Source organism: Bos indicus x Bos taurus, chromosome 10 (genome assembly GCF_003369695.1).
Source record: "Bos indicus x Bos taurus breed Angus x Brahman F1 hybrid chromosome 10, Bos_hybrid_MaternalHap_v2.0, whole genome shotgun sequence".
Lineage (NCBI taxonomy): Eukaryota > Metazoa > Chordata > Mammalia > Artiodactyla > Bovidae > Bos > Bos indicus x Bos taurus.
Window position 1 is genome coordinate 8082244 of NC_040085.1, and position 565464 is coordinate 8647707.

The 565464-nt window shown below is 42.0% G+C and overlaps 3 protein-coding genes, 2 non-coding genes and 2 pseudogenes across 6 annotated transcripts; 5 read left to right on the forward strand and 2 right to left on the reverse strand.

Moving 5' to 3' along the window:
- The first annotated feature begins 14387 nt into the window (after positions 1 to 14387).
- Positions 14388 to 14723, forward strand: LOC113899296 (annotated as a pseudogene).
- Positions 14724 to 18244: 3521 nt separating this feature from the next.
- On the forward strand, positions 18245 to 23434 carry C10H15orf61 (chromosome 10 C15orf61 homolog). Its single transcript, XM_027553049.1, has 2 exons — positions 18245 to 18708; positions 23208 to 23434. The coding sequence occupies exons 1-2, from the start codon at positions 18363 to 18365 to the stop codon at positions 23333 to 23335; spliced, it is 474 nt and encodes a 157-aa protein (XP_027408850.1). The 5' UTR covers positions 18245 to 18362; the 3' UTR covers positions 23336 to 23434.
- A 19079-nt stretch (positions 23435 to 42513) lies between these two features.
- On the forward strand, positions 42514 to 313439 carry MAP2K5 (mitogen-activated protein kinase kinase 5). Of its 2 annotated transcripts, XM_027553050.1 has the most exons (23): positions 42514 to 43324; positions 49670 to 49718; positions 66184 to 66251; positions 81950 to 82019; positions 86363 to 86403; positions 87438 to 87505; positions 96092 to 96140; positions 103271 to 103335; positions 128748 to 128787; positions 142695 to 142763; positions 142860 to 142941; positions 154067 to 154128; positions 159895 to 159943; positions 193120 to 193193; positions 194156 to 194206; positions 204416 to 204487; positions 225779 to 225808; positions 245670 to 245714; positions 246247 to 246273; positions 246585 to 246617; positions 266951 to 267012; positions 269954 to 269999; positions 312979 to 313439. In XM_027553050.1, the coding sequence occupies exons 1-23, from the start codon at positions 43190 to 43192 to the stop codon at positions 313081 to 313083; spliced, it is 1392 nt and encodes a 463-aa protein (XP_027408851.1). In that variant the 5' UTR covers positions 42514 to 43189; the 3' UTR covers positions 313084 to 313439. The 2 variants fall into 2 exon arrangements, with proteins under 2 accessions (XP_027408851.1, XP_027408852.1); XM_027553051.1 differs by lacking the exon at positions 245670 to 245714.
- LOC113899785 lies at positions 249675 to 250773 on the forward strand (annotated as a pseudogene).
- Positions 313440 to 332117: 18678 nt separating the features above from the next.
- Positions 332118 to 340719, forward strand: SKOR1 (SKI family transcriptional corepressor 1). The gene is made up of 8 exons (XM_027553052.1): positions 332118 to 334307; positions 335397 to 335487; positions 336363 to 336470; positions 337040 to 337111; positions 338439 to 338513; positions 338768 to 338842; positions 339355 to 339420; positions 339899 to 340719. Exons 1-8 carry the CDS (start codon positions 332118 to 332120, stop codon positions 339991 to 339993), a joined length of 2772 nt encoding a protein of 923 aa, XP_027408853.1. The 3' UTR covers positions 339994 to 340719.
- A 5528-nt stretch (positions 340720 to 346247) lies between these two features.
- Positions 346248 to 346354, reverse strand: LOC113900567. The gene has a single exon (XR_003513198.1). It is a non-coding gene; the product is annotated as a U6 spliceosomal RNA (small nuclear RNA).
- Positions 346355 to 360655: 14301 nt separating this feature from the next.
- LOC113900533 lies at positions 360656 to 360790 on the reverse strand. Its single transcript, XR_003513172.1, has one exon. It is a non-coding gene; the product is annotated as a small nucleolar RNA SNORA70 (small nucleolar RNA).
- Positions 360791 to 565464: the final 204674 nt, after the last annotated feature.

Consider the following 565464-nt stretch of genomic DNA (forward strand, 5'->3'; position numbering starts at 1 on the left):
GAGCCTGGTAGGCTGCAGTCCATGCGGTCGAAAAGAGTTGGACACGATTGAGCGACTTCCCTTTCACTTTCATGCATTGGAGAAGGAAATGGCAACCCACTCCAGTGTTCTTGCCTGGAGAATCCCAGGGACGGGGCAGCCTGGTGGGCTGCCATCTATGGGGTCGCACAGAGTCAGACACGACTGAAGCGACTTAGCAGCAGCAGCAGCTAGCACCATGGTAGGGTATTCTAAGCTTAATACCCTAAGTCTGAGTATTCAAAAATTCATGACTTTTTGGTGATACCTACTCATGTAAAGAGAGATGCATAAAAGGACGAATTCTTCTGGCACCTGCACCTGCAAACGTTTGGAGGAACAGATAGTGATTAGGAGGCATTTGTAGTTTCTAAATGGGTATGGAATATATATGGGCTTCCAGGTGATGCCAGTGGTAAAGATCCCGCCTTCCAATGCAGGAAACGTAAGAGACTCTGGTCAGGAAGATCCCCTGGAGGAGGGCACAGCAACCAACTGCAGTATTCTTGCCTAGAGAATCCCATGGACAGAGAAGCCTGGAAGGCATGGTCCTTGGGGTCACAAAGAGTCGGATACAATTGAAGCGACTTAGCACAGCACAAACATCTGCTGTAGATTTAAATGTCTTAATGGATGTTAGTTCCAATTCTTTCTTTAACGGACAAGTAATTTCTCCTATTTCTGGCACGTAAAATAAGAAAGTAGAATTGACATCTAAGCTTCCTCCTAGTTCCAATGTCCTATGCCACCATCGTTAAACTATCAAGAGGACTATGTTTTATGTATCACACAAGGAGGTGATTTTTTCTTCCAGTTTTCTCTTCCATCTACTGGAAATAATGGATGAAAAATATTTTGCAACTTAGTACAGCCTCTTAAGTGCCCTCATCAACTATTCAAAAGAGACGTGATTTTATTTTCTTTAATTTTTATTTATTTATTTTAGGCTGCACTGGGTCTTCCTTACAGTGTTCAGGCTTCTCATTGCACTGCCTTCTCTTGTTGTGGAGCACAAGCTTCAGAGCACAGGCTCAGTAGTAGTGGCATAGTTGCTGAGTTGCTTAGCAGCATGTAGGATCTTCCCAGGCCAAGGATCAGACCTGTGCCTCCTGCATTGGTAGATGAATTCTTAACTACCGCACCACCAGAGAAGTCCAAGTGATGTGACATTAAGTGTTTATAAAATATTTTATAATTTAAAATGGTTCATTGAAATGCTAATGATTTTCTCTTGGAAGGAATTTTTTGACTAAAAATTGTAGCACGCCAAATATGTGCTTGAGACCAGGATAATGTCTTTCATTTTGGGGGAAAACCATCCCCAAGAAAAAAATGCAAAAAAGGCAAAATGGTTGTCTGAGGAAGCCTTACATTAAATAGCTGAGAAAATAAGAGAAGCGAAAGGCAAAGGAAAAAGGGAAAGATATACCTATCTGAATGCAGAGCTCCAAAGAATAGCAAAGAGATATAAGAAAGCCTTCCTTAGTGATCAATGCAAAGAAATAGAGAAAAACAATACAATGGGAAAGACTAGAGATCTCTTCAAGAAAGTTAGAGATACCAAGGGAACATTTCATGCAAAGATGGGCATAATAAAGGACAGAAACGGTATGGACCTAATAGAAGCAGAAGATATTAAGAAGAGGTGGCAAGAATACACAGAAGAACTATAAAAAAAGAGATCTTAACCCAAATAACTGTGATTAACTGTCATTAACCCAAATAACTGTGATGGTGTGATCACTTACCTAGAGCCAGACATCTTGGAGTGTGAAGTTAAGTGGGCCTTAGGAAGCATCACTACAAACAGAACTAGTGGAGGTGATGGAATTCCAGCTGAGCTATTTCAAATCCTAAAAGATGCTGCTATTAAAGTGCTGCACTCAATATGCCAGCAAATTTGGAAAACTTAGCAGAGGCCACAGGACTGGAAAAGGTGAGTTTTCATTGCAATCTCAAAGAAAAGCAATGCCAAATAATGTTCAAACTACCAAACAATTGCACTCTTTTCACATGCTAGCAAGGTAATTTTCAAAATCCTTCAAGCTAGATATCAACAGTAGATGAACCAAGAACTTCTAGATTACAAGCTGGATTTAGAAAAGGCAGAGGAACCAAAGATCAAATTGCCAACATGCATTGGATCATAGAAAAAGCTAGAGAATTCCCAAAAACATCTGCTTTGTACTAAAGCCTTTGACTGTGTGGATCACAACAAACTGGAAAATTTTTCAAAAGATGGAAATACCAGACCACCTGACCTACCTCCTAGAAACCTGTATTCAGGTCAAAAAGCAACAGTTATAACAGGACATAGAACAACAGACTGGTTCCAAATTGGGAAAGGAGTACGTCAAGGCTGTATATTGTCACCCTGCTTATTACCTTATATGCAGAGTACATCATGCAAAATGCTGGGCTGAATGAAGTTCAAGCTGGAATTGCCGGGAGAAGTATCAATAACCTCAGATATGCAGATGATACTACCCTTACAGCAGAAAGCGAAGAGGAACTAAAGAGCCTCTTGATGAAGGTGAAAGAGGAGAGTGAAAAAGCTGGCTTAAAATTCAACATTCAAAAAATGAAGATCATGGCATCTGGTCCTATCACTTCATGGGAAATAGATGGGGAAACAATGGAAACAGTGACAGACTTTATTTTCTTGGGATGTGGACGGTGACTGCAGGTATAAAATTAAAAGATGCCTGCTTCTTGGAAGAAAAGCCATGATGAAGCTAGACAGTGTATTAAGGAGAAGAGACATTACTTTGCCTACAAAGTTAAAGCTATGGTTTTTCCAGTAGTCATGTATGAATGAGAGAGAGATGAGTGAGAGTTGGACCATAAAGAAAGGTGAGTGCCGAAGAACTGATGCTTTTCAAACTGTGGTGTTGGAGAAAACTCTTGAGAGTCCCTGGGACTGCAAGGAGATGAAACCAGTCAATCCTGAAGAATATCAACCCTGAATATTCATTGGAAGGACTGATGCTGAAGCTGAAGCTCTAATACTTTTGCCATTTGATGTGAAGAGCCAACTCACTGGAAAAGACCCTGATGCTAGGAAAGACTGAAGAAAGGAGGAGAAGGGGACAACAGAGGACAAGATGGTTGGATGGCATCTCTGATTCAATGGACGTGAGTTTGAGCAAGCTCCCAGAGCTGGTGAAGGACAGGGAAACCTGGCGTGCTGCAGTCCATAGGGTCTCAAAGAGTCGGACACAACTGATTGACTGAACAACAACACTTTCTTGCACTAAGCTCTTAGATATTGCAAATTACCTAAAGTAATGAAAACATTTTATTCTGAAAACATTTTTATCTAAACTGATGTAATGAGTACCTCCTGTATCAGATCTTAGTGCAAATAGGTGGGATAGAAATGTGAATAAAAGCTTTAAATGTCCCTGTATAAACCAGAGCATATCTTCTTTACATATCTACTTTGCATCACTGGTGGCTCAGATGGTAAAGAATCTGCCTGCAATGCAGGAGACCCGGGATCAATTCCTGAATCAGGAAGATCCCCTAGAGAAAGGAATGGCAGCCCCCTCCAGTGTTCTGGCCTGGGAAATCCTATGAACAGAGGAGCCTAACATGCTACAGTCCATGGAGTTGCAAAGAGTCAGACACGACTGAGCGACTAACACTTTCACTTTTGCAACAGCGAGACAAATAACTAGAGTACTATCTCTGAACTTTTCTTTAACTTGTATCTTGACTTGAAAAGAGGTGGAAGATGTATTTTATATCATTTTTCTACAAAGCAGATGTCCTCCCTAGGGTTGCATGAATGCTTTGATACCATATTTTAAAAGATTTCCTAAAATGCACTATTTCCTGGGCCACATCCATAAGCAGGCATGCACTGCCTTTCTCAGAAGTCTTCTGACATCCTGGTAGCAAGGCCTGAATAGGGAGCTGAATGTAGGATGATTCTATATCCCTCTATAAAGCCCACTCTAACTGTCATGGCTAAAACATTTCCTTAAATATCATTGCCAGGACGGAAATCCCTTTGCTTCCTTCATTCTCATTCATTCATTCATTCCTTCATTCTACTACCAACTCATAGATTCTTGACACTAAAACCATGAAAACCAAAACTTATAGATGATGTAAGCTTTTAAAACTACCTATGAGCATTTTTCATAAGATTTCTTTGTCTTTCAATATACCTGTATTTTAATTTTTCAATTTACCTATGTTTCTAATTACAGAAACCTATACTCAGGATATGGAGAAGGCAATGGCAACCCACTCCAGTACTCTTGCCTGAAAAGTCCCATGGATGGAGGAGCCTGGTGGGCTGCAGTCCATGGGGTCGCTAGGAGTTGGACACGACTGAGCGACTTCACTTTCACTTTTCACTTTCATGCATTGGAGAAGGAAATGGCAACCCACTCCAGTGTTCTTGCCTGGAGAATCCCAGGGACAGGGGAGCCTGGTGGGCTGCCGTCTATGGGGTCGCGCAGAGTCGGACACGACTGAAGTGACTTAGCAGCAGCAGCGGCAGCACACTCAGGATAAAACAATCAAATAGGATCATATAGCTTCAAAAAACAAGTAAAAAAAACAAACACAGAACACCTTTTGAAAAACAGAAAAGAACAGGGAAGAAATTTAAAAATCAACAATTATTTCACCACCTGGAGATTAGCAACTGTTAAAGCTTTGGTGTGCATGTGCTGTTACTCCTGCCTGGGCTGCTATCTTTCCCATTTCTTCTGCCTGACGCTCTCCTCTCCCAGAAATTTCTGGGGGCTCACTCACTGCATTCAGTCTCTGTTCATCTGTCACTAGACCAGAGGAGACCTCCCTGACCACCCTTCCTGATTGGCACTCCCTGACTCTCTATCACCTTACTCTCCTTTATTTTTTTCAGATAACAATATATGGTATTCAATAAAAAACCTGCCTATTTTTAAAGTATCTGTCTCACCCAAAAGACTGTAAGTATAAAGATACAGCCCAGCTCCTGGAACAGTACCTATCAGTAGAAAGAGTTGCTCAATTTATATATATTGATATATACATGAAAAGTGAAAGCATTAGTCGCTTGATTGTATTCAACTCTTTGCAACCTCAGGTACTGCTGCCCACCAGGCTCCTCTGTCCATGGAATTTTCCAGGGAAGAATGCTGGAATGGGTAGCCAATCCCTTCTTCAGGGGATTTTCCCAACCCAGGGATTGAACTCGGATCTCCTGCATTACAGGCAGATTCTTTTACTGTATGAGCCACCAGGGAAACCCATTGATATACACACACATAACTTAATCTTTTATCACATACATATTGAGTTCCTAGGGCTTCCCTGGTAGCTCGGCTGGTAAAGAAGCTGCCTGCAATGTAGGAAACCTTGTTTTGATTCATAGGTCAGGAAGATCCCCTGGAGAAGGGATAGGCTACCACTCCAGTATTCTTGGGCTTCCCTGGTGGCTCCAGTTGGTAAAGAATCTGCCTGCAATGTGGGAGACCTGGGTTCGATCCCTGAGTTGGGAAGATCCCCTGGAGGAGGGCATGGCAACCCACTCCGGTATTCTTGCCTGGAGAATCCCCATGGACAGAGGGGCCTGGCGGGCTACAGTCCATGCGGTCACAAAGAGTCGCGACACAACTAAGCACTGCACAGCATCGAGTTCCTATTATACAGTCTTTTATCTTTGTATATAATTTTTAAAATAGGTTATATCAGGCATACTATATTGCAGACTGTGTTTTTCACTTAGCAATAAATTACGATGACACATCAGAAATTCTTAGTGTGTGTTAGTTGCTCAGTCATGTCTGACTCTTTGTGAGTGCATGGACTGTAGCCCAACAGGCACCCCTGCCCATGAAAGTCTCCAAGCAAGAATACTGGAGTGGGTTGCCATTTCCTTCTCCAGGCGATCTTCCTGACCCAGGGATTGAACCTAGGTCTCCCACACTGCAAGTAGATTCTTTACCATCTGAGTCACCAAAAATTCTTACCCAGTGCTATTCTAATAATGGTTTAAGGATGTTACTAATTCTCTATTGTTAGACCATCAAGCACATGGGCATTTCAGCACATCCTTCCAGTACACATCATGTTACTCTCAACCAGTTAAGATAGTTATAAGTAATATTAACAATGCCTTATATTCACACAGTACTTTACAGTTCACAATATATTTTTATATGCCATTTGGTCCTTACAATAAACTCAAGCAAACAGAGCAGAAACTCAGAAAGGTTACATTATTTCCCTAAAATCATAAAAAAAGAACAGTAATAGGGAGTCTAGATTCAAACCTAGCTCTATCTATCTCTGCAGCCTGGGCTCCTCACTTTAAGTCATCACCCCTGGTTGAAGCCTTCATTTTACAGATGAGTGATCCATGCTTAGAGAAGGGAGTAATGATGTGCCCAGAGTTACAAAGCTTCTTTAAGAAAGAATACAGGTAAAGTAGAACCCAGGTCTCCTGATTCCTTGTCCAAAGCTCTCTCAACTACATGCTGGGTCAACAAATTAGGGAAAAAAAACCCAAATTGCTCCATAGCTACAACGGTAACCAACACATGCTGTTACACTTCTCTGAAGATTACTCTGTATATTTGCTCAGTGCTGCGAAGTGCCAACCCGATGACACTTGCAATCCTGAGCTTATTTGATGTGGTTGGGAAGCAAATGAGATTCCAGCACCCCTGTTGCGCATAGGTGCTCAATGAGCATTTCCTGCATAGTGGGAAAGTGCCCTATATTTACAGTATTTGATCCAGTTTAACAGCAAGATCTAATGTTAAAATTAGCCTTGTAAAAGTTTTCACCCTAGTTCACACAAAAACAAGATTCTGAGATTATGACTAGCAATTTTTCATGAGTTGATTTATCTGAATAAAACCTATAAGGTTTTGAACCATTAAACATTCGATTTAGAAAAAAAATCTCAGCACACAGAAGAATAAACTGAGAAATGGAACAGATCTGTTTCTTTTAATAATTATGAGCAATATCTCAAACTCAGCATCCTTAGACCATTGAGCTGTGTAGGATGAATGTGCTAATTAATCAATTACTACCCAACAATGTACCCTGTTTATTTACTGAAATGCACCAGAAATGTGTGCAGAACTGGTAATTATTAATCATCTTCAGTAACAAATATGACTCAAGTTCACCTTCATATAATTAATAGAGCATGTAGTTAGTTTTAACATCTTGCTTTATTAGAAACAGCAAGAAGGAATAAAAAGAAAGAGCTGAACTACAGTTGTGGTTCACTGAAGTGCTAGCTTGGACTAAATGTGCCTCTGACTCACAGCAGCAGCATTATTCATGCCTGTCCAAACTATGGCTAGATGTTCTCTCCATTAAAAACTAAGTTTGTAAAAACCAAACTTTTTAATGTGAATAAAATTTTAGATGTACAAAAAAGTTGTAAAAGCAGTCCAAAGAATTCCTACATATTCTCTATCCAGGATCCCCTAATAAAATCCAAGTGTTAGAGCTTGATAACTTGCTTAGAGTTGGGATCTTTGCTTATGGTAGGCAAATGCCTTATTGCATGCCTTTCAATTTTAAAGATATTTCAAAAGTACTGTGATATGCATAGAAATAGTTGTTTAACAACAAATTTTGCAAGTGATTCCATTATGAAAAATAATTCTTTTTTTTTTCTTGAGGATCATAATGTGTGCCCTCAAATTTCCTTTTGAGTCAGACTGATTCCTGGGTATAGACAGGCCATATTTTAGTTCTATAATGTATTTCCTGTTTACTTACAAATTGTAACATCTAAAGTGTGTTAGTAACTTTTACATCTGAGTCTAGCATCAGATGATTCTTTTTAATCGAAGTCAAACATGAGGTTTTGAATTCTATCAATGTAGGTACAGGTCCCAGCTCTACTACCTGCCTGCCCTGTGACTGGAGCAGCTTATTGTAACCTCTAACTTTGGACACTCGGTTTCTTCAGTGTGAAGATGAGGAAAATGGAACCCTGATTTGGAATGTTGTTTCAATGAAACAATAAGTAGAAACTTGAATGTATGCTCAGTTGCTCAGTAACGTCCGACTCTTTGCAACCCCATGAACTGTAGCCTGCCAGGCTCCTCTGTCCTTGGAATTCTCCAGGCAAGAATTTCTGGAGTGGGTTGCCATTCTTTTCTCCAGAGGAATCTTCCTGACCCAGGGAGTCGAACCTGAGTGTCTTGTATCCCCTGCGTTGACAGGTGGATTCCTTACCACTGTGCTGAGAAGCCCAGTTGGAAAATACTTAGCATGAAATAAATACTCAGTAACTGGCTAAGTATTATTACACTGACATTATGGCCCTCTGCAGCCACTTTTAGCTTAAAAAAATGAAATATGCACAAGTATGCATACACAAATCAAAAGGTATTTCATATAATGGAAACTGAAAACGTAGATTCACATTTTTTAAGTTTTCCTGAAGGGAAAAACTGATAAAATTTAATGCTGTTGAACTCCAGTATTCTAGCCTGGAAAATTCCATGAACAGGGGAGCCTGGTGGCTACAATCCATGGAGCTGCAGAGTTGGACATGACAGAGCAACTGAGCACATGCACACAGTAAATCAAAGGGCTTACCAGGTGGCTCAGCGGTAAAGAATCCTCTGGCCAATGCAGGAGCCCTGGGATCAAACCCTGGGTTGGGCAGATTCCCTGGAGAGGGAAATGGCGACCCACCCCAGTATTCCTGCCTGGAAAATCACATAGAGAGAGGAGCCTGAAGGGCTACATTCCATGGGGTCACAAAAGAGTCAGACACGACTTAATGACTAAACAACAACAGTAAATCAAAAACCTGTCCCATGTGAAAATACCAGTGGAATGCCACTTCCAAAACCTAAACTGACAAATCATAAATCAGTGGTAGACTACTGTATTTCTATAATAAAATGATTCAAGGCCCCTTTAAATGGAGAGCCCCCTCAGGGCATCTCAGTATTTGTTTATAGATCATTAACTACTTGACAGTGAGTCTGGAGAGGGGGCATAAAGACTCACAGCTAAAGTGCTAAGAGTCACTGTCGGTTGAAGATCAGCAATAAAGCCAAAATATCTTAGGAATTTGATATGAAAATCTGATTTCTACTACAAAAACGCTCTATGCTATTCGTGAATAAATCTGTTAGTAGGACGAGGCTCACTTTACAAAGCTGAGACTAATATGGGTTTTATGACAAAGTGAATTTACTGGGTCATGTTTTCAAATGCTTCCCCAAACACTGACTACATATTATAAAGACTGTAACATTGAAAACATGCCCATAAAGTGGACTGTGTTATCTACCAGCATAAATCATACTTGGTTTCAAAAAGTCACAAATATGTCTCCTTGCTACTGGATTCTGGCATCCACAGGACAGGAGAATAGCATAGAAATGTTTCCTAATGAGCAGCTTACTGAAAGCTGAGTGACCAGAATTTTGATTCATGTTTCTCGTGTATGATCTTAGATAAGTTTCTTTCCTAGTCTGCAGCTTAATTTCTCCGAATATCAAAATTAAAATTAAAACCACTGACTCTGAATACTATGATTTCCTTTCTCCAACATCCTTCAAACATACTAATTGTATTCACTTTACCCACTTTCAACCCCCGCCCCCGACTTGTTCAACAAATAAGAGTGCCTACCATATGCCAAGTTACTAGGTTCTGGGGTCACAACCGTTAACAAAACACACAAAACCCTCTGGCCTTATAACGTTTACATTCCAGTGGGGTGGGGAAGGCAGGGAGAACTTGAAAGTAGCTTAGACATAGATACTTTTGGAAGAGATCCCTGTACCCACTTTGTTCACAATAAAATGTCTGACCAGAGTAATTCTTCTTGTCACTCTTTGTAATAGCAGCCCCAGCTGCCAGCCAACTCCTTGGAGGCTTTCAGAACATCAATCAATTCCACAGAAGGACTCAAAAAGATCTAGAAAAAATATAGCAGTTCTTTCCTTTCCTAATGACTCCTGCCATAACTCAGTACCTCCAAGAGAATGATTTTGCATAACACCAATGTATATTGTCCTTCCCAGGGAAGACACAACCATATAGGAATGGAGCAGCAAGCACCACTTGCCACTGATAGAAATGGGAAAAATGAATGAGCATCCTTCCTGTTGTAGAGATAACTCATGCACTTCCTCTGGTGCTGAGCTTGGCTTAGAGGGCACTGAACTGTTAGGCAAATTTGGTTCCTAGGAGACTCAGGACGGTGGCTCTTTGGAGTATGTTTTTAAATTCCACAACATGCTGGAATATGACCTGGGGCAGCAACAATTCCATGGTCCTCCTTTTCTTAAACCAAAAGTCCTAAAGCTTCAAACTGGAAACTGTAAATGAAATTCTAATACGAAATATTTCTATCCCTTTTAAATAATTCCTTTATCTTTTACCAACTCGTTAACATATGCACTTAATATCTTGCTTTTAATTCTCCTTCTGAGAACAGCAGTGAATTAAAATCTACATGCCTACCCTACTTTCTTTTCAATCACATTATAAGCGTGCACACACACAGAAATATAGTGATCAGAATCTCACAGTATGGTGGCAAAAACAATACAAGGATAAAGATTCTACAAATGTATGAGGTCACACTTGGCTCATGTTCACTATATACGGTTTCTGTTCATATTTGTTAATAAATACTAATAGGATGTGTTAATAGGTATATTATATATTACAGACCTCATTGTTTTCAAGCTATTTATTGAAGTATAAGATACATGCAGAAAAGGGCACACATCATATGTGTTTAGTAGTTCACAAACTGAATATACCCATTTAACAAGAATCAGATCAAGGAAGAGAATAACTCATAGGTTCATCAACTATAACAAATGTATTGCTCTGCTGCTGGTGGTGGTAGTTTAGTCAATAAGTCATGTCCAACTCTTGCAATCCCATGAACTGTAGCCTGCCAGGCTCCGTTCATGGGATTCTCCAGGCAAGAATACTGGAGTGGGTTGCCATTTCCTTCTCTAGGGGATCTTCCCAACCCAGGGATCAAACCCAGGTATCCTACATTGCAGATTCTTTACCAACTGAGCTAACAGGGCAGCCCATTTACTCTGGTGGGGGATGCTAATAATGCGGAAGGCTATGCATGTGAGGCACAGGGAATTTATGAGAAAGATCTGTACCTTCCTCTTAATTTTGTAGTGAGTCTAAAACCACTCTTAAAAATTTGTCTTAAAAAAAGAACTATAAAAATCAAAGACTGTTTTTCAAAAGACAGAATAATTCCAGTCCTCCAGAAGTCACCTCATACTCCTAGTAGTAACTGTCTCTGCCAACCAGTAGTGATCACTATTCTGTCTTCTAACAGAACAGATGAGTTTAGGCCAGTTTTTATACTTCATAGAAATGAAATGAAATAGTAAATACTTTGACACCTGAATTCTTTCACTATTCCCTATGTTTATGAGATTCATGTGCGCTGCGTGTGACTGTAGGTCATTCTTGTTGCTGTGTAGTAGTCTGTGGTGTGAATGTGCCATAATTTGTAATCCACTCTACTATTGATACAAATTTGAGTACTTTCCTGGTTGAGTACTACAAATATAAATAGTGCTGCTATGAATATTCTAGTATATGTCTTATGAAGAACATATGCACACAATTTCTGTTGGGAATTGCCATGGACTGTTTGTGACCCCATAAACAGTTTTGAAAATGTTGAAGCCCTAATACTCAATGTTATGGTATTTGGAGATAAGTCCTCATGTGTGAAGAGAGGATAAAGGTTATGTGAAGTCATAAAGGTGTGACCCTAAAATAGGCCTGGTACCCTAACTGGAAAAGAGTCAGACACAGAGTTAGCTCTGCCTACCATGTGAGGATTTACAGCAAGAGGGAAACATAAGCCAAGAGGAGAACTCTCACAGGGGACCCAACTGGCTGGCACCTGATCCTGGACTTCCCAGTCCCCAGAACTGTGAGAAATAAATTTGTTGTTGGCTAAATCTAGTCTGTGGTATTTTGTTATGGCAGCCTGAGCACACCACCTAGGAGTGGTATGGCTGGGTCATAGGTGTGCACTTATTTAGCGTTAATCAATAAACTGCCAAAAAAATTTCCAAAGTGGTTGCCAACCATGTATAAACGTTCTAACTGCTGCATATCCTTAGTACTTTCTATCTTTTCTACCTTAGCCCACTCCAATGGGTATGTAATATATAAGGTAATATATATTTTATTAATAGTTCCATTTCTCATATGATTAGAGAAACTAAGCAGTTTTTTACATTATTGAACATCTAGATGTTCTTCTTTGGGAAGAGTCCACGAAATATTTTGGCCAGGTTTCTATTAGATTGTCTTTTTTTTTTTTTTTTTTAGATTGTCTTTTTTAAATGATTTGTTCTGGATACCAAATGCTTTGTCAGATATATATATACTGTAAATACTTCTCTCACTCTTTTGATTACCTTTTTATTTACTCTCTCAATAATGCCTTTTAATGAACAGAAATTCTTAATTTTAATATATTCCAAACTATCAACTTTGTAGAACTTATTTTTAACATGTTCTGAACATTTGCAATGTCGTAAGTGCCTTTAAAACAAAACCAAAACAAAATCCCTTCTTTCCAGGAGTGGCATGATACACCCATGCACATGTTAAAAGCTGTACAGGAAGCACTATTTATAGATATTTTTAAGGGATTCTGTCTAAGGCATAGGTCATCTCTCCATACTTTGTGGAAAACTAAATATTTGTGCATTTAATGCACTTAATTACTGGACACTAAGCAATGAACACTGACTTAGGCTTTTGAATAACAACTTCTAAGTCCCTTTGGGGGCACTTGAAGAATTAGAACTGAAAATTCATTGCTATGAAGAATTAGAACGGAAAAGAAAATCAAGCATCTGATCTGAATTGTAGTTTTTTGAGAGATTATTTTATTTCAAGTATGGAAGGAGTACTATATAAAGTTAGAAAAGATATCTAGATGTCATGTTCTTCGGCTCTGTATCTTTAGGCTGGGGTAATATTTCATTAAAACACTCTTGAAAACCTAGGTGTGGTACACCATCTATCAGAAATCTTTGGACGAGCTTCCTCTCTTACAATAGAAAAGAGAGATAATCAAAGAGCCTTGGATCAGAGAAACCTTTACCACTGATGAGGTTTTTCCAGGACAGCGTCTTCCAACAGAAATCCTTCAGCTCCCTAGCTGTTTTACAAGCCTCCAGTGGCTCAGACGGTAAAGCGTCTGCCTGCAACGCAGGAGACCTGGGTTTGATTCCTGGGTGGAGAAGATCCCCTGGAGAAGGAAATGGCAATCCACTCCAGCACTCTTGCCTGGAAAATCCCATGGACGGAGGAGCCTGATAGGTTATAGTCCAGGGGGTCACAAAGAGTCGGACACGACTGAGCGACTTCACTTCACTTCACTTCATGAGACAATGCAGTGCTACCTATACAAATTTCTGGTTCTCTTTATCGGTGGTTTTTGCCTTATATACTACAGAATGTAGGATTTCTCAGACTGAATTCAGAGGTTCCCCAAATGTTTGATTCAAATTTTATTTTTTTAATAGATTTTTATATTGTCAAAAGGGAGATGTCAGAATTTTTTTTAACATATTACAAACTCCCCATGCTTTAATTTGAGGTTAAGCCATTTCAGCATAGATCTCAAAATTCATCTCCAGTTGTCATCTTTAGTTGAAGCACATGCCCAAGATTTCAAGGTGAATCACTTAAAAACCACTCTTACTTATATCTACTTCTCCCAAGAGATCAGGATTTTCTTGATAGTAAACAACCAAAACAAAGGAGTAAGAAATAAACTGTTATTTTAAAAAAAGAAGAAAAAAAGAAACTATCCTCAGGCTACTATAACTGCAACTATTGTCCATAGCCCACAACTTCAAAAAATTTTCAGCATAAAACAGCAGGGTCAAGAGTCCATTGGCAGTGGGCGAGCCATGGCATCCCAACCATACTAATTCCTGTTGGTCTTACCTATGTCTCTGCCGGCCAGTCTCCCTTGATTCCTTCCAATTTCTAAGCTTGGGTCTTCAGACTTCCTATTTATTATTTTGTCTATCCAACTGCCTTCCAACAAATTCCTTTTCTGCTAAAAGCAAAACAAAACAAAGTAAAAACCCAAGACAACAACAAACTAGTCTCATTTTAAAATTTTACCTTTAATATTAAAATTTTGCACTTTATAAATGTTTACTAATAAAACACAAGTTTTCATCTACTTTATAGGCTGGGGTTCTATGACAGATTTTGTTTCAAAAGGAACTCCATCTTTTTAAAATTTAATTTGAATTTCTGTAATGGTTACTGCCTTGAAGGCACTGCCATGTGTAGCCGCTTAGCCTCAGCATCCGGAGCTCCTGGAAGGAAGTTAGAATTAAACAAATACCACTTTCTTTGTAAGCTTCGGCCTTCAAGAACCAGTCACCTCAAGATCTCAACATCTGATACCAGTTTCAACAAAACTGTTTCTAATCATTCTTTTCATTGCCTTTGGTGCTGCCTGTTGTCGAAGCAGTAGAAACTAGAGATACAACAGCTCTCTTGTCAGGTGTGGTTCTCAGCATTATAGGGATCTGTGCTTGTTTAGGGGGTGTGTATATGCATGAAGAAGAAATGGACAGATATGACTTTAAAGGGTCTCCTGAATCAAGCCATCCGGTCCCACCACTTCATGGGAAATAGATGGGAAAACAGTGGAAACAGTGTCAGACTTTATTTTTCTGGGCTCCAAAATCACTACAGATGGTGACTGCAGCCATGAAATTAAAAGACTCTTACTCCTTGGAAGGAAAGTTATGACCAACCTAGATAGCATATTGAAAGGCAGAGACATTACTTTGCCAACAAAGGTTCGTCTAGTCAAGGCTATGGTTTTTCCTGTGGTCATGTATGGATGTGAGAGTTGGACTGTGAAGAAGGCTGAGTGCCGAAGAATTGATGCTTTTGAACTGTGGTGTTGGAGAAGACTCTTGAGAGTCCCTTGGACTGCAAGGAGATCCAACCAGTCCATTCTGAAGGAGATCAGTCCTGGGATTTCTTTGGAAGGAATGATGCTAAAGCTGAAACTCCAGTACTTTGGCCACCTCATGCGAAGAGTTGACTCATTGGAAAAGACTCTGATGCTGGGAGGGATTGGGGGCAGGAGGAGAAGGGGACGACAGAGGATGAGATGGCTGGATGGCATCACTGACTTGATGGACGTGAGTTTGAGTAAACTCCGGGAGTTGGTGATGGACAGGGAGGCCTGGCGTGCTGCGATTCATGGGGTCGCAAAGAGTCAGACACGACTGAGCGACTGATCTGATCTGATCTGATCTGAATCAAGCCTTGCCCTGAAAACCTTTGTGCTATTGAGGTTCAGAACTGAGCTTTGGTGTCTGAAAGTTCCCAAGAAAGAGTAAACTGGGTAGTTTCACATTCTTGGTTATTGACTGCACAAACCAATATAATGGAAAAATTGATATATTTGAACAATTGGTATACTGAACAAATTGATAATATTGTGTTAAATGGAAAACAAAATGTTTTCTTCACAACAAATAATGCACTGAAAAACATCATCTATAGTTCGCATTTGCTAGTTAGAAAGAAGGTCAAAGAAGTGAGATGGCTGAAATTTGCATATGTAATATTTCATAGTTTCAGAATTCTCAATAGGAAGAAGGAAACTTGCTCAAAATCCTAGGAAACTGTTACGGCTCAGTTATAATCAGTACCTCTTGTATCACTAAGGTGTCTTTACTCCATTATTTTTATTGGATTTTTGTTACCTCCCAAGTTAATATTGTACCTAGATATTAAATATAGTTGATTAAAAATTAAAACTTGTCTTTTGTGGGGGGAAAAGTTCAGAGAACATATTCAATGTATTTAACATTGAAATGGAGAAGAGATTTAATGTTTAACAAAGACAAAAATATCTCTATATGAACTGAGCAACATCTCCATGGTGAGAAGTACTATATTAAATGTAAACCCATTATGTAAAAAGTGTTAAAAATCATGGTACTGAATTTTAAAATGTTAAGTATAAACCCATTATAAAAAAAGTTTAAAACATTTAATTTGAAATCATAGTATTGAATAACTTCCCAGATTCTTGTCTTAGCCTCCTTTCAACCATTTCTGTGCAAATCTAACTATATCATGCCTCCCCATAAAATATTTTAAAAACTTTTATCTAAAAGGGAATCCTATAAAGGTAAGGTTTAAATTATTTGCTTGACTACAAGGCCCCTGAAATTACTTATCCTACAAGATTTGGTACATGGTTGTGAGTGTTCAATCACTGTTTGTTGAAGGAATCAAAAACTGGAGAATATAAGAGTCGCCACACTATCCTCCACTCCCCTTGAGTTTTCAGCAACAATATTAACAGCAGTGGTTATATGGTGCTTACACATAATTATCTCATTTACATCCAGCACTTTCCAGACACATTTTGTATGGTTTTTTCCCAAACATGAATTTAAGACATGTAAGAGGAAATGCCTCTCTAGAAAACAGATGTATACAAGTTCTTACCCCAAGAAGAACTGCTGCAAAACTTGAGAAAAAGTTTTCCTAAAGAGTTTTGCAGCAATGAAATTAAAAAGACGCTTACTCCTTGGAAGGAAAGTTATGACCAACCTAGATAGCATATTAAAAAGCAGAGACATTACTTTGCCAACAAAGGTCCGTCTAGTCAGTTCAGTTCAGTCGCTCAGTCATGTCTGATTGTTTGCGACCCCATGAATCGCAGCATGCCAGGCCTCCCTGTCCACCACCAGCTCCCGGAGTTCACGGAGACTCACGTCCATCGAGTCAGTGATGCCATCCAGCCATCTCATCCTCTGTCATCCCCTTCTCCTCCTGCCCCCAATCCCTCCCAGCATCAGAGTCTTTTCCAATGAGTCAACTCTTCGCATGAGGTGGCCAAAGTACTGGAGTTTCAGCTTCAGCATCATTCCTTCCAAAGAAATCCCAGGACTGATCTCCTTGCAGTCCAAGGGACTCTCAAGAGTCTTCTTCAACACCACAGTTCAAAAGCATCAATTCTTTGGCGCTCAGCTTTGTTCACAGTCCAATTCTCACATCCATACAGGACCACTGGAAAAACCATAGCCTTGACTAGACGTTCCTTTGTTGGCAAAGTAATGTCTCTGCTTTTTAACATGCTATCTAGGTTGGTCATAACTTTCCTTCCAAGGAGTAAGCGTCTTTTAATTTCATGGCTGCAGTCACCATCTAGTCAAGGCTATGGTTTTTCCAGTGGTGATGTATGGATGTGAAGAAAGCTGAACGCCGAAGAACTTATGTTGAACTGTGGTGCTGGAGAAGACTCTTGAGAGTCCCTTGGACTGCAAGGAGATCCAACCAGTCCATTCTAAAGAAGATCAGTCCTGGGTGTTCATTGAAGGACTGATGCTAAAGCTGAAACTCCAATACTTTGGCCACCTCATGCGAGGAGAAGACTCATTGGAAAAGACTCTGACGCTGGGAGGGATTGGGGGCAGGAGAAGGGGACGAGAGAGGATGAGATGGCTGCATGGCATCACCGACTCGATGGACGTGAGTTTGAGTGAACTCCGGGAGTTGGTGATGGACAGGGAGGCCTGGCGTGCTGCGATTCATGGGGTCGCAAAGAGTCGGACACGACTGAGAGACTGAACTGAACTGACTGAAAACTAAAAGACTCCCGGTCTGGCCGTTTTCCAGCCTCTGAGGGAGATGGTGGTGCACACTGCATGGAGAGATTTAAGGCTTTCTAAAAAACAATTTTTTTTTTCTGTTGAAATATCTGGGGCGTATTATAAAAAACACGAAAGAGGGAACCTAAATGGAAAAGTGCTCTCCGGCTTTACTAGCCAATGCAAATCTCGGGACTTGGCTTTTAACTCACTTCCCTGAGGACAACTTCTTCAAATGTTTCCTCAACAGCACCAATGAAGGATTTCTTCAGTCCACGACTTGGAAAAGAGACGCGGGCTTGAGTTCTGCCACTCTATTGGGTACAGTTATTTAATTTTAAAGCTTAATTTCCCTCATACCTGACCTAGTAAAACTCACGAATACCCTCTCACTCCCTCCCTAGGGTTATTAACGACTTTATGAGGTCTTTGGTGACGATTTAACTACCTCAGCTAGCTCACTCCGCCCGGCCCTCCTCGCTGCTCCACTCTCTCCCCAGGAAGCCGCGAGACCTTTGTGCGCACGCGCCGCCGCGCCCCGGGGGCTCTCGCGCACTTGCGCGGCGCCCGTTGGGCGTCCCGCTACCAGCCCCGGGGAGCGGACGCGCGCGCGCCCCTTCGGCCCCGCCCCCAGGGGCGCGCGCCCGTAAGGCGGCCGAGGGGTGGGGGACGCGGGCGAGGCCGGTCATGGAGGCCCTACGGAGGGCCCACGAGGCTGTGCTTCGTCTGCTGCTGTGCCGGCCCTGGGCCGCGGGCGCCGCCTCCCGCCCGAAGCCCCGAGCCTCGGAGGTGCTGACGCGGCACCTGCTGCAGCGGCGCCTGCCTCACTGGACCTCCTTCTGCGTGCCCTACAGCGCCGTCCGGAACGACCAGTTCGGCCTCTCGCACTTCAACTGGCCGGTGCAAGGCGCCAACTACCACGTCCTGCGCACCGGCTGCTTCCCCTTCATCAAGTACCACTGCTCCAAGGCTCCCTGGCAGGACTTGGCCGGGCAGGACCGATTCTTCACGGCGCTCAAGGTCGTCAACCTCGGTGAGTGGCCCCGGGCCGGTAAAACACGTCCCGCCGCCGACGGCCCCACTGTTTGCAAAGCACGCTGACGTTCTGCCTCCGAGGCCGCGACCCCGTCCCGAGATCGGACCGCGCCGGCGCGGCGTTACCCTGCCCCGGCCCGGCGCAGGCTCGCCCGGGCGCACGCGCTCGCCACGCTTCGCCCAGTGTTGGGGCGTTTCCCAGACTGCCTCCGCGTCCCACCCACTCTGCAGCCTTGCAGGACTGACCCTGGTCCTGGGCTTCGTATTCCCCGCCCAGCAGGTGCTTGTCAGAGCTAAGTTGTTGCTCGCGAATGGTACCCCGGGAAAGTGGGGCTTATTGACAGGCCTGTACAGTGGGACCCCCCTGCATCCGCTCCCGGCGAGAGGGCATTTTATTCTTACTTCCAGCCACTCGTTAACTAGAAAGAGCCTTCCACTGGGCAGTAAGAAGGAAGGTGTAGAGCGCTGAAAATGGCTCTGAAGTTTTTATAAAATGCCTGATTATATGGCAGGATTCATTCTCATGAACATCACTTTGTTGGTGCGTTCAGAGTATAAAATCGGAAACTACTTTTTTAAGTTTCTTTGTTCTCTTTACATGAAGTCCCAGCAAGTTCGTTTTTCTAAAACCACCGAAGGTTTTCACCGGTGGTATTGGCTTCTTAAGATATTAGGCCTAAAAGATATTTAAAAGATTGCCTCTTTACTGGTATGTTTTCATGGGAGTATTCTAAGTCAGAGTATTTACTCTTGCTGAATGTTTATTATGTTTCGGTTAATGTCAGAAGAGGCGTGAACATTCACATGGGTGCATCTTTCCTGTTTTATAGGTAAATGAAAGGCCTCAGGATGTTTGAACCTATTAATAACTGATAATCCAATTAATCCGTAATTCAGAATGTAGATGTGCAAGCTAACTTACATTATCCAACCAGTTTTTTGAACCAGAATTAAAGCTGAATACGCGGCCACACTTTTACTATATAGTCTTGACAGTTTCTTGAATTTAAATACATTAGGTGTGTTTTTGCTTATAATTACTCACATGTGTAAATCAGGGGGTCTGGAGCCATTGCTCCACTAGTACTGTCCTGAGTCCATCCCATTAAGGAGAAGATTATTTAGCGTTGTGTAATCTTTTAAAAGTATGCCTTATTATTTGGCTGATGAACTATATAGAGCACGCCCACTAATTCTGAGGTTGATGTAAAGAAGTTGAAGAGTGTAGTGATTTAGAAAATTCAATCCAAAATTATTTGGAGAGACTAGAGTGATGACTAGATTCAGGAAGAATACGTTAGTTTTATTGAATAGCATCTTCAGAAACAGAAAAAAGTCATTCTTCCCAAATGTACAGTTAATACACTTTAATGGGTTAGGAAAAGCATAACTGGAGAGTTGTGGGTAAACTATGTACCCAATGCCTTTTTCTAAAGAAGTTTTCACCATTTAAGAGCACCTTACTGATTAAGGGCCTAATCTTTTTAGGTAGAAAGAAATCCAGAGGAAATAGGATGCCCAGAACATGCTCACATAGAAAAGTAGTGAAAGTAGTAAAATCTTTTGAAGAAAGAAACAACAGCTGTAGTTTTTTTTTAATGTGTATGGAAGAGAAAGCTGAATCGTGATTTAATGGTCTTTTTGACCTCTTCAAAAATTTAAAAATTCTGTTTAAAAGAGAATAAGAATTTTAAATTAAACTGAAAGGGAAACTTTCTGCTCAGGTATTTGCTTCCATACAAATTGGCTTATACTAATAAAAGGAGATTTTTTTTTTCTGGACTTTTTATTCACCAATTTGGTAATGTTTATTTTGTATTATTGTCTTAGGGGAGGGAATTAGATAATAGGATTCTTTCTTATTCTGTGTTGTGCTATTGCGCCTCTGCATCATCAAGTATGTATTCTATTTAAAAATACTTAGGATTTTATTCCTCCTCTTCCCTTTCAAATTAGTAATTATCAAAGTAATTCATTTTTCCATTTTGTAAATAATAAAGATTTCTCTTTTACCCATTTGTTCCCTTTCTTGCCTGCCTTCCTTTCAATGGAAGTGACATTTTACTGATGGTTTATCAGTCTGGGTATCCTGCTGGGAAGTAGATTGAGATTTAAAAAAATCAACTTACCATTGGAATGAATGGGTAATTGGAGACTTGCTACAAAGTTCTAATTTTTTTTAAGTGCTTAATTTGACAGTGGTTTACCTACTGTTCAGCTGACTCAAAATGAATTATTATGCAAAGAACTGGGTTTCACATTCATTTTGATGTTATGATATGTTTCAGACAGTCTAGAAAAAATTTGATTTTTCATCAAACCTTACAAATTTTATAGCATATGTGCTATAAAGAAAATTATGGGGTTTTTTAACTGTGTTAATTATGTATGTGGCTAATCTTCACATTTAGTGTATTAGCCTGACTGCATTAAATAAGTAGACTGCAGGATAAAAAAAAATAGAGAATTTCTGACTCTCATATCACATCTCAACCCTCTGTCAAACAGCATTAACAGTTCCTAGTTGTTAGTTATTAGTAATCCTTGGTCAGTCCTCCATTTTAGCTGAAAAAATACTGACCATTTGTGTGATTTTTTTTTAAAATCAATATTTTACAGGAAACTGATAAATACTGTAAAAACAAACAAAATTTTCAGTGTCACCAGCTATTTCTTAACTGAATGTCCTTATCATTGGTTTAAAAGTCATATTTTATTTATTTTACTATCAATATATTTGGAAGTGAGTGAAGTTGCTCAGTCGTGTCTGACCCGTTGCGACCCCATGGACTGTAGCCTACCAGGCTCCTCCCTCCATGGGATTCTCCAGGCAGGAGTATTGGAGTGGGTTGCCATTTAAAATTAGTAATTATTTCTAGAACCTGTTTTTCTCTCACTCTATTGATTTTCACCTTTTGAAGTTGTGATAACATATATTAAAGTTTATTTTTTATTTCATCTGCTCCTTCTTCACTCACTTCTACCTGTCTTATGCTTCACTCACTTCTGCCTGCCTTACTTTTGTTCTCTTGTCCACTCCCCCATTCTACACCCCCACTTGCCCCCCCTTTTTTTTGGTTGAATGATTAATAAATAGCTCTATGATGCTAGTTTTTGTGGCTTTTTTGTGACATTCCCTTGAGGCTTTCAGAGATTTGCAGGGAGGTGTTCACAAGGCAAAGAAGGCAATATACTGTGAAAGGTTTCACAGGAGTTCCAGGAAGCCCTGTGATTGTAAAAAACAGTGACCCAGTATACTCCTAAAAATAGAGAGGTGCCAGTCTGAATGGGGTTTTTGCCTTTTCTCATTGCCAACTAGTGATGCTTCCCCTAATTAATCTTTGGCATCAAAGTGGCTGGAATGCAGCTTCAGGGAATAAGCACAAAGTAGTCCAGTGAACTTATACAATCAAAAAAGAGCATAACACAGCAAAGATACTCTTGCAGAAAAAATAAGAAAACAATTTAGCAATATGATTAGTTCTGAGCATGTGTTGATTTCCCTAGGAACTAGAAAGAAAGTGATTTTCCAAATTACAGCTCTTCTTTTAAATTGACATTTTCTGTCCATTTCTGTCCTATGTATGTTCCACTCATACACAGGAACAGTAAAACTAATATTTGTGCAAAGCATACAATATTTTTATCGATTTCATGTGCCTTTGGTTCTATACATATGTTTTTAATGTTATTAATAGTCATTGATTTTACATAAGTGCCTTACAAAAAATAAGAATTGTAAAAGATTTTTTTTTTTGGTCCAGCTTAGTCTCATGTGCCTATGAGGGCTTAATGCAATGTCTGACTAGTATATGTTTAGTTTCATGTATCACAAATGGCAGCTTATCACAAATGGAAATATTTCAAAGAAGAAATATATTCTTGGAGTCTACTATTAACCTATTTCAAGTAGGTTGAAACAAGATTTTCAAATCAGTTGTAAAACTATGAATGGGATTCTTTCTTTCTCATGCTTGTTATTATACCAAAATCTTCCTTAGAATTAGGTTTTGCCTTTGATTTTGAAGACAGCTTTTTGACCTAGTTTCTTTTAAATTGTACAAAAATTATTTTAGCCATCAGTATTACTGTCCAACTTATAGCACAATAAAGATGACCTAGTAATTTAAGTTCAAGGCCAATAATGAAGAGCCTCTACAATGAAATAAATTAATATTCTCTGCTTATTTGTGAAAAGACTATAAAATTACTTCATAATTACTCAGAGGTAATGAATTAATGTTTGTAAAGTGCTTGAGGTTTACACCAGTCTTTATCTATAGTTGTAAAAATCTCTAGGCTCATACAGTTGTTACTGTGTTTCACAATCATAGATGAAATTGACCTCTTAGGTAGAGTCAATGTTTACTCATATTTTTATAACTTTATAATTTATTGATGTTGCTAAAGAGTGCTATGTGATTTATACTATGACAAATATGAGTACATGATTAATCAATGTTTATTTCACAAATAACATATTTATTTGTTTTTTAGGTATTCCAACTTTATTATATGGACTTGGCTCCTGGTTATTTGCTAGAGTCACAGAGACTGTGCACACCAGTTATGGACCGATAACAGTTTATTTTCTAAATAAAGAAGATGAAGGTGCCATGTACTGAAAGTGTGCGTTGAAGGACGTAAATATCAATAGATTTTTTTTCTCGTGTATGTGCAATATTTATTTTTGATCCTTTAAAATAAAACTTTGCAAACACCTTTTTCTTCCTACAGTGTCTGGTTCTTTAAGATGAATCATTGCCCTCAAGAGGCAAAGCTTTTCATACATTGTGATATATTGCGTACTCTGTTTAGCCAATGGGAACCACAAACACATAACATTATACCAATTTTTTCCTATAACTAGGTTGAACTAGAGATAAAAAGTGATTGTAATTTATAGATTCTGTAGTTATATATCAACTCTTTGAAAATATAGATACCCACACAAAGAAGGAAGGAAAAAAAAGTCTATAACATTGGAAAAAGTAGAGAATTTTAGAATATATGATGGAGAATAAAGATAACATCATTGGCAAATCTAAAATTGATAAGAATTCTAATTGCAATCTGAAATTTAAACCATTCAGCTGCCAGGATTTCAAATGGAAATGTGTTAAAAGCCCTTGTGCCATTTTCCTGTACTAGAGGTGTGGGTGGAATGTTGAACCTTCCCATTACCTAAAGAATCCAATACCACACTAATTTTTTTAATGTGATAACAACTCCATTTAATGCAAATGCAGCAAAATAAATGAAATTAAGACTTATTAAAAGTTAAAATAGCATGCTGATAAAGCTGTAAGAACAATTAAGATCTAGAAAGACCCAGAAAAAATAAATTTGGTAACTGCTTAAAAAAGCAATTAGCTGAAACGGTCCGTATCCATAGACTTATTGGCCATGGGAAGTGGGCTGAAATTTTAAAGACCTGATGGCAGTTTTGCGTTAGAATTTTATTAAGTTAATTGCATTTTTGAAAGCAAAGTCATTAAAAAAATTTTATCCTTGGGGGTAGTTACAAAATACCCAGACGAATGGTAAATTTCAGAAATTTGGAGTAATTTAGGGAGAACTAAGTAGAACTATTTAATTTCTAAACCAATGAGTGTTTAAGATTTATGATCTCTCCCATAATTACAAACATGCATTATATATCATTTTATGTTAATGTGTTGCTGATGCTCTGCAAGGTTTACACATTTTTGTAGCAAAATATTTTATAAAATTCAATCTAGCCAACATTGGGGTGCGTGCTTCTAACAAATCAGGGAAAGAGAGTGGAAGTAATTGAGGTGAAGGTACCAGAATAATGGAAGTAACACAAACTGGCTTTGTTAAAGGTAGTCATTTTAAATGAGCTACAGAGAGTGAACTGTTCTTCTAATATATGTAGTGTTCACTTGTCTAAAAGCAATTCTAAATAATGCCTTAATCAAAGAAGTACTTATAGTCCAGAAAAATATACTTGACACTAGTTAACGGCTTACACAAAGGAGATAGTGTTACATTAAGCTTCATTAATAATAAAACTGACTATTAGCATTTTGCAAGGAAGGCTAGAACTGATTTCCTCTGTAATGGGCAAAGTTAAATAACTATAGCTCATAAGTTTTAAGTCAAATACTGGTCATTCATTGCTGTTGGTCTTGTCAATACTTGCTGTAAAGGTTTGGTCCCCACACAAGGCTGATAAAATGGTTTTTAATTACTAGACTATAAATACAGCTTTTCAGTAAAGTTGCACTTCTTTTCACACTGGCCTGTTTGATTTCTGATAATTTGTACTGCTGACTCTGCTTACCTGTTTTTCAATAGCTACAATCACAGTGACTTCTTGTCCATATGGTGATAGGTAAGTCTCCTTGGAGAACATCTTTGACAAACTACCCTATTGATCTCTGTAATTCTCTGCTGTTTGCAGCATTAAATAGAGCCTTGATTTCTTGCCTGATGTGCTCACTGTGTAACAATTAAGCAAATGTAATATTTTCTTGTATTACATGAAAATCAATAGACCTCTTGCTCTCATGGAGTTGATCATGGTGAAGGATGAACTCAACAATGGCTAAGGGCATGGTTCAGATATTTAAAATATCATTCCTTGGATTTATGAAGCCTTATAGTGAACCATTTAGCCTGAAAAATGCTTCTCATTGAACAGCAATGGTTTAAGTTTTTTCTTTGAAGTTGGATATTACATCAAAGTATTGTGGCCTAAAAGGGATAAAATATAAATGCTGGAAGTCAGGAGACTGATGCTATTTTTAGTCATAGTGCTGCCTTACTTTTTGACTTCAGGCTAATAACTCCTCCTTTGTGTCTTAAGTTTTTTCTACCTGTAATCTGAGAAGGGCAAAATAAGAAACCCTTCTACCTTAAAAGTGTATCTTGCATGTGCTCATAAGCAAATGTCAGTTTTATTTCAGAAACGCTGGTTTTGTAATCCTCATTCTTGTTTTCCATTTATGTTTAAAAGGCTTCATCAGTAAAAGGAGTTTTAAAATAAGGTGAGAGGAAGGGAGAAGGAGACACACTGAAGGCAGTTTGTGTGAGCCTGTCTGCACATGCTGGCTATGCCTGAGATGGCAAGCAGGATTCAAATGGACGCTGCCCTTCTGGATAGCAGTTTTCTTAGGAGGAATTGTGGAAACAGAGAGTTTTTCTGCATCTACTACTTTAATGGGATTTTAGTCTTTAATCCAGGCAAAAGTGTTTTTTAAATGAAGATTAATTTCAGTTTAAAATCTTGCATCTCTTCTGTTGTTACTTCTATACAAATCAATGATCAAATGTTGGAAAAAATTTCTAGTCAAAATTTGTGGTTCCTGTGTAAGTGGTGAACCACCATAAAGATTCTGTAACAGAAAAGAAAAGATGCAGTAACAGAGTTGGGGGCAAGAAAGAGGTTACTAGTTTCTCAGTGCTAATGTCTTGACACACCAAATTGTAAAAATAGTTACAAATTCTTTCATCATATACATGTGTTGTGTTTAGTTGCTCAGTCGTGTCCAACTCTGTGATCCCGCGGACTGTAGCCCACCAGGCTCCTCTGTCCATAGGATTCTCTAGGTAAGAATATTGAAGTGGGTTGCCATTTCCTTCTCCAGGGGATCTTCCCAACCCAGGGATAGAATCCAGGTCTCCCACATTGGAGGCGGATTCTTTACTACCTGAGCTACCAGGGAAGTCCATATTCATCACACATTTGGTTACTAATATTTTGCTTATTGTTGGCTTCAGTAGAAATGGAAACATTTTTAATTATTAAAAGCCATATATATTTCTTTTAAAATATACATTTTATCTTGTGTCACTTATATTCACACAAAACTATAATCACAAAACATCTATAATTTTCTTGAAGTAATGTCTTTTAATTCCATTAAAGAATGAATGTCATTTGAATGAATGGAGTGACCTACTAAAGACAAGGATCTGGATTTCATTTCATTTAAAAGCTAATACAGGTAACAGAAACCTTATCCTAAAGCTAGTGGATTGGGTATCTTCTTTTTCTCAGCACTTAGCATTCAGACAGTAATAATGTTTGGGGCATCTTAACCTAAACCAGTACTTAGCATTACATCTCACCTGGGTCAACAGTCTAGGGTATCAGAGTTAAACTGTGTTACTGTAAATTAATGGAAAATGTAACTGCACTTTGCTGAAAGATCAATGTCCAATAAAGGCTGCACAATCAAATCTTGTTGCAATGATTGAGGTCTTTAATTGCCTTTCAAAGATAAGGTGGTAATCAACACAGCTTTAACTGATCTTTTTTACTAGTTCAATTACATGCTAATGACTAGTGCCAAGTCAGAATCTTTAACTACTTATACTTATTAAATCTTATGTTAGTAATGAAAAATTACTTTAGCTTACCCAATCGATAGAACACACATCTTAATTACTATATTTCACTTTTATACTATTTTGTGTGCTTGACAAATGTTTCACGAGTTTTCCCAACAATAAGCAGTGTTGTCAGTAGGGAGCACAGGCCATAAGAGTCTTTTTCTAACAAAAACTAGAGATCAGATACTAAGGAAAAAATTCTGCTTTAAACGAAAATGTGGATAAAATAGTTCCTAATGGTGCAAGCTTAGTCATCCAGTGACTTCTGAAAACTGTCTTGCTAATTGAAAGTACACTTAATACAACTGGGACGAAATAAATCTAGATTATTTTTACTAAGTGTATTTCTAAGTTCTGTTAGGTTTCTAGTAAGGAAACTGATTTCATATACAGCCTACTCTAAAAATGTGTTTGGGGGAAGGATAAATGTTAGAAAAGGCAAATGACTAAATAAATAAGTTGAGGATCATCAAAATTAAAAACTTTTGTGTTTTAAAGGACACTATCAAAATGAAAAGACAGCTGACATGGGAGAAAATATTTGCAAATCATATATATGATAAAAGGACTTGTAGCCAGAATATATAAAGAACTTTACTAACTCAACAACCAAATTGAAAAATATGGACAGACATTCCTCCAAAGAAATTATATAAATAGTTACTAAGCACGTGAAAAACATTTAACATTAACTGTTAGAGAAATGGGAGTCAAAACCACAGCGAGATACCACTTCATAGCCACTGGGATGGCTATCAGTTAGTTCAGTCACTCAGTCGTGTCCAACTCTTTGCGACCCCATGAATCTCAGCATGCCAGGCCTCCCTGTCCATCACCAACTCCCGGGGTTCACTCAAACTCATGTCCATCGAGTCAGTGATGCCATCCAGCCATTTCATCCTCTGTTATCCCCTTCACCTCCTGCCCCCAATCTTTGCCAACATCACGGTCTTTTCCAATGAGTCAACTCTTCGCATGAGGTGGCCAAAGTATTGTAGTTTCAGCTTTAACATCAGTCGTTCCAATGAACACCCAGGACTGATCTTTAGGATAGACTGGTTGGATCTCCTTGCAGTCCAAGGGGCTCTCAAGAGTTTTCTCCAACACCATAGTTCAAAATCATCAATTCTTCAGCACTCAGTTTTCTTTATAGTCCAACTCTCACATCCATACATGACCACAGGAAAAACCATAGCTTTTACTAAGCAGACCTTTGTTGGCAAAGTAATGTCTCTGCTTTTGAATATGCTATCTAGGTTGGTTATAACTTTCCGTCCAAGGAGTAAGCGTCTTTTAATTTCATGGCTGCAGTCACCATCTGTAGTGATTTTGGAGCCAAAAAAAGTCTGACGCTGTTTCCACTGTTTCCCCATTTATTACCCATAAAGTGATGGGGCCAGATGCCATGACCTTAGTTTTCTGAATGTTGAGATTTAAGCCAACTTTTTCACTCTCCTCTTTCACTTTCATCAAGAGGCTTTTTAAAAGTTCCTCTTCACTTTCTGCCATAAGGGTGGTGTCGTCTGCATATCTGAGGTTATTGATATTTCTCCCGGCAGTCTTGATTCCAGCTTGTGCTTCTTCCAGCCCAGTGTTTCTCATGATGTACTCTGCATAGAAGTTAAATAAGCAGGGTGATAATATACAGCCTTGACGTACTCCTTTTCCTATTTGGAACCAGTCTGTTGTTCCATGTCCAGTTCTAACTATTGCTTTCTGACCTGCATATAGGTTTCTCAAGAGGCAGGTCAGGTGGTCTGGTATTCCCATCTCTTTCAGAATTTTCCACAGTTTATTGTGATCCACACAGTCAAAGGCTTTGGTATAGTGAATAAAGCAGAAATAGATGCTTTTCTGGAACTGTCTTGCTTTTTCTATGATCCAGTGGATGTTGGCAATTTGATCTCTGGTTCCTCTGCCTTTTCTAAAACCAGCTTGAACATCTGGAAGTTCATGGTTCACGTATTGCTGAAGCCTGGCTTGGAGAATTTTGAGCATTACTTGACTAGCGTGTGAGATGAGTGCAATTGTGCGGTAGTTTGAGCATTCTTTGGCATTGCCTTTCTTTGGGATTGGAATGAAAACTGACCTTTTCCAGTCCTGTGGCCACTGCTGAGTTTTCCAAATTTGCTGGCATATTGCGTGCAGCACTTTGACAGCATCATCTTTCAGGATTTGGAATAGCTCAACTGGAATTCCATCACCTCCACTAGCTTTGTTCGTAGTGATCCTTTCTAAGGCCCACTTGACTTCACGTTCTAGGATGTCTGGCTCTAGGTGAGTGATCACACCATCGTGATTATCTTGGTTGTGAAGCTCTTTTTTGTACAGTTCTTCTGTGTATTCTTGCCACCTCTTCTTAATATCTTCTGCTTCTGTTAGGTCTATACCATTTCTGTCCTTTATCGAGCCCATCTTCGCATGAAATGTTCCCTTGGTATCTCTAATTTTCTTGAAGAGACCTCTAGGAATCAGTGAACTAAAATGGACTGGAATGGGTGACTTTAACTCAGATGACCATTATATCTACTATGTGGGCAGGAATCCCTTAGAAGAAATGGAGTAGCCATCATGGTGGCTCAGATCATGAACTCCTTATTGCCAAATTCAGACTTAAATTGAAGAAAGTAGGGAAAACCACTAGACCATTCAGGTATGACCTAAATCACATCCCTTATGAATATACAGTGGACGTGAGAAATAGATTTAAGGTACTAGATCTGATAGAGTGCCTGATGAACTATGGATGGAGGTTTGTGACATTGTACAGGAGACAAGGATCAAGACCATCCCCATGGAAAAGAAATGCAAAAAAGCAAAGTGGCTGTCTGGGGAGGCCTTACAAATAGCTGTGAAAAGAAGAAGGATGGCTATAATAGATAATAAAAAGTGTTGGCAAGAAATGTGGAGAATATGGAACCCTCATAACTAGTTAGTGGGAAGGTAAAATAGTGTAGTCACTTTGGAAAAGTTCGGCCATTCCTGAAAATATCAAATATGAAGTTATCATATTACCCAGTAATTCTGTTCCTAGGATATATACTCTACAGAGTTGAAAATATGTTCACAGAAAAACTTGTACACAAGGGTTCATAGCATTATTCACTAGCAAAGAACTGGAAACAATTCAAATATCAATAAGTGGATAAAAATAAAATTTGGCATATTCACACAATAGAATATTACATATTCAACCAAAAAAAGGAAAGAAGTACTGATTCATGCTATAGCACTGACAAAGCTTCCTTGAAAACATTACACTAAGTGAAAGAAGCCAACCATGAAAGACCATATATTGTATGATTTCATTTATATGAAATGTCCAGAATTGGCAAATCTGTAGAGACAGAAATTGATTGCCTAGGACTGGGGAGATTGGGAGGAAATGGGGAGTAAGTGATAGTGGGCATGGGGATTCTTGGGGGTAATGAAACTCTTCTAATGGCCACACAATTCTGTGACCATACTTAAAACATTGAATTGTACACTTTCAAAGGAAGAACTGTACAGCATCTGAATTAGCTTTCAATAAAGCCATTAAAAACTAATAAAGTGGGGAGGGGAAATGGGTAGTTAGTGTTTAATAGGTATAGAGTTTTAATTTTGTAAGATAAAAAGAGTTCTAGACTTGGTGGTAATGATGGTTGCACAGTGATGTGAATGTACTTAACACTATATGCTAAAAATGGCTAGTGTGATAAATTCCATAATGCATATTTCACCATAAATAAAAATAATGTTTAAAAATTCGTAGTTCAGTTCAGTCATTTAGTCGTGTCCTACTCTTTGTGACCTCATGGACTGCAGCATGCCAGCCTTCCCTGTCCATCCCGAAGCTTGCTCAAACTCGTGTCCATCGAGTCGGTGATGCCATCCAACCATCTTATCCTCTGTCGTCCCCTTCTCCTCCCGCCTTCAATCTTTCCCAGCACCAGGTCTGGGTCTTTTCTAAGGAGTCAGTTCTTCACATCAGGTGGCCAAAGTATTGGAATTTCACCTTCAGCATCAGTCCTTCCAATGAATATATTCAGGACTGATTTCCTTTAGGATTGACTGGTTTGATCTTGCAGTCCCAGGGACTCTCAAGAGTCTTCTCCAACACCACAGTTCAATTCCTTGGCACTCATCTTTCTTTATAGTCCAGCTCTCACATCCATGCATGACTACTAGAAAAACCATAGCCTTGACTAGACGGACCTTTGTTGGCAAAGTAATGTCTCTGCTTTTGAATATGCTGTCTAGGTTGGTCATAACATTCCTTCCAAGGAGTAAGCGTCTTTTAATTTCATGGCTGCAATCACCATCTGCAGTGACTTTGGAGCCCAAGAAAATAAATTAGAAAAGGATTCAATTAAATTTTGAAAGATTAGTAAAGGATTCAATATTACTATGATAAACTGTGACCGCATAATTTCTATAGAAAATAACTGTATTTAGAAAAATGTTAGAAATAAAAAGAGGGAAAAAAAACATTTTATATGTTGTATTCTTGGAATTTTAAAAATTTTAGTATGAAACCTAGTTTGAATTAAATAGATGAAATTTCATTTGGGATCATTTTTAGTAGCATTAAAGGTATACTTGGTTTGAGTTAATTTAAGAAAAAGTCAGGGAGTTCCCTGGTGGTCCATTGGTTAAGACCCCATGCTTCCACTGCAGGGGGCACAGGTTCCGTCTCTGGTCTGGGAACTAAGATCCTGCATGCCTCATGACATGGCCAAAAAATTTTTTTAAAAAGATAAGACCAAAGAAAAGTACATAAAATGTTGGTAAATGATCTTTTAAATCCTAGTTGCTGGATAAAGAATATCAGCTACTACCAGAATGAGGTTTTATATAGTATTGCTTATAGCTATTTTAGTTGCACTTATATCATTTTAAATACAGTTTATGAACATTGTACTACTCCATTATATTATTAATTTATCTTCAGTGATATTTATAGTATCAATTTAAAAGCTGTAAAACTTCATGAAAAGTAGCCTAAACAAGGATTTTGATAAACCAAAGCTTTCAGATTTAGAAGCAAATCATGTACTTCTTAAGGAAGATTTGAAGTTTTTTGATGTTGATGATGATAGAATTATGAACCTTATAAACTCAGTATTTTTTAGTTAACCTAAATACATAAATCTATTTGAATTCATCTTATGAAAAGAGATATGTCATTAGATATATGATCATTATATGCTTTAGTGATTCATGGACCTTGTTACATACATGCTTTGTAATGTATGAATTATTTAGCAAGAAAAATCACAATAATTTTGTTGTTACTCAAAAATTTATAGGTTGGCAGAAACAATTATGCAGCCCCTGAAGCTGGTATGTTAAGGTAACATCATTAATGCTACATATGATGATTTTTTTAGTAGTTATTTGACATAACCTTTACTGCTTTCGCTAGAATATATCAGTAATTTTATAACAATCTGTCTGTAAGCAGAACATTGAATTTATTAACCACAGAGTGATTCATTTAATTCTATTTTCATGTAAGTGTACAACTTAAGTGAGATCTAAAATGTTGTCTACCCAAACTCTAAAGCAAAAACAAAAATGTACAAAATAAAAATCAGTATTCTAATAAATACATGTGAATTTAAAACTCCATTTAATGAAAATAGATATTTTTATTTCAAAAATGTATGTGTTTATGAATTGGATTAAAATAATTCATAAATGTAGGAGATTATCTTGCAACCTTTCTTTACACATAGTACTAAGGCTCTGACTATGAGATAAAGGCAAAATTTAGTTTCTTATGCTTTCAAATATCCAAATTTAAGAAATGTAGGGACCAAGAATTTCAAAGTTTGAATTAAAATCTAAATAGTGTCACTCATTTTTAGATTACATTAAAAATCAACACTCATTCATTCATCCTACAAGTCCTTTGCATTGATCAGTTGAAGGCAAACTTTACTGATTTTACCTATCAACAAAATCTAGTAGTTCTGAATCTACACACAGGGTTCAGTCAAGCTATACTGAACAAGATGACTTCTGTATACAACTGGATGAGAACAATGTGTTACTAAGTTTTGTGTTTCCAGTATTTTTCATATAATGAAGGCTGTATGTCAAATGAACGTGTGATGATTCAAAATCAAAAAGAAAACTTGTCTTCTTTTTTAAAAGCTTTAAGAAAAGGATACTTCAATTGGAAATCGTATGGAGTTTTTTACAAGAATAGTCAACAAGTCTGAAATATTATCTCAGGTGTAATGAACTTACACTGTTGTATGCCTCCTGAAAAATAAAAGATTGGACTCGCATTTAGTTTTGAGGCATCTCAAAAGGCGTCATTGTTTCCTTGCACAGGAATTTTGCTATTTGAAAGTCAATGAAACATTAAGCAGAAACTACTAGGATGAGTTAGACTTACTCTTTTTAAGCAGAACTAGAAGTAGTGTTAGTAATAAGGAGACAAGAAGAATATTTTGATTGATTTGGAAAAAAAAAAAAAAGGAATGGTTTACCTCTTAAGGCAGTGAATCCTGTTATTGTGGATGTTCAGAGGGGCTGTATGACAATTCATTAGGTGAATGTAGAGAGAATTCTTGAATTGGGCAGAAGATTAGATTGGTGATTTTTTAAGTTTCCCTTATCTCTGAGATTTTATTATCATTTTTTCAGGCCTGGGTCTGGTTTAGCTTGGTTTTATTGCTTTTCCACTATGTATATAATACAAAGAACCTTGTCTTGAAGATGATAAATATGGTTTAAGTTCCTGCTGTACCATTACTGGTTGAGTAACACTGAGAAAGGAGAGTGAAAAAGCTGGCTTAAAACTCAACATTCAAAAAATGAAGATTATGATGTGGCAAATAGATGTGGAAACAATGGAAACAGTGATGGACTTTATTTTCTTGGGCTCCAAAATCACTGAGTCAGTGACAGCAGCCACGGAGTTAAAAGATGCTTGCTCCTTAGAAGAAAAGCTATGACCAACCTAAACAGTGTATTAAAAAGCAGAGACATTACTTTGTCTACAAAGTTCCGTACAGTCAAAGCTATGGTTTTTTTTAGTACTTATGTGTGGATGTGAGCATTGGACCATAAAAAGGCTAAGAGCTGAAGAACTGATATTTTTGAACTATGGTGTTGGAGAAGATTCCTGAGAGTCCCCTGGACCGCAAAGAGATCAAACCAGTCAGTCTGAAAGGAAATCAACTCTAAATATTCATCGGAAGGACTGATGCTAAAGCTGAAGCTCCAATACTTCACCCACCTGATGTGAAGAGCCAACTCACTGAAAAGACCCTGATACTGGGAGAGATAGAAGGCAGTAGGAGAAGGGGATGACAGAGGATGAGATGGTTACATGGCATCACTGACTCAATGGACATGAGTTTGAGCCACCTCCGGGTGATGGTGAAGGACAGGGAAGCCTGGCTTGTTGCAGTCCATGGGGTCCCAAAGTCAGACATGACTGAGCGACTGAACAACAATACTGAGAAAAATAGAGCCTTCTTGGTATATACAATATACAATATGGAGTTTATCTAAAACTTACATATTGTTCATTTGTGCTGGGTCCCAGATAAAGCACTTTACACATATGAACTCCTTTAATCCTCTCATAACAAATCTATGAATTAGGCACTATTTTTATTCCCATTTTTTAAACTCTGGAAATCAAGAAGTCTTACTCAAGACTTACATCAACACACATGATGAGTGTTATTCCAGTTTCTGTAATCTGTCTACAGAATCCAAGTTCTTAAGCAATACTCTATACTTTCCTATGCTGCTGCTACTGCTGCTGCTAAGTTGCTTCAGTTGTGTCCGACTCTGTGCGACCCCATTGATGGCAGCCCACCAGGCTCCCCCGTCCCTGGGATTCTCCAGGCAAGAACACTGGAGTGGGTTGCCATTTCCTTCTCCAATGCATGAAAGTGGAAAGTGAAAGTGAAGTCGCTCCTATGATGCACAGGATAACAAAGGGAGATGTTTTAGACCTTTGCAAGCTCTAAAGCCTCACAAAAATGTGAGATATTTTATTCATTAATACAAAGAAAAAAATATAGATGCCTTTAAATGATCAAAAGAAGGAAATAATAAAACTTACATGATTTTCAGGAACATCAGCCTACTCTCCCTTAGGGAAAATGTATTGGGTAGAAATTCAATCCAATGACATCATAAATTAATAAATTTAATTCATGTTAGAGCATCTAAAATCCATAGTACAGGGACTTCCTTGGTGGTCCAATGGTTATGAATCCACCTACCAATGCAGTATCTTCCCTGGTGGTGCAGAGGGTAAAGAGTCTGCCTGCAATGCTGGAGACCCAAGTTTGATCCTTGGGTCAGGAAGATCCCGTGGAGAAGGAAATGGCAACCCACTCCAGTATTCTTGCCTGGAGGATCCCCATGGACAGAGAAGCCTGGCAGGCTACAGTCCATGGGGTGTCGAAAAGTCAGACATGACTGAGCGACTTCACGTTTACATCACGTTTACCAATGCAAGGGACACGAGTTTGATCCCTGGTCCGGGAAGATTCCACATGCCAGTAGAGCAACTAACCCCCTGCATCACAACTACTGAGCCTGCGCACCTAGAGCTTGTGCTCCGCAATGGGAGAGTAGCCCCAGCTTGTTGTGACTAAAGAAAGCCCGCTTGCAGTAATGAAGACCCAGTGCAGCTAAAAATAAAATAAATAATTTAAAAATACAAAATCCATAGCACATACTTGGTGTTCTACGAATATCTGTTGAACTGTTGTTTCTGCTTCTGCATGGTGCTGAAATTGCTCTCACTGTTCTTTTTCCATTCCTGCCACAACACAAATGTGTAGACTTTCCCATCACACTTTGGGGTTTGTCTCTTACCACTTTTGTCCATGCTTCTGCATATTCTTTTTCTAAATTAATGGATATTAGCCCTATGAGGCAGAGAAGGCAATGGCACCCCACTCCAGTACTCTTACCTGGAAAATCCCATGGACAGAGGAGCCTGGTAGGCTGCAGTCCATGGGGTCGCTAAGAGTCAGACACGACTGAGCAACTTCACTTTCACTTTTCACTTTCATGCATTGGAGAAGGAAATGGCAGCCCACTCCAGTGTTCTTGCCTGGAGAATCCCAGGGATGGGGGAGCCTGATGGGCTGCCATCTATGGGGTCGCACAGAGTCGGACACGACTGAAGTGACTTAGCAGCAGCAGCAGCCCTATGAGGAAAATTTTATTTTTTAATTGTTATTGTAAATTATATCTTTTTAAAATTAAAATTTCTAAGATATTATTGCAGGTGTGTAGAAATGCAACTTACTTTAAAAAAACATTTTATTTTGGGAAAACTTCAGGTTTACTGAAAAATTGCACTATAGTACAGAGAGTTTCCATATACCTTCGCACAGATCACCCTAATATTGTTGTTCAGTTGCTCAGTTGTGTCTGACTCTTTGCAACCCCAAGGACTGCAATGCACCAGGCTTCCCTGTCCTTCACTATTTCCCAGAGTTTGCTCAAACTCATGTCCATTGAGTTGGTGATGCCATCCAACCATCTCACCCTCTGTCGTCCCCTTTTCCTCCTGCCTTCAACCTTTCCCATTATCAGGGTCTCTTCCAATGAGTCAGTTCTTCGCATCAAGTGGCCAAAGGGTTGGAGCTTCCAGCTTTAGTATCAGTCCTTCCAATGAACATTCAGGGTTGATTTCCTTTAGGATTAATGGGTTTGATCATCTTGCAGTCCAAGGGACTCTCAATAGTTTGCTCCAGCACCACAGTTTGAAGACATCAGTTCTTCAGCGCTCAGCCTTTTTTATTGTCCAGCTCTCACATCCATATATGACTACTGAAAAAACCATAGCTTTGACTACATGGACCTTTCTAGGCAAAGTAATGTCTCTGCTTTTTAATATATTGTCCAAGTTTGTCATTGTTTTTCTTCCAAGGATCAAGCATCTTTTAATTTCAAAAGCATCTTTTAATTTCACCAACTGCAGTTATTTTGGAGCCTAAGAAAATAAAGTCTGTCACTGTTTCCATAGTTTTCCCATCTAATTGCCATGAAGCGATGGGACCAGATGCCATGATCTTACTTTTTTGAAAGTTGAGGTTTAAGCCTGCTTTTTCACTCTCCTCTTTCATCTTCAACAAGAGGGTCTTTAATTCCTCTTCCCTTTCTGCCATAAAGGAGGTGTCATCTGCATATCTAAGGTGATTGATATTTCTCCCAGCAATCTTGATTCCAGCTTGTGCCTCATCCAGCCCAGTATTTCATATGATGTACTCTGGATATAAGTTAAAGAAGCAAGGTGACAATATACAGCCTTGATGTACTCCTTTTCCAATTTGGAACCAGTCCTTTGTTCCATGTCCCATTCTAAATGTTGCTTCTTGACCTGCATATGTATTTCCCAGGAGGCAGGTAAGGTGGTCTGGTATTTCCATTTTTTTAAATAATTTTTTAGTTTGTTGTGATCTACACAGTCAAAGGCTTTAGTGTAGTCAATGAAGCAGAAGTAGATGTTTTTCTGAAATTCTCTAGCTTTTTCTATGATCCAACAGATGTTGGCAATTTGATCTCTGGTTCCTCTGCCTTTTCTAAATCCAGCTTGTACATTTGGAAGTTCTCAGTTCACATACTGTTGAAGCCTAGCTTGAAGGATTTTGAGAATTACCTTGCTAGCATGTGAAATGAGTGCAATTGTGCGGTAGTTTGAACATTCTTTGGCATTGCCCTTCTTTGAGATTGGAATGAAAACTCACCTTTTCCAGTCCTGTGGCCTCTGCTGAGTTTTCCAAATTTGCTGGCATATTGAATGCAGCACGTTAACAGCATCATCTTTTAGGATTTGAAATAGCTCTGCTGAAATTCCATCACCTCCACTAGCTTTGTTGGTAGTGATGCTTCCTAAGGCCCACTTAACTTCACACTCCAGGATGTCTGGCTCTAAGTGAGTGATCAGACTGTTGTGGTTCTCTGGGTCATTAAGACATTAAAACTTTTTTGTAAAATTGTTGTATGTATTCTTGCCACCTCTTCTTAATATCTTCTGCTTCTGTTAGGTCCATACCATATCAGTTAGGTCCATACCCCTGATGTAAGCATTTTGCATAATCAATGTACAGTACTGAAAAGTCAACATTGGTATATTACTGTATTATTAACTAAACTCCAAACTTGATTCCACATCACTGTTTTTTTATTACTCTCTTTTTTTTCTGTTCCAGGATTCCACTGAGGATCCCACAATACATTTAATCATCATATCTCCTTAGTCTCCTCAGGTCTGTGACACATCCTCTGTTTTTTATGACCTTGACAGTTTTGAGGATTATTTGTCGAATATTTTGTAGAATGTCCCTCAATTTGTTTTTGTCTGATGGTTTTCTCATGATGAGATTGATGTAATGGGTTTTGGGAAGAAGATCCCACAGGTCAAATGCCCTATTCATTGCATCATATCAGAGAGTACATGACATCAAAGATGATGTTAACCTTGATCAATTGGTTTGGATGGTATCTGCCAGGTTTTCCACTAGAAAGTTACTCTTTCCATCCTCTATTCTTATCATATTCCTTTAAATGAAAATCAACAAGTATTGGGAATTCCCTGGTGATCCACTAGTTAGCACTTGGTGCTGTCACTGCTGGGACTGGGTTTGATCTCTGATCGGGGAACTAAGATCCTGCCAGCTCAGTGGTGTGGCTGAGGGAAGGGGAGGGGAGGAGAAAAGAAAAAGAAAAAAGAATCCCCAAATCAAGTATTTGAATGTTATATGCCTTGGACAGCAAGGACCAGTCAGTCCTAAAGGACTGGTCAGTCCTTAAGGAAATCAACCCTGAATATTCATTGGCAGGACTGATGCTGAAGCTGAAGCTCCAATACTCTGGCCACCAGACGCGGAGAGCTGACTCATTGGAAAAGACCCTGATGTTGGGAAAGAGTGAAGGCAGGAGGAGAAGGGGATGACAGAGGATGAGATAGTTGGATGGCATCACCGACTCACTGGACATGAGTTTGAGCAAGCTCTGGGAGATGGTGAAGGACAGGGAGGCCTGGTGTGCTGCAGTCCGTGGGGTCACAAAGAGTCGGACACGACTGAGTGACTGAACAATGCAGGGACACTAGGCACTGAAGGAGGCAAGAGATTCCTGAACATAGGAGGCAATCGACATGTTATGAAGTTTGTGGTTCAATGGGAGTCTATAATGTTTGTTGTCTCAGCCTCAGCGATGGTGGTGGTAATGGCAGTGGGAAGGCAAAGGAACAACTGAGGCTCAAGACAGGCAGAAGATACGCATGGTAGTTGCATTTGTATTAGTCAATCTACTTTGCCTTCAAATCCTACTTATTCATTCATTCATTCAGCAGATATTAAAGTGCCCACCGTATGCCAGGTACTGTTTAGTTACCAGAGATACAGCAGTGATTAAAACACGTACCATTCCCTCCTCTTGCCAAGCTATAGATTAGTGTGGAGACAAACACAGGAGTGAAACGTGTGTCATGGTAGATTGTGATGAGTGTTAGGAGAAAAGTAAACTAGGGAAGGGGACCAGGCATCATGCACACCTGTATGATTGCATCCATGGATGGGGTGGGCTTTTAATAGTGAGCTAAAGGAATACCTCAACAAGAAGTTGATTTTTTTTTTAAATTATATATTTATTTGGCTGCACCTGGTCTCAGTTGTAGCACGCAGGATCTTTGATTCTTGCTGCGGCATGTGGGTTCCTTTAGCTGTGACATGCAGGATCTTTAGCTGAGGCATGCAGAATCTTGTTTTTTTCAGTTGTGACATATGGGATCTTTAAGTGCTGGCTTGAGGAACCCCTAGTTGCAGCATGTGGGATCCAGTTCTCCAACCAAGAATCCAATCTGGGCCCCCTCCCCTCTACGTCCCCCACACTGGGAGCACAGAGTCCCAGCCACTGGACCACCAGGGAAGTCTCCAAGAAGGTGATTTTTAAGTCAAGATCTGCAAAAGGTGAGGGAATGAGCCATGTGGATATCTGGATAAAAGCAATCCAGGGAGAGAAAAAGGAAAATGCAAAGGGCCTGAGGTGGGATGCCTGATGTATTCAAGGAACAGTAAGAAGGAGGATGGTGTGAATGAAGTTTGAGAGCTCTTAAAGCCAGGAGGTGTGGAGGGCAGAATAGAGTTTTGCAGTTCAAGGAAAGGACTTTAGTTTTTATTCTGTACAAGTTAGGAGGCGATCAGGAGAGTTTTAACCAAAGGAGTGACTTGATCTAATCCTGGTAATTGGGTTGAGAATAGACTGTTGTTAGCATTGGCAAGAATGGAGACAGAAGTTTAAAAGAGAAATATAGTATGAATATAATACTGGGATAGTATCTATGAAGCATTCAGAAGGGATCAGATTCTGGGTTAAGGATTTGTGATGGGTAGCAAGGTAAAAAGAGATGAAAGAAAACCTCTATGAATCAATGTAGTAGTAAAATGTTAATTTTCTTCATTTAAGAAATACTTTATAACAAAAAGAATAAATAACCCAATTAAAAAATGGGCAAAGGACTTGAATAGACACTTCTCCAAAGAAGATATACAAATGGCCAACAAGTATATGAAAACATGAACATCCCTAGTCACTGCTACTGCTGCTGCTAAGTGGCTTCAGTCGTGTCTGACTCTGTACGACCCCATAGACGGCAGTCCACCAGGCTCCCCTGTCCCTGGGATTCTTCAGGCAAGAACACTGGAGTGGGTTGCCATTTCCTTCTCCAATGCATGAAAGTGAAAGTGAAGTCGCTCAGTCGTGTCGGACTCCTAGCGACCCCATGGACTGCAGCCTACTAGGCTCCTCCGTTCATGGGATTTTCCAGGCAAGAGTACTGGAGTGGGGTGTCATTGCCTTCTGCGTCACTAGGGAAATGCAAATCACCCTAGTGAGATATCACCTCATATGCATGAGAACATGGCTTTTAACAAAAATACAGAAAACAGCAAGTGTTGGTGAAGATGTGAAGAAATTAGAACCCTTGGGCTACTGGTGGGAATGTAAAATAGTGCAGCCATTGTGGAATATGGCAGCTGCACAAAAAATTAAAAATAGAATTATCATATGATCCAGCAATTCTACTCGTGGGTATATATCCAAAAGAATTGAAAGTACAAATTGAGTTGGTTTTCCCCATAGTACTATGAATAAAAAAGCCATTTTAACAAATTATGAGTTCATAGAAAATCTCTGGTTTTGGGGTCTATTTTTTCAAATAATAGGAAATGAACTTTCAATAAAAAGTGTATGGGGACCTTGAACAAACGATTTATTTTTCACAGACTGATGTGTAGGTGGAAAGGGGCAATTCTTTCACTATCTGGAGGATCTGACTAAATGAATTTCCTCCTAAGCTATTAATTTACAATAACTGAAAAGGGATAATTTATCTCCTACAATGGACTTTCAAGTTAAATATAGAAGGAACGTAGGTAGAGAAAATATGCAGAAAATTTGGTATTATATCAAAACTGATAAATAATTTTAATGATTTTTTGGGTTGCATTCATCAACTGACTGTTAGGGAAATAACACTCCTCACCCGAATTTATACAAAATTCAGTCCCCCGATATAAAGCGATATGTAGGTTTTTCTTAGAGATAAAGGACGAAACAATTTGTAAACGAACTTCCATATAGGCGTCACAGATCAACAAAATTGTGCATTTAAAAATCTGAAGTTAACAAGTTATTTAAAAATAATCAAGAGTTATTGCTACTGCCTGTGATATCACCGATTGTGTAAACATTGCTGTCTAGGTGAAAATTTATGGACTGTCTAGGATATTTTTTGCAACGGTTTAATAGGAAAAGATGATGCCACAACTCCAAATGTCCCTAGGCAGTTTAACCTCTTCACTGAATTTCTTGCCTGTCGCTTTTCAATAGGGGGCTGTTTGCTATTTTAGGGCAACCGTGGGGTAAAGAACCTCATTGAAAAATCCACAGTCACATTACTCATTTGGGAGACAGATAATCTCTAGATCTGTATCTTGGAAGAAGGAAAAAAGGCAACCTTGTTGATCGTTTGATGCACAAACTCCGCGAATATTTAAGTACACGGGCTGATAGAGCAGGAATTAACGAGAGCTGCAGTTCTATTTTTCTAGGCTTCTGTACAGGCACACAGTACTCATTTGAAGTCATCAATCGGCTTTTGGCGGACCTCTGCCCTAGTTCACTTTCCTCCTTCTTTTGTTAGATGCTTTTACCTCGACGACTTTAATCAGGATCGGGAAAGGAAAGGGCAGTCTCCGTGGATGGTCGCTTCGCAACCTCTCGGGTCTCCGGACAGAGTATTCCACTTGATTCTCTCACTCCAGACTCGGCACCAAGCACTTGCTCCTGTGGTCCCGCCCTGCGACGGGCGGGGGCGGGGACGGCCGGGAGCTGCCCTCTTCCAACATGGCGCCGTGGGAGGCGGGTCCGCTCTCCGGCTCCCGGGGTTCCGGCGCCGCGCGTTTTGGTTCCGGAGTAACAGTGCCCTCGCCGCTGCCTTCCCCCTCCTGCTGCCGTCTTCCCCCTCCTGCAGCTGCAGCTGCCGCCGCCGCCGCCGCCGCCGCCGCCAAGACGCTGGCCTCGGATGGCCGCAGCTGAGTCGCGCGCCCCGCGCACTTTGGCTGAGGTGGGGCAGAGGACTCGTCTCCGGCCTTCCCGGGGACGGTCCGCTCGGCTTTCTTTTGGTCCGGCGGCCCTGGGACTCCTTCCTAACAGCCCCGAACTGAGTCCCCCCAAGTCGGGGACCCTCCGCTCCTCTTAAGGAGGAGTGGACACCTGCCGCTGTATCTCCTTAAAACGGGGTCCTCTCTTTGCCGTCCTCTCACACCCACACAGACGGCAGAGAGCTTCACGATCCCTTTTGCCATCTTCTCCAACTCCAGAACCTTCTGACCTCCGCTAGTTCCTTCTGGCTTCTGCCCCTTATACCCCGTCCACTCTAAGCAGGAGACGTCCCTCAACCCCCTACAGCCTGGGCCTGGCTGCGAGCCTGCGGGCTGCTTCCGGACCACCTCCTCTCTTCAACCCTCTACCCACTTCGTGCTCTGACCCACGGTCCTCCTGTCACCTCTTGGCGCCCCCCACGTCTAACCAGGGGGAAGGGGGCCCCCCTACCAGGATGTGAGCCCCTTTAACCTGTAATGCTGTGGCTGCTCCTTGGCCCCTTCCATGCCATGGAGAACCAAGTGCTGGTGATTCGCATCAAGATTCCCAATAGTGGAGCAGTGGACTGGACAGTGCACTCTGGGCCGCAGCTACTCTTCAGGGATGTGCTGGTGAGTGCTAATTTCAGTGTGTCGGTCCTAAAGAGTGGGGCGAGGCATTTGTGGGGTAGTCAGCACTGTGATCACTGAATCTTAGCCTGGTGGCCTAAGCTAGTGACCATTGCTGGCCTCCATGTGGGGGCGGTTTTATTGCTTCCACAAGCATTGATTAATTGCATGGACTGAAATCTGACAAGTGTTGAAGTCTGTGGGGAAGTAGAGATGAATCAGATTGGACCCCTGCCCTCAAGGAACTCAGCCTGGACTGGGATAAAATTTTTTACACAGAAGCAACCAACTGAGATACACAAAGCTGAATCTAGAAGAGAGTTTTGTGGAATGTCCCTGGCCGGATTCCAGGTCTTTCTACTGAGTTCTCTAAACTTGGTAACTAGTGGAAAAGAGAAAGAAGACAAGCCTAACCAATCACGTTTTAGCAAACTTAAAGTGTCCTAAGTTTTAAGATAGTATTTTATGTAAAGAAAGAAAGAGAGGTAAAACGAAGAAAAAATGCAGCCCATTAAACTATGACATGCCATACATTGTACAAAACCCAATTTCAGAGATGTTAAAATAGAGGTGTTATTTCAGAGATGTTAAAATGTACTTTTAAGACTCAGCGAAGCCTTACTTTCATAATATTCAAACTGTATTTCAAATAAAATGGAATGTTAGACTTGGCACTCAGCTTTCTTTATAGTCCAACTCTAACATTCATACATGACTACTGGAAAAACCGTAGCTTTGACTAGATGGACGTTTGTAGGCAAAGTGATGTCTCTGCTTTTTAATATTCTATCTAGGTTGGTCATAGCTTTTCTTTAAAGCAAGCATCCTTTAATTTCATGGCTGCAGTCACCATCTGCAGTGATTTTGGAGCCCAAACGAATAAAGTCTGTCACTGTTTCCATTGTTTTCTCATCTGATTTCCATGAAGTGATGGGACCAGATGCCATGATCTTTGTTTTTTGAATGTTGAGTTTTAAGCCAACTTTTTCACCCTCCTCTTTCATCAAGAGGCTCTTTAGTTCTTCTTTGCTTTCTGTTGTAAGGGTGGTATCTTCTGCGTATCTGAGGTTATTGATATTTCTCCTGGCAATCTTGATTCTAGCTTCTGCTTCATCCATCCCAGCATTTCATATGATGTACTCTGCATATAAGTTAAATAAGCAGGGTGACAATATACAGCCTTGACATACTCCTTTCCCAATTTGAAATCAGCCTGTTATTCCACGTCCAGTTCTGACTGTTGATTCTTGACCTCTTCCTTGATGGTAAGGCCCAAGCTCCTTGGCATGGTCCTCTGGACCCGTCTTGATTGGCTCATGCCTGCCTGGCACCAGCTTCATCTCTCACTACACCCACATGAGCATCCTGTCCTCCAGATATATAGAATTAACCTTGAGTTCTCCAAGGTGCCCAGGCCATGTCTACTTGGCCTCTTTCTTTAGCTAGCCCGCTCCTACCTGTCCTTCAGAGTCGAGCTTCACTTTTCCTCTGTGCTGGTCTTGGTCACATGCCCCTCCTCTGTGTGCCCACAACTTTGTCCTGGCAAAGTACATGGGTTTTGTGCTAATTTTGTTGGTCCGCTCCGGTAGATGATAAAATTCTGAGGAGATGGACATCTTTGTTTCTGGTGCTACCTAGGACCCTGAGAGATTTGTTTATGAGGGAGCTTCAAAGAAGATGCACACCATTATGGTTTTGTGGACAGCACACTAGGTTTTGAATCAAGAACTTTGGATTTAACTATAACTAGGCAAGTCACTGTTCTTCTCCAAGCCTAAATTTTCTTGCTTGTAAATTAGGAGTAATGATACCTGCCTCAAAGACTTCTAAAGATTAACTGAGATTGTGTCTTTGATGAGAAAGACATGAGATTTCTTTGACTTTACTCATTTGAGACAGCAGAAGGTATTTTTTTAAGTAGAATGGCTGTTGTCGTTTAGTCACTCAGTGGTGTTCGACCCTTTGCGAACCCATGGACTGTAGTCCTCCAGGCTCCTCTGTCCATGGGATTTCCCAGGCAAGAATACCGGAGTGGGTTGGCCTGTCTTCTCCAAGGGATCATCCCGACCCAGGGATTTAACCCACATTTTCTCCTGCGCTGGCAGGCGGATTCTTTACCAGTGAGCCACCAGTAGAATGAGCCCAAGTAGAACGGTACAGTGTTTGAAACAGATTCTTGAGCCAGGCTGCCTGGGTTAAAATTGGAAGCCTTACCATACTCACTCGAGCAAGTGTCTTCTGTATCTCTGTTTCTTCATTGGTAAAAAGAAAACAAAATAGGGTTGGGGGATAAAAATAGTGCCAACCTCATAGAGTTCTGAGTTCTAGGGCAGTTGATACCTGTAAAGTACTTACAACAACCTAGAGCTTACTAAGTTCTAAGTGTTTTTGTAGCAATGGAAGAGACAGGGCCTGGGCATCTCTTATTTGTACATTGGCTCAAGGATGACTGGCCTAAAAGTAAGCCTTGCACAAACAGTTCCATGATTGAGAGCTGAATGCAAGGTGCCTTTACACGTGCTTACTCAGATAAGCTCAAGTGGAGCATATTATGTTGGGAAGGCCTGATGCAGGGCTTGTGACAGAGGGTGTTATGCGGTATATCAAGTTATTTGAACTGCAAGCTCAAATCTTGCAGGACCCCTGAGCTCTCTTTTCCAAGATTTCCTTCAGCAAGAAACCAATAGTCCACATCAGCATTTTTGGCTGGGAACCTTAAAGTTTTAAGCCAAATGAAACCTTCACTGTTCCCCTTCATCTGATGTAACTGTCCTCAACATCATTTTTCAAATGAGGACTCATGAAACCCAGATGAGGAAAATGATAAAGCCACACGGCTAGTTTGTGCAGAACCAGACATGGAAGCCAGAAGCAGTTTGTAGTGACTGAGTCAGCTGGAGCTGAGGGTGTTTTGGACTCGGAGTCGGTAGTTGAGGGTACCACTCATAGCTCTACCGAAAGGCTGGGACTCCTTGGGCAAGTCACGGGGCCTCTCTGGTGGCTGTGTCCTCCGTCTGAAATAGGGACTGGCTGCCGTGTGAAACAGGCCCAGCTGGTCCTCTCAGGCAGAGGCATGTGGGTTATCCGTTTTTCAGCTTTCTGTGTTTCATGTCGTTTTTGGTGACACAGTCCCCAGTTTGGGGAAAATTGTGTAGGAGGTCGGGATTAGTGAGTGGTAGGAGAGAACGTTCCCCCTTTCCTCTGAATCCTCTCTCCCAAGTTCCAGCCCACATTTCCTCCTATCTGTGAAGTGTCTGTCATAACTGAGCCTGTGATTTCTCCTGCCTTCTAACTTAACTATTTGCAAGTTTATGTCTCTTGTTTGGCCGTTTTATCATACTCTGTGTGCTTGGTTGCTCAGTCGTGTCCGGCTCTTTGCGACCCCGTGGACTGTAGCCTGCTAAGCTCCTCTGTCCATGGGATTTCCCAGGCCAGAATGAAAGTAGGTTGCCATTTCCTTCTCCAGGGGCTCTTTCCTGACCCAGGGGTTGAACCCGCATCTCCTGCATTGCAGGCAGATTCTTTACAAGCTGAGCCATCGGGGAACTGTAGTGCTCTGAATTGTTAGTTTTTTAGCTTTGTCTCTATTTTTGTGACAGATTATAATCTTCCTGACGTCAAGGAGTAAGTCTTATTCTTCTGTTACCTACAGATTTTTGTTGTCTTTGTGCTCCTGGCATGTTGTGGATGCTCCCTTATATTTTTGGTTTGCCATTGGTTTGACTGAAGGGAAGAAGAAGAAAAGGATCAAGAAATGATCACCATCCCATGTGTAAACCCATGTGCTCTTTTGAAACATTGTTTAGGTTGGGTAAAATGTTGAGAATAAGGGTCATTTTGAAATTAATCACTTAAAATACAACTGGAAAATATGCATAAAGTTGGATGTGCCTGCTTAGAAAAGACCAGGAGATAGTGTTTTATTTTCCAACTTTTTACCCCTTTGTCATCACGATAGCTCCACATTATTTGCCTTAACAGGACAAGGTGGCTGGTTATGCTCATGTGATTCTCATGATTCCCTCACGATTCTTGCTTTTTCTGTCTCTGTTTCTCCATGTTAGATGTAAAGTTTGTGTGGCTCCTTGTTTATGTTGATGGGCTAAGGAGGCCATTGCTGCCCAGCAGTGTGTTCAAATAGTTGTTAGAAATTTGTCATTTGATGGGGATCTGCTATTCATAAGTAGGAAGGATCCTAAGTTAGTTTGCTAATTCTGTAGGGTTCACACCTTGAGACTGGTTGTCTGAAAGTAAGCAGTCACGACCTAGACTTGGAGAGCTGGGAAGGTGGAGGGTGTTCGCCCTTCTCTCCCCTCTTTTAAACCGATACTGGCTCGTGTCGTCCTCGGTAAATGCGTAGAAGGATTAAGTGAACAGAGATCATCCTCCATTAATTGCTGGGTGCTGAAATTTAGGGTTTTGTTATGAGCTAAGATTTGTAACGTTCCAGTCATCAGTGACTGTTTTATTTATTTAACAGACACTAATACTGAGCTTAACATGTGCTAGACACTGTTGGAAGCGCTTTATAAATATTAACTTATGAGTCCTACAAGGCAGGTACAAGTATGACCTCATCTTACACAGAAGGGAGTGGAGGCCCAGAGAGATCCAGTCACGCAGGGCCTGAACAGCAGAGCCGAGGTCCAGGCCTAGCAGTTTGGCTGTCCTCCACACTCTCAGGCTTTGCGCCGGTTGCCTGTGTATTCCATATGAACTCAGCAGTTTCCATTTACCTGTCAATAGATACTTTCTACCTACAAATATCTAGAAAGAATTTTTTCTTCAATACTAAAATCTTTTACAGATACTTCCTCAAAAAATTGTTTCATTTGCTAAGACTAAAGGAAAAAAAAATCTCTTTTGGCTCTAATGAGTGAGGACTGCCTCAGATAGTTCCTTTTGATCAATTTCATATGCACAGATTGACTTAAAGCACACACACACACACAGAATAGAGGCAGGGCTATTATGCAGATTGCCACTGCAGCAAAAGCTTCTAAAGAACTGCCTTTAGAAGGAAGTTGCAGCCACCACACTGCTAAGTGCCCTGCTTGGAAGGGCTGTGGGCGCCCTGCTGAGAAATACTGCAAGCAGCTTTGTCAGCTGGCGCCTGGTGCCAGTTGTGGCACGGCCCGGGAGGGACGTTGCGGCAGAGCTCCCCGAGAGCAATGGAGTGTGTAGACCGTGTGGGTTGGACTGGACATCATGGAGGGTCACTTTTCCCAGAGCTGTTTCTCAAAGGTGTTCTGTACCCTTTTAAATACACTGTCTCTGTAGACTATTTTTCAAGTGTTTTTAACTTTACAGGTTCATTTAAACATTGATACCAAGTTATACGCACTTCTTTTGTAGGCTAGATTAACTACATAATAGATTAACTCTGTTTTGATGTCATTAAATATGTTTCTCAGTTGCACAGAGTAGAGGTTGATAATTCTTTGTATTAAATGTAGTATTATAGATTTACATCATCATGATGGAAACTTATTTTTTGAACTCCTCCCACTATGAGTGCAAGGCATGGTATTATTAGTTACATATCAACAACTACATTTGTTGAAGATCTATGGTGTATTAGGTTAGTTCATGTTTATTACATTATTTTATACTTTTTACGTTACCTCCATAAGCATTGGGCTTCCCAAGTGGTTCAGTGGTAAAGAATCTGCCTGCCGTGCGGGAGGTGCAGGAGACATTGGTTCGATCTGTGGGTCAGGAAGATCCCCTGGAGGAAGAAATGGCAACCCACTCCAGTATTCTTGCCTAGAAAATCCCATGAACAGAAGAGCCTGATGGGCTGTAGTTCATGGGGTTGTAAAGAGTAGGATATGACTTAGTGACTGAGCATGTACCAATAGCATTATAGATCCATATTGGAGGATAATCAAATTCAGGCTCAGAGAGGATGAGTAATTTGTTCCCGGTCACACAGCTTGTTTAGTGCAGAGCTGAGATTCAGATCCAGGCCAGTCTGACTCCTGAAACCTCTTTTTCTACTAACAGTACATTAGCTTCCCATAGAAGAAACCTATTTTTTTTTTGGAAAATGCACAACAGTGTACTTGTCTATGCTACTGAATCCAGGGTAAAAACTTACATTATTAATACAGAGTGGGAAGGATGTTTTAATGGTCCTCTCCCCTAGAAAAGATTTAAACTCTAAAATAGAGATTTAAACTCTGGACCTAGATTGCTGGGCTAAGTGTGATTATGTGCTAATGTTTTTATAGTTTATGCCAACATTTCAAAAATCTTTTCCAGGTTCACATATTTCCTCTAGGATTTGCCACATGTTGGCAGTAAAGAAGATGGCTAATTGTGTTTCTTTATTCTTTCTTTGTTTAGGATGTGATAGGCCAGGTTCTGCCTGAAGCAACAACCACAGCATTTGAATGTAAGTCTGGGTTATATACTTTGACTGTTTCTGCAGTAATTTTTCAAAGGGTTTATGGGTTGCGTTACTTTAGAAACTGACAAAAACAGATTATTTATGATCATCATATGGTACATTTAAATATTTATAAATTAATGCAAGTTTAATGATGATACTGAACCAAGTAATATTTTCTTATTTAATCATATCTTGGGTGTACATATTTCTGTAATATAGCTTTAATTACCAACATGACCTTTATCTGCTCTTGCTCCTCACTGTAATAATATTGTAGGACAAAATGAAACGTGTAAACTACCTGTAGGCCGATGATTATTGATGAAAAGATTTTAATCCTTTGCTACCTTAAAACAGCAACAGAGTAGAGCAATTAAGTGAATGTTGCGTGGAATAATTCTGCTTTAATGGGTCTTGGCAAGGCTTTTGGATGGGGACAACAACACTTCAGGTCTTGAGTCATTCCCCCCACCCCACCCCACCCCCGCCCCGCACCAAACCAGTTGGCTTGGGGCCTGGGGTGGGGGCAGGGTGTACTAGAAAACTGGTTTGACGTAAGCCAGGGGGATGTGAAGGGCTAAGTAGGATGAGAGTTTAGTCAGTAGCACAGGGCCTCTGGTGTTGGGAAGGATAAAGAAAGGTTTATAACTGTGGCCCCAACTTTTATTGAAGATGTGGTCTGCTTTTCCCTGTGGAAAAATGTACAGTTTCTCCACATGATTGTATCTTTTTTGTTTTTTAAGCAGATGGTTAATGACAGAGAGTACAAGGTCCTCTCTTTTATTTATGTTCTCTTGGAGACAAATTTGACAATATTTAAAATATAGAATGTTCAAAACCTTTGTCTGGACAGATCCACTTTTAGGAAACTGTCCAACAGAAATACCTACACATGTGTTGAATGCCCTTCAAACAAAGCGTACATTGTGGAATTTTTTTTTTTTTTCTTTAATTTTGGCTGCTCTGTAAGGCTTGTGGGATCTCAGTTCCCTGACCAGGGATTGAACTTGGGCCGCAGCAGTGAAAGCATCAAACCCTAACCATTATGCCACAGGGAATTCCCTGTAATTATTTTTAAAAGCAAAAAATTTAGAGGTAAGCTAAATGCCCAGAATAATTAACTAAGAATTTTAAACATTGACATGGAAATATATTTGGGATATACTGTTAATAGGTAAAATATGTATGGTATGATCCCATTTTGATTAAATATAGTATGATCCCATATTTATTCCCTACTTCCACCTCCCAACTTCGTGTACATATTGAGACAAAGATCTGAAGAGGTGCCCTCTGCAGTGCTTTCCAGTCATTTCTTCTGAAAAGCAGACTTGGGGCTGTAGTAGGGGAAGAATTGACTGAATGAATATACTTCCTGCTTTATCTCTCTCTCTATTGCTATTTCAGTATTCTCTATTGAATATTTTTCAACAATCACTTCATGGTTTTAAAAGCTACTTGAGTAGAACTAAAATAATTAATAAAGAAGAGTATTGTATTAACCACACTGAACTTCATATACTACTGAAAAATAGTATGTATATCTGAAATACATGTTAGTGTTGCAAGCTCTTCAGACGTCTTGCGGTAACTACTTGGGGGTGCCAAGGATTTTATGGGTGGTCTGGTAATTAACATTTGGGGTACTTAACTGCTGCTAGATGCTGTGTTAAGAGTGTTCCATTGGTTATCTCATTTAATTTAACCTTCACAAGACCCCCATGAAGTACTTTGAAGGACTGTTATTTGCTCTGTGCTACTTGAGGACATCTCCTCTAAGTAACTTAAGTCTCACAGCTAGTAGGTGATAAAGTGGAATTTCTCATGTGTATATTCTCAGCCACTGTCGAGACTTGTTCTCAGAGCTGTCATAATTTTTGATGTTGTGCATTCTGATTGTTTATAGGTGAGGCAAAAAAGAATCTTATCTTGCTTTTTCTACTTCTGCCTTTCTGTATCCCTCCAAGTGGCTTGATGAACCTGTGCCTTTTTGGCTTTCAGAGTCAGGGTTCACAGTAGTAATGCTGATTATTTTACCTATCATTTATTGAATGCATGTCAGGAAGCAACAATTAGAACTGGGCATGGAACAACAGACTGGTTCCAAATAGGAAAAGGAGTATGTCAAGGCTGTATACTGTCACCCTGCTTATTTAACTTATATGCAGAGTACATCATGAGAAATGCTGGGCTGGAAGAAGCACAAGCTGGAATCAAGACTGCCGGGAGAAATATCAATAACCTCAGATATGCAGATGATACCACCCTTATGGCAGAAAGCGAAGAACTAAAGAGCCTCTTGATGAAAGTGAGAGTGAAAAAGTTGGCTTAAAGCTCAACATTCAGAAAACTAAGATCATGGCATCTGGTCCCATCACTTCATGGCAACAGATGGGGAAACAGTGGAAATAGTGGCAGACTTTATTTTGGGGGGCTCCAAAATCACTGCAGATGGTGACTGCAGCCATGAAATTAAAAGATGCTTACTCCTTGGAAGGAAAGTTATGACCAACCTAGACAGAATATTAAAAAGCAGAGACATTACTTTGCCAACAAACATCTGTCTAGTCAAGGCTAGGGTTTTTCCAGTAGTCATGTATGGATGTGACAGTTGGACTATAAAGTAAGCTGAGCACCAAAGAATTGATGCTTTTGAACTGTGGTGTTGGAGAAGACTCTTGAGAGTCCCTTGGACTGCAAGGAGATCCAACCAGTCCTGAGTATTCATTGGAAAGACTGATGTTGAAGCTGAAACTCCAGTACTTTGGCCACCTGATGCGAAGAGCTGACTCATTTGAAAAGACCCTGATGCTGGGAAAGACTGAGGGCGGGAGAAGAAGGGGACGACAAAGGATAAGATGGTTGGATGGCATCACCGACTCAATGGGCATGAGTTTGGGTAAATTCCGGGATTGGTGATGGTTAGGGAGGCCGGGTGTGCTGCAGTCCTTGGGGTCGCAAAGAGTCGGACACGACTGAGCTACTGAATTGAACTGAACTAATTGATGGGCTGCTGTGTGCCAGTGTTCTTGATGATGTACCTGGATTGTTGCTAATCTTTGCAATAATTGTGTAAGGTAGGAAAATTACACTTGTGAGGAAACTGAAACTCAGAGACATAAAGAAATTGTTGAAAGTGATCAGCTAGGAAGTGGTAGAGTCCATATGTAAATACAGTTCTGTTTTGAGCGTGAAACTTGCAGCCTTTTTAACCAAGCACGTTGAAAGCCTGTGAAGGGTGTTAAGTGTGGTTTATGAGTGTGATGGAACAGTAAGTTCCATCTTGAATAAGTAAAACTTTGATCAAAGAAATATTTTTGGTAATATATATAACACTGAAAAGTATACTTAACACTAACAGAAGAAATGTTTAAATTTCTAGGTTTAACTTCTTAGAGTCTTTACTTTCCTTCCCCCGCCCCACAACAAGGGCAGTGGCGCTATACCCATCAGCTTCTGAAGAACAAATGGACACAGAGACAAAGTAATGATAGTTCTTCATTTTATTGTGTTCAGATTGTTGTGAACTTTCCATTATAGACTTAAAATCCTATGCGAGCTTCTTTCATTAGTGTTCTAGGGTGACCTTATTTTCTGTAACAAAGATCCATACTAATGAATGAAATTTATGTGCAAAAAATACTGATAGTTGGAAAGATGTAGTTTATATGCTAATTTGCTGAAATGTTAGAGCTCTTTCAGTAGTTTATGGTATGATGGAACAAATCTTGAATAAATAAAACTTTAAGATATTTATGGTAATATATATTATTATATATATTTAATATATATATTAACATAATATATATTATTTATGGTAATATATATATATGGCTGCTAAGTGTGGTGGTTTAGTTACTCACTTGTGTCTAACTCTTTGGGACCCCATGGGCTGTAGTCTGGCAGGCTCCTTTGTCCACGGGACTTACCAGGTGAGAATACTGGAATGGGTTGCCAGTTCCTTCTCCAGGGGATCTTCCTGACACAGGGATCAAACCTAGGTCTCCTGCATTGCAGGCGGATTCTTTACCAACTGAGCCACCAGGGAAGCCCTGCAAAGTATACCCAACACTAACCTATACAAAAGAGGTGGTATTATATTTAATGATATAATTGACAAGAGAAAGGACAATGTCAAATTTACCTGTTCTGTATAAATGTAGAGAAAAAGAGTAAGTGGAAAAGAGGGGAAGGGTTAAGGTTCTCTTACCGGAAGTTCAGTTCTGAGAAATGCCATCTTGCTGGTGAAACCCCCAGTCCCCACCGGTGTGGCTCATCCCTCTGGGCACGTCACTGGAGCAGGTGACCTGTTGGGCCTGCCCTCCAGTTGGTTGTGTGCCTGTTTCCCATCCTCCCTAGATTTTGATGACTTGGTGACAGGGGCCATGTTTTACTTCACTCTGGCTCTCTTCTTAGTACAGTGGGCCCTGTATACCCACAGGTTCCACATCTGCCACTTGTATGACACCATTTTATGTAAGTTCATAAAATGTACTTTATGGACTTGATGGTCCACCGATCTCGGTCTCCTGTTCGTGATGGAGCGGGAGGGATGTGGTTCTGGAACTAATACCCTGTGCATACTGAGCAACAAGTATACTTTGTGCCTCATAGAAACACTTTGTTGAGTAAGATGGAATGTTATATATGTCCATATTCAGAAGAGAATTGTAAAATGCATGTAACCTAAAGTTAAGTAAAAAATTTGCTTTTTTGGGGGGATTATTTGTACAGTTATTCAGCCATGGGATATAACTAGTTGGTGGTGGACAATTCAGGATCCAAAATCAAATTCCCACACTTGTCCTGAGAGGGCAGAGGGTCTGTAAGTGGTTATATTCTTTCTGATTTCTGTTCCTGGGGATAGCGTTTCCAAGGGGATTTAGAAGTGAATGAGGGGAAGGAGTCCCATTCGGGCCAGACTTAACCTTTTGGACTAATGACCTCAAACCTCTTTTTCTTTTTACCACTTTTAGGTGAAAGTACTACTTTTCAATATATAGTGTCTAGTTTTTTGTTGTTTTAAGTTAAGAAGATGATCTTAAAAAAATTTCAGTCAGTATCAAAATAAAGCAAAAAGTCCCCAGCCCCAATTCCCTAGTTAATAGTTTCTTCTGTATCCTTCCAGATATTTCCTCATACATAATATATACAATATTGCAGCTAGTTGCCCCTGCCATTACTTAATAGTATATATTGGGTCTCTTTCTAATGCAAGTGTATATAAATCAGCTTCATTCTTTTGGATACTCTTATGGCTATGACTTAATTTATTTAACCTGTTGGTGGACCAGTTTTAAGTTTAAGACGTTATCAGGTTTTTTTAGTAGCATTAGAAAAGAAAAATGCTGCAGTCAACAACAGCATTGTCTCTTATGACTTTCCACGGTGTAGAAATGGATTTGGAACTACTGAAACAAAGAGTACCGTATTTTATGTTTTAATAGCTATTTCCACGTTGTTCTTTACAAGGTAGAGCCGATTTGCACTCCCACCAGCAGTGTTCAAGAATGCCCATTTCTCTCTACCCTCACCAAATCAACTTTTTAGTTGATGTCAATTTGATATGTGAAAAAGATTATTATATTATAATTTTATTTTGTATTTCTTCAATTATAAATGAGCTTGAGCATCTTTTCATTTATATTTTGGTCATCTGTATTTAATTTCTGTGAACTATTTATCACCTTTGCCCATTTTTCTATTTAGGTTATTTGTGTTTTTCTAGTTGACTGAAGAGCTTTCCAATATTAAGAAAATTGGTCCTTTGTCTTAGATGTTATATTTTTGTTTAGTTTATTGCATTCATTTCAGCTTGTCTTGGTCTTTTTTTTCCTCTCTCTTTTTTTTTCCCATGGAGAAATTTAAAATTTTTGCATGGTCTGGTTTGTCATATTTTGACTTCTGGATTTATGTCATGCTTCGAAAGGTCTTCCACATTCCAAGATGTTGGAGAAACATTAATTCAGATTCTTTTTTCTTTCTACTTTAATGAGGTTAAATACACACTTTTAGGTATGTACGTAAATATGTATGTTTGTATGTGTATTCATGTGGGTTCTTTTTCTTCAATAAAACAACATGTATTTTATTACAAAGGCAGAGGATTTTTTAAAAAATTTTTGTACCATTTTCAGTTTATTTTGGTGCAAGGAGTCAGGTGGAGATCCAACTTGATTTTTCAAGAAGACAGACAGTTGATTCCATGCTGGCTATTGAATAATTTGTCTTTCCCCAGATATGAGAACACTTCTGAGATGAAGCTAAATTCCATAACCATAAAACATCTTGTATGTTTGCGTGTGTGGGCCCTATGTATGCTATAGGAGCTTGACATTCACATAGGTCCAAAGAGCCCTGCTGATTTTCACAGTGTCATTAACAGATTAATGAGCACACCAACACATGAGGTGAGAAAAGTCAACTGTGCCCGCTAAGGAGTTTCCTGTGCATATCGTTACATGTGTTCCTCTCTCTGGGTTTTCTCTAGACAAGTTACTAGTATAAAATTACAGTTGGGCTGGTGTTGCTGGATAGTAAAAATCTTACTGTTGACTTGATAGATGCATTTTAAGTCTATGTAGACAAATGCTGACTTCAGTTCAGCTCAGTTCAGTTCAGTCGCTCAGTCGTGTCTGACTCTTTGCGACCCCACGAATTGCAGCACGCCAGGCCTTCCTGTCCATCACCAACTCCCGGAGATTGCTCAAACTCACATCCATCGAGTCGGTGATGCCATCCAGCCATCTCATCCTCTGTCGTCCCCTTCTCCTCCTGCCCCCAATCCCTCCCAGCATCAGAGTCTTTTCCAATGAGTCAACTCTTCTCATTGGAATGAGAATGCTGACTTATACCTATAAATACCGTAAGGTCCCACTTTTCTGGGATACTCTGACATCATATATTCTGATCTATAGCCCTCATATGGGTATCTTCACACTGCTTAAGCCAGGTTTCTGAGTTTTGGTTTGGAAAATATGACTTTAGGATAAATCTTTGTTTTGTTTTTCTTTAACTGTGACTATTTTATACTCACTCTTCATTGAATAGAATCCTTTTCAGTTGTTTTATGAATTTCTGGGAAAAATGAAGCATTATTTTCTTACACTGTACCATATCTAAAAGCTAACTGTTTGCTTGTAAGTAAAACTGGGTAGGTTAATGAAAAATTGTAATTTCATATTAGACATACACTGAGTCTAAAAATTAACATGTAAGCTATATACAATGGAATATTTGTTGTCTTTGTTGAGTCACTAAGTTGTGTCCAACTCTTTTGCGACCCCATGGACTATAGCCTGCCAGACTCCTCTATCCTGGATTTCCCAGGCAAGAATACTAGAGCGGGTTGCCATTTCCTTCGCCAGGGGATTCTTCCTGACCCTGGGATCAAACTCATGTCTCTTGCATTGGCAGGCAGATTCTTTACCACTGAGCCACCAAAGAAGCCCACAGTGGAATATTACTTAGCCATAAAAAGGAGCAAAATAATGCCATTTGCAACAACATGGATAGATGTAGAGATTGTCATACTGAGTGAAGTAAGTCAGACACAGAAAGACAAATATATACTATCACTTACGTGTGGACTCTAAAAAAGGGGGATACAAGTGAGCTTATTTACAAAACAGAAGTAGAGTCACAGATGTAGAAAACAAATTTATGGTTATCAGGAGCAAAGGTGGGTGGTGAGAGGGATAAACTGGAAGATTGAGATTGACATATATACACTACTATATATAAAATAGGTAACTAATAAGAATCCACTGTATAGCACAGAGAACTCTACTCCATACTCTGTAGTGGCCTATATGGGAGAAGAATCTAAAAAAGGAGTGGGTATGTATATATGTATAACTGGTCACTTTGCTGTGTACCTGTAACTAACACAACATTGTAAATCAACTATACTCTGATTAAAAAAAGAAAAAGAAACCCAGGGGAAAAGACTATCCTGGATGTGGCCTAGAGATGCCTTTTAGTGATCCATCAAAATATCTAATAAATGTTTCCCCATTGCTGGTGGAAAAAAATTAACATTTAAGAGCTAATTGTGTATTCTTAGAATTTGGAAGGGTGTAAAGGGGGCTTTAATTTATTGAAATTTTATTTTGAAATATCACTGATGCAAAAAGTCCAAAACATTTTTAGTCTTATGAGAGTAGTTGTTAGTGGTAGTAGTAGTTAGTAGTAGTAGTAGTAGTAAGTATTGGTAGTCTGGCTGTTTTACATGAGAATTTAGAAGTTTAAGTCCTTTTCCCAAGCACCAGGTTAGTTCCTTAAGGGCAGTAGATAGTGATGCTTGTTTTTCAGGTTTTTTTTTTTTTTTTTTGGCTGCACCCCATGGCTTGCAGGACTTTAGTTCCCATCCGGGAATTGAACTTGTGCCCCCTACAGTGAAAGCACAGAGTATTAATCACTGGACCGCCAGGGAAGTTCCAGTACCACTCACTTTTGAGTCACTAGAAACCCAGCGTAGCACCTGGCACATGGTAAACTCTCAATTTGTGCTTCTGGAATGTATGAATGGTTGAAGGAGTGAAGTAGTAAGGACACGCCTTCTGTCTCTCACCCATCAGCAAATCCTTTTGGCTGTATCTTTAAAATATATCCAGCATGTAATGACTGGTTTAGGCCACCGTCACCTCTTACCTGGACTAGGACTGTGGCCCCCTGACTTGTCTCCTGTTTCTGCTTTGCCTCCACATAGCCTCTTCCTCAGACTGTAGCCAAAGTGATCCTTTTAGAAGTTAAGTGAGATCACTGCACTCAAGACCCTCCAGGGTTTCTTTCTCACTCAGGAGTGAAAGCCAAGTCGTGCAAGGCCCTGCCCTTTCTCATCTGCCCCCAGCTCTACACAGTCATTACTCCTGTGAACTCGTCTCTCTCTCCTTCATCTTGTTCTCAGTCTGTTCCAGCTACTCTGGCTTTCTTTTAGTCTCTCAGGCATGTCAGGTATTCTTCTGCTTCTCTGCCTGAAGCGTTCTTTCCCCAGATATCTGTACGGTTCATCCCCTCATCCCTTTCAAGTCTTTCTCAAGTAGGGTATAACCTCCGTGAGGGCAGGCGTTTTCCTTTTTCCACTGTTATTATCCCCAGTGTCCAGAACATTACCTGTGACAAATAGTGGGCACTTAGATATTTTATTTGAAAAGAAAGAGGAAGCGAAGAAGGATTCAGGAGGTGGGAGGCATGGAGCTAAATTAAAACTCATGGATATGAAGATTTAGCCTTAGAAACTATGGCCTCCAGTCCTGTCCAGATCTTAAACCCTGAGAAGGGTTCTAAACTTGGCAGGTCTTCTGATCACTTCCTGTTGATGTCTTTTTTAACCTCTACAACTCTGTTTTCATTTCTTTCCTCTTGCCCTAGAAAAATGCCTTTGCTGTAGTTCCAATGGACCCTCTTACCCGGCACTGAAGCAATATGACACATGACAAATAAACCACAGTATTGTCTTAAGTTTCTGTGTGGCTCTTGGCAGAAGCTAAATTATTTCTCTCGAAAGCTGACTTGAGCCCTGCCACTGCAGTGGGTGTAGTGTGCCTGAGAGCTCCCCAGAATCTGCTGTTTGTCTGCTGTTTACTCGGCGGGAACTCTGCTTGCCGTTCTGACCGCCCCTCACCTGAGGCTGCCTCTCCTCCACTGGGCCTTTATGTTCCTCCTCTTGGTTTCTCTTTTGGATTGCATGTTGCTTCGAAGGAAATCGCTACCAACATATGGCCTGTTATGATTCTCTTTTCCCAAACTCTGCCATTTTGTATATTTGTGACACACTGCAGATTTTGTGAAGATTGCTTCATAATATTTGTTTACCATCTGCTGCACTCTATTTGGTATCTTGCTAGGATTTTTTTCCTCCATTTTAAGTGACATTAACAGAATCCAGCCAGTACATAGACTTTCTGGTTCTACTTTTGCTTCCCTAATGTGCTGGAAAATCATATTACTATGCTCCAGGCAACTAGAGAAGGCTGGAATTCTCATTGTGAACCAGTGTATCAGAGCGCTTCCCTGCCCCCCTTCTTGGTCATATCTAGTAATGCTTTTTTGGTCAGATGGCAAAGAACCTCCATGTGTAAGGCAAAAAGAGTTCAAATTATTTTTTTCTACTTCTCTTAGTGCATTGGCTTCCTAGTGTTCTTCAGTGTATTTATACCTTTGACACTTTCTGCCATTTTAGTAAGTTTTTTATGATTTATGTTTCCAGCTAGTGTACATTTATAGCTAATCTAGTTTGATAGGCCCAGCCAGAGTCTTTGATAGATGGACTATGTATATCCTACTTTTTATTCAGAAAAGTATTTTAAGTTATTGTCATACTAAATTGCTTGGTATGTAGATCTACTTTCTTATCCTTTATTAACTTGTCATTACTCTCAATTCATTGTCTACTTAAAATTTTTTTTCCAGCTTTATTGAGATATAATTGACAGATAATGTTGTGAAACTTTAGGGTGTATAATATGCTGATTTGATCATTATATAGTGCAAAATGATTACCACTGTAGTGTAGCTAACATGTTCATCCTGATACATAATTAGCGTTTCTTTTTTGTGGTCAGAATATTTAAGATCTGTTAGCAGTGTTCAAGTATGTAATAAAATATTGTTAGCAATAATCACCGTACTGTACATTGGGTCCTCACACTTTGTTAGTCTTACAACTGTAAGTATATACCCTTTGACAAGTATCTCCCTGTTTCCCTGCTCTACAACCGCTGGTAACTCTGAATTTCAGTTGTTTAGATTCCACATATAAGTGATATCATACAGTATTTGTCTTTCTCTAACTTATTTCACTTAGCATAATGCCCTCAGGGTTCATCCATGTTGTCAGAAATGGAAGAACACCCATCTTTTTTCATGGCTGAGTAATATTCATGTTTTTGTATCTGTGTCTGTGTGTCTGTGTGTGTGTGTGTGTGTGTACGTATGTGTACACATCTTCTTTATCCATCGATCCATTGATGGATACTTGAGTTGTTTACAGTTCAGTTCAGTCGCTTAGTTGTGTCCGACTCTGCGACACCATGAATTGCAGCACGCCAGGCCTCCCTGTCCATCACCAACTCCTGGAGTTCACTCAGACTTATGTCCATTGAGTCAGTAATGCCATCCAACCATCTCATCTTTGTTGTCCCCTTCTCCTCCTGCCCTCAATCTTTCTCAGCATCATGGTCTTTTCAACTGAGTCAGCTCTTTGCATCAGGTGGTCAAAGTATTGGAGTTTCAGCTTCAACATCAGTCCTTCCAATGAACACCCAGGACTGATCTCCTTTAGGATGGACTGGTTGGATCTCCTTGCAGTCCAAGGGACTCTCAAGAGTCTTCTCCAACACCACAGTTCTAAAACATCAATTCTTCGGCGCTCAACTTTATAGTCCAACTCTCACATGCATACGTGACTACTGGAAAAACCATAGCCTTAACTAGGTGGACCTATGTTGGGAAAGTAATGTCTCTGCTTTTTAATATGCTGTCTAGGTTGGTCATAACTTTCCTTCCAAGGAATAAGCGTCTTTTAATTTCATGGCTACAATCATCATCTGCAGTGATTTTGGAGCCCCTAAAAATAAAGTCAGCCACTGTTTCCACTGTTTCCTCATCTATTTGCCATGAAGTGATGGGACCAGATGCCATGATCTTACTTTTCTGAATGTTGAGCTTTAAGCCAACTTTTTCACTCTTATGTTTCACTTTCATCAAGAGACTCTTTAGTTCCTCTTCACTTTCTGCCATAAGGGTGGTGTCATCTGCATATCTGAGGTTATTGCTATTTCTCCCGGCAGTCTTGATTTCAGCTTATGCTTCTTCCAGTCCAGCATTTCTCATGATGTACTCTGCATAGAAGTTAAATAAGCAGGGTGACAATATACAGCCTTGATGTACTCGTTTTCCTATTTGGAACCAGTCTGTTGTTCCATGTCCAGTTCTAACGTTGCTTCCTGACTTGCATACAGGTTTCTCAAGAAGCAGGTCAGGTGGTCTGCTATTCCTATCTCTTTCAGAATTGTCCATAGTTTATTGTGATCCACACAGTCAAAGGCTTTGGCATAGTCAATAAAGCAGAAATAGATGTTTTTCTGAAACTCTCTTGCTTTTTTGATGATCTAGCAGATGTTGGCAATTTAATCTCTGGTTCCTCTGCCTTTTTTAAAACCCAAGAAAAAGAAATGCAAAAAGGCAAAATGGCTGTCTGAGGAGGCCTTACAAATAGCTGTCAAAAGAAGAGAAGCGAAAAGCAAAGGAGGAAAGGAAAGATACAAGCATCTGAATGCAGAGTTGTGAAGAATAGCAAGGAGAGATAAGAAGGCCTTCCTTAGCGATCAATGCAAAGAAATAGAGGAAACAATAGAATGGGAAAGACTAGAGATCTCTTCAAGAAAATTAGATACACCAAGGGAACATTTCATGCAAAGATGGGCTCGATAAAGGACAGAAATGGTATGGACCTAACAGAAGCAGAAAATGTTAAGAAGAGGTGGCAAGAGTACACAGAAGAACTATACAAAAAAGATCTTAATAACCCAGGTAATCACGATGGTGTGATCACTGACCTAGAGCCAGACATCCTGGAATGTGAAGTCAAGTGGGCCTTAGGAAGCATCACTGCAAACAAAGCTAGTGGAGGTGATGGAATTCCAGTTGAGCTATTTCAAATCCTAAGATGATGCTGTGAAAGTGCTGCACTCAATATGCCAGCAAATTTGGAAAACTCAGCAGGGGCCCAGGAGTGGAAAAGGTCAGTTTTCATTCCAGTCCCAAAGAAGGGCAATGCCAAAGAATGCTCAAATACAATGAGTACAGATATTTCCGTAAACTTCTGATTTCAGTTCCTTTGGATACAGACCCAGCAGTACAATTGCTGGATCATGTATTAGTTGTAATTTTAATTCTTTGAGGAACCACATCCTATTTCCCACAGTGGTTGTTTCAGTTTACGTTCCTTCCTACCTACAGTACACGAGGGTTCTCTTTTCTCCGCGTTCTCACCAACACTTGTTCTCGCTCGTCTTTTTAGTGATAGTGTAACAAGTGTCAGGGGATGCCTCATCTCGGTTTTGATTTGCATATCCCTGATGGTTAGAGATGTGGAGCACCTTTCTGTGTACCCATTGGCCCTTCGTGTATCTTTCTCGAAATTGCTTGTCTTTAGAGAGAAGTGTATTCTCATTTTAAATTTCAAAGCCAGTGATCTGCTCTTGGGTTGCCGTCATGGCTTGGATTTTGCCTTTGGGCCAGAATCATTTGTCTTCTCTTAGTGCAATTTCTTTTTCAACTCAGTCTCCTTTCTGACAAGAACAAGGAGTCTTCATTAAAACTACTAATTGCAATTATTAAAGACTGAAGCAGACAGTCCTTCAAAGAGCAATCTGTAAGGGAAAGTAGTTCCTACATAAAATGAAGCTTCTCATTAATCCATGAGAACTACTAGTCACTATGTCTTATAAACCTGATTCTGTCCTCAGGCTTTATTAGAATGCCTCTTTCAAGTTCCCTTGTCTCCTTATGAGACAGCACTTCAGGTTTGCATCGAAGTTGCTCTGGCGTTTTGTCTTAAGTTTTTTCTGTCCACTTAAAGCGGAGTGCCCTTTAGTGTTTCATCGCTGCTTTCTATGGAACTGCTAAGTAAGAGATTATTCTGGTAACTGACTTCCCTCACAGTTACCAGATTATTTATGTCAACTGAAATAATCCTTCAGTGATTTCATAGAATTTTAGAATTATACAATCTTTGGTTTTCAGTAGCCTTAAAGGTTCAAGCCCAAGCTTGAGAGCTTAGAGAATTATTTTTGTTGTTATTGTTACTGATTTAAAGAGACTGTGATTGAAACAATTTTTTTCTGAAATCTGTGCCTTCTCTTTAAAAATTATAAAAAGATTCTTCACCTGTTTTATTAAACTCCAAGTACTTCTTCATTCCATGTGGACAGTACCTTATTGAGGTCTAGTGTGTATTGGGATTTGAAGATCATCTGTCCCTTTGTAGCCACCATCTCTACAGCTAGCTGTGGTGTAGCGATGAGGTTTACATAAAGCTACTTTGTTCAGACTGAAAATTTTACCAAGTTCAGGACTTCATCAAGAGCAAATCATTTTAGTCCACATCCAAACTGAGAATTTAACTTGCTTTTAAAACAAAAAATGTAAAGTGCTTTCATATGTGGTGATATGTAACATTATATTCCTTTATACAGTGTCTGTTTTTTTCTCCTTTGTTTCCTGCATTTATGTGACAGCTTTTTGACTTAACCTTGAAAATACTAGTTTCTGGAACCTACGTAGAAACTATCTCTGTTTCCAAAATTAGAACAGCATTTTTCTCCCAGTTTGACTCTAGCCTATAGCTTAAAGAAAGAAAGAGAGGGAAGGAAAATGCTGGATTTCTGTGTAGTTCTTTATATACGTAACCTCCGTAGGAATATGCCTTCTTTGTTACTGAAGGTGACCACTGTGTGCCGTTTATACTTGAGAGGCAGCTCTTGGTAGGTAATACCAGTGGTGATTGTTGCAGCTCCTGGCTATGTGAATATTCAGTGTGACTTGATGATACTGATTTACATCCAGTTGGGGAACTCTGCAGGAGTGAACCTGTATCTAGGATCCAGAACAGTTACTCTGGAGGGAAAACCCCAGTGAGAGCTGTTGGCCTGGTCACTGAACAGGACAAATTCAGATGCTGCTTTCCCTCGTACTGTCAGATTGCTGTTGGCTGTGAGGGAGAAAAAGAAGGTAGCATTGTGCTCTGAAATAGGCTAAGTAGGAGAGAAAACAGTCTCCCTCTTAGGGTTCCCGTGGCCTGGTCACCAAACAGTGGGCTATCTTAAAAAAAGCAGCTAGACAGGAGGGAGGGCCTGCTCAGGTGTGGTGGGCTAAGATCCAGGTGCTAAACTGAACTCCCCCTATATTTTCAGTAAGAGTTCTCAGAGCATGTCATGCTAGCTTATTCTCTTTATGATGAGAGATTTGTCTTTTTCTCCAGGCCTGGGATCAGGGTCTCTGCCTCTGATCGAATCAGCAATTAGATGCCCAAGAGTGACCAAAATAAATAAATAAATAAATCCTAGCTCGGTTTCGGAAATGCACACCAGTGGAGGCACCCGTTTGAGAGCCAGCCTATCCCTTCCACGCTGTCCCCATGGGAGGCTGTGTACGGCTTCCATCAGTGTTGCCCTTGCTCAAAATGTTTTTGGCATTTTTCAATCAACTGTACATTTAGAGTCTACTAAGTATGCCGTTTTCCTGTTGACAGATCTTTATCCTCAGAAGGATGAAATAGCTAGCTAAATATTTAGAAATAACCAGAAGTCATTCTGCCTGGCAGATAGTATGGATGAATGAGTGATCAGATGTGGACAGTTTCGTTAGGGACTAAAAACAAGATCTGGTATTTTTGCTTGACTTATTTCAGGTTCAGAAAGCAGTTTTGGAGACATATTTCACGACTGTTTTAATAAAGGGAAGGATCAGTGAGGTCATTGCACTGTTCTGGATGTGGCTCCTTTGATGATCCACTTACTCAGATTTACCCATTCTTGTTCAGTATTTTGTGAAGTCTTATTATCCTCTAGTTTTAAGAGAGTTTAAATGATTTCACAGTAGTGCAAATCACTATTTGAAGCTTTCTGTGGTCATAAAGTACTCAGTATAAGTGAAACAGTTCAGAAAACGAGAGATCAAGTGGGTTATGAGGAGAACTGTATTAGAGTTGCTTTGTAAGTTAACCTTACACTGGGCTCTCAGTTCTGTAAAAAAGGGAATGATAATAATCAAGTCATATTGTCCACATCATAGAATCGTTATGAGGCTTTTAAGGGTGTATGGAGCATAAATCACAGTGCCTTGTGTTATAGTAGTGTTCAGTAAATGATAGCCATTTTTATTATGCTATTAGGACATGACAGATTGCCGGGAGAGAAGAAGAATGGAGAAATAGAGGGATAGGGTGCCGTGCAGGAAAGCAAAAAGTACTCATAGTTGAATAAGACTGGCCTTTCTTCAGTTTTTAAAGTTTTTCAAGCCAAACCTGTTCATACTCCAGTTGTATGTACTTTATTTTTAAAATATTTATTTACTTATTTGGCTGTTCCATGCAACATGTGTGATTTCAGTTCCCTGACCAGGGATTGAACCCATGCTCCCTGCAGTGGAAGCCCAGAGTCTTAACCACTAGACTGCCAGGGAAATCCCTGTATTTACTTTAACTTAGGTTCCTGTCATAAATGACATGAGCAATATTTTAATTTTCAGCTGTCCCTAAAATTTATAGTTCTTTATTGAGATTCTGTTGTATTCTGAATGAAAAAACCAAACCAGCAAACTAATAACGTCAACATCTGCAACATACAGTGTTGAGGGTGTGGACATCAAGTTTGTATAAACCAATTGTATTATGTTTCCAGCTGACATGGTTTTCGTATATTAAAAAAATCTTACCACTTACATTATGTTGCTTTTTAAACAGATGAAGATGAAGATGGTGATCGAATTACAGTGAGAAGTGATGAAGAAATGAAGGCAATGCTGTCATATGTAAGTCTACTGCTAATGAGGACTTTTCTAAAAATCTTGTTGTAATTGAGGATGCAGTTTCTTGATGTAGTGAAGATATGAAAGTAAATCACAGTTGCTCTTAACATTTTTCTATACAATATGTAAAATTTTTAAAGATCTCCTTACGTGAAAGTTAAGGGCATTCTTTTCAAAAGACACTTACTGATCATATCATGAACATTAAGAATAATGCATCTTAATGACTTTTGCATTAGGTATGGTGCAGACTAAATGGACTATCAATTTCCTGTATTTTTTATGCAGTACTTAAAGTAACGGCTCATTAAAAATGAACCCCTGGGCTCTAAAAAATTTTTCAAAATCTACTTTCAACTGGAGATCCCTTTCACCCCTTCCAAACAGACTGTAGTTATAATGTAGCTGCTGGCTTAATGTGGATACCTGACTTACAAATGTACTCTCAGTGATTTTATATACTAACCACCCCACCCTAAAAGGAACTGCAGGGTTACGTACTGAATCTAAGTGATTTGAATATATCCCCAAATGACTTTTCTTTTGTGTTTCAAATTTCAGTGAAAATTTGCATTAGCATTTGTCTCAGGGCCAAGGTAGATAGACAAGAAAAAAGGATACATTTCTAAAACTTTAATACTAAGCTTGAATAATTTAGCTACTCTGGAGAGAAGTAGCTTCCCTGAACCCTGGTTTGTTCTTTTCTCTTATTTCATTTTTTCTTAATTCATTTTGTTTTTTCTGAGCTTGCAGTCTGTGTACAAAACCTTCTCTAGTGGTCTGGTGAAGAGAGCATTAGACTGGAAGTCAGGAGACCACTGCCCTTCTCTGGCTTCCTGGCCTTAGGCAAAACATTTAACCTTTCTGTGCAGTAGTTGCCTCATCTGTCAATTGTGGATAATAATACTTGTCCTTTCTTCTGCACAGGGTCATTGTAATGGTCAAATGGGATAATAGATGTGAAACCCTTTGAAAAGTTAAAAATTCTATACAAATGCAAAGTGGTATTATGGTAGAAATGATGGAACTGGCACCCTGGCTTTTCAGTGAGTCTCTAATCTTAGCAAATGATTAGGTTGTAGGTTTTTAACCAGGATATTGTTTCATTGTAATGAAAACTGTAAAATATCTGTATGGGTTTCCACCAATAGTTTTAATTTAGGGTAGGAGGAAAGAGAACAAGAAGGATGGCATGGTTAACAGACCATGCATTCAGACTAGCACAGAGTAAAAAAGTCAATTTCCCATTGACTTCACATTAACTTATTTGAGAGTCTTCGTGCCCTGAGAATTTAGAGCAGGGCTCATCAGTACCTTGAAAGGCAGAGTCGGATTGTCTGCTGAAAGGTCTAGCACTAGTATTGATAGATCAACTACCTCTCCTGAGAATGTGACATGCTTATTTTTAGAAAACACACACACACAGATGGGTTCCAGTTTTTTCACATGGATCCACTGCAGAGAGAACACTGCTGACATCCATGTACTTTCATTATGTCTTGGACATGACCTCACACAAAATCGTGCTTTCAAAAATGTACTTTTGGGAAGATCTAACAAACTGTGCTCTTTGAGAAGTGTTACTACATGTGATCCTAGTGGTAGTCATAATTATTTCCACTGCTAAGTGCCCATTTTACACTAGATGCTTAAGGTATTTAGTTTCCTTTAGCTTTAATCATCACTCTGTAAAGTAGATAGTATCATCCCTACCTTTCAGATGAGGAAGCTACGGTTAAGAGACATTCCCAAGGTCTTACAGCTATATGAGTATGAATATGGACTATACATTCAGCTTCTCCTTGTGCCAAGGCCCGTGCTCCATCGCTGTTTCATACTGCTGCTCTCCCACCCACCTTCTTGCACATTAGTACTGGGAGCTTTCTATGTGTTAAAAAATGAGCTTTTTTTTTTTTTAATTTTGAAAATTAAAAAACAAAGTTTTAAAAATTGTAAAAAACAGAGTACATTTTGTAAGATCTTATTGGCTTTATATAATGATTCATGAATTGGGCAACATCCCATCCAGCAGATAGAAAGGCACTCTAAAGACGTGGCAGGAGACAGGACAAGGAAGTCACTTTAGCCAAGAGCTGATGGTTTCAGGCAAGGTCACCTTCCTCTGGGGGACAGCAGGGGTCTGTCAGGTGGATGACGTCCCTAGCAATGACCAGGAAATTCCAGACTGGTTAAAGTTATATTCCTCAGAGAGTTTTATGTAAAACTCACTACATTTTTCTTATGTTCGTTCATTTGCTCTGGATGGTGAAAACTTTTTTCTGTAAACTGGCAGTGGTTCATAGAATGGGGTCTAGATGATCAGGTCTGAGTTTTCTCTTTAATTCACTTGATATTCATAGATAAGAACCTGAGGCCCCAAGACAGAGCTCCACTCCCCAGATTGTGAATGTTGGAGCAGATTATTTTAAAATGAAAATGAAAATAACCCTGAGAGAGATAACAGGTTTTAAGTTATTTAAAGCCTAACTGGATTTCCTTTTGCTCTTATCTGTTGAGGCAGCCTCTACCATCAGATACTCTTTATTTATGTAGAGTCAGGCTCTGAATAAACAATTAAATAGTAAAGAGTAGAGGAAGCTCTGTCTCAGAAAGCACAAACAGGTTTGGTTGGCTGCCATTTTGATCTGTTTTGGTTTTTATGGTTGAAATTCCTTTGGGTTACAGTTTTGCCATAAAGAGAACGATTTGGACTTAACCTCCCAATAGATTTTGGTTGATAGTCTTCAGTTGCCAACCTGGTATTAAAAACCTGTATTGGCCTTTTATTTTTTAAGTTCGGTTTGGCTCTGAAAAATCTTGATTCCAAGGACTTGGGACCACATATTTACTGTTAAAAAAAAAAAAAAAAAAGCTATGCTTTTCATGTGGAATTCAATAAATTTGCAGTCACTTTAGTATTTCTTTAAAAACCATATGGGGAAAGCAAAACTAGACATGTTTTTGCCATAAATCCTTTAATCATTCTTTAAAAAAAAACTACGGTGTCTGAGTTGAAACTTGCAGAATTCCCCCCCCCCACCCTTGGATGTAAGCATTTTCTGGCTTTGGGCCAACAGAAGCATAAGTTTGTATCAGTAATTTAAATAGATTTTTGTATTAGACCTGAAAATGTTGCCTTTTTAATTGAAAACTTATCAATTATTTAAATTGCTAGCAGCCCGAGGCTGTTAATTTTATGTGTGCCGTGATAACGGCATACAGTGGTTTTGATGCATGAGACACACAGAATGTCGCGTTGTGGTGAGGACTTGTCATGACAGTAGGTTGTGCGCTGTTAAATAATAACTAGCACATTAACCAAAGTCTGTTGTCACACATTAGTACCATTTTATGTGTTATTTAGAAGTTGTATTCTTTTCTTCATTAGATATATTTTTAAGAGATAATGAGAAGAAAACAAAGCTATAATAAATTGTCTTTTAAGAAAATGTAAAGTAATTTGGTCTCCAAGGAGATATTTAATGTATTGAGAGAATTCAGCAGCCAAGTGTTATTACAGCACCATTGTGATCGCTCTCTGCGTTTTGTTATGAGTTTGTGTTAATCAACAATCTGTTTTTATAGCGTAGTTTCTTGTAAGTTATGTTGTTAGAATATTCCACTTCTGGGATTGTGGCTTTTCCTCTGACACTATTGTATCTTTTTAATTTCTCCATAAAGTATTTTTTTAATTAGAATTTGAAATGCTTTATTAGAAAAAAAAAAATACACCCAACCTACATATCCTGAAAACTAAATACCTGATCATTGCTAATTATTTAAAGGACCCTGTTAAATACTCCCTTAAAGTAGTTTAAATTGTTTTGTTGTTCTTGTTTTCCTCTCTCATCTTCTAGAAGGATAGACAATAGTCTGCTGCTTTTCTCCTTCCATCTTTTTGTATTTGTTGTCTGGTAGTGCTGACCTCATTTCCTTACAGCATGAAACAGCAGTGCTGGGCCTTATTTTTGATTCATCGTAAGCGTTATTTATCATTGAGACTCAGTTACAGGAGGGGGTTATTTTAATGTTAACCTCTGCTTTTAGGTGACCTTTCTTCAAGGATCCCAGCAGTGCATCTTACTTTTGTAAATGGGCTCGTGTTTGTTTCTGCTAAATCCTGTGGCTAGTAAAGGGTTTATTACACCTAGTTCTCTTGATACTGAGAGGCTTGTATGAGTGGAAAACAGTATTAATAAGAATTATTTTCTTCGTTTTGCCTAATCTCTCTATTTACACCATTTCTCCACATTGCCAGAAGAATGTGGGATGGGTTTAATGTAACACCTCCCATCATGGCAGACACTGTGTATTATTGGAGTGTAAGTATTCCCTTTGACATATGTGACTGTAGTGTACCTTGTTGGATGTTGGGTACCATGAGGGAGAATACTCTTTGACTTCTGTAGCACCTTGTAAATTGGGATATGATTGACTTTATCCTAGTTTTATGCATAACTTGGAGATTGCCTCAGAAATCATAGTTGCTCAATAGATAGCCAGTGGAAATTTGCTGCATGACTCGGAACTCAAACCGGGACTCTGCAGTAGCCTAGAGGGATGGGATGGAGAGGGAGGTGGGAGGGAGATTTGAGAAGGAGGGGACATATGTATACCTATGGCTGATTCATGTTGATGTATGGCAGAAACCAACACAATTCTGTAAAGCAATATCCTTCAATTAAAAAATAAATTTTTTAAAAAAAGGAAAAAATCATAGTTGCTCAAGTAGAGTTGGAAGAAACCCTTAGAGGGTTCGTCTCAACTGTTTGAGACCGTTGTCCAACTGTCTCATTTTACAGATAAGGAAACTGAGGCCCAGCAAGATCAGATTCAGTTTGAGGTTATATTGCTAATAAATGGGAAGGCCTGGACACAGACCTAGGTCCTGGAATCCCAGTCTTCACTCCTGGTTAAGTGATGTTTTTGTTTTGGCATTTATTGAGATCCTACAGAAGAAGCTTTGCAAATACCACTGTTTTCCTGATAACAAAAAAATAATGCTACTTAGTAGCATGTTAGTGTACCTGAGTTTGAAAAGGACTGTAAAGAAATACTCTGGGCTTTTGAAGTTTCCTTCCTACAGGGCTGAATTTTACCTTAGGATGTGTTGCCCAGTTAGCTGTTAAACTTTTAATAGCCTTAGGGCCTTTACGATTAGGAAGTTTTCTACATAGAGCAGAGATTGGAAGCTCTTTTCCACATGGTGCTTTTAAACATGCTCCACATTAAGTCAGTCCAGCTTACTTTGTATGCAGCAAAATAGCTTGGTCTTCAGTGAATGGTTAGTCCCATCGTTTGTCATGATCCATCCAAACAACTGGTAATACTCGATACTGTCCTGGCAGGGTAGGGAAATGGTGAAAAGAACAAGACAGGAAAACTGAATGCAATAAATAAATGGTGTTGGAAATTATTTAGCTTTTTTTTTTTTTAATTGGAATAGTATCATGCTTTAAGGTATAGAGCATGGCACTTTACGATCCCATGGACTTTACAGTCCATAGAGTTCTCCAGGCCAGAATACTGAAGGGGGTAGGTAGCCTTTCCCTTCTCCAGGGGATCTTCCCAACCCAGGGATCAAACCCAGGTCTACTGCATTGCAGGCAGATTCTTTACCAGCTGAGTCACCAGGGGAGCCTAAGAATACTGGAGTGGGTAGCCTATCCCTTCTCCAGCAGATCTTCCCGACCCAGGAATCAAGCTAGGGTCTCCTGCATTGCAGATGGATTCTTTACCAACTGAGCTATCCAGGAAGCCCAAATAAATGGTGTTGTAAATTATTACTCCAAGCTATAAGTAAGATTTTTGTATTTTTTTTATCATCCTAGTCAAAGAATGAAACTTCTTTTCAGAGGCAGATTATTTTAGCTTTCTTCTCTATGTTATCTGGGACATATGGATGTCCTTGAAATAGTGATAAGAATGTAGTGGCCCCTTATTTAGCCCCTCTTTGAAATACCTCAGGACATTTTTGCTAACAAGAAGCAGAAGCAGATGGCAGTTTGCATCAGATTATTAGGTAGCTCGTGGAAGCAAAGGAAGAGAGCATAAGCAGGCCTCAGTCAGGGTGGCACCAGAGTATTCTGGGGCTTCGAACCACCAATATTTTGTCATTAATATGTCCACGCTCTTAGTTCAGCTCCCTCTCTATGGAGGGCTCAGGATGACCTACAGTTTGGGTCCTCTGGGGTCCTATGTTGAGGCAGCTGACATGAGGGGACAGAAAAATGCAAGACATCAATTAAGCTCTTAGGGGCTATCATAGGAGCTTCTCTTCTAGAGAGATGTGGACTGGATGGAGATGATGGACGTCTAGCAGTCAGGTTGCTCTGGGGCATAACCAAGGCATTAGGCTCTTGTTCGCACCTCCAAATGAATCCATTCTCTTAGGGCCAGTTTTACTGGAAACAAGAAGGGCTATCCAAACTTCAATTCCTATTAAGACCATCTGGAGTTCCCTAACATCCTTTATAGTTTTACTGTCCAAAACAAATAGTGTTATCATTAAACTTGGCCAACTTACTGTCTGTTTCATTTTCAAATCACTAATAAATACATTTGTCTGGTAACGTTGATCCATAACGAGGCCCCAGAGTTGTTCCCTGTTGACCTTTCATTGGAAGACTTTTCATTGTGATTTTCTTTCTCTTCATCTAATCAGTCCATGGCCATATGTGGACCCTTGGTCTAGAGTCATCTAAGAAAGAACATGTGTGCCTTGTAGTCACCTCAAGGCAGAGGAAATGAGTTTTCAGGGATTGAAGCCAGATAATAAAGATAGTTATTGTTTGGTAATCAAAATAGATTAGCTTCATATGTTATTTTTGACTAAGGAGCTGCTGTGTGCTTTTTAAGAGGTGAGCATCATAGAAGGGATATGTCTTAAATGTAAAGTATAAGAAATAATTCAAAGAAAGTATAATTGATGACATAGCTGAGTGTAATTGTTGTAACTGAATTTGTAGCCATCTGACAGAGTTAAGGTTGTTGAGTTCTTTACCAGGAAAACTAAATGATATAACCATGGACTGCAAATAGTTTGTTAGTTTATTGATTATTGCTGTAATTACTGACTCAGCTACATATAATGGGGTATGCTTGGAGTATTGACAAAACAGGAATTTAAGAATTTTATCATTAATAGGAAAAGCCAGCATGCTTATTTTTTTATAAGTATATCCTCATACTGTACTGTTTATATTGTCTGCTAGAAGGCATGCTAAGGAGAGATTAGAGACCTTTCTGTTATATATGTATAGAAGAATGATAAATTTGATTTGAGTTGACATGTAAGACTTGCCACTAAGTTAGAGATCTAACCAATGAGAATACGTAGTCGTCATGTCTGTATTATTTCCTGTTGGCCTCTCCCCTTGGACATATGCAGAGTGGCCATTATGCATATGCTATGGTGCTGTACACTCTATGGCTACATACTCTACTAGCTTCTTAGATTTTTTGGAGACAGGTCTTTTTGAAAATGTGAGGAAAGGTGTTTGTTCTTTTCCCAGAAAATTCACACAGTGTAGCATTTCACCTAGGAGTTCAGGAATTTCAAGGATCTCCCAAGGCCCGTATAGACACCAGATTAACACCTCTGGCATAAGACATAATAAAATACATGAGACATGGTCCATGCCCTTGATGAACTTCCAGATGGAGAAACACTGTTCCTTATAGTACCTTTCCACTTGTATTATTATTTATAGTCCTGTACTAATTGAGGGGAGTTGAGGGCATACTGACTCAGCCTTGATGAACATTACTTAAATGCTGCCTCTGTACTTGGTCTGAAGATTTCGGCAGTCTTGTTTAGTGGTTTCTGTGTCACCCTATTGTATGGCCGTTTTTCTTGTAAGTACTGTTGCTTGGAAGTGGGAGATTCATAGTAACACGGTGCCCTATTTTAAGATATCTGTCAAGTACTTTATAAAAATGTTTCTTATATACCAGCTCCTCTGACTGTGATGTTCCTGACACCTCTATGAGGTGAGCAAGGCAGGTATTTTTTTCATATTTACAGCTGAGAATACTGAGGCACAAACAAGTTGCCTGCCTTTCTCAAGGTCATATGGCTGGTAAATGTCGAGATGGGACCTGAGATCACTCACTGATTTGCCCATTTATTCATAGAGCCAGTTTTTGTGTGTGTGTGTTTTGTTTTGGCTGTTCTGGGTGTTTGTTGCTCCACGTGGACTTTCTCTAGTTGCAGAGAATAGGGGCTACTCTTCATTGCAGTGTGAGACTTACTGTGGTGGCTTCTCTTGTTGCAGAGCACAGGCTCTCGGGTGCGTGAACTTCAGGAACTGCAGCACGTGGAGCTTAGTAGTTGTGGCTCCTGGGCTCTAGAGCACGGGCTCAATAGTGTGGCATATGGGCTTAGTTGCTCTGTGGCATGTGGGATCCTCTCAGATCAGGCATCGAACCTGTCTCCTGCATTGGCAGGCAGGCTCTACCACTGAGCCATCAGGGAAGCCTCCAGCCAGCTTTTTCATACAGTAAATATTTATGGGATGGCAAGAATCTAGCCAAGCCCTATGCTAGGTGGTAAAGATGCAGTGAACATATAGTTCACTCCTTCAGGGAGCTCATGGTTCAGTCAGGGAAGTTAACAAAAAAGGAAAGAGTATTTTATGTGGGAGGACAGGAAAGACTCAGAAATACCAGGCAGAGTGATCAGTGCTCTCATATACCTAAGCACTTGGTATTCTGTGAGCTCAGAGAAGGAGCTCCGCATCTAGCTTTGGAGACAGATAAGACTTCCTGAAGAGAGTAGTGTCTAGGTGGAGTAGCAAGGACAAGGGGACTGGAAAGGGTGTTTGAAGAGAGAGAATAGTGTGTTTAAAGGCCCAGGTGAAAGGATGCCTGATGTATTTAGGAGGCACTGCCTGTGATCAGTGTGGTATGGACAGTGCGGGAGGGTTGAGATGAGGTTGCAAAGGCAGGTAGGCTCGATCATGGAGGGCCCTAGCTTGAGGATATGAGCAGTGGGGAGAATGTAGAGTTAGTAAGAAGGTGATGGATTAGATGTGGGGAAGAAGGAAAGGAGTGGTCTGGAGGGCTCCCAGATAGCCGGTTTGGGAGGCTAGGTCATGGTGATGTCATTCATTCGGATGGTGAGCCCATCTGTTGGAAGACAGGCCTAGGGCATGAGGGAGGGTGGGAGAGGTGGGGACCTGTTGAATTTGAGGGGGCCTCTGGACAACCAGTTGGGTATGTTCCGAATCTTAGGAGAGAAATCTGGGCTGGAAATAAAGGTTTGTGATTCATCAGCTCCTAATTAGTCTCAATGACTCCTCTGGTAATTGAAACCTTCGAAGTGGCTGAAGTTAACTCAAGGAGAGGATAAAATAAAAAAAGGAAGGTTGATGAAAAGCCATGGGAAACTTGAGTATTTAAAGGAGGAATGGGGAAAGAATCACTTACAGGAAACTGAGCAGTGTGGCAAGAAAGGCAGAAGGAAAATGTGGAGGGGTGGCGGAGCCCCTGAAGAAAGAAGTCACCAGCCAGCACAGGATCTGCAGTATATTAATACCTTCCCACCACCCCCGGCCTCCGAAAGGCCAGGCGACATGGCTTCACTCACACAGGTGACAGTGGAGAGGCCAGGCTCTCCACCAGCTCAGCAGTCCACCCACTAGCCTGCTTTAGTTCAATCTTTTGAGGTATGAGAAATAGGAGATAGCTGATCTTTTTTAAAAAAAAAAGAAATGATTATATTTTAATACACAACCAAAATATGAAACACCATAGTAAAGTGATGGCAATAAAATATGGTATTTCATTTGCATTGCATGACAAACAGTTAGCATCCTTAGTCATAAATGAGAATAACTTACCTTTTGACTCTCAACTAGCAAACAAACATTTTATGTTCTGAGTGCATGGACTAGAATGAAAGGAGTGTTTTTCTTGGTTGACTGATAAATGGTTTACGACATTTGTCAAATAGGTGTGAATAAATGTAAATATCTAGTATTGTTACCAAGCAAGGACTCATGTGAATGAGGTGCAGAACGCTCTTGGCAGTGGGTGTTTGTAGTGAAGTGGAGGTTTATTTGCTGGGCACCAAGCCAGGAGAACAGGTAGCTCACGGTCCAAAGACCTAAACTCCTCCATGGCTTTCAGGTTGGGGTTTTTAAAGACAGTGTGAGGGATGGGGGTCATAGGAAGTTGATCAGCTCATGGACCTTCTGATTGCTTGGAGGTGAGGTTACAGGGTAAGGTTTCAGGAATCTCAACCTTCTGGTTCCAACCAGTCTGGGTCAGTTCCAACCAGTTCCAACCAGTGCTTGTGGTTAGCAGGTAGTCACCATCCTCCACCTGTTCCCTTTTAACTCTCTGAACCACTAATCATTACAGTTTACAAATGCCTTCACTAATCTATTGCTGCAGTTTAATTCAGAGCTTCACAGTAACCCTATATAACAGTTTCTGTAGAACACAGACATGCATCATATTGTTAACAATATCCCTTCAGGAGGAACTAAGCAGGCCTGTGATTCTGTTGTCCTAATAGTTTACTCCTTGCATCCGCTCTTTGGAACTCAGGGAAGCCTAGGAGAATAAAGTCTTTTTCTACAACAAGAAACAGAGGACACGGAGGGGCTTTTGAACCCAGGAGGGCCCTGAAGGGTCTTACTTAAGTTTCAGTCCCTCCTGTTTTTTTGATACTCCTTAATACTGAGGGGAGCAGAGGTGGAACAAGAAAGGGAATAAAGGTTTGGATGGAGAAATTAATCATAAACTTGGCAGGGGGGTTGAGGGGCTCTGTCTCAGTATTGAGCCTAACACACAGTAGGTATCCAGTGGGTGGGAGTTATTTCTAGGTGTATCTCTCTCGTTGTCTCTTTGTTTTCTCTCCTTTCAACAGAGGACTTGTGCCTTGTAAAATTAAACTGTGCTGTATTGGAACTCAGTTTTATGTGGCAGATTTCCATGAAGAAAAAAGTGTTGTAATTATTGATTGGATTGCGCTGTTAGAATTAGAATTAGGTCCATAACAGATAGGAATACTGTATGATAAACTTGCAAACAGAACAAAGCCAAAAATTGTACTTGTTATCCCCTTGTTGAATCTGGCCCTCTGTTTCAAATTAATTAGATTTTTGGATAACTATGCTAAACTTTGTCACATCCTTATTAAAATTGTTTAAGGATTTTGAAGAACATCTCAGAGGGACTTTGAAACTAATCTGAGTCTGGTACTGGAGATTCCATTAGCAATCACAAAACTGATTAATCTTTTACTCAGTTAGCTTATTGATTATTGCTGCAATTACTGCATGTAACAGATTCTACAGGGGATACCAGAGAAAACAACGTTTTATAACTGCCGCTGACGTGTTCAGAATGAATGCAGTCTTTTGTACTTTTCAAACATACCGTTTTTGTGTCTTTAAATCCTGGAACACTTCTACTTAGAAAGTGCTGTGCTTAATGTTGTTTCACTGTTAGGAGGTTCACTTTTAAATCTCTCAACTATTAATCATTACTGTTTACAAATGCCTTCACTAATTCTATTGCTGCAGTTTAATTTTGAGCTTCACAGTAACCCTATATAATAGAGAAGCTATCTTTATTCTTATTCAGAGGAAACTAAGGTTCAATGAGGTTAAATGACCTCCTGAAGGCTGTGCAGATTAATAAATGGCAGAATTGGTATCAGGCTCCATTTCAGTCAGTATGTATCAGACACCTACTATGTGCCAGGCTTTGTGTTAGGGGTAATGAAAGCTGGATAGGATAATAGAGGTTGAGCTAAGAAAGCCTTTTGGATAACTTCTAATTATAGCTCTATTAATGTTATCATGATCACTTTGTTACTTTTCTGTCTAAAACATATCATTAATAAATACCTTGGTGTAAAAGATTTAGATTTTTGTCTAGTTTGGTTGGTTGTCTTTTCATTTTGTTTTTATCTAGTATAAACCTAGTCTTTGTCATTATTGCTTATTTTATCACTATTTAGAACAAAATTGGAAAGAATCCCTCTAAAGGGAAAATACATAAAACCCTGAGAGAGGATGAAGATCTAAAAGGAATTTGCTTTATAACTTGTTAAATGCTCTCATATTTTCTCGTGTGAGTCTTACAATAATCCTGTGGGTACATACCACCTTCATTTTACAGCTGAGTAAGCTGAGACACCGTGAGCATTTCTTCACTGAGGTCATCAGTTGAAAGTGGCCAGTCCTGAATCCCAGGGCTCGAGTCTCTAACTCGTCTCAGTGCCTTGCTCGTCTCTCTGGGCAGCACAGGCCTTGCGGTTCATCAGGACTGCTGCATGCCAGGAGCTACTGTGCATGGCCCACGTTTTATCCTTGTCCATTGAGGAATGCCATGTGAGCAGTGGCCTAAGGTCCGAGCCCCCTTGGCAGCCACTCAGCTGTCACCAGGCTTGCTCCTGAGGGGTCATTTGCCTAGGGTGGGCCCATGCCATGGGTTTACTTACTACCCTTTATAGTTTGCCCTTGAGGGTGAGTTACTTTGGAGTGTGGAACACAAGATTCTGTGTTAATATGAACACAGATCAAACCCTGTATTTTAGCGGGAGAAAACGTTCCTTGGATTTGGAAGAATTGTAGAAAACAAAAAACAAATCCTAACCACTTGCTTTGAAGAAATTGTCAAGTGGCATGCTTAATATCATTACTGTGACTATGTTAATCAGCGTACAAAGAGATGTTTATAGATTGCTAAAAAAATTCCTGCAATGGTTATAAAAGTATGTATGGCTTGCCAGTTGATTTGGTGCAGCTCAGAAATGAAAGGGAAACCATTTTTATTTATATATTTTGTGAGGTAAATAAATAAAGTTGGAAAACAGGTCAATTTCATGCATGCAAGGTTTTATAGTAGGAAAAAAATACCTTGCACCTGTTCTGACCCTTTACATGTGAGGTTATTTGTTTTCAAACTTGACCCCAAGCACCAGTTTCAGACAACTGTAATTAATTTGTTAGATAAAGCATAAGGATATTTTATTTGTTTTGATTTCTAGGACTGTGGTCAAGTAGTAACTGAAATTACTAACCTATTGTACATAGCAGTTAATTAAAGAAAAGCATTAGGTATAGGAGAACACCACCACTGCTGTTGTCTTGTATCAGTATAAAAAGGCAGTAATTTTTTTGACAGCTACTGATTGGAAAGTTGCTTGCAGCCTTCCAGAAGCAAGAGGGTACATGCCGTGGATCAATAACCAGCAAATTTCCCATTAAAAAGAATACCTGAGCAATGTTTCAAATAGCCACTGGCATCTTAATTTTCCATGGAAACCTCAAATACTTGTGTGCTGAGGACAAGTCATTTTCGGACAATTTTTCCAGACTACTTGTTAACAGTTATTGCTGTCCCATAAGGTTGACAGCCTACAAGATTGATATTTCATTTACTTGTCATCACTGTTTGAGTAATGGCGAGCACTATATTTCTGTGATTTTAAGGAATATAGTTTCCTGAAAGACATTTGCTTTAGTATGTATTCCAGAGAGTGTATCACATGCTTATGCTGTGTATATATACTTTTACATCATAGAGGGAAAGGATCAGTTTCCTTTATGGTTTGAAAGCTCTCAGAAGGCAGGGTATCCTTCTATTAGCCCATAGCCATCAAAAATCCACTTTCACTTTGTTTTTAGGGTGAGGATTCTTAGACTTGTTAACTTGTGATTCTAAAGATGATATGGAATTTTGTAACTCCCTTTTATTTCTAAGGGAAGAATAAACTCAATCTTGTGATAATTTTAATGTACATAAAAGCAATAAGAAGATATATGTACATGTTTTTTAAAAAGAAACTTTTAAGAATGTCAACAAATAATGATTATCAAAGAGAAATTTTCTGGAAATGTGATAGTTAAAAAGGAAATATGCATGTGTTTTTAAAAAATATTATTTACTTATTTTTGGCTGCATCAAGTCTTGGTTGCAGCATGTGGGCTCTCCACGGCAACACTCAGGCTTCTCTCTAGTTGAGGTGCATGGATTCAGTAGTTGCCCTGTGGGCTTAGTTGCCCCACAGCATGTTCTTAGTTCCCGACCTGGGATTGAACCTGCGTCCCTTGCACTGGAAGGCGGATGGACCACCAGGGAAGTCCCTGCATTTGTTTTTAATACAGAAACAAGTACAGAAGGGGAGTTCTGCTCTTTGACAGTCCCTTGAAACACAAAACCAGTGGTTTTCCTTGTTGATATTTTCCACCAAGAACATCATTTTGTTGTTTGTCAAGTGTTGAAAGAAGTCAGGGCACAGAAGCCATTTCCAGGTTAGGTGGAAATATGCTCATCAATTAACATATTAAGGAAAATAGGAGCAGACTGTAATACAGCCTACTGAATGAACGTGTTTATGATGCTGTATGAAAGCTTTTTGAATTTGGAACTTTATTTTTCATGCTCAAATTTTTAAAGTGAAATTTGATCTATACTAAAGTATTTCAGAAAACTAAGATCATGGCATCTGGTCCCATCACTTCATGGGAAATAGATGGGGAAACAGTGGAAACAGTGTCAGACTTTTTTGGGGGGGGCTCCAAAATCACTGCAGATGGTGACTGCAGCCATGAAATTAAGACACTTACTCCTTGGAAGAAAAGTTATGACCAACCTAGATACCATATTGAAAAGCAGAGACATTTCTTTTTCAACAAAGGTCCATCTAGTCAAGGCTATGGTTTTTCCAGTGGTCATGTATGGATGTGAGAGTTGGACTGTGAAGAAAGCTGAGCGCCAAAGAATTGATGCTTTTGAACTATGGTGTTGAAGACTCTTGTGAGTCCTTTGGACTGCAAGGAGATCCAACCAGTCCATTCTGAAGGAGATCAGCCCTGGGATTTCTTTGGAAGGAATGATACTGAAGCTGAAACTCCAGTACTTTGGCCACGTCATGCGAAGAGTTGACTCATTGGAAAAGACTCTGATGCTGGGAGGGATTGAGGGCAGGAGGAGAAGGGGACGACAGAGGATGAGATGGCTGGATGGCATCACTGACTTGATGGACGTGACTCTGAGTGAACTCCGGGAGATGGTGATGGACAGGGAGGACTGGCGTGCTGTGATTCATGGGGTCGTAAAGAGTCGGACACGACTGAGCTACTGAACTGAACTGAAAGTATTTTAGAAGATTAAAGCATGAAAGTTATGCATGCTTGAAACTGGGCTACCTTTTTATCATGTTAATCCTATTATCTTTGGATGGGTCATATCTTGTTTGTTTGTTACACAGTCTCTGTGATTTTGATTTCCATTGTCTGTACATTTTATATACAAATATGAATAATGTTTGATTAACTAACTGGCATATAGGTCCAAACTGAATATGAGGCATCTCCATTTTGCTTTGTAAAGTCCAGGGAAAAAGAACAAAAGGCAATTTGAGAAATTTCTACTAAAATACTTTGTGTCATTTTTAATATATATTATTTTCAAAACATTTCTAGAGATCAGATACTAACCTAAAGTCTTAATCAGCCATTTTTACTCTTAAAGACAGTGTGAAGGATAACACTATACTGGACTTTCAGTTCTGAGTATCCACCATAGTCAGTTTGATGTGCAAATAGAGTAAAAGAATTCTCTAGGCTGATATGTATGTACCAGCAATTTACAAAAGTACTGTGAATTAAACAACCCATAAGTGTCTGTTCCAGTGTTCATACATTACTGAGTAATCTCTTTCTATAATCTCTTTGCAGTATTATTCTACAATAATGGAACAGCAAGTAAATGGACAGTTAATAGAGCCTCTGCAGATATTTCCAAGAGGTAATGTTGAACAAATTCTAATCAACAATGATTATTTCAGCAAACTGTTTCATCAACAGTTATGTTTTCCAAAGGTTTAAATGCACATAACATGATGTTTAGCTCTTAATTTGAAAAAACAAAAGAAGTATTCATTACCATGGGATTGCAGGCTATATTATAGTTATGGCAGATAAAATATCTAATTTAGTAGAGTAAATTAAACTAACTAGATTGTTTTTTGTTTTTGAAGTGCATACTTACATTCGCTTAAAGAACTCTTTGGGGGTCCACATGGTTTCTAAACCAAGGAAAATGAATGACTTTAATTTTGGATATTTATAAATTGTGGCTCATGATGGTAGCCAGAGCTGCTATTAAGGAGAAAGCTCTCAGCTAGTGTAGAAGCCATGATTTACTAGAGGGTTTTAGGAGAGATATTTTGGTGGAATGTTTGGTGCTGGATTTTTGGGGGGATACATCTTCTAAATAATTGAAAATCCTCCTAAATAGGAATTTGATTGTTAAGTCTCAAAAAATATGAGCTGGTGAGAGTGAGTCTTGGTGAGTCATATCATTTGTTTTTCCCTTTAGGTTTGATAGTACTAGCCTTGTAACAGATATGATTGCTCAACTGGATATAAATGTTGCCTCAAAGTTTGAATAATGGTGAAAAAGAACAGTTTAATTATATAAACCATTAAGTCTTTCACCCATTATACGTTGCCCTACTTGGAAGTCTGTGTTTTCTAACTGATGAAACAGATAAGAAAATTTCTGAGTCTTCTAGAAATAGCTTAATTAAAATAATTAGAAGTTAAACTTCCCTTCGTTAACTGATACTGTACAAATAATCATGGTATGAGTTTTCCAGTTAGGCATTCTAGACTTTCATTACCTGTAACTCTCTGAAGTTTAAATGGCTCAGTTAACCAGTAGACTGCTGTTTGCACTGATGAAGTCTCCAAAGGCAGCTGGCTCGGGGCCAGCCCATGAGAAGGTCTGGGTTCAAGAGTAATGCTCTTCTTTTAGCATTAAGGTGGGCAGCCAGCTTAGGAGTATTTAGTAAAGTATTGATAATAACTTATTAAAGAGCTAAGTAAGTAAATAAAACTTGGCCATTGATAACATGTCTGAAACAATTATAATTCAGTTCTGTTGTACCTGAAGACTAAAACTTGAAAAAAAAGAGAAAAAAAAAGTTGCCATTTCTATGTATCAGGCCAATAACAGGATGCAAATTATTTCTTAACAAGACAAGAGAATTTGGGGAAATTTCAGAACTGTTTTTCCATGAGGAATATTTTTTTTTTTACTGGCTGAAATCATTTCCATAAATTGCTTTCCTGCTTTATAACTTTATAGCTCTCTTGTAGCAAACCCTAGTACAGTACCCTGGATTATTGTAATTCCAATGCCTTGGGTCTTCATTTCTTTTCTCCCATAATATTTACTTCTCTTTGTCCAGAATCTTTCCAGGTTCTCTTTGTTTTCTTTTATCTTGTGAACAGTCCCTGTCAGTCTCCCTGTCCATACCATTGTGCCCCTCCCATGATAATAACAGCCATTTTTAGATATCTTCTCTGTTCAAGCACTAATATTGCTTTTTGTGTTACCATTTATAGTTCTCTCAAAAGTCCTGCCTATTATTGCTTTATGTTATAGTTGAGAATATTTAGGTCCAGAGACATTAATTAACTCTAGTGTTAGTCGCCCAATCATGTCCGACTCTTTCCGATTCCATGGACTGTAGCCTGCCAAGCTCTGTCCATGGAATTCTCCAGGCAAGAATCCTGGAGCGGGTTGCTATTCCCTTCTCCAGGGGATCTTCCCAAACCAGGAATTGAACCCTGGTCTCTTGCATTGCAGGCAAATTGTTTCCCATCTGAGCCACCAGGGAAGCCCACTAAGTAGCTCTAGAGACACACAGTTTTTAAGTGGTTAATGTACACTTTGAATAAGAATTTTGTTCAAGTTGTAATTTGCTTAAAGTAGGAGGGCTATTTGCTCTTATACAGGTTAAGCTATTAGTAGAGTGTGTATCGGAGAAGGCAATGGCACCCCACTCCAGTACTCTTGCCTGGAAAATCCCATGGATGGAGGAGCCTGGTGGGCTGCCGTCTATGGGGTTGCACAGAGTCAGACACGACTGAGCAACTTCACTTTCACTTTTCACTTTCATGCATTGGAGAAGGAAATGGCAACCCACTCCAGTGTTCTTGCCTGGAGAATTCCAGGGACGGTGGAGCCTGGTGGGCTGCCGTCTATGGGGTCGCACAGAGTCGGACACGACTGAAGCGACTTAGCAGTACCAGCAGAGTGTGTATGGGGGTAGTTTGGAGGACTTGATAGGAGTGTGGAGAAAAGTATGTTGTAGGGAGGAGATTCTTAAATGAAAATATGTTAGACATGAGTGTTACATGTAGTCCTAGCACAGAATCTGCTGTTGTTGTTGTATATCTTAGTCTATTAGTCTCCAGTTAACAGAATTAGCCTTCAAAGAGAAGAATCTATTACCTTCCAGTACATTATTAAATATAGTTCTTCCATGACACATTTAAGTTTTTTAAAGTGAGACTCAGTCTCCCTGTCTCTGTGGTTTTGTAGATACTGTTGTATAACTCTTCTTAGTTTTCTACTTTTTTTGCATATTTATCTACATAAAGTATAGACTTTATACAATTTTATTTTTATATAATTTAATATATATAAAAGTTTATATTAGATTTATATGAATTTGGAGTTTATGGAAATTTTTACAGTTAAGAGTGTAGACATTAGGTATGTTACCTGGGTCTACTGAGTTGATGAGAGGCTCTCAGGCCCCATGTTATAAAGAATCTCTAGACTGAGCAAATCATAAAGACAGGAGAAAATGATTCTGTTCTAACAACAGGTCTTCTCATTCCAAGTGGCACAGTTGTGTTGGATAGTAACTTCCCTGCTCAGGACTGAGTGCTCTTTGTAGTTAAAAGATATGTTAACTATTAATAAGCATGAAAATTCCCTGGCTTTACAGTAACTTCTGACTCTACAATTTTAGAAAATTAAGGTTACTGTATTTTTTGAATACTGCTTAGATTTCCAGTTATAAAGATTTAAGAAGCCAATTGAGGAGCAAGGCAGATTTTAAGGTACCAGATAAGAGTTGATGCCTGTCTCTAATCCCTTAGTTAGTCACTTCCTTACTAAATGAAGTTTATAAATGCACTGGTACTTCGGAGGAAATGCTCTGAAGCGTTTTCTTAGGAAGTATTAATGGTCCCTAAAGGACCAGGCATCAAGTGTATGTGACTGTTGTTTTGTTCAAAAAGTTAATTTCCATTTTAAGGAAAGAGAATTTGGAGTCTTAATTTTAATGTATTTTAGAAAAACAAATAAAAATGCTTTATTGAGGTGTAGATTTTTTTAAGGAAAATAACATAATAAATTTGAATATGCTTGAAATACACAAAACTAAAGCAACCGATGTGCTTTGTAATTATTACCTACATCATCTTCTTATTTAACAGCTCTATTTCTTGTCAGAAACAGAGGGAAATACATGTACATCTGAGAAAGGAGCAAAAAAAAAAAAAAATCAGATTCATCCTTCCCCAATCAATCAAAATTGACGGCCCCTTAACATATAATACATAGGACACCGTAGTTTTCAGATGGAAGCAGCCTATAACATGGGCATGAAGCTCTTTATTTTTTTAACATCTGATGAAGAAGCGTTTACTGAATTGGAAAAGTGTTGTACTAATCTGTAACTCAAGATGATGTAGAGAAATTAATGTTATTTTTCCTGGTACTGCTTTATCTTTAGACTTAAATATTAATAAATGTCAAGATTTGTAAGAAATGTGACAAAATTAATGATATCTCTGTATTTTAGCAAATTTGACTACTTATTGCTTTGCAAATTAATATTCAAACTTGACTATATCATAGAATCTCTAGCAATCTTTTTGGCATTAAAAGACCCTCCTCCCTCTCCTCTCCAAAAACCCTAGCTATTTTCATTGTAGAGTAAGCGATAGCAGATATACGATGTAATAGAGTGAGGAAAGATTGCAGAAATTTGAATTATGAAAGGAATCTAATCATTTTAGCTCAGTTAACTTGATTTTTATATGTTTTAAGCAGAAATTGGAATTTATATGAGGTGGTGTCAGAAAGCTCTTTGCATTTATAAATGCTCACTCCTGCAAGTTAAAAACCCTGGTTCATAATTCCCACTCTGGGTCTTGGGAGCCACTTTTCAATCATTTCTCTCTGCTAATTTTGGTGTCACCCTCATTTCTTTTTAAACGATTCATTTTGAGCAAATTTGTAAATGGCCCTGATGTGTTCTACAATTTAGTCAATTACTGTTTCAGCCTGCAAGCCTCCTGGGGAACGGAACATACATGGCCTGAAGGTACGAATTTCAATAATTGTTTCAGTAAAGTTAGATGGATTTGTAATGCTGTGTTCCACTTATTGAAATGTCAAATAAAACTGCACTTTCTCAAGCTCTGACAAGCGATCCCTTTTTTTTTTTTTTAAAATGGGATGTGGAGGGGGAGTCATCTGTAGTATTTGTTCAATATGTGTGTGTGTGTGTATGTGTATGTGTGTGTGTGTATATATATATATGTGTATATATATATATATATATATATGGGATTTGATCCCAAATTTTTAAAAACCTTTTTATTTTTGGAATTGTTTTGTTGGTCTGTTTTTTCAGGATGATCCTGGCTACTGATCTCCACAAAGATTTATTTGAGTGAAAATATAGACTTCATTTCAGTGATTAATTAAGCACATAAGCATATTGCACACAGAATACCCCCCTCTTCTTTTGACATGTTTATGCTGGAAACATATATCTATTTAATGTCCTTTCATTGTTCTGTGTATTTTAAATTCTAGATTTCTGCTTAAGGCTTTACATTTAAAAGAAAAACTGGCTATTGTATTAGACTCAAGTGTTTTATAATTAATTACTTGGACCTCATTTTTCAGTGAATAAGAGACATTCTGCAATATTCTGCCTAGTTTTAGAGCTGGAGGGATATAATAATGTGAGATTCGCTATTGGCCCTTGGATGTATTCTTAATATACTTTTTTGAACACATTGTTTTTTATATAAAACAAAAAGAAACAGTGAACCGAATTTCTTCTCTAGAATTGAATTCAGTTCTAGACAGTGAATGAAAATTTCCCATTTATCTCTTTTTTTCCAGCACTATTTAAATATTTGAATAATGGCAGAAGCAAAGTATTATGTAATATACAGGTTGTACATTTTTTGTAACCTATATACTGAATAGACTCCAACCATGGGTTGGTCTAGCAACAAGCTAATTAACCTTCATAGTGAAATGAGAAATTTGTGGCAAATTATAGGTTAATTAGAACTGTGTCCTCAGAACACAGACTGATCAAGATTCTTTCTTTACTTGTAGGTGAATACCCGGGCTGGACCCTCTCAACACAGCAGCCCAGCCGTCTCAGATTCACTTCCAAGCAATAGGTGAGAGCACGCAAGTAAAATGTGCCCGTAAGCATGAGTATCTACAGAGCTGAGGGTGGGGAAGAGGCTTGTGGGATGACACCTCTTTTCCATGAGACCACAAAAGTGTGTATGTGGCTAAGAAGAAATCTGACTGGTTAAGTAACCCCAGCTTTGGTATTGACTGAAAAGAAAGGACCTCATAGAGAAAGATAAAATTAAACAAGTTGAACTGTTAATTTTGGTCTGTGGAGTGGTTTTCCTTCAGTCTCCAGATTATACAGAACCAGAAAATTCGGTGTCTTTGGCTGTTTCATGCTCTGATGATCTGGTTTTTAGGTTGTATAATACTTATTATTTCTGTCTTCCTTGTCCATCTTTTGGCAGTATGATGTTCCACTGATGCTTCCCCAGAAAGAGACAAGAAAAGAGTAAGGTAGTGAAATTTAAATTGGCCAGCCATGTTGTTCATTTTCGTACCTTTGGTTATATAAGAAATTGAGGTATTTTAGAAGGAAGACAGTTTTCATTAATTCATTCTGATGTTGTCCCAGACTGGGATGGATACTCAAGACTTGAGCCTCTTCAAAGTGTTCTTCTGACAGGCCTGAGAACTTACTTCTAGAAGATGAATGTCCTCAAGTAGACTGACCTGCTTAAGCTGAAAGAAATCTAGGTCATGTTTGTTATACATCCAGTTATTCTGCTAGTAGACATCTTATTTCTATTCCTCTGGTAGATGTCTTATTATTGTGCTTGAAGATGCCACTTGAAGTGGTTGTTCTGTGTGTTTGTGTTCACACTGGTGACTGAAGAGCCATCACAGAGCCAGATCACCCTTCCACTGTGTGCCCTGGTCTTCCTGGGTTTAGGGCAGTACTCAGTGCTGGCAGAGCCCTCATCTGCTGAGATGTAGCTTAGGCTTCTACTTTCCCTTCCATGCCCCTCCTTACCCCCTCCACTCAGATCTTGGTTCTTTTGCAGCTGGGCTTTACTGCAGGTAGAGTCTGTCCTCTTGACTCTTTCTTTGCTCTCCTGTCCCCTCCTCAAAAGTCACTTCCTTAGTTGTTTTTTTTATAGCGTCAGTAGATCTTATCCACAGCTTTCCTGCTGTGAACACACTACTCTTAAAGTGTGTTTCCTCTTTAAACAATTTATTCTGTGTTAAAATACATCAACTGGTTTTTCACCAGTGGATCATCTGTCTCCTGGTCCTGAGGGGCAGGTCTTTTAGTCCTCATCCAAGAGCTCGGCCCTGCTCAGCAATGCTCTGAAGCCTCTCTCTTCATGCCTGTTGGGTACGTGAGCCATGGCCCACTGGGTAGAGGCGTGGGGACTGAGGGTCACTTGTTACAGTCCACTCAAAGAGGGCAGGGCCTTTAATCATTACCACTACTTCTTGAAAAAATGATGTTCAGACGGACTATGAGCCTTGAGTGAAAGCAAGGATTTTTCCTCGTGTTTTAGGTCAAAGTTCATCATGGTGTAAAAAGCTGGATGAAGCTGAGAAAGATGGTAAGACAGAAAAGCAGTAGGATAAATTTTCAGTTCTCTCGGGTTTGGTTTTAACCAAAACCGAAGTGAATTAGCTTGGCTTTTAAAAGACTATCATTTATATTCGTGAAGTATTATATAATCTTTGAGATTATTATATAATCTTTGATTATATTATATAATCTTTGAGTACTATATAATCTTTGAAGTATTATATCATCTCTTATATAATAAGAGACTGTCTGATTTAGTGGTTCTCAGCCCTTTATTGCAGCATCTTCCTTTAGGGATATGACAGCTTCCCAGATAGTAATGGTAGTTTGCTCCAAGAGATTTTTGTTATGGGAGGAGTGTTGTTGGAGAAGTCCTACAGGTGATTTTAATGTACCACCCTAGGTTGGCCATTTTCTGTGCCCGTGTTGGTAACTAATCAGAAATATTTATTGAGTGCCTCCTAGTTATTTGGTGGTGTCCTACCCACTAAGAATACATTGTGGTCCTTGTCCTCTGAAGTATGCTAATAGGAATATAAGACCACCCTACAGTATGCAAATAATTATACTTTACAATCATTGTTAGGAAGAAAACAAGCAGATTTTAAAGTGAAAGAATTCTGGGCAGGCATGTGTTTAGATTTGAACTGGGTGTCAGAAGTGGAAGGAGAAAAAAAAAAAAAAAGAAGTGGGAGGAGGCAGTGACATTCCATTTCGGCCTGAAGGATGAGAAGGACCTAGCCACATCCAGAGCCAGAGAAGGGCATTTCAGAGGGGTGGGAGAGCATCAGTGAAGGCCCGGGGGTGGTAAAGGAACTCCATGTGTTTGGAAGGAGGCCAGTTAGGCTGGAACACAGGGAGGGCTGCTGGGCTGGGGGAGGGCATGAAGAGGTGGGAGAGCAGTAGGAGTGACAGGAGAAAAGGATGTGACAGGAGCCAGATCAGGTGTGGCCTGGTGCTGGAGTTTTCCTCTCAGTGTATTGGCAAGCTGTTAGATGACTTTCAGCAGAAGACCACCATGGCCAGCACTGTGTTTACAGAAGACTCTTGCCTGTGGTGTGGAGCAGGAGAAGGAGAGGCCCCCACCTAATCCAGCCCTCCTTGGGTTCCTGACTCCCCTCTCCTTGCCAAATGGTCGTCCAGGCGCTTCCTAAACATCCCTGTGGCAATACGCCCTTTACTGGCTGAAGTACCTGTTTTATGTTCATGTAGCCAAGTCTCAGCGGAGAAGGCAATGGCACCCCACTCCAGTACTTTTGCCTGGAAAATCCCATGGACGGAGGAGCCTGGTAGGCTGCAGTCCATGGGGTCGCTAGGAGTCGGACATGACTGAGCGACTTCACTTTCACTTTTCACTTTCATGCATTGGAGAAGGAAATGGCAACCCACTCCAGTGTTCTTGCCTGGAGAATCCCAGGGACGGTGGAGCCTGGTGGGCTGCCGTCTATGGGGTCGCATAGAGTCGGACACGGCTGAAGCGACTTAGCAGCAGCAGCAGCAACAGCCATGTCTCAGAACATTCCTTTTCATGAGCTGAGCTTTGTGTCCTTTTAGCACCCACTTGTAAAGACTGAAGGAAAGTTATGACCAACCTAGACAGCATATTAAAAAGCAGAGATATTACTTTGCCAACAAAGGTCCATCTAGTCAAGGCTATGGTTTTTCCAGCAGTCACGTACGGATGAGAGAATTGGACTATAAAGAAAGCTGAGCACCGAAGAATTGATGCTTTTGAACTGTGGTGTTGGAGAAGACTCTTGAGAGTCCCTTGGACTGCAAGGAGATCCAACCAGTCCATTTTGAAGGAGATCAGTCCTGGATTTCTTTGGAAGGAATGATGCTAAAGCTGAAACTCCAGTACTTTGGCCACCTCATGACAAGAGTTGACTCACTGGAAAAGACTCTGATGCTGGAGGGATTGGGGGCAGGAGGAGAAGGGGACGACAAAGGATGAGATGGTTGGATGGCATCACCGACTCGATGGACCTGAGTCTGAGTGAACTCTGGGAGTTGGTGATGGACAGGGAGGCCTGGCGTGCTGTGATTCATGGGCTCACAAAGAGTTAGACATGACTGAGCGACTGAACTGAATTGAACTGTAAAGACTGAGTTTAGCCCTCAGAACAGGGCTGTTCCCTCTTCTAGGTGATGCATCCACCAGTCATCTTCCCGCCAGTCATCTTCCTGCCAAACAATCCTGCCTAGATTTCCTGTCTCAGTAAATTCTCCCACATCCACCTGGATGCAAACTCCAGATGACCTGCCAGGCATCCTTCACTGCTTCCTGGGTCTCCCTTAGCCCCACATCCAGTCAGTCCCTACATTTGTAGGTTCTGCCTTCTGAATCACTGTGAAGCCTGTCTGCTTGCCAGCATCTCTGTTTCTGCAAAGGTGGATCATGCTCCCTCAACTGTTGCTCCAGCCTCCTGACAGCTCCCCACTGCAGCACCTCCTCCACGGTGCAGCCAGCGTGACCTTGCTGATGGGTGTTTTGAGCCCCTCATTCCCCACTTTACTGATCCATGTAGCCTTTAGTACGAACTGTAGCTTCCACAGCAGGTAAGCCGTGGACTCCCACACTTGGGTCCTCTGCCCACTCTAGCCCCCTGGCCTGCCGCTCCCCATGCCCCTTCCAGTTGATGCTCCAGCTTTGCTAATGAATACATGGTACCCTTGATGGATCACATTCCCTCTTACTACTGGGTCTTCACATCTGCTGCTGTCTCTTTCCTGTTTTCTTCTTCTTTTAATCCACTCCCTCCTTTGCCTTCATCCTGGCTAACCTTGGTTATCTTTCAGGAACAAAGCTGTTGTCTTCTTCTGAAAACTGTCCCTCATTATTGCCCACCTCCTTGTCTATGCCAGGTACCCCTTCTATGAATTCCCATTATCTCCCTGAGCTTGCTTTTACTATAGTGGTTAGCACATTGTATTGTAATCACTTCTGTCCCCCAATAAATTCTGTACTCTTTGAGGGCAGTGATGGTAGCATATTCATTATTTTTTTAAAAAAGATTATTGACATTGATTTACAGTGTTGTATTAATTTCTGTATAGTAAAGTGTTAAGGTATATATATATATATACACACACATATAGATACTCTTTTTCATATTCTTTTCCATTATGGTTTCAGTAGATAAAGAACATGCGGTACATGTATACAGTGGAATACTACTCAGCCGTTGTTGAACCCTAGTTCCCAGCATGATGTTTCACACATAGGTGATAGTTAGTCAGTGCTGCTTGAATAAATGAGTAGACAGATTCATTTATATTCCCTCTAGGTTTTGTCTCTGAATCAAATTCTCCCAACTCATTCAGCTTTTCTGCTATGTTATTTCTAACATAGCAGAAAGAGTGAAAGACCCTTTCACTCTTCTTTGAATATCTCAGTGTCCCCTTAAAGTGCCATACCCAAGTGACAGTTGTATCACACTTGCGTTTTAAAGGCAAAACTAATACAATTATGTAAAGTTTAAAAATAAAATTTAATAAATAAATAAATAAAAGAAAAGGAAAAAAATAAATAAATAAAGGATCTTTTTAAAGTGATTTTTAGATAGCTCAAGTCACAGTTACCAGATAAATCACTGAGTCAACTGCGGCACAAAGAAATTGCCAGGATATATAAATGTAATTTTTTACCAGATCAAGTTGGTAGCCAGATATTGGCCTAATGAATGAAATAAGTTTTTTCCTCTGTCACTCTTAAAGCATGAATTGGTCTTTGCCTTAGGTGGTTGACTGTTTATTAAATTGAGCTTACGGGACTTCCCTGGTGGTCCAGTGGCTAAGACTCTGAGCTCCCAGTGCAGGGGGTCTGGGTTCAATCTCTGGTCAGGGAACTAGAGATCCCATATGCTACACCTAAGAGTTTGCATGTTGCAACTGAAAGATCCGACATGCTGCAACGAATACCTGGCATAGCCAAATAATTTTTTTTTTAATTGAGCTTACTCATTCACATGATGTTCCTAGGCCATAATTACTGAGTTCAAGTCCCACTGCCAAGCATGGCCTTTCCTGAACATCTTGGCTTTCTCCTATAAAATTAGGATGATTAAATTTTCCATCTATCTACTGCTGGTGTTTAGAAGATTGATGAAGTTGTATTAAGGAATCACTTTTTGTTTCTTGGATGAAAGGTGTTGTGTAAATGCAATGAATCAAAATGTTATTATTTCAGGTTGCATGACATAATGGAATATCTGTGGAGAAACATTGCCTGGGCATTGTTTGGTTATTTCTGTTTTTATAATAATTGCACATATTAAATTGGGACTATTTATGGGAATATAAGGATCCAAATGTTTTCAAGAAAAAAAAAAAGTGTACTTATGTTAGAGAGATAGACTAGAGTGATCTTGAGCAAGGTCTGTACCTTGGGTTTCTCTCTCTATATATAAGAAGTAACTCCCCCCTACAGGGTATAGCCACAGGGGTGTAGTTATTGGGAGCATTAGATCAGAATACTAAGTAATACCATTTAGCACAATGCATGGCACATGCTCATCACTCAGGAAATAGTAGAGTCTGTTGTTTTGTTTTCAGCTGGTCTCATTTTAGGCAGTTATTTTATTTTTAAAATATATTTCAGATTTAGTCCTATTCTGCAGAATTCTTAACTGCTGCTTAGTGCATGAATTCTTAGACTTGGGAGGATGTTATTAAAGTTTAGAATCATTGGTTGAAGACATACTTTATAAAGTCTGGGGAATATAGAGACTAGGGGCCCATAGTTTTCATTTAAGAAATTTAAGAAGTATTTATTTATTTATTTTTAATTTTATTTTATTTTTAAACTTTACAGTATTGTATTGGTTTTGCCAAACATCGAAATGAATCCGCCACAGGTATACATGTGTTCCCCATCCTGAACTCTCCTCCCTCCTCCCTCCCCATACCATCCCTCTGGGTCGTCCCAGTGCACCAGCCCCAAGCATCCAGTATTGTGCATCGAACCTGGACTGGCGACTCATTCCATATATGATATTATACGTATTTCAATGCCATTCTCCCAAATCATCCCACCCTCTCCCTCTCCCACAGAGTCCAAAAGACTGTTCTATGCATCAGTGTCTCTTTTGCTGTCTCGTATAAGGGTTATTCAAAAAATGGGCCAAAGAACTAAATAGACATTTCTCCAAAGAAGACATACAGATGGCTAACAAATACATGAAAAGATGCTCGTCGCTCATTATCAGAGAAATGCAAATCAAAACCACTATGAGGTACCATTTCACGCCAGTCAGAATGGCTGCAATCCAAAAGTCTATAAGCAATAAATGCTGGAGAGGGTGCGGAGAAAAGGGAACCCTCTTACACTGTTGGTGGGAATGCAAACTAGTACAGCCACTATGGAGAACAGTGTGGAGATTCCTTAAAAAACTGGAAATAGAACTGCCTTATGATCCAGCAATCCCACTGCTGGGCATACACACTGAGGAAACCAGAATTGAAAGAGACATGTGTATCCCAATGTTCATCGCAGCACTGTTTATAATAGCCAGGACATGGAAGCAGCCTAGATGTCCATCAGCAGATGAATGGCTAAGAAAGTTGTGGTACATATACACAATGGAGTATTACTCAGCCATTAAAAAGAATACATTTGAATCAGTTCTAATGAGGTGGATGAAACTGGAGCCTATTATACAGAGTGAAGTAAGCCAGAAAGAAAAACACCAATACAGTATACTAACGCATATGTAAGAAGTATTTATTAAGAAAAGTAATTATAACTTGGAATGGTGAGTGTGGCCAAACTTGAAGTCTGAGGTTTTCTCTAATATAACTTATTAAGGGTAACAAATGAATGTGTGTGTGTGTGTGTGTGTGTGTACTACTGCTGCTGCTGCTAAGTCACTTCAGTTGTGTATGACTCTCTGTGACACCCTAGATGGCAGCCCACCAGGCTCCCCCGTCCCTGGGATTCTCCAGGCAAGAACACTGGAGTCAGTTGGCATTTACAACTAGAGTAATGACCACCATTTATCAAACACTTAGTATGTGTCAAGTCACTGGGCTAGGCTCAAGGGTGGGAAGGAAATGGAATATGTAGAGACGTGAGTAAGATGCGGTCTCTGTTCTCAGAGAGCTTCCAGTCTTGGGAAAGGGTGTGGAGGAAAGAAAGACATCTACAGATAACTACCAAAGGGAAGAGTTAATTTGGCAGATGGGGAGAGGGTTAGAGTAGATAGATTAAGGATAGAGTTAACAAGCTTTAAATTTCAATTAAAACATTGATGGGAAAAGGTACCATTTTATACACCACTCTACTAATTGAGTGAATGTGTACAGGTGTAACTCAGTGTGAGGCTAGAAGGAATTCTTAGCATCCTTTGGCCACTTTCCCTCATATAAATTTTTACATAGTCATATATGTCCAGAGAAGAACATTTCCATATTTCTTACGTAATTCTGGAAACTGACACTCATACCTGTGGGAGAAGAAAGGAAAGAGAAAGCAGCTAAAATTGATTTGATGCCTACTGTGTACAGAACCCAGTGCTAGGCTTTTTGTCATATTTAATCTTCTTGGTTGCACTATGACATTGATATTTCCCCCACTTTATAGAAAGAGGAAATTGAGATTTAGAGAGGCTAAGTATCTTGTTCCAGAGCACACAGTGAGTAAATACTGCGATTATTTCTGCCACACATTTGCTTCTCAGGAAGCTGCATTGTAACTCTTAACTATAATAAAAAATCAGAACTTAAATTATTTTATCTTTTTGAAGTTCTGTAATCTTTGGTGTGAACATTCTAAGAGTGCATTCTCAAGTGCTTGGTAGTGCTCAGCATTAAATAGCCACTGGAAGGCTACCCCGAAACAGCAGAACTAATAGCAAGGAGAGGTCTCTGAAGTAGTCTGTGCCGCAGTCTAGCTTCATTATTATAGCAGACTTCTGTATTGCTTTAGATTACTGACGGGCTTCAGTCTCTTACTGATGCCTTTGGCTAGTTACTTTAGAAAATATTTTACGTAGGGATAAGGATGTAAAAAGTGTAGTCTATGTCTGCACCTAAAGCAAAAGTGTATTTTAGTCTAGAACATTCAGTGTTGTTCAGAGTTGTTAATGAATTTGCTATTAAAAACTATGCCTTTTCTTTTCAGCTTAAAGAAGTCTTCTGCCGAACTGAAAAAAATATTAGCCAATGGCCAGGTAGGTTTCATTACAGATTAAGATTTTTTGATAGTAGTAACTTAGTGCTGTCCAGGTTTTTTTTTTAATCCATAAACTTAATAAACAGATAAAGGGTCTGTATATTTCTTCTTGTCATAAATGAATTACATGGCTTAATTTGATTGGCAGAACAATTTGCAGCACGTTTTTCAAACTGTGCTAATGGGTTTCACTCCCAGCAGATTGAAGTACCATGCACACACCCTGCTGCCAGCTCAGGGTAAAAAAAGTTAATCAGTTCTGAACAAGTGTGTCAACCCATGGGTTGTTGAAATGGCCCTGCGTCCTGAGGTGACTGTTTCTTTCATTATCTTTAGGGAGAAAAAGAAAAACTGTTAACTTTCTCACCTTAGTTCCTTCTTTTGTCCTGAAACTAACACTGGCTTTTTAGAGGAACAGAGTCACAACAGACCTTTGCCATTTAAAATTCCTGGCCTTCAGGAACCCTCAGTTTGTCCAGTTGACTGGTCATCGAAAGCAGAATGACCTCCTCCCGTCAGTGAGGGACAAACGGGCCTGCAGGCCAGTTATTTCTCACTAATTTTGATCCAAGTAAATGGACACATCTGAAATAGTATAGTGCTTTTAAACATACACTGGTAAATTAAGCTACCTACAGGGTCCTCGATTCTTCAATAGCAACATAAATGCGCTTTAATGTTTGTTATAGAGGAAGCCCTTTGATAGCCTTGGAGGCAGGCGCCTGTCCATTGCGATCAAGCCTGCCTATTAGGCTCTATTGACTGAGACATCTGTGTCACCGCAAATAAAAGACTCTTATTGATTTTCTTAACTGCTGTTCACTTCCCGTCCATGTTTCGAAGGCTGAAATCTTAATTATCTCAGATGCTTATTCAGTGCCTTCACATGCTGACCTCTCCAAGCCTCATTGGCATTTCATGAATCAAGTGCTTGTAGTGGAGGATGTCAAGAAGACAAAGCTGGGTCCCCATGCTTGTCCTTTAATATCACCTGTAACTTGGTGGCCTGATAGATGTGTGTGCCTTAACGTGATGCCTGTATGGTGGTACTTCTGGAAACCTTACTTATTTAGCATGTAATCTCTTGAATGTAGTTAGAAAAAGTAAATTGATTTGGTTTTGACATCTCATTGTCATCCAGAGTGTGTGAATTCTAGTCCTTAACTATTCAGTGTACAGCTACGGAGAATCTGGTGGTATATGTATAATCTTATTGGTGCCCAAATTTTAGATCATGTTTATCTAATAGTACTTTTAACTTGAAGCAGCCAAAGTCTTTGTTTCGGTTGAGGTCCACATATATATCCCTCTAGTGCCCTGCACGTTTTCAGACACACAAAACAAAACCTGACTAAAAGCTGAAATACTGAACCTAGGGTCTTTATGTATCTCCAACATGTTTGCATTCTAGTTACTAACTGTAACTTATGAGTTACTTGTGTTCTTCAGCTGGAAAATATATTTCAAAATTGACATAAATTAAGAAGCTTTAACTACATTTGTTCAACCCAGGCAATGGAAAATAACCTGTCATAGATTCTTTCAAAAATGAAAAACAGTTTATTTCCAGGGCAAAAAAAAAAAAACATTCTGAAATGTTCCTAGTATTCTGAATCTAATGCCATAAATATCTTAGTGCCCTCAGTTAGGAGATTCTCTTTGGTGGAGAATTGTCACGGCAATGATTTTTGACACTTAAAGATTGTTTATTGCTTTCCCTGGGGAATGTGATAGCCCCATGTTAAACAGCATGGCATTTCCTTACTTTTAAGGATTAGCCATTTTACATTTACTTTTATTCACAAAACAAAACAAAGAACTCCCACCTTTGGAAGTCTTCGAAATATCTCCTCCTCCTTTTAATTCCTCAGTCCTTGGTACTATCAGGTAAGTAAAGAATGAGCGAGATTGCATTGCAGTGAGGTAACATGTTCCATTGTGGCGTCAATAAATTTCTGGGCTGAACACTGACACCACTTGCTATGGAAGATGTAAGTCACATTTAACGATACTTTAACACTTAAGCATAGTTTTTTATTTTAGTGGTTTATGCTCTCAAGCATTAATAATGATTTGCCTTTCCACTAGCCTCCACTTAGATTTAATAAGGAATTCATATTAATCATTAAAAGAAAGGGACATGATTCTTCAAGATAATCAAATATTGACAGGTTAGAAATAGCTTTCTGCCTGGGTTCATTGATATAGGTTATGTGATATAAATATTTATTTCTTTTCTGTCACTCAGAGTAAATGCCACCAATTGATTCAGCATTGATATAGTGTCAACAGTTCATAAGAAACATTTGACTGGCTTGTGTTTTCCGATTAGTCTCTGCTGTATAAAGTGGGATTTACTAAATCTCTCCAATTGTCTGCTCATAGAGTGTGACTGCTTTCTGAAACCATTATTGCTTCGATTTGTGAAGCGAAGGTCTGGTGATAGGACTGGTTTCTGTCAGACCTTTACATATAAAAGTAGGATTAATTGAGCATTTTTGTTTTAATGATTTATAAGCGATAGGTACTGATTCTTCTTAATACAGGCAGACAGTAAACAAAGAATATTTTCTTTGTTGATCCATAATTGAATTCCATTTCATTTTCCTCATTAATTTCATTAATATTATATTAAATCAAACATTTTTTAGGAAGTTTAACATTTAGTCATTGGAATGAAGGCATTGTTTTTCTGTAATCACTTTATGATGGAGGGTTCCTTTTTTTTCCTGCTTGAAAAAAATTCATAAGGTATTTTTGGCATGTTTTATTGAGTGCTATAAGTCAGTACCACTGATGTGTTTTCTGGATGTGTTTCTCCCACTTCAGTTGTAGTGCAGTATCATCTGTTTAACATTGGCCCTTGATTTGAAACTGATTAGAAATGGCCCAGTGGGTCAATTTAAAGGATTAAAAAAGTGCAGTTACCCCAGGGATGTATGACTTTGACCTTTGCATCTCTAAAGTTGTCTTTCCTCGGTTTTTTTAAAATTTGTAGGAGAGAGTGACAGTGTTTTCTGTTCCTAATTACTCAAGTATAAATGTACTGTGAAGTCAGAAATCTAGAAATAATTCTAATCCTGCTACATGTTTGACTGTTTTGTGGACTTCAGATACCTTTAAAAAACTTCCTGTGTTTAGGAGAAAAAAAAAAAAAAAAGGAGGAAGAAAAATAGTATTCAACATAAAATTAGCTTTAAAAACTGTCCTATTACCAATATATAAAACACTTAGATTCTTCCAGTTCATCTTAGGTCTGACCTAAATGTGGATGAGAGTGTGTGTGTCCAGACGGCAGGACCGCTCATCTCCCCACACCAGCAAAACCTTCCCGAAGCCCTTCCTGGCGCCCCCCACCCCCCGCCTCTCTTTCAGCAGCAGCAGAGCCCAGTGCCACTCATGTCTCTCAGGTCATTTCAGCATGGCAGTTGACACATAATTGTAACTCTCAGGATTTTTTTTTCTTCTTCCTCCCTCACATCTGTTATTCTGCCCTTTATTTGCCTTTTTTTTTTTTTTTTTTTAGTTGAAACAAGGAAACTGACTAATACTGAAAAGTTATTTGGTATCTTTAATTGTATAAAAACTTTCTTTTACCTCTTATTTAAAGAGCTATGCGATTTCTCTTCTTAAAAACAAACATTGTAGTTGATGAAATTGCTTTTAACTTTTGAGTGCCCTTCAGTTGATTATTTTCCTTTCTATGGGCCAGTGACCATTGATGGAGAGGCTGTCCCTCCATACTTACCCATGAGATCACCTGAGATCGCAGAGCAGAGTATCCTGAAAGACTCAGTTCTCACCTTGACTAGTTACGTGACACAAATGAATTGGGTTATAAACTTAAAATGTTGTAAAAATATGTGATTTTTATGTTACCTGATCTCAACTATAATATTTAAATACTGTACTTTGTAGGCTTATAAATCCCACTTTTGTATCATGAGCACTGTGCCTAAGTTTCATTTTAGAAAAGTTGAATTAATATGCTTTTCTAAACTAAAAAAGCAGATATGTTGTTAGCTATTTGTTTATTCCTTTAATGATTGTTTCATATTTAAGATCAATTAAAGTAACCCATTTTGATCAGAGATACACAATTCTTAAATTTTGTTGTAATCAGTTCATAAGCTTGACCCTAATAGTTTTCCTTTTTAAAACTTTTCTGACATGATTAATACTTACATAATTATAAAAATTAGAAGGTTCCCATAGGCAAAAAGTGGAGAAGGCAATGGCACCCCACTCCAGTACTCTTGCCTGGAAAATCCCATGGACGGAGGAGCCTGGTGGGCTGCAGTCCATGAGGTCGCTAAGAGTTGGACACGACTGAGCGACTTCACTTTCACTTTTCACTTTCATGCATTGGAGAAGGAAATGGCAACCCACTCCAGTGTTCTTGCGTGGAGAATCCCAGGGACAGGGGAGCCTGGTGGGCTGCCGTCCATGGAGTCGCACAGAGTCAGACACGACTGAAGCGACTTAGCAGCAGCAGGATAGGCAAAAAGATCTGATATTTTTAAATAGAAAAATCTACCAGTCTATTTACAGTCTAGGCAGATTTCTATATAAAACTTTAAAACATTGTAGAAACACTTAATTTTTTATGGATACTGTTTTTTGAGTGACATCGTTCTAGAACTTATTCTTTAAAACCATTTTTATCTTTATGATACTCTTACAGTCTTACTCATTATCTGAGGGACTCCAAATTTCCACCCTTGAATTTGCCTAAACATTGTATTGGCACGCTCATAACACTTGTCTGTGCACACACACCCCTACACCCTGTATAGCATCCATAACATCCCCATATCGCTGAAGCTTTCAGCTTAGCCCCTGCCTTTTTTCTGTCTACCACTCCTGGTTAAGTTAGAGTGCTAGGTGGGTGACTGCTCTACTTTTCTTTTCAGCCTAAGGGTTTTAGGTAAATAAAGACTGATGTTGGGATTATAATGGCTGAAGCTACTTAGAGACCTACGCCTTTGCCTTTTCTGCCTCCAGCAAAATATCACAAAATCAAGCCCCCTCTAAAGTCCTAGGTCTCTCACAGTATGTTATTGGAATGTGTAATATCACTGAGTCTTGATATTTATATTTTTCTAAGAGGAAACTACTGTTCCTTTTACCTGGAAAGTTCTGATGGTGTGGTGTAGATGGAGGGGATGTAATCGGACTGTGACCTCTCTAGGGCCCAGATCCTATAGCTGCATCCAGCTTACCCTTAAACCTCATTGCTACCAATTCAGAATTTGTGGATGTTGAATGAACTTTCTCCTAGAAATTTACTTCAGGCCATGATGAGGATACAGATTGTTCAGCAAGTTACTAGTACAAATTAGGTTGTTGCAGTCATGTTTAGGAAGTTGCAGTCACGTTTGAGGAATGTTTTCAAGGAAGTAGCCTATTTGTACCCACCAATATATACTGATATTTACATATATAAATATTACATATTTTATACTGTTTGATCAAGGTAAACCCAGTAGCAACTCTGCTAGTTTGTTTAGCATCTCAAGTTACTTTATGTGCAATTGCATGCTGCTTTGAAATTTGTCATTTGGTCCAGAATAATGAGATTTTCTTTTCTTCATGCCACATTTTATATAGGTTGAAATAGGTTTTATTTTCTGTGTTAGTGGTTTAAAGGAAATGAAGAAAAGAATTTCTCTCAAATAGAAAAATTTTTGCCAATTTTTATGACTCATCTGTCATTTTGCCTCTGATCCTAAATGTAGTAATTAACTGGTTGCAAATTACATCAGTTAGGTTGTACTACAATTAAATCAGGTGCTTAGATTGGCCTTTATACATTAATCTGTCAATATTCTTTTACAGTGTGGCAGAATGGCTTGGAAAGGAAGCTGTTTCTATTACTTCCACTGTATTCCTAATTATCACAGCTCTCTGAAGCTTCAACCTCAGAAATGTATAGAAGAAAAATATTTCCCTTGATAAATGGAGCCTTGTTTTATTCCACTGGTGAAAGTTTAGAGTAGAGCAAAATATTTAAAGCTTTACTATAATGGTCTGAAAGCAAACTATTTTTTTTCCAGGTGATACTGAATTAAAAACTCCATCTATTTTTTGCCCATGCAAGGCAGTGCAATTCCCTGGAAATTGATTTTTTTTTCAGGGCTTACTATGGCTTTTCCCAAGCTTTAGCTATATGGAAAATAACACTTTATTGAATCCACTTAGTGAATAAAGTTGGCAGTTAATTTTTAAGCAACTGGACCAGTGTGTAGAAAATTACTGAATTCCTTAAATAGAATCTGACTAGTCTTAAAGTCATTTGATAAATAATTACTTAGGGAGTTGTTTCAAACTCTAAAACATTATATTGTGGGTACTAAAATAATTTCACTTCTATTCACTATACAAATGAGAGTAGTATTTGTGGTATAACACTTTTACAGAATCTGGGAAAATGTACGTGTTGCTTTATATAATGGATTAGAAAAATGACTTTAGTTTATACTAATCACATGCTTACTTGCTTTCCTTTTATGCATTATAACATTTTACTATATGTGCCTTTTAAAGTGCATCGATTTGGCACTTTTCCATAAGATTTCTACCCAGCTATTGCTGGGTACTAATTTATCATTTCCCCCCAAAAAAGCAGTGTCAACTCTAGGAAAATCATTAGCATTATTCAGTTAGTTTGTTTAATGTTAATTAGAGGGTCACTTGAGTTTTCAGGGGCTGATGTATTTACAGATTGTGCATTGGATTACTAGGGGGGTGTGTGTGTGTCTTGCCAAGTCTGACTTTGGTTATGTGCAGTGCTGTTTGGCAGCGGTTATTGTAGTGCTGGAGACCGTTCTTATCGGTATCTCTGACCTGACCCTTTTGAGCTATGTTATATCATTCCATTTTGACACCTTTTATCAAACTTTAATGAAATGACCCAGGCAAACAAATTGTCATTAAACTTTCCATCACTTTGTCCCTTGGTATCGTCTTTTATAAATTGGACAGCAAATGTTGTATTGATCTTCTCGTTCTTGCAGCTGAACTTGAAATGACCCAGACTGCTTGTTGTTTATGGCCCAGAGCTGCTTTTCCTTGACATTTCCATCCACAGCATGACACCCTTTTTGTTTTTCTTTCTTTCTTGTGGAGATGAATGAACAAGACATACGGTATCGAGACACTCTTGGTCATGGCAACGGCGGCACAGTCTACAAGTGAGTAGTCAATTTTGTTTAAACTTTCTCTCCACTTTTGCCAAATGTGGGTATCCAAGTTCTCCATGGCAAAGATTTTTAAATGACTACCAGCACTTAGATTTTATTTCCACATGTGACTCCAAAATTCTGTAAGGCATCTATTTTCTCAGAAATTGCTTGGAAAAGTGCATTTATATTGCCTTTTTAGTATTTCTGAGTCTGCATCTCTCCTGGGTGAGCATTTAATAGTCCACATTAGCAAATATACCTTTAACTGGCCTGAAGTTTAATGCATTTTTTTTTCACTCTTTTAACACCATTATTTTTTTTTAACTTGCTAGCACCCTATGCTAGTCCCCTGCCTGTTTACACCTATGCCCAGTGGAAGACAACCCTTATAAATACCATTGCTTTGCCCTGTGTCGACACTTAGTTATTAAAAAGCCTCTTCCTGTTGTGTTTCCTTCTCTCCTCGCCCTACACCCCTGAGAGAATTTCTACACATTGATGAATATGTTAAGTTATAAAATTCTCCCAAATTCTGGTTGCAGTGATCTTAGCCTAAAGGAGTGTTCATTTTCATATTAAAAAATGCTAACCGTAAAAAATACTTCTCTCGACAGGGAAGTCTTTCTCATGCAGTAGTGCAAAGTTTAAACTACATAATGTAATATCTGGTACTTAATAGTCTGCAATGATGTATGAAAAATATTCCACTAGGAATTAAAAAATCCATATTCTGTAAGAAAGCCCTGAGGGAGTAATAAAGCTTTCCTCCAGAGAGCTGTTTTCCATATATACACTACCCCTGCATCACATTATAATTGTGTTTTTACCTTAGATATTTTACTATTGATATTAATATATATTTTCAAAGTTGTAAAATAATTAATTTATGTTCTTATTGGTTACTGATTTTCTTAGAATTTTGAGTTCTTACTAACCATGTGTGAATATAGCTAAAAATTTCCCTGTTGCCCTTGAACATGAAAGGTCACATCCTAAAATTCCAGAATATCCTCAACTCAGATGCCGCCTTGGCATAGAATTAGATTTCTCAGGTTAGAAGCTCCTTCAAAGTTATCTGATCCAGTTCCCTCCCTAGGGCTTTGATCCTCTCTGTAGGTGGAGCCAGGAAATGTCCTTTCTCCTGAAGTCCTTGGACATAGTCCTTTAAGAATATATGTTTACATATTTGGATGGTTTTTTGCTATAGATAACTGAGTATGGCAAGTAGTTGGTCTGAATGTTAATTGCTTCCACTAGGCTAATTCAGATAATTAAATAATAACACATTTCTTTCACAATCCTTGGGTCTTACCCTCTTGCCCTTAAAATGTGTGATGCCTAATTTGTCTCAAGAATTTGAGGCTACCATTGTCCTTTCCTGGATCTGTACTATCATTCCTTCCCATGCAACCCCTAGTACTACATAAATAGCATTTCTTCGTCCTGGTCTTCTCACTCTTATCTGACTTGACTTTTTACCCTGTCCTGAAGGTTCTTGGGTTCAGGTACCATTAGAAATAAGAAGGAACATGTATACTCAAATTGCTTCTCTTGAGTTCCCTAAAGGGAGCAGTTTTCAAAGTCTCAGCCTTTCTTCTTCTTAATGCTTTTATGCTAACGTTCAGGTGTAATAAAACAGAAAAGTTTTCTAGCAACTCTTTGAATGCCTTTTATCAGCTTCGAATAGAATCCAAACACATTTCTTTAGACGTCTAACCTACTTACTTGTGCTGTTTCACCAAATGTTTGACTCTTGAGCGTGTTAATATTTTTAAATTGAAGGCCTGTTGTGAATTTACTGTCCTGGTTTATTCTAGAGAGGAGAAAACATAAGACCAAACCCCAGCAGGTAATTTCTATTGGAAATAATATTCTGTGTGTTAAAATTTTAATCTTTTATCTTAAAACAGGTTTATAAAAAAAGGGGAGAGGGCATACAGGGAAGTAGAAATAGCATGCTCATCCAGCAAGGGAAAATTACAGCATAAAATTATGTTAGTGTTGTTTTTCTTTAACTGTTATCCTTAATTGTAGTAAAAACATAAAAATTACCATCTCAACCATTTGTAAGTCTACAGTTCAGTGGCATTAAGTACGTTCACATTATTGTGTAACCATCAACACTGTCCATCTGCACAACTTTTTTGTCTTGCAAATAATTTCCCATTTGCCTGGCTAATGTTTTTAGCTAAGAAGCATGGCTAGAAGTTTTCTTTTTATTAGAGTCACAGTATCCAAGGGAGGGTCCTTAGCACGAGTTCTTTAATTTGCTAGGATGCCACAGTGACATTAGCAACTTCTCCTGGGTTTATTTAGTTGGCTTTCATTGCTTATGCTCAAAACACTTTGTAAGATTCAGTATGTTTTTGACAGTGGTTGTCATTATGGAGGGTGAGTGGCGGTGTCATGATCATTTCAGTACTTTATGTCGTAGATTTCTTATGAAAAGAAGACATTTCACTTATTGCCTAGGTGATTCTTAAGGAGAGAGAACATGAAGATATAAAATTACATAACCACTTGTCGTTGATCAGTTCAGTTCAGTCATGTCCAACTCTTTGCCACCCCATGGACTGTAGCATGCCAGGCTTCCCTGTCCGTCTCAAGCTCATGTCCATTGCGTCATTGATCATTGATCATTGTCATTGATCATTGGTCTTCATTTCTGTCTGGACTTCAATTTGTGGTGTTCTCCTATTTCTGGCTTTTAGTTCAGCACAAAGAAATGGTATAATCATCACGAAATGAAAAGCCACTTTACTAAAGTCTCTATAAAACTGAGTGTTTGATGTGTTATGATTGACTTTCTCCTATACTAAGTTTACCTTAATGGTGTTGACTATAAAAACTGTGATTTTTCAAACAAAAATGATTACATTACAGGCTATGCTACATAAACTAGATGAAGAAAATATTGGAAAATCCACTCATTGGTAACAAAACTGCCTAATGGGCCTATTTATTTTTTTTCTTATAAAGAATAATAAAGCTAATAAATGTGAAGCAAAAGTTGATATTTCAGTCTTATTTGCTCCACTTGAGATGTTGTGAATTTTAAGGGATACGATGTTGTGTAACTACAATATATGTTATTTAATAGTTGATCACATTTTCATCCTTTAAGTTTGGGTATTCTCCTCAGTTATACAGCATGAAATTCTGGGCCTATATATTTGAACCAAATGCGGATTCTGTGTATAGCCCCCTGCTGAACTCATGATAGCAATCCAGCCAGGTAATTGTAAATTGTGGTATCTCTTGGATTATTAGTTTGGATGAAATGGATCAATTCTAAGAGAAAGAATTATTTAGGAAAAGTAAATGAATGTACTTTAACTGCTTCATTTCCAAAAGTACAAGTTGCTCCAAAAAATAAATCAGGAAGCACATATGTACTATTCCCTTCTGACAGATTCACAATAAATTCTGAAAGCTTAGAGGAAGTAGAAAACAGTATGTGTTGTGGTTAAGTATAGGGACTCTGAGTTTGAATTCTGCATCTGCCACTAACCAGCTTGTGTGATGTTGGGAAAGTTACATAGTGTCTTCTATCTCAGTTTCCCTATGCTTAAAATGGGGATAATACTAATACCTGTCTTACAAAAGTGGGCTTCCCAGGTGGCTCAGTGGTAAAGATTCTGCCTGCCAATGCAGGAGACGCAGGAGACATGGATTCAATCCTTGGGTTGGGAAGATTCCCTGGAGGAGGAAATGGCAACCCACTCCAGTACTCTTGCCTGGAGAATCCCCATGGACAGAGGAGTCTGGTGGACTATAGTCCATGGGGTCACAAGGAGTTGGACAGGACTTAGCAACTGAGTACACGTCGTACAAAATTACTGTGAGGTTAAATCAGATGTTCCATAAAAAAGGCTAAGTACTGTGTCTGACACTGAATGTTCATGATTCTTACATGAACTTACTACTGTTCATGATAGAAATGAACAATGATAGAAAGAGCATTAATCCCTGGGCTTTCTATGCTTACTTGGCCATGGGATTCTTTTCTTGAGAAAGATCTGTAAATATCTCACAGAATTAAAGTTGTATTGAATTAACTTTGAGAAATTCTGCAATATGATACCTAATATATTTCGATGTTTCCTTTGGTTCTTTAGTTCCTTTATGAGTATGGTTTATTTTTATATCGTATATTATTTTAAATAGAATGATTTTTCAAAGTTTCAAGGTATATTCTCATTTATTGTAGTTTACTTTCAAATTGCTATAAGACAGCTGGTATAATGGCAAGCCTGTTTAACCGCTGGTAAAAGCTGGGGCTCACATTCATGTAACAGAACCAGCACTCTACACAGCATCTCTTCCTTCCACTCTGTTTCTCCCTGAGGCAGTGTTTTCTCAAGGTCAGGCAGAGTCCATTGCATTTACTTGTATTTTCTAGTGTACCCAGCACAGTCCTAAGGATAGAAGAGATGCTCTATACATGCTGGCTGGAATAAGAATGAGGCCAGTGGAGGTTTTTTCCAAGCAGGTTTTAGCAGGGTTCTTTAATTGGATCCTCCCCATATCTAGCTAGTTTTAGAGGCTGCATAATTTTGAGCCTGAATAATTGTTTTAGAACATTCACCAAGAAGCATAGGGATTTCTAAACTAAAAGCATATGTTTGAATGATTAATTTTCTTTCACATATTAAAAACTTAGTATTTGGTATCCACTAACTCAACATTCTAGTTACTGTCCTTTTTTCTTGGATAGTAAGTCACATGGAAATGAAAGTAATTCATAGGACCAGTTACTTTGAAAACGTTCTATGATAATGAGCCAGGCACTCAGATTTTTTGCTCCTTCAGTGCATTGTTTGAAGGAGTCGCAAAAGCTCTGGGTCCAAAAATGAAGTAGTATCTACCTCTTAGGACTTAGGCCATGCTGAGTCAGTTAGCCAACACACACTTAAGGATCATCTGTTCTCTTTTTCTTTAATGCAATTATTTAGGCTAAGACTCTTGCTGTCAGCTTTCTGGCCATGTATTCTAATCTCAAGGTATTTTCTAGTGAATTTTCTAAATCTAGCTGCTTCTTATGGTACAGTTAAGAGGTGTAACCTGGGTTTGAGGTAGAATTTTCTCAGCGGTATAATCGGTAGCATGTATGCTAACTACATGGTGTTTCAAAGATTGGATATATACCATTATTTAACAATTAATTTGACCATATCTAGAGATAAGAGAGGAGGGAAGGGTTAACAGTTCTCAAAGGTGTTGGTCTTGCCTTCTTTCTGTTGTCTTACCTATATTATGAAATATTTGTTGGGCAGTAGGGTGGGGATGGTTCTTGGAGACGGTAACTCAGATCATGTGAACTATTAAACTGTATTCTACCCTTGTGATATGACTTACAGGCCAACTAAAATATTTTTGTTTCAGGACTGGAATTATATCAGCCCATTGCAGTGAACATGATTTATTTCATGAAAATTAGAAGCTGTGGTGGTCAGTTATAGAAAATGAAAAAAATACATGAATCGTTGCCTAATTAAATGCTATTTAGTAAACAAAATATTTTAAAACATAGGATTCCTGAAGGGAAAGTGCAACCAAGAGGGTCCTTGATGTAAATATTGGGAACCACATAATACCGAGAAAAACTCTGATTTCCTTTTTCACCAAACAACCCAAAGGTGCCAAACCGGAAGCAGTCACAGGCCTGGCCCCAGTTTCTCTAACAGCTGCATCAGTGGCCCCACTTCTTTTTGTTTTTCTCCCTGAAGTGCATCTGGTAAATTAAGAGTAGTTTTTAAATGGTTTTGATATTGACCCAAGAGCTAGGGTGATTGTTTGATTTATTTTAACTTTAAATTTCCAATCAAATGAAGTGCCTTTTCCTTGTAGCCAGGATCGTATTTTAAACAAGCAAATAAGACATCATCTTAATGTAAAATTAAATACTTGTATATGGCTGGATTGTATTGTAGTATCATGTGACAAGCAAGGATATTAAATATTTTCAGAAAATCAATGAACATTTGTCAAATAAAATTAATTATGTCCACTTCCCTCTCGCAGCATTCGCTGTTACAGGTTGGTTTCATACAGTGATGTGCATTGTATTGATTAGAACCTGAAGAATGAACCTGAGCTCCAGACTCTCTGCACCTTTCCCACCTTTGCTGCCCCATCTCCACATCCCCATAACTTCACACATGCTCACATTCATTACAGCAATGATGGATTATTGGCATCCAGCCAACATGACAGGATGTCACAGGTCGCTGAGCAGAGATTTTCAGACTCTGTTTCCACCCGAATTAACTATTATTGAAATAGTTTATTGAGATTGAAGTATTGATCATTTTCTGCTAACCTTGGCTTAAGGGAAGGAAGAAGAGGCGGGGGTGTTTCTGAAAGACACTAAATTTCATTTTAAAAAATCTCATTTATTTAGCCTTTTCTTCTTCCTTTTTTATAGCCCTTATTGTTTTATTGCTTGGAAAAGGGTATCTTGGCTTTATTTTTATGACAGTATAATTATACTTCAGAAATGCACTTGATTACTATGGGTAACAAAATTGTTCTAGTATATTGGTTTGGCCAATATTGCTATACAAACAACTTTTCAGTCAATTGAGTCTGGTAAAAATCAATACATTATGGTAATATTTCAAGTAAGAATTTGCTGAATCGAAGTATTTCAACTCTATCTCCTTTTAGGGAAAAATAGTTTTGAAGTAGCAAGACTTCTTTCTAATATTTTATTTTAATAAAAGTGCTTTCTTTATAGAGAAATATAACGTCCTCAGCAGAAGTGGTTAAGAACAGATAAGCATTAGCACACTTCTATTTTTATAGGGTGGAAGAGGTCTAGTTTCCATTAAAATCTATTTTCTGGCTGCATTAAGAATGTATAGCATCCAGGTTTGACTTTGTCTCGCAGGGTGTAACTTTTGGATTTTTGTGTCTAGTTCTGGGTGCTGACTTTCTAGAGAGATATGGACAGTTCAGAGAGCACCCAGAGGAGCATGGGGAGAAAAAACAGGGGTCTGGGACATTGTGCCGTCCAGTCCTCCTTCGTTCATTAGTGGGCACCTTCTGAGCATGTGCTGTGTGGAGGGCACTGTGTCAGCTGTTGGGGAGAGCAGGCTCTCATTGGCCTGTGTCCAGATGGAGGGAGACGTCTTGTCGATAGGTAAGTACAGGGCCTCACGGTCTAGGCCATGTGTCTCTGTGGTACACAGGACCTTGTGGGCCGAGGAGGGAGTGACAACTTTTAGCTCTTTCCTCAGGAGGATTCAGAAAGGGCCTCATGGAGGAACTGTTATTTGAGTTGAAAAGTGATCAGAGGAGTTGGCTGCCTTTTATCTGAATAAGAAAAAATCAAGAGGTCCCCTGACAACTGACATAAAGTCTGAAGGGCATTCCTGTAGACAGAGGAGCAGGTTTTTCTGAAGGCCCACCTCAGATTGCTTGTCTTGAATGTCTGTGTGACAATGCCTTTGGTTAGAGTGAGCCCTGTACTCTTTCTGCTACTTTACGCACCGGCCTGTCCTCCCTAGAGGTCATTTGAATGATGTCTTTCCAGGGCCCAGTACCACTCGTTACCTACTGTAGACACTTAGTGTTTTAGGAATTAACCTGTAGAGTCTGTTCACAGTCTCAGGATGGATGCAAAGTATTCATGGATGTATCGCTGGGTGGCTCTGGCTTCTACCTTAAGCAGAATGATACGGCTTAGTGTTCAGGACTGCTGAGAAAAGAATTCCCACCTAGACTGGACATGAAAAGACTGCAAAGATTACTCCTGAGTGTAAAGTTCCAAAATGAAATTTAGCATTCAGCTACCATAAAAATGTTAATGTCAAGTATTGTTTGGTTTTGTTCTTTTAGATTTTGTCTTACTGTATATTCGTTGAATGTATACTCACCGACAGTCACTCTGTGCCAAAGCCATCCAGTAGTGAATAACACAGGTGGCCAGTGCTCCTGGAGCTTGTTCTAGGGGTGCAGATAGACAGCAATCAAGGAAATGAATACCGAAGTAAGATGATATCAGACCTTACAAGTGCTGTAAAGAATGCTCAGCAAGGCTTATCTGAGGAGGGGATATTGGAGCTGAGACCTGAAGGACAGGAAGGAGCCAAGTCATGGGAGAATCTGGGAATCCAGAATCCAGGCAGAAGGAACTGCTGTGGAGAATGCCCTGAGATGAGTGTGAAGGTGTTGTGTCTAGGAGTGTGGTTGGAATTGGAGTAGAGTAAGCTCAGGGGATGGTGGAGAAATGGGAAGGAGCCTGATCATGTGGGATCTTTGAGATCTCGCTAAATCTTTGCCAAGAAGCATGGTCGATATACTTAGCCCCTTTTTACTAGTGAGAAAGATAAAGCTTGGAAGGGTTAAGTGGCATGCCCATGGTCAAATCAAGATTAGAACTCAGTATCAAAACATCGAGTTGTCCACCTCAAATTCCTTCTGACACTACATCAGTACTTGGGCCTACTTCTCAAGCCACGGTTTTCCTTTTTGTCATCTGCACTCTTTTAAGTTTCTCAATTTTTAACCGAAATTATTTTTCAGTGTGAGATCTAAATTAATATATGATCTTGAAAGTCAGTGATGCACCATCTCTAGTTGTTAATTTTAGAGGCTTTTTAGTAGATGTTAAAACAACCATTACTTCGCTGACAGAATTATGGCGACATAACTTGTTATTTGGTCTATCCTTTGGGTCTCTTTACTTATCAAAAGCTTTGAATTTAATAATTGGATCCTGAGATTAATTCTGTGTTTGTGCTAGAGGAGTTGGAGCATTTCTTGATTTATAAGACACATTAAATTTTTCTAAACTATTTTACAGTGTCTGATGTGTTAGAAAATTAACGGCTCTTGGTTGGCATATAGCACAAGCAAATATTTGTATGCCACAGCATCTAGGGTATTTACTTAAATTGCTTTTTTGGAAAATAATTCACTGGAAAGTACAAACCACATTTACTGTGTATAACTTTCTGCCACAGTTTTTTGTTTTTTTTTTTCATTGCTCTGTCTTTGGTTACCTTGCTATAAGAGACCGTGTTCCTGTTAAATTGCTGCCTTACTGGAGTCGAATACACTTAGGTTCTGATTTGTGCATTAAAACTGAATTGGAGGAGCAGGTTACTAACTGAGAGGGGGAAACAGCAATAGAGACTTAAGCTCTGGGTATTAAGCATCAAGTTTTTTTAAACATTACTTTGATTTTTAAGTGTAACTTTGTATTGTTATCCTCTTGACCCTAAAATTTCCATATTTTTCCTAGTCAGTACTACAAAAGAAGGAAAGAAAAAGAATGTACAGTATTATTGCTCAAAGCAGAACTATGGTTTTTGTTTTGTGAATTCAAATAATGAAGTGAAGTGAAGAATGTTCAGACAAAATCAGAACTTGCTTTAGGGCACAATCAATATAGTATTTTAACAAGCTTAGTGTACTTGGAAAATATACATTGTGTAAGATTCTCAAGCATACTGATTCTATTACGACTACTAACTTTAGAAACAAAATGTAATAATATACTGTAGTCAATAAACAAAGCTCTGATTAAATTATAATTAAGTTTTCTGAAAAGGTATCTAAAAACTATGAATAAAATGTATTTTTATGTTGTCTGAGTAACAAAATATATAGCCAATGAAATTTTATAGTTGTAGAGAAAATGACAGGTGGGATAAAATTACAGAGTGAATTTTTACTACCACACATGTGCCGAGTTTAGTTTCTGTACACCATTTGTTTTTTCTTCCTTTTAACTTTTTTTGAAAGTTAATTTTTTAGTGTTGCAGAGTGTAAGTCTTGGGCAACTGACTGAAAAGGCAAATGCGAAGTTTCTCTGCTTCCCTGGAAGCCTAGTAAAATGTGTTAAGGCCTTGCCTTCATGTCCCCAGCATGCAGTGGATACTCAGAATCGTATGGCTGCATTTGTTTCCACCCTGGGCCACCGTTGCATGCTAAGGGTTAACGTCAGCAACGCTGGAATGTAGCTGGGTAGAGTAGGTGTCACCAACATTGTGTAACCTGTGATGAAATCCTGAAATCAAGGGATTTCTCTGAGGAGTTAAAGCAGACAAGGGCTAGAACCACCGTTGAAAGTCATGCTTTCTTATTTCTTGATGCTTTCCCAGTGCCCTTTTTAGTAAACAACTGCATTTTGATTCAGTGAGGAGCTAGCGTAAGCATACTATGTGCAAGTCTAAAATCTTCTGATGGCATTTTCTAGCACATAGACTACAGCTGTATTTTTTTTTAATTTTACTTTATTTTTAAACTTTACAGTATTGTATTAGTTTTGCCAAATATCGAAATGAATCCGCCACAGGTATACCTATGTTCCCCATCCTGAACCCTCCTCCCTCCTCCCTCCCCATACCCTCCCTCTGGGTTGTCCCAGTGCACCAGCCCCAAGCATCCAGTATTGTGCATCGAACCTGGACTGGCGACTCGTTTCATACATGATATTATACATGTTTCAATGCCATTCTCCCAAATCTCTCCACCCTCTCCCTCTCCCACAGAGTCCATAAGACTGATCTATTTTGTATTTGTATTTTTTGCATCAGGCACATGTACCTTACAGATGACTTATGGGAACAAACAGCTGTCTTCTTTCTTCTCACCTTCCCTGAAATTTGTAATCTTTGAACTAAGTGATTAACCCAGTATTTAAAACATTAATTCCTGTCTCCAGACTTCAGTCAGTTCCACATATAGTTCTGCAGAAATTGCATCTTTGGGTTTTTTTCATTGCTCATGATTTTGTGAGTGCTTTTGTGTATGTATTTAAATCGTTGGAGTCTTACAGATGTTTTGACCTCTGATCTTTACAAACAAGTCTGGTTTCTTCCTCCCATGCAGACCCCTCTCCCTTTCTCCTCTCGTTAATCTTACTTTAAAAATATATGTGAGGTCTTTAAGCCTTAATCTCCTGAATAGATTGGAGAATCAGCTCCTCTTGACTAATCTCAAAGGACTTTGTAAAACAAAATGTTACTTAATTTTTGGAGAGAATGTTCTAATGCAGTTTATATATTTTTGGAAATCGCTACAGATATCTCAAAAAGAAGAGCAAGATGGAATTTGGTTTAGAATCCAAATACTTTCTCCTGTTGTCCAAAACATAGAGGCAAAGATTTTTCTTTGCTTAAAGATGACTCTCCCTGGATGGTGTAAGGTATGATGGTAGTTTGAGTGTTGTTCATTTTTTAGGTTAAAGGGAAAAGTTCCTCCTGGTTTGTTTTAACCCTAGTAATGATATGCCAGTGTCGTGAAGTCTGTTATGCACAAAAGTGCACAAAATGAAGATAAAGTGCCTCTCTTCAGCCTGACAAAAGCCATTCCTTTGCAGAATGGTAGCTGCAGCGAAAGTAAATAAGTGAATGGACAGCAATCACAGCCTAGTTGATGAAACTGTTCAATTAAAGCACAGGCATTTACATGGTGTAATTTCCCTAAATTGCCAATGAGCCCCTTTAGACACAACCAGTGTTCAAATTGATTTCAGCATTGATTTTGGCTGAAGCTGATAAATTTCTGCTTGTTAGTTAAAGTAATTTTGCAGAAGACTTTGTACTGCAGTATTGAAGTGTTCATTTAGCTGATGGTTAAAAGAGGAGTTATTTACAGAGGCCTCTACTGTTGTTCTGAGATGGGACAATTCCCCAATCATCTTTTACTTTTAATTTTTTAGGCTTCAGTATACCAATCAATAGGTGATTGAAACTGATTAAAACTTATCCAACCAGCTGCCTATGGCAGTTTAATTAGAAGCTGGATGATTCTTAAATTAAAGTTGTCTTATTTTCATTGCATAGCCATCTTCCAGAAGAGTAAAAGACTAACAGTGCTGAAAACTTAAAGTTTGGCTTTATTAAAGTATCTAGCAACTGTTAAATCACTCAATAGCTATTCCTGAGGCAACTCAGAAATGTATTCAGAGGCTTTTGCCTTTATACAGATTAAAAGTAATAATGTGCTTATTTGCTAGCCAAGAAGATTTTTTTGTGTCAAAGGGATAATCTCTGGGATAGTGAGATATGTGAAAGAACCACGATCTGTGATATATATCGTATTACACACGCAAGATGAATGTTTGAGCTTTACTTTTTAAATACTGCAGTACAGGATGAAACTAGCCATCATGATGTCCTGTGCATCTCCCTGCTGAAAACCATCAGCTTTGAATTTGTGTTTTTTTGTTGTGTTTTGAGGCCTTGATTAAAATCAATCCCCAGTGAATGAAAGCCCACTATTTTCATATAAATACATGCTGACTTTTCACCAGTATTGTGAGCAAGGTTATAGAAGAGAGATTTTTGTTTGTTTTGTTTTCCTCTCCCAGGGAAGCTTCCCCATACTCATTTTCTCTAGTGTGGGACAATTTCTTGAGTTTTTAATGGAAATGGGTTAATATTTCTGTCATAGGGGACAGATTACATCTGGTACTACAGGGAAGAAGGGGATAAATGGCTCACTTTTCAGAGGTGCATTTACTCTTTGACCCACTAGGGTACTATTTAGTGTGCTAGGAGAGGTAATTTAGTAAATTGTACCCCAGTGGCCTGAAAAAGTTAATGCAACTCTGAAAAGTGAGTCATTCAATCGATTTTCCCTATTGCTTTTTAAAAACCAGCACTGACCCTATCCAGAGAACCTTGAAGACAACTGGAATTAGAGGATCTAGAAGCAGCCCATTTATGTTCACACAGGCTTGTTTGGGACAAGCATTGGATTTGGCTGCAGAGGAATTTGAATCCACAGCCCAGTCCAAAGCTTCAGTCAGTTCAGTTCAGTTCAGTCACTCAGTCGTGTCCGACTCTTTGTGACCCATGGACTGCATCACTCCAGGCTTCCCTGTCCATCACCAACTCCTGGAACTTACTCAAACTCATGTCCATCGAGTTGGTGATGCCATCCAACCATCTCATCCTGTGTCGTTCCCTTCTGTTTCCACCTTCAATCTTTCCCAGCCTCAGGGTCTTTTCTAATGAGTCAGTTCTTCACATCAGGTGGCCAAAGTATTGGAGCTTCAGCTTCAACATCAGTCCTTCCAAAGAATATTCAGGACTGATTTCCTTTAGGATTGACTGGTTGGATCTCTTTGCAGTCCAAGGGACTCTCAAGAGTCTTCTCCAGCACCACAGTTCAAAAGCATCAATTCTTCAGTGCTCAGCCTTCTTTATAGTCCAACTCTTACATCTATACACGACTACTGGAAAAACCATAGCTTTGACTAGATGGGCCTTTGTTGGCAAAGTAATGTCACTGCTTTTTAATACGCTGTCTAGGTTGGTCATACCTTTTCTGCCAAGGAACAAGCGTCTTTTAATTTCATGGCTGCAGTCACCATCTGCAGTGATTTTGCAGCCCGCAAAAATAAAGTCTCTCACTGTTTCCATTGTTTTCCCATCTATTTGCCATGAAATAATGGGACTGAATATCATGATCTTTGCTTTTGAATGTTGAGTTTTAAGCCAACTTTTTTCAGAAAAAGTTCTCCAAAGCTTAGGAGATAAGAATCTTGAAGCAGTCGTTAACCTCACCAAGCCTTGGTTTCCTTATCTGTAAAATGGGGCTAATAAAAATATCTGCACATTTTTGCACAACTTAAATAGCTTCCTTATATAAAAAACATTTTATAAACCATAAAGCACAATTGAATGTTACTTATGAGTAGAAGGAGGTTTTCTGAAATAGCCATTTTTATATCTCATTTTGGAAAGTGACTTATTGTTAGCTTTCCACTATGAGCAGAGATGATATTGTAATCAAGCCATTTCAGAAAGAAGTTTCCTAACTAGTTAATCGTCAAGATACTCTTGTTTCCCTCCCACATGTGTTGCCTCATTTTTTTCCTATCCTCATCATTAGGCTTTCTCTTGCCTCTGTTTTGGCCATTAACATTCTTTCAGAAGCTTTGATCAAGAGATCACTATGACTATAGCTTCCTTAATCTCAAAGGTACTTGGGCCATGTATTAAAAGACATTACTGTAGTTGATGTTAAAGGCTTGAATAAGGCTATATCACCTTATGAAAGAAATATGGAGGAAGTGATGACCACATTAACTTTGAGACAGATGTGGGAGTAAAAAGGAGAACCAAAGTAAATAGAAAGAAGAAGAAATCATAAAATGTAGAGTTAAAGTAGCTCTGGTTGGAACTCTTTCTAACCCTGCCAAGTTCTCTATATTAAACATTAGGTTGGTTTGTGAGCCCTGTGTATGATCAGCATCTTGAAAGAGTTGTTAATATATGTGACCTAATAACATATTTGATTTGATACTTAAACAGTCTGGGGGGCCCTGTTGCTTAACCATAAATCATTTTACAATCAGTAGTCAGCATTTGTAATGGGTTTTTAGGCAGAAGGAACGTTGGCATAGACTGCTATTTGAACTAGTACAGTTTATATAAAAGCTTTTTACAACTGCTGTTTACTTTGGATTTCCTATTTTAACAGCTAGAGCCTGGCTAATGTGTTTATCTATTATGGGAGACAACAACTGTCAGTGTTGATTTCCCTGAAACTATTTGAATTTTTTTTTTTCTGTAGATGGCTATTTTGTTACGTGACATATTGGTAAAATCCACCCCCAAAGAAACCTACCAAGAGAATAAATCTCTAAAATGATCAAGCAATAAAACAAAATTTTCATTAACTGAACCATACATAGCTAGTTTACATTTGGTTCCTGATTTTAATTTTAATTGCATTAAAAAACAACATCCAGGGTTTTTTAGAAAAAATTAATCTCACAAAATAACAAAATATGTTTGTTTTGTTTGTGTATGTATGTCTTTCTTAAGCCAGAACTTAACGACTGGTTTCACCATTTTAGTGACTGGCTTGTTTTCTTAAGTTTCCCATTCATTTGGAGAGTTTCCAACAATTGATAGTGCTCTATAAATAATTCACAGTAATTGCATCCCGCTTTTCACTAACCTTTTATGCAGTATGCTCTGTGAGAGTGGAACTTAAGTCAATGGCATTTATTCCACGTGGTATGTGAAAGAATTGCCCTGCCCCCTCCACAGGGCAGTGGCATTTCAGTGTTCTTGTGTTGCTGTCATGATTAAAAGTCATCATATGTGCAATTACTCTTGAAATCCTGGTTCCACGAGGCAGAAAAAAGGGAGGAGGCGTATTTCCCTAGTCATTTTGATGACTGTTATTACTAACAGAGTGACACTTATCACATGTCATATTACAATTTATGCTGAAACATGAAATATTTGCAGTCAGATCATAGGTCAGTCCCCCATTCTTAAATTATATCCTACCTCACCATTAGAGAAGCACAAATATTCCCTATTATAATTCTTCTCATAATTGAAAATAATTTGATTAGAAAGTATTTAGAAATTGATATGCAGAATAGTGTTATAGAAATTAGATGCCTACTTTAATTGTATGAGATTGTACAAGCTTTATCAGAAAATATATGATCAGCTCTAGGTTATTTATTTTGTGAACAGGAGTCATCTGGGCCGATTCATATTTTTTCGGTTCTCCTAGAATTTGAAATTCTAAGCATAAATAATTTCAGTAAACATTGTAAAATACAGATGCAATTGATCTTATGCATGACATAAATTTGTGTGGGAGTCCAGATGTTGAAATGTGAACACAGGTTGCTTCTCCCTTATGTCCTATGTGAATCTAGGACTTTTTAACATTTCATTTTCAAATTTCTCCTTTTCCTTACACACTTTTAAAAATTCTTATAGAAATTCTGTTTAGTTTTTTGGGTTGATGTATCTTTTAATAAAATCTTATTAGGAACTAGATGGAAGTTAACACACCTCTAACCTTGTGTGTATTGTACTAGACCCATCTTCATATAGAAAATTATAAGATTAGTTGCATTTGTCCCCAAATATCGCTTTTGAAGTCAGTCACGTGTTCTTTTGGATACCTGCCCTGAGCAAGGTACTGCACTTGGCAGTGTCAGAGGTGTAACACCAACATTCCGGGCCTTGGGAGTACTGTTCTGTGGGTTCTGTTGCTGGCATACGTTCTGTACCTTCTCATCTCCTTTACTGGTTTCTTCTCAGCTCCCTGATTTCTGGATTTGGAGTTGTTCGGGTCCATTCCTCGTACCTCATCTCTATTTATTTCAATTCCTAATTGAGGCACTTCCATGGTAGTCTACTGGCTATGACTCTGTGCTCCCAGTGCAAGGGGCCTGGATTTGATCCCTGGTTAGGGAACTAGAGCCCATATGCTGTAACTGAGAGTTTGCATACACAACTGAGAATCCCATGTGCCTTACTGAAGATTCCACATGTCACAACAAAGATTGTAGATCCCCATGTGCTTTAACCAAGACACACGCAGCCAAATGTGTATGTGTGTGTTAGTTGCTTAGTCATGTCCGACTCTGCAACCCCATAGACTGTAGCCCACCAGGCCCCTCTGTCCATGGGATTCTCCAGGCAAGAACACTGGAGTGGGCTGCCATTTCCTTCTCCAAAAGGAACTGTAGAAAGAAAGAAAATGAAGTCGCTCAGTTGTGTCTGACTCTTTGCAACCCCATGGACTGTAGCCTACCAGGCTCCTCCATCTGTGGAATTTTCCAGGCAAGAGTACTGGAGTGGGTTGCCATTTCCTTCTCCAATGTAGCCAAATAAATAAATTAAAATATTTTTTTAAAATTCCCAAGTGAGATTTTGTAGTTTCATGGCTTTACATACCATCTATATGTTGATGAAGCCCAAATGTATATCTCCAGTCCTGTCCTCTGCCCTGAACTTCAGACTCATATCTAATTACCAGTTGAATGTCTTAGGCATTTCAAAGTTACCCAAAGCGGACATTTCCTCTAAAATCTGTTCCTTCTTAGTTTTTCTAATCTTTGTAAATGGAAACTTCATCCTACAAGCTGCTCATGACAGAGAGTTTCCAGTCATTCTTCTTTCTTCTTTTTCTCCCAGACCATCCATTATATTAACCCACAAATCTTGTTGGCATTTCTTCAAAGCTGTTTGAGCAAGCGGACCACCTCTGACCTACCACCATATTCTAAGCATCTATTATCTCTTGCCTCCCAGCTACTGTTCTAGTTTCTGTCCTTAATTTCCTACAAAGAATTCTCTTTACCCAATAGCCAAAATGATCTTTCTGAATATAAACTCTCCACATGTTTTTTTTACTGTGACTTTTTATAGCATTCAGAATAATAGCCAAAGACCTCACCATGGTCTAAATGGTACTAAACAATCTGTCTTCCCATTACCTTTCTGACTTGTCTCCCACACCTAGTCTTTCTTATTCCAGTTCCACACACATGTCAAATACACACTTCCACCTTAAGGCCTTGAACTCAACATTTCCTCTGCCCACAGTCCTCTTTTTCTGTCTAAATGGTATGCTCCTTTACTGTTCACATATAACTGAATGAGAGGTGCATTCCTTAATTTCCTCCTACCTATAATATTTTTTTTAAATGCCCCTAATCTTGATCACTGTCTATATCCCTACCTTTAGTCTTTTTTATTGCAGTTCTGCTACGTGACATATTGTGTATTTATTTGATTATTGTCAGTCTTGGCCCCACTAGAAAGTAAGCTCCAGGAAAGCAAGAACCTTGTCTGATTTGTTCTCTACCCCAGCCACAATGCCCACCATTGTTCTTGGCAGTTGGAGGTATGCATTATTTATTAAATACGAAAACTAGGTATCTAAGTGGAGAGTGTGTCATATACTCTGGTAGAATTTGGGGATATAGCAGGGAAGACAATGGAGCTTGACCCTGACTTGAAACTTGCAATAAAATAGGATAAGATACAGACCCTATATTAAGAATTCACAGATTGTTTGGTAATTAGTGTTTACAGTATAGTTAAACAAAGCATTTACTAGTGAAGTTATATAACACTTTTGAAGAAAAATAGTATTAGCAGCAACATGTGACATATCATAAAACATCAGAGTAGTTGATGCCAATGGATGAACTGGCATCAACCACAAGATAGGGAAACATAATCCATCGGATAGGGAATATAATATGTGAAATTTTAGTACATTCTTCTTCTGAATTCCACGTTCAACATTCACAGCATCCTGAAGTAAACTTATTTCAAATCATTCCCTGTGTATACTCTGTCTGTACTGGAAAGAACACAAGCATTAAATTGAAATAGACCTGAATTTGAATCTTATACCTGCCATTCATAAATTCTTATTACCTTAATATCCTCACATCTGTTTCTATTATTATCTGTGAAATGTGGCTTATGTTATATACAACATATAGAAATTAGAATAATTCTGTGGACTGTTAGAAATTGTTAGTTCCCCGTTTCATTTTTCTTTCTCCCCTTTCCTGACTACACCATTTAATTATTATCTCACAAATATTTGAGTATCTATGATGTGCTAAGTATTTTGCTAGATACTATATATACATTGTTGAATGAAGTTGATGTGGTCTCTGCTCTCATGAAGCTAAAAAGTATAGGATTATATATTTAAGGATGACTAGATAAGAGTCTTCTCTTTCTGCTAATAAACACCATAATTCTATGATCTTTGCTTGAAATTTTAGGTTTAGCCTCCTCATCCCATGTGTCATAGATTATATCTGGCCAAAGTCTTCTATCTATGTCCCTTTTCCACATCTGGTAATACTACCTAGATTCCTACTACCCCCTCTTGCCTAGCCTGTGGTAACACCATTCTAAGTGCTCCTTGCTCTTTCACGTAGTGCTGTGGTGATCTGCAGCCAGAGTAAGAATTTTAAAGTCTGATCATAGCACTCTTCTGTCCAAGAACCTTCAGTGGCATTTATCGGCCAGCAAATTGTGGGTAGCAGGTTTGCACCAATAATACTGAAAGCTGAAAGACAATGGTATCCTCACAAGATAAAAAGGAAATAACCGTCTCAATTAAACTGTCATTCAAGAGTGAGGGCAGGGGACTAACCTGGTAGTCCAGTGGCTAAACTCTGTAATGTCAATTTTGGGGTGTCCAAGTTCAGTCTCTGGTCAGGGAACTAGATCTCACATGCTGCAGCTCAAAAGATCCGGCATACCTCAACTAAGGCTTGGCACAGCCAAATAAATAAATAGTTTTTTAAATGCTTTGTGGTGACCTAAATAGGAAGGAAATCCAAAAGAGAGGGGATATGTGTACATGTATTAGGCCTTTCCAGGCGGCACAGTGCAGGGGACTTCAGAGATATGGGTTCAGTGATTAAGTCGAGAAGATCCCCTGGAGGAGGAAATAGCAACCCACTCCAGTGTTCTTGCCAGGATAATTCCAGGGACAGAGGAGCCTGGCAGGCTATACTCTGTAGGGTCGCTAAGAAGTCGGACAACTTAGCAACTAAACAGCAATAACAATCCAGGATAGTAGACAAAGAGAGGTGAAAAGTAAATGAATAAGGTGGTAGAAATAAATCTATATGTATCAATAATTATAGATATATGTTGCCAGTTAGTAGATTGGTCAAGTGGAACTTAAAAAAATACAGCTATCTACTATTTTTAACTATTTTAGAATATATTCGTAAAACATGAAGACAGAAAAAGGTTGAAAGGAAAGGGTTGGGGAAAAGATATTAGGCAAAAACTAATCAATAGAAAGCTAGTGAGGTTATATTAACATAAGACAAAGCAGACTTTAAGCCAAAAAGTTTTGTGGGTTTTTTTTTTTAATTTTAGGGATGAAGATAGAAAGGACTACTATATGATGATAGAAGAAAAGAATATATAATAGTCTTAAGCTTGTATATAGCTAATGCTGCTGCTACTGCTAAGTCACTTCAGTCATGTCCGACTCTATGCGACCCCATAGACGGCAGCCCACCAGGCTCCCCCGTCCCTGGGATTCTCCAGGAAAGAACACTGGAGTGGGTTGCCATTTCCTTCCGCAATGCATGAAAGTGAAAAGTGAAAGTGAAGTCCCTCAGTCGTGTCCGACTCTTAGCGACCTCATGGACTGCAGCCCACCAGGCTCCTCCGTCGATGGGATTTTCCAGGCAAGAGTACTGGAGTGGGGTGCCATTGCCTACATAACCTTAAAATGCATAGAGCAAAAAAAAAAAAAAAAGCTTGACAAGGAAAAGTTAATAAATCCACAATCATAGTAGGAGAATTGTCTTTCAGTAATCAATAGATGAAACAAATAAAAATTAAAGATATAGAAGACTTTAACATCATCATTAACAAGCTGATCACATGATCATATAACACTCTTTATCAATCATATTGAGAGGATATAGAGGTATAGAAAACTTAAGAATTGATTATATACTAGGGGACAAAGCAAGTCTCACTTAAGTTTGCAACTTACAGATCACTTTTTCTGACTATAATACAATTAGTTTAGAAATTAATAATAATAATCTTAAACCTCTTATTCATTTGAGAATTAAAATGAACATATCTGAATAATTTATGGGTTGTATAGCACATTATAATGGGACGAAAATATTTGCAACTGAGCAGGGAAAAATAGCATATGTGAAAACTCATGAGCCCAAGTCATACTTAAAGGATAGTTTTTTATATGTGTGTTAGAAAAGAAAAATTGGATATTAATAGGTTTAGAATCTAAACCAATAATTTTTTAAAAGAGCAATTTATTCATTCTTTCAACAAATATTTATAAAATTTGCCCAGTACAGGGTTAGGCACTGGAGATACCATATAGAGCAACAACAACAAAATGTCCCTGTTTTTACAGAGCTTGCTTTCTAGTGGTTGGAAACAAATAATAAATTGTGTAGAGTGTTGATGAATTCTATGAAGAATAAAGAAAGAGAGAATGAGCTGTTCTACGTAGGATAGTCAGAGAAGTAACATTGGACCTGAAGGAAGTGATGGAACAAGTCAAGTGGATATTGAAGGAAGAGTGGTCCAGGCTGAGATGTAGGTAGAAAGGGCCTGAGGCAGAAAGATGTTTTGTGGAACAGAGTGAGTATTGTGCATAAGAGAGATTTGCAGAAGCAGAAAACTGAGCTTTTCCAGTCTGTTTTAGTGGTTTTACTCTTAAAACACCCATCTACCCTGGAAACTTTCTAGCTTCCTAACGTGTAACACCCACTTACTCTGTGCCAGGCCTTGTCCTCTGTGCTTTACTTATCTCACTAAACCTCACAAGTCTATAACATTAGGACCAATTTCCCCTTTTCAGACATAAGGCACGAGAGACAAGGTGAGGTTTGATAACAGTCCATGTTCACATTAAGTGTCAGAGCTAGCATCAGAACCCAGGCAGCGTCTCAGAGCATACAGCCTTCCCTCCTCTCCCTCCCCTGGCAGGTTGGCAGTGGTTGCAGAATGCTTCCTTGCTGGGAAAGATTTAGTGTGATGGTCTTAGCCTGATTGAAATAGGGCGGCACCTTTGTAAGTTTTGAATTATGAGTTTCCCTGCTCTAGAATGCAGTTAAGAGAACTTAAACATTACCACGTATTTTTTTAGTTCCTAGAATACATGTGTTCTGCCTCAGTTCCAGTCTTGTCTTTGCCATTGACTGTGTATGCTTGAACACGTTTTTTAACCTTGCTTTTAGATATTTCTCCCTTAAAAGGGAGGGATTAGATAAGACAGTACTCAATATTATTGACTTGCTCAATACATTGTCTGAATTTGTACTACCAAAATTAAAGGTTGGTACCAACTTTTTTGTTTATTTATATGGAACCTATTGTTCCAAATGGAAAGAGAAAGTAAAGAAAGTATGAAAAGTATAGATGTTCTCTTTGCTTGTCTTCTTGTTATTTTAATACTCAAAAAATTTATACCAGGCTACTTAGCTTTTACTTAGCCTAAAGTGTGTATAGATTGTGTGCTCAATTTTAAGGGCTGGGACTATTCCCAGAAGTTCTGTGCTGGTCACAAAGTGGAATGCTCAAGGACTCAGCACTAAAAGTAACTTATAAAAGTGCTTCCTTCATGCACTCATTGGAACAGGTAATTACTGTGGCAACAGCAAACTAATTTGAAGTGTTAGCTGTTAATTAAAACAATGCAGAGGTGTATAGTTGTCTTTTGGTGTAACCAGAGCCTCCATTCAAACTTCATTAATCACTTTACAGTTAATGTGTTGAGGAAGGTCAAGGCAATTGAGATGCAGTATCCACTGAAAGTAAACAAATTCCCTGTCTCTGGGTAGAATGCCATTTGCAAAGTTAAGGGATGCACTTGACTCCTACCTGGCGTTGCCTTTGTCTTCCACTTCTTGAAAATTAAATGTTAATTTGGTACTGTCATTGCACTGTAAACCAAACCACACAGCATTTTTAGTGCTCGAAATCGAACCCAAACTTCCACAGATGAATAAACGTGCATCATAATTAAATCATCAAGTTTCCCCTTTTAATTCACTTGGAAATAGGAGACCCTTCTTTTGGAATAGATCAGCTTTCTTGATAAGCTAATTGAGTTGCCAAACTGTCCAGTATGGTATCTAGTATGTACTAGATTATTTGCTAATCATTTCCCTATCACTCCTATCAGTCTCATATATCCAGGTGTTGCTCACTGTCCAGTGTAACAACACTGTTTTGAGTCCTTGTGTATGCATTCAATTATATATCTTTACATTTCAGTGTTTGTAATATAGAATGTTTTAAATGTTGACATTGGAAGACAGTATGATACTTTGAGAAGAAAAATGGTATATGATTGTTAAGTGTTACATATTATATTGCCTGGAATAAAGTTGCTAAATGCCTTCAAATCACACTTCATATTGGCTTAGACCAACAACTTCTCTGTCATACATTGAGAAAAAACACAGTGTAAGCTTTTATATATTAATTTATGGCATGAGTTCAGACATATCATGAATTAAATCATGACATGTAGTTTCATACATTGTAAAAGTCTGATGTTAACACAGATAGTAAAGTAAGTGGTAATTTGTTGTAAAACCAGTATAATACAGGGGTTCCACTTTTGAAAATGTGTATCACTTTATACAAAGTATAAAATTTTTTTAAGTTATTTAAGTTATTTTATAATTGAATAGTATTTATGTATAATAGGGAGGTTGGTGTTTAGAAAAAGTCTTTAGACACTGTATAGATTAAAGTATTCTCTGGTAAAGTGAACAATTGATGATTTTTATAAGCTTGCCTTTCCTTTAATTATATGTATCTGAATTTCTGTACAATTAATTGATAAAATTGCCACCCTACTCCAGTACTCTTGCCTGGAAAATCCCATGGATGGAGGAGCCTGGAAGGCTGCAGTCCATGGGGTCGCTGAGGGTCAGACACGACTGAGCGACTTCACTTTCACTTTTCACTTTCATGCATTGGAGGAGGAAATGGCAACCCACTCCAGTGTTCTTGCCTGGAGAATCCCAGGGACAGGGGAGCCTGGCGGGCTTCTGTCTGTGGGGTCGCACAGAGTCGGACACGACTGAAGTGACTTAGCAGCAAAGGCTAAGTTTACCTTCCATAATTGTCTTGACCTTTGTCTACTCAAGTAGGAGAAGCAGAATGAATTGTTGAATGAACAGTCCTAAATATGGATATATATACATATTGATATATGTTTCTTCTTAGTCGTACCTGAATTTGTAACATTTTATATGTGAAAAATTACAAATACTTAAACCATTTCTATAAGTCAGTCACTTTAAAAACACTTGTCAATGACCTCACAACTCTGTAAACATACTAAAAATCTTGAATTGTACGTTTAAAACAAGTGAGTTTTATCATATATAGTCACACCTTAATAAAGCTGTTAAAAAATTTCAGAGCAACCACATGATTACTTCCACCAAAATAACAGAAAATGGTGTTTTCATTTTTAATAATGATGGAATATATGTTTTGTTTTTATTGTATGAAATAAGCAATTTTTGTAATAATTCTGTGTGGTAATAGATGTAAACTAGATTTGCTGTGGTGATCATTTCAAAGTATACACAAATATTGAATCATAATGTTGTACACCTGAAAGTAATATAATACTGCATGTCAATTAAATCTCGATTAAAACAATAAAAGAAATGAGAAATGTTTACTGCTAGGTCATTACCCAGTAAAATTTGGGAGCCTGGAAAATGTAGTTTGCGGCTTAGCATGTAAAAATGGGAAATTCCTGAGAAGCTAAATTTCTTTCACCCACATCTGTCCTACCCCAGTTACACCTTAACATTACTTGGATTAAGAGAAGACCAATTTGATCTTGGCTAATATGTAAAATCTTTTGTGGAGCAAGATTTTAGTTCTTCCAAACTAATTTGTTTCTTTATACTTACATGAACGTGCCATAAAAAGTGCTTGTTTATGTTACGCGGTTGGTTTTGACATCTTTATTTAAAGCGTACTGTTTCTGGATGGTGGTCAGAACGTGCCGTCAGTGCAGTCCATGGGCACACATTTCATTTCACACGAAAAGTCTTGATGAGATGTAATGGTATTTTATTTCTGCAAACATAATTCCCTTAGTATTTTTCACAAATGAATGTATTCATATTGCTTGATTTAAATTGTAATTATTTCACTGTATCTGATCACTTGAACTGGGCTCTGAAGGTTTTTTAGAGTGTAATTTTATTTATTTTATTTTTGGTTGCGCTGGGTCTTTTTGCTGAGTCGGCTTTTCTCTAGTTGTGGCAAGCAGGGGCTACTCTCTGGTTTCAGGGTGTGGGCTTCTCTTGTTGCAGAGCATGGGCTCTAGAGTGCGCAGGCTTCAACAGCTGCAGCACCTGTGTCCGTGGTTGCGACTCCCAGGCTCTAGAGCACAGGCTGAATAGTTGTGGCACATGGGTTTAGTTGCTTCATGGCATGTGAGATCTTCTTAGATCAGGGATCGAACCCATGTCTCCTGCACTGGCAGGCAGATTCTTTACCACTGAGCCACCAGGGAAGCCTTGTTCTGTAGCTTTCTGAAAAATACTGAGAGATGCTAGCTTTAAGAAAAAGATAACTGTCATACTTGATCCTTGTGACTCTATGACTTCTTACATAAATTTATATCTTAAGCCAATGTGTTTTGAGATTATTTTAATGAAATGTAGGGATGCAGTTTATCTGTATATATAATTGAGACAAACAAAAGGGAAACCTCCCATTTTATGTGGCTCTGTACCGTGCTTAGCAGAGAACACACCACCACATACCATGACAGTATGCTATAAGGGATCTGGAGCCAGAAGACTTGGGTTTGATGTCTAGTTCTGCCTCTTATTAACTTGTACCATTGATAAACTGCTTAGCCTTCTCTATGCTTCAGAGTTCTGGGCTCTAAAAAGTGGATAATAATATCAGAATTAACTCAGAGTTATTTTAAGGTAGTACATAATGAATCACTGTGTAAACCATGAACCTCAATAGAAATGTAAATTACCACTGTTATTAGTGTTCTCTGAAAGTATCATATTTCTCTTACTGAGGATGTATTCAGATTTATATTATGTCCTTAGCCATTTTGTTTAGTAATCCCAAGTGATTTTTTTTTTCTTTCCACAGAGCATATCATGTCCCAAGTGGGAAAATACTAGCTGTAAAGGTGAGTGCTAGATAAGTTTTATGAAATTCATGAATCTTTTGATGCTTACTGCTTTCTCTCCCACCGTGACCCCTGTTAGCTTGAATCATAGGTATTGTCAAAGAGGAAATGAAGCGGTTTAAGGTTTGGGTGGTGGCCCTGTTGTGACCTTCAGGATCCCCGCACTGTGATTTGACTCATCGTCTCCTACGCTTCTTTCCATGTTCCCCTCTCAGTGCACCACTGCCTTCCTCATCTTACAGTTCAGAAACTTGGTAGATGTTCACTTCTTTCTTTCTTTCATCTGCCACATCCTGTAAGTCACCATGTCCTGTCAGAAATTTCCCCTGAAATGGGTCCATGTGCCACTTTCTTTCTGTTCTCATCCTCATTGCCTTTGCCTTGTATCAGGCTCACATACCTCGTACTCAGACTTTTATAACATCTCCACTGTACCTTTCACCTGGCCCCTGGAGTTGAGAAGTTGAACCCCAGACCTGATGCATCACTGTCTTGGCATCCCTCTTCCCTCAGCCCCAGTAGTGTAGAACGGAAAGCCTATGATGCCTGTCTCCCTTCTTACGGCATTCTGAGAGACCCTAACACCGCACCATCGAATAGAGTCAAGCTGCACCTAACTCAGGCATGTTCTAGGCCGTTACCTTAGATGCTTCTCGCTTGTTCCCCTCGTGTCCACAATCCACACTCCATCCCTGCTGTTCTCCAAGATCCCAATCCTGCCCGTGCTGCTTTGCGTTTAATTTCTGACCTTGGCTGTTGGTGCTTGATTTTCTCATCATTTTATCTCAGATTTCCCTATGGAGTCTCTCGAATTGCACCTCTGAACCCTTATCACCTCAAATTCAAGTCCATAGAACTCCACTTCCAAACTGGGCTTTTAGCTAACAAACTTCATCCCTCACTCCCCTAAAGATGAGTTAGGCCATCTACAGACAGACCCCTACACACCTTCCAGCTGCACCTTCTGCTTTACCTGCCCGTTGCTCTCTGCAGTGCCCATTATCCTCAGTCTCTTAATAATGAGAGCTTTTATTTTTTGAATGACTGCTATATGACCGGTATAATGCTTGATTCTATGTAGCTCTTATCTTTAATTTTTAAATGTATAAAGTAAGCCTATTATTTTAGATTTGAGGACACTGAGACTCAGAAAGCTGAACTGTCCAAGGTCACCCAGATTGAAGAGCCAAGACCAAGATTTAAAACAAAATGCATCAACTCCAAAGCACATGTCTTCTCCTACACCATGCAGCCCGTATACATGTTATTAGCACTGCCCATGCCTTTGATTTTTATCTGTCCTTTCAAGGTCCATCTCCTCCAAGATGCCTTCTTAGCTGTCCATAGTGATCATGTATTTCTGCATCTTTTATCTAACCTAGGAAACTAAGAATAAGAGTGATTAAACTGCGTGTGTTGTATCTTTTAGTAAACTCAGACCAAAACAGACTCAAGCCTCCTGACTGCTGTGCAATCCAGAGTTGTTCTTCAATACCACACTTAATACAGCACTGAGGATGTGCTATGTGTATTATCAAGTCTAGTTTTAATAATTCAAATAGCTTTTGGTGGAGCGCTCCAACAGAGCTCCTTCTCGGGATGTTTACTTTGATATTCCAGCCAAACTAGGTTCACAGAATTGTAGAACTGAAAGAGACCTTAGAGATCATCTACCGTGGCCCCACATTTTAAAAAGGAGGAACCTTGAGTCCAGCCAGTTGCCAGGGTAAGTGCTATAGAGATCAGGCTCCACCTCAGTCCTCATGAGTTCACTTGAGTGCAGCTCTGTGGCACCAGCTTAGCATTAGTTGTCCTTTCTGTGTCTTCTGAGCTCCATCTTCAAAGAATGCCTCCACCAACTCAGCACTGTTTTCCTTTGTATCTAGTTATTTGTTTATTCCTTTGATGTCAAAACTTTTAGACTGTTGCCAGTGATGTTTTAAAGGTAATCAACTTTAGTTTGTTTATTCCAGGAGAGGGGAGCACTGCTATAAATCACCCCCCAAAGCCCCACTATTTGGCCTTGCTACTGTATTATAATTTTTCATAATTTCATACATTTTCATTTATGTTTAACCTAGGTTGATATTAAACTTCTTCTGCATGATTATTTAGCTGGGTGTGGCAAGGGGCCAACAGTTATCTCTGGAAAGGATTAAAAGCAATTTAAAAGAAAAGACACATTTTTAAAAGGCTGTTAAAATAGAGACCTTCAATAAAGGAAAACAGTAGGGCTTTACAAATATGCTGTTTGCTAGACCTAAGCGTAAAACTGACCTACAGGACAGGGACTGTATCATATTCGCTTTGTATCCGTTGATTTTATAGAATTAAATGTTAGAAGCTCACATTGAATGAATGAATGATTTGAGTAGATATAATTATTGTGTTTAAACTTTTGGTTAGCCCCGAGCTTCTTGGCAGTGAAGGCAAAAACCATTTTGTCTATATATTAGTCATTGTTGTTCAGTCGCTCAGTCATATTTGACTCTTTGCGACCCCATGGACAGCAGCATGCCAGGCTTCCCTGTCCTTCACCATCTCCCAGAGTTTGCTCAAACTCATGTCCACTGAATCAGTGATGCCATTCAACCATCTCATCCGCTGTCACCCACTTCTCCTCCTGCCTTCAATCTTTCCTAACATCAGTCTTTTCCAGGGAGTTGACTCTTCACATCAGGTGGCCAAAGTATTGGAGCTTCAGCTTCAGCATCAGTCCTTCCAAAGAATATTCAGGGTTGATTTCCTTTAGGACTGACTGGTTTGATCTCCAGGCAGTCCTAAAGGACTAGTCATAATCTAAGAGGAAAAAAAAAGTGTCATTATTTGCTTTAAAACAGGCTGAGTTTTTTCATTAAATATTAGGAGTGTTATTTAGTTTCCAGATATTTGGGGATATTCCATATATCTTTCTGTTATTAATTTATAATTTGAATCTATATGGTCAGGTAACATACTTCATATAATTGAAATTATTTTAAGTTTATTGATATTTATTTTTTGGCCCAGAGTGTGAACTGTCTTCGTAAGGGTTCCCTGTGTACATGAAAAGAATGTGTAGTCTGCTGTGTAGGATATGGGATAAATATCAATTAGATTAAGTTGGCTGATAGTGTTTTTCCAAATTTCTGTATCTTTACTGACTTTTTATCTATTTGTCCTATCAATAAAAAAACAGGGTGTTGAAATCTATAGCAACAATTGTATACTTGTCTATTTTTTCCTTGCAGTTCTATCATTTTTTTTACTTCATATTTTTTTGTAGATCTGTTAGGTTATTTAGGATTTTATGGCCCCTTTATCATTACAAAGTGATCTTCTTTTTCTGTGGTAGTATTGTTTACTCTAAAACCTATATTGTCTGATATTAATGTAGTTACATCAGCTTTATTTTGACTGGTGTTCGCGTGATATAGTCTTTTATTTTTAACCTGTTTTATCTTTATATTTTGGCCAGTCTGATTATCTTTGCTTTTTAATTGAGGCATTTATATCATTTACATTTCATGTGATTATCAATACGGTTGGATTCGAGTATATCAATTTGCTGTTTGTTTTCTATTATTTGTCTATGTCCTTTTTAGAAAAAACAGTTGCTTTAAAGTTTATAGTATACATGGTTAACTTACTGAGGTCCACCCTCAGGTAATATCGTCCCACTTGACCTGTAGTACGAGCGCTCTACATGCTGTACTTTCATTTCCCTCATCCTGACCTTTGTTGTTGTTATTGTACATTTTACTCATGTTAAAACCCCCAAAATACATTGTTACTGATTTTGCTTTAGATAGTCATTTTTAAAGGCATTTTACATGTAAGAATAGGTTTATTTTATATTTGCTCACATTTTTACCATTTCCAGTGCTCCGTATTCCCTTGTACAAACCCAGATTTCCATCTGGTATCGTCTCGCTTCTGTCTGAACGATTCCCTTCCTTTACCTTCCTTACAGTGCACGAGTCTCCTGGCAATGAATGCTTTCAGCTGCTGCATGTCTGAGAAGTGTACATTGACTTTAATTTTTGGAAAACATTTTCACCAGATAGAGAATTCTAGTTTAATTGTGCTTTACTTTCAGTATTTTAGAGACTTTGCTCTACTGTTTTCTGGCTGACATTGTTTCCAGTGAAAACCTTACTGTACTGTCATTTAGAAATCTATATTCCTCTGTACATTAGAATTGACGTCTTCTCTGACTGCTTTTAAGATTTTTTTTAATCACTGTGCATGCTCAGTCACTTCAGACGTGTCCAGCTCTTTGCAACCCCATGGACTGTAGCTCTCCAAGCTCCTCTGTCCATGGGATTCTGCAGGGAAGAATACTGTAGTCGGTCACCACGTCCTCCTCCAGGGGGTCATCCCTACTCAGGGATCTAACCAACATCTCATACATCTCCTGCATTGGCAGGCGAGTTCTTTACCACTAGTGCCGCCAGGGAAGTCCCTCTTATTGCAATTTGATTATGGTGAGTTTTTGTGTCATTTTCTTCATGATTCATGTACTTACGATTTGTTGAGAGATTTGGATGTGTGTATTTTTAACTTCCATTAAACTTGGAAAAATTTTAGCCATTATTTTCTTCACATATTCCCTCACCTTTGGGAACTTCAGTTCAGTTCAGTCACTCAGTCGTGTCCGACTCTTTGCGACCCCATGAATTGCAGCACTCCAGGCCTCCCTGTCTATCACCAGCTCCCGGAGTTCACTCAGACTCACGTCCATCGAGTCAGTGATGCCATCCAGCCATCTCATCCTCTGTCGTCCCCTTCTCCTCCTGCCCCCAATCCCTCCCAGCATCAGAGTCTTTTCCAATCAGTCAACTTCACATGAGGTGGCCAAAGTACTGGAGTCTCAGCTTTAGCATCATTCCTTCCAAAGAAATCCCAGGGCTGACCTCCTTCAGAATGGACTGGTTGGATCTCCTTGCAGTCCAAAGGACTCTCAAGAGTCTTCTCCAACACCACAGTTCAAAAGCATCAATTCTTCAGCACTCAGCTTTCTTCACAGTCCAACTCTCACATCCATACATGACCACTGGAAAACCCATAGCTTTGACCAGACGGACCTTTGTTGGCAAAGTACTGTCTCTGCTTTTGAATATGCTATCTAGGTTGGTCATAACTTTCCTTAATTGCATATATATTAGGTCACTTGAAGTTGTTGTTCAACAACAACTCTTTGCAAACCCCATGGACTACAGCACGCCAGGCTTCCTTGTCCTTCACCATCTCCCAGAGTCTGCTCAAACGTGTCCATTGAGTTGGTGATGCCATCCATCCATCTCATCCTCTGTCATCCCCTTCTCCTCCTGCCTTCAGTCTTTCCCAGCATCAAGGTCTTTTACAAAGAATTGGCTCTTCGCATCAGGTAACCAGAGTATTGGAGCTTCAGCTTCAGCATCAGTCCGTCCAGTGAATGTTCAGGGTTGATTTCCTTTAGGATTGACTGGTTTGATCTTCTTGCAGTCCCAGGGATTCTCAAGAGTCTTCTCCAGCACCACAGTTCAAAAGCATCAATTCTTCAGTGCTCAGCCTTCTTTATGGTCCAACTCTAACACAAAGTTATCTCAGTTGAAGGTTTCCCACAGCAAAATGATACTCTGTTGTTTATTTGTTCTAGCCTTTTTTTCTGTCTGGTGTTTCAGTTTGGGATAGTTTCTATTGTCAAATGTTCAGGTTTGTATTCTTTCATATGCATCGTCTAATCTGTTATTAATTTTGCTCAGTATATTTTTTCATTTCAGATGTACTTTTTATCCCTATCAGTTTAAATGGGTCTTTTTTACATCCTCCATATCTCTAGTTAACGTGCTCTTTCTTCTGACTTCTTGCATATGTGGAATATAGTTATGATAACTCAATTAATGGTATTGTCTCTTAAATCTACCATAACTATCATCTCGGGGTCACTCACTTTTGACTTGCTTTTGCTCTCTATTTTGCGCTGTATTTTTTATTTTTTTAAATACCTTTTAATTTTTTATTGGATACCAGTTATATGGCATAGGTACATTCCTGTAAATATCCCTGATCTTTATTCTGAGGAGCTGCCTATTGAATCTGAAACACTTTGATCCTTTCAAGACTTGCTTTTAAGCTTTATTAGATAGGACCAGTCCAGTTGTTCAGTTCAGTTCACTCAGCCGTGTCCGACTCTTTGCGACCCCATGGACCGCAGCACGCCAGGCCTTCCTGTCAATCACCAACTCCTGGAGTTCACTCAAACTCATGTCCATTGAGTCAGTGATGCCATCCAGCCATCTCATCCTCTGTCGTCCCCTTCTCCTCCTGCCCCCAATCCCTCCCAGCATCAGAGTCTTTTCCAATGAGTCAACTCTTCGCATGAGGTGGCCAAAGTACTGGAGTTTCAGCTTTAGCATCATTCCTTCCAAAGAACACCCAGGGCTGATCTCCTTTAGGATGGACTGGTTGGATCTCCTTGCAGTCCAAGGGACTCTCAAGAGTCTTCTCCAACACCACAGTTCAAAAGCATCAATTCTTTGGCACTCAGCTTTCTTTATAGTCCAGCTCTCACATCCATACATGACTACTGGAAGAACCATAGCCTTGACTAGATGGACCTTTGTTGGGAAAGTAATGTCTCTGCTTTTTAATATGCTGCCTAGGTTGGTCATAACGTTCCTTCCAAGGAGTAAGCGTCTTATAATTTCATGGCTGCAGTCACCATCTGCAGTGATTTTGGAGCCCCCAGAATAAAGTCTCTCACTGTTTCCATGTTTCTTCATCTATTTGCCATGAAGTGATGTTGCAGAAAGTGAAGAAGAACTAAAGAGCCTCTTGATGAAAGTGAAAGAGGAGAGTGAAAAAGTTGGCTTAAAGCTCAACATTCAGAAAACTAAGATCATGGTATCTGGTCCCTGGAAGGACTGATGTTGAAGCTGAAACTCCAGTACTTTGGCCACCTCATGTGAAGAGCTGACTCATTTGAAAAGACCCTGATGCTGGGAAAGATTGAAGGCAGGAGGAGAAGGGGACGATAGAGGATGAGATGGTTGAAGGGCATAACCAACTCAATGGACATGGGTTTGGGTGGACCCTGGGAGTTGGTGATGGACAGGGAGGCCTGGCGTGCTGCAGTCCATGGGGTCACAAAGAGTTGGACACGACTGAGCAACTGAACTGAAGTGAACTGATGCAACCACATGCCATGATCTTCGTTTTCTGAATGTTGAGTTTTAAGCCAACTTTTTCACTCTCCTCTTTCACTTTCATCAAGAGGCTTTTTAGTTCCTCTTCAGTTTCTGCCTTAAGGGTGGTGTCATCTGCATATCTGAGGTTGTTGATATTTCTCCCGGCAATCTTGATTCCAGCTTGTGCTTCTTCCAGCCCAGTGTTTTCTCATGATGTACCCTAGATATAAGTTAAATAAGCAAGGTGACAATATACAGCCTTAATCCTATTTGGAACCAGTCTGTTGTTCCGTGTCCATTTCTAACTGTTGCTTCCTGACCTGCATACAGGTTTCTCAAGAGGCAGGTCAGGTGGTCTGGTATTCCCATCTCTTTCAGAATTTTCCAGTGTTTAGTCGAGAGCTAACTTTCCCGGGTCAACTGAAGCAGTAGTCTTCTGAATACTCTGTCCTGATGCCTTGGCAAATATAGGGTTTTCATCCTTCCTGGTGTGAACACAAACTCTGCCTAGTGTAAGGTCTGGAGATCGTTTCTTCTGGTCTTTCTTGGGGTTCTTTCCCTGGCCTCATGTAGTTTCCTGACATCCATGTGCAAATCATTACTCACCTAAAGACTCCAGGTGCCCTCTGCAGTTTTCTGCAGCTGTCTCCTTTTGCTCTTCTGCCAGTGAATTCTAGCTGCCTTGGCCTCCTCAACTCCCAGTTCTCTCAGCTTAGGGAGGTGGTTGAGCTCCCCTAGCTTCCCCTCCCTGCATGGGTACTAAAAACTCTTGTCTAGTCACTAAGCTGGTCATAGGACTCATCTCATTGGTTTTCCATCTCTCAGAGATCACTGTCCTATTTTAGCTGATGTCTAATTTCTGGAAGCCTGTTGATTTTTTCTGTTTTGTTGTTATTTATTTTTTTTTTTAGTATCTTTTCCATTCTTATCACTGTGCTAATCCATACACTTATTTTTGCCTCTTGGCAGACATGTCTCTTGACCGGCTTTTAAATTGTTCTCTAAAATAGAAGCTACAGAAGTCCAGTAGATAGTACTATCCAATAGTACTATATTAAGCAGGTGTCTGGGCTTCCCAGGTGGTATGGTGGTAAATAATCTGCAGGAGATGCATTGGGTAGGTAAGATCCCCTGGAGTATGAAATGGAAACCTGTTCCAATATTCTTGCCTGGAGAATTCCATGGACAGAGGAACCTAGCAGGCTACAGTCCATGGAGTTGCAAAGAGTTGGACACAAATGAGCATCTGAGCACACACTCACACACAAGAAGGTGTCTACTCTGCTGACTCACTGATAAAGAATCCACTTGCCAATGCAGGAGACCCAGGCTCAATTCCTGGGTCAGGAAGACCCCAACCCCCACTCCCAGGCAAGGAAATGGCAGCGCACTCTAGTGTTCTTGCCTGGAGAATCCTGTGGACAGAGGAGCCTGGTCAGCTACAGTCCATGGAGTCAGAGTCAGACAAGACTTAGGAGCTAAACAACAAAAAACTCTGCTAAGCACTGTACGTGTATTTTCCATGTTTAAAGCTCACCGTGACCTTTTGCATTTACTACTGTTATGGATCTTCATTTTACAGATGCAGAAGCTGAGGCACAGAATACGTAAATAGCTTAGTCCCATGCCTAATAAGTAATGGAAGCAAGCTTTGAACCCAGGGAAGTCTTGCCTCAATCAAGTCCATGTTGTCAACCTCTGTTCTGTATTCCTGTCCACTACTTTGGGATTTGGCTTCTTAAAGCATAGCGCTGGTCACATTTCTTCCCTTCTCAAAAGTCTTCAAAGACTCTGCATGACTTCCAAGTGAACTAAAAGCTCTATGGGAGGGAACTCAAGACCTTGCACAACACATCCTCAGCCTACTTCTAAAGCATTCTCTTATGTGTCTGAATTCTGTGCTGCTTTTAAGTTGAACTCATTGCCTTATCTGAACCCAAGTACTTTCTTACTTCAATACTTTTATTCATGTATTTCTTTCTAATTAGAATGCCTTCACCGTCTCCAACCTGTCCAAATCCTCAACACCCGTCACGGGTCAGCTCCGAAGCTTGCTCCTCCTTGAGCTGACTTGAATAGATCCTGTCACATCTGGTAGATCTATCACTTACCACCTTCTCCTTCAGACCTCTCTAGGATTCTCTGAATGTGTCCCTTATGGGTGTCATCACAGGGTGACTTCTGGTGTTCTGATAGTATACATGTTACATTTCCCCTAGTACATTGAAATCTCTTTGAAAGTGGTGAACAGGTCTTGTTATCTTGTCTTAGTCACTGATTTATGTAGAATCTTGCATATGGAGTGTAATACAGAGCACTATGTGTCATGACTTGGGGTTCAACACATAATTTGTTGAACAACTAACTGAGTAAATAAACTTTAGCCTCTCATTTGTTCTTTCGTTCATTCATGTTTTAACGTAATATCCTAAAAGCAAGTTCAGTTCACAAGCAAAATATCGCATAGTGTTCTTTGTGTTCATTGCTCTCACCCAGAGTATTTCTTAGCATTTTTTATATTAAGGGCTGAAATGAAAGGTTAAGAGTTAGAAGCACATTTGATCTTTTCCTGAACCCCTCCTGACTTTTGTGTGACTTCAAGCATGTCACTTGAACCTCTTAGTGACCTCAGCTGTGAAACCAGGCTGCCTAGTGTCATAGAGGGATTGCGAAGAGCAGCAAATCACAGTCCTTGTCCGAACAGAATCACCTGCAGGGCTCTGATGCCTGCATAGAATGATGAGGGAAATTTAATTTCCCAAGTCAAATGATCATTTTCACCCATACTTTAAATGTCGTGTGGGATCAATTAGATGAGAGTCCTTGAAAATCTGTTACTTTTCTCTTCCTACTCAAAATATTTCTAATTTTTGCTCTTGTAAATGTTCTTATTTTTTAGACTTTTTTGCCCAAAGGTTATTGCAGTGTCTAAGCATATTAGTGTTTACCGCTTCAGACTTCAGAGGTGGAAAATATCACTTCAGATATTATAAAAAGCAAGTTGAACTTTGGGAATAATAGAAGTACCCTGAACTTTTAATTTATATCACTGAATTTAGTAAAAAAAAATGCCTCAAAGAGAGTACTTTGAAAATGTCACTAGTGCTATTTTAAAGATAACTATTTGATGACTGTATCTAAATACGTGTTTCTAACTAGCTTTTGGGGGGTGACAGTGGTGGGAGAAATGTAGTTAAGCAAGACGATTGCAAACAAGTAGAGCAGAAAACAAATAAAAATACTATTAGCCATTTTGCAAATAGAACCTTTTTATACTGTTAATGTATTGTGTAAAATCTTTGAAAGAGTAGAGCTTAAAAGATTCCCTTGTACTACATATTTTCTAATTGGGAAAAACCCACTGTACAGGAAATTTAGCCTTGTATGTAGCACATGCTGATTATCATTCTTTGACTGCTTTGGGTTTCTGCTGCTTTTAAAGTAGCATTTAAATGGACCATTTGATTAATCATTTGTATACTGACTGTAATCCTCCCAAATTTCCTTTCTGAGTTGTACATACTGTAAAAGACAATTATGTCGCCACAGATTAAATAAGCGAATTAAAACAGAATAGCAGCTTAATTTGACCTGTGATTTTGCTCTCCTTCCCTTTAGTGGAGCGTGTGCCACTCCAGCAAATAAATGAAGTCATCCATGACAGCTTGTGATGAATTGCCGTATTTATACTGTATATTTTAATAGCCTCACACTAATTTAAATTGAGCACAGAGTAAATTATAATTCAGTCACTTGACTGCTTATATTTAACTTGACAACTCATCCTTACTTGTCCTGGAGGTGTAGTGGAGAGCCGCGGAAATGCGCTCAGGTATTTCAGTTTCTCGCTTAACCCTTTCTCCAGGAAGTGCTTCATGTTCAAATTCTCTCCAGTTTGAAAAATTGAGCTCTTCCTAAAGAGAAGAGAAAATAATCATGAAGACTCAGGGAGTTCATACTTTCCTTGTTCTTCCAAAAAAATTTAGTATTTGTCATGCTTTTTTCCCAGGTTTTCCATTTTAGGGTAGATTTTACTTTCCTTCTCAAGTTCCCAGAAATTACTTTATTCACTTTTTTACCATTATGGAATCTCCACTATCCTGGATTAAAGCAAATTTCAAGAATGATCAAGACCTTTTAGAGTGCAATGGATCAGTCCCACGAGTACACTATTACTCGCTACAGTTTAGGCCAGTGTGGCAATTTTATTTATTTTGGTATTTATGTCTTTGATTTTAAGTTCAATTATAGAAATCAAACAGTTCATTTCCTTCCTGTCTAGAAGTAGCTTCTTATTTAGAGAATTATGGTTGTAAGGTGTGGTATAATTAAGTACCACATCACTCAGTGGGCACCACTTGTTTAAGACCGTGTGCTGGGTGCTGGGTATGGAGGGAGGGAACCAGAGAAAAAATGCACAAGGCTTAGTTGTTGCCCTTCGTGGGCTTACAACCACTGTACTCTCTAGGCTTCAGTTTTTAGGAGCCACGGCATTAATGCGAAAGGCAGCATGTGATGGGAGAAAGATAGAGGGTCTGATAGAAGGCTTTAGTGCCGGCCTGATGGAGGTGGTGGTGGCATTCAAGCTATGTTTAAAGCATAGAAAAGGTATTATGGCCAGTGACTATGGAATGGAGTGAGAAAGCACACCTCACGTGGAGGGAACACCTGGACTAAAGACGGAAAGTGGGGGAAAGCACGGGACATGTGGACTGGTAGCAGTCATCTGGTTCTACATGTAGATTGGATTTGTGATAAGGAGTGGTGGGAGAAGGAACTGGAATAACAAATTGGAGGTAGATTGTGGAAAAATTCCTTGAATATCATGCTAGAATTTCAACTTTATTCCAGACTATGGAAGCCTAATTAAGATTCTCTGTGAAAAGAATATGTTCTTGGCTGGTAATTTTAGGTTATTCCAAGATTTTGGTTAGCCATGTGGAATCATGTTGTTTCTTGATTGGGGGCCTGGAGATGCAGGTCTTTGGTAGTGATACTACACACTGAATAAACAGCATTTTTTTTGAAACTTTAAATAAGGGATTCTCAGCCTTACTGTGGGCTACAAAATCAGCTGGCAAGTTTTTAAAAATGCAAAGATATGGGCCCAACCCCAGAGATTCTGATTCCTTTATTCTGGGTAAAGACTGTGCATCATCAGGCTTTTTTTAAAGTGTCCTTATTGTATATAAATACCTTGATATAAAGGTAATTATAATGTGAGGCGAGAGTTGAGCACCATTGCTTTAAATGATGCTTTATTCCTTTTAGCAGAATTTTTCAGGCTGGAAGAGTCCCTGCACTTGACACAGAGGGTCAATGTTAGCTCTAATATTATATGGTATAGAATTGAAACAACACTAGATGAATTAATTTTGTTGCTAACTTTTGTACAGGAGCAAAAATGTAAGTGAATATTGTAACAAATGACTATTGATTGAGAGAAATGTTTAAATGTTTTCTTGGCAGTTTTGCCTTACACTTACAATCTAGTTTAGTGAGAGCTTTTATAAATAACCCTAAAGCAAACTCTTGATAGAAACTGCTGTGCCTTCTTGTACTCATTCTACCCTCCCCCAGTGGATGTCAGTACTAGAAAATTTGTGTTTTTGGAGATTATCCTTTTCTTTCCTTGCTCTGTCATCAGTTTACAATTGAAAATTTATGTTTTTTCCTCCAGTATGATTATATATATGTGTGTGTGTGTGTTTATATATATATTCTGCAATTGTAATACAGAATGTAGATCAGTGTTGGATGGTGTATAATTACTGTCCTTGGTAATCCTGAATAAGTTTTTATTTAGAAATGTCTGGAATCAGAAACTCTGTCACAAATCTTTAAAACTATTGTCTAGTTATTTTATTATTATCATTGTTCTTTTTAAGTAAAAAACAATTCCCTTTGAATTGACTTCACAGTAAATGCTAAGTGAAATTTGAATGGTTGATGGTCTTCTTTCTTAAAATAAGTGTTCAAAATAAACTAGTATTATATGTATGTTTATAAATTATTGTACATTTCTTTGTTATGAATTTGACTCAGTGGTTGATATTTTAAGGGAAACCATAAAGCCTTGGAACATACTGGAAATTGTGTGGTCCTTGGAATCAGGGAGAGGCCCTGATGTTGCCGGGCCTCATGACTCCTCAGAGCTTTGGTTTCTTCCTTTTTAGAAAGAAAGGAATTAGGTGAAATAATTTCTGAGGTTCCTTCAAGCTCAGTTTTATGACAGTTGTGGCAAAGAAAGATTACCCAATTGGAAGAGTATAAAAACCTGATATATTTTTAAAACTCCTTATTTCTCTCATAACTAAAAATCTACTTTAAATGTTATTTTTACTTATCATTCTCTTCTGCTTTGCCCAGTATCTGAATTACAAGACAATTAATTTTTAATGGTTTCAGGGTCACTCCGGTCTTCCTCGTCTCAAAATAACCAATGTGGCCAAAATAGGGTGTGTAAATTAAGGGTGTTATAACGTAACTGACTTTTGAAGCCATTAATACTGACCTTTGAGACCTGGCTTTTTCCTTGATCCCATCAATCACTTCTATACCACCTCCCCCAGTGCAAAGTGTTAGACAGATGTGGACACAGTTTGTATTACCAGAGGTTATGGTGGTGGAGAGGAGAAAAGTGGAATGAATAGAGGAAACACCATATTTTTTAGTTTTTATATTTCATAGTGAATGTGGCTAGATTTAATTTAAAGGTGAATAAATGTGTGAATGTTGATTTCCTTGTATGTTTAGGTCATACTACTAGATATTACACTGGAACTTCAGAAGCAAATTATGTCTGAATTGGAAATTCTTTATAAGGTAATTTTTTTTCTTGGTTATTTTTCCTTATAAAGTATGCCTGTGACAGTATTGGCTTGCAGGCTTTTAACTGCTTTTGTCTTATTTTTGTTACAGTGTGATTCATCATATATCATAGGCTTTTATGGTGCATTTTTCGTGGAGAACAGGATTTCAATATGTACTGAATTTATGGATGGTGAGTCTTCCCTTTTATAATACTTTAAAAGTGATTTTGAGAGTAGAATACTTTAAAACCTGATGTTGATACAGGTATCAAGTAGAATTAAAAATAATTAAAATATACTAATAAGTACCTCCTTTATGCTCTAAAACATCTTAAGGGTTCCCAGTGTTAAATATTTATAGTTGAGCTATAATTTCAAGAATGTAGTTTCATTTACTTTTATTGAAAATTTAAATAGAACAGATTAAATGCTAGTCTAATCAGTGGTTTGATATTTGATTCTTCTATACAATCTGTCTTCACTTGTGAAACAGATGTTCTGTTCTTTTAATGTTTCAATAGCCAAAACAGATTTTCTTTTAAAGAAATCTATTAACCCAATGTCCTACGTCTTTTAGAAAGAAATCGGTTCTTAATTGCAAGATAAGAAATCGTTTTCTAGCACAGCTGTTTAGCCAAGATGTGTTTAGTTTTCTTTGGACTCTAGCCCTTTCCTTCCTTCATTTTTTATTCATTTCTACTTTGGTAAATCTTTTTTGATCTGAATATTATGGCAAAAATGCAGATTTCTTGGTTCCCTGTCAGTGAAATGATGTCACCACTGTTATTGTTTATCCATTTGAAATCAGAGCAGTCTTTACATTTCACATATTCAATTTTTTAATGTCCAGCTCATTAAAACTCAACATTTGGAGTTCCCTGGTGGTCCAGTGGTTAGGACTCCATGCTTTCACTGCTATGACCTGGGTTCAATCCCTGGTCAGGGAACTCAGATCCCTCAAGCCAAGGGATGCAGCCAAATATATATACATATATATATAGTTCATTTGGGGCATTCTCAGTATATTAATAATACAGTTAGTTCATTCCCTATAAGACTTTTTAATGAGCCTACATTGATACCTTGATACTATAAGAATGTGTTCTAAATTTGTTATAGTAGATGTCAAGAATTAAAAGTCTTACAAACATATTAGTATGACAATTACTCTTCAAGGAGACCAGCTAGAAAAAGTGAGTTCACAGAGCCAGTGAGTGTGTGCATGCTCACTCACTCTGTCGATTCTGACCATTGCAACCCCGTGGACTATATGTAGCCTGCCAGACTCCTCTGTCCATGGAAGTTTCCAGGCAAGAATACTGGAGCAGATTGCCATTTCTTCCTTCAGGGGCTCTTCCTGACCCAGGGATCAAACCCACATCTCCTGCATCTCCTTGCATTGGCATGTGGGTTCTTTACCACTGAACCAGCTGGGGAGCCCTTCATAGAGCCAGTACATGTCATTGTTTTATGGCTTTCCATCATCCTTTTTTGACTCCTCAATTTGTGTTACATTAAAAAAATTATTTATTAAGATGGTAGGATGTGCATTTATGCAGTTCAGTGGTTTTCAGTACATTCATAGGATTGTATAACCATTACCATTAATTCCAAAACGTTTTTATCACCCCAGAAATAAATTCCCCACCCATTAGTAGTCACTTCCTATATTCTCTTCCCTCTAGTCCCTGGCAACCATTAATCTACTTTCTATCTGTATGAATTTCCCTATTTTGGACATTTCAGATAAGTGAAATCATACAGTATGTGGCCATTGCATCTGGCTGCTTTCACTTAGCATAATGTTCTCAAGGTTCACGCATGTTGCAGCATTTATCAGCACTTGATTCCCTTTTTTATGACTGCATAATAGTCCATTATGTGGATGTACCATATTTTGTTTACTCTCATCCGTGATGAGCACTGATGCTCCTTAGAGGGGAAGCTTTCAGTCTTTCATCATCAAGTGTGATTTAGCTGTGGGTTTTTGGTAGGTGTCATTTATCAAGTTGTAGAAGTCCCCTTCTCTTCCAAGTTTGTTGTATATTTTTTATCATAAATCAGCATTAGATTTTGTCAAGTGCTTTTTCTATTGAAATGATCATGTGTTTTTTGTCCTTTATCCCATAGTTATAGTGTATTAATAGATTTTTGCATATTGAACCAATCTTGTATAATCTATTTTATATGTTGCTGGATTTAGTTTATTAGTATTTTGCTAAGGATTTTTACATTCATATTCTTAAGTGATATTGATTTGTAGTTTTTCTTGTAATGTCATTGTGTGAGTTTGATACCCAGATATTTCTGTCCTCAAAGGATGAGTGTACAGTGTTCTGTCCTCTTCCATTTTTTGGAAGAGTTTGCTGGAAAGATTGATGTTAATTTTTCTTAAAACATTTGGTGTAATCCACTGGTGAAGCCATCTGGTCCTGGGGTTTTGTTTGTGAGTAGTTCTTATGGTCAGGTGGCATCTGTTGTCTATTATTAGGAGAAGTCCAGTACTTCTCTGTTGCATCTTGTACTGGAGTTGCCAAGAAAAACACAATCCAGGCAAGCACTGGACTGAACAATTTTTTTTTTTTTAACTTTACAATATTGTATTGGTTTTGCCATATATCAACATGAATCTGCCACACAGAGCAAGATCAGCTTCAATAGTGGGTGTCAGTTTCCCATGGCCAGCAGCAGGTCCCTCCTGGCAGTCTGTGGAGGGCAGTTGGCCTGCACATACCCATCTCTGTTGCAGCAAAAATAGCCCCCACTCCACCTCACTCCCTTGGAGTCAGAAATGCTAAAAACTGAAGGTATGCCTAAGGTCCATTGAGGCACATGCTTAAACAGGACAAAGAAGTACATATTGAGCCTAAAACAGGGAAAGGGTCCAAAACAAGGAGATAAACCCACCACAGGCTATATGGCCTCTTTATCTCTTAGTAAGCAACTGTTCTGGCCCCAAGGCCCATTGTTATGTGGCCAAGTAGGATTTGCAAGACTGTGTGCATAAGACTCTCTTTTCCAAAAGTTTTGTTTTTTTTAATTGTGGTATAATATGTATATAATTTACCATATTAGCCATTTTAAAGTGTGTAGTTCAGCAGTATTAAGTATATTCACATTACTGTGCAACCACTGCCACTATATATCTCTTCAACTCCTTTCCTTTTGCAAAACTGAAGCTCTATACCCATGAAAGTATGACTCTCTACATCCTGTTCCCAGCCCCTGGCAGCAAACATTCTACATTTGTCTCTATGAATTGGGCTACTCTGGATGCCTCATCTGAGTGGAATCTCACAGCATTTGTCTTCTGGGGACTGGCTTGTTTCACTTTTCATAATGTCCTCAAGATTCACCCAAGTTGGGACATATGTCAAAATTTGCTTCTGGTAATACTGAATAGTATTGTGATGTAGTTTTTAAAATTACCAACCAATATCTTTACTAGTTACAGGTTTATTCATCATTTCTATTTCTTCCTGAGACAGTTTTGGTAGTTTGTGGCTTTCTGAAAGTTTCTTCATTTTATCTAGATTATCTAATTTGTTGGTAAACAATTAGTATTCCTTTATAATCATTTTTATATCTGTAAAGTCAGTATTAATGTTCTCTCTTTCATTTCAGATTTTAGTAATTTGAGTCATATCCCTTTTTTCTTCAGGGTAGCTAAAAGTTGGTCAGTTACTTTGTCTTTTTCAAAGAACAAACTCTTGATTTCTTTGCTTTTCTCTATTTTTTTTCTGTTGTGATTTACCTTTGGTCTAATATTTATTCATTTTTTTCTACTAGCTCTGTTTTTAGTATGCTCTTTTTCTGTATTTTTTAGCCGTGAAGTTAGGATATTGATTTGAAATCTTTCTTATTTAATGTAGATGTTTATAGCTATACGTTTCCCTCTAAGCACTGCTTTAGCTGCCCTCTAGAAGTTTTCATATGTTGGTTTTGTTTTTTTCATTTTCGTTTACCTCAAAGTATTTTCTAATTCCCCACAAAGATAATCCCTTGTGATTTCTTTCTTAGGAGTGTGTCATTTTCCATGTTGAATTTGTCCTTCTGTTGTTGATTTCCAATATTCCACTGAGGTCAGAGAACATACTTTGTGTGATTTCAGTCCTTTGAAACATACTGAGATTTGTTTTACGCTCTAAAACATTGTCCCGGAGAATGTTCAGTGTGCACCTGAAAAATACATTCTGCTGTTGTTGGGTAGAGTGTTCTTCAGATGTCTGTCAGGACTAGTTGGTTTATGGTGTTAAGTATTTTATTTCCATGTTAATCTTTAGTGCAGTTGTTCTGTCTGTTGTTGAAAGTGTGGGGTATTGAGGTGGGGTATTTTGTTGCCTGTTTCTCCCTTCAGTTTTGTCAGTTTATGCATCAACTATTTTGGCATTCTGTTGTTAGATGCATTATGTTTTAATTGTTGAAGGAGCACCAACTGAACTCCGCCTGTGCAGTGACCATCAGGCAGCTGGTGTTTGCTGTACTGGCAGGCTGCTGACTTTCAAAACTGTACTGAAGGTGGGCAGCAGGCGAGTTAAAATGCCACAAAGCTTGCTGTTCTTACCAAGATTCAAGCCTAGTCCTGAACAAATAATTTTGGGGTGGCTACAATCCTTTGACTAATTTCCAGAGTCCTGAAAAGGTTGATTCTGACAAATTTTGTCTGTTCTTTCATTGCTTTTGCAGAGAAGGGAATTTTCAGAGGACCTTATTATACTCTGCCATTTTCAGTGACATCACCTTTTAATACATTTTAATGCTTTAAATCCTTAACTTAAAATATTCACTTTGTTCAGTTCAGTTCAGTTGCTCAGTCATGTCCGACTCTTTGCAACCCCGTGAATCGCAGCACTCCAGGCCTCCCTGTCCATCACCATCTCCCAGAGTTCACTCAAACTCATGTCCATTGAGTCGGCGATGCCATCCAGCCATCTCATCCTCTGTCGTCCCCTTTTCCTCCTGCCCCCAATCCCTCCCAGCATCAGAGTCTTTTCCAATGAGCCAACTCTTTGCATGAGGTGGCCAAAGTACTGGAGTTTCAACTTTAGCATCATTCCTTCCAAAGAACACCCAGGGCTGATCTCCTTTAGAATGGACTGGTTGGATCTCCTTGCAGTCCAAGGGACTCTCAAGAGTCTTCTCCAACACCACAGTTCAAAAGCATCAATTCTTCAGTGCTCAGCTTTCTTCACAGTCCAACTCTCGCATCCATACATGACCACTGGAAAAACCATAGCCTTGACTAGACAGACCTTTGTTGGCAAAGTAATGTCTCTACAAAGTAATTCACTTTGTAGTCTATATTTAATACTGTTTCTGAGACTCATCGCTCTCTAGGCTCTAAAACCCTTCTCCTACTGCTTTTGGCAACTCCTTTTACTCCACACTAACTGGTCCCTGAACAATTAAATCTCTCACTTAAGTTTTTCCCATATCCTCATCAACTCTTCTAAAACTTGATTCCCCTCCCCCAGATTTTACCTGCCTCTTTCTCATTCAGAGACAATAGTGAGCTCTCACAGGTCCTCACTCTTCCACCTGTAACTTAGTCACAACTGCACTCACCTGATTCACCTCTCACATGAAGAGCTGCTTAAGGTAAATCTCTTTACATGTGCATCCCCTTGGTAGAGTTTCTCCATTAGCCACCCTCTCTTTTTTGGACTTTCATTCTCTCTGTAATACAATAAAACAGTCCTCAAAAATATGTGGACCAAAAACTGTGTACCGTCAATCCTTCTCTTCCTATTGCAGTAAAACTTCACAACTTTCTCTCAACCTAGATCTCTCATTTCAGTGTAGAGTTTCATTGTTTATTTTAATCATATATTGTTTATTTCCAGATGTCAATTGGGCATTTTCTTTCAGACACTATTCTAAACCTGGGGGTACAACATTGAACAAGACTTAATCCCTGTTGGTACAGGACTTAAATTCTAGAAGGGGAGACAGACAAGAAACATACAGTATGTTCTCAGAGGGAGTAAGTGTAGTTAGAACGTAAAGCAGATAGATGATGACAATGAGGAGAGGAGGTGCTCACCTTTGACAGTCAGGGATGGCTTCTTTATGGGAGTGGCATTTTCACAGAGACTGAGTCAGTGAGCCAGCTTAGGGAGGATCTTTAAGGCAGAGGGAATATCAAGTATAAATGCACTAAGATGGGAAGCAAGGTGTCATCGGGCCCCACAAGAAAGTCTTGGTGATTTGGGAGGACCTGGGGCCAGACAGGAGGACAGAGAAGTAGGCAGAAGCTAAATTGTATAGGCCTTATAGGTCCTGGTGAGGAATTTATGTCTCAGCCTGAATTTGTTAGGATGTATTAAAAGGTTTCAAGTAGGGAAGTGATATGATATGCCTTTCCATTAAGTCAAAATTAAGTTCACTCAGAAATACCCAAATACAGCATGTGAGACTTTATGTACATGTATTTGAATTACCATCATGGAAGTAAATTGTTTCCCCCACAACCCATGTTGCAAAGAAAGAAAGGACTGTTAATTTTTTTCAACAGGAAGAGGCTAAGAGAGCTTCTGAATTTCTTGCTTGTGGCTTCAGATTTACATTTTTTACTATTAATAATTGTTGTTCAGTCACCCTGTCATGTCCGACTCTTTGCAGCCCCATGGACTGCAGCACGTTAGGCCTCACTGTCCCTCACCATCTCCTGAAGTTTGCCCAAGTTCATGTCCCTTGCATCAGTGATGCCATCCAGCCATCTTATCCTCTGATGCCCCCTTTTCCTTCTGCCCTCAATCTTTCCCAGCATCAGGGACTTTTCCAGTGAGTCAGCTGTTCACATCAAATGACCAAAATATTGGAGCTTCAGCTTTACCATCAGCTCTTCTGATGAGTTTTCAGAATTGATTTCCCTTAAAATTGATTGATCTCCTTGCTGTCCAAGGGACTTTAGGACTCTTCTCCAACACCACAGTTCAAAGGCATCAATTCTTTAGTGTTCTGCCTTCTTTATGGTCCAGCTCTCACAACCATATGTGACCAGTGGGAAGATCATAGCCTTGACTGTAAGGACCTTTGTCAGCAGAGTAATGTTTTTAACACACTGTCTAGGTTTATCATAGCTTGCCTGCCAAGAAGCAATCCTCTTCTGATTTCATGGCTGTGGTCACCATCCACAGTGGTCTTAGACCCCAAGAAGAGGAAATCTGTCACTACTTCCACCTTTTCCCCTTCTATTTGCCATGAAGTAATGGGGCCGGATGCCATGATCTTAGTTTTCTTAAGATATAGTTCTAAACCAGCTATTTCACTCTCCTCATTCACCCTCATCAAGACCCTCTTTAGTTCCTATTTGCTTTCTGCCTTTAGAGTGGTATTATCTGCATATCTGAGGTGGTTGTCGTTTCTTCTGCCTGTCTTAATTCCAGCTTGTAACTCGTCCAGCCCGGCATTTCTCATGATGTGCTCAGCATACAGGTTAAACAAACATGGTGACAGCAGACAGCCCTGTCATACTCCTTTCTCAATCTTGAACTAATCAGTTGTTCCATACAGGGTTCTACCTGTTGCTTCTTGACCCACATACAGGTTTCTCAGGTGACAGGTAAGATGGTCAGGTATTCCCATCTTTTTAAGAGCTTTCCACAGTTTGTTATGATCCACACAGTCAAAGGCTTTAGCATAGTCAATGAAACAGAGGTAGATGTTTTTCTGAAATTCCCATGCTTTCTCTATGATCCAGTGAATGTTGGCAATTTGATCTCTGGTTCCTTTTCCTTTTCTAAACCCAACTTGGACATCTGGAAATTCTTACAAGATTTTAAGCAAGACCTTACTAGCATGGGAGATGAGTGCAGTTGTTCAATGGCTAGCACATTCTTTGGTATTACCCTTCTTGGGAATTGGGATGAAAATTGATCTTTTCCAAACCTATGGCCACTGCTGGGTCTTCCAGATTTGTTGACATATTGAATACAACATCTTGATGGCATCATTCTTTCGGGTTTTGAATAGTTCTACAGGAATTCTATTTTAATATTTCCAAATTAATAATTAGTAATAATCATCATTTTAAGGAAAATGTTGAGATGAATATCACAGTAATGTTGCTTTGTTCATTTGCCACATATCTGTGTTTATTCCACATGCAAGATACTACTTTGTATTGTAGCCCTGTATTAGGATAAGCAGAGCCCTTACCCCATGAGTTCTTTTGACTTAATTTCATGAAGATGATAGCCCCACTTCATCAACAGAACTGTGTAGTTGTTTGGCAGTTGAGTGAGTTTTTTGCTATTCTATTAGCATTCTTCCTCCTAGTTCTCATGGTAGATAGTAGCATGCAAGGAAATGACTGACTAAGGCTAGGGAATGCAAGAAAGTGACAGATCTCAGTGACCTGGACCAATGATCTTGGAGTCGTGAGGAAAAGGATCAAACCAAACATGCAACAGATAAATGAGTCTCTACATGCCTTGCATACCAATATCACAGCTAAGATTAAACTGTCTCTCTGAGTGTGTGTCATATAGTCTCATTTCAGTGAGACTAAAAAGTTCACATGTGATTCTCAAGCTGTGTGTTATGGGGAAACCTTTTAGATCTTTGGAGTTCAAAGACTCCAGTCTTTCCTGGGTTCTGGCCTCAACTGACTCATGGCTGTGACTAGAACACCCCACTCTCTAGGACTCAGTTTCTCTCCTCTGTCAAATAAAGTTATTGGACTGATCTTTAATGTCCCTCCAGCACTAATGTGCTGAGATTTGATGAGTCTAAGGATTGCCTTTTGGGAATAGGCCTATACGATAGAAATGATAGTAAAACTCAGTAAAAATTCAACTGAAAATCCTCTGCCGTTTTTAGCCTGATAAGAATTATTTAATATCACGAGAACTCATCTGACTTAGTAGGAGCTCTTGAGTGTCTTTTTAAAAATATATATATGTATGCATGCATTTGGCTGTGCCAGGTCTTAGTTACGGCATACGAGATCTCCAGTGTTTGCTGTAGCATTCAAACTCTTAGTTGCGGCCTGTGGGATCTAATTTCCTGACCTCGAACACAGGGCCCCCTGCATGGGGAGTGTGAAGTCTTAGCCACTGGACCACTAGGGAAGTCCCAGAACTCTTAATTCTAAGTGGATCTAATGATTGTGTCAAAGACAAGATGAATCTGTGATGACAACAAAGCCAGCTATGTAAAGATTTCCCCATATGGATGGCTAAGGAGAGTGGAATATAACTGAGATTAAATAGATATTTACAAAGACCAGTGAATTACCTCAAAATGGGATTTCTTTTTGGCTTGTTCTACTAATAATGGTAATAACCTAATCTTTGCCTTTTTTGATTTAGCTTGTTGACTATTGTCCTGTTAGCTAATTAGGCCCTGATTTACAGCCTATGTAAAAGTAAATCTCCTCTTAGGACTTCTTAGTAGTATAGTAGTATATGTGAATAGATTTGCACCTCCTAGTTTTGAGCCACTCGAGCTGTTCACGTCATAGGGGATTGGCTGCTAAACTCTATTTCTGAGCATTCCAAATACCAACATGTAAAGCTTGGTATTCTTGAGATTTTTTATCCTTACAACTGCCAGTTCATCTGAAAGATCAATGAGAACATGAAATGTTTTCTCTACCATGTTTTCACTTTTATTGCATATATAATAAAAATGACATTTTAGTAAATAAATATGGTTCACCTCGTTGCAGAAGTGTCTTTTTCTTTTTCTTTTTTTTTTTTTAGAAGTGTCTTTTTCATTCTCTTCCCAGTAACACCCAGAGACAAAGCATAAGGCTTAGTCATACTGTGGCTTTCTAGCTTCTCATCAGAATCTGAAAAATATAAGCCAAAGCTGCTGCAAGAAGTGATCATTTTCCTCCTTTAAACAGGATAAATACAAAGCCAGTTTCTTTATATATTGAATATATGTAATATTTTTTACAGGGAAAAATAATTTTTTCTCTGATGTTCAGCTTTAGGAAAACTTCACATAAAAAATTTTGTATTTGCCAAATAGAGTTAACTGCATTTGAAGAGGATAATATGCTCCATGTTATTATCTTATGAGGCATACTTACAAATTATCTAGTGGTAAATTGTTAAATATGAATTTTTAGCCTATAATAGAAACAAAAATTGTTTCTCAGATATCTTGGGTAATTCCTTCATGGAGCTGAAAGACTGTAAGTCTCACCCTTGACTCAAAGAAATGTTATTGCATGTGGTTAAAATAGTTCTCATATAATCATATCATTAGTAGGAGTAAAGTAGTGTTTCTTTGCATAACTTCCTGAAATTCTTATACTACTTGTGTAAGATTAAATATTTAATAAGCATACTCAAATTTATACTTCCAAATGAATATTGGTTCCTTTGAAATAGTTTCCTGGGAAAGTTATGCAGTTATTTTAATCATGTTATTGTTGCCGCAAATGGTTTGTGATCCCTTCTTTTGAAAATGTTTTCAGAGCAACTTAACCTATCTGATAAACTTCATGTTGATTTAAATTCACTTATTTATGCATCTGACAGATACAGAATATGTCCTCTCTGCTAGTTGTGCTAATTTCTAGGTTGATAAAAAATCAAAACAACATGACTCCTGTCTTTATCATGTTTATAATCTAATGATTTTATTTTTTGGAAACCGCCAAAAGCTCAATTTGGTAAAGGTGAAGCATATTAGTGAATACCATTTTAGTGAAAAATATTATGACTAAAGAGATTTTTTTTTAACCTCATAAAGTAGTTTTCAAAATAGTATCAGAGAATTTCCAAAAAAACAAAAAACTATTTTGTTCTAAGATAGCTTCTTTGGAATATGTTGATTGCTTGTCATGATACGTAATTTGAAGGTTAACATACATTTAGGTAGATGTTAACATTGCCATTTTACTTTATTAATTTTTATATGTATTTTGAACATTATACTCACCAGCTTCTGTTTGGTTAATGTGAAAATTCTAAGATAAGGTCTTGGTTTACCTTTGAGAAAACTGTTAACACAAGTGAGATACCTAGATATGATCATCCTGTCGATCTTTAGTTTTGTGTATGTATTTAAGTTTATGTAAAGTATGGATACTTAGCTGGTCCTTCACTGCTTTCCTTCAGTTTTTACATGTGTATGATTATACACTTGAGAATAAGATGAAAGTGTCTAGTTATGCTTCATCTGGAATTACGATTGTATCATAAATAAAATTGGACTAGAAAGCTAATTTTACCCTAGACATCCAATTCATGTTGTAAGTAGAGGAAAAAAAAAGTCTCACAGTAGCTGTCAGAGGAGGGGCCCAGTGCACTGTTCTGGTGGTTTCATTGTTGTAATACAACATATTTGTCTCCACAGGAGGCTCTTTGGATGTATATAGAAAAATTCCAGAGCATGTCCTTGGAAGAATTGCAGTGGCGGTGAGTCTATGGCTTCCACTCTATGACATGCGGGTGATTTATTTGTGTTAGTCAGGCATTATTCTCCTTATAGCCTTAGGATTTTTTGCTTTTCTATTTCTTCAATCCCTACTGACTGCCAGGGTCTTCTTAACTCTCTCATCGTTTTTGTCCTTTCTTCCTCTTGTAGACCAACCTATAATAATGACATAGAAACATGACAGTTTTCAGGCTTATGGATTTTTTTTTTTTTTTTTTTTTGGCCACACCATGCGGCTTGCAGGATTTTAGTTTCTGGACCAGGGATTGAACCTGGGCCTCATCAGTGAAAGAGCTGACTCCTTACCACTGGACCGCTGGGGAATTTCTTGCATATTCTGACTTGTGCTAGTTCATGTGTTTGCAGCGATCTTACTACTCTTATTAATCAGTAAAATTTCCACATTCTTCAAAAAGAAAGCTGTTTTATTGACATTTTGTAGTTACAGGCACACAATTAGAAAATACATTTAAAGCCTAAATTATTAAAGTAAAACTGTCTGCAAGGAAATACTACTTTGGTCTTAAAGATTTTTGTATATGTTTTATGTACTTGGTTTTTAATTGTTTCACCATCTGTATCTAGGAATTTATTCCTTTGTAATTAAAAGAAGTTTTCCATTTTTCTATATTCACTAATAAACTGACAAAATATATCAACTAAATTAACATTATTATTTAAACTCCAGATTTCAAATTTGGAATAACATAGGCTAAACAGTGTCTAAGAGAAGTCATGGGTGGTGTAATAGTAAACAGTTGCTAACCTAAAGGCACTCTGATAACTTAAGCAGTTTAATGCAGAACAAAGTGATTATACCATGTACCATTTAATTAAATGGCTGATTTTCACATTCATTATACATCAAACTGACAACTCAAATCCTTTAATCCAACATGGACCCTTATTTAGTCTTAGTTCATTGTAATTCACAGCTTTCCTTTTTTCTTTCCAATTATTAGTGTGAACTGCCCAGGGTGATGAGAACTTTCTTTTCTGATGCTATTGCTGCTAAGTAGCTTCTAATCTACATGTTTAGGTAGATGAGTATGAAATTCGAGTACTTAAATCACCATTTTAGATGAAAATAAAAATGTTTCATTTCCTCTTTTAATCTCAGGGGGAATGAATGCTTTGTGGCTTTTGGCAGTTCTTGGCTCTAAAGTTTAATAACACGTATAATAAAGGGCAAAAAAAAAAAAGAGGGATACCAATTGAAAAAGAAAAAAGTATATGAGTTCTCTATACTCAATTATCTATCAAACTTGGCTAAAATAGGAGCCTGCCTTCTTCAGAAGAGAAGCTTGTTCTTCCTGGAGTTCATAAATCTTGCCTCCCTCTTGTGTAGGGCAGCCACACAAGGCCATTGGTATTTTCAATTCTCCTGAAGTGGGAAGCCTGTGAAGTGAATGGAGTCAAGAAAAAAAAAAAAAAAATCCAACTCTAATACAGAGCTTACCTATTGAGTAATCGAAAATATGACAATGGTTTTAGTGAAAAGCATTTGAAATAAATGCCAGTTAACCTTCACGGTAACTATAGATTATTGTACATATTTTAAACATGTGCGAGATGAGGTACAGCAGAGTTAAATAGCTTGCCTAGAGTTCTGTAATTAATCAGTAATAATCAGAACCCAGGGCAGTTTAACTCTGGGCCCCATACTCTTTCCCTCTGCTTTCCTAAGAGAATGAGAAAAAAAGAGGAGGAAATGAAAGGAAGAACAACGTTTGAAAGTAAAAGAGAAAAGTACAAATGAAAGAATACGAGAGTAACAAAATACACTGCTTCAGATTCTTTTCATGTCTTAGAACCTCATCTTGGCATCTCTTCCTCCCCACAGTAACTTTATTTTCTGAATTCTAATAGTCTGGCATGCTGTACAGGCCCACAGATCCAAGGTTCATTACAGAATAGACCCCTGTCAGCCTTTATAATATGTTGTTCACATTTTCTCTTGATGGATGTATGGCAAGAGAGTATTTTCCCAGGAAAAGAAGTCCATATAAACTGGTTGATTTCAGCCTTCCAACTTGCTCAGTGATTTTTTCCCACTTTGTTTGAATCTGGCCTTCCTATAAAGAAGAATGCCTTTCTGCCTTTCCCTGCCACCTAACACATTTTATTTTTCCTCTAATTTCTGAAGCAGTGACACTGTGCACTGTGAGTGCTCATGTTGATGGAAGTCGTCCCTGAAACGATGTGCACTTGACGTGTCAAGCAGTGAGTGATTGACAGCAGATATGAGCACTTTTAGTGTCAAGGCTTCGTCAAGCCATTGTTGTGAAACCTGGCTTACTGAATACCAATAATACCCTCTAGGTTTTCAATGAACAGATTGCTAGCTCCCTGTACACTTATTTTTCTTCTAAAGGAAAATGTAGTCTATTTTGGCAAAGTTGGAAGAATATTTTCTTTTTTGAATCTCCAATAAAACTTTTAATTTTAGCAAGTATCATAAAATCAGTATTTGTTTTACTTTTTTCTGCCCAGTAATCTGAATATGGTGGATTGACTTCACCTTGTATGTTTTCTGATTATTCATTTTCTGTGGGACTAATTTTTAGTGGTGAGCTATGTTTAATGGGAAAGCTTTATAATATTCAACTAAGCTTATGTTGAGAAATTTAACCTTGTTTCCAGAACTCAGAGGGTGATTACTAAATAAGATGACCTTGTCCTTTGCTCAAAGAAGATATTGTTTTTATTGTTGATGTTATTTTTTTACAAGCATTTAAGGAAATATTTTTGTCCTGTTTATTCCTTCTGTGTTAGTTATTGCTATTTTAATATTTTCTTTTTTTAATTATCTTACTGTTCAGAGTACATGTGTTTTATTGTAATGCCACTTAGTCTGAATTCTGGAAGAAATCATTTGCTATAGATATGTATTCCGTTCTCTTAAAATAGACAAATATATCATAGAATTGATTATAATGCATTAGCAAATTTTTCAGGAGTACATTCCACTCAGAATAATTAAATATGTTAACTTCTGCTCAGCATTAATTGATATAGATTTTATCTTCTGCATTTTTCGTATTTATAAATTGTTTTCCCCTTTATATTTCTATTTTTAATATTGCTCTTAATCTTTTTTGATCAACTAAAATCCTTGCATATTTAGCCCCAACCCTCTTTTCATCATTCTCAAGATATGTAAATTGCCAATTACTTCTCATAATGGTAGTTTTTCTTATATTCCTGACTCACCTAAAAATGTCTATTATGATGGACGTTTACAAATTCTTGCCGCAAATCTTTAATAATAGTGGTGTGTCCTTTGTATCTGATACCTAGTTATGAATGGTCAGCCTTCAGGTTGTGAAGTTCACACTCATGTGCATACAGGACCAGTGGGTATGAACAAAAACATATGCATCTCCTTTTATAACACCTTCTATATAAAGACTTTTGAGACTTTTAATGATTAAATTTCCCACATAGAAGGTAGCACTGTCCCCCATGTACTTAAGGTCTCAGAAACATCTTCTTTTCAGTATCTTACTCAACTAATTATTCTTAATTCGGGCTATTAAATTTTAAAAATCCAAAATCTAACCCAGACGGTTTTATTTTCTCTCTTTATTTCTTTTACGTGCCCTTTTGATATTATGCTTCCACACACAGGCTTGCAGCAGCTGGTCAGAATGGCTTGTGAGGATCATCATCTTGACACACTTTGTTGTTTTCTACCCTAATGTCATTTAAAATGTTTTAGGGGAAAGTTTTTATTTTGGAATAATTTTAAACTTCCAGAAAACTACTATTTGGAAATACTAAGAATTCCCAAAGATGCTTCACCCAAACCCCCCAACTGTTAACAATTAACCACATTTGCTTAAACATATGTATGTTTGTGTGTGTGTTAGTTGTTCAGTCGTGTCCAACTCTGTGCAACCCCATGGACTACAGCCCACCAGACTTCTCTGTCCATGCTATTCTCCAGGCAAGAATATTGGAGTGAATTGCGATGCCCATGTCCAGGGGATCTTCCCGATCCAGGGATCAAACCCAGGTCTCCTGCCTTGCAGGCGGATCCTTGGTAGTCTGAGCCACAACATGGGCTTCCCAGGTGGCTCAGTGGACAAAGTATCTGCCTGCAAGACAGGAGACACAGGTGGATGCAAGTTCGATCCCCAGGTTGGAAAGAGCCCCTGGAGAAGAGCATGGCAGCCCACTGCAGTATTCTTGCCTGGAGAATGCCTTGACCGAGAAGCCTGGCAGGCTATAGTCCATGGAGTCACAAAGAGTCAGACACGACTGAAGTGACTGAGCACGCACTAAGCCTGTGCACCACAACTACTAAACACACACACGCACGCGCACACACACACACACACACATTTAAAATTTTTTAATTTTATCATTTACTTTTATTTTTGGCTATGCTAGGTCTTTGTTGCTGTGCTCAGACTTTCTCTAGTTTCATCAGGTGGGGGCTACTCTCTAGTTGTGGCGCACAGGCTTCCCATCGCGGTGGCTGTCTTTTCATGGAGCACAGGCTCTAGGGTGCACGGGCTTCAGTAGTTGTGACACATGGGCTCAGCAGCTTGGCACACAGGCTTACTTGTCTTGCAGCACGTGGGATCTTCCAAGACCAGGCATTAAATCTGTGTCCCCTGCATTGATAGGTGAATTCTTAACCACTGGACCACCAGGGAGGTCCCTATATAGTTTTCCTGAAACATTTGAGAATAAGTTGTAAGTGTCATGACCTTTTACTCCTAAATATTCCAGGTGTATTTTTCTTAAGAACAAGTATATTCTTTTAAATCACCTCTATATACTGATCAAAATCAGAAAATTAGCACTGATACATCATTATTACCTAATCAACCGTCCTTATTCAGGTTTTGCCAGTTGTCTAATAATACCCTTTATAGACCACAAGAAAAAGTTTTCTTGTCCAGCATCCAGTCTAGGATTATACATTATAATAGTTGTCATGTCTCTTTAGTCTCTGTTAATCTAGAACAGTGTCTCAGTGTTTCTTTGTCGTTCATGACCTTGATGTTTTTGAAAACTACACTGCCCCAACACTCTGATCATATGTTTTTACCTTGGCCTGAATGCTTTTTCCACTTTTCCTCACATCAGTGGGATCTGCTGCTCAGAGCCTGGCACTTCAATAAAGCCCTCCTGACTGTTGTTAGGGGAAGCAGCCTTTACTCCATCCATTGCCTTCATTAGTTAAGTTTTTAAAAATGTCTCTCCTTGGTGGGAGGGAGATTCAAGAGAGAGGGGACATAGGTATACCTATGGCTGATTCATGTTGATATTTGGCAGAAATCCCAACACAATACTGTAAAAGCAATTATCCTTCAGTTAAAAGTAAATATGAAAAGGAATGTCTCTCCTTGGTCATAAATGTCATGACTTAACTTTTTTTTCATATGCAGAAGTATAGAAAATAAGTGAGAATCTGTGTCCCTTTTCCCTGTCCTCCCCCCGTACACTAGCACTGAGAACTTTGGTGTGACTGGACTCCCGAGTCGCTCTGTGTGCGCACATACTCGTTTCTTTCGTACCTTATCCTCAGAACATTGTGAGTTTATTAAGTGAAGGAGCCTGTAGCTTGTACATTCAGTATCCCTACAGTGCCCGGCACGGAAGGTGTTCAGTAAATGCTTGTTGGTTAACAGACTTTTGAAGGAAGAAATTATGGTGGATATGATTGTGTGTTTAAATGTGGAAAATTCCTCATAAAAACCATCATTGACCCGTTTTCTCTTTCTTAAATTTAGGTTGTTAAAGGCCTTACTTATTTGTGGAGTTTAAAGATTTTACATAGAGGTATGTACTGAGCTTATGAGCTCTGACTTATTTGGGGGTAGGGTGGGGGGCTCTCTGGAAACCTTGATTTTTAAAGTGAATTAGATGATCTCATATTTAAGCCAGGTGATATATTTGATAGTAAGATGGCGCCTTCATAAATGTTATTTTTAAAAAATTTTATTCCTTAACAGCTCTGATATAGATTATATACTTGGTATTATATTTTTTTGTGAATGATGTTTACGAAACACATAAAATGGTATTTCACAGTATTTGGAAATGACAGGATCTTATTTTTCTTAACTCTAGTTAATGAAAAGCCTTCACTTTCTAGCAGTTGTATCCCTTCCTTTTGTTAACATTTCAATTATCCTCATGCACTGTTTCTTAAGAGGCAGCTTCACAGACCTTGAAAGTGAAACTTGAAGGAATTGGTGAATGCATCAGCAATTAGTCTCCTAAGTCTATTAACAGAATGCATGAAAAGAATTACCAGGTAACTGTTGAATGTTGCAAAAGGAACCTCCTTTCGCACTTTTTAATATTCCCAAAATGTCTGAATCCATTTGGAGCAAATTATTAAGTGAGAAACAGACTATAAAAAAGCAACTGCAAGTTGGCCTAATGTTAGTAACTACTGTTTAAGTTTACACATCTGTTCAGCCTAGCTTTATGCACATTTGGAGAATGCAACAGCATACACATTAGATGTGATTAAGGGAAAGTTTTGTTTGTTTTTAAGGTATAAGCTATGAGAGAGAAAACAACCGATGCCTGCAGTTGTAGCATCACATCTGTCACTAAGGGTTTTTTGTTGTGATTGTGGTTGTAGTTTTAATATCCTAGTGATTGCAAATTTTTGTTTAAATTCTCCTTCCTCTTTTGGAGAGGGTATGTAGATATTGACATGCAAAACTTTCAGTTCAGTTCTTGAAGGTGTTTATGCTGATTAAATGGAATTGTAAACCAAGTTTTTCTTTAAAGCCAGTCCACTCTATTTCTGAGTATATAGTTGGTACAAAAGTTACATGTAGAGAGAGTGAACTAACTGTGTCAGAATTATTCTTCCTGAGAATAAATAAACATGTTAGTACATCTGGTGGGTGAGAAAAAGTGGAGCATTTTCTCCCCAGGATTAAAAGAGAACAGTCTTTAATGTAATATGACTTATATTCCTCCCCTGTACTCCAACTGCCCCACACTTGCAAACCCATAAAGTGGTTATAGCCATTTTAATAGGAGTTAGCACAGTGGTCAGTTCTTGTCATTTTATTGATTTTTATGAACATCTGCTATCCTTTTGACAAAGGAACTCAAGGAAGTCATCAGTGCTCAGCAGCAGAACCTTAATTTAAAGGCCTTTGCCATGGAAATGCAAATGTTATTATTAAAGTGACCCTTAGGCTCATCCTGTACTCTGGGCATACAACATAATTCTGGCTCATAGGGAATTCTCACTTATAATAACTTTCTATGCGGACTCTTAGTAGCACTAAGAACTATAGTAGATAGGGAAATGCTATTCAGTTATTCTGCAGTCATCTTTGTTTTTCTTCTTTAAAACCATTGGTTTTAGCTTCACTTTTTGTCTGGAAGAATAATGGAATTTTTCATTTGAAATGGTGTCTTGATAGACATGTCTAATGGATTTATGTCTGCATCTAAAAATAAAGACTGAAGAGTTGGTTAGAGTCCTGTGCAACCACCCTGTGTCCCTGTGGGCAAGTGTGGCTGAGCAAAGCCTCTCAGAGGCAGGTAGGTCCTTCTCCCCAGCTCTGGATGCAGTTTGGGCTGAGAAGGGTTCTTTGATCAGTGATGTATGAGGGCGTTAGTGGTTTGACTGATTAAGGTCATAGAAGTTTCAAAAAGGAATCCTAAGCCTGCACTTCTCTTTTCAGTCTGTGCTAGCCAGTCCAGTTCCCACAGAGAGTAACCACTATAAGATGCCACTGGTTATGGGTCAAGGTTATCGGTGAGAGGCTAAGTGGGGATTCTGGTAGTGGGCCCACTAACCCTCTCAAGGAGTTTCCATTTTTTTAATTTATTTGTTTAACTGAAGTACAGTTGATTTACGATGTTGTGTTCAGGTATTCAGTGTGTTGTGTTCAATGTTCAGGTATACGATGTTGTGTAGGATACAGCAAGATGATTCATTCATACACAGATTTTACACAAATATACACAGATTTGTACAAAGATATACAGATTCTTTTCCCTTATAGGTTATTACAAAATATTGAGTATAGTTCCCTGTACTATAGAGTAGTTCCTTGTTGGTTATCTATTTTATGTATAGTAATGGGTATATATTCAGTGTTAAGTAAGTATCAATAAGTGAATGTGTGTCTGTGTCTCTCTCAATGCAAAGACTGATGAATTACGGTGCAGATGGACAGTTATTCCCCAGTAATTATGGGTCCTCAGCTATAGAAACAGTGTGCTGTCGTAGTTTACCTTATTAAATATGTATGTTTAGCTTTTGAGTTTCATTGTTATTTGTGGAAATTTTACCTTCTGGATTTAAAAGTACATGTTTTTTACTGGAAAGTGGAAGAAGCCACGTGTCCCAGGAGACTTTTGTAAAGCTTTGTAATGAGAAATTTACTCTAGATTGAGTAGTTGTTAACTTAATATTTTAGAGGTTTTGTCCATATTTAATAACTTGGATTTCATAAAAATAAGATTAAAGATGCCTTTATATTTACCAAAAGCTATTTAATTTTCTCCTTGATTAAAAAATTGTAGCTTTCTAGATCAGTTCAATCAGGCAATTAAAGATCAGAGCTTTTAAGTTCAGCTAAGGCAATTAAATAGGTAATATACTTTTTTTATACACTTATGCTGTATAGGCTTATTGCTGTACCTTCATAAAAGCACATATCCTTGTTTTTGCTTTCTCGAAATGAATGGTGAGGGGAGTTCTAGCTGAATATGTTTCATGCTGTCAAATCAAAGACAGTGGTTCTTCTCTGGCAGGGCCTGCGGGGAGCCTGGTACAAGCGCTGTGAGAAGACAGAGCGAAATGAAGACAGGGAAAGGCAAACACTCATGAGCGGGCTAAGCCTCCTTTCCTTTGTCTTGTCTAAGTACCTGTATTCTCCTCTGACAGTTGGCTTCTTCCTCACCAACCGCTGTCCCTAAAAGCCAGGATCCTTATACTCAGGAACACAAATTTCAGAAGACTAAGAAATGGATATGTATTCAGTAAAGAGGACAAACTGTCTCTCACATTTCAGTGGCTTCCCTGAAGTACAGTGGTCCTGGATTTGTGACTGTTAAAAAAAATTATGCATATAGAAGTATATAATATATTGTGGAGTTTATATTGTAAAAGATAGTTAATGGCTTCCAGACAAGCTGTTGAAAATTGAGCCTTTCCTATAGAGCAAAACCCCATGAGGACTGTAGAGCAGGACAAAGCCTGAGCAGCAGCAGTGACGGGCCACCCGTCCGTCCTGTGGGCCTTGTTAGTCTGGTGCAGGTCAGTTTATTTGTGTATTGTGTAAAGTGGAAATTTTTTTAGGAATTGAAGTGTACAAGATCCCACCAACCCATAGGGGATCATCATATATTATATTCAATCAGGTTTTACTGATGTTTATTTTGTTCTTTTAACAATCTAGTTGATGTGATATATACGAAAGTTTTTATAAACTATCAGATATTACTAGTGCAGGTATGTTTTAATTATATAATAACTATTATTAGAATTATTGGAGAAGGAAATGGCAACCCACTCCAGTGTTCTTGCCTGGAGAATCCCAGGGATGGGGGAGCCTGGTGGGCTGCCGTCTATGGGATCACACAGAGTTGGACACGACTGAAGAGACTTAGCAGCAGTAGCAGCAGCATTATTAGAATTAACCACTTTATTCTGTTAATAAGCTTATCTCATTTCCAAATCAATCCAGGGAGAGAGTTTATTCTACTTTGTATTACTAGGTCAAAAATTATGAAAATCTTTTCTTCAAGAAAAGCATGTGATATCACATGAAGACATAATTATTAAAACTGTTTGAAACATCCACCAAGATTAACTACTGTGGAAAAAAATTGTCTTTATTAAAAAGCATTTGTGTGAGCCCTGTAAGCATAGCATGTACTGACTGAGTAAAAACAAAGAAAATGAACAGTGAGAAAGTCTGTTAGGCCAGATCCAACATTATAGCAAATATTGCAGCTTAACTTCAAAACATACATCGCCACTAATGAGGTGAGAGCCCTGCATATTAATAAACCTACAGCTCCAGTCACAGCCATCATTACCCACATCAAACATAAATACAAGATTAACACCTATGCCATTTCTTTGGAAGATGTGAGAATGCCCTGGCAGTAACTGCTCTGTGTTTCCCTGAGGATAAAAAATAGAAATGGAACGGTAATGAGAATAGAACTTGGATTAAGAAAATAAAATTGGCAGTCAGGCTGGGGCAGTCTTACACAGATGGAGAAGTTTATAGAAAGAAAAAAGCCTAGATAGTTGGTGTCCCAGGATATTTTTTGCATATACAATCCTGGTTAGTTTCATTAATTTTCTCTAATAGGAGAGCTGTCTCATATAATATATATATATATATATATATATATATATATAGTTGTATTACTCTGAATGTGAATGCTGCCCAAATAGATTTATGTTTGGAGAAACTAAGTCTCGTGGTTTCAATATACATGTTAGAAATTTTATTTTCTACTCCTCTTATTATTTTTTTATAACTCCAGCCTCAATACTTATCTTCCAGTTGGTGTTGTCATAGACACCAAAGCCAGTTTTTTAAAATTATTTTTAATTGAAGGATAATTGCTTTACAGAATTTTGCTGTTTTCTGTCAAACCTTAACATGACTCAGCCATAGATGTACATATGTCCTCTCCCTCTTGAGCCTCCCTCCCATCTCCCTCCCCGTCCCACCCCTCTAGGTCGATGCAGACCCCCGTTTGAGTTTCCTGAGCCATACAGCAAATTCCCGTTGGCTATCTATTTTACATATGGTAATATATGTTTCCATGTTCCTCTCCATACATCTCACCCTCTCCTTCCCTTTCCCCATGTCCATAAGTCTGTATTCTGTGTCTGTTTCTCCAAAGCCAATGTTTTTAGTTTTTTCATTGAGCAACTTTTTATCTCAACTGTGTTCTAGGCACTTGTCTATCTAGTTGGAATATATTGATTTACATAAAACAAAAGATTCTGACACTCGTGGAACTTATATTCTAGGTTGGGAAGCCATCCATAAATAATGAACATAATAAAAATAAGTAAGTATAGAGTATGTTAGAGGGTAGTCATTAATATAAAGAAAAGAAAACGTAGATTAAACTTAGGGGAGGCAAAAGACGGGTTGCAGTGTTCAGCAGGTAGGCCTCACAGAGATGAGATTGAAGAGAAGGCTTAAAGGAAGAGAGTTACTAGCCAGGAAGGTATATGGGAGAACAGAGCAGAAGATACCAGTGGGATGTGCATAATGTGCTCATGGAACAGCGGGGAGGTCAGTGTGTCACACTGAGGACATGAGAGAGGGTGCTGTCAGCTGTTAGGCAGTGTCACGGTAACCAGGTGGGTTATAGAGGCTCAGTTGTGAAGATGTGGAGAAGTGGTCAGGTTCTGAATATATATATAAATGTAGAGTTAGAATTTCTGGGTGGGTTACTTAGGGATTTTAAGAGGAAGAGAGGAGCTAAAATTGCTTCAACTTTCAACAATAGCTCAATGTGATAAAAATGTTTCCTGCCACATTTTTTTCCTGCTAAAAGAGAGACTTTCTTTAAAATTAAGGAAAAAACTGGTAATGCCAAGTGCTGACAAAGAATACGGAGCAACTGGACTCTCATACATTGCTGGTAGAAATATGAAGTGGTCCAGCCACTTTGTTTTTTTGTGTGTGTGTGTGTGTGTTTAACTTTTTTTTTTTTCTAATTTTATTTTATTTTTAAACTTTACATTATGTATTAGTTTTGCCAAATATCAAAATGAATCCACCACAGGTATACATGTGTTCCCCATCCCGAACCCTCCTCCCTCCTCCCTCCCCATACCATCCCTCTGGGCCGTCCCAGTGCACCAGCCCCAAGCATCCAGCATCGTGCATCGAACCTGGACTGGCAACTCGTTTCCTACATGATATTTTACATGTTTCAATGCCATTCTCCCAAATCTTCCCACCCTCTCCCTCTCCCACAGAGTCCATAAGACTGTTCTATACATCAGTGTCTCTTTTGCTGTCTCGTACACAGGGTTATTGTTACCATCTTTCTAAATTCCATATATATGCGTTAGTGTACTGTATTTATGTTTTTCCTTCTGGCTTACTTCACTCTGTACAATAGGCTCCAGTTTCATCCACCTCATTAGAACTGATTCAAATGTATTCTTTTTAATGGCTGAGTAATACTCCATTGTGTATATGTACCACAGCTTTCTTATCCATTCATCTGCTGATGGACATCTAGGTTGTTTCCATGTCTTGGCTATTATAAACAGTGCTGCGATGAACACTGGGGTACACGTGTCTCTTTCCCTTCTGGTTTCCTCAGTGTGTATGCCCAGCAGTGGGATTGCTGGATCATAAGGCAGTTCTATTTCCAGTTTTTTAAGGAATCTCCACACTGTTCTCCATAGTGGCTGTACTAGTTTGCATTCCCACCAACAGTGTAAGAGGGTTCCCTTTTCTCCACACCCTCTCCAGCATTTATTATTTGTAGACTTTTGGATCGCAGCCATTCTGACTGGTGTGAAATGGTACCTCATAGTGGTTTTGATTTGCATTTCTCTGATAATGAGTGATGTTGAGCATCTTTTCATGTGTTTGTTAGCCATCTGTATGTCTTCTTTGGAGAAATGTCTATTTAGTTCTTTGGCCCATTTTTTGATTGGGTCGTTTATTTTTCTGGAGTTGAGCTGTAGGAGTTGCTTGTATATTTTTGAGATTAGTTGTTTGTCAGTTGTTTCATTTGCTATTATTTTCTCCCATTCTGAAGGCTGTCTTTTCACCTTGCTAATAGTTTCCTTTGATGTGCAGAAGCTTTTAAGGTTAATTAGGTCCCATTTGTTTATTTTTGCTTTTATTTCCAATATTCTGGGAGGTGGGTCATAGAGGATCCTGCTGTGATGTATGTCGGAGAGTGTTTTGCCTATGTTCTCCTCTAGGAGTTTTATAGTTTCTGGTCTTACGTTTAGATCTTTAATCCATTTTGAGTTTGTTTTTGTGTATGGTGTTAGAAAGTGGTCTAGTTTCATTCTTTTACAAGTGGTTGACCAGATTTCCCAGCACCACTTGTTAAAGAGATTGTCTTTAATCCATTGTATATTCTTGCCTCCTTTGTCAAGTTTGATACTGTCCTCCGAAGTGATTTGGCAGTCCCATGCCATATGGCTTTATGTGTAATAGCTCCAAACTGGAAATGACTTAAGTGTCTTTTAGCTGGTGAATAAATAGACTGTAGTACATCCCTACATGGAATACTACTCAACAATAATAGGGAAGAAACTGCTGATTCATGCAGTGACACAGATGCATCCCGCTTCCTTATGCTCAGTGGAAGAAGCCAGACTCAAAGGGCTACCTATTGTGTCATTCCACTTCCATGACATTCTGGAAAAGGCAAAGCTATAAGGATGGAAAACACATTGGTGGTTGCCCAAGGTAGAGGAAGAGTTGACTGTAGAGCTGTGAGGGACTTTGGGGAGATGTTGCAAATGTTCTATATCTTGATTTTGGTGATGGTTATATGACTGTACATGTTTGTTAGAACACTTAAACTTACACATCTAGAGAGGATGAATTTTACTGTAAATTATATTGGACCAACCCAATACCTCAGTAAATCAAACTTTCTTTAAAAAAGGAAGAGAAAAAAGGCAATCTCTTAGTTCTTAGCAGTGCAGTGGAATTTCTACTTTAGAAAGAGATTTCCCTGCCTAAAGAGACAGACCATTCTTTCAAGGGGTCTGGTTGATTCTGTCTTTATTACCATATCTTGTAACGCCTGAAAAATCCTACCTAAGTTTGGTCTAGCAACTCACTAGCTTGAAAGACAAAAAAAGGAAACCCTCAAGGTTTGCAATGTCAGAAAGAGAGGGGGTGGCAAAAGAAAGGGAGCAGGGGGAAAAGGAAGGAAAAGAGAAGAAAGTTGCTGTTGTCCTTGGTCAACAATTTAGAGCATCTAGAAATTGGACAGATTTTTCTTTCCTTAGTTAACCCATTTTTTCCCCCTCAGATATTATTTAAGAACTGCAAATGTGCACCACTGAATTGGCCTGACTTGGGCAGTTTTAAAAGTTCAATTTCTAAGAGGGAATAGGTTTTATGTGATGGCCGGATGATCATTCAGGTTCTGACAAGCACCAGGATTCTGGATTCTTTGCTTTGTAACAGAAGGAAATATGATATCTTAACAAGGTACAAAGCAAGTGAGGTATGGAGAAGAAAGAAAACAAATGAAAATCCCTGAGAGTAGCTTTTCTATGAAAATTGTAATAATAGTAATAATAACAGTAGTGAATATTAATTAGGTGCTTACTGTGTACTAGGCCCTGTTCTAAGTACTTAATGTGTACAGACTATTTTGTGTTCCTTCAAAATGGGGAACTCTAGGAAATAAATATTTTAGAACTAAAGAGGCTTAAATGCAGACAAATAATTGAGAATTAAAGCAGTGTGGCTTATCTAAGAATATGGTTGCTTTCTAAAGCAAACTGATGGAATCAAATCAAAAGATAAACTCTTTATGGGGAAAAAGTTTTTAAATTGTAAAGTATATTGAAAATAAAATATTATCATGAACAGAAAGTTACAGAAAGGACATATAGAGTCACAACTTAGGTGGAAAACAAAGGAATTAAAAAAAAAATTTCTATTTTGAAATAATTGTAGCTCCACAAGAAGTTGCCACCAGAATGTACAAGAAGGTCCCCCTGAAGGGCACCCTTTTTAAGGAAGGAATGTGTAAGAGAATTGGAGGCTGATAACATAGAAGAGTGTAGGCAGGTGAATGTTATGTATATTTGCTAATACCTTTTAAGTGAGATCAGTGTAAATTTTAAAACTTAGAGTGTTATAAGAATATTTATGTTATATTCCAAGTTATGTTTCATTTATTAAATGAAAGAAAAGGAATGAACTTGTAGAAGTAAAACCTCTGAATTCCTTAGGAAATGAGCTTTGATATCAAGGTGGTAGTGTTAAAAGAATACCTTAGTGTATTTAAAAGTTGGAAATTGTGATGGGGAAAAGTTAGGAATGATCATTTGCTGGATTCTTTAGGGAAAGGATTGTTGGAAAACATTTCTATCAATAGGAAACTCACCTGGTTAACTTGAAGTATTGTATGAAGAAATGTAACATACACAGACTTTCATAACCTCTTTTGCAGAGTTTTACATAGTTGGTGCTTACCCATACGTGAGTTTTATTTTTGCTATCTAGAGGACCAAACACAGGTTTTAAAAAGACTGGTTTGAGCAACCCAAGACGTTTTAAAAGAAACCATCCCCAGTTGGTTTTATGTTGTATTATGTGATGATGAGAGGACTGGCATGCACAGGCTCCTTCCCTGGGCTTTGTGACTGCTTAATCAAATGTGTCTGGAAGGAGGCGTTTATGTTAAGCATATGTTAAGTGCTCATGGTGGAAGCACAGTTATAGCTAGGCTCCTGTTCAAATCCTTTAAATAGTATCCTTTAGATGTATACATTAATCATATGCCAGTGATGTAGTAGATTGTAACTTATGAGCACTTGTGTTTTTGGAGGGGGAAAAAAAAAAGGTTTAGCCCATTAACTGAAGCAAACAAACTAGTTCAATGACTCTGGGTTGTTGATTTTATGTTGGATATACATAACCTGGCAAGTATCTGTTACTTGCCACACAAATGAGCATCTCTAAAAATTAAGCCTCCTTCCCCACTTTGCTCATTCATTCTCTTTCCCTTGAGTAATCACTAGAAATTTCTGTATTTCTGGTAATGATTTTCAAGACAGGAAACCCCATATAGCATTGCTTAAAAGTGTTTTTTTTAAGATTGTATGTCTAGGGTATATAAACAACTATCAAAACTCAACAGCACGCCCCCAAACAATCCCAATATAAAATAAAATATTAGAAGAAACATTCCACTGAAGAGGATATACAAATGGCAGATAAGCACAGGAGAGGATTTCAGCATCATTAGCTGTTAAGATAATGCAAATTAAAGCCACAGCAAGGTACTACTACACACCTGCCAGAATTTTAAAAATAGCGATAACATCAAATGCTGGCAAGGATGCAGAGAAATTAGATCACTAATACACTGCTGATAGGAATGTATAACGATGCAGCCCTGCTGGAAAACAATTTGACATTTCTTAAAAATCTAAACATGCAACTATCATATGACCCAGCACTTGCACTCCTGGGCATTTATCCCAGAGAAATGAAGACTTACGTTCACACAAAAAGCTGTACACAAGTATTTATAGTAGCTTTGTTCATAACAGCCAAAAACTGGAAACAGCCCTGACATCATTTATGAGTGAATGGTTAAACAAGCTGTACTCCATTCACACCATGTACTACTACTCAGCAGTAAAAACGAATGAGCTTTGGATATACACAGCCTGGATGAATCTCCAGAGAATTATGAGTTAAAAAGAAAACCTAGTCACAAAAGATTACATACTGTGTGACTCCATTTTTATAAAATTCTTGAAATGACAATTACAAAAATGGAGAGTAGATTAGTGGTTTCCAGAGGCTAATGAGAGGATGCAGGTGTAGGAAGGAGGTGGTGTGGCTGTAAAAGATGTGGTGATGGGCACATTCTCTGTCCTGATGGTATCAGTGTCAATATCTCATTTGTGATATTGTACCAGAGATTTTTAAGATGTCACCATTGGGAGGAAATGGGTAGAGGGTATACAGAATGTATTCTTTTATTTATAACTGTATACGAGTCTACAATTATCTCAAATTAAAAAGCTTAATAAAGAAAGAATATGTGGTTGTTCTATGATTGTCTGTGTTGAGGTGGTATACTTAATCAGAGAGGACTGATATTGTGGACTTAGTTTCTCTTTCACCCATGCATCTGTGATGGGATTTATCATAGACAGAGCCATCCCTTTTAGGACATTTCTAAGAAGGTGAGGACCCAGGGAGATTGTCATGCAAGCCACTTTCCCTTCTCTCTGAAAATGAGTATCAGTGAAAATCTTAGGCAAGAGAAGTCATGTTCAATACAGGGAGGGATTACAAATAGTCTGAGAGGGTATTTGCTGCTGCTGCTAAGTCGCTTCAGTCGTGTCCAACTCTGCAACCCCATAGACAGCAGCCCACCAGGCTCCCCCATCCCTGGGATCCTCTAGGCAGGAACACTGGAGCGGGTTGCCATTTCCTTCTCCAGTGCATGAAAGTGAAAAGTGAGAGTGAATTTAGTCCCCTGTAAATACCTATCCTAAGATGCTTCTGCCTAGCTGGGGATTGGGATTTAAAGAGGGTTATGTTGTCATTGTGTGTTTGACTCACAGTTCTTTATGGCATCCAAATATATGCCCCTCACCTTAATGGTGAGCCGCTGTCCAACAAGCCAACATGAGGCCTCTGTGGTCTGTTGCGTGTTGGAGTGACTAAGCCCTGCTCACAGCTTTGTCTTTTAATCTAACTATGAAGTTTTAGGGTTTCTTCAGACGGAGAGGGAGAGCAGCTGTGTGCCAGGTGGTTCCTGTTGGTAGAGGGTTGGAGGCCACAGTATGTTTGTAACACTGATTGTGTGCCAATGTATATTTGTTAGGTGAATACACTGAATCACTGTTTTCTGGGAATAATTTTTTTCTCCTGGAGTTTTTTGTAGTGTAGCTGAATTGGAAGTCATCCTTTGTTCCTCTCTCTATTATTAAAGTAAGATATTTATCTTCAGATAGAATATTCTGCCAAGAATGTTTAGCAAGCAGTTAAACCTCCATGGCTGTCCCTTTCTCTAAAGGCATGATTTAAGGTGATCAGCACCATGGAAATGAAATCCATTCTTTTGCTGTTGGGGAATTAAATTTCTTCTCCATTGGATGCGGTAATTATTACTGTTACTGTTATTATTTTTTTTTTTTTCTTTTTTTTTTTTTTTTTTGGGTTTGTATTCTGTTTTTTTTTTTTTTTTTTTTAATTTTATTTTATTTTTAGACTCCACATAATCGTATCAGTTCTGCCAAACATCAAAACGAATCCACCACAGGTATACATGCGTTCCCCATCCTGAACCCTCCTCCCTCCTCCCTCCCCATATCATCCCTCTGGGTCGTCCCAGTGCATTAGCCCCAAGCATGAGTGCCTTATTTGTACTGTTGTATTAGATCTTTTGTGTGTATCATTTTATTTAAGCTTCTTTATAACCCTGCACGGAAGGTGTCATTGTCTTCCCATTATCAGATGAAGAAACTGAAGCTTAAAAAGGATAAATAACTGAATCAGGAGAAAAGTGATAACTGGTTGGTAGCTCTAGATTTCGGAGAAGGCAATGGCACCCCACTCCAGTACTCTTGCCTGGAAAATCCCATGGACTGAGGAGCCTGGTAGGCTGCAGTCCATGGGGTCGCTAGGAGTCGGACACAACTGAGTGACTTCACTTTGACTTTTCACTTTCATGCATTGGAGAAGGAAATGGCAACCCACTCCAGTGTTCTTGCCTGGAGAATCCCAGAGACAGAGAAGCCTAGTAGGCTGCCATCTATGGGGTCGCACAGAGTCGGGCATGACTGAAGCTACTTAGCAGCAGCAGCAGCAGCAGCTCTAGATTTAGGGTCAGATCAAGATTTAAGTTCTGCTTCAGCTTCTTAATACAACTCAACTATGTGACTTTGGATCAGTTTTAACCTCTTTGAGATCATAACACTCTGGCACATAATAGCTATGTTATAGTTCAAATTACTGCTTATCAAGATGAGCAGCAAGAGGTTAAGTGAGAGAATAGTTAGAACCTTCCTCAATCTTCTCTCCTGTATCTACTTTATGTGATAAGTGAAAAAAATCTAAAGTAAGCATATGATAAAGATCAACACAGCTATTCAAGGCCAAAACTGGGATAGTAACCTAGCCCACAAATTCAGATGATATTTATCTCATAAACATAATGCTCTTTGCTAGGGTTTAAGAGTTAGGATTGTAAACTCTAGTTGTATGGCTTTGAGCGAGTAATTTCACTAACTTGAGTCTCAATTTACTCACCTATAAAATGGGGTTAATAATAGACCTATCTCAAGGGTTATGATGAGAATTAAATAAGCTACAGAACACATATGATGATAAATGCATTTAGCTTGGCATATAGCAAGTGCCAGAGAAGTATCAGAGAAGGCGATGGCACCCCACTCCAGTACTCTTGCCTGGAAAATACCATGGACGGAGGAGCATGGTAGGCTGCAGTCCATGGGGTTGCTAAGAGTCGGACACAACTGAGTGACTTCACTTTGACTTTTCACTTTCATGCATTGGAGAAGGAAATGGCAACCCACTCCAGTGTTCTTGCCTGGAGAATCCCAGGGACAGGGGAGCCTGGTGGGCTGCCGTCTATGGGGTCGCACAGAGTCGGACACGACTGAAGCGACTTAGCAGCAGCAGCAGAGAAGTATAATCTGCCCTAATTTTTGTTATGCTTTAGAATAATTTACCATAGTTGGTCTTCTGGACATGCTGCTGTTGCTGCTGCTGCTGCTAAGTCACTTCAGTCGTGTCCGACCCTCTGCGACCCCATAGACGGCAGCCCACCAGGCTCCCCTGTCCCTGAGATTCTCCAGGCAAGAATACTGGAGTGGGTTGCCATTTCCTTCTCCAACGCATGGAAGTGAAAAGCAAAAGTGAAGTCACTCAGTTGTGTCCGACTCTTAGCGACCCCATGGACTGCAGCCCACCAGGCTCCTCTATCCATGGGATTTTCCAGGCAAGAGTACTGGAGTGGGGTGCCATTGCCTTCTCCGTCTGGACATGCTACTTCAAGTCAAGTCTATAATCAAAATATATCTTATAATTTATTTATGTGGTATTCTGTTGCTTCCTTTCCTTCTTCAAAGAAAAGATTTTGTAATCATAGGAATCTTATGTCTTGGAGTATCTTAGATTCATGGGAAGTAGGTAGTTAAGAGCTGGGGGCAGAATATAGTTCCCTTCTGACTCCCAGGAACCTCTTCCTCCATACATGGTATTTCCCATGCATCAACCAGAGAATGTTGCTGGGTAGGATCTAAGATCCACTGTGTTAGAAGGGAACCTGTTTTACTTACTACTAAAAGGAAGGCAGAATTGAGAGGCCTAAGCCTTTTTGTCTCTGGTATTAGTCTTATAAATGCCACGTGTCTCCTGCCTTTATCATATATAAAGAGAGAAAACCAATGTTTGTTGCTTCTATTCAGAACCTAATCATGAGACTCTAGACAATATCTTCCATTTAGGATGGCTAATTATGCTGCTTAATTTTATTTAAGGCTTTTCCAAGAATATTTGTATGGCCTACCCTTTACTGTGTGATGGAATGATTAGAATACCTTTTATATCGCATTGTGGTTTTCTCTTAAGTGTGTTCCTGTTGTGCACAGATGCATTTGTAACACAGAGTGTCATCATAGTCTATATTTAATTGTACCTGCTGTTCTCATTCATTAGGATGCAGTCCCCAAGAAATAACTAGATAGATATATTAGTTGTCTTTTCATAAGACAATTAAACATAATAACATAATGAAAGAAGGTTGCTGAAGCACACTGGCATAGTGTTAGGAGAGCTTACCAGGAGTGAAGACCTGTAATGTGTCCTCCAGCTCCTGGTAAACTGAGTGGTTTTGTGGCATTCAAGCAAAATATTGTAATTGCTTTATAGAGGGAAAAAATTGAAGAGAAGTTTATTTCTGCTTCCATTATCATCCCACAAGAGAACCACATGCTGTATTTTAAAAACTGAGCTCATGTTTTCTTAAGGATTACATGGTGCCTGTTTCTAAAAGCGTTCAGTGAGACTTCCACTCGAAAGCACAGAGCAAACTAAACATTTTAACTATAAGACACAATGGAGACCAGAAGGGAGCAGAAGTCAGACGCATCACCAGAACCTGATATGAATAGACCACAGCAAAAACAGAATCCTCAGTTTGCATGAATTTCCTTTTCTGAAAAGAGAAAGCATAGAGTCACGTATGCAAAGTGATTTTCTTTGGAACTAAACTTAAAATTGATGTATAGAGCCCTATATAAAGTGCATTGGATTACTCCAGTCGTAGTTCTGTGAAAGGGATTTTATTTATCTGTTTTGAACAGCCCCCTCGGTACCCAGTCATTTCCTGTGGAGGGTTGTCTCCCGCTCTGACCCCTGCTTGTGCTGGGGGTGGGGGCTGGGCAGTGGGCGGAGGAGCCTTTTGTGAAGAGCTGCAGAAAGCACATGCTCCTGTGGGCCTTTATTATCGAGCTTCAGCTTGATGCTGTTTGTGTGGGTTGTTTAATGGCTAATTGATGCAGCATGGATAGGATATAGTTTCCTGCATGAGGCAGTTATGGGTGGCAACATGGGTTTGTCTCAACATGATACCAATTTCCACAGTCAATTTGGTCAATTCAGTGAAGGGGAAAGAAAAAAGAGTCAGTCCAGCCTGAAAATCAGTCAAAGGAGTACTAGAGGTTATTGAGGCAACTATGGTTGGTTGATCAAAATTTTCATGTTTGGCCCATTTGTTTTCACATTTTGTATACATAGCCTTAGTCATTTTGGGAAATAATCTTACACACAGAAAAGTAACATTTAAAATTTAGTATCTTTTAAAAAATACTTATAATCACAATCAGGTCTTCTAGAATGTGTTAGTTTTGAGAGGGAATAACCATTTTAACCATTGATATGCAGTGTATGATTAGTGTAAAAAACTCATGTTTTATAATTTGTTATAAATAGAGTAAGAAGGTGACCACAGGGATCACAAAGCACCGGAGAAACTATGGAGAAGTTAAATAATTGTGTTTGGGCTGATTTTTAAAACTGCTTTATTGTTATGTAACTTATATATCATAAAACTCACCCATTTTAAGTGTGAGGGGTTTTTAATAAGTTAGAGAATTGTGTTGCCATCACTGTAATCCGTTTGAGAACATCTCCCATCATCCCAAAGAGGAAGCCACATGCCCACTTGCGTTCAGTTCCTGTTCCTAGCCCCAACCTCCAGAAACCACTAATCTGTTTTCTGAACTTATAGATTTGCCTTTTTTAGACATTTTACATAAATAGATTTATATAACATGAAGTCTTTTCTGTCTCACTTCTTTGATTTAGCATAATCGTTTTGTGGTTTATCCATTTAGTAACATGGATATGTCAGCAGTTCATTCCTTTTTTAAAAATGTCTTTTTAAAATTGAGGTATAATTGACATACAACATTATATTAGTTTCAGGTGTACAACATAATGATTTAATATTTGTATATATTATGAAGTGATCGCCAAAATAAGCCTAGTTAACATCTGTTACCATACAGACATAGAGAATTTTTTTCTTGTGATGAGAACTTTTATGGTTTATTCTCTTAGCAAATTTAAAATGTGTAATACAGTATTATTAAATGTAATCTCTGTGTATTAAATTGCATCCCTGTGACACACTTATTTTAAAAACAGATGTTTGTACGTTAGACTCCTTCACTCATTTTGCCCCCCCTTGCAAATCCCTCCTGCCTCAGCAAATACCAGTCTGTTCTCTGTATCTATCAGTTTGTTTTGCTGCTCTTGTTGTTGCTGTTAGATTCTGAAAAGTGAGATCACATGGTATTTGTCTTTTTTTGATTATTTCAGTTAGCATAGTGCCCTTGAGGTCCATTTGTGTGGTCTCAAATGACAAGATACCATTTTTTTATGGCCAAAAAGTATCTCATTATATATACCACATTGTATATAGTACATATGTATACACCACACTGTATGTGCCACATTTTCTTTATTCATGAACATTCAGGTTGTTTCCCTGTTCAGTTATTACAGATAATGGTGCAGTGGACATGGGGGTGCAGATAACCTTTTGGAGTGAGTGTTTTATGTCCTTTGAATGAATACCCAGAGGTAGAATTGGTGGATCTTATGGTGGCTCTGTTTGTCATACTTTGAGGAATCTCCGTTCTGTTTCCCATAGTAAAAGTGAAAGTGTTAGTTACTCAGTTGTGTCCAACGCTTTGCGACCCCACGGACTGTAGCCCGCCAGGCTCCTCTGTCCATGGGATTTCCCAGAAAGACTACTAGGAGCGGGTAGCCATTCCTTTCTCCAGGGGATCTTCCTGACCCAGGTATCCAACCCACGTCTCCTGCACTTCAGGCAGATTCTTTACCATCTGAGCCACCATGGAAGCCCATTTTCCATGTACCAGTTTACATTTCTATCAGCTGTGACCAGGGTCCCTTTTCTCCACATCCTTGCCAGCAGTTGTTATTTCTTGTCTTTTTGATAACAGCCATCCGAACAGATGTGAGGTGGTATCTTTTTTTTTTTTTTCTTTTCTTTTTTTTTTTTTTAATTGTATTTTATTTTTAAACTTTACAGTATTGTATTAGTTTTGCCAAATATTGAAATGAATCCGCCACAGGTATACCTGTGTTCCCCATCCCGAACCCTCCTCCCTCCTCCCTCCCCATACCCTCCCTCTGGGTCGTCCCAGTGCACCAGCCCCAAGCATCCAGTATCGTGCATCGAACCTGGACTGGCGACTCGTTTCCTACATGATATTATACATGTTTCAATGCCATTCTCCCAAATCTCCCCACCCTCTCCCTCTCCCACAGAGTCCATAAGACTGATCTATACATCAGTGTCTCTTTTGCTGTCTCGTACACAGGGTTATTGTTGCCATCTTTCTAAATTCCATATATATGCGTTAGTATACTGTATTGGTGTTTTTCTTTCTGGCTTACTTCACTCTGTATAATAGGTTCCAGTTTCATCCACCTCATTAGAACTGATTCAAATGAATTCTTTTTAATGGCTGAGTAATACTCCATTGTGTATATGTACCATAGCTTTCTTATCCATTCATCTGCTGATGGACATCTAGGTTGCTTCCATGTCCTGGCTATTATAAACAGTGCTGCGATGAACATTGGGGTACATGAGTCTCTTTCCCTTCTGGTTTCCTCAGTGTGTATGCCCAGCAGTGGGATTGCTGGATCATAAGGCAGTTCTATTTCCAGTTTTTTAAGGAATCTCCACACTGTTCTCCATAGTGGCTGTACTAGTTTGCATTCCCACCAACAGTGTAAGAGAGTTCCCTTTTCTCCACACCCTCTCCAGCATTTATTACTTGTAGACTTATGGATCGCAGCCATTCTGACTGGGGTGAAATGGTACCTCATAGTGGTTTAGATTTGCATTTCTCTGATAATGAGTGATGTTGAGCATCTTTTCATGTGTTTGTTAGCCATCTGTATGTCTTCTTTGGAGAAATGTCTATTTAGTTCTTTGGCCCATTTTTTGTGGTTTAGATTTGCTTTTCTCTGATGATTAGAGATGTGGAGCACCTTTTCATGTACCTGTTGGCCATCTGTATGTCTTGTTTAGAAAAATGTCTGTTCAGACCCTTTGTTCATTTTTCAATCACGTTGACTTTTTTTTTTTTTTTCCTGTTAGGTTGTCTGAACTTTTTATATATTTTAGATGTTAACCCTTAATCAAACAGGGCTTCCCCAATGGCTCAGAGAGTAAAGAATCCACCTGCAATCCAAGAGACAGGAGATAGGAGTTCGATCCCTGGATCAGAAAGATCACCTAGAGGAAGCATTGGCAACCCATTCCAGTGTTCTTTTCTGAAAAATTCCATGGACAGAGGAGTCTGGTAGACTCCATGGTCCAAAGGATCACAAACGGTTGGACACGACTGAGCACACATGCAGACAGACAGACAGACAGACTTTAATCAGATACATGATTTGCAAATATTTTCTCTTATTCATTTGGTTGCTTTTCCAATTTGTTGATGGTTTCCCTTGCTCTGCAAAGCTTTTAAGTTTGATATAGTCCCACTTGTGTGTGTTTTGTTTTTGTTTTTGTTTTGCTTTTGTTGCCTCTGCTTTTTTATTTTTACTTAATTTTTTGTTTGCTATGGGTCTTCGTTGCAGCACATGGCTTTTCCTCTAGTTGCAATGAGCAAGGACTGCTCTCTGTTTGCAGTGCACAGGCTTCTCCTTGTGGTGGCTGCTCTTGTTCTGGAGCACAGGCTCTAGGGTGTGCAGGCTTCAGCAGTTGTGTACACAGGCTTAGTTGCACCACAGCATGTGGAATCTTCCCAGACCAAGGGTTGAACCCATGTCCCCTGCATTCCAAGATGTTTTGTTTACCATGAAACTACCAGGGAAGTCCCTGTTACCTTTGCTTTTGATGTCAAATCCAAAAAAAAATCATTGTCAAGACTGATGTCAAGGAACTAACCCTTCTGTTTTCTTCAGGGGCTTTTATGCCTTCAGGTTCTATATGCAAGTCTTTAGTCCATTTTGAGTGAAATTCTGTGTATGTTGTAAGATAGTGGTCCAGTTTCATTTTTTAAAGTGTGGCTGTGCATTTTTTTCAAACACCATTTATTTAAGAGACTCTCTTTTATCTCTCCTTTGAAGAGTCAGATATTTTTGTCTGGTTTTGGCATCAGGGTAATGCTGGCCTCACAAAATGAGTTTGGAAGTGTCCCTCTTATGCTATTTTTCTGAACAGTTTGAGAAGAATTGGTATTCTTTATTCTTTGACTGTTTGGTATAGAATTCACTAGTGAAGCCAGCTGGTTCTGGTCTTTTGTTTGTAGGAAGTTTTAACATTACTGATTCAATCTCCTTACTAGTGTTTGGTCTCTTTCAGTTTTCTGTTTCTTCATGATTCAATCTTGGAAGTTTGTATGTTTCTAGAAATTTATCCATTTACTAGTAGAGGGATATTTGGATTGTATCCAGTTTGGGATTATTACGAATAATGATACTGTTCATACACAAGTCTTTATTTGGTTGTATGTTGTATGTATCTTTCTTGAAATATTTGTAATCACAATGAATCAGATCACATAATACACATCAATTTTGAAAAGAAATAACCATTTTCCATTGATACATACTGTATGATCAGTGTCAATAATTAACTGATATTTCATACTTTATTAAAATAGGAATGCAACCACAGAGATTATATGGTAAGTTTACATTTAATTTTAAAAGACACTTTGAGGCTGATTTTTATTTAGTTACAGGCTCCTCTAGAAAACCACCTGTTGCATGACACTGATATCCTATTTGTAAGTTCTGCCATTTTTCCAACTTCCCAATAGTTTTCTAATAATCCTCTACATGCGTGTATGCTCAGTCGCCTCAGTCATGTCTGACTCTTTGCCACTCAATGGACTGTAGCCTGCCAGGCTCCTCTGTCCATGGGGTTCTCCAGGCAAGAATACTAGAATGGGTTGCCATGTCCTCCTCCAGGGAATCTTTCTGACTCAGAGATCAAACCTGAGTCTCTAGACTGCTGGATTGGCAAGTGGATTCTTTTCCATTAGTGGCACCTGGGAAGCCCCTAATAATCCTCTAAGCACTGCCTTGGAGGTAATCAAGAAGACTGAAATGGCTGAAATTTATAGAGCAGAGTCCTAGAGAGGAAGGAACTGTGCAGAGAAAGAGCTCAGGAAGTTACGTGGAAGTCTCCTTGAGTTTTTGGCCAAGTATCAGCCTCTGCTTTTATAGGGTGAAATCTTACAAAGCTAGTAGAACTCATATAGTGAAATTTGCATCTGATCTAATATATCAGATGATTCACATCTTGACTTTCTAGGGTAAGAGTCATTGTCATTACTGATTCTACAGAGCAGTAGCTTCCAGTATATATAGTATATGTTTCTCCCATTTATTGTGTTTATTCGATAAGTCATTGAGCACCATTTCTTTGACAGGCACTGCTAAGCACACAGTCTCAGTTAATTTTTGTAACAACTTTTGTCAATATAGGAAGATCAGATATCACCTTTAATCTTATATATCATACACTTACACATACATATTCACTCTCTCATACACATGTGCCCTCAAATCCTTTTTTGAAATAAATAAGCTATAATAATTAAGAATTTATTTAGTTAGCCTAAATCTGAATTCATGTAATGGAATTTGAAGCAAATGGAATCTTTTTATGTTGGAATTTGCTTCAAATTCCATCACATGAATTCAGATTTAGGCTAACTAAATCCTCTGATTTAAGTTTCACTTTATCTGAATAAAATAATCCACCTTATATCTGAGTCATCAACAAACCTAGTATATAGTCAATGAATTTATCTCTTCCATGTTTGGAAGAGATGGAAAAATTATAGAATTTTGATAACAACTTCTATAATTCTATAGAATTCTATAATTCTCAAGAATAGTTCCAGGAATACTAAAATAATTTTTGTTGTTGTTTTGGCTTGTTTTCAACTTCATTCCAAGCCATGAACAAGAGCACAACAGATTAGGCCAGAAACATTACTTTTAAGAAGACAGTTGTAACTATGCTTATTTTAATGCAATTTCATGTTATGGAAAACAAACAACTGAGAGCATACAGCTTTTCATTCAGCTCGCTTAAAAACATCATAGCCTTTCTTCTGTAAGCAAAGCACAAAAAAGATGAGTCTTTAAAGTGACTGATTATAAATGGCAATCATCAGGGCAGCTGTAAGTCATTTTGGTTTAATCAGGCCATTAATTATTAGGGTTTATCAATTAGTTTTATTGAAGGCAAAGGAGCTTAAATGAATAGTGGAGCATTGATTTTAACTGAGACATTTTCTAAAAGAAAATACAAATGAGATGTGTAGAATCTGAAATTATATACAGGTCCTTTTCATACCACTAAAAAGTAACAAGCTGCATCTAATGTAAACCGTAAACCTTTAGTGAAAAACCAAATTAACTCTAATTCCTTTGCATTATACATAAAATAACACATTTTAGTGTTTCCTAATTTGAGGTTTGTTTTGTGTTGGCCACAAAGTCAACATTATGTCAGATAAAGTGAAATGAAGGTTCAATGTAAAGTTATCCATTTGTGATATCAGGTATTTCCTATCCTCTTTCACTTTAGAAGAATCTTAGTTGTTTTATACAGATAAGGCTGTATAGGAGTCACTGTAGATTCCTGTTGGCCAGATCCTCTCAGGAAAAGCAGAGGTAACACAGAAAGTGTGTGTATTTGCCCACGTGGGCACATGTGTGTGACAGAGTGAGTATGTGTGTGTGAGTGTATGATATATAGATTAAAGGTGACATCTGATCTTCCTATATTGACAAAAGTTGTTATAAAAATTAACTGAGACTGTGTGCTTAGCAGTGCCTGTCAAAGAAACAGTGCTCAATGAATCAACAAATAAATACAATAAATGGCAGAAACATATACTATATATACTGGAAGCTACTGCTCTGTAGAATCAGTAATGACAATGACTCTTATCCTAGAAAGTCAAGATGTGAATCATCTGATATATTAGATCAGATGCAAATTTCATTATATGAGTTCTACCTGAAGGCAGGCTTCTTGCCGAAAGACTAGCACTGTTCACGGAAGAACTAACAATGATTCCATCACATGTGTCTCCTGTCACAATATTTTCCCACTTCTTCAGTGAGATTTCACAGTAAGATGGGCTTTTTAATGATGATGTGACAAATATTTAAGTTGCAGCAGTTGTCAACCTATGTAGATTATCAGTAGTTATGATGCAGTTCTGTTTAACAATTTGGAGTGAAAAGTGAAAGTCACTCAGTCATGTCTGACTCTTCGCAGCCCATGGACTGTAGCCCACCAGGCTTCTCTGTCCATGGAATTCTCTAGGCAAGAATAGTAGAGTGGGCTGCCATTTCCTTCTCCAGGGGATCTTCTCGATCCAGAGATCAAACCCAGTTCTCCTACATTGGTTCTCTGCAAGTAAGTTAACTACCTGCCAGTATCAAGTTTCACAGTCTTTAAAGGATTACAATAAAGTCACTCAACAACATAATGCAAATATCTGGCATCTAATAAAAATCAGCACATGAAAAACATTTTTTTTTCTTGTGACAGTGAATGAAAGACCATAACCAGAAAAATAATCAATCAGTAGAAATGAGACTCTCATGAGGTGGATGAACCTAAAGCCAGAGTTATACAGAGTGAAATAAGTCAGAAAAAGAAAACAAATATAGTATATTAATACATATATTAATATATGGAATCTAGAAAAATGGCATTGATGAGCCTATTTGCAGGGAAGGACTGGAGATGCAGATATAGAGAATGGACTTGTGGACACAGTGGGGGAAGGAGAGAGTGGAATAGATGGGGAAGGTAGTGTCAACGTGTATACATTATCAGGTATAAGATGGATAGCTGGTGCGAAGCTGCTGTGTAGCACAGGGAACCCAGTCTGGTGCTCTGTGATGACCTGGAGGGGTGGAAAGAGGGGAAGGGAGGCTATGGAGGGAGGAATGTATGTATAATTATGACTGATTTGTGTTGCTGTATGGCAGAAATCAACACAACATTGTAAAAAAACTTTTTTTACTTAAATTTTAAAAATAGGCAAAAAAATAAATTACTAAGGAAGAAAAAGCCAATCAAATCTAGAAGGAAGATCCTAGACAGACGTCCAAATATCAAAGCTTGGAGCCTGTTTTGTGTGCAGAGTCCAGATCTACTGTGTAAGAGACTTGCTAGTTGTCTATCTGCAGTAATTCAACCCGCATCCACTTTTCTTTCCACACACTCATCTGTGATGCAGAGGCTGCTGCTGCTGCTAAGTTGCTTCAGTCATGTCCGACTCTGTGCGACCCCATAGACGGCAGCCCACTAGGCTCCTCTATCCCTGGGATTCTCCAGGCAAGAATACTGGGTCTCTGCAAATCACATTTCAGAGTACCTTTGGACTGGTGACCCTTTGTTAGGTGCTGCCAGTAGGGGGCAGTAGAGAGAGACTGAGGTGGGAATCAGAGCCAGTGGTTTCTGTACCTACCTGGTTTCTGCACCTCTTGCAGCATCACCTCAGCATTGGGTCCTAATCCAAGCACCCAGCTTCTGTTAGCACATGGAGAACCAGCCCCATATGCTCCTTCACAAATATGACCTGCATCTGGGCAGTGACCTCTTCTTGGAGGTCTGAACACTTGACTCTTTAAAGCTTCTCTTCTGAGTTCTTGGACCTTCCTGGTGGCAAAATGGTAAAAAAAAATCCACCCGCAATGCAGGAGACGTGGGTTCAATCCCTGAGTTAGGAAGATCCCCTGGAGAAGAAAATGGCAACCCACTCCAGTATTCTTGCTTAGGAAATCCCTTTGACATAGAAGCAGAAATCTCTCTGAGGACGCAATAGCTGCTTCCTAAAATTATTACCCTAGTTTCATTTTTCTAGCCTTCCAATTCCTATGTAGCAAATTTCCTACATTAAATTCTTTCTGTTAAAAAAGAAATAGGACTCTCCCATTAGGAGACAAGGACTTTAGAACAGTTATTATATTAATAAATATACTCAAGGATTTCAAGGAAAACATGAGCATTATGAGGAGAGAAATGGGAGACAAAATCGAAGGGAACTTACTAGATATGAAAAATAAAACACCTGAAGTAAAAATTTCACTTAGTGTAATTAACAATAGGTTAGAAATTGCAGAAGAAACAGTTTGTAATCTCAATGTTAGAAACATAGAAATTATCTAAAATTACTGCAAAGAAAAAAAAGACTTTAAAAAAAATGAGCACCAACTCATTTGACCTTTGAGACAGTATAACAAAGTCTAGGATATATGCGTAAGTGAAGTCTCAGAAGGAAAGGAAAAAGAAAAGGGAGCAAAAAATAATTTGAAGAAATAACGCTTCTCAAACTTTCCAAATTTGACGAAACCCATAAACCCAGATATCTGAGAAGCCTAACAAACTTAACCAGGACATATACAAGACCATACCAAAGTACATCAAAATAAAAACTTTAAAGCCAGTGGTTTTTTTAAATCTTTAAAATATTCAGAGTAAAAGTAATACATTAAAGATTGGAACAGAAAATGGGAATGACAGCGGACTTCTTTTCAGAAGCTATGCAAGCCAGAAAACAATGGAAACACATCATTACTATATTGAAGAAATGAAATCCTTTAAATCCAGAATTCTAAGTCCAGTAAATATATTCTTCCAAAATAACAGTTAAATAAAGGCTTTTTAAGGCAAACAAAGAAGAGAGAATCCATTGCCAATAGACGATCATTATAAAAAATGTTAGAGGAAGTTATTTAGGCAGAAGGAAAGTGATACCACATTGATAGTTAGGTCTACACAAAGAAATAAATAGTACCAGGAATGATATACCTGTGGATATATAAAAGGGCTTTTCTTTTAAATTTTTTATAAAGATGATTATTTAAAGAAAAAATAAAGACTATATTGTGGCATGTCCTCTATGACATGTAGAGGAAAAATAGGTAATAGTATCACAAAGGATGGGAGGGAAAAAATGGAAACATACTGTTCTAATATTCTTACATTATCAATTAAATACCCTAATATTATTTGAAAGTAGACTCTGAAATGTTAACATTGTAATCCCTAGAATAGCCATTAAAAAAAAAAAAAAAACCTTCCAGTGGGCTGGCAAACTTTAACCCACAGGTCAAATTCGGCTCACTACCAAACAAAGATTACTGGAGCACAGCCATGTTCACTTGTTTACATATTGCCTGTGATTGCTTCTGCCCTGCGGTGGCAAAACTGAGTACTGGCCTCAACACCTGAAATGTAGTCCTTTACAGAACAAGCTTACCAACTTCTGGCTTAGAAGCCAATGGTAGGGATCAGTGGAATGCTAGAAAGAGCCAAACCAATCCAGAAGAAGGCAATAAAAGAAGAAAGGAACAAAGAACAGATGAGACAAATAGTAAGATAGTAGAGTTGAACTCAACCATATCACCAATTACATTAAATTTGAATGGTCTAAATACTACAATTTATAGCAAAAATGTCAGATTTGTCAAAAAAGTAAGACCTAGTTGATACTGTGTGCAAGATAACTTCTTTAGATATTAGTGACAGAGAAGTGTTATCCAAACACCAATCATTGACTTTTTAAAGCAAAATTATTACAGGGTTTATGATATATATTGAAAAGGAAAAAAATCACCTAAAAATAACAAATCAATCAGCAGTTGCCAGAGGTCAGGATGGAATTGACTATAAAGGGCACAGGGAATTTTGGGGGGTGATATAAATGTTTCATATCTTGATTATGGTATAGTTATATGGATGTATACATTTGTCAAACTCATTATATACCTAAAATGACTGCAATAAAATTGATTTTTAATGAATAAAATTGATTTAAAAAGCAAAGTTAAACAATAAAATTTCTTTTCAGATATTCTGAACTTGCCAGCAGTTAAATCAGAAGGAAATATAGCAGGTTATGTTGATCTTTTCTAAATGCTGACATGAAGACCAGACTGTTTTAGATTGATTTCTGAATCAGTAGATCTGAGGTATAAACACACAGACAACACACATATATGTGTATATTCATATATGTATATACACACAGACAACACACATGTGTATATACACATACAGAGGAGCCTGGTGGGCTACAGTTCATGGGGTCACAAAGAATCAAACACAACTGAAGTGACGTAGCATACATACATAGATCTGCTGCAGCTGCTGCTGCTGCTATGTCGCTTCAGTCATGTCCAACCCTGTGCGACCCCATAGACGGCAGCCCACCAGGCTCCCCCGTCCCTGGGATTCTCCAGGCAAGAACACTGGAGTGGGTTGCCATTTCCTTCTCCAGTGCATGAAAGTGAAAAGTGAAAGTGAAGTCGCTCAGCCGTGTCTGACCCTTAGCATGGACTGCAGCCTACCAGGCTCCTCCATCCATGGGATTTTCCAGGCAAGAGTACTGGAGTGGGGTGCCATTGCCTTCTCCGACATAGATCTGAGGTGGAACCAAAAAAAAATTTTTTTTAATGCACAGCCAAGCTTGGAAACTCTCTAGTTACATAATTCTCACTGTTTTTATTATAGAAGCAAATACCATTTAGAGTATACATAAGCAGTGGTATTATCCTGAAATCTCATATATACTATTTTTAGTCAAAATATATACCAACAGTTCCTTAATGACTCTTCTGAAGGGTAGAGACAGATCTTACTCATGCTTCTCTCCACAGTGCCTACCCTGTCATATCTGGCACATGCTAAGGCATCAGTAAATATTTGTTGAATGAGTATTTTTGAATGCCTATAGGTTCTCTCAGAATGAACAATATCATTCACAAATATATTCATGAATAGTGAAATATACTTATTCTGAAATATATGCCATCGGATGGGAAAAGATGGAGCTCCATCTCAGTCCAAATTCATGCCTCTCCAGGTATACATATTTGCCCATTTATTTAGTGGGAATATTCATTCACGATTTGTTCAACAGATACCATTTCTTATGCATATCAGGCACCATTCTAAACATAGAATTGAACATAACAGATCACATCTTTGCATTCATGGAGCTTCCCTTCAAGAAGGGAAGACTGAGACAGAACAGATTTACATGTACCTATATAGAGTGTTGATGATGCTAAGTGTTAAGAGGAGCATTGAAATAGGGAAGAGGGAAAATGAATCTCTGAGGTTGGAAGTACTGCTTTTCATAGTGGATGGTTGAGGAAGGCTTCTCTTACAAGGGTAACATTTGAGCAGAAACCTGGAAGAAAAAAAAAAGCAAAGGCTCAGGCCACGCCTGCTTGTATATATGGGAGCAAAGTATTCCAGTGATATAGAACCACAGAGCAGGAAGGAGCACGCCTGAAAAGGCAGCCAGTGAGATGAAGCAGAGCAGGCAGGGAGAGGAGTAGGAAGGATGAGTACAGAGGTAATAGGGGGGCAGCTCAGAGAAGGCTTCAGAAACCATGAGGGCTGCTTTTTGCATTGAGTTGGGAGACCCCTGGAGGTTTCAGGCAGAGAAATGACATGGTCTTACTTACATTTTGGGGTTTTTATTTTTTATATTTTTTGGCCATGCCACATGGCGTGCAGGATCTTAGTTCCCCGACCAGGGATTGAACCTGCGCCCCCTGCAGTGGAAGCATAGCATCTTAACCACTGGACCACGAGGGAAGTCCCTGATTTAGGTTTTAAAAGAATCACTGTAGCAGTGCTGTTCATGACAGGCTGTAGAGCAAGTGTGAAAGTAAGGAGACCAGTTCTTTGGCCTTATTGGGGAATGAGTACATATAGTCTGGCAAATACGCCTCTTCATAAACATTGAATAGGTTTTATCATTCTACTCACTGGACTTTGGAAATTACTTTTGTTCAACTAGTATTTTACCTAAATACAGCTTGAAATTACTGCAGTAGCAACAGAAATTATTCCTGAACATAAAGAAATACAACACTTTTTATGACTTGGTTGATTGCCAGTAGATAATAATAATACTTTATATTTATAGAGTGTTTGACAGTTTAAAAGCTATTGTACATTCATTATTTCATCTAATCCCCACAATTTTTTAAGATGCAGTAACTTTTATTATCTCCCTACAGAGGTGAAAACTAAAACGTCACATGCCTAGTCCAAAGTCACATTTGTCAGGGCCCAAAAGACTAAAATCCAAGTCTGTGTGTCCACTGAGTCAGGCTTCTGTCTCCTCACCTGAATCCATTGATTTTGTTTAAAGGGATCTATTATGGTCCAGTGTTGCTGGGGAGGGGAACACTTACACTAGCAAATTCAGTGTATTGTTTAGGAAGCCATCAACCAGTGAGCAAGATGTTATGCTCACACAGGATAAATACAAAAATGTGTAAAGACATTCCTCCCCCGTGAACTTATTACTTGATGATACCTTTAACAGTAAATATGGTAAGTAATTACTGGTTAAAAAAAAAAAAAAAAAAGGTGTCACATGCTCAATTCTAAATGGTACAGAGAGTAAATGCCTTGGCAATTCAAAGGAAGCAGTGATTTTGGTGGCCAAGTAGATACGTTAACAGGGAGATGGGATACTTGAGTTGAAGGATGGACAAGATTCAGTCAAAAAATATCAAGTAAGGATTTCTAAACCCAGGGAGGTTGAGGTCTGGGACACAGCATGAATTATGGCGTGGTAGTGGTGTTTTAGAGGTTTGTTTCTTTTGAGACAATGGCTAGACCAGTCTAGTTGGAATACAGAAGTTGTTTTAGGATGGCTGTATGCCTGCTGCTTTCATACACAAACTATTTCTGAAAACTAAACTGAAAAGTAAATGTACAAAATCAGGCAGTAGGCATATATGTAAGTTAAAAAAAGATATTGGAGAGCTGAAAATGCCATCCGGTTCTTATTTACACCTTGCCTTTCAGAATGTAATCTAGAAATTTTGCTGTTTTATTCTTTTCTCTCTGTTGGTCCACTTAAGTCAAATGTGTGTCTGATTAAAACTAAGGATTTGTTCATCTTACCATGCCTTGTGATTTCCAGGCAGCCCCTTCTTCCAGGAGCTCAGAATATTTGTTCATTAACAGTGTCAGACTTTATTTTTTGGGCTCCAAAATCACTGCAGATGGTGACTGCAGCCATGAAATTAAAAGACCCTTACTCCTTGGAAGGAAAGTTATGATCAACCTAGATAGCATATTCAAAAGCAGAGACATTACTTTGCCAACAAAGGTCCATCTAGTCAAGGCTGTGGTTTTTCCTGTGGTCATGTATGGATGTGAGAGTTGGACTGTGAAGAAAGCTGAGCACTGAAGAATTGATGCTTTTGAACTGTGGTGTTGGAGAAGACTCTTGAGAGTCCCTCGAACCAGTCCATTCTGAAGGAGATCAGCCCTGGGATTTCTTTGGAAGGAATGATGCTGAAGCTGAAACTCCAGTACTTTGGCCACCTCATGCGAAGAGTTGACTCATTGGAAAAGACTCTGATGCTGGGAGGGATTGGGGGCAGGAGGAGAAGGGGACAACAGAGGATGAGATGGCTGGATGGCATCACTGACTCAATGGACGTGAGTCTGAGTGAACTCTGGGAGTTGGTGATGGACAGGGAGGCCTGGCGTGCTGGGATTCATGGGGTCGCAAAGAGTCGGACACGACTGAGCGACTGAACTGAACTGAACGGAACTGTCTCCATGAGATGTGTGGCTTAAGAGTGGTTTAAGGGTGCTGTGTTGTGCTTAGTTGCTTAGTTGTGTCTGACTTTTTTCGATCCCGTGGACTGCAGCCTGTCAGGCTCTTCTGTCCATGGGATTCAGGCAAGGATACTGGAGTGGGTTGCTGTCCCCTCCTCCAAGGGATCTTCCCAACCCAAGGATTGAACCCAGGTCTCCTGCATTGCAGACAGATTCTTTACCATCTGAGCCACCAAGGAAGCCCAAGAATACTGAAATGAGTAACCTATACCTTCTCCAGGGGATCTTCCCGACCCAGAGAAGGAACCAGGGTCTCCTGCTTTGCAGGTAAATTCTTTACCAACTGAGCTACCAGAGAAGCCCAGTTTAAGGGTATCAGTATACAAAAGAGCAGATTGTCCAAAAGAAAAATATTTAAAGTTGAGGGCCTGTAGTGAGAATTAAATTTGGAAAATAAGACCAGGCTTTAACATTTCTTCCAGTTCAGCAAATATTTATTGAGTGTCTACTGTGGCTGTCTATGATGTGTATTTTTTGTGCAGACTACTGAGGCTGCACATATAAGACTGTTTATATGCAGAATACATCATGAGATATGCTGGGCTGGATGAAGCACAAGCTGGAATCAAGATTGCCGGGAGAAATATCAATAACCTCAGATATGCAGATGACACCACCCTTATGGCAGAAAGTGAAGAAGGACTAAAGAGTCTCTTGATGAAAGTGAAAGAGAAGAGTGAAAAAGTTGGCTTAAAACTCAACATTCAGAAAACTAAGATCATGGCATCCGGTCCCGTCACCTCATGGGAAATAGATGGAGAAACAGTGGAAACAGTGACAGATTTTACTATCTCTGATTCCAAAATCACTGCAGATGGTGACTGCAGCCATGAAATGAAAAGACATTTACTCCTTGGGAAAAAAGTTATGATGAACCTAGACAGCATATTAAAAAGCAGAGACATTACTTTGCCAACAAAGATCCATCTAGTCAAGGGTATGGTTTTTCCAGTAGTCATGTATGGATGTGAGAGTTGGACTGTGAAAAAAGCTGAGCGCCGAAGAATTGATGCCTTTGAACTGTGGTGTTGGAGAAGACTCTTGAGAGTCCCTTGGACTGCAAGGAGATCCAACCAGAGTCCATCCTGAGTGTTCATTGGAAGGACTGATGTTGAAGCTGAAACTCCAATATTTTGGCCACCTGATGCAAAGAGCTGACTCATTTGAAAAGACCCTGATGCTGGGAAAGATTGAAGGCAGGAGGAGAAGGGGACGACAGAGGGTGAGATGGTTGGATGGCATCACTGACTCAATGGAGATGAGTTTGAGTAAACTCCGAGAGTTGGTGATGGACAGGGAGGCCTGGCGTGCTGCAGGCCATGGGGTCGCGAAGAGTCGGACACGACTGAGCAACTGAACTAAACTGAGTTGAAACTGCTTTCAAGTGTGATTTCAAATGAAAGCACAACCCTATTCTTAGGGAATTCACGTTGGGGTTGGTGGGGGAGGTCAGGGAATATTTTACTTCCTCCTTAGGAGAGAAGTTATACAGTGAAAGTGTATTTAATATGATGGTGATATAAGGTTTATGTTGAAATTGGGGAAAACTGGAAGCAGAGAGGCAAGTTGGTTAAAAAAAAAAAGCTTACACATGCCTAGGCATACTGACCTATTTTCAGAGAGAAAGCCCCCCTACAAGAAGTATATAGTATGTCTTATCTGAAAGGGTACACTACAGAGGCATAGTCTACAGCTAACCCCTGATCACGGAAACATAATCATTAACAAAATAATGCTATGTGTTCATGGTTTCCGTTCATTTTTTCTCATCTATTCAACAAATATTTATTAAGCATTTCCTGTATGACTGGCCCTCTTCGGGAACTAGTATCTAGAAGTCAGTGAAAGAGTCTAAGTCCCTGCCTTCATGGAGTGTGTATTCTGGTGTCAGTCAGGCAACACTGAACAAGCACATGTATGAGAAGATGCCTGTCACGTGGGAGATAGGGTTCAGTAATCGTTGGTTACTGAGTTTGAACCTGAAGTTTGAGTTAAGTACCTACTCTTGGCAAGATATTTTTGGGGAGGTACCCTTTTGCAGATTGGTTGGGCAGCATGAGATTAACTCACAGTTTTTTTTTAGATGTTACATAGAAATTCTGAGTCTTTTGTTCAGTCTTGGAGTAATTGTGGTCATATATTCTATTGAATACAGCAAGCTGTCTGTTCCAAACCACTTTTGCTGCTGAAGATGAAATGCTGAAGCAGGTGCTGTCCTGTACCAATAGAAGTGCTGTGGTCTCATCCTGCTTGGATGGTTTTTGTTGGCTCCTTGAGTTCCTGAAAAGGCTTATTGTTATCACTGACGAGGCTTCACAGAAACCCTTTGTGTCTATTTAGCAGACTGCCTTGGCAAAAGCTATGTCAGTTCTTTTGTTAACTTTAAAAACAGTCAAAATGATATAAGGGACGAGAGGGATAAATAAAAGACTGATAAGTGCACGCATGCACACACGTACATACATCTTTTAGGTCAATTTCTGAGGATTATCTGAAGTATGGTTTGCATGTAAAACCAGGAAAAAGCAGTAATGCATTCACACCTTCATTGTTTCAATCAGATATAACCTGTTACAGCAAACATTTTGAATGATTTTTTCTTTACTGGCTTCCCTTTGGCCTTACTTTTTAGGTGGGAGAAGCAGTTTCACATTAAGAGCAAAGCTAAGCCATTTTGTACAAATTTTTTGCAAGAAGGCTACATTTTCTTATCTGCTTTTTCTGAAAGCTGGAGTAGGGTGTTAGGTGTGTTTACTGTTGTTGCAAGCCAAGATTTTATTTGACTTTCACATGAAATAAATAAACTCTGGCTTCTACAGAAACCAGAAATGGTTGGAAGTGTGGGAGTTAGGACCTTACATTTTGCCTCCAGATAAAATGCTTTGCATTAAATTTGTGATTAGAATTCTAGGTTGAACAGATGATGTCATTTCTGCAATATGGTTTGGTGTGTGTGTGCTTTTTTTAGAACAAGCTCGGTAGATATTGAATTAGTTACATGGGTTTTTCTGGTCCCTTTTTAGATGTGAAGCCCTCCAATATGCTAGTAAACACAAGAGGACAAGTCAAGCTGTGTGATTTTGGAGTTAGCACTCAGGTAGGTCTCTTTTTCCTCCTGATCTGTTCTCGTCTCTGTAACATCTACTTCCTGTTTTCATTCTCTCTCTGGATTGAAAAATCACCTAGCTGCCAGACAAACAGAACTCTGCATCTTCTCGTTGGCTGGGATTGTGTTATTCATTTTTAATCTCTGAGCGAGTTGCCTTCATCAGAATATGATTGTTCATTGTTTAATGACAGTAAAAACTGCTGATATTGTAATTACTACTTACGAATAGCAAACTTCATTGATATGCAGCTTTGATATGAAAGCGTTTTGGCCAGACAAAAGGGAGGGCAGAATGGGAGCTGTGCCTGGGGAGCCCAACTGGCCCACAATAAAAATTAATATTGGGAGCAACAATGGTGGAGGGCCATTACAATGTGCAGCACAAATTTTAATTAATTTCCATTTTGGGCCTCCCCTGAGAACCCTGGTGATAGTGACCCACGAGCATGCTGTGATGTTGATTTGAATTGCAGCCACCTTTACTCCCAGCCAAACACGAAGACCAAAGCGAAGGTCATCATTGTATTATGAGTTGTCAAAGTCTGTTATCCCTCCAGCGTATTTAGTGTTCGTTTCATTCTGGTAACGCATGGGGCTTCATTCACATCTTGAGCCATCTGACTAAAAAATGAGTGTGTTCAAATTCTACTTCAAATTGACTTTTTATATCAGGCGGGTTTGGGGTACTAAAGCGATAAGCATCCTGCTTAAGTGAATTGTTGAAGGTTATCTGCTATAAACTGTAAAGCTGTGCTTGTTTAAATTGGAAATCACATTCAAAAGAAAAGAGATTTAATCATTTTTAATGCCTTTGTAGATAAATTTGTTCCCTTTTACATAATTTTTAGTTGATTTATAGAAATGATGATTGTAGGTTAAATGAGGAATAATTGCCCATTTTATTTCCACATTATCTTTATATTGTTCTAACAGACTGTTTTGTCTCATAGCTGGTGAATTCTATAGCCAAGACGTATGTTGGAACAAATGCTTATATGGCGGTAAGTAAACTTATGCAAAAATAACATTTAAAAGCAACATCTTTATGTACTTGGTAATGTACAGTTCTTGAATCAAATCCACAGCTTTAGCCTAACAGATCATAAATTACGAAGTCAATCCAGTCATGGTTTGATTTTTAAGTCTTCCTAAAAGATGTTAGGGTTTATACAGGAGCTACCAACTTCTCTCACTTTGTTGACTTAACCGGTTGGTTCAAATATAAAATTGTTTTGAATGCAATCCTATAGAAAAATTGCATCTTACAGCACATTAGCTACTTTGCCTCATTGCTTATTAAATTAACCTTAAAGTATATCAAAATGTCAGTCAATAAGATCAACTGTTTTTTCCAGGAATAAGCATGCTTCCACACCAGATGAAAATTAGATTATTAATTAAAAATTAAATTATTACTTATGGGCTTCTGAATGTAAGGATTTAGCAGACATTTTCCTGTCAAACATTATGTCTGTCTTCTGTTTATTTGAGTTCATGTCTATTAAAAGATAACTTATTAGTCCCTCTGAAACAAATTTACCAGGAATAAGAAGTAGACGCATAGAACTATTTCAGATACCAGTGTGGGTTTGACCTTTTTCTTTTGCCTGCCTTTTAAGTAAGTGAAGTTATCTGTGTTCATAAAATTGCTTTTATTTATTGGTTTCCACTTTCACTTCAAGAGTAGGGTGCTGGGAAACGACAGGCAGGAAACTTATTTAGTATTTTGGAGTGACGTTTTGTTTTCGTATCTTAGGTTTAGTTTTTTGATGAGGCTTCTGGATTTATTCAGGTAGTCAGTTTCACTCCAAGTAGTCTTCATATGAGTTAAACGAACTATGTGTGGAACCTTGGATCTTATTCTTGGTGTTCTTTGTTCATATATTATTTTGTGAAAAGGATGTTAATATGGATAGAACTCTGGATCTTATTCTCAGAACAATACAAAGCATTTTTTAAATTGAGGTACCAAAACAGTTAATTTTTGCCTTGCATTGTTTTTAAAGAAAATTCATTATTTCTCATTTTTCTGGGTAATGTGACAAAAAATTAATCTCTGAATCACCATACCTAGTGTTTAATATTTATTTGTTTAGCTGCATCGGGTCTTAACTGCGATGCATGGGATGGCATGTGGGATCTTAGTTCCCCAACCAGGGATCAAACCTGCGTCCCCTGCATTGGAAGGCAGGTTCTTAACCACTGGACCACCAGGGAAGTCCCCATACCTGTTTTTTATAAAACGCAATCACCCTCTTGGCTCTACCAGCTTAGCTGAGATTGGTGAGCCACTTTTATAATTAACAAAGCCATGCCAAATGCCATGTCAGTCTTTGAAAAAATATGGAATACTCTGACTTAAAACAAACAATTTATGAAATAACTTTTCCACTCTCCATTGTGTTCTTAGTAGCGTTAGCTCTAATAATTAAATTGCAATGTGTTTGAATGTACAAATCCAGGTTACAATTGTATTTCCCAGGTACACGTTAAAGACATGACTTTTTTTTCCTTTTTGTGTATGGATGTATGTGATGCATCCATCTCTTAATTGAAAATGTGAAGATTAAAATTATGAAACATTAGCTCATATTGGCAAAGCTAAAATTGCTTTGCTTCTTGGGCAAGGGAACTCTAGTTATCCACTTTCTAGTTCAAGCTGTAAAAAGTGAAAAACTCTAGAAAGCAAAGAGTGTGATACACAGACCATGAGCTTGGCTCAATTCAACAGGCTCTTGTTGACCATGACTTACCTAACTGCTGTGAGAACAGAGGTTGGGAGTGGGGGAAGGTGGAAGTAACATTTATTCTGACACAGATGTTAACCCCTGCCTGAGGTGTTGTGATGCTGTATTAAGAGTGCTAGCAACTGAGGGACTGAGTGAAGAATGTACAAAACCTCCCAGAATATGTTTTTCCACTTCTTATTAATAAGTATTTCAAAGTAAAAAATTTTAAGAAGTTTCGTTGGAAGGTGGCCACGCCCATTTATTTCTGTGTTGTCTGTGGGGGCTGTAGCGCTGCAGTGGCAGAGGGGGATAGTTTTGACAGTTGCAGCAGAGACCATATGGCCCACAGAGTGAAAAATAACTGTCTGGCCCTTTGCAAGAAAAGTTTGCCAACCTTTGGTCTATGCCAGTAAAAGCTATTTCTGACACTGAGTGCTTTTAATTAATCAACCTGTAATTACTGAGCGCCTTCCATGCAGTTAGCCAGGTATGGTGGCACTACTCTGTAATCCACATAAGATTTTGGCAAAATAGGAAACATGGCATTATATGTGGCCATGTCATGTGTGACATAATAAAGGCTTCAGTTTTACCGTGCATACCTTTAGAGAATAAGAAGGCATATAATGTATAAATTTGATGATTCAAATAGTAAGTGAAAAGAGCACTTACAAAAGAGATCACTTTGGGAGGATGAACAAAGACAGAATTAGAGGGTGGAGTGACATGAGTGGGGGCTGGGAGGTATAGGGTAGAGGACAAATAATAAATTGTGAGTATCTGCAACTAGAGGTCACTAATATAGTGCACTCATTTTGCATCTATGTCTCTCACTTTATATTCATACCTGTTTCAGTACAGTGATAATAAAAACAATAGTAATAGTGAACACTTAATTAGAACCATGCACTAATCACCCTTTTCTTTACATATCAGTTCAGTTCAGTCGCTCAGTCGTGTCCGACTCTTTGCAACCCCATGGACTGCAGTGCACCAGGCTTCCCTGTCCATCACCAACTCCCGGAACTTGCTCAAGCTTGTGTCCATCGAGTTGGTGATGCCATCCAACCATCTCATCCTCTGGTGTCCCCTTCTCCTCCTGCCTTCAGTCTTTCCCAGCATCGAGGTCTTTTCCAATGAGTCAATTCTTCGCATCTGGTGGCCAAATTATTGGAGCTTCAGCTTCAGCATCAGTCCTTCTAATGAATATTCAGGACTGATTTCCTTTAGGATTGACTGGTTGGATCTCCTTGCAGTCGAGGGGACTCTCAAGAGTCCTCCAGCACCACAGTTCAAAAGCATCAATTCTTTTTCGCTCAGCTTTCTTTATGGTCCAACTCTTGCATCCATACATGACTGCTAGAAAATCCATAGGTTTGACTCTGTGGACCTTTGTCAGCAAAGTAATGTCTCTGCTTTTTAATATGCTGTGTAGATTGGTCATTTTTCTTCCAAGGAGCAAGTGTCTTTTAATTTCATGGCTGCAGGTACCATCTGCAGTGATTTTGGAGCCCAAGAAAAGAAAGTCTACCACTGTTTCCATTGTTACCCCATCTATTTGCCATGAAGTGATGGGGCCAGATGCCATGATCTTAGTTTTTTGATTGTTGAATTTTAAGCCCACTTTTTCATTCTCCTTTCACCTTCATCAAGAGGCTCTTTAGTTCCGCTTCACTTTCTACCATAAGTGTGGTGTCATCTGCATATCTGAGGTTATTGATATTTCTCCTGGCAGTCTTGATTCCAGCTTGTGCTTCATTCAGCCCAGGATTTTGCATGATGTACTCTACATATGTTAAATAAACAGGATGACAATATACAGCCTTGATGTATTCCTTTCCCAATTTTGAAGCAGTCTGTTGTTCCATGTCCGATTCTAATTGTTGCTTCTTTACCTGCATACACGTTTCTCAGGAGGCAGGTAAGGTGGTCTGGTATTCCCATATCTTGAAGAATTTTCCACAGTTTGTTGTGATCCACACAGTCAAAGGCTTTAGCATAGTCAGCGAAGCAGAAGTAGGTATTTATCTGGAATTCCCTTGCTTTTTCTATGATCCAGCAGATGTTGACAAGTTGATCTCTGGTTCCTCTGCCTTTTCTAAATCCAGCTTGAACATCTGGAAGTTCCTGGTTCACTGGTACTGTTGAAGCCGAGCTCGGAGAATTTTGAGCATTACTTTGCTAGAGTGTGAGATGACCGAACTCTTTAAATCCTCACAATCAACCTGTGAGGTAGATAAATATTGTTCTTTTACAGATGGCGACAACGAGGGATAGTGAAGCTAAGTGACTTAACCAATTTCATACAGCTAATAAGTAGCAGAGTGAGGAGTCAGACTTCTGTAATCAGCTTCCAGGGACTGAACTCTTTAACTGCTGTGCCTCTCACTCTATCCAAATTATTTATGTGTCTCTCCAAATCTAGATTAGTATATTCAGGGTTTATTCTGGTTTATTCTCTGTATCCAGTCCTTCACATGGTGCTAAATGAATGAATCAGTTCATGAAACCTGCATTCCAAAAGTGATTTGTTCACTAATTATAAGCAGACGATTTAAGTTTTTTTATTAAGTATCTTACTTGTGTGATAAAGTATAAAAGACCCTCAGATGACTCAGATACAACCCACTAGACTGCTCAAATATTGAAAAGAAAATAAAGAAATAGCCTTGCATGTGTGAACAGTCTCACTTTATTCTCCTATAATCTGAAATGTTAGGTATAAGAAAATGGTAATTAGGACAAAGATAGGGTAGCTTTTCTAAGATTATTAAGTCATTAGAACAAACAAGCAAATAAACAGTAACAATTTATGGGCATGTTAAACAGTGGTCCTTGTAGGAGACTTGAAAAGCCATCTGGTCCCTCCTCGATGATCTAGAAAATGAAGTGGCATGTTCAAGTACACATTACATCTTAGGGGAAGGTAGGTAATTAGGTTTAATGGACATTTTAATCCAAAGCAAGAAACATTTTCAGCTATATTTTAACAGGATTTCTTCCAGAAGAATTACAAATGGAGTCCAGAAGGTTTTGGGAGTTTATATTAAATCATTTCTTGAAAATTCTAATCACTAGAACTTGTACTCTTGTTTTAAAGATAGAAGTCTCTGAAACTTTAACCCACTATTGAGTCATTGTAATTTATTATAATTTTCTAAAATCAAATATAAAATATTGACATTATTACTGTGAATTTCTGATGTTTTGAAATTAAGAAATCTTATGCAAATACTTGTTCTTTGGGATCAGAAAGTCGGTCTAAATAACTATTCCTATCTTCTGAACGTTTTTTCCACCTGGACTCTTCCTATTCTTGGAAAGTATCTTTTCCCAGATTATAACCTGTTCAGATTCCATGATCCGGCTTGGTTGGCCATGCTCATGCAGTGATCGTAGTGATAGGGGTGATGATTAGAAGGAGGCCAGCATTTATTAAGCATCCCCATGTGGCATGTACTGAATTGAGCACATTACATGGATTGATTTAGTCTTCAGACAACTCCATTAGGTATACATGTTGTCTTTATTTTACAGGTAAGGAAACCAACGGTGAAGTAACTTTAGCCCAGAATCTCAGAGCTGGCCAAGTAGTGATGGTCAAGATTTAACTAGGACACCAGCTTCTAGTTTCTGGTGGTAGCACATTAGGGTATGTGGACCAACTCTTCTGCTGAAAAATGCGAATTAGAATACTTTTAAAAACCATCTCAAATACACTGAAGAGCTAAAAAGACAACTGGAGATTCCCAGGATGGTTTTCAGAAGGAAACCTACAACAGAGGGGAAAATAGAATGTTAGAGTACCAAAGCTACTTATTCCTGAGGATATTTTCCTGTATTGCTGAGGATATTTGTATGTGTTGCAGCTGTGAATTGATAAGGGGGCTCCCTTAAGGCAGAGGGTCTCAGAGGAGATCTTCCCCATTCTATGCTGGAAGCTTGAAGAGCCCCCTACCCCACCAAAAGCAAACAAACAAACAAACCAGATCCAAAGCTGCTCTTCCCCATCCCAGGGAACAAAAGAGCAACAGGAAGAAAAAGAAAAAGGGGGAAACTTGTGGCCACAGACTAACTCTGGCACAAATTTGTACCCCGGATGTTTGTATATGTGACCTGAGTTAGAAAAGGAGCTTCACGTTGAGAATATTGTTTGAAGTAGACCCATTAACCTGAGGCCTCAGAAAACCTCTGCGAAATTTTTTTTCCATAAACAAAAACTGTAAAGCAAAGAAAACCAGGCCCACAAAGAAACAGAGCAAACCAAAGAACCAGCAGGAAAAAGGTTGCAACAGACTTTAGATCACAAATTTTAAAAGTGACATAGTTGATATGAGAAAGTCTCAAACAAAACTACTAGATAAAAATGAAAAACTCACTATTTGGTAGCATGTTGAAGACGAGAGAGAATTAGTGAACTGGAAGATAGATTGAGTTAGAGCAGTGTGACTGCAGAACCCTGTCTAACCTGAATGTTCTACTATCCACATAGTGATCTTGCCAGCTTAAAAAAAAAAAAAAACCCATTGTTTATGATATTGATATATATATATATATATATATATATACACATATACATTTTTTTAACATACTGTTGTTGTTTTTCAGTCTCTCAGTCATGTCCAACTTTTTGCGACCCCATGGACTACGGACACCAGGCTTCCCTGTTCTTCACCGTCTCCTAGAGCTTGCTCAAATTTGTTTCCATTAAGTCCGTGATGCCATCCCATCGTCCTCTGTTATTTCCTTCTCCTCCTGCCTTCAGTCTTTCCCAACTTCAGGGTCTTTTCTAATGAGTCAGCTTTTGGCATCAGGTGGCAAAAGTATTGGAGCTTCAGCTTCAGCCTCAGTCCTTCCAATGAATATTGAAGATTGATTTCCTTTATGATTGACTGGTTTGATCTCCTTGCAGTTATTACCTACTAACCTAAAGTTTTGTGCATACTTTGTTAATTTTCTGAATAGCCTAACCCTGAGCAGAAATTCCTTCATGGGAAGAAGTAAGGGATGGGATGTACCAGATATCGTCCTGCTTTTGACAAGTAAACCCTAGGGTCTTGTGTTATGAGAGAATGTAAGTCGCTCAGTTGTGTCTGACTCTTTGCGATCCCATGGACTGTAGCACGCCGGGCTCCTCTGTCCATGGAATTCTCCAGGCAAGGATACTGGGATGAGAGATTCCCTTCTCCAGGGGATAGTCCCAACCCAGGGACTGAATCTGGGTCTCCTGCATTGCAGGCAGATTCTTTACTATCTGAGCCACCAGGGAAGCCTGTCTTTTGTTATAAGTAGAGACAGTTCTGGAATGAGTTAACTAAATCTGGGTCCTAGGTTAATGCCCAGTCACAGCAGTAAGTGGAGGGATGGAGTGTGCATGCCATCTTGGAGCAATGCTCTTTTAGATCCTCTGGCTTTTAAATCATCACCACTCCTTAGTGTTGTCAATAAGAACAGACCAGAGTTTTCCCTCTACACTTAAACTTCAGTGCAGAAGAGCTTCAGACAAGAGTCATATTTTTCCTTTAAAAGCTTTCCATACTGGTGACAAATGTCATGCCAGAAAGTAACCTAGCTTTTGCTTTTTACCTGAAAAATACTCATCACAGATCTCTCAATAGTGTGGTACCTGGCTGTTGGCTTTGTTTGTTTTGTTTTGGAAGGAAGAGGACAGAGTGGGCCATCTTGGCTTCAAGTGTGAGAACAGATTTGAGTTGTGCAGTCTTAGGCCATCAAGTCCTAGCTCCATAAATTCAGAATGTATTGCTGCTGCTGCTGCTGCTAAGTCGCTTCAGTCGTGTCCGACTCTGTGCGACCCCAGAGACGGCAGCCCACCAGGCTCCCCCGTCCCTGGGATTCTCCAGGCAAGAACACTGGAGTGGGTTGCTATGTATCGGGACTCATCTTGTACCCAAGTTAGTTTCAGCAGCCTGGACACATTTTTCTAGTCCCTACTACTGTACAAATTCTTGAGGGCAGACCTGTGGAACCGGCTGCCTGCTATGTGCCAGGCATGGTACTGGATGTGAGATAAGAACCCTCCTTGCCTCTTAGAAACAGACCATCAACTGGATGGTTACAACTCAGTGCAATAAATTAATGTGAAAAATATGAAGAGCGTTTTAAAGATGTACAGAGGCAGGGATTCATAATTCAACCTGAGGAATGGGAAGGAGTTTTCATCTGAAAAGGGTGGCCATTGAAGGGTGGCCTTAGAAGGGCCCTTTCTGTGCACTAAGCAGAGATGAGAAAGGCAGATCGTCCCATCTGTAGGAAACAGAGACATGTGTAGTGACTGGGGCCGAGTTTACTGAAGATTCACCCAGAGAAATAACTTTCTAAAATGAAGGTCTCCCAGAGCCACCTCCAGAGATTCTGATACTGGAAGTTCATTTGTAATAAGCACCTCAGGCAGTTCTATGATGATGAGTCCAAGGCTGTATTTTGAGAAATACTGACCAGGTCAAGACTAGTGTGTGGCTCTTCTGACTTATAGTTCAGAGGGGCCGTTTGACAGAAAAGAACTTCGGTTTTGCAGTCAGATGTACCTGGTTTGAATCCTGGCTGTGTACTTAAATAATACATTTAGTATTTAATCCATAACTCTACATTTTGGCAAGTCATTTAATCTTACTAAACCTCAGTTTTTACATCTGTAAAATGAGGGCAATAATACTTGTCAGGTTGTATGAAGTGTAGAGGATACAGAGTATCTAGCCCAGTGTCTGGGACAAACTAGGTGGTCATTCAGTGGTAGCTATTACTATCCTTTCCCAGTAGGTACAAATTAAACCTCTCTGGCCTCATTTGCCTTATTTTTTAATTGGGGATGATGAATAGTACCAGTCTAGTATGGGTGTTTATGAAAAGCACTTAGAACAATGCCTGGCATGTGGAAATTCTTCAGTAAGTGTACAGAGTAATGATGTCGTCATCGATGGTGATGATGATGGCGTTACTCCTGTAACTGGCTGGCTGATTCCATATGGATGCTTCCGATTATGAATGGATCTCACTAGAATTGGATAATGAGTTCATTCAGATATGACCATGGAACTTGAAAAGTGATGGTAGCAGGAATTAGAACATAAAAAAAAAGTATGAGGGGATTGGAATGACCATGTCTGTTAGTGGCTTGGAGAAATGGTCACATGACTCTCGGCCCTTGGGAAGAATTATTCTTGGTAGGAAAGGTATTCTACAAATTAAATAAATAAAGGAAGGGAAGTAAGACAATCCATCCTGCTATCTTAGGGTAGGGCTTTATGTAATTTTATGGAAAATGGTCCCAGGAGAAGACAGTAAATATACTGAGATAGCCTGGTAGGTGGGAGTGGGAAGTCGGTTACAAAGTTCGGGTCCCAACTAAGCCAACTCACCTGAGAGTATCTGGCCCACATCTCCCATACCCCTGATGTATCCCCTGCTGGTGAGTGGTGAATGCCCATTTCTTCCCATCTGCAGTGGACCAGACTCACCCTGACTCCAGTTACTACCAAGGGTGGCTCATGCAGGCTTTTAAAGGATGATGGCTATGGTGACTTCGAAGAATTCCAGGGATGGTACCAAGAATAGTGTACGGTACTGGGGGCCAAGAGGTATGGGTCATGATCCTAGCCCTGCCGTTACTAGCTCTGTAACCTTAAGCAACCATTCCATCTCAGTGAGACCTCAGTTTCTCTTACTCATTTGTTCATGTGTTCGTTCAGAAGACTCCTGTGAAGTACCTTACTGAATGCGAAATCCTGGAGGGATAGAGAAACTAGGCAGCAGCCACGCCAGTATGGAATTAGTCCTGTTGAACTAGAGAGTGTGCAGCTAATTGTTAGAACAGGTATTTTCTACATATCTTGAATGGAGGACCACGAGTCCCAAAAGGACCTTTCAAACTGTTCCCTGGATTATATCAAAAAGAAGCCCGATAAATGGGATAAAATGTTGAGCAGTAGGTGAATCTGGGCAAAGGAAATACGGGTTTTCTTTGTACTAGTCTTAATCTTAAAAATTTCCTACAAGTTTAATATTAATACAAATAAAAATTTTAAAATAGCAGAATTCCTAGTGATTCAGACCCACCTCTCAAAATGCAAATACATGATAATATTATATAATGTCCTGTAATTTGTCACTCGACAGCTAAGGCCACTGGATTTGGTTTGAGTTCAAGTCTCAGCTCATTTACTAGTTTAGGACTTTGCCTTATATCCCACGAATGTGAGCCTTCATTTTCTTTGTCTTTAAGATAACAAAGTTTCCCTCACAGGATCTTTTTGAGGATTCAATAAGATTATATCTAATATATCTGTATTACCTATACAATTTCTATGGATTATCTGTATAATCCACATACATATAAAATTGTTTTTCTGTTCCTAATGTGCTGTGCAGATATTGGTGACTCTGCCTTAGCTGAGCTCACTTGAGCATATGTGTTTCCTGGAGTAGCTTACGTCAACTCACAAGCTCCCTTCTGTTTTCTTTCAGCCTGAAAGAATTTCAGGGGAGCAGTATGGAATTCATTCTGATGTCTGGAGCTTAGGAATCTCTTTCATGGAGGTATGTTAATTGCAAATAGATGCTCTTATGTATATCTGTACCGATATATTCTATTAGGAGAAATGAAGATTTGAAAAAAAAAATTAAACTTCCAGTGTGTTATGTGTATATGTAAACAGAGGTTAACTCAGTAGTCCTTACTTTGATACCCTTACATCACTATTCTAAAGTGCTTTTTCTCACAGATCACCTGTGTAAAACTTAGCTGGAGTGCTTCTTAAGAATACAGGTTCCCGGACTCCCATCAAAAGACCAGTTAAATACACATCTCTAAGAATTAGCATTATTAACATGTTCCCAGTGTGATCCTTATGCACATGAAATGTGGAGAACCTAGAAATTCCAGAAAAAGTATGTGTGATAGCAGCCTTGTTGGAAGGCATATATGACTTCTAGAGGTGATTACCTTATTAAAGAGTACAGCCCTACTCATTTGGATGTATAATTTCTATATGTTTGCATAGAAAGAAAAAAACCACCTTATTCCAGTTAGAATCATATCACGTGTTGCAGGACAGAGTATGAAATGATTTGAAGGAGGATAGGTATATGTACGTAGCACAGTTTTAATGTATCTCTTTACAGCTGTATTTAGAATGGACTTTATTTTAGTATGCTACATGTGCCCCCACTAGAACTTTGTGCTAGGGTTTCTGTACAGTGATTGTTGATCTATAAGGAAATGTGTAGAATTTGTATTAGATGGAGACCTGCCTCAGCATGAATTACAGCAGTATAGAGCCTAGATATCCACTAGTGTTTCAAGTGATGTATCTTACACGCTTTGATTCAGATAAAAGAGAACTCTTTAAAACAGTAAAAAGAACTCCTTAAATAAGATCATGGATAGAGTTGCAGTCACAATTCCATCACTTTTTTTTTTTTTTTGGGTCAAATGCTTTTTCTGTGATTTTTGCAATGCATGAATGCAGTTGAATTTCTAAGGAGATATCTTCAGAGTCAATTCACCTGCACTATAGAAAGAAACAAAAGTATTCAGTGTTTATTGAACCATATTTTTCTGCTTCTTCATGAAAGGGGCTCTAAGAGGAAATACAGTATATATGAACAGCTGAGAGATTGGCAGTGCTGGTGGACAAATGCTCAGAACTGAGTCTCCCAACAGAATCCTGAAGGGCGTGTCCAGTTAGCCTGTCTCCGGGGAAACTAGTACCTTTGATTTGTGGAGCTCAGCTCTAGCTGTTACATAATTACCCTTTGTATATTTTAAATCATTGTCATTGAGTATACTTGATAAAAGACCAGATATAGTGTGGAACATTTGGGAGGTTGCACAGTATAAAGATAAGAGTCCTAGACGGAATGGAAGACCTGGGTTGCAGTTATAGCTTTGCACCTGGTTTTCTAGGTAGCCCTGTGCAAGCCCCTGTGCTTAACTTTGGGCCTCAGTTTCTTCTTCTGCTAAATAATTATCTCTAAGCCCCTTTCCAAACTAACATTTTATGACTCTAAGCAGTCTGCTCTTGCCTTTCTTTAACTTTCTGCAACAACTCTAGAATTGTGTGACTTAAAAACATGCAGAGGCATAGCAATACTGCCAAACAGGGTAACTAACAGATTTAAGATTTAGAGCACACCATTCTTTCCTTTCATATTCATTTCTTCATTCCATGTATTGAGCTCCTGCTATGTCGAGTAGATAGGTAATGGGGATATAGTAATGAAGGACACTCCATCCTTGATTCTTGTGAAGTTGCATTTGGTGAGGGGGGTGGAGTGTTTGGGAAGGATACTGAGTATATAATTTATATATATATATAAGTATATAATACTTTTATATATATATATAAATACTTTTATATATATATATAAATACTTTTATATATATATAAATACATATAAAAATATATATATATAAAGTGTATATTAAAGTATATAATACTGAGTATATAAACAGAAGGATAACTGAGTATATAATTTTTCAGGTTGTGGTAAGTCCTATGGGGAAAAATGAAGTGGAGTCCTCCTTTCCGATAAAACAGCCTTTGAGCTGAGACTTGAATGGTGTGAAAAGAGCGGGCCATCAGGCAACAGCAAATAATACAAGAGACCTGGGTTACTTGAGTGGAGTTAGCAAGGAAAAAATGGGAAAAAACACATTCAGAGTGGTAGCCAGGGGCCACATCATATGCAGCCTTGTTAGCCATGGTCAGAATTTTAGATGTTACTCTGAGAGTAAATTATCTGAAATATGTTTTCACAGGATAGCTGGGTGCTCTATGGAGCACAGAATATAGAAGGACAATCATGGAAACAGGGAGACTAGTTAAGATAGGTAGGTAGATAGATACTTAATAAATATAACATATTTATGTTACATATTGAAATATATGTCTGCCAGCATTTTGCTGAGTGCTCAGGATACAAAGATTAATAAAAAGAGACTGTTGTATAGGAAGGGAGATTGCCATTGATGTATTTGGGATTTTGTTGATCATGTTCATTTATCCTGGAGGTAAACTATTAAATAGTCTCTAGAAGACTGAAGAAAACAGACTCGTTGAATTTATAAGATTAAGGTGTAAGGAACTGTGTGAAAAAGTGTCAGCAGTGAGTGTGAGACACTTGGAGGCCTGGAGGAGTCCCTTGGCTCATGCAATAAAGTGGGGAGTAGAAAAGTACCACTGGTCAAGAGTGAGGGCTGAAAAGAGGTCAGTGTTTTACTGCTCCCTGTGTTTTAAAATAGATCCTGAGGAGCCAGATGTTAGAAGGAGGAAGAGATGACCTTAGAGGATGTAAAGTGCAGTGTGATTATGATCATCATGAAGAGTTCTTGAGCACCTCTGTGTGTGGGATACTTAACTAAATGCTTTTGAAAGGAACTATGTGATCACAGTCTCTGTATTCTGGGAGCTTATGACCCAGCAGACACGCAAGTGAGAACAAATGACCGAACACAGGTGGTGAATTAAGTTTTTAGAGAGAAGAGTAAGGCCCTGGCATGTGCCTTATGGGTTTCCCTGGTGGCTCAGTGATAAAGAATCCACCTACCAATGCAGAAGGTGCAGGTTCAATCCCTGGGTTGGGAAGATCCCCAGGAGAAGGAAATGACCACCCACTCCAGTATTCTTGCCTGGGAATCCCATGGACAGAGGAACCTGGCAGGCTACAGTCCATGGGGTCACAAAACAGCTGGGCCATGAGTTACCGACCAAACAACAATGTGTTTTATACCAGATTCATTTGGGTACAAAAATATGTGATGTGAAGTAGGAGTCGGAGGCTTTGAGTCCATAGATGAGAAACTGTGTGTGAGTCAGTAAGGAAGAGAACCCCAAGGTTCTTTTTTTCTAAGGAGCAGATGTGATAAGAATATTACCTGAAGGGATTGGGAAGTCAGCCCAACAAAGGCGCTTAAGGACCAATTTCTTTGTTTTCATCATGGTGTGCTAGGAATAGATGTGGTAAATCCTGTTCAGAATCACTGTAAATGGAGAGAAGTATGAATCTCAATAGCATTTTAAAATTCAGAGTAGAAAATTGTGTCCTGAAACATAGTTAACATCTTCAAAGAGTAATTGCTTCTCTACTGTTTATCCTCACCTTTAAAAACAAGGTTCCCTTCCTAGAAACACACTGTAGAGAGGAGACACTTTCATTCATTCAATAATTATTGTTTAAGCACTTATCATGTAGTGAACCTTGAAGAGTGGAGCACACTAAGATGAGGAAGGCTTGCCTGTGATAGAGAAGACAGACACTTAAAGCCCAGAGCAGTGTGACAGTCATTAGTGAAAATGAAGTACTCTGAGCCACAAAGGTTCAGGCGGGGAGAGCAAGACAGGTTTCTCAAAGGAGCTGACAGTTGAGCTTGGTTGTCTTAAAGGGAGTTGCCCCTTGGAGAAAGAAGGAAGAGATGGAGGAGCGCTTCCCCATCCCCCAGCACCCTCTAAGGTGGGATCTTTGTAAACCTTTCAGGAGAGAGCAGATGTCCAAGTATGCAGGATCTACCTACTTGTGTGGATACCTTCCTCAAAATGTTTTGAGTCAATCAGTTTATTCCCCTAGAGTACCAGGTGGTAAAGAAACACGGGGGAGGACTCCCCTGGTGGTTCAGTGGATAAGAATCCACCTGCCAGTGCAGGAGACATGGGTTTGATCCCTGGGTTTGGAAAGATTCCACACACCACAGAGCAGCTAAGCCCATGTGCCACAGCTACTGAGCCCGTGCATCCTAGAGCCCGGACGCCACAGCCACGGAGCCCCGTGCTGGGACTTCTGAAGCCTGTGCGCCTGGAGCCTGTGCTCCGCAGCAAGAGAAGCCACCACAGTGAGAAGCCACGAAGAGTGGCCCCTGCTCACCACAACTAGAGAACGCCCATGCAAAGCAAAAGACCCAGCACAGCCAAAAATAAACAAACAAAAGTTTAAAAAGAGGCAATGGGATAAGAATGTGGGAAACTGAGCAAAGGAATTTTCCTGAAGTTACACAAGAATCAAATACAGACAAAATGGGATCTAGAGTTTTCTTTCCCTTCTACTTCTACCTAGCACCCTCCCGTAAATTCCATAAGATCCCTGAGGGTTTTGGTGACTCAGGAGTCAAAAGGCTGCCTTCACTGCTTTAAACTCCTAAAATACAGGTTCACCCTTGCCTGCCTTCTTCATACTTCCCTCCTCTTGTTAATGTGCTGTCACAGTCCCCATGGGGAGTCATAACAAGGCCTCTCGCCACACTCTTCCATAAAAGATGATGCTACATGCCGCTAAAATGTGCCATTTAAAAAGTCACAGGTACATCTGTGCCTTAAGCACAGAATCTTTAATATCAGACTGTCTTTAATCCAGCAGCAACACTGCCCCCATCCTCTGTCAGTTCAGTCTCCCTCTTTCTGTGAGATAAAATGGGTCTTCTCCATGATTTTGTTACCTATATATGGCATTTGGAGTTGGCTGAAATAAGATAAGGGATGGAAGTTATCCTTAAGAAGGGAAAAAATGAGATGATTCAGCTTAACTAGAGCATGGTGGTTTTACTAAGATATGAAGATTTCAGCCCCTTTCTGTGTTTTTGTTTCTGATTTTCAACTCAGACCTTAAGATGTGTTGTAGTTCTCCTCATGTGAATTATAGAACAAAATAAAGGTCATTGCCATGTAAGGGGTTTATAATGGGGAAAAGAACCCACATGGAATTAACTGCTCTTCTTCCTTGAGCCTTTATGACAACAATCAGCATGAAAATGAAAAAAAAAAAGAAGTGAGACCACTAACAGGCGTACAAAGTGTCTAAACAAGGACAAGCTGGGAAGATTGATCCTGCTCTAAAATACTTGTTTGACTCTCGTAGAGAGATCCCACCGATTCAGTTGACCGGGTGATTTTTAGGACTGTTCACCCTTCTTGCTGCTCTTTAAAGACTTCAGGGCTACACTTTAGAATGAAAAAGAGTGTGTCCACAGTAAAAACTGATGGTCTTCATTCCTAGGGGCAGGGAGCACCTAAAACGCTTTAGGGCAGGGTTTCTTCGTTTCAGTGCTTCTCTCTTCTCCCACGGAACCAACGGCTTGAGAGTCCCACGGTTCTTTCTCACTAATTAGTTACCCCATTCGTACTCTTTTCTTAATTTATTTATTTTAATCGGAGGCTAATTACTTTACAATACTGTGATGGGTTTTGCCATACGCTGACTTGAATCAGCCATGGGTGTATACGTGTTCCCCATCCTGAACCCCCTCCCACCATTCATACCCTTGTGTCACCCGAATCACAACGCAGATCTGTAGGAGGGAAGTAAGCAGTCATATTTGGAAAAGCTGGACTTTTCAGCTGGTCCTAATTGGGTCAAAAAATGAGTCAGCACATGCCCTCCTCTATCCTCGCATTTTTAGCGCCCAGAACGAAGCACACACATCTAAAAAAGGCACCAGGTCAGTCGTCAGGGTTCTTACTCTGACTGTGCTATCCAAGTACATATTTTGGTTTGTGATTCTCTTTGGCCGGCTATTATAAACTTACTAAGGTCGGTGGTGAATAATCTGACAGGCTTTTCTCTAGGAGTCAGACTGAAAGCCCCATCTTTAGCACCTGCATTTTGCTCTTTTCACTTGGGTCCTCCTCGCTCTTTCTGGCTTTGTTCACCTCCTCTCTCCAGCAGTCTCTTGAGTCCAAAGCACAGAACAGTCTGGCTCAGTGTGCTTGGTTAATTGGAGTGTCATCCCGTCCTCTGAGACCCCTCTTCAGCATGATCACTGTTTTACTGAAGTGGTCTGAATGATGTGTTAAATGATGAAAGCAAGGTCCGTGGCTTAGAAAAATGTCTCTAGATAGGTGAAGAGCACATTCAGAGAGTCACACGAGGTCATTATCATCAAAGTAGCACTGTCTTCTGAAGATTTGATGGGTTGTATTGTTCTGACAGAGTTAGAGTTTTTCTTGTGAGCTTCAAAACCACTTTAACCATGTTAAAAATATTCAAGGAGCACTATGCCATTCACTCTGTGTGGAGTATCATTTTCTTCTTCTCCCCAAGATACAATTTAAATACCCATCCTTTATGACACCAACTCATCTCTCCAGCTAAAAGTAATTTCTTCTCCTGACCTTCATCTACATCTTTCTTGTGGCACGAGCATTTTTCACTTTGTAGTATATTAATTTATTGCTATGTCATAGATCCTTATGACAGAATTTAAATCTGATTCTCTAGTAATCTCCTGCCCTCTCTAGCACAATTTCACTGCCCTAGTGGTTACTCAGGAAATCTTTGGGGCTCAATTTTTTCTTACTTTCGTAATGATTTTAAAGTAGTTTCTGAAAATTAAGATCAGAGTAAAAGTTTGATGAAGTCTTTAACGTAAGCACTCACAAACATTTGCTGAACGGATCACAAGTGTTTTGAATATGAAGACGAGTTTTGACTCAGACCTAGATTCAAATTCTACTTCAGCCAGTATAAACTATAGATCCTAGGGTAAATCATTTAATCTCTTGGGGCCTTTAGATGGAGGCTCCATTTCAGAGCTTGTGAAGAGGTCACAATGAGAAAATTAAGCCATTATCTCTTCTCTTTAAGAGGAATTACCTTTTGAAATGTTCACATATGGGTTCAAAAAGCCTACAAATTAGGGTTAAGGGCTTTCCTGGTGGCTCAGATGGTAAAGAATCTGCCTGCAATGTGGGAGACCCAGGTTCGATCCCTGGGTCGGGAAGATCCCCTGGAGAAGAGAATGGCTACCCACTCCAGTATTCTTGCCTGGAGAATTCCATGGACAGAGGAGCCTGGCATTGAAGCACACTCATTATCTTCCACTCTCACCTCAAACTCCACTGAAAACGGTCACAAAGAGATTTTTTAAAGCTTTATTACCATGCAGAAAGGGAAAGGAGACAACAGCAACCAAATTTTGGGTGTGGGAAAGCAGATGGCCAACAGTAAACAGCTTAAGGGGACTGAGAGTACTGTAATCTGAAGCCAGCAGGAAAGAAAAAGGAAGCACCTGATTCACTTTAAGCCACCGAGGACGCTCAGGAATTGGTGGCACCAGGTATCTGAAACTCAGAGTGGAAGTGAGGCCAGAGAAGAGAATTGTGTTAGTCTGTCTGAGAAACAGTTAAGCTGTTTTGACTAATAGTTACACTGTCTGACTCAGTGATTCTTTCCTTAACTCAGTCACCCTCCGAAGCCCTACACAAGAGGAGTTTGTATGTCAGGAGAGGAGTAAGTAGAGGAATTTCTCTGAGAATAAAATGAGTGATACCTGGCAGTGTAGGAGGCTGAGTCTCATTCCTGATGCAGAGGCATTAAATGAAAGTTTAGCTTCTGAATGTGGAGACTCCCAGCCGTCCTACCACACCCTGTTTCTGGGACGCTGGCAGCCAAAATTACCTTTCAGGTAGAATATTGGAAGAGACCTTCTTGAGGAAAATATGACCAAGAGGTCTTAAAGATCCAGGCACTGGGAGTTTCCTATGGAACAGTCCAGCTAAATGGCATTACCTAAGCCTACAGGCTCTACCCGTAAAGTGCAGAGTTTCAGTCAGAATTTCTGCTACTGCTCTCTGCTAAGTCGCTTCAGTCGTGTCCGACTCTGTGCGACCCCATAGACGGCAGCCCACCAGGCTCCCCCGTCCCTGGGATTCTCCAGGCAACAACACTGGAGTGGGTTGCCATTTCCTTCTCCAATGCAGGAAAGTGAAAAGTAAAAGTGAAGACGCTCAGTTGTATCCGACTCTTAGCGACCCCGTGGACTGCAGCCTACCAGGCTCCTCCGTTCATGGGATTTTCCAGGCAAGAGTACTGGAGTGGGGTGCCATTGCCTTCTCCAGATAAACCCTGCTGCTACTGCTGCTGCTAAGTTGCTTCATTCATGTCCGACTCTGTGCAGCCCTATAGACAGCAGCCCACCTGGCTCCCACGTCCCTGGGATTCTCCAGGCAACAACACTGGAGTGGGTTGCCTAACATTCATTAATTTACATATATATGTTAATATAACATTAATAAATTTTATTGAACACTTCTTATGTGCCAAATACTTTACTGGGTGCTGGGGACACATTGGTAAATAAAACAGGCATGTTCCCTTTCCTTGTTGAACCTACAATGTAGTTAGGAGACAGGTGATAAACAATAGTAATAAACATATATATATATTTTAAGAAGGCACTTTGAGAAGTAAGCTCCTTTTTGAAATAACATCTAGGCAGTGAATGTTTTACCAAGTGAAAAGAATTACGGAGCATTATCTAGACTCAGCCCCTGCCTCTAAATATACTGAAGAACCTACCTCTTCCCAGCTTTTGAAACAAACAAACAAAACAAACAGAAATGTAACTTCGTCTGGTCAGTCCATGGCTGCAGCTTTGTTTGCTCCCCTAGCCCGTGGTGCCCGCGAGCCTGGTCTGGGGGGTGACGGACGGCTCTGGATACCCTCTGAGCAGCTGCTGTCAGCTTCTCTCAACCATGACAGCTTAGCCTTTGGTGTGTTCCACAGATAACCAGTTTTTCCTCCTCTTCCTTTTCATAATCACTGTCAAGAACCTGAGTGGACATTGACTCTTACTATAATGTGTTGTCTGCTGCTCCATCTAGTGAAATATCTTACCCGTTGATCGAAGTTTCTGCTGAAAACCATCAGAAAGCAGAAGGGTTAAAGCTGAAGGGTCCTAGGACAAAGGACATTTCAGTGGGAGATTGTATAAGAAAGTGGGTAGAAGTGTGGCTCTGAAATTCTCGTCGTGGGCCTCTTTCCCTTCCATTGAAGAATACTGAGGAAAAGAGCATGTAACAGTTTCTGTCACTCATGCCCCTGCCTGCATGCCCCTTTTTGTAATTGTCTTAACTTTATTTTTTTCTATTGTCATTTTTTTGTCTGAAATTTTATGTAACTTATTGCAAAAAGAAGCTGTTAAAATGACCTTTGGCAGATGATGGATTGACTGGTTCAGTCCTCTGCCGGGTCTGTGAAGGGATCCAGCTGTCTCAGATTACCATGCCTAAATGCGCATTTTCCAAGGTTGTCAGTGATGGTAGTGCTGGGAAACTGGCAGACAAAGTGAAGTGTTTCCCACTGAATGAGGCATTGTTGAGCTTGCTTTGTGCTCAGAGCTATCATGAACAACCATGAGATTGACAGAACAAGATGGAACAGGTGCTAGCAATCCCAGCTAAGCATTTTGTTATTTTGATGGATTTCAGACAGTTTTTAAAGTTTTTTCAACAGCACTTGTCCAAATCGTGTATAAACACAAGCACACACAATTTAGACTTTTAAAACATTTGAATCAAGTCTTGATACAAAAAATAAAGAAATAAAGAGAGGACAAAGCAGTTGTTTAAAAACTCGTACTCCAACGTTTGAAGAATTGTCAGTAGAGGATGGGCAGTCTGCTACTTTATGACAGGCAGGCCGGACTTTCTGAAGCTGCTGCTGCTGCTAAGTCACTTCAGTTGTGTCCAACTCTGTGCGACCCCATAGACGGCAGCCCACCAGGCTCCCCCGTCCCTGGGATTCTCCAGGCAACAACACTGGAGTGGGTTGCCATTTCCTTCTCCAATGCATGAAAGGGAGAAGTGAAAGTGAAGTCGCTCAGTCGTGTCCGACTCTTCGCGACCCCATGGACTACAGCCCACCAGGCTCCTCCATCCATGGGATTCTCCAGGCAAGAGCAGTGGAGTGGGGTGCCATCGCCTTCTCCGTTCTGAAGCTAACACAAAATAAGAAGTCCACGGTTTTCTATTTAGTATAAAGAAGAATTCTCTGGGGCTTCCCTGGTGGTCCATGGGCTAAGACTTCACCTTCCAGTGCAGGGGGTATGATTACGATCCCACATTTTGAACCCCCACAAGCTGAGACCCCACATACCTTGTAGTCAGAAAACCAAACCAAAACAAACAAAAAACAGAAGCAATATTGTAATACATTCAATAAAGACTTTAAAAATAGTCCACATCAAAAAAAAATTTCTAATGAATAGATCCCTGCACCCTTGCTGTTCAACAGTGTGCTGCCATCCCTTTAGAATTAAAATGACCCATCCCTAGAAGCATTTAAGTAGTGAGTGAAGACTTGTCTCAGGTTTGGGTTTTTTTTTTTAAGAGGTATTTTGTAGAAGAGCCAAGTATAAAATTAGACAAACTGCAGTCATTTATTCATTTAGTCACTTAGCAAATTTTTGTGTGTGACAAGTGTCTGACTCTTCGTGACCCCATGGACTACAGCCTACCAGGCTCCTCCGTCCATGGGATTTTCCATGCAAGAGTACTGGAGTGGGTTGCCATTGCCTTCTCCATCATAGAGTCCTATCAATACTCAAATCCAGTGATCCGGAATCAACTTAAAAATCCTCTCAAAGATCCTCCAGTCTGCTTTACATGCTTTGATTCTGACCTGAGTAATAATAACTTTTTTAGCATTTATTTAGACAACTTTTACACACCTTATCCTTGTATTAGAGACCAAAGTGTCTTTTAACTATTTAGAAGAGAGACATTAGAACTTATTAAGTCAGATCCCTCCTCTTATCAGTGAGGAAGCTCGGATCCTCTCTGGATCCCAGGGAGGGACTGGGCCTGCAGGTACAGCAAAAGCTACGACTGTGCAGAAGAAGCCCTGCAGCTGGGCCCTCTGATGTGAAGGGAAGTGCACTTTCCTCTATTGCTCACTGTTGACATCTTCTTGCTCAGTGTCATTCTGGAAGGATATCAACACTTTATGTATATGTAACACTTAACAAAGCCATTTCATATTCATTGTCTCATTTAAGCTTCTTCCCACCGTGGTGGGAAGTGACCAAAAAATCAGCAATTTAAGGTATCCAAGATCATTCCACCAACTTTGATCCGTAAACGTCAAAGTTCCTACATGGCAAATAAGGAAACTGAGATCTAGAGAAATTAAAGGACTTTTCCAGAAAGGCTAGATGATTGGACCAGGCAGCAGCAGTTAAATATCCTGACCCTGGGTGAAAGTCTGCTTCTTCCCCTAAGCTGTAGAAAAGTAGATCAGTAGTTCTGAAGAAAAGAGTGAGAAATGGTAAATGTAAATGAGCAGGAAATTAGATAAAGGGAAAGACTGGTTTATTGTGACTCAACTCATCACTGCTTTTCACAGGATTGCTACCTACACTATCCCTATGGTTGGTTCAGCTTTATTGTATTTTGAAATGTATTAAAAAAACAATGTATTAAAAAACGTTTTTTTCAGAAACCAAGACCTAGTTTATTTTTCTTAAAGAAACACAAAAATTAACCTAATCTCCAGTATGTCTGCTGAAATAAAGTAGAAGTGGATAGGTAAAAGTTCCATCTAATCAGTAAACATTTATGTAGTACTGCCCTGTGTTAGCAGTAGGGATAGAAAAACTTTGTTCTTAGGAGCTCCTTGACTCGGAGGGGAAAAGATCAGTAAAAGTGCAATGGAAAAACGCAGAGGGGGCGTCCCTGGTGGCTCAGTGGTAGGAATCTGCCTGCCAGTGCAGGAGACATGGGTTCGATCCCTGAACTGGGAGAATCCCATATGCAACAGAGCAATTAGGCCTGTGAGCCACAACTATTTAGTTTGTGAGCCTCAGCTATTGAAGGCCAAGTACCCTAGAGCCCGTGCTCTGCAGCAAGAGAAGCCACCGCAACTAGAGAGTAGCCTCCGCTTGCCTCAACTGCAGAAAAGCGTGTGCAGCAGCAAAGGCCTAGCAGGGCCGAAGATGGATAGATAAATAAAATTCTTTGTAAAAAGCAAAGTGCGCAGGACTGGGCAAATGAGCAGGAGAGCTGACATCAATGTCAAGGGTAGCATTTCAGTTATCTATTACTCTGAATAAACTACCCAACATTAGTAGCTTAAAATAACAGTCATTCATTTTTTCTCAGGATTCTGTGAGTCGGGAATCCTAGTAGGGCTCAGCATTCCATGTAGCATCCTCTCATGAGGGTGCAGTCCGGAGGTGCTTAAGAATGGAAAATTCAGGATGCCTTCACTTGCATGCATGGAATCTTGGTGTGGGGACAGCCACTCCATATCTCTCTCTCCCCTCCATGCCTCCTCTCTCCCTTTCTCAAGGAGCAGCAACACACAGAGAGGCCACAAGTGTGAGCATATCTCCTGATTGTGACTCTTTGAAATGCCTAGAAATACAAGTGTGGCTTAGATTGGGTTTCATAGACCGTACCCCAGCACTGATGTTTACTCAGGGTTCCCATAGCTACCTGACTCCACTGAGCAGTTCAGAGGTGGAGGACACCCCCACCCAAGCGAGGTCTCTAGGGACTGTATAAGGATTAAAGCTACCCACTGTTAGAGGACACAGGTCAGCATTATATGATCATACTGAAAAAGTGTCATTTCTTAATTCTTACTGTAAAGATGAGAACGGTTGTTGAATTCATAAGCACATGAAATGTTTTGGGGGACAGTTAACTCTAATCTTTTTTCCTTCTTGAAACCCTTTAGTCTTTAATAAGAAATAAGTCAGCTAAATTCATCATAGTGCTGAAATATGTGAAAATGATTATTCTAACCAGTGATGTAAGAGTGCCTTGCCAGTTAAAACATGGTTGTTTTTACCATTAATGCTACAATACTTTAATAAACATAGTATACAAATTTCTCGGTATTAGAGGAAGCCCCAGTTAAAACCATCAACCACTAACACTGAGAAGTTTGTATACTATGTTTGTTAAAGTATTGTAGTGTTAATGGAAGAAACATCCATGTACCACCAAGCTGACTAAGCTCTAGGAGACATCACCATCAGGGGCTTACCATAATCAGCAAATGCTCATGGTTAGCCTAATGCAAAATACATATTTCTTGTGTCACGGAGGATGTATGAAAGTTTATGACTTAGAGTTTGCCCTTGAACAAGTGAAACTTACCAGGCATTAGGTATATAGGAAGATGTTACCGGCTGGGATATGATACACTGCCCAGTGAATAGTATGGACAGAGAGGGTATGGATTTTGTCCTCCAAATTGTTTTCTGGGACTAACTCCCGGCTGAAGAGGAGAAATAATTTGAAACAAGTTCTGAAAGGGTAGGTAGCTTGGAGTCATCGATTCATCTGTTACCCTATCTCAGATTCCACACAGGAAAACCACCCTCACTATTGCATTTTGAGTTGTTCAAAATTTTGAAGAACGTCTTTTTCTATTAGAAAAGTAAAATGTTTGCTTTCATCCATCATGACTGAACTTATCTCTCTTTAATTCAGAGTCTCTCACTGAATTTCTTCTCAGTGCACAGAACACCATCAAAAGAGACCTTTGCAATTGTTTTTAAGAGACTTTTAGAGATTCAGTTATATACTCAGATATCTTAATTAGCATTGCTCTGAGTGAAGCTACTGATGGAAATCAACTTGAAACAATTAGAATGTCTTCAAAGCTTTAAAGTGGGTCTGTTTAAATGCAGGGTTGGGGGGGGTGCCTTTTATTTTAAATCAATTTGCTGGCTCGTATTTACTGTGGCCTAGTTGAAGTTATATATTGCATTTAAACCACAGTGTTCAACTAAAAAATTAGTCAGGCAGAGTTTTTGGTCTACTATAGTATAGTATAGACAGATAGATTGTATGTGTTTTATATATGTGTGTATATATCACACACATATTCATATATACATATATATGCATAGACATACAAAACTCTTTTTATAAGGGAAAAGGGAAGAAAATAACACAATTAAAATAGCATTATGGGAGAAGGAGGAGAATCATGTGTTTTAGGACAGCAAGGTTAGAAAGACCAAGGACCATTTAAAGATTCAAAACAATAGCGTTTAGCATGAAATCTACTTTTTATCATCCTTACCCAGCCATCAGAATGAAGAAAGACAGTGTCCAGCTGCAGCAGTAGTTTGGTAGCAGGAGAATTAGAAGTAAAGGTACTAGTGCCTGAGGGGTGGGTCATGAATTAATAATTGCTATGTGGCGGATGAGCCCCGTCAGAATAGGTGAAAATGAGGAAGTTGCCTTGCAGAGCGCTATCAATCACTCAGTGACCATAACTTCCAGTAATTAGTGTATTTTATGGGCCTTTGCTTCAGTGGCTCGAAAGCACATATGCTCCAGTCACAGCTAAACTTTGCCAGAGTAATATTCCAGGATGATTTATCCTCCTGCTGCACTGGGATATAACCCTATATTAGGTGAAGATTGTGAACTAAGCTGCAATAAAGTGTAAGTTTAGGTACAGTTTGCCCAGGTTGAGACCTCAATGTATCATGCTTTTCAGCATTCATGGTTAGACTACAGCCAGCAATCATTTTTTACAGTAAAACAAATAAAGCAATTAAAGGAGCAGCATTAGGATATTGTACTTGTGAATTACTGTTGCCCTGGCCCCATTTAAGTGTCCACTGTTATAAACCCATTTCTAATTTAAAAAGAAAAAAAAATCCACTGAATTAGAAACATTTATTTGTAATGATATCTTTTCTCCATTATTACTAGTAATCAGTGGAATAGAATGCAGGACCTTCTGAATGATGGATAAACGTTTGATTTATTTCTTTGTGCTGCTGTGTTTGGGATCCTTAAGTTAAAACAAATTTACTTTTTATCAGTGGGCTCTGGTGAGGATAAGTCATTCCTTTTAAAATATTGGGACGTTAAGAAGCACTCCTGATGGGAACCTCACCGGTAGGCTCTTTCTACACAAAGGAAGCGTTATCTGTGAGCCCTCCAGAGCGCTTGGCACTTTTTGAACAGGCGTCAGGAGTTATTTGCTGTGGCTCACCCACTGCACAGGGAGTCTCATGGGGCCTTTGCCGACCAGGGGCCTTTGCCATTGCCAAAACATCTGTAGAGTCCAGGGTTCCCAGTAATTTAACAAGCTTTGCCACCAACCTCCAGTATGACCTTGGGCCAATTAATTAAGCTTCCTGTGCCTCCATTGAGCCATAATTCTGTTTGTGTTAAAGAAATCCTTGGAATGATAGGAAAGCATTATGCGAAAAGTATAAATTGAATAGGGAAAACATATGCGTGGTCCCACTGTGTTCTTTTTAGGGTGAAATGTTTCTACGCCACTTTTCAATGTTTAGTGATGGTTGTTCTTAAATTTCCTGAAATAGACACCAGTCATAAGCCCATTTCACCAAACAGGGAAGGAAAAGTGTTCACAGTTTGATGCTTTCATTCCATTTGTTATTCCATCTTTAATTTGCAATGTATTATAATGTCATACAAGTTAAAACAATAATGGTAAAACAAACTAATTGTCTTTAATTAAAGGGAATTAGGTTTTGATTTTAATATATTTGATGTAGCGAGAACTGATAACGTGGAGGGTCCCAAAGGTTGTTAGGGCATATTTCTGTGGGGCCTGATAGTGTTAGTAATAACCCTCTTCCTCATAGTTCTAGACATGAACAAATATGTCACTTCATCAGTCTCTGTTACTCGCACTTATGCCCCTCCGCAGGGGTTGCAGATTCCACAAGTTATCAGCTAATGGCGTTATACATTAAAAATTGAAGCTTTCCTCACTCCGAGGCCCTTCAAGGCTTTGTTCTTAAGCCCTAGACACTTTGGAGTGCAGCTGCAAACTATAGGCAGAAGATTAAATTAATTTGTAACTCTTTTTTTTTTTTGGTATACTGTATTAGTAAATCCTCCACATTTAATTGAAACTCTGCTTCAAGACGCTTTGTGTTACTGTGTTCTTTGTTGTCACTTTAACCTCCCAAGCACTTTAGCACTGGTAAATTGCTGTTATATCCTTCGGATTGTTTTTAAACCATTTAGTAAGAGGACAGCGAAATTGATACATGGGAAGAAAAGTAAAATCTTAGGGTAGGTTTTGAGGTATTTAATATTTATTATGGTCCTTTGCCAGCATAGTTTCAGATGATTTAAACTCTCTCTCTAGGACTGTGTAAATTGGTCTTGGGATGAAATCTCACCTAGGGAATTTTATGTAATCCAATAGTTAAGTCTGATTTTTTTTAAAGTTTCCCTGTGTCTGAATGTTCCAAAGTGCTGCTACAATCATGTAAAATGAGGGTTTAACTGCAGTGTATGGTCTAAAGGCAAAATCCTTCTGTGGAAATTTAACTGTGTAAGATGTGCACAGGTAATTCACAAATTTTAGAACATTTCAGACTATAAAGTCCTCCTTCGGCTATATCACTGACTATGTTGAAATGCTTATTTTCAGTTTGCAGTTTTGTTGAGAAACGTAGAATATGTCTAAATTAAGAATTTATAAAACTCCAGTGCTCTTTAACATAACTGTAAATTTAAAACAACTCCCCCACTGTTGATATTCTAAGTTGGAAAGTTGGTCACCAAAAACATATCCTGAGTTTATGTCCTACACTAGCTTTCTGGCTACAGCATATGTTTTCTCTTTATCCTTTATGACTTCATGACAGTAATGATCTTTACTGTTAACAGAAGCCATTGTTGTTACTTTGTAAATAAATGTCTTCTGCCCTGACTTTTTGTTGAAATGCAGAAGTTTCTATCATGCAGTTGTTATTATCTGGCAATTGTTATAATCACACCCCAGATATATTGATTATTTAAATTATAAAATCCAACTTATTCAAATAATGCTAAGTCAGTAGTATTTCATAGATTCTGGACAAATTAAAAGATCAGTAAGATGACGCTAAGGAACCGTCCTAGTTTTACAGTGAAATGTTAGTAGTTTACTGTTATTTAAGTGTATTCCTAACAGGTAAATGTTTTCAGAGTGTTTAACAGTTTACTGAATCTGAAGTATTTGGAATTAAAATGCACTTTTTTATTTAATGTTAAACAGAATCCTGTCCCTCCCCCATCTCTGCCTCCACTCCTCCAAAATAAATAAAGCTTTTCCAAATCTTTTACAATATGAGTTGTTCCCCTCCTGGGAATGAAAAGGATGTTAGAGTCATCTGATGAATTGCTGGCACGTACATGGATCCACATTTTTCAATATACTTTTTTTTAACTGGACTTAAGCTGCCTAAATTTAAATGCTTCTTTTGTAAAGATGATAAAAGAGAGCAATGACTTCTATTGGCTTAGCCCTAATCTGTTTGCTTTGTTGTGATTCTTTTTTTTTCTTCTTTAACTGTTAACCTATTTATAAATCTAAATCTACATACAAAGGTCATTGGTTGGCTGAACTTAAACCATTTTACTCAGTAAATTTAATTAAGAAAATACAGTGCAACTCATAAGCAAATGAGTTTTTTCCTAGTTTTAAACCAAACCACCCTCTTGAGTGCTGATTGCCTTGCCCGACCCCTGGTGATACAGAAACAGGCAAAATTAAAAAGGACATTAAAGCTTCATTAAATCTGAAACACATTTAGTACAGTGACATATCTGCAGGCCATTTCAGAGAAGATTACATACTCTCTTTTGTAAGTTTCCTAATTTATAATACCTTGACAATAAAAACTGGGGAAATGCAAGTAGATTAATAGACCAGTAGGGGTAAAAGATACAGAATGGCCCCAGGTCTGTCTGTCTCTGAAATAGTCACTCATAGCATATTTGCTCCCTCTTCCCCATAAGGTTTCAGTGTTTATTTTGAGTTTTGACAGCCCCAGCCTTATCTGCTGAGAGCCCCTTTCCTTTTTTACCTTCTCCTAATTGAACTTGATAAAAAGATTCTAGGGCCTGGCTGTATATTTCCTTCTGTTTTGTCACAAGACAAATAGTACAGAGAACATAAACATCGCAGCTGCATTAAACCTAAAAGGACGGAGACTTACGTGGAAGGCAGTTCCCTCTCCCAGAGCCTTAGAATGACAGCTTTGGTGCCACCCTTACAATGCTGCTGCCAGTTTTCACTGATGCAGAATTGGGATCCTTGGCTTGCCGCTGAACAACCCAGTGGCGACACTGTGAAAGAGGAAATGATTGTTGTGCATCTCTGGTCAAGAACTAGGAACCATTCTCTGCCCCCTCACATCTGCAAGATGCCTTAGAAACAGTCCTCCCAGGAATGTAGTTGACAAGTAAGACTGAGCTTCCACAGGATATCAGGAAAGTACACACAAGTAGAGCCAGTCCCACGGATGATGAGTTTGCTTATTCAAGCACTGCCACCTGTTCCCAAGCAGGCTGGTACAGAGGCTCCCAGCTGAATTTTCTCTCTGTTCTCTTGCATGGAGGTCTCTGACAGAGTAAATCAATGACATCAGCCAGCCTTATTACCTTTTATCACTCATGAGAAGGGAGCCAAGTTGATGCGTGCACGTGCCTAAGTCAGCTATAGTCTCACCTCTCCATAGGACAGTGGTACCTTAAGAATTTGAGGTTTTGTGTTGAAGTGGGAAAAGTTTACATTTTTCATCTTATCCCATTTTGTTTAAAGCCTTCCATTTATCATTGCTTAGTTCTTTTATCTGCAAGAACCAGTGGCCAGTGTTGACATAGTAAGCCAGGTGGACAGAAGTCTTCCGTAGGCCCTAATAACATGTTCAGCATATACCAGAGTGAAGGGTGCAGCACCTGTGGAAGGACTTCAGATCAAATGTTCTAAATGTTTTCTAGTAGTTGTTAAGCTGTCACCTTTTTCAGATGAGAGACCCTCCTCTTGCTACTTTTTTCAGTCCAAATGAAAGAGTGTGCAAAGCTCATAATCTGCAGATGGGTGTGGTGATAGGTGACAGCCTTTGGTGAGCTGTCACCAAAGGCTGTCAGTTCAGTACAGAATGGGGCAAATGCCTAGCCCACCCATTTCTACCACGGAAGACCAGAGTGGGTCCTCCTGAATCAATGTACACATTCTCATTGGCCAGAAACACACTGTATTTACAAAATCGTAAGTCAAATTGATGGTCAGTGTTGGGTGGGGGATACAGTGGAGGCAGTGGAGAGCTGAGTCGCTTCCCTTCCTAACTAATAGTAATAGCAGTATATAGACAGACATAATCATGCAAAGCTGTGAAAAGGAGTTTAACATTCACACTTTTTTTCCTTCACTTTATACTTGAATGGATTAACGACGTCCACCAGATGAAACAATGATAGTATAACTTTATATCTTGAAAATCTGAGAACTTTGAATATATAAGAAATGAATGCAAGGTAACAAAACTTACCAAGTATTCCAAAACATATATATATATATATATACATCCAAATGAGTGCTGACCCTTTCCAAGTAGTCACCTTTTGTGGTCATATAAGTTTATTGGTTTTATTGGTCATATAGGTCAATAGGTTTATTCCTATTACGTTGCTGAAGCACGCACTGATTTTAGAACTTTAAAAATTAACCTCAGCACCTTCATGTCTATCCTTTGAAGTTGGCTTTGGGTTTTGTTGACTGCTGCTGCTGCTACGTCGCTTCAGTCGTGTCTGACTTTGTGCGACCCCATAGACGGCAGCCCACCAGGCTCCCCCATCCCTGGGATTCTCCAGGCAAGAACACTGGAGTGGGTTTCCATTTCCTTCTCCAGTGCATGAAAGTGAAAAGTGAAGGGGAAGTCGCTCAGTCGTGTCTGACTCTTCGCAACCCCATGAACTGTAGCCCACCAGGCTCCTCCGTCCATTGGATTTTCCAGGCAAGAGTACTGGAGTGGGGTGCCATTGCCTTCTCCATTTGTTGACTAAGGCCATTCAAACCTTAGCCAACAAATAATTTACATTATCAAAAAGCAGAGGGGTATAATTTTAAGTTCAAGATAAGATGCACTTCTAATAAAATGAAGTCATTCTCCTGTTACTTGAAATGATTCTAAACATAGTTTCTAAAGAGGAGTTCAGAAATGTTTGAGCAATGTCAGTGTCTTTGAAATAAATATGCAACTTCTCAAGATATAGAAAGGTAGTGTAATACGTTGGAAAGAATCCTGGATTCGGTTGCAAATCTTGGGGTCAGTCCCCACACTTATTAACCAGGTGGAAATGTCTTCAGTGGGACTCTGGGGTTCTAGTCTGGAAAATGGATTGATGTTTCTTGGATCCATTCCAACTTCAAAGTTCCCTATTGTAGCAATTCTACTCTTAAATAGTTACAAATACATATAAAGGATTTTGAGCTTGAAGATGTGCCACATTATGAAGTTGCAAAATTTAGCCACTATTTTCTTTAAATAAAATAGTACAGTCTTATACTATAGTCTTACAGTATGTTTGGTAAATTTGATCTTATCACTGTATATTAATCCTGTTCCTGGTTGAATCATTTTGTTTCCACAGGTGAGAATTCAAAGACCAAAGTTAAGTGAGAGGTGTAGAAACACATAGCGGTTTACAAAGCAAGCAAAATTAGAAGCTCTAAGGATTCATTTTCCAAATTTCAGACCTATTGTTCCAGCTCCACGATCTCGAAATGCCATTTTCCTACTAGTAATAGCTCTTTCCTTTTAACTATGAATGGATGGGGGAAAAAATGAAAATAGTGGCAAAATTTCCTGTTTCATATGGCCCATCCCCATTTCCTACAACTCTTTTTATAATTCTTATAAATGAAAATTCTACAGAACAGTCGGCTCAGATCAATTAAATGTTCCCAGTTTTACAAGAGAAAAAAACCAACAGTCTCCTATGATTTTACATCTCTGTCTAGAAGAAGCTGTTGTACACTTGTAAATGTGAATAATGCCTGTGCAGCTGAGAATATTCCTAAGAGAAATGACATAAGGATAGTGTTTAGTTGTTAAAATTAGAATATTTTATCAGGGAATACAGCGTTGTCCAATGTAAATGTTCATTCTAAATACAACTCTCAATGTAATTACAACAATAATTTAGTTTGTGTGTTTGAGGTTGTGAGCTTTTTATATTTGCTGAATACAGTTCTGAAATTTAGTACTTGTCTGTTTTAAGGAGATCTGCCCTGCATGCAAATCTATAACTAGACAAATATTATTTCCTTTCCCAGCTTGCTCTTGGGAGGTTTCCATATCCTCAGGTAAGATTGTTCATTACTGCCGTTTGCCACTGTGACATTCATTCCTATGTATGAAGGTACAGGGAGCAATTGTGAACATTTGAGCCACATACAAATAAATCTGTCCTGTTAAATTGAAAAGTGATATCTTAAAGGAGTCATTTAGAAGTCTCTATTGATTTTTGATTTTTTTTAAACTCCAGGTTTTTTCCCTCTTTGTTAAAGGTTGGAAGCCGTCATCGGGCTCTTCCTTTGTGTCCGCTGGTGATGTTTTCCTCATCCCAGCCCAGCCCCATGTGCTCATACAGAGATTGGAAGAGAGGCCCAGCCTTTTCTTGATACAGTGTTTGAGTTTTTGGATTCAGTTAGTTATTTGAATTAAAGGATGGAGATGAAGGGTGAAAATATCTAATCTAGGTCATTATTTTTGCTAAGCAAAATAGGTGGACCCCCACTTTTACATGGATATGATTTTGAGCATTTTTGGTTTTTTAAATTTGCCCTTTCTATTTACATTTCTAAGAAAATAAACTATGTTATGTTATGTTATGTTACCGTTATGTTACCATTGCTGACAATAATCTCTGTGGTAATTTCTTTAAGATTTTTATTGTAGAAGGGTGTTAGCACTTCAAATGTTAAGCTTTCTGTGGTTTGATAATTGTTCCCCAGTGTGTGGGGAGAAAGAAGTGAACTGTCTAGAGGGATGAAAAATGAATCGTTTGACTGTTTTCCTCTGGTTGATGCTCACTGTTTTTTCTGGCATCTTGGTCTGTACAGGCCAAAGTGCCTGGAGGCATGTCTGATTTAAAGGTGGTGTTGGTCTCTGCTCTTTAAGCATCTATTAACTTGCTATTATTATGCAAATAAGTGTTGTATTACACATACTAATTTATGCATGGTTAGATTATGCAGATGCATCACAAACATGGTTATTGAATAATAGGATGGGGCTCATTCTCTCTGCCATCTTTATAAGCAGTTTTAAACAAATTCTCCTGATACCCATGTGAACATTTAAAGCCCCTTCACACACTGAAATGTCTCTTCTGTATCCTTTTTCTTTTACAGTTAAAGCCATCAGATAAATAGAGGAGAAATTGTCCAAGTTGTTAGGTTCAAGAGTGTCAGTCTCACTTTTCAAATGTGTAGGATTATTTGTTTAAACATAATCTTTTCCTTAAAGAGAAGCTCTGAAATGTAATCACTTGGCATGCATGCTCAAATTCAGTGACATTTTAGTGTATACAGCCTTGCTGCTTAGCTCTAGGTAGCCCATCAAATTAAAATCACATTTTCGGGATTTATAGCTCATTAGAATATTTATCTTGGTAAGCCTCTTATTCTGTCAGTAATTTTTAAACAATTCACTGTTTGGCCAATTTATGCAATCCCCTCATTTTGTAAATGAAGAGGCACTATACAACTTAACCTCTCAAACAAGTCTTAGTAGAAAGCTCGTAAGCCACCTAGAAAAAAATACCAAAGTTTGAGAATATAGCTGTATTCTTGAGATTCCTAATGCCTAGAGTATTTAATCAGTGAAATTTGGTATGTGAGACGTCTAAGAAACAATTGCCTTTGCATTTGACAAATGAAGCTTTGGAAGACTGGTCGAATTTGGGAAGAGGCTGTCTGCCTTCCCAGTGTTGAATGTTTTCGGGACTGTGTTAAGCGTATATTTACTGGATCAGTCAAGTGGAAGTGGAAAACTCAAATGTGCTGCACTCCCTAGTTAGCAATCACTGATACGCCAGAGTGAGGGGAAAACTATTATTTCTTGGGTCATGACAGAGTATTGTCACCAAACTGGGGCTTTGAAATAATAGAAGTAGCTTTTGATGCCATCAGGTCTGTTTCTCAGGTCTCACAAACAGAAGTTTTTGCACTTCATTGTTGGCATCAATAATGACTTTTGATGGACTTGGCATTTATTTTACAGGCTTTGTACTATATACTGAGGATTGGGAAAGGATCCTTTTCTACCCTTACCTTTTGCCTTCAGATAAAACACATGAAGAAAAATAAACATTTTTATAGTATCTCAGGGACTGGATTATGAAACAATACCTTCTGTTTGGCCCGTATTATCTCATTTGAACCCCGAGCCACTCTGTGAGGTAGCCTCCCCTCACAAGTTGGGCAGACAGGATAGCTGATTTGCTCACTGTTGTACTGTAGCTGGTTTGAGGCCATTGAATCCCGAGGATGATGGGCAGGAGTGAATCACAAACTCTCAAGATTGGAAAGGGATCTCAGACAACGTCGAATCAGACCTCTCATAATATCTCTGAAAAACAAACAGTTGAACATGTCTAGTGATAGGAGACTCACTAGTTTACAGAGCAGCCCTAGAGTCACATCTTGATTTACCAGGCTTAAGGACTACCTCTTCTCAATTGTTACCCACTAGTCTGCTCCTTGAACACAGGAAAGATTTTCACATACCCTTAAGGTCTCAAAGTTTTGCATCCCTTCTATCCCCAGGGATGGTGCTGAGTCAAATCAGGGCACCAGATCTCAGCTCTCCTCACTAGTGGGAAGCTGAGGAGACTGGCCTCTTTGAAAGAGCTCTAGACCAGGAGCCAGAAGATTAGGGTTAGAACCCAGCTCTGGGATTTCCCTGGTGGTGTACTCATTAAGAATCCATCTGCCAATGCAGAGGACACAGGTTAGACCCCTGCCCTGGGAAGATTGCACATACCATAGTGCAACTTAGCCCCTGTGCCAAAACTACTGAGCCAGAACCCGAGAGCCTCAACTACTGAGTCCTTGTGTGTGGCTACTGAATGTGCCTAGAGCCCATGCTCCGAAACCAAAGAAGCCACCGTGATGAGAAGCTTGTGCACCACAACAAAGAGTAGCCCCCACTCTCTGCAACTAGAGAAAGCCCACTCACAGCAGCAAAGACCCAGAGTAGCCAAAAAATAAAAGTAAAAGAAATAAATCTTTAAAAAATGAACCCAGCTCTACCATAAGCTTCAGTCACCGCAGGCCTTAATTCTTGCTTTGTAACTCTTGGAGGCCTGTTTCCTCATCTCTAAAATGAGCCTGTCTGATTAGAAGCATGCAGAGCAGATGAGATTATGGATATGAAACCACTTGGGAAAGTACAGAGGGCCACCCTGCTGGCCCTGATGTGGGACTGTAGCACAAAAGAGAACTTATAATCGTCAACCAAAGGTTGCAAGAGGATGTGTACGCAACCTGCCAGCTGCAGCTGGAGCAGAGCGTAAAATGAGCAGAAGGGAAGGAGGGGAGGAGAGGCCAGCTTCCAGACTCATCCTTCCCCCAGCCCAGCGTCAGCGCCGCTGACAGCATCGTTAGCAGCGTCTCCTCCTGCCGGTGACGCGGAGTGTACCCGGTGGGGATGCAGATGCAGGAGGGGTGCTAGGAAGATAGCCGGAAGAGTCAGTGGCCTGGGAACCACATGAAGGTTACAGGGCTGGATTTTCGTTGAAATAATCATTCTCCAGGAAACTTTATTGTTTGGGGGGTTGGTTTTTATTTGTTATTTGAAAGCACTATCTATTTTAGTTTCCTTTAGGCCTTAAAGTTGTGTAGCCTCATTGGCATGCAGTTTAGGGCTCTATGGGAAAAAAGGCTAGAAGTCGTTATAATTACCCAGTCTTATCACTACAGTTTATAGTAGGAGGAACAATGACGTCGGAACCACTAGCACCTTTCCGACACTGAGCCCCAGAGCACTCGCTGTTATGTGACTCAGGCTATACATCCCAGGCTATACACCTGCAGGATGGGATGTATACATTTCCAGCCTCCAGGTGAGTAGGCTGAGTCTCTGGGGCTCCAAGGCGTCTTGCCTTGGGGATGAATTGGTACAGTGAGAGCCGAGACTCGCAGGTGACTAAACGAGATGACTGGATCTGTGAACTCTGATTTTGGTTGACTGTTCAAACCACCGCCCTTCTGCCCTCTCAGCCCCACCAAGCCCTTCTCCTGGCCCACTTTCTCTGCCCTCGGCAGGCCTTCTGTGTAGATGAGAAGGGTTGTCCCATGGAAGATGATGGCAAAACCATTCCCCTGGAGCCTCCTGGCTTTTCTCACCATGTGTTAGCAGAGTGACAGGGGGTCTGGAGGCCTTGGAGCTCTCACTGACCCCAGTGCCGTTCAACTCTGGGTGCCTGTGAAGCATATTCTGCAATAGCATAATGAAAAATCATGGTTTTAAACATCTGGTAAAGAGATAGTATCTCAATTTCTTGAATAGTTTAGCTGTAATACTCTTTGGGAACAATGGGTGGGAGCTGTATGTAGTTAATCGTGTACATCCAAATCCAGTTGACTTAAAAAACACAATGGTGGGCAATGGTTGGTTTAATGCCACCATAATTTAGGGGAAACCAAAGAGATTGCCTACTAAAAATTGTTGTCCTTCATTCAGACTTTACAACCAGTGCCCTGCATTAGGGCAATAGTAAATCCATTAAGGAGACTTCTCAAGGGTTATGTCGGCTCTGACATTTGAAAATTTGGTAAGCAAGATGCCACGGGAAAGTGAAGATAATATGGATACACATGTGTTTAAGGTACTTTTGCATGTATAAAAATGTACTTCTTTTGGCTACATTTCCTGATCTTAGTTAATAAATTACATCAAAATGACCTGAAGTTAAAAAAAAGGAAAAAAAATCTGAGCAAATAGTGCCCCTGGTATTGTAAAGCTTTGAATGTTTTCACACCCCATTAATTTATTACTTCTCTTTCTTCATCTTTAAATTTCATTTTTTTTTTCAAAAATTCCGACTCCCCGCTGCTGCAGTGATTTTCATCTTGTTGTTAATTTTCCCTGCTCCATATGGAGCTCCAGACATTTCACCTGGAGGCTGTACTAGATTTTGCTGTAGTGATCGTACTTCCGGAGGCCAAAACTGTCATTTAGGGTTCCTGGTGCATCTGTCTGCGCCAGGCTTTTCACTGGCATGGGAGAGTGTGAATAACAAATTGGATGCACCTGAGATTCAGATGATTAGTGTGTTTTGTGAATCTCCACGACTTGTAAGCAGATAGCTCTGGGGGTGGCGGGGAGGGCCGAACATCGACTGTGGGTGAATCTGTACTCACACCTTACATTTGGGGCTTTTCAAGGGAAGTGCAAACATCCTAGGCAGCCTGGGTGCAGAGAGAGTAACAAATATTTCATCCTGCCTTGTCATTGATTAGAAAAGAGCCTTTAATTTCATTTCACCCCATGTTGTGATTAATTTGCATTCTTTGTCAGAAGTTAATGGAGTTTTTTATGGTTCACTCTGAAATCCTTGAAGACATCAGACTTGATCTGATGTTTATACAACCGCCAGCGGAATTTTTTCGTTTGATTGATGGCAAGCTTGATGTTATTCCAAACGGCTTTTTAAGCTGTTTTTAAGAATTATTTGAATAAAATTCAAGCAAGATATTGTTGTAACGATCAAGATTATCTGTTAAAAATCTGTTTCAAATAAAGAAGATGATAAGTAGTAAAAAGGATCAAAAACATGAGATATAGTACATGGTGATGTTATTTGTTAAAATACATAAGAATGGCATTCAAATAAAATATTGCAGTATGTAGAGATCACTTTTATTGAAAAAAAATACCATCATCTGACCAAATAGAATAATTAAGGCCAAGGTAGAAGGAATGTCTGCATCTTTGGGATTAAAAATCTTTACAAGTGGCGATTCTCATTTATTCTGCCACCTTTTGCCACCAGTGTACAGAGTAGAGATCTACTGTTCTTAACTCAGGGAGACAGGGTCTGTCAGGCCTGTTAGCTGAACAAAATGATGACATATTACTTGTCTCAATAAAGAGGCATTCTTAAATCCCAATACAAGTTAAACATAAGTGGATAAGAGGATTTTAAGTGAAAGATATGTATTCTTAATAGTATAATGACTGGACTTTTTCACAAGATAGTACAGAAATGAAAATATCCTGTTCTTAAAAAGCAAAAACACCCCACTTGTTCATGGGTTAGAGGAAGGTCTGTTCACCCCTTGTACACTGTATATCAAAGTATGAAGGAAGCTATGGCGGCATGTGCTCAGAACCCCCTGCTGCTGACCAAGGAAATATGTTTTGCAAATGCTTTTTGATTACTAATACCATTTGTTTGATTGGGGGACTGCCTTGCTTCAGCAGGTTCTGGCTTTGCTGTGACTGCTGCTATTGAGACTTACTCATAGGTCAAAAAGCTACTTATCTGAGCACTTTCACTTAAAACAGATTAATTTATTTGCTGTATCTGAAAGTTTGCTAAGTAATTGGGTGGTTTTAATGGAAGTTACTGCTTTCTGATCCTTGTATTAACATGATCTAAGGTCCTTTTTATTATACGCAATCCATATTATTGACCACAGTTGCCCTGTTTTCATTTAAATGTAAGCAGCTTGTCAAGTAGAAAATATTTCATTTAACTTGGCTTGGAAACCTGCTATTTTAATATGTGTAAGTTTTTTTTTTCAATTGACAGACTGTCTTTTAAACATATGTTTATTTTGTAGTAATAAATTGTGTTCTGAATAGAGTATTTTCTCATAATAAAGTAAAAATATATGTTCTTAAAACTATTTTAAAATAGTAAATGTTTTTCAAAAGTTAATGTCAAAATACAAGAGTTTTTACTCCTAATTTTATTCATGTTTTAAATTTCTTTGAGTATATTACTACTGATCCTAACTTTGATAATTTCATGTTGTTTTATATTTATTGTTATATTCACACTATTGCTATCACTATCTTATATATGTATTAATATACTGATTACATCTAGACCAACCTAATATTGCAAAATTAAACCTAAAAAGCTTGCCTTTTTTGAAAAGAGGTGTTCAGAATCTATCCTTTGTTGCATGAACTTTTTGAATTTGAACTTAAAGGATTTTAGTAAATTTAAGTATCCAGTTTTTTCTGTGAGATCTCTAGTCAAAGAGAAAAGTAGCAGGGGGTAATTACCCCAACTTCAAATTATAACCTTTAATTGGCAAGAGTCCAAAAGAGTGATATGTGTGCAGTTTTATTTTTTCAAACAGATTTCTAGCTTACATGTTTTAATTCATTGTTTATTTTCACCCTCACTATTTAGGATATAGACATTTAAAATATACTGACATTTGAAGCCATAAAATCAGATTTTATGTTCCATAAATGCAGAGGTGAAATTTAAGTGATATGAAGATGTTTGCTGATGCACATTTGCTTCTTCCCAGGAATTTTTAAATTGCCTCTGTCAAATTTTTCTCCCAATGCCTATTTCATACTTATAAAGATATTTCATAATTTTATTTGCTTAGCCTATCCTGAAGACGGGAGGTGGGTTCCCAGTATATCTTTAAGATAGAGCAGAAATGGAAGAGAAATCATCCCCCAAATGTGGGTAGCTTAGAAATGTGAAACTTTCAAGATAAATTACTTGTTAATACCTCAGCTAGGTTAGTGATTCCTGTCTTTGTTTTTTTTTAAGGCACTAACCCAATGTTGGTTTGTTTCTATAGCACCTACTAAACTATTTTATGACATACATTTCAGTTTTCTTGAACACGTATTTGTCACTGAGCATCTACTCTGTCCAGGCACTGTGCTAAGCACTCGGAGTAGAGAAATGAAATACGTTGTCCCTGCTATCAAAGCATCTAATGCAGTGGGCAGGAAGAACATAAATCAATGGCAGTTGATATAAAAGGAACCCTATAGGAGATGGTGTGCTCCAGCCTAACGAGTCAGAGGTCAGCTCACTTGAGGAAGCCACGGCTTCACAGGGTGGATGATGCTTGAGCTGAGGCTCTAAGGCTGTTGCTGCTAAGTCGCTTCAGTCGTGTCCGACTCTGTGCGACCCCATGGACTGCAGCCTACCAGGCTTCTCTGTCCATGGGATTCTCCAGGCAAGAACACTGGAGTGGGTTGCCATTTCCTTCTCCAGTGCATGAAAGTGGAAAGTGAAAGTGAAGTCGCTCAGTCGTGTCTGACTCTTAGCAACACCATGGACTGTGGCCCACCAGGCTCCTCCATCCATGGGATTTTCCGGGCAACAGTACTGGAGTGGGGTGCCATTGCCTTCTCCCGAGGCTCTAAGGCTAGAAGGATGGAAAAGAACTCCAGGCATTCTAGTCAAGAGAGTCATTTTCTCTATCCTTAAGATAAAGGTCTGACACAGCATGTTGTACTTGGTTTCCTTGCAGTACTTCAACTCAGTAAGTTCACTACTGCTGCTATTACTTTGATCTCCCTCATAGTTTGGGAATTTCCTTAGATGACCTCTAAAACAACACAAGGAGGGAAAGAAGTAAGAAGGGGAGGGAAGAATGACAGAGGAGAGAGGTACTGTATCAGGATGGAGCCAGCACATGTAGCAGATCCAGATCATGAACTTGGGCTTGAGAATTTCATGACTCCCTTTGAGATGACTGAGAACCAATCTGAGGTCAGAAATCATTACATTTTTAAAATTTTTACTCATTTATTTTGAATTTTTGTCTGTGCTGGGTCTTCATTGCTGGGTGAGGGCATTCTCTAGTTGCAGGGAGTAGGGGCTACTCTTTGTTTTGGTACATGGGCTTCTTCTTGCAGGGGCTTCCCTTATTACAGAGCACAGGCTTCAATAGTTGCTGCACGCAGGTTCGGTAGTTATGGCTCAAGGGCTCTAGAGCATGGGCTCAGTAGTTATGGCGCATGGGCTTTCATTTCTCTGAGGCATGTGGAATCTTCCTGGATGAGGGATCGAACCCATGTCCCCTGCATTAGCAGGCAGGTTCTTAACCACTGGACTCCAGGTAAATCTAGAAATCATTGCATTTTAAGGTTTCTACCCCTAAGGTCCAGACTTCCCAGGTGGTGCTAGTGGTAAAGAACCTGCCTGCCAATGCAGGAGACACAAGAGATGTGGATTCAGTCCCTGGGTCAGGAAGATCCCCTGGAAGAGGGCATGGCAACCCATGCCAGTATTCTTGCCTGGGAAATCCCATAGACAGAGAAGCCTGGTGGGCTACAGTCCCTGTCACAAAAAGTCAGATATGACTGAGCACTTAGCCTACAGTCAGTTGGCACATGCCTCTAAGGGGTTCTCTGCCACCCTTTATGAATTTGACTTGGCTAGACTGCTGGGGAGTTGGGGGGGTTGTCATGATCAAATGACCTAATACCTAAGAGAGCCCTTTGAAAAATATAAGTTGGTAAACAAGAGCAAGGTAATATTAGTATTATTTATATTTTCAGAAAGTACTTTAGGGATTTACCCACGTAGCTCTGAAAATATATGACCATGTCTCACTCCAGGTAGGACTAAAATGAATTACTTTTCTGATCCCATAAGAGCCTTCCTTTACAGTCTTTCTTTTTTCAGTTATAATCTATCATTAACAATCAGTCATTAATATATAGAATTATATGCAGAATATAGTAATTTTTAATTCAATAACTGGGGACCATTATTCTTCTACAATTTTTAAATAAGCAGTTTAGCCCAGAAATAGAATTGAAGCTTGAAGTAGAGAATTTGGTGCCCAGTCTGGCTTTTACGAGTGACGTCACTGCCTTCTTTCCTTCTGAGACTTGTGGTCTAGAAAGCCGGTCATTTTTTCCCCCTTTGGTTTCATTGGTGCTACTTAATGGTAGCATAGAATTGCAGGATGTGAGGCGATCTTACAATGGTCTAGTCCAACTCATTTACTTTACAGAGGAGAACATGGGGGTCCATAGCTGTTAAATGACTCACTGATGATTACCAGATATTTGGCAACAGAATCAGACTGTCTCCCACTCTGGAGGGCTGGGGTGCAGGGAGAAAGTGAGAAAAGGCACCCAGGGTCTTTGAGCCCAAATGGCTATCCTTATTTTACACACCCATCCACTCAGGTACTGCCTCCAACAGGCGTGTCTTCAGAGATGGAAATTACTGTCCTAGGATGCTCCATACCTGCTAGGTAATTGCTGATGGATACGGATCCCTGGAGGGAAAGTGGTCCTCAACAGCAGCAGTAACAGCAGCAACAACGGGCAAAGACATCAGCTTTTATTGTACTCCAGTGTTTTATTTAACAACATTCAGTATAGAAAACTTAGGTAGATTTGGAGCGAGGGGCTCATTGGCATCCAAGTTAAAAGGGGGGCAGGCCTGGCCAAGCTTTGTTTGAGTACAGATTACTTTTCAGATGTTTAACAGTTCTGGATTAATGCCTGGGGGCTTGGGAATTCTTCCTCAACTAAAATGTTAGTGATGCTCAGAACCCAACCCTCTTTACTGCCAATGAAACAGACAAGCTAAGTTCATTAAAAAATCAATGAGTTGCCTAAAAGGAGCAAAGAGCTGATTCGATTTAAGCCTGGAGATTGCCCAGGACACACCAGGTGGAAAGAAGGGTCACAGTGACTGCTAGAAGCTAGGAGAGGAGGCAGTTGTCTGTTTATGCACAGAGCCAAGGTATCGAGGGAACCTAAGGCAACCAATTAGAACCAAGTGTGGCCTCTTATGCTATACACTGTCAGGGTCTATAGGTGGTGACCACCATGTAGAGAGGGCAAGGAAGGCTGGGGAATGTGACAGTCTTATGAGGAAGGAAGCTCAGATGAGGAGAGAAAGACCAAAGATGGTAATGGAGTTTGTTTTATTTCCTGTTTAGAAGTTCAGAGAGCATCATTCTGGGCATGAGGAGACCTTGACTAGTTTGGTAAAGTACAGTAAACAAAAGAACGTTCCCATCTAAAGGTCTCCCTGCAGCCCCTGCGCTTTGGACAGCCCTGTACCTCCTTGGTAGCCAACTGGAAATGTTCAGTGACTCAGAGCAGAGGTGACCGGGGCACAGCAAGCAACACACCCAGCGAATAACAAGTTAAATCATTGTCAGTATATGGTCTCTGCCCAGTGGCTCATACAACATTTGGCAAACAAGGACTGAAAAATGCTGGGGTAGATACATCTGTGGTCTCCTTTCATTTTTTTATTTTTATTTTTTTTACCACACTACATGACATGTGGGACCTTACCTCCCCAGCCAAGGATCGAACCCATGTCCTCTGCATTAGAAGCACAGAGTCTTACCTTAACCACTGGACCACCAGGGAAGTCCCTGCTTTCATCTTGTATGAGCAGTTTCCTCCTCTTTCCACACCTTCAGCCACCTTTCTCATCCCCATCTCCTATATCCTCTCTTAAAATTTATTGAAACTTTATTTTGCCTATATCAAAATATGAGAGGTGTGAACCAAAACTCTGAAACAGAAGTCAAGCTTTCTTTAGTTCATTCTAAATCTATGACTTCTTCTCTTTAAATCTATTTTGAATTTACAGTCACGCCAATAAGGCATTCGTTAATTGACATGGTTATGTGTGACTGTATTTCAAGGTTTTCTTTTCTTTCCTAATCCCGTAAGAACCACGTATTGGCTGCAATTACAGCTTATCTCAGAATCTCAGCAGGCCAAACCATGTTGTCAGATATATCATATTTGTTTGGGTTTTTTGTTTGTTTGTTTGTTTAAGGAGCAATATGTGGAGTCTTAGCTCACAAAGAAAACCTTCCTTGCAATACCTGAAAACATGACTTGTTGTGGGCCTCATGGGGAAGCTGTCTTAGAGATTTACAGCATCCTGAATCCATCGAACTATATTTCATACAAATATTCAGTGGCATACAGAGGTGAGTGTACGCCCTGTGCTTAAGTCTCACCTCTGCCGCTAAGTTTCAGGGAACTTAAAGAGTCCCTTTGTTTTTGTGGGCCAGCAAGTACATATCTTACCCATCATCTTGGTCCTAGAGTCTCGTAAAGTGACTGGCAGTAAGATCTTCATACACACATATGAATTGATAATTCAGTCTAATTTTACTTTTTTACATGTTGGCATAGCATGTTTTAGAATCAGAAGAAACTAAGAATCAGTTCACATACTTAGGCTTTAAATTAATAATTTCATCACCTTCCATTGTCCATACTTCCACTCTGCCCTCGCAGCATCAATACCTGAAGAATAAAGCCTTCCAAGGAGACTCAATATTTGTCTTCAGATATTTGAGGATTCTCTGTAAAAAAAGGATGTGGATTTGCAATGTTAGGAGGATAGAACTGGAATAGGAGGTAGGATGGGCAGTCAGAAAATGCGCGGACTCCCCATTACTGTACTTATTCAAACAGAAACCCGATCAGCCGGGGTGTAATGATGGAAGGATTCAAGAGTCAGATGGGGTGGAAGCAGGGTCAGATTAAAGAACCTTTTGGGTGGCTTTCAGACACCAAGTCTATGAGTCTCCTTCAGCCAAATGAAAGACTAATGCATTTTCTGTCAGTTACAAGGGAAAGACCACAGGTAGAAACTTCATCAGACTTGTCTAGATGCTGTAATTAGTTTAATCATCTGCTCATTTTGACTCTCAAATACTCTATCAGTATGAAACAGATAAGAAATAGAAGAGTACAAGAAAGAAGTAATTTTTTTTCCAGCCCAAAACCTATACATTTCTCTGTTTCGCTCCATTGAGCCAACTATGTGATATGGCTATCAAAAATGTGAATACCCTTGTAGCCTCTGTGAGATTCTACCAAGTACAGTGTCCACAATCAGGTGATCTAAGCCAGTGCAAGGTATGTGTTCAGGCATAGGCATTGCACTTTATGAGGAATGTGCCTGTACAGCACCACATTCAGAGAAAGGTAGCTTCAGTGGAGAATGTGAAATCATGCCTGGGTGATTCTTCCAGAAGTTTCTGGTTCAGGTCACAGAAAACCCAGCTCAAAGTTGCCTCGGTCACAGGGGAAATTTATTGAAATACATGACCGAAAAGCTAAGTATTGCTGGTTTTAGGTAGAACCTTATCCAGTAGTTCACTTTGGGCTCTGACCTTAGTAGGCTTCTGCCTTCACAGACCAAGAATGACTATAGAGCTTCTGAGGTGACCTGCTTTTCAGTTTAGACGGGAAGAGCAGGTCTTTTTCCCCTCAAGCAGCCAGAGGCAGTAGGTTTCAGTTTGATTGGACCAGTTTAACTCCCTGAACTTGGGGCGTGTAGGCGATGCCGACTAATTTAAGACTGGGCTACATGCCCCACCTCTAAAGCTGGGGTTGAAGTCATCTTCCCATGAAGCTCATGGGTTACTTAGAGACAAGGGGATGTTTGTTGGCATGCCATTACTAATGGAAGGGAGAAGGATAGAGGCCAGCCAAAGATAGCAAATGACCCTAGGAAGAAAATGGGATGTTTGTTGAGGAAAGAAAACATTGTTAAGACATGACAGCCGTTTTGAAATATGTGAAAAGCTGTCTTTAGACTTAATCACTGCAGCTCCAGACCATGATCCTATCTTATAGGAAGACATATTTGAACTCAGAATAAGAACAAATTTCCTAACAATTCAAGCTACCCAAGATAGAATCATTGGAATCCTGGCACTGGAAGTCTTCAAGCAAAGACAGGATGGCTGTCTGTCAGAAAAATTATAAAGCTAATTTCTACGTGAAACAAGGAATTAGACTAGGTGACCTCTAACAGCGTTCTGGATTCTGTGGCATGTGGAGGATTTAACCTAATAGAGATGCATCCTAATGAAAAACCCTTTCAGATATTTTGCCACACTAACGAAGATCATGGCATCTGGTCCCATCACTTCATGGGAAATAGATGGGGAAACAGTGGAAACAGTGTCAGACTTTGATTTTGGGGGCTCTAAAATCACTGCAGATGGTGACTGCAGCCATGAAATTAAAAGACGCTTACTCCTTGGAAGGAAAGTTAGGACCAACCTAGATAGCATATTCAAAAGCAGAGACATTACTTTGCCAACAAAGGTCCATCTAGTCAAGGCTATGGTTTTTCCAGTAGTCATGTATGGATGTGAGAGTTTGACTATTAAGAAAGCTGAGCGCCGAAGAATTGATGCTTTTGAACTGTGGTGTTGGAGAAGACTCTTGAGAGTCCCTTGGACTGCAAGGAGATCCAACCAGTCCATCCTAAAGGAGATCAGTCCTGGGTGTTCATTGGAAGGGGTGATGTTGAAGCTGAAACTCCAATAGTGTGGCCACCTGATGCGAAGAGCTGACTCCTTAGAAAAGACCCGGATGCTAGGAAAGATTGAGGGCAGGAGAAGAAGGGAATGACAGAGGGTGAGATGGTTGGATGGCATCACTGACTCAATGTACATGAGTTTGGGTGAATTCCGGGAGTTGGTGATGGACAGGGAGGCCTGGCGTGCTGTGGTTCATGGGGTCGCAAAGAGTCAGACACGACTGAGCGACTGAACTGAACTGATAGCAGATTTATTTGACCATAAAAAGTAGAATGGTCAAAGGCCTTTCTCAGAAAAAGCAACACCTCCTCCTTCCCCTCCCCCCCCCACACACAGAGAACAGATATTCTTAAACTAAGACCACACCTTTTTTTGTAGCAAAGAAAACAGTTTGATGTAGCAGACATCTCAGATCTTCTTTGAAACGGAAGTTCTCAATGGACTCCTCGGCCAGACCTTGTACTGTGAGGGAAGAAGTTGGTTTTTGCAGCTCACATTTGTCATGTTGAATTGTGATTCTCAGCTCCTGCTTTTCTCACAGAATTTAGGTCTGAATATTGAAATTCTCATTTATTTGCCCAGGAAATGATTGACTCTGGCTCCTGCATCCCTGGGTAGGGGAGGACATGAGCTGTGTCAGTTTTAAATACACAAGGGATAAAAGAGCACAGGCCGTCAGGTCCTTTTCTTCCTGCCCGCTGACCGGCGGACCCGGCACGTGAATAATAGCTGCGCTGCACCTTGCTGCTCCAGCTGTTGTGTGTCGTGTGGAAATGCGTTGTCCTTGATGCTCGGGACGCAGTAAGAGCCAAGTGATCTAATTTATGGCTGTGATGATTTTCTGCCTGGTCCCATCTGAGCTGTGCCCTCCTCTAGGCACCTTAGAGCCTTTCTGTCGGCCCCAACTGTTTGTCAAATTCAGGGATATCTATTTTGAACTTTTCAAAACTGGTCACTCCAGAATGCAGCACCCTGGCCCAAGTTCAGGGTGTGAGGCAGGGAGAGCGTGCCAGTGAGTGGATCTTAGGACACGGGGATCACAGTGACCTCTTATACTTTACTGAGTGACCCCTCACTGAGTCCTCTTATCACTCATGTTTAAGTCATTTATTTGTATTTAAATAAGTGATATAACTTACTTTTTGTTTTTGTTTTGTTTTGTCCTAACAAGCTATGCTGATAGATTCACAGGCATGATTAGAGCTTGAACAAGGACAGAGATTGATGAATAGGGGAGATAGAGCACAAGTGAACTATATTTGTTCATTTTATATTGCTAGAAATAATATGTTTTATTCATTTATTTTATCTCATAATACATTCAGTTAATCTGAAAATATCAGTTTGCCAAGATTCCCATTTACAGTTAACTAGGGTAAATTTTGTCCTGTTCCTTCTCAAAAAAACCAGCACTTTGTTTAGGCACTTTTATTTTAAGTTACCAAGCATTGTGTATTCAGTTTGTAAGGGATTCCCCTGGTGGCTTGGAGGTAAAGAATCTGCCTGCAATACAGGAGAGCAGGTCAGATCCCTAGGTCAAGAAGATCCGCTGGAAAGGAAATGGGCAACCCACTCCAGTATTCTTGCCTGGAAAATCCTATGGACAAAGGAGCCTGATGGGCTACAGTCCATGGGGTCACAAAGAGTCAGACAGGACTCAGCAACTCAGCAACAGCAATAACAATTCAGTTTGTGGTCATGTGAAAGTGGTATTTTTCTCTCTCTCTGAGGGCTTTTTGAGATTTGGGCACTTTTTTTTTTATAATTTCTGATGGGTTGGAGGTGATGCGACTCCGTTTCAGCACTCAGCACAATACCAGGTATAGTCAGACCGAATGTCTGTGTTAGTTCACCCTCCAGTAGGAAAAACATCTGTGCCTGAGTGGGAGACTCCAGGGGCGGGATGGATGCTTGGGCCCCTCTAGCTTATCTTTTCTAGACAAGAGCCCTAAGCCTAGTGAAAGGAGGGCGCTTCTGAAGCCATGAGAATCAGACAGGAATTCCAGGAATCTTTCTGATTCCAAAGCTTATGCATTCCCCCTCCCTTACTAGTTGCCTCATGAGTCAGCAGTCAATTCTAAGCCAGGTTCGGTGACCTTGGGCACTTTTCCCCTCTGAGCCTCAGTTTCCCTAACAGCAAAATGAGTAGATTAAACTAGGTCTCAGAGGTCCCCATCTATTTAAAAAAAAAAAAAAAAAATGGGTCGTCTTTCTTCATTTAGAATATAAAATCTGTTTGCTATAATACTTGTTTATATTAATATTTAGCCAGAGTTCTAGCTTAGTGCATCTGATTTGAAAAGAGAGCCCTTGCAAAATAACTACAGTTCTTAAAATTTGACGTTTAAAAAGAGAATAGAGTTCAGCATCAAAAGCTAGAATGTGATACCAGGAGCACAACAGATAAAAACGGTATTCTTTTAAAATTCCAGCCGTATGATTTAATTTTATATTTCTTTTTTTTTTCTCGCTATTTAAGAGAAAATAACACAAGCTTGAAAAGCAGTAAATATGTAAAGAGAAAATTTGTCAACTGATATTGGAAGATCTGACCCAGGTCACATATAAATCTCTCCGACAAGAGCTGCAGGGCAAGCCATAATTTCAGAGAGTAAAAGAGAAAATGAAAGCTCAAGCTGGTATCTTCTCTAAGTTCCATAGGTGGATTCATTTTAGTTTTCTGATTGTGCTTCTGAATATAATGTAAAAGGGCTGGTAGCAAGGTCTGTCTACCATCGTGTGTGTAAAAAGTACCTCTCCAGAGACAGAAGCATAATGAGAACCTTCCAAAGTTGCTTTTTTATCACCAGAGTCATTGACTAAATAATTGAGGCCCCATAAGTAAACTTTTGCATCAGTAATTTCCTTTCCAGGTTCATTTTCCAGATTCACAGGTCATATTACAGGACCTTTTTAAATTGCCAGCTGTATGGTCCTCTCAAGGAAATATAAGACCCAACTGATATTTAGGCCTGCCTGCTGTGAAGTCATTCTTCCTCATTTAGACACATAAAGGTCTGTCTTATGTTAGAATGAGGCATCCCCTGTTAGTGTAGCTTAAAATCTTGGATCTAATAGCTGATGAACAGAAAAAAAAAAAGCTATGCCCAGAAGAAAGGAGAGGTTTATCTAACTAGTGTTTCAAAATGCTGCTGGTTCTAGAAACTGATAAGCAAAGTCTATGACTGGAACAATTATCGTTCTGTTCTTTGTCCCCAGTTATTAGTTAGACATGGAAAACTCAGTATGAGCAAAATGTGTAGGCAGGAAGGCGGACTTGGACAAGTTAAGTTATAAACAGCATCTCATATGTTGGGAGGTACAGGCAGTACATCAGCCCTAACAATGTTATTGTGTCCCTCTGAACTCTGCTCTCGGAGCTAAGCATTTGGAAGGCAGACCCAGAATAAAGAGAGGCATTCACGAAGCTAACATTTTATATTGAGAACCCTTAGTACCCCTTTTAATGTGCTATAAAACCAGGGGCTTCGCTTTTTCATGAACTGTGTGCAAACGCAGAAGCAGTGACTGGAGGTTGCCTCTGTTTGGGTCTGTTTTATGGTTGCCGCGCCTGTACAGTAATGTGATCTTGAAAAAGGTAAACAACAAAGAGTTTAGCAGTGAAAAATACGCCTAATATAAATACAGCCAAGTACATGGCACTTCAGAATTTGAAAAATATGACCCTGGCGTTAAATTTTCTGGTGGAATTAACAGAGGAACAGAATATAGCATTTAAGGCCATGTATCTGAGACAGAGAAAGGAGATAATACATCTAACTCTATGGTCTATGTGGCATTCATATAAAAAAAGCACAGTAGCTTTATTTAATTGAGAAAATGAATCAATTACAATGATGTTGCATCATCAGATTCTTGTGAAATAGAAGATATAAGTCACTGCATTGTGTAACAGTGTTAAAAAGTAATTGAGTATCTTAAGCATTTTGAATCAATTTCAGGTACTGGCACTGCTACCTTAATACAAAATTTATGAAGATGATTTCATATAATATGTTGCTATCAAAACCGTACAATAAAACTTGGTAACAATGTCTCTCTTTAAAAACCTGGGCGAAACAGTATGGTTACAAGATCATAAAACAGACTTTTGATATTGCTATTTCTCCTTTTCTTGTAGTAAAGAGAAAACGTTAAAAGAGTACAGTTTTAAGTGGTCTTAAACCATGCTTTTAACCCAAAGAATAGGGCAAGGTGGAGACTTCTTCCTAGGTCTCAGTCTATGAAGAAAATTCCATTTAGTTCACACAATGGATGTTCCTGGAAACCATGTCTCACAATCCATCGCTGAATTCATTTTGAAACATATCACTTAAAATGTTTTCCTTGGAGAATTTGTAATCCCCCTGACTGCTGGAAATTTGTGGAAAAACATTGTCTTTGATGTCAAAAATGGTTTTCTCATTCTGTGTTCATTACAAATAACTCTTGTTGGAAGTAGATATATCTCACTAAGAATGCTGGGGGCATGGGTAATCTATGTGTACTTTAAAAACTACAGTTGGCCCTTGAACAACGAAGGGGTTCATCTGGGTTTAGTTTAGTTGGCCCCCCATGTCTGAATATCTGAGGTTCCTTCACATCCATGGATTCAACCAACCATGAACCATTGAGTGCTGTAGTATTTACTAATGAAAACTAGCCTCGTGTAAGTGGGCCTGCACATTTCAAACCCATGTCGTTCAAGGACCAACTGTAAAAGCAAGCACCAAAGATATCTCATAGGAGAATTTGCCTGGGGTTTTCATGATGTTTTTAAAGGTGCTGTGGCTTTTTACTAAAATCCTAACCACTCCAAGGTGCTAGTTAAGAGCTGTATTCCTTTTTAATGTAAACATTTCCCTGCAGATCCTTATACAGAAGAACACACTGACTAGAGGAATAAGAAGGCACAGTAATTCACGACAGTATTCAGTAGGAACTACCAAAGTAGACTAAGACCCAATCCACCTCGGATGGAAGTTTCAGGGAGTTGTGCCTGGGGAGGGCATGATGCGGAGCCAAGAGCAGGAAAGAGAGGATACCATGTTCAGTTAAGATAACACATGGGAAAGCACTTTTTAAAACACTCAAGCACTGGGTGGGAGGGTCTGCTGACCAGCCATAGGGATGCAAAAGAAATGAAGAAATATGGCTTCTGCCCTGGAGAAGCTTAACAGTCCAGTTGAGAAGAACCCGTGTGCCCAAACTGATAATTTATCAACTTTACCATGCCAAATATAAACACATGTGAATCCAGTTGTTTTTAAGGAATGCTGTGATGTAGGCGGATATGATGCTGGAAAGAAGGGAGCATGGGAGAGGCCCCAGAACAACCACAGCCAGATCCTGAGGCCTTGGGCCTGTCCCAACCTCTGGGAGGCCCAGTTTTTCCCATCATAGAGTAGAGATGACCATCCTTGCCAGACTCAGGATGGTTGTGCAATCTAATGATAATGTGTATGTGAAAGAACTTTTAAAGGCACCATTAAAAGCATATAAGGAACTATTAATTAATTTACCTATATTTTACCAGCTTGTTAAAGCACAGTCTATCCCAGCAAATAACTGACCCCTCAGTAATAACATATAAGCCCTGAAATTTTCCTCCTTAGGAAAACTAATACCTGGGACTCCATTTGCATTGAGTTTGTAGTAACTGTAAGGCAGTTTTTTTAGGGGGGTGGTTGGAGGAGGAGGGACACTTAAGAGTTTAATACTTTAACTACTAAGTGGATGTTTTATTAATTTAGTGACTTTCTAAGAGATGTGGTTTATCGGTGTTAGCTGAGTGAGCATCCTGCCTCCAGAACAGGCATTCCTCTTTGACTCAGCTCTCTTCCCCTAAAAAGCAGTGTTAAAACTTGTGTGCATTTGATTTTCCCAGAAAGCATTGCTGCCCTGGAAACAGGCTGGAGGAACTTTGGAAAAGGTGGAGTCCTCACCCACTCTTGAGTCAGAGGCAAATACTTCAACCACATAATTAAAGTTTTCTTCACAAAATAGGGGATTGTGAGCAGACACTGGCAGGAATCCAAAATTCTAATTTCTGACTATGATTTAATTTCAATTTTAAATAAATCGGTTTTTAATTTAAAAAGAGTGAGCTTCATAACATTAGCAATGATTGCAACATTAAGCCCAGTGTTCACAATCTAGCAATATAAAACATTATTTATATCTGAATCGTAAACAGCCTTTTGAAATGGATTATGGTTTTTCTCCCTATTCTAATACAACCTGGAGGGTACTAAAAAGTGTTGTGTGAAATTAACATTCTGCTGACTTTCGCCTATAAATGAGAAGCGAGCTATTAACATTTGTGTATTTTCATTATGTAAATTGTGTTAACACATGCCCACAAATTGCCACCAGCAATGCAATAATTTTCTCTCAGTGATCATAATGTGTCCAAGTGAGTCATTTTGATTATGACATGCTAATTACATATTGCCTTTTTTCAGATTCAGAAAAACCAGGGATCTTTAATGGTAAGCTTTATGAGTTCAGAAAAAAATTCACTTTTCTTTTTCCTGATGGCTGCTTCCTTTGCATGCTTGAATGCCTTGTTTTAAACTTAGCAAATTGCATTTTGAAGAAAATGCAAACCTTTAACTGCCTGTATTAGATTAGGTACCATTAGAAATAATAGAACATCCTGAGCATCAATGTTTTTATAAGAGTTTGCTGTTGTTGATTAATCTTGCTATATTTTATTGCATTAATGATTTTTTCTTTCCACTCCACTGTAAAGATATTGCATAGAGGCTAATACTTTTTCCTCTCTTCTTTCCCATTGCAGCCTCTCCAGCTTCTGCAGTGCATTGTTGATGAGGTGAGGCATCGTCTTATGTGCTTTCACTCCTAAAGTCATTCCTAATGGTGTGGAAAGCTTATATTTTGTTTCCTAATGAAGCACAGTGCCCAACATCCTCAGAGCAAGTTGTGTTGTATGGCTCTGAGCTGTGTTACGTGAACTGGCCTTGTCCTGAATCCCGCTCTTCTGATGCCGGCTGAGGATCTCTGCCAAAACAGACTATCCTACAGGCTGGTCCTTGGGGGTATCAGAAACCCTAAAGACGAAACATGATAATATTAATTTATCCTCTCTCTGGCCAGATGGGGATGGAGCCGGAAATTAAAGTGGTACCATTTTTTTTTCTGTAACAGATATTTAAAGTCATTCAGTAGACAAGGGTCAGAGTTGAACAGCAGAAATAAGCTGGATAAAATTTGTCCTCCTTGCTTTACTTACCCAAAGCATAGCAGAGTGACAAAAGCGTTGAAAAGCTCTAGGTCAACAATTCAGCTTTAATTCCTCATTAGGCATTTCCCCTGAACATACTCCTGACTTTTTGTGCTTGTAACTGGTATTCTCACATGTTAAGTCACCCTACCTCTGATCATCCTTATCCATCAAGTTTCACTGTCCCTTTGCCTTCATGGAGTTAAGCTACCCGAATTTCATTCTCAGTCAGCTTTCTACTTTTGACTCTGACTTTGAATTCCTTTTTTTCTGTAAATTAGCAGTCTTATGGTATACACGATTCCAATTAAGAAACATTGATGTTTTGTAGAAACAGTTTTTCTGGGCTTGGGCTCGCCTGCCAGCAGTGTTTATTTTTTAAACTTTAATTTTACAATATTTGAAATGCCTGTAGTGAAGGCGATAAATGTTTCAGATAGGAAAGTTTGAAAGAAAAAAAATCGTAATTCATAATTATTCCTCTCAATTAAACATCTGTATAACCAGTTATGAGATTTGGGAGAAAAAATAAAGATCCTCCTAGGAAAAAAACACATACACATATCACAACAATAGTAAGAATGGGCTCCAGCATCCTTAATGGCTGCATCAGTCAGTCCATATATCCCATGCAAGCCATAAACCATGTTAGTGCAGAAATGAAGGCACCATCCGGAAACAAATGGAGGCCCCATTATCTCAAATATCAGACAGACCTCCTGGATCTAACGGCTCATCAATGTCTTCTGTCATCTTAGATTCTGAAGGCCTCCCATCCCCATCAGAATTCTCCTAATTAAACTGATTTTCCTGAGCTCCCCCTTCAGGATTGCTTAGGAAAGTGTCCCAGGAAATTTGGCCTACCCAGTCAAGTGCACAGCCTGCCACATTTCCTGGGCTCTACTGTTCTTGGTCTGCCAGACTCTTGGGCATCAGAACATTCAGGTACAGATATATTCTCCAATAATACAGGTATTGCTGGAGCGCTCACTTGAAGATTTTCTGGATCAAATGGATATTTGTATTCCTTATTTAAAGTAGCAGTGATTGCTATTAAATGTAAAATATTTTACTTGTTTGAGTTGGGCAAAGTCTTGAGACTTTTGAAATCATCATAGGGAGATTTTCTAAGGAGAGAAGGTCTATGTGATGAAGGACAATAGCTTATAACTTAAATAGTATGTTTTTCTTTATAGTGCTTCTTCCTCAGGTGAGAGAAAACTGTAACTTGAGACATCTATTCCCATTTTATCTAAAAACATTGATATCTTTTTTTATGAAGACTTGGGAAATTCACATATATCTTTAAAACAAACGGAACTTGATCTTGGAACCAGCTGATGGTTGGTAATAAGAGTATTAGGAATGAGTTGGCCAGATGACCTGCCTTAGGCAAGGTGCGTCATAGCTTCTAAGAAAGGAGGGTTTGGTGGGATCCTTTCATTACTGTGCTTGTCCCACGGTTGTTAGATTTCTCATTGCTGTAAAACAGTGCTTCTCAAAGGGTATGGGTAGTTCAAGGACTAACTACATCAGGATTATCTAAGACAGTTGTTTAAAATGCAGACTCTTGGACCTAAATCACTGAATTTGACCTTCTAGGAACGGAGCCCAGGAATCTACATTTTCCTAGCTTCCCAAGTAATTTTGCACAATAGAGTTTGAGAACCTCTTCTATTAATACAATGGCTAAGTCTGCCCTTGTGGATCCCAGAGGACAATTAACTATCTATCTTCATTTACATCTGACATTTAGGGCTTCTATTTCTGAGTCAGTATAACCAGCCAGGATTTGAACCATCTTACTCCTTGGGTATGGAATATACCCCATTATAAAATGGCTCTCCAATGAGCCTATACTGTTTCTCTTAGGAAAAAATTAACAATCAAAAAGGACCACCCTCAAAGGAATGTAATTCAGATAAGATGGGTATATTTGGAGTCATGTACAAAATAGCTAATAAGCAAAGCCCAGTGTAATGTACTTTATTTATTATTATGTGGCTGTCCCTTGACCTCCTAGCATGGCCTGGCAAAGAATGAAGAAGTAATAAAACAACATCATGTGGATAGGAGGTGGTGCTAGAGTAGCCAGGGGTGAACCTCAGGAGTTGGGAGTCAGGAGATGGAATTGTGGGACAAAGCGAGTTAGCCATTTTAGATCCAGATAGAAGACACCAAAAGTTAAACCAGAGGAGTAAGAGCCATGAACATGAAATTTGAACCACAGAATAGGAACTGGAAGGGTAGCCAAAGAACCAGGAGGGCGGCGGGGGGAGGGGGGTGCAGTTTAAAAATCCAGCTTGGACCTGGCTAACTCAGCATGTGAGTGCTGTCTTAGAGTCACCGTATTTGCCTCAGAGTTGCTTCTCTCAAAAGAACTTCTTACTGTAAAACTTATAACGAGGTCCACTGCAAGTCCTTGAATGCCTGAGTTGTAAAGTACTGCAGTTTGCTGTCAGTCTTGTGTGTCTGTGTGTGTCGTGTTGCCTTGGCCATCTGATGTCTTTGGGAGATAAGGGGGCCCTTACTGTCAAGGTAACTGATAACTGCTTTAAGCTCTGACATCAGTGAGAAAATGTGCGCTTTTAGAAAGAATGTTTCTGAGAATACGGTAGGAACCTGAAACGTCTTGAAGTTGTCTGAGAGTCTTCAATCACTATGTCAAGCGACACAGATATTTCTCTTTCTTCATATGATGAAGATCAGGGATCTAAACTTACCCGAAAAGCTAGAGAGGCACCATTTGTCCCCATTGGAATGGCAGGTTTTGCAGCAATTGTTGCATATGGATTATATAGATTGAAGAGCAGGGGACATACTAAAATGTCTGTTCACCTGATCCACATGCGTGTGGCAGCCCAAGGCTTTGTTGTGGGAGCAATGACTCTTGGTATGGGCTATTCCCTGTATCAAGAATTCTGGGGGAAACCTAAACCTTAGAAGAGGAGATGCTGTCTTGGTCGTCTTGGTGGTGCTTGCTTTAGTTCGACATCTCATATTGAGGTTATATGTTTATGCTGAAAATAAATTGTTTGGGTCAGACAAGAACATGGTAATTTGAAAATTGGCCTCCTTTCTTGCAGGCTTGATTTGCCTGGTGACCAGGTTACTGGTGACTAGTTCACTAGCTAGGTCATTCAGGGGAGTCAGACCAGCACAAAAGAAACATGTCACTTTTAAATACACTTGATAGTGGTACCTGTCCACCTTCTTAAACTCTTCTGTTGAAATTAGTTCTAAAGAAGACAACATGTCAATCCTGAAAATGCTCCCAGTTGCTGCAGAATATCATATGCTTTTGATATAATGTAGGAATCCTATTTACCCCAGTTAATGTAACTTTCTGACGGCCTTGTGAACTGAGTACTGTTTTAAGGGCTGGTTGGCTCTTGAGGAACCCTTTCAGAACAGTGCATGGAATACAACATTATAAACCTCCCTGCAAGTCTGTGTGTGTTTTTAAACCAAAACTAAAAAGCTGGTAACAGAGCCACTTTGAAGTAGTATTTATTTTAGAATCATAAACACGAGAGTAACTTAACTTGTGGATCCCTTTTAGCTCTTTAGTAATTGCAGAATTATATTTTGCTGCTGTTATATTAGAATAATTTTAAATTATTTTGAAACATGTATTTTAAGTGCTAATGCAAAGGTAAATGAAAAACACTTTTTAAATGTGTGCAGTATGTTTATTTTCTCCAAAAGTATCATCAACTAAATAAAATCCCTACAATGGAAGTCATTGATGAGCAAGCTGGTTTGGTCAGACATTATACAAACTTTGGTATATCACAGAATGCTTTGTTGTACTTGTGAATTCTCATCTAACCTGAATTTACATTCCATGGTGATAAGATGGTAAATGTAGTGTTATCAAAGTAAATGAACACATCAAAAAAAAAAAGAAAGAAAGAATGTTTCTAAAATGTTTTTGCTTTTGGCACCCTATTGATAAAGTGTGGTGCGTTCCATTTTTCACTGATATAAAGGTTTCATTGTATCGTAACCTTTTCTTGATGACTCAGGTCCATGTTTTGAACACAGCACTGAACTAAACTTTGATGTATTGATGTCCTATAGGGTTATAGAATTGTGGGGATCCTGCCTTTCTCTTTTAGTGAATTTCCTAGCCATTTTGCCTGTGTTATTTTGCTTTGGCACTCAGCAGTATGCTTGGGCTTTTTGAGGTGTATAGAACCATTTGCTCCCAGACTAAATGGCCCTACAAGGATATGCTGATCTGCTTCATGCTTTTCTTGTGTTCTCTCTTGTGATCACCTCTGTTTTCTGTGGTGACTTGACTTGTTAGTGACTACTAACATTCTTGTCAGTGACTCCTTGTTAGCCTGATGATCTGATCATCTTGTCTTCAGTCTTTACACTCCTCACAGTGACTGATAGCAAAACTGAAAGGTATCAAATGAAATTGGATACCCAAGTGCTATGTGTAAGGTCAAACACACTCATCTGAGAAGAGCAAATAAGACTGATGAAGTAAAATGAGTGGACATGTGTTCATTCATTTCAGCAGATAGTTCTCAAAAGTGCCGACTGTATACTAGCCCAGGTTGACCAGACCATGCTCAGGACAGCCTCCAAGACCAGAGGGAATTGGGCTTCTGGGCAAGGCTCCCAGGTCAACTGCAAATTAGGTGAGTCAGGGTAGAAAGGCAGAGGCACAGTCGCAGATCCTGGGCCAATGCGGTGTGCCAGGACCCAGGAGGCTATGTAGCCATCCAGAGCTCTCCCTAGCACCTGGGCTCCCAGTTTGACTGGCAACAAAGGACTGGCCACACTGGTGATGGTAGATGGGAACAGAGAGGTGATAGCTGAGTCACCGAAATCCAGGGCTGGCTGGAGCCAGCCAGGAAATCAGTGAATTGAGGTGCTGGAAACTACAAAGACTGAAGTGGGCACTTCCCCCGTGAGCCTACCCAGCCACAGACTTGGAAAAGATAATGGTGCGGAAATGAGTAATTATGCTTCCGCATAGGGTGAGTACTGTACAACCCAGGAACAGGAGGGTTTGTTCTACCAGAAGAGTGTGTGTTCTGGGGGTAGATTAAGAGAGGGCCTTGAGGAGACGTGGCATTTAAGCTAGGTCCTAAAGCATGAATAGAAGTTCACAAGGTCCAATGTCAGACAGAAGGGCTTGAAACTGTCTGGCAAGTCATTTTTGAGTTCACAGATGTATTTCATAATGTTCAGGATATCTAAAATATGACAGCCAGAAAAAAAATGGATTATTACTGAGTGTATATATATATGTGTTTCAAGCATATTACAGCTAAAAATAAATTTCTCTCTAACATCTGTAGGTGCTCAGCAGGACAGTTAACAAATTTCTGATATATACCTCTGTTTACTTATTCCTTTTACTAGGAAAAAGTGAATTCCTGTAAGTCATGATCAGAAGTATCTTCTACATAATAGGTTATAAAATCAACACAAAAAAATTGGTTGTGAGACTCCTCTGCTGGTCCAGTGGTTAAGACTCTGCCTGCCAATGCAGGGGACATGGGTTCAATCCCTGCCTGGTCCAGGAAGATTCCACATGCCACAGGACATCTAAGCCCATGCGCCACAACTGCTGAGCCTGTGGTCCAGAGCCCACGAGCCGCAACTACAGAGCCCTCATGACAGACCACTGCAGCCTTAGAGCCTTAGAGCATGTGCTCCGCAACAAGGGAAACCACACAGTGAGAAGCCTGCACAGCACAACTCGAGGGTAGCCCCCGCTTGCCACAGCTAGAAAAATCAGTTGTAACTCTTCATATTAGTAACCCAAAATGAGTGATTCAAAAGTGAAATTAAGAAAACAATTCAAGTTAGTTAGCATCAAAAATGATCAAATAGTCATGAATAAATTTAACAGAAGTAGAAAACTTCCACATTGAAAATTACAAAACATGTTTGAAAGAAATTAAAAGACTTTAACAGAAAAATATCCCAGATTCATGGAATGGAAGACTTAGTGCTGTTAAGATGGCAGTACCTCCCAACTGCTCTAAAGACTCAATACAATCCCAGTGGATTCTTGTAGAAATGAACGAGTTGATCCCAGAATTTATATGGAAATGCAGAGGAGTCAGAGTATCCAAAGCAGTCTCAGGGGGAGAAAAAACAAAGAGGATTCAAACTTCCTGAGTTTGAAACATATTACAAGTTACAGTAATCAAGATAAGGGTGGTTCTGGCATCAGAATAAATGTGTGGAATGTCCTGTCCAGCTGAAAAGGACTGCTAAGTACAGATCATCATAGAGAAACTTATTTCTGTTTTCTATTTTTTAACTTTGACATTTGTATTGAGGTATAATTTATATAACATAAAATCCGTTCTTATAAAGTGTACAGTTCAGTTCCAGAACATTTTCATCACTTCACAAAGAAACCCAGTACCTGTTAATAGTAACTCCTGGTTCCTCTCTCTCCTCCAATCCCTGGCAACCACTAACTAATCTATTTTCCTTCTCTGTGAATTTCCCTGTTGTGGACATTTAATATAAAATTGGACATGTAATATCTGGCATTTTGTGTTTGGTTTCTTTCATTTAGCGTAATATTTCCAGGGTACATCCATGTTGAGGTATTTGTCCGTATTTATGGTCAGGTAACACTCCCTTGTATGGATGTACCACATTTTTGTCTGTCTTTCATCAGTTGATTAACATTTGGGCTGTTTCCACTTTTTGACTATCAGGAATAATGTTGCTGTGAACATTTGTGTACAAATTTATATGTGGATGTATGTTTTTAAATCTCTTGGTTATATGTACCCCATAGTGGAATTGCTGGGTCACACGAAAATCCTGTTTAACTTTTTTTTTTTTCCATTTTAACAGCGTTTATTGCTTAATATTATCCAAGTAGTACATGTTTAGAAAACCATAGGCAAGTAAAGTACCGGAAAATGCCAGGGTCACCCATAGTCACCTATCCAGTGGTGGGCCCGATTACACTCTTTCTATACATCCTTTATACCTTTGTTTTCTCTTATATGTGTATTAACATTGTATTTAACTTTTTGATGAACTTCCAAACTGCATTTTACAGCAATTGTAGCATGTTACATTCCCATCAGCAATGTATGAGGATTCAGATTTCTCCATGTTCTTGTCAACACTTGTTATTTTCAGTTTTGTTTTTTTTTTAATTGTAGTCATTCTGATGGATATGAAGTAGTCTCTCATTGTGGTTTTGATTTGCATTTCCCTTATGACTTAATGATATTGAGCATATTTTCATGTGTTTATTAATTGTTTGAATATCTTCTTTTCACTTCTATTCAAGTGCATTTTCTCTTTTTAAATTGTTTTTTATTTTTAAATTACTAGTTTTGAGTTCTTAGAGTTCTTTATGTACTCTGGATACTCGATTCTAAATCTTCTCTCCCATTCTATGGATTGTTTTTTCACTTTCTTGATGGTGTCCTTTGACACATGAAAGTTAAAATATATATATACATATATATGTGTGTGTGTGTGTGTGTATATATATATTTTAACTTTGAGGCCTTTCTGGTTTGATCACAGGTTAGGAAGCTTAGATCTCCACACTGTCCCCATCCCACCTCTGGCAACCACATAAAAGTCCTTAGAGTTCCTTAGATGACAGTTTGAAAACCACTGATTATAGCCCAAACAATCATTCTGTAAACCTGTATTAATCCCAGAGTTAGGTACAGGGGATAGGGAATTAGTTAAGATACAATTGCCAGTAGGCTCTGCTTTAGTTAAGGGGACAGGCTCGTAAGCAATCATATATGAGTTGAGTTGAGTTCAGTCGCTCAGTCACTTCCGACTCTTTGCGACCCCATGGGCTGTAGCCTGCCAGGCTTCCCTGCCATCACCAGCTTTAAACTGCAGCTAGTGTAAGTGGTATGAGACTTGATGAGCTCTCAGAGGAGTACAGTGACTGCTGTTTTACCTACTCACATAAATGAGCATGTATGATAAGGCATTTAATGATGTTTGCAGCCAATAAATTCTAGAGTCTTCTGTCCATGGGATTTTCCTGGTAAGAATCCTGGAGTGGGTTGCCATTTCCTCTTCCAGGGAATCCTCCTGACTAGGGATCGAACCCAAGTCTCTAGCGTCTCCTGCATTGCCAGGCAGATTCTTTATCACTGAGTCACCTGGGAAGCCCCCTTATAAATTCCATGTGTACCCAAAGTGTAGACAAGGTGCAGGGGATACACAGAGAAGAGAGCTTGTAATGAAGCGGGTGGTAATATACCAGTGGGCTCTACAGAGAAAGGAAGCCCCAGGGCCAGTAGGAGTTGGCCTCACAGATACTTGAGGCCCATATGGAGTTCAGCATGGCTGCAGTGCTTGGCAAAGTATTAAAACAGATGAAGCAACAGCCAGGTTTAGAAAAATCTTTAAACATTGTACCCAAAAGCATTTGCAGAAATGAAAGAGGAGGGGGTGGGTGAAAGGGTTTTAAGCAGAGAATCAACAGAACCAGATTTGTGTTTTAGAAAAGTCACTCTGACAGGCTTGTGGAAAGTGGATTGGGAACAACAGGAATTTACTGTGCTTATAGTCTTGATCAGAAAGTATGCAGACTTTTCACTAGGACAGCCTTAGCATGTTTGCAGGGTGTTTAGGAAATAGAATAAACTGAATTTGGTGAATAATTGGACGTAGGGGAGAGTGGGAGGATGGAATCAGAGAAGCGTTTGGCATGGGCAGTCAGGGCCTCACTGAGATGGGGCACAGACACACACATACAGAGGAGATAATTAGCGTTTTGTTCATAGGACAGCACTAAGCACCTCGTTCAAAACTCAATTCCGGGCTTACCTGGAGGCTCAGTGGTAAAGAACCCACCTGCCAGTGCAGGAGACACGGGTTCAATGCCTGATCCGGGAAGATCCCACATGCCTCAGAGCAACTAAGCCCACACGCCATAGCTACTGAGCCTGTGCTCTAGAGCCCACGAGCCACAGGTCCTGAAACCCACGTGGCCGGGAGCCCATGCTCTGCAACAAGAGAGGCCACTGCATAAGAGGTCCACACCCACACCTAGAGAGTAGTCCCTGCTTTGTGCAACTAGACAGAAACCCACACAGCATCAAAGACCCAACACAGTCAAAAATAAATAAAGTTATTTTTTGAAAAACTATCAATTCCTGTTTCAGACTCAATTATAAGAAATACATCAGCTAAAGTTTTAAGTTCCCAGGCTTTTTTATTGCCTGTCTTCCTAGTACTGTATCTATTCATAAGTATTTGTTGAATGAAATTTATGTGTAATTATAAGAAGTTACTACTTTTTTTAAGACTCAGAAAACCAAATCCAAAAAATAATAGTGTATGATGAGGAGATACTTAGCTAATAAATACAGTCCTTTATCAAAACTCACAAGTCTGGCCTTAACCTTTATGATTTACCAGCTGTTTTCCACTGTGTTCCCAATGTCACATTGCTTTCCCACTACACTGTTTTACAGATGAGGAAACTGGGGGCCAAAGGACACAGCTCTTTTTATTACACTGTAACTGCCTTGATAGAAGCAAAAAGTGACAGCTGAACATTCTGGCATCAAAGGGAGAGATTATTTTTCAAAACTGTAAAAGAAGACAACTTAGAAAGCATTGCAGACATGCCCCCAGGGCAGAAGTATATTACAACACAGCACTGTCTATAAGAATGACTCCATGCCTGTAAAAAAGAATTGAATTCTCTTCTGCATATTCTGTTTAAGTTGGCAGGGAGGAGATTGACTTCTTTTAGAAAGATTTATGTATACAAAAGGATTGGCTATTAAACCACTATTACCTTTTAAAAATTCCTTCATGGAGAATCACTCCTTCTTAGGTTGACTGAGGGCTGGTTAACTGGGAAGCTGCTAGGGTATGCACATAGGTGCTTTCTGGGAGTGGAGGTAGGGGTGTGGATGTGTGAACTTGGCTGTCTCATAATACCTCCTTGGAATTCAAAGAGTGGTATTAACCAGCTCCAGAGGGAATAATACCCATTCATTTTTTGCCCGAGGGCCTCCACCATAATTCTGATTTCTGAAGTTAGCCAAGAGTAAAAGGAATACCCCCACCCTTCCTGCTTCCAGCATCCTAGGGTGGCCAGTTGCTTTCATAGAACGTAAATTGCAGGTAGTTTAAGTGAGACAAGAGTCGATGGCCTGAGCTGTCTGACAACCCATGCCTGCCTGGAGCTTCCCACCACAGTGGCTGACACTCTAACCACTGGCTTAAATGGGTGTTGATGATGTGGGATTTCATGTTATTTGTGACTTGTACAACTTAATGACTGGGAGGCATTAGAAACTTGGTAAGTTAATACAAGTAGATACATAATAGTTGTATCCTCCTGCAGTATTGTTAACCAGATCTCTGTCTCAGAATGTCAGGAATGTATAATTGGGATCCTGAAAACCGATATTCCTCTTTTATGTAAGGCAATCTTTTGAAATCTAATACTTCTTTTGAAAAGTCTAGTATGTTTAAATTAATGCAGTTTGAGTGGTTTGAAGATTGAAAATAGGTTAGCATTAAGGCCATGATTCCTTTAGTAATTACTTTTTCTTTTGGTAATAACTGTTTCTTTTTTTTAATAACTGTTTCTTTAGAAATGACATTAACATTCTACCAAAACACAGCAGTAATCCAAAAGTTAATGTTCTGTTCATTTATAATTATATTTAATTCATATTTATGAGTTGTTGGGAGGAAGGAGAAAGAAGGAAGGAAATTTTTAAAATGTAACAGAAGAAGCAAGTTAAAAACAGAAATTTTCCTGATAGTCTGAAAAAATAGTCGTTTAAAGTGGGAAAAAATAATTTTTAAATACAGCTATATAAAATCAGATTTTATTAGCTACTGCTGAAAAATATATATATTTTTATTCTTAGTGGCACTGAATGAATTCAGTGGATAGATTTTTTTTTTTTTACTTCTTTTTTACTAATCAAAATATTAGCATAAACATCCCTATGATCTTGATCTTGGTAAGTCAATTAGATTAGTGTGTTTTTTTAGACAGGGAAAATTCTGCATCTTCAGTCATTGAACAAGTAGCTTTGTGTTGTTTTCTTTGAATTGTCCACGAAGGCTGATGTATTATTAATGAATTAATTTCTTGGTGGTGAAGGCTCGTGAATAGCTTCTGTGAATGGGCAGTTGCCTGGTGGGGCCAGTTTTGGCTGCTGTCATTTAACATGTGTTGCTCTATTGTGAAGTCTTATCCAGCCGTAGGACAGTGCTCGTTTAATCCACCGTGATGGGACCTATACACCCCGAGCCCACGTTGGATGCCAGGGTCAGTTACGCAGCAGCTCGGGCTGGGGCACTGCTCTGCCTCACTGCCGAGTCGCTGTAATCATTTTGCCTGCCGTTAATTTTCCCTAAACCAGGGGAAACATGTCTGTGAGCTGTACAAATGTTCTCAAAAGAGTCCAAACTGGTCGGCTGGGGTGTTGCCTCCATTCCAGAACGGAGGCAGCATTCCAGGGAGTGTTAAGCTCCTTCCTTCCTCCTGGAAATGGAAGCGTCTGGGCCCATGAGATCCCTGATGTTCTGAGGTCCAGAGTAGCAGATGGCATTATGATTTTCCAAATCCTGATGAACGTTCTAACTGAACTTGTTCATTTCACAGTATGTAGTTCTATTTTTTTCACTTCCTCTCCCTTCCTCCCCCTCTGTTCCTCTCTTTGTTCCTCTCATACTGGCTAATTTTAAACTGATTCAGTATCTCCTTTAGCCAGCTTTCAATCCTCTTGTCTTTGTGTTTATTGTATGGGACCAGGTATGGCACAATTTGACATACAATTCTCAACCTGCGACTCGCAGCTGACATCACCTTTGAATTGGTTTATAAAAATGTGTAAGCAGATACGGCCGACACTCCTGCACCGTGAAGCCGCTGGAAGTTCTGTTCTTTCCTGTATCTGTAGCTGGCAGTGTGGGTGGCACCGGCAGTAATTATTTTAACTAACAGTTGAGTGAACGTTCAGGAGGACACACAGTGTGGTGATGGGGACTTTGGATTTCAGCAAGTTCCCTGAGTCTATCTGGATAGCGTTCTGGCTTGTTGATTTTTCAGGACACGGACCTGCCAGGTTCTTGCCCTTGAACAGTATGTGGATGTAGTTCAGCTGTTTCAATGTTAACCCTTTACCAATGAAAAAAGGAATAATTCCTTTCATTTAGGAACTGTTAAGAGCTCTTTCACTCCTGGATTTTCCTCTTGCATTTTTGTTTAATATAGTTTATGATCTACCTTTAAGATTGCTTTTAATCAGCACTCCTACACATAAAGCCTGGTGAAATGGTAGTGTGTACATTAACATTATAATTTAGGTCTTGGATCAAACATGTATAAGCTGGACTTTTCCTGAGGAAAAAAAACTAACCTTACCAGTATATGAAATTCAAACACTATATAGGGACTAGGTAAAACCACAGGTAGGAATTGCTGAATAATTACCTTTAGACTGGCCTGAACAGGAGGCTTCCCACGAGGGTGAGCTCATTTAATGGTTCCTAAAACTCAATCTTGTGGGTGTCAATGGTCATGCTTGATTATTTGCACCAGTGTTTTATGAAAAAGCAATAGAAATGCATTGGGAGGCTACAGGGAGAGTGGTAGGGAACAATAACAGGTTTTACTTTTGTAAATGAAATCCCTTTGGTGTGAGACAAGCATGTTTCTTTCTGCTATGCCTAACCCATTGAAAAGGAAGACAGATATGAATGTCAGTGTGTCTGTGTGTATATGTGTGTGTACCATCAGATAGGCTCCTCTAAACAATACTGTGAACTATAGCTTATGACCAACAAGAGACCTAAAATAAAAAGAGGAAAAAAGATGTTCATTGACTTGGGAAAAGAAGCAATTGCAAATATGGTTTTAAGAGATTAATCCATTTCAAGTTTTCCACCTACTAATTTTCAAGGAATTTTATGAAACACCAAGATCTTTGCCATATGTTTAGAAAATATCTGAGTAAATGTAAGTCTGTTAAATGACAAAAAAAAAAGAAAGGGTTAGTTTTGACATAAATGACAAAGTTTATCTTCTGTTTTATCCCAGTACTGAAGAACTGCCAAAACATTTAGGAGAAAATGGGGAGGAGGGTGGGGACTGCATAATCTCAAATTTCAGAGGTTCCTTTAGAACTGTTTATTTATATTTTGTGTTTTTTATAAGCCATCTGGTCGTGATGTTCTCTTGGCTAGTATCTGGTTATCCTATGATTTAACAGTTTGCGGGTAAGGTGGATGTTTCAGTGGTGAAAATTCTAGCCTTTTGCCCCTGGTTCCAGGTCCACCTGAGACAAGTTAAATGAGCTGATACTGTCAGCCAGGACCCAGTGGATAGAACTTCACACCCAAACGCCCACACGTGTAATTTGTCACTTCTGGCAACCCAGAGCATGGGGTGACCCGGCATGGAAATTGAATCATCTTTCACTTTCTCTGCTCAAGTCTTGATGTGGAGTGAGATGAGTAAGACAAGGGCTCCGTGGTCTCCAGCTGAAGAGGGTCAGAGGCTTCCTTTTCTGATGACGTCCATCTGCAAGCCTTCCTAAACTCAAAGCCTCTTTCTCACCCCAGTGCTGTCCATCATTGCATCCTGCAGATGAGATCAGTTCTATCTGATGGTGAAATCAAAAATAGACTTTAGGGTCAAAACACTTATTGTTCCCTGACAAAGTGGCCACATTTTTAAGTAAACTAAGTGTTCTGAACAAGCATTGATTGAATTTGTACAAGCCTGGTGTGGAATTCTGATTTACTAATATATTAACCAGGCTGAATTACTCTCTGACTGAGCACTTGTCTGTCCATTTTCCACCTCTCTCTGATGAGATGTGACTGCCTTTTTCCCCCACTGGCTACAGTCGGTTATAGCAGAAACTTACAGATGTGAACATTGAGAACCTTCAAAATATTAAAACTGAGCTAATTTCCCAGAATCTCCCATTGGCTTACACTTCAGAGGGGTAGATTTTTGGTTTGGAGATGACTTCTGTGGAGATTGTTTTTAATATATGTATTTATTTGGCTGTGCTGAGCCTTAGTTGTAGCATGTGGGATCTAGTTCCCTGACCAGGGATGGAACCTGGACCCCTTGCATTGGGAATGCAGGATCTTGGCCACTGGACTACCAGGGAAGCCCCTGTGGAGACCTTTAAAGGCTAGGGTTCTGTTCTTTTGTTTGTGTGTGTGTCTTCCCCACACCCCAGCCCCGGCCGAGCAAGCAAGGTTTCCTCCCCAGTCAAGAGCAGATTTGCCCTGTGGATCCTGCCAGTTGTTTCACAAAGATACCACTTTAAGGCAGTGAACAGAGGAGGATCAAAAAACAACTTGAGATCTGATAAAGCAAAATGTTGTACACAGTCTGACATGAAGCCACTGGAATCACAGACACTCTTCCACCTCAGCATTGTGGACAGACATGGAGCAAGCTAGGAGAGCTATGCCAATCAGTATGAACGCCAGTGTGCAGGAGCCAGGCCAAAGGAACATGAGGCTTGAATTAGTTTTAAAATGTTAGAGCATAGCTCTCAGTTCTGGGCAGACCATAGGTGACTATCTGATGTTAATTACCTATTGGCTTGATGGCTTGACACCAAGAAGTCTATAAATAGGCTATTAGAAAGGATGGCCATATTTCGCTTAACTTGTCTGGTTTAATCTACTAATCACAGCACAGGTGACCTCAGAATTCACTAGTGTGGCCAACACCTTGAGATTCTTGAGAATTTGTCCTACTATCTTCTTTCTGTTTTACTCCAAGTAAGTGTAAAATCTTGGTTTGGAGGAATGTCTCTTGCACACAAGAAGGAAACATAACACAGATTAAGATGTTCAAGGTCCCTTCACCCCTAGGTGCTTCTCTGGCAGTCAGGATGGAAGAAAGTAGGAAACCAAAGATGGTATATTCCAGCCCTCTAGACTCTCCTAGTTTCTTCCCCATCATTCTTAGCAGTGCACATCTTATCTCCTTGAACAACACTAATTCTTCCAGGGTGTAGATTAAGTATCAGTCATCTTGCAGTGCCCACCCAAGGACCTTTGATATGGTAGAGGGTCAAGAAAATTGTTGAATGAATGAAGCAATAAATAAGTAATGAATGGTTGTATCATTTTTATACAGTATTTTGTGTCTCTGCCTATCAGTGTCTGAATTCACCACCACATCATTGTCAGATTCCATTGTCATCTTTTATTATGAATTAAAGGCAAAAATTAAATCCTCAGGTACATTTTTAAAGCAAAGGTTCCTCAACCTTTTTTCCAATTGAATAGTTATACCAGGCTTCTCCATTATTCAAAACAGAACTCTACTAAAAACCTGGACCTCAATGAGTTTAAAAAAAAAAAAAACTCCTTACCTTTTAACTTTTAAACTTTCTATTTTGACATCGTTTTAGAGTCACATGCAGTTACAAGAAATAATGTAAAGACATCCTGTGCATCCTTAACCCAGTTTCCCCCAGTGGTAACAGTTCGGAAGTACAGTACAATATCACAACCAGGAAATTGACACTGATATAATCCACTGAGTTTATTCAGATTCTGCCAGTTTTACATGCACTACTGAGTGTGTGTGTGTGTGTGTGTGCGCGCGCGTGCATGGGTGCACACTAGCATGTGTGTGAACATAAATAACACAGATCCTTTAAAGCCAAGGAACATCATGGTTTAAAAAAAAACTATGCCTCTGAAATAATGATTTCCTTTTTAAGTAAGTCATTTCAAAAGTGTTTTTCTCATTTGTGTTGTCTCTGTTTGGAGTGTCCAACTTACCTGCCTGTTCTCAAAGTAACAAAATGCAGTTTTTTGGCATCCTTACTCTGCAGCGGAACTAGCAGCTGTGGTTGGAGTTGGACCTCCTTCCCTGCCCCTCCTCATTGCAGGTCCGCACACATACACACACTTAGATTTTCTGCTGCTTACCTTTCTTTATGCTTGAGTACCTTGCTGACAAGTGCTAATAACAAAATGCCCAGAGAGAGTCCAGCTGAAGTTAGCATACATTAAACATTCTGAACTTGTCCTTTTGCTCATAGATTGTGCATAATTAATAATTAAACAGTTTCTGTTGTAATGGGTTGACCTTCCTGAACCGTTCATTATTCACAAGGCAAAGGCATCACTCAAACCTTCTTCCTGTTGTCCTTCACAGTTCCCTAGCTTGCCGCCTGCTTGCGCTGCAGTCGTTTAGCACGAGGGGCTGGCCAGGTAGTTCACAAAACCTCTGAGACTTGAAGGCTGTACTCCGTGATGACCAGAATTGCTTACTGAAATGGCCACGGCAGTTTTTAATACATCAGTTGCCTGTTCTGTAACAAGATCCAGCTTGTGTCCCGTGAAAGTGAAGTCGCTCAGTCATATCCGACTCTTTGCGATCCCAAGGACTGTAGTCTACCAGGCTTCTCTGTCCATGGGATTTTCCAGGCAAGAGTACTGGAGTGGGTTGCCATTTCCTTCTGCAAGGAAATTGTGTCCCTTTAAGCAGGACACTAAAAGTTGATTTGGGACCAGAATCTCAGGTCATGACTTGTGGTTAAGGTTGTATCCACTGTTTTTGTTCCATACCTCCATGCTCAGAAGTTCAACAGAGAAGTGTCCCACAGAAGCCCTCACGGTGAGGTGTGGCACCTAAGCTCCTAAAGACAGTGACTTCTGTTAACAATTTAGAGTCTCTTTCGGCCAGTGCTGAGCTGTTGGTGTAACTGCTTCTCTAATTTACATTTTTAGAATGTATTTTTTTCTTCATTTTGCCTGAACCCGTGTTTCACAGAGAGCATTTCTGATAAGTAGCAGCAAAAGTATTAGGACTTCAGAGATGCTCTGAACCCTTGGGTATGTCTCTCTCTTGCTCTAACTCTAAGGTGGATGACTGCTTGCCCTCCCTGGGGGCCACGGAGACGCCGGAGCAGCTTTCCTGTGAGCCTCCCCATCCCCTTTGCACAGATTGGAATTAGATAACAGAATAGACAGGTTCTTGGAGATTTTTTTTGCATCCTGATCTAAACTAACTTCTAATTTTACTTGCTTTTAAGCTTGTTTTTAAACAAGAAAAGTATACCTGAAAAGTCCTTCAGCGTGGTGACCGCTGTCAGATCTGTCTGTTCCTCTGGGGTGTTAACAGCCTGCGTGCTTCTGTGGGTTTGGAGGAGGCTCTCCGAGGACTCCCTGCCTCCATGTCTACATGTAGCATTCTTGACACCCACCTACCCAGGCACTAGTCAGTCTTCTGTATCTCAGAAAATTCTCCTCTGAGATACACAAGAGACATGGATTTTAAAATGAAAAGAAGTATCTGGCATTATGCATGTGAGATTAGAATTCCCCCTGCATCTTTGATGACCGATTCTTTCCAGGCACCACTGTGATGAAAATCCACTCGGTGGTTCTGCAAAGTCGACTTGTGCTGGCATTTTCACAAGTGAAATAAATTATTCATGGGTACCACCCAGTGTTCCTTGGTTTTATATTATGAGGAACTTAACAGGCTACAATATCAGGTCTTAAATAAAATTAACTACCCATGCAAAGATGTCACAGTTTCCTCGTTTTGTCTCTCATCCATGTTAAAATGACATCTTCATCAAGTTGCCTATAGTTCATCAATTTACTCTTGGTATCATACTTTGAAATGAGGCCCACATCAGCATCACGTTTTACACCAGGATCTTTGTAGAAAACCAGTCTAGAATTTTAACCATCTTGGTAAATGTTCAGCCACGTTAAGACACTAGGCTTTTATTTCCCTAAACATTCATCTTAAAGCAACTGCTACTCAGATACTTCCAGTACTACCACGTCCCCAAAAATTTCAGAAAGGAATGACTTAGAAAAAATTAACTACCTGGTCAGAGTCCATAATTTTCGTACCTCAGACTTTGAAATATCTTTTTACTAACAGTGTTTGAGGCAGTAAAACGTCACTTCTTGAACTGGGCCTTGTAGAATCTCGCAGGTTGGTGATATATATGGCTTTCCTAAAACAGACTGGGCTGAAATTGATATCATGTTTTATTTTTGCTCTTCAAACTGATAGGACTTCCGTGACCATTTTATAGTTCCTTTATCAAGGACTTGTCATGTTACTGTATGCCTTGTTTCTTTTGAGCAGACTATTCCATCAGCCCCCCATTTCTCATGTCCTCTCTATGTAACGCCTGCATGTAATCCCTTGAACTAGGCAAGATTTTATTTCGCTCCCATTTTCCTTTGTTTTTCCTCTTGGAAGCCTTTCTCTACTGATGAGAATTTTAACTTTATGATTACTAGCCTACCTCTCCGCTGGATGAACAGTCAATTCAAAGAGGACAGATATGCAAAAACTAAGAAACGTTTGGTTCACATTCTTTTTTTTTTTTTTTTAACCTCTTTGGGATTTTTTTTTTTTTTTGGGCTGCTTTGACCCCCTCAGTTCCTTTTGATTTAATTGTATTTTCCACCAGTTTCCAATTGTTTGAATTGGAAACAAAGCCTTAATAAGAGTTCTAGTTAATTTTCTGTCTTGTAATTACCGATCTCATTTTTCTGATAATTGGCCACAGCAATTATATGTATATTTACTAATCACAGAGGAGGCTGTGCAATTGTATCTATCTGCCACCATTGATAATGACACGCATATTGCAGAGGTGCTTTTATCATCTTCTTTTTTCCACTACATCAAAGCTATTTCCTCTCATTCTCAATAATGAATACATGCATGCATTTGACACAGTTGTGTGCTAGAGAAATTGTTTGGCTCCCACCAAATGCTGCATGCTCTGAGTTTCTTGCCTGCAGCGCTAGAAGGTTGTATGCAATGATATATTGCTCATCCAAATGGCCAAAGCACTCCAAAGCACAGTGAGATTAAAATAAGTCATTCCTTTGTTAATTTAAATAGGTGCATGTATCATACTTTGCAGGGCACTTTGTGTAGGGATGTCAGGGAGGAAAAAAGCCGCCGAAAGGTATTTTTAATAGCAAATGAGAATAGATGAGAATAGAGTCATTTGCAGCTGCCTACTTTATGTGGCTCTCTCGCTCCAACTGTAGGTCTAATGAGATGACTGTTAAAGTACTCTGCAGTGTAATTTCATTACATCCTGAGCTGCTACACTATAAACACGGTGGCGCTCTCCGTCATTCTTGGAAAAACTCCTAAATTCTTAAAGCCCTCCTTTGCGAATGGTAATGGGGTTTGCTCCCTGTGTTACATGGTGATTGTGGTTTGTTGCTGTGCAGTTTCCTGCTCTCTTGAGTGACTCCCATCCCCACCCTAGTTCTGCCACTGGTCAAAGTGGGCATTTTTCATGGCGTCCTTAAGTCAGTGGCTTTCTCCTGTGATGAGTTTGCCTAGACTGGCAAAGAGGCTGAAATTCTTTTTTAGTAAACAGCTCTTCCCCTTTCAAAGCTTTTCTATTAAAATGAAAGAAAAAACAAAAATCCAACTCTGACCCACATGACTCAGTTAAAGGCAAGCAGTTAAAAGCAACTGAATATACTAATACGTGTAAATAAATAGCAAATCCAGTAAAAGAAACAAAGGTCAACAGAAGAATAATTTCACAGCTCTTTGTTAATTACACGACCATTTGTGTGTTACTTAAATAATCATTAATTTCTCATTTACACTTTCGTACCTTCTTTCCTACCCCGTGGCTATCATTGTCCTTTTTTCACCTCCCTTCCCTCTGCTCTCCTGTTTCTCACCATTATAAAATGTGTGTGGCTTTAAAGTTCGCATTTTTACATAAATGTGAAAGAGTATAGATGGTTTTTTTTTTTTAATTGGATGAGCCTTATTTTCCTTTCCACATGCTGGTGAATCCTTGTTATATAGTCATCTTTATTTGCTTCTTTGGGATGAGGGGTGGAGGGTATAAAGAAAGACAAGGAATTGCTGTGACTTTTGATGACTTGTTTTTCCTCCATCCCAGGATTCGCCCGTCCTTCCGGTTGGAGAGTTCTCCGAGCCATTTGTACATTTCATCACTCAGTGGTGAGCCTGTTTGCAAACATGCCATGCCCTCAATGTAAATGATACATGCCATTAACTCGGCGGCTCCGTGAGACCTTATGGCTCTCCCTGCTTCCTTTTGGAGACGGGAGGGACTTCGGGGCCTTGGGCAGATGGGGCAGCAAAGCTGAAGGAATTGTTCAAATTATGTAAACGTTATTTACACACAGGGTCATAAACGTACTTTAGAGGCTTTTTCCTGTTTTAATAAACTTCTGAGAATCAGGCTACTTCTTTGAGCACAGATACTGTTGCTATTCAGTTGTTTTGTTTTGTTTAAGAAATACACAATTTTATAGCCCCTGTTGCACAGACATGTGAAGCTTATTTTTATTAATGGGACCTCAAGTTACCCATAAAAATGCCTGTCACTTAGTGGAAGCAGAATAGTTTATTAATTCATCGGATTTTCAGTAAATAACTTTTATCTTTGGTCATATTTTAGACAAAATACTGGTGTCCCGTTTCAGTGAATTTTGATGTTAGAGAGGCCATGAAAACGTGGTTCCATTAGGCCCACTTTAACCTTTGTAAGTACTGAAAACCACAGGATTTAGATCAAAGGGGCCACAGAATCTCTGAGTCTCTAGGCAACCCCTTGTCATTTTACATCTGAGAAGCAGGTGTAAGGGTTCTTTTCCAGCCGTCTGCCTTTTTCTTCCCCATAGAATGGAGTTTTCTTTTATTACCCCTTTCACATCATCCTCCTCTCCCCTACTGGGACACACCCCTGTGGCCCTGGAAGGCCCAATTCCCCCACTGCCACCGTCCTGCCTGCTCCCTCACCCTGACATGGAGAGAGAGGGAGAGGGAGACGGAAATTGGGAGCATAGAGATGACCGCCCTAAAGCAGGAGACACGACTGATCAGAAGCCGTGCTGCACATTCTGGAACTCCTTCCTAACTGCCTTTACTTCTCTTTCCCTGCTTCCTCAAGTCCTCATTTCATCACCCCTTCAGAATCACGTCCACTAGTGGAAGACGAGCCCTTCATTCCTGTGGTGCCACAAGAGGTGCACTCAGGAGTCCTTGCTAACCCGGAATAGCGGAACACTCTCCCCTCCCCCTCCCCCATGAGCCATCTGATGATGCTCAAGTGAAACCAAGAAATATTCCTTAATATAAATGTCAAGCTTTATCACCTTTTTGACTAAGTGTAATATGTTACCTCTTAATAAAAATGTCTTATGTAGTTTATATTCCATACAAAACATATGTGGGGAAGAGATTTTTAAGCCCCAACTTCTAAAATTTTTATTAGCACTATTTCTGTTTATTTAAAATACTTATATAATATTCCATAGCTTGTAAAAACTAATTTCATTCTGCAAACATTTTATTTCCAAAACATGCCATGTTGTTAAAAAGCATACATATTGGTTAAACACTGGAATCCTAAGCTCATTAATACTAGAACCATTATCTAGAAATATGTATTAGTCTTTATTTTCTTTATGTGGAATTCCTAGTAACAGAAGCACATGATGGAAATGTCCCATTTTGAAATGTACACATTGGAAAACCGTGCAATTCCTGAGCTGCCTGGAGCACTGGGTTTGGGTATCACCTGCTCAAAGATGTGGGGTTTGTGCCCTGACCACCCTGCTTATCTTGCTGTGTGGTCTGGGACCAACCTGGGGGTGGGGCCCATTCTGAGCAGATAGGGCCTTGCCTGCCTTCTGTCCAAAAAAATTGATCAGCTGTTATATTAAAGTTTTATGGAGACAGAGGGAGGGATAACCTGTGTTGAAATTTCCACAGATGTCAAGCCGAAACAGAAATGATAGTGGGTAATAGCCTTGTTTTCCCAAGAGATACAGCTACTTTGGAATGTCAGATTAGGAGTGTTACCAAATCTACTGGTGAGACAGCTTGAATTACTTGCTAATGGATGCAGTATTTGAGAGGTGCATATGGTTATTTATAGGGAAGGCAAATGTCCTCCATGTCATTAACAGTTCGTAACTACGGTTCTTATTTACCAAATGATCATTAGATCTCTACTTAAAAAAAAAAAAAAAAATGTTGTCAGCAAATGCAGAGATTGTATGTTTGTTTGGTTTTTTTCTTGCTTGTTTGAGGTTCACTCATATGAAGAAAAAGTGTCTATGATTTTCCAGGTAACAGAAGCAGCAATCTCTTTTCATGACTTCATCCCACAGATACTCTGAGTTTAGTATAAATTGGCCATCACCTAAGCAGCTTACTCATGGTTACCTCAGTCCCACGAGTGGGTGCTTCATCACCTAGCTAAGTACATGCTGCAGCTACTAATTACGCCTGTTGTATGTCAGATGAAATATTTTGCAAGAGGAATGTGATTCTTTAAGCAAACTTAACTTCCCCACAGATGTTTAATGAATTATCAACTTGCAGAGAAGCCAAAATAAATGAAAGACAAGATAATGTAATAACCCATTTATAATTTTGTAGCATTATCTAGATGTCTGACCCCTTTTATATATGACTTGTTATTCAGAGTAGTAATGAAGGAATGAGGTGTTTTCTCGTTTGACCTGATCGTCACATTTCTTTTATTATGGTCTTATCCCAGTTACCAAAAAAGAAGTATATTATTCCCTAAATTTATTTGAAATGATTGATAACCAAGTCAGGAAGAGAACATTGCTGCTTTTTTTCATAATTCGTTTCAAAAGTAGAATTAGGATAAATTTAAACTGATTGCATTACAAGAGTAACTCCAAAACAAAAAAAAAACTTTGTATTTTTGATTCATGAGCTTCCCCCAAACCTGATATTTTGAAGGCCAAAATAAACAGGAGAGAATACATGCTAATGCCTTGACCAAGAATTGAACGTGGTAAATTTTGAAAACATTCAAATTCCAGAGCAAATAGCCAGTGGTGGGAATTATTGCACAGATTTACAAGTGATATGGATAATGTGAGTTTTTCTCTTACAGCATGCGAAAGCAGCCAAAAGAAAGGCCGGCACCTGAGGAACTGATGGTAAGTGGATGTTTTTTAGTTACAGATTTAAAGTATCCACAGGCTCCAGAAAGCCAGTATAATTTACTTCATTTGGGTGGGTGCTCTTGAAGCTCACATCCAATAGTAGTTTTCACTTCTTAAAAACCCGTCACCATTTTGAAGCTTCATGCAGAATCCTTTGCGTTTGCCTCACACTCAAGGGTCCCAAGTTAATCTAGGTTACTCCTTGCCCTTATTTGCTGTTACAGCTTCTCAGAATTCAGAGGCTTGGTAACAGAAAGGATAGTCAGCATGTTAAGTTTTTAGTGCAATCCTAGAGGAAGTTCTGAGTGTGCCGTGGCGTGCTCTTGGATTCATGTAGAATGAAATTAGATTGGCTGGAAAAGATCAAGTAAATGTGACTCCTTAGTCCTTCCTCAGAAAGAGGCAACTGTGAGGCTGCAAGTGCTGTGTTCTCAGCTCCAAGGCCGCTTTCTTTGATTACAAATGACAGTTTTTAGTCAAGCAGGGAGAGGAACAGAGTCGTTCCCTAACAAATTCCCAAATGGTCATTTATTTAGTGCAGATTGTTGATTTGACAACGCACAAGCTGTTAGAATAACGTTAGCGTCGAGCATTGGTAAATAATAATTATCGTCTACTCTTTCTGATGTCTTGCATACCATTCCTTGTCTCTAGATTGTTGCAATCAGGATGAATTCTGATCAGTTTTCTCTCACCACTTTAAATAATAAGCATTTTATGATATCAATTCAAAGGTTTTTAGCCTTTGTATTTCATCCTTATAAATACTCCAAACACCCAAACTTCTGTGTAATACAGTTTTCATCCCCAAATATAATATAGCAGTATGTTTCCCTTTTACATAATATGTGCTTTCCAGGAAGGTAGTTTTCTTATTCATGTTACCCCTGGAGCAAAATCTCAGTTTTCAGGGTAGTTTCAAGTTAAAGTTCACCCCTAAAACCCTTGCAATTTATACTGTGCAGGTTGCATGTCTAGAATAAACTCATCTTTTTTTTTCTTTCTTTCTTTTTTTTTTTTTTTTTTTGATGGGGAGGTCTCTGATGGTTGGGAAATTCATGCAGTTAGTCACATTTGAGGAAACTTGGAACAGGTTCTAGAGATGGAGACCCATTTACCTTGTACATTATCATGCTATGGCTGGATAGCTCAGCTATTAAAACAAAGGAATAGGGTTTCATAAAACAGATATATATGTGTAAACGCATGTTTCAATGCTGCAGTGAGTTGGCCACTTATAAATAAAACATCTACAGATCGTACATACACTCATAAATGCATCCGGATGTCTGTGTTGGTGGGGAACACCACTCCAGGGTGGCAAGTCGTAAAGACAAGGCTGAAGGGCGGGTGCTGTCAGTGCCTTGGAAGCCAGCATACGTGGCTGGCTGCGTGTGTGGAGAGAGACAAGGGAGACATATTCCGATATATCTCTTTACAACTATATGCCCTGGTGTGTGCTGTCCCACATTTTTAATTAATAAATATCAATAAATCAATAAGATGCAATGAAAAATTTAGTCACAGGAAGCACCATCCTATACTTAATTTCACATTATTTCTGGTACTGCTCACAGTTTGATTTGAGTGAGTTTATTCCCCTAGGTGTAGCAGCAGGGAGGCACACCCTGCCTTAGCACAGCCTCCGTGAGGGGCAGGAACAAAGGAGTGCGTGTGATGCCTCTGCGGTCAAGGGGGTTGAGCCCAAATATTGGACCCCCTGGGGGTAAGAAAGAGAGGGCTGTCCCTGGCTTGACGAACCTGAGTCACATCCTAGGGATCCCCTTAAAGGAGCCAGTCTCTCTCTTCCTTCCAGCATATTAATGGCTTTAATTTTTCCTTTTCTCTCTCCGTCTACAACCTATTTGACGGTGCTCCCATCTGGAAGCTGAGAGCATTCTCTGGAATGCATGAACTGTAGAGCCCATTTGTCACTGTGGGTGGGGGCCTGCCTTTCACAGAAAGAGCAGTTTATCTCCCAAGCCCGGTGACTCCAGCCAGCAGGATACCAACATGGTCTGCACAGCTTGGGCCACATCGGCTGTGAAGACTGCAGGATTGCTGAGATTTCCCTATGGGCCTGCCTTTTCTAGATCCAAGGGAGAACATCAGAGGTGAAGTTGGACAGGAATATAGAAAGTTACAGACTCGTCAAGAAACTCTTACATGAACTTGGGAGTGTCCCTGACAAGTCTCAGCCTTAGTAAATGAGAATACAGGGAGAGGTGCCGAATCTGCCACACCTCTGGGCCTGGGCTGTGCGCGTGGCGAGTGCTCAGGTGGTTTTTGTCATTTTATTTGGGGCAGTCGCCTTCCATACAAGAATACTTGAGTCTTAAAAATCATCATCTTTGTAGTTTTTGACCATGTCATTCTTAAAAGGTGAAACGTAAAACTCAGGTTTAGGCTCTAGAATGTTAGAACTCATTTAGCCGTTTAGCTATTTAATTCTCTCTGCTTTGCATGGTTATTCCTAAGATGGCTACAGTTTTTCTGTTCTAAGTGGAAATATCTTAAAATTGGACTAAGAAATTCACTTGATGTTCACATTTGGGGGAGGCCAGCCAGGATCCACAGGAACTGGTACTGTTTTCTGGCACATAGCCCTTAAACTACATAAAGAATTAACTCAGAATTCTCATCATTGGCATCCACATCAGCTTGAGAGATCGCAGAAGCAGGCAGACAACTGAATTCAGTAGATACACACCGACTATTATGTGCAGAGTCCTGTGCTAGACTCAGCAGAAGACACAGAGTACGCCTCACACAGACAGTGTTGCAGAGGGTAAGGCGCCTATGCAAGTAACTAGAATAAACTAACTACAGAAAAGAATTGCAGAGGTCTGTGCAAAGTTATATGGAGAAAGTAGCATTTGAAAAGGGCCTTTGGAGGTTGGATTGAATTTTAATAGAGAGTTTGCAAGGAGTCATTCCAGGCAGAGGAAAGGATGGGCAAAGCATGAGTCTGCCGAGTCCCCAGACCTTTTGCAGAGCAATGTGAAACCTCCAGTGATGCTGCAACAGAAATCCCACTGACACTGGCCTCCTGGAGTCACAGACCCACAAAGGTTGGGTTCAGGTAGGCAATATATTCACCACATGCTGGGCAATCTGTTAAGAAATTCCACTTCTGGTAGAAGGAACCCTAGTATCCAGGTCTGAAAACTTGGACTTGACATAGAAGCAGCCACCCACCCATCAGTACCTTTTTTCTTGAGTAAATTCTCCTGAGTGAACTCCTGCTCACTTATAGGGAAGTCCTTCATCCTTGGGGAAGATCTTCCCTCTCCTCAGTGCCTCCAGTTATGTCATGAGTAACTCTTCAAGTTATTGTTTAACGCTAGTTATTGCTAACTTTAAGCAAAGGAAAACCAGCCATGCAGGCAGTGAGGAACATTCAGACAGATAGGAACCCCCCACACACACTCTTTCTGCTCCTCTGATGATGATGCCATAATTAACCCAATTTTAAGTCACCCTGATATAAAGCACAGAAAGACCTTGCTGCCCCAGCTCTGTGACTGAAGACCAACAAACTTAGCAAACTAAGTTTCCACACTGCAGAAACTCTGAGGGAGTGGCAGACAGTGTTCAGAGGCGTCAGACAACCAAGCAAGGGTGTTCCAGCTTCTGTGGGGAAAGCGCAGCCTCTGCCAGGCGGAAAGCGTTGATGGGATTGCAACAAGAAAGGAGAGGATGGTGATGTGCAGGCGGTGGGGAAGGTTTCCCAAACGTCAACCATCAGATTGAGGGAAGCAAAGCATTAAGGATCCTACCCCTGAGATCTCAGGCGTTCAGGGAGAGAGACAACCTGACGAAGGCATGGAGATGGAGAGGTGTGTGGCCGGCTTGGCTGTTCAGATTATATGTCTACATATTTTTAAGTAAAAGACACATGGTGAGCAACCTTTCTGTACAGACCATTTGTATAAACCACAGAGAATTCCTTCTGAGGAATTAATCTTCCTTCCAGGTCCCTTTATAGTAAAGGTCAGGCTGATTTAGCAGAAAAGCCTCCCTTCCCTGGTCAGCGGGTCCCTAGTCCCTCCCCACTCTCTGTGTCCTCTTCTGAGAATGAAAGGGATGGACTAGATAAGCAGTGCTTGACCTAGGGTCAGTGACTTCCGGAAGTCTGTTAGAGCCCCTGAAATTACTCCCAAACCGTATGCTTGTGGGGATATGCGTTTTTCTTTTAAAGAGAAATTCATGGCTGTCATCAGTTTTTCAAAGAGGGACTGTGACCCTAAGTGATTGTTCAGCTTCTCACTTCCCTCCCACTTTGATCACAGGAGCTCTGTGGCCAGGACCAGGCGAACTGCTCTGGAGGGGGGCCTTCATTTGGAGGGTGAAATGCTTGCTGGCATGGGGGAGGGAAGGAAAGGGATGGGCCCTCCCTGTGGGACTCAGCCGGCCGGGCTTCCCACCAGCTGTCAGGCGGCCCTTTAACCTCTCAGCCTATCCTGAATGTGGGCCTTGACTCAAGCCAGGACGGTGTGGGCCATGGGCACCTATGCAGTTACAATTTAGGTTCAGGGCGCTGTAGATCCTTCTATGCATTTAGAGTGTTTCCAGAATCTTTCCATGTCTAAGCTCTATTTAATGGAATCTATGCATAGTAAGTAATCAGGTCAGAAGAAGCCGCCTCCCGGTTTGAGATCAATCGCTGGCTAATACTTTATCTAGGCCACTTTATTATCTCATGCTGATCCGATTGCCATTCTCCCCCTCCTTTGTACCATGCGCTTCGGCTGTGGTACAAGTACGTATCACATACATATTAAAAACATATACCCATTCTATCTGTATGTAAATGTGTGAGGCACAGCTGGATATTGCAGAGGAGTTTGATTTACTAATAGTTATTATCTGTTCTAGCTGTTCAGTGGCAGAGAGAATTTCAGAGAAACAAGCTGGCGCAGAAATTGTCTTTATGCCGTTACTATACTGCTTTAGTAATTGTTTAAAAACATGGGTTTTCTCCTCAGGTTCCCATAATCATGCCTGGTACTTTGTGCATTTCCTGGTACGTTCCAGAGCAGGGCATCCTCATTCAGCATTTCCTCAGGTTTGGTTTTCCACTCAGGCACCTGAGAAGAAACACAGACTGCAGTTTGCAATTGAAATTTGACATTTTGCTTAGAAAGCAAGTAAATAGCGGGGCTGGAAACCCCAGAGAAGCAAGTATGGGTCTTGCGGGAGGAGTGTCAGTTATAATCAAAATAGTGCTTTTAGAAAGATTTTTTTTTCCCCCTTCATCTGAATTCCAGCAGCTGCAAACTTGAAGGCATCTCATTTCTCAGAAAAGGCTTTATGTACTGGAGGTGGTATTGTTTGGGGGCTAATAAACACCAAACTGTTCCAGAAAAATCTGTTTAAACATTTAATTACTTGCAAAGAGATGTTAACTTGTTTAACTCCTCTAAATTACATTGTCACTGGTAGCTTTTCTGCTTATCCAAAACCTGATTATAATTACATTTTCAGATAGGCTGGGTGCGTTGTTCTCTAAGCGAATCCAGGTATGCGATAAATTGGGCAGGGTCCCTTTTAAAAATCAGAAGAACCATCATGTTAGGATTTTTATCTCCAGCACTCAAATTCCAGTGTGACTTCTCGAATAGTCTGAACTTCTGAGTTCAGACCAAATGGCTTTATTATGGGACTCAAACCCACAGAATGCACTGGATGGTTAAGGAGATGATTGTAGTCAGGCTGTTGCAATAGGGAGAATGTTTCTTAGTGAGGAGTGTCTCAAAGCAAAGGGAGGGAGCCAAGGTTATGGAGGCAGGTAAACCAGGAAGTTAGCCTCCAGCCTTACGGAAGGATGGACAGGGGTCTTATCTCTGTGAGAGCAGCTAGTCTTTGGAGCTAACATGGAAGTAGGGAGATTCCTCACTTGTTACTGCTTTCTGGGAGCCTAGGACTCAGATAAAATTCAGCATTATCACCATATTCTACTAACTGGACCAGAGATGAAGTTCCACTTTATTTTGGTCCAGTGCTTACTGAGTCCCTAAGCACAAAAATGAGGAAGGGCACACTTCCACGCACATAGCGCCTTGCCCAGCGCTCATGGACCATGTGCTTGTAATGTAAGCTTTTTAAGCTGCTAGTGATGGTTAACAAGCGACTCTGAACTTGGTGGTCATTTACTCCCTTTAGCTAGTTTGCTGCATCACGTGGACCATGGATTAAAAATAGACCCTTAGGGCCAGACCTACACGTGTGTCTAGCCTCCAGTTCTTGCAGACCCCATTTTTGCTTTTGGTTTTTCTTTGGAAAGTGCACATCAGCTCATTGGCCAAGACACCCCAGATTTGCAGAGGGAAACTGGATAATATTGAAACTTCAACTAAATATTTTCTCCGAGCACAAAAGACATCACAGAAGCCCGGGGGCTCCACATAGAGTCCATTTGAGAACCACGTAATGAATTTATTATTATTATTTTCAAGTTTTAAATGCCATTAAAATCATCTGTGTTGTGTCTCCTTATAAATAGGAAAGCACTAGTAAGAAGTTGATTTTAGTTTTTAATTGCACATAATTACAACGGCAGAATCACTGTCTGGATGTTTGAGATCACACTGAATCAGACAGCTTTAATTTGAATTTTTGATGACATGTTAGCACTTCAGCGAGAACAGAGAGATTATAACCCCAGAAAGTAAGCTTTGTTTTTTCATGTGACTGCTTAATCTTTTCACCAGACTAGCAGATAAATGCATGTGTATACGTGTGAATGTATTTGTATATATGCACATAGCCAGAGATATACAGATAGATAAAAATCTGTCATTCCTTGATCATAGTGATCTGACAGTTTTAATTTCCCAGTTAAGGATAACTTTTTTCCTCCATCAGTCAAGTCCGATCTCTTAATATGGTGATGATTTGCCTGTTTAAGATTGCGATTTTTTAACTCCTGCCTGCAAGTCTTCTTTCTTGTTTACTGAGCTGACTGCCATCTTCCCAGCATCATTTCAGGGCGCAGTGTGGCTGCATAGCCCTGGCCACAGGAACAGTTTCATTGCCTCAGATGCGGTGAATGCAGCAGTGGGGCCTCTTCAGTGTTCTGCCACATTCACCCAGGCTGAGCTGGGTCTTATGGGTGGATTCTGCATTTGTTCCTCCTTTGAGGTTGCCCAGTTCACAGGGAGTTTCTGTTATTTGGGTGGTGGCCTCAACCTAGAATGCCCTCCTCCCCACCGTCCTCAGACTTTGCCTTCCTCCTCCCTGCAGCCTTCCTCACTCCTCTGTTTCACAGTGCCTGCTCCCTGCTCAGAATCCCTCCACCATTTATTGTCTCCAACTTGAAACAGCACTTCATCACATAAAATAATATATTCATGGTAAATTCACAGCTTGGCCCATGTGGTGCAGGGGTTCCTAACTCATCAGAATCATCTGAGTGGGTTTTAAAAGAAACTGCCCAGATCCCAACCCAAGTCAGAGAATCTCTGGCATTTGGACCAGGGAGCAGGTCCTGGGGGCTCTTTTTGTTGCTGCTGCTTTTAAAAACTGTCCAAGTGAAACTCACTAGTTTGACACCATGTTTTTCTCCTTACAACTAGATTGTGAGCTCCTTGAAAGAAGAGCCTGATCTTTAATTCAGTTCCTAGCTTAGTTGTATGTGGCTGTCATTCAGGCATGCTCTCTGTTCTGACTAAAAGAAGAGATAGCACTATTGATTATTCTTTGCATGTGCCACTCATTCTACTTCATTGTAATAAAACACTGTATTAGACATAAAGACAAAAATGACATCATGTGTCCCTGTTCTGTAGGAACTCAGAGTAAAGTTGGGGAAACTCACCCAAGAGCAAGCCATCCTGGGCTCTGATATTCAGTATGAGTTAAGATGGCCACACTAGAACTACATGATCTGATCCGAGATTCTTGTTTGACTTTCTGCTATGAGAGGTCATGTGGGGAAATCATTTGGTTCCAAAATAATAGAATTTCTGGGATATCACATTGTTTGCTTGGATACCATTCTCAGCTTTTAACGACCAGTACAGCCAGACCCATCAGAACAGGCACCAGGGCTCTGCTGTCCACCCTGGAAGGACAGGAAGAGCAAGAAAGTGTGAAGCAGTCCTTGCTCAGAGCACCTGTGATCTTTGGCATGTGTTCTGACCACTTGAGAATTCACCTTTGATGGTTCCTTCCAAGTCAAAAGGTCATTAGAGAGTCAAGACTTAGAGGAGACCACCTGGCCAGCACGTTTTTCAGGTTAAATTGATGGCAGGGGACCCCAAGGTCTTCTGTCTATCACCATGTCAGATGTGGGCCACCCTGCCCCCCAGTCCTTGGGAATAACAGATGAGGCTGAAAAATCCTGTCATTCAGCCACTTGTGGGGGGAATATAAAACAATCCTGAAGCCCAGTCTCTGTGACTTGGGAATTGCTACTGAAAGCAGCAAACTTGTTTTCCTGTAGTTAGTTCAGTCGCTCAGTCATGTCCGACTCTTTGCGACCATGCCAGGCCTCCCTGTCCATCACCAACTCCCGGAGTTCACACAGACTCATGTCCATCGAGTCAGTGATGCCATCCAGCCATCTCATCCTCTGTCGTCCCCTTCTCCTGCCCCCAATCCCTCCCAGCATCAGGGTCTTTTCCAATGAGTCAGCTCTTTGCGTGAGGTGGCCAAAGTATTGGAGTTTCAGCTTCAGCATCATTCCTTCCAAAGAACACCCAGGATTGATCTCCTTTAGGATGGACTAGTTGGATCTCCTTGCAGTCCAGGAGACTCTCAAGAGTCTTCTCCAACACCACAGTTCAAAAGCATCAATTCTTCGGTGCTCAGCTTTCTTCACAGTCCAACTCTCACATCCATACATGAGCACTGGAAAAACCATAGCCTTGACTAGACGGACCTTTGTTGGCAAAGTAATGTCTCTGCTTTTGAATATGCTATCTAGGTTGGTCATAACTTTGCTTCCAAGGAGTAAGCGTCTTTTAATTTCATGGCTGCAGTCACCATCTGCAGTGATTTTGGAGCCCAGAAAAATAAAGTCTGACACTGTTTCCACTGTCTCCCCATCCAATTCCTGTAAGTGCACGTCTCCCTGTAAGTACGCTCCAATAAGGGCTTCCCTGGTGGCTCAGTGGTAAAGAACCCACCAGCCAATGCAGGAGACGCACGTTTGATCCCTGGGTCGGGGAGATCTTCTGGAGGAGGAATTCGCAACCCAGTCCAGTATTCTGGCCTGGGAAATCCCATGGACAGAGAACCCTGGTGGACTACAGTCCATGGGGTCACAAAAAGTCGGACACAACTTAGCAACCAAACAACAACATCAACAGCACTCCAATAAATCGATGCAATACTTATCAATAATGAATGAATCTAGCCAGGAATTTCAAGGGCTGGAAAGTTATTAGAAGCCACCTATTTACAGTTGTAACCAGCTGGATTTGTTTAATGGGTTGTTTGCTTTTTAATTTGTAGCAGTTTCAAGAGAGACCTTGGGGGACCAGGAGCTGTGTGGATTCAGTGAGGGCTTCTGTAGACAGCTATTTGGGGGGTCAGATCTGCCTGCAGATAACTTGAGGTTTACTTAGCCGTTTAAGAGACTGCAGAAAGGCAGCGGAGACATTTGGGCCTTCTCTCCTCTATTTAATTTTCAAGATTAGAATTGAACATTAGGCCATGGTCTACCGAGGGACATTTGCTGGAGAATGGACTCGTTTCTTTCCAGTATCCTGGCTTACTGTTTCCCCGCTCTCTTAATATAAATGGTCACTGATTCTGAAGTAGGAGAATAAGTTACCATTCGTTTATTCGTGCAAAGGTTCCCTCAACACAAATGAAAATGGAATTTTCAAATGGAACCCGATTAACTCTTAATTGTATACCAGTAGCCTGTGTGCGTCGCAGCTCCCTCAGACTGCTTCTGAATGACCCGCATCTCTTTCTAAACTTGGGGGTGGGGGAGGGGGGTTCAGTGAATAGGAGGACTTTCTCATTGTGGGACTGGTGTGGAGTTGACAAAAATTTGTGTACATAGGGTACATTTTTCCACTTAAGAGGGCTGTGCTGAGACATTTTTAATTGGATTTTCATGGTGATTGACAGCATTTGATTATGACAGTAACTTTATTTGGCTGGACTGCTTTAGCCTCTTGTTCAGATTTTTCCATCAAAGCTCCTTTTTATCCCCTGAATCCCCAGTGGAGCAGCAGTCATTGTGGGAGAGCCTTTTACCACCTTTGTTGCAGCCATCCCTGGTGATGATTGGGCCCAGCTGGTAGTAGATAAGAAAACGTTCCTTTCACAAAGAGGCTGTCTCTCCCGCCTCTGTGGTTTCAATAATTTTAAGAGCCCCCAAAACCTGTTGAGGATTAGAAGTAGCTTTAGATGTGAAATGAGTGTTAAGTATTAGTAATCGGGAGATTAGGGCCCCAGGGACAATGAGAAATAAACAACTGCAATTAAGGCAAATCTGCCGATGTAAACAAAATTTAGCAGAAACAGATGCCCTAACCATTTTGGGGGCTTGATTTGAGGGCACTAAGGAATCGATTTTTGTCTTGTTTACACTTTCAAACCCCTGTGATATACTGGAAGGCTGAATATTTCATACAGCCTGATTTTAGTTAATTTTTTTTTCAGCGCCTCACAGTAGGTGCCTCTCTGCTCGCAGTGACCAGGCCTGAGTTTATTCAGCATTCACAGGGAGCAGCTAATTGTCTATGAAGGGCCCCCGTGTTTAAATGGGCTTGACAGGAATTTAAATTTTGTTTCAATCAACCCCTGTGCTCACAGCCTGCTCCAGTTTCTAATTTTTAAATTAAACATGATTTTTTTTTTTTTTTTTTTTTAAGCCACAGGCTTGCCTCTGGAATACTCTCGCTCTCGGGAAGGCAAATCAGCAGCCCTGGAATGCTGGCGTTTGCCGGGCTTGAGGCACCAGCCCCAGGGCTAGAAAGTTCTTTCTCCTAAACGAGCTTTGGCTTCCCCTGTCAGGGAGGTCCGCAGAGCCCTGGCTGGGCAGCTCGGCTTCCCGCCTTTGGAAATGGCCCCCTTTGCAGCTCACCTGTGCAGGCAGCAGTGCGTGTCATCTGGAAAGTGGGTTAAGTACCAAAGGCAGGCATGAGGCTAGCTTTTCGGGGGCCGGCTGAATTGTAACGCACTGCACGCCTGGTGCAGGTTTGTATTTCAGCAGCCTCTTCTGCTCTTGTGAGACAGGAAGAGAATGTCAGCACACACCCACCCTTCTTTGTTGAGTGTCTACTCTGGGCAGAGCGTCCTGCCTGATGCCGAGGAAACACTGTCAATCTTGCCTCCTGCCTTCAACCAGTTTCTAGTCTAGCAAGGAATATGAGGGCATGAACAGCCAAGCACAGGATAGACAGACTTGGCAAAGGCCCTCCTGCACCTACTCCTGCCTGCCTTCACCTGGCCCTCCACCTCACTGTGCTCCTGTAAACGCAGCCTATGCCCTGACAGCCTGACAGTCCATTAACATGTGAGGCATCCTCACACGGTCATGTCATGTGCCATTTCTTCCATCAAGAATGTGCTTTCCTTACACTCATGTGGTGAACTCCTACTCGGCCTGCAAAACCCCACTGGCTCAGCCCCTGAAGCTTTGCCAGGCCTCCTTCAGTAGGGCTGCTGGCTTCCTGTTGTGTGCCACCCTTCTTTCTGGCCGAGTACCTCTGCTGCTGCTGCTAAGTCGCTTCAGTTGTGTCCGACTCTATGTGACCCCATAGATGGCAGCCCACCAGGCTTCCCTGTCCCTGGGATTCTCCAGGCAAGAACACTGGAGTGGGTTACCATTGCCTTCTCCAATGCATGACAGTGAAAAGTGAAAGTGAAGTCGCTCAGTGCTTTTTTTCACACTTTGTGGCAGTAATGTAACAGGCCTTAAGCAAGACCACAGGTTCCTAGAGGAAAAGATCAAGTCATCTTTATCTTTGTACCTCAGCTTTAGCCCAATCCCTAGCCCCACATTGAATGCTCAATAAATAATTATTGAACTGAAGTGATACGAATTTAACAGGTTCAATGAGCTCTGAGAAAGGCAAGATTTCTTCCAGCCAGGGTTGCCTGGGGAGGCTTTGTGAATGGGGTCACAACTGAGCCACGCGTTGCAGGACATTGGGGTATTTTTGTGAGTGTATTACTCTCTGCACATATGTGAGACATAGCTTATATCTAATATACACACTAGTCAAAATCCATACTATACCTATTTTCTCTGAAATTACTTGAAATCGGAGCAACTGTTGCATACAACTTGTGGCTGCAGATGAATTCAGTCTTCTAATTTTTAACCTTAAAGAAAGAAAAGCTTTACTTTAGAGAGAAGAATTAAGCTTAACGGATCACAGTTTTAAATACGCATGTATTTACAGAGATCTTTTGTATATCATATCTCATTTGACATTCACACAAACACTATGAAGATTATTCTTATTCCCGTTTTACTGATACATTGAACTGGGGCTCAGAGAGGATAATTGACTTGCCTAGAGTCACACAGCCAGGAAGAATATAGGACTGCTCTGCACTACATCAAAGCTAATATTGGTGCATAGTGGGCAGAGGGTTGTTATTACGCTTGTGACAGTTGCAGCTGAGGCAATCCAAAACAAAACTGAGACAGACACCCCACAGAGAAACATGGAATGGCAAGTCTGTGCTTGTTCATTCTTCCAGGATGCTTGCTCAGCTCACCCCTTCTATCCCCCTCCACCTTGGCCTTGTCCTGCATCTGGAGGACTGTGGTTGGAGCAGAGAGCTCGTGTCTGGACACAGCGGCTGGGGCCTAAACCTCAGTGCAGATAAACCGAGTAGGAAGAGAGGAAATAATGACCAGCAGTTTGCACCTGTCTGTTTCTCTGAAGAGAAGCTGTGAAAGTTCGCGAGCTCTTCCGGATTTCTGGCTTCATCAATCTATGGCAAAAACTGAAGGCAGAGCATGTTCTGCAGTTTATCTGGCCAGAAAACCTTCTCTCCTTTTTAGTTTACTATCACAATTATAGAAATGAGCAGCTTCTAAGTGATATTACTCTTTGAGTTTGGGAGAAATTTCTTTTAACTCAGAAAACCTTACTGAGCACGTTCTATATGTGGAATAAGTTGCTAGGTGCTGCAGTTTAGTGCTACTCAGATACAGACCCGGAGAAGGCAATGGCACCCCACTCCAGTATTTTGCCTAGAAAATCCCATGGACGGAGGAGCCTGGTAGGCTGCAGTCCATGGGGTCGCTAGAGTCTGACACCACTGAGCAACTTCACTTTCACTTTTCATTTGCATGCATTGGAGGAGGAGATGGCAACCCACTCCAGTGTTCCTGCCTGGAGAATCCCGGGTACAGGGGAGCCTGGTGGGCTGCCGTCTCTGGGGTCGCACAGAGTCAGACAGGACTGAAGCGACTTAGCAGATACAGACCATGGACTAATGGTAATATCTGAACAGTTTCTTGAACACAAGATGAGGAGTTCGTGCTAGAATATAAATCAAGCACGTATGGAAGTTTTCTGTTTAGTTCACCTGACAGTTTTGTATAGCAAAATTCTCTCTGTGAAGAAGCTGTGTGCTGATTTACTTTGTAGCATAGCTTCTTATCTTCTTGCAAACTAGTGGCAAGTGGCCCCCAGACCACTTACTTGAGTTGCACAGCTGTAGGAATACAGAGACTGCCGAAACACCAGTCTTGCCCTCCAGGAGCTTAACAGTGTGGTGAGGAAGACACTGCATCCCTGCAGCTGGCAGAGCTGTTTAGTCAGTCAGTCTTGTCTGACTCTGCAACCCCGCAGACTGTAGCCCTCCAGGCTTTTCTGTCCATGGGATTTCCCAGGCAAGAATGCTGGAGTGGATTGCCATTTCCTTCTCCAGGGGATCTTTCTGACCCAGGGATCAAACCCGTGCCTCCTGCATTGGCAGGCGGATTCTTTACCACTGAGCCAGCTGGCGCAATACAAGGCACAAAGTAGCTGTTCGGTAATCTCTCTTGACTGGATGATCGAAAAGAACTAAATAAAAGACACTCTTCAGAAGGAGAAAAAAATATTCGCAAATAGTGTATCTGATAAGGGATTAATATCCAAAATATATAAAGAACTCATACAACTCAAAAGCAAGAAAAACAAACCAATTTAAAAATAGGCAAAGGAGGACTTCCCTGGTGGTCCAGTGGTTAAGAGCTTGCCTGCCAGCACAGGGGAAATGGGTTCAATCCCTGGTCCAGGAAGATTCCACATGCTGCAGGGCAACTGAGCTGTGTGTCGGCCCCTGCTCACTCCAGCTGGAGAAAGCCTGTGCACCGCAGTGAAGACCCAGTGCAGCCATAAATAAATAATCAAAATCTACAATAAGTTAAATAGGCAAAGCACCTGAATAGACGCTTTTCCAAAGAAGCTATACGAATGGCCAGCAAGTACATCACTAATTATAGAGGGAAACGTAAATCACAACCACAGTGAACGTATCACCCCACGCCTGTTAGAATGGCTGTCATCAGAAAGACAAGAGATAGGTGTTGGCAAGGATGTGGAGAAAAGGGAACCCTGTGTAGTGCTGGTAGGATCGCAAACTGGTAAGGCTACTCTGGAAAACAGTATGGAGCTTCCTTAAACAATGGGAAATAGGGCTGTCATGTGATCCAGCATTTCCATTTCTGGGACTGTATCTGAAGGAAACAAAAACACTAAGTCAAAGAAATACCTGTACCCCCATGCTCATAGCGGCATTACTTACGACAGCCAACACATGGAAACAACCCAAGTGTCTATCAACAGATGAATAAGTAAAAAGGTTGTGAGATAGATACACATATATACACAGCAGAATATTATCCAGCCATAAAAAAGGAAATTCTGCCATTAGCAACAATATGGATGAATCTTTAGGGCATTACGGTGTTTGAGGTAGGTTAGACAATGACAAAGACAAAAATCTGATATGTGGAATCTTAAAAAAAATTTCATAGGAAAAAGATTTGTGGTGATTAGAGGCAGAGGAAGGGTGAATTGGATAAAGATGGTCAAAAGGTACAAACTTCTGGTTCTAAGATAAGTAAGTACTAGGGATGTGATGCACAAAATAATGACTATAGTTAATGTGATATATTTGAAAGTTGTTAAGAGAGTAAATCCTAAGTGTTCTCATCACAAGGAAAAAAACACTGGGCTTGCCTGGTGGCCCAGTGGTAAAGAATCCACGTGCCAATACAGGAGACAAGGGTTCAATCCCTGGTCCTAGAAGATCCCACATGCTGCAGAACAGCTAAGCCCATGCGCCTCAACTGTTGAGCCTGTGCTCTGGAGCCCAGGAGCCACAGCTGCTGAGCCCATGAGCCCCAACTACTGAAGCCTGCATCCCCTAGAGTCTTTTTTCTGATTGTTCTAAGATCATGAGGAAGAATCTTGTCTCCTGGACAGCAGGGGAGGGGCTGACTGTGGGCAAGTAGTTAAAGCCTGAGGTGGCTGTACCGCCTCTCCAGAGTCCCGTCCCCAGCCTCCAGCTGCTCAGCAGGAACCAGCACATCACTCCCTACCTCCTGACACTTTGCTTTCCTTCCACTCGCAGATTGTGACTTGTTCATAGGATTTGTCGTCGTTCAGTCGCTCAGTCATGTTCAGCCCTTTGCAACCCCAAGGACTGCAATACACCAGGCTCTCCTGTCCTTCCCTATCTCCCAGAGTTTGCTCAAACTCATGTCCATTGAGTTGATGATCCCATGACCCAACTGGTTTCCATAACCATGGTTGTAGAAGTAGAAAGGTATGTGGCTGAAACCAGCAAGACATACTCTGTCCTCTGTGTGTTAAGTCTGCAGAGGCCAGAAATGGGCTCTCGATCTTGAAAGTGAGTCTATTGTGAACATAAGATGAGAAGCAACATGGCAGATTGGAAGGAGCGTTGCTCTGGATTATCAGAAGACCCAATTTCAGGATTTCTCTTTTCAGGAGAGTCTCTGCCTCTCCTGGGTAATCAACAGTTACTTAGCTTAACTGAGCCTCAGCTTCTTCATCTATAAAATGACAGATTTAATACCAATCTTGAAGGGTGGGTGTTTTCCCTATTAAAATAGTTTGTGAAAGTGTTTAAACTGTTAAGTGCTGGATACGTAGGGGCACTGAATCCTTCAGCCTCTTTGGGTTCTGATTTGTCTCGTCTGATGTTCTGGGCACGTCTGATCCGTAGCTTCTTGAAAGACACATACGCTTAGTGGAGCTTAATGCAATCTAGAAAAGTAAACGTAAATTACACATTTGTAGTAGTGTCTGATAAATTGGTAGTTTCTTAGAGATATTCCTTAGTTTTCTGAATGGTGAGCTTTAAGCCAACTTTTTCACTCTCCTCTTTCACTTTCATCAAGAGGCTTTTGAGTTCCTCTTCACTTGTCTGCCATAAGGGTGGTATCATCTGCATATCTGAGGTTATTGATATTTCTCCCGGCAATCTTGACTCCAGCTTGTGCTTCTTCCAGCCCAGCGTTTCTCATAATGTACTCTGCATATAAGTTAAATAAGCAGGGTGACAATATACAGCCTTGACATACTCCTTTTCCTATTTGGAACCAGTCTGTTGTTCCATGTCCAGTTCTAACTGTTGCTTCCTGACCTGCATATAGGTTTCTTAAGAGGCAGGTCAGATGGTCTGGTATTCCCATCTCTTTCAGAATTTTCCACAGTTGATTGTGATCCACACGGTCAAAGGCTTTGGCATAGTCAATAAAGCAGAAATAGATGTTTTTCTGGAACTCTCTTGCTTTTTTGATGATCCAGCGGATGTTGACAAGTTGATCTCTGGTTCCTCTGCCTTTTCTAAAACCAGCTTGAACATCTGGAAGTTCATGGTTCACGTATTGCTGAAGCCTGGCTTAGAGAATTTTGAGCATTACTTTACTAGAGTGTGAGATGAGTGCAATTGTGCAGTAGTTTGAGCATTCTTTGGCATTGCCTTTCTTTGGGATTGGAATGAAAACTGACCTTTTCCAGTCCTGTGGCCACTGCTGAGTTTTCTAAATTTGCTGGCATATTGAGTGCAGCACTTTCACAGCATCATCTTTCAGGATTTGAAATAGCTCCACTGGAATTCTATCACCTCCACTAGCTTTGTTCGTAGTGATGCTTTCTAAGGCCCACTTGACTTCACATTAGGATGTGAATGTGATGACTTCACAGGATGTCGGGCTCTAGGTGAGTGATCATACCATCATGATTATCTGGGTCATGAAGATCTTTTTTGTACAGTTCTTCTGTGTATTCTTGCCATCTCTTCTTAATATCTTCTGCTTCTGTTAGGTCCATACCATTTCTGTCCTTTATCGAGCCCATCTTTACATGAAATGTCCCCTTGGTATCTCTAATTTTCTTGAAGAGATCTCTAGTCTTTCCCATTCTGTTGTTTTCCTCTATTTCTTTGCATTGGTCGCTGAGGAAGGCTTTCTTATCTCTCCTTGCTATTCTTTGGAACTCTGCATTCAAATGGGTATATCTTTCCTTTTCTCCTTTGCTTTTCACTTCTCTTCTTTTCACAGCTATTTGTAAGGCCTCCCCAGACAGCTATTTTGCTTTTTTGCATTTCTTTTCCATGGGGATGGGTCTTGATCTCTGTCTCCTGTACAAACCTCTGTCCATGGTTCATCAGACACTCTGTCTATCAGATCTAGTCTCTTAAATCTATTTCTCACTTCCACTGTATAATCATAAGGGATTTGATTTAGGTCATACATGAATGGTCTAGTGGTTTTCCCTACTTTCTTCAATTTAAGTCTGAATTTGGCAATAAGGAGTTCATGATCTGAGCCACAGTCAGCTCCTGGTCTTGTTTTTGCTGACTGTATAGAGCTTCTCCATCTTTGGCTGCAAAGAATATAATCAGTCTGATTTCGGTAATGACCATCTGGTGATGTCCATGTGTAGAGTCTTCTCTTGTGTTGTTGGAAGAAGGTGTTTGCTATAACCAGTGTGTTCTCTTGGCAAAACTCTATTAGCCTTTGCCCTGCTTCATTCTGTACTCCAAGGCCAAATTTGCCTGTTACTCCAGGTGTTTCTTGACTTCCTACTTTTGCATTCCAGTCCCCTATAATGAAAAGGAGATCTTTTGGGGGTGTTAATTCTAAAAGGTCTTGTAGGTCTTTGTAGAACTGTTCAGCTTCTTCAGCGTTACTGGTTGGGGCATAGGCTTGGATCACCATGATACTGAATGGTTTGCCTTTGGAAATGAACAGAGATCACTCTGTCATTTTGGAGATTGCATCCAAGTACTGCATTTCAGACTCTTTTGTTGACCATGATGGCTATTCCATTTCTTCTAAGGGATTCCTGCCCACAGTAGTAGATATAATGGTCATCTCAGTTAAATTTACCCATTCCAGTCCATTTTAGTTCGCTGATTCCTAGAATGTTGACATTCACTCTTGCCATCTCATGTTTGACCACTTCCAATTTGCCTTGATTCATGGACCTAACATTCCAGGCTCCTATGCAATATTGCTCTTTACAGCATCGGACCTTGCTTCTATCACCAGTCACATCCACGACTGGGTATTATTTTTGCTTTGGCTCCATCCCTTCATTCTTTCTGGAGTTATTTCTCCACTGATCTCCAGTAGCATATTGGGCACCTACCAACCTGGGGAGTTCCTCTTTCAGTATCCTATCATTTTGCCTTTTCATACTGTTCATGGGGTTCTCAAGGCAAGACTACTGAAGTGGTTTGCCATTCCCTTCTCCAGTGGACCACATTCTGTCAGATCTCTCCACCATGACCCACCTGTCTTGGGTGGCGCCACATGGCATGGCTTAGTTTCACTGAGTTAGACAAGGCTGTGGTCCTTGTGTGATTAGATTGACTAGTTTTCTGTGAGTATGATTTCAGTGTGTCTGCCCTCTAATGCCCTCTCGCAACACTTACTGTCTCACTTAGGTTTCTCTTACCTTGGATGTGGGGTATCTCTTCACGGCTGCTCCAGCAAAGCGCAGCTGCTGCTCCTTACCTGGGACAAGGTTGCCCCTCCTGACCTTGAACATGGAATAGCTCCTCTCGGCCCTCCTGCGCCCGTGCAGCCACCGCTCCTTGGACGTGAGGTTGCTCCTCTCGGCTGCCTCCCCTGACCTTGGACATGGGGTAGCTCCTCTCAATCTGGTCTCATTACTTCATGGGAAATAGATCGGGAAACAGTGGAAACAGTGTCAGACTTTATTTTTGGGGGCTCCAAAATCACTGCAGATGATGATTGCAGCCATGAAATTAAAAGATGCTTACTCCTTGGAAGAAAAGTTATGACCAACCTAGATAGCATATTGAAAAGCAGAGATATTACTTTGCCAACAAAGGTCCATCTAGTCAAGGCTATGATTTTTCCAGTGGTTATGTGGGGATGTGAGAGTTGGACTGTGAAGAAAGCTGAGCACCGAAGAATTGATGCTTTTGAACTATGGTGCTGGACAAGACTCTTGCAAGTCCCTTGGACTGCAAGGAGATCCAACCAGTCCATCCTAAAGGAGATCAGTCCTGGGTGTTCATTGGAAGGACTGATGCTGAGGCTGAACTCCAATACTTTGGCCACTTCATGCGAATACTTGACTCATCGGAAAGGACTCTGATGCTAGGAGGGATTGGGGGCAGGTGGAGAAGGGGACAACAGAGGATGAGATGGCTGGATGGCATCACCGACTTGATGGACATGAGTTTGAGTGAACTCCGGGAATTGGTGATTGACAGGGAGGCCTGGCGTGCTGCGATTCATGGGGTCGCAAAGAGTCGGACACGACTGAGCGACTGAACTGAACTGAACTAGAGATAGACAGATCTCTGTGAGTTGTTCTTCCCCAGTCATTGTAAAGCCTTAACTTTTTGTGTCAGTCCTCTAGTATCAGTATTGTGAACATCTTGTTGGAGGGATTATTATGCAACAGTTAAGGAACAAGAATGTGCTGTCTGTGAGGTGCTGTGATGGGCTCAAAAGAAATGTAAGAAACATCCAGATCTTCAAGGAGCAGACTGGACACACCCAGAGGAGACATCTAGAAAATACAGGGTGGGCTGTGTGCTGCTGATGTGCCTGCTGGTGCGAGGGCTCAGGACAGGGAGTGTGAGGGTGGTCAGAGGACACATCTCAGCTCCAGCCAGACCTGTAGGATTTGTTTGAAAATAGAAATTAAAAAATGGTGGTTCTGGACATCCCTGACGGTCCAGCGGTTAAGACGTTACCTTCCAATGCAGAGGATGCAGGATCCCTAGTCAGGGAGCTAAGATCACACATGCCTCACAGCCAAAAAATAATCCCAAAGAGAAACAAAATTATAACAAATTCAATAAAGACTTTAAAAATGGGTCACATAAAAAACAAATTTTTTTTTAAAAGGAAGGGGTAGCTCAGCAGAGAGCCAGCTCCGGAAGGGCTTTGCACACCATTGAGGAGTTGCAGCTGCAGGAAGCCATTGTTAGTTCTTAGGCAAGGCAGTGTTGTCATTGTTCAGTCACCAAGTCATGTCCAACTCTTTATGACCCCATGGACTGCAGCACACCAGGCCTCCCTGTCCCTCTCTATCTCCCAGAGTTTTTGCCCAAGTTCATGTCCATTGAATCAGTGATGCCATCCAATCATCTCATCCTCTGTTGTCCCTTTCTCCTCCTACCCTTAATCTTTCCCAGCATCAGGGTCTTTTCCAGTGAGTCGGCTCTTCACATCACGTGGTCAAAATATTGGAGCTTCAGCATCAGTCCTTCCAATGAGTTTTCTGGGTTGCTTTCCTTTAGGATTGACTGGTTTGATCTCCTTGCTATCCAAGGCAAGGCAGTGACCCCAGCACAACAGGCAAACAGGCTACAGAGGACTGATCTCTGCTTGCTCCATGTGGATCAGACTCTCTTACTGAAACTGGTTTATAAATAGGGATGTTCTAATCCCCTGGCTCTTTCTGAAATTCCATGAAGTTCTCCAGCCAGATTAACAGGAAACCCAGTTCAGAGTCTGTAGCTTCTTGGCAGCATGTCATTTGTCTCTCTTTCTGCATCTTCTTTTCAGTGTCCTTTCTGTCACTATCAGAGAAAATCATTAGTATGCTAATCTAGCTAGCCGTCATTTTAACAGTGACCTTTGCTAACCTGCCTTTGCAATTTCAGGAACTACGTTTGACTTCTCTAAAAGTAACCTTAAATTGTAGTCTTGTAAGAATTCCAGAGCTGTATCCTTCACTCCTTCTTCTAATGAGGTTATGACCAAATGCTCATTATAATTGCTTTAGACTCCTTTTAATTTTCAAGCTTATTAATCATAAGAAGAGTTATTTAAAATTGCATAAATTAATCTTAGATTAAAAGCCCATCAAAGCCTCGAAACAATTAAGAATAAGTAGGATTTCCCTGGGGCAGCAAGTTTTATTTTAATATTGTAGTCAGGTGGATATCAGAACCTTGAAGTATGGTAGTGATTAATGTATGCAAAATTTAAATGAGATTTTTTAAATGGCAATTCTCAATCACATATTGACCTAACTGTAGGCTTTAACTGCATTGTCTGTCATATATTTAAACTGTTTACTAATCAACATTTTAATTACAGTGTGTGTTGGCAGACCCTAGGACAAATAAAATCTAGCATTTTAAAATGTTGCTGCAAAGTCTGTTATCCAACAATAACAAGACTCTTTTATTGGGGAGAATGGAGGAATGGGAAACAGAGCAAACTTCTGAAGCAGCGTCACGATTCCGCGCAGAGTCCTAAGGCGTGGCGTTGCCCCCTCCTTCCTGGCCCCCACTCTCGCCTTGTGATTCTGCTGGTCTCACACAGCTGCCTCTTCATTCATGAAGTGCCTGCTGGGTTTCCTTTGAAGTCGTTTCATGTTTAATTGGGGAAATACTTCCCTTCATGTGTTCAAGCCCTGGTTGCCAAGCGTTGTTTACTTGAACAGTGTGGGTAGCCTAGGGTCCCTCAGCCCATCTCCTTTTGTGATGTGGAGACTGGATATTTCCAGAAACTCAATTCCATCTCAAAGTCAGCAGTCTTTTTGTCTTGCCTTCCTCCTTGACCACAGGTAGGGTAAGGCAAGCTTTCCCAGCTTTCCCCAGGAAGGTGGTCATGGGCAGCATCAGAATCTGGAAAGATTTTTCTCTGTTTCATTATTGAAAGTAGATTGGCAATAAGGTCACCTTGAACAAATTATTTTATCCCTCAAAACTTCAGTTCCCACATTACAGAAAGGGATGTGTGTGTGTTAGTCACTCAGTCATGTCTGACTCTTTGTGACCCCAAGGATTGTTGTAGCCCGCCAGGCTCCTCTGTCCATGGAATTCTCTAGGCAAGAATACTGGAGTAGGTTGCCATTCCCTTCTCCAGGGAATCTTCCCAAACAAGGGATGAAACCCAGGTCTCCTTCATTGCAGGCAGATTCTTTACTATCTGAGCCACGAGGGAAGCCCTTATAGAAAGGGATAATAGTGACCAAATTACTGCTTTTTTGTGTGTGAAAATCCAGACAAGATAAAGTGCATAAATCACTTAGCATAGAAGTTAGGAAATAAATTCCCCCAAAATGTTTGCTCCTGCTCTCATCATTGACTTTCTAAAACTAGTGTTAAAATTGTTTAAAAATTCAAAGAGTACAGAAGGATGCAAAATACACCCTCAGCCCCACTCTCCAGAATTAAGCACTATTAATAGTAATTTGTGTGTCCTTCAAGAATTGTTAATTTTATTGTTCTGTACCTTACTTTTTTGCTTATATCTTTGAGATCTGAGATCTTTCCATATCACATGAAAGTCTGCCTCATTCTGTTTTATGCTGCATGGTGTTCCATTATATAGATGTTTCATATTTATTTAACCAGGACCCTGCCATAAAACATTTTGGTGATTTCCAGACCTTGGCTGCTGGTGACCATCTTTCTATATATATACATACACCTTTACAAAATGGATATGAGAATTGCAATTCCCCCTCACCTCTTTCAGAGCTTCCCAGGTGGCCCAGCAGTAAAGAATCCACCTGTGATGCAGATGTGGGTCCTGTCCCTGGGTCAGGAAGATCCCCTGGAGAAGGGAATGGCTGCCCACTCCAATATTCTTGCCTTGAGAATTCCATGGACAGAGGAGCCTGGTAGGCTACAGTCCATGGGATCGCCAAGAGTTGGACACAACTGAGCATTCACCTCTTTTGCTACTAAAGTATTAGACATTAATCTTCATCTGTCTGATCAGTGATAAATGATATTCAGTTGTTTTCATTTGCATTCTTTTTATTAAGCATGAAGTTTGTTTTTTTTCATGTTTATTGGCCATCAGTATTTTTTTCACGTACTGTGCGCATTTTTCTTTTGGATAGGTTGTCTGTTCCTTTATCTTTTTGAGCCTTGATTTCCCCATCTAGAGAGTGAGGGAGGTAGGTACACAGTCGCCAAGATCCCTTCTGCCTCTGGAGACTGAGGTTCTGGCCTGAGTGTCCCGCGGGCAGCTTCTGCACTGCTACCAGAGGCGCTCTCTGCTTGTGGCCTTGTCTAGCCCACATTGGGGTTATGGGGCATATAGCTGTGGGTGAACTGCAGAAGGCTCGTTTCCTTCTTTTATTCAATTGTACATCTTCCTCTCTTAAGAAAGCAGTCTTGGAAATTGCAAGGCAGAGCTGGGATTGAACTTCCGTTAAAGCTGCCTGTAGACATCAGGAAAATTTATTTTCTCTATTTGCTTTAAGCCTGGGAAGACTGTGCAGTTTTCTCAACACTGCCCTGATGGAGCCCTGACCAGCAAGCGTGCAATGCCCCTAGCCCTAACGTGCCATTAATGATAGGTTAATGTACAGTATAATGTTTTGGGGACTATGGGTTCATTACACTTCTGAGTGTGAGGTCTTTCCACAGAGCGCCCAAGGTCCCATTGCATTATATCATGCAATAAAAATACCCTTTTCATATCACACACTAATAAACTGTATTTGAAATGCTGTCTGAGGGTACTGCCGTCTTGTCTATAGGCTGTGCACGAGTGCAACAGTTGGGTTTCCTTTTTTTCTGTTTTGTGTTTTAGTTACATGCAATTCTGAACTCAGGGAAGTCAGCTCATTCCCGTTTTAAATGAGGGAGCAAGTTGGGTCTTTAGGCCTGAGGCTCAGGAGAGAGGCAGCTCAGTGAGTGGTGAGAGTCCTTCCTACATGGAGAGCCAGACCCCCTCTGCCTGTCCACCCACACCGTGTGCAGCTGTCAGGAGAGCCGGTCTCGGTCTTCCAGACTTAGCACTGAGCATGTGTTAGGCATTGCAAAAATGTCCTTAGAAAAAAACAAGTCCAGGCCACTGATAGTCACGACTATAGAGCTGTTTCCAGCATAGCCTCTGTGCTGGGCATTTCCTACACACAGCCTTCCTGATGTCCAGGGCAGACCATGGCCTTCCTGTGCAGTTGGTGATGTTCTCCTGTTGTACAGAGCACAGAGTTGCCAGAGCGAGGGGGAAAAGCTGCATGATGGAGAGTGAACTTCACAGGCCCCTGGAAACCACAGGGAAATTACCTGCCCACATAGACAGAGCTCCTCACACCCAGAACTCTTATCACCGGAGATATCAGAGATGCAGCTGGACTGGGGCAGGTGTCCTCTTTTCAAATGCATATAGCCCCAATGCTCTTATTAGTTATTCATACCATCCTGTGAGTTGGTGTAATCAGATAGTTTTCTTCTCAACAGTAAGCTGGCAGCAGAGGTAGTTTTGAACCTTGGGACACTTTAGAAAAGGAGACTCTACTACATCAGAAAGGAAAAAGACATTAGAATTCAGGGATGAGGCAAGGCTGGGGTCAGAGAACCTTAAAAGACCTGTTCTGTACTTTGATCCAGGGCAGACCGTGGCTTATGTGCTTTGTATGGAATGCAGGAGGTCGGGGGTGGGGGAGTGGGGGGTTGTTGCTGCAAGCTCTAGAGTGTGGGCAAAGAATATGAAGTCCAAGAGCCTGGGTTCCAGCCAGTGTTGAGACTTCAGCCTGAAGCACAGGGCTTACCACCTAGGAGCATCAGTATCTTTGCTGTAAAGTAGGCCCACGTCTCTTCTGACAGGTGACTGGAGATCGTAGGAAATGCTGTAAATGAAAACACCTGGCTAGTATCTGACATGGGATAGGTGCTCACAACCATTGGCTGTTATATTGCTGTTATCATATATTATACTGTAACAAAACATATTAACAAACCTAACAAAAAGCACAGGCTTTGGAGCTGATGTCCAGTTCAGATCCCACTGCCACCTTAGCCAGATCACTTAACTTCTCTGAACCTAGTTTTCAAATCCACAAGTAGATAATGACACTAATGCCATCCTGAGACTTCATGGCATTACTGTGACATTTGAATTAGATGATGAGGTTGAAAGCACTTTGTGGAATGAAAAACTCTACTCAGATGCTGCTAATTATATTTATACTTATTTTTCTCTCCAAATCAACATGTTCCAACTGAATAAATATCCTTAGAGCAAAGCCGCTGAGGGCAACTATTAAAGATTCACTGATCTTTCGTCTCCCCACCTGGGAGCTTGTTACAGCCAAATTGTAGGCCAGAGCGGTTCTCCTACCCCATGTCTTCATAACATAGGAGCAGGGGACCCAGAACAGTCTGTGCTCCCCTGAGTTGGTGCAAGGAACCAGTCCCTGCTTAGAACACTGTTTGAAAGATCAAAGGACCATGTTGAGGGGTGGAGCTGGCCTGGAGAGCCAAGATGATGACTGAAAGGAAAAAAAGTTGCTAAGTCTGTCCAGTAGAAGGCTGGACCTTTGGCTCTAGGCACAATCCCCTTAATTGTTAGAAGAAGAGTATTTAACTTTCAAGGATAATTAGTTTTTCTTTTAAGGGTGGTAGGGTTGGACTCAACCTTTTGTTTCGATGTGGGTGCTTTAGAACACTTACAGAAACCTCTCAGGGGTTAAATCTGTCTTTAGGGCTACCAGGACTTGAAAAATGTTACCTTGTATCAAGAAAACCAGAAGTGACATGTTCATTTAAAAAGCCTGGTTTGTCATTGTTTATCTAATTTTCAGAGTTGACACAGAAAATTAGACCAGCTGACACTCACCTTCTGACTGTCTCCCTGGCTCATTTCCCTGGTCCTTTCCTCCCTGACCCCTGGAAGTACAAAGTGCTCCAAACCCCCAAAATATAAAACTTCTCACTGAGTTTCCAAGTCTCCCTGCAGTCATTCCAAGATTCTGTCATAGGATGTCATCCCTAATGTTATTATAAAAACAAGATGAGGTTATAAATCTGCTCTGTGAGGTATGTTTTTTCCCTTCCACTTTGACCATAAATCTTAGAAGTAATCAAACTTGCTCCAAAGGAAGCCAAGATAAACTTGGGCCCTAAGTGGCCCCATATGTCTTTACTGAGTTCAGAGGTTCTGAAGGCTTGTCTGCCTGGTGATGTCACACGGTGCTACTGAAAGGCAGCCAGAGTGCGAGCTTTTCCCTGTTTAATCCTGACCTTCCAAAATGCAAAGGGCAGCAAGTCTCCTATTCACCACTTTCCATAAATGAGTACCTCCAAATAAAGGAAATTGTTCAGATAACTGAAAGATTACAGGCAAGAGGTTTTAAATGTATTGTACACTTCCCTGTCCTCTTAAACGGATTATGTGCCTCAGGGTTTGCTTTTTAGAAAATGTTCTTAGACCGTCTTCATGAACAGTCATTGGCTGTATTCTGCTGTCCTAGCGTCTCCTGATATTAACATGTGGAGGGCCATTGTCCTTGCCCTGGTTGATCCCACGTTGGTTCCTTGGTTTCGTTTTTGCTGTGTAGTGTTGCTAATAGAGGTCACTTAGTACTCCTGCCCTTGTTCCCTTTCTAACAGCTCTCGGCTCTTCCTCCTCTATTTGTCTGTTTATTTTGTGCTTTAGATTGAGAAACCAGATGCTAAGTGTGTTAGCATTAGTAGTCTAAACTGCAAGAAAATGGACTAAGTAAAGGCTTGAGGGGCTAACTGAAAGTAAAGCGTTCAAGTTTTAATGTAACTTTCAGATTCTTAGTCTTAAGTAAGGGAGTCAAATTTACAGTGCCCTGTAGGTTTGTAAAGTGCCTCTAGATTTGAAAACAGGCCATTTCACTAAACAGGAAATACACCGCTCCGTAAGATTGCATGTAAATGCTGAAGTTTGAAACAATATGACCACGTTGCTCTTGAATCAGTAATTAGCATAAAATTGTTTTGCATTATTATTTGTTGAAGGTTTGTTTTGTTTGTTTTTTTGAAAGTGAAATGAAAGGAAAAGTCGTTCAGTTGTGTCCTACTCTTTTGCAACCCCATGGACTATACAGTCCATGGAATTCTTCAGGCCAGAATACTGGAGTGGGTAACCTTTCCCTTCTCCAGGGGATCTTGCCAACCCAGGGATCGAACCCAGGTCTCCCATGTTGCAGGCGGATTCTTTACCAGCTGAGCCACAAGGGAAGGCCTGGGGACCTAATAAGCCATGAATGTGCCAAAGGGGAGTCCTTAGACTTTAAAAACCAGGTTTAGAGTCAGACCCACAGAAGCCATTCAATACATCCATATTGGATTTGATCGAAGTCTCCCTGTACACTGGAGCATAACTAGCAGAAGAAGCAAGCTTGCAACTAAATAACTTTGTCCTTCTCAACAGTGAAAACAGACTTTGGTTTCATAAAGCTCTGCGGCAACGAGCTTCTCCAGCTTATTTGTAATCAGATGAAGTGCGCTCCCTTAGTCGTGCATTCTGCGCATGGCCAGCGACACCGCCTCAGAAAACACAGGCTACCCTGCTCAGAACCTCAGAAAATGCATTTCAGCCTTCCGTACATTTAATTTTCTTCAACATTACCTTGCAAACCACAGTAAATCAATAACAGAATAGTTAAGTACCACAGGTTCTTTGTGTTTTGTTTTAGAAAATATTGCTCAAGGCTAAAAGCGAGTTCTATTGATGATTTTTATTTGCTGCCAGGACACAAAATGATCAGAATTTTCAAATGGCTTGTTTCCTTTTTGTGGATTTTCATTAGGGGAAAAAAAAAAAAAGGAGGGGGCAGTTTCAGGAAATGGTTGCTGAAAGCAGAAACTCTGGAGTAACTAGTAATTTTCGATCCTGTATTACAGGCTAGGCCTGGTAACTTTGCGCTTTGTTATGCTTTTATTTCAGATTTTCCAAAAGGGCTGCCCCAGCCAGTCCCCTGGTTCCCCCACACTTACCTCAGCAGCAACCCTGTCTACTGAATTGAATGAAGCTCAGATAACTGGGGTATCATAGCTGGAAACCTTAAAAAAAAAAAAAAAAAGATGGCCCTTCAGTTACAGTTATCTACCCCAAAGTTCAATATCTGGTGTCCTTAGCAGTTTTTCCTTAAGGTATTCTGTTGGTTTGATAACATCAAAAAATCTCCACTTTAGGTTCAGTCTTTGTGTGAAAGGTTGTTTTTCCTTCCTGAGAAGCTAGAAGCTGTTACTGAGATGGATTTTGGTAGCACCTTTACTAAATTGGATGTTTCTTGAAATCAGATGAAGCAATAGATAAGAATCATTTTAAAAGTTTGAAGTGTGGTATCAGGGCTCACAACCTACCAGGGTGACTATTTGTCAATACTTGTTGACACCTCCAGGTCACCAGCATCGCCACCCTGCCCACTGCCCCAGCACCGCCCTCACACACCTCCTCTCCCCTCTCTCCTCTCCCTCCTGGGGAGCCGTGATGCTACATTTTCAGCGTTGGCCTCATATCATTCCTAAGATATGCCCTTACTATTTTAAATTTTTTCCTGCATTTATGGGCATGTACCATTTTTTTATTCCCTAATAATGTTTGCTTCTGTTCTCTCTTTACCAGTTTTATCAGAAGTTAGTCTATTTTACTAACCTTTTTAAAGAACCAGTATTTTATTGATTTGATCATCTCTTTAATGTCTAATTCTTTTTGTTCTTTATTACTGCTGTTTTATGTTTTCTTTGGATTTACTTTTTGTTCCATTTATAATTTACTGACTTAACTCATAAATTTCCAATCTTTTTTTCCTTAACATATCCATGTAAAACTATACATGACTTTACCCGCATTCCACAAATATTTATATAGAGTATTTTCACTGTCATTCATTTCTAAGTAATTTTCCGTTTCAATTGGGATTTCTTTTTTGACCCATGAATTATGTAGAAGTATTTTTGTTCGCACATACTCAGTGTTGTTTTCTTCTCTTGTGATTGTTATCTTCTTTTTGTGCCCCATGGTCAGAGAGCATGACTGATATAATATCAACCAAAATAACAAAGACCTTTGTTACTTGTTGAAATGCCTGTGGTTACTACACTGTGGTTTTTTTTTCTCACTGTACTCTATTTGCTTCAAAGGAATGTGATTCTCTTAATTGTTGAATGAAATGTCCTTTTTACATCCTTTAGGTCAAATTTGTGAATTGCGTTACTTACATATTTTGTGTCCTTACTAATTTTCTACCTGCTTTATCTATCAATTAATGAGAGAGCCGTGTTAAAGTCTCCCACTATTAGTGTGGTTTTGCTTCTCCTTGCGATTTTGTCAGTTCTTTCTTTAAGGTGGTGATATTAGGTGCCTGTGTCAACATGCTATATCTTCATTTTAAAAGGTTTCTTTTATCTTTATGTAGTGACTCTCTTTACCTCTAGTATATTTTAAGTTTTATTTTTGTCTGATATTAATATACATATGCAATCTTCTTTTGGTTAGTATTCGTCTGCTACATGTTTTTCTGCCCCTTTGTTTTCATTATTTCTGTGGTCTTTTGTTTTAAATGAATCTCTGCCTTTTGCTATTGATGTCTTTAATTTTATCTGACTCTCTTTTAATTCATTAGTTTAATCATTTATATTTATTGCTTATTGATACACCTAAATGTTTTTTTCTACTCTTCTGTTTTGTAGTTTTCTCTCTACAATGCTTTTCTGACTTCTTTTTTCTCCTTTCTTTACTCTATTAGATTGATTTTTTTTCTTTCTTTTTAGTCTTCCCATCGGTTTAGATACTGTATTCTATTTCTAGCCTTGTAATGGTTATCCCCAAGTTTCTCACTTAATTTAGCAAAGCCTAAAGGTTAATCACTAGATATACCTCCTTCCCGACAATATTCAGCTTTAGGTTCAATCTCCTAACCTTTATATTAGGTAGAATTGGCTTTAACTGCACGTGATTAAAATAAACAACAGCTTAAATATGACAGCAGGATATTCCCCGCACATATAAAGACAGGCAGGACGTATCCCAGATTAGGTGGCAGTTCCTTTCTAGTCAAGGGGCATTTGAGCTCTAGCCAACAGGAATGAGGAAGAGTGGTCAAAACACTCCTTTGTTTAAGGACAGATCTGCGGATCAGCACACGCTTACGGGCTTCCATGGCGCTGGCCAAAAGCTAGCTGCCAGGGAGGCTGGGCATGCGGCTGCTTTGCTGGACGACACTGTTCCTCTGTGTGTGTGTGTGCTTTCCCGTTGTGGTGTTTGTTTTGTTTTCTTTTAATTTAAATTTATTTTTTAACTGAAGGATTATTGCTTTATAGAATTTTGTTGGTTTCTGCCAAACATCAGCTCTATTCCTTATTAAACTTAGGATTCATATCACTAAGGAAAAAGGAGGAATGGATATTGACAGGCAGCTAGCAGCCTCAACCTCAGCTTTACTCCACCGAATATAAGGAGACTAAGAATTTCTGATCAGTCCCTTCTTCTTTCATGTCCAGGATTTCATTGGCATCGTTTTTAGTCTTCACAATTAGTCATTACTCTTGTTCTCATTTTGTATAATCAATACCTGTTGATATTTATCCATGTGTTTACCAGTTATCTGTTCCTATTCCTGTTGCATCCTACTTCCTTCTCCTGAAGTTTCTTTTCCTTTTGGAAGTACATTAAGAGTTTCTGTCTTTTGTTCTAGGATTATCTTCACTTTGCCCTCTTTTCTGGGGGTTGGGGGGAGCTGTACTTCACAGCTTGTAGGATCTTAGTTCCTGAACCAGGGATTAAACCCAGTCCTCAGCAGTGAAAGCTCAAAATTCTAACTACTGGACTTCTAGGGAAGTTCTGCCCTAACTCTTGATTGTTAGTTCAATTGGATTTAAGAGTTTAGATTGACAGTTTCCCCAGAGCCTTGACTCTGTTTTCATCTGGATTCTCCATGCTGCTGCTGCTTCTAAGTCACTTCAGTCGTGTCCGACTCTGTGCAACCCCATAGGTGGCAGCCCACCAGGCTCCTCTGTCCCTGGGATTCTCCAGGCAAGAATACTGGAGTGCGTTGCCATTTCCTTCTCCAGTGCATGAATGCATGCTAAGTCACTTCGGTCATGTCCAACTCTATGTGACCCCATGGACAGCAGCCCACCAGGCTCCTCTGTCCACGGAATTGTCCAGGCAGGTCTCCAGAAATTCTCCACTGGAGTGGGTTGCCATTTCCTTCTCCAGGCTGCTCCACTAGCTGGTGAGAATCTGCTGGCTGCCCAGTTACCATGGTCTTTCTCTCTGGGGGCTTTTCCCATCTCTGTTCCTGGTGTTCTGCAGTTTCCCCACAATTTGTCTAGATATAGATTTTTGTATAGTTATTCTACTTGGAGATCATTTTGATTTTTGAATCTGAAAATTCATATCTTTCATCAGTTCTCAAAATTTTCAGATGTTGTCTCTTTGAATATTTCCCATCTGCCACTGTGTCTCGTCTCTTCTCATTCTCTCCTCTGGGTCTCTCTCTTTCACATTAAAAAATTATTTTTTGCTTATCTGTCAGTACTGAGTAGTGCTTTGGATACTTTTCTCAGACCATTCTTCCAGCTTGCTAAGTCTCTCCTCAGCTGTATTCAGCCTGCTGTCTGGCTCATCTATGGAGAGTTTCTTTTGTTTTTCCCACTCACCACACGTGTTATTTCTATAAGTTATATTTGATTCTTTTTCAAATCTCTCTTCTCTTTTTCATAATATCTTGTTCTTAGTGTTTCAACTTCTTTTATGTCTTTAGTCTTTTCAACTGTACATTGTTTTGCATTTTCTTTCCAATTATTTTCTATCACCTTGGTTCTGAGAGCTGTAATCTTCCTGCATGTTGTGTCTGCTGACTCTTGTCCATGCCCAATTGTTTGCTCACGTGTTTTAGAATTTTTATTGTAAGCTCATTCTGAATGAGGCTTATTGCTGTGGAAATGATTGCATTCCAGAAGTACTGCCTCAGAATGTGTTTTCATTTGCTCCTGAGAGATACTCCAGAGTATTGCTAGATCAATATCAATGTTATGTTAGGTTAATCAGCCTTGTGTTCTCAGACCAGAGCAGTGGTACATAGGACCCCAAAGTGCACAAGGCTCAGAGTCACCTTACACAGCATCCCCTTTGCTGGTGGGCAGACTTTCTGCAGTCCCAGCTTTGCCCAGGGTCCTAGGCCAGCTCCCCAGCTGGACTTTGTCTCCTGTTTCAACTTAGTATTACACTTTCCAGGTACTGCATTCCTGGAACTGATAGCCTCCCTTAGGGCCACAAGACCTCAACTCGCACCCTTACTGAAGAGGTTTTCCGTTTCCTCTTCATTTTTGGCACTTGCAGATTTCCTTTCTTACAAATTCATCTGTTATGGTTTTGGTAAAATGTTCCTTGACTGGGAGTTTGTAGAGAGAGGACTTTTAGGCTTGGTCTCTCCCCATCTCTTCATTCTCTCACTGTCAGAATCAGTCCATTCTGTTTTGTTCAACAAGCTCACTGAGCTCCCCACTCTGTGCCAGAAATTGTGATGGAACTTGCTGTCTCTTCCCTCCTCTCTGCCCACTCACATGCCCACATATGCGTATATACACAGAGAGAGCCAAGGTCTCAGAGTTTAAACATCAAATCTCAAAAGGTAAGAACAAAAGAGGACAGGAGGGAACCGTCCTTTTGAGCACTGTGTCTGTAAACCGCCACCACACAGCCCATCACACCAGAAGACAAACCCTGAACATCCAGACGCCTGTGATTGGCCGCCCTATTCACTGCTTGGACCTGCTGCAGAATCAGCCTCTCAGATAGGAGCCCTCAGCATTATTGGAGCAAGAACCCCACTCTCCCTCTGGCATCCTCCGGTCCTGACTTCTCTGGGTATCTGCTCAGCCCGAGACTGACTGGGATAGCCAGCATGCTCCCTGCTCTTCCTGCTCACCCATCTTGTCTGAGTTCTCTACAGGGCAGCCACCACAACCCCTCTAGATGGGCAGGGGGCACCTTCTGCCACCCACATGGATCCACTTCCTCCAACATTTACTCCCGGGTACTGGCACACACACACACACCCACTCCTTTCCCTTCACAGTGGCCCACTACAATTTCCCTGTGCCCTCTCCTCCACCACACTGCTCTGGTCCTGGGGCTGCCCTGTCAGCATAGGCCCTAGAATGACTGGCGGAGCCTCTGAAAACACCTTGCCCTCTCGATGGGCCATTTCCTGGCCAATTACCCTGTGTAGGAACACATAGATCTGCTCAGGTGAAAGCAGATCTCACCTTGACCCCCTTAGGTGCCTCACGTACAGTCTAGGGTGGCTAGAGGTAAGCAGTTTGCTGCTAATAATTGAATATTTGGAAAGAAACATCTATTTCCGTGGTATTTGTGAAGAATAAACTCAGGAAGGGTGATTGAAATTGCATGTCACAGCTGAGGATCATTTCTTCATTTCAAAGAAAATTAAAGGCCAGAAGGGAACCCCCACCCCCAGCTTTAGGAATCAGAGGCTGAGAAAGCACAGTCTCAGGACCAACGCCTTGCCTCTGAGAGCTTTGCAGCGGGGCATTGGCCCAGGTAAGCCGGGCTAGGCAGACGGTGAGATTCCACACGAGCTGACAGGCAAGGCTCACACCTTCATCTCACTGCCGCTCCCCTAGGTGTATTCTACATGGAAGCATAGTAGCCTCCCATCACGCTACTCAGTGTGTGTCTGGGAAGCCTGTCTGCACTCAGGCAGTTTCCTACCCCAGCCCGGAGGCAGAGGGAGCAGAGATATTCAGTAGGGTGACAAGGCCAGCCAGCAGCCTCCCCATGTTCAAACCCAGCTGAGAAATAAGACTCAGGAAATGGCAGAAAGGAAGCATCAGCTCTCCTTCTATGCAATCTGAGTCAAAGGCTGTGCTGATGTGCTGGGCCTTGCTGGGAATTTCCCACAGAGCTCCATCAGACGTGAACAGCAGTCTGGAGCCTGCCTGGGAGCTCGCCAGAAGAGGGCCAGAACCCAGCCCTTCTGTGGGCAGGAGACCCCCTGGGCTGGGCCTGCTGCATACTTCCTGCCAGCCTGACTCCTCCTCCTCCCCGGGGATAGGGTGGAGAAGTATAATGACAACACAAGTCCCTCCATGTGGGATGATGAAGCCAAGGAAATGGAGGTGCCCTGGAGTATTTTCTCTTCTATAAGTGAGGCCATCGTGGCCTTTCCCAAGCCTCCAAGACTCCCGGGCTGGCAAGAGGAGGCCCACTGACTCTCAGGCCAGGACCCCTTGCCTTACCTGACATGGGGGCAGATGCAAGAGTTGCTATGGTGGTGCTTCAGCTTCTTCCTGCTGAGTCACTCCTGAGGAACCTCCCCTCCACCCCCTACTGCAGCCTCAGTCCTGGCCACCTTCGTCCCAGACACCACCTGTTGATTAGTGCAGGCACACCCACCCTGAAGGAAGCAGACCCTCAGGAGGAGCATGACTTATTATCTCATGTACGCTAATTAATACTAGGGATTCCCTGGGGTCCAGTGGTTAAGACTTCACCTTGCAGTGCAGGGGGCAGGTTCAGTCCCTGGTCAAGGAGCTAAGATCCTACATGCCTCATGGCCAAAACACAAAACATGAAATAGAAACAGTACTGTAACAAATTCAATAATGACTTTAAAAATGGTCCACATCAAAAAAAAATTCTTAAAAAAAAATTAATATTATATAGGCTTGCCCACTGCCCTGCCCTTGTCAGCAGTTTAGCAGACATTGAACAGTGTGCATTTTTCCAAAAGTTGTTTAACTTTTCTAATCTGAAGTTGTCTTCAGGGTAAGTAGGGATTAGATTGCTAGTTCTGAATCTTTAGCAGTGGAAAGCTTTTTATTGTGTAAAACTAATGCAGTATCTCATTATTAATATAGGGGAAAAGTAGCTTTTTTTTTTGTTAGCATGAATGTGTTGCTGCTGCTGCTGCTAAGTCGCATTAGTCGTGTCCGACTCTGTGCGACCCCATAGACAGCAGCCCACCAGGCTCCGCCGTCCCTGGGATTCTCCAGGCAAGAACACTGGAGTGGGTTGCCATTTCCTTCTCCAGTGCATGAAAGTGAAAAGTGAAAGGGAAGTCGCTCAGTCGTGTCTGATTCTTCTCGACCCCATGGACTATAGCCCACCAGGCTCCTCCGTCCATTGGATTTTCCAGGCAAGAGTACTGGAGTGGGGTGCCACTGCCTTCTCCATGAATGTGTTAGTATTCATTAAAGGCACCTCTTTATAAAGGCATGAGACCTCTTTTGAAGGACACAAGAATCTGAGAACTGGGGTCATAGGTGATGGTTGCAGTCTAGTATCTGCATCAGCATCCCACTTATCTCTGACACTGTCTCAGAAGCCTCATATCAAGGAAATCCAGACTCCTCCAACTGTCCTCCCAGCTTAGGCATCTTTTAAACCTATGTAGAAGCTTAAAAAAGGAATAGCAGAAAAGGGTTAGAGTTTAGTTGCTGACAGTAGCTAGCTGCTGTTCATATGAATTGCTTACAATAAGTCTACAGGCCAGAGAAGAGGGATTCAAAGCCTGTAGGAGCTGACACCACTGGAAGGCTTGACCCACACCCCAGTTGGGCATCGTGTGCCCGGCCACCGGGCTGACATGCTCTGTAGGCTCAGTGCACTGGCTCCAGTAAGTGGACACCACAGCCCTGAGTCCTTTCAGGTGCCCAGTGCACCAGCCCAGCCTTCCTAGGCGTCAGCGCATGTATTAGCAGTCAGTAATGTGCACCGATCTAACAAGATCTAACAAGACCACCTGTCCGAGGAGCTATAGAAGACAGCTCCAGTTACCATCACAGTGTTGGGTAACACACTGCCAGTATTCCAGGTAGCATTGAAGACTTGAAGATAGTTGAGTGTATATGTTATTTTTAATTAGTTTTTCAAAAACAAATATAGCTTAAAATATCTTAATGATTTGAATCAAACTGTGGAAACCCCAACACAGCTCACCCTCTATGGCCCTGCTGGTCTCTGAGGTCACATCCCCTCCCACCACTTCTCCATAACTGAAGGGACTGAAGTGTTACCCCTGCCACGAGGGCTGGATCCTAAAGGGACACACAGGGAGCCTTCAAGTACGGCCGGCAAGCCCAGAGCAGAAAGGTGAAGTGATGGGCAGTGCACTGACCAGAGGGCCCCTCTGGCCTCTCAGATCACCTCTTAGAGGGCCTGCCTGATGGCTGGACTGGTCCTGTGGCTCGTGTTGGACTCTTCATTTTGGACTTACCTGGGCTTTGTACTTGAGCCGGGCTGGCTTGCTTTTTGGTGGGAGGAGAGGGGGTGGTTCACTTGCTTGAACTAACTCATGGATCCTTGGTGGTGTGCCCTGTGCAGCATCCTTGGTGGGCCAGGAACTGCCTGGTTGGCCTGGGGCTCCTCCAGAGAAAGAAAAGCCCTATGGTCTGGGGAGTCCAGAGCAGCCTCAGCTTGTGGAGCCTTCTCCCCAGGCCTGCCCACCCAACCTGCTGCACTTCCCAACCTAGCGCCAGGCTCCTGGGAAGCAGTATAACGTACCCGTCAATCCAGATAACTTCTCCTGGTGGTTCCTCAGTGATCAGCACCGCACGTTCTCGAGGCTTCTAGTCTCATGAACAAGTGTGTGCACTTGTTCCGGAAGAGATGGCGCCCCTTGAGAGGAGACAGGAATAAAGGCCTCACAGAGTAGATCTTAGGTGTGGGGTGCAGTCTGCTGCCATGCATCCTGTTTATTATTGCTGCCCTTATCTCTAGGAGGGTCACTTCCCTGATAGCTCAGTTGGTGAAGAATCCGCCTGCAATGCAGGAGACCCCAGTTTGATTCCTGGGTCGGGAAGATCCACTGGAGAAGGGATAGGCCACCCACTCCAGTATTCTTGGGCTTCCCTTGTGGCTCAGCTGGTAAAGAATCCACCTGCAGTGAGGGAGCCTGGAGAATTCCATGGACTGTATAGTCTGTGAGGTCACAAAGAGTCGGACACAACTGAGTGACTTTCACTTTCACTTTTTCTCTAGGGTGTGGTCTCTGTAGCTCTGGAAAATTTCTTCCAGATCCTGGATCTTCATTTTGCTGCTTCCCTAGAATCTAGACCCACAGAAAAGGAGCAGAGAACCGGGTGGGCTGGGGTTGTCACGCAGACCCCTGGTGCCTGCTCTGATGGCTGGCTGTCCTGCAGAGTGGGCGCCACCATCCAGCCCTGCTGCTGATGAGGAAGGACAGTGTGATGGCTGAGGACACGGCTCCAGGGACAGGGCCACGTGCAAGCGCCCTGGCCCTGGACAGAGTCCTTAGTCTTTCTGTGCCTTAGCTTCCCCGTCTATAGAACAGGCCTAAAGTAATAGTCAGTAAATAGACTTGTGGAGTAATAAAGAAATTACTTGGTGAGAAGTGGCGGATACAACTTGGATCAGGGAGGACACTGTTTGCCTTTTTTTGCCACTCTCTTTTTAGTTTGTCAGTTAAAAACTACCAGTTAAGTCCACGGAATTCTCCAGGCCAGAATACAGGAGTGGGTAGCCTTTCCCTTCTCCAGGGGATCTTCCCAACCCAGGGATCAAACCCAGGTCTCCGGCATTGCAGGTGGATTCTTTACCAGCTGAGCCACAAGGGAAGCCCAAGAATACTGGAGTGGGTAGCCTATCCCTTCTCCAGTGGATCTTCCTGACCCAGAAATCGAACTGGGGTCTCCTGCATTGCAGGCAGATTGTTTACCAACTGAGCTATCAGGGAAGCCCCAGTTAAAAATAATATACCATAAAAATGAACAGGCACAGAATTTATTATCCCATTCCTACAAATAAAGCCTGGGTTGTTATAGGGGGTGGAGGGAACACAGTACCTCCTTCGGTAACTTATTCAAGGGGTTAATAAAATATATAATAATAAAAAATAATATTGTTCCATATATTCTTTTAAAAAGTAGGGATTTAAAACTTGCTGTGCCCAACCTCAGTGAGCAGAGTGGTGTGTCTTCGTGGCAGAACACCGTCCTGGGTTCAGCCCTTAGCTTTGCCACTTTCTAGCTCTGTGACCTTAGCTCAGGTCGTGTCTGTTGGCATCTTGGTCTCCTTTGTCTGTAAACAGGGTGCTGGGTGGCTTCAGGGCCATTTTAGGCAACCCAGGCCTGGCCCACAGCAGGGGCTCGGTGACCAGATGCAGGCAGAGAGGACAGGCAGGTCACTGTTTCCTGCAACGGGGTGTTAGTCACTTCAGTCGTGTCTGACTCTTGTGGCCCCATGGACTGTAGCCCACCAGGCTCCTCTGTCCATGGGATTCTCCAGGCAAGAATCCAGGAGTAGGTTGCCATTCTCTTCTCCGGGGGATCTTCCTGACCCAGGGATCGAACCCAGGCCTCCCACATTGGATTCTTTACCTGCCACAGGCCCACGGCTAATGGAGGACCTGCTACCTGCCAGCACTGCGGCAGAGCGGCAGCCACACCAGCAAGGCATTGCATGATTCACATGCACAGAGTTCTCTAGGAAGTTATTCAAGGGAACAAAGTGTGGAGACCCCAGTGGAGTAAATTCCTATTTGGGAAGAAACTTGAAGCCCAACTGATGTCACAGAGCAAAGTGTCAGTGAATGAGCAGTGTCCTGGGAGTCCAGACATGTCAGCCTCAGGCCGCCCTTCACCTCAGCAGGTTCGAAACGTCCACCTCGTGCCCGTGCGGTGGGCACCCGGACCCCTCCTCTCCGTCCCCTCTGGCAGAAGCATGGAGGGCTGTCCATAGGGGGAGGGTCATGCTGTTAGTCATCAGGAAAGCGTCTCATCACGATGACACGAGTGGGCAAAAATTGAGGCCGTTATTACCAAAGTCGAGGGCCAAACTCGAGCGAAGCCCTGGACGCTAGTGCCCAGGTGGAGGAGGGTGTGCTGGACCGCCTCGAGCTCCGGTTCCTCGTCACGAGTTGCTGCCGGAGCACCATCTGCCCGGTGGTGGGAGGTCCGCACCCAGCGACCCGCTGGCTTTGCTTGTCGTTGACCAGTCGCTCCCCCTCCGCTGTGCCCCACCCTGGGGTCCATCCTGCCTCTCACGGTCCCATCCTCTCCCCTTCATTATGCCTCCGTCTTCTGTGGCGGAGTTTGTGGTCCATTTTACCTCAGCCCTCGCCGGTTTAATGGTTGCAATCGGCCCTGAGAGAATCCGGGAAATGAGAGTGGCTCCCACTGCCTGGTACAGAGGCCAGTGAGCTTGTCGGCGGCTCCAGCCGGCAGAGTGAGCGCTCACACACACACTGTGCGGGCAGCAGAGGCCTGGGTGTCTGGGGGTCACCGTGGGTGGAAGATGCTCTCGACGAGCGGCGTGTGGGTGTTCTGGCAGCAGCGGGTGGGCCACGCCCTGCTCCTGTTGTCCTGGCAGCCCGAGGGAGCTGGAGGACTTGTCCGTGTCTGGATTCCTCTGCCTGGGAGAGGGGGGCGGGGCGTGCATTTACCCAGGTACTGCAGAGGCTGTCGTGCAGGGGGCCACACAGAAACCCCAGGAGGGGCCTGTGAGGGCAGCCCTCATGCCATAGATGTAGGAGAGCACGCGGTCCTGAGCATGGCATCTGGCATCCAGAGACCCAGGTGGTGCTTCCAGCCCAGCCCTGGCTTCCGTGACTTCACACAGGTCCCTGAGTGTCTGTTTCCTCATCTGCCAGGTGGCCATGTGCACCTCCGCAGTGAGCTTGGGGATCTGGTGGGAGGATCGGGACTAAGCTCTTGGCAAGGCCTGGCACACAGCGCTCAGTCCTGGGTGCTGGACTCGCTATTAACCAGTGTGCAGTTTCCATCCGCCTCCAGGCTTCTGGTGGTTGCAGGCACCTGCTCGGGCCTGTCAGGAGCTACCTAGGAACTGAGGCCCCTAAGGGTGGCAGAGTGATCTTCATGCTTTTTCCCAGCATCGTCCATCAGCTTTTGTTTGCTCATTAAACTCGTGAGGAATACCTGCTTCATGCACGTCTGGGGCTGGAGGAGCGTCTGCTACATGGTAGGGAGGAAAGGAGCCCACACGCTGGCGGGGTCACAGGGGCTGGGGTCCAGCCCTGAGAATGTACCAGAGGAGCAACCAGAAGCCCTAGCACTTAACGAGTCATGTTCCCTCCAGGGCTCAGTTTCCTCTTCTGTAAAATGGGGTTATGGTGTACTTACCCTGCTTCCCACCCAGGGCTGATGGAAGGACAGAGTCAAGTAAGAGTGACCTACCACCCTGACCCCACTCTCCCAGGGGTCAGGACCTGCAGTCTCAGTCCCCTCTGGTCAGACAGGCCTGAATCCTGTGGCAGAAATCAGGCAAGGAGGAATTGACTCTCAATGTCTGCCTACCCCAAGGCAGCCCAGGAAAAGCCCCAGACAGTAGGTTTGGGTTTCAGAGACTTGTGATCCAGTCACAGCTCTGGGAGCCAGAACAGGTCAACCATGAGCCTGTGGCCTGTTTCCTCATCTGCAAAGTGGAGATTATCATGCCCACCTGTGTGATTTAGCGCCTCCCCCCCAGACCTTGAGGTACCCTTGGACCCTGCAGGCAGAAATGCCCCCAGACTGCCGTGATCTCTCGCGTTCCCAGTGCCGCCTCTGCTCTGGTTTCCTCTGGACAACTCTCCACGCTCTCACTCCCCACGTCCTGGCTGTCTCAGCGCGTCCAGTCACGTGGTGGACCAGGCAGTCTCCAGTTCCCAAGTTCACCTGTCACAGCCCAGGCTGCGTGGAGAGGCTGGGGTCTCCCCTCCGTCTCTGTGTCTCTCCTTTCTTTCTCCCTCTATGATTCCTCTTCTTATCCCCCCAAACCCATCAACAGTAGATGGGGACAAAACCACTTGTCTCAGTCACTGCCATACAGGGTGGTGTAAAGCCCCAGGGGTACACAGGAGATGGGGGTCCCGTCCCACCCAGGGGGTGGGGGTCGGAGAGGAAGGGGGCTGAATCTGCACCAAAGTGGTGGATGCCCACCCTCTCCTCGTCCGCCTCCTGGGACACCTGGGTGAAATGCTTCCTGCAGCGCAGCCCTCAGCCTTGCTGTAACTGGAAGAACGCTCCCCTCTCCCCTCCTGCGGTTCCGCTCTGCTTGCTCCTGAACAGATGATAGCAGAGATGCAGCATATGGCCCCCAAAGTCACCCGGCATTCTGGGAAAGTGACACTGTGCACCCCGGGCTGCAGGGGAGGGGCCCATTGGCTCCTGAGCATAGCATCTCCCTTTGTTCTTCAGAAGGGCACAAGGTCGCCTCCTCTGAGCCTCCTGAAAAGAAAACATGCTCGCTGACTTCAGGAAGAATTCCTTCTATCTGGGCGCTGATTTAGGCAGGCATACATGAAGTGGGATTATACATATGGGGGGGAACATATGAGAGCCACAAGAGAGTCCCACCTGGGCTCTCCTGCCTCAGCCCCCCCTCAGGCTTGTGTGGCCTGGGGGGATGCCCACCCAACCTGACTTCCCACCTCCTTCCCCAGCTGCAGTCTGCAGGGGCACCTGCTCCCTTGGGGGGGCCCTGCAGGTGTGTTGGGAGCCACAGGCAGATCACAGAAGGTGCCAGGCAGGGCTGCAGGCCCAGCTCCACTGTGATCTTCGTGAGCCTCTGCCCTGGGTGCCTTGGCACCCTCTAAGCTGAGCTCCCTTCCTCCCTGCACCTTGGACACTGTTCCCGGTGCCTCTGAGCTGGCCCCACACAGGGTGCTCCAGGGGCGGGTTTTCTTGCCCAAACTGGGAAAACTGGGCAAGGGGCATGGTGTCAGCCGGGGTGGAAGCCTGGAGGTTCTTCTGTCCCAGGGACATCTCGGGGCTGACCAAGCAACCCCCTTCCCTCCCCCAGCCTGGGCTTTGACTGCTCCTACAGACATGGGGTCTGGGCATCCAAGCCCCAACCCAGTGTCTCCTGATGAGCTCATAGGGAAAGCTGCCTGGAAAGCCCAGCCTGGTGGAGGGCAGTGGGGGTTGAGGGGGAGAGGGCTCAGAACAGGCGGAGCAGGGCAGCTGGAGCTGGAGAGCTGAAGCCAGAGGGAGAAAAGGAGCTGGGGGGTGTGGGAGCCCCCATTCTCTCTGCTCGCCCACCGTGGCTCCCTGAGTCTCGAGCTACAGAGTTTGGTAGGGGAGGACACTGCCACGCGAGCACTGCTTAACAGACAAGCACTTGGGGAAGAGGAGAAGGCTTTGCAGTTTTCCTTCCACCCGTGGCTGCCCCTGCTTTTTTCTGACCATTCCTGGGAGCTCCCAAGGAGGCCCTAAGATCATCAGGAGGGATCTTGTCTCCTGGACAGCAGGGGAGGGACTGACTGTGGGTAAGCAGTTAGAGCCTGAGGCAGCTGTACTCCAGAGTCTGCTCCCCAGCCCCCAGCTGCTCAGCAGGAGCCAGCGCATCCCTCCTGCCCCCGCACCCCCGACACTTTGCCTTCCCTCCATGCATAGACTGTGGCTTGTTCATAGGAGAGCTTGAAACAAAAGAAAACTGGGCTTGATGTAGCCCCTGGCGAGATGATTCTCTGGTTTCTGGGCAGCAACTGGACTGGAACGCTGGCGGCTCTGGTGCCCGGCCTTGCCTGCCAGCTGTTGGGAGTGACGCTGGGCCGAGGAACTGCCAGGCTGTGTGGAATTAAGACAGGTTTATACCCTGGGGGACCTTCCAGGCTGGTTGGAGTTTAAGGAGAAGGTAGAATGTGAGGGCTGCAGCGAGTGCCCCAGACAGGCTCCAGACTGCTCTGCCTTGGGCCTCAGTGATCAAGGCTATAAAATGGGACTGAAGCTGCCCTCACCTCACAGGGCTGTTGAGGAAGGCAGTGAACAGGCGACGTGCAAAGTCCAGGGAATGGCTGTCACAGCTTCCTCCTCTTCCCCACAGGGCCACCCATTCATCGTGCAGTTCAATGACGGAAACGCCACCGTGGTGTCCATGTGGGTGTGCAGGGCGCTGGAGGAGAGGCGGAGCCAGCAGGGCCCCCCCTGAGGCTGGGGTGGACGCTGAGAGCTCAGGACTGGTCACCAAGGGGAAGACCCACCTGTTGCACCTTCTCCGTTTGCTGTCCGCACCGAAAGAGCTTTGCCGGACTCACCTTCGACACTGCTGGCAGATGGCCTTGCCTAGGGAGCCCTCAAGGGTGGCCCGCCCTGCAGAGCCAGCCCTCGCCTGCCTCGGGTCTGGAAGCCTGACTGGCAGGGTTTGGGTGGAGGGCTTGGGGCATCATAAACGGAGGCCCCTACACCCTGGCCCCCCTTTCTTCTTCCTAACCATCTTCTTTGTAAAAGGTCGGGCCCAGTAAGCATCCCTGATGGGAATAAAAGTATTACTGCTTTGTAACCGCCTCCCCCTGTGAGGGCCGTGCTGCACAGAGTGTCTGTTGCCCACGCAGGGCTGGGAGTGGGGCAGGGATGGCAGGGGCGGGGCGGGGGGGGGGTAGTGCCAGCCCCTCCCCCAACGTGCTTCCTCCAGTTCTCTGAGGAGGCTCGCAGACCAACCCATTGCACAGGTTAAAAACTGAGGTGTGGAGGTCCCTGAACCAAGCCACCTGGCACGGAGTGGCCCAGCCAGCACCCACCCTGCGCCATTGTTGGGCTGGAGTTTGTCCTCACCCTCGAGAGCCAAGCAATCCCAGCCCCAACTCCGGCTCCAACATGGTGATCTGAGCTGGAGCCGTGGGTGAAGGAGACCCAGAGCTGGAAAAGGGCTGGGGTGGTTCTCAGAGGCACCCCCTTCCCTCCCATCCCAGCCCCGCCCCCAGCTCCTCTCCACAGCGAGTCGGCCCCCACTGCCCTGGACCCCAGCCTCAGCACAGCTCATTCACCTCGGGCCATTCAGAGCCATCCTGTCAAGTAATGCTCTCAACCACCCGCCAGGTAAGTGTGTTTTTACAGGAGGCCTCTCCTCCCATTTTACAGGTGAGGAAGCGAGGTTCAGAGAGGCTGGGGTTCCACTTGGCAGTCCCAGTGTTATAAGAGCCCCCTCTGCCACTCTCCCGTCTCCATCCTCCCAGTGCCCTCTGGGGTATTGGGCCATGGCCATGCTGCCTTTCTCTTTCACACCCCACAGCTCGCCCACCTGGAAGTCCTGTTGTCTTTGCCTTCAAAGTATATTGATTCCACCGCTTCCCATCCCCATCCAAAGCATCACGCCTGGACCAGCACACAGCCCCCTCCCAGGCCCCTGGTCCCACCTCCCCTACAGTCTCTTCTCCACACGGCCTCTAGAGGGAGCTGGCTGGAACACTGGGATCATGGCCCTCCCCACCCAGAACCGCCAGGAGCTCTTGTGTGCTCACAAGACCCAACAGTGGCCTGTATGACCCTATAGTCTGCCACAGCCCCCCACCCCATTATCTCTGACCTCAGCTCCCATCACACCCTACTCTCACTCCACTCCGGCCACCTGGCCTCCTTGCTAAGTCACCTCAGTCATGTCCGACTGTGTGCGACCCCATAGACGGAAGCCCACCAGGCTCCCCAGTCCCTGGGATTCTCCAGGCAAGAACACTGGAGTGGGTTGCCATTTCCTTCTCCAATGCATGAAAGTGAAAAGTGAAAGTGAAGTCACTCAGTCGAGTCCAACCCTCAGCGACCCCATGGACTGCAGCCTACCAGGCTCCTCCATCCATGGGATTTTCCAGGCAAAAGTACTGGAGTGGGGTGCCATCATCCAGGCCCACTCCCCACTGAGGGCCACCACAGAGATACCAAGCTGACCCCCAAACTGCAGGAGCAGTTCATGCTCCCTGCATAGCGCAGGGCTATGGGGAAGCCGCTGCCCAGACCCGGACCCCAGCTCTCAGTCCCCCATTCGTTAATCAGGGGCCGAGGGGCTAGTGCTCATCAGCGGAAGCTGATGGCAGGTTGCTTCCTGGCCAAGGAGCTTAAGAGGCAGACGTGCCTTCTGTGCGCCACATTTTCCCACCCTCTTCTAAACGGACAAGTGACTGTGGTGGGAGGCGGGGAAGGGCTGGGATACAAGCGAAGGAGCCTGAATCCTTGAATCACCACATGGAGGAATGTGTCACCCCCAGGAACCCTTGCATTGATGACTGTTCAATGAGCTTGAACTAAACTGTTTTGCGTTTATGTCCCTGGCAGCTGGTATTACACCACCTCATTCAGGCCTCCGCACCAAATGCAGGATGTTTTCCCCGGAAGTGTGTCCACGTGCATCCCTTCTGTCCCATTCACGTCTCTGCTCACAGGGCATCTCAGTGAGGCCTGACCTGAACACCCTATTTGAAACCGCAGCCCGCCCACAGCTGCTCCCTGGGACCCGTGTTCCCCTTGCCTGCACCAGCGCCCTCCATGGCATTTGTTACAAACCACTAACTGTGCTCACTTGCTTTATCTTCCACCTCCTCCCCCCGCCCCCAGTAAGGGCAGAGAGAGTTTTCTTCACATGGATCCACTCCACCCCACCCAGTGCCAGGAACCTGGTCTTGCAGGTTCCCAGTAAGTGTGGGCTGAGTGGACGGTGGTGGGGCTGTGGTTCCAGCGCTGCTCAGCTCTTTGCCCATGAAGGCTCAGCCTTTGTGTGACATCCTTTTGTTTCCTGGGGCAGAGTTGTCATGTTCTTGGTAACACTTTTCAAGGTGGTGCAGGCCTCCAGCTGCCCCTGGGCCTCAGGCAGAGCATTCATCCACTTACTGAGCACCTGCCGCATCCCTGATGCTGGGAGGTCACAGGATGAGATGAGGCCCGGGCCATCGAGGCTGCTGCTCCCCGGGTCAGTGCTCAGGGCGGGGAGAGCTGCATGGGGCACATGTTGCAGAAAGATGCTCCCCAGAGGGACCTGCCCAGCCCAGGACATGAACCAGCCGCCACCCAGACACAAAGGTCATCCTTACTTTGAGAAGATGCACCCAGGCAGCCTGTTGTCCTCGGATCCCAAGCCCAGGGAGAGAGGGAGAATGAGCAGGAATCCCATGTCAGCACTTGCTGAGGGCTTCCTTTATCAGCTGTACCATTCACATGAGGTAGGAGGTATTGTGAATGCCCCCATTTTACGGATGGAGAAACCGAAGCACAGAGAGGTCAAGAGACTTGCCCAAGGACACCCAGTAAGTGAGTAGGTACCATTTGGAGTAGGTTCCAAAGGTACCATTTGGAACTCAGAGCCATACTCTCAGCCACACACTTAACCATGGCTCCAGAAGTCAGCTCTACAAGCACTGCCTGTGTAACGTGAGCAGGCGCACACCCTGTCCTCTAGAACAGAGTTTGCACACGAACTGGTGTGCAAGGATACTGTATCAGTACCTTCGGAATGGGGCCCAGGGATCTGCTCGGTGACCCCCCTCCACCCGGACACAACGCCCTCCAGCCGCACTGAGAAGCACACCCTCTAGAGGGCTCATCGGAGACTTCCCAGGTGGCTCTAGTGGTAAAGAACCTGCCCGCAATGCGGGAGACGTAAGAGATGCAGATTCAGATCCCCTGGAGGAGGGCAACCCACTCCAGTATTCTTGCCTGGAGAATCCCCATGGACAGAGGAGCCTGGCAGGCTATGCTCCAGGGGATCACAAAGAGTTGGACACGACTGAGTGACTAACGCTTTCACTTTCACTTTTTCAGAGGGCTCTTCGAGGCCCTGGACCAGGAAACCAGCTTTCAGGATGACCTTGGACAAAGCATGTCTCATTCTAAGCCTCAGTTTCCTCTTCAGTAAATGGGAGTAGTCAGTGCCACCAAGTCCTGGAATTCCTCCCAGCCCTGATGTTCCAGAACAAGGCTTCTCACTTTGGGGGGTCATGAACTGCCATGTGCATACCGTAGAAGTGACAGACCCTTGCCCCCAGGATAATGTGCCCCTACACGCACACACCCACAAAGTTTGTCCACACCTTAGAGTTCATGGAGTCATGGAACGCACTCACTCAAGGGCTCCAGGTCTAGACCCTCAGCTTTGGGACAGCCCCCCAGGTCTGAGTTTCTCTCAGTTCAGTGTTGGGAAGATGGGGAGCTGGGCAACCCCTGAGGGGTTCTCCTCCAAAGACCCCTCTGGCTGGGCAGGGCCACCTTCAACCCATTTAGGTTTGGTCGTCCCCACAGTCACCCTTAGCAACCCCAAGGCCAAGCTGCCCTTGCTCTGAGGGTCATGGAGGACTGAGACCAGGGGCATAGAGGGACAGGAGTGAGCTCCTGACTGCCCAACTGCCTCACCCTGCCCACACTGCCAACCCCACTCCTCCATCCAGGCCCCTCTTAAAAGCCCCCCTCCTCTTGGAAGCTTCCTTTGCCTTTCTCGGGTACAGACTGTGAGCCCGCCGGGGTCCGATTCATCAGCCTAACACGTGGCACATGGCAGGTTCTCTGAGGTGGGAGAGGCTGGGGTAGGAAGGGTCAGGCCCGCAGGCCCCTCCCCGGGCTCAGGGACACCCATTTGCCTTCTAGCCAGAGCCTCCTGGAGACCAGAGCCCCGTGGGAGGCAGCCTCGAGTCTCTCAGACTTTCAGGGAAGCTGGGAGGTGGTGTTTTCTGGGACAGGTCGGTCCTTGTGGAGATCCCAGGTCACACTGGGAGGTGGGCCCCGCCCAGGGCTTGGAGCCAAGTCCTCTTAGCAATCAGCCACCCAGACCTTCCTTGTCCTGCCCTTCAAGCTTTCCCATCTGGGAAATATGGGGTTACAGGACCCCAGAGCTTTGGAGATCTTCCAGAAGGAAATGGGAACAGGGAGGAACGGTGGGACCCTTGTTCCCCAGGTGTGGTCAGACAGAGGCCCTGCAGCCCCAAAGCAGTGTGATCTAGAGCCCAGCCTAGTTGGGGGAAGTCAGGCCAGTGCAAGGTGGGCTGGACGCTGTAGCCTGGCTGAGAAAGCCATGGGTGCCCTGCCTGCAGGCCAAGAACCAGGGGCCTTGTACTTGAGCTGAACAGGCCTGAAGCTTTGCGGGCAGGCGTATGCTTCCCGATCTCCGCACACTCGAGACTGAAGGCAGAATATAATCTCAAAGCAAGCCCCTGGGATAGTACCAGGCAGGCAAGGCGGCAGCTCTCCAGATCCCTCTACTGCACAGGTGCATTAAAAGGGGATGGACAGCTGCCTCCACGTGGGCTGGGGAACCCAGAGAGGACCGAGATATTGCCTCAAAGATGTCTTCCATCCCCACTGACGGCTGCCCACGTTCCCCATGGGAGCTTCATCCTTTAACTAAATCTGGGCCCTATTAGAATGGGCCTTCAAGCAGCCAGACACAGCTGAGTCCAACCACAGGTGAGAAGAGGAGCAGCTCTGAGGGGCACGTGGAGAAGGTCAACAGCTGCGGTGATGTGGGATGGGGTCGGGGGAGGCGGGATGGTGGAGGGGTGGGAGCCTGCACAGGTGGAGGCGCAGAATGCATTCCCCATGCCAGGAGCAGAAGGGGGATAGGAAGGGTCCGCAGCCCTCCGTGGTAGGGCTGGGTTTTGATGCACTTCCTGGCATTGACATGACTCCTTTCTGGTTGGCAGAAACCATGTCCTGCTCCACCTGAGATGCCCATATAACCTAAGAGGCAGGCGGGTGTGCCTGGCAATGGGTGGGGCCCCGCAGAGGGCAGCCAGGGAGAATCCCAGAGACAGCCCAGGCTGGCGCAAGCCACCAAGATGGATGATAAAGTCAGGCAGGGGGAGCTAGCAGAGCCCAGCCTCGTAATGACAAATTTTCTGCTGAACAACTACAAATATTCGCGGTGACTTTGGACCGAGTCAGAAAAAGACTTTGTTTCCTCCCTTGGCGGTATCATTTGTCTTGTTCTGAAGCCATGAGATTGCAGACACGAACTTATAGACTAAAGTTTGTCTTAATTGCTGCGGTGTCACCACCTCTCTGGCAGATAACAGCACAATGAACGAGTCGATGGGGCTGAGCCCTCCAGGTCCTTCTTCTAAAGTGAGACAAATTTCCCTTCTTTGAGCCCAACAGTCCATTGGCAGCTCTGTCATTTATTTATCTCCCTAACAGTTTGCATTAACTTGCAAGGGATAAAAAGTCTCTCCTGCCCGCAGACTTAGTTAAAAGCATCCAGTCGGGCCGTACTGCTGGTTCTTCCTAAGAGTTTGCCTTTTATCTTTCCCCCCACTGGAGGAAGTGGGGAGTAGGGAGAGCAGTGGGGTGCACACTGAGAAAAGCAGACGGGGGGTGGGAAAGGGGGAGAGCGTGAAGGATCCCCTGAGTTTCAGTGTCCAGGTCACTTTAGTTCTTAGAAAGAGAAATAGTGCTGGCTTGCAGGATCAGCTGGGCACGGCTCACCGCCTTCACACTCACCTCGTCTGGTCCTGCAAGGGTAGGGGCATGATTGCCCCACCTCTGTCTCCCACTCCATGTTCCCCTCACAGGGGGTGATGCCCTAGCCCTTTTTCTAAAAAAAAGAAAATTGTTTTTTTTATTCAGGTGTACCAGGTCTTAGTTGCATCATGTGGGATCTAGTTCTCCAACCAGGGATCAAACTCAGGTCCCTCCCAGGAGCTCAGAGTCATAGCCGCTGGACCACAAGGAAAGTCCCTCTAGTCTTAAGCGAGCTGAGCATTTCCTCTGAGCCTTGGCACAGGCTGTGCCCTCGGCCCTAGACAGCTTTGCCCACCGCCCTTTTCTCCTGACCAACTCCTACTCATCTTCCAAGACTCAGATGAAATGTTCTGGGGAGGCGCTTTTCAACACTCCCCCAGCTCCCCATCACCACTCAGCCTCACTGTCTGGTCCTCATCAGTTTTCTCACACCGCCTGTCTGCCTTGTTGCAGTGAGAGCCCCAGGAAGGCAGGAGCTGGGGCACTGCCTGCCATTCAAGAGATGCTCAAGAAATAGTGGTTAAATAAATGAAGGGGAGACGGGTGGGACCAGGGAGCTTCAGAGAAATCAGTGACCTGGCCTCTACCACCCCACCATGTGGGAACAAGACCCTGGTTAATACTGGGCAGCAGTGGAGTGCAGATGCTCTTTAATCTCTCTTCTGTTCTGCATTTTCCTGGTATAATGCAACAATCATGTATTATTTGTATAATAAAAAATAATTTGTTTTAAAGGTAGTTTAAATCTCATGATCAGCAAGGCAGCGGGAGAGGCAGCATTCAATGTGAGTTTTCTGACACCCAAATCAAGCACTTCTCCACCCATGCCTCCGGGATCCCTTTTTGGCAGTCCTGTGCCAGAGGCAGTGGAGTGTAACAATGAGCGACAGGGGTTTGGGCTTGCAGACCTGGGTTGGAATCCTCACTCTTGCAGGGACTCGCTGTGCGACCCTGGGCAGGATGCCTAACCTCTCTGGAAGGGCCTCAGTTTCCTCATTGGTAAAATGGGGTCATGACGATGGCCTTCTAATGGATTGTTGGTGTCACTATCGAATCATCTCCCGTCTGACTGGGACACGCACAGAACACTTCCCCAGAGCGCTGGTTCCCTCCCCCATCTCCTCCAGACACCCCTGCCACACTTTCACACAGACCCACACAGCCACTCCTCAGTCCCTGTGACTCCCCACCTTTACATCTGCCCCCCCCCACCCCGCCCTCCAAGTCTGGAGAAGGACAAAGGATGGGAACGTAAGATATATCACCGCCAGCGAGGGCCGCTGCACATCTGGTGTGAGAGCCTGGCCTGGGCTTGCTGGACTCTTAATGGCAGTGCCTGTGGGTGACCACACTGCCCCCGACCAGTGTGATCCTCAGCCCACACCCAGGCCTGCTTCGGCTTGCCCAGGAGGTCTGTGTGGCTCGGGGCAGTAGCTCCAAGCTCAGCCTTGGCCACGCCCAGGCTCTGGATTCCAGGCTCAGGAGGCCAAGGAGGGGGACAGAAGCCCCCTCACCCAACGCACCTTGCTGTCATCCGTATTCTGTAGTCAAGTTCCTGCACACACTCCAGCTTTGCAGAGCCTCTTTTTGAGAGACATCTGTAGTAGGCACAATACGGGGACAGCCCCCCACTACATAGATCTTCACAGCCTGACCCCAAGAACCCATGAATATACTCATGTGGCTTTAAAGATTATCCTGAATTATCCAGTTCAGCCCAGTGTAACCACAAGGGTAGAGGACCACTTTAGAGAAGGTGGAAGAGGGAGGCAGGAGGGACCAGGCAGAGGCGGAGAGAGCTCTGAACACGCTACACTGCTGCCTTTAATGACAGAGGAAGGAGCCAAGAGCCAAGGGGTGCAGGCAGCCTCTAGAAGCTGGCAAGGATGAGGAAGCTGATTCTCCCTAGAGCCTCCAGGAAGAATGCAGCACCTTGCCAAGGCCTTGAATTTAACCCAGTGAAACCCATTTCCAATTTCTGACCTCTAGTATTATAAAATAATACATTTGCATTGTTTTAAAACACTGTGGTGATGTGCTATGGCAGAAATCCGAAATGAAATGTCTCCTCTTCATTTTCCAGCCCAAGCTGTCTCAGATACCTTTGGAACACATCCTTCCATTTGCACATCCTTTTTGTTGTTGAGTCACTAAGTCATGTCCGACACTTTGCGTCCCTATGGACTGTAGGCCGCCAAGCTCCTCTGTCCGTGGGTTTCTTCAGGCAAGAATACTGGACTGGGTTGCCATTTCCCTCTTGAGGGAATCTTCCAGGACCAGGGATTGAACTCATGACTCCTACATTGGCAGGCGGCTTCTTTACCCCTGAGCCACCTGTGAAGTGCATGCATCATTTCATAAAGCCCGTATTTCCAGACCTCCATCCTCAGCTGACTGACCAGCCGATGCCTGCTCTTCTCTCTCTCTCCCTCTCCCCTCCCCCAGCACCTTGTATCCAGTGTCAGTAACTCCCATTTTCCAGGAGCCTTATTCCCTCCTTCAGATCTACTCCCCTCTTGGTTCTTCTCCTCCGACAGAGCTCAGTGCTCTTGTCTCCTTGACCCCTGGAGGGTGACCCTTACAGCGCCTCAGTTATCTCAGTACCAGGGCCTAGGGACTCCCCCAGGACCTCTGACTGCACCAGCTTGCCCAGCTCAGGCTTTGGAGACACTGTTTATTCATCAGATCCTTCCTCAGCACCTCCTGTGTTCCAGGAGCTGGGGAAATGGTAGGAATCAAGACAAGCTAGTCCCTGTACTCTGGGGCCTCAGTTTCTTCAACTGCAAAACAGGGGTGATAATATCTACTGTGCAGGATGATAATATCTACTGTTATTGTGAAGATTAGAAATAGGCTGGCTGGGCCCCCTCTCTGGGGAGGCCCCGTCTCTCCTGGGGAAAGGAAGAGAGTCATTTCTCCAGGCCAGAGAATCCAGTGGGGTGCCAAGACAAGTTAATGGGGAGAGGATAATATTTTCAACAAATGGTGCTCTGAAAACTGAATATCCATATGCAAAAGAATAAATTTGGATTCCCACCTCATATCATACACAAAAAAATTAACTGTACACAAAAAATTAACTGTAAGTGGATCAGAGACCAAAATGTAGAAGCTAAAACTATAAGGTTCCTAGAAGAAAATATAAGAGTAAATCTTATGATCTTGGGTTCAGCAAAGCCTTCTCAGTTCTCACACCAAAAGCAACAAGTAGAAAAAATAGATACATTGGACATCATCAAAATTAAAAACTTTTGTGCTTCAAAAGAAACCATTAGAAAGTGAAAAGACAACTCACAGGGTGGAAGAAGTTATTTGCAAATCATGTATCTGATCAGGGACTTGTTTCTAGAATATATAAAGAATGTTCTCAATAATAAACGTACAAATAATCCAGTTGGAAAATGGGCAAAGGATCTGAATAAACATTTCTCGAAAGATGTACAAATGGCTAATAAGCACATGAAAACGATGTTCAAAATTGTGACTCAGCAGATAAATACAAACCAAAACCACAACGGGATACCATTTCATACCCACTAGATAATAAAAAAGATAATAAAAAGTACTGTCAAAGATGTGGAGGGACCAGAACCCTCATATATCACTGGCAAGAATGAAAATGGTGCAGTGCTTTACAAAACCAGTCTGGTCATTCCTTTAAAAAGACTAACATAGAATTACCATATAACCAGGACTTCCCTAGTGGCTCAGATGGTAAAGCGTCTGCCTACAATGCAGGAGACCTGGGTTCAATCCCTGGATCAGGAAGACCTCCTAGAGAAGGAAATGGCAACCACTCCAGTATTCTTGCCTGGAAAATCCCACGGACAGAGAAGCCTGGTAGGCTACAGTCCACGGGGTGGCAAAGAGTCGGACACAACTGAGTGACTTCACTCTCTTACTCACCATATAACCTGACAATTGTATGCTTAGTATGTACGCAAGAGATATGAAAACATAGAGTCACACAAAAACTTGTACACTACTGTTCATTGCAACTTCATTCATAATAGTCAAAAAGTAGACACAATGAAAATATTCATCAGTGGATGAATAAACAAAATGTAGGATATCCATACAATGGAATATTATTTGGCAATAAAAAGGAATGAAGTAATGATAGATGCTGCTGCATAGATGAACCTTAAAAATATGCTCAGTGGAAGAAGCCAGACACAAAAGATCACATTTTGTACATTTCCAATCACCTGAAAAGTCCAGAATAGGCAAACAGAAAATAGTAGTTGCCAGGGTCTGGCAACTAGATAGCTAATGGGTACAGGATTTCTTTTGGGGGTGATGAAAATATTCTTAAATTCATAGTGATGGGACATCCCTGGTGGTCCAGTGGCTAAGAATCTGTGCACACAACACAGGAGGGCCAGGTTCGATCCCTGGTCAGGGAACTAGATCCCACATGCTGCAAACGAGACCTGGCACAGCCAAATAAATAACTATTTTAAAAAATTGGTGGTGGTGGTGCACAACTCTCTGAAGATATGGAAAAGCACTGAATTGTACACTTTAAATAGGTGGATTATATGGTATGTGAATGACATTTGAATAAAGCTCAACCTGTCCCAGCAAGCAGACTGAACTCCACTGAGGTTCAGGCAATTGTCCAGAACTGATGTGAGGCTGCCAGGGAAGGGAACTCACAGATGTTGAGCACCTACTGTGTGCCATGTGCTTTGTGTAGGGCTGGGACTGTGAGAGGGTTAGGGTTAGGGTTAGAGTGAATCCCTGCTCAAAAGGCGCTCACTCTAGTCCAAGATTGTGCTATATGCCATATACTCAGCACCTTATTTAATTCTTACGATATCTTTGTGAGACCCTGAATAGCCCTGACCCGTTAAGGCCAGGAACCATTTTACAGATGCAAGTTCGGAGACTCAACAAGAGCAGACCTAGGATTTGAACCCAAGCCTTGCTGAGTCCAGAGTCTGTTCTCTTCCCAGCCATCCCCCAATCATGTGTGGAGGAGGCTCTGGGAAGGAAACCCTTATTATCAGTGAGTACTCAGTAAACCTGCCAGCAGCTCCCCACCTGCCTCCCAGAGCTCATTTCCTCCTTCTACGAGAAGCAGCCTGCAGCCTTCACAGGCTCTGCCTGAGTAGCCTTGCTTGAATCCATGTGGGAGGCGAGAATCCCAATATCCTCCTTCTGCTGCTAAGTCACTTCAGTCGTGTCCAACTCTGTGTGACCCCATAGATGGCAGCCCACCAGGCTCCCCCGTCCCTGGGATTCTCCAGGCAAGAACACTGGAGTGGGCTGCCATTTCCTTCTCGAACGCATGAAAGTGAAAAGTGAAAGGGAAGTCACTCAGTCATGTCCGACTCTTCACGACCCCATGGACTGCAGCCCACCAGGCTCCTCCGTCCATGGGATTCTCCAGGCAAGAGTACTGGAGTGGGGTGCCATCGCCTTCTCTGAATATCCTCCTAGACATCACCAGAGATCACAGAACCTTCAACCCTTCTTTGAAGAACCAGGCTGGCTACTAGACACCGAAGGCACCATTCCGTCACAATGGCCAACCCATCTCACAGCCTTTCCACTCAAATGCCGTTCACTCATTAATTTAGCAAGCATGGTGAGCGACAACTATGTACTAGGCCTTGTGCTAAGCCCTGGCAATACGATAACAAACAAAACGTTCCAGTGGGAGAGACAGAAGACAACCACAAAGAAATCAGGAGCTATTAACCAGTGAACAATCCAAGGATGAAAACAAAATAGCATCAGACAGACAGGAGTGAGAGGTCCAAGCAAGCAGACAGGCTTGGAGGAGGCTCAGTGTGGTGCCCAGGAGAGGTCTCTGAGGCCTCTGCAAGGCAGGCACTTGGGAGAGAAAACAAGGTAGGCTGTTCTATGGGGGCAGAAACCTCCGGGGCCATTGAATTTTCTTCCTATGTATTCCTTGGGTTTATAGGAAATTTTGACGTGTCTACAGAGTCTCTCCTGTGCTAAGAACTTTGGAAAGAGACTTGGGGCCAAGCTGGGGCTGACATAGGGGAGGCAGCTGGGAACCGAACTAGAGATTGGGGGCTGAGGGAGAGTCCTGCGGCCAGCTGAACTACTCACCCTTCCTCTTTCAAAATACCTCTGTTCAGGCCTTGGGGATCTCTATCTAGTTGGGGAAATAAGTCTGTTCTGGGCTCCCTCCTCAGTACCTCCCAGCCTAACTTTCATCCCCAAGTGCAGAGAGAGCCCCAGAGTGGGCAGAGCGGGACCCTGCAACCTTCATACCATTTTAAGTTCTCCTGGCACTGCCCCTTCCCCAAGCTTAAGCCACCTACACTCAAGCAGGGTCCCATCCCCTCAAGGCTCCACAAAAAAAAGATGTTCCTCTTCAGTGCTCTTGGGCCTCTGAGTCAACCCTTCAGCACCAGTGTGCCCATGCTACAGATGCACATATTGAGGCCAAGTCAGGGTCCATGGTTACTCAAGTGGTCAGTAGAATTGGATCTAGGCAGAGACCTTCCTCCCTCCTTTTGATGTCCCCAGGAGTCCTTCGTTGGGAGGAGTGCTGGCCTGGCCTCTGATTCCCAGGAACCCAGAGTGTGCGGCTTCCAGCCAGTCCCGCCCCCACAAGGCGGAAGCTTCAGTCTTGCTGTCCCCACACGGAGCCAGGTGGACACTTCTGAGCACCTTCGAGAAGGCTCTGTGGCCCCCTCGCCTCCCACACGACCTCACCTCTGTATGCTGATGCGGCCAGCAGGCCCCACCCGCCCAGCCACCTTCATTTGCTAGAGCTGGCGGCCGGGCGGGGCTAGGGTCTATCTGGCCGTCGGATTAATATCCAGATATTAAGTAAACAATAAATTAGCAAAACTACAAGAAAATTTTACAGCCCTTTGCATTTGGCAATCATTGAGTGTTAATTAGAAATTCATTACAATTAAAACCCTGCCTAAACAGGGCCTGCGCGCCTTAATTACATCTGATTTTTAATTCAGAATACGTGTTTACACAGTAAGCGCTACGTACCCCATGATTATCCCCAATCCTCTTTATACTGTACTAATTATGTAAATTAAACCTAATTAACTGACGAAAACTGCCGTTAATTCAACTGGTAAAAGATATGTGCTTGCGGAGGAGGCGCGGCCGCAGCCCAAGACAGAGCTGGAATGGGCACGGGACGCCCGGCTGCGTGGACGCGACGCCAGGGACTCAGAGGCAGCATGGACCCGGCGGGGGCTGGTGGGGTGCACGCCAGGCGCGTCCCTGATCCTGGCCCTCCGACCCTGGTGCACCCAGCAGTGGGTAAAATAGAATCAGCGCCAGTGGGGGTCAGAAAGGCCAAGGGCACTGACTCTAGCGCACTCCCCAGGCGCTGGACTGAGCTGCAGGACTCAGAGCCCACTGTGAGCAAAAGGGATGCCGCCCTCCCCCGTCTGAGCCTGAGTTCAAGTCCCAGCGCCGCCCCACACTGGCTGCCTGCATCTGAGCAAGTCACCTGGCTTTGCTAGGCCTGTTTTCCTCCTCGCGGAGTGTTGCGAGGGCGACCCTAAAAGCTCCTCGTGAGCTGCGCGGTACTTGTCTTCCGTTCATTAAACGAGGCCCTCCAAGCAGCGTGCAAGACACAATATTTGGGGTCTGGGAGATCAGCCTGCATCCCTTATTGACTGAGGAGCCTGGGTGAGTTGGCTTCCACTGCCTGACCCTCGATTTCCTGCCTGTAAAATGGGAATAAATGATCTTTACCTATTCCCAGGGTCGTTGTGAGAAAGGGCTCTGCCAACTGAGATGCTCTTTGCGGTGATACTAACTAACCAACTGGACGCTGGTCCAGCGCAGAGTCCAGGCCCGACCAAGACCCCTCCTCGGAGATTACCATCTCTCAAGCGAGCGGAGCTGCTTCCCCAACCTCGCCCATATGCGTTTAAGTCTTTCTCTGCTTCAGACCGGGTGGAAGAGCAAGGTGGGTCTTCGAAGTCAGAGAGGGCGCAGGGAGCTATCCGCCGATTGGTGCTGAACGGAGACGCAGGGGTCAACCTGCATCCCCTACCCCCGCACCCCACGGTGCTGCATCCGCAAAGGGAACTTTTGTCTAAGAAGTCCCCCGGGACCGCGCGGCCCGGCTGCCAGGAGTGCCCTGGAGGCCGTCCCCAGAGGCACTGCTGGCCATCGCAGTACAATAGAGGTAGGAGAGACAGGCCCAGCTCAAGGGGATCCTCCCCATCGTCTTTCCACTCCAACCCCCACCACCCTGAGGGCGTCCGGGCTCCAGGATCGTTGTCACCATCACACCGAATTCTGAGATGCCTTTTAAAAAATCATTAGGAGGCTAAGAATAATTACCGAACGGGATTGTAATTATGGGGTGAGGAGGCCGGCCAAGGGAGGGGGATGAGGGGTGGATCTGGGGGACGGCTCTTGGACTGGGACAGGAAATAGGTTCCTGTTTTCCTTGGAGGGAAGTGGGATGGCGGGTGCGGGGGTGGAGATGCACAGAGTTAGAGCGGGACAGAGGTAGAGCCTGGGAAAGACGCGCCAGCGGAGGGACAAGATTCGGAGAGAGAAAGGGGGCTGAGCAGGCTCCGGGAGCAAGGCAAGGAAATAACAGAGAGAGAGAGAAAGGCGGGAGCTGATAAAGGTGAAAGAGCAAGAATCCCTCTAGAAGAGACCCCGCAGCAGAGACTAAGCCCTCAAACTTGTGGTGGGGTTGTTTTGTAGCCCCGGAAAACAAGCGAGGAGCGGGGGGCAAGCCAGTTATAGGGCCTGGCCGTCCCCTCTCTCCAAGGGTAGGCCTGGCCGATCTGCTCCCACCCCCAGAAGCATTTCCCAAGACCCCTGCGAACCCGCGGAGAAGAGAAAAGCACAGGGAAGAAGTGCAGGAGAATGGGAGATGAACCCTAGAAGAGCCGGAGTGTAGGAGGGGAGAGGGCCTGAAACCCAGAGCGAGAGGGAAGACGAGAGGGCGGGGGCGAGGGCGACCGGGCGCCGCTGGCCGCGGAAGATTTATGGCACCGCCCGGGTTCCAAGGACTGGCTGCGATCGCCGCTGCTGCCCGTGTCAGGAGCTGCCGCGGCCGCTGCGCCCCCTGCGCGGGCAGCCCGCCGCGCCCCGGGCCATGCCTGCCATTATTAACTTCTGTTTGATTAGGGTAATTGTTCAAACTTGGACTGGACAGTATGATTAATTACAGTTTAATTAACGTGTCCATTAAGGACACTTAATGCCACAGAGGGGTGGGGGGCAAGGGGGTGTCCGGGTGCGGGCAAAAAGGGAGGGAGTACGACTGGTAACTCAAATAAGGAAAGACGCAGATTGAGAGAGAAGGAGAAAACCGGACCTACCGAGTCAGTGCGGGGAAAGAACGGTGAAGACAGAAATCGACAGAAAAGTTAAGGGGTGGAAAGAAATGAAGCTCTTCGAAGAGAGAAAATGCCAGGGAGGGTCTGCAGCATCAGGGGCTAGACCCCCCCACCCCCCCACCAGGAAACTGAGTTAACAGGAGAGCTAGGGAGGGATCTAGCTTTCAACTAGTAGTTGACCCCAGATATCACCCAGCGATGACTTGGCTCCTGCCCTGGGCTGGTTGGTGTTAGTGGGGTGGGGGTGGTGGTTTAAAGGCCTAGGACCCCCCTAAACCCAGTTCCCAAGCCCACAGCTCAGTGAAGGAGAGAGGAGGCTGTCCTGACACCAGTGCATCCAAATCAGAAGCGTGGGCGAGTTGGTTCTGCCCCTTCCCGGCTACTATCCCCTGGCACCTCACACCCTGATCTCTGCTCTGACTTCCCAGGGTCACCTCCCTGGCCCGAGAGTGCGGTATGCATTCTCAAGCCCTTTCCTTCTGAGTCTTCCTTAGCCCTTGGTCTAGCTTCTTGCCCCTTAGCCTGGAGAGCTGGGCCCTCCCCCACTTTGTTCTTGGGGGCAAACTTTGTGGCCCCGGGCTCCTCCTTCCTCCCGGTCCCCTTAGCGAGCTTGGGCTGCTGGTGCGGGGCTCAGGGAACAGGTGTGTGGCCGCTTACCTGGGGCGCCCAGACCCGGGAGCTGCGGGAAGGCGGCGGGGCCAGGCGCGTGGCCCGCGGGCTAGCTATCGGACCCCGGGAGGGCGCGAGTGACTGCACGGGCGGTGGGTGTGGCGCCCCGGCTCGCAGATGTCAGGCGCGCCCGCCCCGCGCTGGCCTCGCCACTCGGGCTGTCCCCGCGCCTTGCCAGTCGCCGCGCTATGCTCTCCAGGCTTCGGCCTCCGCGCCGGGCCCGTCCAGGGCCTCAGGGGCAACCGCACAGGGCACACATCTCTCTGCCCGAGACCCTGGAGCCCTGCGCCTGCTGAGAGCCTGCGCCGCGCGGGAGGGGCCAGTGGGGCCGCGGGTGTGAGAGCGGGGAGCCCGGGAGCGCGGCTGTGCGCGCGCGCGGGGAGGGGCTGCGCCGTCACCCGGAGAGCCCGGCGGATCCCCGACTCCCGCCCGCCGCTCCGCCCGCCACGCACCTCCGTTCACCGCTCGCCCGGCTCCAGCCGCCGCCGCACGGTGAGTACCGGCGCCCGGTAGCTGGCTGACCCCGCGCCTTGTCTCTACAGCTTTTTTCGTTTAGTTCCGATATGGGTTCTTGTGGTTGTTTTTATTATTAGACCCCAAGACTCCATCGCCTCACTCTCTGTGCTGCCTGACTCCCTCTTCGTCGCCCTCTCCAATCTCACCCCTCAAGCCCCAGGAGCCGGCAAGGGCTCCCAGAGCCGCCCTGGCCGCTGCTCCTTGTCGCTGCGCACAGCGCTTTGCCCTAGCTTTTGAAATTCGGTTCCGTTCCTAGGGTCCTCCTTCTCCTGGTTCCGGGGTCCGGAGTCCCCTCCTCCCACTTGGAAAGACCCCGAAGGGACTCCCGACCCTCAGCTTGGAGAAGACGCGCTCGGCTCAGGGCTATGCCTTCACTGCATGCGGGCAGGGCACATTTGCCGATTTCGGGAAACCGAGAAGACGTCTTCATTTCCCAGAGCCGCGGCACCCCACTTCCACCTCCCTAGCCAGCCTGAAGACCCTTTGGGAGCGGGGTGCGGGGCTTTTCTTGCTGATACCTCAGCCGAGGAGTTTTTTCAGTGCTTTTGCCTCCTAAAACGTTGCAAGGGACTTCGACGCAAAAGAAGGGTCAACTAGTTTCAGTTTGATCCACGGAGATAAAGATGAAACAGATAACAGATATATAGCTTGATACTTGAAGAAGGTATGAAGACAGATGGGAGAAAGAGGAGCGAGCAGAGACAGACAGACAGCTCAGGGACAGATAAGATCGACAGATGAAGGAGGGAGAGAGGCAGAGGGGGAGAAGATCCCAGGATTTTGAGCTCGGGTGCCCTGTCTGGCTGGAGCTGCCCTTTGAAAATGGATTTGTCAGTTTCTGCTGAGTTTAGAGGAGGAGCCCTCAGGACTGGGCTGTCTGGGCCGCAGGACTGCCTGCAGCTGTGGGCCCAGTGCGAGCCTTCCCTGTCTGAGGACACGTGGTTGGGCTGGGCCATCTAAGGGGCCCCAAGCATCAGTCCTCGGGTCCTTCCCGCTGCCGCTGTCCATAGAGCGACTGCCTCCCTATCTCGGCCAGAGAGTAAAGCTGGGGACCAGAAGTAACTTTTGACCTGGAACCTTAGGGTGGCTTCAGAGATGGGTCAGGATTCCTCTCAGCCCGTATGAGTCAGGACAACTCCGCATGAAGGATGCTCCAAAAAAAGGGGGGTGGGATGTCCCCCAAAGAGGAAGCTCAGAACCTAGAGACTGCGTTTGGCCTGAGTGGGAAAAGTATATCTGAAGGAGGAAAACTTAGGCGGCAGGCGGCTACAAGCCAAGAAGTGGCTTCTGAGAAACTTCCTTGAGAACCTCTTCGTCCCGCGTGCTGACCCGGAGGGAAACCAGCTTGGGTCTAGACTGCAGCTTAAAAATGCAGGAAATGTGGTTAGGAATTGCTTGACCCGGATCCCACCGATGGCTGGAAAGAAAACGGTTTATATTTCCAGCCGGAATCTTTCTGCTCAACGAACGCGGGGTTCCGGGTGTAAGAGGAAAAGCTTGTGTTTGGGGAAAGCAGTCCTGTTATCCCGGGGAGCCAACTGCACGGAGCTGGGTGCAGTGAGGGCAGCTCCAGGGCTGGGCGCTCACGGCGAGCTTTGGAGAGAGTCGGGTTCAGCACCACGAACAGCGGCCGTCTCTGTCTCTCTCCGCCTCCCTCACGGCCTCTAGACCCTCCTCCTTCTCCTTACCACCCCCCCCGCCCCGCCCCCTGCTGTCTGGAGACGGGCAGTGACCGCCCCTCCCCTCCCCCCCATTCCTCCCAGCGCTGCCCCCGCCCGCGTGCATGCGCGACTGAGCAGAGGGGCGGCCTGTCCCCGAAGTCCGAGCTTCGGGACCCGGGCGGATAGGGCAGGCTGCGAGGGTGGCCGAAGTCTTACGCATCTGGGCACCAGGAAGCCTGGGTTTTGCAATGGCTTTGCTGTGTGGCCTTGGGCAAGTCACTCGCCGTCTCTGGGCCCCACTTCCTCCCCAGCCCGAAAACGGGATCGGGTTCCTAGCTACCCAGGCATTCCTGAGGTCTCAATTACCCCTACTCCTCCTCCAAACCCCGGGGGCTTTTGTTTCAGCGCCAGCACGCGTCTGAATAACAAAAGGCCCGTCCAGGGGGCGAATGAGCTAGGACTCCCCATTGCCAAGTTTCCCCGCGCGCCCGACTCTGCGCGCCCTGCTGGGCGGGCCCGAGCGGCGTTGGCGCTGAAAATGGCTCATCGGCTCTCTGCTTTCTCTGTTTCGCAGGAGCGGCGGCATGGAGGCTCTCACCACTCAGCTGGGGCCGGGGCGCGAGGGAAACTCTTCTCCCAACTCCAAGCAGGAGCTGCAGCCCTACTCGGGTTCCAGCGCTCTCAAACCCAACCAGGTGGGCGAGACGTCGTTGTACGGGGTGCCTATCGTGTCCCTGGTCATCGACGGCCAGGAGCGCCTATGCCTGGCGCAAATCTCCAACACCCTCCTCAAGAACTACAGCTACAATGAGATACACAACCGCCGCGTGGCCCTGGGCATCACGTGCGTGCAGTGCACACCGGTGCAGCTGGAAATTCTGCGTCGGGCAGGGGCCATGCCCATCTCTTCGCGCCGCTGCGGCATGATCACCAAGCGTGAGGCCGAACGCCTATGCAAGTCGTTCCTCGGCGAGCACAAGCCACCCAAGCTGCCCGAGAACTTCGCCTTCGATGTGGTGCACGAGTGTGCCTGGGGTTCGCGTGGCAGCTTCATCCCCGCGCGTTACAACAGCTCGCGTGCCAAGTGCATCAAGTGCGGTTACTGCAGCATGTACTTCTCGCCTAACAAGTTCATCTTCCACTCGCACCGCACACCCGACGCCAAGTACACGCAGCCCGACGCAGCCAACTTTAACTCGTGGCGCCGACACCTCAAACTCAGTGACAAGTCGGCCACAGACGAACTGAGCCACGCTTGGGAGGACGTCAAGGCCATGTTCAATGGTGGCACCCGCAAGCGGACCTTCTCGCTGCAAGGAGGCGGCGGCGGCGGCGCTAACGGAGGGTCGGGTGGACAGGGGAAGGGTGGTGCTGGCGGCGGTGGGGGCGGCCCGGGGTGCGGCGCAGACATGGCCCCAGGTCCGCCGCCGCACAAAAGCCTGCGCTGTGGCGAAGAAGAGGCCGCCGGGCCTCCCGGGCCGCCGCCTCCTCACGCGCAGCGGGGACTTGGTCTGGCGGCGGGAGCTGGCGGCCCCGCGGGCCCTGGAGGGCCTGGTGGCGGCGCCGGGGTCCGCAGCTACCCTGTGATCCCAGTGCCCAGCAAGGGCTTTGGCCTCTTGCAGAAACTGCCCCCACCGCTTTTCCCTCATCCCTATGGCTTCCCCACGGCCTTTGGTCTCTGCCCCAAAAAGGATGACCCTGTGTTAGGCGCAGGCGAACCCAAGGGCGGACCAGGCCCCGGGAGTGGCGGGGGCGCGGGCACTGGGGCAGGAGCGGGAGGCCCAGGAACCGGCCATTTGCCCCCCGGGGCGGGGACAGGCCCGGGCGGCGGCGCCATGTTCTGGGGTCACCAGCCCTCCGGCGCAGCCAAGGACGCGGCGGCCGTAGCTGCGGCCGCCGCCGCAGCCACTGTGTACCCGACGTTTCCCATGTTCTGGCCGGCGGCAGGCAGCCTCCCGGTGCCGCCCTATCCGGCCGCGCAGAGCCAAGCCAAAGCTGTGGCGGCGGCCGTAGCGGCGGCAGCAGCGGCGGCCGCGGCTGCTGCGGGAGGTGGCGGCCCCGAGCCCCTGGACGGTACCGAGCCGACCAAGGAGGGAGGCCTGGTCGCAGAGGAGCGCTGCCCCAGCGCGCTGTCCCGCGGGCCACTGGACGAGGACGGCGCGGACGAGGCGCTGCCGCCCCCGCTGGCCCCGCTGGCCCCGCCGCCCCCGCCGCCCGCTCGCAAAGGCTCCTACGTGTCGGCCTTCAGGCCTGTAGTCAAGGACGCCGAAAGCATCGCCAAGCTCTACGGTAGCGCCCGCGAAGCTTACGGCGGTGGGCCAGCCCGTGGGCCGGGGCCGGGCGCAGGGACCGGCGGCGGCTACGTGAGCCCGGACTTTCTAAGCGAGGGCAGCTCCAGCTACCACTCCGCCTCCCCCGACGTGGACACTGCAGACGAGCCTGAGGTGGACGTGGAGTCCAACCGCTTCCCCGACGAAGAGGGCGCCCCGGATGAGGCCGAGCCCGGTGCGCCCAGCACAGGAGGCAGCCCGAATGGAGACCAGACCGCAGGACCCCCGTCTATCACCTCGTCCGGCGCCGACGGTCCCACAGACTCTCCAGAAGGCGGCAGCCCTCGTCCCCGGCGCCGCCCGGGGCTACCCCCAGCCAGTCGAGCCGCATTTGGGGACCTGGCGGCCGACGACATGGTGCGGAGACCGGAGAAGAGCTCGCCAAGCGGCGGCTATGAGCTGCGAGAGGCTTGCGGACCGCTGGGGGGCCCCGCGCCCGCCAAGGTGAGCCCCAAGCCCGCCCCGCTGGTGGCGCCTCCTTGTTTACCCCTCGGCAGCTCTGGGTTGTGGGGCAGGCCCTGGCCGGGTGGGGGACGGGAATTTTTTTCTGAGCGGGCGTTCAAGCAGTAGGCCCTGGCTGCTCTCGGTAGACCCAGCTTCGGAGCTCTGTGGAGCTGGACTCGCTGGGACCCCTGACTGAGGGTTTCGGAAGATCGGGGTGGCGGTGGGGGTGGGAGGAGCAGGCCTGAAAACTATGTGTGCTGTGTTTTTGTTGACGGGAGTAGGGAGGAGACAGGCCGAGATTTGTAGTCATACAGAGATAGAAATCAAAAGGTCTGGATGAAAAAGACCAAAAGCCAGAGAAAAGAGCTCACGAGGCCGGGCGGGTAGCACGCCCTCCGGGATGGGGATCAGAGCCCCAGGGAAGACGGGCCAGTAAGCCGAAAAGAGGGAGGCCTCTCCCTCAAGCTGCAGTACGGGGTCCTCGGAATCTTTCAACACCCCAACTCGCAGTTTTCCGAGTCGCAGAATTCCTGCCCCGGGAACCTCAGGGTTCGTTGGCAGGAAGCTGTCGAGACGGTGTGCGGGGCGGGAGAGGGGCTCTCAGGTGGCCGCGGCCGCGGGTTCAGGTGGGGGGTATGCAGCTAAGCCTGAATCGTTCGCCATTTGACAGTGGGTGGGCACACCTGTACAGTTCCATTCGGTCCATTAAAACACGAATTACTAGCCGGATGCGAAAGGTGTCATTTATGTCGGGGACTGGGCGCGGGCGGGAGAGAAGATGCTGAAAAAGAGGCGGCGAGGAGGGTGGGGGTGGGCTTTGAGCGGCCCTTGGCTTGGGAACCGCTTTGTGTCTCGGGTAATTTTCTCAAGGGCGCTCGCAATTACCGGGAAACTACAAACGGCGATGCGACCTCCGAGGGCTCCAGGCTGCGCCGCGTGCGTCACGGCCTCTCGGGGCGCTGGGGTCCCGCGGGCAAGCAGACCTCCGCCACCCCTTCAGGTTTTCTCTTGGCTGCGGCGGAGGGCTGGGCAGCTCCAAGCCGCCGTCAAGCGCCCCCCTAACCGCCTGTCATTTCTCGGCCGCCGCAGGTGTACGCGCCCGAGAGGGACGAGCACGTGAAGAGCGCGGCGGCGGCTCTGGGGCCCGCGGCGTCCTACCTCTGCGCCCCAGAGGCCCACGGTAACGCCCCCTGCCGAGGTCGCTGGCCAATGGAATGGGGGTGGGGGGGACCGCGGGCAGAGGGCCGGGGCCAGAGGAGGCCTGCGAGGGAAGACTAGAGGAGGAAAGACAAGCAGAGAAAAAGAGGGAGAGGGAAAGCAAAACACTGAAAGAAAAAGGAAGCTAAGCGAGGACTCCCAACAACTTGCATCTTTTGGTTACTTAACAACAAACCGCCCTCTCCATCGCAAAGATACCGCTCACCTACACCTTAAACACTGGGTTAAACCTTTCAAAAACCACGCCTGGCACGTCTTTCAAATTCTCTCATTTATTCAGCAAGTGTTTGGGTCGAGAGGTCCGGGCGCAGGGTGGGGGCGCTTGGCCACGCGCATAGGGACCCCTGAAGTGCGCGGTAGCCGCAGCCCAACGCGGAGGTGCCCGCGGGACCCATTGACTCTCAGAGAATGAACTGAGGGCCTCGGAAATCCGGGCAGCCTGAGCCCGGCACGATGTCTCCCCCGTTGTCGCCACCCCGCGGGTCGCCTCCTGGGCCGCGTTCTCGGAGCAGGTAGACCCGGCGGCCACGCGCGCTCGCGGTGCCCCAGTATCTGCGCGCGATGTAGGTCGCTTGTCCCTGGTGGGCTCGGCTGCTCGTTTTGCTCTTTTCCAAGGGGCTGGGGAGGGGGCGTGGAGCCGGAGATGAGCAGATCGCGCGCGGGGGAGGTGGTGCCCGGCCCAAAGCCTGAGGGTGCGAGCCCAGGCGCACAGCCGGGAACCAGCGGCGGCCACGACGCTTTTAATTAGGGCTCCGGCGCCCCGACCGCGGCAGCTCTGGCCGTATCCGGGTCACGGTTTCTTTGCCTCTCCTTGAAACTCGGTTTATTGCCTTTAAGAGCCAGATAAGGAAGACAATCACTCGACCGCCGACGATTTGGAAACGAGGAAATGCTATCCAGACCAAAGGAGTATCTCCCAGCCAAGTCCGGCAAATACAGACCGAGGTGAGCCCTAGGACCCTCGTTCTGCTCCCCAACCCGGGAGCTGGACCCCAGGTCGCCCAGGTTTCCACCGACTCCAGTTTTCGAGGGAGGCTTTCTATCAAGCCTCAGGGGCTGCCGGATAAACATTTGCTCTCCTCTCGCGGCTGGCAGAGAGGAGAGCAAATAGACATTTAAACACAATGGGCAAGGGTCAGGCCAGGTTTCCTGAACTGCTTACCTCCTTGCTGGGTTTGGGGCTCTCCCGGGTAAGGGAAGGAGACTTACTAGAAGGATATGAGGAGCACCATCACCCACATAAAACAAGTCAAAGAACATTTCCTGCCCTAAGATAGCCTATTATCCCTGGTTCCACTCTCCTGGGGGGGGGGGGGGGGGCGGGTGTCCACTCTCTGAGTGACCTAAAATAATGGTTTGGAAGGTGGGAAGAATTGGATGCCTGCAACTGTCTCCTCTAAAGGCAGAGGGTCTGAAATAGGTACTCAACTTAGCTCAGTTACCAGGAAGCTCACCCCTCCCCTCTCAAGGCCTCTCCCAGAACAAAACCCCTCTTACCTGCCCTTGTATCCCAGGCGAAGATGGGCTCACCCTAGATGTCACAGGAACTCAACTAGTGGAGAAGGATATCGAGAACCTGGCCAGAGGTGAGGTTAAATCTATGAAATGGGTGTACACTGTGCTTGGGGGAAATCATCCCTTCTTGTTGAGGGGTGTTTTTGCTGCAGGAGTGAGTGAGAGAAGACAAGGCTCTTGAGGAACCAGTCTTCACTGACCGGAAAGGATAATCCCCTGGACACATTACCCGGGCACAGAGGTGGGGGGTGGGAGGGTGGAAGGGTGAAGGGAGTAGGGGGAGGGAACCAGCCACCCCCAGAGTTCCCAAGGCCAGGCCTGTCTGAATAGTCCAGTGAGAAAGAAAAATGAGTAATGATCCTTAGAACCTGACGCATGTGGACAATGAGAAAGGACAATCTAGGTCTCTCAACCTCATCTGAATAGCAAGATTTTGAGGAGGCATTTACTTCGGGAGTGTCTCAGAGGTTATTTTCTTTTCCTGAAATCAATGCATAACGGACTCCACCTCACCGTAAATGGGGTGAGGATGGACCTTGTCTGTGGAATGGGGTCCCTGCTCAACTGCAGGGGCTGAGTGTGGCTTGAAGCAGAGAAAGGAACTTCTAACCCCACTTTGCTCCTCTGTCTCTCATTTTTTGCGTTTTCTGAGCACCTTCGAGGAGAGGACCAGATACCAATAGCTCCAGAGGCAGCTCCCTGCCACTCCTCTAAAGCAACTTTGAGAGCACATGTGGGGCTTTCCACACCCAATTGCCCCCTTTCCCCACCCCAGCCCAGGGTTGGGCCTGGAAACATGTGTGTTGGGGGGGTGAAGCATTTGTGGTCTTCCACTGTTCCCAGGTACAGATTTTACGGGTGATGTAGTTTGCCTTCAAAATCCTTCTGCTTTATATGAGTGTTCTTAGCCTGGATTTGGGGTCCTGGGACCTCTTAAAGTTATAAATAAACTGTTATGAATATATGTATTTTTTTAGGGTGGAGGTCCAAGGCTTTGACCGGATTCTTCCTGGTCTGTATCATTGAAGGGAGAGGTTAGGTTTGTCAATTGAAGGGATGAACTGAGTCTTCCTAGGCCTACCTCTAAACTTACAGAGTTAAGAACAATTTAAAGCAGATACCATGCTGGTTAGTACCTGGGCCCAGGACCTAGAAGTCCAACAAGCATTCTGCTATTCTGAATTTGATTCTCCTGGACAACTTAAACCCCTAACCCCATTTTCTTCCCAAATCCTTTGGATGCACGTGGAAACACTGAGCGCTGAGGGCCTACCAGTTGGTCTCACCCTCCACTACTCCTATCTCATGGCTACTGGCCAGAGTGGGACCTGGGTGCCTTAGAGGCTACCTGAGTCCCACCACCTTCCTCCTTTACATCCCACTCTCGCCCCTTCACAGACGAATTGCAAAAACTGCTCCTGGAGCAAATGGAGCTTCGCAAGAAGCTGGAGCGAGAATTTCAGAGTCTCAAAGGTACCCTCATTCAGACCCACCCCACCTGATCGCCAGAGCCTTCTTCCCACATGCCCTGCCTGGCCTGGACCGGGGACCCAGTGCAGGCAGCTGCTGCTGCTTCTCATGCAGTCAGAACCAACGAACCCTTCTTTTCCTAGCCGGGTTTCCCGCTAGGCCAAAGACAGAGGGGGTGGGGTGGGGCTGGGGAGTGGGGAAAGGGGGCCGAGGGAGGGGGTTGTGCGTAACAGCTCTCACTTAATCAATTTGCACAGATAATTTTCAGGATCAAATGAAGAGGGAATTGGCTTATCGAGAAGAAATGGTGCAACAGCTGCAAATTGTCAGAGGTAAGACGGGAGTCAGGTGAGCGCGTGCACGGGCCGTAACTGCCTCTCGTCTGGCAGGAGCCGCAATGTTGGCTCAGTCATTTGGATTTAAATTGAAGGTAATTTAACAATTATTTTTTTTATTTAATATCCTTTGTATACTCTGATTAGCCTCAGAATGGCAAGCGAGCCCAGCAAACGGCTTGCAGGCATCATTACATGGAGTGATTGAACTTCTTATCGCGGCAATTTCCATGGTTTCTAAATTAAAAATCGAGGCGTAAAATTACCTGGGAAGTAATGCCTAAGTTTGCTTTAATTTTGGTTAGATCCGTCTGCCTTTAAGCGCCATCCCAGGCCATTTCCTCCCTCAGCCAAGCTGCAGTTTGGAGTTTTGACGCCCCCTCCCTCGGTCGCCGGGACTTGTTTCTGCCAGGGGCTGAGCGCTGAGAAGAGGGTGAGGCCCGGGCTGTGACCCCAACGGGCCGTTGGGTGGTCTCATTTCCTCACCGGCTACTTCCTATGTCTTCCAGATACTCTTTGTAACGAACTTGACCAGGAGCGGAAGGCACGCTATGCCATCCAGCAGAAATTAAAAGGTGCGGAAGCGGGGGAACAAAGGAGAGGTGCCAGGCACTGGCTGTGCGGGCGAATGAATGAATGAATGAATGAGTGATGATGAGGGGGAAGGCCAGGTCTGCAGAGATAAGTAACTGAGAGAAGAATTCATTTTAATGGAGAAATTATCCTAGAACGGTGGGCAGGGATAAGGAGCCCCTTGAGCTCTGGGCATTGGGAAATCTGTCACCAGGTCCAAATCTGGTTTTGAGCTGATCGATCTCCCTCTTCCTGTGCCTCAGTTTCCTCTTCTGTAAAATGGGGCTATTGAACTAGGGCAGTGGTTCTGAATGGCCGGGATCTCTACCCCCTTCCCACCTTTTGATCTTCTCGCTTGAGAACTCCTGAATCTGAAGGGGGTGGGTTAGACGTGGGTAGACAGGCGAGCGAGGGAGCCCATGGACCGCGTGGGTGAGGCAGGCCAGGAGCCCAACATGGCCCAATCGACTGTCTCTCCAGAAGCCCACGACGCCCTGCACCATTTCTCCTGCAAGATGCTGACGCCCCGGCACTGCACTGGCAACTGCTCCTTCAAGCCCCCGCTGTTGCCCTAGGGCCGGCCCAGCCGCGCCCACGCGCCCTCAAGCCATGCTGCTCTCTTCTTGTAAATACCCGCGGCCGCGGCGGCCGAGAGCGAGATACAAGCCATTCGGACCGGACCGATGTAAATACAGCCTCCCGCCCGCCTGCCCTTCTCCCGGGCGCCTCGGCCTTGCCCGCTCCCTCCTGGGAGCCCGAGACCAGGACCCAGTATCCGTTTCCAATTGTAAATACCACCTTGCCTCATGGTTCAACTCCGGGCATCGGGTCTCATGGTCTTAACGGACCAAAGGGGGTAAGAAAAGGGAGAGGGGGGCTTCTCCTACCTGTACAGCCTCTGAACCCCAATTGTGAATACAATGTAGCAATTTCGCTGGCCCCGCGCTCCCCTCCCAGTCCACTTCTGAAACTCGTTCCTAATGACAAAGTGGCTATGTGCAATGGATATAAATGTATTGTGAGTCTCTTGGTTCAGTAATAATGGGTTCATTTTTAATTTATTTATGCTGTAAGTTATTTTGCTTCCTTCTCCTGGACCTACTTCCAGTCCCATTTTGCATTCCCTCTTGGGTTTTTGCTTTGTCTATTTTTGTTGTTGTTGTTGTAACCTCTTGATGTAACAGCACTTTAAAAAGGGCGACAACTGACTCACGAGATGGAGACCACCTTGAGCCTGATTGGGGAGATCACCCTGTATCCCTGATTTTTGTTTTGTTTTTAATAAAAAAGGAAAAAAAAAAAAAAAACCGACACTTTCTGGGGCTGTGGAGATAGGAGTGTGGCGAGGGGAGGAACGGGGAGGAGACAGGCGCAACAGGTGGGGCGTGGGGACCGCAGCGCGGGTGCTGGGACCCCCGAGCTGAGACCCGTGTTTGACCAGGTGGGCAGCAGCGAGCACCGCGACCTCTCCACTGGTTATTCAGGCACACCCAGCTTGCCCCATAGGCCATAGGCTGTCCCCGCGCCGCGTTTAGGACCCTCCTTTGGGCCTCGGCGAGGAATGAGAACTCCTGTGAGGTCTCTGAATCTTCCCTCTAGCGCTCGCAGGGGCTGAGAATTTACTCCTACCCATGTCCATGCCTGCTCCACCGGAGAAGCCTCCTCCAGGGCGCTCAGAGATGGAATTCGCGCCCTGCCGGGAGCCCCGGGTTCAACTAGAACTGCCAGGAGGCCCGGGCGCCGTCCGCCCGGGCCTAGAGCTCCAAGCGGAGCGGGGGCGAAATACGTGGCATGGGCCTGGGCCTCGCAGGCCTGTGCAGATGTCCGCCTGCCTCGCCGCTAGCAGGAGGCATGGAGTCCTGGCGGTTTGGGACGTTCCGGCCATTTTAGTCCCAGCGGGTTTGCGGACGTCGAGGAGCCCAAGGAGGAAGGTGAGATACGCCGGCCGCTGGAGTTCCGGGGGACGGCCGCGGTTTACGAGGCCTTACCTAGCCACCGGCCTCCCTTCGGCCTCAGTTTCCACAGCGCACTCGCTGCCTGGGCTCGGATAAAAGATGGAAACGGCAGCGCGCTTTTTCAAGAGGGAGGAGAGTGTGCACGGTCCTGGGAGTCATTCTGACCTGACTTCCAATTTCTGCTCCTTACTTGACTAGCAGTGGTGCCCTGTCCTACCCTTCATTCTTTCTAAAATAATATTTAGGCCTCCGCCCCTGGCGGCGCGTGAACGCGCTCTGCGAGGAAGCAAGCGCAGGGCCGCGCTGCGCGGCCGGGACCTAGCGGGCCCCGACGACCTGCTTTCAGACACCGCAGGACTCTCACTGCGCGTCCCTGGGCGGCCTTGGACCCCAAGGGTGGAGACCCTGGAGGCGGGCGTCCCTTGCTCCCACCGAGCCAGCAGCTGGGACCCGGGAGCCTTCGGCTGCGTTGCTGGGGAAGTTTTTTGGCTGGTCGTCCAAAGGGCCCGGGGCGGAGCTGGCGAGCAAGGGCACGCTCACGGTCTTGGAGAAGGGGCCCTGGAGGGGAGATCCGCCGCGCGATCTTGGCAGGAAGCCAGACCCTGGAGCACCCAGTCCTGGGGCTCCGAGCCCTCCCGTCCCAGGACATTCGAGGGCTAGACCCAGAGGGGACTGAGAGAATGGCTGGGTAAATTGTGAGGTGTTGCTGAGGGATGAGCTCGCCTCGAGACGCGAGAGTCCCCATAGGGACTCTCCAGGGAGCGGGGACGTTTTTATGCGTGGAACCAACCGGGTCAGAAACCGAGGTCCAAGAGACGAGACGTGAGTCCCCAGCGCGCTCTAGGGGTGAGCGGAGCTGGCACCCGGCGAGGAGCGCAGGTTGGGAGAGTTCGCGCACCTTTCCCTCTGGACGGAACAGCTTCTTAGGAAACAGCACTTTCCTTCTCTGTAAAATGGGATCAACACTTACGGCCTACGTAGGAAGTTACTCCTTGGCTGTGCCCCACACAGAGGAACCTGGTAAATATTTCACCTTTCCTTTTCGAATTTCCCCAAGTGGGGGAAAGCGCCGCAGGCAGTTGGGGCCAGCCTGAAAGGGCGCAGCATCTGGACCGGATTCTCTGTGGATTGGAGGTGTAGGCGGATGCGACCTAGAAAGAGCTCGCAAAAACCCTCCTGGGCTCCGATTCCCTTCAGAAGTGGTTTGTTCCCCCCAAATGTTAATAACCAAGCGATTGGTATGGATGTAATTATCAATAATTATACGAATTATTGCTGATTGCGGGGCTCGTAGCTACTTTAATTAGTTTACCAGATTCTAATTAAGTTAAATGAAACATTAATAGGGAAAATATGCTTTGAAAAAAAAAAATCCCGATTTTTAATGTCTTTTTCTCGCCACAACGTTGCCACCTTGCGACACATTTTAGGCATTACAGCCAGCGTCCGAAGGCCCCAGACTAGGGAGCCATGACTTAGGGAGAAAAAGTAGGGCTTGGGAAATGGGGAGCTCTCGTATTGTTTGTTCCTCACCTCGGCCCCCGGCAGTACCCAAAAAGGTCGGGCTTTAGAGTCTGAGGTTTGGGGGTCAGGAACCAGGCAAACATGCCTCTTGGATCTCCCACTCCTTTTTCGACGGAGGAAGGCTCTAGGGATGCTCCTCCAGACAGGTAGTGTCTGTCCCAGCAAATCCAGGGTGATAAACTGCGGGAAGCTGGAGGAGCAGGTGGAGACAGCATCAAGCGACTTGGTTTTTCACTCTCCTGGGAGAAACCAATAGGCAGCTCCCCCACCTTCATTTCCTCTGAAATTTGGGGTAACCCCTCAGCAAAACACACCCTTAAGATTTCTGGATTCCTGGGAGTAACCTCTGTGTTCCTGTGGCACTTGGTTAAGGAAGCTAATGCGGTGCTTACCTCCCTGAGTTATCCTTGTTGTGTGTTTGTGTTTCCCATAGAACTGTTAAGTGCCCGGGCCATCAGAGCCACATCTTCCCCTTCCTTGTGATCTCCAACAGGGCCCAATGCATCACAGGTACTCAACAGATGTCCAGATGAATGGGGTCAACTTTGTGGTTCATCTGGGTGCTGGAAATGTCTGAAGGAAGGATACCTTAGGTGCTTCTGGACCACAGCTACTGGGAAGCAGTTAAGCTCATTTGCATAGCTAATTAAACAGGCTTACTGCTCAGAAGATCTTTTGCCAATAGGATTAGTTTGGGGGGAGGGGGCAAGGGTCAGGTAAGGGATGGTCAACCTAGAACAGTAAAGCTTTTTCCTCTTGCAATTGCATCCCAAAGAGGGTGCTCCTTCACACTCCCTCTAATTTTGCAAAGTTACTGGGCACATAACTGTCCACCCATTCCCAGCTACCCTGATCTAAATTCGAGCCTTGATCCTTTGCAAAAAATGTGACTCCTATCCTTGAATTCAGAACACCAAAAAAAGCAGAACTGGACCTGCACTCACTTTGCATTAATTCTAAACAGACTTTTCTCCCACTCTACACTCCCAAAGGGAAACATCAGTTCAGTTCAGTCGCTCAGTCGTGTCTGACTCTTTGCGACCCCATGAATCACAGCACGCCAGGCCTCCCTGTCCATCACCAACTCCCAGAGTTCACCCAGACTCATGTCCATCGAGTCAGTGATGCCATCCAACCATCTCATCCTCTGTCGTCCCCTTCTCCTCCTGCCCCCAATCCCTCCCAGCATCAGAGTCTTTTCCAATGAGTCAACTCTTCGCATGAGGTGGCCAAAGTATTGGAGTTTCAGCTTTAGCATCATTCCTTCCAAAGAAATCCCAGGGCTGATCTCCTTCAGAATGGACTGGTTGGATCTCCTTGCAGTCCAAGGGACTCTCAGGAGTCTTCTCCAACACCACAGTTCAAAAGCATCAATTCTTCATTGCTCAGCCTTCTTCACAGTCCAACTCTCGCATCCATACATGACCACAGGAAAAACCATAGCCTTGACTAGATGAACTTTTGTTGGCAAAGTAACGTCTCTGCTTTTGAATATGCTATCTAGGTTGACCATAACTTTCCTTCCAAGGAGTAAGCATCTTTTAATTTCATGGCTGCAGTCACCATCTGCAGTGATTTTGGAGCCCAGAAAAATAAAGTCTGACACTGTTTCCACTGTTTCCCCATCTATTTCCCATGAAGTGATGGGACCAGATGCCATGATCTTCGCTTTTTGAATGTTGAGCTTTAAGCCAACTTTTTCACTCTCCACTTTCACTTTCATCAAGAGGCTTTTGAGTTCCTCTTCACTTTCTGCCATAAGGGTGGTGTCATCTGCATATCTGAGGTTATTGATATTTCTCCCGGCAATCTTGATTCCAGCTTGTGCTTCTTCCAGTCCAGCGTTTCTCATGATGTACTCTGCATATAAGTTAAATAAGCAGGGTGACAATATACAGTGGTGAAGAGCACAAACTCTACAGCCAGATTTCCTGGGTCTCAGTCTCTTCTCTGCCACTGACTGGTTGTGTGACATTTGTAGGGCAAGCTGTTGAATATCTCTGTTCCTCAGCTTCCTCATCTATAACATGATGGGGAAAAGAATACCTACTTCATAGAACTGCAGAGCCGCAGAAGTCAGCTAGGTCTTTGGCTTTTACAGCACTAGGAATTGCTCCTGTCTTTCCTAAATTTTACTGTGAAACAGGGTTCTGCCACAAAGAAGGACTAAGAATGACCAGTTTCTCTAGAAAGAGAGCCAAACCAGTAGTGGTCATTTTATCGTTAGACATTCCAGAAATGGGCCTTTAAGCTACTCACCCAGTGACCCAAGTGGCCTCCAAGGAACCAAGTATTTTGGGGGGAAGAAACGAAAACCAAAAATTGTCCTCCAACTCCACGCACTGGAGGCCGTGAGGTCCCACGGATGCCTGTTCTCGGCTGGTTCCTGGAAAGGATCATTTTGCCTCCACTGAAGAGAACAGAAGTGGATCCTTGATAGTACACTGCTCTGCAGCTCTGCGCACTCGCCGATTGGGGCGGCTCTGAGCCGGGGTGACCATCCCTGTGCCTTGACTGAGGCGAGCGCAGAGCCTGGGAGCCGAGGGGCCGCGGGAGGCAAGCCAACCCGGCTCCAAGCGGCTGCAGACACCGCCAGGCGGACTACACGCGTGCTCAGGCACCAGCAAGGCGTATGCACCCACATTTTTCTTCTGGAAGGAAATTGATAAATCTGAACTTTGTTGGCAGTTTTTGCTTCTCATTCTTTAGCACTGTGCTTTTTGCCATTGAATTACCTGGGGGCAGGGCTTTTCAGGATTTGTGCAGCTAAAGGTCTTACTTAGCAGGCCTTGTTTCAGCTACTTATTAACTAACATGATCGTGCCCAGGTGGCTTTACCTCAGCATCTCCTATGAAATAGTGGCAGTAATACCCACGAGACAGGGCTGTCAGGAATATTAAAATGAGATATCGGTGAAGGCCCTGGCATATAGGAGATGCTCAATAAGGAGTGAGTATTGTTACTATTATTTTAAGATTCAGAGGTAGCATGAGTCAGTCTTGTTCCAAGTTCCCGGTGTAGTACAACTTAAGTTTATGGTGGCACTAAGGTCCTGTTATGCTTTGGACGTGAAACGGACCAACTTTGGCAAGGCCATTTCCTTAAGGGTAAGGTTCAGTAGAACTCAGGATAATGCAGAGGGAAGCAGAGGCAAGATTTGCAAGGTTGAAGACTGGGGCCCAAGGGTCAGGTGTGAAAAGCACAGCAAGTGATCAATCTGATTGCCCACACTTACTTTTACTTCATCTCCAGGAACTATAGCTTCTTTTATGTCAAACAAAAAGCAGAAACTTTAGGTGAAAAGCGTTCGCATCAAGGTGCGAGCTGTGCAGACGGTACACTCGTGGACAAAAATATGGAACGCTTCACGAATTTGCGTGTCATCCTTGCGCAGGGGCCATGCTAATCTTCTCTGTATCGTTCCAATTTTAGTATATGTGCTGCCGAAGCGAGCACGATAAACATGGCCTCTCAAGAACTATATAAAGCTAAGAATAGAAAAAATTTTACAGTTATGGTGACTAAACTGTAACCCTTTTTTAAGTTTCAAAGTATATAATAAGTTATGACCTTTTGTACCACACACATTATCATCATATAGTTTGATTAGGGTTAAGTTTAATAGTCTCCATAACCTTATTACATCATATATGCAAATGAAGGGAACCATGGGAAATTGGCCCTAGGCCCGCCCGACCTCTGCGAGTCTAGTGGACTGCGCGGGCAGACAAGCTCGGTCACGTGGTGCGCGTTGCTCAGGAGCCTCTTGCGCTCCTGCGGGACTGAATGCCCAAGGGTCAGTCGCAGCGCTTGGCGGAGGGGAACGCGGCAGCGCGGTGATCCCCGCAACTACTCGTGGCGGCGTGTGACTCGCGAGAATGCTTTTTTGGGACGAGGGCCATGGTGCCAAAGAGATCCCCCAAGAAGTGCGGTCCGGGACTCCGAACCGCTTGCGAACCGATGGTCGCGTTGGGACTAGTGACCCCGCGAGGGCTGGAGCCACCGACAGAGACCTGGCAGGGCCTGGGCGCGGGAAGCTGTGTGCTGCGCGGCTGGGGCTGGGCGCCAGCTCAGAAGGGGTTGGAGTGCGCCGCTGCTTGCCTGGATGCTATCAGGACTAGCGCCCCGCCCTTGAAGCCAAGGGAAAGAGGGATTGGCGGGGGTAGGGGGGGTCCTCTTTGGGGTCCAGGCTTTGCATAGAGTGGCTCGAGGGTGGTGGCAGTCTGGGAAATATCACCACCCTTTGATCCAGTCCTGGGCCAGGCACTGAATCTGATTGATCAGTCCCACCCCGACCCCCCACCCCCACCCCCAGTTTGTAAGTTAGAAAACTGATTCTCTAGTTGGTTAAACCATCAAGGCCAAAATTATCCTGTCAGTGGTGAGACAACTGGGGATTTGGATGCAAATCTGGTTTCAAAGACTGATCTTTTCCTCTTCACGGTGTAACTCAAGAGAAAGTATTCGGGACGAGGAGTGTAGGCTGCCCTTTTCCTCTTAAATGATGCTCCCAAGGCCTTATCAGCTCAGGTTTTCCTTCCTGCCTTCATTTCCACCAAATATTGATGAGCACCGGGGCTGCGGGGGTCATGAAGCTTGCGTTCCAGCATGGGAAGAACATTTTTCAGTGCCAAGACAGATGGGAAGGAACATGCGGGGATACAGTGTGGCTGGGGAAGGAGGCCACGTAAGTGGGTGGACAGGAAGGAGGTGACAGTTGGGCTGTCACTTGATGATAGGGATGCAGCCCTGAGAGGACAGGACGCAGAGTCCAGGCAGAGGGACACTCTGGAGTCACCTGAGTCAGTTTCACCCACCTGGGCCAGGCCTTCCGAGGAGACCACTGTGGAGGTATCCAGTAGTTGGTGCTCCACGTGGGGCTCTGGCCCCGCACTGTGAGCCTGACTCAGCTCTAGCCGGGGAGCGCCTGGCCTGGCCTCTGGGGACTTTGGAACCGCCACACCCCCCTCCCCCACCCCCCCCACCCCGCCCCCGCCACCGTGTTCAGTGAAATGGGAATCAGGTGCAGGCAGCCCAACTTCTCATCTGACCTCTCTCTAAATAAACAGTAAGCAAACACAAACCTCAGAATGCTAATATGGCCTTTATTGAGTGAAAAGAGCTAATTTGGGCAATGATGTTTCCCTCAGACTTACAAAAGGGAATTGCAAATAACCAAAAAGCGTATTAGCATTGATGGGAGATGATGCTAATCTTCAATTAGCAGCCACGTTTTTCTTCATTTATTTAGAGGGAGAGCCTTTTGGACACAGTCAATGCACACACGTGTCCCCGTGACAGGTACCTCTCATGGGTTCTTAACTGCCTTATTGCAGAAACCAGCAGGAGATGGACCAGGCTGATGGACCAAGTTGTTCGCTGTTTCTGGCTATATGGGCTTGTGTTATTTTGAGCCAGAGGTGGGTTTTTGTTTGTTCTGTTTTTTTTTTTTTCCTTATCGAGCTGCTGTGGTACAGAAGACAGAGATCTGAATTTTAGTTCCCATTCCTCCCTGCACCTGTCTTGGTGACCTTGGCCAACTTTCTGGACCTACCTCTCTGGTTCAGTTTTAACTTCTGCCAAGTGAGGAAAGTGCTCTAGAGACTAACATTTCTTTCTGCTTTTACCTGCTGTTGTTTTTGTAACCAGGTGAATTAAGAATTTTTCAAGACTAATTAGCAAGATGTTAAAATTCAACACTAGTTTTGATTTCTGTTTTAGGGGCATGGAAGATCCTGGAAACAGTCCACAGGGGCTCATGTAGACCTAGGGTCTGGGACCTGCTGAATCATAAACCAATTGCCCCTGCCTCGCCGGAAGGCCCAGCAAGGAGGGAGGGGAAGGTTGGGGGAGGGTGAGAGGTTTCTTTTCTTTAAGCTGTGGAGACTGTTTCTTAGACACACCCACACAAACTCACATCCACATTCACACCCACAAAGACACATCCACACCCCTACCTCTGTTCATTCCAGGCAAGAATACTGGAGTGGGTTGCCATTCCGTTCTTCCTGACCCAGGGGTAAAACTCACGTCTCCTGCATTGTAGGCAGATTCTTTACCATCTAAGCCACCAGGTGGAATTCTGTTGTTTTTTTTTTCCTCCTTTACTGAGCTACTGTGGGCACTGTTTTTACCAGAGGTCTTCAATCCTTCGGGTTTGAGTTACCAGAGGCCCTGATTAAAGTGTAGTTACATTGCTTGGGAAGGACAGCATCACACAGACTCATTAACTCCTATTCACTCAGCTTAGCATGAGTCCTTGCCCTTTAAGGTCACCACAGGACCTTCTGATGTATTATTTTATTTTAATGTCTCTGAGAGATAAGCACAGGGAGTTTATTATTCCTGTTTTGCTGATGGGGAAAACCTAGGTCTAGAGAGGTAAAGGGACACAGCTAGTCCACGATACTGGAATTTCTCTCGGATCTCTCTGACTCCAAGGGCTAGCTGCACCTAGAAGGAATATGGGAATGCAGTTTTCAGGGTTCTAGGAAGCTCTCTCTCAAATCTCTTTCTTTGCTGCCTTGAATTCTGCCACTGACACATCATTATTTTGATCTGTTGCTGTATATATATATATATATATATATACACACACACACACATATTTTGGTTTGGCTGTGGTGGTCTTCATTGCTGCGTGGGTTTTCTCTAGTTGCAGTGAGCAGGAGCTACTCGTCGTTGTGGTGGTGGGCTTCTTGTTGCGGTGGCTTCCCGTGTTGCCCTAGGCCTGTGGGCTTCAGTAATTGTGGTGCAGGGGTTTCATTGCTCCATGGCATGTGGGATCTTCCCAGACCGGGGACTGAACCTGTGTCCTCTGCATCCGCAAGTGGATTCTTAACCACTGGACCACCAGGGAAGGCCAAGCTGTTGCTATCTTAAGGCTTCACTGTGATTTTTGTAGGCTCTGAAAGAAGGTTCAAAAAGAACTGCCAAGTACAAAGTCAGCCAACTTCTCTGTGTCTCTGTCAGTTTCTCTATGTGTGGATACAGGTGGGGGGAAGAATGACACTTCCTCCAAATCCTCCCTGCGCCAGAGTCCAGACATTACTCTCCCCTGGGTTATTCTGACAACAGCTGCAGAGCAGGGGGAGAACGGCAATGGCTGTGAGCCAAGAAGGGTCATTGTGATGTCCCAGGAATGAGCCTCAGCTCCCTCATCTCTAAAATGGAAGGAATGATTTCCCTGCTTGCTTTGCTGGGTTATGAGGTCCAGTGAGAAATCCCATTGTAAAGTGCTATATGGGAAAAGGTGGGAACATGTTCTGGTCAGACACCCATTTGAGCTCCAGGCAGTTACACACTTCCCTTACCTGGTGAGCGAGGCATTTGTACGTAAGGAACAGGCCTACAACATATGAGCGCCAAGATGAACCATCACATTGTATTAATATTTTCACACCACTTAACTCTCATTAAAATGTACTTTGCTGAATTTAATATGTGATTTCAAATGACACAACATATTAAGTGCTTAATATACTAGAAATTATGAAACTATTATAGTTGATGCCATATGAAATAATTAGACTGAATTAAACTTTAGCAGCCAAGTAAAGACTTCAACTTATAACATCTTAAAGTAGCTTAATCCACTGCTGTAATCCCCAAAATGAGCATCCAGAAATTAGGATTTTTAAGTAAAAATGGAAACTTAATCTGTACTTACACCCAGCTCTTCCAGGCTTTGGTGATAAGAAGTATCATTGCCTTTGGGAGATGAGAGACCCTGGGACCCACCCCAGGCCTGTTGCCCTGGGGCCTGGCTGGGGGATGACTCAGGAGGCTGGAGTAAGGCCTTCTGCTGAAGTGGCAGAGGGGTCTTTGACCCTGCTTAGCCAGTTAAGTTAAAAATAAAAACAAACCAGGACTTCCCTAGTGGTCCAGTGGTTAAGACTTCCCCTTCCGATGGCAAAGAGTGCGTGTTCCATCTCTGGTCAGGGAGTTAAGACCCCAGATGCCTCCTGGCCAAAACATAAAACAGAAGCAATATTGTAACAAATTCAGTAAAGAGGTAAAAAAATTAAAAAAACAAAACAAAGCCACAAACCCACTTTATTGAACATGATTGAGTGTTTCCTGTATGCCGGCATTGATGTGTTTTCTCATTTCATCCTCACAATACACCTGTGGGATAAGCCACCATTTTCAGAGAGGAAACTGAGCCTCAGAAAGATTCAGTGAGTCATACAAGGCTTTACAGTCAGAATCCACAGCGTTTGCTCCTACATCTCATGCAGTCTCCTTGTTTTTATGCCTTTGTGGGTGTATGTGTGGGTGTGTACACGACTTCCCATTTCGATGGACGTGAGTCTCAGTGAACTCCAGGAGTTGGTGATGGACAGGGAGGCCTGGCGTGCTGCGATTCATGGGGTCGCAAGGAGTCGGACACGACTGAGCGACTGATCTGATCCCATTTCAATAATGGCTCCCCGACCAAATGCATTAACCTGCTATCTGACAGTGACCCATGGCTTTATCACATTACAGTCATGGAGGGTAGGGACCATGACTTGAGAGCCTCACTTTGAACAGGGAGGACACAGCCTGGCTAATTCACACAGGAAGTTCTCTGTGAATATTAGCTGCATTCAAAAAGAATGAATTCAGGACTTCCCTGGCTGTCCAACGGTTAAGACGTCACTTCCGCTTCAGTGGGGGCTGGTTCGATCCCTGATTGAGGAACTAAGATCCTGCATGCCCCGAGATACAGCCAAAAAAATAAATAAAATAGAGAATGAATTCATTACCTCCTGAGTATCCTAACGTTTACTTACATGTAGCTGTCATAAACAAGACAGCTTCTTAGAGAGGAAGGAATACTTCCTATCACAGGGACTACCTAATTTTATAACCATTTAAGATACTGTATCTCAATACTCATATCAGCATGAAAGTACTGATCTAATCGGCTATTTGAAAAATGTAAAGTTGAATGCGGATATCTAAATATGTTAAAATTTACTGACCAGAAAAATGATTTTAATGGAAGCAGGAAAAGTTAACTCCAGCCAACAGATGTTTATAATTAACTGAAAATATAAATTTTCCATTAAGTATCAAGATTCAGTTGTGCCTCATCTAAGAGAAAACCGGATAACAATGGCTTTAAAGTGACAGAGGTTAATTTCTCTGTTGCGTAAAACAAGTTGTCTTCCAAGGTCTGGTCTGATGGCTCCTCTCTGTCACAGAGCCAGGTAAGTTCTTTTATCCCTTAAGGCAACAACTCATGGTCTAAGATGGTTGCAGGAGGTCCAAGTTCCAGGTGTCAGGAAGGCGGCAAAGGGTGCCTTTTACTTCCTTGAATAAAATCTGCAACTAAGAAAGAGGAAGAGAATGGCAATGAATGGGCAGATAGCAGGCACTGGCCTATGACCTGGCACTCAGAGGCTGGTCAGCAGTCGTTACTTTTCCTTTCTGCAGTACTTTCCCTGGTGGCTCAGACGGTAAAGAATCTGCCTACAATGCAGGAGACCCGGGTTTGATCCCTGGAGGGTAGGGTAGGGGGGTCCCATGGAGAGGGAATGGCCAGTATTCTTGCCTGGAGAATTCCATGGAAGAGGAGCCTGGCATCCTACAGTCCTTGAGGTTGCAAAGAGTTGGACACGACTGATTGACCAACACTTTCACTTTACTTTCTGCAGAGCATCAGGAAGGGGAAGGAAGTAATATTCACTAACAGCATATGGGGTTCCTGGGATTATGTTGGATGTTGCCCCTGATCTCCTTCAGTGATCATGTCCTGTGTGGGTGGCATAGCAGCAGGTCAGGCAGGAGGGGATGCTGTGACTTGGGGTGGGGCTCTACCCACATGTGGAGGTAGGAAGTTGAAGTGGGGGTGTTGGAATGTTTGTCTAAGAAGCCCAGGGGCTTCTGGGAAGAAAGAGATTAAACCTCCAATACTTTTTCTCTGAGATTCAAGTTATTAAAAAATTTCAGGATGGATCTGATGGTACTGACCAAGGTCCAGGAGCAGGAAGGTTAACACTATGCCCTTAAATGATAATAAAATTGCTCTGAGTGTATAAAGTGGAGTAATTCAAAGGTTAAAAAGAGAACTTAATAGAAAAGTTAACAAAAGTCTTGAACAGCCACTTTACAAAATGGAGCTCTAGATGGTTCATGTGAAAATGTGCTCAATGCCATCAGTCATTCAGATCAGATCAGATCAGTCTCTCAGTCGTGTCCGACTCTTTGTGACCCCATGAACTGCAGCACGCCAGGCCTCCCTGTCCATCACCAACTCCCGGAGTTCACACAGACTCACGTCCATCGAGTCAGTGATGCCATCCAGCCATCTCATCCTCTGTCATTCCCTTCTCCTCTTGCCTCCAATCCCTCCCAGCATCAGAGTCTTTTCCAATGAGTCAAGTCTTCGCATGAGGTGGCCAAAGTACTGGAGTTTCAGCTTTAGCATCATTCCTTCCAAAGAAATCCCAGGGCTGATCTCCTTCAGAATGGACTGGTTGGATCTCCTTGCAGTCCAAAGGATTCTCAGGAGTCTTCTCCAACACCACAGTTCAAAAGCATCAATTCTTCAGCTCTCAGCCTTCTTCACAGTCCAACTCACATCCATACATGACCACAGGAAAAACCATAGCCTTGACTAGACGGACCTTTGTTGGCAAAGTAATGTCTCTGCTTTTGAATATGCTATCTAGGTTGATCATAACTTTCCTTCCAAGGAGTAAGCATCTTTTAATTTCATGGCTGCAGTCACCATCTGCAGTGATTTTGGAGCCCAGAAAAATAAAGTCTGACAGTGTTTCCACTGTTTCCCCATCTATTTCCCATGAAGTGATGGGACCGGATGCCATGATCTTCGTTTTCTGAATGTTGAGCTTTAAGCCAACTTTTCCACTCTCCACTTTCACTTTCATCAAGAGGCTTTTGAGTTCCTATTCACTTTCTGCCATAAGGGTGGTGTCATCTGCATATCTGAGGTTATTGATATTTCTCCTGGCAATCTTGATTCCAGCTTGTGTTTCTTCCAGTCCAGCGTTTCTCATGATGTACTCTGCATATAAGTTAAATAAACAGGGTGACAATATACAGCCTTGACATACTCCTTTTCCTATTTGGAACCAGTCGGTTGTCCCATGTTCAGTTCTAACTGTTGCTTCCTGACCTGCATACAAATTTCTCAAGAGGCAGATCAGGTGGTCTGGTGTTCCCATCTCTTTCAGAATTTCCCACAGTTTCTTGTGATCCACACAGTCAAAGGCTTTGGCATAGTCCATAAAGCAGAAATAGATGTTTTTCTGGAACTCTCTTGCTTTTTCGATGATCCAGTGGATGTTGGCAATTTGATCTCTGGTTCCTCTGCCTTTTCTAAAACCAGCTTGAACATCTGGAAGTTCACGGTTCACATATTGCTGAAGCCTGGCTTGGAGAATTTTGAGCATTACTTTACTAGCGTGTGAGATGAGTGCAATTGTGCAGTAGTTTGAGCATTCTTTGGCATTGCCTTTCTTTGGGATTGGAATGAAAACTGACCTTTTCCAGTCCTGTGGCCACTGCTGAGTTTTCCAAATTTGCTGGCATATTGAGTGCAGCACTTTCATAGCATCATCTTTCAGGATTTGGAATAGCTCAACTGGAATTCCATCACCTCCACTAGCTTTGTTCGTAGTGATGCTTTCTAAGGCCCACTTGACTTCACATTCCAGCATGTCTGGCTCTAGGTGTGATCACACCATTGTGATTATCTGGGTCGTGAAGATCTTTTTTTGTACAGATCTTCTGTGTATTCTTGCCATCTCTTCTTAATATCTTCTGCTTCTGTTAGGTCCATACCATTTCTGTCCTTTATCAAGCCCATCTTTGCATGAAATGTTCCGTTGGTATCTCTGATTTTCTTGAAGAGATCTCTAGTCTTTCCCATTCTGTTCTTTTCCTCTATTTCTTTGCATTGATCGCTGAAGAAGGCTTTCTTATCTCTTCTTGCTATTCTTTGGAACTCTGCATTCAGATGTTTATATCTTTCCTTTTCTCCTTTGCTTTTCGCTTCTCTTCTTTTCACAGCTATTTGTAAGGCCTCCCCAGACATCCATTTTGCTTTTTTGCATCAGTCATTAAGGAAATGCAAAATAAACTACCTCACAATTAACCCTGGCAGGTCTGCTAATACCAAGTGCTAGTGAGGAGTAGAGCAATGGAGATGTGAGACTCGATGGCTGGGGTAAGAAGAAATTGGTGTAGCCACTTTGGAAAACTGTCCACACACCTTGTAAAATTGAAGATAGGGACTTTCCTGGTAGCCTGGTGGCTAAGACTCCATGGTCCCAATGCAGGGGGCCCAGATTTGATCCTTGGTCAGGTAACTAGATCCCACATACTGTAACAAAGACCAAAGATCCCGTGTGCCACATCTAACACCTAGCACAGCAAAATCAATTTAAAAAATAAATGAATAAATTGAAGATAAACTTATCCCGTGAGTCGGTTGATCTACTTCTAGTTACAAACCCTAAAGAAATTCATGCACACCTGCACCAAGTTACAGGTAAAAGAAAATTCAAAGCAGTGTTATTTGTAATGGCCTCCAAACTGGAAACAACTCGAGTGCCCATCAACAGCAGAATGGGTCAATACACTGTGATTGACATACAATAGATGACCACACCGTAATGAAAATGAGTGAACCACAGTTATATCCAGTGTTAGGCTCAGTGGTATCTCCCCCATCCCACCATATTCATATAAAGCCCAACCCCCATACTTCAGAGTGTGACTATATTTAATTACATAGGCAATTAAGTTCAAATGAGGTCATATGGGCCAGCGTCCATCCAGTACAGCTGATGTCCTTATAGAACGAGGGTATCTGGACATAGACATGTACAGAGGAAAGATGAAGACACAGGGAGAAGAAGACAGCTATCTCTCGATAAGCCAAGAAGAGACCTGGAACACAGCCTTCCCTCAGCCCTCAGAAGGAAGTAACCTTGCTGACACCTTGATCTCAGACTTACAGCCTTTTCAACTAGGAGAAAATAAATTTCTTTTGTTTAAGCCAGCCAACCAGCCTGTAGTTCTTTGTTATGGAAGCCCTAATAAACAAATACACGTGGCAACATGGATGAATCTTGTGAACATGATGTTGAGTGAAGACAAGAATATATACAGAATTATATTAATACCATTTCAATGGAGTTCAGAATTAGGCAAAACTGTATTGTTTAGGAATACAAATATAGATTGTACAAAATGATAAGACAAGGAAGGGATTACTGTGAACGATAAGAACATGGAAAGGAACACAGGAAGTCTTCTGGGATGGTGGCTAAATATTTTGTTCTCTTGGGTACTGGTTAAAGTGTTCTGTCTAAAATTATTCATTGAATTGAAACTTTGTTTATAATAAACTTCCTAGTGTTTATTTATAATAAAATGTTGTAAAAGCACGAAGGAGATAGGGAAGGTAGAAGGGGGAAAGAGGGCAAGAAGAACCCATGGGCTGACTTCTTACCAAATGAATTTGCCTGAAGATCTGTCACCACAGCTGTCTGTAAATGGAGAGTCCAAAGGTCAGGTGCTGCTTCTGAATTCGTCACCAGAGCCTAGAATCTCACACCTTTCCTGAGAGGAGTCTTAGGAGCTTTGTAACCTAGGGAAAGCCACTACATTTCTCTGAGGTTTGTTCCTTTTTTGGCCTCCCAGCACTGACATGTGGGAATCTTAGTTCCCTGACCAGGGATCGAGTCCACACCCCTGCATGGGAAGCGTGGAGTCTTAACCACTGGGCCACCAGGGAAGGCATCTGAGGCTTGTTTCTTCATCTTTAGGCTGCAGAAGCCTCACTAAAATGCGGTAAGGCTCTTCTCTTGCTAAGTTGGGTCTCTGCTCAGACGTCATCTCTTCCGGGAGCCCTTCCCTGACCACTTCTTGACAGTGGCACTTCCTTTTATTCTTTTCCCCTTTATTTTGCTTCATAGTACTTAATACTGATGATAGGTATATATCACTGAAATTACGTCAAATATTTGTTTCTTTGTTCACCAGGAGTACTTTTGTCTTGTTTGCCACTGTATCGCCAGTGCCTAAATCAGTGTGGCACTGAATAGGTGCTCAGTAAGTATTTGCAGAATAACAAAGACTAGGTAAGACTCTTAGTGCCTGCCCCACGAAGCCATCAATAAATGCTGGGCTCTGCTTCTCCCTCCTTTAGCTGAGACTCTCACCCACGTTTCCTGGGGCTGGACTCAACCCCTATCTCATTCTGGCCTCCTCTCCAACCAGTGACTGAGAAAAGACCCAAAACTCACCCTCCTGACTGTTAGCAACATTTCATCTTAGGTAACGTCAGAAACCTCAAATACTCAGGGCTGGGGTCTCCCATTCGATGATACCTCCTCCTGGGTCACCGTTTTCCCCTGAACCCAATGTGATCCATTTCATCTGCCCCCTCCCCACACCCCTTCTGTGGGTCCACCCCTTCTGTGGACCTTCCCCTCCAAGGGGCGCAGCTGCCCCAGGATGACCCAGCTCTGAATACTGACCACACTTGGGGTATGTGGGTATTTTCCTCCGTCTATAGTTACTATTGTGGGCTCAGAGAGAGGCCTTGCAGACTTCCCATAAAGGCTTCTCTCATTCCTCCACCAGCATTAATTGCTCTCTCCTCCCTGTCCTGGCTACGTGGCATCTATATTTAGCACTTATGTCCTTCTGCCCTGTGTTAGAGTTAGCTGTGTGCTTGCTTGCCTCCCTGCCCCCCTCCCCAGGCCATGAGCACCTCCCCAAGGCGTGGGGCCAGGCTTTGTTCATTACTGTGCTCCAGGCGCATGGCACAACACCTGAGGTTCAACAGACAGTTTTTTAAAAGGGCCTCTTGTTGAAATAAGAAGTCATAAGATCTTAGGCTTAAGATGACATTCAACAACCTTCTTAGATACGTAACCGTCTGAGCCACGGGGAAGCCCTTCCTAGATATACCATCTCCCAGCTTCCCAATTTAAAAGCTAATTAAGGCATAGGAAAAGAAAAAACTCAGAACCTTTCAGAAAAAGTGGCAAATGATTGGCAGGAGCCTGGGAGGAATTTTCCCTAATGATGTGCTTGTGGGGCTGAGCAAGATGGCATGGTTGGTGGCCAGTGCATGATTTTTTTAAAATTTTTTATTGATTGATTTTTTGGCTGCACTGGGTCTGCATTGCTGTATGTAGGCTTTCTCTAGTTGCAGCGAGAGGGGCTACTCTTGGTTGTGGTGCATGGGCTTCTCATTGCCATGGCTTCTCTTGTTGCAGAGTTCGGGCTCTAGGCACACAGGCTCAGTGGCTGCATTGCACGGGCTTAGTTGCTCGGAGACATGTGGAATCTTCCTGGACCAGGAATCGAACCTGCATCCCCTGCATTGGAAGGTGGATTCTTATTCACTGGACTACCAGGGGAGTCCCCAGCCATGCTTTGCCCTCTAAACTGGCCTTGAACCTTCAGACAGGAAGCACACTGGGGGAATGTTTGACCCTCAATCTCTTTCTGGGGTTGTTCCAGCCAGATAACTGGGTAACTCCTCCTCTCATGAAGGTATGGCTTCCTGAGATGGTCACTTCTGTCCACCCTCAGCCCTCTTGTTAGTCCATGTCCATCTAGAAATCTTAGAGCGGGGAGTTGAGTGGTACTGGCAAGGGGTCTGTCTGGAAGGCATGTTCACCTAATGTGCAACAGCACAGGAGGAAAGGATGTGTCTTTATTTTAGCTCAGTTCAGTTCAGTCACTCAGTCATGTCCAACTCTTTGTGACCCTATAGACTGCAGCACGCCAGGCTTCCCTGTCCATCACCAACTCCTGGAGCTTGCTCAAGCTCATGTCCATCAAGTTGGTGATGCCATCCAACCATCTCATCCTCTGGTGTCCCCTTTTCCTCCTGCCTTCAATCTTTCCCAGCATCAGGATCTTTTCCAATGAGTCAGTTCTTTGTATCAGGTGGCCAAAGTATTGGAGTTTCAGCTTCAGCATCAGTCCTCCCAATGAATATTCAGGGCTGATCTCCTTTAGGATGGACTGGTTGGATCTCCTTGCAGTCCAAGGGACTCTCAAGAGTCTTCTCCAACACCACAGTTCAAAAGCATCAATTCTTCGGTATTCAGCTTTCTTTATGGTCCAACTCTCACATCTATACATGACTACTGGATAAACCATAGCTTTGACTAGATGGACCTTTGCCGGCTCTGCTTTTTAATGTGTGTCTAGGTTGGTCATAACTTTTCTTCCAAGGAGCAAGTGCCTTTTAATTTCATGGCTGCAGTCACCATCTGCAGTGATTTTGGAGCCCAAGAAAGGAAAGTCTCTCACCGTTTCCACTGTTTCCCCATCACCTGTGAAGTGATGGGACCTGATGCTATGATCTTCGTTTTCTGAATGTTGAGTTTTAAGCCAACTTTTTCACTCTCCTCTTTCACTTTCATTAAGAGGCTCTTTAGTTCATCTTCGCTTTCTGCCATAAGGGTGGTATCATTTGCATATCTGAGGTTATTGTTATTTCTTCTAGCAGTCTTGATTCCGGCCTGTGCTTCATCCACCCCGGCATTTCCCATGATGTGCTCTGCATCTAAGTTAAATAAGCAGAGTGACAATATTTAGCCTTGACGTACTCCTTTCCCAATTTGGAATTAGTCTGTTGTTCCATGTCTGGTTCTAACTGTTGCTTCTTGACCTGCATACAGATTTCTCAGGAGGGAGGTCAGGTGGTCTGGTATTCCCATCTCTATCAGAATTTTTCACAGTTTGTTGTGATCCACACAGTCAAAGGCTTTGGCGTAGTCAATAAAGCAGTAGAAGATGTTTTTCTGGAACCCTCTTGCTTTTCCGATGATCCAACGGATGTTGGCAATTTGATCTTCGGTTCCTCGGCTTTTTCTAAATCCATCTTGAAAATCTGGAAGCTCTTGGTTCATGTACTGTTGAAGCCTGGCTTGGAGAATTTTCAGCTTTACTTCGCCGGTGTGTGAGATGAATGCAAATGTGTGGTAGTTTGAACATTCTTTGGCTTTATTTAGCTATATCTTATATACAGTATCTTTATTTAGCTGTACTATATATATAATATGTATTATAAAATATCTTTATTTAGCTATATCTTATATACGGTAATACGGATGCATAGTAGTACTGAAATTGTATTAACTCAATTACAGGCTCTTTGGCTTTTAGTAGAGGAGGAAAATGCATTTATATTTATTCTGGCATTTGCTTTCATTTTCACGTTTGTGCTTTATTTTCATGTTTTGATCTAAGCTTTCTCTTTTTTCTTGCCTTCTGTGATAGGTATGATTTATTTATTTTTATCTTCTGTGATTTGGAAAGTATACAGCTTATTGTTTTAATTCTGCTGACACCTTCAAGATTTTTTTTGGACAGGAAGGTAGGGTTTATGGATGGGCGTGAGTAAGGAAGGGGAAAGGCTCTCATGGAATCAGGGTCCTAATCACGTACGATTAGGGGCGTATGTGACCCCACAGCCATCCCGGGTGAGCTGCTTCTCGGCCACCGTGTTTTCAAATCCATCCTCATTAAACTTAGTGAATCCCCATTTCTTGAAGATGTGGGTCTTCTGGCGGCCAGGTAACCTGAAGTCGGCCCTGCGCAGGGCCTCAGTCACATGCTCCTTGTTCTGCAGCGTGGTGTGGATGGGCGTTATGACTTGGCCTATGTGGACACTGACCACTGTGCCCTTGGGCTTTCCAGAGGCACCTTGGATACAAGCCTGGAGCCTAGACTGGGGACAGCATCCAGTCATGAATGTCCACTGGAAAGGGCTGTCTCCAGGGTTCCTTAAGACAATGCCTACAGGCAGCAGGCTGCACGCACCGCGGGGGAGACTGCTGTTTGCAGCCATCGCACACCAGGCCTCCACGCGGAAAAGAACTCAGTTGGCTTAATCGGCTGCAAACAAGACGGTAAAACATTTTATGGAACCCATGTTTCTCCAACTCTCACTTTCAAGAAAAATCTACAATTTTTGTCTCTCTTGCAATGTAAGAAGTTTTCCAGTTCCTTACTTCCACACCTTTCCAATAAAGGCTTAGTTATCTTATCTTTTTCAAAACTATGTAAGTCTTCCTTATTCAAAAATTGGAATTTGTCATTCAAATTTTAACCATGTTTGTGACAATTATTTTTATTGAATTCTCTATGTTTAAGTGGTGACCATGTATATTGTGTGTTCAGTCACTATGGTTATACATATTACCCCCCAGAACTTTAATGGCTTAGAGCAATAATCATTTATTATCTCTTGTATTTTCTGTGCATCAGGTATTTATTTACTAATTTTTTAAAATACTTTATTGGATATTGGAGTATAGTCAATTAAATTGTAACTAGAGTGATCCAGCCATACATATGTTTGTATCCATTCTTCCCCAAACTCCCCTCCCCTCCAGGCTGTCATGTAACATTGAGTGGAGTTTCCTTCATCAGGAAGTTAGACAAGGTATGACAGGGATGCCTGGTCTCTCCACGAATGTTGGAGGCCGCAGCTGGAAGCCTTAAAAGCTTGGGTCCCTAGCTTGGCCTTAATCATCTGAAGGTTTGGTCACTCGTGTTTGGCGCTGGGGACCTGGCTGGGGCTGTTAACCAGAATCCCACACATAGTTCTTGTGTACCCTGCACTTCCTCGAAATGTAGAGGCCGAGTTCCAAGGGCAAGCATCCCCCTGCCGCCTTGCCCCCAAGAGAGAGTCAGGCGGATGAATGCTGTGTGATGACCTAGCCTCAGAAATCATTCAGTGCCACTGCTGCTGCATCCCAGTGGTTGGGGCCCTTTCAAAGATGCACCAGGTCGAATGGAAGTGTGTCCACGTCACCACATAAGATGAACAAGTGGGATGCTCACATAAATGCATGCATACATGTGCACGAACATATTCATAGATACACACATTACATCTTGAAAAATATGATCAGTCACACTGCATTTCCTTAAATTCCCGATTTCAATTTATGTATCAGTGGGTTGGAGTCTGTATGTAGTTGAGTAATTTGAGTAATTCTTTCAGGAAGATTGCATGAATGAATATCTGAAAGCATCCATAAAGTCTTAATGTGTAGCATGGAAACTGCCATCTTCCTTATTTTAAAAATTATGAAAGTAATACAGGTTCATTATAAATAATTCAAAGAGTGCAACGTTCCCCCCCCTAAAAAAAAACCCCAAAATAATGAAAATCCTTCACAGCTCTACCTTCCAGAGATAAACACTTGTCTGGCATATATTCCTATAGACATTTCTATATTGTAGCGTATATTATTGTATATGTGTTACTATAAAATCAATTGTACCATCCAAATTGGTTTTTTAACTCGCTTGGTAGCAAGATTCCCTTTCTACTTCACTTTTAGGTGATCCGTGAGTGTCTCCTCATAAGCAGCCTGGCCAGCTGGATCTGGTATATTCCTGTCTTAGACTGTACGATACCTTCATCCTTCAATAGCAATCCAACTGTGTGGGCTTTTCCTGGGCCACAACCTTTCACAGTACAATGGCTGAGTCCGCCAGCAGCAGATATGTTTAGGGACCTAAAAAAATTCAGTTCAGTGGTCATTCAATTGTCTCCCCTTCCCCACTGTGCAGGAAGCCAGTTTTTGTTTTTAGGAAGCCAGTTTTTATTCCATTTGCACATTCATCTCAGTATTTCTCTAAATGTGTTTTTTCTGTACTTTCACCTTTGAACTGGTTATAGTATCTTCCTGAGCTCCTGGTTAGTAATGAGTTAAAGAATACCTTTATATGTGTTCAGTTTGTTTCTGTATGAGTCGTGGTTGTAACTTAAAAATAGTTATCTTTCTTGAAAAGTTGGGAAATGGTGTGTTCAGCATTATCTATAACTTAGCAGACATGATATGATGCTACTATATCTTTCTTTTTCTCACCTTGCTTAAAATGGTAACTTCTAGGTCCATTCATGTTGCTGCAAATGGCATTATTTCACTCTTTTTATGGCTGAGTCCTATTCCACTGTGTGTGTGCCGCAGTCTTTATCCATTTCTCTGTCAATGGACTTAGACCGCTTCCATGTCTCGGCTATTGTGAACAGTGCTGCTAGGGGGGAATGTATCTTCTCTCTGATAGTTTTGTCTGGGTTTACACACAGCAGTGGGATTGCTAGGTCACGCGGCAGCTCTACTTTTAGTTTTCTGAGCATCCTGTGTACTATTTTCCATAGTGGCTGCACCAATTTACGTTCCAACCAACAGGGCAGGAGAGTTCCATTTTCTCCACATCCTCTCCAGCGTTTGTTATTTGTCGACTTTTTAATGGTGGCTATTCTGGCCAGTGTGAACTGGTATCTCATTGTAGTTTTGATTTGCCTTTCTCTAATACTTAGCAATGTTGAGCCTCTTTTCACGTGCCTATTGACCATCTGTATGTTTTCTTTGGAGAAATGTCTGTTTAGGTCCTCTGCCCATTTTTGGACTGGGTTGTTTTTTCTGTTATTGATGTTGTTGGATATGATGCTACTGTGGACAATAGAATGCAAATATACAATATGGTTAAAACTACATTTAATGTTCATAAGAATAGAAGACTGGAAAAGATATGCCAAAGTATATTAGATTGCTTGGTATTTTTCTTTATTATATTTTCCACAAAACTTTACATATGATTACCTTTGTTACAGAAGTCTAGTGAGGCTCCAGACTGATCCTGTGTTTTATTGATGGAGTAATGATTGGAATAACAGACTGGTTCCAAATAGGAAAAGGAGTTCGTCAAGGCTGTATATTGTCACCTCGTTTATTTAACTTATATGCAGAGTACATCATGAGAAACACTGGACTGGAAGAAACACAAGCTGGAATCAAGATTGCCAGGAGAAATATCAATTACCTCAGATATGCAGATGACACCACACTTATGGCAGAAAGTGAAGAGGAACTCAAAAGCCTCTTGATGAAAGTGAAAGTGGAGAGTGAAAAAGTTGGCTTAAAGCTCAACATTCAGAAAACGAAGATCATGGCATCCGGTCCCATCACTTCATGGGAAATAGATGGGGAAACAGTGGAAACACTGTCAGACTTTATTTTTCTGGGCTCCAAAATCACTACAGATGGTGACTGCAGCCATGAAATTAAAAGATGCTTACTCCTTGGAAGGAAAGTTAGGACCAACCTAGATAGCATATTCAAAAGCAGAGACATTACTTTGCCAACAAAGGTTCGTCTAGTCAAGGCTATGGTTTTTCCTGTGGTCATGTACGACTCTGTGAAGAAAGCTGAGTGCCGAAGAATTGATGCTTTTGAACTGTGATGTTGGAGAAGACTCTTGAGAGTCCCTTGGACTGCAAGGAGATCCAACCAGTCCATTCTGAAGGAGATCAGCCCTGGGATTTCTTTGGAAGGAATGATGCTAAAGCTGAAACTCTAATACTTTGGCCACCTCATGCAAAGAGTTGACTCATTGGAAAAGACTCTGATGCTGGGAGGGATTGGGGGCAGGAGGAGAAGGGGACGACAGAGGATGAGATGGCTGGATGGCATCACTGACTCGATGGATGTGAGTCTGGGTGAACACCGGGAGTTGGTGATGGACAGGGAGGCCTGGCGTGCTGCGATTCATGGGGTTGCAAAGAGTCGGACATGACTGAGAGACTGATCTGATCTGATCTGAATGATTGTTTTTGGATCATCAGGGGCTAGAAGAAAGGATTTCCTGTTCTCTGCACAGCTGTTGGAGTCAGCATTGAGTTCTACTGGGGAGTGAGAAGGGCATATGATAAAAACAATAATATAATAATGAGTATGTATACTGTTCCAGGAATTGTGCTAAGCAGTATCTAATTTAACCTCCCAACAGCAGTGTCTGATTGAATCAACAGTACCAAACTGATAGGTACTCTTAGTATTTCCATCTTACAGATGAGGAACTGAGGGAGTTAGAAGTCCAATGCCCTATCCATTGCACTACAGAGCCGGAACTGAGGGAGTTAGGAAACAGAAGCTTAGGTAACTAGCCTAACTAGTCTGTGGTGAAGCGGGAATTAAAACTCAAGAGTTGACTTTCTACCCTGCAGCCTGTGAGAAAGGAAATCCTGGGATGCCCTTTTGAAAAATCACCCCTACTACTGAATCTAAGCTCTCCAATCAGTTATCTGGGAAACATTTCTTGAACCTCCTCTGGGTCCCAGGGCCTGAGGATGAGACATGGCTGAGACTTCCAGTAACTTCTGAGCTCGGATGAGCTGGGGGTTGGGGGGTGGAAAGGAAGCAGGAAGGGAGCATCCTGTGGGGGCACAAAGGAAGGGCACCCCAAGCGTGGGGGTAGGTGCTTCCGGGAGGTGACAGCCAATCTGAGTCTGGAAGGAGGGCAGAGCCTGCCTCCCAAGGGGGTGGTAAGGGCATTCATGACAGAATGGCCAGGGCAGAGAGGTAACAGAGACATACCAGAGAAGCACAGTAAAGACACCCATTCTAGGGACTTCCCGGGTGGTCCAGTGGCTAAGACTCCACATTCCCAATGCAGGGAGCCTGGGTTTGACCCCTGGTCAGGGAACCTGATCCCACATGCCGCAACTAAGAGTTTGCATGCCACAACTAAAGATCCCACATGCCACAACAAAGATGGAAGAGCCCATGTGCTGCATGCAGCTAAGATCCAGTGCAACCAAATAAATAACAAACAAAGACTAAAAAAGATACGCATTCTAGCACTGCTGTGCCCTACCTCCAGCACCCCTCCCTGGTTATAGAAAGCCATTTTGTCCAGTGGAAAGGGGGGCATCTGAACATGCCAATCAGAGCCCATGTTTCTTCAGGATGTTTGGACTTGGGTCAGTTCACCCCTCCTTGAGGGCTAATGGTGTACGATGCAGCCTGAAACAGGTTGAGGTGGTGATGTGCAGAGGGCATCTGGAGAGTGGGACCAGGCTGTACCAGGTCTGAGCGAGGCCCTACGCATCCTTACAGTCCAGCCATCCAGCCAGCATGGGATTCCGTGCCACATGCCAGGTCATCTTAATCCCGGTCCACATTGGGTTTCTGTCACCTGTAATGAAAGATCCTTGCCTGACAGTCTCCAAGTCAGACTGAGGATAGGGTTATTCTAGCTGATGCAGCGAGGTTGACCTATGGATCAGGAAGCCAGTGATTCATTTACTGGGAGAAATTCAACTGCTCCTTGGATCAGCCTTTCAAGTCATTACTGCTGCTGGCTTCTTCTGGAGAAAAAGCACCGGGATTGACTCCTGGAACCCTCTTGATGAGCAGGCCCCAGTGCCAGCAGTGATTTTTGCAGCTAGCGGCATCAGGCTAGGGTTGCGCAGGAGTCAGCAAACAGTTTCTGTTGATGCTAGATAGTAACCGTCTTAGGCTTGGTCACAGTTATTCACCTCTGCAGCCCAAACAGCCAGAGATAATACATAAATGAATGGGCGTAGTCAGGTTCCCAAAAAGTTTTATCTATGGACACTGAAATTTGAGTTTTATATAATGACCCTGTGTCTTGCTATATCATTCTTTTGATGATTTGCCTTTAAGAATGTAAGTGCCAGTCTTAGCTCTCAGACCAAGCCAAAACAGGCAGCAAAGAGCCAGGTTTGACAAACTACTCTCCTAGGGCATGAGCCCTCACGCCAAGATGTCCGGCAAGGAGACTGGGCAGTTGGGTCAGGCCAGTAGTACTGCTGGGACCACAGACCAGGCTTGTTACACTGGAGTCCTTTTCTCTCCGGTCAGTCAGACCACCCTCTTCAGTCCGCACCCTCCTGTAGGCAAAGCATAGGACCCATAGGTGGGCTCAAGTGCCGGGAGATGATGACACTTCCAGCCTGGCTTCTCAGACTGCAGCCCCGGGTAACTTGGACGCAGCTGCTCCCAATGCTTCTAAGACTGGCTGTCCTGTCCCAGCCCCTATGAGAAGCAGGTCATTTAATTCATCCATGCCACCCTGAACAACTGAGGGACCTGGGTGGGCTGCCTGCCAGAGGCATGGCAGGGTAGTCAGTGACTTGGGGCCTGGGCTTGAAAACATAGGCTAGCTTTGGGGAGGGGTCTTAAAAGACCCAGAGGAAGCTGCAGTTCCTGGTGGGCTCTATAGCTGGAGGTTGGGTAGACTTGGGGGCTGGGGTAACTGCGAGTGGCCAAGTGCCAGTTGAAGTTATCGGTGAGTAGAGACTGTGAGTGAGAAAAGAGGCTGGGTAGGAAGAGAGACTGGGGGCCAGAGACAGACAGAGACCGACTGGCTAACAGAGTGACCCAGGAGCTGCGTCCCAGAATTGCCCCCGTACTGGCCCTTCCCCAGCCTGACTAGGGGACTTCACAGTATCTTCACAGCCACCATCCTGCCTTTCCTGCGGTAAATCCTAACACTTTTCCTGGATGATCCCAGCACATTGCTGATACACTCCATCAAACCGAAAGCCGTGACTGAGCACAGGCCATTTCTGGGGCAGGCTGGGCTCCTCCCTTGCACACTGACTGGACGATTTTACTCTTAGGGTGAGCTTTCAACTTCAGGTTGGGGTCACCTTGCTGTCTTAATTATCTGCAGGTTGGAATTTTGCCTCAGGCACTAAAACCCATGGATGCATGACCTGGGCCTCACTACCCTCACCTCTTAAGCAGCCCTCCTGCAGCCTGCTCCATTATGACAGTGTTGAACTTCATCTGAGTCCTGTGCTCCTGAAAGGCAACTGTGGTTAAGAAATTCCCCCACGTCTTTAAGTTCTGGGGAAACAGGGCTACTTTGCTCTCACATATTCCAAGAAAACAACCCATCTACACCTCTTGCTATTCCTACGAGACAGGCTGATGACTCCCTGGTTTACCTGCCTCTCTAAAATCTCAGGACCCTTCCTTTTCTTTGAGATGGTTCTCATGAATGAACCTTTTCCCTACTGCAAAAGCCTGAATAAAATCTTCATCATTGCCTGGTGCCTTTTGCTTAAAAGATGTCGAGAAGTTGTAAGCATCTATTGGGTGGGGCATCTGGAGTCCCAGGTTCCAGTCCTGGTTCACCCAGGCCTGGCTTCCCCTTCTGCCAGGTGTCAGTCTTCTTTGGGTGCTCTCCAAGGGCCTCTTACTTTGAGGATGTGAGTGGCAGCTCAGCCCCTGTAGCGGGAGGCGGGGCCTACAGAGCAGCTGTAATATTTGCATTCGGCCACTAGAGGGCGGCAGCTCCGTGGAAGAAGGCCGTGGGTGCTGCACCCCCGCTCGCTGCTGCAAAGGCTTGAAAATGCGCTTTGGAAGGAGGACGCCAGGCAGCGTCTTCAGCCCTTAAGTGCTTTTCCATGCTACACGCCGCTGCACTCCAGGCATTTCTTTTTTGCTCCTGCCTCCAGAGTCCTCCGTTGCCGATGTCAGTCGGAAGACTCGAGTGAGCTGGAGGGGGCCCAAAAACCAGTTTCGAGCCTCTGGACCTCCAGCGTTTGCCTGGGGACCGTGACCCTTCCCTTTCTGCGGCCCTCTGGCCCTCTTCTCTACTCCAGACAAGTTGAAGAATCCCTCAGGCTGCAGGGAAATCGGGAGGAGAGGCAGAAGGGAGGAGCCAGAAGAGCACTGCTTTGCGGGCAGCACTTAACCAGCCACAGCCATCAGCCTTTTGGAAAGTCACAATGTCCCCTTCACGTGGGCAGGCAAGAGCTGTTACCCCATCAGAAGGACAGGGAACCTGGCTCCCGGAGAGAAAAAGCCGTTAGCCTCTGGTTGTATGGCGGAAGTAGGACAAGAACTCAGTTCTCCAGGCCTTAAACCCAAAGCTCATGGGGCGGCCAGGCACGGTTAGAAATGGTTCGTCAATTGATAAAATTAAACTGGGCCACTCCAGCAGAAAGGGGCCCTGGACATCCCCTAGCGTAGAAACCAAAAGACAGCGGCTGAAAGGGCTCAAATTGTCAAATTTTAAGTACTGACTTGGTAAGACGATCACGTTTGCTTTTTCAATTGTATATGTCTACAGACAAAATTGAAAAACAAATATAAATACCAAAGCCAAATATAAATTAAAAGCAAATATAAAACAGCCCTACTATCCACAGTGGATTGTCTCTGGTGATTGGAATGGCAATAGTGGGAAGAGGATTTTCGTTTTCTCTGTATTGCTCAAATTATTCATTACTCATATATATAAGCTCCTCCGTCCATGGGATTCTCCAAGCAAGAGTACTGGAGTGGGTTACCATCTCCTTCGCCAGGGAATCTTTCTGACCCAAGGATCGAACCCAAGTCTCCCGCATTGCAGGCAGACGCTTTAACCTCTGAGCCACCAGGGAAGCCCTTGATAAAAAGGTAATACCTCTTTATTAAAGAGTTACAAAATACAAAAGCGTATGAAGAAATTCATCAGTAACCCCCTCTTCTTCCCTATAGAAAAAGGGAAACACTGATGTCTTTCTTTCTAGTTGGTTTCTTTCTCTACAAAATGTGAACACCAGTATTAACTGTAGAGGAATATTGTGAAGACTGAGAGACAGGATGTATATAATAGCTAACATTCCAGAAGCGTTAGCCACATATATATAACAAAATTAGCACCATTGTATATATTTTTTATATGCTGCGGTTTTCACTTATAATGTTGCTTCATGAACAGTTTCTCATGTCAACTTTTCTTTTAAAATTATATTTTTAGTGACTGCACAAAATTTCATTATATTTAAGTACAGTTTATTTAACTTATCCCAGATTGTTGAACCTTTAGTTTCCAATTTTTTGCTATTAAAATAACAGTGAGATTAACATCTTTAAACATCTCTCCTTGTCAGCATTTCTGATTACTTCCTTAGATGGATTTCTGGAGGTAGGATTACTGGGACAAAGAGTGCAAATATTTTTCAGGCTTTTGATTCAGGTTACCAAATTGCTTCCCAGAAAGATCTTGCCAATTTACACTCCCACCTGCAGTGTGTGAGAATGCCTGTCCCACGCACACAAAGGAGGGATTTTTTGGGGATGGGTGAGATTTGATTATGTTGCTGGTCTGAGGAGAAGGAGCCCTGTAGAGAGGGAGGGTTTCAATTTCAGGAGAAAGAGGCTGTCTAAAGGAGTGAGGTCACTGGGAGAGAGGGATGGGGTTTTGAAGCACATTTACAGAAATTATCTTGGATTTAAGAAGGGACATCTCGTTCTCAGAGTAGAAAGAGGTGTGATTGGCTTCGGATATGTAGTCACTGTAGGTAGGTAAGGTGAGACGCAGGAGAGCTAGTCTCTAGGAGTCTCCTTGGCTCAATAGAGTAGGAGGCTGAGTCATTTATTCAAATGTGAAAGGCGAGGGCCAAGGAGGAGGCTTGAGGTGGGGCTGAGGGATGCCTTATCCTTTTGCTTCCAGAGAGTAAACAGGTTGACAGTCTGGTTGAAATGGATGACCTTGACTTTGTGAGGGCACCATTCTTAAAAAAAATTTTTTTTGCTACGTTGGGTCTTTGTTGCTTGGTGCAGGCTCTTTCTGTTGCAGTGAGTACGAGCTACGCTCCATTGTGGCGCGTGGGCTTCTCGCTGTGCTGACTTCTCTTGTTGCAGAGCTCAGGCTCTAGATGCACGGGCTTCCGTAGCTGTGACACAGGGTCTTAGTTGCTCCACAGCCTGTGGAATCTTCCTGGACCAGGGCTCAAACCCTTGTCCCCTGCTGGCACCATTCTTAAGGGCTGTGTGTACTTGATAGCATGCAGCCACCTGAGGAAAGAAAAAGTTGTACACTTATTAATTTAAACCAAATCTTCCAAAACATGTGGTAAACCGTAGAAGACAATGAAGCTGGAGGACTCATGGTGGTAAAAATTTTATGAACTTCTGGAGTTGTGCCAAACTTAAGGAATGGTTAATTCCTATTTTGTATAAGTTTTTCCAGAAAGATTAGAAAGAGCAAAAGCTGCCCAGATCATTTTATGAAACTGGTGTAATCTTGGTTCCAAAATCAGTAAAGACACAGTAATAAATGAAAAGAATAGGCTTGTTTTAACAGTGATATATATATATATATATATATATATATATATATATAAATCCTATATAAAATATCAGCTAACTAACCCAGTCATATATTTTTTAAAATCTATTTTGATCAAGTAGGATTTATCCCAGGAATTTCAGTTTGGTTCAATACCCGAAATCACCCCATTAATAAAGGGGAAAAAAAATCATACAATTATCTCAACTGGTGAAGAAAAAGCATTAGCTAAAGCTCATTACCTATTTATAATCCAATAATAACTTAGGAAACTGGATATAGGAGAGACTTTTTTAACTTGGTAAGGGTGATATATCAAAAAACTTAAAGCAAACTTTATTAAACATCATACTTAATAGAGACTTTAAATGTGTTCTTTTTAAGATCTGGAAAAAAATAAGGAATCCAACTCTACTGCTAACATTCAGCATGTAATAAGGGAAGTTCTAGAAAAAGCTATTGCAAAGAAAGAACAAGAGAAGCATTAACAAAGATAAAACAATCATCACGTTGTACACCCTGAGGAAACTAAAACTGAAAAGACACGTGTACACCATTGTTCACTGCAGCATTATCTACAATAGCCAAGACACGGAAGCAACTTAGCTGTCCATTAACAGATGAATGGATAAAGAAGCTGTGGTACATATACACAATGGAATGCTACTCAGCCATTAAAAGGAATCCATTTGAGTCAGTTCTAATGAGCTGGATGAACCTAGAGTCTATTATACGAAGTCAAGTAAATCAGAAAGAGAAAAACAAATATTGTATATAAACGCATATATATGGAATCTAGAAGGATGATCCTGACAAATCTGTTTGCAGAGCAGCAGTGGAGATGCAGACATAGAGAACAGAGTTACGGGTGGGGGAGGGGGAAGAAGAGGGAGAGGGTGAGATAAATGGAGAGAGTAGCATGGATGCATATACACTGACATATGTAAATCGATAGCCAATGGGAATTTGCTGTATGACTCGGGGAACTCAAACTGGGGCTCTGTAATAACCTAGAGGAGTGGTAATGGGTGGGTGGTGGGAGGGAGATTCAAGAGGGAGGGGACATATATACACCTAATTCATGTTGATATATGACAGAAATCAAATCAATATTGTAAAGCAATCACCAATCAATTAAAAATAAATATTTTTTTAAAAACTATTATCATATTGAATTAATAAAGAAGGATGGAGATATATCTGTATCTCATATGTATATGAGAGAGATATATGATATATATTACATCTTCTTTAATAGAATACTATTCAGCAATTTCTAAATGGCTGAATGAAATAAGACCATTTGCAGAAACATGGGTGGACCCAGAGATTATCATACTAAGTGAAGTAAGTCAGAAAGAGAAAGACAAATACCATATGACATCACTTATATGTGGAACCTAAAATATGATACAAATAATGCAAATGAACTTATTTACAAAACAGAAACAGATGCACAGGCATGGAAAACAAACTTATGGTTACCAAAGGGGAAAAGGGGTAGAAGATGGATAAACTGCCTGGAAAAACAAAGAGTAAAGAGAAGCAACAGATTAAGACTATTAAGAGAATTCAGTAAAATCGCTACATGTATTAACCTACAATATAAATCTATAGCATTTCTCTTCACCAGCAGTCTAACTAACTCCTAGTTACAATGGCAGCAAAAGAGCCTGCACCATACCTAGGAATGAACTTAACCAAGAATATACAAGAAAGCCTTAAAACTCTAATAAAGGATATATAAATTAACCTTAAGAAATTAAGGGAAATGTTATGCTCCTGAATGGAATGACAGTACTAGATAGGAGTCAGTTCTTTGTGAATTAATTTATATATGCAATGAAATCCCAATAAACGTTTCAGATATGTTTCCCAGGAACTTGATAAACTCATTCTAAAATTTATGCGGATGAGCAGGATTAAGTCAGCCTTACAAGAGTGAACAGCAGCACACTACAAAGTCATGTAAAAAGCCAGACAAAGCGAAACAAAGAATATTTGGCATAAAAACAGACCAAGAGAGCATAGGAAAGTATAGAAAACTCAGAATCAGACCATGATGTGAGGCATTACACATCAATGAAGAAGGGGCAGGTTAACCATCTTACCTGATGGAGAAAAATGAAATGGGATTCCTGCCTGACGCCAAATAAAAATGTACACTGTAAATGACAAAAGAGTTCAATGTGAAAAGTAAAACTCTAAAGTTAATAGAAGAAAGTATGAAAGGGTATCTTGGAACTTGGGTTGAGAGAGGAACTCCTTATATAAAACCTCAAAAGCACAAACCAGAAGGGAAAAAAGTGGATTAATTTGTTGATGTCAAAATTAAGGATTTCTGTTCAAAAGAGGATACCATGGATGATAGGTGATATAATGGGAGCAGATATTTATAAAACCTAAAAATGATAATGAATTACTATGAAGAATATACAAGTCAGTCATGCAAACCAAAATGCAAGAGACTTCAATTTCCAATTGGGCCAAGTAAGGAGATTGAAAGTCTGTTTGTTCAGGAAAAACTGAACAATCTGAGAATAAACAACTCTCTTTGGACCTGTCAGAGAATTTAGGACACAGGGCAAACCACTGCTTCAAAAAGTGAAGACACAGACATGTGGACACTCACAACTTAGCAGAGCAAAAATTCATAGACAGAAACCTCCCTGAGAGCCAGCAGTGGGAGAGGCAAGCCTCAGCTGTGCCTAGTGAGCTGCTGGAGGTTCCATGTGGACAAGTCTGAGGTTTAAAACTCCAGGAGGGGCCAGTCTTATAGGGATATCTAAACTTTTGTGAGTTTTACCTCTAGGAGCTCGACCAGGTACTCACAGTAAATGTCAGAGGAAAATTGGGTAATGCTTCCAGCAGGGGGAGACAAAAAGTAACCATTTTGAAATATATCAGAAGGTTCCATTCTTCCTAACACCCCAGAAGAGGCTATTTTACCTGAGTGTAATCTGCTGGGGTTTTAGCAGAGTCTAACCAACATTGGGGAAAACCCCAACTCTAGCCAGCTCTAGCCGTCCTGTGTAATCGAACAGGGGAAAAAGACTGAGAAGCACTTGTAAGGTTCATAATCCAGAGGTACAAGCTCACTAAAAGAGTGAGACCTGGACTCCCTGGTGGTTCAGTGGTTAAGAATCTGCCTGCCAATGCAGGGGACACAGATTTGATCCCTGATGCTAGAACTAAAGATCCTTCATGTCCCAGAGCATTTGAGCACATGTACCACAATTACTGAAGCCTGCATGCTGTACAGTCCATGCTCTGCAGCAAGAGAAGCTGCTCCGGTGAGAAGCCTGCACACCACAACAGTCACCCCTGCTCGCTGCAACTGGAGAAAGCCCACGTGCAGCAGTGAAGACCCAGTGCAGCCGTAAGTTAAAAAACAAAAACAAAATACTACGACCTTATCATAGGACTTTAGGACTCTCCTTCCCACTCCCCCTTTTACCAAATAATGACAAGCTTATTTACTGTAGTTTCTTGTATCCAGTACATCATGAGTGACTTTCCAAAAAATTATAATGCATGCTCAGAGGCAAAAAAAAAAAATTGAAGAGACAGAGCAAGTACAGAACCAGACTCAGATCTGGCAGAGCTGTTGAATTATCAGACTAGGTTTTAAAATAACTCTGGTTATCATACTAAGGGCACTTAGATGGATAAAATAAACAACGTGCAAGAACAGATGGGCAATATAAGCAGAGAGATGGAAATTCTAAAAAGGAATCCAAAAGAAGTACTAGAGATCAAAAACACTTGAGCAGAAATGAAGAATGCCTTTGGGGACTTCCCTTGTGGTCCAGGGGTTAAGAATTTGCCTTGCAATTCGGATTCAATCCCTGGTTGGGGAACTAAGATCCCACATGCTGTGGGCAACTAAGCCCACATGCCACGATAGAGAGCCCACACACTCCAACCAGTGGGCCCGCATGCTCTAGAGACAATGCTCTGCAACAAGAGAAATGCCCGAGCGCTGCAGCAAAGACCCAGCACAGCCAAGCCTGAACGTGGTTGAGGAAAGAATCTCTGAACCTGAGGATATGTCTATAGAAACTTACACAACTGAAAAGCAAAGAGAAACATGACTGGAATAAAACAGAACAGGATATCCAAGGACTGTGGAACAACGGCAACAGGTGTGTTGTTGCTGTTGTTTAGTCACCAATTGTGTGTGACTCTTTTGCAACCCCATGGACTGTAGCCTGCCAGGCTTCTCTGTCTATGGGATTTCCTAGGCAAGAATACTGGAGTGAGTTGCCATTTCTATCTCCAGGGGATCTTCCTAACCCAGGGATCAAACCCTCATCTCCTGCATTGGCAGGTAGAGTCTTTACCACTGAATCCCCAGGGAAATCCCACAAAAGGCATAACATACACATAATAGGAATGCTAAAGAATGAGAGAAAGAAATGGAAGGAATATTGGAAGCAATATTGGCTGAAATTTTCCCCAAATTAAAATCAGACACCAAAACACAGATCCAAGAAGCTCAGAGAACACTAAGTAAGATAACAACAACAAACAAACCTACATGCCTAAGCATTTTATCTTCAAACTGCAGAAAGTCAAAGGCAAATAAAAAATATTGAAAGAAACCTCTACAGAGGAACAAAGATCAGAATTACATCTGACTTCTCCTCAGAAATTATGCAAGTAAGAAGAGAGTGCAGTGAAATATTTCAAGTCCTGAGAGGAAAAATACCTCATCAACTTAGAATTCTGTATCCTGAGAAATTATCCTTCCAAAGTGAAGGAAAAATAAAGACTTTCTCAGCCAAACGAAAATTAAAGGAATTTGTTGCCAGTAAACCGGTCCTGTGAGAAATGTTAAAAGTTCTCCAGAGAGAAAGTAAATATGTTAGTTGCTCAGTTGTATCTAACTCTTTGTATCCCACTCTTTGTGGGACTGTAGCCCACCAGGCTCCTCTGTCCATGGAATTTTCCAGGCAAGACTACTGGAGTTGTTAGCCGCCCCCTTCTCTGGGGGATCTTACCCACCTGGCAAACCTGAGTCTCCTGCCTTGAGGCAGATCCTTTACCATCTGAGCCACTAAGGAAGCCTGTAAAGAGATGATATAGGTCAGAAGCTTAGACCTACATAAAGAAAAGAAGAGTGTTAGAGAAGGAATAAGTGATGGTAAAATTAAAAGCTTTTCATTTTCTTATTCTTGACTGAGCTAACATGTATGTGCATGCATGCTAAGTCACTTCTATCATGTCCGACTCTGTGTGACCCTATGGACTGTACCCTGCCAGGCTCCTCTGTCCTGGGATTTTCCAGGCAAGAATACTGGAGTGGGTGGCCATGCCCTCCTCCAGAGGATCTTACCAGCCGAGGGATCAAACCCACATTTCTTACGTCTCCTGCATTGGCAGGTGGGTTCTTTACCACTAGCGCCACCTGGGAAATCCCCCTAACATGTACCAGTTTGTTCAAAATAATAGCGGCAACTATGTACTCATTGATTATAGCTTATGTATAAGTGAGATGAGTGACAGTAATAATCCAAGGCATGGGAAGAAGGGATTAAGAATAGTTGGCTATTACGAAGTACTTGCAGTACCTGTGAAGTGGTGTAGAGACATTTGAAAATGAACTTAGATTAGTCAAAGTGTATATTGCAAACTCTAGATAACCTCTAAAAAACGTTTAAAAAGAAGCATAACTAATATGCTAAGAAAAGAGAGAAAATGGAATCATGTAAAAATGTTCAATTAAAACCACAAAAGGCAGACAAAAATTAGAGGACAAAAATAGGAACAAAAAACTAGGGTAACATATAGAAAACTGTAGCAAATATAGTACATACTAATCCAACTATATCAACAATCATTTCAAATGTCAATGATCTAAATATACGAACTGAAAGACAGAAAGTGTCAGAATGGATTAAAAAATATGACCCAATTATGCTGCTTATAAGAAACATACTTTAAATATAAAGGCATAAACAGTTTAAAAGTAAAGGAATGGAGAAAGCTATACCATGATAGCATCAATTAGGAGAAAGCAGAGAAGGGCATGGCAACCCACTCCAGTATTCTTGCCTGGAGAATCCCATGGACAGAGGAGCCTGGTGGACTCCAGTCCATGGGGTTGCAAAGAGTCGGACATGACTGAGCGACCACCACTTTCGCTTCCCTTTCATATTAATTTCAGACAGAGAAGCCTACAGAGCAAGGAAAGTTATCAAGGATAAAGAGAGGCATTATATGATAAAAGGATCAATCTTCCAAAAAGACCTAATAATCCTTAACAAATATGCACCTAACAGGAGACCATCAATGTATCCGAGGCAAAGCTGATAGCACTGCAAGAAGTAATAGATGAATCTATTATCGTAGTTGGAGACTTCATCATCCCTATTAGAAACAGACAGACTGACCAGGCAGAAAATCCATGAGGATATAGTAGAACACAAAATATATCAATCCAGTGGGTATAATTGACGTCTATCCAACAACTTCAGAATATGCATTCTTATCAAGTTCATATGGCACATTTACCAAGACTGGCCACATTCTGGGCCATAAAACACACCTTAACAAACTTAAAACAGAGATCATACGATGTCTGCCCTCAGATCACAGTGGAGTTAAACTAGAAATCAATAACAAAGATAGCTGGAAAATCCCAAGATAATTGAACAGTATATAACACATGGGTCAAAGCAGAAGTCTCAAGAGAAAATTTAAACTATTTGGAACTAAATGAAAATGAAAATACAACTAATCGAAAGTTGTGTGATGCAGCAAAGCGGTGCTTCGAGCAGTGCTTGGAGCATTGACGTATGTGTTAGAAAAGAAGAAAGATTTAAAATTCATGATATAAGCTTCCATATTGGGAAACTAGAAAAGGAAGAGCAAATTAAATTCCAAGTGAAACGTAGCAGGTCCTATAGAAGAAAATGGGTGAAGTTTATCAACAGGCAGTTTGTAAAGGTGGTCACCCAAACAGGCAAATGAATAGAATTATTAAGAATTGGAACGATCAATAATGAGAAGTTAAATTAGGACGACAATGAAATATCACCTCCCACTTAGACTCGCACACGTTGTTGTTCAGTCGCTAAGTTGTGGCTGACTCTTTGCAACCCCATGGACTGCAACACTCCAGGCTTCCCTCTCCTTCACTGTCTTCTGGAGTTGGCCTAAACTCATGTCCATTGATTCAGTAAAGACTGGAGAAGACTCTTGAGAGTCCCCTGGACAGCAAGGAGATCAAACCAATCAATCTTAAAGGAAATCAACCCTGAATATTCATTGGAAGGACTGATGCTGACGCTCCAATTCTTGGGCCATCTGATGCGAAGAGCCAACTCATTGGAAATGACCCTGATGCTGGGAAAGATTGAAGGCAAAAGAAGAGGGCGATAGAGGATGAGATGGTTGGATGGCAAACGTTGGAAAGCTGGAAAATGCCAAGAGTTGCAGGCATGTGGGGATGTAAGCTCTTTCATGTGCTTCTGGTGGCAGTGCAGAACAGTCAGCCTTTCTGGAGAGCAGTCTGGCACTACATAGACAAATTATCAGTGGATATATTCATAGTCTGTTGCTGCTGCTGCTGCTAAGTCACTTCAGTCGTGTCCGACTCTGTGCGATCCCATAGACGGCAGCCCACCAGGCTCCCCCGTCCCTGGGATTCTCCAGGCAAGAACACTGGAGTGGGTTGCCATTTCCTTCTCCAATGCATGAAAGTGAAAAGTGAAAGTGAAGTCGCTCAGTCCTGTCCTACTCTTCTCGACCCCATGGACTGCAGCCTTCCAGGCTCCTCCATCCATGGGATTCTCCAGGCAAGAGTACTGGAGTAGGGGGCCATCGATGCATAGTCTAGGACCCAGCAAATCAACTCTTGGGTGGATATACCAAACAAATGATCATATAGGTCCATTAGAGAATATGAATTAGAATGTTCACTGCTGTGTCATTTCTGAGAGTGGGCAATCATAGACATCCATTGTCCATCTGTGGAGGAGAAGGTGAGTAAAATGTGGAAGATGCACACGATCTATGTATTGTGCAGCAGTCAGAGAAGCAAGGGATTAGATGCATAGCTACCAACACAATGGACCTTAAAAACAGTGCTGAGTGACAAAAGTAAAAAGCAGAGTGAGATAAACAACTCAATAATATTCTCGTCAAGGTGGCTCAGATGGGAAAGAATCTGCCTGCAATGCAGGAGACTCGGGTTCGATCCCTGGGTTGGGAAGATCCCCTGGAGAAGGAAATGGCAACCCACTCCAGTATTCCTGCCTGGAGAATTCCATGGACAGAGGAGCCTGGTGGGCTACAGTCCAAGGGGTTGCAAAGAGTCAGACATGACTGAGTGACTGAGCACAAAGTAAATGCATGTATTTTTGTAATTTACTGTGTATATGTCACTTAAAATTGATGCAATTTAATAAATGCATAGCAGGGGCAGAGGGAAGGATGAATAAGTGGACCACAGAGGATTTATAGGACACTGAAAATATTCTGTATTATAACATAATGCTGGACACATGTCATTATACATTTGTCCAAACCCATAAAATGTAAACACCAAGAGTGAACTCTAATGGAAACTATGGGCTTTAGGTGATCAGGATGTGTTAATGCTGATTCATCAGTTGTAACAGGAGTACCCTCTGGTGGGGAATGTTGTGAATAGGGAAGGCTATGCATGTGTGGGAGCTCCGGGTATATGGAGAATCTGTACCTTCCTCTTCATTTTTCTGTGAACCTAACATTGCTCAAAGAAAAATAAAATCTTTAAAAATGAACATACAAAAAAATTGAAATGGATCATAAACCAAAAACTATAGCTTCTAGAAAAAAAAAAGGGAAAATCTTTGATTTGGGGTTATGCAGATATTTTTTAGAATAGAAAAATTCATGAATGGCAAGAGAAAAAATTGATATACTTGAACCTGATCAAATTAAAAACACTGGCTTTTCTGAAGACACTGATAAGAAAATGAAAAGGCAAGCCACAGCCTGGGATAAATATTTGCAAAACACACATGTGATAAGGAATAATGCAGATCATCAACATTTTTGTTCTTCTCAGGTCCAAATGTTTTGAACTTCTCAGGTTCTTCTTTACCTGCTCTATGATCATGGAGGTGGACTGTGCAAATATTTAACCTGGGACATTTGGTGTGATGTTATGCCAGTAGAGGAGACTGGAAGGAACCGAAGGAGGAAGTAATTTTTTCTCCCTGTTTCCCAGAGTCCTTGCAGGGTGCAGGGTCTCCTGCACTGGGCCCCTACAGGGTGAGTCTTTCTCTGTTGCCTCACTCCTGCAGAGGGCATCTTCCCCAGCTCCCAGTTCTGGTAGCTCAGGGCAACCAGCAGTGCCCAGCTGCTAGAAACTTCCCTCAGAAGCTTCTCAAAGTCTTGTGCCACTGACAAGGCACTGACTGTGAACGACTTCTTCCAGCATCTCTCAGGTGAGTTTGTAGTAAGTTCCAAGGTATGGTAGCTCTCTGTGAACAATGTCTCCCATCCTCCCAAAGGGAGAATCCTCTGTGAGCCGTCGAGATGTCATCCCCACCATCTATGGAGCCACACTGTGCTCTTTCCAATGGGGTGTGGAGCTCTCCTCGGACACTCCATCCCAGCCCTGCAGGTAGTGCCTGTCCCTGTACTTGCTGTTCTGTATTCACAAGAGTTCCCTACCTTATACAAGTCAGTTCTCCATTATTCCAATCTCCTGTTAATAATTCTCCTGAATGGACCCTCTTAGATACTGACTTATACACAGAACACATAAAGAAAACTCAGAACACAAGAAAAGTAAAACACACAACCTGCTTAGAAAATGAAGGAAAGATTTAAACAGACACTTTATCACATAAGATGTATGGATGGGAAGTAAACATAAACAAGATCCTCAATATGAAAAGCCATCAAGCAGTTGAAAATTAATATCACAGTGACAAACTACTAAATCACAAAATTGCTCACATCAAAAAATCTCACAATACCAACTGCTCTGAGGATGCAGAACACCTGGAATTCTTATACGTTGCTGGTGGAATACAGAACGGTGTCTCACTTTGAATACTATTTCTTATAAAGTCAAATATGCACTTACATATGTGTCTCATTCATTCAATTGCAACTCCTTAATGACAAATGATGTTGAGCATCTTTTATATGCTTATTTGCCACCTATTTGTCTTCTTTAGTGCAGTATCTGTTCAGAAGTTTTGACTATTTTTAAGTTGGCTTGCTTGGTTTTTCACTGTTGAGTTTTAAGAGTTCTTTTATATGTTTTGGATACAAGTCCTTTATCAGATATGTGTTTTGTAAATATTTTCTCTCAGTCCGTGACCTTTTCATTCTCTTAACAGCATCTTTTGCAGAATAGAAGGCTTTAATTTTGATAGTCCATTTTTTGTTTTATGAATCATGCTTTTGTTGTTATATCTAAAAATTCACTGCTAAACCCAAAGTTACCTAGATTTTCTCCTGTTTTCCTCTAGATATTTTATGGTTTTGCATTTTACATTAGGTCTATGATCCATTTTGAGTTAGTTTTTAATGAAAGGTATAAAGTCTATGTCTAGACATTTTTTTTTTGGTATATGGACATCCAGTATTGTAGCAGCATTTGTTGAAAAGACTATTTCCCCCATTGATTTGTGTTTGCTCCTTTGTCAAAGACCTGTTGACTATTATTCAAAGTAAATTCCACCTCAATAAAATTGACTCCACAGAAGGAAAGAATCACATGCCCACAAAACAAAAATTACTTTTTCCCCCAAAATATAAACAGAGCCTGTACTTTATTTTTTTAAGTCTTGAATATCTTTTGTAAGATTTATTCTTTTTTAATATTTATTTTGGCGATGTTAGGTCTTAGTTGTGGTGTGTGGGCTCTAGCGTGTGTGGGCTCTGTAGTTGTGACTCACAGACTCTCTAGCTGTGGCTTGCAGGCATGTGGCATAACCTGCCCCGTGGCAAGTGGGATCTTAGTTCCCTGACCAGGGATTGAACCCACATCCCCTGCATTGGAAGGTGAATTCTTAACCACTGGACCACCAGGGAAGTCACAAGAATTATGTACTTTAAATATAATAGATTGATTGGTATATGGGGGTGTGTGTGGGATGGCCATAAAAAAGAGTGAGTGAATGAATGGATGGAACAAATGATGGGTCTTGCACTGACCACTGATGATCATTTTGGTTGATAAATTATTGCCACTAAATTGTTCTCTCCTTCCTGGGCCCCGGAGCAACCCAGCTAGAAATCACATTTTCCAGCCCTACTTTGCTAATTGCTGTGACCATGTGACTAAGCTTTCACCGATGAGATCTGAGTTGAAGTGATGGTGCAACTTCCATTTTCATATTTTTAAAGATGTTTGCTCTAGTTGGTTGTGGTGCAAAAGATGAAAGTGAGCAGCACTCGCCCACTCCCTCCGTCCACCAGGACATAAACACGCAGCACACACGCTGAATTCCTAGGCACATTTTAAAGAAAGCAGGGGAGTCCTGAAGGAATAAGATAAGCATGAACGTTTTGCTAATACAGATAGGTCTATACTCAATCCTTATATTCTAGAATTCTACTAGAACGTATATGCTACCACAACTCCAAAGTTGAAAATAAGTACCACAGTTACATTTATAACTCACATGAATGTAAGGTTAAATTTTTGCATTTTGTGTTCTTTTGAATCTTTTTAGCCTCATTTTGTTTTGAGTGTGTCTCTTATAAGAGGCATATGGTTGATTTCTTTTTAATCTAAACCATGAGTCTTTGTCTTCTAATAGGGAGTTTTAACTCATTTACATGAAATGTTTTGATTGCACATTTTGTTTTTGGTATCTTGCTTATGACTGATGCTTATTTATGATTCTATTTATTTGTCCCTGTCTTCTGTTATACTGACTGTGCTTTGCTTGCTATTATCTTGCTGTGATTTGGAAGACAGATAAACTATTTTTAAATTCCACAAGGAATTAAGTTTTTTAATATATTTTTTTATTTCAAAAAGACCCACACATCTTTATTATAAAGCCTATTCAGCATATTTAATCTAACAAAAATATCAGTGTTCCTCTAAGAAATATATTTCTTTGTACCTTAGCAAGTCAGATCCAAATGAGATGTTACAGATTCCCCATACACCCCCCTCCATTTTTGGTTTAGGGGTTAGCATGGTGAGAGTCTTGGACTTGGTACAAACTAATTATGTAATCTATCATATACAATGATGCTCAGAAGTCCAGCTTTGTTTGTCTTAGTTTCTCCTTTGAATCATAGCTGATCTTTTTATTAGTTTTATTAGAATCTACTGCCAATGCAGTGATTTTCTTGTTTCTCAGCCTGTTTTATCCCCAAAGACATACATAATGAATTCACTAACAAGACACATTTTCATAGACATAACCTGTTTTTGAGGAATATTCAACATTTCATAGACAAGTAAAATAAACAGACCCTCAAACTTTTTTTGGCATGCTATTTATGAAAACAGTTATAAACATATGAGTAGTAAAATCAACCCTTTAAGGAATTTTTTAAAACTTTGTCATTTTGTAAGGAAAAGTGCATAAATATAACAAACTTATTTTTTTAATATGCAGCTTTATTTAAATTAAAATGTACCTTTTAATAAATTTTATTTTCACTGCATCTTCACACCATAGATAATATTAGGAAGGGAAGGGACTTCCCTGGCTGTCCAGTGGTTGAGACTCCGTGCTTCCAATGTAGGGGGCATGGATTCAACTCCTGGTCGGGAAGCTAAGATCCCACATGACACATGGTGTGGCCAATATATATGTATCTGCGTGCATGCTAAGTTGCTTCAGTTGTGTCTGACTCTTTGCGACCCCATGGACGGTAGCCCTCCAGGCTCCTCTGTCTATGGGATTCTCTAGGCAAGAATACTGGAGTGGGCTGCCATGCCTTCCTCCAGGGGATCTTCCCACCCAGGGATCAAAGCCACATCTCTTATGTCTCCTGCGTTGGCAGGTGGATTCTTTACCACTAGCAACACCTGGGAAGCTGTGTGTGTGTGTGTATGTCTCTCTCTATATATATATACGTGTGTGTGTGTGTGTATGTGTCTATATATGTGTGTGTGTGTGTGCATATGTCTCTCTCTATATATATATGTGTGTGTGTGTGTGTGTATGTGTCTATATGTGTGTGTGTGTGTGTGTGCATATGTCTCTCTCTATATGTGTGTGTGTGTGTGTGTGTGTATGTGTATGTGTCTATATGTGTGTGTGTGTGTGTGTGCGTATGTCTCTCTCTCTCTATATATATATATGTGTGTGTGTGCGTATGTCTCTCTCTATATATATGTGTGTGTGTCTATATATGTGTGTGTGTGTGTGTGTGTATGTAAAGGAACAAACATGTGCTGTTGCAGAATAAACAAGAGCTCATCTTATTTCACCATTGAAAACTACAACAGAATTCAAATCTATACATCGACATGAATATGATTATGACAAATTCCATCAGTTTGTGTTTGATCTGGTAACCGCTGTGTGGTTCCTGATAAAAACAGTCCTCCTGCCAGACTCTTTCCTGTGCCTTCTAGATGTGGATGTAGACTTTGTGTTTGATTCATCTCCGCTGCCTCCTTCCCGATTAAGAATTTACCTATGGGTAAAATCACGACTTACCTATGGGAAAGTCGTGTAAGGACCATGACTCAGGCACCAAGATCCTTCGTCATCCCCACTACTACTTGTGGTGCCATAGTCAGGGGTAGCTGCTACCAGCTGAGGCCGAGAGAAGACCACTTGTGGGTCTTGTGTAGTTTCGGGCATTCACTGGACCAGCCAGGATAAAGCGCATCATAATTCAAGGGAGGCAGGGTGTGTCATTACACTTAAATGCAGTCTGAGTTTCCAGTTAATTAATTAATTAGTTTCAAATTAGGAAATATTCTAAGCAATCAAAGAAATACAGTGAATGATAAGACAAAGAACAGTATATGCTCCACCTAGCTTAAGTAATAAAACCTTAGACAATGAAAGCTCCTTCTGATTTAAAACAAAACAAAACCCAAAACCAAACCCCTCTATTTTATGAAGTGTCATATACATCTACTAACTTATTTTCCTGAATAAATAATTTTCACAATTCAGCTTTTTTTTTTAATTTTTAAAAATTTATTTTTAATTGGAGGATAATTGCATTACAATGTTATGTTGGTTTCTGCCATACAGCAATGTGAGTCAGCCATAAGTGTACATATGTCCTCTCCCTCTTGAACCTCCCTTTCGCCCTCTAGGTTGTCACAGGGTACCCAGTTGAGCTCCCTTTCTTACACAGCAACTTCGCATTAGCCATCTGTTTTACATATGGTAATGTATACGTTTCAGCGCTATCTCTCAATTTGTCTCACCCTCTCATTCCCCTGATGTGTCTACAAGGCTGTTCTCTGTGTCTGCGCCTCTGCACATGTCAGCTCTTGAACCACGCCTTTTGATTAATTTCTTGGGATGTCTTTGCCTTTGATGATGTCATAATATGGTGTTAAATATTATAACTGCAAGATATTATATTTCTTGAGTCATCAAATTCATGAATGAAACTGTCTTTGACTGTAAGATATTACTGCAACACTTTTTTGTTGAATATGTAAATTCAACATTCAACATTCAAAAACATGACTAAGATGAAAAGCAAGTCTCTTGTCCACCCCTGTCCTCTAATCACTCATGATTCCTCCTCCCAAGAGAGGTAACTATGGCTACAGTTTCTCCAGTATCATTCCAGAAGTGTTCTATGTAACTCAAAGAATTTTCAGCCTCTATGTATCAGTTAGGCTGGATAGAACAGAAAAGCCACTATCCCAGCTGAAGCACGGAGGAGCTTCTGTTTCTTATTAATGAGAAGTCTGCAGGCAGGCATTCAAGGGTGGGCAGCAGCCTCACGATATCATCAATGTCCTACTATTTTCCATCTTTCTGCTCGGTCACACTTAATGTGCGGTTTTTCCTTTCTTGCTCATTGTCTCATGGTCACAAGTTGATTGTCCCACCTTCACTCTCACATCTGTATTTCACTAATCAAGAAGTAGGAAGAAAGAGGGGAAAGCGTATTGAAAACAAAAAGATTTTCAGAAGTCTCCAGCGGCTTTCCATTTATATCCCAGTGGTCACAGTGATGTCACTAGCCACTTGGAGGGAGTCTGAGAAGTGGAATACTTTATCTGTGCCCACTGTCAGTCTCAACAAAAAGTCTCTTACTAAAGAAAGGAAGCAAATAATTATATACTATTAATATGTCCATACATTCTACTTTGTATTTTTCACTTAACTATATGATTCAGTGGGGCTTCCCTGGTGGCTCAGCAGTAAGGAATCTGTCTGCAATGCAGGAGCCACAGGAGATGCAGTTTCCATCCCTGGGTCCGGAAGATCCCCTGGAGGAGGACATGGCAACCCGCCCCAGAACTCTTGCCTGGAGAACCCCATGGACAGAGGAGCCTGGTGGGCTACAGTCCATGGGGTCGCAAGGAGTCTGACATGACTGAAGCGACTTAGCACACACGTACACATATGATTCAATATGCCCTACCTCTTCAGGATACAGATGTTCAATGTCAGATTAATTTGTTTAGTTATTAATTTAACAAATGTGAGTGTGTTGGCCACTTATATGCAAGAGACTTCTTCCAATGTCTGTTTCTGCTATTTTTAGAACCATTAATTTTTTTTTTTACAAAGTTTTCTTTAAGTATAAAGGAGATAGAGAAAGCTTCTGACATAGACATTAGAAAGGGGCAGAAAGAATACCCCTAGAACAATTAATTTTTAGATGGACATGAGACTGCCCAGCACCCATTCAGTGAGGTGCAGTCCTGTGACTAAGTTCTGGCCTTTAGAATGAGAGCCCAGACGATCTGTGCAAGGTCCTGCGTTTTAAGGGGACAGCGTGTGCCCACCCCTTCCTCTGTTTCCCTTCATTCTGGATATGTGGTGGCTTTTGTGGCGTTCCATCGTGCAAATGAGATCCTGTGTGTAACAGCAGTCAAATCTATATTCTAACACGTCTGGGAAGGGTCGAGACACTGGCTTGAACAAGCCTAGGGGCCAGCATACAAAAAAATGATAAAATTAACTGCATGCCTTTGGTGGCTCAGTGGTAAAAGCATCCACCTGCTCAATCCCTGGGTCGGGAAGATCCTATGGAGAAGAATATGGCTACCCACTCCAGTATCCTTGCCTGAGAAATCCCATGAACAGAGAAGCCTGGCAGGCTGCAGTCCACTGGGTCTCAAGTAGTCAGACATGATGTAGGGGACACAACTTAGCAACCAAACAACAACAAGATGCCTTTGAGGACCTCAGGATCTCATGGAAGAAGACAAGTGAACGAACCAAAATCTCTGAAGTCACGGCAGTGCTGGGGTAGGCCGAGGGCCTCTGTTGTTGTTGTTCAGTCGCTATGTCACGTCTGAGTCTTTGTGACCCCAAGGACTGCAGCACGCCAGGCCTCCCTGTCCTTCACTATCTCCCGGAGTTTGCTCAAATTCTTGTCCATTGAGTCATGATGCCACCCAACCATCTCATCCTCTGCCGTCCCCTTCTCCTCCTGCCTTCAATCTTTCCCACCATCAGGGTCTTTTCCAATGAGTCGGCTCTTCACATCAGGTGGCCAAAGTACTGGAGCCTTAGCATCACTCCTTCCCATGAACATTCAGTGTTGATTTCCTTTAGGATTGACTCGCAAGTCTTCTCTAGCACCACAATTTTAAAATATCAATTCTTGGCCGCTCAGCCTTCTTTCTGGTCCAACTTTCACATCTGTACATGACTACTAGAAAAACCACAGCTTTCACTATACGGACATTCGTTGGCAAAGTGATATCTCTGCTTTTTAATACACTGTCTAGGTTTGTCATAGCTTGTCTTCTAAGGAGCAAGTGTCTCTTAATTTCATGGTGGCAGTCACTGTCCACAGTGATTTTGGAGCCCAGGAAAATAAAATCTGCCACTGTTTCCACTTTCCCCCATCTATTGGCCATGAAGTGATGGGACCAGACACTATGATCTTAGTTTTTGAATGTTGAGTTTTCAGCCAGCTTTTTCACGCTCTTCTTTCACCCTCATCAAGAGACTGTTTACTTTCTGCCATTAGAGTGGTATCACCTGCATATCTGAAGTTGTTGATATTTCTCCTGGCAGTCTTGATTCCAGCTTATGATTCATCCAGCCCAGCTTTCATGTGATGTACTCTGCATATAAGTTAAATAAGCAGGGTGAAAATATACAACCTTGACCTACTCCTTTCCCAGTTTTGAACCAATCCATTGTTCCAGGTCTGATTCTAACTGCTGCTTCTTGACCTGCATATAGGTGTCTCAGGAGATAGGTAAGGTGGTCTAGTATTCCCATTTCTTTAAGAATTTTCCACAGTTTGTTGTGATCCACACAGCCAAAGGCTTTAGCGTAGTCAATGAAGCAGAAGTAAATGTTTTCCTGGAATTCTTTTGCTTTTTCTATGACCAACAGATGTTGGCAATTTGATCTCTGGTTCTTATGCCTTTACTAAATCTAACTTGTTCATCTGGAAGTTCTTGGTTCATGTACTGCTAAAGCCTAGCATGGCTTCCCTGGTGGCTCAGAGGTTAAAGCATCTGCCCACAATGCAGGAGACCTGGGTTTGATTCCTGGGTCAGGAAGATCCCCTGGAGAAGGAAATGGCAACCCACTCCAGTATTTTTGCCCGGAGAATCCTATGGATGGAGGAGCCTGGTGGGCTACAGTCCACGGGGTCGAAAAGAGTCGGACACGACTGAGCGACTTCACTTTCACTTTGCTCAAAAAGACCTTTGGAGGCCAGCAAATCCAGTTACCTATCTCACCCCATTTATCCATTTGTGCAGTTCCCTAGCCATTCACCCCTTTATTCATTTACCTACTTATCTTATCCATCTACCATCCACTGATTCATTCTCTACTCAGTCATCACTTTCTCCCATATAACTCATGAGGACTCTGTAGTTATTTTTTGTAGAGTTATTCAGAACCCATTCTGATGTATTTTTCTTAGATTCACGTCAATCTGAATGGCAGCTTTTATCAAATTTTAACAGATGCCAAGTACGAAGATTATCATACCCATGCAATAGAATGATGAAACTTCATATTCAGATCACATGATAAATGCTTATTTGTGCTCATTTTTAGATTTTTGTAGACAACAGAGATTATATATTCACTACATAGTCTTTTTCAAGCAGTCCCTCCCGCTTCCCTCTGACCTCTCACTTCCCCTGAGCTGGATATGACACCAACTCAGATCACAACCAACCCTGGGACAATGTAGGGAAAGCATGTGTGTGCTCAGCCTCTAAGTCAGGTCTGACTCTTTTGCGACCCCATGGACTGTAGCCCACAAGGCTCCTCTGTTCATGGGATTACCCAGGCAGGAACCCTGGAGAGGGTTGCCATTTCCTTCTCCAGGGGATCTTCCTGACCCAGGCACCAAACCCCAGTCTCTTGAGTCTCCTGCATTGGCAGGTGGATTCTCTACCACTAGCACCACCTGGGAAGAGAAGGACAAATTCGGTGTTTGCTGTAGCCATTTGTACCATCAGGCTAAGGGCTGTCTCTAGCTTCACATTCCCTGCTCTTCAGGACCAGGGGACGCAGCAAGTTCCACTCACCTCTGGGGAATGCAACTCATTCTCTCTCTTTCTCACTTAGGTCATTTAAACATTTTTTGAAGTTCCTTTTAACAATAAAGACGAAACCAAGGAAGCAGACTATAGCAAGAACATAGTCAAGGTATGAAAGTTTTTGTTTCATTTAATGAGAAAACAGAGCTGTTGTTGAGAAATAAGATAGTTCACATGTTGACCCCTATTAAGAAATATTAAATGCTATTTGTCAAAAATGCTATAAATTTATTTGGCTAAAATATTAAATATCAAACTTCAAACAAATCAAACAAGCAGTTAAGTCTAACAATAGTGGAGCTGAACTGGGGGTGTTGGGGGGAGTGAAAGGTGGGGGCAAAGAAGAGAGGGAAGGGTGACATTTTTCTTTCTGAAATCAAAAAAGCTCTGGAACATGTAGAAATTCTGCCCTGATCTTGGTATTGGGGGACTACAAAGACTCAGAGCCCTTTTCCCCCTGATCCTCAGGCAGGAAATTTACTGTCTGCTCAGGTACATGAGGTACCCAACTGTGAAGTCATATAACAGGATGAGACAGTGCTACAAGTGATGTCACCAAGGGGATTGTTGTTGTTTAGTCACTAAGTCATGTCTGACTCTTTTGCGACCCCATGGACTGTAGCCCGCCAGGCTCCTCTGTCCATGGGATTTCCCAGGCAAGGATACTGGAGTAGGTTGCCATTTCCTTCTCCAGGGGATCTTCCCAACCCAAAGATCAAACCCTCGTCTCCTGCATTGGCATACAGATTCTTTACCACTGAGCCACCAGGAAAACCCACCAAGGGATATAATACACCAATAGTTAAGTGAATCACTTGAATGAGAAATGTGTATTTCTCCAAGGGCTGGCAGTCACAATGGGTGGAAGGACCTAGGAAGCTACTTTTCCCTCTTTTTCCATCCCTTCCTCCCAGTTTCACACACTGGGAATACAAGGAGGAAAAAAACAGAGAGAAATGTCTACCCTCAAGGAACTTGGCTTCTAGTAGGACAAGACAGACCATAAACAAAATAAAAATAAAAATAACGCGAGTGTACGGGACAGCGATGAGTGCTACAGAAAGAATGAAACAGGGAAAAGGAATCAGGATCTTGGTTAGGCTGTAAGTGAAAGGTGGTGGTCAGGGAAGACCCCACAGGGAAAGTGTCATGTGTAAAAACTGAAGGAGGTGAGGGAAGAATCCATGCAGGTACCTGGAAGAAGAGCCTTCCAGGCTGAGGGAGCAGTTATTCAGTGCCTACTGTGTGCCCACATGATAAGACTGCAACATGTGGCTATTCGCAAAATCATCTTCAACAAACATTTAACACCTACTACAAAGAATGAGAGTGTTCCTTTCCTGGGAGGTGGTAGGTTGAAGGAACACAGGCGGAAGATTCCATAGAAGCAACAGCAACATTTGCATTTTTTTGTTTTTATTTATTTGGCTGCACTGGGTCTTGATGCGGCACGGGCTGCTCCTGTTGTGGCGCAAGGACTCTACAGTGCATAGGCTCAGGAGTGGCAGCACGCATGCTCTCTAGTCACTACACTCGGACTTAGTTGCTTTGCCGTGTGTGGGATCTTGGTTCCCCCACAAGGGATCGAACCCATGTCCCCTGCATTGGAAAGCGGATTCTTAAGCATTGGACCACCAAGGAAGTCCCAAAATATTTGCATTTTTCAAAGAAGCAGAACCCAGCTAGGGATGATACTCATCCAATAATGACTTTCCAGTCAGGGTGATGGAGGAACTGCAGAAGGAAGGGAGCATAATGAAAACGGGACACGGAGATTTTCTTACCAAGCACTCCTTCATTCACAACTTAGGGCAGCTGACCTGCCCTCTGCAGAGATTCTGGGTGGAGATGCTTCCACAGGTTCTAGGCAGCTGGGCTCCTGGAAGCTGTACACCAGGAGCAGCTCCTCAGCAGGTGTTAGATACCGCTTGAGACTCATTACACTCTCCAAAGCTCCTGAGAGCACCAGGCAGAGTTGCCTCAGGCAATGTTTAGAGACAGAAGGACTGTCCTTCCAGGCTAACCTCTATGATCACAGATTCAGATTCTGTCTCCCTGTTAAACACTACAAAAGAATGCTGCAGCTAAGCGGTTATTGGGCTCTGGCTTCACGATGAATGAGTTTCACCTCCTAGAACCCATCCACCCTCTCAGTGCCTCGATTCTTCCATCTCTTAAATGGGAATAATAATGGTAGTACCTAGCTCACAGGGTGTTCTGTGAATCACAGTCCTAAGGCAATGGCACCCCACTCCAGTATTCTTGCCTGGAAAATCCCATGGACGGAGGAGCCTGGTAGGCTGCAGTCCATGGGGTCACTAAGAGTCCGACACGACTGAGCAACTTCACTTTCACTTTTCACTTTCATGCATTGGAGAAGGAAATGGCAACCCACTCCAGTGTTCTTGCCTGGAGAATCCCAGGGACGGGGGAGCCTGGTGGGCTTCCGTCTATGGGGTCGCACACAGTCGGACATGACTGTAGTGGCTTAGCAGCAGTATCATTACTTATTGTTAATTATTAGTAGTAGCAACACTTCTTCAAAATTGTTAATGGATCCCAGTATGTCCAAATAAACAGATTTTTTAAGGGCTCCTGTAGACTAGCAGTATGGAGGCAATATCTGTACAGGGAAGAGTGGAGGGTTTTGGCCTCACTGTCTGGGTTTGCATCCAGGATGGCCACTTAGGAGCTGTGTGCCCTTAGACAAGTTATTTAACCTCCCTGAGCTATTCTTTCCTCATATTTCAAGTGAAAGTAATAATAGAACACATTTCACTACCTGGAAGGAGGCTGGGCCAGGCTTTCTAAAGCCAGCGCATCTGGGCTGTGCAAAGGGGCTGGCAGTAAGGGAGTATTCCTATGAGTACTGGTGCCTTAGAATACTACCAGGATAATTACATTATCATATATAGTAACAGCGCCTACCTCAAAGGGCTGTTTGGAGGAGTGAGCGCTTGCAGAGGGCTTTACCACAGTGCCTGGCAATAACTGTGCCATTTTGGTTACTCTTATCCCCACTTTGTAGATGAGGAAATTGAGGCCCAGAGAGATCAAGAGACAGAACGCCCGCGGCATGCAGCTGGTCGTGGCTGGGCTGACACTGGAATCCAGGGGTTCCGCAAGGTGCCTCGCAGCTGCCCAGCCGGGAACTAGACCGCTCCGCTCCCTGCCCTCCCCACCCCACCCCGGAAGGCACCCTGGGAACGGAAAGCTGGCGGCCTGCCAAGTCCCAGGGGCCCTAGAGTCCTGGAGCCCTGCCCCCGCTCCACCCTCCCCCATCCCCAGAACAAAGTACACTCGGCCGCGGGAACATTCCAGCCCCCACAAGGCCAGGCGGGGCAGCCACCGCCCCTGCCCCCTCCACCCCTCCCGGGGGGCGGCGCAGGGCGTCTGCCGCCGCGGCCCGGGCCCCTGCCCGGCGCCCTCCCGGCCTCCGCGCCAGCCGAGTATGCACAAGCAATTGCATCGGAGGAATTCTGCCTTCTCTTCCTTCGCCGTCGGGACACAACGCTGAAAAGGCGTGGGACGCGGAGGGCGGAGCAGATGCCTGGCCGGGCGCGGGTCCCCGCGGGCGCAGAGCCGGAGCCACGTTCTCCGCGGCGCCAGCGCTGGGCAGAGCCGGCTCCGGGGGCGCACTGGCCCCCCCGCCTCGCTTTACTTCTTTATGAGAAATTAACACATGCTTTTGTTTTAAAAAAAAAAAAAAAAAAAGGACAAGTAGAACTAGGAGAAAGCTTTCCATTTATCCTACCACTCTGAGACAATTGCTATTAATTTTGGTTATGTCCTTGCAGAGTTATGTACACAAAAACACACAATATAGATTGACATGAAAGGGATCATGCTGTTATTGTTTGTTTTTAAAGTAACAGACTTTAGGTTTTAGAGCAGTTTTAGGTTTACAGCAAATTGAAGAGAGTGCAGTTTCTCTGTTCGCCTCCATCCCCCTGCCCCAGACACACCATTTTCCATTATGAGTAATGTCTTGTGTTGATGTGGTACTTTTGTTACAATTGATGGGCCAATATTGATACACTATTATGAACTAAAAATCCATAGCTTAGTTAAGGTTCAGTCTTTGTGCTGCAAACGTTCCAAGTTTTGATAAAGGCATAACTTCTCATGTAGCCACCACAACAGTACCACATAGAATCATTTTACTACCGTAAAAATCCCACATGCTCTACTTATTATTCATCTGTCCCCCGAGACCCCTTGCAGCCACTGATCTTTTTACTGTTTCTCTAGGTGTTTTCTAGAATGCCTTATCATTGGAGTCACACATAAGTAGCCTTTTCAGGAGGGCTTCTTCCACTAAACAGTATTCTTTTCAGCCTCCTTGTCTTTTCATAGATTAATAACTCATTGCTTTTTATGGCTGAATAATATTCCATTGTATGAATGTACCACTGTTTGTTTATCCATTTACCTCTGGAAGAACATCTTGGTTGCTCCCAGTTTGGGGCCGTTATAAATAGGCTGCTGTAAACAGTCATGTGTAGGTTTATTACACTGTTTTCTAACTTGCTTTTTTCAGTTACCTTATGACTGGCTTTTGGTGTTATAAATATAGATGTCTGTCATCCCTGGTGGCTTAGACGATAAAGCATCTGTCTACAATGTGGGAGACCTGGGTTCGATCCCTGGGTTGGGAAGTTCCCTAGAGAAGGAAATGGCAACCCACTCCAGTACTCTTGCCTAGAAAATCCCATGGATGGAGGAGCCTGGTGTCCATGGGGTCGCAAAGAGTCGGACACGACTGAGCGACTTCGCTTCACTATCATCATTTTAAGGCTACACATGGTTCTATCACAGTTTATTTAACCAGCTCTTTTGTTGATCATATAGAGTGTTGTCTCTAACCTCATAAATCTTCTCTAATTAGTTGGCCTACAGTTGACTGTATCTTGTCGTTAAGGCTTGGCTGAGTCCTGTGTTCAAATCCTGGCTATTCCACGTACTTACTGAGTGATCCTGGGCCAAGTTTTTAATTCCCTATGACTTGGTGAAACCTGTGAAATGGAAACAGCTCTTATAGTTTGTTATCTATTGCACACGTCTTATGTGTCCTGAGCTAGGCAATGTGGAAATTTTCAAAGAGTAAATCGTATGTGTGATCTTACCCTCAAGGAACTTTGACTCAGCTCCTGATGGGGGGGATAATGCAAAGCAGAGTAATACTCATTCTTTATGCTGTTTTCTCTGTGCCAGACACTGCTGTGGAGCTAGAAAAAGCAGGGTTGGCATTTGAACAGATGCCTGGTTCTAACTACCATACTACCCTGCCTCTCTGTACATATAATTCCAATACAAAACAAGATGGGTCCTAAGAAAGTGGAGGATCATGGCATCCAGTCCCATCTGCTGCTGCTGCTAAGTCGCTTCAGTTGTGTCCAACTCTGTGCGACCGCATAGACGGCAGCCCACCAGGCTCCCCCGTTCCTGGGATTCTCCAGGCAAGAACACTGGAGTGGGTTGCCATTTCCTTCTCCAATGCATGAAAGTGAAAAGTGAAAGTGAAGTCGCCCAGTCCTGTCCAACTCTTCGAGACCCCATGGACTGCAACCCATCAGACTCCTCCGTCCATGGGATTTGCCAGGCAAGAGTACTGGAGTGGGGTGCCATCGCCTTCTCTGTCCGGTCCCATCACTTCATGGCAAATAGATGGGGAAACAGTGGAAACAGTGGCTGACTATTTTTCTGGGCTACAAAAACCACTGCAGATGGTGATTGCAGCCATTAAATTAAAAGACGCTTACTCCTTGGAAGGAAAGTTATGACCAACCTAGACAGCATATTGAAAAGCAGAAATATTACTTTGTCAACAAAGGTCCATCTAGTCAAGGCTATGGTTTTTCCAGTAGTCATGTATGGATGTGAGAGTTGGACTATAAAGAAAGCTGAGCGCAGAAGAATTGATGCTTTTGAACTGTGGTGTTGGAGAAGACTCTTGAGAGTCCCTTGGACTGCAAGGAGATCCAACCAATCCATTCTAGAGGAGATCAGTCCTGGGTGTTCATTGGTAGGACTGATGTTGAAGCTGAAACTCCAATACTTTGGCCACCTGATGCGAAGAGTTGACTGATTGGAAAAGACCCTGATGCTGGGAAAGATTGAGGGCAGGAGGAAAAGGGGATGAGAGAGGATGAGATGGTTGGATGGTGTCACCGACTAATGGACTTGGGTTTGGGTGGACTCTGGGAGTTGGTGATGGACAGGGAGACCTGGCGTGCTGCGGTTCATGGGGTTGCAAGGAGTCAGACATGACTGAGTGACTGAACTGAACTGAACTGAAGAAAGTGGAGATGAACAAATGTGAGAATACAAGGGACCCAGTGATAGCTTCTACCTGGGCACACCAGGCAAGACTTTTATGTTAAAATCCATTCTCTTAACACCAGAAAAGCTTATCTACACCAGGCCCAGCCCCAAGCACCAGAAGAATAAAGAGGCAAATAAAACCAGTGGGGAGCATATAATCTGGTGAGAGAGGGAACAAAGTCAACATGCAAATGTCAAATGACAGATTGTGATACAAGTCACAAGGAAGTACTGGCTGCTGTGTTGGATAGGGGAGGGTATAGCAGGGGCTTGTCTTAAGGTGGTCTGGAAAGGTGCCTGGAAGGAGGTGACCTTGAAACACAGGAAACTGTGGGGTGAGCAATCAGCCACATGAGGAGCTGTGTGGAATATTAGAGCAGCAAGAACAAGTGAAGACATGCAGATAGAAGCGGGTGTTGGGTATGTGTTGAATTCTGTCAGAAGCTAGTATGGGAGGAGCTTGGGAAGCAAGGGAAAAATGACTAAAGATGAAGTTGCAGAGTAGAAATGGACTGCTTTCTAAGAACTTTCCAACTTAAAAGAACTCATGAGAGTGGCTGGGCAGCCTGCGACCAGAGGACCTATTCTGTGTGCAGCTGTTAGGGACCAGGCTCCGCACTGGGCTGCTCACATAGTACTGTATTTGACCATTCCGACAACCTACTCTACAGGTGAGGAGACTTAGGCTTGAGTTTTATTCCAGGTGCAGCAGGAACCCATTGAATGATTTTAAGCAAAGCAGCATGGCTGGGTTGATATGGTAACAAGATCTGGCTGGTTGCTCTGTGAGACTTGGTGTGCGGGTTTGCAAGGGAGGAACAGAGGGACAAGTGAAGGGACTGTGCAGTCAACCAGGTAAGAGAGAAGGGGAGGGAGAGGGTAGGAGGGAAAAAGAGAGAGGGAGGGAGAGAGACAGTTGGGCTATCGTGATGCCCCTGGACGACAGAGAGTGAGCTGGATCTGTCTGAGCCATTTGAAGTTGAAAGGAGGTGTTGATGGATTGGTAAGTAGAGGAAGGGAGCTGGTATATGCTCATTGTAAATAATTCAAGAAAATATAGAGAAGAAACCATTTAAAATTCTCTAAAAGCCAACTTCCCAGAGAGAACTTCTATTGACTTGCATCAGAACATCCTTCTGACCATCTTTCTATATCCAGATAGGATAAATAAATGGGCTTTTTCAGTTGTAAAACAACAAACAACGATCCACTCAAGCTAACTTATGTAACAAGGACTGTGCTGTGAGGAGTCAGGGGTATCTCCCAGAATTGCAGTCACTGATGCTTCATGAGACCCGGAAGGAGTGCAGAAAGCCAGGAATTCAGGCGCCTCTCTTTCCTCTCCTTCACTCTGCCTGCCTGCTCTTGTCTTCTCAGCATTTTGGTTGATTAAAAGGCACACAATCTGCCATAAGTTCCTTCCCTGACTTGGTATCTCTCTCCTCACATCAAGTACCTAACAAGGGTGAGCTGACGTCACTCTGCCAGAGATCCCATTTGCTGGAAGCGGACATGGGATCCAGTGTACTAGTGATGCGATGGCCCACCTTTATAACATACAGATGCAGGTAGGATGTTAGGTGATGGGAGGATGAGGAAGTGCCCTAGGTTGCTTCTTTTATCTCAAGGAAGGGCTTCCCTGGTGGCTCAGATGGTAATGAGTGAGGTTGTCGGTGAGAAGCTGAGAGCAGAGTGGGGACAGGTATGGGAGGTTTCTCACAAGATGAGACGAAATAGTTATCTCTGAGAGCAGAGATGTGAATTTATAAGGATTAATACTGATGGCCCACTTGAGATTTGTGGTCATGAATTTGAAGAGAGATAAGTGAGCGTAATTGTGTGTTCCTCCAGCCACTTCTGGCTGCTCAGGCATGGGTGTGAGGTGCAGGAAATTAGCTTTTACCATTTTTAAGGCAATAAGATGAGGAAGAGTAGAGCAAGGAGGGAGTAAAGTGATGGACTGTGGAATCTAAACGGATAATGCAGAAAATGAGGAGATGAGCAAAGTGATGGACCCTGAAAGTGCTGAGGAGTCTCCCTGGGGTTGAAGAATTATTTGAATCAGGATAAAAGAGTAAGACAGCTGGAAAGATTGGAGGAAATGGCCAAAGAGTGGGATGCTGGAAACTAATTTTAAAGGTAGTAACAGTGTCTATAGTTTTTCCAGTGGTCATGCATGGATGTGAGAGTTGGACTGTGAAGAAAGCTGAGCACTGAAGAATTGATGCTTTTGAACTGTGGTGTTGGAGAAGACTCTTGAGAGTACCATGGACTGCAAGGAGATCCAACCAGTCCATTCTGAAGGAGATCAGCCCTGGGATTTCTTTGGAAGGAATGATGCTAAAGCTGAAACTCCAGTACTGTGGCCACCTCATGTGAAGAGTTGACTCATTGGAAAAGACTCTGATGCTGGGAGGGATTGGGGGCAGGAGGAGAAGGGGACAACAGAGGATGAGATGGCTGGATGGCATCACAGACTCGATGGACATGAGTTTGAGTGAACTCCGGGAGTTGGTGATGGACAGGGAGGCCTGGTGTGCTGCGATTCATGGGGTCGCAAAGAGTCGGACACAACTGAGCGACTGAACTGACTGAACAGTGTTATTGATGACAGTCAAGGGTATGACCACGGCAGCCAACAGAGGTTGCGTGGAGGACGAAATGGTTGGAGGTGAAGAAATCAGGAACCAAAGATGCCAGCCTCTCACCTGGCCCCTAGGGGTTTTCACCTGGTGATATTCACATCTCTTGTGTAGTCCCTCTCACATTCAATAGACCTGATTTGTGTAACTAATGACTGTGTACGACTTCCAAGGTTAGGTTGTAAAAGACTTACACCTTCTGTCTCTTGGGAGAAGCCAGCTGCTACTCAAGGTGCAAGAACTTTCTCTATGTGGCAAGAACCAACCAATGCTCACTTGCCAGGCATGTTTCTGAGCCACCTTGGAAGGCAGCCTTTCTGTCCTGGTGAAGCCTTTGGATGACTGTGACACCTCCAGCAGACAGACCGCACATCCTCAGAGACTGTAAACCAGAATCACTGTCTAAGGTACTTCTGAGTTCTTGACCCAGAGAAACTGCACGAGATAATAAATGCTTTTGTTTGAAGTTTTGTGGTAATTTATCACATGCTAGCAAAGTAATGCTCAAAATTCTCCAAGCCAGGATTCAGCAGTACATGAACCGTGAACTTCCAGATGTTCAAGCTGGATTTAGAATAGGCCGGGGAACCAGAAATCAAATTGCCAACATCCATTGGATCATCAAAAAAACAAGAGAGTTCCAGAAAAATATCTACTTCTGCTTTATTGACTACACCAAAGCCTTTGACTGTATGGATCACAACAAACTGTGGAAAATTCTGAAAGAGATTGGAATACCAGACCACCTGACCTGCCTCCTGAGAAATCTGTATGCAGGTCAAGAAGCAACAGTTAGAACCAAACATGGAACATCAGACTGGTTCCGAAAAGGGAAAGGAGTACGTCAAGGATGTATATTATCTCCCTGCTTATTTAACTTATATACAGAGTACATCAAGAGAAACGCTGGGCTGGACAAAGCACAAGCTGGAATCAAGATTGCCGGGAGAAATATCAATAACCTCAGATATGCAGATGACACCACCTTTATGGCAGAAAGGGAAGAAGAACTAAAGAGCCTCTTGATGAAAGTGAAAGTGGAGACTGAAAAAGTTGGCTTAAAACTCAACATTCGGAAAACGAAGATCATGGCATCAGGTCCCATCACTTCATGGCAAATAGATGGGGAAACAGCGAGAGACTATTTTTGGGGGCTCCAAAATCACTGCAGATGGTGACTGCAGCCATGAGATTAAAAGACACTTGCTCCTTGGAAGAAAAATTATGACCAACCTAGACATCCATTAAAAAGCAGACACATTACATTGCCGGCAAAGGTCTGTCTAGTCAAAGCTATGGTTTTTCCAGTAGTCAAGTATGGATGTGAGAGTTGGACTATGAAGAAGGCTGAGAGCTGAAGAATTGATGCTTTTGAACTGTGGTGTTGGAGAAGACTCTTGAGAGTCCCTTGGACTGCACGGAGATCCAACCCGTCCATCCTAAAGGAGATCAATCCTGAATATTCATTGGAAGGACTGATGCTGAAGCTGAAAATCCAATACTTTGGCCACCTGATGTGAAGAACTGATTCACTGGAAAAAAATCCTGATGCTGGGAAAGATTGAAGGAGGGAGGAGAAGGGGATGGCAGAGGATGAGATGGTTGGGTGGCATCACCAACTCAATAGGCATGAATTGAGTAAACTCCGGGAGTTGGTGATAGACAGGGAGGCCTGGTGTGCTGCAGTCTATGGGGTCGCGAAGAGTTGGACGTGACTGAGTGACTGAACTGACTGACTGACTACACATAAATAGATAAGTAACACGGAACCCAGAAAGCTAGGATGTTGTATAAGTCTTTGACAGATGCTGGTTGAAAAATAGTTCGGTTCTAATGATGGAGAGGGGGCTTCCCTCATAGCTCAGTTGGTAAATCATCTACCTGCAATGCAGGAGACCTGGGTTCGATTCCTTGGTTGGGAAGATCCCCTGGAGAAGGAAATGGCAACCCCTTATAGTATTCTTGCCTGGAGCATCCCATGGACAGAGGAGCCTGGCAAGTTACAGTCCATGGGGTCGCAAGAGTCAGACATGACTTAGTGACTAAACCACCACCACCAATAATGGAGAGAGAGCTGAGAGCCAAGCCTTAAGTCTTCAAGGAGTAAGGCAGAGTAGCCAGCAGGCTGGGAAAGACTTCAAGAGGAATAGCGGTGGTATAGTCTAAGGACAAAACTTCAAGGGAATGGTGATTTGTAGGGAAAAGAAAGGAATAAGTCTAGAAAAGGTAAAGAAGAGCAGAGAGGACCCCCACCCTCCCAATGGGCCTATATAAGAGAAAAATCTGCTACACAAGAAAGAAAAACAACATCCTCAGAGAGAACCAGATTTTAGTGTAAGCAAGAAGTGGAAATGAATGTTTGAAGAAAAAGTAGGAGATTTTGGGCATTTTGATAAGGTTGAACCATGAGTTCGAGAGTCAGAGTGGAAGAATGGGAGAAGTAGGAAGAATGGAAAGTTGAATTAGATTAAGGAGCTCACATCAGAGTCTGAGCAAGGATGGATATCTATCAATGGATTTTGAATTTTATTGCCTTTTCCATTGAAAATCTATCATTTGGTTATATGATTCTTCTTTATTCTGTCCATATGATAAGTTTTAATCATTAATTTTCAAATTTATACCAAACTTGCATTCTTGGACTAACACAAACTTTCACTATATATAATCTTTTGTATATGTTGTTGAGTTATTTTTCTGTTATTTTGTTTAGAGATTTTTGCACCTGTGTTCATTAGTGAGATTTGCTTAAACTGTTACTTTCATTTATTATCCTTGTTTTAGTAACAAGGTTATGCTGATCTCAGAATTTGAGTTTGGGTATGTTTCCTCTTTTCTATATTCAGAAGAGTTTGTATAATTGTGGTATTTTTCTTTCTTAAATATTTATTAGAATTTGCCAGTTAAGCCATCTGGGATTGGAGTTTTCTTTGTTGGAAGATTTAAATCGTAAATTAAATTTCTTTAATATATATAATATTATTCAGATTTTCTATTCCTGGTTTTGTTGGTTTTTGTAAGTTTTAATTTTCTAGAAACTTTCTCAATTCCCTTAAATTTTTAAATTTATTTGAAGGCATCAAGTTGTAACTTTATCATGTTTATAGAATCTGTAGCAATGTCCCTTTTTAAAATGACTAATATTGGTAATTCATGCCTTCTTTTTTTTCTTTGTCAATTTTCCTAGGGGGTTTTATACTTTAATAATGTTTTCACAGAATAGTCTTTTGACTTTAATCAATCTTTTGTTGTAACTTGTCTTCTGTTGCATTAATTTCTGCTCTTATCTTTATCGATTCCTTTATACTTTTAAACATATAATTTGTTGACGGACTTCCCTGGTGGTTCAGTGGTTAAGAATGCACCTGTCAATGCAGGGGACACGAATTCGATCGCTAGTTTGGGAAGATCCCTCATTTTGCAGACCTTGTGCTCTAAAGCCCTTGAGCCACAATTATTGAGCCCGTGTGCCACTACTACTCGGAGAAGGCGATGGCACCCCACTCCAGTACTCCTGCCTGGAAACCCCACGTACAGAGGAGCCTGGTGGGCTGCAGTCCATGGGGTCGTGAAGAGTCAGACACGACTGAGACTTCCCTTTCACTTTTCACTTTCATGCATCGGAGGAGGAAATGGCAACCCACTCCAGTGTTCTTGCCTAGAGAATCCCAGGGACAGGGGAGCCTGGTGGGCTGCCGTCTATGGGGTCACACAGAGTCGGACACGACTGAAGTGACTTAGCCACTACTACTGAAGCCCCGTGTGCTCAGAGCCTGTGCTCGGCAATAAAAGAAGCCACCACCATGAGAAGCCTGTACCCCACTGGGAAGAGCAGCCCCTGCTCACCACAGCTAGAGAAAGCCCTCATGTAGCAACGAAAATCCACTGCAACCAAAAAAAAAAATATATATATATATATATATATGTATGTGTGTGTGTGTGTGTTTATTGAAACATACAGTTACCATATGACACAGAACACCACTTCTAAATATACCCAAGAGAAATGGAAACATATGTTCACACAAAAAATTGTACATGAATGTTCATAGCAGCATTAGTCATAATGCCCCCGAATGGAAACAACCCAAATGCTACCAACTGATAAATGGAAAAACAAAATGTGGTATATCCATACTGTATAAGTCTGCTAGGGCTGCCACACTGGGTGGCTTAAGCAACAGAAATGTATTTTCTCACAGTTCTGGAAGCTGGAAGTCCCTGATCAAGGTTTGGCAGTTTTGCTTTCTCCTGATCTCTCATGCTTTGTCTTTCCAGGGGATGCTTTCTCCTTGTGTCCTCACAGGACCCTTTCTCTGTTCATGTGCATCCTTGGCGTCTCTTTTTCTTATCAGAGCACCAGTCCTATTGCATTAGGCCCCTACTCTTATGACCTCATTTAACCTTCAGTTCAGTTCAGTTACTCAGTCATGTCCGACTCTTTGCAACCCCATGAATCGCACCACGCCAGGCCTCCCTGTCCATCACCAACTCCCGGAGTTCACTCAGACTCACCTCCATCGAGTCAGTGATGCCATCCAGCCATCTCATCCTCTGTCGTCCCCTTTTCCTCCTGCCCCCAATCCCTCTCAGCATCAGAGTCCTTTCCAATGAGTCAACTCTTCGCATGAGGTGGCCAAAGTACTGGAGTTTCAGCTTTAGCATCATTCCTTCCAAAGAAATCCCAGGGCTATTCTCCTTCAGAATGGACTAGTTGGATCTCCTTGCAGTCCAAGGGACTCTCAAGAGTCTTCTCCAACACCACAGTTCAAAAGCACCAATTCTTCAGCACTCAGCCTTCTTCACAGTCCAACTCTCACATCCATACATGACCACTGGAAAAACCATAGCCTTGACTAGATGGACCTTTGTTGGCAAAGTAATGTCTCTGCTTTTCAATATGCTCTCTAGGTTGGTCATAACTTTCCTTCCAAGGAGTAAGCATCTTTTAATTTCATGGCTGCAGTCACCATCTGCAGTGATTTTGGAGCCCCCAAAATTAAAGTCTGACACTGTTTCCACTGTTTCTCCATCTATTTCCCATGAAGTGATGGGACCAGATGCCATGATCTTCGTTTTCTGAATGTTGAGCATTAAGCCAACTTTTTCACTCTCCTCTTTCACTTTCATCAAGAGGCTTTTTAGTTCCTCTTCACTTTCTGCCATAAGGGTGGTATCATCGGCATATCTGAGGTTATTGATATTTCTCCTGGCAATCTTGATTCCAGCTTGTGCTTCTTCCAGTCCAGCATTTCTCATGATGTACTCTGCATATAAGTTAAATAAGCAGGGTGACAATATACAGCCTTGACGAACTCCTTTTCCTTTTGGAACCAGTCTATTGTTCCATGTCTACTTCTAACTGTTGCTTCCTGACCTGCATAACAGATTTCTCAAGAGGCAGGTCAGGTGGTCTGGTATTCCCATCTCTTCCAGAATTTTCCACAGTTTATTGTGATCCACACAGTCAAAGACTTTGGCATAGTCAATAAAGCAGAAATAGATGTTTTTCTGGAACTCTCTTGCTTTTTCCATGATCCAGCAGATGTTGGCAATTTGATCTCTGGTTCCTCTGCCTTTTCTAAAACCAGCTTGAACATCAGGAAGTTCATGGTTCACGTATTGCTGAAGCCTGGCTTGGAGAATTTTGAGCATTACTTTACTAGCGTGTGAGATGAATGCAATTGTGCGATAGTTTGAGCATTCTTTGGCATTGCCTTTCTTTGGGATTGGAATGAAAACTGACCTTTTCCAGTCCTGTGGCCACTGCTGAGTTTTCCAAATTTGCTGGCATATTGAATGCAGCACTTTCACAAGCATCATCTTTCAGGATTTGAAAGAGCTCAACTGGAATTCCATCACTTCCACTAGCTTTGTTCGTAGTGATGCTTTCTAAGGCCCACTTGACTTCACATTCCAGGATGTCTGGCTCTAGGTCAGTGACCACATCATCGTTATTATCTGGGTCGTGAAGATCTTTTTTGTACAGTTCTTCTGTGTATTCTTGCCACCTCTTCTTAATATCTTAATATCATTTAACCTTAATTCCTCCTAAAACCCCAGTGTCCAAATAAGTTTCTTTGAGGGTTACAGTGTCAGTGTATGAATTTGGGAGGAACGCAATTTAGTCCATGATAATATTGTTGCATGTTTGTTAATTTTCATTGCTATATAGAAATTTTTTGTGAGAATGTACTATATTTTATTTACCTCCACTACTGTTGATGGACTTTTGGCTAGTTTCTAACTTGAGGTTATGATGAATAGTGTTTCTATGAGCATTCTATGTCTTTTGGGTAAACATTAACATTTCTGTTGGATATACCTAAGAATTGCTAGGTTAATAAGTATCCTTATTTTCAGCTTTACTGCTGCTGCCAAGTCGATTCAGTTGTGTCCGACTCTATGCGACCCCATAGGCGGCAGCCCACCAGGCCCCACCGTCCCTGGGATTCTCCAGGCAAGAATACTAGAGTGGGTTGCCATTTCCTCCTCCAATGCATGAAAGTGAAAGTGAAGTCACCCAGTCGTGTCCGACTCTTAGCGACACCATGGACTGCAGCCCACCAGGCTCCTCTATCCATGGGATTTTCCAGGCAAGAGCACTGGAGTGGGTTGCCATTGCCTTCTCCTTCAGCTTTACTAGATCTGGCCAAATTCTTCCATAGATTAACTTGCACTCTTACCAGGAGTTCTGCTTGTTTTACCTACAACTTAGTCAACAGTTGGTTTTATCTGATTTTTTTTTTCTTTTCTTTTTTTTTTTTTCAGTCACTTCTGGAGGTAGTGTGGAATATCTTATGATTTTAGTTTATATTTCTGTCCTTACTAATGAAGTTGAGTACCTTTTCTGAGTTTATTGGCTGTTGGAATACAATTGATTGTGAAGTGCGTGTTCATTTTGTCATTTTGTTATCGATTTGTAGGGATTTTAAATATATTTTGACCAAATGAATACATCCTCTGTTATTGAAAATATCTTCTTATGCACTATAGCGTGCCATTTTACTCTCTTTCTACTAGCAAATACGTTTATTCTGAATACAGTCCAATTTATCATTTTCTTTATATAGTTGGCCTAGTATTTTGGTCCCATTTTAAAAGTCTGTATGCTACAAGATTGTGAAGATGTTCTCTTATGTTTTCATCTAAATGCTCGTTTTTGTTTTTTTTTTAATTCATATTTAGATCTGGAGTCTGTTGTGGTTATTTTTCATCTGTGATGTAAGATGGGGACCAACACTATTTTTTCCATTTGAGCATCCAGTTAGCACAAGACCAAATATTAAAAGAGTTTTCTTTCTCTAATGTACTACAGTATTACTTTTGCTATAAATTAGGTGACTTAATAAGTATGAATTGAATTCTGTTTATTGGTTTATTTGCCTTTGTTAGGATTGATATATTTTATCATTCTATTTTCATCTTCTATTAGCTTGAAAATTAAATACTTTTATTCTATTGGTGGTTACTTCAGTTATTATAAATGAAACTCTGGTTTATCAAAACCTAATATTACTAGGTAGTTTTACCTTCTTCCTAGATCTTGTAAGGAGTTTAAAATACTTTAACTCCATTTATCATCATCCCCAACTTATATATGATTTTTTTAAAATGCATTTTAATTCCATATGTATTTCAAACCTCATAAGACATTATTATTGTTTTTGACAATCAGTAGTCAAATAGATTTATCTATAGTGAAGTGAAGTCGCTCAGTAGTGTCCTACTCTTTGCAACCCCGTGGACTGTAGCCTATCAGGGTCCTCTGTCCATGGGATTCTCCAGGCAAGAATACTGGAGTGGGTTGCTATTTCCTTCTCCAGGGGATCTTCCCAACCCAGGGTTCGAACCCAGGTATCCCGCACTGGGGGCGGATGCTTTACCATCTGAGCCACCAGGGAAGGTCTCCAGATTTATCTATAGACCTGCTTATTTTGTTGTTCTTTATTTCTTCCTGTGTCTCTGTACTGCCATCGATACCTTTTCCATCTGCCTAATGAACACCCTTTAATGTTTACTTTGAGTCAAATCTATGTGAATTCTCTTGGTTTTTATTTGTCTGAAAGTCTTTTTTTATTCCATCTTCAATCTTGAAGAGTGTTTCTGCTGGGTGTAGTATTTTAGTACTCTGATGGTATTACCACATTGTATTTTAGACTTCATTGTTTTGTTAAGATTTAATATGTCATAATTATTGCTTCTTTGAATGGAATCTGTTTATTCTCTCTTTTAAGATTTTCTTTGTGCTTGAGTTTATGATTTGTCTACATGTGGTTCTCTTTTTTTTGAATCCTCTTTGGGAGTTGGTAGGAATTCTTGTATCTGTGACTTGATATCTTTAATCAATTTGGAAAATTCTCGGCCATTATCTCTTCCGGTATTGTTTCTGCCTCATTTCTCCCTGGTGGCTCAGATAGTAAAAAATTTGCCTGCAATACAGGAAGCCTGGGTTCGTTTCCTGGGTTGGGAAGATATCCTAGAGAAGGAAATGGCTATCCACTCCAGTATTTTGCCCGGAGAATCTCATGGACAGAGGAGCCTGGCAGGGTACAGTGTATGGGGTCCCAAAGAGTCAGACACAAATGAGTGACTAACACTTTTACACATGGAACTCCATTATACATATATTAGGCCTTCCTAATGTATTGGAGAAGGCAATGGCACCCCACTCCAGTACTCTTGCCTAGAAAATCCCATGGACGGAGGAGCCTGGTGGGCTGCCGTCTATGGGGTCGAATAGAGTTGGACACGACTGAAGTGACTTAGCAGTAGCAGCAGCAATGTATTGTTGCTTTCACTTCCACATTTTATTTACTTTGGACTGTTTGTGCAATCTGGATATTTCTTCAGTTCTGTTTATTAAGTACATTAATTTTCTCCTTAGGTTTGTCTAATCCTACCATTAATTCCATACATTGAGTTTTTGTTTGTCAATTATGGTATTTTTCATCATATCTAGAATGTCTCCTTTGTCCTTTTCATGGTTTCTAGTTCTTTGATGAAGTTTTGAGGGAATACAAAGAGTTACTCAGTGCATTGTCAAGCAGGTAGACTCTTGCCCTAAGACTGGCTTTGAAATCATTGGAGGAACTGGAATATGGACAGTGCCCTATAGACCAACAAAAAGCATCTTGGTTTATGAATGGAAGTTTCAAGATACTCTGATTGAAACGGGTAAAAATAAATCTGCTCAGTGGTCTATATTGCATGTTGTTTGCCCCCACATTTGAGTTTTTACTAACTTACGGGAAGTTGTCAATGGCCCAAACTTATGGTTAGGCAGAAGGACAATGGAAGATGGGCCCAAGAAAGAGATGCCCGTATGGGGCACAGCCCTATGGAAGTCATCTTGGGAATTTGAAGGGTGCAATTAAAATAGGACATATTGATGACCATCTGTGGTTATTCACTTTTCCCATCACTTCATGGGAAATAGAAGGGGAAACAATGGAAACAGTGGCAGATTTTTTGGGGGGAGGGGCCCCCAAAATCACTGCAGATGGTGACTACAGCCATGAAATTAAAAGACACTTGCTCCTTGGAAGAAAAGCTATGATCAAGCTAGACAGCTTATTAAAAAGCAGAGACATTACTTTGCCAACGAAGGTCTGTCTAGACAAAGCTATGGTTTTTCCAGTAGTCATGTACGAATGTGAGAGTTGGACTATAAAGAAAGCTGAGTGCCAAAGAATTGATGCTTTTGAACTGTGGTGTTGGAGAAGACTCTTGAAAGTCCCTTGGACAACAAGGAGATCCAACCAGTCCATCCTAAAGGAAATCAGTCCTAAATATTCATTGGAAGGACTGATGCTGAAGCTGAAACTTCAATACTTTGGCCACCTGATGCGAAGAACTGACTCATTGGAAAAGACCCTGATGCTGGGAAAGATTGAGGGCAGGAGGAGAAGGGGATGACAGAGGATGAGATGGTTGGATGGCATCACCAACTCAATGGACATGAGTTTGAGTAAACTCCGGGAGTTGGTGATGGACAGGGAGGCCTGGCGTGCTGCGATTCATGGGGTCGCAGAGTCGGACACGACTGAGCAACTGAACTGAACTGAACTAATGACCATCTTATTTGTGCTCCATAAAGGTGACTGAGTGATGACACTTAGAGATAAATACTGTTGAAAGAAGATTTTATCACTTACATTTCCAGAGGGGAGGGGGCTTGTTATGCCATACAGGGCCACTAGGAGAAGCACCAGTGTTGGTCAGCAGATAGAAAGAAGCAAAGGGAATATAGAGGTCACAGCCTTTATTCCCTTGGGAAATGCAAGGGAAATGCAACATAAATAGCTTAGGATTGGCTAGTTTGAAAAATTCCAATAAGTTTTGGAGCATTGGGAGTGTCTCTAGCAGTCTGGCACCTGAACCAGGCTACTTGGTCCATGGGATTTTCCAAGCAAGAATACTGGAGTGGGTTGCCATTTCCTTCTCCAGAGGATCTTCCCAATCCAGGGATTGAACCCAGGTCTCCCACATTGTAGACAGACGCTTTACCATCTGAGCCACTGCTGCTGCTGCTGCTAAGTTGCTTCAGTCATGTCTGACTCTGTGTGACCCCATAGACTGCAGCCCACCAGGATGCCCTGTCCCTGGGATTCTCCAGGCAAGAACACTGGAGTGGGTTGCCATTTCCTTTGAGCCACCAGGGAAGTCCAATTGCTATAAAACTTCTCACCAAAACCTCCTAGGTTGGGACACACCCCATTTTGAAAGGCAGGGGCTCATTGCCTGGCAAAGCAATAAAGCTCTTCTTTTTCACTTCACCCAAAACTCTGTCTCTGAGATCTGATTGGCACCAGTGCACAGAGGTCAAGTGTTTTGGCATCACATAGCTATCTGCAATCTCTAGTTATCTTGTTGGTAGACAGAACAGTTCTTACTGGCATTTCATGCCTCAGAGGGTACAAGAAGTATATATCTAAATTCAGCCAGTGTCTGCCTTTATGAAGCTCCCATATCCATTTGTTTCATGGACCAAAGTGGCCACCGCAAGTGAGCAAGCCAGGATATCTACTTGCTGGCTCCAGTGACGTTCTGATCATGAAACTGTGTGTCCTTAGATTCTATATTTGTCTGTTTGGCATCCATTAATGCAGGGCCAAACTAAGCATGTTGTTTATATTTCTCTTGTGATCCAGAGTCCATACCCTACATCATCACCTCTTTATCTCACTCTCTCACATCAAATGAATATTTCCCCTGATATATCCCAGCGTCAGGTGCCAGACTACTAGAGAAGGGAAAGGCTACCCACTCCAGTATTCTGACCTAGAGAATTCCATGGATTATATAGTCCATGGGGTCGCAAAGAATTGGACAGGACTGAGCGACTTCCACTGTCCACTATCTCCTGATCAACACTGGTGCTTCTCCTAGTGGCCCTGTATGGCATAACAAGCCCCCTCCCCTCTGGAAATGTAAGTGATAAAATCTCCTTTCAACAGTATTCATCTCTAGTTCAAGCATGGGGTTGCTGACAAGATTAGGGTGTGTATGCAGGGCCTGCATTCCTTGAATCTTATCTCAGGTGGTCTAATTTTGATGAGCTTCTCTGACTCCTTTAGTCTTGCTCAGGTGGTTTCTTGGCTGCTCCTTCTTTATCTTTGCATCCCCTCCCTTCCCCTACTGGCAACTGTTGGAAACTGTCCTTTGGAATCCAGGGAAGATCATGGAGGCTGGAGTCTGTTCCTTATAAACAAGCAGGGGACAGAGAATTCTGTGCCCAGGAACCCCACAGGGTCCTGCTTGGTTTCATACGGGGAAGATTCCTTGGGAGGAAGGCAAATGGGACTGATACTGGTAGTACTGGAAGGCTACAAATGGGTTCTAACAAGACCACTTATTCTGGGCTGGGCTTTGATTACCCAGCTGTAGTTGCAAATACTCAAAGTACCGTAAAAGAACTGGAACAGACATGCTGTTATTGAATGCAAGTTCATGTGCCTGTTAATGTACAGTGAGACCAAACACACCAAAATGTTTGAGTTTGAAGCAGAGAAAGGTTTATTCCAGGGCCAACCAAGGAGAATGGGTGACTCTTGCTCAAAAATTCTGAATTCCCCAATGGTTTGGGGGGAGATGTTTCATAAGCAAAGCTTGATGTGAAGGCTGCAGGCTGTGTGACTTTCTTCTGATTGGTTGGTGATAAGGTAACAGGGTCATGCTCCAGGAATCCTGTGCTCGGCCTAAAGTTACTACCTTCCATCTGGGTGGGTGCCTTAGTTCCTGCAGAACTCAAAGATGTTGTTATGTGTATTCCTTGAGGAGGAACCAGGACCCTGCCCCAAGACTGCACTACTGTTTCTTGACTGCTCCCTCCTTGTTTCTGCATTCCCTCCCTTCCCTGATTAGCAACTATTTGAACCTGCCCTTAGGAACTCTGGGAAGGTCATGGAGGCTAAATGAAGCCTATTTCCTACAAGCAAGAAATAGAGGACACAGAAAGGGTTTGCACCCGAGAGGCTTACAGGGTCTTGCTTGGTTTCAATAACAAGAGATGATATTGTTTCTTAGCACAGTTATACCAGATACCTGAAAAGGTGACACCATGTATTTCTGGGACCATTCCTGCTTTTGACAAGATCACAAAGAAATCTGCAAGCCTGAGTGATCTTGCCCTGGGACACATTTTGGTCATATGCTAGGAGACTCTAGTAATGTGCCAGAATCTTTTTACTCTTATTTTTCAGGTTACATCTGCTACAGTGTGATAATGATGTAAAATTGGCATTGTTGGTAAGATTTTAATAATGATATTGATGGTCAAATATGTTGGGAAATTGAGTTAAAAGCCCCACCCCCCACACTGGCTTTTCCAAAGGCTAGGCATATTCATGTTGGAATATTGATGTGTATATTGTATAAATGTTACACCTAATGTAGCTGCTCAGATAGGATTGATTGTTTTGTTATGTGGGAACTATGACCAGAGATAGGGTGGAGTGGGATGGGAGTGGAGGTGAGGGGATGGGGGGTGGTGGCCTGTGTTTATAAGAAAGAATTTATCTGGTCTTTGTTCAGAGTTCCTGGCACAGAGCTTCTAAAACCCTTGGAATTTCCCTAGAGATCAGAGTGTCTTTGTAATTCATGAGCTGTTGGATCACATCTGAGTTTATGCTAATAAGATGACTCAGGGTGAGCCTTTAGATAGCCTCAGGTTAGGGACTGGTTGAGCTAGTGGTATTAGCCTGACCTCTCAACCTCCAGGGAGGGGATGGGGCTTGGTCACGTGGCCAGTGATTTAATCAAGCTTGCCTATGTAATGACCAGCTTCCCAGGTGACTCAGTGGTAAAGAATCCACCTGCCAATACAGAAGATGTTGGTTCAATCCCTGGGTTGGGAAGATCCCCCAGAGGAGGAAATGGCAACCATTATTCTTGCTTGGGAAATGCCATGGACAGAGGAGCCTGGCGGGTACAGTCCATGGGTTTGCAAACATCAGGACATGACTTAGCAACTAAGCAACAAAGCAACAAATGTAATGACACCCCCAGCAAATTCTGAGACACTGAGCTCTGTGGAGCTTCCTGGTTGCCGAGCACATCTGTGTGCCAGGAGGCTGGTATCCCTGATTCCAGGGCAGAGGGCACAAAGCATTGTTTGGGGACTTCCCAAACCCCGCCTATGTCTCTCTCTTCATTTGGCTCCTCCTTTACAGTAAAACTGCAATCGTAAGTATTGTGCTTTCCCGAGTTCTAGGAATCATTCTAGTGAAACATCGAACCGAGGGAATCACGGGAACCCTCGAATTTATAGCCAGTTGGGCAGAAGTACAGGTGGACTGGGGACTCCCCCAGGTGTGGCTGGTGTCTGAAGTGAGGACAGGCTTTTTTTGGAACTGGCCCTGCTCTGACACCTGTCGCGTTTGCTGCTAACTCCAGGTGGTCACCATCAGAACTGCATCTCTGGGTACCAGTTGGTGTCAGCAGATTCCAATTTTTATTCCATTCCCCAAAGGCTGGCAAAAACTCAGCTTCTCAGCCCCTCAAATTCCTTTCCTGGACTCATCTGGTGCCCACTGGGGCAAGGCAATGCCAAACTCTCAGCTTACCACTCTCGGTTTCCTTTTTCTGAATTTTGACCCACTACGTTTTCATTGTCTTGTTTAGATCTTCAGTCCTCCAATTAGATGCTTTTCATATTCTGTCCAGATTTTGTAATCTCTCAGTTTGGCCTGTGTAGCCAGTTTATCCATTAATGGAAACATAAATCCCTCTTTTCATAGATTTTTTTAAACTTGTGGTTAAAAATACATATTAACATGAAGTTTATAATTTAAACCATTTTTGAAGTGTACAATTCAGCGGCCTTTCGTGCATTTTCAGTGTTGTTCAGTCATCACCACGTACCTGGTTCCAGGTTAGTTCCCTAGTTTCAGTCGTCACCACTCCCCAATTCCACCTAGCTACATTTTCATCACCTCAGAAGGAACCCCCACGTCCGTCGCCAGTCTCTCTCCACCTGCTCTCCACCTGGCTCCTGGCAGCCATTCGTCTGCTTTCTGTCTCTGTGCACGTGCCTATTCTGGACACTTCACATGAATGGAATCACAGCATGGAGGTCTTTCGTGTCTGGCTTCCGTCACTTAGCATGTTTTCAAGGTCATGGATTTTTTTTTTTTTTTTACATGTGGTGTTTTCTTGTTTTCAGAATTTTCTGTAGTCACTGGTTTTGATTTCCTCTTTGACTCAGAAGGTGTTTAGAGACTGTTTCCTAATTTTTATTCTATTTTTATTATTCATTGGTCACTTTTGGTGTACTATAGACAGAAAATATGACTGATTCTATTTCTGGCTTTTTGTAAATTATTTTGTTTACGGCCTATTGTACCATCAGCTTATACAAGTTTCATGAGGGCATGAAAATAAGATATGGTCTCAATATTCAGGGTATGTATATATCATATATATGCTCTGTTTTCCTATTTAACCTGCTAGTTAGTGATCTCTCATCAATTTTATTAAATATATTATTCAAAATCTCTAAATCACAACTTATTTTTTTTCTGTCTGATTTGTCAAGATCTGAGACAGGTGAGGTAAAGCACCTTATTATACTTTTATTTCTGTACTTATTTCAGTATCATAATCTGTAAATTAGTCCTTTTAATTGTTATATTTTTACTTTGTTTTTCAGTGTTGTTATTTATTATAGCATTCCATAGTGTAAATTCAGCCTGTTATTATTAACAGAATTCTTGCCTGCTTTTCGTTTGTAATTCACACGCAATGTTTCTTCCCCCATTAATATCAGCCTTCCTGGGCTTTTTTGTTTTAGGCATATCTCTCATTGATAACATATAACTGTCTTTCATTTTCTTTTAAACAGAGAGTTTTTATTAGTTTTTCATCCTTGTAACAGATAGGTTTAGTCTACTTCTGTTGTCTTTCGTGTTCTCTGCTTTTGTGCTTCTGTGTGGCCTGTTTTTGTTGCTTTCTGGCAATCTGGAAGGTATTCAGAACACTTCTAGTTCCACTGGTGGTTACCTCTATAATTTTAAATAATATGTTTAATCACTATTTTTCAATTTTTTATCTTCAGAAGAGAAACAATATCATCTACATTCTCCTAAGAAAAATAAAGAACACTGGTGATTTAAACAGTATTCCTTGCAGCTGCTTTGGAAAGTTGTATGGCAATTCTTCAGAAAATTAAACAAAGAATTACCATATGACCCAGCAATTTCACTTCTGAGTATAGAAGTGAAAGTAGAAACTCTGACATATGTTTGTACAACCATGTTCATAGCAGCATTATTCACAATAACCCCAAAGCAGAAGCAGCCTGAGTGACCAGCAACAGATGAATGGACATACAAAATGTGGCTTCTGAATATTATTCAGCCTTAAAAATGAAGGGAATTCTGACACATGGTACAACATGCATGAACCTAGGAGATGTGCTCAGTGGATTAAGAAGCCAGTCACAAAAGGCAAACAGTGTAGGAGTCCTCATACAAGGTTCCTAAGGCAGTCAAGTCCCGAGAGACCGAAAGTGAGGCGGTGGTTGCCAGGGGCTGGAGCAAGAGGGATGCTGAGTTAGTGTTTACTGGGTACGAAGTTCCAGTTGGGAAGATGAAAAAAAGTTCTTGAGATGGATGATGGTGATAGGCTGTACAACAATGTGGATGTACTTAATGCCGCAGAATTGTATACATTATTAAATGGCTAAAATGGTAAATTTTATTTATGCATATGTTACCAAGATATACATAAACAAACAAACAAACACCAATCTCTTTTCCTTTGATTCCCTCCCATCTTCTTTTTAAATGACAATTTGAGATTCTTTCCCCCCATAACTTATTAGCAACAACAACATTTTGTAGGGCTTTTTTTGTTGCTGTTTATAACTACAACCATAGCATTAATTGCTTGGTAAATAAAATCATTATAGCTACATATGCTTAATTATATCTTTAAATAGGTTTAATGCCCACCACCAGTCTTTTTATACCTCATTTCCCTCTATGTAAGTTCTTTTCTTTTTTCTTTACATGGAAAAACACTTTTTTTTTTGAAGTATAGTTGATTTACAATGCTGTAAATGTTAGTTTCAGGTGTATGGCAAAGTGATTCTGTTTGTAAGTTCTTAATTTATATTCATCTTTTGGGTTGTTTTTATCATGTCTTCGAATAGAGTGAGAGATTTCCTGACAATAGAGTGGATGATAAGAATGTTACTGTGCTGTCTTCGGAGGAGAGTCGTCCAGCCTGGGCCTGGAAACAGCTTTCCCACTGTTGCAGGCTCCCGGCTGAAGCACATTGCCCTTCGGCTTCCCTCAACTCTTGCCCACACTTTGTCCGTCATCCCTCACTAACTCTCCTCCGTCATCCAGCTCGAGGGCGGCTCTGTTTCCACCACTCCTGAGCGCCAGTGCCCCCTCTTCCTTCCACGTGTTCCGTCCGCTTTCTCTTCTCTCCTTCCCTTTGGCCCTCCCCGACTCCTGCCCCTCACTATTCCTTTTCTTCATCCTGTCTTCTTCTCGTTTTAGAGCTGGGTGACAGGCAAGCATGTAGGTTACCATATCAGGCTTTTCATCTGGTCTGTGGTTGCCCTCGTCCCTGGGTGGTCAAGAACACAGTATTCCTTTCTGCACTAGTTTGTATTCTGGCTGCTTTTCAGAGTGTGCAGCCCACGGCCCAGCCTCTCAGAAGCCCCACCCTTGCCAGCAGCCCAGAGCTCACAACTCTGTCCTCTGCTTTTTTCCTACAGACGACCCGTTTATTTCCTAGTCTGACATCTCGGGAGGGTGGGTGAGACCACATCTCTTATATCAGTGTCTAGATGGAGCATTTGCTAGTTCAGGCCAAGACATCATGAGTTGCGTTTTTATTGCTTTCCCAATCCTTGTGTGCAGATTTTATTGTGCTAGGAGTTTAAAATGTAATAAACAAGGAGGAAAAAAAATTTTTTTTTTAAGTCACTCTGGCTAAAGACTCCAGCCTAACAAAATCTTTAACAGACCCTTGTAAGTCCTGTTGCTGGGGAGTATTTGTCCAACAGACCTGGAACAGTTTAAAAAAGGAGGAGTGGGGGTTTGGTTAACATTAAAGAAACACAAAGATTTTTCATCTGGCTCTGGGGGAGACCAGAGCCACAGAGGGAACAAGAAAAGAAAGAGGGGTTTGAGCATTTTTGCAAACAAATGATAAAACTGCCTTTTAAAGAAAGAGGGGGGAGACCCCTTGTCCAAACAAGACTTTTGCCAGGGTAGGAAATCATTTCTGCAATTGTTTACAATGCTCAGGCAGCCCGTCCAAAGTCAACATGGCCTGGGAGCGTTGCCCTGGAGCCTCCTGCTCTTTGCCAGCCGCCTGCCAGCTCGGGCTCAGCTATTTCTGGGACTTAGTTCCCTCCCTTGAAAAACAAACTGTGGCCCTCACTGTCATCCCCAATAAAACCCCCAGTTTCTTCAGCCTTAATCATGTTTTCCAGAAGAGTTGTCCAACTGGGGGCCTGGATGCTAAGTGCTGGATGTTGGAGAGCCAGTGGGGGGAGAGGCCTTTGACTTGCAAGGTGGAAATTTCCACTGCACTCCAAGGTGGCTTCCCCTGTGGCCAAGGAAACCTACTCTGTCTCTATAGAGGAGGCCCTGGCTAATGCATGTCCTGAAATGTATGCCCTTTCGTACAATTCATCCCACAAATCCACAGCAAAGTTTGCCTTTACTAAAAAGCGCTGTAATTACTCGGAATAGCCCTTTATATCGGGCTATCACTTTCACGTAGAAAAGACTTCTGCTTTTGTTATCTTATTTGATCTCTGCCATGAGAAAGGCATTAAGCTCATTTATTTAATTTGTTTCCTAGTTTTGTGTTAATAATAGATGGTTTGAAATTTTTTAAGGGAAAATAAAATCTCCTACTCTGACTCCCATCCTCCAGTCTCCACCCTCCCATAGGTAACCACTGTCGTTCATTTCTTGTGTATCTTTCCAGAAGTGCTTTAGGTTTATGTAAGCAACTTGGAGTGGTGCCAGGAGAGAGCGTTGCACTGAGACAAGAGTCCTGGGCACTAGGCCTAGTTCTGCCTCTGATCTGCTGTGTGGTATAGTACATGCCACTTTCCTTCTCTGGACCTCATTTATGTCACTTGGGAAAGTGGGAATACCAATAGCCAGTGTTCATTAGGCTTATATGAATTACATGCGAAACCAAGCAAGACCCTGTGGGGCTCCTGAGCCAAAGCCTTTCCATGTCCACTGTTCCTTGTTTGTAGGGAACAGCTTCCATGAACTTCCCTGAGTTCTGAAGGACGGATTCAAACAGTCGCTGATTAGAGAAGGGAGAGGGATACAGAGACAAGGAAAGAATATCCAACAAACAGTGATACCACCTTGGGGCAGGGTCCTGGTGCCATCGCAAGGGATACAGGTAGCAATATCTTTTGAGGTTTTGTAGAACTAAAACCTAGAGAAGGAAATGGCAACCCACTCCAGTGTTCTTGCCTGAAGAATTCCAGGGACGGGGGAGCCTGGTGGGCTGCTGTCTATGGGGTCGCACAGAGTCGGACACGACTGAAGCGACTTAGCAGCAGCAGCAGCAGCAGAACTAAAACCACCAATAAATGGGAGATGTCAGCATTTTTCATTCTAGATGAAAGGAACCATAGAAACTCAGCAGATTACCTGAAGATTACTCATCAAATTATCTAAAGGAGTGCAGGCCCTGCACATACCCTAATCTTATCAGTAACCCTACCCTTGAACTCTTTGCTATAAAACTCCTCACTGAATCCTTCCAGATTGGAACACACGGTTTTCGAGAGGCATAAGCCCATCCTGTCCCCCTTTTCCTGGCAAAGCAAAAAGCTATTCTTTTCTACTTCACCCAAAACTCTGTCTCTTAGATTTGATCTGGCCCTGGTGCACAGAGGCTGAGATTTCAGCATCACATGTATTAGTTGAATTAAGTTCACCACACTATAAGGAAGCAGCATTAGCCTCAATTAGCAATGAGAAATGGAGAAGGCAATGGCAACCCACTCCAGTGTTCTTGCCTGGAGAATCCCAGGGGCGGGCGAGCCTGGTGGGTTGCCTTCTATGGGGTGGCACAGAGTCGGACACAACTGAAGCGACTTAGCAGCAGCAGCAGCAATGAGAACACTGAGGCACAGAGAAATTAGATGACTTACCCATACCATAGCTAATTAGAGGAGAGCCTGAGTTGTATGAAGCTAGGCAGTCTAGCAGTAGAGCTCATGCTGCTTAGACCACTTCACTACTACACTGCCATTCACTGATGCTATTGACAATATTAATAAAGGCTATTATTAATGGGCAGGAGGCTGACCCAGAGTGGTTCTTCCCAAGTCTGATATCTATGGTTCTATGTTCAGTTCCTATGAAACTCTGGCCAGGCAGCTCTGACTCACTCAATGCCATTTAGATGGACAGCTGGCAAAGAGCTACAGACACCAGGGCAAGGCTCAGGCACAAACCCTGATATTAGCCCAGGGTCTCCCTCTCTGTCCCTCCAGGGACATCAGGACAACCCTTTAAAAACAATTTCTTATTTTTTATTAAAAGTAGTAATGTACATAATTTAAAAAGTCAGCTAGTATTTCAAGATTTATAACAAAAATAGTGTATCTCAAACAACCCCTTAACCCTTTAGCTACTTCATTATGTATTGATCTCCATTATTTGAAATCAGGGGTTTACTTTTTCTGGACAAGGGCGAAGCTTTTCTATAAAGGCTGCATAGTAAATGTTTTCAGCTTTGAGGCTCATATAAATGGTTCTTTATATGCAAGAGTTCTTTGTTGCAACTGTTCTACTCTTAAGTAGAAAGCAGTGTAGGTCAATTGAGTCAGTATTGATATTTCCCAATACAACTATATTTACAAAAACAGATTTGACCTGTGCACTGTAGTTTGCTGATACATGTTCTAATTCTTAAAACTTATAATTTTTAATTTTCTTGATTTATCATTTTAAGCATTGCTCATTAATTTTCTATTAGAGCGGATTAAGACTGTACTTCTGTTATTTACTGTCTTGCAGTTATTTCTCCTACCTAGTCATCTTAATCGACTCATAGCATAGTATTAGTCATTCAGTCATATCTGACGCTTTTGACCCCATGGACTATATCCTGCCAGGCTCCTCTGTAAGAATGCTGGAGTAGGTGGCCATGCCCTTCTCTAGGGGATCTTCCTGGCCCAGGGAATGAAACTTGGGGCCTCCTGCACTGCAGGCAGATTCTTTACCATCTGAGCTATTAGGAAAGCCCCAAGTTATAGCATAATTATCAGTTAAATCAATATTCAATGTTTGCATTATTGTGACTGAGTAAATACTATTCTCTGCTGAGCCAAGTAGTATACCAAGTGATATTTCCTATTTCCTTTCTCAGACAACTTTTGTTTTTATGTGGAATTGATAACTATTGCATTCTTTTTCTTCATTTGTATAGTTCCTTGACTTTCAACAGCTTCTCTCAGATAATTTTCTACATGGTTAAATATTTTTTTCCCCAAGTGCCATTGTTTTACTGAAGCCCCTCCCAGAGCCCTCCAGCTTCCTGCTCCAACATGGTCTGGGTATTCCCTTTGGGCTTGGGTTCAGCTCTTATCCTAGGAAGAAAGGAGAAATCCACTTAATCTCTTTTCTGTGTTGGATTTCTTTTACCTAGATCCCATGTCTTTTTGTCTGACTTACTTCCTCCTTTTGCTGGAGCACATCCTCTAGTAACTACTTTAGAAAATGTATATGGGAGGTAAAATTTTGAAATTTAATATATCTGAAAATGTTTTTAATCTACCATCAGTAGTCTTGAGTGATAGCTTTCAGGGTGTAGAATTCTAGATTGGAAATAATTTTTTTCTCACTATTTTAAAACATACAGGTTATTGGAATTCTAATAACTTTTGGATACTCAGTTCTTTGTCTACAATATGTTTTTTCTTCTCTAGAGGTTTTTATGTTCTTCTCTTTATTCCTAAAATTCTTCAATTTCAATGTGATGTAACTTGGTGAGGCCTAATTTCTAGTTATTGTGCCAGGCACTCAGTAGACCCTTTTAATTTGAACATTCATATCCCTTAGTTCTGAGAAATTTCTTTGTGATGTTTCTTTTATAATTTCCTATCTTCATTTTCTCTGTTCTAGCTTTCTGAAGCTCTAAAAAAATTCATTAGGTTTTAGTCGTTGGATTGAAACCTTAGTTTTCTTTTATTTTTTCTCTTTGTCTTTTTAATTTCCTTTTTTGGGAAATTTCCTAGACTTTAACTTCCAATCCTTCTATTTAAATTATTTTTTTTTGTCTTGTTCTTTGTTGTTTTTATTGTAGCGTGTTCTTTTTAGACATTCACAGGGTCTTCTCTTACTCTTCTGAGATATTAAGTATGGCTGTGATTGTTTTGTTTCATTCTGCTCTCTGCACTGTCCTTGTTTCCTCTAAGCTCTTATTTTCTGTTTTTTTCTGTCTTTAATGTTGGAGGCTTTCTTCAACTTTACTAGAAACCTTTGTTTATTCTTATTAAAGAGTGAGTCCCTGAAAAGTTTTATGGAATTTCTATATTCATAGACAGGATTGTCAATGGTGGGCCACACTCAAGGGAACAGCGTAGGCAGTGTGTTTTTTGAAGGAACTCTTCAGTGTCATTGTCAACAAAGCCTCTTATTTTTAGCACTCTGAATTACCTGGTGCCCCCAGTTACTGAGACTTTCTGGGTTTCTACAGGGGGAATGGGCTTACTTCTCATGGTGTCATGAATGTGCAGCCAAAAAGAGCTGGCTTTTCCTACCCTGATAAGACAGACTGGATCCCTCTATCAGCTTTTCACCCTCCTAGCACATGGACAACTCTTTCCCCCAATTGTTTCCGTTCTTGTTCTGTTATCCTTGTGTACCTAGAATTTGCTGTTACTGCAATGAGCATACCCCACTCCCCCAACTGGTCTCTTGGCCTCCATCCTTGCCCTTTACAGTCTGTGGTGGTGGTGGGGGGATGGTCTTTAAACACATAAGTCACAACACCAGGATATAGACATTCCATAGGATACTGCCCTAACCTCTTTGATAATCAAAGCATGATAAGAAGGGGAGTGAAGTGAGAGACTGTCCAAGATTTAAAATATTTAGGAAACACTAAAACAATGCAATGTCTGATCCCGAGTTAAACCAAATTATGAACAATTGTTGAAATTTGAATACAGATATGAAAGAATCGTTAATTTTGTTAGGAACAAAATCGTGGTTATGTAGGAAATGCCTTTTTCAAGAGATGCATATTTAATTATGATGAAATGTCACAATGTCTACAAATTTGTTTTCAAAAACTCAGCAAAGGTTAAAAGGGTGAAGCAAACATGGGAGGATGTTGATAATTATTAAATCCAGGTGGCAGGGATGCTGAAAACTCGGCCTCTGTGCACTGGCACTGAATCAAATCTCAGAGACAGAGTTTTGGGTGAAGTAGAAAAGAAGAGTTTTATTGTTTTGCCAAGCAAAGGTGAACACAGTGGGCTCATGTCTCAAAAACCGTGTGTCCCAACCCAGGAGGATTCGGTGAGGAGTTTTATAGCACCAGTTCGAGGGTGGGGTTGCTGACCACCTTCAGGTGCATGCAGGGCCTGCACTCCTTTAATCCGGCCTCAGGTGGTCTCCTCTGGAATGAAGAAGATTGCTGCTGCTGCTAAGTCGCTTCAGTCGTGTCCGACTCTGTGCGACCCCATAGACGGCAGCCCACCAGGCTCCCCCGTCCCTGGGATTCTCCAGGCAAGAACACTGGAGTGGGTTGCCATTTCCTTCTCCAGTGCATGAAAGTGAAAAGTGAAAGTGAAGTTGCTCAGTCATATCTGACTCCTAGCGACCCCATGGACTGCAATCCACCAGGCTCCTCTGTCCGTGGGATTTTCCAGGCAAGAGTATTGGAGTGGGGTGCCATTGCCTTCTCTGTGAAGAAGGTTAACACCTTCCATTTGTTGAGGGTCTTAGTTCTGCAAAGAGCTCACACATATTGTTCTGTGTATTCCTTGAGGCAGAAATAGGACCCTGCCCCAAGGCTGTACTATTATTTCTTGGCTGCTCCTTCCTTGTCTCTGCATCCCCTCCCTTCCTTGATTAGCAGCTGTTTGAATCGGCCCTTTGGGACTCGGGGAAGGTCATGGAGGCTGGAGTCTGTTCTCTACAAACAAGAACTGGGGGACCCAGAAAGGTTTCCAGGCTCAGGAGCCCCACAGAGTCCTGCGTGGTTTCACTAGTATGCGTTTTCCTACTTTCCGTACTTTGGAAAATTTTTTAAAAAGTTGGGGAGGCACTTCCCTGGTGGTCCAGTGGCTAAGACTCCTCGCTCCCAGTGTAGGGGGCCTGGGTTCGATCCTTGGTCAGGGAACTAAATCCCACATGCCACAACTAAGAGTTTGCATTCCGCTTCTAAGAGTTCACACGCCACAACTAAAGATCACGCATGCCGCAAAGACGAAAGATCCCTCGTGCCACGACTAAGACCCGTTGCAGCCAAATAAATAAAAGGGGTGGGAGGGAGGGTGACCGTGTTAAGCTAGGAGGGTGACCGTGTTAAGCTAGTCAAGCCTTTCCATGGTTTCCCAGCTCCTTAAAGTAAAACCCACAGCTTTTCTTGTGGCCTTCAAGGCCCTGTGAGATCTGATCCCTGGATCTCTGCTCCAGCTGGTCTTCCCTGTTCGTAGAATCCCAGCAGCACTACCCTCCGCACTGTTCTCACCAAGTTCATCGCCGCTGCCTCAGGGCCATTGCATTTACTGTTGCTCTGCCTGGCACATTCTCCCCTCCCCCAGCCCCCAGCCCCCAGCCCATGCCCCAGAGTCAGTGAACCACTTACTTCCTCATTCAGGACTCCGCTTCAATATCCAATCTGTAAGAAAGAGTTTTCCTGACTGTTTGTCTAATATAACATTTTCTTCTCCAGAAGAAGAAAGTTGCTCAGTCGTATCCAACTCTTTGTGACTCCATGGACTATACAGTCCACGGAATTCTCCAGACCAGAATACAGGAGTGGGTAGCCTTTCCCTTCTCCAGGGGATCTTCCCAACCCAGGGATGGAACCCAAGTCTCCCGCATTGCAGGTGGATTCTTTACCAGCTGAGCCACAAGGGAAGCCCAAGAATACTGGAGTGGGTAGCCTATCCCTTCTCCAGGGGATCTTCCTGACCCAGGAATCAAACTGAGGTCTCCTGCATTGCAGGCGGATTCTTTACCAACTGAGCTATGAGGGAATTCCTCTTTTTCCTGCTTCTTGTTTATTATCATTTACCTTTTTAAAAAAATGTACCTCATGAAATTTAACCATTTTGAAATGTACAATTCAATGACAGTCAGTGCATTCATATTGTTGTCAAACCATCACCACCATCCATCTCCAGAACTTTTTCATCTTCCCCATCTGAAACTGTCCTCATTAGACACTAACTCCTCATTCACTGCTTCTCCATCCCCTGGTACCCACCATTCTACTTTCTGTCCCTATGAATTTGACTATTCTATGTACCATATATAGATGGAATCATACAGGCTTTGTTACTTTGTGTCTGGCTTATTTCACTTGGCATAATTTCTTCAAGGTTCATCTATGCCAGCATTTCCTGTCATGTGAATTTTGTCTATTTATTTGTGCGTTTACTTATGATCATTACTGTCTTCCCTCCCACCCCCACTGGAAAGTAAGGTCCTTGGGGACAAGAACTCTGTTTTGCTGGTTCATCGAGAGCAGTGCCTGGTCACAGAGTAAGCATTCAAAACATATTTGTTGAGTAACTGGCCTCCTGTTGAGGCAATTTCCTTTTTTTTGCATAGAGCTGGTCTTCTTCACTGAGCATGACTTGTACATTCAGCAAGCAATTTTTAGCTCCCACTGTGCTGAACACTCTGGGGGATGGAAAGATAAGATAGTAAAACATGTGGCTGAGAGGGTAAAAGTGATGGAATGATATCTATTTTCAGTGGTGTTTTTCTGCACATCATTTGCTCCCCTTTTTCTTTTTTCTTTTGAAGTAGAGTTGATTGACAGTGTTGTGCTAATTTCTGCTGTACAGCAAAGACTCAGTTATATGAATATACACATCCTTTTTTAATATTCTTTTCCTTTCTGGTTTATCCCAGGAGTTTGGATATATTCCCCGTGCTGTATAGCAGGACCTCGTTTATGCGTTCTAAACATGATCGTTTGCATTTACTAACCACAGACTCCCAGTCCATCCCTCTCTCTGCCTCCCCCTTGGCACCCACAAGTCTGATCTCTATGTCTGTGAACCTGTTTCCATTTTGCAGATAGGCTCATTTGTGCAGTGTTTCAGATTCTGCATATAAGTGATTTCATGTGGTATTTGTCTTTCTCTTTCTGAGCACTTAGTATGATCATCTCTAGGCCTATCTATGTTGCTGCAAATGGCATTATTTCATTCTTTATTATAGTTAAGTAGTATTCCATCGTATATATGTACCACATCTTCTTTATCCATTCATCTGTCAGTGGACATTTAGGTTGTTACCATGTCTTGGCTATTTGTATATTTTGGAGACTAAGCCTTAGTCCGGTACATCATTTGCAAATATTTTCTCCCAGTCCGTAGGTTGTCTTTATGATGTTTTTTAATCGTTCCCTTTGCTCTGCAAAAGTTTGTAAGTTTGATTAGGTCCCATTTGCTTTTTTTGTTTTTATTTCTATTGTCTTAGGAGACTAACCTAAGAAAACACTGGTATGATTTATGTCAGAGAATGTTTTACCTCTGCTCTCTTCCATATTCCCCCTTTAGCTGATAATAGCAATGAGATTTTCCATTCGGGAGTTTCCCCTCCCCATTTTCAGTCTATGTGGTTCTGAGGGATTCATCTTATCCTCTGACTTCAAGGAAACACAAGCAACCCAGGCTTGCCAATAACACCCAGAAACTTTTGCTGCAATCATGGGGGAAAATGCAGCTATTCAACTATGCTATAGAACTGAGATAATGTTAACCTTGAGCTATGATGACTTACTTCATTGAAAGTTTATGTTTGAGAATGAAGACAACCCTAAAGAAATCAGAATTAAGAGATGGACAAAACGAAACTGAGTTCTTATAACACTGCTTCCCTAGATCCAGCCATGCCTAAAGGCAAAGATCTAGTTCCTGGAATTGTCAGCTTTGTGAGCCAATACATTCTTAACACCTCCCCACTTATTTGTTATTAGTCTTACTTTCATTTGAATTGGATTTATATTTCTGACCAATATAAGGGAGTTGGACAAAATGTCAAGTGGGTTGCCTCTTGGGCAATGTGTAAGGAAATCCTTCTGTGGAGGGAGGATCAGGTGCTTGTGGGGTTAGGAAACTCAGGGTGGTTATCCAAGAAAAAGTTAAAGGAGCTGGGATATTCACTAAGGAAGAGAAGCTTCTGGGAAACAGGGATATGCATATCCTTATATATGTAAAAAGCTGTCACATGGGAGGGGAACTAGATTTGCTTTATTTTATATATATATATATATATATATATATATATATATATTGCTGTGCTGGGTCTTTGTTGCTGCATGGGCTTTTCTCTAGCTGCAGTGAGTAGGGGTTACTTCATTGTGGTATTTGAAGTTCTTATTGTAGTGGCTTCTCTTGTCATGGAGCACAGGCTCTAGGCATGGGGGCTCCCGTGATTGTGGCTCAGCAGTTGCAGTTCCCGGGCTCTAGAGCACAGGCTCAATAGTTGTGGTGCACGGGCTTAGTTGCTCCATGGCATGTGGGATCAGGGATCAAACCCTTGTCTCCTGCATTGGCAGCCAGATTCGTTACCACTGAGCCATCAATGAAACCTTAGATTTACTTAAAATGATGCAAGAGGGAATATCAGTGGCAACAGATGAAGGTGTTCAAGAAACAGGTGTCAGTTGAATTGAATGAAAAATTTTGAGGTTTCAGGAGTAGCCCAAAGATACAGTGGTAGCTTGGAAGTGAATGGATCCAAGGCTGGGATGTATACAGTAAGGAAAAAACGCAACCCTGTATGGGTCTCATTCTAGACAACCCTTGAGTTCCATTTAGTCTGGATTCTCTGCCTGTGCTGATTGATGCGGACAGAGAATAAGTCCGTTACTTGAAGACTTTAAATATACAACCCCTCCTCCTCACTGCTGGGCCCAGTATCAACATCCTAGAAGTTAATTACAAGATTGTCCAAAACCACAGTGGACATGGGCTGAAAGTTGTGTTGGTCTATGGGTTATTATAGAAGTGGGCTTTCCCAAGGATTGTGAAAAAAGTTGTTCTTATTTGATTAGTCTTTTCTGTCAGACAATATCTGGAACCAAAACATGTGCTTTGGTTTTGTTAAGAATTATATTTAATGTGAAGAGTCTGGGTCACAGCCCTGGAGAGTTTCTGGATGGCAACCACAGCACAGGCCTGAGACAAAGATGCTCCCAACATGCTACTACTGGGACTTCCCCAGTAGCTCAGTGGTAAAGAATCTGCCTACCACTGCAGGAGATGCAGGAGATGCGTGTTCGATCCCTGGGTTGGGTAGATCCCCTGGAGAAGGAAATGACAACCCACTCCAGTATTCTTGCCTGGAGAATCCTGGGGCCAGGGGAGTCTGGCGGGCTACAGTCCATGGGGTCGCAGAGAGTAGGACACGACTGAGTGATTGAGCATGCAAGCAATATGCTACTGTCCTGGGGCCCACACTGTTCTTGTGGTAACACGGGGGTCTATAAAGAAACATCAAACTCTCATCAGCCTGTCTCCTGTGGTCCCCCAGACCTTGTTTTTGGACCAGTACATAGTCTTCACAAGGTGTTTCTGGATAAGAAGAAAAGCTATAGTGATGAAGAAAACATATCATTATGACGTGGCAGAAACAGTTAGGGCTTTGGAGTTAGACAGAACCAGGTTTGGTTTCTGATTCTATCTTGGATCAGCCACTCCATTTTCCAGAGTCTCAGTTTCTTCACTTATAAAAAGAGGATAATGACACTCTTTTAATGGAGTATTTTGAGGATTAAAGATGGTACTATTAGGTGCTCGTTACAGAGGATGGATGCTTGTTGAAAGAATGAAAAAATATTTAAATAATGGTAGCTAGTGGTCCAGAAGTACAAAGATGAAGATGCGCTTCTGTGGAACAAGTTGTCTTCTAAGAATTCGCTTGAATCTTGTTCTTTCAACATGAAAGCTACTGCTGAAGATGAAAAACTTCAAGGCAAGATCAATGATGAGGACAAAGATTCTTGATATATGTAATGAAATAATCAACTGGCTTAATAAGAATCAGACTGCTGAGGAGGAAGAATTTGAACATCAGGAGAAGGAGCTGGAAAAAGTCTGCTACCCCATTGGTACCATGCTGTACCAGAGTGCGGGAGGCAGGCCTGGAGGGCTTCCCTGGTGGTGGAGCTCCTCCATCTGGGGGTGCCTCCTCTGGGCACACCATTGAAGAGACTGATTAAGCTAACCTAACATATGGGTTTAGCATCATTCCACACAAAACACTGAAGGACCCAAATTGATAGTAAATTTCATGATGCTTTTAAAGTTGAGCTGCTATAGTACATAACTGGGCATTCCTGACACTTGGATATGGATATTTACACAGGGAAAGGAAATAATATTGCACTTTATAAGCACTGTATTGTAAGTGGGAAAAAGTAACATCTTAAATACAATTATATTTAAAATTGGCACAGGGACTTTTCTGGTGGTACAGTGAATGGTTAAGAATCCACCTTCCAACGAAGAGAACATGGATTTGATCCCTGGTTGAGGAACTAAATAAAGATCCCACCCTCAGTGGGGCAACTAAGCCCGTGTGGCAACTACTGAGCTCACAGACCTCAACCAGAGAACCCATGCGCCCCAGCTACTGAGCGCATGTGCTACAACAAAGACCCCACATGCTACAACTAAGACTGCATCCAGCCAAAAAATAATAACAAAATAGACACATAAGTATTTAAAAAATTGCACACACATGCAAAAAAGATTTCTAGAAGACCAAAGGGCCTTCAAAACCCAAAGGTGGCCCTTAAATGGTTGATTTTTAGGTACAAGGAGGCAAGTGAGAGAGAGAGTTATTCTCTTGGGAGGAGGTGAAGGAGAGTATGAAAAATAGTTGGAGACTTTCAATGCTTTATGTGGGAGATTCTGCCAGTCACCCTGCCAAATCCATCCCCCTTCTTTCCTGGGCATGTAGCTAGATCATATTTCTCTTTCCCTTTTGTGGTTAAGGGTAGCCCTGTGACCAAATTCTCTCCAGTGGAATATGAGGGGTAATGATATGTAGCATTAGGGGGCTCAGGCCTTAAAATGATGGGCGTGTCTCCCCCTCTTTTCCTTCCCACCAACTGCAACCCAGATGTGGCTGCAAAACCAGCGTCAGTCATGCAAATAGATTATAAAAGGGCTCTGGAGATGGTAGAGCGACAAGTTGGAAGGAACCTGGGTGTTGACAAATTGCATGCAGCTGAGCTGCCAGGCATCGTGGAGTATTACAGGAGAGAAAAATAGGCTTTTCTGCTCCCTAAACCATAGTTTTATCAGGTCTCTCTATTATAGCAGCTGAGCCTTGCCCTAACGTCTGTTATAGACCGTCTTGAGTAGACATCCATTTCTGAAAGCTGGTTTCTTTTCCTTTCAGTTGTGATATAGCAGGGAAAGCCCTAGACTCAAGAAATTTGGCTGCATTGTGAGAATGATTACCAATGTGTGCTTTGCCTTATAAATTGACAGTTTTTCTTTGTGAGACATAGTTTCCTCATCTGTAAAATAGCAACCACAGAAGTATGAGGAGCGTAAGTGAAACTTTCGTAAATTGCCACAGGCCACACATGTGTGAGGGCCTCTTGGTGTCCTGGGCAGTGGAGGGCACTAGACTTGCTCTGTTTCAGCCAGGAGTCAAGGTGGAGTCATCTGAAAAGGAGCTAGGGAACAAAAGTTGTTGGAATGTGATTTCTTGTCTCCTGGACCAATTGTTATACCGGAGGCCCGCCGTGGAATGTATGTACTCCTAGTCAGCTAATCATAAAAATATGCAGAATTATAGATACAGCAAGAGCTTGTGTAACACCTTACATTACAAAGAGCTGTCTGCAGAGGAGTGCAGCACTGAAAGTACAGCCATGGCCATCGTGAGGCCGCCTTCTGAGATAAATGCTGGTGTTTGGCTCTAAATGCCAACATCCTTAGCTAATTTAAGTAATGCATGAGCAGGAAGAATTTGGTGGCTGGGAGCCCAAGTGGAGTTGTATAAAGAACTCTTAAGAGCAGCTAGTAACCTCACAGCAGAAGGCCCGACTGCATGATGGGAAATGTAACATTTAATCAAATCTGGGATGGGGAGAGGGGTTGCTGACAGGGCTGGGGGTGGGGGCTGGGGTCTTGGCAAGAGGCAGGCTGCTAAGGGGACTCTGGCAGGGTCTCCACCACACCACAGATGGTTTTTGTCTCTGTGGTTCATTTGTTCTGAGTGAAATCGGCCCCTTCCCAGATTAGAAGGTCCGCCACCCTCTTATTAAAGAGCCTGGAGGGGCTCAGCCAGAAGTTAGGGGGAAAGACATCTCTCCTGTTGAGAAGGAGGGCAGCCACTTACCTCTGATGTGAAGAGCCCTTAATTTTCTGAACTAGAAAGTCCTTCAGGAGATTGTCTCATCCATTCCCCACCTCCCTCACTGCCATCTCCAACTCTCAGTTGAGCAAATTGAGGCTCGGAGTAGGGATATAGCGTTCTCAAGGTTGCACAGAAGAGTTAGGGTCCTTGGAGATTAACTCTTCCAATCCAAACCACCCTTCTGGCCTCCACCCTGTTATTTCACAAACACAATACCAAAGTGCAGAGAAAGTGACAAACTCAATTTCAGGGCAGAAAGGGGAGTAGTAGCCAGTTTCTCTGGTTCAACACCATGGAATTTTGATCATGAAGAGTTCATCATCTTCTCAGCTGAGGGTGCTGTGCATCAAAGGCTCTTCTCCGATCCAGTTTACTGAGTCTCTCTGCAGCTGTTGGCAGCTGGGGAAGGGGTCTCTGCAGGATAGGAAGTGCTCTGCTGCCCAGACTGGGTCAGCTGCCTGTACTTGAATGAATCAGATGTGACCAGGAGGCAGGATATTTGCAGATGGTGGTCGTTCCTACAATAAGCAGATGGATGGAGAAAAGAAGAGATCATTCCCGGGAGAAGGGGATGCTAAGCAGATAGTACCCATGGACATAATACTGTAGCCTTGACCTCAACTGTCTTTGTCTGTAAAATGGGGACAGTAATTATGCCCACGCCATAAGGCTGTTACGAAGATTAAATAGCATTATATGTAAAATCTGCTTTACATAAGCACCTAATACATAGCAGTTCCCTTCTCCCTTTGCATTTTCTTTTTTTTTTTTTTTTGCTGCATGTGGGATCTTAGTTCCCTGACCAGGGATCAAATCTGTACCACCTACACTGGAAGAGCAGCATCTTAACCACTAGACCACCAGCGAAGTCCCCTCCCTTTGTTTCTTCAAGAGTATTTCTGTACTTGCAAGCTATCTCCTATACCAAAATTCACTTTAAAAGGGAAAGTGAACATTTGACCAGGAAGCTCCACTATGAAGAAGGGGAGCAATGTAACCAGGAAAGGAGGTAACGGGAGGAAGCAGAGAGAACGACTAGGAAGCTATTACAATAGGCCAGGAAAAAGATGCTTGTGGCTTGGTCCAGGGTAGTAGGAGAGAAAATGGAAAGAGAGACTTGGGACAGTTTTAAAATCACTACGAGCTATCACTTCACACCTGTCAGAATGGCTGTCATCAAAAAGAACACAAATAACAAATATTAGGAGAATGTGGAGAAAGGTGAACCTTTGTACACTGTTGGTAGGAATGTAAATTAGTGCAGCCACTGAGGAAAACAGTATGGAGGCTTCTCAGAAAGCTCAAAATAGAACTACCATATGATCCAGCAATTCCTCTTCTGCATGAAAGTGAAAGAGGAAGTTACTCAGTTGTGTCTGACTCTTTGCGACCCCATGGACTATACAGTCCATGGAATTCTCCAGGCCAGAATACTGGAGTGGGTAGCTGTTCCCTCCTCCAGGAGAATCTTCCCAACCCAGGGATCGAACCCAGGTCTCCCACATTGCAGGTGGATTCTTTACCAATTGAGCACAAGGGAAGCCCAAGAATACTGGAGTGGGTGGCTGATCCCTTCTTCAGCAGAGAACACACACAAACACACAATAGAATACTCAGTTCAGTTCAGTTCAGTTCAGTTGCTCAGTCATGTCCCACTCTTTGCGACCCCATGAATCGCAGCACGCCAGACCTCCCCGTCCATCACCAACTCCCGGAGTTCACTCAGACTCACGTCCATCGAGTCAGTGATGCCATCCAGCCATCTCATCCTCTGTCGTCCCCTTCTCCTCCTGCCCCCAATCCCTCCCAGCATCAGAGTCTTTTCCAATGAGTCAACTCTTCGCATGAGGTGGCCAAAGCACTGGAGTTTCAGCTTTAGCATCATTTTTCCAAAGAACACCCTACTCAGCCATAAAAAGAATGAAATTTTGTTTGCAACAACATGGATGGACTTGGAGGGCATATAAGTCAGACAGAGAAAGATAAATACTGTATTATATCTCAAATGTGGAATCTTTAGGAAACAACAAGCTAATGAATATAGCAAAAAAGAAGTAGACTCAGAGACATAGAGAACAAACTAGTGGTTACCAGTGGGGAGATGGGGAGGGATTAAGGGGTACAAACTGTTGGGTGTAAGACAGGCTATAAAGGATGTATTATATAACCTGAGGAATATGTCCAATATTTTGTAATGACTATAAATGGAGTGTGACTTTAAAAAATTCTATTACAAATAAATTTTAAAAAGAGAAGTGGGGCAGATTTGAGATATTCTGAGAGTTGACAGCACTTGGATGTGGGGAACAAGAGGTATGTACAAATCAATAAGAGCTCCTCAGTTTAAAGTTTAATTGTTTTTTTAAAAAAACCTTATCTTCATTTTCTTTTTCCTGGGTGGTTTATTGACTGATTCTTTTTTAAAAAAAATTGTGCTTACTTTTTGAATTGTCAACAGTTTCACCTGATACAAAATCAAGATCTAAAAGGTGTACAGGGAAAATTCTCCCTCCACCAACCATTAGACCTCCCAGAAGGCAATGTGTATTCTGAATTTAATGCATATCACTCCAGGAATATTTTATGCATATAGAAGCAAATATATATATATGGATCACACACACAATGGAAATATTTCTCCCCTTTTATACAAATAAAAACATATAACATTTTTCTGCACCTGGATTTTTCTACTTAAGAACACACCTTGAAGATTATTCCCATCGTAATTATCTTGCTACATAACAAATTACCTCTGAACTCAGTGGCTTCTGACAACATTTACATCTCAGTTTCTATAGGTTAGAACTGCTTACTTGGGTCCTCCGTTCAGGGCCTCTCCCAGGCTGCCGTCAAGGTGTCAGCTGGGATCAGATGCCAAGTTGTGGGTAGGATTCAGTCCCTTAGGAGCTGCCAGACCCTTGGCTTCGTCCCTTGCAGGACCTGGCTGCCTCTCCAACATGGCAGCTTACATCATCAGGGTAAGTGCCCTGAGAAGAGAGTGAGCAATTGGAAGTCCCTAGCTTTTGAAAGCCCAATCTCTGAGTGACCTCCAAGGCCTTTGTTGTATTCTAGCTGTTGGAAAAAGGTATTAGGTCCAGCTGTTCCCCATCCCCACCCCAACCACCATAATCATCCACATACTCAAGGAGGGGATTATACACGGATGTAAATCCTGGGAGGCCGGATCACCAGCAGCTATTTCAGAAGCTGCTTCAGAAGCTGCTGACCACAATTCTCTCAAAGCACATAATAAAAAGCACACTTGGTCTGTTGCAGCCTTCCATCAAATGGATGGGCCCTTGTTCCTTTAACTGGGGTTCTGCTGATAGGCTGACCTGTTAACGTCTTTTACCCCTCCTGGTGGGGAAGTTCCTGAGAGTAGGGGTCTTGTGTGTGTGGTGTATATAGTTGGCACCCAGCTATTACTATGCTCTTTGGGGTGTGTGTAGGGTGGAGAAAGTTTTGCTGGGTCTGTCTTGATCAAGAGTGCACTGGGCCATAAACTGTAGCTTGTTCTTTATGGAACTGTGGGTGCTTTGAATGGATGTTTCAGAAGATTTGAGGAACTCCATTCAAGAGGACTGCAGAAAGCACATTTGAACCTGACTGTCACCTGGAACAGAAACTGTGAAAAGGGCCTGGACCAGCCTGGACTGGACGTACATGATATATACACAATATTCTGGACTGCACTGATCTTGGACCTTCTGTATTCCTGTAATCATTCTGCAATTTGCAAAGAGCAAGGCCATGACCTTAGGGGGAGGGTAAATGCCATTAAAGAAAAATTCCTACTGCCAGTCATCCTAAGAGGACAATATCCTGGAGCAGAAACTGAGGACTCAAGATGTGAGCCCTGGGGATGACAGGGAAGTTTCTCTCTCTCCTCCTCTGTCCGTGTTTTAAGAAAGTTGCATCTGGGGACTTCCCTGGTGGTCCAGTGGCTAAGACTCCATGCTCCCAATGCCGGGGACCAAGGTTTGAACCCTAGTCAGTGACCTAGATCTCACATGCTGCAACTAAGAGTTAGCACGCCGCAGTGCAGATTGCTTTCCCCAGTGGCTCAGCAGTGAAAAATCCGCCTGCAATGCAGGAGGCCTAAGTTTGATCCCTGGATCAGGAAGATCCCCTGGAGAAGAAAATGGGAACCCACTCCAGTATTCTTGCCTGGGAAATCCCAAGGACAGAGGAACCTGGTGGGCTACAGTCCATGAGGTCACGAAGAGACATGACTTAGCGACTAAACGACAACAATGAAGATGGAGATCCCTCAGGCCACAAATAAGACCCGGCACAGCCAAATAAATAAACTAAAAAAAGAAAGTTGCATCTGTCCTTTGATGGAAGGCACGGTCCAAGCAAACCTTGGAGATGGTGCTGGGCTGGGCCCTGCCGTATGGAACTAGCCAGGGCTAGCCAGGTCAGTGACCTTGTGAGATTACCTGGGTATCAGCCTGGGATCTGTAGACTCTGAGAAAAACCATATCAATCATGGTCTTGAGTATTTCTCTTTGTTTTACTCTTCTTCGTTGGTCTCTAAAATTTTGTCAGCTCATGCTAGAAGCTGTGCCTGGTTTCTGTTAAGTATGATGCATTGAGAAAAGGGCCCTGGCCATGCGTGGGGCTAAGTGGCTATGAGGAGGCCAGTGGAAGGCTCCTTGGTGCAACCACCCACAGAGCGTGGTCATGCCCAGGCAGGTGGGAAGTCACAGAGGGTGTGGGACCACTGCCGAAGCTGAAGGGGAAGAATAGAAAGAGGGAGTTCTAGGGCTGGTGTAACCCAGCACTGAGGCACTCTCCAAGATTGCTGGAACACTCTGCAGGGGCTGGGTTCCCATCAGGGCCTGTAGGGTTCAAAGTTAGTTGTAATTTAAGTATTTAAAGGGAATAAGATAGCTTTTTTTTTTTTTTTTTTTTAATAAGATAGCTTTATTATCCTTGGCTGGGGAAGCCTGAACATAGCCATTTTCTTAGATGTGGTAGTAAAAGATAAGACCAATAATCTAGTGTGTCGACATTTTAATAGAACATTTACAAAGCATTTTTACATATGCCCCTTGCTAGTAGATCTTCAAATAAATCTACAAGGTAGGTAGAACAGGTACTATTTAATTATTCTTATTAATTAACAGATGAGCCATATGAAACCTGTAGGTCAAATGTGGTTAAATGTCAACAACTTACATGGTTCAGCTAAATATTATGATATAAACAGAAACTATAATTATTATTGGAAATAAAAACAGCAATAGTTACCTTTTTTTTTAGAGCTCCTCACCAGATACAAGATCTGCTGACACTTTTTGTTTTCATAATTTTTGTTATTTTTTGGCTACACGGTGCAGCATAAGGGATCTTTGTTCCCCTACCAGGGATCAAACTCACACCCCCTGCAGTGGGAACACTGAGTCTTTAACCACTGGACTGCCAGGGAAGTCCCAGTAACTTTTTAAAGAAAACCATTACATACCTGGCCTATTGCTAAGCTCTTACCACATTTTCTCTCATTTAGTTCTCACAAGAACTTGCTGAGATGGTTTGATAAATTGTAACCATGTTCACCCGGCTTATTTAACTTCTTTGCAGAGTACATCATGAGAAACGCTGGGCTGGACGAAGCACAAGCTGGAATCAAGTTTGCCGGGAGAAATATCAATAACCTCAGATATGCAGATGACACCACCCTTATGGCAGAAAGTGAAGAGGAACTAAAAAGCCTCTTGATGAAGGTGAAAGTGGAGAGTGAAAAAGTTGGCTTAAAGCTCAACATTCAGAAAACAAAGATCATGGCATCCGGTCCCATCACTTCATGGGAAAGGTCCCATCACTTCATGGGAAATAGATGGGGAAACAGTGGAAACAGTGGCTGACTTTATTTTTCTGGGATCCAAAATCACTGCAGATGGTGATTGCAGCCATGAAATTAAAAGACGCTTACTCCTTGGAAGGAAAGTTATGACCAATTTAGACACGTATTAAAAAGCAGAGACATTACTTTGTCAACAAAGGTCCGTCTAGTCAAGGCTATGGTTTTTCCAGTGGTCGTGTATGGATGTGAGAGTTGGACTATAAAGAAAGCTGAGCGCCAAAGAATTGATGCTTTTGAACTGTGGTGTTAGAGAAGACTCTTGAGAATCCCTTGGGCTGCAAGATCTAACCAGTCCATCCTAAAGGAGATCAGTCCTGGGTGTTAATTGGAAGGACTGATGTTGAAGCTGAAACTCCAATACTTTGGCCACCTGACGCGAAGAGGTGACTCATTTGAAAAGACTCTGATGCTGGGAAAGATTGAGGGCAGGAGGAGAAGGGGATGACAGAGGATGAGATAGTTGGATGGCATCACCAACTCAACGGACACGGGTTTGGGTGGACTCCAGGTGTTGGTGATGGATACGGAGGCCTGGCGTGCTGTGGTTCATGGGGTTACAAAGAGTCGGACACGACTGAGCAACTGAATTGAACTGAACTGAAGCATGTTCCTACTGGCCCCCCTTCAATGCCCACAAACCCAGCTGCTGGGAATATTGGCTCCTGGTGTCTCACTGCTCCTTCCCTCCCTGGGAATTTTCCTGGCTACAAGTCGTTGCCTCCACCAAGGCAAGGCCCAGACCTTTGGGCCGTCTTCAGCCAGTGACTGGTTGATGCAGAGAAGTCATGCCCTAGCCTCCTTGCCACATTCTGGAACCCTCTAGAAGGGCCATCCCAGCTCAGAGCTTCCTGTGCGACCATCTGAGGCCTTGCCTGCAGCCACATTGTGATCATTTACTCCCTCTTTCCAATCCTGTCTTCTTACAGCTCTTATCTCTCAGAATTCTGCCTGCTAAACCATCTCCATCTCAGAGTCTGCTTTCAGGGAACCCGAACCAAGACAGTTTGGGCCAGAAGTGGTCTTAAGAAGCAGAAAAGGGAATTTGGAGAGGGACCATTTGCCAGCCAGGTATCAGTGAACCTGATGGATAGAAGTAAGCTTAGTCCCTGGCATGCCAGAATCTTGTGATGGTTAAAACTCACTCACTGTTGGTGACCTGGGCTGGGATATGGGTGGAAGGTATTTGCACCTGGCTGGTGCAGTGTTTTTGGCAATTGAAGGAAGTAGTCAATGTATGGACCATGGAAATGAAGAACTTTGCCAGGCCCATTGATTTACTCTCAAGGGGTAATGACAGTCTCAAAGTGAAAAATCACTCAGGCCAAAGGCAAAAGCCAGAGGACTGCCTGGGCAGCATTTGAGGAACTCCCACCTGCAGAGGGAGGACCAGGCTTTAGACATAATGGTAAGAGTAAAAGAGCTCCAGAGAAGGTGGGATTCTTAGTTCTGACGGGCCTTGTGTGCCAAGGTCAGACAACTGTTAGGAAAGTGCTAGGAGCCTGAGACCTGGGCTGGGCATATATGAGTAAATGCAATTGAGAGCCTTGACCTCTCAGATTCTTCTGGACCCACCGGACCTGCAGAAGTGACCTACTTCTCTCCCCCCCCAACCCCCACTGGGTCCCCAGGGAAGTCCCTGAGAGTTTATTTTTAGACTTTTTTGATGTGGGCCATTTTTAAAGTCTTTATTGAACTTGTTACAATATTGCTTCTGTTGTTTATGTTCCCTTTTTTTTTTTTTTGGTGGTGAGGCATGTGGGATCTTAGCTCTCCAACAAGGGGTGGAACCTACACCTCCTGCATTTGAAGGTGAAGTCTTAACCACTGGACCACCAGGGAAGTCCCAGAACTGATCCACTTCTAGTTGGCAAATAGTGGTTCCCCCATTTAGGAAGATAGCACTCCGTTTGAAATGAGGTAGGTGCCCTGCAAGATAAAGCATGTCTCCCTAGGAACTGACTTCTACCTCTTCTCTATCTGATGGACAATGAGTCAAATCCCAGGTGTGCTGGGCTAGCTAAGGGAGGAGGGAGATTATCTGCTGAATCTGGGTCATAGCGTTCAGGCAGGAAGTGGGCACAGAACTGAATCCCAAGGGGGCCAGATCAAGCGGGGAGGAAGGTGAAGTTGGATAAGAGCAGGTGTTGATACAGAAGTACTCTCCCATGAGAGTGGATTTAACAGCCTGGCCAGAAACCTAGGAGGTAATGCTAACACGCTTTAAAGATGGATTTTAGAAGCGTAGGAAAAGCAAAGGTCCACATGAGTGAAGTAGAAATGTCAGAGCTGCTGTGGCAGAGGGTGAAGGAAGAGATCAAAAGGCCCAGAGGAGTGGGCATGTCAGAGTGTTTGTAGTACTGGAGGCCAGAAAACCCACCAGCCAACTCTGTGCTGCGGGAAGCCCTGGAAAGCATCCTTTATGGAGGCAATAAGGAAGAAGCTGGCGAGGGAGGGGCACAGTAGGATATGCTACTACAGAGCTGGGCTGTCTGATACCCATGGGGATTAGAGGATCCTGACATAATAGCGGTCAGGCAGCGGTGCTCAGCCTTTAGAACCCAGGTGGGTGCAATGATTGCAGTGAACAGCAAAATCTTAGTGGCAATCCGAGTGGTAGTCAGGAGTGCCTGACCTGCAGAAGATTATGGAGATGGTTAATAGAACACAATGTTCCTAGATGGGTGTATAAGGTAGATGGGTGTAGTACTCAATTTAGACAATCAAAAGAAATCAAGGATGGATGATCAGGGGGCTGAAGGCAGCCGCCCCCAGTAAAATGTCGTGATCCCTTAACCAGTTTCTGGACCTGAGCCATTGACTAAAGGACATGGAACATCATGGCAAATTTGTATTCAGTAGTATTCCCTCCAAGTTCTTTCCAAAAAGAACCTGTGACCATTTACTTGTGTAACTGAGCATGAGACAGGGGAATGTCCTTGTCCAAGGACTTGGCAGAATTTTTGGCCACAGGGTCTGAATTGACAGGGTCTGGTGACCCAAAGTGCCATCACCACCACCCTGTCCATTAGAGTGAGGGGGAATAATGGAGCCCTGGCCTTGCTCCAGCTCACTGTGAGTTTACAGGTCCAGTGTGGTTACTTGCTATTCCTGGGTGTGTATTGGAAGAGGCAATACTTGGTAGCTGGTAGAACTCCCTATATGGGTTCCTTGGCCTATGGAATAAGAGCTAATACAGTAAAGACGGCTAACTGAAGCCTCTAATGCTCCCTCTCCCTGGCCAAGATGGTAAATCAAATACAAGATTGTATCTATTCCAGGGGGAATGGCCAAAATCAGTGCCACCCTCAGTGATAAAAACATGCAGGAATGGTCTCTGTCGTATTCCCATTTAACTCACCCATCAGGCCTCTACAGAAACTGGATAGAATGGCTGATGAGAGTAAACCATCACGAAGCTAACCAAGCAGGAGCCCCAGTTGGTGCTGTTTTGCTAAGTAGGGTATCTTTGCTGGAGCAGATCAACATAGCCTCCAACACTACATGGTGCCTGCCCATCGATCTTTTTTTTTTCTTCTTCTTCATTGATCTGTTTTTTGTTTTCTTTTCCATCCCTGTCAGAAAGGAGGGTCAAAGCAGTGCACATTCACGTGAAGCAGAGGACAGGATACGTTAGTGTCTTGCGTCAGGGCTGTGTTAACTCCCCCGCCTTCTACCATCATGGAGTCTGGAGGGACCTGGATCATCTGGACATTCCACAGAGCATCAGATGAGAGTGCACTGTACCAGTGACCCCATTAATGAGACCAGTTGAGGAAGAAGTAACAAGTATGATGCATCTACTCTAGAGGGGAGGATATAAATCCTATCTAGATTTAGGGCCCGACACATCAGTGAAGCATATAGAGGTCAAGTGGCCTGGGGACGTCCCCTCCAAAGGGAAGGGTGTGAAGAACAAATGGTGGGACCCTGCAGCCCAGGTGAGACTGAGCTCCCGTGAAACTGTCCCCCATAGCTATAGCTGACAGCACAGGTCAGTGGAGGGTATATGACACAGGGCACTAGAGGAATCTCCTCTACCCCCCTATACAGATGAGGCAGCAAAGTCTCAGCAAGGTTAAATACATTGCCCATTAACACAGAGTGGGCAAGTGGTGGATTTGGATTAAAATCTACATCTGTTTGACTTCAAAACCCATCTTCTTTAACCCTGTGTTGCATAGCTAATGAGCCTGGGAAGAGAGGGAATATGTGTGGTCTCTTGTTGTATTTTGGGCACCCTGAGAATCAGGCTGTGCGACAGAGAGGCCTGCAGGGGAAGGCTTTGCAGGACTGGCACCCGCAGGGAATGAAGAAGGCAGGACTGGGCACAGAGGTTGAGGGCATGATGAAGGCTGTTCTGGAGCTCAGCTGGCTCTGTAGGGTTGTCCCTCCTGGCAAGTAGGGGCTGAGCCTTTGTACTCCTTCATGGAGGCGGTCCTTGGGCTTGAGAAAGGTGGGCCTTCTCAGCCAAGGCAAGTCCTTGAGGTGACTCAGCTGAGAGCCATCAGCTTTCAGCACTTCCAGCTGCTAGGGAAGGTGGGCTTCAGCCCTGGAGAGGGCTCTGGGTGATTCCCCACGCTATCCACCACTTCTCTCCAGCCCACAGCTAGTGAGCTGGTGGCTAAGGAGCAGGAATACACACGGAGGTCCTCTGTCTCTAAACCTAATGAGCCTAGCCTCATTTTTCCAGTTCCATTATGTACTCCCCTATCTCAGGGTACACGAGCAAGAACATGGGCTCCAACTGGAGGTCATTGAGTGGCAAGACCAGGACCAATAACTCAGTCAAACTTGATCAATCAGGACGAGGAGGAGCTGTGGTTATGAGGGAATGCTATCTTCATCCGAGAAGAGAGAAGAAATTTCATTTACTCAAAAAAATCTAACTCAGTCAAACTTGATCAATCAGGACGAGGACGAGCTGTGGTTATGAGGGAATGCTATCTTCATCCGAGGAGAAGAAATTTCATTTACTCAAAAAAATCTAGCACTTACTATATTCCAAGCCCTGCTCTAAGTATGGGAGAAGTTGAAGAAAGTAAACAGATCTCCTTCCCTTTAGAACTTCCTTTCTATGGAGGAGGACAACGGGGAAGTGAGCCCTGGTCCTCCAGGGCTCCACGTGGACTTGCACACTTGAGAAGACGAGGAGTGAAACAGGTCTCCTGTCTTTGCATAAGATGTCTGCAGGAAAATGATGCCCGGTCGGTTTCTCATGTGATTATCTGCCATATGTAAGCGAGTAAGGAAATGTGGGTAACAGTTGCTACCTTTGGGAGGGAGTAGAATGGGTGGAATGGGGGAGTAAAGGGGACGTCAATCCTCTCACTCTCTCCCAGCCTCTCTCCTTGCCTCCCCTTTCCTTCGGCACCTCCTTATTTCCCGGGTACCCAGGGTGCAGCCACTGTGCAGGGGGTTGGGTGTGTGGTGGGGGGCTGCCCTGGTTTCCCCTCAGCTCTGTTTGAGCTGGAAGGGCACTTGGAGTTTCCCTGCCTAGTCCCCTCTGTTCCTTCACCCTGGGGACTCCTCTTGGTGTCCACTGAGAAGGGGGAAGCAAGGACTTGGATATTCCATAAAATGGGGCCCATGTTTGGGAGAAAGAGTCATTCTACAGACTTTAATTTTGTACTCTATATAGTTATGTGCTACTTGGAAGTTGTATAAGCACGCTGTGTATATTGCATGTCTAGAGTTGTTGTGAGTTTCTTTGTTTACTTCTCTCTTTCTTTTATTTTTAATTTATTTGGCTGCACCGGGTCTCAGTTGCAGCATGTGGGATCTAGTTCCCTGACCAGGGATGGGACCTGGTCCTCCTGCACTGGGAGCATGGAGTCTTAGCCACTGGGCCACCAGCTTATACCTCTTTTTTGGGCATTGTAGGAAGAAGACTCTGGCTGATAAACCAGGCCTGTCTCCAGACTCCTCAGGGTGAAGACCTCTTGGCTGGCACCCACCTTTGGCCAAATTATGAAGGTGGTCGGGCTGCATATCGGAGCCCAGCCTCTCTGTCTGGTCTCCCTTTGTGGGCACATCCCCTCCCCTGTCTCCCTGTAGCCCCTTCCCTTGAATGATTGTGGTTGTAGTTCATCTTGGTGAGGACTAAGTTCTCTCCAGATGGGCTTCCTCTTCCCTGGAGCCCTTTTGCCCAGGTACTTCATCCTGGGCCTTCTTGCTCGGGGTGAAGTGCTCTGTGTCTTGAGAAGGGAACACTCAGCGGTAGCTGCTGATGCTGGTGATCTGGTGACAGCCGACTCTCTTTAGAGAGGACCTGTGAGTCCCTTGGGGACAACCAGGCTGGCTTTGGAGACAAGTTGTAGGATCCATCATGGATAATTTTGTTTGTTTGCAGTGTAGTTGGTTTACAGTATCATGTGAGTTTCAGGTGTACAGCATAGTGGTTCAGTATTTTTGCAGGTTATATTCCCTTATATTGATAGGTTATTACAAGAGAATGGGTATAATTCCCTGTGCTATGCAATAACCCTTGTTGCTTAGCTCTTTCATATATAGTTTATTTCTGTAAATTCCATACCCCAAATTGATCCCTCCCTCCCCTCTCCCCTGTGGTAACCGTAAGTTTATTTCCCATATCTGTGAGTCTGTTTTGAATACAGATTCATTTGTATTATTTATTAGATTCCACATATCAGTGATGTCAGAGAGTACATTTGTCTTTCTCTGCCTGACTTTGCTGAGCACAATATTCTCTAGGGTCCATTGTTGCAGATAGCTGGGAACTTCATTCAGTGCCCACTCTTCTGGTACTAGGGCCACAATTTTGCCTTAGTGATTGACCTATCTTTCATCTGATACATTTTGATGGGATTGGCCATCAAGGGACCCCATTATCTCTGGCCAGAGGATGAGCTGTGTCACCCAAGTTAGGCTGATTAAATACTCTGTCCTAGAGAGAGATAGCAGTTGATACCAAAACAGAAAATGTCTGGGGTCTGTTTATCTCAGTTCCAGTGACTATACCCTGGTGTCTGCTTCCTGGATTCCTGAAACTGCTGTCCCACCTGTCCTTCTGGCTTCAGTTTTCCTTTGAGTTCTCTGTTGCCTCTCATCTTCCAATAAAGTACTTTCTGGGTAAGTCACCCAGAGTCCGTTTCTATTGCTTACCACATAAGACCCCAGGCTAATACGGCACCCATGCCTACTAGGTCTTTCAAGCCCCATTGCCTCCCCTGACAGTGAGCCAGGCTTCTCAGTTTGCACACATACGTGTGGTTCTGCTGAGTCTTATTTATACTGTGGATGGGGTGTGGGCACTGGTTGAGCAGGTCAGGTCAGGCATGAGGAACTAAGGGAGATGGTGGGGCCACCTAGATTCATATCCTTGTTCTGAACCATGCTGTCAGATTGGAATTGCACAGGCATGGAAGGGGGTCTGTGGCAGATACAGGCAGAGCAAAAAGCCATAGCCTGAACATACTGTGTCTTCTCAAAGTGCCAGCTTGAAGATTGTATGGGGGGCAGGGAGACATGGTGGTTGTTTTTTGGTTTGGGTGTTTTTTTTTTTTCAATTTTAAATTAAATATATACATATTTGGGCCTCCCTGGTGAGGGAGGTAGGAGAAGGCAATGGCACCCCACTCCAGTACTGTTGCCCGGAAAATCCCATGGATGGAGGAGCCTGGTGGGCTGCAGTCCATGGGGTCGCTAAGAGTCAGACACGACTGAGTGACTTCACTTTCACTTTCCACTTTCATGCATTGGAGAAGGAAATAGCAACCCACTCCAGTGTTCTTGCCTGGAGAATCCCATGGACGGAGAAGCCTGGTAGGCTGCAGTCCATCGGGTCGCACAGAGTTGGACACGACTGAAGCGACTTGGCAGCAGGCAGGTGAGGGAGGTAAAGAATCAGCCTGCAATGCAAGACACGTGGGTTTGATCCCTGGGTCAGAAAGATCCCATGGAGAAGGGCATGGCAACCCACTCCAGTGTTCTTGCCTGGAGAATCCCCATGGACTGAGGAGCCTGGTGGGCAATGGTACATAGGGTCGCAAAGAGTCAGACATGACTGAAGCAACTTAACACACATTTTTTTTTTTTAATTTTAAATTAAATACGTGTATATTTGGACATAGAATAGAAGAATCTGCAGCAATTTTTATGTGAACACAAGTGTATTCTAAGAAATGTCCTACTGGCAGAGAGCCAATTCCATATGCATATCTAAACCTCTTGGCAGTATGCATTCTTCTCTGCAGCTATAAATGGTTCATTGGAAATTTAGAGAGACACTGGTATCAGGAGCTTTGATTAAACTACACAGGCTGTTCTAATCCAGGTTGCCTCCTCTGTCTACACTCAGATTCCTTTTTTGGTTGAACTAGAAGTGGGAGCCTCTCAGAGTCTTGCTGTCCCTAATGTCTTTCCCAGACCCTAATTACTGCTACCTTGTTAGAAATGGGCACACTTGTTAAAAAACTCTTTGGAGGAGAGACAGCCCTTTCTTCCATGGGTAAATGTAGAAAGCTTAAAATCAGTGTGGTGGATCTTATGATACAGATGCTAAATATATAGATTCCTATTATGTTCTGGGCGTTTCCCACGTTTAATCATTATATCCATAAGGCAAAAATAGTGTTAGTCCCCACGGTATAGATGAAGATATTGGGGTTCAGTGAGGTTGGGTAAAAAGCCCAAAGCCACACAGCTAATTAGGCCATTTTTTTCTTAAATATCATTCTTGTTCATCTCCCGCTTTTAAAACTGTCCTCTTTAAATCCACAAAACTCCTCAGCCTGAATGGGTTTATTGTCTGATACTTTCTCTCTAACCGGGGGTAGGGACTAGGGGGGAAGGAGAGGGGTTCTCTTTACCCAGGGGACTCTGGCCACCTGAGGCTGGAGAAAGGCCCAGAGAGGAGGAGGGGGCCTGAAGACAATTTCCCCCCGATGCCTCTGTCCTGTAGAGCGATGGCCCTCAATCTTTTTGGCACCTGGGACCAGTTTCATGGAAGGGGGAAGGCGAAGTTTTCAGGATGATTAAAGCATATTACATATATTGTGCACTTTATTTCTGTTATGATTATATCAGCTCCATCTCAGATCATCGGCATTAGATCCTGAAGTCTGGGGACCTCTGCTGTAGAAGGGAGATGGTGGGCTTTGAGAACAATCAGGGCTGGATCTGAGACTCCACTCTCCTGCTGACCATAGATAAGAGGGGCAAGGCAGGGGTTAGAGAGGCAGAGAACCCGCCACCACCACCATGCCACAGTCAGGGTCAAAGCCAAGTCTGTTCCTACTGTCTTTACAAAGAGGAACAGCAGCTGCTACGCCTCCCACCACATCTGATCGAGTATCCTGCAGGATGTTAAACCAATTTTGGAGAATTTGATGGCAAAGTGGCCATACCTATGCCCAACAGCCTGGCCTTGGCCAAACATGCCCTCGTAACCTCACCCTGACCCGAACCACCCACTCTGCAGGTGCTCCTGCTGTCCCCTGACACCGCTGCCCAGGGATCTAGGACCAGCACAGGAAGGACCACAGGACACCCTTCTTTGACCCTTGGGCTGGAGTCCAAGGTGGTGACTCCTCCTTGCTGAGGTCCCTTTGGGGGTGGAAGTGTTGTCTCCTGCCCCCATCTTTCCCAGGATATCCTGTGCGGCAAGGGCTGATAACACGGCCCCTGGGGCAGCCGTCTCTTGTGGCCAGGCCTTGAACGCTCTGACCCGAGCACGGGACTCTGGCAGCTGGGAATCCATGATTGTGATACCCTGTCCACAGAGGAGCAAGAGTTGGCTACTTTATTGTCAAGTTAAAATTTTAAACTTTGTTTCCATTATGTGTTTCTTTTAAGGGAAGAGATTCCATTGTGCTGCAACACTTTATGCTCTGCAGAACTGTCTGATGGGCACAGCCCAAGCTTGTGACCCTGACCTCCTCCCAACAAAACAACCATCTCTCCACCAATAGTTCCAGAATGTCCCGTTGAGTTGATGGTCCCAGTGGCTCTGAAGGGCTGCTGGGGGATGATGTGTTGCTGTGAGTCTTCAAGGGGATGAGGAAACCAGGCACCAAGTGGGGAGCACACTCTGGAGGTCTTCAATCAGCTAGCCTGAGTCTCCCTGTCCCTAACTCACAGGGTGGGCCTGACAAATCTTGCTCACTGAACTGAAGTCTCACATAGGCTCCTATGGGTCCTCTAGGCTTGAGGCAGGTATTTTCAACCCTATCTTTGAGTTGAAACTGAGGTCTAGAGAAGGCGAGTGACTTTCTTAAGGTCATAAAGCTGGAAGTGCCAGCACAGGGTCTTTTTCAGTTTGCTCTTCCTTATCTACCATGATCACTCCCCCAGGCCACTCTTTGGTGAATTACAGTAAAGGAAATGGAGACAAGAAGACAAGTTGAGTGACATGGTGACACTCCATGGGGAATAACCCATTACCTTTATTTCAGTCAGTTCAGTTGCTCAGTCATGTCCCATTCTTTGCAACCCCATGGATTGAGCATGCAAGGCTTCCCTGTCCATCACCAACTCACAGAGCTTGCGCAAACTCCTGTCCATTGAATTGGTGATGCCATCCAACCATCTCATCCTCTGTCATCCCCTTCTCCTCTTGCCTTCAGTCTTTCCCAGTAGCAGGGTCTTTTCAAATGAGTCAGCTCTTTGCATCAGGTGACCAAAGTTTTGGAGCTTCAGCTTCAGCATCAATCCTTTCAATGAATATTCAGGATTGATTTCCTTTAGGATTGACTGGTTGGATCTCCTTGCAGTCCAAGGGACTCTCAAGAGTCTTCTAACACCACAGTTCAAAATCATCAATTCTTTGGTGCTCAGCTTTCTTTATGGTCCAACTTTCACTTCCATATATGACAACTGGAAAAACCATAGCTTGGACTATATGGACCTTTGTCAGCAAAGTAACGTCTCTCTGCTTTTTAATATGCTGTCTAGGTTTGTCATAGCTTTTCTTGCAAGGAGCAAGCCTCTTTTAATTTCATGGCTGCAGTCACCATCTGCAGTGCTTTTGGAGCCCGAGAAAATGACATCTCTCAACTGTTTCCATTGTTTCCCCATCTATTTGCCATGAGGTGAAGGCACTGGATGCCACGATCTTAGTTTTTGCAATGTTGAGTTTTGAGCCAGCTTTTTCACTCTCCTCTTTCACTTTCATCAGGAGGCTCTTTAGTTCTTTTTCGCTTTCTGCTGTAAGAGTGGTGCTATCTGCATATCTGAGGTTAATTTATTTATTTTTAAATAGTTTATTTATTTGACTGCATTAAGTCTTAGTTGTGGCACTTGGGCTCTTTGACTGGGGGGTGTGGAACTGTCTAGTTTGTGGCACATGGGCTCAGTAGCTGCTGCGTGCGGGCTTAGTTGCCCCAGGGAACGTGACATCCTAGTTCCCTGACAGGATTGAAACTGCATCCCCTGCATTGGAAGGCGGATCTTTTACCACTGGACCACCAGGAAGTCCCAGTAACCCATTACCTTTAAAAACACTTTTTTGAACCTTAGTGGAAACATTCATTTCTCCATTCATTCGTTCATTCTCATATCTGTACATGGAACAAAACTGGGGGAGGCATCAAGTCCTGGGCATGATGAAAGGAGTGGGAGGGGATAAAGAGAGAGGTCAGCTGTGACTCTTGTCCTTGAGAATTCGCCACATGTAGGATGACGGATATTGAGAAGCAAAAATACTAGAAAGTCATTTATTTATTCCTTTAATTTGTGAAAGTTGTTTGGTCTTCTGAAAGCCTTTATGGAAAAAACAAATGCCTGTAAGAAGATCTCTAAGGAGGTGGTGGGCACATATGAGGTGAGGGTCTGAGCACAGAGTTTAGCAACTCACAATTGCATTAAGAGTTGTGTGTGTATGTGTGTGGAGGGGGTGGGGGTGTGCCTGAACACATTCTTGGACATCAGAATCCCTCCCACCACATTCCCCACCGCGTCTCCACAGTCACAGGAACTTTGTAATCACATCCAGCCTGGGACTTAACCAAACACAGCATTCCACCACCCTCTGCAACCTCTTTGTTTGATCCTCCCCCTGGAGACACAGGTCATGAGGAAGAGAAGGGGGAAGGGGGCAAACTGCAGGGAGCTGAGGGCAGTTTCCTCCGAGTCCTCCTTGAATTCAGGAACTGAAAACAAGACGCCATTCCCCCGGCCTCCTGAGCCGGCACTCCCTTACATTAATGGAGCTCAGTCACAGAAACCCAGGAGGTCACCAGTCCAACCCACTTGGGTTAACAGAGCCCAGAAAGCAGCAGTAACATCTTTGATGGCACACAGCAGAAGGAAACTGCTGACGGTAGCCACCCAGAGAGCATGATTTTAGAAGCCCCGGAAAGAGACTTCTGCTTCAGGGACTTCCCCAGCAATTACCGCTGATGCCTCAGCTGCCTTCTCTCAGCATCCAGCCTTTTAGTCCACCATCAGAGATCAGTCTAAAAAGCAAATGCAGCAGGGGAGGGAGCCTCGTCATGGAAACTCATTTATGCTAGGGTGTAGATGATGGAGAGGCGTGGATGACTGATATCATGGGAGAGGCTGAGATAGTAGGGGCAAAGGAGAGGAGACCAGAAGAGCACTGGATCCTGCAAAGGCAAGAGGTGGCAGGTTCAGTCTAGAGGGAGGAAGGCGCAGAGCTGGAAGCTTAAGGCACCAAAGAGAAACTTTGTATCTCCTCTGTAAGCCCTGGGTCCTGTGCCTGTTTTTGTCTTTCCTCTGGGAAGGAAGCTGTGAGCTTTCTAAAGTGTCAAATCACTTTTCGAATCTAATCCTGTTGCCTTCTACAGAGAATGTGTTTTAGATTTATTTTCAGCCTGCACGTAAAAGTATCAGCAGGGTCATTCATTTAAGCTACCTGGGCCTGGTGGATGCCTCAGCATCCCAGGCAGGGCGGAACTTCCTTCCTCCAGCCCTGTGGGAAATGAGGTATTTCTCAGGGTGAGCTTTCTCTTGTGTCTTGTTTTGTTTTTTAATAATTTAAGCTCCTTGCTTTATGTATCTAATCTCTTCATATTTTCAACATAAAAACAGGTCCAAGGAGCATTTTACATTCTCTGAGTGTGTTGTAATTGGTGTTTATCATTTATTTACTCTTTTCCTTTCTTTAGTGTTTTTAATTACTTAAGAAATACATATACTTTGTAAAGGATTCAAAAAAGAGAAAAGTATGTGACGTACCAAGAAAATGTCACTTTATCACTTTCTACTGCTAGAGTCACTGTTAGCACTTTGGTGAGTATCTTTCTTTCGGTCTTTGCCTTTTTTTGTCTTAAACAAAAAAGGGATCATGGGCTACATCAGCCGTTCTCAAAGGGTGGTTTTATGAATTCCAGAAGATTCCTGAGACCGTTTCAGAGGGTCCATAAGGCCAAAGCTGTTTTTATAATTGTGCTAAAGCATTATTTGCTTTCTTCACAGTGTTGATATTTGCACTGATGTTACAAAATACGAAGGTGGGTAAAACTGCTGGTGTCATAGATCAGGGTGGTGGCACCAGACTGTCCTGGGGTGGGGGTGGGGAGTCATTGTATGCTTCACCAGCACACTCTCGGAATAACAGAAACTCTATTTTCCGTAAGAACACCCTTGATAGAGCAGTAAAGATGACTAAGTTTATTAAATTTCAACCCTGGAGTCCCTTTATTTTTAAGAGTCTGTATGAGATGAGGAGTACACATCAAACACTTCAGCTGCATTCCAAGTTACAATAATGGCCTGGAGGAGCAGTACTTGTGCAATTGTTTGACTTGCAAACTGAATTCAATTGTGTGTGTGTGTGTGTGTTAATGGAGAAATATTTTTACTTGAAACAATGACTAACAGCCAAACTATGTTGGGTCAGATTTGGGCATTTTTTCAGACATTTTCTCAACAATTAATGAGCCTGTTACTTCAAGGAAAACTGACAAGTGTGTAGTACTAATGATGAAATTCCAACTTTTAAGCAAAAATTAAGTTTTTTTTTTTTAACAAAAAAGGGATTATAAGCTACACAACAACTCCCAAAGCATGCTGTTTAACTTACATTTGTCATTATGAGCTGACAGCTTGCCAACACTTAAAGACTGTAATGATGAGATTGGTGGTGATATTAACAAATGTGATTTTTGACATTGTTAATAATATGTGTCAATATACAAAACATCTATATAACTCAGTGAACCGGTATTTTTTAAATGACCAGTTATGATGTTACAAAGTCATACATGGGTGAAAGAATCATTCAAAGTGGAAGATAGACTGATGGATTTTAAAGTAACAGTAAGAAAAGTTCATCAATATGGTTTCAGAATCCACATTGCAACTAATCCTTGAGAAACCACCACTTGTGGAGATTTGGTGAACTCGCCAAGAAGAATATCCAAAATGATCTATGAAAATTACCCTCCCTTTTCCAACTACATCTGAGCATGAGGTTGGATTTTTCTTCCTGTACTTCAACCAAAACACCTACCACAACAGATTGACTGCAGAAGTAGCTGTGAGAATCCAGCTGTCTTCTATTAAGCCAGATATTAAATACATTTGCAGAAATGGGAGACAATGCCAGCCTTCTTACTAAATTACGTCCTGCCATAGTTCATTTTGATAAAAAGGATGTGACTTACATAAACATGTAATCTGTTTGTTACTGTTATTGGGTTGGCCCATGTGCTGTGTGCTAAGTCACTTCCGTTGTGTCCGACACTTTGCGACCCTGTGGACCATAACCCACCAGGCTCCTCTGCCCATGGGATTCTTCAGGCAAGAATACTGGAGTGGGTCGCCGTGCCCTCCTCCAGTGGATCATCCCAACCCAGGAATCAAACCTTAAGTCTCCTGCCTTGGCAGGCAGGTTCTTTACTACTAGCGCCACCTGGGAAGCTTAGCCAACACCTTAAATAAATTAAGAAGTGTATATTTAAATGTCGTAGTTTAAATTTCTAACGTGGTAAATACCAGTAGATATAACCTACATAACAAAAGCTCTTTGGAATCCCAATTAATTGGTAAGAGTAAAATGGAGTCCTAAGACCAAAAAGTCTGAGAACTGCTGTTCTACATATTGTTTAATACTTGATCATCATCAAGTGTCAGTAAACAGGTCTATCGCACTCTTTTTCACTAGCACATGTTTTTTCATAACTTACTTCACCACTCCCTATTTATGCACATTCAGTTCAGTTCAGTCGCTCAGTCATGTCCGACTCTTTGTGACCCCATGAATTGCAGCACGCCAGGCCTCCCTGTCCATCACCAGCTCTCAGAGTTTACTCAAACTCACGTCCATCGAGTCAGTGATGCCATCCAGCCATCTCATCCTCTATCGTCCCCTTCTCCTCCTGCCCCCAATCGCTCCCAGCATCAGGGTCTTTTCCAATGAGTCAACTCTTCACATGAGGTGGCCAAAGTATTGGAGTTTCAGCTTTAGCATCAATCCTTCCAATGAACACCCAGGACTGATCTCCTTTAGAATGGACTGGTTGGATCTCCTTGCAGTCCAAGGGACTCTCGAGAGTCTTCTCCAACACCACACTTTAAAAGCATAAATTCTTCAGTGCTCAGCTTTCTTCACAGTCCAACTCTCACATCCATACATGACCACTGGAAAAACCATAGCCTTGACTAGACAGACCTTTGTTGGCAAAGTAATGTCTCTGCTTTTTAATATGCTATCTAGGTTGGTCATAACTTTCCTTCCAAGGAGTAAGCATCTTTTAATTTCATGGCTGCAGTCACCATCTGCTGTGATTTTGGAGCCCAAAAAAATAAAGTCTGTCACTGTTTCCACTGTTTCCCCATCTATTTCCCATGAAGTGATGGGACTGGATGCCATGATCTTCATTTTCTGAATGTTGAGCTTTAAGCCAACTTTTTCACTCTCCTCTTTCACTTTCATCAAGAGGCTTTTTAGTTCCTCTTCACTTTCTGCCATAAGGGTGGTGTTATCTGCATATCTGAGGTTATTGATACTTCTCCTGGCAATCTTGATTCCAGCCAGCCCAGCGTTTCTCATGATGTACTCTGCATATAAGTTAAATAAGCAGGGTGACAATATACAGCCTTGAAGTACTCCTTTTCCTATTTGGAACCAGTCTGTTGTTCCATGTCCAGTTCTAACTGTTGCTTCCTGACCTGCATATAGTTTTCTCAAGAGGCAAGTCAGGAGGTCTGGTATTCCCTTCTCTTTCAGAATTTTCCACAGTTTACTGTGATCCACACAGTCAAAGGCTTTGGCATAGTCAATAAAGCAGAAATAGATGTTTTTCTGGAACTCTCTTGCTTTTTTGATGAGCCAGCAAATGTTGGCAATTTGATGTCTGGTTCCTCTGCCTTTTCTAAAACCAGCTTGACCATCTGGAAGTTCATGGTTCACATACTGTTGAAGCCTGGCTTGGAGAATTTTGAGCATTACTTTACTAGCATGTGAGATGAGTGCAATTGTGCAGTAGTTTCAGCATTCTTTGGCATTGCCTTTCTTTGGGACTGGAATGAAAACTGACCTTTTCCAGTCCTGTGGCCACTGCTGAGTTTTCCAAATTTGCTGGCATATTGAGTGCAGCACTTTCACAGCATTATCTTTTAGGATTTGAAATAGCTTAACTGGGATTCCATCACCTCCACTAGCTTTGTTCGTGGTGATGCTTTCTAAGGCCCACTTGACTTCATGTTCCAGGATGTCTGGATCTAGGTGAGTGATCACACCATCATGATTATCTGGGTCGTGAAGATCTTTTTTGTACAGTTCTTCTGTGTATTCTTGCCACCTCTTCTTAATATCTTCTGCTTTTGTTAGGTCCATACAATTTCTGTCCTTTATTGATCCCATCTTTGCATAAAATGTTCCCTTGGTATCTCTAATTTTCTTGAAGAGATCTCTAGTCTTTCCCATTCTGTTGTTTTCCTCTATTTCTTTGCATTGATCGCTGAGGAAGGGTTTCTTATCTCTTCTTGCTATTCTTTGGAACTCTGCATTCAGATGCTTATATCTTTCCTTTTCTCCTTTGCTTTTCGCTTCTCTTCTTTTCACAGCTATTTGTAAGGCCTCCTCAGATAGCCATTTTGCTGTTTTGCATTTCTTTTTCTTGGGGATGGTCTTGATCCCTGTCTCCTGTACAATGTCATGAACCTTCGTCCATAGATCATCAGGCACTCTGTCTATCAGATCTAGTCCCTTTAATCTATTTCTCACTTCCACTGTATAATCATAAGGGATTTGATTGTCCTTTGTACTTATATCTTACACATTTCTACAAGAATTTTCATAAGACAAATTCCTAGAAGGACTGTTGAATCAAAATCCATGTATATTTAGGAAATTAATAGACATTTCTAAATTACACTCTTAAAAGATGGTATCATTTTAAACTTCTATCAAAAATGTGCCTTTCTTATCTTCTTAATCAGGTATTTTCTATTTCTTCTTCTTCTTTTTTTTTTACTATTTTGCCTCAGAAAAGAGGCTTACAGTGAAAGTCAGTAAGAAAGATAAATTAACAAAAACCAGGTAAAAGGTAGGACTGTGGGGGAGGTGTTATAGTAGAGATCTAGATAAATGGAAGATACTATAGCTAAACATTACATTTTGCCTTGCCCTTCCAGGCAACTAAGGCAAAAAGAAACATAATGATTTATTTATCTTACCTTATCTGATAGAGGGAAGTCTATGAGAACTCAGAGAAAGATCTATTCCTAATGCTCATATGCTAAGTATATCTTCACATGGATTTTTTATCTTAAAATTTTAATTTTATTTTGGTTTATTCTTTTTATTGAGTAGGTAATACATTTGTATGGTTTTAAAATCTAAATAATATTAAAACACATACACTGAGAAGTCTCACTTTCATTCCATCCATATCCATCCTGTTCCCTTTGTCCTTTTTCATTTATTCTTTCACTAATTATGTGAAAATTCATGCAAATATAAGTATGAATATTTATTTTTACTTCTCTCCCTCTCATTCACAAAAGGTAACATACTCTATACTTTTGACATCTTGTTTTTTTATTCCACAATCTCTCTTGGAGTTCATATGGTATCATTGTATTGAGGAGCAGGGTCCATTAAGATAGCCTACCGGCCATATATGGTTATTTAAACTAAAATTAATAAAACTAAAATGTAACTCCTTGGCTGAACTAGCACCATTTCAAGTACTTAGTAGCTGCATGTGACCAGAGGCTACCATACTGGACAGAGTAGAATATTTCCATCATGGCAGAAAGGTCAATGCAGCTAATGTATTCAACTGTGTGGCTGTAACACAGTTAATGCTGCTGTCCCATATTGCTAAATATTTGGGTTGTTTGCAGTATTTTTGGTGTCATAAACTGTGTCCTACTATTGCATGAATTCTTTTGAAATTGTTTTTAAAAAATTTTTATGTACAAAGAACCCTAATTGTTTATTCACTGGGTAAATGTCTTGGACAATCTATTCGGAAAATCACTTAGTCTAACTTGATGAAGACTGTATCCTCTGTGTATCAACAGAAACACTGATGGCCCATATTGAGGCCATATTTCCAGATCAGATTATGCTGGTTTGAGCAGACACAGAATGAGTGAGAACCCTGGCTGAGTTTTCCCAGGTGGCTTCAGTGATCCTGCCAGTGACCCAGCTTGCTTTCAGTGGTGCCAGCATGGAAATGACACACGAATTTTTATAGAAGGGGCTCTGCAATAACAAAAGGCATGGTGAGATAAGGGCATCACTCAAGGCAGTGATTTCACTGCAGCGTGGGACCTCTATGTTCATGAGTCTATCTAGTCCTTAGCTCTGCAGGTCTGGAAATGCTCAGGCCCAAGTCATATTACCAACACTCATAAGACACTGCTGGGTACCCAAACGTTAGCAATCAGTTGATCTTAAGTGCAGGTGATTCTTTAGGTTTACTGAAATCATCATGCCTGCTGCCTAGGACTCTACATTCCCAGAAGGCATCTCCCACCCAGGGGAAATGGATAATTCTGACAGATATTTCATCTAAACTTGATACATTCCTGCCCCCAAACCAAGTATGCCTCTCCTTTTATGAGATAACTGTGTCCACTGGGTTCACCATTCTCTGTATAGTATTACCCCTCTGGGCCATCTTCTCAAAGATGCCTTGAGAACTAGCCCTCTTCTATTAACCTGCTTTTACTTTGTATAGAGCACAGTATGCTTGGGAGATTTCACCTTGCTTGGTGATGGTCAAGTTTCAATGTAAAGTCTTCCCTAAGCTCTTCAATTGTATATTAAAAACTACAATATCTTTGGTATATGCTATTGTGATATCTAGTGGTTTTAGAATATGTTCACAGATTCTTACCAATCTCATTAAGAGATGGCATTTAATCCCTGCCATGTATCTCCTCCGTCCCCTCCCACAAGTGTGGTTTGGGTTTTGTGATTTGCTTCTAATGAAGAGCATATGGTGGAAGTGATGGGTTATAACTTGGGAGACTAGGTCATAACAACTGTGCTTCCTCTCTGTTTTGATCTTCTCTTTTTAAAATAGATTTATTCTAATTATCTTTTTCAGAAAGTATCTATTTATTTGACTGCACCAGGCCTTAGCTGTGGCATGTGGACTCATAGTTGCGGCATGCGGGATCTAGTTCCCTAACCAGGGATCAAACCTGGGCCCCCTGCATTAGAAGCACAGAGTCTTAGCCATTGGATGACCAGGGAATTACCTGCTTTGCTGTCTTGGATCACCCTGGGAGAAGCCAACCGCCATGTCTCAAGGACACTATTCCAGTCCTGTGGAGCGGTCCACATGGTAAGCAACTGAGGCCTCGTGCTGAAAGCCAGCAGTCACTTGCAAGCCTAGTGAATGAGCTGCGTAGAAAATGAATCCTTCAGCCCAAAGCAAACCTTCAGAGGCCTCCACCCCTGGTCAACCCCTTGACAATCTCATGACAGAACCTTAGCTAATAGCACCCACCCGCCGAGACTGCATGAAATAATAAATGTTTGTTATTTTATACTGCTACGTTTTGTTAGCAGTGACAGATCACTAATGTACCCTAGATGGCTGAGATCATCCTTGATTCATTTATTTGGCTGCCTTGGGTCTTGGCTGGGGCACATGGATCTTTTCTTGTGTTGTGGTGTGCGGGCTTGTAGTTGCAGCGTGTGGGCTTAGTTGCCCCGTGGCATGTGGGATCTTAGTTCCCCAGCCAGGGATTGAATGATATCCCTGGCATTGCAAGGCAGATTCTTAACCATTGACCACCAGGGACATCCCCACTGTTGCTTATGAGTTTCCTTTTCAGAAGGTAATCTCCCTGTTCTACAGGGACCCTGAAGAGCACAGTAGCCTGTGAACCATCATTTCCTTACCCACAGAAGGCAAACAGGTGTGAATGGCGCAAAGCAGGGGCTCAAATGGAACGTGTTGTTAATATTGTTGTCATTAATGTCATTAGTGAATATGACATTGAAGAAGCACTGGACATCGCCTTTTTGCCCTGTTAGATTCACCCGTCATCTCTTTTCACTCTATTCTGTATCCTAGGAGACTGACTTCCATGGGCTATATCGCTTGCACTCAGGGTTCCAGTAAGGTTTTGCAGATGGGAAATGATGGAGATAGGAGGGCCAGAGGAAAGTGAGGAGAGAGATATTTTCCTTGGTTTCCTCTCTGCCAGGTCACTGTGGTTTGGCTTTGTGCCTCTAGCTAAGATCACAGCTCTGTCAAGGACCTTCTCCATATACACCCCCTATACACTGCTTCCTCCCTTCTCCCCTCTAAGCTTAGGGATGGTAACTGCTCCCCAGGGTTGCTAGCCTCAGGGTGCTACACTGGCACGGGGTAGTTTCCCTAAACTTGGCTCTCATACTTTTGGGAATATTTCCTTTATAAATCCTCTTCCACGGGTGGTCCAGTGGCTTGGACCGGGAGCTTTCACTGCTGTAGGCCTGATTTCAATCCCTAGTCAGGGAACTAAGATCACGCAAGCTGCATGATGGAGCCCAAAAAAATTCTCCTCCAATCACATAGATCCCCTGCAAGGATCCTAAGTGACACGTATGGCTTAGAAATGGTGTAGTAGTGCTAGTTATGGTCGTTTTTAGTAATAATCTTGGGTAACAAAAACATATGGTATAATCTGAAAGATTGCTATGAATCAAAATAGATAGAAGATGGAGTTGAGAAACATCTCAGGAAATGGTCATGCAGAATATCTTGAGTCAACTCCTCTGGCAAGTTTGTGTATTCTGCCTGATGTCTGCAAGAAGATCCCACAAGTTTGCCTACAGATGATGGTTGCCAGCAAAATGAAAAAGTGGTGACAGATCAATAATCACGAACTTAAGTAGTTCTTAGCCACCGAGTAGAATCTTTGGAACCCACCTTACCAATTCCATGGCTCAAGTATTTTTCTGAATCTCAAGTATTATTCGGCGCTGTAAAATAGGGTTAGACTGGTGTCACAGAAGGGGGCAAGACTTGTTGCAACAGGACACGGCTCCACTTGGTAGCTTCTTGAATTCCTGGTATTTTATTTATTTTTATTTTGGTCGTGCCAGGTCTTTGTTATGGCATGCAGGGCTTGCTCTAATTGTACCACATGGGATCTTAGCTCCCCATCCGAGGGTCAAACCTGCGTCCCTTGAATTGAAGTCTGATTCTTAACCACTGGACCACCAGAGAAGTCCTGCTTCTTGAGTTCTCATATGTGAGTTATACTCTTTTGTACTCCAGTTTTTGGCCTATTTCCTCACTGTAGGCCTTAAAAAACCATAACTTATTGCTTAGAAAGTAATAAACATTGTTAACAAATGTTAGTTAACTAATAATGTTTGACTATGATTGTAAGTCTTTCTCATGTCCTATTTTCCCTGTTCCACATTCTAATCTACTACAAACTAAATAGCCAGATGTCAAGTTTTGTTTCAGTGGGCATGATGCTAGAAAGAATGAGTATTGGAAAGCAGCTTATTTTATTCTTGAGGCCTTCATGCCCATGTGGAGCTCCTTTTGAAGAAACCTGGCCACGTGACCCTGCCACCATGAAGCAGGGGTGGGCAACAAACCCAAGAAGAGTTGGCTGTATAGACTGACCGGCAGCCAATGAAACAATCCCAAAAGGACAACAGTAACTAGAACCAATCAGACCTTGTCTTTTGGAAAGTTTGAGTATGAGCCTCAAGAGGGCATCCATGACTCCCTAGTGGTCCAGTGGTTAAGAGTCCACCTGCCAATGCAGGAGACATGGTTCAATCCCTGGTCTGGGAAGATCCCACGTGCAGTGGAGCAACTAAGCCTGTGCACCACAAGTACTGAGCCCTTGCGCTGCAACTGCTGAAGCCCACGTGCCTAGAGCCCATGCTCTGCAGCAAGAGAAGCCACTGCATGAGAAACCTGCGCACCGCAACCAGAGAGCAGCCTCCTCTTGACTCGGCTAAAGAAAGTCCACTCACAGCAACGAAAACCCAGCACAGCCAATAAATAAATAACATTTTTTAAAAACAGGCTCTGCATACCGAGGAGACCTGGGAAGAGGCAGCAGTCTACAGAGGAACAGAGATAAGGGAGTGAGCAGAAGCCCCAAGGCTCTAGGAGCTCTAACTGTAGGGGCCGAGAGTAGCTTTGTTGCCTGATGCTGGAGCATTATGTTCAGGGGTATATAGGATGCCAGGGACTCTTAGGCAATGCTCCAGCCATCAGAGCTTCAGTGATCCCAAGTGAGCCCTAGACCATGTCCTGTTTATCTCCAGAGCTGTTTTCAGGAGAGACAGTTGGTACAGAGTAGGTGCTCCTGTGTATGTGGTGACCTGAACTGTTTTTGTCTATTTATTTAGGAAGGTAAACTGTGCAGACGTAAGGAACTCACACTCACTCTAACCAAAGTATCATTACTTTCTTGATTTTTTTTTCTTAATTTAAGCATTTGATCTATGGAGCCTGGAATATCTATTAAAATTTACTCAAGAAGAGACATACTTCTGAGCTGAGGTCCGATTTTCCAGTTTCTTTTTCTTTCAGTTTGAGTCTGGCAGGAGGTTTTTATATTGCCTCCCAGGTGTGGAGACCAGCCACTATGTAGTGCTTGTAAAGAATGAAATGAGTTTGGAAAAAAGTTAAACGAAATCCCTTTCCAAGATGCCATTAGTTTTAAAAGTCCTACTCCGAGTATCAGCTAGCGTGACTTTTAGACACTCAATTCAAGGTCATGAAATTCCTCTCCCCACTCCTCTCTGCTTTTCAACCTTTCAGCTACCCCAACTCCCACCCACTTCTTTCACTGCCTTCTCGGACTGTCTTGGCTCCTCTATTCTTGCCTTTCTCTGTGTTCTCTGACACAGTGTAACACTTGCCAGCACCAGACAATTATTACACGGTGTTGATACACAAGGAGCCCAAGGTGCTGGCATGAGGGACAGAGCAGGGCTTAAGGAGGACATTCATTGCCAACTATCACCCATGAGAGGATGGAGAGCATAGCAATGGACCCAGGAAAGCCAGAAAACAAAGGCTTGCTAAACAACCCCCAAAGAAACCGAGCTGCATAAGGGACACCTTTGACTACAAAAAATATTTAAAATTTCTGAATGACAAAAGATACCATAAACTCAGAAAGCAAAGGGCAGAATGGGGGGAAATATTTTTAACACAAGCAGCAGACAAAAGGTAAATGTCCTTCCTATACAAAGAGTGTTCTACAATTTATTAAGGAAAGTAGAAAAGGCCTGATAGAAAAGTAGGTTAAGGTTTTTAGTTCTTTTTGTTTCTTTTTTTTTTTGGCTGCACTGCAGCATGAAGGATCTTAGTTCCCCTACTAGGGATGGAACCCATGTCCCTTGAAGTGGACATGGGGAGTTGTAACCAGGGAAGTTGTAACCAGGGAGTTGTAACCAGGGAAGTTCCCTGTTAAGGTTGGAACTGGCAATTCACAGAGGAGAAAATGCAAACTTTCAGAAGACACAAAATGATGCTTGATCAGAGAAAGTCAACCCAAAACAATGAGATGTTCTCTCTTGCCCATCAGATTAGAAAAAACTAAAAAGACAGATAGTACCTAAGGAATGACTGCATTCATATATTGTTCATGATATATCAAGTTAAAACATTGACTAGCTAGACAACATGATTCAATTTCTGTATTTTAAAAAACCATGAAGAAAGAGAGAGTGATCAATAGGTGGTCCAATTAAACTTGAAGAAAAATAAAGAAGGAGACACAGCAAACTGTTAACCTAGAAAGTGGAAAGTAGGGTTTTGTGAAGTCTTTGTACTATTCTTTCTTTTTACATACAGATGAGCTGTGGGTGGATTTTACTTTATGTGTTTTCACTAATTTTCAACCAAGTTATAAAATGTGATGTCAATGATAAAATGTGATATTACAAGGATGCTTGTGATAACTGATTGATCTGTGACATGTCTGCTTTGCTTTAGGCACTGTGCTAGGATATTTTAGTATGTTAGTTTATTTTATTCTCACAACCCCCTATGAAAGATACTATTCGAACTATTTTGCAGTTGAAGATGATGGAACTTAGCCAAAGTGACTGGTCCATAGACTCTGGCTGTGGTCAATGGCTTATAGGCAATTCAAAGCAAAGGTGTGGTCAACACAGGCGATACCTAGGTTCTTATAAAGACTGGATGTGAAACTTTCAATGGGATGAATCCCCTTTAAATCACATGAAGAGTCCTTAAAAACTGGGTCTCAGTGTATGCTTCCCCAGCTGAGGTCTAGTCCCCCTCCTTTTGGCTTTTGATAGTCCCAGCTTCATAGAATTGCCATATTCCCAGCAGACCCACAGGAAGGCGAGGGAAGGTAAGGGTTTGAAGTCCCAAGCATTCAAAGGCAACTTTACTTCCCACCCACTTCATCCTGGATTAAGCAATACCAATCAGTAGTCCAGACTATCCACTGTCTACATTTTCAACAATACTTCCAGCTCTTGCCATCTCTTTCTCAGTGTAAGTCCCCACCTGGGAAATACCCAGAAGCCCCCTTCCACAAAGCTGGCAGCCCTTTCCCAGACCTTGGCCATGACTCCCAATCTCTGTTGAGTCTAAGTTTATATATAGGAGAGGGGGTGCTAGTCTTCCATGCTGGGGTAGAGGTGGGAGGAGTCTGTTTAGGGGCAAAGCTACCAGGAGAAATTGGAGCCAGGGAAGCCAGCAACATCTGAGAAGGGAGGGAGTAAGGGGAGCAGGAGAGCTAGTAGTTCTGAAATGAGCCTGCATGGGTCATTTCAAAGGCAGGGGAAGGTGGGGGCTTCTGGGGCCATAACACCACTCTGGGGAATAAGGTAGCCTGACAAGTACAAGATGCTATGAAAGAGACAGCAAACATCTGATACAGGCCCTCCTTTTGTGCTTAAATGACCCTAGTGTGCATTTATGTGGGGAGGGAAGGGGAGTGGAGTCTTCCAAGTTCTGTTGACTTGATTGAAATATCACGGTGGTGGTGGTGCTTAGTCGCTAAGTCATGTCTAACTCTTTGCAACCCCATGGACTGTAGCCTGCCAGGCTCCTCTGTCCATGGGATTTCCCAGGCAAGAATACAGAAGTGGGTTGCCATTTCCTTCTCCAGAGGATCGTCCCAACCCAGGGATTGAACCCATGTCTCCTGCATTGGCAGGAGGATTCTTTACTGATTGGACCACCAGGGAAGCCCTAAGTATCAGCATACCTGATCTATATTTTGAATTTCCCCACCTTCCAGCTGAGACTCTTCCCTCGTCTTTGCAAGCCACTGTCCCAGGTTTGCTGGGGGCTGGGCAGATGACCCGAGATCAGTCCTGCCTACCAAATCAGATCTGCTCTCCTAGGGCAGGCAGACCTCCTCTCCTAGGGCAGGCAGGCCTCCTCTCCTGGGGCAGGCAGGCCTCCTCTCCTGGGGCAGGCAGGCCTCCTCTCCTGGGGCAGGCAGGCCTCCTCTCCTAGGGCAGGCAGGCCTCCTCTCCTGGGGCAGGCAGGCCTCCTCTCCTGGGGCAGGCAGGCCTCCTCTCCTGGGGCAGGCAGGCCTCCTCTCCTAGGGCAGGCAGGCCTCCTCTCCTGGGGCAGGCAGACCTCCTCAGCTCAGCACAGGGACCTTTGGAAAGCCGCTGGGTGTTACCAGGCCATGGCCTTAAAACTTCTTTTACTTCAACCCTTACCAAGGAATACATGTTCTATCATGACTCATTACATAGGTGCTAACTAGCATGTACGTGTGTGTGTGCACACACAAACTGAAACAGAAGCTGCAACAAACAATACTAAATATGCACCCTAATTATCTATGCTGCACTCTTGTTTGCCATTCTGCCCTTTTTTCATGTTTTAAAACGTAAATGCTCACAACCACTCAGTTGATTTCAATACTGATGGGTTAAGACCAGCAGTTTGGAAATGAACTCAATTACACAGACATTTTTGGAGAGAATACTTCAGTTTGCCATAGCCATACATGTATAGGAGAAACCAGGATGAAGGGCAAGCTGTGGCCCAAGGTCATCTCTTGGATCCTTCTCAGTGAGAGATTCTCAGTCACCATAGGATTGACTGTATTGAGTCATATGATGAAAGGGACCCCTGTCATTCTAGAATAAAAAATAAGATTATTGAGGGCTTTCTATATGCCAGCTATTGTTCTAAACACTTTACTGCAATTAATGCTTTTAATCCTCATGATACCACCATGCCATACATAGTAACATTAATCCCTGGAGAACAGATGGTTTGAAAACTTAACTCCAGGAAATAGCTAAAGCAAGAGAGTTCCAGAAAAACATCTATTTCTGCTTTATTGACTATGCCAAAGCCTTTGACTGTGTGGATCACAGTAAACTGTGGAAAATTCTGGAAGAGATGGGAATACCAGACCACCTGATCTGCCTCTTGAGAAATTTGTATGCAGGTCAGGAAGCAACAGTTAGAACTGGACATGGAACAACAGACTGGTTCCAAATAAGAAAAGGAGTACGTCAAGGCTGTATATTGTCACTCTGCTTATTTAACTTATATGCAGAGTACATCATGAAAAACGCTGGACTGGAAGAAGCACAAGCTAGAATCAAGATTGCCGGGAGAAATATCAATAACCTCAGATATGCAGATGACACCACCCTTATGGCAGAAAGTGAAGAGGAACTAAAGAGCCTCTTGATGAAAGTGAAAGAGGAGAGTGGAAAAGTTGGCTTAAAGCTCAATATTCAGAAAATGAAGATCATGGCATCCAGTCCCATCACTTCATGGGAAATAGATGGGGAAACAGTGGAAACAGTGTCAGACTTTATTTTTTGGGGCTCCAAAATCACTGCAGATGGTGACTGCAGCCATGAAATTAAAAGATGCTTACTCCTTGGAAGGAAAGTTATGACGAACCTAGATAGCATATTGAAAAGCAGAGACATTACTTTGCCAACAAAGGTCCATCTAGTCAAGGCTATGGTTTTTCCTGTGGTCATGTATGGATGTGAGAGTTGGACTGTGAAGAAGGCTGATCGCCAAAGAATTGATGCTTTTGAACTGTGGTGTTGGAGAAGACTCTTGAGAGTCCCTTGGACTGCAAGGAGATCCAACCAGTCCATTCTGAAGGAGATCAGCCCTGGGATTTCTTTGGAAGGAATGATGCTAAAACTGAAACTCCAGTGCTTTGGCCACCTCATGCGAAGAGTTGACTCATTGGAAAAGACTCTGATGCTGGGGGGAATTGGGGGCAGGAGGAGAAGGGGACGACAGAGGATGAGATGGCTAGATGGCATCACTGACTCGATGGACGTTGGTCTGAGTGAACTCCGGGAGTTGGTGATGGACAGGGAGGCCTGGCGTGCTGCGATTCATGGGGTTGCAAAGAGTCGGACACAACTGAGTGACTGAATTGAACTGAACTGAACTGAACTGATGGATATGAGAATCAAAATCAGCAGACTGGGTCCAGAGCCTCCAGCTCCTAAGTGCCACACCTGCCTCCTCCCTATCCCAGACATTCTTGGACCCTTTGTTACCAGTTCATTTTGTCAACTTTCAGAGAATGCCATCCAGGGATTTCTCTGGTAGTCCAGAGGCTAAGTGTCCGGGCTCCTAAATCCTGCAGGGGGGCAGGATTTGATCCTTAGTCAGGAAACTAAATCCCATGTGCCTCAACTAAGACCTGGCATATATATATATATATATATATATATATATATATATAATTTTTTTTTAAGAGAGAACTCCATCCAGTGCTGAGCTGAGCAGGCTCTGGCTGGAATTCCACAGTGGACATAGGCTAGAGCTGGCCTGGTCACCAGTCCCAGACCCTTTAGTTCTGGTGGCCTCTGCTGAGCTGTCCTTCAACTCATAAGCACCTCAGACTCAGGAGATCAGGGCTAGAAGGCATCTCAGAAACTATTCAGTTGCTCAGGGACTTTCATATGTAGTGAAAGGGGCACAGTCACCCCCTGTCCCAGGACCTCCACTTGTCTCTGTTGGAGTTTCTACATAAGCTCATGCTTGAACATAATAGTTTTGCGTTAAAACAAACTTGTTTCTCTGTTTGCTTATGGAGAGGTGCTTAGGGAATTCACTTTCTTTTGGAAACTAATTCATTGAACATTTTATTATTGTGGTAAAATATACATAATGTAAAATTTACTATTAGCAACATTTAGAACCTTTGCAGTATTCTACAGTATTCACCCTTACCTAATCCTGGAACATTTTCATCACCCTGATGGGCGACCTCAATGCCATTAACCAATTGCTCTCTGTTAACCTCTCTCCCTAGCTCGTGGCAACCACTAATCTACTTTCTGCATCTGGGGATTTGCCTATCCATGATATTTCGTATAAATGAAATCATGAAGTATGCCTTTTGTGCCTGGCTTTTTTTACTTAGTACAATGTTTTTAAGGTTCATCCATGATGTAGCATGCATCTACTGAATAATATCCCATTGTATGTGTATACCAAGGGCTTCCCGGTGACTCAGTGGGAAAGAGCCTGCCTGCCAGTGCAAGAGACGTGGGTTTGATATCTGGGTCAGGAAGATCCCCTAGAGAAGGAAATGCAACCCACTCCAGTATTCTTGCCTGGGAAATCCCATGAACAGAGGAGCCTGGCAGGCTACAGTCCGTGAATAGCAGAGTTGGATACAACAGATATAACTGAGTGATGAAAAAACAAAAACCATGTATATACCACATTTAAAAAATCCATGTATCATTTGAGGGACATTTGAATTGTTTCCACATTTCATCTGTGAGTAATGCTACTATGATCAGTTTTGTATAGGTTTTTGTTTAAACACTTATTTTCACTTCTTTGGGGTATATAACCCAGGACAGGAATAGTTGGGTCATATGTTTAAGTTTCTAAGGAACTGCCAAAGTGTTTTCTATAGTGCCTGCACCACTTGGCATTCACACCAGCAATGTATGAGTGTCCTAATTTTCCCGTGTCCTTGCCAATACTTGTTACTTTCTACTTGAAAAAGTTATAGCTATCCTAGCGGCTGTGAAGTAGGGTCTTGTGGTTTTAATTTGCATTTCTCTAGTGACTAATGAAACTGAGCATTTTTTCCATATTCTTATTGGTCATTGACTATTTTCTTTCCTGAAGTATCTATTCAAGTCCTTTGCCCATTTTGTAATTGTGTTTTTTTGTCTTTTTGTGATGAGCTGTAATCACAATAAACTGTGGAAAATTCTGAAAGAGATGGGAATACGAGACCACCTGACCTGCCTCTTGAGAAACCTGTATGCAGGTCAGGAAGCAACAGTTAGAACTGGACATAGAACAGACTGGTTCCAAATAGGAAAAGGAGTACGTCAGGGCTGTATATTGTCATCCTGCTGATTTAACTTCTATGCAGAGTACATCATGAGAAAATGGAGGAACCACAAGCTGGAATCAAGATTGCCGGGAGAAATATCAATAACCTCAGATATGCAGATGACACCACCCTTATGGCAGACAATGAAGAAGAACTAAAGAGCCTCTTGATGAAAGTGAAAGAGGAGAGTGAAAAAGTTGGCTTAAAGCTCAACATTCAGAAAACGAAGATCATGACATCCAGTCCCATCACTTCATGGGAAATAGATGGGGAAACAGTGTCAGACTTTATTTTTCTGGGCTCCAAAATCACTGCAGATGGTGATTGCAGCCATGAAATTAAAAGACGCTTACTCCTTGGAAGGAAAGTTATGACGAACCTAGATAGCATATTGAAAAGCAGAGACATTACTCTGCCAACCAAGGTCCGTCTAGTCAAGGCTATGGTTTTTCCAGTGGTCATGTATGGATGTGAGAGTTGGACTATAAAGAAAGCTGAGCACCGAAGAATTGATGCTTTTGAATTGTGGTACTGGAGAAGACTCTTGAGAGTCCCTTGGACTGCAAGGAGATCCAACCAGTCCATCCTAAAGGAGATCAGTCCTGGGTGTTCATTGGAAGGACTGATGCTGAAGCTGAAACTCCAATACTGTGGCCACCTCGTGTGAAGAGCTGACTCATTTGAAAAGACCCTGAGGCTGGGAAAGATTGAGGGCAGGAGGAGAAGGGGACAACAGAGGATGAGATGGCTGGATGGCATCACCGACTTGATGGATATGGGTTTGGGTGGACTCTGGGAGTTGGTGATGGACAGGGAGGCCTGGTGTGTTCATGGGGTCACAAAAAGTCAGACACGACTGAGCAACTGAACTGAACTGAACTGTAGGAGTTTTTAATATATTCTGATAAAATAAGTTCCTTGTCACTTATATGATTTGCAAGTATTTTGTCTTATTCTGTCGGCTGTCATTGCACTCTCTTGACAATATTTTATCTTAAATATTTATTTATTTTTAATTGATTGATGATTGATTTACAATATTGGTTTGACTTCTGTCATACATCAACATGAGTTAACCGTAGGTGTACATATATACCTTCCGTCTTGAATTTTCCTCCCTCTGCCCATTCCCACCCCTCTAGGCTATTACAGAGCCCCAGTTTGAGTTTCCTGAGTATACAGCAAATTCCCCTTGGCTATCTGTTTACATATGTCAGTGTATTTACATATGTCAGTGTATATGCATCTGTGCTACTCTCTCCATTTATCTCACCCTCTCCCTCTTCTCCCCTACCCTTGTCCATAAGCCTGTTCTCTATGTCTGCGTCTACATTGCTGCTCTGCAAACAGTACCATCCTTCTAGATTCCATATGTATGCATTAACATACGATATTTGTTTTTCTCTTTCTGACTTATTTCTCTCCATATAATAGGCTCTAGGTTCATCCACCTCATTAGAACTGACTCAAATGCATTCCTTTTTATGACCGAGTACTATTCCATTTTATATATGTTCCACGGCTTCTTTATCCATTCATCTTGACAGTGTCTTTTGATACACAAACATTTTAAATGTTGATAAAGTTCAATTCATCCATTTTCCCCCTTTTATTCCTTATGTTTTCAGTGTCATTTTAAAAAAACTACCAAATCTGAGTTCATGGTTTTCTCCCACGTGTTCTCCTAAGAGTTTCATGGTTTTAGATCTTATATTTAAAGCTTTGATTCATTTTGAGTTAATTTTTAATATGGGATGAGGTAGGATTCAAACTTCATTTTTTGCAATTAGATATTCAGTTTTCCTACCACAATTTGTTGAAGAGACTCTTTCCCCTTTGAATGGTCATCACACCGCTCAAAAATCATTGCCCGTAGATGTCTGGGTTTATTCCTGGACTCTCAATCCTATTTCATTGATCTATATTTCTATTCTTAAGCCAGTTCCATACTGTTTTGATTATTGTAGCTTCATAGTAAGTTTTGAAATCAAGAAGAATGAGTCCTCCCACTTACTTCTTTTTCTAGACCTGTTTTGGCTGTTTGCAGCCCTTTGCAATTCCATGTGAATTTTAGAATCATCTTGTCTATTTATGCAAAAAGGCCTTTCAGATTTTGATAGAGATGACAGTGAATCTATAGTTTGCTTTGCACAATATTACCATTTGAATGATATTAAGTCTTTGAATCCATGAGCCCGGAATGTTTTTCCATTTATTTAGATCTTATTTTCTTTCAGCAATATTTTCAATGTAAGTCCTGGTTAAATTTATTCTTGAATATTTTATTACTTAAAAAAATTAATGGACTTTGGGGGGACATTTAGGTTCACAGAAAAAATGAGCAGAAAGTAAGGGGAGTTCTGATAGACTCTCTTATTCTTTTTGATGTTATTATAAATGAAATTGTTTTCTTCATTGCCTTTTCTGGCTATTAACTGCTCATTTATGGAAATAAAATGTTTCTATATTGATCTTGTACTCTGCAACTTTGCTACATCTGTTTATTAGCTCTTGTTGTTTAGCTGCTAAGTCATCTCCAAGTCTTTCGGATCCCATAGACTGTAGCCCACCAGGCTCCTCTCTCCATGGGATTTCCCAGGCAAGAATACTGGAGCAGGTTGCCATTTCCTTCTCCAGGGGATCTTTCCGACCCAGGAATGGAATCCATGTCTCCCGAGTCATCTGCATTGCAAACGAATTCTTTACCACTAAGCCAGCAGGGAAGCTCCTTTATTAGCTCTAATTGCTATTGATATGCGACCCTTTAAAAAAAAACATTTATCTATTTGGCCTCAGCAGGTCTTAGTGGCAGGTTTTAGCTGCATTACACAGGCTCTTTAATCTTTGCTATGATATGTGGGATCTTTAGTTGCAGCATGCGGTATCTTTCAGTTGGGGCACGTGGAATCTAGTTCCCTGACCAGGGATGGAATGCAGACCCTTGCACTGGGAGCAGGGAGTCTTAGCCACTGGACCACCAGGGAAGTCCTCCACACACCTTCTTTCATCTCTGTTTAATTTTGAAGAAACTGAGTAGCTGGGACTTGCCCACCTTATACTGCCTCTTATGGCTGAGCTCCACTTACCCAGTTTAGCATTCCAGCTCACCTCCCCTTGAATTGAACCTGGAACTTTTCAATGTAATATGCAGACACAAATTCCAGCGAGTTCCCTCAACAAAATTCCTATCCATCCCTTCCAAGTCCCCAATCTCTACCTCCTGTTTACCTTCTTTTAACCATTATCACGAGTCCAGCTGGACTCCCACCCAGACCCTGGCCCTCAGTTCAGTCTTCTGGTTGCCAAGATAATTTTCAAAAACAGAAACCCTAGAACTCTTTACCCACAACCTCCCACCTGCAACAGAGGACCGCTGAGGGCATCCACTGTCTCTGTCCTCCACCCGCAAACTCCACCCCAGTCCCTGGTGACTGGGGTCTCAGGCATCCCAGAGCTCTGCGCTCACTGCCCTGGTGAGGTCAGACCCCTTGCCTGCAACACACGTTCCAGGAAAGCAGGCAAATCCGGCATGCAAGCCAGAATTATTTTAGGGGTGAGCCTCCACCTCCCACCCTGCTTGAAATCTGGGTTTCATGCTCACAAAAAGGCAGCCCTAAATGTGAGACTTGCATCTCCAGACCCAGACAAGTTGTGGACAGACAGAGGGGTGGGAATGCAGCCTGGAGTTTGAGTGAGCGTGGAGGGGGAAAAGGGGGACTGCAGGCCCACAAACCAGTGCCCTGCTTGGTTGCCTAGGTGACAGAGGCAGGGGAGCGGAATGAAGGAGAAGTGGCTGAGTGGGTTGAGTTGATCTGAGCTTCTCAGATCTTAGCATCATCTAGTAGCACCCATCTCCACTCTTCTCCCTATAGCTCAGTGCTATAGGGAATTGGAATCTACTGTGTTCTTTTCACCCCGGTACCCAGCATTCTGTGATTGCTGTAGAAATAGAATGTCAGCCCTAGAAAAAGCTCTGCAGAGTCTCCTGGCTCAGTAGTTTTCAAGTAGTTTTTTATTAGTAGCTACAGATCCTTATTTCAAAGGAAATCTTGCCCAGAATCCAATATGCAAACCAAATACAGTAGGCACTGCTCATTCTACCCACCCTCCCCAGGAATCCAGGGTGGCAACACCCAGAACGTGAAAATCTCTGGTCTGGGCCCAAACCCTCATAATACAGATGAGAAAACTGAGGTCCCCACATAGTCATTGACTGGATCAAGGATACCCAGTAAAAGAGTTTGTGACAGAACCAGGATGGGACATCACATCCCTAGGACCATGACAGAACCAGCAGAGAAAAGCAGAACACTTTAGGTAACAGGAGAAAACAAAGAGCACAGTTGTCCTGGAGCCTGGGATTTCCGCATCTGCTAGGGCAACACAAGTCCCTTGTTTTACAGAGGAGGAAACTGAGGCCAGTGACAGGGCAATGGCTTGTTAGCAGAGTGATCCTAGGAGGGAGTAATATTCCCTTAGAAAGAAGAAAAATTTGAACATTTGGCTCTGGCTAGCTCTAGCAGTCTTTGATGAAATTCCGAGGTGCCAGATGGTGCAGGGGGAGGAGTACTGGCCTGGGAGTTTCAACCCCCTCTGTTACAGACAAGCCCTGTGACCTTGGGAGATTTATTTTAAAGAGCCAACAGGATCATCCCCTGGTTTATAAGAGGTCCAGAAGCGTAATAGGATTAAATGATGCTTCAGAGTGTTTTATGTTTTTTCTAAATGTCAGGGCCTCCTTTAGGGGAAAGAGCAGTAAACACACTACTTTTTAAAGACTGAATTTGATGGTGGTTTTTTTTAAAAGGCTCTTTATTTTTATTTTACATTTTTCATGGCTAATTATAAAATAACACATGGCTATTCCAGAAAATGTGTAAAGTACAGGAAAAAAAATAGAAAACAAAATCACCCATAAACATATCACCCAGCACAGCCATTGTTCAAAATTGTTGTATATTTCCTTTCAGTCTTTTTTCTATATATTTTCTCCTTGTATAGAGTGTATTATATTGTAATTTAAAAAATAATCTTATTTAATGATTAACAAAGTGGTTCCTTTTACCTGGTACATCATTGTACCTGGTCTGACTATAAAGAAAAAATTGTAAGACATACCAAAGGCAAAAAAACAAAAACAGCAACAACAGCAACAACATCAAACAATTTGAAAAGACAGAGAAAGCATCAGAACCAGACATGGCAGGGATTTTGGAATGATCAGACTGGGAATTTAAAATAACTCTGATTAATATGCTAAGGGCTCTAATAGATAAAAGTAGATAGCCTGTAAGAACAGATGGGCAATATAAGCAGAGAGATGGAAATCCTAAGTAAGAACCAAAAAGAAATCCTAGAGATTTAAAAAAACGAATACGCTGTAACAGAAAGGAAGAATGCCTTTGATGGGCTCATCAGTAGACTGGACACAGTTTAGGAAAGAATTTTTGAGCTTGACAACATCTCAATAGAATCCTTTTAACCCAAAAAAGCAAGTAGAACAAGATTGAAAAAAATAATTCACAGAAAAGTATGACATATGTGTAATGGGAATACCTCAAGAAATAAAGACAGAAGAAATATAACAATAATAACAGAATTTTCTCACATTAATGTCAGATTCAGGACACTTAGAGAACACCAAGCAAATAAATACTTAAAAAACAATGTCTTGGCACATTACTTTCAAATTACAGAATATTAAAGATAAAGAAAGAAGTGAAAGAAACCAGAGGGGAAAGACACCTTATCTATAGTGGGAAAAAAATATAAGAATTACATCCAGCTTCTCCTCAGAAACCATGCATGTAAGAAGAGAGTAAAGTGAAATATTTAGTGTGGAGAGGAAAAAAACCCAGCCACCTAGAATTCTGTACCCTGCAAAATTATCCTTCAAAAGTGAAGGAGAACTAAAGATGTTTTTTCTCAGATAAACAAAAACTGAGGGAACTTGTTGCTGGCAGACCTGCACTGCAAGAAATTTTAAAAGTTCTTCAGAGAGAAGAAAAATAATATATAGTTGTCCCTTGGTATCTGCAGGGGACTGGTTCCAGGACCTCCCATGGATACCAAAATCTATGGATGGTCAAGTCCCTTACATAAAATATATTTGCATATAACTTATGCACATCCTCACATATGCTTTAAATCATCTCTAGATTACTTATAATACCTAATACAATTTAAATGCTATGTAAATAATTGCCAAGGTATGTCAAATTCAAATTTTGCTTTTTGAAACTTTCTGGAATTCCACCCGCCCCCCCCCCCCCCCCCCCCCCCCGCCAAATTTAAGGTTGATTGATTCTACAGACATGGAATTCATGGATATGGAGGACAAATTATAAATCAAAACCTCAGACCTCCATTAAAAAAGAAAAGGAGCATCAAAGAAGGAATAAGCAAAGGCAAGATGCAACTCATTTTTCTTATTCTTAATTGACTTAAGAGATAATAGTTTGCCCAAAATAATAATAGCAACTATGTATTCAATTATTTTTCATGCCTCAGTCAGTTCAGTTCAGTTCAGTCACTCAGTCATGTCCGATTCTTTGCGACCCCATGAATTGGAGCACGCCAGGCCTCCATGTCCATCACCACCTCCCGGAATTCACCCAAACTCATGTTCATCGAGTCAGTGATGCCATCAAGCCATCTCATCCTCTATCATCCCTTTCTCCTCCTGCTCCAAACCCCTCCCAGCATCAGAGTCTTTTCCAATAAGTCAACTCTTCACATGAGGTAGCCAAAGTATTGGAGTTTCAGCTTTAGCATCAGTCCTTCCAAAGAACACCCAGGACTGATCTCCTTTAGAATGGACTGGTTGGATCTCCTTGCAGTCCAAGGGACTCTCAAGAGTCTTCTTCAACACCACAGTTCAAAAGCATCAATTCTTTGGCGTTCAGCTTTCTTCACAGTCCAACTCTCACATCCATACATGACCACTGGAAAAACCATAGCCTTGACTAGACGGACCTTGGTTGGCAGAGTAATGTCTCTGCTTTTGAATATGCTATCTAGGTTGGTCATAACTTTCCTTCCAAGGAGTAAGCGTCTTTTAATTTCATGGCTGGAGTCACCATCGGCAGTGATTTTGGAGCCCCAAAAAATAAAGTCTGACACTATTTCCATTGTTTCCCCATCTATTTCCCATGAAGTGATGGGACCAGATGCCATGATCTTTGCTTTCTGAATGTTGAGCTTTAAGCCAACTTTTTCACTTTCCTCTTTCACTTTCATCAAGAGGATTTTTAGTTCCTCTTCACTTTCTGCCATAAGAGTGGTGTCATCTACATATCTCAGGTTATTGATATTTCTCCCGGAAATCTTGATTCCAGCTTGTGGTTCCTCCAGCCCAGCATTTCTCATGATGTACTCTGCATAGAAGTTAAATAAGCAGGGTGACAATATACAGCCTTGAAGTACTCCTTTTCCTATTTGGAACCAGTCTGTTGTTCCATGTCCAGTTCTAACTGTTGCTTCCTGACCTGCATATAGGTTTCTCAAGAGGCTGGTCAAGTGGTCTGGTATTCCCATCTCTTTAAGAATTTTCCACAGTTTATTGTGATCCACACAGTCAAAGGCTTTGGCATAGTCAATAAAGCAGAAATAGATGTTTTTCTGGAACTCTCTTGCTTTTTCCACGATCCAGCGGATGTTGGCAATTTGATCTCTGGTTCCTCTGCCTTTTCTAAAAGCAGCTTGAACATCAGGAAGTTCACGGTTCACATACTGTTGAAGCCTAGCTAGGAGATTTTTGAGCATTACTTTACTAGCATGTGAGATGTGTGCAATTGTGTGGTAGTTTGAGCATTCTTTGGCATTGCCTTTCTTTGGGATTGGAATGAAAACTGACCTTTTCCAGTCCTGTGGCCACTGCTGAGTTTTCCAAATTTGCTGGCATATTGAATGCAGCACTTTCACAGCATCATCTTTCAGGATTTGAAAGAGCTCAACTGGAATTCCATCACCTCCACTAGCTTTGTTCGTAGTGATGCTTTCTAAGGCCCACTTGACTTCATATTCCAGGACGTCTGGCTCTAGGTCAGTGATCACACCATCGTGATTATCTGGGTCGTGAAGATCTGTTTTTGTACAGTTCTTCTGTGTATTCTTGCCACCTCTTTTTAATATCTTCTGCTTCTGTTAGGTCCATACCATTTCTGTCCTTTATTGATCCCATCTTTGCATGAAATGTTCCTTTGGTATCTCTAATTTTCTTGAAGAGATCTCTAGTCTTTCCCATTCTATTGTTTTCCTCTATTTCTTTGCACTGATTGCTGAGGAAGGCTTTCTTATCTCTCCTTGCTATTTTTGGAACTCTGCATTCAGATGCTTATATCTTTCCTTTTCTCCTTTGCTTTTTGCTTCTCTTCTTTTCACAGCTATTTGTAAGGCCTCCCCAGACAGCCATTTTGCTTTTTTGCATTTCTTTTCCATGGAGATGGTCTTGATCCCTGTCTCCTATACAATGTCATGGATCTCCGACCATAGTTCATCAGGCACTCTGTCTATCAGATCTAGTCCCTTAAATCTATTTCTCAGTTCCACTGTATAGTCATACTGCCGCTAAGTCACTTCAGTCGCGTCCAACTCCGTGCGACCCCATAGACGGCAGCCCACCAGGCTCCCCCGTCCCTGGGATTCTCCAGGCAAGAACACTGGAGTGGGTTGCCATTTCCTTCTCGAATACATGAAAGTGAAAAGTGAAAGTGAAGTCGCTCAGTTGTGTCCAACCCTCAGCGACCCCATGGACTGCAGCCTTCCAGGCTCCTCCATCCATGGGATTTTCCAGGCAAGGGTACTGGAGTGGGGTGCCATTGCCTTCTCCGACTGTATAGTCATAAGGGATTTGATTTAGGTCATACCTGAATGGTCTAGTGGTTTTCCCTACTTTCTTCAATTTAAGTCTGAATTTGGCAATAAGGAGTTCATGATCTGAGCCACAGTCAGCTCCTGGTCTTGTTTTTGCTGACTGTATAGAGCTTCTCCATCTTTGGCTGCAAAGAATATAATCAATCTGATTTTGGTGTTGACCATCTGGTGATGTCCATGTGTAGAGTCTTCTCTTGTGTTGTTGGAAGAGGGTGTTTGCTATAACCAGTGCGTTCTCTTGGCAAAACTGTATTAGCCTTTGCCCTGCTTCATTCCGTATTCCAAGGCCAAATTTGCCTGTTACCCCAGGTGTTTCTTGACTTCCTACTTTGCATTCCAGTCCCCTATAATGAAAAGGACATCTTTTTTGGGTGTTAGTTCTAAAAGGTCTTGTAGGTCTTTATAGAACTGTTCAACTTCAGCTTTTTCAGCATTACTGGTTGGGACATAGACTTGGATTACTGTGGTATTGAATGGTTTGCCTTGGAAACGAACAGAGATCATTCTGTCGTTTTTGAGATTGCATCCAAGTACTGCATTTCAGACTCTTTTGTTGACCATGATGGCTACTCCATTTCTTCTAAGGGATTCCTGCCCACAGTAGTAGATATAATAGTCATCTGAGTTAAATTCACCCATTCCAGTCCATTTTAGTTCACTGCTTCCTAGAATGTCGACGTTCACTCTTGCCATCTCTTGTTTGACCACTTCCAATTTGCCTTGATTCATGGACCTAACATTCCAGGTTCCTATGCAATATTGCTCTTTACAGCATCAGACCTTGCTTCTATTACCAGTCACATCCACAACTGGGTATTGTTTTGACTTTGTCTCCATCCCTTCATTCTTTCTGGAGTTATTTCTCCACTGATCTCCAATAGCAATTTGGGCACTTACCGACCTGGGGAGTTCCTCTTTCAGTATCCTATCATTTTGCCTTTTCGTACTGTTCATGGGGTTCTCAAGGCAAGAATACTGAAGTGATTTTCCATTCCCTTCTCCAGTGGACCACATTCTGTCAGACCTCTCCACCTTGACCCGCCGATCTTGGGTGGCCCCACATGGCATGGCTTAGTTTCATTGAGTTAGACAGCATATATATATATATAAAATAAGTAAAATAATAACAGCAACGATACAAGAGACAGGATTAGGAATACAAGGAATTCTATACAAGGAATTAGGATATTTTGTTATTATAAGGTACTCACACTATCTGGTTTAGTATTAGTTCAAAGTGGACTTAGAGTAGTTGGCAAACATAATTGCAAATTTTATGGAAACCACTAAAAATATAACTGATTTGTTGAAAAAGAAATAAAATCATATAAGATGCTTAATTAAAACCACAAGAGGCAGAAACTGGAAGACAAAAAGATGAATAAAGGACAAAGGCAACAAGTAGAAAACCAGTAATAAATATGGTAGATATTAATGCAACTATATCAATAATCATTTTGAATGCCATTGTTCTAAATGCACCAACTAAAAGGCAGATATTGTCCAAGTAGATCAAGAAACATGATTCAACTATGTGTTGTCTATAAGAAACCCACTTTAAATATAAAGACATATAGATTAAAAGTAAATGGAGAAAAATATACTACGCTGACATTAACCAAAAGAAAGCAAGAACAGCTATATTAATTTCAGACAATCAGCTTCAAAATAAGAGTGTTATCAGAGATAAAGAACTGCAATACATAATAACAAAGGGGTCAGGTCTCCAAGAAGACACAATAGTTTTTGATACGTATGCACCTAACAACAAAGTGAGAAACTATATGAGGCAAAACTGATAGAACTGAAAGAAGAAATAGATGAATCACTATCATAGTTACAGATTTCAACACTCCTCTGTCAGTAATGGACAGATTCATTGGGCAGAAAATCAGTGAGGACATAGTTGAACTCAACAACACCATCAATCAGCCAGATATTAATGTTATTGACATCTGTAGACTACTTCATCCAACAATAGAATAAATGTTTTTCTCAGGCTCGTATGGAATATTTACCTAGAAAATAAGATGAGTAGCTTTTCCTCTTTTTTCTTCTCTGAAAGAGTTTATATAAGATAGGAATTATTGGTCCCCTTGTGGTTTGATAAGCAGGCTTCCCTGGTGGTGCTAGTGGTAAAGAATTCACCTGCCAATGCAGGAGACACAAGAGACGCAGTTTCCATCCCTGGGTTGGGAAGATCCCCTGGAGGAGGAAATGGCAACCCACTCAGGTATTCTTGCCTGAAAAATCCCAGGGGTATAGGAGTCTGGTTGGCTACAGTCCAGGGCGTCGCAAAGAGTCAGACACGAGTGAGTGACTGAGCGTAAGCATGAGCACAACCGTGTAACAGTCTCCCATAGAACCGCACAGACCAGTATCTTTTAGTGGATGGATCTTTAACCATACTTTCAATTTCTTTTGTGGCTGATAATTTATGTTTTCCTGTTTCCATTTCATCTGGGTTTCATTTTTGCATAATGTTATTTAGTAGTCTTTTAAAACTTTAAAATCTCTTCTGAGTCAGTAGTTTGTAGTTTGACCATTTTGTCAATGCATGTAATGTTAGATAGCTCAACTGGTAAAGAATCCATCTGCAATGCAGGAGACCCCAGTTCAATTCCTGGATTGGGAAGATCCCCTGGAGAAGGGATAGGCTACCCATTCCAGTATTCTTGGGCTTCCCTGGTGGCCCAGACGGTAAAGAATCTTCCTGCAATATAGGAGACCTGGGTTTGATTCCTGGGTTGGGAAGATCCCCTGGAGGAGGGCATGGCAACCCACTCCAGTATTCTTGCCTGGAGAATCCCCATGGACCAAGGAGCCTGGCAGGCTACAGTCCATATGGTTGCAAAGAGTTGGACGTGACTGGGCAACTAAGCACACACAGCACATATAATGTTAATTTGCCCTCCTTTTGGTTTACTCAATCAAGTTCTTCAAGTCTTTTTAAAAAATCACTATTAATTAACCTTTTCTTATTGCTTACTACTATGGTCTTTACTATTTTCCTTTATTCTACTTTCTTTATATTTCATAAGGTTTTTCCCAATTTATTATTATTTTTTTATTGGAAGCCCTACTAGGTTGAATGGTGTCTCCCAAAATTGATGTCCATCCAGAACCTATAAATGTGATTTTATTTGGAAATAGGGTCTTAGCACATGTACCCAAGTTAGGATGAGATCTTACAGGGTTAGATCCTAACCATTAGGATGAGTCCTAAATCCAATATGACTGGTGTCCCTATAAGAAAAGAAATCTTTCTCTGGACCCAAAGACAGGCACACAGAGAGAACACTATGTGATGATGGAGGGAGAGAGTGGAGTGGTGTGTCTAAAGCCAAAAAGTGCCAAGGGCTGCATGCAGTCACCAAGAGCTAACAAGAAACAAGGAAGTATCCTCCCCTTGAGTGTTCAGAGAGAATATAGCTTCTAGAACTATGAAACAATAAACTTCTGTTGTTTTAAGTCACTTAATTTGTGATAATCTGTCATGGCAGCTCTAATACAAAAGCTAAGTTCATCCATCATTGGTCTTTCTGATTTTATAATAATTGCCTTATAATAGGTGCCTATAAGTCTGTATATTTCCCTGAAAACTACTTTGCATCCCAAAGCAGTACTTCATTCAATTCTAATTTTCTTATGATTTTTCTTCAACCCATTAATTATTTAGAACTATGTTTTTAAATTTCCAGGTGTATACAATTTTATGGTCATCTTTATACTGTTGTTGACACCTAATTTTATTTGGTTGTCAGTAGATTATTACATCAATCAAAACATTTTTGGAGACTTACCAGGCAGCCTAATAATCAATTTTTGTAAATATTCCATTTGTCTTTTAAAAGAATGTGCATTTTCTGTTGGTTTCAGAGTTCTGCACATATCCATTAGATTCATAGGTTGTTAATTACCATGTTAAAGACTGGCTAGCTGGCAGACTGGGAGAAGGCGATGGAACCCTACTCCAGTACGCTTGCCTGGAAAATCCCATGGATGGAGGAGCCTGGTAGGCTGCAGTCCATGGGGTCTCTAAGACTCGGCCACGACTGAGTGACTTCACTTTCACTTTTCACTTTCATACATTGGAGGAAATGGCAACCCACTCCAGTGTTCTTGCCTGGAGAATCCCAGGGACGGGGGAGCCTGGTGGGTTGCCATCTATGGGGTCACACAGAGTCGGACACAGCTGACGTGACTTAGCAGCAGCAGCAGCAGCTGGCAGACAAACCCGTTTTTCGCCTTCCTCCTGGGCACACAACAAGGCTGTATTTCATGGCCTCTCTAGCAATTTGATGTGGCCATATGAGTTTTGGGCATTGGAACTTGAGTAAAATTTATACTGTGTCCGTTCTAGGACTGGTTCACAGTTGATTCTCCACTTTCTCTCTATCCTTTTCTCATAATTTTACTTTGATTTATTTTTGGTTGTGCTGGGTCTTTGTTGCTACGTGGGCTTTTTCTCTAGTTGTGGCCAGCAGGGGCTACTCTCTAGTTGCCATGTGCAGGCTTCTCATTGCAGAGGCTTTTCTTGATTTGGAATGTGGGCTCTAAGGTATGCGGGCTTCTCATTGCAGAGGCTTTTCTTGGTTTGCAGCGTGGGCTCTATGGTGTGTGGGCTTCAGGCATTGCAGCTCCCTGGGTCTAGAGCACAGGCTCAGTAGTTGTGGCACACAGGCTTGGTTTTTCCTTGGCATGTGGGATCCTCCTGGATCAGGGATTGAATCATTGTCTCCTGCGTTGGCAGGCAGATTCTTTACCACTGAGCCATCAGGGAAGCCCCCACAGTCTCTCTTTTACCACAGCTGTCTGCTAGGTCTCAACACTTAGGTGACCATGGAAGCCATACTTTGAAGCTTGCAGAGTATGTATCAGCTTGAATCCCTGAATGACTCTCTGGAGCAGAGACCCTTCCTCAGTACCTAGTGATCTAAGATTGGATTTTACATGAAAGAGAAATAAAGTTATATTCTTTAACGTTTAAATTCTTGATATTTAAGGGAGGGTTGTTTTTTTTTTTTTAAAGATGTTAATGTGACCTAAACTGATAAACATTTTTGCTCTCAGGTACTCAATGCCTTTACATTTTTTGTCTTACTTATTAGTCAGATCTGAAGTGTGTGTGTTAGAATCTCTCAATAGAAATGCTGATTTATAAATTTCTCTTAGTAATTCTATAAAATCTTTAAAAAAATTTACTGGCTGCCCCATGTCTTAGTTGCAGCATGCAGGCTCTCAGTGTGTGGGATCTAGTTCTCTAACCAGGAATCAAACTTGGGCCCCTTGGGGTGGGGAAATCGTAGCCACTGGACCATCAGAGAAGTCCCATAATTCTACGAAATCTTGCTATATATTTCATAGCTATGCTGTTAGGTGCACAAAATCTCATTAAGTATTCTAAGTTCTTAGTAAATTATCCCTTTTGTCCATCTGAGAAGTATTTTGCTAATTATTTGCCAAATGTTCTTTTTCAGCTTTCCTCTGTAATTTTTAAAAGTACATTTTCTATATAATAAAATACAACTACATTCTTTTAATGGATTTTAAAGTTAACCATATTTTCATAATTATTGATATCCTTATACTTATTTTTTAATAAACTTTTTATTTTGGAATAATTTTATATTTACAGAAAAGTTGCAAAGATAGTAGTGATACACTAATAAATATAAATAGTACAGAATATTCTAAATATTTCTAAATGAAACTGCACATCCAGTTTCATTTCCTGTGATGTTATCCTCTTACAGTACAGTGCTACATTTGTCAAAGCCAAAAAACCCAGTATTGGTAGGTTTCTGTTAACTAAAGCCCAGATTTTTTTTTCAATTTCACCAGTTTTTCCACCAATGTCTATTTTCTATTCCAGGACTGAATCCAGGATATCACATTTCTTGCACTTATTCTTGATCATCTTATTCGTATTTCCATTTCTAGGTTTTTACCAACTTTTTCTGCCCGCCACCCACACACTCTCCTAGATTTTCTTGAAATCATGGAATCATTAAATTTTATTTATTCAGTTTTTTCATCTACTGATTTGAAACTTGCATATTCTATTTGAGACTTCTAGTGGTTAACAATCATTTTTTATTGTGGTAGAATGTGCATGAAGTGAAGTTTACTATTTTTTTTTTAATTTAATTTTATTTTTAAACTTTACATAATTGTATTAGTTTTGCCAAATATCAAAATGAATCCACCACAGGTATACATGTGTTCCCCATCCTGAACCCTCCTCCCTCCTCCCTCCCCATACCATCCCTCTGGGTCGTCCCAGTGCACTAGCCCCAAGCATCCAGTATCGTGCATCGAACCTGGACTGGCATCTCGTTTCATACATGATATTTTACATGTTTCAATGCCATTCTCCCAAATCTTCCCACCTTCTCCCTCTCCCACAGAGTCCATAAGATTGTTCTATAAATCAGTGTCTCTTTTGCTGTCTCGCACACAGGGTTATTGTTACCATCTTTCTAAATTCCATATATATGCCTTAGTATACTGTATTGGTGTTTTTCCTTCTGGCTTACTTCACTCTGTTTAATAGGCTCCAGTTTCATCCACCTCATTAGAACCATTTTTAAATGTACAGTTTTGGGATATTAAGTCCATTCACATTGTTGTGCAACCATCAGTACCATTCACCTCCAAAACTTGTTCATCTTCTCATCTGAAACTCTGACTCCTTATTCACCCCTGCTCCAATCCCTGCTACCCGCCACTCTCCATTCTGTCTACGAATTTGACTACTCTAGATATCACATGTAAGTGGAATCATACAGTGTTGGTTCTTTTATGGTTTGGTTGATTTCACTTAGCATAATGTCTTCAATCATGCCATAACATCTTTCAGAATGCTCTTCCCTCTTTTAGTCTGAATAATGTTACATTCTGACATAAATCCATTTTTAATATGTATTTATTTATTTGACAGCACAGGGTCCTAGTTGCAACATGTGGGATCTAGTTTCCTGACCAGGAATTGAACCCCGGGCCATGAGCATTGGTAGTGCAGACTCTTAGCCACTGGACTACTAAGGAAGTTCCCTGACACTAATTTTTTAAATAACAATTTTATTGAGATATAATGGGCTTCCCTCATAGCTCAGTTGGTAAAGAAATCGCCTGCAATGCAGGAGACCACAGTTTGATTCCTGGGTCGGGAAGATCCCCTGGAGAAGGGGTAAGCTACCTACTCCAGTATTCTTGGAGTATTCCAGTATTCCTTTGTGGCTCAGCTAGTAAAGAATCTGCCTGCAATGGGGAGACCTGGGTTTGATCTCTGGCTTGGGAAGATCCTCTGGAGAAGGGAAAGGCTACCCACTCCCAGTATTCTGGCCTGGAGAATTTCATGGAGTGTATAGTCCATGGAGTTGCAAAGAGTCAGACACAGCTGAATGACTTTCACTTCACTCACATATAATAACATTTACCTTTGCCAAACGTACACCTGAGTATTTTGGGTGTAGTTTTATAGAGTTGTCCAACCATCATCACTCTCTAATTTCAGAACATCATCACCCTTCTGAAAAAGCATTCCAAACAATTATCACTCCCCATTCTCCCCTCCCATTAGCCCCTAGCAATCTTTAATCTACTTTCTCTTTGTATGGTTTTATTTTTTCTGGACATTTCTTATAAACAGAATCATACAATATTTATCCTTTTGTATATGATTTTTTTCGTTTACCATAATGGTTTCAAGGTTTATTCACGTTGCAGCATATGTTCGTACTTAATTTCTTTTTTTTTTTCTGACACATCCTATAATAAAATATTTTTAATCTAATCATTGACAGTATCAACCATGATGTTTTGGTTTTTTATTGATTTTTATTAGAGTATAATTGATTTACAATGTTGTGCTAGTTTCTTCTGTACTGCAAAGTGAATCAGTTATACATATATTCACTCTTTTTTAGATTCTATTCCCATATATCATTACACAGTATTGAGTAGAGTTCCCTGTGCTATACAGTAGTTTCTTATTAGTTATCTATTTTATATATAGCAGTGTGTATGTGTCAGTCCCAATCTCCCAATTTATCCCTTCTCCTCAGTACTTCATTTCTTTTTTTGGTTGAATGATATTCCACTGTGTGAGTATACCACATTTTGTTTATTCACCCATCAGTTGATGGATATTTGAGTTGTTTCCACTCTAGCTACTATGAATAATGCTTCTATGACCATGTATTTACAGGTTTAAAATTTTTTTTTAGTTTTTAAATTATGAAAGTATGATAACACATTTATAGGAGACTTAGAAAATACAGAACAAGGTTATATATAGTTCTACTATATATTACAATTATTTTTAAGTAGATAAATTAAGATTTTTAGATGGAGTTTCAATATCAAACTCTCAAAAGTTGATAGAATGAATATACAGAGAAGTAGAAGGATACAGTAGACCTGAAAAGCATTACAAATCAATTCAACATAGTTAAAATTTATACAATTTTCACACAACAATAAGATACAATTTCTATTCAAGTTCCTATGACAGTAAACTAGGAGACACTGGAACATATCCTGGGACATAAAACAAGGTGCAAAAATTTCATGGTCTAAAGGTATTGAAATTTTATGGTCTAAAGGTCTATTCTCTTATCACTATGGAATTATGTTAGAAATCAATATCAAAAGATATTTGAAAATAACTCATATATTTCAAGTGCAGTGTGACATTTACCGAGGAGATCTTCAACTTAGCCATTGAAAGCATCAATAAAGTTAGACTGACAAAAACAAGGTAGTGATTGCAGAGAAGAAAGCATTTAAACGAGAAATTAGTATCAAAATGAGAAACTGTGGCCTGAAAAAAAGGTGAAATAGCAATAAAGCATTTTTGACAAATGGCCAGCATAATAATTTCCTGGACTGTTGCTCATGAGATAATAAATATACTGTGTAATATATAATAATAAAGTCATGTAATGATTTATTAAACATATGATTATCTTAAATATAAAAAAATGAGAAATTAATACTAAAGACCCTCTAAACAAAATCCCTTGTATTTGGAAATTAACTGTCCACTTTTAAATGATGGGTGTATCTAAGAAGCCGTAACAGAAAATTGGAAAATATTTGTAATAGAATAGAAACAAAAAGAGAATTTTCCAGAATTTGTTGCATGCAACTAAAGCTGCTCAATGCAATTAAACACAATGTGGTGTCTTATAAGGTATGAAAGCAAATAATGGGCACTGGCATAAAATTTTGTGAAAATTGAGCAAAATCTGAACTTTAGTTAATGTTGTATCACTTGTTAATTTCCTGTTGGTTTTTTTTTTTTTTTTTTTACAACATAGTATTCCTTTATATTCTCAGAATGGATTCGATTTCAAGCCTCATTCAAAAAAAATTTTTTTTAATCACTAAGATAATAAATTTTCTAGACTTTTAGCAGTAATACTGGATGCCAAAATACATGGAACTATATCAAAATTTTGAGTGAATGTTAAGTTAGAAACCTAGCATTCTATTCATACTAAGTCAAACAGGTGGAACCAAAATGTCATAAATTTTTTTAGGTAGGCAAAAATTCATAAATTTTCTGATATATATAATATGTATACTATCTATAGGAGAAGGCAATGGCACCCCACTCCAGTACTCTTGCCTGGAGAATCCCATGGATGGAGGAGCCTGGTGGGCTGCAGTCCACGGGGTCGCTAAGAGTCAGTTGGACACGACTGAGCGACTTCACTTTCACTTTTCACTTTCATGTGCTGGAGAAGGAAATGGCAACCCACTCCAGTGTTCTTGCCTGGAGAATCCCAGGGATGGGGGAGCCTGTTGGGCTGCCATCTATGGGGTCACACAGAGTAGGACACAACTGAAGAGACTTAGCAGCAGCAGCATACTATATATATGTATATGTACATATATATGTACATGTATATACATATATATCGGAGAAGGCACTGGCGACCCACTCCAGTACTCTTGCCTGGAAAATCCCATGGATGGAGGAGCCTGGTAGGCTGCAGTCCATGGGTCGCTAAGAGTTGGACATGACTGAGCAACTTCACTTTTACTTTTCACTTTCATGCGTTGGAGAAGGAAATGGCAACCCACTCCAATGTTCTTGCCTGGAGAATCCCAGGGACAGGGGAGCCTGGCGGGCTGCCCTCTACGGGGTCACACAGAGTCAGACACGACTGACGTGACTCAGCAGCAGCAGCAGCATATACGTATATACGTATATCTATCTATCTATCTATATATATGTTCACATGTTAGTAAAGTAATGCTCAAAATTCTCCAAGCCAGGCTTCAGCAATACGTGAACCATGAACTTCCAGATGTTCAAGTTGGTTTTAGAAAAGGCAGAAGAACCAGAGATCAAATTGCCAACATCCGCTGGATCATAGAAAAAGCAAGAGAGTTTCAGAAAAACATCTATTTCTGCTTTATTGACTACGCCAAAGCCTCTGACTGTGTGGATCACAATAAACTGTGGAAAATTCTGAAAGAGATGGGAATACCAGACCACCTGATCTGCCTCTTGAGAAACCTATATGCAGGTCAGGAAGCAACAGTTAGAACTGGACATGGAACAACAGACTGGTTCCAAATAGGAAAAGGAGTACATTAAGGCTGTATATTGTCACCCTGCTTATTTAACTTCTATGCAGAGTACATCATGAGAAACGCTGGGCTGGATGAAGCACAAGCTGGAATCAAGATTGCCGGGAGAAATATCAATAACCTCAGATATGCAGATGACACCACCCTTATGGCAGAAAGTGAAGAGGAACTGAAGAACCTCTTGATGAAAGTGAAAGAGGAGAGTGGAAAAGTTGGCTTAAAGCTAAACATTCAGAAAACTCTTGTCATCTGGTCCCATCACTTCATGGGAAATAGATAGGGAAACAGTGGAAACAGTGTCAGACTTTATTTTTTGGGGCTCCAAAATCACTGCAGATGGTGACTGCAGCCATGAAATTAAAAGACGCTTACACCTTGGAAGCAAAGTTATGACGAACCTAGATAGCATAATGAAAAGCAGAGACATTACTTTGCCAACAAAGTTCCGTCTAGTCAAGGCTATGGTTTTTCCTGTGGTCATGTATGGATGTGAGAGGTGGAATGTGAAGAAAGCTGAACGCTGAAGAATTGATGCTTTTGAACTATGGTGTTGGAGAAGACTCTTGAGAGTCCCTTGGACTGCAAGGAGATCCAACCAGTCCATCCTAAAAGGTGTTCATTGGAAGGACTGATGCTGAAGCTGAAACTCTAATACTTTGGCCACCTCATGTGAAGAGTTGACTCATTGGAAAAGACTCTGATGCTGGGAGGGATTGGGGGCAGAAGGAGAAAGGAACGACAGAGGATGAGATGGCTGGATGGCACCACTGACTTGATGGACATAAGTTTGAGTGAACTCTGGGAGTTGGTGATGGACAGGGAGGCCTGGCATGCTGCGACTCATGGGCTCGCAAAGAGTCGGACATGACTGAGCGTCTGAACTGAACTGAACTGATATATATATGTATATGAAAACTTTTATACTATGCTTCATAAAGGCTTGAGAAAGAACAACAAAATAGAGAGACAGGGAAACTGGAAAACATAAACTGAAATGGGAACATGCGTGCATACGTACTAAGTCGCTTCAGTCATATCCGACTCTTTGCGACCCTATGGACAGTAGCCTACCACACTCCTCTGTCCGTGAGGTTCTCCAGGCAAGAACACTGGAGTGGGTTGCCCTGCTGGCCTCCAGGGGATTTTCCCAACCGAGGAATCCAACCCGCACTGACTATGAAATAGAAAAAGTGAAACAAACTAGATAAAAGTAAAAGATCATATAATCCAGTTGTTTTTAAACATGGCTGTCATTAGAAACACATCTGTCTACAGGTTTTTGTGTGGACATATGTTGTTAATTCTCTTGGGTATTTACCAGGATTAGAATTGGTGGATTATATAGTAAATTTTTATATAGCATTTTGAAGAACTGCCAAACTGTTTTCCAAAGTGGCTGTACCATTTTAGAGTCCCATCAGCAATGTATGAGGGTTCCAGTTTCACCTTATCCTCTCTGATACTTATTATCTTTTTTATTATAGTCATCCTAATGAGTGTGAAATGGTATCTCATTGTGATTTTGATTTGCAATTCCCTAATGACTAATAATGTTGAGTACATTTTCCTGTGCTTGTTAACATATATTTTAAAAAATTTTATTGAAGTATTGTTGATTTACAATGTTGTATTCATTACTGCTGTGTAGTAAAGTGTCTCAGTTATACATATATTTATACATTCTTTTTCATATTCTTTTCCTTTATGGTTTATCACAGGATGATGAATATAGCTGCCTGTGCTGCACAGTAGGACCTTGTTGTTTATCCATCCTATATATAATAGTTTGCACATACGAATCCCAAGTTCCCATCCCCCATTTCTCCTCCCCCTTGGCAACCGGAAGTCTGTTTTCTATGTCTGTGAGTCTGTTTCTGTTTCATAGATAAGTACATTTGTGTCATATTTTAGATTCCACATATAAGTGATAAGCACAGGGCATTTGTCTGTCTCTGTTTGACTTACTTCATTTAGTATGATAGTCTCTAGGTCCTTCCTGCCATTAAATAATGGCATTATTTCATTTTTGTGTGTGTGTGACTGAGTAGAATTCTACTGCATATACAATTCTATTGCATTACACACCACATCTTCTTTATCCATTCCTCTGTCAGTGGATATTTACGTTGTCTCCATGTCTAGGCTACTGTGAATAGTGCTGCTATGCACATAGGGGTGCATGTATCATTTTGAATTATAGTTTTGTCTGGATATACGCTCAGAAGTGGAATTGCTGGATTATATGGAAACTCTGTTTTTAACCTTTTGAGGAACCTTTACACTGTTTTTGGTGGCTATACCAACTTACATTCCCACCAACAGTGTAAGAAGCTTCCCTTTTTTTCTATACCCTCTCCATCATTTATTATTTGTAGACTTTTTAATGGTGGCCATTCTGACTGGTGTAAGGTGGTACCTCACTGTAGTTTTGATTTTAATGTTAATACTTAGTGATAATGAGCATGTTTTTCATGTGCCTATTGGCCATCTGTATGTCTTCTTTGGAGAAATGTCTCTTTATGTCTTCTGCCCATTTTTTGATTGAACTGTTTCTTTGTTATTGAGCCGTATGAGCTGTTCATATATTTTGGAAATCAAGCCCTTACTGGTCATATCAATTGCAAATATTTTTTCCCAGTCTGTAGGTTATCTTTTTCTTTTGCTTATGGTTTCCTTTGCTGTGCAAGAGCTTATACATTTGAGTAGGTCCCATTTGTTTATTTTTTATTTCAATTGCCTTGGGAGACTGACCTAATAAAACATTGGTATGATTTATGATAGAATATTTTGCCTGTGTGCTCTTCTGGGAGTTTTATGACATCTTGTCTTAAGTCTTTAAGCCGTTTTGAGTTAATTTTTGTGTATGGTGTGAAGGTGTGCTCTAACTTCACTGATTTACATACTTTTCCAATACCACTTGCTGAGTATAGCACTTGTACATCTTGCCTCCTTTAATGAAGATTAATTGTCCATAAATTTGTGGGTTTGCTTCTGGGCTCTCTATTCTGTTCCATTGGTCCTTGTATCATTTTGTGCTAGGGCCACACTGTTTTGATTACTGTAGGTTTGTAGTATTGTCTGAAGCTTGCAGGGTTGTGCCTCCTGCTTTGCTCTTTCTTCTCAGGACTGCTTTGTCAATTCTGGATCTTTTATGGTTCCCTATAAATGTTAGGATTATTCATTGTTCTAGTTCTGTGAAAAATATCATGGGTAATTTGATAGAAATTACATTAAATCTGTAGATTGCTTTCTGCGGTATGGCCATTTGTTGCTGCTGCTGCTGCTAAGTCGCTTCAGTTGTGTCTGACTCTGTGCAACCCCATAGACGGCAGCCCACCAGGCTCCCCCGTCCCTGGGATTCTCCAGGCAAGAACACTGGAGTGGGTTGCCATTTCCTTCTCCAATGCATAAAAGTGAAAAGTGAAAGTGAAGTCGCTCAGTCGCATCCGACTGGTAGCGACCCCATGGACTGCAGCCTACCAGGCTCCTCCATCCATGGGATTTTCTAGGCAAGAGTACTGGAGAGGCTTGCCATTGCCTTCTCCGGTATGGCCATTTAAAAAGTATTAATTCTTCCAATCCAAAGGCATGAGGTATCTTTCCATTTCTTTGAATCATCTTCAATTTCTTTTATTAATGTTTTTTAATTCTCAACATATAAATTTTTTACCTTCTTGGTGAGGTTTATTCCCCAGGATTTTTTTGGATATGATTTTAAAAGAGATTATTTATTTACATTCCCTTTCTGACATTTCATTGTTAGTGTAAAGAAATACAACTCATTTCTATATTAATATTCATTTTTTAATGCACATATACAAATAAATTTTTAAAGAATTCATTAGGATCTATGTTGTCACTCAAACAAGGTAAAAATTCTAATAATAAACTTTTTTATTTTCCTTTACTTTTTGCGCAATATTTCTATACACACTGACTTTGTTGATACCTGAAATTTTAGTTCCAGGTGGTTATTTTATAACTTTTCCAGGAAATTCTTACTATGATTTCTTAAACTCTTTGTTCTCCTTGGGTCTTTGCATGACGGTTTCCTCTTGGATTTACTTTTTTTCCCCCTTAACTGGAGCACAACATCTAATTGGCTATTGTTTTATTTTGGTTTGTTTTCAGAAGGGATCTGGAGAGAAGAGCTGAGTAAATTTTCTGAGTACTTTTATATCTGAAAATGCCTCTCTTTTATCCTCACAGTTAAGTAATAATTTGGCTATTAAATAATGAATACAAATGCCCCATGGTTGGCATTTTGAAGACATCGAAGTGATGTTGCCAAAAAGAAATGTGATTTCATTCTTTTGTGGTTGATAAATCTGACTTTTAAAAATGAGCTTTTAATTTGTAATTTCTTCTTTAGCCTTCATCTTCTGAAATTTCACTTTGATGAATCCAAAGGTGGCTTGAAAATTTTTATTGGCACATGATGGACTGTTTAAATCCGAAGACTTTTTAAAAGAATATCTCTGGGTAGTATTTCTTTAAATATTGCATCCTTTCTATTGTCTCTGCCCTATATGTCTGAAACTCTTTTTAGATAAGTATTAATACTTCTGAATCTAGCCCTTATATCCCTAAGTGTTCCTTTTACCATCCATCTCTATTATTTGTGCTGCATTCCAGAAGAATTCCTAGATCTTATCATTCAGTTCCCTGATTCACTCTTTAACTGTGTTCATTCAGCTATTAGCCCATTTATTTTTAAATTTCAATAATTATATTTTTATTACAAAATCTCTAATTGTTACTTTTTTACAACCAGCACTTTCTCCTTCTTAAATGAAACACTCTTCCTTATCGCTCTGAGGATTTATCACTACATTTATTTTAAAGTCTAGTTCTGGTTAACTTTCTTTCCTCAAATGTGCCTTTATCTGTTAGACCTTTGATGTCTTTTTTTATAATATTGCACACCTCAAGCAATTGGCAATTGTTGACTGTCTATGCATTTTTGCAGTTGCAGTGTCTGATTAGGCTGACAGCTGTCTCTTGTTGAGCAGTTTGCTTATAGAGAGGGGCAAAACAGTTGCTAGGACTTGTACTCCATGATACTTTGATGGGCAGGACCTGCTGCCCATGGAGCCTCAGCAGCTGGTCTTCTGGGCATGGATGTTTTTCATTCCTTCCAGACTTTGACAGCCACTCAGTACGTGGCACTTTCTCACTAATTCAAGTACTTACCCTCAAGCTCTTACATACAAGGTACGGGGAGAAATGCAAGGTCAATGGGCCTGACTGCTCCTACTACAGTTCCCCAAAATTCCCCCATCAATTTCCCCAGGGGCACTACTTTTTTCTCCCATGACCTCTGGACATGGAACACCTTGGTGTTCTTCCTTCCTTTGGAGTGGCTCACTCCAGCTGTTGCTGCTACTGATTTCGTCTCTAATCCAATCTTGCCTGCTTTCAGTCTCATGGAAATCCTTCACACTACTGGACGATGACGAAAACTCTACTTGTTTTTGAATGTGTATTTTATCCCCCTATATTTTCTAAGGCTGACTGTGGGTTCAGTCTGCTGTATATACATGTAATTCTGTATTTTCCCACTTAATATTTTGTTGAAAACATGTTTTCAGATACGCAAGTATAAATTATGTGCTTTTGTGTGTTTCTGTGTATGTGTTTCCTAGCTGTGTCTGCTGACAGGGCCCAGAGGCAATGATACGTTAGTTGTAAAGAGTACACTTATTGTCCAAATCTTGGTTTCTAAATACTATTATCCACTAAAAGTAAACAAGGCTTCTTTGGAGAAATGACAGATTCTAGGACTGAGGCATGGACGGTACAAGACAAACCTGGAATATCTTGGTGCATCAGATAGTTTAGAAGTGTCAGAAAAAAGGATGAGTTTCTGTGAGGAGAACATAGGAGTCAGTTGAAAGGATCCCCAGTGGATAAATCTGGGGTAACTAATTAATAATAACCCATAAAATAAAGATACATAAGAATCCATGCTGATAAAAAGATGAATAAGTCTATAAATGAGGGAGAAGGGAAAGTTTTCCTTAGGGTAGAATTCCAACTAGTAAAGAAAGTTTGATGGAATCAGAAAATCACCTTTTGACAACCACCATGGTAAGAATTGGGCTTCCCTGATGGCTCAGAAGTAAAGAATCTCCTGCAATGCAGGAGACCCAGGTTCAATCCCTGAGTTGGGAAGATCCCCTCTAGAAGGGAAAGGCTACCTGCTCCAGTATTCTTGCCTGGAGAATTCCAAGGACAGAGGAGCCTGGCAGGCTAAAGTCCATGGGGTTGCAAGAGTTGGACATGACTGAGAGACTAACGCTTTCACTTCATAGTAAAACATTTAGCATCAATAGTTGCTAAAATTGGTGGGTAAAAATTTAACAGGAAACAGGCTATTTGCATAGTCTCAGAGTATATTTCCATGAGAAGCTTATTAATTACAGAGGGAAGAGTAGTAAGTTTAAAGTGGAGAAACTTGACAGTCAACACCTTAACTAAGTGATTGTTGTTGTTTAGTTTCTAAGTTGTGTCCAACTCTAGAGACCTTATGGACTCTCACCCACCAGGTTTCTCTGTCCATGGGGTTTCCCAGTCAAGAATACTAGAGTGTGTTGCCATTTCCTTCTCCTGGGGATCTTCCTGACCCAGGGATCAAACCTGCATCTCCTGCATTGGCAGGTGGATTCTTTACTGCTGAGCCATAGGGAAGCAACTAAATGATTGTTGTTGAGTCACTAAGTTGTGTCTGACTATTTGCAACCCTGTGAGCTGCAGCATGCCAGGCTTTCCTGTCCTTCACTATCTCCCGGAGTTTGCTCACACTCATGTCCATTGAGTTAGTGATGCCATCCAACTATCTCATCCTCTGTTGCCCACTTCTCACTACTAATGTGTCAAGTAGGCACCATGTGCCTCTTTATTGATAAGGACATACTATCACCTTGGTCATGTTTCTGACAAAAATGCATAATCAGCATCTAAGTATGAGGAGTATAAGCTTTCCACATTTTATTATGATCTACACAGTCAAAGACTTTGGCATAGTCAGTGAAACAGAGGTAGATGTTTTTCTGGAATTTCCTTTCTCTGTGATCCAGTGAATGTTGGCAATTTGATCTCTGGCTCCTTTTCTTTGTCAAAACCCAGCTTGGACATCTGGAAGTTCTTGGTGTGCATAATGCTGAAGCCTAGCATGCAAGATTTTAAGCATGATCTTACTAGCATGGGCGATGAGTGCAACTGTCCGATGGTTCAGTTCAGGTTAGCACATTCTTTAGTACTACCCTTTTTGGGAATTGGGATAAGGATTGACCTTTTCCAGTCCTGTGACCACTGCTGGGTCTTCCAGATTTGCTGTCATATTGAATGAAACACCTTGACGGCACCATCCTTTGGGGTTTTGGATAGTTCTACTGGAATTCTGTCACATCCCTAGCTTGTGCTTCCTAAAACCCACTTGACTTCGCTCTCCAGAATGTCTGGCTCTGGATGGCTGACTACAACATTGTAATCCAGTTTATTCTAAATACATGCATGCATGTATAATCTATAGTGTGTGTGTGTGTGCTCATATAAAACATTGTTGTTCACTTGCTAAGTCAAGTCCAACTTTTGCAATCCCATGAATCATAGCCTGCCAGCCCCCTCTGTCCATGGGATTTCTCAGGCAAGAATACTGGAGTGGGTTGCCACTTCCTTCTCCAGGGGATCTTCCTGATCCAGGGATTGAACCCATGTCTCCTGCTTGGCAGGCAGATTCTTTGCCATTGTACCACCTGGGAAGCCCCACATATATATAAAATATATTGTATGCATTATAATGTTACATACTATCATTATCAATATAATATAATCCAATAGTTTGGCCACCTGATGCGAAGAGCCAACTCATTGGAAAAGACCCTGATGCTGGGAAAGATTGAGGACAGGAGGAGAAGAGGGTGACAGAGGATGAAATGGAAGCAAACTCCAGGAGATAGTGAAGGACAGGGCAGCCTGGGATGCTGTAGTCCATGAGGCTGCAAAGAGTTGGACACAACTGAGCAGCTGAACAACAACAGCAACAAATAAGAATATAATCCATGATAATGTAATGTATGCATGACTTTGCCAGGCATCAGGAAGGCTCAGAGAGGTGAGGTCAGCTCTCTCTTCTTTGGGGGCACACACTGTACTGAAGGCAACAAGATACGTGCCTCATGATTTTAAGTCAAGGAGGCTAAACCTGGCACCCACATCCTTTTCAAGCCTCTTCATTGTCCACCAACCTGTGCTCTGCGTTTTCTCTAAAACCTTTGCTTTTCTTCCTGGGAACCTTGCTGTACCTGGAGTTCCCTTCACTTACTCCCTCTCAACTAACCTAATCATCCTTCAGAGTTTCACTCAGATGCTACTTCTTCAAACAGCTGTCTGACTTGGATGTGATGGTGTCTGGGCTCTGTCTGCACTCTTCACCTCTGGTGTGGCACTCAGCACTTTAGACTTTGCTGCTGCTGTCACTTCAGTCGTGTCCGACTCTGTGCGACTCCATAGACGGCAGCCCACCAGGCTCCCCCGTCCCTGGGATCCTCCAGGCAAGAACACTGGAGTGGGTTGCCATTTCCTTCTCCAATGCATGAAAGTGAAGTCACTCAGTCATGTCCGACTCTTTGCAGCCCCATGGACTGCAGCCTACCAGGCTCCTCCATCCATGGGATTTTCCAGGCAAGAGTACTGGAGTGGGTGCCATTGCCTTCTCTGTTATACTTGGCACTGCAGCTATTATTGCACTTGTCATATGTGGTCAAGCGGTGAGCTCCTAAAGGGCAGGACCTGGTCTGATGTATCCCTGGACTTCTATGTCACCTGTCATAGGTCCTGGCATAGAGAAGGCACTCCCTGAACATAAGGATAAGTGAATGAGCGAGCACATCCATACAATATCCTTCAATATCACAGTTTTCCCGTATCCTTTACAAGGTGCACAACATGTGTACGAGTTGACTGAATGTTATCACCTCTGAGTGATTGCATACAGGTTGGTCTGTTGGCAAGTTTCCAAAGGGAAAGCAGCACCTGGGCGTGTGAGCATGGAAAGGACCGGACTGGGAATCAGGAAGCCTGGGTTTCTACCCCAGCCCTGCCATTACCTAATTGTGTGACCTTGGAAGTTGATTTCTTCCTCCCTGGGTTTTGATATACCCGTCTGTAGAATGGGCATTTTTGGCACAAAGTGTCCACTGCTTTGGCAGCCCATGAAAGCCCTCAGTACTCAGAGATTAACCCAGAAAAGAGAAAGTACCTGGAAGCTGTTGGAGGAATGTGAGCTCTCTATTTTCTTAAAAGCTGTGGAGTTTCTAGAGATATTTCCCATGTGATACCTTTTCTCTCTTAGGTTTCATAAATTATTTCACTTATGTACACTTACATACACATGGGGTGTCTTAAAAAGTAATCATGAATATGAAGTGCAACCCTAGGCACAGCCCAGGAAACTAACTGTCCAAATACAAAGAAGAGTTTATTTTCTATGAGAGTGTGTATATTCCTATAGGAAAGGGCTGAGAAGCTTACATCAAACTGATAGTAATGGTTTCCTCTGGGGAGGCAGAAAGGGTAATGGAGTCAGGGACTCCAAAAAGACTTTTTAGCATTATCAGCAATGTTTAATTTTTTACAAAGAGAATGTATCTGTGTTTGATTCACTCACATAAATTTTTGCATATGTCCTGTATATTTAATGCTTACAAAAGCTAGAACCATTTTGAAAGATAATTAATAAAGTAAAAGTAAAAAGAAAAAAAAAGTAAATAATAATCAATAATAAATTGGACTTCCCTGCTGGTCCACTGGTTAAGAATCTGCCTGCCACTGCAGGGGACATGGGTTCAATCCCTGGTCTGAGAAGATTCCACATGCCATGGGGCAACTCAGCCCAGGCACCACCACTAATGAGCCTGCCCAACCTAGAGCCAGCGCTCTGCAGCAAGCCACTGAGACACCCAAGCACTGGAGCTGGAGAGTGGCCCCTGCTCTCCACTCGAGAAAGCCTGCACACAGCAGCGAGGACCCAGGGCAGCCACAGATAAATACGTACATGTTTAAACCATAATAAGTGAAAATGTTCAGGTAGTATTTAGTGCTGCACTGCCATAATTTGGGGCCTTGATATCTATGTGAGTATATCTCTTTATTTTTATTTCCCCGTATCTCTATCTTCTGTCTAAATATGAGGATAGAAATTCATTAAGTTTCTAGCAACAAGGGGTTGGTTAAACAAAGGTGCTTGGATTCTCAAGAATATTCTGCAGCATTAAAACTACTATCTCATAAAAGTATAAACTTTCATGGAATAGAAGCAGATTAAGTGGGAGGGGAAAAAAAGGAACAATCAAAGCTTTACAACAAAGGACAGATTTAACACAGAGAATGCAGTCCAGGAAGAGGAGATGGCAGAGACAATCACCAAAGGGGACATATTTTTGCTGGGACTGGGCATCAAACTTGCTTCTGAGCTTCCTGGCAGCCAGGGAGAAAAAAGGAAATTGCAATTCCTTCCATAATTATTCAAAAAAAGGATGTATATCAGTTAGGCAGAGAAAAGAAGACTTGCTATGAAATTCTAAACATAATTTAATCTAAGTATAATTATTATTGTCATGAGGAAACTGAGGCTCAGAATGATTTAGTAACTTGGCTAATATCCCATAACCAGTAAGTGGTATGGCAGGACATTCAGCTGATGTTCTCCCATGCATTATCTTGTTGAATCCTTACAAAGACAGTAAACAATAAGTATTACTGTTCCTGTTTAAGAGATAAGGAAATGGTGGCTCACAATGGTTGATGTGAAGGAAAAGGCAAACCCAGAATTCAGACGCCTGTCTTAGAACTCTAGCTCCAGGAGGCCACCAAGGGCCTCTAAAACAGCCCATCTCCCACCATCATACCATCCCCTCCTCTCCAAGGGGTGTCTAAATACCCCACTGCTTGCCTTCTGCAGACATAGTTCTTTTCATTTAATCCCCCATTAATGGCATCTCTTCCACCATTGCCCTTGTAGGAAAATTCTTTTTACTCTTCAACATCTATATCAATCCTCACCTTCTTTGTTCTCCCTGGTATTTGAAATCATGATTTCCTTTGAATACTTACCAGGATGTCTATAATTTTATATTTCAAATCTATTGGCTTCTCCAGATTTTGAGTTTCGTGAGAATCTGGACTTTATCTTAATCATCTTTATGCCCAGAGCCTAACACTGAGCCTGGCACACAGTTGCTGCTGTTCAGTCACTCGGTCGTGTCCGACTCTTTGTGACCCCAAGGACTGCAGCATACCTGGCTTCCCTGTCTTTCACCATCTCAAGGAACTTGCTCAAATTCATGTTCATTGAGTCAATACTGCCATCCAACCATCTCGTCCTCAGTTGTCCCTTTCTCCTCCTGCCTTCAGCCTTTCCCAATCAGGGTCTTTTCTAATGAGTCAGCTCTTGGCATCAGGTGGCCAAAGTATTGGAGCTTCAGCTTCAGCATCAGTACTTCCAATGAATATTCAGGATTGATTTCCTTTAGGATTGACTGGTTTGATCTCCTTGCAGTCCAAGAGACTCTCGAGCTTTCTCCAACACCACAATTCAAAAGCATCAATTCTTTGATGCTCGGCCTTCTTTATGATCCAATTCTCACATCCTTACATGGCTACTGGAAAAACCATAGCTTTGACTATATGGACCTTTGTCAGCAAAGTAATGTCTCTGCTTTTTAATATGCTATCTAGGTTTGTAATAGTTTTTCTTCTGAGGAGCAAGTGTCTTAATTTCATAGCTGCAGTCACCAACTGCAATGATTTTGGAGCCCAAGAAAATAAAGTCTTTCACTGTTTCCATTGTTTCCTCATCTATTTGCCATGAAGTGATTGTGATGGGACTATATTCCATGATCTTAGTTTTTGGAATGTTGAGTTTTAAGTCAGCTTTTTCACTCTCCTTTTTCACCTTCATCAAGAGGCTCTTTAGTTCCTCTTTGCTTTCTACCATAAGGGTGGTGGAATCTGCATATCTGAGGTTATTGATATTTCTCCTGGCAGTGTTGATTCCAGCTTGTGCTTCATCCAGCCCAGCATTTCTCATGATGTACTCTGCATATAAGTTAAATAAGGAGGATGACAATATACAGCCTTGACATAGTCCTTTCCCAGTTTGGAACCAGTCTGTTGTTCCATATCTGGTTCTAACTGTTGCTTCTTGACCTGCAAACAGGTTTCTCAGGAGGCAGGTAAGGTGGTCTGGTATTCGCATCTCTTTAAGAAAAATGTTGGCTAAATGGATGTGTAATACCTATGAGCCTGACCTTATTCTGGATGGCAAAGGGCATACAATGGTAAATGATGGTGTGCCTATCCCAGAATGATTTTTTAAAAATTGAAATGTAGTTGATTTACAATGTGGTGTTAGTTTCAGTTGTACAGCAAAGTGATTCAGCTTTATACATATATTCTTTTTTAAACTCTTTTCCCTTACAGGTTATTACAAAATATTGCATTTAGTTCCTCATGCTATGCAGTAGGTCCTTATTGTTTATCTGTTTTATATATAGTAGTGTGTATAGGTTAATCCTAAACTTCTCCTTTATCCCCCACCCTTTCCCCTTTGGTAACTGTAAGTTTGTTTTCTATGTCTAGAATGATTCATAATTTCACTGAAAATACAAGAAACAATACACATGAAGCAAGTAGAGAACAAAATACATGCAGATGGCAAACTGTGTGGTTTAAATTCTGAGTGTTGATGAGGAAAGGAGGGGTGAGCTCTTTATGGCCAAGTGTGATAGAGGAGGATTTAGGAACTTGAAGCAGACGTGGGTGCAGGATAAAGCCCTCCTCTTAGTGGACTCCACATATTTTTTACGCAGCAGTGTTAGGTGATCAAATAAGTTGAAAAAAGTGTGATCAGAATGAATACATTGATGGGAAGAAGGAATCTCCATGGGATCATGGAATCTTAGACTTTCTAAACTGGTTAGGAAGATAATAGAAATTGTTCTGCTGAACAAGAGAGGAAAGGAAGGTCCAGAGAAATTAACTTCTGTTCATTTCAACAGATGTTCTTTTTGTAAAATTTAATTTGTTAGAAGCTCAGTGTATTTTTAAGTGTTTAAAGTACCTTAATGAATGATTCAAATTTTAATAATTAATAACTTTAATATCTTATGATTGAGAGTTAAAATTTGATAAGCTATTTAATTTCTAAATCTGGTATCTCTGTTTTCTGATAAAGTGAAATGGGATTACTTTCAGGACAGGCACGCCCTCCTTGGTGTGTCATTGAGAAGGTCACCGATGGTCATAACTGTCTTCTCCTTAATGTGCCATTGTCCAGCTGAGACATTTCTTAAAATACTTTATTCCTTTTTTTTTTTTTTTTTGGCTGCATCATACAGCTTGCAGGATTTTCGTTCTTCAACCAGGGATGGAAACCATGCCCCCTGCAGTGGAAGCACTTAGCCCTAACCACTGGACTGCCAGAAAAGTCCCTTGAAACACTTTATTCTTGTCCAGCGTTTCTAAATCTCTCCATATCAATTGCTTTCACGTTTATACTAGCACATGTTGTCACATGAAAACATAAAGCCTTTTTTTGTGTGAAGATATGGACCCCTACCAAGACGTGGAGAATAAGGGCACACTGTAATGATCAGGGTCAGAGCAAGAAGTAGGATTTGCCCCCAGATGGTTCAAATGAAGATACTTGAGAGAGCGAGATACAGAGACATGAGCAGAATTCAGGAAGCAAACAAGGGATGTTGAGGCTACTCAGAGACCAGCCTTAGGTCTGAAAGGCTGAGGAGTATTACTGGGGCCCGCTGAACCTGGGACAAGGGACTGCCCATTAGGAGTTCAAGCCATGGAGGGAGGAAGTCAAAGACAAGCCGTGACAGCATGGAGATAGAGGGAAAGAAAAAGACCTGACCCCAAATCTGTTCCTGTCCCGCATCTCCTGCCAAGCAGAAGTGAGCTGGCAAGTGAGGCTGGGGGTGCATCTACGGAGGCAGACTTTGGGGCACAGAATAGAACAGAGACTAGATCTGGGGAAAGTGTGTGTGTGTTGCCAACGAGCAGGGGATGGTTAGCCAGTACACTCTCAAAGAGCCAAACTAGAAAACGTACACATGTTGGATGCCATTAGCCACTCTAAAGCAACCCTTAGCAGGCGACCAAAATCATTGAGTGCACCCAGGATATTGCTGGGAAGCAGAACTGCAATGGGATTTCAGTTAAGGCAATTGATTCAAAATTGATTGCATTGTATCCAATCTGGAAGTTGTATGGACTCTCAGTAGGAATATGGACAGTTGGGGTGAGGACTCAGAGAATAGAATTTGGCCACGTGTCTCAACACTTTATCAGGGGAGAAGGTGGGTTCACTATCAGCACCCGCTGTGAGGCTGCCTCCAAAGAGTGATGGATGTATCAGACTGTCACAGCTTAGTGACACCTGCTTCGAAACCACCTGCTCCCTCCAGTGGCTCTGAACCGGACTCCCCACACAGCCTGTGTTTAGCACTTGACTTCCCATATAGGTTTTCTTTTGTATGTCCTTATCAGCGCACTAAGGGTTCTGCTTCTCTTGACAGTTATATCTAAGCTAAATTAATAAATTTGCCTCTGGAGTATCTGATAAACTTGGGAATTCAGAATCAGGGCCCAACCACATTTTACTTCCATTTCCCAAATCCAGTCACATCCAGATTTGATAACCGAGTGTCCAAAGCTGCGAGGTGTAGAAGACCAGTTTCTGGAGACAGGACATGCAGCAAGGCCTTGCCTCTCTGAACAACCAGCCAGCCTCACCAGAACATACCTCTACTTCACTTTTCCAGGTGCGGTGGGCCACTGACTCTACCTGCCTTTTCAATCCTTGTTTTTATGACACTTAGCCCAAAGCTGGCAGTGGGGTGTAAGACCAAACATCCCAATCCCTCCCCACTTTTTTTTTTTCAGAGAAGAAGGAAACCCAGAAAGAGGGAATGACTTTTCCAGGGTCTTAGCACATGTTGGTGGCTCACTTCAAATCTTTTTGGTACTGGGATGGAGTATGATGAATGGATAGATGGGTGTATGGACAGATCCCTAGATGCTTGAATGAATGGATGATGCACGAATGCTGCGTGGATGGAGGTATAGCCATGAGTTCTGCTCAACACACTCTCTTTTGTGTTTGTGGCAGAGGCTTTGGGCCACCACTGAGGCCATGATGGATATTTCCAAGTGCATTGACAGCGTCCCACCTCAGGTGTTTTATCCCCTTTTCTGCCTCAGCTCTTATAGTTGATTTACAGTGTTGTATTAATTTCTGCTGTATGTGTATATATACAGTCTTCTTAATATTCTTTTCCACTGTGGTTTATCACAGGGTATATTTAGGAAATTCCCTGTGCTGTACGGCAGGACCGTGTTGTTTACCCGCCCTGTATATAAGTGTTTGCATCTGCTAACCCCCAAATCCCACTCCATTCCTCATTGGCCCCACCTCCCTCTGGCGACTACAAACCTGCTCCCTGTGTCTGTGAGTCTGTTTCTGCTTTGTCAGTAAGTTCATTTGTGTCATATTTTAGATTCCGTACAGAAGTGATATCACATGGTGTTTGTCTTGCTCTTTCTGCTGACTTACTTCACTTAGCATGATAATGCCTAGATCCATCCAGGTTGCTGCAAATGGCATTATTTTGCTCTTTTTATGGCTGAGTAGTGGTCCATTGTGTGTATATGCACCACATCTTCTTTATCCATTCATCCGTCAGTGGCCATTTAGGTTGTTCCCATGTCACACCTATTGTGAATAGTGATACTGTGAACATAAGAGTGCATGTATCTTTTTGAATTATAGTTCTGTCTGGATGTATACCCAGGAGTGGGACTGCTGGATCATATGGCAGCTCTATTTTTAGTTTTTTGAGGAACCTCAGTACTATTTCCCTTAGTGGCTGTACCAATGTAAATTCCCCCCAATAGTTCAGGAGGGTTCCCTTTTTTCACACCTTCTTCAGTTATTTGTAGACTTTTTGGTGATGGCCACTGTGAGTGGTGTAAGGTGGTATCTCATTGTAGCTGTGATTTGCATTTCTCTAACAATTAGCAATAGTGAGCATCTTTTCATGTCCTACTTCAAATCTTTTTCCAAAGCTGCAGAAGTTCACTCAGCCTAAGTGCAGGGCAACCTTAAAGTGCAGAGGAGTCAACATCCCCAGGGATAACCCTCTGCTATGGAGGATTAAAATCAACGCTCAAGTGCCCCAGCCTCTCATCCTTCAAAGGAACAATTGTGAGATGTGTTCTAGATTATTCTTAAGAGATTTACCAGCAGGATTCAGGCCCACCTGCCCACAGCAGTAACCAACTCACATGCTTTACTGATTTTTCACCCTTTCTGTCTCACGACCCCAATTTCCATCACTCTTGCAACCTCGGATCATCTCCCCAAACCTACCTGTACTTAAGTTCTTGTCTCAGGCTCAGCTTTTAGAACACAAATAAAGACTCTGGACTTCCCCGGTGGCTCAGTGAGGAAGAATCCACATGCCGATGCAGGAGACATGGGTTTGATCCCTGGGTTGTGAAGATCCCCTGGAAAAGGAAATAGCACCCACTCCAGTATTCTTGACTGGATAATCCCATGAATGGAGGAGCCTGGTGGGCTACAGTCCATGGGGTCACAAAAGTCAGACATGATTTAGTGACTAAACAACAAGGAAGATGCTGCTCAAACTAGTCTATTTGTGTTCCCCTAGAAGGAAGATGCTGATGCCTATTGAGGCATGTATGCATGTCCTCTTTCCAAATGAGAAATCCAAGGTTCAGAGGGGTTAAGAAACCTTCTCAATTCACCAGACAATAAGTAACTTTGCTGTGCTGGGTGGGGAACAACTCAGAGGACACTTCTTAATTATGGACTTACAGAATCTCATAGCTGGAAGGACTCTTAGAAATATCTAGTGCAGTGTTCTCAGCCTATTATTACCTTTCCAAGGGTGCTTTTACATTTTTTTTAACCCTATCCACTGCTTCCATGAAATTTTAATACCACAGATATATTATATATCCATTTATGCACTGTGCATGCGCGCATGCTTGGCTAGATATTCTTTCAGATACTGTTGACATTTCTCCTTTTCAGCACTTGCCATAATTACTGATGGATTGAATAACTTAGTAGAATGAAATATAGTAAAATACAACATTTTATTTCATTATCAAAGCCCAAGTCACACACAAAGTCACTGAGAAATAAACATAAACGACATCCAGGAGGCAGCAAATAGGAGCCAAAAGGTACACGTGAACCATCTCTTATGACGGGACTTCGTGATGGAGTGCGGGATGACGAGAAAGGCTTCAGTCCATCCCCTGTAGTTTTGCAGTACTGATCCTGCATGCATTTTGTGCATCTTCTGTGACCCTAATGTCAATACCAGAGAAAACCTGATGAGAGAAAACAAGTAAGTTCTAAGAAATAAGATTTTGCTAGATAGGGTTGAGCTGTGGAGGGCCACCAGCCATTGCAATATCTAAGACTGCTTCACCTCCAGACCCAGTGTTCACCCCTTCGATTGTGATGAGAATGCATGAGTTAGTCCAACACCAACATTTTACCAATGACAAGGATACCAAGTGCTGGAGGAGTAGCCGTACAAGGTGATCAGACAGAGCCGGAATGAAAACCTGCTCTTCAGGCTCTGAGCCCAGAGCTCATTTTATGTCACCTAAGAACCTGGCTCACTAGGCATGTGAACTGGGCCCAAGATCAGCCAGTCTTGGCGCTCTTTTTAAAAAACCTATGTATTTACGCACCTGCTGTGTTGGATCTGAGTTGCAGCACACAGCATCTTCATGGTGGCATACAGGCTCTTTCACTGTGGTCTCTTCATTGTGGCATGGGCACCTTTCTCTAGCTGAAGCTCACAGGCTCAGTAGTTGTGATATGTGGGCTTAGTGGCACGTGTGATCTTCCCGGACCAGGGATTGAACCCAGGTCCCCTGTATTGGAAGGTGAATTCTTAACCACTGGGCCACCAGGGAAGTCCCTGTTGGTACTCTTTGGGAGAAAAAAAAAAAAAGTCTTCATTTTGCTGTTGGAATGTACCATGATTATTAAGCTGTGTTACAGTTGCTCCCCAACCCAATTTCCGCTGGGGCATATAAAAGCAGAGAGCTAATTATATGATAGTAATTACCTGGAAATTATATGTTTATTGGTTTTCCACTAACAGATATTACTATTTTTGAACTTTGCATTGTTCTGCTCAGTGACAGGAGTCACACTGTCTCCTCCAAGCGTGCCCTCCAATCTCATGATTAGCAGACTTTTAAAAAGGAGCCACTGCCAGCAGCATGGAAGCCTCCTGGGTAGGAAAGGGAGCATGTCGACTCCGTCTACGCAGGAGGCACCCGAAAGTCTCCATCCCCCACATCCACATGCACCTCACTTCTTGACAGAAGCCTTTAATAATAAAGTGCTCAGCATCCTCTGGTCTAAATGAAGCACATTCCTATCTTTGCCCTTGGATACTGGGAATAGTATCCAATAAGAAGGGGCCTCATCTGCCACCGGATATATTTATCTACCCTTCAATTATGTGCCTTGGTTAATTGTCCCTTTTCTACCAGCTCTTCTTACGACAGAGATCCTGAGCCTCGCCCGTAATTATAGTGAGGAAATATTTCTATGAGCTTTTAAAGGGAAGCCTAAACTGGGTCAAAACACTGAAGGTGGGACGGTCAGGAAGCAAGGGTCAGTGTCAGCTTTACCTTGATGATTTGGTTTCCAGGGGTTTTCTCTCACTTAAGGGCCCTTGCCTAAAATCTATCATCAGCATCTCGTTCAATTGTTATTATTCCAGTTAAGATTTATGGACAACTTCCATGAAGGATTTTACAGTTTACAAAGTGCCTTTTACATGAAGCACCTCACTTATCTTCAGAAATGCTGAAAGCAGTTAGGTGATTTGGTTATACTCAGTCATTGAAATGTATCTCCTTGCCTGTGTGGAAAGGCCGGAGGGCCGGCTGGATTCAGTCCTATTGATGCTTCACTATGGGTAAGGTTGGAGAAGGAAATGGCAACCCACTCCAGCATTCTTGCTTGAAAAATCCCATGGACAGAGGAGCCAGGCTGGCTACAGTCCATGGGGTTGCAAAGAGTCGGATGTGACTGAGCGACTGAACACACACACTATGGGCAAGGAGGCAGCCCGTGCACCAGTCACTCTGGATATGTCTTCTGTTCACCAGGACCTCAGCACCTAGCACAACACCCACACACGGTAGGATGGAGGAAAGGTTTATTGAGTGAGTGATTGCATATATCTAGCACAGGGATTTATGAGATCATTGTTAATTATGGGCTCTCTCCTTGTTCAGTACATTCTTACCTCCACGCCATTGCTGATTATGCCTGCTTGGAAGCCCTTCCTGTCTCTGTAAATGTGGCCATCAGTTTTGCATGAATTCTCCTAAGTTAGAGACCCACTCAGGGCCACTCACCCACAGGGATCCTTTCCTTTTCTGCACTCTTCCAGCCCTCCTCACCTAAATCATCATCCCACTCACTTAGCCTTGACATGAGGTTCCAAGTCAATCAATCAACTGCCCAACCACTTCATTTATCAGATGAAGAAACAGGTCTGCAGATGTAAGCAGCCTTACCCAAGCCCCAGATACCCCGGTGAGTCAATGGCAGGGTTGAGACCAGAGTCCTGGTCTTTTGGTTAGCCATCCAGCGCAATCAAAGGGTAGGAAGTAGGTTTCATCACACTTGTCGGCTTTGCTTAGGCTGTGCTGGCTGCCCAGAGTGAGAGATGGGTAGACTCATGAAGAAGTAGCCTGCCTGGTGGGAAACAGTGCTGAGATTGTTTAATCATGTCTGCCAGACTGTGGGAATGAATGTGTGGGATGGAGAGTAGCTCATGTGGCAACATTTGGAACCTTCAGTTAACCTGACCTGAATCTGATGCTCTCAGCTCCTCCTTTCCTCTCCGTCAGTTGGTTCCGGGCAACTCCTTTTGCTTATGCTGAAAAGAGCACCATGGTTGAAGGCCAGTCCGAGAGGCAGGTCAGGAGCTCTCTCCTGCTTGGCTTGTGATAGGGCTAGGCTGTTACCTACTTTTCCCCACCATCCTGCCCCAACGCCAGAGATGGTTTCAAAACTTCCAACATGTGTTTGTATAATTAGAAGAGCAACCTTTAAGGGACAAGCAGCTCAGCATGTGGGATCTTAGTTCCCTGACTATGGATGGAACCCGTGCCTCCTACATCAGAAGGCAGAGCCTTAACCACTAGACCACCAGGGAAGTCCCCAGTAATGGAATTTTAAAATGCCAGCAGAGCCAAGAAAGTTTGTTTTTCTTTGTTTTTTGAAGGATAATTGCTCTACAATATTGTGTTGGTTTCTGTCAAACATCAACATGAATCAGCCATAAGTATACTTATGTCCCCTCCGTCTTGAACCTCTCTCACAATGCCCAAGAAAGCTTGTTTGAAAGGTAGAAGGGAGTTTAAGGAAAAGATTAAGCATAATGAGGTAATAATATGCAGTACCAGCTCCACTGGAGGTGAAGCATGTTTGCAAACTCAGGGACAATTAGGAAAATGTTTCTCTTCCTTGTGGGTTTGGAAGAATAGTAGCAGGTACAGACACCTACAGAGGCAACACAGATAATACCTATGAGTGAATCAGCCTGTGTGTTGGGTACTGGAGAACAGTGGGGACTGTGGCTAATTGAGGAGGCATGCCCTACTTTGAGGAGTTCAAATTTTCAAACATTTTTGAAAACATAGCACAAACCAACTAGATATTTGCAGACTTTATTTAGCTTTAGGGATTTAGACTGAAAACTCTATCCATTAGAGACGAGTGTGTATCTGATCTAAAGTTCAGTTCAGTTCAGTCGCTCAGTCGTGTCCGACTCTTTGCGACCCCATGAATCGCAGCACACCAGGCCTTCCTGTCCATCACCAACTCCCGGAGTTCACTCAAACTCACATCCATCGAGTCGATGATGCCATCCAGCCGTCTCATCCTCTGTCGTCCCCTTCTCCTCCTGCCCCCAATCCCTCCCAGCATCAGAGTTTTTTTCCAATGAGTCAACTCTTCGCATCAGGTGGCCCAAGTACTGGAGTTTAGCTTTAGCATCATTCCTTCCAAAGAACACCCAGGACTGATCTCCTTTAGGATGGACTGGTTGGATATCCTTGTAGTCCAAGGGACTCTCAAGAGTCTTCTCCAACACCACAGTTCAAAAGCATCAATTCTTCAGCACTCAGCTTTCTTAATAGTTCAACTCTCATATACATACATGACTACTGGAAAAACCATAGCCTTGACTAGATGGACCTTTGTTGGCAAAGTAATGTGTCTGCTTTTGAATATGCTATCTAGGTTGGTCATAACTTTCCTTTCAAGGAGTAAGCGTCTTTTAATTTCATGGCTGCAGTCACCATCTGCAGTGATTTTAGAGCCCCCCAAAATAAAGTCTGACAGTGTTTCCACTGTTTCCCCATCTATTTCCCATGAAGTGATGGGGCCAGATGCCATGATCTTACTTTTCTGAATGTTGAGCTTTAAGCCAAGTTTTCCACTCTCCTCTTTCACTTTCATCAAGAGGCTTTTTAGTTCTTCTTCACTTTCTGCTATAATGGTGGTGAATCAGAAAAATAAATAAGCCTACCTGGTTCTCACAGGGTAGTGATAGTTGGGATTTTAGGGGACAGATTCTAGAGGAAGCTGGCGAGGCCCTCCCCAGCCTCTGACGATTTTATGGAACAGAGTGCCACTACTCTCTGTGGTCTATCCCTCAGCCCTTCTGGCTGTCTTTCCAGACTGAATAACTCACACTTAAGCAACGATACTGCTGGGGTAGGGAATGCTTTATAGTGAGATCAAGTCCTGGGGTTTAAAGTTGGGGTTTCCTAAAAAGTGGGAGCAGATTTGTGAGGCAGAGTAGAGAGGTTTGCAGGTCAGATCTGCAAGGCAGAAGTGAAAAGGAAGAAGCTTTCTCAGAGAAGCGTAAGGCTGGGGCAGAGGATTAGGGACTGGCAAGGCCCCAGGTAGGACTGAGCTGTGCAGTGTGGCAGCCCTGGGGGCTTGTGGTACTCACAGACATACCTGGGATGACTTCTTGGCCCCAGACTTCTTGGTTTCACTTCTTGGCACTCGCTCTCAATCTATGGGGGGAAAAATCATATTAGCATGCATGCTTGAAATTTTTTCCATTGCTACACTGAGATTGTCCCTAGTTACCCTCCCCTCCCCACTAGTTTAGCCTGATGATGCCTTGGAGAATAAAGGGAAGGGGCAGGGGGGTCAGAGTGGCCTGCCCCTCCCATTTGGAGCAAGCAGCTTGCTCTCAAGGGGACCATGAAAAGCTCCCAGGAGGAGGCCTCAACAAGCAGAGAGGAGTGCCTGGCACTGGAGGGTCTCTGCTGCTCAAAGCCTTCTTTTCTAATACGCCCTGGAGGACTTGTAGCCCCAGGAGAGGGGAGCCATTGACATTTGGAGCAGCCTGCCTGATCTCTGCCCCAACTCTCAGAAGGAGCCAGCCATAATAACTGCTCCAGCTCCCTCACAGGAGGGCTGGGTGACTCAGTGCAGTGGTAAGTGTAAAATGCTTGGGAAAATAGAGTCCTAGAAATGCAAAATATTATTTTGAACCCTCCCTACCCACACTTTTCACCTTCATTAGATGTTGTCTTTCAGGCTCAGTCAGAATAATTTGAGTTATAAGCGTATTCAGTTCAGTTCAGTTCAGTTGCTCAGACGTGTCCGAATCTTTGTGACCCCATGAACCGCAACACGCCAGGCCTCCCTGTCCATCATCAACTCCTGGAGTTCACCCCAACTCATGTTCATCAAGTCAGTGATGCCATCCAGCCATCCCATCCTCTGTCATCCCCTTCTCCTCCTGCACCCAATCCCTCCCAGCATCAGGGTCTTTTCCAATGAGTCAACTCTTCGCATGAGGTGGCCAGAGTATTGGAGTTTCAGCTTTAGCATCATTCCTTCCAAAGAACACCCAGGACTGATCTTTAGAACGGACTGGTTGGATTTCCTTGCAGTCCAAGGGACTCTCAAGAGTCTTCTCCAACACCATAGTTCAAAAGCATCAATTCTTCGGCACTCAGCTTTCTTCACAGTCCAACTCTCACATCCATACATGACCATTGGAAAAACCATAGCCTTGACTAGACGGACCTTTCTTGGCAAAGTAATGTCTCTGCTTTTGAATATGCTATCTAGGTTGGTCATAACTTCCCTTCCAAGCAGTAAGCATCTTTTAATTTCATGGCTGTAGTCACCATCTGCAGTGATTTTGGAGCCCCAAAAAATAAAGTCTGACACTGTTTCCACTGTGTCCCCATCTATTTCCCATGAAGTGATAGGACCAGATGCCATGATCTTCATTTTCTGAATGTTGAGTTTTAAGCCAACTTTTCCACTCTCCTCTTTCACTTTCGTCAAGAGGCTTTTTAGTTCTTCACTTTCTGCCATAAGGGTGGTGTCATCTGCATATCTGAGGTTATTGATATTTCTCCCGGCAATCTTGATTCCAGCTTGTGCTTCGTCCAGCCCAGCGTTTCTCATGATGTACTCTGCATAGAAGTTAAATAAGCAGGGTGACAATATACAGCCTTGACGTACTCCTTTTCCTATTTGGAACCAGTCTGTTGTTCCATGTCCAGTTCTAACTGTTGCTTCCTGACCTGCATATAGGTTTCTCAAGAGGCAGGTCAGGTGGTCTGGTATTCCCATCTCTTTCAGAATTTTCCACAGTTTATTGTGATCTACACAGTCAAAGGCTTTGGCATAGTCAATAAAGCAGAAATAGATGTTTTTCTGGAACTTCCTTCCTTTTTTGATGATCCAGCGGATGTTGGCAATTTGATCTCTGGTTCTTCTGCCTTTTCTAAAACCAGCTTGAACATCTGGAAGTTCACGGTTCACGTATTGCTGAAGCCTGGCTTGGAGAATTTTGAGCATTACTTTAGTAGCATGTGAGATGAGTACAATGTAAGAGTATTAAACTCAATTCAAACCGACAAATCTCAGGCCTTTGGAAATAGCAGCTCTCACTTTGGCCTTGCCTCTCTTCCCTGGGAGGAGACAGAGTGTGAGCCAGTGGAAAGAGCATGGACTGGGGCTTCTGGCAAGTCTGGGTTTGAATCTCAACTTCACAAATTGTGAAACTTACCCTCTCTGAGCCTCAGTCCCCATACCCACCTCCAGCCATAGCAAGCTGCCATGAAGTTGGTTGACATGGTCCCTCTGAGTCCCTGAAACTTTGAGCAACCTGAAGTGGGGCTACAGGTAAATTTTTGCATAGGTGGAAAGGAAAGAATGTCTGTTGGGTTCTCAGATGACATTTATACTTTCTGTACAATTCAGCTATTGCCCAAATGCACAGACCAGGACAGATGAGCTGTGTCTCTAGTAAGGTAACATTCTTTCATTATAGAATATGTATTATTTGCCACCAAAAGTGAAAGTGAAGTCCCTCAGTCGTGTCTGACTTTTTGAGACCCCATGTTCTGTAGCCCACCAGGCTCCTCCGTCCATGGGATTCTCTAGGCAAGAATACTGGAGTGGGTTGCCATTTCCTTCTCCAAAGTCCTTTGCAAACTTACCTCTTGGATCTGTAAAAATAGAGTCTCCAGCCCCTGGGAGCCTGAGAGGCCAAAGATTGAGGTCCAGGGAAATGTTTATGTCCCAGGACTTGGTACAGGGGGACTGCTCACCTCCTGAGGTCCCCTGGGTGTGGTCACCCAGTAGAGCTGATGTCTGCACACCTCTGGGTCCTAGCTCAAGCACCCTTCCCTGTGACTGGGACACCTGCAGCCTTAGCAGCAGAGAGGCAGTGACAGAGGAGCAGACAGCTTACACCTGCTTCCTAGTGGCTTGCTCTCTGGGACACAGAAAATGGCGTGGTGACAGCCAGTGTTCAGACCCATCTCTTAAGGCAGTGAGAGCTCCTGGGTCCAGAGTCACCTCTTCTTCATTGAAAAGAAGGTCTTCTCTTTGGCTAGAGGATGAAGTCTAAGCCCTGAAGCCTGCGCCCAAGGCTTCCCGACATGGCTCACATCCACTGGCACATGCTCATTCGTACCCATGGCCCCTGGAGCCCAGAACCCAGCTCCTCACATGCTTCCTGCCTTTGCCCACACACACACTCACTTCCCATTTCCATCAGCTCGACACCTTCCTACTATCAACGTGTCTGAGAAAACTTCTTTTCGCCTCCAAAAAGCAAGATACTCCCTTCATCGCATCTTAAACCATCAAACTGGGCTGATCCACCTGCATATCACTCCCCTAACAAGCACGTAAAAGCTATCAAAACAGAAACAGGCCTAGCATGCAGCTCCATCATGGGGGCCCCTGGTGGGTCACCTGAACCCATTGGTTTCTGGACCTTGGGGAGGTCCCACAGGAGGGATGGGGAAATATAGGAGCAGCAGGGAGTGGGGGTGGGGGGTGCGAATACCTGCCAGTTGTGGTCAGTCTGGTCTCTCTGCTTCTCCAGATCTCGAGCTCTGTGCTCCAGGACTGAGCCCTTTGCCTTTTCCACCCTAGGACTTTTATTTCGACTTGGGACTTTGGTTTGCTGCATGGACTCTGGACTCGGTTCAACCCTCTGGTTTTGGTGGCGCAACAACCCATGATGGGGAATTCCCTGCCCCAGCCTCAGGTTCTCAGCTCCTGCTCCTGTTTCCATCCCAAGGGAGGAGTCAGACTGCTCCTTTCTCTGTGCGTGCCACTTTTTTTGATCTGTAACTTATCATTTCATCTTGTATCATTTCGTTTCACTATGACTGAGCCCTTCCCTGGACTGTGAGGGATTTGAAGACAGAAATACGATAGAGTAGATGTCAAAACATATTTTTTTTCCCTTCAGATTTTTTTTTTTAATGAGGTATGGTTGATTTACAATATTATACAAGTTTCAGCTGTACAACACAGTGATTCACAAATTTTAAAGGTTATACTCCATTTATAGTAATTATAAAATATTGGCCATATTCCTTGTGCTGTACAATATATCCTTGTTGCTTATTTATTTTACGTATATAGTTTGTACCTCTTAATCTCCTACCTCTCTTTTGGCCCTGCTCCTCTTTTTCCCCACTGGTAGTCACTAGTTTGTTCTCTGTGTCTGAGTCTGTTTCTTTTTTGTTATATTTACTACTTTGTTTTATTTTTCAGATTCCACATATCCATGATATCATACAGTATTTGTCTTTCTTTGACTTCTTTCCCTAAGCAGAATACCCTCCAAGTCCATTCATATTGTTGCAAATGGCATAATTTCATTCTTCTTTTCTGGCTGAGTACCTATATAATATGTATGTATGTCGTATATACATATATATATATATATATATATATATATATATATATATGCCTGGCAGGCTACAGTCCATGGGGTTGCAAAGAGTCAGACACAACTGAGCAACTAAGCACAGCACAAACACACACACACACACACGCATATATATATACATATATATATATATATCTATCTCTCCCACATCTTCTTTGTCCATTCATCTGTTCATGGGCACTTGGGTGGCTTCCATATCTCAGCTATTGTAAAATCGCTGCTATGAACATTAGGATGCATGCATCTTTTGAGACATTTTTTAAATGAATACATGAATAAATTATACCCGGTCTCTTATAAAACTACAGATGATATCTGAGCACCATGAACTACATAGAAAATAATCTTTTCTCATCCCTGACTTCCATTTCAAGCCTCCTGAGAGAGAGGAAACAGAATCTGTACCTGTCTGGCCCCACTTGGAGTCAAAGGAATATTTTCGTTATTTTCCTCGTAGCTTTCTAATGCCACTACTTTCTTTGGGGCTTGTCCACCTACTACCTGCTGCTTGAATTTAGATTAAGTCTGTTGCTTGGTTATGTATTTTGAACTTCATCCTAAATTGGTCGTGGCTCATTGCTATGGCTTCACATTTCACACATTTCATCCGTTGTGTTTCCTTTTTTATTACTTCTATAGGTTGTGAGTTAGGATAATAAAGTCAAGATAAAATCACCCCAAGCCATTTGCTGTTCTGGGAAGCTGGCAAGGGCTGTCAGAAGCTGGCTGGGTGCCATTAAGAGAAGGAAATGTTCTTCCATACTGCCAGCCTTATCAGGGCTTCTAACAGCTTCTTGCCAAAATTTTAGGAAAATGATCATATACACCCTGGAGCTACCCTGTATGTTTCTATAGGCGGGGAGTCTTTCAACAAGTATTTTGACTATAAATGCCTGTCATGTTTTTTCACTGGATTAAGTTTGTAACTTGAGCTCCATATCGTGAAATACTGACATAGAGAATTAATCACTGTTCCAAGCTGAGGTATCCTTGTCATCATCACCAGCCACTCACACTAATTTAGTGTATGCAATCCCATTCAGAATATGTTCATGAAAGAATAATTGTAGACTTTTTTTTCTAACCACAAAAATGTTCTTTTGGTGGAGGGAGATGAGAAGCAGGGAGAATGACAAGAGCTTATGAAAAGCTGGTCAGATCAGATCAGATCAGATCAGTCGCTCAGTCGTGTCCGACTCTTTGCGACCCCATGAATCGCAGCACGCCAGGCCTCCCTGTCCATCACCAACTCCCGGAGTTCACCCCAACTCAAGTTCATCAAGTCAGTGATGCCATCCAGCCATCTCATCCTCTGTCGTCCCCTTCTCCTCCTGCCCCCAATCCCTCCCAGCATCAGAGTCTTTTCCAATGAGTCAATTCTCATGAGGTGGCCAAAGTACTGGAGTTTAGCTTTAGCATCATTCCTTCCAAAGAAATCCCAGGGCTGATCTCCTTCAGAATGGACTGGTTGGATCTCCTTGCAGTCCAAGGGACTCTCAAGAGTCTTCTCCAACACCACAGTTCAAAAGCATCAATTCTTCAGCGCTCAGCCTTCTTCACAGTCCAACTTTCACATCCATACATGACCACAGGAAAAACAATAGCCTTGAAAAGCTGGTAGATAATCACAATTCTATTCTTTTAAATACTTACTCTGCATCTCTTCTGTATCTCTGTGATGCCAATTCAGATAAGAACTCAGTTCAGATAAGTCAGTTTATTACATGTGTGGTATTTTTCTTTCTTGATGGAGGACCGAATCTCAAATTTCTTGTGTAAGTGTGGAGAGGATGAGGCAATAAGCGTGTCTTTCCCCACCAATTAATTGATCACCAATCAGCCATGCCTACTGAGCACTGACTACATGCCCAGACCTCTGTTAGGAAGGATACACAGAGAAATAGGGTTAGGGTTAGGGTTTAGGTTAGGTTAGGGTTTGTTTCTCCCTTCTATTTATGAGTTTATAGTCTAGTCAGATAGTCCTGGGTTCAAAGCCTACAACTTAGTAGCAAAGTGGAACTTTAGCAAGTTATGTAATAATTCTGATCTGTTTCCGTCAACATAGAGATAATGATTACACCTATCTCACAGGGCTGCTGTAGCCAGTAAGGGAAAAGGTGGGTGTCTGGTGCATCTATAGATGTCGGCTTCGTTCCCCTTCCGTTAGTGTTTGGTTTGGCAAGATCCAGCAGAAAGGGTCCCAGGACCCTGTGTGAACGTCCTGTTCTCAAGGCCAAGAGCATTACCTCCGAGGTTACTTGAAAGCAGGAATATGGTGGCTGGCCTGAGCAAGGCTGCAAACTGGCTGCCTGTAGGCCAAAGCAAACCTTAGGCATTTCTAATTTGTCCTCTGTGATAGGAAAAAAATTTGAATCTGTTGCCAATGTTTAAATATCAGAAGATATCCATAAAAATCTGGAATTTGGGGAGTCTCTAGAAAATCAGAAGATTCTGGCCTTTAACACTCAGATGGAACTGACCAGAAGCCACCTTCTTTGAATGGGTCACGTATTCTCATGGTTGCTTGTGACTTCCCACAGGGAACTCCAGTAGCTAAGACTCTGTGCTCCCAATGCAGGAGGCCCAGGTTCGATCCCTGGTCAGGGAACTAGATACCACAGGCCACAAGTAAGAGTTCCTGTGCCATAACTAAAATCCAGCACAGACAAAAGAAAAAAACTTAAGGGAAAGAACCAAGCCAAGAGTGACAAGCTAGGGTTGCAGAAGCCCTAAGAAGATCCCCCAGAAAAGTAAAGGCTTCATTCATTCATTCAACAAATATTATTAGTGAGCACCTTGGTGTACAAGTTTCTGTATTTGCCACAAGAGAAAGAACATTTATTGAGAATCTACTATGTGTCAGGCTCTAACGTGCACTGGGCAGCCCTCTACAACAAAAAATTATCCAGTCCAACCTATCAACAGTGTCAAGGTTGAGAAACTGAATTATATGCATTAATATGGATGAATCTCATAAATATAATGTTGAGTGCAGAAAACATGTTGCAGAAGAATATATACAGAATAATACTATTTTTCTTAAAATTCAAAGGCAAGAAAACAAACAGAAAGCACTGTATAGGAATTCATACATATACAGTAAAATCGTACTGAAAACAAGAGAAATAACAACCAAATCAGTTTCCCTGGGGTGGGGGGACAGCACTGGGGGATGGACTTGGGAAGGTGTATACAAAAAAATGCAATGCTATTGGAATATTATAATTCTTAACAGGGGAGATGGGTTCATGGTTATTAGTTTTATCCTTCATAACTTACATATACACATTCTTTTAAAAGTATATTTTAGTTTATTTTTGGAAGAATATACACTATTCTGTTTATAGTGATATGTCTAACGACCAAGTTTATGGGTAACTTTCATTTCTAAATTGTTTTTATCTTTTGTGATGCATCTGCAGATGTTTGTGTTGGGAAGAAAACAATAAGGACAGAAACAAGGAACAAATACATTAGAGTTTCTTCATTCACAAGGGCTATGTTTCAAAACCTCAGATATACCTAAATGCAAATACTACCATCATAATTCATCAAATCTAATATACCTCAATTATAAGATATACCCATCATTTTATGTATCACTAAGAATGAACAAAAAGCGCTGTCAAATAAACTGTGACCAATACTTTCATATCACTTAAATTTTTAATTCTATTTTATTGAAGTATAGTTACTTTACAATGTTAATTTCTCCTATATACAAAGTGATTCAGTTATGTACATATATACATTCTTTTTCACATTGTTTTCCATTATGGTTTATCACAGGATATTGAATAACATCTCCCTGGGCCACATAGTGTGACCTTGTTGTTTATCAATCCTATATATAATAGTTTGCATCTACTAGTCCCGAACTCCAAATCCATCCTTCCTCCCACTCCTTAGCAAGCACTTACCTGTTTCCATATCTATGAGTCTGTTTCTGTTCCATAGATAAGTTCATCTGTGTCATATTTTAGATTCCACATATAAGTGATATCATATGGTATTTGTCTTTCTCTCTCTGACTTACTTTACTAAAGTAAAGGGCAGAGGATTGCAAGTCACAGGTCTTCAGGGTTTTTTAAAAATAGGAGTGTATGGACTTCCCTGATGGTCCAGTGGTTAAGACTCTGTGCTTCCAGGGCAGGGGCCAGGTTCAATCCTGGTTCAGGAAACTGAGATCCTGCAACGCATGGCCAAACAAATCCACCCCTGCCCGCAACGGGAGTGTAACAGGAACTAGTGTTGGGAGCAGCCCTCCCCAAACAAATCCACCTCTGCCCCAGCGGGAGTGTAACAGAACTAGTGTTGGGAGCAGCCCTCCCCAGGTACAAGCAACAAAAGGGTGGGCTCTCCCTAGAGAACATGAGAACAAAGATAACCAAAACTTCAGTTATAAAATCTGCCAATCCAGGGGGTCTTATCCGGAGACACTGTCTTCAAAATTCCTTGCAGTTTCCCAAACCCCTCCTCTAGGCCATGAACCTTTGAATTATGACACTGCATTCTCAATTTCTAGCCCAACCATTACAGAATGTGGTTTGCGGACCCTTGTTGATCCTCAAGACCATTCCAGAAGCTCTGTCAAGAGTACTTTCATTGTAATAACAAGATATTATTGGCTTTTTCCACTGTGCTGGTGGTGCAAAAGCAATGATGTGATGATGCAAAAGCAGTGATGGGCGCAACTGCTGGCACTTTAGCATGAATTGAGGCAGTGGCACCAAACTGTCCTGGTAGATGTGGCATTTTTAATCAGTCTGGACTCTCAAGTTTGAAAAAAAGCCTGATTCACTTAACAGTGTCCTTAACGAAGCTGTGAAAGTATTTCTTATATTATATCTTGACCTTTGAGTACCTGTATTTTAATACTATCCTGGCTCAATGGTGAAGAATCTGCCTGCCAGTGCGGGAGACACAGGGGACGTGGGTTGGATCCCTGGGTCAGGAAGATCCCCTGGAATAGGAAGTGGCAATGCACTCCAGTATTCTTGCCTGGAGAATCCCGTGAACAGAGAAGCTTGGTGCATGGGGTCCATGGGGTTGCAAAGAGTTGGACGTGTCTGAACATGCATGCATATGGAAAAGTACAAGTAAAGCATTTCTACTAAATACTGAAAAACAATGGTTGTCTTAAGAAGTGTGATTGCTCTGAAATGAAAATTGAATCCCTTGCTTTTTTTTCTCTCCCTGAAATAGTGCTTTTACTTGAAAGAAGACTGAGAAAGATGTGTATTAAGATAATTATTTAGTAGACAGTCTCTTAAATATTAATATAAACAAAATAAGCCTGTCACTTTAAGGAAAACAACTGATAGCATTTGTTGCCAATGATAAAATTCAGGTTTTGAACTGAAAACTAGAAGTTTGGAAAACCTATATTTGCCATTGCGAACCTGACAGGTTACCAATACTTAAAAACTCTTCTGATGGGATTAGTAGCAATATTAACAAATGTGATTTTTTGATATAATATACTGAACTATGTCATCATGTGGAAGTTCTGTATAACTCAGTGAGCCAATATTTTCCAAATGAGCAAAACATAATGTTACAAAATCACACATGAGTAAAATGATCCAAAGTACAAGGATTTTAATATAACAGAGTGGGAAAGGTTTGTGATGTGGTTTCATAATCCACATTGCAGCTAACCTTTAAGAAACGTATTTGATTTAATAAAGTTAAATTTCATGAGTTTTAGAGTGGTAGCAAAAAAGGAATATTCACAATTATCTGAAAAGGCTTTTAAAGTACTCCTGCCTTCTCCATCTGCATAGCTGTGTGAAACTCTATTTTCTACATGTACTTCAACCAGAACAACATATCACATATTGAATGCTGAAGCAGATATGAGAACCCAGCTGTCTTCTGTTAGCCAGACATCAAAGGTATTTGCAAATGCCACCCTTCTCACCATTTTTTTTGTGTAGAAAATACAGCTATTTTTCACAAGTGGTATTATTCATGTTAACATGTTAGATGTTATATAACAATGTAACAATAACATGCTTGTTATTGTTATCTTTCAAAGAATAAAACAATATCTAAAATGTTCTCGGTTTTCATTTTTAAAACTGTGCATAGCGACAGATGTAGCTCACATAAAAGTTCTTAGGATCCTTGATAATTTTTAAGAGCGTAAAGCAATCCTAAAACCAAATGATTGGAGAGCAGTTGCTCTAGTCTAAAATGGACCTGTTTCGTTGATCTCCTGCCCATTTTGGTCTCTGGAAGAGCTCCATTTATTGAGTGCCTACTATGGGCACGGGCAAACACTCCTTTATAAGTAGGATGAAAGAGTTATGAAATTCACAGGACTTGGGACTTCCCTAGTGGCACAGTGGGTAAAAACCCACCTGCCAAGGAAGGGGACATAGGTTCAACCCCTGGCCCAGGAAGATTCCACATGCTGTGGGGCATCTAAGCCTGTGCACCACGGCTACTAAGCCTATGCTCTAGAGCCCTCGAGCTGCAGCTACTGAGCCTGGAGCCTGTACTCCACAACCGGAGAAGCCGCTGCAGTGAGAAGCCCGAGTACCACCACAAAGAGCAGCCCGCCTCCTGCACCGCCCCGCTCACCACCACAGCTAGAGAAAGCCCACACAAAGCAGTGAGGACCTAGCATTACCAAAAAGTAATTAATTAATCTTTAAAAATTCACAAGACTTGGCATCTCATCCTTTGACTCATGGTCTTTACTTTCAGCAAAATATTTACAAAGATTTTCTCCAAGTTATTTTCTTCCTCCTCCTTTCTTTGTACTCACCCATTCATTTAGTAAACATTATAGAATACCTTTTAATAACAAATAAAATTAACTAGTTGTTATCACACCCTTACCCAACCCAGACCCTATACTTCATATAGTTATCTAATTTAGTTCCTTGACAACCTTATGTTTTACAGGTATTTCCCATTTTACAGGTAAAAAATTAAGCGTTAAATGAATGAAGTGAATTGCTCAAGGGTGTGCAGGAAGTAAATGCAGAGACAAGATGTAACCCCAGGTCTAATGAGCTGCAGACCTGGTGGGTTTAGCCTCTATCTTACTAAAATTTGCTCGGGAGGGATATGACTACATTGGTAAAATATAGTCTCTGTTGTGTAGAAGCTTATAGACTAGCAGTGAAGATGAAACAATTTTGCAAACATTTGGTATGTTAAAATTTATCCTATCTTGTTCAAGAAAAAGAATTTTTTAAAGAGTTTTGATGCTTACATTCATTTACTGCCTGATTCTCCCAAGTGTTTCAGAACATTAAAAACCCCTCACTGATAAGGACTTGCTTGATGGTCCAGGGCTTAAGAATCCATCTGCCAGTGCAGGGGGTTGGGAAGCCAAGATCTCGCCTGCCACAGGGCAACTAAACCCACAGGCCAAAACTACTGAGCCCCTTATCTTTGGTTTCTGTGCGCCACAACTCCTCTGAGCCAGAGCAAAGATCCTGCGCCCTGCAACTAAGACATGATACAGCCAAATAAATTAATAATAATCATCACCCCTCACTGAGGATTGACCGTGTCCTGAGCAGAGCATTGGTGAAAGAGAAAAAAAGCGCAAAAATAAGCCTCTCATTCCAAGAGCTCACTGATTAGTGTGTATTATTGGGATGAGGGTGGTGGTGGAAAGACTCACAAAAAGCTACAATATTGGGGAGAAGCAGACAATTTCAGTAAAAGAGGTACACCATCTAAGGTGGCGACAGATTACTGAATGGTGGGAGTATGTCTGCCTGGGGCAACTAGGCAAGGCTTCTGAGAAGAGATGACATCTGAAGAGTAGGACAAATTGAGGCAGGAAGAGGTGGTAGGAAATGGGCAATCTAGATGGACAGAAAGATCCCTGAACTGTCGAAGCTTGGGTCCTCTGGAAGCAAACACTGAGACAGAGGGCAACATCCATGGAAGGCTGCAACGGACACAGGAAGGACAGGGGAAGAAGCAGAATTGCAATGCCAGCTCAACAAAGCCTCAGCCACTTGGGTGGGAAGTTCTGCCAGGAATAGTGCCTGGCAGTGCTGTACCAGGTCAGGTTGCGATACCCAGGCCTGTAGACCCCTACTTCATTTGGCTTCACTGTGGGGCAGCTATAGACCACCCTGGGCTGTGACCACAGGTGAGGTAACCTTGCAGCTGAGGTTAAGTTGCTAAGTGACAGTGACTTACTCAGAGGTCTCCTTTGGGAAGGATAGCCCGGTGACAATATGGCCAGGCAGAGTCAGGGACAAAGGTGTAAATTCATCATTGGACTGCTTGTCCAGGTCCTCTTCTCTGGGAATGGCCATGCCCCTTCTTCATGGCAATGGTGCTTGATCATGAACAGTCTATGGCACAGTTGGACGAGGTCCCCAGAACACAGCTAAGTGGTCCCAAGGCAGAGGCCTGGCCCAGGAGACTAATCAGAGTCCCTTGCATGGAGATTTGGTATTGAGTCTGAGACATTCTCATTCCTGTCTGAAGTGGTCTCTTGGAAGCAGATGGAAAACCTCAGTTGCGGGTCCACTGACCATGATTTCCCTGACGAGGTCTGAGGAAAAGGAGAGAGAGGCATAGACTAAAATTACCAAGAAGTACACTGAAAGACATCACTGACTCGATGGACGTGAGTCTGAGCGAACTCCGGGAGTTGGTGATGGACAGAGAGGCCTGGTGTGCTGCGATTCATGGGGTCGCAAAGAGTCGGACACGACTGAGCGACTGAACTGAACTGAACTGCCACTGAAAGAGGCAGCTAACGAGCCTTGGTGCTTTTCTTGTCCCTAACTCTAGTGTTTCTTTTTTGAGGTTCCAGAGGTCATCCCTGTAATCTTTTGATGAATCTTCCCCTCCAAGCCTTTTTTATTTTCTATTTTTAAAAAAATCAGTCCATTTCCAATATCAGCTCCATGCCACAAAAAGTCCTAATTGGGAGACCAGGTAGGAACTATTAGAGCCAGGAGGATCTTAATAAGGAGGACGGTGATCAGAACGGAAGAAGGGTTGATTTGAGAAACATATATCTTGGCAGCAAACTGAAGGTGGAGGGGACAAAAAAGAGAGAACATAGGAAGAGTTTTGTGTTGGGGAGGATGGCAGTCTCAGAAGAGGGATGTCAAGAAAGGGAGTTGGGGACTTCCCTGGTGGTTCAGTGGCTAAGACTCCATGCTCATGATGCAGGAGACCCAGGTTCAATCCCTGCTCAGGCAACTATGTCCCCCATGCTGCAACCTGCGACTAAGACCAGGCACAGCCAAACACAAAAATAAATATTTTTTTAAAAAAGAGGAAGAAGGAGTTGTACCCTGAAGTGGACCAAGACGTGGGGATGCCAGTCTGGCTTGTGTTGGCTGGTGTCCTATAACTGCCTCACTTCACTCTGACCTTCCTCCTATCTAAACATAACACTTGCAAACAACTTTCCGACCTGCCCTTTACTCCACCCACTCCCCCAATTTTCATAATTCCATTTCAGTGTAGTTAATCATCCAGCCCTAGGAAAGATGCTATGGCCCTTGCCATCCGGCTCTTCAGTCCTATTTCTTCATTTGATTATTTATGCCTATAACATTCAACAATAATGTGTAGAATAACCCACGTGTGCTGGATACCAGGATACAAAGATAATGAAAGAAGTGTCCTTGGATCACAGTCTATCAGTTTAAATAAACCTGCCATGATAAGAGTAATGCACAAAGATAGAAACATATGCAAACCATGAATGAAAGAACTCAAATCAGGACACAGAACCACATCAGCATCCCAGAAGCTCCTTTTGGCCACCACCGCTTCCCAAGGACACAAATGTATTTGCAAAATTCCTCTCTAGCAGCAGGTCAAAAGCTGGGTCCAAGGGGTTGAAACTGAAGACAGAGACATTTGTCAGAGGGAAACAGCAATGGTTGTTGTTCAGTTGCTCAGTTGTGTCTGAGTCTTTGCGACCCCATGGACTGCAGCACGTCAGGCTTCCCAGTCCTTCACCATCTCCCAGAGCTTGCTCAAACTCATGTTCATTGAGTGAGTGATGCCATCCAACCATCTTGTCCTCTGTCATCCCCTTCTCCTCCCACCTTCAGTCTTTCCCAGCATCAGGGTCTTTTCTAATGAGTCAGTCCTTGACATCAAGTGGCCAAAGTATTGGAGCTTCAGCATCAGTTCTTCCAGTGAATATTCAGGACTGATTTCCTTTAGAATGGACTGATTGGATCTCCTTGCAGTCCAAGGGACTCTCAAGAGCCATCTCCAACACCACAGTTCAAAAGCATCAATTCTTCGGCGCTCAGCCTTCCTTATGGTCCAACTCTCACATCCATACATGACAACTGGAAAAACCATAGCTTTGACTATATGGACCTTTGTCAGCAAAGTAATGTCTCTGTTTTTTAATAGGCTGTCTAGGATTGTCATAGCTTTTCTTCCAAGGAGCAAGCGTCTTTTAATTTCATGACTGCAGTTACCATCTGCAGTGATTTTGGAGCCCAAGAAAATAAAGTCTTTCACTGTTTCCATTGTTTCCCTATCTATTTGACATGAAGTGATGGGACCAGATGCCATGATCTTAGTTTTCAGAATGTTGAGTGTTAAGCCAACTTTTTCACTCTCCTCTTTCACTTTTATCAAGAGGCTCTTTAGTTCCTCTTCACTTTCTGCCATTAGTGTGGTATCATCTGCATATCTGAGGTTATTGATACTTCTCCCAGCAATCTTGTTTCCAACTTGTGCTTCATCCAGCCTGGCATTTCTCATGATGTGCTCTGCATATAAGTTAAATAAGCAGGGTGCCAATATACCGCCTTGATGTACTCCTTTCCCAATTTGGAACCAGTCTGTTGTTCCATGTCCAGTTCTAACTGTTGGTTCTTGACCTGCAGACAGGTTTCTCAGGAGACACGTAAGGTGGTCTGGTGTTTCCATCTCTTTCAGAATTTTCCAGTTTGTTGTGATCCACACAGTCAAAGGCTTTACCATAGTCAATGAAGCAGAAGTAGATGTTTTTCTGGAATTTTCTTGCTTTTTCAATGATCCAGGAGATAATGACAATTTGATCTCTGGTTCCTCTGCCTTTTCTAAATCCAGCTTGAACATACGGAAGTTCTCGGTTCACATACTGTTGAAGCCTAGCTTGGAGAATTTTGAGCATTACTTTGCTAGCATGTGAGATGAGTGCAATTGTGCAGTAGTTTGAACATTCTTTGACATTGCCTTTCTTTGGGATTGAAATGAAAACTGACCTTTTCCAGTTCTGTGACCACTGCTGAGTTTTCCATATTTGCTGGCATATTGAATGCAGCCCTTTAACAACATCATCTTTTAGGATTTGAAATAGCCTGGGGGCTTCCCTGGTGATTCAGTGGTAAAGAATCCACCTGACAATGGAAGAGACATGGGTTCCATCCCTGGTCTAGGAAAATCCCGCATGCTGAGGAGCAACTAAGCCCGTGTGCCACAACTATTGAGCCTGTGCTGTAGAGCCCAGGAACTGCAAATGTTGAGCCCACATGTCTCAGCTACTGAAGCCGGACTGCCCTAGAAGATGTGCTCTGCAACAAGCTTCTGCATCAAGAAGCCCGCACGTGGCAATGAAGAGTAGCCCTCGGTTGCTGCAACTAGAGAAAAGATCCATGCAACAACAATGACCCAGCACAACCAAAAATAAATAAAAAGTAAATTTTATATATATATATATATGTGTGTGTGTGTGTGTGTGTGTGTGTGTATATATATATATATATATATATATATATGTATATAAAGCAATGATACATGCAAGAGATGGTGAGACCTGTCTTAGGGTGGTGACGGTGGAAAGGAGACAAAAGTTCTGATTCAAAGAGCTGTGAATCTGATGGCATTGATGATATCCTCTCTGTCGGAATTCACGGTATGCATTTCTCCTAAGGCAATTGTGATCTGACCCTGAGAATTTCCAATGACTTCCCTTGTAATTTAAAAGTACCCAAAGTCTGCTTAATAATAAGCAAATGCCTCTACCCTCAACGTTGCATCTCAAAGCTCTGTGGCTTTTAGAGGGAGGGAGTGCTTTAGTCTATTTCCTGGAAAATGTAAAAACAACAACAAAAACCAAACTAGATCTTGTCATGTAGACTACAGATACTTCCTGAGTATCTTCAGCCTGTAAGAGTATTTTTGCAGGTTGGAACTGCTCACTGAGGCACACTGGCAGAGCTATATGGCATGGACTCAAGCCTGTTAATTTTACAAACACCCACACAATATTATAGGGGAAAATTTTTTAAGCAAAAAAAAAAACCACAAAAAAACCCGGATAATTGCTATACATGTTTCTGCAATCCTGACACAGTAATAACTTGCCTGTAAACACCCTCCTTGAAGAATTGGCTAATAGTATGCATAAGATATGGCAAAGGAAATCATTTATCCCACAAAGGCTTTAAAAATGGGTCATTGATTATTCTTGTCAGTCTGTGACGATTCTAGAAGATTGGAGAGAGTAAAGCAACAACGTTCTAAGGATATAGGGTGAAGTAGATTTTTATGAAATAGTAATGTTCCCTGACCACGGTTGTGTCATCAGTAAAATGAAGGCATTGAGCAAGGCCTGAGAATTTTCAATTTTTGACCTGTGGAGGTAGGTCCATAGGCTTCTCTCTTGGTACCAGCATTTCGTCTGCTTTAACTCGAGCTTCTCTGTTCTCACCTATCTAAATATCATTTCCATGTAAGATTCTGTTTGAAGAGGGATTGCAGAACTAGAGTTTGAAAACCACTGGATTAGATGATCTCCAAGTTTCCTTTGTTGTTCAGTTGCTAAATCATGTCCAACTCTTTGAGACCCCATGAACTGCAGCACACCAGGCTTCCGTGTCCTTCACTGTCTCCCAGACTTTGGCTCAGACTCATGTCCATTGAGTCGGTCATGCCATCCAAAAGGTTCCTTTATAGCTCTAAGACTCTAGGAATTTAGAATCCATGTAACATATGCCTGGCTTGTGAAAGCTGCTAAAGGAAAACACAGTTTCTATCCATAAGATATTCACTATCACAGGAAGTAACATGTATAGTATTCTTTTTTTTTTTGGCTGTGCTGGCTCTGCAGCATGTGGGATCTAGTTCCCTGACCAGGGATTGAACCCAAGCCCCCTGCATTGGGAGAATAGCATTTTAGCCACAGGACCGCCAGGGAAGTCCCAACATGTATAGTATTAATGATAGTAATGTGATGGGGCCTAAGATGAAGGTATATCTCAAGTGTTTGTGAGATGCTTTTGCAAGAGTTTCAGAGAAGATGACATTGAAGTGTTAGGAGAAACACTGACTGAACTTGTCCACCCTGGCCAGGCAAGATAGTAGCCACTTGCATGAGTTATCTAAACAATACGAGTTCCTGGTAAGAAACATGGCACCAATAACTAATTAGTTATTAACTAATAAAACAGCTACTACTAATTGGAAGAATTCGGGAAAGGTCAAAAGGAGAGAGGAGATACCAGTCCACACATCCTGCCAACTTCCCAGAATCCTTCTTGCTGGAATCCATCTTGGCTGAGCCATGTGTGTGCCACCAGGAAGGACCAAGTCAGAGTGACTGGCCAGAGAGAACCTGGAAACTAGCCCCATTACCATAAAACCCAAGACTGCAAGCCACGTGTCAGAGCAGTTCTCTTGGATTTCCTTATGCTTCTGCTCTCCACCAGAGCACACTTTCCCAAAAGAGTCTCTGGCTTTGTCAGGTGTGTGCCTGCTCAGACAATCCGTTTCTGAGTGTTAGACAAGAGCCGGCTCTTGGGTCCCCTTTCCGGCAACAGAAGTGAGTGTTAAAGAATAGGAGTTCACCAGGATAGAAAAGAAGGGGGAGGTGTTAGAGACAGAGACCAGCATAAGCAAACTTACGGAAGCCATAAGAGGTACCTGGTTGGTGAACTACAGGTAATTCATTATGTCCCCTGCATACCCAGGGAGAGTGACTGGAAGTGGCCAAGAAGATGCTGAGGGACCAACTGAACAGAGGCACGCTTCTCAAACTCCCAGATCCCATGAACTCTTTTTGGGCTGATGCTAGATTCTGTAAGAATGTGACCAACAATAGGTTGGTTAATCATTGATGAATCACTCCTTCCTCCTATTATTTTGCAACTCCATAGAGTTAAGTACAAGAAGAATGTGTTGATAAGACAGTGGGTGAGTCCACAACAAAAGCCTAGAAAAGGGAGAGTCATAACTATCTGTGCTGGTGATGTTGGCCCCACACCATTTCTGGGCCCAGGGATATGACCTGCTTAGACCAGGCCAGGGCCAGGATTCTCCTCTGTGCCAAGTGGAGGCAGGCCTGCCAGGCCATGTGCCCTTCAGAAAACAGGACTTTGTGTTGAACTCTAAAGCTTGTTCCTCTAGGACAAGGAAGTCTTCCAGGGTTGAGGAGCCAAGGAAGGGACTGAGTGTTCTGGGATAGAGGGTTCGTGGGTGATGAACTCTAGAGCAACCATTGGTACCCAGTGCCCCAGACTGAGGGTGGCCCAGGGAGGCCAGGGGCTTCCCTGGTAACTCAGCTGGTGAAGAATCTGCAGTGCAGGAGAACCCAGTTCGATTTTTGGGTCAGGAAGATCCCCTGGAGAAGGGATAGGCTACCCACTCCAGTATTCTTAGGCTTCCCTGGTTGCTTAGACAGTAAAGAATCTGCTTGCAATGTGGGACACCTGGGTTCAATCACTGGGTTGGGAAGATCCCCTGGAGGAGGGCATGGCAACCCACTCCAGTATTCTTCCTAGGGAATCCCCATGGACAGAAGAGCCTGGAGGGCTCTAGTCCATGGGGTTGCAAAGAGTTGGAAATGACTGAGCGACCTAGCATAGCACTAGGAGGCCAGACCCTACAAACTGGGGTCTGGAAGTTTGGATGGAAGATCTTTGCGACCTGCTTGACTCAAAGGGGATGGACTTGGTTTATAAATTGGGTAAATAGCACCTCAGCAGTGAGTGACCAGGATGTACCTTGATGGCCTTTCCTCGTATTTTCTGGCTTGTTAGGGCCTCCTGGGATTCTTGTATGACTCTAGGAAAGAGGATCCTCAATAATAAGCCACTCTTCTGGAAAATGGATGCTCAAATTCAATTTAATCTGATTGAGAGAGAAAATAAGACGCAATATTTCTTGCATCCAAATATTGTGGTGCAAATGCTTGCCACCATAATGGATTTTCAGTGGGTGTTAAGACACGACCAGACCTGTATTTGGGAAAGATCACTCTGATAAGTCCAAGAGGATGTTTGAGAGGAAGAGGGACTGACTGTGGGGAGACAGGTCAAGAAGCAATTATGGTAGTCCAGGTGAGGGAATGAAGGAGCAAGAAGAGTAGAAATGGAGATTTGCAGTGGGATTAGGAGACATTTTGGAGACAGAACTGACTAGTTTTTGCAACCAATATAATAAATTCTAGGAGGGAGTAGGTAAGGATGACAGGAAAGCAGTGGTTTGCAACTTGGCTGAACGTCAGAATCACCTGGCAATCTTTTAAGCCTCCCCTCCCACAATGCCCAGGCCACACCTCAAACCAATTAAGTCTGAATCGCTGCCCATGGGACTCAGGTACAGGTATTTTTGAATGTAGCCTAGGTTGGGAGACACTGCATTCAGGGTTCCACCTTGGTAAACAGAGAGAATCTGAGATGATATTAAATGAGATAGGGAACAAATAGTTCTTTGTGGTTAGGTTGTAAATAGGTGAAGAGTGGGGAGGAAGAGCAAGTTCAGGCAGAAAATAATGAGTTCAGGTTTGGATGCGCTGACTGCAATTAATGACCTGATGTCCCTGCGGAGATGGCTCCTAGCTTAAGCTTAGGGGTGGTGGATGAGGGCTTGGAAAGGGTGGGGCATCACTTATTTAGAAAGAAGGATGGGTAAACAGCTTCCAGGGGAAATGAGAAAGTTCTTACTTAGAAACAACAAAACAATGTATGTGTCATGTCAAGCCATAGGAAGGAAGGGTTAGGTAAGATTACTCTGTATCAGTTATTATGTTGCAGGAAGGTGGACCTCTTGCAGGACCTAAGAGTGGGTTCTTGTTTAACACTAAGAAATGCATTGATTGAGGAGACACACGTGCTGACAAGGAAAGAGACTTTATTGGGAAAGGACATCCCGGTGGTAAAGAAGGCTGAGCACCGAAGAACTGATGCTCTTGAACTGTGGTGTTGGAGAAGACTCGAGAGTCCCTTAGACTGGAAGGAGATCCAACCAGTCAATCCTAAAGGAAATCAACCCTGAATATTCATTGGAAGGACGGATGCTGAAGCTCCAATATATTGGCCACCTGATGCGAAGAGCCAATTCATTAGAAAAGACCCTGATGCTGGGAAAGATTGAAGGCAGGCGGAGAAGGGGATGACAGAGGACGAGATAGTTGGATGGCATCACTGATTCAATGGACACGAGTTTGAGCAAGCTCTGGGAGATAGTGAAGGAGAGGGAAGTCTAGCGTGCTGCAATCCATGGGGTCGCAAAGAGTTGGACATGCCTAAGCGACTGAGCAACAACAACAACCCTGGTGGAGAGCTGTAGGGTAAGGGAAATGAGGAGAATTGCTCTGACATGTGGCTCACCGTCTCGGGTTTTATGGTATTGGGGTTAGTTTCCAGGTTGTCTCAGGCCTATCATTCTGACTCAGAGTCCTTCCTGATGGCTTGTATGTGGCTCAGCAAGGACATGCTCAGCTTGTACATGCAGCAGCAGCCTAGATAGATTCCAGCAAGAAAGATTCTGGCAGATTAGCAGGACATATGGACTGGAGTCTCCTCTCTCCTTTTGACCTTTCTCAAATTCTTCTGGTTGTTGGTAGCTTGTTAGTTTCAAGTTTGTTACCAGGACCTCCTATTGTAAGATTAACTCCTGCAAGTGGTTACAATCAGGCCAGGCCAGGCCAGGGTGTGTGGTTTCAGTCAGTGGTTTCCCTAACAATTATATTAACCTGGTAATAAATCTGAGAATTTGACCAACATTCATCTTAATCTGTGGTGTGCTAGAGTCAGTTTGTACCAGTTTGCAAAAGCAGATGGTCAAATTTATAGGAATTTCAGTTATTAAACAGCCATCATTAAAATTAAATAGCATAAATTGGAATGTATTAAGTACATTCTATTTAAAACTAAAGTGATAAATCTTTATTCAATCCTCATAATTTACTAGTTATTTTACTACATGTTACTATTAGCAATGCCTTTGACGTAATTTACATCTCTTGTATGTGTATTGTAGAAGTCCTATATAATAGTATGCTACTTCTAACTCCGTATGTGCTGATTTCACATTGATATCTTGAGAGTATTTACACCTTGGAAATTGGCAAAAGCTACAAATTAGGGCCTACCCCTCCCACCTACCTATAAACAAAGCCCATCAGTAAGCATTTACCAGGAAATCACTGGTCTCAATTCATTTCACAAGAATTTCTTGACAATGTTCTAGCACCATTGTATTATATGTGCTCAAATTCTTATTGCAGTTTATGTTTACCACAAAATAGTGTATTAGTTTTGAATCTTCTGACTAATATATTAAGCCAAATATAATTGGTAATGACAAATTGGTGATAGAAGAAAATTGGCACCAAGTTAAGCAAAAAGAGATTTATTATGAGGATACAGAAGAGTCTCATAGAATCCCAATAAGTAACCAAATCTCAGAAAAGAACACGGATTGGTGCCAGAACGTTCTCTTTCATTTTGCATCCTCTCCATCTTGCTTTTTTCTGCTGCATTTTGACTTTCTTTGTTCCACAGGCCATGTGGCAGAAATCATCACTCTCAGGTCCTGAGTTTGTAAGTCCTATCTATAAACCAGTCCCACTGAAAATGGAATCTCTTGTTAATAGTTTTGGTTCTAGATTCCCAGGGAAGACGCTCATTTGCTTTGCTTGCCCGAGATATCCAGCCTTGGATCCCTTGAAGTTTCTTCAAGGCTAAGGGAGATATGGAAGCCAAACAGGAAAAAACTACAACTCTATGTCCATTTTTTTCCTTAGGAGTAAATACATCATTTGTACTTAGAGTTCACTGGGTGTTGTAAAAGATGACAGCTGTCCTGAGACCTGGTATACAAAACTTATACATAAGAAGCATGCATGCGTGCATGCTAAGTGGCTTCAGTCATGTCTGACTCTTTGTGAGCCCATGGACTGTAACCTGCCAGGATCCTCTGTTCATGGGATTTCCCAGGCAAGACTACTGGAGTGGATTGCCATTACCTTTTATGGGGGATCTTCCTGACCCAGGGATGGAACCTGAATCTCCTGCGTTGGCAGGCAGGTTCTTTACTGTTAGCAACACACGGGAAGTCTATTCCAAAACTTAGAGAAGACCTCATTGTTCTTACTCCAAACTAAGATATCACATACATCTGTCATCTTTGCAGAGACATAAACAGCTCCAGAGGGCATCAGGCAAACAAAATTTTGTTGTTGTTGTTCAGTTGCTCAGTCATGACTCTTGGCGAGAAGCAAACAAAAGATATTAGCCTAAGTGGCAATTCGTAATTTTGATGGCCTAGCTGTTTGCGTTGGTATTATGGGAGACAATTTAATCTACTACTGTTTGCTGTAAGATTGAATCCCCATCTTTCACTGCGAATCACCTCCTCCATCATTCTTCGTGAATTGTCTGAGGCTGATCAGTCAGTCTAGTCAATATTTGGGACAGTTGTTGGTTTAGGGCTTGGCAGACTTCTTAGTTCATTAACTTCTCATTGACCAGTTCAGGTATAGAAGATAGAGCACAAATCTGTGGACTTACGCAGAAGCCAAGGTTAAGATAGCAGTGGTGCACCGTTTATTATCTTCTAGCATTAGACTGTAAACAATTGAAGGCAGGGCTGCCTAGAATCTAGACCTTAGATTATCCCAACAATCTCATAGTTCTTGGCATCAGGCCTTAATATATTAGAATTTGATATTTTTTAAGAGGAAAAAGCTTGTTCCCAATTCCCATAATTTATGAAACATAGAACACACTTCAGCTTGTGCTAAGCAGTAAGAATTTATGCAGTGAATTCTGCCCTCACACTAGTCAAGGAAGGTTATATTATTGGTGTTGACCAATTACTCAGCAAATATTTCTTTTTTTTTAGGTTTAAAAACTTTTTTTAATTGAAGTATAGTTGATTTACAATGTTATGTTAATTTCTGCCATACAGCAAAGTGATTCACTTATACACATATATACATTTTAAAAATATTATTTTCCATCATGGTTTAACTCAGGATATTGAATATAGTTCCCCGTGTTACACAGTGTATGGGGGTGTAAGTGTGTGTGTTAGTTGCTCAGTCCTATCTAACACTATATGACCCCATGGACTGTAGTTCACCAGGCTCCTCTGTCCATCCCTTGCCCAGCCAGTGCCTGCTTCACCTGTATCTCACACACTAGACTAACCTTCCTATGTACTTGCCACAGCCACCAGCTAGGCATTGTTCTCATCAGTGGGACAGTAAGGGCTTGCTCCTGTACTGGTTTCTCTGGTGACTAATGAGCCCACCTGGTATCAATTCCCCTGTAACTGGTGATCTCTCCTTCCCCTTGGGAGCAGAGACCGTGATGTCCTCCCTGCTGTGCTCCACACATGGTGGGGTGTCACTCCAGGACCTTGCTTCAGACGTGTAAACTCCCCCATCCGTTAAACCATTGATGTCTCTGTTACTGACTCCAGGTTCTTTCTTCAGTCTTGAGGTTGAGCAAGCACAGGCCCTGTAGGCCTGTGGAGTGCAGCCCAACAACTCCACATGTTGTTATTGTTCAGTTGCTAAGTTGTGTCCAACACTTTGAGACCCCATGGACTGCAGCACACCAGATGGTCCTTCACCATCTCCCAGAGCTTGCTCAAACTCATATCCTTTGAGTCAGTGATGCCATCCAACCATCTCATCCTCTGTTACCCTCTTCTCCTCCTTCCCCCAATCTTTCCCAGCATCAGGGTCTTTTCAAATGAGTCAGTTCTTCATATCAGATGACCAAAGTATTGGAGCTTCAGCTTCAGCATCAGTCCCGCAATGAATATTCAGGATTGATTTCCTTTAGGATGGACTGGTTAGATCTCCTTGCAGTCCAAGGGACTCTCAAGAGTCTTCTCCAACACCACAGTTCAAAAGCATCAATTTTTTGGCACTCAGCCTTCTTTATGGTCCAACTCTCACATCCATACATGATAACTAGAAAAACCATAGCTTTGACTATATAGACCTTTGTTGGCAAAGTGATATCTCTGCTTTTTAATATGCTGTTGAGATTTGTCATAGCTTTTCTTCCAAGGAGCAAGCATCTTTTAATTTCATGACTGAAGTCATCATCTGCAGTGATTTTGGAGCCCAAGAAAATAAAATCTGTCATGGTTTCCACTGTTTCCCCATCTATTTGCCATGAAGTGATGGGACCAGATGCCCTTTAAGCCAGCTTTTTTACTCTCCTCTTTCACCCTCATCAAGAGGCTCTTTAGTTCCTCTTCACTTTCTGCCATAAGGGTGGTATCATCTGCATATCTGAGGTTGTTGATATTTCTCTTCGCAGTCTTGATTCCAGCTTGTGCTTCATCTAGTCCAGCTTTTCTCATGATGTATTCTGCATAGAAGTTAAATAAGGAAGATGACTAAATATGGCCTTGACATACTCCTTTCTCAATTTGGAACCAGTCAGTTGTTCCATATCTGGTTCTAACTGTTGTTTCTTGATCTGCATACAGGTACCTTAGGAGACAGGTATTCCCATCTCTTTAAGAATTTTCCACAGTTTGTTGTGATCCACATAGTCAAAGGCTTTAGCATAGTCAATGAAGCAGAAGTAGATTTTTTTGGAATTTGCTTGCCTTTTTTATGATCCAACAGATGTTGGCAATTTGATGTGATATCATATGGTATTTGTCCTCTTTCTTATTTACTTTACTTAGTATGATAAGAAAGGCAATGCCAAAGAATGAGCAAACTACTGCACAATTGCACTCATCTCACACGCTAGTAAAGTAATGCTCAAAATTCTTCAAGCCAGACTTTAACAATACGTGAACCATGAACTTCCAGATGTTCAGGCTGGGTTTAGAAAAGGCAGAGGAACCAGAGATCAAATTGCCAACATCTTCTGGATCATCAAAAAAGCAAGAGAGTTCCAGAAAAACATCTATTTCTGCTTTATTGCCTATGCCAAAGCCTTTGACTGTGTGGATCAAATAAACTGTGGAAAATTCTGAAAGAGATGGGAATACCAGGCTACCTGACCTGCCTCTTGAGAAATCTATATGCAGGTCAAGAAGCAACAGTTAGAACTGGGCATGGAACAACAGACTGGTTCCAAATAGGAAAAGGAGTACGTCAAGGCTGTATATTGTCACCCTGCTTATTTAACTTACATGTAAAGTACATCATAAGAAATGCTGGGCTAGAGGAAGCACAAGCTGGAACCAAGATTGCTGGGAGAAATATCAATAACTTCAGTTATGTAGATGACACCACCCTTATGGCAGAAAGTGAAGAAGAACTAAAGAGCCTCTTGATGAAAGTGAAAGAGGAGAGTGAAAAAGTTGGCTTAACAGTCAACATTCTGAAAACTAAGATCATGGCATCTGGTCCCATCACTTCATGGCAAATAGATGGGGAAACAGCATAAACAGTGGCAGACTTCATTTTGGAGGGCTCCAAAATCACTGCCGATGGTGACTGCAGCCATGAAATTAAAAGATGCTTACTCCTTGGAAGGAAAGTTATGACCAACCTAGACAGCATATTACAAAGCAGAGACATTACTTTGCTAACAAAGGTATGTCTAGTCAAGGCTATGGTTTTTCCAGTGGTCAGGTATGGATGTGAGAGTTGGACTATAAAGAAAGCTGAGCACCGAAGAATTGATGCTTTTGAACTGTGGTGTTGGAGAAGACTCTTGAGAGTCCTTTGGACGGCAAGGAGATTCACCCAGTCAATTCTAAAGGAAATCAGTCCTGAATATTCATTGGAAGGACTGATGTTGAAGCTGAAACTCCAATACTTTGGCCACCTGATGCAAAGAACTGACTCATTTGAAAAGACCCTGATGCTGGGAAAGATTGAAGTCAGGAGGAGAAGGGGATGACAGAGGATGAGATGGTTGGATGGTATCACTGACTCAATGAGTTTGAGTAAACTCTGGGAGTTGGTGATGGACAGAGAAGCCTGGCGTGCTGCAGCCCATGGGGTCACGAAGAGTTGGACACGGCTGAGCGACTGAACTGAACGGAGTATGATAATCTCTGGTTCTGTTCATAGTGCTGTAAGTGGCATTATTTCATTCTTTTTTATGGCTGAGTAGTATTCCATGTATGTAGGTGTGTGTGTGTGTATAAAGAAGGTGTGATATGTATACATTACAGTCCTCTGTCAGTGAACACTTATGTAATTTCTACATCTTTGCTACTGTGAATAGTGCTGCTGTGCACATAGGGGTGTATGTATCCCTTTGAATTACAGTTTTATCTGTATATATACCCAGGAATGGGATCGCTGGATGCTTGGTAATTCTGTTTTAGTTTTTTGAAGAACTTCCATACTGTTTTCCATAGTGGCTGTACCAAATTACCACACCCTCTCCAGCATTTGTTATCTGTAAACTTTTAATGATGGTCATTCTGAACAGTGGGAGGTGGTACCTCATTGTAGTTTTAATTTACTTTGCATTTCTCTAATAATTAGCAATATGGAACATTTTGCCCATTTTTTGATTGGGTTGTTTGGGTTTTTTTGTTGTTAAATTGTATGAGCTATTTGTATATTTTGGAAATTAAGCCCTTAGTTGCCTGGTTTACAAATATTTTTTCCCATTCCTTAGGTTGTCTTTTGATTTTGTGTATGGTTTCCTTTGCTCTGCACAAGATTGTAAGTTTGATTAGGTTCCATTTGTTTGTTTTTGCTTTTATTTCTATTGCCTTGAGAGACTGACCTAAGAAAACATTGGTATGGTTTATGTCAGAGAATGTCTGACATATGAGAATGTCAAAAGTCTCTTGAACTTTCTTAGGCAAGCCAAAAAAATTATCAAGCCCTTCGAGGAGCAACTTACGTTGTGCTTATGGGTGGCTGTTGACTAGCTATGTTATGTTTAAACTTTGTTTGTATTACCACTTTTTAGGAAATTCAATTATTGTAAGACATATTTGGCACTGAAGCCACTGGGGCCACAAATGAATCTCTGTGTTTGATGACTCAGAGGGTATATTTGTACCTTCCTTCAACAGATTTTGAAACCTTGAGTGTCTGTTTTATGTGAGGCCTGTTCTGTATTGACCTTAGAAATTCAATAAAGAAGACAGCCCCACTCTCCAGGAATTTGCTAGTTTAGCTGGAGAAGGGAGGCTGCAGGGGAAGAGGAGTGGGCTGATGGGCTGGCAAGTGGGGGAATTTCAGCACTAAAGGGGCCACGCATGTGGGTAGGGACTGCCCAGAGAAGGAGTACGTCACTTAGGCTTTTGGGTGGGGTGAGGTTCAGGGAGAGCCTTCAGAGGAGGTGACGTTTTACAGTGAGACCAGATCAACAGGAGTTTGCAGACTTCCCTGGTGGTCCAGTGGTTAAGACTCTGAGCTTCCAATGCAGGGGGTGCAGGTTCAATCCCTGGTAGGGAATCTAAGATCCTTTTCACCGTGTGGTACAGCCAAACAATAGAAAAGATAAAATAGAATTATTCACTAAAAAAAAGGAGTTTGCAAATGGAGAGTGGGACAAGATGTCCAGGAAACGGAAGCAGGCTCTGCATAAGTTGAGATGCAGGAACAGAACTGGGGAGGGAGGTGGGTGGGAGGGTCAGGATGGGGAACACATGTACACCCATGGCTGATTCATGTGAATGTATGGCAAAACCACCACAATATTATAAAGTAATTAGCCTCCAAATAAAATTAAATTAAATTAAATTTTAAAAATGTGAAGGTCCCACAGGCTTTGGGGCATGGTTATTAGGTATGAAAGTACTAATTATTATTGTTCTTCCTGATATTATTCCTAATAATATCACACACATGTTATAGTACATTTCCTCTCATTATCTTATCTCCTGCTCACCAGGAACCCTATGATGCTGATGCTGTAGCTCCATCTCACAGATGAACCTGAGGCCAGGCATCGTCATGTGGCTCAGTGAGCTTTAGAGAGTCTGAGGCTGTGCTGGCCTCAGCTCCTTCACCTTCACAGCCCCCTCAGGAGAGAAGTCAGCTGAAAGGATGTCTGAGGTACCCTCATGTCTCTGGGGCCAAAGGATATCAGTCACTCCTCAGGAAGCTGATGGAAGTGTTAAGGCACTGAATTTCTATAATCCTGTAGAGCAGTGGTCCCCGACCTTTCTGGCACCAGGAACCGTTTTTGTGGAAGACAAATTTTCCCCATAGACCAGGGTGGGAAGGATGGTTTCAGGATGATTCAAGTACATTACATTTATTCTGCACTTTATTTCTATGATTATGATATAACTCCACTTCAGATCATCAGGCATTAAATCCTGAAGGTTGGGGACCCCTGCTGTAGAGTAACTGAGAAGGAAAGGTGGGGGGTTGGGCTAACAGACTTGAGCTTAAATATCAGTTCTGCCAGGCGTTAGCAGCTGTATAAATGTGGGCAAGTTTCTTAACTGATTCAGTGGGCATCCCACTGAGACTTGAAACTGAGTTCTTCCCTGCTTCACTGACAGGGCTGGTTGCACACAGCTCCAGAGTCTCTCTCAGTGCCAAGGTGGGGGTGGGTGGCAAAGTGCTCCCATCAGACGTGTGGTACCACTGAGACAACCATTGGTCCTACCCACACGGTCCCTTTAGCCCCAGGAATTCTCTGCTATCTTTGTGCCACACTGGGGATTTGGGCATCTTTTGTGAATCTGTTTATGGTCACCCACCCTAGATGCAGCCAGAAGCCACTCCTCCGTGGGTACTGGCTACCTCCCAGGAATCAGAACCAGGGTCCCTGTGGATCAGGGACCTCCCCTACCACGGAACTCTATTTTTGCCGCTAGATACTATCTATACCTGCAAAAAGACTTCCTTTCTTTCCTTTGCAAACCCTCTAATTTTCCCTCAAACTGCTTGGGTTTTGGGGAAATGAAAGTGAGAAAGCTTTGCCTACTTCTGTCTTCTGCTTTGCATCAGATCTTTCTCAAGCTATCCGAGTTGAGAGCTGACCGTCTGCTTGAATGTGAGGAATAGAGAGGAACAAATTGGGGGGTGGGGTGGGGAAGGGTACTGACAACATTAAAATCTCAAAATATAAAATCTAGTCACACAGTCAAGAGATGACTGAGGTCCCTAAACTATAGAAATAGAGTGGAGAGAGAAGGCGATAAAGTTGAGAGATGGGAAGAAGAATCGTTCATTTTTCCAAACAATTTAATGTGGGAGTCATGGAATGCACAGGTCAATCAAACAAAGTGATTAGCAGTTGTCATTTTAGGTTGACCTTGAGTTACATATAAGTAAATAAGCTGATTCATCATCTATTGACTGCACTCACTCAGCTGAACATAGTAGAAATCAGTTTGTACATTTTAGATAGATGAAGCTGGATGGTGGGGACACGAAGTTTCATCATAAGATTTCTTTTGTGTACATTTAATATTTTGCATTGTTGTTGTTGTTTAGTTGCTAAGTCATATCCAATTCTTTTGCGACCCCATGGCAATAATTTCCCAGGCAATAATACTGGATTGGGTTACCATTTCCTTCTGAGGGAATCTTCCTGCCCCAGGGATGGAAACCACATCTCCTACATTGGTAGGCAAATTCTTTACCACTCAGCCACCAGGAAAGCCGTAAAATTTTGCATACTACTATTTTAAAAATAAATAAATAAATAAATTCATTTTAAAAGTAACTTTTTACAATCCATCAACTTTTATATTATGACAAGAAATATTTGAACTAATGTTTCAAACTCACTATGAACACTTTATTCTACCAGTTAGTTGTTCTCCATAACCCTTAGTTCTGACCTAATGAATTTTTAAATCTTAAGAAGGTCTCTTGCTGAAGGATGAAACATGCAGACCAAGAAAGCAAAACATGAGGGGAAAAAAATCTCAAATTGTGATAAGCCATGTCTGTATTTTCTTAGAGGTGAAACTAAAGCCAAAAAGGAAAAGGAGATTATGGAGCCTGAGTGTACTTGGCTGTACCCTCAACATCATGGGGTAATGGAGAGAGAAAGGGAGCCAGAGCCAGAGGGCATGGAGCTACAGAGAATGACTCCGCCATCAGACTAGCCCCCAGGGGACTGGCAGCAGTCCAAGACAGTGTCCAAAGGGACATGCCATACTCAGAGTCAGACAAGCGGAAGCACCTTTGTTCTGGGTCATCAGTTGATTCAGAACAAGACGGCAGCCAGAAGTTGGGGGTTTAGAGAATACTGGCCAGTTCCTCAAAGGGAGAGGCTGACAAATGTGGGCAGAGTGTCCTGGCCACATGGTCCCAGAGTCAAGGCAGGAAGTGGAGAAACAATAAGGACACCAGGCAGTTACCCAGCTGAGTGTGGTCCTAAGGGTCTTTCCAGTGAGAAGGAAAGGGGACAACTCGGGTTACTTCAAATGATGTTAACAATGTATTGGGAAAGTGATTTGAGCTTTCTGGACTATTCTTCTCTCCTTTTAACGGTAACTCCTGACTTCTGAATGGTTTTCTGCAAGGACATGGTCATGCCTTTTGCTTACTGTCTCCTCTGAATACATCTAGGCTTCTGTTGCACTGTCTGCTTTCCCTTCTGTCCTAGGATTCCCTAGGAAAAGACTCTGTGATGGATATTTGTATGCAAGAAGATTATTGGGAAGAACACTTATGATCAAAACCTACGAGAAGGAAGAGACAAGGGAGAAGTGAGACTTTGATATAGTCAATACAAAGGCCTCAGCCACCCCATGGGGAATTCTGGAGCTGCAAAAGTCTCTCAGAGATGCTTCACATTGAGCCCATGAGCCAGACCTTTGTACTCTCCCACAGGATATTAGATACTGGCTGCTCCTAGTGAAGGGGTGTAATTTGGCTGAGAGCAAGTCTAGGAGAGGAGTGGGTTGTGAATAGCCAATAATGCCTGCAGTGGGGAAAAATGAGGGCCTCATCCTAAAGGGGGGATCCACATCCACATCACAGCATCCCCTACATCTTCTCTTTGTCCTCTAGAGAGTACTGCTGGTGGGTCCACTGGTCACTCTGCTAGAGAGAATGTGCCTGTTTGCCAGAGTTCTCATGCCTGGCACCCTCTGGACTTCCCTTGTGTCCAGTCTATAAACATGGCTACCATTGACATGGGCCTTATCCTCTGTCTAACCAGATGGGGACATGGGTTGCAGAGCTGACTGACTCAGAACAAGACGGGTTTCTCAGAAGGGCCCATAAGAATGGCATCATGTGGTACCAGTGAGATAGGTGTTAGAGAAATGTATAACTGTAGCACAGAAGCCCCAAAAAGGATGCAGAAGCTCTCTTAATCTCACACCCCCTGCCTGAAGGACTGTGGTGGCTAACACTCTGTTGGTGGTGGTCAGCATTGGCCTGGGACCTGTTGGAGGTGAGGCTGCACATTGCGGACTTGATGGTCTCCAGATGAGAGGGCCTAAGGAGGCTTTCTAACTCTGCAACTTACTAATTTTAATCAAGTCATTGGCCCAGATTTAGTCAAATTAGGCCCAGATTTAGTTTGACCTGAGGCCAAACTATGTTGGAGGTAATGGAGGTAATGAAGGTAATTGTGACCTCCTTGAAAAGGGCCCTTGAACGCACTCAGTGCACCCGAACCTGCAGCAGGCCACCGCCGACCCACGCATCCCCTGGAGACTCCTGGACACTCATGGGCAAGTCTGGGGCAGTCTCTTGTGGGGTCACTGCTCCTTTCTCTTGGGTCCTAATGCGCACGAGGTTTTGTTTGTGCCCTCTAAGAGTCTGTTTCCCCAGTCCTGTGTAAATTCTGGTGGCTCTATGATGGGGTTAATGGTGACCTCCTGCAAGAGGGCTTATGCCATACCCAGGTCTGCTGCACCCAGAGCCCCTGTCCCTGTGGCAGACCACTGTTGACCCGTACCTCTGTAGGAGACACTCAAACACTCAAAGGCAGATCTGGCTCAGTCTCTGTGGGTTCTCCTGGTATGTATAAGGTTTTGTTTGAGCCCTCTGAGCATCTCTGGTGGGTATGGGGTTTGATTCTAAACACAATTTCAGCCCTCCTAGCATCTTGTTGGGGCTTCTCCTTTGCCCTTGGATGTGGGGTATCTTTTTTTGGTGGGATCCAACATTCTTCTGTTGATGGTTGTTCAGCAGTGAGTTGTAATTTTGGAGTTCTCGCAGGAGAAGATGAGTACACATCCTACTACTCCACCATCTTGGATAGTAATGGGTAAATATTTAGTTAGTACCTATGTACCAGGAACTATGCCTAGCATTGGTAGTCTCTCTCTGGGCCTCATGTTCTTCTTTGTAAAATAAGGGTGTTGGAATAGATAATCTAAATGGATTAAAATGGTGGCCACATTCTCAAATAAAAATCTAAGATACACTATCTGATAATGCAGAAAATTTGATATTGAGCATGCCCCAGATAGCACAGTTGGTAAAGAACCTGCCTGCAAAGCCGGAGACCTCAGTTTGATTCCTGGGTTGGGAAGATCCGCTGGACAAGGGAAAGGCTACCCACTCCAGTATTTTGGCCTGGAGAATTACACGGACTGTATAGTCCATGGGGTCACAAACAGTGGGACATGACTGAACAACTTCATTGTACGCCTACAGATGGCCTTCATCTCCCCCACCCCCTGATCTTTATTTATTTTCCCTGAATATTCCAGAGAGAATGGTTTGATCCCCAGAACCAGGAGTGGAGCTATATACGTTATACAGTTTCCTATCTTGCTTACCTTTAAAGTCATTCAAGTGTTTACCCTTATGTTTTGAATTCCTTAGGAGCTACATGATCTGAATTTAAATAGTCCTGAACATGTTCCTCTAACACTCTTATTTAAACAAAGCCAAGCCATGGTAGTTACACAGCCAGGTTATTTGCAAACCCTGAAGACTTTATCACGGTTTTATCTTGGGGACAAGCATCTGTACCTCCTAAGTGTTTTGCTTTTGAATAGCCTTTCCCAGATTGGTGCCAGAGTTCTGCACAGCACCATCCACAGTGGTTCAGGCAGATCTGGTAAGGTGGGGTACACTTTCCCCCTGGTCACAGAGCCACAGGGCTGAATATTGGGAGGTAGACAAGGATTCAGTTCAGTTCAGTCGCTCAGTCGTGTCTGACTTTGCGACACCATGAATCGCAGCACGCCAGGCCTCCCTGTCCATCACCATCTCCCAGAATTCACTCAAACTCATGTCCATCGAGTCGGTGATGCCATCCAGCCATCTCATCCTCTGTCGTCCCCTTCTCCTCCTGCCCCCAATCCCTCCCAGCATCAGAGTCTTTTCCAATGAGTCAACTCTTCGCGTGAGGTGGCCAAAGTACTGGAGTTTCAGCTTTAGCATCATTCCTTCCAAAGAAATCCCAGGGCTCATCTCCTTCAGAATGGACTGGTTGGATCTCCTTGCAGTCCAAGGGACTCTCAAGAGTCTTCTCCAACACCACAGTTCAAAAGCATCAATTCTTCAGCGCTCAGCCCTCTTCACAGTCCAACTCTCACATCCATACATAACCACTGGAAAAACCATAGCCTTGACTAGATGGACCTTTGTTGGCAAAGTGATGTCTCTGCTTTTGAATATGCTGTCTAGGTTGGTCATAACTTTTCTTCCAAGGAGTAAGCGTCTTTTAATTTCATGGCTGCAGTCACCATCGGCAGTGATTTTGGAGCCCCAAAAAATAAAGTCTGTCACTGTTTCCACTGTTTCCCCATCTATTTCCCATGAAGTGATGGGACCAGATGCCATGATCTTCGTTTTCTGAATGTTGAGCTTTAAGCCAACTTTTTCACTCTCCTCTTTCACTTTCATCAAGAGGCTCTTTAGTTCCTCTTCACTTTCTGCCGTAAGGGTGGTGTCATCTCCATGTCTGAGGTTATTGATAGTTCTCCTGGCAATCTTGATTCCAGCCTGTGCTTCGTCCAGCCCAGCGTTTCTCATGATGTACTCTGCATAGAAGTTAAATAAGCAGGGTTACAATATACAGCCTTGACGTACTCTTTTTCCTATTTGGAACCAGTCTGTTGTTCCATGTCCAGTTCTAACTGTTGCTTCCTGACCTGCATATAGGTTTCTCAAGAGGCAGATCAGGTGGTCTGGTATTCCCATCTCTTTCAGAATTTTCCACAGTTTATTGTGGTCCACACAAAGGCTTTGGCATAGTCAATAAAGCTGAAATAGATGTTTTTCTGGAACTGTCTTGCTTTTTTGATGATCCAGTGGACGTTGGCAATTTGATCTCTGGTTGCTCTGCCTTTTCATTAGAGGCCCAGTATTTGGCTTGATAGGAAGGGATACAGGGGTGAGTGGAAAGTCATCAGAATAGTGAGTGCTTAGTATGGTAAGACATTTTTTAAAGTACTGTAAGAGGTATAAAGGGAAGGGAAGGAAATTAAAATCTGTTACAAGTTTGTTTTACATTAGGCCCTTGTATACATACTTCTAATCAATCAATAATAATAAAACCAATAAGTGCTTCGACACACTTGCTATGGTCTAGGCACAGCACTCAGTGCTTTGTGTGTGTGTCCTCTGTCCATGAAATTCTCCAGGCAAGAATACTGGAGTGGGTTGCCATTTCCTTCTCCAATGCATGCATGCTTGCATGCTAAGTCGCTTCAGTTGTGTCCAGCTCTGTGTGACCGTATGGACAGCAGCCCACCAGGCTCCTCTGTCCATGGGATTCTCTAGGCAAGAATACTGGAATGGGTTTCCATGTCCTTCTCCAACATGCTATCTAGGTTGGTCATAACTTTTCTCCCAAGGAGTAAGCATCTTCTAATTTCGTGGCTTTAGTCACCATCTGCAGTGATTTTGGAGCTTCCAAAGATAAAGTCAGCCCCTGTTTCCACTGTTTCTCCATCTATTTGCCATGAAGTCATGGGACCGGATGACTGGGAAAGGTCAGTTTTCATTCCAGTCCCAAAGAAAGCCAATGCCAAAGAATGCTGAAACTACCGTACAGTTGCATTTATCTCACATGCTAGTAAAGTAATGCTTAAAATTCTCCAAGCCAGGCTTCAGCAATATGTGAACCGTGAACTTCCAGATGTTCAAGCTGGTTTTAGGCAGAGGAACCAGAGATCAAATTGCCAACATCTGCTGGATCATCAAAAAAGCAAGAGAGTTCCAGAAAAACATCTATTTCTGCTTTATTGACTATGCCAAAGCCTTTGACTGTGTGGATCATAATGAACTGTGGAAAATTCTGAAAGAGCTGGGAATACCAGACCACCTGACCTGCCTCTTGAGAAACCTGTATGCAGGTCAGGAAGCAACAGTTAGAACAGGACATGGAACAACAGACGGGTTCCAAATAGGGAAAGGAGTACGTCAAGGCTGTATATTGTCACCCTGCTTATTTAACTTCTATGCAGAGTACATCATGAGAAACGCTGGGCTGGAGGAAGCACAAGCTGAAATCAAGATTGCCGGGAGAAATATCAATAACCTCAGATATGGCAGATGATACCACCCTTATGGCAGAAAGTGAAGAGGAACTAAAGAGCCTCTTAATGAAAGTGAAAGAGGAGAGTGAAAAAGTTGGCTTAAAGCTCAACATTCAGAAAACAAAGATCATGGTATCCGGTCCCATGAGTTCAGTTCAGTGCAGTTGCTCCGTCGTGAAGCATATTGTTGAAGCCTGACTTGAAGAATTTTGAGCATTACTTTACTAGCGTGTGAGATGAGTGCAATTGTGCGGTAGTTCCAGCATTCTTTGGCATTGCCTTTCTTTGGGACTGGAATGAAAACTGACCTTTTCCAGTCCTGTGGCCACTGTTGAGTTTTCCAAATTTGCTGGCATATTGAGTGCAGCACTTTCACAGCATCATCTTTTAGGATTTGAAATAGCTCAACTGAAATTCCATCACCTCCACTAGCTTTGTTCGTAGTGATGCTTCCTAAGGCCCACTTGACTTTGCATTCCAGAATGTCTGGCTCTAAGTGAGTGATCACACCATCGTGATTATCTGGGTCATGAAGATCTTCTTTGTACAGTTCTTCTGTGTATTCTTGCCACTTCTTCTTAATATCTTCTGCTTCTGTTAGGTCCATACCATTTCTGTCCTTTATCGAGCCCATCTTTGCATGAAATGTTCCCTTGGTATCTCTGATTTTGTTGAAGAGATCTCTAGTCTTTCTGATTCTATTGTTTTCTTTTATTTCTTTGCCCTGACCACTGAAGAAGGCTTTCTTATCTCTCCTTGCTATTCTTTGGAATTCTGCATTCAAATGGGTATATCTTTCCTTTTCTCCTTTGCTTTTCGCTTCTCTTCTTTTGCAGCTATTTGTAAGGCCTCCTCAGACAGCCATTTTGCTTTTTTGCATTTCTTTTTGTCGATGATGGTCTTGATCCCTGCCTTCTGTATAATGTCATGAACCTCCGTCCATAGTTCATCAGGCACTCTGTCTATCAGATCTAGTAAGCTATGGTCTTCTGACCCTCACTGACAAGGAAACACAGAATGTATAATAATTGAGATTCAGTTGGAGCACCCTGGCTGCAGTGTTGAGAAGGGACTGGAGGGAGAAGCATGGAGACCTGAGGAGGCCATCGCCATCATCTAGAGGAAAGGTGATGCGGATCCTTGGACCAGTGAGGTCATAGCGATTACATTCTCATTTATCTTCCACCAACCTCTGACATATGTACTGAAATGATCTATATAGAGGAGGAGATTCAGGCTCAGAGGTAAAGTGACTTGCCTAAGGATTCAAAGCATATGAGTAGTAGAGCTTGGATATGAAGCCTAGTTCAACTCCAAAGTCCTTAACAATCATACTGCTACAGTCCTCTCACGTGGGCCTTGTTATCCCAAATTGCAGATGAGAGTACTGAGACTCTAAGAACTCAAGAAACTTGTTTGAGATCAAGTAGGTCTTAATGACTCCAAAGCTATCACTCGGACTTCCCTGGTGGCACAGTGGATAAGAATCCACCTGCCAGTGCAGGGGACATGGTTTCAATCCCTGGTCTGGGAAGATTCCACATGCTGTGGAGCAACTAATCCTGTGTGCCACAACTACTGAGCCTGCACTCTAGAGCTTGCGAGCCTCAACTGCTGAGCCTGTGCGCAGCAGCTCCTGAAGCTCGTGTGCCTAGAGCCTGTGCTCCACAACAAGAGAAGCCACTGCAGAGGCCCTCACTCCTCAACAAGGCGTTCCGTTCAGTTCAGTCGCTCAGTCGTGTCCGACTCTTTGTTACCCCATGAATCGCAGCACGCCAGGGCTCCCTGTCCATCACCAACTCCCGGACTTCACCCAGACTCACGGTCAAAGGCTTTGGCATAGTCAATAAAGCAGAAACAGATGTTTTTCTGGAACTCTCTTGCTTTTTCGATGATCCAGCGGATGTTGGCAATTTGATCTCTGGTTCCTCTGCCTTTTCTAAAAGCAGCTTGAACATCTGGAAGTTCATGGTTCACGTATTGCTGAAGCCTGGCTTGGAGAATTTTGAGCATTACTTGACTAGTATGAGAGATGAGTGCAATTGTGCAGTAGTTTGAGCATTCTTTGGCATTGTCTTTCTTTGGGATCGGAATGAAAACTGACCTTTTCCAGTCCTGTGGCCACTGCTGAGTTTTCCAAATTTGCTGGCATATTGAGTGCAGCACTTTCACAGCATCATCTTTCAGGAGTAACCCCCACTTTTGCAACTAGAGAAAGCCTGAGCAGAAGCAACAAATACTCAGAGCTGCCAAAAGATGGATAAATAAATACAATTTTTAAAAGAGTTAGTACTCTTATTACAAACCAAGACTAATTCTCAACCTAAAATGGGACTTCTGCCCACAGATGTTTCTATTCTGGGTGGGAAGATTCTTTATATGAGAGCCTCTGGACTGTGTATAAAGTGTGTAGGGCATGCAGAGGAGGTGGAGTGACATTTACCTGGAGTGGGGGGAAGAGGGGATTGATGGAAAGGTTGCTATTTTCCATAGGCTTTGAAAAATAGCTGGCTAAGTCTTGGATAATTCTTACTGTGGTCAGGACTGCTGTTGGTTCTTCTCAAAGATACAACAGTATCTCGAAAAAAAATTTTATATCATATAACATGTATGTTATACATAAAACTTTTAAAAGATAGAAGGAAATAAAAATTTAAATAAATAGTACTCAAAACTCCATGCTCTGAGATAACCACTGGTATTATGTTAAAGTAGACATATCCATATTTTTTCCCATGTATAAACACACCTTTTGAAAATTGGATTATAGGGTATATATCGTTTTACAATGGGATATTCCCACTTCATGTATTTTGAACATTTTCCTACATGATTAAATGTGGAAATTTCATTCTACAAAATCATTTGTAATGGTTGCAAAGTATTCCATTATTCTTTTACTCCAAAAAAAGTAACTGAATATCTAACTATCTGAAAAGTACTGTCCTGGGCTCTCTAGGGATACACAAATTAGCAGAAGTGAGAAAAATCCCCAATCTTACGTAATTTACATTTTAGTAAGAGAAGACAGACATTTCAAAAAAAGAAATGTAGTAAATAAATAAGTATAGGGCATTGTAGGCCGTTGTGAAGATTTTTATTTTTTGCTGTGAGTGAAATGGGGAACCATTGCACTGCGTATTGTATGAGTATATAATTTATCCAACCAATTCAGGCATTGGTTGGCCATTTAGGTTATTTCCAATATTTTGCTATTATAAAGAACATATTTTTATATATAGATATACAGTAGACACTTTTTTGCTTATTGGCTGTTTGATGTTTTTGTCATAAGAGTAGTATATTCTAATTGTGATAAGCCAAAGAATATAGAGATATATACAGAAATTTCAATAATCTTCTCACTCTCTTTTCAATTTCACCCTTCTGACATAATTAAACTGAATTAGTCAGGAAAACAGAAAAATACATGGGTACTTTAACAGAGATAATTTTAATCTAGGTTGGAGTTGACATGCTAGGGCCCATAATTCATTCAAGTACAATAGTTGGTCAAATCCCACCGTATCTATTTTTGTAGATAAAGTTTTATTGGAACATAGCCATGCTCATCTGTTTTTCAATCATCTATGGCTGCTTTCCTGCTACAACAGCAGAGTTGAGTAGTTGTTACAGACACAGTATGGCCTACAGAGCCTAAAATGTTTACTGTCTGGTCCTTTACAGTAAAAGATTACAAATCCCTGATGCAGGAGATTGGGGTGGTATGAAGAATACTGGCCCCCAATGATGTCCATATCCTAGTCTCCAGAATCTGTCACTATTAGGGAAAGAAGGCCCTTTGAGGAAAGTGCATTACTCCAAGGTTGGGAATCATATGATTCATGTAGGTCATATACAGAACATCAAAACCTGTGTACATGTGTCCCAGAACACTGACCAAAGAGATCCAAGCACATATTTCAATTTTCTAGTGACATTTTCTACTAAATAATTAACTGCAGAACTAAACCTATTCCTTTATCCAAAACATGCGTAATATGCCTTCTATGTACTTCACAAGCAAAGTTCCTGCTGTCATGAAGTTTTGGCTAAGGGGACTTTGTAGATAATGATAAGGTTACAGATCTTGAGAAGGGGACATTATCATGGATTACCAGTGTGTATCCAATGTAATTGCAAGGGTCCTTAAAAGGAATACAGGGAGGCAGGAGAGTCAGAGAGTTGAAGATGCTATATTGCTGTCTGTGAAGGTGGAGCCACAAACCAAAGTATACAGGCAGCTTCTAGAATATGGAAAAGGCAGGGCAATAGATTCTTTCCTAACCCCTCTGGAAGGAATGAAGACTTGCTGATACCTTGATTTTTTGTTTATTTTTTTAATTGAAGGATCACTGCTTTACAGAATTTTGTTGATGCCTTCATTTTAACCCAGTGAAACCCATTTTGAACTTCTGCCCTCCAGAACTGTAAGATAATAAATGTGACTTGATTTAAGCCACTAGGGTTGTGGGAACATACTGGAGCAGCAATAGCGATCCAATACACTTGACTTAAACAGATACTGGAAGACTGAGGAGGCCAAAGCGGGCTTTGAGATAACAGAGAAGCTGTAGGAAATGGCTCCCCACCTAGGGCTGGAGAACAAAGGGAATTAGCCAGAGTTGTTTGAACGCAGACACTAGGAGAGCCGGGACCCAGACCTCTTGAGGAGCAGACACTAGAGGACCAGTGCTCTAAAGGGGCGTTACGAAGCTCATTCTGGGGTTGCGGAAAGTAGTGAGAACTGGAACCAACTGCTGCTGCCAGTGGGAAAAATTACTGGGATTACTTTTACAGGAAGCCCTCAGGAGGCAGATAGGAAGTCCCTCCTTCAACTTTCCAGTCTCCCTCCTGCACCCCGTATTAACAGAGGGTGACAACAGCTGGCAACTGTAGTTTGTGGCATTTGAGGCCTGGCATCACAAAGCAGAACCTGAGACAAGAGTCTAACAACAAGCACACAGTGTTAATGATATTATCTGCATGCTATACACTTTTCTCTGTGCTCATACAAAGATTTATTCACATGTATTGCAGGCATTCCTCTTTTTATTTAGAAAAAATGTGATCATATTATACACATGACTTGAAAACTTGGTTGTTTCATCAAACTATCAATATATATTATGCTCATCTTTCCAAATAAGCATACTAGAACAATCTCATCTTTTAAAAGCTGCTCAATAATATCTAGTGGAAATGCCAACATTTATCCAGTCGTTCCCAATTCCAGTGATTAGTCCAGGGTTTGGCATGTGACTCGATCCAGTCTGGAGTCCACTGGAGCTGAGGGTGTGGTCATACCTACCCAATCACATGCCTGAGAATGTGAGAGGAGCAGTTCCTCCAAAGGAAAATCTACGTTTTCGACAGAAAGAAAAACTGCTGGAGAAGGAAACAAAAAATGTCCACCTCAACTTTGTCATATCCTTTGCCTGTTGCTTCTGTTGGGTAGTTTTTTAACTGGTTGATTAATGGTCTTTGAAGATAGCGAATATTAATCCTTTTTATATGTATTACAAATGTTTTTTTCTAGCATATGATTGCTTTGTGGCATCTTTACCACACAAAAGTTAAAATTAGTACATAGTCCAATATGGCTTTTTTTTTTTTTTTTTTTTTAGTTTATGGCTGTGGATTTCCTTTCTTGCTTAATGTTTTCCTCCTACAGAGATTAAGCACACCGGTCACTGCATTGGTCAGGATAGATTAGGGGTGCTGTGATAAGAAGGAAAAAAATGATCTAAAATCTCAGTGGAGTAAATCAGTAGAAGTATTTCTGCTTATATTACATGTTAGGTTGGCAGAAAGCTGTATGGATTGTGGTCACTCAGGGACCCATGCTAAAGGAGACTGAATCTCAAGATGTGCTTCTATAAACACCAACACAGAGGAAGAACAAGAAGAGGAAATGATGGGTCAGCACTGGCTCTTAAAGTTTCTGCCCTGAGTTTCCCTGGTGGTCTAGTGCTTAGGACTCCAAACTTCTACTGCAGGAGCACAGGTTTGATCCCTAGCTGGGGAACTAAGATCCCCCATGCTGCCAAAACAAAAAAAGCTTCCGCCCCCAAATGCCATCTGTGATTTCCTTTCACATGTTATCAACCAAATTCAATCACATGGTCAGGATTAATTTCAGATTGAAAGAGGAAGTACAATCCTACCATATGCTTAGGAGAAGAAAACCAAAATATTTATAAACAGCCGTGAAGATTACTATAATCCACATTTCAGCCACCAAAGGCCTTTCCCACAATCCAAATATTCTCATTCATAGGCTTCCCTGGTGGTCCAGTGGCTAAGAATCTACCTACCAATGCAGGGGACACGGGTTTGATCCCTACTCTGGGAATATCCCACATGCCATGAGATAACTAAGCCCCTGCACCACAACTACTGAAGCCCACTTGCCTAGAGACCCTGCTCTGCAACAAGAGAAGCCATCTCTCTGCAAGAGAAGCCCGAGCACCGCAGCTGGAGAGTAGCCTACGCTCACCAGATCTAAGGAAAGCCTGTGCACAGCAGCAAAGACCCAGTGGAGCCCAAAACCAAACCAAACCAAAAAAAAAAAAAAAAAACACAAAACCAAAAACTCCAAATAGTCTCACTCACTTTTTCTGAAGGGAATCAGCCCCAAAGTCCCATTCTGATTGGACCTTTATTCTCACATTTTAGTCCTTGGGGAGGTTTTAAATGTGGATATGAGGGCAGCAGCCTTGAGTAGATTCTTACTATAACACTGGGTTTTCGTTGTTTGAGCTTTTATTTGTGAGTAGAAGCAGTCTTCCAACTCTGCAAATCTCTGAATTCCTGGACTCTCTCTTTTGTCTTTCATTCCTGCTTGCAAACCACTCAGCCCCTCCCTCCCTTTCTCTCTCTCTGTAATAACTTGTCAAAAACAGCCAAAGCATATGGTTAACATTATGTTTTTTAATTGCTTCTTCTAGATCTACAACTTCATTAGGTACATAATTTACCTTCCAAGTAATTTCATGCAACAGCTTTTACCAAATGTTTCACCATTGGATAACATGACTCATCGTCCTTGTCACTGCCAATGACACTTTACAGGTTTTTGTTCTGGCAGCATCTCATATTAGGCATGAGGTCGGGATTAAGCTGTAGTAACAAACTCCCAAATCTTGATCACTGAAAACAAAGAAAGTTTATTTCTTGCCTATGCTATATATCCAATGTGGGTCAGCAGGGCCGACTGTTTGATGAAGTCACCCAGGAGCCTTAGCTGATGGAAGGTCCACTTCAGCATCTGCTTCTACAATCATCACAGCAGGGAGCGGGAATATGGCACCGATCCATGGCTCTGCCTAGAAGTGACACATCTCCCTCCTCCTAACACTTGGATATTTGTGAACAAACTTAATGGCTATCACAGGTATTTTTGTTTTGAGGGTTTATTGTGGTGAAATAGACTATAGGTAACAATAACAACCTCTCATTATTCACATCACTGGGTCCCATTTTTTAACTCCAAGGACTACTCTATTTTTATGGTTCGGAGGATGGGCCACCATATTCTGCCCACCTTCAAAAAAATGTAATTTTGCTTTAAGGCTAAATGAAAACACCCAGTCCTTAAGACTGACTTCCTTCCACTACACCACCCTCACTCAAAATAAGTTATAATTTGGATATCTCCTTATTCTATCCTTCTTTCTTACCTGATATTTCATTCTGCAATTCTATTAAAGACTGAAACTCCTGGTTAATAATGTGTTTTACAAGAGAGTCAACTCAGAGAAATTTTAAAAGTTTTTATTCAAAACAAAATCCTTATTTTGTTTTTATTCAAAAATTTTAAATGACTTGGTTTAGTTCCCTAAGATGGTGGATATTCATCAGGTTATGATGATCTACTTTGTGGAATGGAAGAATGTTAGTTAGAAAAGTGAACTATTGTTTAGCAACTAAAAGGTAAACATAAATATTCGAGAAGTAGCAACCTGAGACAGCTTTCTAATCATTTATCCTGAAATTAGATCCTCGATCTATCTTGAAGCTAGGCTCCCTTAATGCAGGCTTCTTAATCATTGGATGAAAATGCTTCAACAGAAAATATGTTGAATTAAACATTACAGAGGGGATGGCTGCTGAAAATCCCTTGTCTGTGAAGAAACAGACAATACAGCTGCTGCTGCTGCTGCTAAGTCGCTTCAGTCGTGTCCAACTCTGTGCGACCCCATAGATGGCAGCCCACCAGGCCTCGCTGTCCCTGGGATTCTCCAGGCAAGAACACTGGAGTGGGTTGCCATTTCCTTCTCCAATGCATGAAAGTGAAAAGTCAAAGTGAAGTCGCTCAGTTGTGTCTGACTCTTCGCAACCCCATGGACTGCAGCCTACCAGGCCCTTCCATCCATGGGATTTTCCAGGCAAGAGTGCTGGAGTGGGGTGCCATTGCCTTCTCCGGACAATATAGCAGGTAAGTAAGCAAAGGAGGCATTCATTCATTCAGCTAGCACTTACTGAGTTCTTGTTATATGTCAGTTCCTATTCAAGCATAAAAGGTACAGTGGAAAACAAGATAGATACTAACCTTGACTTCCTGAGGCTTACTGTTAGGTACGGGTCAACACCAAGTAGACAAATAGATAAAATAATTATACATTGTGATAGCTATAATGAAAAAAATGAATGAGAGAGACACATCAGACAGGATCCTTGATTGTAAGCAAGCAAATCCACTTAGGTTAAAAAAAAGTGGTGGGGGTGGGTAGTTATTAGAAGGTAATTGGAAACTTTGGATCAAAGGGAGTCTGGATAAATAGACTTGGAAAGCGAACTAGAACCCTGAGAGGTCCAGAGACTGAGTATCAGAAACCACTGAGAAGGTGATGCTGCAGATAGCTGGGTTTGCTAGGTCTCTGCCCTTGTGTCGAGGTCTCAATAGAGAACCAGGGAACCGACAGCAAGCGTTTGTGCGACTGGATTTGATTCACGCTCCTGTCCAGCTGCCTGAACCGTGAAGCTATTCTCCCCCCGCTCCTGGCTTCCACTGTGGGTGGCTAGCTCTGGACACTTGCTTCCCACAAAAACTCCCACCATGGGGGATTCCCTCTGTGAGGTCTAATATAATAGAGGTGACTTAGATGTGGGTCAGCCAAAAATAAGGCAAATATTGACTACAGGTGAAATAAACACCATGTACTGTCTTGGATAAGAAGGCATCTCAGAGGGAGTAACATTTAAGCTGAGTACATCATGAGAAACGCTGGGCTGGACGAAGCACAAGCTGGAATCAAGATTGCCGGGAAAAATATCAATAACCTCAGATATGCAGATCACACCACCCTTATGGCAGAAAGTGAAGAAGAACTAAAGAGCCTCTTGATGAAAGTGAAAGAAGAGAGTGAAAAAGTTGGCTTAAAGCTCAACATTCAGAAAACTAAGATCATGGCATCTGGTCCCATCACATCATGGCAAATAGATGGGGAAACAGTGTCAGACTTTATTTTTTGGGGCTCCAAAATCAGTGCAGATGGTGATTGCAGCCATGAAATTAAAAGACGCTTACTCCTTGGAAGGAAAGTTATGACCAACCTAGATAGTATATTAAAAATCAGAGACATTACTTTGCCAACAAAAGTCTGTCTAGTTAAGGCTATGGTTTTTCCAGTGGTCATGTATGGATGTGAGAGTTGGACTGTGAAGAAAGCTGAGCGCTGAAGAATTGATACTTTTAAACTGTGGTGTTGGAGAAGATTCTTGAGAGTCCCTTGGACTGCAAGGAGATCCAACCAGTCCATCCTAAAGATCAGTCCTGGGTGTTCATTGGAAGGACTGATGCTGAAGCTGAAACTCCAATACTTTGGCCACCTTATGCGAAGAGTTGACTCATTGGAAAAGACCCTGATGCTGGGAGGGACTGGGGTCAGGAGGAGAAGGGGATGACAGAGGATGAGATGGCTGGATGGCATCACCGACTTGATGGACATCAGTTTGAGTGAATTTCGGGAGTTGGTGATGGACAGGGAGGCCTGGTGTGCTGTGATTCATGGGGTCACAAAGAGTAGGACATGACTGAGCAACTGCACAGAACTGAACTGAACTGAAGCCTATTTTTTCCTTTTCCTAAATTTGCTACACTATGGGTTTAATAAGTGTTTCCCTGATAACTGATGAAGTTGAACATCTTTTTATGTATCTATTGGCCATTTAGAATATGCTCTTTAGTGAAGTGCCAATTCAACCCTCTTGACTATTTGCTCTATTGGATTGTCTGCTTTTTATTTTGTTGAATTGCTTTGAATAAGTTTTATAAGCTTCTCGCATAATATTATAGAAGATCTCTTTTGTTGGATACATGTATTTTAATATGTTCTCCCACTAGTGGCTTGCTTTTTCTCTCTCTTCTAGGACCCACCTCCTAGAGTAATGGAAATAAAACCAAAAATAAACAAGTGGGGCCTAATTAAACTTAACAGCTGTTTCACAGCAAAGGAAACTAGAAACAAGGTGAAAAGACTACCCTCAGAATGGGAGAAAATAATAGCAAAGGAAACAACTGATAAAGAATTAATTTCCAAAATATACAAGCAGCTCATACAACTCAATACCAGAAAAACAAACAACCCAATCATAAGATGGGAAAGGGACCTGAAGAGACGTTTCTCCAAAGAAGACATACAGATAGCTAACAAGCACATGAAAAGATGCTCAAAATCACTCACTACTAAAGAAATGCAAATCAAAACTCCAATGAGACATCACCTCACACCAGTCAGAATGGCCATCCTCAAAAAGTCTACAAAAAATAAATGCTGGTGAGGGTGTGGAGGAAAGGGAACACTTGCATTGCTGTGGGAATGTAAATTGATACACTATGGAAGATGGTTTGGAGACTATTTAAAAAGCTAAGAATAAAACCACCATAAGACCCAGCAATCCCACTCCTAGGCATATACCCTGAGGAAATCAAAATATGTGAAAAAGACACATGTACCCCAATGTTCATTGCAGCACTATTTACAATAGCTAGAACATGAGAGCAACCTAGATATCCATCAACAGATGATTGAATAAAGAAGCTGGGGTACATATGTATGATGAAATACTACTCAGCCATAAAAAGGAACACATTTGAATCTGTTCTAATGAGGTGGATGAAACTAGAGCCCATTATACAGAGTGAAGTAAGTAAGAAAGAGAAATATAAGATTGTATACTGACATATATATGGACACTGAAGAGATGGCACTGATGAATTTATTTTCAGGGCAGCAGTGGAGAAACGGACATACAGAGCAGACATATGGACACGGTGGGAGGAGAGGAGGGAGAAGGGGAGATGTATGGTGAGAGTAACATAGAAATTTACAATACTATATGTAAAATAGATACCCAATGGGAATTTGTTGTATGACTCAGGGAACTCAAACAGGGGCTCTGCGACCCGCTGAAGGGTGGGATGGGGAGGGAGATGGGAGGGAAGTTGGGGAGGGAGATGGGAGGGACGTCTGGGAGGGAGGGGACATGGTTGTACCTATAGCTGATTCTTGTTGATCTATGACAGAAAACCACAAAATTCTGTAAAGCAGTTATCTTTCAATTAAAAATTCGTTTAAATTAATTAACAAGTTTATTTTTGGCTGTGCTGGGTGTTTGTTGCTGCGTGTGGGCTTTCTCTAGTTGCGGCCAACAGGGCCTCCTCTTCGCTGTCACGCGTGGGGTTCTCGTCGCAGAGCACAGGCTTCGGGCGCACAGGCTTCGGTAGTTGTAGTAGGTAGTTGTAGTACGCAGGCTCAGTAGGAGCGGCTCGTGTGCTCTAGGGCGCAGGCTCGGTTGCTCTGTGGCGTGTGGAATTCTCCCATACCAGGGGTTGAATTCATGTCCCCTGCATTGGCAGGCAGGTTCTTATCCGGTGTACCACCAGGGAAGTCCATCTCCTTGTAGCATCTTATGATGAAGAGAAGTTTTCATTTTATATACTCCAATTTATTCAAGTTTTCCTTTGTGGTTGGCACTTTTTGTATCTCATTTAAGAAATCTCTTCCTATCTTAGGGCCTTAATGATATTCTTCTATGTTAACTTATAGAAGATATTATTTTACATTTCACATTTAGATTTATAATTTGTCTGTAATTGCTTTCAGTGTATGATTTGAGGTAGAGGTCATGAGTCATTTTTTTGCTAAATGATATCCAATTGACCTGTATCTTTTTCTGAAAAGAGTGCGCTTTTTCCAGGTGTCTCTGAACTATTTCTTTGTTCCTTGGTCTATTTGTTTCTCCTTGTGCCAATGTTATAATGATTTAACCACTCTAGGTTTATAATATATATTGATATCTGGTAGTCTGAGGCCTCCACTTAGGTTGTTTCCTTCGAGACTGCATTTCCTTCTTCTGAATCATCACATTTCTATAAATATTGGAATCAGTTTATTAGTATCTGTAACAAATCTAGGATTTTGATTACAATTACACTGAATATATTCCAATTAAATACCTATCAATATAGGAAGAACTAATATCTTTACAATATTGAGTATTCAAATCTATGAAAAGCATAATCTGTTTATTTAGGCCTTTAATTTCATCAAAAGTTTAATAGCTTTCTGTGTAGAGGTCTTTTTTTTATAAAATGTGTTCAAATATATTTTTTGTTGTGTTAAAAATGTAATTGACATCTTTTTCTGAAGTACATCTTCTATTTATTTATTGCTGATATAGAAATGTAATTGATGTTTGTTAGCTCACATCCCATCCAGTGAAATTCACTTATTAATAAATTTTACTATCCAATAATTTTTGTGAGAATTATTTCAGATTTTCTCCATGCACCATCATGTTCTCTGTGAATGACAGTTTTATTACTTCTTTTCTTTTTTTTTTTATATTACTTCTTTTCTAATCCTGATCTCCCCCTTCTACTTACATTATCATCTTGTCTCATTCCAATTATCAAAAGAAATACTTTCACTGTTTTACCTTTAATTATGTTTTATTGTGGGTTTTTGGTAAATACTTATAATCATATAAAGGAGTTTCCTCCTATTACTGGTTTATTGAAGTAGTATCATGAATAAGTGTTAAATTTTATTAAAGGATTTTTCTATATCTATCAATGTGATCATGTCATTTTTTTTCTTTTTGCTAATGTGACAAATTTAAATGGTTGGTTTTCAAATATTAAACAGTTTTTTTGTGTTCCTAGAATAAGCTCCTCTTGGTTTTCTTCCATTACATGTATGTGTGTGTGTGTATATATATATATAGAGAGAGAGAGAGAGTTGGATTAAGTTTGCTAATATTTTGCTTAAGATTTTCACCCCATGGGAATGAAAGACAGTGGTCCTTACTTTTCCTGTCTTGTAATATCCTTGTTAGGTTTTGGTTTCACGGTCCTGGCCTTGTAAAGAGTTGAGAATGTTATATCTTTTTCTGTTCTTGAGAAGACTAAGATTGGCTGTTATTTCTTCCTTGTCTAGCAAATTCACTGGTGAAATCATGTGTGTCTGGCGTTTTCTTTGTAAGAAAGTTTTAGATAACAGATTCAACTTTTTAAATAGATGTAGAACTGTTCTCATTTTCTTGGATATGAGTCAGTTTTGGCAAGTTGTAGGCTTTATGGAATTTGTTCATTTTGTTTAAATCATCAGTTGTATTTGAATCAGACTGTTCACCACATTCATTATCTTTTATAGTGTTTATAGGATCTGTAGTGGGTGACCCTTGCTGCTGCTGCTAAGTCCCTTCAGTCGTGTCCAACTCTGTGCTACCCCATAGACGGTAGCCCACCAGGCCCTGCCGTCCCCCGGATTCTCCAGGCAAGAACACGGGAGTGGACCCTTAGTTCATTCATGATGATCATAATTTCTAAAAAGGGCTTCTGTCCTTACTGGCACACACAGGACTGCTCGTTTGCCTTTCGTGTGGAATCGACATCATGATGATGATAATTTCTTCCTTTTTTCTTCTTCTTGATAAGTTTTATTAGGAGAAATTTAATTTTATTTATTATTTTTATTTCATTTTATTACCAATTTCATTAAAATTTTCAAATAGCCAACTTTAGGCTTTGCTGACTTATTTTTATTTTAAATTTTATCTCTGCTCTCATTATTTGCTTACTGCTAGCTTGAGTTTGATTTGTTATTCTCTTAATAGCTGCCTGGGATGGAAACTTATATAACTGATTTTCAACCTTCAAATTTTTCTTATATTGGCACATATGGCTATGATTTCCTTCCAAGTTTATTTGCTTGGTTAATTTTTTACTGTGGTAGATCATGTGACACAAAAGTTGCCACCTAGGAGTTAAATTCAGTAATGATGTGAAATACAAAATCAACACACAAAAATTAGGTTTTTTTCTGTACACTATGAACAATTTAAAAAGGAAAGTAGGAAAATAATTTAATTTTTAATAATATTAAAATAAATAAAATTCTTCAGAATAAATTTAACCAAGAGATTCACATTGAAGAGCTTAATCATTTATATTTAAAATAATTATTGATTAGAAAGGTCTTTCTTCTGTTATTTAACTATCTTCTGTATGGTTTATACACTTTTCATTCCCCCATTACTGCCCTGACAATTTTTTGGGTTGATTTTTATGTAGGATTATATTTTGATTCCCTTCTTTTCTTTTCTGTATGTATTTTAGTGATTTTTCAATCTAATCTGAATAATACCAATGTCTGAGCTTCGTCAGGGATAGTTTTTATCAATTTTATTTTTTTTGAATGGGCCATTTTTTCCTGTTTCTTTGTACTTTTTGTGATTTTTTGTTGTTGTTGAAACTGGATATTTGAATATTATAATAGGTTATCTCTGGAAATTAATCTCTCTCCCTCGCCCAGGATTTGCTGGTCTTGATTTTTGAAGCCTCAACTTACATTCAGCCAGTGCTTTTACTGAAATTTCCTTGAACACTGAGCACTTAAACAAATACCTTTCCCAATTTTTGCAGTTGGCTCTTGCGGGAGTATTCCTTTAACACTTAGCCAGGCCACTTGAAATTCTTCCTCAGCCTGTTACTTCCTGGTTACACTGGGCATATAGATCAGCCAGTGGTAGAATTTCAGGATCTTCTCAGGTCTTTCCTGAGCATGCATCTTGTTTAGCTTTCTAAATACCCCAGTGTGCATAAGCACTTTTGAATTTGAGTGCTCTTAACTTCCCAGAAAACTCTCTCCAGCTTTTACTTCCAGGCTTTAGAAGGTCTTTTGTGTACCAGCCGTAATCGTTGGCCCCAGGCCATAGCAGGTTATTTATTCACTTTACAGTGTTTTCAAGCAATGACCACTGCTTTGGGTTCCAGCGCTGGCAAGATGGAGACAAGGACCTTGAATTAGTCCTTCAGCTAGCCCCCAGACAGATTAGAATAGACAAACACAGTGATACCAGGGATCAGGGCTCTTCCCTGGAAAGGTGGGCTTCTGTCTGCTGCAGAGTCAGGGAGGGAGTAGGGAAGGGGCAAGTAAAAATGTCATTAAGTTTTCTTACCATTTTTAAGTTGCCTTAAAAAAAAATTAAGCATTTGGCTGGTTGCTATAAATCTTTGACTGTTTTCCAGAATTCTGATAAAGTTGGTGTGATACCTTCTGTTTGTTTTTTCAATGATTTGTGGTATGGAATTGGGAGCTATCTACTCTGTATTTTGTTGCTGTTCCTCTCTCCACAAATTTCGATATATATATATTTAAATAATTTCCCATTCATTTTATTTATTTTTATTTTTGGCCTCACTGGTTCTTCCGTGTGGTACCCGGGGGCTTCTCTCTAGTTATAGCACATGGTCTTCTCTTGTTGTGGAGCATGGGCTCTAAAGCATGAGGACATCAGTAGTTACAGCACATGGGCTCTCTAGTTGTGGCACACAGGCTTAGTGCCCCCACAGCATGTGGAATCTTAGTTTCCCAGACAGGGACTGAACCTGCATCCCTGCATTTGAAGGTAGATATATAACCACTGTACCTCCAGGAAGTCTCCAGATTTTGATATGTTAATACATATATATATACACATATATACACTTTTCATATATATGTATATATGCACACTGTTCATACATATGTATACATATGTATGAAAAAATATATGTACTTTTATTTTGAAGTAGATTAACAGAAGATTGCAAAGAAACACGCAGGGAAGTTACATGCATCCTTTTCCTATTCTCCCCCAAAGTTATTAACAACATCATATGGAAGTATAGTACAATATCAAAACCAAGAAGCTGACACTTGAAAGAACTATTTTCTCCCTCTACCCCTAATTCCTGGCAACCACTAATCTCTTCTCCTTCTCTGTAATTACATTATTTCATCACCTGGTAGCTCAGACAGTAAATAATCCACCTGCAATGCAGAAGACCTGATTTTGATCCCTGGGTCCGGAAGAGCCCCTAAAGAAGGGAATGGCTACCCACTCCAGTATTCTTGCCTGGAGAATTCCATGAACAGAGGAATCTGGTGGGCTACCATCCATGGGGTCGCAAAATCAGACGCAACTGAGCTATGAGATATTTCATTAATGCTACATAAATGGAATCAAGCAGTAATTCACATAATTCTTTCGGGATTGTTTTTTTCACTTAGCATAATTTCCATGAAGTTTATCTAAGCTGTTGTGTATCAATATGTATATTTTTTAATTGCTGAGTAGTATTGAGCCAGGAAGGAAGAGGGGAAGATACAACTTTTAAAAGAATAACATAGATGTTATGGATAAGACAAAAACTGGTTAGAACCTACTAGGCCCAAGATGGTGGAAGATTCAACTTCCAGTAGACCTTGACCCTCACGGTAATACATTAGTGTGCTAAATTATAGGCATACAGTACAAATGCTGTGACAGTTCTGAGGCCAACCATAAAAGATTACGGAGTAGGCTGTAGCCCAGGTCCTGGAAATTTCCATCTCTTTTCCCAAATAGCTGGAATAATCCTCCCACTCATTAGCCTATGAAATTACCAAACCCATAAAAACTAAACATCTCCCATGTTTGGGTCCATTTGCCTTTTGAGACTGACTGCATTTTGACTGTGAAATATGTATCTCCCAGGGTGTCTCACCTTCTAAGACTGCCCACATTCTAAGAAGTGTGTATCTCCCTAAATAAATCTGCTTTCCCACCCTTGTGGCTCAGATGGTAAAGTGTCTGCCTGCAATGCAGGAGACCCAGGTTCTATCCCTGGGTTGGGAAGATCCCCTGGAGAAGGAAATAGCAACCCACTCCAGTACTCTTGCCTGAAAAACCCCATGGACAGACAAGCCTGGTAGGCTACAGTCCATGTGGTCACAAAAAGTCAGACACGACTAAGTGACTTCACTTTCTTTCACCCTTGCCTTCTGGCTTATATCCCTTATAGAAGATTAGAGAAAGAAAGTGAAAGTCGCTCAGTCGTGTCTGACTCTTTGCGAGCCCATGGACTATACAGTCCATGGAATTCTCCAGGCCAGAATACTGGAGTGGGTAGCCTATCCCTTCTCCAGCAGATCTCCCCAACCCAGAAATCGAATCAGGGTCTCCTGCAATGCAGGCTGATTCTTTACCAACTGAGCTATCAGGGAAGCCCATATCCCTTAAAAGCATCCTGTATTAATGTCTACTTTGTTGCCTATCACTTTGCCTCTTGCTAAATTCCTATTTCTCGAAGACGTAAAGAACCTGAGCTTCCATAAGTCCTGGCACCAGGTGAGTGCTTTTAATTTAAAGACAGTGGGTTTGAGTACCAGTCCATGGGCTCAAGACCCAATCTGAACTTTAACTGTGTGAAAATCCCATCTGATGTGTGTAGTTTCAGCATTTCATGGTCTGGATGTATCAGTTCAGTTGGCCATGTACTCATTAAAGGATATTTGGATAATTTACTGTTTGGTGCTCTTATACAGCTGCTATGAACATTACTTTGCCAACAAGGCTATGGTTTTTCCAGTGGTTATGTATGGATGTGAGAGTTGGACTGTGAAGAGGGCTGAGCGCTGAAGAATTGATGCTTTTGAACTGTGGTGTTGGAGAAGACTCTTGAGAGTCCCTTGGACTGCAAGGAGATCCAACCAGTCCATTCTGAAGGAGATGAGCCCTGGGATTTCTTTGGAAGGAATGATGCTAAAGCTGAAACTCCAGTACTTTGGCCACCTCATGCGAAGAGTTGACTCACTGGAAAAGACTGATGCTGGGAGGGTTTGGGGGTAGGAGGAGAAGGGGACGACAGAGGATGAGATGGCTGGATGGCATCACTGACTCAATGGACGTGAGTATGGGTGAACTCTGGGAGTTGGTGATGGACAGGGAGGCCTGGCGTGCTGAGATTCATGGGGTTGCAAAGAGTCAGAAACGACTGAGCGACTGAACTGAACTGAACTGAACTGATGAACATTCTGGTACAACCTCCTGTACAACCTCTGTGAAAACTGCCCAAGGACACAACTGTTGTCTGTAAGTATGTTTTTAGTTTTCAAAGGAACTGCTAAACTATTTTGCAAGCAGAAATGGCAACCCACTCCAGTATTCTTGCCTAGAGAATCCCCATGGACAGAGGAGCCTGGTGGGCTGTAGTCCATGGGGTCGCAAAGAGTCGGACACGACTGAAGCGACTTAGCATGCATACATGCATACTATTCTTATTAACAACGTATGTGTGATCCTTACCTAACTATGCCTAACCCAAGGCCATTGAGATTTATTCCACAGTTTCCTTCTGACGAGTTTTATAGTTTTAACTCATATTTAGGTCTATGATTTATTTGGGGTTAATTTTTAAGTGTTGAGTGAGACCCACAATAGTTTTAGGGTCTCACAAAAATGTTTTAAATCTTTAAAATCAGAAGAAAAAATAAGTATACTCTGCTTGGATTAATTAGTCTTTATACTGATACAGATGTAAAATATACTTTTAAAGTTTTTTGTGGAAGAAGGGGCCTCTAAGGTTCTTTCTGACACCAAATATGGTGGTGTCTTTCTACATTAGTTCTCCAGCACCAACTGGGTACCCAATAAGTCAATTTTGACACTAACTACAGGAGTAAGACCTGATGCTGCGAAAGACTGAGGCAGATGGAGAAGGGGACAACAGAGGATAAGATGGTTGGATGGCATCACCAACTCAATGGACATGAGTTTGAGCAAATGGACATGAGATTGAGCAAACTCTGGGAGATGGTGAAGGACAGGGAAGCCTGGCATGCTGCAGTCCATGGGGTCACAAAGAGTTGGACATGACTGAACAACTGAGCAACAACAACAGGAGTAAGATCAGACCCCACAGATTGAGTGCTCTGTTCCACAAGACTGCACCTATTTCAGATGCCAGTTGCCAGTTTCATAGGCCACTCATACTTCTGACTGACCATATTTGAGGATTCCTGCAATCCCCTCCTAAGTTTTGATAATTCCCTGAAATGACTCAGAACTCAGGAACACACTTCTCTTACATACACCAGTTTATTATGGCTTTTCCTGGTGGCTCAGATGGTAAAGAAAGTGAAACTCGCTCAGTTGTGTCTGACTCTTTGTGACCCCATTCCATGGTCATGTACAGTCCATGGAATTCTCCAGGCCAGAATACTAGAGTGGGTAGCCTTTCCCTTCTCCAGGGGATCTTCCAAACCCAGGAATCAAACCCAGGTCTCCCGCACTGTGGGGTGGATTCTTTACCAACTGAACTATCAGGGAAGCCCTGATTACAAGAATCTATCTGCAATGCAGGAGACTCAGCTTTGATTCCTGGGTCAGGAAGATCCCTTGGAGAAGGGAGTGGCAACCCACTCCAGTATTCTGGCCTGGAGAATCCCATGGAGAAAGGAGCCTGGCAGGCTACAGGCCATGGGGTCGCAAAGAGTTGGACACGATTGAGCAACTAACACTTTTCACCATTTCTTTATAAAGAAAACAACACAGGAACAGCCAGATGGAAGAGATGCACAGGGCAAGGTATGAGAGGAGGGGATACACTGCTTTCCTAACTTCTTCAGGCACCCCACCTCACCTGCCAGGGCCTCCAGGGTTTCACTGTCCTCCTCTAATCACATTTGATTTTCTAATGACCAACTCCCATCCTGAAGCTACCCAGGAGCCCCACCATGAGTCATCTCTTTAACATAAACTCAGGTGTGATGGAAAGGGGCTTGTTATGATGAACAAAAGACAATTCTATCACTCAGGAAATAAGGATTTTAGGAGCTGTGTGTCAGGAACCAATGTGTGTGTTTCAGTGGTGTCCGACTCTTTGCGATCCCATGGACTACAGCCCGTCAGGCTCCCTTGTCCACGGGATTCTTCAGGCAAGAATACTGGAGTGGGTTGCCATTCCCTTCTCCAGGGGATCTTCCTGACCCAGGGATTGAACCCCGGTCTCCCTCATTGGAGGCAGATTCTTTACCTTCTGAGCCACCAAGGAAACCCTCCAGGAACCAGGGACAAAATCAAATTTTATCTGTTCTTATACCACAGTACCTAGAAGGCAAAAGTCCCTAGGATCAAAAAAGTCTGTGGTCCTATCAGTTGAGTAGCTTTCCAGCTGTCCTTTTGTGAGATTATGGCAGCCTGGAGTAGAGTAATAGTAGTGGAGACAGTGAAATGGATGGGCTTGGGATATATTTTAGAAATAGAGTCAGCTGGACTGACTGATGGATTGGATGTGAGAGGTAAATGAAGCAGCAAAACCAAGGGTGACTTCCACAGTTTTGGCTTGAATGGCTGGGTAGATGATACTGCCATCCACTAAGAATGCTGGGAAAAGGCCAGGATTGGGGCTAAAAGATCAAGGCCTTTTGCTATGGATCTGAGAAGAACATGAGTCATGAGGTAGAAGTATAACCCATTATTGATTGATGGATTTTTGTAGAAACGAACACCTGTGGCCAGTGATTTTTATTTTGGCTGGTCAAAATGAATTCTGTTATATAACTAACACTTTGTGGGTTATTACACTCAATAGTTACATCTGACACACCTGTAGTCTTCTTCAGCTCTGTGAGTTTCACTTTCCATATCAGAATCAATCACTCAGGTTTTTCATCTTTACTCTGGTCTAATATTCACAGGGCCTGAATCAGAACTATATTCTGAAGATGTATCATCTTCTGAGACACTAGTATATATGTCACTCGGACAATCAAAAAAAGTATCTGCATAAAATTTACTGAAAAATGTATCTTCGCTCAGAATTTTGCAATGCATCATTTTTTAAAATGTTATGGTAATAAACCTGCATTTATAATATACACAGGTTGGAACAAAAACCTAATGGAGCAAAATGTGATTGATAATGGCGATTATAAGTTGTATAATGAACCCTTGATCAACTTTAAGCTCTAACACTGTGATGTTAATTGTCTCATTTTCTAAAAACATATCGATACATCTCTGGTCATGTCTTAACTCTGGTCATGTGTTAACTTTGGGTAACAAAAGACATTAATACATCTCTGATAAATAATATTTTAAGTAACCAGTTGGATTTCTGAATCTGGGTTTTGGTGGAGTATCTGGGCTGGAGAGAAATCTGAGTGTCATCACAGATTTAGACTTAGAGTCAACGAGATCACCTAGGGGGAGTAAAATTAAAGAGAAGAGGATAAGGGCTGAACCCTGGAGCACCGCAACATTGAGAAAAAGAGGGAAAAAACAACAAATGATTTTGAAAAGGAGGCTCAGGGAGGGAACAGAAAATCAGGAAAATAAGATATTGAGGGGAGTTCAGGTGGAAAAGTGTTTCAAAAGAAAGGAAGCTTGTCAACTGTTTGAATCTGCTGGGATATCAATTTAGATAAGAATAGAGAATTGGCAATTGGCTTTGGAAGCCTGGAGATCATTAGTAATCTTGATAAGTGATGTTGATGAGGAAGTCCAAGCTGGATGAGAGTAGGCGGAGAAGTAAATGTGAAGTGAGAAAGTGGGAAAGAGCTCTTCAAAAACCTGTGAATTTATGCAGTAAAGAGAACTGAGAAATTGGGCAGTTCTGGAGGAACTTTTGGAGTCAAGGAGGTTTATTTTAGATGGGAGGAGTTTCAGTATGTTTATTTGGATATAGAAATAATCTAATGGGTGGGGAATTAATGATGCTGGAGGGCAGGGTAATTGTAGGAGGAACATGGGAGGGGAAAAAAGTCAGTTTCCCGGTGGAGGGACTGGCTTTCATAGGCACAGGAAAACTTATAGTAACCCAAATGTTGCCACACCTATAAGAGTAGTTTTAATGCTGAGAAGACATATGATATCTTTTCCATCAGGTGTGACACAAAGTTAAGCAGCAATAAGTGGAGTTTAGGAGGAGGATTTTAGTAGAGAGGGTAAGGTGTGAAATAATTCTTTCAACACTTCTTAAATGTCAATTTCATGGAGAAAGCCCTTGCAGGATTAAGTACATCTCCTTCCATGCCCCCTTTTCTCTCCCTGGACCATGTCTTCATTTTTGGTACTCATCACCATTTGTAATCGTATCTTTATTGGTTCACTTGTCTGTTTTCCATGTTAGAGAACTACACGGAGACAGGGACTTTGTTGTATTATATTTAATTTCCCAAAGTATATGTTTATATACACACACATATATATCCCTTATAAGCAGGGCTGGTACATAGTCGCTAAATAAATATTTGTGAAAATAAGTAAGTTAATGAATGAACGTCCTCAACCTCTTTTAAGTACTAATCTGGGCAAGTCACTTTTGCTATCTGAGCTTTTATGTCTGAACATATATACCACAAAAAATGGTAATCTCTTCCCTGCCTACCTCACTGCTTCATGATGAGGATCTGAGCTAATAAACCTGGAAATGCTTCAAGTGATCCTTTAAATGTAACGGATTGTTATTTGCAGCCCACGTGAAGCCTCTCAGGTAGCAGGTGCTGAAAAGGACTTGCTGATTAGGGGAGAGGGGCATTACTGTTTGCTGTGGCTGCAGGTTTAGAAGCTTTGCAGAAGGGTTCCACAGGCCGCGGAGGGGCGGGGCTCAGGCCAGTAGCCCTCCAGCGCCGGCCTTTCCCTGGAGGCGCCAGCCGGGCAAGGATG

Excerpts from the sequence above, each read along its gene's own strand:
- SKOR1 (XM_027553052.1), top strand. The coding sequence starts at position 332,118 with ATGGAGGCTCTCACCACTCAGCTGGGGCCGGGGCGCGAGGGAAACTCT. Across the intron at positions 334,308-335,396 it reads GGGGCCCCGCGCCCGCCAAG|GTGTACGCGCCCGAGAGGGA; the intron begins GTGAGCCCCAAG and ends CGGCCGCCGCAG. Across the intron at positions 338,514-338,767 it reads AGAATTTCAGAGTCTCAAAG|ATAATTTTCAGGATCAAATG; the intron begins GTACCCTCATTC and ends CAATTTGCACAG.
- MAP2K5 (XM_027553050.1), top strand. The coding sequence starts at position 43,190 with ATGCTGTGGCTGCTCCTTGGCCCCTTCCATGCCATGGAGAACCAAGTG. Across the intron at positions 43,325-49,669 it reads TACTCTTCAGGGATGTGCTG|GATGTGATAGGCCAGGTTCT; the intron begins GTGAGTGCTAAT and ends TTCTTTGTTTAG. Across the intron at positions 204,488-225,778 it reads TAGGAATCTCTTTCATGGAG|CTTGCTCTTGGGAGGTTTCC; the intron begins GTATGTTAATTG and ends TTCCTTTCCCAG.
- C10H15orf61 (XM_027553049.1), top strand. The coding sequence starts at position 18,363 with ATGGAGGCCCTACGGAGGGCCCACGAGGCTGTGCTTCGTCTGCTGCTG. Across the intron at positions 18,709-23,207 it reads GCTCAAGGTCGTCAACCTCG|GTATTCCAACTTTATTATAT; the intron begins GTGAGTGGCCCC and ends TTTGTTTTTTAG.